This window comes from Odocoileus virginianus, chromosome 1 (genome assembly GCF_023699985.2).
Source record: "Odocoileus virginianus isolate 20LAN1187 ecotype Illinois chromosome 1, Ovbor_1.2, whole genome shotgun sequence".
Taxonomy (NCBI): domain Eukaryota; kingdom Metazoa; phylum Chordata; class Mammalia; order Artiodactyla; family Cervidae; genus Odocoileus; species Odocoileus virginianus.
The window spans coordinates 101,541,622-102,095,551 of NC_069674.1; the positions used below are offsets into that span (position 1 = coordinate 101,541,622).

Below are 553,930 nucleotides of genomic sequence, written 5' to 3' on the forward strand. Positions count from 1 at the left end.
TCAATTTGGATTGAAAAGTAGAAATGCTGTTGTCTGCCAAGAAATAAGGACAACGACCATATATTGTAAACTGTACTTCGTTGTTTTCCACAGTGACAAACATGGTGTTAAATAGTGTTAATTTTTCAAAACTTCTGAACTCTTCTCATATCTACCTTTAAGGGCAGCTTTATCTGTTTTTCTTCCCCACTTTTTGATGAGGTTAAAACTGCTGTCCTTAAAGTAGGCAAAAACACTCCAAAGTAAAATATTAAGGAGAAAAATAGGTCCCTGTGGATTGCACCGTTGGCGCTCTCCTTCCTGGAGGGCGGCTGGTACAGTGCCTACAGCTGCTTTATTACACACCGGCTCGTCCTCTGCACCTCCGAACAGCCAGCATCTCCATCTGAGAACCGCAAGTGGCTTTTAAGTGATAAGATAGAGTTTAGCTGCTGTATTTTATGACATAATTCAGTTGGTGTTCCTTTACAGAGTGCCACTGGCTGGCCGACTTTAAACAGTCATAAACATTGGATGGTGGAGTAATTTAATTTAATGATTTCTTTAATCTTCAAATTGCGAGACTGTTTTCAAAATATTTTGTTGCCATGTGATCTCCTTTCAACCCACAGGATTAATAATTGATGTTGAAATATGGATGGGAAAAAAAATTGACAATGAACTTCTTTCTAAAGGAAGTAGCACCTGGAGAAATACCAGATTTACACAGTGACTCCCCTAGATAACAGATAACTGTATTGGCCAAACGTGTAAAATTGCAACATTTTGAATTGAAATGTTTCTAAAATGTCTTACATGCTTTCTTACCACTTTAAACAGTGGAACATTCTTAAACATCCTTTGATGAATCAAAATAATCCTTATAAATACTCACGTCTCTATGGTATAACCAAATAGTTTTTAACCTCTAAAAAATGCCTTCAAAACTTTACCCCATGTTAGTCATGTTATTGAAATTTTATAGCATTACACTTTCCCTTTTCACTTAAATGTACCGACCCCTGTTAATTTTTCCTTCCCTTTTAACTTGCTATTAAATTTACTACATGCTAGAAATCTGGGTTACTAAATTTACTAGGAGTTTGTGCAAATTAGTATGGGGAGTTTCTGAGAATTGTCTGTGGCTCCTAAGGTGTGTCGAGTCTGCACTGGTTAAGTTTTAGCCTCTCCAGGAGTTTATTTTGAATGATTCCCGCTTCGTATCTATTTTGTCCTGTAAATCAGGTTGCCAGATACATGGCCCCTGGTTAAGAAAAGCCTTAGCTGTGACCAAGCAATGAAAACCACTGGTTTGTTTTCTTCCCACTCCGCCCTAGCCAGGCGGACTCTGTGTTCAAATCCACAGCTGAGAGTGTAGCACCCACAGTAGCAAACAGAACTGAGCTGACTCTTCTTTTCAAAACCCAGCACTCTTCCATCTCTTTATCCTTTAGACCTCACACAGGAAACCAGAGGGAGAGGAGAAGATAGGAGTTCAGACAGGAGTTGAACCACTCATGAGAAAGTCCCTGCAGTGGAGTTTTTTGTCTCTCCTAATCACAGAGATTAAGGAAGGAACAGAAATAGGAAAGGAAGGAAAAGTGCACCATTTTACCCATCTGAAAAGCAGTCTTTGAAATTCTTTTTGAGTTTCGGGTACCTATTCTGTGTGCTGCTCTGAGAAATGGCATTAATCACTTTCATCATCAAGTACAAGTACCAACTCTGGCCCTCTCAATCCTCTACGATGTGGCTCAATTCACTTTCTGATCTCTCCTTCCACTGCTGTCTGTGTGCCAGACCAAATCCTCCAGACTCCCACATCTCTTTCACTTTTCTGCTCTGGAAGCATTTATTAGGTGCTAGTATGTGCTTCTCTGAGGGGAAAAAAGCAGGGTCAGGGTGCCATAGTAAGATAAATTTGGGAAATGTTGAGTTAACCAGTATAAAACAAGTTTCTTTACTAGAGTACTTTTCAGAGTCTTTTAAAATCCTAATCTTCATTTTAATCTTCAAATGGGGATTCTGGTATAGAATGAGGGTCACCATTCATCTCAGTCTGCCTGAGACAGTCCCAATATACACCTGTTGTCCTGGCATAATTAACATTGTCTCTTTTCGACTTAAAAATGTCTCATGGTTTTCCTATCTGTTGCTGTTTAGTCGTGTCCAACTCTTTGCGACCCCATGTACTGTAGCCCGCCAGGCTCCTCAGTCCATGGAATTCTCCAGGCCAGAATACTGGAGTGGGTTGCCATTCCCTTCTCCAGGGGATCTTCCCAACCCAGGAATCGAACCCAGGTCTCCTACATTGCAGGCAGATTGTTTACCCTCTGAGCCTCCAGGAAAGTCCGTCTAGATCTCAAATCCTGTCCCAAATAATTTACGCCGTAGTGGAGGCGCCCTTCCTACTGGTCCTCCTCCAAGGCAGGAAGCACTCCTCTACTGAGAGTGGTAATACCACGTCAGTTTCTTTCCCTTGTGACATGAGCGTTTTCTGCCCTGTTTTTAGTTTGGGGGTTCAAGCCTTCCCTCCTCTATTGTACCATTAGAGTGAAAGCCAGGTAGTGTTTCACTTTGTCTTCACCCTCAATGCCAAACTCAAAAAATATCTTTCAAAGATTAAACTTAGTTGCCCTGGAAGCTGTCCTGTCCTCTCTGTCACTATACAGAAATGCATCCTTGGTGCGGGCCAGGGCGGCTCCAACCACTGCCCTTTCTTGCCTTCTCAGAGACCTCTGCTGACTCTCTCCACCCATGAGCACTCAACAGGCTCAAGATTCTCCTGCTTAAAAAAGCTGGTTCTCAACTTTGTTCCTCCAGCTCCCACCTTGCCTTTTCCCCATCGTTCATCGTTCAGATCCTCACAAGACTTGAACAGATAGCTGTCTCTGCTTCTCCCATTCACATGCCAGTCCACTCTAATCTGGCTTCTGTCTCCTCACCTCCACCCCCGCTGCTCATAGCAGGGTTACCGACCACTTCTTTCTTTTCTTCCTAAATCTGATTGACACGTCTCATTTGGGCTTGCCTCTGTGATTTGTATCTTTTTAAAAGTTCCCAAACTTCCTTGAAAAGTTTAACACAGAATTGCCATTTGACCCAGCAGTTTCACTTCTAAGTGTGTATCCCAGGGAGTTGAGAACAAGGACACACACAGATAATTGTACACTGATGTTCATGGCAGCATTATTGACGGCAGCCAAAGGCTAAAAACGACCCAAATGTCCCTCAGCAATGAACAGATAAGCAAAATATGTTTTTTACACACAGTGGAATATTATTCAGCCTTCGAAAGGAATGAAAGTCTGAAACGTGTGAAAACATGGGATGAGGGCTTCTGTGGTGGATCAGTGGTAGGGAATCCGCCTGCCAATCAATGCAGGAGACACAGGTTCAATCCCTGATCCGGGAGGATCCCACGAGTTGTAGAGCAACTAAGTGTGTGCGTCACAACTACTGAAGCCCATATTGCATCAGGAGAAGCCAGTGCACTGAGAAGCCTGCACAGCAATAAAGATCCAGGGCAGTCAAAAATAAATACATTATATAAATATTTATAAAGACATGGGATGAACATTGAAGACATTGTGCTGAGAAAATAAGCCAGACACACTTTGTAGGGACAATATTGCATGACTCCACTTATATGAGGTACCTAGAATAGGCAAATTCATAGAGACAGAAAGCAGAAGAGAGGGTACCAGAGCCTGGGGGAAGCGGAAATGAGGTGGTGGTGTTTGATGGGCACAGAGTTTGTTTAGGAGGATGAAAAAGTACTAGTTGCAGAACATTGTGAATGTATTCAAGGCCACTGAATTGTACGCTTTAAAAATGGTTAGGGACTTCCCTAGGGATCCCGTGACTAAGACTGCACGCTTCCAGTGCAGGGGAACCCGGGTTCGATCCCTGGTCAGGGAACTAGATCCCCTACAGTATTGCAACTGTAGATCCTGCATGCTGCAACTAAGACCCAGCACAACCAAATAAATACTTAAGAAAAATAATGGTTAAAATGATCAATTTTATGTGGTGTATCATCGTAACGGGGAAAAAAAAAAAGAATGCACCCAAAGTATCAAAGTTCCTGAAATGAAATCCTTCACAGTAAACAGAGAAAAGTCAGTTTCGTAATTCCCCTCTATTCAACAAGAATCTCCTTCTGGGGGAAGAAATCTGCCCTGGGGAATTCCCAGGTAGGCGTCCTGAGAGGCACCTTGGAAAGAGCCTTCTGCTTCAGCTTATCTCTAGCCTTTCGGGTTACACAGCCACGCCTTGTTTCACCAGTAACAGTTGTTTCTGTGACGTTAGGAGCTAAATCACATCTTCCCAATGACATAGGTTCTAACAGGCAGCGGGGTCTTATCTCCTTTATAACTGCTCTTCAGGGGGCACTGCTCGAAAGGTTTTCCTTTCGCTTTCCTTCAGTCCTCTTCTGCCTTGACCCCACACCTCCCTCTCCAGGAGGACAGTGGTGTATAGACAGGTGCTTCGTAAGCAAGGATAGAACCCGCCACTTGCACAGTCAAGTGAAAAAAGTAGGGGTGGTGTGATTGGGGAAGGGCCTCGAAATCTACTCCTGCAGGCCCAGATTCAGTCTTTCCTCGAGCATGAAGTTATCAAGTTATCGGTGCTTCAGTTTCCAGCCTGTGGTGTATTTATACTTGTGCCATACAGACTTCCCTGCTGTGTCACTGGTAAAGAACCCTCCTGCCATGCAGGAGACATGGATTTAATCTCTGGGTCTGGAAGATCCCCTGGAGGAGGAAATGGCAACCCACTCCAGCATTCTTGCCCAGGAAAATCCCATGGAGAGAGGAGCCTGGCGGGCTACAGTCCATGGGGTTGCAAAGAGTCGGACACAGCTGAACGACTGAGCACCCACGCGGTCCTCTTGTGTTGATATAAATAGCCTGCTCCCCATGCCCAAGTTTTCTGTGACAGCAGGAAGCCAAATACATGAAGATAATTTCTCCAGTGTTTCAAAAGTAACACATGACTCGTTAGTGCTCGCTGATGATGTGCCCATTGCCTGTGAGGACAGTCCTCCTCGTAATTCTCAAACCCCGTGTAGCGTGTCTTGTCCCCTCACAGGGTTTGCTGTCCGCCTGTCACAGAGAAAGCCCCTCCTGTTGCCAAGTGTGAGCTTTTCTTTGGTCTGGTAGCACTTGGGAGCTCCTTGTAAAATTCCCACTCAGAGTAAGAAGTCCAAAATCCTGCCTGGGCCGATTTTCACTGCTGTGAATTCCGGAGACTTGAGGGCAGGTAGACAGATACAAACGCTGAGGCTTCTCAGGACACCGCGTTATGAAGGCCTGAATGTGGGGTGTAGTAGTGGGAAAGGAAAGAGTCCAAAAATATTAAAAACACGAGAAAGGAGGGCCCTTGGTATCTGAAACATTCGTCTCTCTGTGTGTCTTTTTCTCAGCTTCTCTAAGCTACCTGATCACATGGGGGAAAGTTCCCTGTTAGAATAAAGTTCCAGGAAGCCTCTTTTTCACTCTTTTTCCCTAAAAAAACAAAAACAAAAAAACAAAACAAAAACTTACCACAAGAGCTCTTTACTGCCCTGGAATTTCGAGGAGATCCTGTGAAACTGTGCGTGAATTGTACCTCCTCCAAGGACACTCCCTCATGCACACGACGCTGGCCGGATTTTGTAACTGCGTTTATGACTGATTTACGGAACTTTTACTTGGCAGGCCCTACTGTTACTGTTAGCTGGTTACTATGGATCTTTCAACATGCCACTCTGGCATGTTGCATTAAAAATAACCTCCCAAGACTGTACAGAATGCATAGAACAACGGGAGTACAGTCAGCGCCTCAGACTCCAGGCGCTGTTTCAGTGCCGACGCAGTCACATGTGCTCCCACGTGAAGCAACAGCAGGAAAAATTTTCAGACACCTCTGAAAAGGTCTGGTTGCATTATAATTTTTCTGATTCCCCCAAAGCAGAAGTTCTCAGAGATCAACAACATCCTTAAAAAAAAAACAAAGGAAAACTGTAGACTGAAAGAATAAGAAAAACACACATTGTATTTGGGAAGGGCACAGACCCAGAGGCAGGCTGCCTGGGTTTGACTCCAGGACTTAACTAGCCCTGGGATCTCAGCAAGCTGCACCATGACCACAGCTGTCTCACCTGCAGAATCGAGTGGTGACAGTGTCCGGCTCAAAGGGTCCTTCTGAGGATCAAGGGAGGTAGCCAGGAAAAGGCCATTGGTTTGGTACATGCACGTTAAAGGGGCACTCATGAAGTAGATCATTATCCTTTGAACACCATCCTTTCAGCACATAGACTCATAGCATTTATCAACATGCTGCTTAATCAGCCCTGAGTATTCACAGAAGGATTGATGCTAAAGCTGAAGCTCCAATACTTTGGTCACCTGATGCAAAGAGCTGACTCATTGGAAAAGACCCTGATGCTGGGAAAGATTGAGGGCAAGCGAAGAAAGGGGTTTACAGAGGATGAGATGGCTAGATGGCATCACCGACTTGATGGGCATGAGTTTGAGCAAACTCTGGGAGTTGGTGAAGGACGGGGAAGCCTGGCGTGCTGCAGTCCGTGGAATCGCAGAGAGCTGGACATGCCTTAGCGACTGAACAACAACAGTGGCTGGCGTTGAGGTGCTGAGGAGTGATGCCCAGTTACTTAACCTACATGTCTGACACGCTTTCTAGAATATAAAATTCTTAAGATCAGAGCTATACTCCATTCATCTGTATATTGGTTTTTTTAATCCAAGTGTAATTGCTTTACAGTGTTGTGTTGGTTTCTGCTGTTCAACGATGTGAATCAGCTAGACATATACATATATGCCCTCCCTCTGGTCTCGCTCCCCCCCCACCCCGCCAGCATCCTGCCCCTCTAGGTCATCACAGAGCACCAAGCTGAACTCCCTGTGCTACCTAGCAGCTTCCCGCTAGCTGTCTCTCTTATCCATGGGGGTGTGTGTATGTCTGTGCTCCTCGCTCAGCTTATCCTCCCCTCCCCAATTTTATATTCTCCGTAGCAACATGGTGGGTGCTGAATAAGTATTTGTCGAATTAAATGGAAAGAGAGGAAGTTCCCTGGTGGTCCAGTGGTGAAGAATCTTACCCTGCAATGCAAGGGACATGGATCTGATCCCTGGTCCAGGGACTAAGATCCCACATGCCGAGGGGCAGCAAGGCCCTCGTGCCACAAGTACTGAGTCGTGAGCCTGTGCTCCAGAACGAGAGAAGCGCCACAACTAGAGAAAGCCCCAGTGTAGCAGCAGAGACAGTGCAGGCAAAAACAATGAATAAATAAAAATCTAAACAATGCCTTTAAAAATGGGAAGAGAAAGGCCATCACAATGTAAGAGGCAACAGTTCATATGTGAACTGGTTGCCAAAAAAAAAAAAAAAAAAAATCACAGTCTTCAGGGGCAAATAGAATCCATTGCCAAGAAAACCCTGGTGTTCCCTGAAACTAAATGACTATATCAAGCTACATGTGAATACAGTATTTGTAATGCTGGGTCTGGCTCAGCGAGTCTGGTTCTTACTGGGTTCGGCAGAGGAGAGAAAAGCTTTTATCTCTGTCCCAGCCCTGGCCTCAGCTCATGAGCCAGCCTTGCCCATGACTCAGGAGAAGAATTGCTCTCCCAGAGCCAGCCACCACAGCCACCGCAAGCAGAGTGCTTTCCTTACGGCGTTTCAAATCGGGGTTCGGTGGCAGCAGCGCAAACACAAGGGGGCGCGGGGCCTGCACACACGGTGGTCCCTGCCCCGCCTCGAGCTCGGCCGGCGTGAACAGGGCTGCGCCCTGCAGAGGTGACAGGAGGCGGCGCCTCCCGGGAGGACAGCCAGCGGGCCCTGCAGGGGCCTCAGCAGGGATAGCTGCAGTCGGGTCTGTGACTGCGGACTGAAGTCAGATCTACCAGGCAAAAATGAACCAGTAAGTCTGGGGTGTGTGTCTATGTTTGTGAAGAACATTGCTGTTTTTTTTTTCCCCGACATTGCACTCTCTAGCCAAAGGGCCGTGGGAAAGCACACCTATCGTTGTAAGGAGGAGCCCTCTGAACCTGGCTGCGCGTATTTCTTCACCTGACTGTTCATCCGGATCCTTCATCAGAGCCTTTATTATGTGCCAAACCAATCAATATAAGCATCTCCCTGAGTTCTGTGAGCTAGCAAACTGTTGAACTTGAGAAGTGGGTCCTGGGAGCCCCAGCCAGTCGCTCAGAAGTGAAGAGGGCAGCCTACGGTTTTGCTCAGCTTCTGACGTGGGGACAGTTTTATGAGCCCGGGCCCTTACCCTGTGGGACCCAACGATAACCGGAGGTAGATTGTGTCAGGACTGAAGTGAACTGCGTGACAGCAAGCAGGTGTCCACCAGGAACAGAAGGAATCCTCAGTGTGTGGGGAAGCCCTACACGTTTGGGAGCGAGAAACACGAGTGTGGTGCGTGGGGTGCTCCGTCGGGTCTGACTCTCTGTGACCCCATGAACGGCAGCCCAGCAGGCTCCTCTGTCCATGGGATTTCCCAGGCCAGAGTACTGGAGTGCATTGCTGCTTCTTGCTCCAGGGCATCTTCCTGACCCAGGGATCAAACCCATGCCTCTGGTATTTCCCGAATTGGCAGGCAAGTTCTTTACCACTGAGCCGCCTGGGAAGCCCTGTGAGTGTGGCAGTAATAGTGAATAAAGTGATAGACAGGAAAGTGAGGTTTTTCTTACACTGTTATTTTTGGGAGTGTAAGCCCGAGCCAGCAAGAGTAGGAGAAAAAGAAAATGAAGCAGGAAAAGAAGGGAAGCCACACAAGGCGAATGATCTCCACGCTGGCCACTGTTTGCCACGCGACAGACACAGCAAGTCTCCTGACTTGTGGAGAAGCTGTGCCTCGAGGGAAGGAGGAGAAGAGAACAGATCTGCCACCTTCTCTCCCGGTTCCCACTTGCTGTTAGTCGAAGTCTGACCCCTGGGCCGTGAGTTTCTGAGCCCTTTCATGTTGCCACCTGCAGTTCCTCGGCATCCTCTGGGAAGGCTGGACTCCACACCTTGCTGGGTAGCGTTTCATTCACGTCCAGAGAGGACAGGCACCGCTGCACCGGCTGGCCCCCCAGGACTGGAGAGCGGCCGGTGCTGGAACCACCTGGATGCTGCGGCTGAGGCCGCGCCGGGGAGGCGGCTGAGGCTCGGGAGACGCGGGTGCAGAGTGAGCCTGCAGAGCATTGCGCTGTTTCCCATGCGCTCCTCTGACTCCGCAGGCTTCCCTCGTTTTCTGCTCCGGTGAACGTCGAGCAGAGCTTGGTCCATGCTCTCAACGCACAGACGTCTGGTGTCTCTCGTGCTCGGCTCTGCTCTCCATCCTGGGCCCACAGGAAGGTCCCACTCCTGCCTCCGCGCGGTCACATGGGTGATGCGGCTGCCTGATGGTCACGGGAGGAAGGGCCCCGTGTGCTTCTGGTCCAGAGCCTGTACGAGCGAGTGTAAGGTCTCACACTCTTTGCTGCCGCGATCCTGGGAGCTCTGCTGAGAGAGAAGGGCTGCGTGGAGGTGGATGGAAGCCCTGAGACAGTGGGTGTGGAGAGGAGCTGTATCTACCTTTGGTTACTCAGACTTTTGTTAGTGACCCACCACGCAACCAAAGTCTTATCTAACTAACTCCAGCAAACTAGAAAGGGCGCTGGAGAAGCAGATTCAGAGTGTGTGTAGGAACCAGAGACTTGACAGTAATCGTATTCAAGGTTCAGCCGTGGGAACCATTGGCCAAGCACATCCTCCCTGCCCCATGGACAGTACTGTGGGCTCTCTTTGCTGCCATGAAAGTGAAATGAGGTGAAAGTGTTAGTCTCAGTCCTGTCTGACTGTGATCCCATGGACTGTAGCTCATCAGGCTTCTCTGTCCATGGGAATCTCCAGGCAAGAATACTGGAGTGGGTTGTCATGCCCTCCCCCAGGGGATCCTCCCAACCCAAGGACTGAACCCAGGTCTCCTGAATGCAGGCAGATTCTTTACCATCTGCCTGACTCACAAGAGATGTCAAAATGATCCCTGTGTCTTTGTGTCTACTTTGAGGATAAAAATACCAAGGGAAGAAATTATCTTAGCCTATATGGAATGTGCACACCCCAGGCACAAGAGGGATGGGGGGACTTCTATTTCACACTCCTTTCAACACTCCAGTACCACACAATAGACTTTCTTGCAGATAGGAAACATCTTGGATGCTAGGCAGCCAAAACTTTAAAAAAATTAAAAATCCTACAGATGTTCACTGCAGTTATATATGTATGCAGTCATATGTGTATTTAGTCATATGTAACACAAGCCTACAAGTCCATGGGATTTCCCAGGCAAGAATACTGGAGTGGGTTGCCATTTCCTTCTCCAGGGGATCTTCTTGACCCGGGGATCCAACCCGCATCTCCTTCATTGGCAGGCAGATTCTTTACCACTAAGTCATCTGGGAAGTCCTGCAGAAAGTATGAGACTAAACCTAAAAAGATCCATTTCTCCTTTGACTCTCTTTCTACCATGCAGTATATCGTTATCTATTTCAGAAAACCAATCCTAAGGAGACAAAGAAATTCTAGGTGAACAGATAACAGATTGTTGTTTAGCAAGTTGTTTGACTGTGTGGATCATACCAAACTGTGGCAGATTCTTAAAGAGATGGGAATACCAGATCACCTTATCTGGCACACGCCTCATGAGAAATCTGTATGCAGGTCAAGGAGCAACAGTTAGAACCAGACATGGAACAATGAACTGGTTCCAAATTGGGAAAGGAGTACATCAAGGCTGTATATTGTCACCCTGCTTATTTAACTTATATGCAGAGTACATCATATGAAATGCCAGGCTGGATGATGCACAAGCTGGAATCAAGACTGCCGGGAGAAATATCAATAATCTCAGATATGCAGATGACACCACCCTTATGGCAGAAAGCAAAGAAGAACTGAAGAGCCTCTTGATGACAGTGAAAGAGGAGAGTGAGAAAGTGGCTTAAAACTCAACATTCAAAAAACTAAGATCATGGCATCCGGTCCCATCACTTCATGGCAAATAGATGGGGAAAGAATGGAAACAGTGGCAGACTTTATTTTCTTGGGCTACAAAATCACTACAGATGGTGACTGCAGCCATGAAATTAAAAGACGCTTGCTCCTTGGAAGAAAAGTTATGACCAACCTAGACAGCATATTAAAAACAGCAGAGATATTACTTTGCCAACAAAGGTCTGTCTAGTCAAAGCTATGGTTTTTCCAGTAGTCATGTATGGATGTGAGAGCTGGACTATAAAGAAAGTTGAGCGCTGAAGAATTGATGCTTATGAACTGTGGTGTTGGAGAAGACTCTTGAGAGTCCCTTGGACTGCAAGGAGATCAAACTCGTCAAGACTAAAGGAAATCAGTCCTGAATATTCATTGGAAGGACTGATGCTGAAGCTAAAGCTCTAATACTTTTGCCACCTCACGTGAAGAGTTGACTCATTGGAAAAGACCCTGATGCTGGGAAAGATTGAAGGCAGGAGGAGAAGGGGACATCAGAGGATGAGATGGTTGGATGGCATCACTGACTCGATGGACATGAGTTTGAGCAAGCTTCAGGAGTTGGTAATAGACAGGGAAGCCTGGTATGCTGGTATGCTTTGCCACGGGGTTACAAAGCATCGGACACAATGAGCAACTGAACTAAACTGATCTGAGGAAGTTGTTAATGATAAATAGGGCATTATAAATACCAAATAAGATACTGATCAATATCTTCAAAACCTTTTGAGACTCTCCAGAAAATTTTGGTGTAGAAATAAAATACTGATATGGGTAGACACAAAATCTCACAGGTCAGCACATTTTATCGCTAAAATTCCTCAAAGGGGTCATTAAACACTAAACTTAGAGTTTAAGGAAGGTTGTCCTGGTCATTTGTGTAGAAAGAACTGGAACAAGGTGAGTGAAGATCAGTGATAAAGACCAGGATGCAGGCTGTGGAGATAAAGGGAAAGCATAAATCTAAGAAAAGTCTGCTGTCTTACCCAGCAGGGTGTCAGTGATAGATGCTGGGAGTGGGGGTGAGAGGGGGTGCGTACCACTGCAAGCAGAGGGCGTCAGGCAGGCGCACATTCCAGCTCCCCTGTTGCAACCCAGGGTGACATCCTCCGGGTGAGTGCAGAGATAATGATTGTTTTGGCAACGATCAGCAGTATTGTTTGTTGTTTAGTCACTCAGTCCTGTCGGACTCTTTGAGACCCCAGGGACTGTAGCCTGCCAGGCTTCTCTGTTCATGGGATTTCCCAGTCAAGAACACTGGAGTAAGTTGCTATTTCCTTCTCTGGGGGGCCTTGCCAACCCAGGAGTTGAGCTTGTGTCTCCTGTGTCTCTTGCATTGGCAGGCAGATTCTTTTACCACTGAACTACTGGGGAAGCCAGTAAATCATCAGAGCATTAGTCAAAGGCAGCAAGCCCCAGGCCAACGATCTGAAAGGGGTTCCCTCCTCACTTATTGCCCCCAAAATGTGCGGAATGGTTTCAAGTGTTCTGATTAAGGGCAACCAGGGGATGACAGGATTTTTGCCCTTAATAATAACCATCACTGATTGATTGGCTACTCAATCGGAGCCACTTGATTAGGTACTTAACATAGCCTCGGGCTTCTGAGGTCAAGCTAGTGGTAAAGAAGCTACCCACATACTGCCTCATATACTCTTTACATAATTTTTACACATGAGGAACTGAAGCTCTGAGAGGTTCTATAATTTTTCCAGGATCACATAGCAAATAAATGGCAGAACTAGGAATTGAACCTAAGGATCCCCAGTTCCAAGTGCATCCTCAGTATACTGAAGCACAGCGTCTCAAAACAAATGTGCTGAAAGAGAAGGTGCTTGACTAATGACTGAGAAATAATACCACTGTGAATTACAGTGATTAGTGAATAGGTGACTCCTTAGCAGCAACAGAGCCAAAACCTTTTCCCTGGTACTACTGTCACATTTAAAACATAAATTTAGAGTTCTTCTTGTGTCAGTTGTACTGGGAAATTCTGGTTATAACTCTTTGACAACCTGGTCACCATTTTGTAGATACGTACAGTATTCTTTATTTAACATAAAACTCCTGCTTGGAAAAACCAGTTTAAAACCTATTACTTAAAATGCCCCCAAAGATTAATTATGTATAATTAGGTATATGCACTGCTTCCCCATGAATATATTTTCCTTTTCCTTTTGGTAATGATAATGTAATTTTTCTGTGTTTCTTTTGACCCTGACTTTCAGAGCCAAATCTGATGCTCAACACAAAAATCTATCTCAATCTGTATATTTAGAAAACTTGCTTTCTGTTATTTTCCTTGATTCTGATTTTCATTTAATTTTTCACTCATTCAGTAACTATTTGAGTACCTAACACATGTCAGATGTTTTGTCAAGTACAGTGGAGACAAGATAACATGATAAATGCTACAATAAATTTATGCACATGAAATGGTAGAAGGACAAGATAGAAGGGTCAGATTGGTGAGGGGTTTTGAGTTAGATCTCAAAGTATGAGACTGTTTGATGGATGGAAGGCTGACTGAGGGTCAGGGGTTGAGAAAGAGCATGGCAAGTAAGTTTATAATTATTTTGCTTTTTATTAACTTTGTTGTTTTTATTGTTTGTTTTTTAGTTGCTAAGTCATGTCCGACTCTTTCCGACCCCATGGACTGCAGCACGCCAGGCTTCTCTTTCCTTCATTATCTCCTAGAGTTTCCTCAAACTCATGTCCATGGACAGAGGAGCCTGGCAGGCTACAGTCTCTGGGTCACAAAGAGCTGTACATGACTGAAGTGAATTAGAACGCATCCATGTCCATTGAGTCAATGATGCCATCCAACCATCTCATCCTCTGTTGCCCCCTTCTCCTGCTGCCTTCAGTCTTTCCCTGCATCAGGGTCTTTTCCAGTGAGTCAGCTGTTCAAATCAGGTGGCCAAAGTACTGGAGCTTCAGTCCTTCTGGTGAATATTCAGGGTTGATTTTAGGATTGACTGGTTTGATCTTCTTGCTGTCCAAGGGACTCTCAAGAATCTTCTCCAGCACCACAATTCAAAAGCATCATTTCTTTAGTGCTCAGCCATCTTTATGGTCTAACTCTCATATCCGTACATGAGCACTGGAAAAACCATAGCTTTGACAATATAGGCCTTTGTCGGCAAAGTGATGTCTCTACTTTTTAATATGCCCTCTAGGTTTGTCATAGCTTTTCTTCCAAGGAGCAGGCGTCTTTTAATTTGTGGCTACAGTCACAGTCCACAGTGATTTTGGAACCCAAGAAAATAAAATCTGTCACTGTTCCTACTTTTTCCCCATCTTTTTGCCATGAAGTGATGGGACTGGTGGCTTCCCAGGTGACACTAGTGGTAAAGAACCTGACTGCCAGTGCAGGAGATGTAAGAGGCCTGGGTTTGATTCATGGGTTGGGAAGATCCCCTGGAGGTGGGCACAGCAACCCACTCCAGTATTCTTGCCTGGAGAGTCCCATGGACAGAGGAGTCTGGCCTGCTATGGTCCATAGGATCGCAAAGAACTGGACATGACTGAAGCAACTTAGCAAGCATGCCTGCACAGTGGGACCAGATGCCATGATCTTAGTTTCCTGAATGTTGAGTTTTAAGTCAGCTTTTTCACTCTCCTCTTTCACCCTCATCCAGAGGCTCTCTTGTTCCTCTTCACTTTCTGCCATTAGACTGGTATCATCTGCATATCTGAGGTTGTAGATATTTCTCCTGGCAATCTTAATTTCAGCTTGTGTTTCATACAGCTCAGCATTTCACATGATGTACTCTGATAAGTTAAATAAGAAGGGTGACAAAATACAACTTGACGCACCCCTTTCACAATTTTGGACCAGTCCGTTGTTACATGTCCAGTAATATGTTGTTTCCTTTAGGATTGATTAGTTTGATATCCTTGCTGTCCAAGGGACTCTCAAGAGTCTTCTCCAGCACCACAATTTGCAAGCATCAATTCTTCTGCATTCAGCCTTCTTTATGGTCCAACTTTCACATCCATACATGACTAGTGAATAAACCACAGCTTTGACTATATGGACCTCTGTTGGCGAAGTAATGTCTCTCCTTTTTAAATTTTATTAACCTTATTGAGTAAATATATTTTTATAAAAATTGCTTTAGATCCGTCTCAGAAAGAGATGGAAGAGGATAGAATAGATAGACTAGCAGATTATCGTACCAGTGGATTCTTATGCATTTGGGACGCAATAGAGGCACACAGCTGAGCGAAGCCTGAGTACAGACTCGGAGTTGCGTATAACACAGGGAGCTCAGACCAGTGCTCTGTGAGGACCCAGAGGGAAGGATGGGATGAGGGAGCGGGAGGGAGGTTCCAGGGGGAGGAAGTACGTGTATATTTACGCCTGATTCACGTTGGACTGCAGAAACCAAGACGATATTGTAAACCAATTATCATCTAATTAAAAATGAAATGTTTAAAAAACAGTGAAAGGTACATTGACTTGCACATCCAGGGCTCTTTCCCCACCCCTCCCACTTCCTCAGGAGGTTTGCCCCGATCCTGTCCATCTCTCCTCATTGCTCTTTTTCTCCATGTCACACCCTATGCTGTCCTCTCTGACTGCTCTCCCAGGATGTTGGCGTAAGTCCCAGCGGATTTTACTTACTAGTGATAAATGCAGTTCAGTTCAGTCTTTTAACCTATCATCATTATTCTACTTTCTCTCACCTAAGAAAACATACCCCCTTAAATTGGGCTTCCCAGGTGGCGCTTGTGGTAAAGAACCTGCCTGCCAGTGCAGGAGAAGCAGGTTCAATCCCTGGGTCGGGAAGATCCCCTGGAGGAGGGCATGGCAACCCCGTCCAGTATTCTTGCCTGGAGAATCCCACAGACAGAGGAACCTGGTGGGCTACAGCCCAAGGGGTCACAAGGAGTCGGGCATGACCAAAGCGAGTTATCTCACACACATGCACCCCCTGAAATGCTGAGTTGGCTGTGTTGCATTGTTGCCCCAGGTATACAGTTAACCCTACTGTGCTCTAACCCTCCTGTCTATTCCTCACTCCTTGAGAATCTCTTTGCTTTGAGGGGAGCATGGAGTAAAACCCTGGACTTTGAAGTCAGATCTAACTTTGAATTCATGCTCACCCACTTACAGGCTGTGTCATTCTGGTGAGTTCCCTAGCCTCTGAACCTCAGTTTCCACTTACTTAAAGTGAGGACATTGAATCAGCCTTTGAAAATTGGTGAAGTGGTGTCTACACGGGGGTCTAGCAGGTTGCCTGGCATGTAGTAGCTTCAGTGCATTGTGGCGGTGTTTTAGCAGCTAAGTCATACTGAAGAATGCTAAGTCATACTTAGTCAAGACTAGCTAAGCTGACTCTTGCAAGCCCATAGACCGTAGCTCGCCAGACTGCTCTGTCCATGGGCTTCTCCAGGCAAGGATGCTAGAGTGGGTTGCTGTGCCTTTCTCCAGGGGGTCTTTCTGACCCAGGGATCGTACCCACATCTCCTGCATTGGCAAGCGGATTTTCTTCCACTGAGCCACCAGTCACTGCTAAAGTATTAATGCTGCTTCACTACATATATAATTATTGTCACAATAAGATTCGTTTTTCTTAACCTTTTCCCCTGCTCTCAAAACAAAAAAAAACGTTTTCTTTCAAGAGTATTTTACTGACTAACCCTCATGTTTACTTTTAAAAGATTTCTTTGAAAGTCCTCTATCCCCTCCCCATTCCCACCCCCACTTTCCCAGAGATTTCCGCCTTCCTTCTCTTCTCCCTCGGCACCCTCTCTTCCTCTTCTGCCAACGCTTCCCCACATAGAGATCCTATCCCCTCTGTTTGTCCACATTGGAACATAAGCACCCCAGGGCAGAAAACTTGTCTTTCTACATAGTTGTCAAGTATCGTGTTCACGTAGAGATGAGCTCAATATATAACAAATACAGTACAGTCAGAATACCTTACGTGTTCAATAGATACATTAGGTATTACCTCTCGGTTCTAATTATACCAACCCTATGGACATGAGATGTATAAAGAGAAGCCTGGCTACAAAATAATAAAATTATAGTTTTGGCTGCTCTGCATCAGTGACAGGCTCTCAGTGGATGGGTAGCCAAAGTGTCTCCTACCCTCCTCAGCTTCTAAGAGCAGAGCCTCAGCCGTCACACTCGGGGTCATACTCAGAAGGCTGCCCAGCATCCACAGACAAGCCCAGTGCATCTCCTGCAGCATCAGCCACGGCCAGGCCGCTGAAACCCCTCAGTGCGCTTTCTCTAGTACAAGAAGGTTGTGCTTCACAACTGCTTGCCTCTGTGTGTTTGTGTTGTTGTTCAGTCACTAAGCCATGGCCAACTCTTTGTGACCCTGTGGACTGCAGCACGCCAGGCTTCCCTGTCCCTCACTATCTCCTGGAGTTTGCCCAAGTTCATGTCCATTGAGTCAGTGATACCATCCAACCATCTCATCCTTTTTCACCCCCTTTTCCTCCTGCCTTCAGTCTTTCCCAGCATCAGGGTCTTTTCCAGTGAGTCAGTTCTTTGCATCAGGTGGCCAAAGTATTGGAGCTTCAGCTTCAGCATCAGTCCTTCCAATGAATATTCAGGACTGATTTCCTTTAGGCTTGACTGGTTTGATCTCCTTGAAGTCCAAGAGAATCTCAAGGCTCCTAGAAATTGCCTATTCCTTCTTTTGGATCCCCTTACAATACTGAGAACTTACTCTATACTCAAGAATTACTTGTTTTGACTTGAAGAGGCATAAAAATGATGGTCCCTTTCGTAAAGTTTTGGCTGACTTTCATTTCTTTTTAAAATGTTTTCAAATTGTGTGTATAAAAATTTCCAGCATATAGAAAAGAACCAAAAGATAATATGATAGCTATGCACCCAGTACCTAGATTAAAAAAAGTTACTATTTTTCCATGTTTTCATCAACCCTCTCTTTTGTTTTTATATGCTACAAACACAGAGAAAATTACCATTCCTACATTCTCCCTCCATCCCTCAAGGTTTCTTTTAGTTGGTCTAGCTCATTCACATCTAAGGTTTTTATCTACTACGTATGTAGTTATCTGTATGCTGTGTATTATGTTACAAGTGTTTTACTTCTTTATTTAAATTTTTGAGCTTTCCAGGTGGCTCAGTGGTAAAGAATCTGCCTATCAAACAGGAGATGCAGGTTCAATCCCTGGGTCAGGAAGATCTCCTGGAGAAGGAAATGGCAACCCACTCCAGATTTCTTGCCTGGAAAATCCCATGGACAGAGGAGCCTGGCAGGGTACAGTCCATGAGGTTGCAAAGAGTCGGATACAACTTAGCAACTAAACCACACCATTTATTATGTTGAAAGTGCTTTACTTCTTTTTGAAATTTCTATTAAAATATAATTGATTTGCAATGTGTTGTTTAGCTTCAGGTAAAGAACAAAGTGATTCAGTTGTTTATATATACAAACTTTTAAAAAATTCTTTTCCATGCTGTGTTATCACAAGATACTGAGTATAATTCCCTGTGCTATACAATAGGTCCTTGCTGATGATGTATAGTAGTGTGTATATTTTAACCCCAAACTCCTAATTTATCCCTCAAGTATTTTAAAAATTTACATCATCCCTGGTGTAATTGTATATATCTTGCTGTACCTTGCTTTTTCTTACCAGATTCTATTTTTGAGATTCATCTGTGTTGATGTGTGTGGATTTAGTTCATTCATGTTAGCTCCTGAAATAGTAGCCCATGGGTATAGCCACCCATTCACCTTTGGAGGGCAGTTCGACCATTCATGCCTTTTTGCTGTTCTAAGCAGTACTGCAGTGAACATTTGTGAACATTTATAAACACGGTTTCTAGGGCATAAACTTCTCCAGGCAGAATTGGGAACACCTTAGGCTCTGAAACCCAGTTGCCCATTCCAAATCTGTGTTCCGCCACAAAGTCACAACAGTGTGATCCTGGGTGTGTTGCTTAATTTTTCCATGCCTTGTTTCCTCTTCAGTAAAACTAGAACAATGATAATACCTCCTTCAAGAAAATAACGCTGTGAGAGCAGAGCCTCACAAAGAGGAGGCATTCAGTGTGCGTAGCAGTCATGATCGCTAGGGAGCGGCTCTGAGCACCTGTGGCTTCACCGCCGCTGCTGCGGAGGCGCTGCAGTCGTGTCCAACTCTGTGCAGCCCCACAGACGGCAGCCCACCAGGCTCCCCATCCCTGGGGTTCTCCAGGCAAGGACACTGCAGTGGGTTGCCATTTCCTTCTCCAGGGCATGAAAGTGAAAGTGAAGTTGCTCAGTCGTGTCCTACTCGTAGTGACCCGATGGACTGCAGCCTACCAGGCTCCTCCATCCATGGGATTTTCCAGGCAAGAATACTGCAGTGGGGTGCCACTGCCTTCTCCTTGTGGCTTTACTAGGTAATCCCAAATTGATTTTCAGTTGGTTGTAACAGTATATGCTCACCAGCACGATCTTAGTTTCTTGAGAAACCTGTATACAGGTCAGGAAGCAACAGTTAGAACTGGACATGGAAAAACAGACTGGTTCCAAATAGGAAAAGGAGTACGTCACGGCTGTATATTGTCACCCTGCTTATTTAACTTATATTCAGAGTACATCATGAGAAACTCTGGGCTGGAGGAAGCACAGCTGGAATCAGGATTGCTGGGAGAAATATCAATAACCTCAGATATGTAGATGACACCACCCTTATGGCAGAAAGTGAAGAAGAACTAAAGAGCCTCTTGATGAAAGTGAAAGAGGAGAGTGAAAAGCTGGCTTAAAACTCAACATTCAGAAAACTAAGATCATGGCATCTGGTCCCATCACTTCATGGCACATACATGGGGAAACAGTGGAAACTGGCTGACTTTATTTTTCTGCGCTCCAAAATCACTGCAGATGGTGATTGCAGCCATGAAATTAAAAGACGCTTGCTCCTTGGAAGGAAAGTTATGACCAACCTAGACAGCATATTAAAAAGCAGAGACATTACTTTCCAACAAAGGTCCATCTAGTCAAGGCTATGGTTTTTCCAGTGGTCATGTATGGATGTGAGAGTTGGACTATAAAGAAAGTGGAGCGCAGAAGAATTGATGCTTTTGAACTGTGGTGTTGAAGACTCTTGAGAGTCCCTTGGACTGCAAGGAGATCCAACCAGTCCATCCTAAAGGCGATTAGTCCTGGGTGTTCATTGGAGGGACTGATGTTGAAGCTGAAACTCCAATACTTTGGCCACCTCATGCGGAGAGCTGACTCATTTGAAAACACCCTGATGCTGGGAAAGATTGAGGGCAGGAGGAGAAGGGAACAACGGAGGATGAGATGGCTGGATGGCATGACTGACACAATGGACATGGGTTTGGGTGGACTCTGGGAGTTGGTGATGGACAGGGAGGCCTGGTGTGCTGCAGTTCATGGAGTCTCAAAGAGTCGGACATGACTGAGTGACTGAACTGAACTATCTTAGTTTGTTTCCCGAATCCTCACCAGGGCTTGGCATTTAGCACTGTGACTTCCTACTCTCTTCAAATGCAAGAAGATCCAAGAATGAGATAGGCTAATGGGAGGAAAGAGAGGAGTGCTGGTGATGAGTGATCAGGGGGTCAGCTAACCTCCAGGAGGAAAATAATCAGTGGCAGATTTAGGAAAATGGAGGAATGTGAATTATTTTAGGTGGGAACAAAAGATCGTTTACAGAGTCTGACTCACTAGAAGGTCTGGGGATTTACAGAAAATAAGCTGTCACAAAACTAAGGAGTAACGTTAACAGAGGGCGTGTATAAGGTGGAACTGTGAAAGGGTTAGTTGCTCAGTCACCTCCAACTCTTTGTGACCCCAAGGACTGTAATGCACCAGGCTCCTCTGTCCATGGAATTCTCCAGGCAAGCATACTGGAGTAGGTTGCTGTTTCCTTCTCCAGGAGATCTTCCCGACCCAGAGATCAAACCCTGGTCTCCTGCGTTGCAGGCAGATTCTTTACCCTTGGAGCCACCAGGGAGTAATGTGAGGGAAGGAGAAACCCCACTGACATGGGGAGATAAGGAGACCGCGTTCTCACAAAAGAAGTCAATTGAAAACAGTATCTTTTTTTTTTTCTGAAGACCAGCAGACCAGAGTCGCCTCTGTGATAAAGCATCAGCACCTGCAACCTCTCTGATTTGTTCTTTTCACTCAATTCCTGCAGCCCCTGCTGTCCTCCAGATCCTGATTCCATCACACCCGTGTGGCTACAGTGACTGACCATGGGGTGCTGAAGCAGACCATCAAGGCAGGTATTAGCATTCCTGTTTTATCAGCGCAAGGACCAAGGCTCAGACAAATTCACTGACCTGCTCAAGACTGTACATCTTGAAAATGGTGAAACGGAGACCAGAGCCTGGGTGTTCTGATTCCCAGTCTAGGACTCTTTGCATCAAAAAGAATTGATAATCATCTGAAATCTTTCATTCTCAACTCAGATCTTAAGAGGGTCACATTTGTCTCCCCAAGACAATCACTACTCTTGTTTTTGACCTTTAAGGACTTTCATTAGTAACTCTTGTCTCTCTCTCAATCCTCTTTCCTATCACCTTCTTAGCCATACTCTTAACCTCTCCATCCAGGACACATCTTGTCTGATTTTTGAGTTCACTAAATTCTTTCCCACCTCTATGCTTTGTTCATGCCATTCCCCTCTCTTAGAGAAATTTCCCTTCTTTCTCCACCATCTTTCTAGGCCCAGTTTAAGTCTTACACGTTCTGTGATTGCTCCAGGGAACACTTTCTGAACTACCACATTGGATATTTCATCATGAAATATGACTCTATTGTACATTCTCTTGAAGTCCTCAAAGTGTTACCCTATGCAACAAAATGCAGAGTAGATCACTGCAGACAGTTGTTTGCTTTTTTTTTTTTTAACCAACTCCTTCTTTTTATATAGGGATCTTCCAATTACCCTTAGACTGACACTAAACATATTGGTAAAATATGAAAGATACTTGATAAAGCATGAAACATACTGATGAAATATAGAGGGATCAGAATTAATAGGAAATACAAAGTATGAAAACTTGGAAGTTAGAAAATCAGTAGTCACGATGAAATTCCCTAAGCCCTGATAGAAAATTTTAATGACAAATGCGTAAGGCAAGCTGGTTAAAAAGATGCGGAAGCAGAGATCAGCACCAGATTGAAATGGGTTTTTCTGTTCCTTCTCTGATGGCTCTGGATTTCTGGCATTCTGAAAAACAAAGGAAGTGACTTCTAATCACTACTTAACAAATAGGCTCCCCCATGCTCAGAAATAAGCAGTATTAGTCTGCAAATGATGATCACTTTGTGTACTTATGCAGCCAAAGTTGTATTCAGCATTTTATGAACTGATGCAAAAGTTTGTGTGCATATTCAGTTTTCCAAATTTAATGAGCATCTCATATATAGAGATATCAAGAAGAACATTACCCCTGCCCTTGGGGAGTGAAATTGTGTGTAGTTAGGAGAAAGTACTCATGCACAAGTAAATTGGTCCTTTGCAGAGCAACAGGTGAACTAATATAAATTCACATAACAGTGTATGTATTTCCATGTGAGCTAACAGTGATAAAAAGAATTAAGTGGAAGTCAGTAAAAAATATGCACTTCATTTCATGTAAAGGAAGGGGGAAAAACAGTGTAATGTCTGCAAGATATTGGAAGTGGAAACACATACCTTATCACAGTTCACCCAGTAGAAAATATATTATAAGTGTTAGTATTGCTGCAGGAGAAGCCAATTCTGACTGCATGTTGAAACTGTTTCTTTGACTTGCTTTTCATTGTTTTTGTCATTATAATCATACACAATGGCCTGCCTCAGAGAATCCTGCTCGTCTGCCTGACTGTTGAACTAAAGTGCCCTTGTTCAGGACCCTGTCCACCTGTAGATGGCAGGAAGGAAGAAATTAACATATCCCCTGCCTGAGGCTTGCCATTCTAGGAGATACTTGCAAGATTAATGGCCTTTTTACATTGTTTCCTCACCTCTCCCCATCTCCAATCCATTAGATAACCTGACATCCAGACCCTGACAACATGGTTATTTTGAGACGTTAGTCTGCCATCTTCTTGGTCTGCCAGCTCTCTGAATGAAGTCCTATTCCTTGCCCCAACACCTGTCTCTGATTCGTTGCCCAGCTGTGCAGTAAGTTTGGGCCCTGTAACAGCATTAGCATTCCCATTTGATAGCAGAAAATGGCTAGACATCTAAATTCACTTTCCCTAAGTCATATAGCAAGTTACTGGCGTAGCTAAAGCAAATGATATTTTGGGAACAGTCTGCATCATGAAACACTGAAGCTGTATATTTTTCAATGCCTGCAAGTACTCCCATATACTCCTTAAACAACAAGTAAAAAATGAAAACATATTCATGAAATATTTGTTTTACAAGTAGTACAAATGACAAAAGAAGATGCTTTCTTATTCCCCTAGGTCAGGAAGTCAGAGAATATTAAAAAAACACAAAAGCAAAAAACCCCCCAAGATTCATTAACAGTGTTTCCTGAGGCAGAATATAGACTTCCAGATGGTGCCAGAATTCCACATTACTGCCTGAATTCAAAGATTAAGGGTGTGTTTTGCCCACACCCTACATTTTTGGGAACATAGGCCTTGCCATTATGTAAGGTCTACTCAACAAGGCTGACATGACTCTCCTCTTCATGGGAGAGCCCTTCTTCTGATCCATAACATACACATTTTTATATGTACCTCATCTGTTAACCAAACTGACAGATTATCACCTAGATTAACACAAATCTATTTATCTCTACAACTGCCAGCTCCTGTAAATGGTGGCAGTTACACAAGACAGAAAAATCTCTTGGAATGACCTGCAGACTTGTTTCAGTCATCCACAGAGTCATAAAATTGGATGGATTCAGAGTAGCGAAGTGGCTGGTTTTAAATATGATATAATTTTTCTCCCAGACCAGTTCTGAGCACCTCGCACACTACAGCACTGCAGTATAGTATGGGCCTTTGTTGGGGCTTATATTTCCCACCTGTATTTCTTTTTCTTTTTTCAGCAAGTCTGTCTTTGTGCCAACTGCTAAATAACCATAAATTTTGTTCTTATAAACCTTAATGAATGCTTGGCCAAGATGCTGTAACTATTGGCTTCTACATTGGAGCATAAATGGAAAGGAAAGAAAAAAAAAAGTGCGCACTGTGAAAAACTGGATAAAATGGAAAAAAAGATCACAGCAAACCCAAAGTCGCAATTTGCCTTTAATGTGAAGGAGGCCTTGTTTTCACGGTGTGGCAGCTCTCAGGGGTTTTAATCTCAAAGTAGCTGATCAATTTAAGGTAAGTGGCAGGCATTTGGCCTGGTTCCCAGGCTTTGCTTTGCTGCTCTGAGAAAAGAAAGGATTCAGTCAGACACACAGACAACAGGCATCATCAGCGGCTCCCACATTCCAAGCATTTTAACACAGATTAGGTTGGCATGATTCTACTGTTTACTGAAATCTCCTAGCTGTTGCATTTTTCCTTCTCCTTGCCACGGTTATCCAAGATGGTTTTCTCAGGTCAGGACCTTCATATGCCAAATAGCTTGCAAGGCTGCAAAGGAAAACAGAAGAGCATGGGTCAAGACGTCTGATTAAAATGCTGTTTCACTGGCTCACTGCAAAATATGAGGCTGCAGACAGCAGGTAATTGAGCACTGAACTTTTTGCCTTAGGCGTGCATCGAGACAGGAACTGTTTTACATGCATTCCTGAGAGGGGAAGAAAACGAAGATAATTTCTTTAACAAGGACAAACTTAATTCAGCCAGAAGTGCTCCATGGATTAGCAGGGTGATTGGTGGTTATTTTCTCTTCAGATTTTATAAGCAGGAGCCATATACATATGTTAAGCAAAATTGTAACCAATAAAGTCCGTGTGTTAAACAATTTCAGATTAATTATTCTTCATTTTTTCAGAACAGTAATATTAAATGAGCTCGACAGTTCCCTTACCAATATCTTATTTTCCTAGCAAAAGTGAATTTCTTAATCCATCTGACCTGTAACCTAAGTTACATAAAATATGTATTCAATGAATCAGACCGAAAAATACATAAAAATCATCTTCCATGTGTTTTTGGCTGTATCATGCTTTTGTACAAATTTTGTATTTTTAAGTACATTTTCACTGTCTTTAAAGATACTTTGTCTTTAATATATTCAAGATGCCTCTCCCCTTACTCATCCTTATGGCAGATTTCTACATGTGTTTCTCAGAATTTTATCAAAACAAGTAACTGATATGAATTTTTAAATATAATTTTTCTAGCTATTAAACTTTTTAAGCACAGTGTCCAAATTATTATACTTTCTAAATCCAAAATGCCCTAATGTTTCATAAATTTACAATGACATGTTTCTTCCAAAAATAATATTGTTACAATTAAGTAGTTTACGCTAAGAATGAATACTTTTTTTTTGAGGGGGGGCATACCTACAGAATGCAGGATCTTAGATCCCTAACCAGGGATTGAACCTGTACCCCCTGTGCTAAGAGTGCAGAGTCAACCACTGGACCACCAGGGAAGTCCCAAGAATATATATTCCTGTCAGTAAGGGTTAGCTTAGAAACTAATGCAATCATATGCATTTATTTTAATTTCAGATATTTCCCTGGTGGCTCAGACAGTACAGAATCTGCCCACAATGCAGGAGACCTGAGGATCTTCCCTGGGTCGGGAAGATCCCCTAGAGTAGGAGATGGCAACCCACTCTAGTATTCTTGCATAAAGAATTCCATGGACAGAGGAGCCTGGTGGGCTACAGTTCACAGGGTCACAAAGAGTCGGGCAGGACTGAGTGACTAACACACACATATCGCATATGCAAGGGTGTTTTTAAAAAAAAATAATATGTTTACTCATTGATTAAAAATAAAAGGGGATAAATAAGAAAACAAATTACAGCCATCATTCTGCTCCTGCTAGATGTGTCTGAGATGTGATGTCTGGAACTGCAGTAGGCATCTTGCAACTATGCCAGGAGCTAGCCTAAGAGACCCACCTGACATGCTGAGGATGGCAGGCAGAGAAGATAAAAAGAGCGTGGTTCTTAGTTAGGCCACTGAGCTACAGAACCGAAAATCCCGGCAACACCCAACTTGAGACTTCTTCTCATGTGATATAATAAATTCCCTTTCATTCAGTCAACAGTATTTATTGAGTACCTACCATGAGAGGATGCTCTAGGTACCCTATTATAGGTATTCAGAAAAAGAAAGTGTCAGTTGCTCTGTTGTGTCCAACTTTCTGTGACTCCACGAACTACAGCCCGCCAGGCTCCTCTGTCCATGGGATTTTCCAGGCAAGAATACTGGAGTGAGTTGCCATGCCCTTCTCCAGGGGATCTTCTTGACCTCGGGATCAAACTGAGGTCTCCTGCATTGCAGGCAGATTCTTTACCATTTGAACTACCTGAGAAGCAACTATTTGGAATATGTCGATAAATAAAGTATACAAGAGCCCTACTCTGGTAGAAGTAACATTCCAGCTGAGATGGATAAATTAAAAACATGAATAAGAAAATACTACACTATCTTAGGAAGTACTAAGTGGGGAAATATAAAAATAGAGCATGGTGAAAAGAATCAGGACTGCTGGGATAGAGGAAACAGTTTTGGCTGAATAAAGTGAGAATTGGTCAGCCTCACTGAAGAAGGGATATTTGAACAAACACTTGTAGGAAATGAAATTTTCTTGAAGGCATAGGATGTGGGGATTTGGGGCTTTTTATTTTTCTTTTTGTTTCAAATCCAATAATGAGGAAGAGAAGTGAAGAGATTGAGACAGAAAGAGAGAAATTGATGTTGATTTGGAATATTATCTGATCCCAGTTCCAGTTAGTTCTTTCTCACTCTTTTGAGCCACAACATTCCTTCCTCTGCTTAAGTTTAAACTGGGTTTCTGTCACTTGCCACTGAAAGGGGACAAACTAGTACATTTTAAATTGGTCACATGAACTATCTCTGCTTCTACAGACCACAGGTCCAAGTAGCTACTAGACCATAATTCCATCCTGTATGTAATGAGCTTCATGCTTCACACTGGAGGTATCTCGGGATTGGTAGTCAGGACAGTGTGATGTTGGTCAAAGAACAGGCGAGTAAATCAATGTAACAGAATAGAGAACCCAGAAATAGACCCCCATAAATAGAGTAAACTGATTTTTGACAAAAGAACAAAGGCAAAACAGTAGAGCAAAGATAGTATTTTCAACAAATGATGTTGGAACAACATCCACACGCTAAAAGAAGAAAAGAAAGAATCTAGACAAGAATCTTATACCCTTCACAGAAACTGACATAAAATGAATCGTATAGCTAAATGAAAAACATAAAACTATAAACTCCTAGAAGATAACATAGAAGGAAAACCTAGGTGACTATGGCTGGATATGGCAGTGACTTTTTCCACACAACACCAAAGGAATGATCCATGAAAAAAAGAATGGATAAACTCAACTTCACTGAAATTAAAAACTTCTGCTCTGCAAAGTATCAAGAGAATAATAAGACCAGCCACAGATTGAAAGAAAGTACTTGTAAAAGACATACCTGATAATGGAGCTATTCTAAATATACTAAGAAGTCTTAAAATCAACAGTAAGAAAACAAACAATCAGATTATAAAGTGGGCTAAAGATCATAACAGATACCTCACCAAAGAAAATATACAGATTGAAGAAGCTCCACAATGCATGCCACCAGGAAAGTACAAACTAAAACAAGATAGCACCACACCACTGTTAGAATGACCAAAATCCAGAACACTGACACAAGCAAAGGCTGGTGAGGAATTTTTCTTCATTGCTGATGAGAATGCAAAATGGTGCACTTTGAAAGACAATTAGGCACTATCTGACAAAACTAAATGTAATTTTACCATCTGATCTAGCAATCAGGAGTTGAGTCGCTCAGTTGTGTCCAACTCTTTGCAACCCCATGGACTGCAGCACACCAGGCTTCCCTATCCATCACCAACTCCCAAAGCTTGCTCAACTCATGTCCATCCAGTCAGTGATGCCATCCAACCATCTCATCCTCTGTCATCCCCTTCTCCTGACTTCAGTCTTTCCCAGCATCAGGGTCTTTTCCAGTGAGTCAATTCTTCTCATCAGGTGGCCATAGTATTGGAGTTTCAGCTTCAGCATCAGCATCAGTCCTTCCAATGAATATTCAGGATTGATTTCCTTTAGGATGGACTGGTTTGATCTCCTGCTGTCCAAGGGACTCTTAAGAGTCTTCTTTAACACCACAATTCAAAAGCATCATTTCTTCAGTGCTCAACTTTCGTTATGGTCCAACTCTCACATCCATATATGACTACTGGAAAAACCATACCATTGACTATATGGGCCAATCATAGCATTGATTAAAAAGCAGATGTCTCTTCTTTTTAATATATGGTCTAGGTTGGTCATACTTTTTCTTGCAAGGAGCAAGTGTCTTTTATTTCAAGGATACAGTCATCATCCACCATGATTTTGAAGCCCAAGAAAATAAAGTCTGTCACTGTTTCCACATTTTCCCCATCTATTTGCCATGAAGTGATGGGACCGGATGCCATGATCTTAGTTTTTTGAGTGTTGAGTTTTAAGCCAGGTTTTTCACTCTCCTCTTTCACCTTCATCAAGAGGCTCTTCATTTCTTCTTCATTTTCTGCCATAAGGGTGGTATTATCTGTGCATCTGAGGTTATTGATGCTTCTCCCAGCAATCTTGATGCTAGCTTGTACTTTATGCAGCCTGACCTTTCACATGATGTACTCTGAATATAAATTAAATAGGCAGGGTGACAATATACAGCCTTGACATATTCCTTTCCCAATTTTGAACCAATCCGTTGTTCCATGTCCGGTTCTAACTGTTGCTTCTTGACCTGCACACAGATTTCTCAGGAGGCAGGTGAGGTAGTCTGGTATTCCCCCTCTCTTTAAGAATTTTCCACAGATTGTTATGATCCACACAGTCAAAGACTTTAGCATAGCCAGTGAAGCAGAAGATATTTTTCTGGAATTCTCTTGCTCTTTTTCTGTGATCCAACGGATATTGGCAATTTGAGCTCTGGTTCCTCTGCCTTCTCTAAATTCAGCTTGTACATCTGGAAGTTCTCGTTTTATGTGCTGTTGAAGCCTCACTTGGAGAATTTTGAGCATTACTTTACTAGCGTGTGAGATGAGTGCAATTGTGCAGTAGTTTGAGCATTCTTTGGCACTGTCTTTGTTTGGGATTGGAATATAAACAGACCTTTTCCAGTCCCGTGGCCACTGCTGAGTTTTCCAAATTTGCTGGCATATTGAGTGCAGCACTTTCACAGCATCATCTTTTAGGATTTGAAATAGCTCAACTGGAATTCCATCACCTCCACTAGCTTTGTTCCTAGTGATGCTTCCTAAGGCCCACTTGACTGCATACTCCAGGATGTCTGGCTCTAGGTCAGTGATCACACCATCATGGTTATCTAGGTCATTAATATCTTTTTTGGTATGGTTCTTCTTTGTATTCTTGTCACCTCTTCTTAATATCTTCTGCTTCTGTTAGGTCCATACCATTTCTGTTCTTTATTGTTCTTTATTATTCTGTTCCATCTTTGCATGAAATGTTCCCTTGGTACCTCTAATATTCTTGAAGAAATCTCTAGTCTTTCCCATTCTGTTGTTTTCCTCTATTTCTTTGCATTGATCACTTAGGAAGGCTTTCTTATCTCTCTTTGCTGTTCTTTGGAACTCTGCATTCAGATGGATATATCTTTCCTTTTCTCCTTTGCCTTTCATGTCTCTCCTTTTCTCAGCTATTTGTAAGGCCTCCTCAGTCAACCATTTTGCCTTTTTGCATTTCTTCTTCTGGGGGATGGCTTTAATCATCACTTCCTGTATAATGTTATGAACCTCTGTCCACAGTTCTTCAGGTACTCTATCTATCTGATCTGATCCCTTGAATCTATTTGTCACTTTCACTGTATAATCATAAGGGATTTTATTTAGGTCATACCTCAATAGTCTAGTGGTTTTCCCTACTTTCTTCAATTTAAGTCTGATTTTTGCAATAAGGAGTTCATGATCTGTGAGCCACAGTCAGCTCCCGTCTTGTTTTTGCTGACTGTGTAGAGTGTCTCCATCTTCAGCTGCAAAGAATATAATCAATCTGATTTTGGTATTGACCATCTGGTGATGTCCATGTATAGAGTCCTGTCTGTGTTGTTGGAAGAGGGTGTTTGCTATGAGCAGTGCATTCTCTTGGCAAAACTCTGATAGCATTTGCCCTGTTCATTTTGTTCTCCAAGGCCAAACTTGCCTGTTACTCCAGGTAGCTCTTGACTTCCTACTTTTGCATTCTAGTCCCCTATGATGAAAGGACATCTTTTTTTAGTGTTAGTTCTAGGAGGTTTTGTAGGTCTTCACAGAACCATTCAACTTCAGCTTCTTCAGCATTACTGGTCGGGGCATAGACTTGGATTACCGTGATATTGAATGGTTTGCCTTGGAAATGAACAGAGATCATTCTGTCATTTTTGAGATTGCACCCAAGTACTACATTTTGGACTCTTTTGTTGATTATGAGGGCTACTCCATTTCTTTTAAGGGATTCTTGCCCATAGTAGTGGATATAATGGTCATCTGATTTAAATTCACCCATTCTGGTCCATTTCAGTTCACTGATTCCTAAAATGTTGCTCTTCACTCTTGCCATCTCCTGTTTGACCACTTCCAATTTGCCTTGATTCATGGACCTAACATTCCAGGTTCCTATGCAGTGTTGCTCTTTACAGCATCACCAGTCACATCCACAACTGGGTGTTTTCACTTTGGCTCAGCCTCTTCATTCTTTTTGGAGCTATTTCTCTACTCTTCTCTGGTAGCATATTGGACACTTACCAACCTGGGGAGTTCATCTTTTAGTGTCATATCTTTTTGCCCTTTCATACTGTTCATGGGGTTCTCAAGGCAAGAATACTGAAGTGGTGTATCATTCTGTTCTCCAGTGGACCATGTTTTGTCAGAATCCTCCACCATTATCCCATCCATCTTGGGTGGCCAGCAAGCATACTCCTTGGTATTTACGCAGAGAAGAGGATAACTTAAGTTCACACAAATACCTGTACACAGACGTTTATAACAGCTTTGTTTATAATTGCCAAAACTTGGAAGCCACCAAGGTGTCTTTCAGTAGGTAAATGGATAAATAAACTCTAGTATATGGAATGGAATATTGGAATATTATTCAGTATATTCAGTGAATATTATGGAATATTATTCAGTATAGAATAATGAGCTATGAAGCCATGGGGGAGCCTTAAATATGTATTGATAAGTGAAAGAAGTCAGTCTGAAAAGGCTACACACTATATGATTCCAAACATATGACATTCTGGAGCTGAAACCATGAAGACAGTGAAAAGATCAATGGTTATCAAGGGTTGAGAGGGAAAATGAAGAGAAAGATGAGATTTTTAGGGCAGTGAAACTACTCTGTATGATACTATAATGGGGGATAAATACCATGATTCATTTGTCAAAACCAAAAAAATGTACAACATAAAGAGTGAAATATAAATGTAAACTATGAACTTTAGCTACTAATAATGTATCAGTATTTGTTCATCAGTTTTCAGGAATGTGCCACATCAATGCATGATGTTAATAATAGGGGAAACTTGGTGAGTAGGGCTGAGTATATGGGAATAAATGTTATTTCTCTCTGCGTATTTTTCAATATGCCTAAGACTGCTTTAAACAATAAAGTCTATTTTCTTTTGGAAAAACACCATCATAGGAAAAAGTAATCATTTAGATGTATTGTAATTTTAAAACTTTTATTCATCAAAAGAAATTAAGAGAATGAAAAGGCAAGATACAAAGTGGGAGAAGATAATTTATGTATATAAGTCACACAGAGAACTCATATCCAGAGTGTATAAAGATTTCTTGTAACTCAATAAGAAAAAAATTGACTCAGTTTTTTTTAAAAGAAATCCTCAATGACGTGAACAGAATTATGAAAGAGTATATACAAATGGTCAGTGAACAAAAAATGTGTTCAACATCATTAGTTATCGGGAAAATTCAAGTTGAAAACATAACAGAATATCTCTACACACATCCTAGAAGGGCTAAAATTTAAGAGGTTGATGATACAGATTTTAGGATATAGAGCAACAGAAACTCCTGGAATGCTTGAGAGTGTGAACTGGTAAAACTACTTTGGAAGTTTCGTTGCCAGTTAAATTAAGCATATGTCCACCCCGTGATTAAGCAATTCAACCCCTAGGTGTAAATCCAAAAGAAATGCATACATATGAGCCTGAAAGATAATTACAAGAATATTCTCAGTACATTATTCTTAATAGCACCAAACTGGAAGCAACCCAAATGTCTATTAACAGTAGAATGGATAAATAAAGTGTGGCATGTATTGCTATGTAGCAATGTAAAGAACTATTTCTGTGTGCAACACCTATATATGTCAAAAGATGTAACATTTAGCAACAAAAAGATTACATACTATAGCATCTCATTTATATAAAGTTCAAAAACAGGCACCCTAAATTTACGGTAAGAGAAATCTGTGTAGTGATGCCTTTGAGGCTGGGAGCACACCCCTGTAGTATTGGTGATGGTCAACAGGATGATAATCAAGGTATAAACCTAAGATGTGCGCCCTTTTGGGTCCACATGTCAAATTTAGATAAGGAGAACAAAATATTTATGGCTGCCTAAATCAACCAACCGTAAATTAAAGCCATCAAATTTCTTAGGTTACTTTTCATCCTGTCTTTGCAATAAAGATGGAATTATTTCTTCAACACAACCAATCAGATGAGGCCACAGTACTTGAATCTTGACGCTAACATATAATGATCTCTAATTTATAAGACTCCAAGCTATGGTTCTTAACTCTAAGATAAATGACAAGGACTTTCTTGTATCACGTTTCACTCTTACTTAAGCAGTCCAATGTACTTCTTGTGCCCCACAAATTATTAATAATAGTAGCTAATATTTTAGGGATCCTTACCATGTACTAGTACCATAATGAACACTGGTATGCAGTAGCATATTTACAAGTCTCCTACTAACCCTAAGAGATAGATACTACTAAGCTACTTTACAGTTGAGAAAATAAGGTAAGAAAACTTAGTAAAATTTTCCAAGGTCATTGTATCAGTCAGGAATCTTAGTTATATTTTTTAAAAAGCCAAAAGTTGAAGCAGAAAAGAAGGTGTTAAAAGGTGACTGGATAACTCCCGGAGGTGCCAGCATGGACGGGTTGAGAGCGGTGCAGTCGTGGACAGTACTCCAGATCCAAGGCGTGGCCAGCTGCTGGTTGGCTCTGGGCAGTGTGAGCTACTCTGCCCACCCTGGGACCGGACGCAGCCGGCAGTAGGACCGCCCTGCTGGAGCTTGCTGTGACTCTGCCAGTGTTGCAGCAGGACGGTGACCCTCCGCTCCTCCTGCACCAGTCACGGGAAGAGCACACCATTCATGACCTGGGACAAAAACGGGATTTATACACACTTCTAAAAGCACAGGTCCAGGGGTGGTGAGCAGGCATTTGAGCCCAGCCAGCTGGGTGCCAACATCCAGGGCCTCAGCTGCCATGCTAGGCTGCCTCCAAATGAGTGATGGGCTTTATCATTTTAAAGACCAGGGAAGGCAAGCAAGTATCAAAATGGCCAGCAGCACCCCATGCCACCATATCCTGTAGATCAGAAAGCGTCAGCCACTTGCTGCTTGACTAATTTAGAAAGACAGGGTAAAACTACTCATATGCAATGTGGGCTTCTGAAATCACCAAGTGCTTTAATAAAGGCAGGTCGGGAGGATCTGGCATGACAACTCATCAAGAGCTGTCGCTGCCCCATGTGGGGCCATGTGGCTGCATGCTGACTCAAACTGGTCTTGGGGGGTTTGCCTCTGAATCACCAAGACCACATCCTGCCCCTCCCTCATTTTTTCCCCGGGAAGCTGCCCATCAGTTTTCTTGCTGAGATCTCCACCCAAAGCATGGGGCGCAGGTATTTGCACCAAATGCCTGTGAATGTCTAAGAAGTCCCATTTTCCAGGAACATTTGGCCCTGGGTGTTTCAGTGCCATCTATGTGTGAAGTTACTATGACTAAGTGTGAAACTGATAGTCTGTGCGTGAAGACTCAGGGCTCGATTCAGGTCATTTATTTAGTTTCCACTGTGTTTTGGTGGACACACACCAGCATGTAACATCACATATACTTGCCTTCAACCATTTTTTATTGCTTATTTGACCTAAAAGAAAATTCTTAATCAAAATGCCAACTAGATAGTAACTTGGGAGAAATATGTTCTTTTCGAGAATGGTGTTACAGACACACATTCATTATAGCCAAACACTAAGCAGGCATCTCATCCTGCTCTGATTCATTTTGGGAAAACATGTGGTAGGCGATTCATAATCCTCGCCCATTTACTTTCAAATACAGAGTAAGAGGAAAGGGCAATTTTCTGTCTGTCTTTTCTTTTTTCTGTAAAGGCATTTTACTAAAATTAGTATCTGTTGGGGCTTTTTTGGTTTTGTTTTGTTTGGGGTTTTTTGGGTTTCCACTGAAGGTAGTAGTGGGAGTTAGGATCAGAGAGGCTGAAAAGTCATCAGTAGATGGAGGAATTTGAAAGTTCAGATGAAGGAGTCAGAACTACTCTGTAGGCAGCAAGTAATCCATAGAAGTTTTTAAATTTTATTTTTAAGTCAAATACAACAAATCAAAAAATGTGGAAGTCAGGTGTAAATTTAATTTACAAAATGACAAGGCAAAATTTGTGCAACCAGCATATGTGACAGGATGGGGGTGGCAGCTAACATTATAGTGGTCATCATTTTGTGATTTATAAATGTGTCAAATCAACAGATTATACACGTTAAACATATACAATGGCATAAGTCAATTCCATCTCAACAAAGCTGGAAATAAAAAAGAAAAGAGAAATAGAAGACTGCCAGCACCTCAGAAACTTTCTTAGTGACATTTTTTTTTTTTTATGAGAATACAGAAGAGCATGAAACACATTCAGTTTAACATGCCATCACCGTCAAGGTCAAAAAGTCTAAGGTCAGTCACATCCCAAAGTCTCCTTGAATTTACCTTCCCCAGTCACAACTCCCTTCCTCCTCCCCCACCCACGATAATCACTAGTCTAACATTTGGGGAAATCTTTTTATTTTCTTGCTTTTCTTTATGGTTTTACCCCCTAGGTATGCATCCCTAAATCAGGTAGTATAGTTTTGCCTTTTTTTGAACCTAGTTTAAACAGAATCATGCTTTTTGTTTTCTTGGTTTTTTGCTTCTTTTACCCAACAGTACTTTTTGAGAGTCATCTATGTTGACATTTGTATTTAATAAGTGAAGTCGCTCAGTCGTGTCCGACTCTTTGCGACCCCGTGGACTGTAGCCCACCAGGCTCCTCCATCCATTGGATTCTCCAGGCAAGAATAGTGGAGTGGGTTGCCATTTCCTTCTCCAAATGTATTTAATAGTCCTTTGCTTTCTTTATTGTAAATGAATTCTTTATTCGTGCTGCAGTTTTTACACAGTGGGTTGTTTCCAGCTTGGGGCTGTTACAGAACTATGGCATATGTGTGCATGGGTATATCTGTGCCTGTCTATAAGTATTCGTAGTATAAGGCTGAACTCAGGGAGAAAAGAATTAAGGGGGAGGGAGAGTTAGTCGGAGGCTCAATTGTATAATATTTAACATTTGAACTTGGTGATTAACGAAAGGAGTAAGAGACAATAGATTCCTAGCAGTTCACAAGTAGAAGGTATGTTCATTTACAGTTTTCAGAGATGCTATTAAATTTCCTTTTTAAAAGGCTTTGTCAATGTACACTCTTACCAAAGGCTTTGTGTGTGAATAAAGATGCCCATTCCTCTGTATTTTTGCTAACTTTTAATAGTATCCAAAATTATCAGAAAAAGTTAAGATCTCAATTTTGTTTTCCTAATTATTAATGAGTTTGAACATTTTCATACACAGTTTTCATCACATTGTTGTGTTTTGTGTTGTGGTTCTTTAGTCACTCAGTCGTGTCCAAATCTTTGTGACCCCCTGGACTGCAGCACGCTAGGCTTCCTGCCCTTTACCATCTCCCGGAGTCTGCTCAAACTCATGTCAACTGAGTCAGCGATGCCATCCAACCATCTCATCCCCTGTCATCCCCTCTTCCCCCTGCCTTCAATCTTTGCAAGCATCAGGGTCTTTTCCTATGAATTGGCTCTTCACATCATGTGGCCAAAGTATTGAAGCTTCAGTTTCAACATCAGTCCTTCCGATGAATATTCAGGGTTGATTTCCTTTTGGATTGACTGGTTCAATATCCTTGCAGTCCAAGAGACTCTCAAGAGTCTTCTCCAGCACCACAATTCAAAAGCATCATTTCTTCAACACTCAGCCTTCTTTGCGGTCCAACTCTCACATCCATATATGACTACTGGAAAAAACATAGCTCTGACAGTATGGACTTTTATCAGTAAAGTGATGTCTCTGTTTTTTAATGTCCTATCTACTTTTGTCATAGCTTTTCTTTCAAGGAGCAAGTGTCTTTTATTTCAAGGATACAGTCACCATCCACCATGATTTTGAAGCCCAAGAAAATAAAGTCTGTCACTGTTTCCACATTTCCCCCATCTATTTACCATGAAGTGATGGGATCGGATGCCATGATCTTAGTTTTTTGAATGTTGAGTTTTAAGCCAGGTTTTTCACTCTCCTCTTTCACCTTCATCAAGAGGCTCTTCATTTCTTCTTCATTTTCTGCCATAAGGGTGGTATTATCTGTGCATCTGAGGTTATTGATGCTTCTCCCAGCAATCTTGATGCTAGCTTGTACTTTATGCAGTCTGGCCTTTCACATGATGTACTCTGAATATAAATTAAATAAGTAGGGTGACAATATACAGCCTTGACATATTCCTTTCCCAATTTTGAACCAGTCCATTGTTCCATGTCCAGTTCTAACTGTTGCTTCTTGACCTGCATACAGGTTTCTCAGGAGGCAGGTGAGGTAGTCTGGTATTCCCCTCTCTTTAAGAATTTTCCACAGATTGTTGTGATCCACAGTCAAAGGCTTTGGCATAGTCAGTGAAGCAGAAGTAGATGTTTTTCTGGAACTCTCTTGCTTTTTCTATGATCCAACGGATATTGGCAATTTGAACTCTGGTTCCTCTGCCTTCTCTAAATCCAGCTTGTACATCTGGAAGTTCTCGTTTCACGTGCTGTTGAAGCCTCGCTTGAAGATTTTTGAGCATTACTTTGCTAGCGTGTGAGATGAGTGCAATTGTGCAGTAGTGTGAGCATTCTTTGCGATTGCCTTTCTTAGGGATTGGAACGGAAACAGACCTTTTCTGGTCCCGTGGCCACTGCTGAGTTTTCCAAACTTGCTGGCATATTGAGTGCAGCACTTTCACAGCATAATCTTTTAGGATTTGAAATAGCTCAACTGGAATTCCATCACCTCCACTAGCTTTGTTCCTAGTAATGCTTCCTGAGGCCCACTTGACTTCACACTCCAGGATGTCTGGTTCTAGGTAAGTGATCACACCATCGTGGTTATCTAGGTCACTACGGTCTTTTTTTGTATAGTTATTCTTTGTATTCTTGTCACCTCTTCTTAATATCTTCTGCTTCTGTTAGGTCCATACCATTTCTGTTCTTTATTATTCTATTCCATCTTTGCATGAAATGTTCTCCTGATATCTCTAATATTCTTGAAGAAATCTCTAGTCTTTCCCATTCTTTTGTTTTCCTCTATTTCTTTGCATTGATCACTTAGGAAGGCTTTCTTATCTCCCCTCCTGTTCTTTGGAAGTCTGCATTCAGATGGGTATATCTCCTTTTCTCCTTTGTCTTTTGCATCTCTTCTTTTCTCAGCTATTTGTAAGGCCTCCTCGGTCAACCATTTTGCCTTTTTGCATTTCTTTTTCTTGGAGATGGTTTTGATCACTGCCTCCTGTACAGTGTTACAAACCTTCATCCATTGTTCTTCAGGCACTCTATCAGATCCAATCCCTTGAATCTATTTGTCACTCCCACTATTTGTGTATGTACTACCTATTCATATTCTTTGCTCATTTTTCTATCAGCTGTTTCATGACTTTCTTCTTGATTGGGAGAACTCAATAAATTTTGAGTATTAATCCCTTTATTATCTCTGTTGTAGATAATATATTTTACCTGTCCATTGTCTTTCTTTGTTCACAGTCTTGCGCTGAACATAAATTTTTAATTTGTATATATGATGGCTCTGAGCTGTTAACAGTATCCAGTTATTCAACCATATGCTAATCTTGGTTTTGCTGTAAAAATATTTTAAGATGTAATTAAAGACCCTAATCAGTTGACTTTAAGTAAGGGAGATTATCGTGGACAATTGATGGGGTGGGTGAGGGGAGGGTGTTGCTGATTCAATCAGTTGAAAAGCCTTAAAAGCAGAACAGAGGCTTTTTCCAGAAGGAGAAAATATAGTTCCAGTCTACTTGTGATGTTCTCTTCCTGAAGATCTGCTTTACTGATTTCAAATTTTCTTAGTCAACACCCCAAATTACACACACACACACACACACACACACACACACACACCTACATGCTTTTCCACTTCTCAGGTTGAACTCTGAGTGATACAGTGTAAAACTCTTACATGGCCTGTTCATTTCATTTATAGCATTCAGGTTTCATATCTTACTGAGCTAGGCTTCATACTAAGATGTGTGTAAATAAAGTTCATGCAGCATTGGTTCAGTTCAGTCACTCAGTCGTGTCTGACTCTTTGCGACCCCATGAATCGCAGCACGCCAGGGCTCCCTGTCCATCACCAACTCCCGGAGTTTACTCAAACTCATGCCCATCGAGTCGGTGATGCCATCCAGCCATCTCATCCTCTGTCATCCCCTTCTCCTCCTGCCCCCATTGGTAGTAATGGCTAAAAACTGAAAAGTCCTTCTTTACCCCTCTTTGCCATTCTTTACCCATCTAGAGGGTAAATAAGCTGGAGGTATATTTTCCAGCCGCCTTTTTATGTAAAAAACTAATATCCCACAACACATTAATAAAAGATTAAAATCACATGGTTGTCACAGCAGATGCAGAGAAAACACTTAACAAAATTCAACATTCATTCATGATAAAAGCTATCCACAAAATTGGTATAGAAGGAATATACCTCAATATAATAAAGTCTATTTATGGCAAACCCACAGCTAACATCATACTTAATGATGAAGAGCTGAAAGTTTTACCTCTAAGATCAGGAACAAGACAGTGAAGCCCACTCTCACTACTTTTATTCAACATAGTATTGGAAGTCCTGACCATAGCAATCAGACAAGAAGAAGAAAGGAAAGGTATCCAGATTAGAAAAGATGTGAAATTGTCACTATTTTCAGATAACACAATTCTATATACTGGAAAATCCTTAAGAACCACCAGGGAACTGTTAAAACTAATGAATGAATTCAGTAAAGATGCAGAATCCAAAATTAGTATTCAGAAATCTGTTGCATTTTGATACACTAGTAATGAGCTATCAGAAACAGAAATAAAAACAATTCCATTAAAATTATATTAAATATAAAATACCTGGCAATATTATATTTCACCAAAGAAGTGAAAGATCTGTACTCTGAAAACTATAAGATATTAATGAAAGAAACTGAAGATGACACAAATCAATGGAAAGACATACTATGCTTAGGGATCAGAAGAATTAATGTTGTTAAAATGTCCATAATTCCCAAAGCCATGAATAGATTCAATGCAACCCCTATCAAAATATCAATACCATTTTCCCCATAACTAGAGTAAAAAAATTAAAATTTTTTTATGGATCTACAAAGATCCTGAATAACCAAAGCAAGCTTGAGAAAGAAGAACAAAGCTGGAAGTATCACCACATTTCCAGACTTCAAATTATACTAGGAAGCTACAGTAATAGCAGTAAGTACTAACACAAAAAAGAGACAAGTAGATCAGTAGAACAGAATGGAGAGCCCAGAAAAAAAAAGTTACACACATGGTCAATTAATCTGTGACACAAGAAGCAAAAATATTAAATGGGTAAAGAAGACAGCCTCTTCAATAACTGATGTTGGGAAAACTGGATAGCTACATGTAAAAGAATGAAACTAGACCATTCCTCAGACCATGTACAAAAGTAAACTCAAAATGGATGAAAGACGTAAATGTAAGACCTGAAACAATTAAAACTCACAGAAGAAAACTCTGAGTTTTCTTAATTAATATCTCTTTCATATTTTTCTCTTTCATATTAACAGTGTATTTTGGATCTGACTTCTCAGGCAAGGGCAACAAAAGCAAAAATAAACAAATGTAACCAAATCAGCCTACTGAATGGGAGAATATATTTGCAAACGCCATGTGTGATAAGGGGTAATATCCAAAATATTGGAGGGAATAATGAAATGTTTTGAAATTAGTAGTGTTGGTTGTGCTATTCTGTGAATACACTGAAAACCACTGAATCAGTTCAGTTGCTCAGTCGTGTCCGACTCTTTGCGACCCCATGAATCGCAGCACACCAGGCCTCCCTGTCCATCACCAACTCCCGGAGTTTACTCAAACTCACACCCATCGAGTCAGTGATGCCATCCAGCCATCTCATCCTCTGTCGTCCCCTTCTCCTCCTGCCCCCAACCCCTCCCAGCATCAGGGTCTTTTCCAGTGAGTCAACTCTTCGCATCAGGTGGCCAAAGTACTGGAGTTTCAGCTTACGTAGGTGAAGTGTACGAATATGAACTATGTCACAATAAAGTTGTTATTAAAATTAAGTTAAAGACTGGATGGCAGAAATAGTACCTAGCCATACCCCTACAGGATATGGAATGGGATAACAATAAAGATGCTCTGTTGTTGGATTTGTGGAAACGGGTTAACTCTGACAGCCAACTCTTTATTGTATAAAGCTCAAAGATTTCCAAATTTCTCTCCTATAGCCCCAAGCCTCAAATTGAATTTAATATAGCACAATTCAGTATAACCAAAGCTTTGGATCATTCTCTGGGAGTTTTCGCAGACTAGAAGACTGAACAAGATCATGCATAAAAATCAGGGATGGGCTAGTTTTTTGGACAGACATACTAGACAAGCTAAAAGGCAAGAAATTTCAAAGAGTCGCAGTCTCTGAATTGCAGCTGTACCTGCAAAGCCAGACAGGTTCCACACTTGCTTCCCACTGAAAAGACTGCCCATCAGGAGTAATGATGGTGTGCCTACTGTGGGCCACACACTGTGCTCGCTGCTGGAGATGAAACAGTGAGCAAGGCAGTTTCTCTGCTTCTGAGAAGTTCCCAGCGAAATGAAAACCAGTAGCTAACAGACAAATGCTGCAGTGGAGGTCTGCAGGAAGAGCAGTGCGGGCAGCGCAGGGACACATCTGACTGTAGGAGCAATGCTGAGAACAGCTCTTGTGAAGGTGCCCTACCTGCCGGGTCTTGGGAAATGAACAGAAAATGCCTGCAGTGCCCTCTAGGTATTTTTATGCATATAAAATTCTTGTTATGCTATTATACAGTGTTTACATATACCATTATCTAAAAATGAAGCAGAACCAAATCAATACCAAAAAGGCACTAAATACTCCAAAAAGCTATTCAGAGAATAATAGACACGTGTATGTGGTTTGAGACATTTACAGGCATTCTTTATCCTGCATTTATTTTTAGTAAGAACACAGATAAGTAACAAAACAATCTATTGTCGACCCTAATTTATCTGCTAATCATTAAGGCTTTTCTGCTCTGTTTTGCATTATCAAACAACAGACTCATTTCTGTATGAAAGACTGGGCTGAACCATAAAATCCCTTAATTGTAGAAACAAGCAACTCCGATGTGTCTTCTGTGCATCTCAAGTTTAGGCCTGGCCGGGTTTAGTTACTCCTGGTTTAAGTTTTTTCTTTTCTTAAAATAGTTTAGAAGGATTTTCCACAACTTTCCCTCATAATCTATCTTCTGTCGTCTGTGGTCTCAGCTGTCAGCTGTTAAGTGAAACAAAGTGGAGTTCTAATATGCAATTACAAATGAAAACAAACTGGCCACCCAAAAGAATACTCAAAAGCTATGGGGATGGGATTTCTCAAAAGCTTGAATTCCTCTGAAATTGGAGCTTATCAGCAAATGGCCTGTGAACTCATTTTGGCCCTCAAATATTTTAAATACTCCATCTCTGAATGAGCAAAGGGTTTTTATCTCAATATTTGTCAAGCAATTACAAAGACACCCTACCATTTGATTTCCAGGCTGCCATCTCCCACTGTGTTAAAACTGCAATTTTTGCTGTCAGTTTGGTGGGGAAAGGGCAGAATCATGATATCAGGAAGAAAAGTTTTACTTTAGGAGAAAAAAACTTACCCCTCACAGAAGAGAATTTCCTTTTTTTCCATCCTTGGTCTTTATTGCAAATGTCTTAGCAGTCAGCAGACACTCTTTCTCACCTACTATGCCTGGTTATGGGGCTTCCCAGATGGCACAGTGGTAAAGAATCCACCTGCCAATGCAGGAGACACAGGTTCAACCCTTGGGTGGGGAAGATCCCTTGGAGTAAGAAGGAGTAACCAACTTCAGTATTCTTGCCTGGAAAGTTCCATGGATGGAGAAGCCGGGCAGGCTACAATCCATGGGGTCGCAAAAGATTTGGACATGATTGAGTGCATGCACACACACACACAAACACACATGATTGAGCACGTGCACACACACCACCCCCCCACATGCGTGCATGCGCGCGTGCATACACTCACACACACCCCTACCTGGTTACACTTTAAATTAGCCAAATAGATTTTCTGCTTACGTTTGTGGATTCTCTGTTTTTGTGTAGCTAACAGTGTGGCAGATTTTCTTTGCTATTCATTAAGCATGACTTTACTTTTTTAGAATTTTTTATTGGAATATAGTTAATTTATGTGCAGTGGTATGTTCATTACAGGTGTTCAGTAACATGAATCAGCTACCAGTTAAGTTCAGGTCAGTTGCTCAGTCGTGTCTGACTCTTTGCGACCCCATGAACTGCAGCACACCAGGCCTCTCTGTCCATCACCAACTCCCGGAGTCCACCCAAACCCATGTCCATTGAGTCAGTGATGCCATCCAACCATTTCATCCTCTGCCATCCCCTTCTCCTCCTGCCCCCAATCTTTCCCAGTATCAGAGTCTTTTCAAATGAGTCAGCTCTCTGCATGAGGTGGCCAAAGTATTGGAGTTTCAGCTTCAACATCAGTCCCTCCAATGAACACCCAGGACTGATCTCCTTTACCATGGACTGGTTGGATCTCCTTGCAGTCCAAGGGACTCTCAAGGGTTTTCTCCAACACCACAGTTCAAAAGCATCAATTATTCTGTGCTCAGCTTTCTTTATAGTCCAAATCTCACATCCATACATGACCACTGTAAAAACCATAGCCTTGACTAGACGGACCTTTGTTGGCAAAGTAATGTCTCTGCTTTTTAATATGTTGTCTAGGTTGGTCAAAACTTTCCTTCCAAGGAGTAAGCGTCTTTTAATTTCATGGCTGCAATCACCATCTGCAGTGATTTTGGAGCCCCAAAAAATAAAGTCAGTCACTGTTTCCACTGTTTCCTCATCTATCTGCCATGAAGTGATGGGACCGGATGCCATGATCTTAGTTTTCTGAATGTTGAGCTTTAAGCCAACTTTTTCACTCTCCTCTTTCACTTTCATCAAGAGGCGCTTTAGTCCCTCTTCACTTTCTGCCATAAGGGTGGTGTCATCTGCATATCTGAGGTTATTGATATTTCTCCCGGAAATCTTGATTCAAGCCTGTGCTTCCTCCAGCCCAGCATTTCTCATGATGTACTCTGCATATAAGTTAGATAAGCAGGGTGACAATATACAGCCTTGACGTACTCCTTTTCCTATTTGGAACAAGTCTGTGGTTCCATGTCCAGTTCTAACTGTTGCTTCCTGACCTGCATACAGGTTTCTCAAGAGGTAGGTCAGGTGGTCTGGTATTCCCATCTCTTTCAGAATTTTCCACAGTTTATTGTGATCCACACAGTCGAAAGCTTTGGTGTAGTCAATAAAGCAGAAGTAGATGTTTTTCTGGAACTCTCTTGCTTTTTTGATGAGCCAGCAGATGTTGGCAATTTGGTCTCTGGTTCCTCTGCCTTTTCTAAAACCAGCTTGAACATCTGGAAGTTCACAGAGCCTGGCTTGGAGAATTTAAGCATTACTTTGCTAGCATGTGAGATGAGTGCAATTGTGTGGTAGTTTGAGCATTCTTTGGCATTGCCTTTCTTTGGGATTGGAATGAAAACGGACCTTTTCCAATCCTGTGGCCAGTGCTGAGTTTTCCAAATTTGCTGGCATATTGAGTGCAGCACTTTCACAGCATCATCTTTCAGGATTTAAAATAGCTCAACTGGAATTCCATCACCTCCTTAGCTTTGTTTGTAGTGATGCTTCCTAAGGCCCACTTGACTTCACATTCCAGGATGTCTGGCTTTAGGTGAGTGTTCACACCATCATGATTATCTGGTTCGTGAAGATCTTTTTTGTACAGTTCTTCTGTGTATTCTTGTCACCTCTTCTTAATATCTTCAACTTCTGTTAGATTCATACCATTTCTGTCCTTTATTGAGCCCATCTTTGCATGAAATGTTCCCTTGGTATCTCTAATTTGCTTGAAGAGCTCTCTAGTCTTTCCCATTCTATTGTTTTCCTCTATTTCTTTGCATTGATCACTGAGGAAGGCTTTCTTATCTCTCCTGGCTATTCTTTGGAACTCTGCATTCAAATGGGTGTATCTTTTCTTTTCCCCTTTGCTTTTTGCCTCCCGTCTTTTCACGGCTATTGGTAAGGCCTCCTCAGATAGCCATTCTTCTCTTTTGCATTTCTTACATATACACATATCTATTCTTTCTTAGATTCTTTCCCATATAGGTCGTTACAGAGCATTGAGTAGAGTTCCCTGTGCTATAAATAGATCCTTGTTGGTTACCTACTTTATATATAGTAGTGTGTTTGTGTCCATCCCTATCTCCCAATTGATTCCTCCCCCCTTTCCCCTCTGGTAACCATGAGGTTGTTTTCTACAATAGTGACTCTGTTTCTGTTTTGTGAATAATTTCATTTGTCGCATTGTTTTAGTCTGCATATAAGCAATATCATTTGATAATTTGTCTGACTTCACTCAATATGACAATCTCTAAGGTCCATCCATGTTGCTGCAAATGGCATTACTGCATCCTTTTTATGGCTGAGTGATATTCCATTGTATATGTATACCACAGCTTCTTTATCTGTTCATCTGTCAGTGGACATTTAGGTTGCTTCTGTGTCTTGGATATTGTAAATAGTACTGCTATGAATATTGGGGTGCATGTGTATCTTTTTGACGTATGGTTTTCCCTTGATATATGCTCAGGAGTGGGACTGCTGGACCATGTGATAGTTCTATATCTAGTTTTATGAGGGCCCTCCATACTATTCTGCACAGTGATTATACCAATTGATATCCCCACTAACAGTGCAAGAGGGCTCCCTTTTCTCTTTCCCTTCTCTCCCATCTCTCCCATCTTTCCCCTCTTTCCTCTTTCTCCCCTCTTCTCCACATCCTCTCTAGCATTTATTGTTTGTAGACTTTTGATGATGGCCATTCTGACTCGTGTGAGATGATCCCTCATTGTAGTTTTGATTTTCATTTCTCTAAAAATTAGGGATGTTGAGCATCTTTTCATGTGTTTTTTGGCCATCTATATATCTTCTTTGGAGAAATGTCTGTTTAGATCTTCTGCACATTTTTCAATGGAATTGTTTGTTTTTTTTGATATTGAGCTGCCTGAGCTGTTTGTATATTTTGGAGATTAATCCCTTGTTGGTTTCTTCCATGTACTTTCTTAAGATTTAGTTCTTGCTTTAATTCCTTTAATCTCTTTGAACATCTGCTCCCTCCAAGAGGATAGGCTTTGTTATGCTAAAAAAAAAAAAAAACCCACACCCCTCCATTTCATTGAAATGTAGGATAAATTTTGAAGGTATCCAGAGATTCTTATAATTGTTTTCCCCAATTTAATTTTGCCACAAAATGGGATCAGAACAATCTGGGGCTTGAGTTAGTACTGAAAATTTACAGTTTACATAGACTGTCTACTAGTGGCATGTAATAACTGGAGGCCAACTGAGTCTCTAGTTGTATGTGAGCAATGTCCTAATGGGCACGAAAGCAGAATGTTATTTCTTCTCAAAGGAAAAGTTAATTGCATATGACAGCCTACAAATTGAGCAGAGAATTTGGGTGGAGACCCAGTTAGGGACCGGCAGGCCTGTGGCCTCCACCACCACCGGTCCTTCTCCCCAGGCCCCAGACCCTGGCCAGCTCTAGTCCAACCACTTTTCAGGAGCCTGTGTGCTAAGAGCTTGGAAACCAGAACTTCTCCCGGAGGAAATCCAGATCAAGAAGTTAGTTCATCCTGGCCAGCTCAGCCAGTTACACTCCCCCCCTGAGCCCATGCTCTCTTAGAAGTGTGGTCAGTGCATAACGTTCAAAGAGGGCTCACCCCAGGGTCCTACCATATCCAGTCTTACGGTGGAACCAAACCTGAGAAATGGGTCAATTCAGGTGGACTCTTCCTGAATAGTTTTAGGACACCTTGATCTATCATCCATTCTTTAGACAAGTTTATAGGTGGTCTGTCCAACTGTGCGGTGGGAAACTGAGCTTTGCAGGCCATGCTGGCCATGAGGAGCCCATCAGAGAGAGGCATGGCAGACCCAAGGGGGGGAGCTCTGGACCCAACTGTACGTTCGTGGGCAAATGACCTAACCTCTCTGAGCCTCAGTACCTTCATCCCTAAAATGGGGATAATAATAGTGCTTACCTCATAGGTGAGTGGTTTTAAAGAACGAATGAGTTAATATAAGTGCTTAGAATAGTGCCTAAATTACATGGTAAATGCCACAAAAATATTTGCTATTGTTATTGTTTGAGCATAGCCAAAATAGATATCTAAAAGATAGGTATCTAAAAGTCAGTCTGATATAATTAAAAACAAAAGTACACTTAAATAGGCTTCAGCTTTGACTGGATTTCCTTAGATTGCTGGCTATATTACAGCATGCAGCACATATTTGATTATTATTCGAGAGCAACTATTCACACACTTCTCAAACTGGTCTTAACACAAGATTATTCCAGAAGATGTTTGTGAGGTGCCCAGAAATTTTTTTTTCCTGCAGCAGACAAATTTGTTTGTTCCTCCATTAAACAAAATGTAATTGATTTCTTGAATCCAGAACTTCTCGGTCTTTCAGATGATATGTGCTTTATGAAACCCAGGAGAGAGATTTGCTATGCATGGTTTATCAAGTGTAATTGAGCGCAGACCCTTTGTTCTTAGAGTTCTGGTACATTCACCACCTTCCCCAAACTGTGTTCCCAAGGGGATGCTTGTTACTTGGCAACCGACAGAAAGATTATTACTGTCAAGTAACATTGAAGTCACGCCTTCCTAATTCCTAAATGGCATGAATAAGCCATATCACACTGGAAACAAAACTCTGGAAGTGTGGAAATCAATGTGTAGTGTCTAGGTTCAGAGACTTCAAAGACCAGTAACATCAATCGTCCTCGTAACGTGTCCTACTCTCTGCGATCTTTTGGACTGTAGCCCACCTGGCTCCTCTGTGCAAGGGATTCTCCAGGCAAGAATACTGGAGTGGGTTGCCATGCCCTCCTCCAGGGGATCTTCCTGACCCAGGGATTGAACCTATGTCTCCTGTGTCTCCTGCATTGCAGGGAGATTCTTTACCCACTGAGCCATTGGAGAAGCCCTACTAAAATCAAAAGGTTGACACAATTTCACCTTGCCAAGAAAGGTCATTGACATAAATTGTCATTTGCTATTACCATTGTTTCATTTGAAAAAAAATTTAACAGCCAAAAAAGTGAAGAAATAATTTAAGATTAAAGGACAGTTATCAAAATTGAATATATTTAGCCATAATAAAAGTTCACTACCTTATTTGCATTTTTTGTCCTTTTGCCTTGTTCAGGGAAAACTTACTCTTGGTCTGTTATCTGAGAATTGCTGATGTTTACCAGCTGCACATGGAACTTGTCAGATTAATCCTGAGTATTTCAGATGTGTTTTATTTTGCCAAAGATTGCTTCTTTCTTATTTATTGGCCCCATTGGTCACTGTTACAGAGTCCTACACGTCTGGGTGGTTACCACATATATGTCTGGATATTATCATCATGCAGAGATATGGTGCTTTTTAAAAAAAATAATGTTATTAATTTATTTTTGGCTGGCTGGGTCTTCACTGCTGCATGGGCTTTTCTCTCGCTGTGGCAGGTGGGGGCTGCACTCTAGCTGCGGTGCACGTGTTTTTCATTGTGTGTCTTGTCTAGTTGCAGAGCACAGGCTCTAGGGCGTTCAGGCTTCAGTAGTTGCGGCCCGTGGGCTCAGTGCTTACGGCTCCCAGGCTGTAGGTCAATAGTCGTGGCGAATGAGCCCAATTGCTCCTTGGCACGTGGGGTCTTCCCAGATCAGGAACCAAACCCACGTGCCCTGAACTGGCAGATGGACTCTTGACCCCTGAGCCTAAGGGAAGCCTGAGACGGTGCTTGTGTCTTGCTGGTGTTCTGAACCCCATGGCAGTGGATGCGCCCCTGCAGGGACACCGCGGCCCTGTAAACACATCTCCATGCTCCTCTGGGCATCTTCTTCAAACTCACAGCTATGTCCTCTGGAAATCCCTTCTGTAATGAATGAACACCCTCTCTTTTCTCAGCCTCTCTGAGTGTGTACCACCTTGCCCTAATTCCGATATGACTCTCCCTCGCAGTCTCTCAAGTAGAAGTTACTCATTTCCCCCGACTCCATCAGGGTTAGGAGGGGCCGGAGTCTTTATTCCCCAGTACAACTTCCAGACCCTCTTGCTCCACTTGTGTATAGACTGCTTGGAACCCTCTCCTCTCAGACTTTGGGAGTACTCCCTGCTCCTGGTTTCCTCTTGGCTCTCCCGTTTCTTAGATCCCTTCAGAAGGTCCTTCCCTCATCATCCCTTCACATGTGGCATTCCTTGGTTTGGACCCTACTCTTTTTCACTTGATCCTCTTTACCTAAAATTTCTCATCCAATTCCACAGTGAAAGTAAAAGTCTTCATTGCTTAGTCACGACCAACTCTTTGCCACCTCATAGACTGTAGCCCGCCAGCCTCCTCTGTTCATGGGATTTCCCAGGCAAGAATGCTGGGGTGGGTTGCTATTTCCTCCTCCAGGAGATCTTTCCGACCCAGGAATCAAACCCATATCTCCAGCATTGCACAGATTCTTTTTTTTTTTAGGTACCTACATTATCTTTATTTATTTTTTAATTTTTTTTTAATTCTTTTTTTTTTATTATTTGTTGGAGGCTAATTACTTTACAATATTGTAGTGGGTTTTGTCATACATTGACGTGAATCAGCCATGGAGTTACATGTATTCCCCATCCCGATCCCCCCTCCCACCTCCCTCTCCACCTGATTCCTCTGGGTCTTCCCAGTGCACCAGGCCCGAGCACTTGTCTCATGCACCCAACCTAGGCTGCTGATCTGTTTCACCCTAGATAATATACATGTTTCGATGCTGTTCTCTTGAAACATCCCACCCTCGCCTTCTCCCTCAGAGTCCACAAGTCTGTTCTATACATCTGGGTCTCTTTTTCTGTTTTGCATATAGGGTTATCATTACCATCTTTCTAAATTCCATATATATGTGTTAGTATACTATAATGGTCTTTATCTTTCTGGCTTACTTCACTCTGTATAATGGGCTCCAGTTTCATCCGTCTCATTAGAACTGATTCAAATGAATTCTTTTTAATGGCTGAGTAATATTCCATGGTGTATATGTACCACAGCTCCCTTATCCATTCGTGTGCTGATGGGCATCTAGGTTGCTTCCATGTCCTGGCTATGATAAACAGTGCATTGCACAGATTATTTTACCATCTAAGCCACCAGGGAAGCCCAATCCTATAGTATCAGTTACCATCTATTTGCTAATGAGTCTCAGATTTTTACCTCTGGTCCAAAACTCTTCTGGGCTTCAGACTTACATCCTCCTCCTCATCCTCCCCAGTATATCCCACAGGTTCCTCAGTCACCCTGTGTTCATGACTTCTCCGAGAGCCAGCACTTCCTGTTTCAGACACTGTGCCATCATCCAGACACACGGTGCTGACAGCTGAGGGACATTTCTCCTTTTTTCTTCACCTTCCCCAATCCCAGAGCCCAAACCCAATTTTCCCTGGAGCTCAGTCAAGTGAACCTTCCAAACATCTCTAAAAATCTGTCGTTTTCTCTTTTCCCGGACTAGCGCCTGCTCTTCTGTAAGTTACTGTTACCTCTTGATCATATAATGAGAACTCCAGCGTCACCCCTTCAGTATTTTCTCCACTCTGCAGAGTGGTCTTTCTTCTCAGATCTGACTACAACATCCCCTGATGCCCTTCAATGGCTTCCCCTATTCAGACCCTTTGACGTGATGGCAGAGTCCTTCCTGATCTGGCCCGTGCTTGCTTCTGTAGCCTGTGTTGTCTTCTTTCCACACGCAATGCCTCTTTCTCTTTTTTAAAATTTATTTATTTATTAATATTTGGTTGCAATGGGTCTTTGTTGCTGCACATGGGCTTTCTCTAGTTGCAGTGAGTGGGACTATTCTCTAGTTGTATTGCACAGGCTTCTCATTGCTGTGGCTTCTCTCGTTGTGGAGCACAGGCTCTAGGCACACGGACTTCAGTAACTGCAGCATGCAGACTCAGGAGTTGGAAAGTGCAGGCTCAGTAGTTATAGCTGCTGGGCTCCAGAGCACTGGCTCAGTACAATGGTACACGGGCTCAGCTGCTCTGCGGCATGTGGGGTCTTCCCGGATCAGGGACTGAACCCAAGTCCCCTGCACTGGCAGGCAGATTCTTATCCATTGTACCACCAGAGAAGTCTTGACTCTCAGGTCCTAAAGAAGCCAGTCTTTTAGGATTCTAAGCCTTTGCACACATTACTCCCTTGTCTGAAACACTGCTCACTACACGCATATACCATCCACCACACACCTCCCTTTACCCAACTTATTTTCCTCTTATTTCAGGCCTCACTTCAGATCCCTCTTTCTCCAGGAAACTTTCCCAGATGCTTCAACTTTATGCAGGACCACCCCCCACCTCTGCACACATAGAATGCTATCCTTTCCCTCCTGTAGAATTTCATAACAAAACAATAATTATTTGTTTATTTGTCTATCTCCTCCACCAAACTGTAAGCTCAGGAAGACATGGACTATGTTGTTTTTATTAACCATCATATCCCTTGAGCCTGGCACTTGGCTGGCTCATAATAGACACTCGATAATATTTTGAATAAAAAAATTAATGCAGTTGATGATTGATTTGATTTTAAGTGTCCTGTTTGTGGACACGTCACTTAAGTCCCAAGAGACAAGAGCACACCCCCAAATAGGATAATTCAGTGGCAGGTAACTTACAAAGGGATTATATACAAAAATGGCATAGAGAAGAACCACTAGTAATGATACAGTTACTGTAACCACTCTTAGGCCATTGCAGAACAGGAAGGAGAGAGAGTCATATACAGTTAGACACTCGAGAAGACCACTGGCCTTTGATTAAGAGACCACCAGCTCAAAGCTACAGCCAGGGTCCACCAAAGAAACATAACTAGTGGGAGATAGTTATTAAGGGGTTTATTACAAGGAACTGGCTTATGTAATTGTTGGGGGCTGGCTATAGGAGCAGACCATCAGGAAGGGCAGGGTGGGGACTCTCAGGCACGGGATGAAGCTCCCATCCCCAGGCAGGATTTGCTCTTCTGGGAAGCCTTGGTTCTGCTCTTTGACACATGTCAACAGGTTGAGTTGAGCCCACCCAGTTTCCTTAGAGCAGTCTTCCTTATAGAGAGTCAATTATTTATTTATTTTAATCACCTTTGCAAAATACTTTATTTCTTTCCTTTTGCTCTAAAACATTTTAATGTCTTTTATTTGGGGGTATGGAAGCTGCAATAAAATAAAGCTTAAATCACAAGAAGACCATTTACATTTTAAAACATAGTTCTGTGAATTTGGTTGCACTAGGTTTTCATTGCTGCGCAGGCATCTCTAGTTGCAGAACGTGGGCCGCTCATTGCAGTGCCATCTCGTGTTGTGGAATACAGGCTCTAGGCATGCAAGCTTCAGTGGTAGTGATGCACGGGCTTAGCTGCTGTGCTACATGTGGGAGCTTCCTGGACCAGGGATCAAACCCACGTCTCCTGAATTGGCAGGCAGATCCTTTACCACTGTGCCACCTGGGAAGCCCTTCAGTTTTTAAACGTGTAATTCACCATTGAAAGAAGGAGGGTGTACTGAAGTAGCTTATATTCAGACATTCTAATTTCTCATCTATAATAATAACACTTTTCTTTGATCAGTGTCCCCAGACCCCATGAACTATCAATGAGGCTTCATAATTCTCCACATTTATAGAATACTTTCACAGAAATACTCAGATTAGTATTTGATTGAATAACTGGAAAGTTTAGTTGAGCTAAGTTGACACATAAAATCGATCATCTCAGTTAATGTGAAGGAAGGGAGCCAGACAATGTACATCCCGACCTTTTCTTTGGCTCCTCCATTGGGCGGGTGCTACCAGTAGTCAGAGGCAGAGTCTACTGATGGAGTCCTTAGGGTTCCTGGACCCCAACACTGCCCAGAGTGTGAAGGAAGGGGGTGGAGCCAAGCCTGGACCACACTTTGTGCATTGGATTGAAATTTCTCAAAAAAGCTGAATGAGGATCAGATTTAGTCATTTTGAAAAGAAGAGCCTCAAAACTGAGTGTTAGTATCTGACTCTTTGCAACCCTGTGGACTGTAGCCTGCCAGGCTCCTCTGTCCATGGGATTCTCCAGGCAAGAATACTGGAGTGGGTTGCCATGCCCCCCTCCAGGGGAATCTTCCTGACACAGGGATCGAACCCAGGTCTCCTGCATTGCAGGCAGATTCTTTACCATCTGAGCCATCAGGGAAGTCTCCAAATTAGAAGCCTAAAAACTAGAGGACCCTAGAAGATTGGAAATAGGGGCATTTCTATCAGAGCTCCCGTGTGAAAGGTTTGTCTCTTTGGGGGCTTTTCCTTTGGCCTAGACAGACCCACACAGCATGTGGTTCCACATATCTCGCCCTTGGTCAGAAATGCCATCACTCACGCCGAGACTTCCTGGCGGCCTCGTTGCCCCGCTGCCGCTCCACGTGGTGTGCTGTGAGGCCCCGAGAGGCAGGGCGGTACAAGCAGTGTGGCGTGGCCCACGTCCTTCTCCGGTGGCTGTCCACGGGGGAAGCTGCAGCCTGGGGAGCGAGGGCCAGCCTCTCCTGAAGCGGGAGGGCAGCCCCGAAGGGGACAACTCAGGCACCTTGCGGTCAGCCCCCAGCCAGGCTTTCCCAAGTGCAAAATGATAAGATGACACTGGAACGTGGTCAGCTGTCTGCTGAGTCACACGTACTTTTCACAGTTAAAAGTTCAGACTCTACAAACTTATGGTTGCAAAGTGGGGAAGAACGGGAGGAAGAGATAGGAGGGAAAAGTTCATCAGACCTAAAGTTAAACTGTTAAGGTGCAAATTCACTCAACCTTAAGCCACTTCACCACTTGCTGAGTATGAGGTTTTTAGGTTGCTTAACCTATAAGAAGAAAATTAGCACTGAGATTAAACTACTAAAAATTTCAGAACAGTACCTAGGGTCATGAATGCTAGCTGTTATTAGCATCATTAAAAGCAAATTGATATGCTCAGTTTTCTAAATACAATAAGCTTCAGGAACTCTTCATGAATTTAGAGCAGGGGTCAGCAAATAAAGCCAAATCCAGTCTGCTGCCTGTTTTGTAAATAAAGTTTTATTGGAACACAGCCACGCCCAGTCATTTACAAATGGTCTCTGACTACATTTGCTCTGCAGAGGTGCATAGTTGGCACAGAGAGGCACAAAAACTAAAAAATAAATATTTTTTGTAAGTATAGAGAAAGTATATAAATATCCATATCTTCTTGTAAACAGAGTAACAACCCCTCATTTAGAATATGAAAGTAATAACTTGAAAGAGATTATATGAAACTGCTTTGTATTCACAGAATAGATACCCTCTTGCATGCTTGCATGCATGCTCATTCATGTCTTGACTCTTCACGACCTCATGGACTGTAGCCCACCAGGCCCCTCTGTTAATGAGATTTTCCAGGCAAGAATACTGGAGTGGATTGCCGTTTCCTTCTCCAAGATACCCTCTTACAATACAAAATATTTGACTTTTTTTCCCAAAGAAACTTACCACTCATTACACAATGCTCAGAAACAGGTATAAAGGATGTTCACCACCCATATTCCTCCACCGCCTTTTAAAAAAATTTTGCCATGGCAAATATATGGGGGAAACAGTGGAAACAGTGGCTGACTTTATTTTGGGGGGCTCTAAAATCACAGCAAATGGTGATTGCAGCCATGAAATTAAAAGATGCTTACTCCTTGGAAGAAAAGTTATAACCAACCTAGACAGCATATTAAAAAGCAGAGATATTACTTTGTCTACAAAGGTCCATCTAGTCAAGGCTATGGTTTTTACAGTGGTCATGTATGGATGTGAGAGTTGGACTATAAAGAAAGCTGACTGCCAAAGAATTGATGCTTTTGAACTGTGGTGTTGGAGAAGACTCTTGAGAGTCCCTTGGACTGCAAGGAGATCCAACCAGTCCATCCTAAAGGAGATCAGTCCTGGGTGTTCATTGGAGGGACTGATGTTGAAGCTGAAACTCCGACACTGGCCACCTGATGTGAAGAGCTGACTCATTTGAAAAGACCCTGATGCTGGGAGGGATTGAGGGCAGGAGGAGAAGGGGACAACAGAGGATGAGATGGTTGGATCTCATCACTGACTCAATGGACATAGGTTGGGGTAAACTCCGGAAGTTGGTGATGGACAGGGAGGCCTGGCATGCTGCAGTTCACAGGGTCGCAGAGAGTCGGACACAACTGAGTGACTGAGCTGAACTGAACTGAAAAAGAGAAATCTGACATGAGATTTCAAAATTGAATTTTAAAAATGAAGAGCCATAAAATTCCCTCTTATGTACTACTTTGATTGCAGTCTGTCTATAGCAAGTTAGTTCAGTAGGTTAGAGAGAGTTGCTAGTGAAATTGACCTCAAGACTTTGGGCCATACCTGGGTGCGGATGTCACTATACAAGGTCCTGTACAGTGACCTTGAATATAGATCAATAGCTGTTTCCAGTTGGCTCCTTCACAAGGTATGCAAGGACTCATGGTGCCGCTGGGACTCATGAGTGTCACTCATGCCAAGTGACACTTTGGCCTTCAGAACTTATCATCACCACTGATAGAATCAGTCAAGAAATATGCCATACGGTGATTCAGAGACATCCTGCTTACCTGTGCTACAGGAACTGTTTTCATGGACCGTACTGTCTGTGTGGGCTTCCCTGGTGGATCAGTCGGTAAAGAATCCACCTACAATGCCGGAGACCTGGGGTCGATCCCTGGGTCCAAAAGATCCCCTGGAAGAGGACATGGCAACCCACTCCAGTATTCTTGCCTGGAGAATCCCCATGGACAGAAGAGCCTGGCAGGCTGCGGTCTCTGGGGTTGCAAAGAGTTGGACATGACTGGGCGACTAAGCACAGCACCCTGGTGGCTCAGAAGGTAAAGAATCACCTGCAATGCAAGAGACACAGGTTTGATCCCTGGGTGGAGAAGACCCCCTGGAAGAGAAAATGGCAACCCACTCCAGTATTTTTGCCTGGAGAATCCCATGAACAGAGGAGCCTGGCAGGCTATAGTGCATGGGGTTGCAAAGAGTCAGACACTTTCAAGAGTCAAACATATTCAGGGAAACACATGAGTTGACCAAATAGGGGTTTATCTTATAGGTGAGATCTGTTGGGATTTAGAAAAAATATTAATCTACTTAAAACCCTCTCTCCAGTCATCTGCATATCCTTTTTTGCAATGTTTACCTTTTCCTACTTTACTTATTGCTATTAATATGTTCTTCTCACCTTGAGTTGGCAAATCTGGCTTTGATTTTTCTAAGTCCTGATTTAAAAGTGGCAACCTGCTCTGCTCCCCATCTTTCCTAGATTCTCCCGTCCACCTTTTAGTCCAGCCTGGTGACCTGACCCTGAGCTTCTGTTACTTTCTTTGTTACTTGGTTTAGGAGAGAGGGATGAGCCCCTTCATACACATGAAACGGTCTTCCAATGAAAAGAGCCTGTCAGTGCAAACAGGATCAAGTGTGGAGAAGGTCAGATGCTCAGTATTGTATTTTCTCCTTTCCTGTTGTAGTCTATCACATCCATGATCAATCCATAGTAAAAAAAAAAATCTTCACTGGAATTACATACATTGGAAAATGCTGTATTTCTACAACACAATGTACTGTCTCTTAGCCAAGCACGCTTATTTTAAAGAGTTGGTATGCAATTAATGTATTTGGAACACATGGCTGATTAAAAATAGCAGCACTGTTAAGTTCTAACTTTGTTCTTTTGCCAGTTTTGAAGTTCTATGAGAGCAAAGGATTTAACGATCATAGTAACTAGATAAAACCAATGCTTGTGTATATTCGCCTGCTTTGTCTCATTGAACATGTCCAAATCTGCATATGCAGTCCAGGTCAGGCACTGTGACAGCAGGCTTTCTGAGTCCAGTAGACCATTTAGGACCCTGACGTCACTTGTGGTTTTCTACTGTATTTTACATATTACCTTACTTTATTAGATACACTTGTTTTCAGTGGAGCTGGACTTAATAATAAAGCACAATTTTTAGAAGGTTGTTCAACAAAGTAAACCTTTATTTTTCAAGGTTACCATACCCTAAAACTTTGTGCTTCCTGAAATTCCTTTTGAATTTTATCCTATGGAACAGGTTTCTTTTCAGAAAAAAAAAAAATATATATATATACACATACATATATATATATATTGATCTGTTAAATTTATTTAAATTTTTTTTGCTCAGTCCGTAAAAGCCATTTCTGCCTTGCCAGTTCATGACACCAAATGTGCCTCTGTGAGTCTAGAAAAACTAAATTAAATAACTGTATTAATTGGCCCAATTGAAAACTTGTTGGAACTATCACACTTAAATGAATATACTTCTGGTATCTTTAGTCAGCCCCCCAGTTATCTTCAGGGCATCTGTCTGGGACTCAACTAACGGTGGAACTTCCTGCTTCAGAAAAAAACACACTTCACGTGGCCCCCAACCCGGTCCAGACCTCTGTGCTAGCAGTTATTCTCTCTTCTCTCTTCAAGTTCCTCCTCCTTGTCCCCTCCCTGGAGGCTGTAAACAAACTGAAGCTTCTCTGGCTCTAAAAGTTTTTTGAATACATAGAAATAAACTACAAAGTAAACCTTGCTTCTTCTATGTACTGTCTCCCAATCTACAGTCTTTTCTCTCAATTTCTTAAACCAGTGTATTTCTTCAAAGGATTAATCCATACAGACTGTTTCTGCTGTCCTGCTTCCAGTGAATTCTGCGAGTCTGATTTCTTCCTCACCATTCCTCACCAGTCACCAACGCAGAGGTTACTTTGCTCCCCTTCCTCTGTATCCATGTGCTATTTGACGCGGTTGAACACTTGTCAGTGTTAAGAGGGTAGCTCCCTTTTTTCTGACTTCATGCTTCCATGTGCGGCAAAGGCCGTCAGAGTAGCACTTTCTTTGTCATCTACGGGGAAGGAGTGAATTTTCATTTTTCCTTTTTTAAAAAATGTTTACTTTTTGACTGTGCCATACAGTTTTTGGGACCTTAGCTCCCACACCAGGGATGGAACCGCACCTGCTCGTTGCAGTGCTGAGTCTTAACCACTGACTGCCGCTTCCCCAGCTGATTCCTTGCATGTCCTTGCTCACCTCTCCTTACAGGCAGCTGGGAGGCTGTCACTGACTGACAGTAAAATTAGACAATTCTCTTGAGCCTGTTTAGCTGACAGACCTGAAGTCACATCCTCTAACCTTTATTAGAATTAAAAGTGATTGGTTTGATCTCCACTTGCCTCTCTCCGTTGCTGCCAAAGTCCATGAAGTTGAGGGGTGTTTTGTGTGGCTCCCTCTCCACAAACTCCAGAGCTTGCTGCTTTAGCTTCTTTTTATGCCTTTCGTGTCTTTCTCCTCTCTGTGCACATAGCTGTAGGAATTATATTGTAACACAAATTACATTACATCTTGTAACATATTTCTTGTTATGTAAGTAATTCTTGCTATAGAAAATATTTTAAATAAAAAACTATAAAGATAAAAGTAAAAACCTATAAACCTGGAATTCCTAGATGTCCAGATTCAGCAATTTGGTCTTTTTTCTAAGGGTAAAATAAAAAAATTATATATAATTTTTATACACAAACGTACTATTTTTCATCATTAGAATTAAATTTTATATACTTTTGTTTCCTGCTCTTTTTCAAACACAGTGAACATTTTTTCCCTATCATTCCCTATCATTAAACATTCTTCTAAAATAAGATTTTCAGTGCCTATATACTATTCTATGAATTTTTCATAATTTATTTAAACAATTTCCTATTATTGAAACTGTTCCTGTTTTTTACTATTAAGTATACTAGCTATTCTTTATTCATGTTGATTACCTGCCAAGAACTATCTTATGTCTTACAAAGGTGGCCTCATTATTTATCACAACAATCCAATGAGGAAGTGAGGTTATCACCAATCGACAGGAGAGAAAATTAAGGTTCAGAGACTTGCTCCACATGTAGAGCTAACTGGGCAGAGTAGGCTTGGTCCATCTCACTCCGACACCTGTGCTCCAAATCACCTGTCTGTTCCCCACCTCTAAATGATGTGATAAACAGCATAGCACATACATGACTACAAGGTCAATCTTTTAGAACACCTTTGATCACACAAGATCCCCCCCTCTTTTTCATTGTAAACAATCAGAATTATCAGCTAAGCACATACTTTTTAAAAGACTCAGTCCTTACATCACACCAGTCTCAAAAATAAAGTCGAGATGAATATTAAGAGCTAAATATTTTAAATATATATATAAAATGTGGGAGGTAATATGGGAAATGTATTTGTAAAAGCTGGAATTCTCCAGGCACGAATACTCGAATGGGTATTCCCTTCTCCACGGGCAGATCTTTACCGCCTGAGCCCACCAGGGAAGCCCTAAATTTAACAGTTGAGGAGACACAAACTCCAGGTGCAGTAAAGGAAAGGACAGACAGATAAAACTACAAAAAATTTAAAAACTCTGTGTGATAAAACACTCCAGTTGTGGCGCTAGTGGTAAAGAACCTGCCTGCCAGTGCTGGAAATGCAGGAGACTCAGGTTAGATCCCTGGGTTAGGAAGATCCCCTGGAGGAGGAAATGGCAACCCACTCCAGTATTCTTGCCTGGAGAATCCCATGGACAGAGGAACCTGGCAGGCTACAGTCCATAGCATCACACAGAGTCAGCCACGACTGAAGCAACTTAGTATGCACGCATGCATTTGTTGCGGAGTCTGATTCTTCACATTTCCAAGAAAGGGAGGCTAGGAACAGGAATCCCTTTGGAATTTTTAGAGAACAGTTTCCTCTCACTGCTCTCACTCTCATAGAAAGAAATTGTGATTCCTAAACCAATTCAGCACTGCCAGGAAAAATCTTTGTCCCCCCACAAACAGATGAGCCCCCAGTGACAACTCAACTGGGGCTTCCCAGGTGGCACAGTGCTAAAGAATCTGCCTGCCAATGCAGGAGATGCAAGAGATGTGGGTTTGACCCCTGGGTCGGGAAGATCCCCTGGAGGAGGGCATGACAACCCACTTCAGTATTCTTGCCTGGGAAATCCCATGGACAGAGGAGCCTGGGGGGCTACAGTCCATAGGATCTCCAAGAGTTGGACACGACTGAAACGACTTAACACACAAGCACACACCAGTCACTGGACACTGGTTGGATTAGGTGGCCCAAAATCTTCCTTTAAGTCACAGCTGATTCCTGTTTGTCTGTCCTCCCCTCCCCAACTGTCAGTTACTGCTGTACCTGGACAGTTGACACCACTTCTGATTCCCAGGAGGTCAGGACATCTGAGTTCAGTTAGCAATAGCATCACAACCACCTGAAATGGGCACAAAATCTAAGGCAGAGACATTAGAATCAAATCTCACCATTGGCTTTGGTTTGACCTGTTGGGGAAGGTGATTTTCCATCTTCTGCTGGACTTGGTGTTGCCAGAAATGAGCTAGGAACTGCAAAGACGATCCCGAGAGTGAAGTCATCACAATTCCAGGCAGAATGTAAACTCGACAAACAGGAACTTTGGTCTGCTTTGTTCACTCAACAGTGAATTTTTAGTTTCCCAGAACATTGCCTGGTACATAGTAGGCACTTAAATATTTGTTAATGAATGGAGAGAGAAAAAAAGTACATCTTAATGACATGAGTTAAACCCTGATTCCAGGTGTACTTGCCACTAGTCCAAGTTTAGGCTTTTTAGATGTATAATGAATTTCTGTTTTTACTTAATGCAGTTTTAATTTGACTTTTCTCTCATTTGCAACTTGCTACGGTCTGAATAATGTGTCCCCCCCAAAACACATATGTTGAAGTGCTAACCTCCAAAAGTGATGATATTAGTAAGTGTGGCCGCTGGGAGGTGATTTGGTCAAGAGAGTGGTATAGTGCTTTTGTAAAAGAGGTTCCATTTCTCATTGCTCTTTTAAACACTCAGTACCAACCTAGATTTACCCATATATTAATATTTACTCTTCCCATTGCTCTTTGTTTGTCCTTTCTGTATCTATGCTTCTGTTATTATTTTTCCTCTTATAAGGCAACTGGTGGCAAGTTCTTAATTTTTATCTGAAAATGATTTATTTCACCTCCGTTTTTAAAGGGCATTTTCACTGTACATAGCATTTTAAGATTGGCATTTTGCCCCAGTGCTTTGAAGCCATCCTTCCATATCTTTTCCGTAGTCCAGTGTTTCCATTGAGAATACAGCTGTCACTATATTTTTTGTTCCTTTAAAGGTAGTGCATACTTTCCCTCATCTTTGACTGCTAAGTTTTTTTATAATTGCCTTTTATTTTCAGCAGTTTTACTAAGAGGGACCTAGGTATAGTTTCTGAGCATTTATCCTGCAGTCATTCTGAGAACCTCTTGAATAACTCTCACTGATTCTGAACTTTGTCAGCCATCATTTTTTCCCTGTTTGCTTCTTGCTTCTGCCCCATTCTCTTTCTGTTCCCCTTCTGAAAGTTAGACATTTTCACTCTACCTTCCCTATTTCTTATTTCATTATTTTTTATTGTTATAACTGACATAACATTATATTCATTTCAATACTTTTATATGTTGTAAAATGATCACCATAATAAGTCCGATAACATCCATCAGCCTACAGAGTTACAATTCTTTTTCTCATGAGAACTTTAAAGATCCACTCTCCTAGCTACTTTCAAATATGCAATATATATTTGCAATACAAATACAAAAAATTTTATAATATAATACAAATATGCAGTACAGCATTATTAACTATGATGTATATAACTGTTATCACAGCTATATTTATATCCCATTTCACAACTAGAAATATGAACCTTTTTAACCCCTTCACCTGTTTTGGCCCCCTTTCCTCAGGCAACCACAGTCTGTTCTCTATATCAATGAGCTCCAGTATTTTTATTTGTTTGTTTGTTTGTTTAAGACTACACATAAAAGTGAGATCATACAGTATTTTATTTCACTTAGTATAATGCTCTAAAAGCCCACCCATATTGTCACAAATGACAAGATTTAGTTCTTATTTATGGCTGAATAATATTCTCTTTCATATATATGTATGTATATATTAGTGATAGACATTTTTCTTGGGCTCCAGAATCACTGTGGACAGTGACTGCAGCCATGAAATTAAAAGACACTTGCTCCTTGGAAGAAAGACTATGACAAACCTAGACAACATATTAGAAAGCAGAGACATTACTTTGCCAATAAAGGTTCTGTATAATCAAAGCTATGGTTTTTTCCAGTAGTCATGTATGGATGTGAGAGCTGGACCATAAAGAAGACTGAGCACTGAAGAACTGATGCTTCTGAACAGTGGTGTGGAGGAGACTCTTAAGAGTCCCTTGGACTGCAAGGAGATCAAACCAGTCAATCCTAAAGGAAATTACCTCTGAATATTTATTGGAAGAACTGATGCTGATGCTGAAGTGCCAGTACTTTGGCCATCTGATGTGAAGAGCAGACTCACTGGAAAAGACCCTGAAGCTGAGAGAGATTGAGGGCAGGAGGAGAATGGGATGACAGAGGATGAGATGCTTGGATGGCATCACCAGCTCAATGGATATGAGTTTGAGCAAACTTTAGGAGATAGTGAAAGACAGGGAAGCCTGGTGTGCTGCAGTCCATGGGGTCACAAAGAATCATACGATTTAGTGACTGAACAACAATACCATGTTTTTCTTTATCCATTCATCCATCAATGGAAACTGAGGTTGTTGCCATGTCTTGGTTATTGTAAACAATACAATAACCATTTTCTCTTTAGAGGCATATATATCTTTGATGAAAGTAAACACTAAAAAAAAAAAAGGAGAGGAAGGTAGTGAAAAGGATCCCTACAAATTAATGAGATATAAATTGGTTTCTTGAGAGGAAAAATGACAACTTTCTGATCACACTAAACTGTTTGCATGTTAGTATCTGTTTTAAAAAGCAAAGGCGTTTTTATTTTATTTGTCAAACAAGAGAGCATGCTGTAAATTTTTGAGCAGAAGAGTCTCATTTGTTATGACAAGTGGTAATAGGAATAAATTGAGACTATCTTAGGAAAATAATTTTTAAAAAATAACAACAATGCTGCAGTGAACATAAGGGTGCATGTGTCTTTTTGAATTAGGGTTTTCATTTTATTCAAACAAATACCCAAAAGTGGTACTGCTGGGTCATAAGGCAGTTTTATTTGTAATTTGGGGGAAAACATCAATACTGATTTTTATAGTGGCTGCCCCAATTTACATTCCCACCAGCAGTGCATAAGGGTTCCCTTTTCTCCACATCCTCCCCAACTCTTAATTCTTGTCATTTTGATGACAGCCATTCTAACAGGTGTGAGGTGGTATCTCACTGTGGTTTTGATTTGCATTTCCCTGATGATCAGTGATGTTGAGCATCTTTCATATGCCTGTTGACCATCTGTATATCTTCTTTGGAAAAATGTCTCTTTAGGTCCTCTGCTCATTTTTAAATCAGACTGTTTGGTTTTTCACTATTGAACCATGTCAGTTCTTTATATATTTTGGATGTGTGTGTGCTAAGTCACTTCAGTCATGTCCAACTCTTTGCAACCCCATGGATCATAGTCCACCAGACTCCTCTGTCCATGGGATTCTCCAGGCAAGAATACTAGAGTGGGTTGCCATGCCCTCCTCCAGAAGATCTTCCAGACCCAGGAATCAAACCCGTGTCTCTTACATCCCCTAAATCGACAGGTGGGTTCTTTACCACTAGCACAACCTGAGAAGACCATATATTTTGGATATTAACCCCTTATCAGGCATGTGATTTATAAATATCTTTTTACATTTAGTCGATTGATTTTTCATTTGATGATTGCCTTTCCTGTGAAGAAGCTTTTTAGTTTGCTTATTTTTGCTTTTGTTGCCTTTGCTTTTGGTGTCAAATCCAAAAATCAGGACTTACATTCAAGTCTTTAATTCATTTTGAGTTAATTTTTGTGTATGGTAGAAGATAGTGGTTTATTTTCATTTTTTGGCACATGGCTGTCCCATTTTCCAACACCACTTATTGAAGAGGCTATCCTTTCTCCATTGTATGTTCTTTGACACTTTATTGATAATTGACTCTATGGGCTTCCAGGTGGCACAGTGGTAAAGAATCTGTCTGCCAATGCAGGAGACACGAGAGATGCAGGCTTGATCCCTGGGTTGGAAAGATCCCCTGGAGGAGAAAATTACAACCCACTCCAGTATTCTTGCCTGGAAAATTTCATGAACATAGGAGTCTGGTGGGCTACAATTCTTGAGGTTGCAGAGACAACTGAGAACACCAAATACACAAAATAGATAGTTGACTCTATATGGGTGTATTTATTTCTGGGCTGCCTATGCCAATACTGTACTGTTTTGATTGCTATAACTTTGTAGTATAGTTTGAATCCAGCTTTTTCTTTCTAAAGATTGCTTTGACTATTTGGGGTCTTTTGCAGCTGCACACAAATTTTAGCCTGGTTTGTTCTATTTCTGTGAAAAATGCCATTGGAATTTTAATAGGGATTGCACTGAACGTATAAACTGCTTTGGTAGTATGGACATTTTAACAATGTTAATTCTTCCAATCTATGAGCATGGAATATCTTTCTAATTATTTGTTTTTTCTCAATTTCTTTTGTTAATGTCTTATAGTTTTCAATGTACAGGTATCTCACCTGCTTGGTTACATTTATTCCTAGGTATTTTGTTCTTTGTGATGCACTTGTAAATAGGATTGTTTTCTTAATTTCTCTTTAGTGTATAAAATGCAACAGATTTTTGTATATTGATTTTGTACCCTGCACTTTACCAAATCCATTGGTTAGCTTAACAGGTTTTCAGTGGAGTCTTTAGGGTTTTCTATATATATCATGTCATCTGCAAACTGTGACAGTTTTACTTCTTCCTTTCCAATTTGGATGTCTTTTATTTCTTTTTCTTGCCTAACTGTTCTGCTAGGACTTCCAATACTATATTGAATGAGTAGTGAGAGTGGGTCTCCTTGTGTTGTTCCTGATCTTAGAGGAAAAGCTTTCAGATTTTCACCACCAAGTATCATGTTAGCTGTGGGCTTGTCATATATGACTTTTATAATGTTGAGGTACATGTCCATAACACATGCTATTGAGAATTTTAACCAAAAGTGGATGTTGCATTTCCATTGTTTTTAATATTCTATTCTTTTTCACTCCATGCTCCATTTTGGATTTTTTTCCCTTACCTTTCTTCTAGTTCTTTATTATTTCAAATCCGTGAATCTGAAGATACAAATAAAAATATATATAACAAAAGCAGTCTAACAGAACTCCCCCTTTGCCATGTGAGGATAGAACCAGAAATCTGTCGCTTGAAAAAGAGCCTCACCTAATCTCCAGAATTGTGAGCAATAGATTTCTGTTGTTTATATGCTTCTCAGTCTATAGTATTTTGTTACAGCAGACCAAATGACTATGATGCAAAATTGGCACCAAGTCTGAAATTGCTATTATAACAAGTACCCAAAAATGTAGAAGCATCTTTGGAACTGGATAATGGGTAGAGAAGATCCCCTGGAGTAGGAAACAGCAATGCACTCCAGTATTCTTGCCTGGAAAATCCTATGGACAGAGGAGCCTGGTGGGCTAAAGTCCATGGGGTTGCAAAGAGTGGGACATGACAGAGTGACTGAGCACACACACTCAAAATGGGTAGAGACTAGAAGAGTTTTGAGGTACATGCTAGAAAAAGCCTCTGTTAATGCACATCAGTGGTTAAAAGTAATTCTAGTAAGAGCTCAGAAGAGGAAAACTAGAAAAACACTCAATTTTCTTAGAGAATACCTAAATGGTTGTTAATGGAATGATAGTAAAAATATGGATGATAAAGGTCATTCTGCTGAGGTCTCAGAGGGAAATAAGTAACATGTTATTGGAAACCGGAGGGAAGGCTATGCTTTCCAAGTGGCAAAGAGCTTAGTTGAATTGGTTCCTGTCCTGGTGCTTTGTGGAAGGTAGAACTTGTAAGTAATGAAAAGTGGCTATGTGGGTGAAGAAATTTCAAAGCAAAGTGTTGAAGAAACAGCCTGGTTTCTCTTAAATGCTTATAATAAAACTCAAAAAGACAGAAATTATTTAAAGGTAGAATTGTTCATCAAAAACAAAGCAGAACTTTAACATTTGGAAAACTCTTGCCCTATCCATGTTGAAAGAAATAAGAAAGTTTGTAAAAAACAATGTGGGCCACCATCTTGAATTGAGGTGTAGTGGGCGTCTTTTTTGCACTAGGAGCTCCAGCCCAAAGTTCTCAGGGCAAGGCCTCTGCATGCAGCACCTCATGAGCAACTGAAACTACACCAAGCACAAAGGGAGAAAAGGGTCAGTATTTCCTTCTGCATGGTCTGAAATACCTATTGTGGGTGTTTTGATAACCAGTGTATAAGTCACTCTTTAGAGCCATAGGAAAGGAACTGCTTCTAGAAATAGGTCAGCCTCATCCAGTCAGTTGAAGGCCTTTAATAGAACAAAGACTGACCTCCCTCACCAAGAAGGAATTCTGCCAAAACACTGCCTTTGGACTCAGACTGCATCTATTCCCTGGTCTCCAGCCTGCCAGATTAAAGATTTGGGACACCAAAGACTGAAAGCTTCCACAATCATAGATCAAGTCCTGAGCTTTTGGAGTGGGGGCACTGAGTCCACGACCCTAGACTACCACAGAACTAACCCTCAGTTCAGTTCAGTTCAGTGACTCAGTCGTGTCCGACTCTTTGCGACCCCATGAATCGCAGCACACCAGGTCTCCCTGTCCATCACAAACTCCCGGAGTTTACTGAAACTTATGCCCATCGAGTCGGTGATGCCATCCAGCCATCTCATCCTCTGTCATCCCCTTCTCCTCCTGCCCCCAATCCCTCCCAGCATCAGGGTCTTTTCAGATGAGTCAACTCTTCACATGAGGTGGTCAAAGTATTGGAGTTTCGGCTTCAGCATAGGGAGTATCAAATAGTGAGAACTCACACAAAGGAAACCACTTGAATACAAGACCCAGCATTGCCCAACAGTCCGTAGCACCCTGTGCAGGATGCCTCATCTAAACAACAAACAAAACAAAAATGCAAACCAAATCATTAGCAGACAGGATTACCACCTCACTCAGCCTTGCCCCTCAGAAGAAAAACAAACAAACAAAAACTCAGGACAAATTTCACCCTATACAAAGCTTACACAAACCACTGGACCAACCTGAGGAGGGCAGAAACCAAAAGGAAGAAAGAATTCAACCTTGAAGCCTGGGAAAAGGAGACCTCAAACACAATAAGTTAAAAAAAATAATAAAAAGGCAGAGAAATACTACACAAATAAAGGAACAAATTAGAAACACAGAAGTCCAAATAAATGAAGAGGAAATAGGCAAACTACCTGAAAAACAATTCAGAATGATAGTAAAGATGATTAAAAACCTTGAAAGCAAAATGGAGAAAATGCAAGAATCAATTAACAAAGACCTAGAAGAATTAAGGAATAAACACACAGAGACAAACAACACAATTACTGAAATTAAAAATACTCTGGAAGGAATCAATAGCAGAATATCTGAAGCAGAAGAACAAATCAGTGAGCTGGAAGATAAAATGGTGGAAATAACTTCAGAAGAGGATAATAAAGTAATAAGAATGAAAAGAACTGAGGATAGTCTCAGAAACCTCTGGGACAGTATCAAACAACGCCAACATTTGAATTATAGGGGTCCCAGAAGAAGAAGAGGAAAAGAAAGAGTATGAGAAAATTTTAGAAGAGATTACAGTTGAAAATTTCCCCAGCATGGCAAAGGAAATAGCCAATCAAATCCAAGAGGTGCAGAGTCCCACACAGGATAAGCCCAAGGAGAAACACGCCAAGACACGTACTAATCAAACTAACAAAGACTAAACACAAAGAAAGAATATTAAAAGCAGCAAGGGAAAAGCAACAAGAAACATACAAGAAAAATCCCAAATGCTTATGAGCTGATCTTTCAGCAGAAACTCTGCAGGCCAGAAGGGAAAGTCAGGATATATTTAAAGTACTGAAAGGGGAAAATCTATGACCAAGATTACTGTACCCAGCAAGGATCTCATTCAAAATTGATGGAGAAATAGAAAGCTTTTCAGACAAGCAAAAGTTAAGGGAATTCAGTACCACCAAAGCAGCTTTACAACAAATGTTAAAGGGACTTATATATATAGTCAAGAAATACAAGAGAAGGAAAACGATCTACAAAATCAACCAAAAACAATTAAGAAAGTGGCAATAGGAACATATATATCAATAATTACTTTCAATGTAAATGGACTAAATGTTCCAACCAAAAGACACAGACTGGCTGAATGGATACAAAAACAAGACCCATATATATATGCTGTCTACAAGAAACCCACTTCAGACCTAAAGACACATATAGACTGAAAGTGAGGGGATGGGAAAATATATTCCATGCAAATGGGAAGCAAAAGAAAGCTGGAGTAGCAATCCTCCTACCAGACAAAATAGACCTTAAACTAAAGAAGATTACAAGAGATAAGGAAGAACACCTACATAATGATCAAAGGATCAAGCCAAGAGGAGGAGATAACAATTGTAAATATCTATGCACCCAACATAGGAGCACCTCAATACATAAGACAAACACTGACAGACATAAAAGGAGAAACTGACAGTAACACATAATAGTAGAGATTGACACCCCCCTCACACCAATGGGCAGATCATCAAAACAGAAAATAAGGAAACACAAGCCTTAAATAATACATTAGATGAGAGGGATCTCACTGATATCTTCAGGACCTCCTATCAAAATGCAGAAGAATACACCTTATTCTCAAGCGCACATGGAACATTCTCCAGGATAGACCACATCTTGGGTCACAAATCAAAGCTCAGTAAGTTTAAGAAAGCTGAAATCATATCAAGCATCATCTCCGACCACAACGCTATGAGAATAGACATCAATTACAAGAAAAAAATACTGTAAGAAACACAAACACATGGAGATTAAACAATATGTTTCTAAATAACCAACAGGTTACTGAAGAAATAAAAAAATTTCTAGAAACAAATGACAATGAAAACACAACAAATCAAAACCTATGGGATGCAGCAAAAGAAGTACTAAGAGGGAAGTTCATAGCAATACAATCCTACCTCAGAAATCAAGAAAAACATCAAATAGACAACCTAACTTTACACCTAAAACAACTGGAAAAAGAACAACAACAACAATAAAAACCCAAAATTAGTAGAAGGAAAGAAATCATAAAGATCTGAGCAGAAATAAATGAAAAAAGAATTAAAGAAACAATAGTAAAGATTAATAAAACTAAAAGCTGATTCTTTGAGAAGATAAACAAAATTAACAAACCTTTGTCCAGACTCATCGAGAAAAAAAGAGAGAAGAATCAAATCAAAATTAGAAATGAAAAAGAGGTTACAACAGACAATGCAGAAATACAAAGGATTATAAGAGACTGTTATGAACAACTATATGGCAATAAAATGGATAACCTGGAAGAAATGGAAAATTCTTAGAAACGTTCAGTCATCCAAGATTGAACCAGGAAAAAATAGAAATTATGAACAACCTAATTACAAGCACTGAAATTGAAGCTATGATCAAACATCTCCCAAAAAACAAAAACTCAGGACCAGATGACTTCACAGGAGAATTCTATCAAACATTTTTTTATTGAAGGAAAATTGCTGTTATGCCCGATGTCCGAATCCCCCAACAGGAAAAGAGAAGACCTCCACGACAATGCAACAAGCAAAGGAAGGGAAATTTATTGCTGACTCGAGTCAGGGCCCCTGCTGCAACCAACACAGTGGTGCAAAGCCAGAGAGCCCTGAGCCCCAGTTTCCACACACTTTTATAGGGTGCTCGATTTCAAACATAAGCAGGGGGTAGTTAGCACAAGCGGATTGGTTACATGTTTGCAGAGCAATTTCATTGGTCAAACACACTTCAAACTTTCGCGCACGCGGGACTTTCCAGGGGACTCTTCCGGAGGCTTACTGGGCGCGTGCTGATTGGCTAGCCTCTGGTGGCCTGTTGGAGGAGGAGGAGAATCACCCCACCCTTAGGACCCCTCCTAGCTCAGGGTGCCTGTCATGGCGCTAGTCTTGACAGTCTCACATTCCCCCCTGTCTTGATGTTCCTGTAGAGGAACCTTTCTCTTCACCGTCCTGGGCCAACGGTTGATATTGCTGTCTCAACACCATGATCTGAATATTGTTTAAACGTTCCTTAATAAATGACACTAGCCGGTTTAAGATACAAGGGCTGAATGTCAGCATCAATATCAACACTATGAGTGGGCCCAGGAGGGTGGAGACCAAGGTGGTCAGCCAGGGGGAGTTTTGAAACCAAGATTCAAACCATCCCTGTTGGGCCTTGTTCCCTCTTTCGCTGCGCAAGTCCCTCTCTTACTTTTGTGATAGATCCTCTCACCACTCCTGTGTGGTCCACATAGAAACAACATTCTTCTCCCAGAGCCGCGCAGACCCCACCCTGTTGGAGAAAAATTAGGTCTAACCCTCTCCTGTTTTGCAAGACCACTTCAGACAAGGATGTCAAAGACTTTTCTAAGTGACTAATTGATTCTTCTATGCGGACTATGTCTTCATCTATAGCGGCCTGCAGGGAGGAAAGCCCTTGGCCCTGCAAAGATAATGAAGCTATTCCTGTCCCTGCTCCTGCCAGTCCGAGGCTGAACAGGGCTGCCACAGTGATTGCACTAATGGGCTCTCGTTTCTGTCTTAGTACTTCCCGGTCCCAATGTGAGTACGTTACCTCCTCAGAATGGTATAGGATCTTTGGCATCACAGTGACGAGAACACAGAATTCTTGGCTCTGGTTAAAAACCTTCATATTTAAACATGGTGTTAGCCCCGTGTGTGAACAAACCCACCATCCCCCGACTTCCGGCACTAGCCAATTTTTGCCAGGTAAGCTGATATTACCAATAGTCTGAGCAGAAAGAGAGGTCTTATCCCTTGGTACTGTGCCCAAACAGACACCCTGTCCCCACACCTCTTCCATCGTGAGGCCGATCTTATGCTCTTCCCACCGGCATTGAAGGGGATTGGGGTCTGAAGACAAGTTGTAGGAGACGTTGAGGCTACGGCCTCATAGAAGGGGGGGGGGGGGGGGGGGCGGAGGTTATAACAGAGCCAGCAGGATTGGGTCGCATTTGGGTCAGTATGGTTTAGAGCCATAAAAGTGGCATTTACTATGGCCCATAGGGGGTCTTGAGTCACTGAGCTGGCAGTTACAGTTAGATGGCCCGGGGTGTTTGTCAGATTACCTCCGGTGCCTGGGGTAGTGGAGGTGCTGTTTGACCTCGGCGAGTCTGGCCCGGAGGTGGTTGTCTTAGGGGTCGTCTTGTGCCCCTGTGCCGTTTTGACCAGGTTGGGACCCAGACTATGTACCTGTACCGGCTCAATCACCTGTTTAATGGTCAAGAGCTCTCCTGGGTAAGAAGCCACACGAAGCTGTAAGCCCCAAGGTAGCTCTGCGGTCCAGCGGCTTTCCTTTTTCGCTCGGTCCTGGCTGAACTATACTCGTACAAAAGGCCCTTGGTGCTTGGAATCACTAAAGGTGAATCTAACTAAATCTCTGTTCCCGACATCCCACCTCCGGGGCCCATCACACGAAGTTACACAGCTCCAGCTTGCACAGTAAAGCTTTCCATACCCCCACAGGTTTTCCAATTACCTCTAATGTGGCCTGGGCAAGCGAAAAACCCAGGAAGGTCCCCCACTCCATAAGTGTAGGCGTATGCATCCCCCATATGTCCACCCAGGCTTCCATATAGCGGAGTATGTAGCCCGACCCGGCATACAAAGAGTCTCCTGAAGTTAAAGTACAGGTCTGGCCACCAGGTGTTGAGAGAGTGGATTTCTGAGGTTTCGTTGATCACCTCGTGGGTCTGTCCGTCGCTGAGCTTCCAGGTGATCTTGAATGGTTGGTGTGGATTGGATATTCCTGGGTTGATGAGAATTGCCACCAGTAGGAGACTCAGGAGGCCTCTCGTCGGACGAGTTTCAGTTTCAAAGGGTTTGACGGGTGAGGACTTGCCTTCCATTCTGCTCGCGCTCTTTCCTGTTCCTCTGGAGTAGCTTGCTGCACGTGATTGCAGTGAACCCAGGGTCCGATCCCATCAACCTTAACGGCAGTAGGGGTGGTAAGGAGAACAACATAAGGGCCTTTCCACCTGGGTTCTAATACTTTAGATTGGTGCCATTTTACCCAAACCCGGTCACCTGGGCCAATATTATGTGCGGGGATGACCACCTTGCTTTGACCCTCGTGTATCTCTCGAGCCAATTTCCAAACATGGTTATGCACCTTACTGAATGCCATCAGTGTTTGCTGGAATTGTCCCAAGGTAGGGGGTGGCAGGCACTTTCCCTCAAAAATAGGACACACAGGAGGGGGTCTTCCATACAGAATTTCAAAGGGGTAAGATTCAGCTTATAAGGGGTGTTACGCGCACGAAAGAGTGCCAAGGGAAGGAGGGTCACCCAGTCCCCGCCAGTCTCTATTGCCAACTTTGTCAAAGTTTCTTTTAGGGTCCGATTCATTCTCTCAACCTGTCCTGAGCTCTGGGGATTATATTCACAATGTAATTTCCATTTTATCCCCAGAGCTTGGGCCAGCCCTTGTACAATCTGACTCACAAAGGCAGGTCCATTATCAGAGCCCATAGTCACTGGCAGCCCGTACCTAGGCACTATCTCCTCTAAGATCTTGTTAGCAACCACTATTGCTGTCTCTCCCTTAGCGGGGAAGGCTTCTACCCACCCCGAGAAGGTATCTACCAGAACTAACAGATAGCGATACCCGTACTTGCCTGGCCTTACCTCAGTGAAATCTATCTCCCAGTGTTGCCCTGGCTCTTCCCCTCGGTACCTCGTTCCCATGTGCTGCCTTTTTCTCTGTCCTCATCAGTTGGCATGCTTTGCAAGCCTGGATTATCTCTCGTACAGTTGCATTTTGTCGAGGGAAACTCAGGCAAGCCGTCTGGAGAAGTGTCAAGGTCTTTTTCTCCCCCAAGTGTGTGGTTGTGTGCAGGTGTTCACACAGGTGATGACCCAGGGTGGCAGGCAATATCAGGTTGTTGTTTTGGTCTCGGTACCATCCATCTTTGTCATCCTTTTGGAGGGTGGTATCCTCGTTGATCCAGGTGAGATCAGAGAGGGAATATTCAGGAACTGGTGGCAAGGCCCCCATACCAGGAGGTGGAAGTCCCACGGCTAACATGGGGGCGGCATAGTCCCGGCTAGCCGCTTCTCGAGCGGCCGCATCAGCGGCACGATTCCCCCATGCCTTAGGGTCATCTCCTTTCTGGTGACCAGGGACACGTACTATTGCTACTGCCTGGGGCAGTTGGACAGCTTCCAGGAGCCTGCGAATCTCGGGCAGATTTTTGACTTCCTTTCCCTCAGCTGTCCGAAATCCCCTTTCTTGGTATATGGGACCTTGAATATGGGCAGTGCTGAAAGCATATCAGCTGTCAGTAAAAATGGTAACTCTTTTCCCTTTGGCTTGCTCCAGAGCCTGTATTAGGGCAATCAATTCTGCTTTTTGCACAGAAGTGTTTGGGGGAAGTGTCTCAGCCCATATCGTCTGTCCTGAATCATCAACTATGGCGGCTCCTGCCTTCCTTTGCCCATCTTTTACATAGCTGCTCCCATCGGTGAACCATACTAGCTCACTGTTGTTTAGGGGTACATCAGTTAAGTCTTTTCGTGCCGCCAGGGCCTCAGCCAGTATCTCACTGCAATCATGGAGAGGGCGGTCTTTCTCTGAGTTAGGTAGGAGCGTGGCTGGATTCAGGAAGCAAGGGGTCTGAAAACGCACCCATGGGGCATCAAGTAGCAAGGCCTGGTAATGTGTCAAGCGGGCATTGGAGATCCACTTACCCGGCAGCTGCTTTAAAACCCCTTCAATGGCGTGGGGGGTGTAAAACAAGAGTTGTTGTCCATACTTCAATTTGTCAGCATCATGGACGAGGAGGGCAGTGGCTGCAATGATGCGAAGGCAAGGGGGCCACCCAGCGGCCACCGGGTCCAATCGCTTCAAAAGGTATGCCACCGGCCGCTTCCATGGTCTCCATTGTTGCGTCAAGACCCCGTTTCCTATTCCTTGCTTCTCATCTACAAACAGCTGGAATGGCTTATTTGGGTTAGGCAGGGCAAGGGCTGGGGCTTCTAGTAGGGCCTGTCTGAGTGTCTGGAAAGCCTGTTTCATTGGCTCAGTCCAAGTCCAGTTTGGGGTCTCTTTACTTCCCTCATACAAGGGCTGGGCCGTCTCAGCAAACCCCATGATCCACAGTCTGCAATATCCAACAGTCCCCAGAAACTCTGTCACCTGGCAGGGGGTCTTGGGCTCTGGTATCTGCGATATTGTTTCCTTCATGGCCTGGGTTAACCACCTTTGCCCCTGCCTGATCTTATACCCCAAATAGGTGACCTCTTGCCGAGCTATTTGCGCCTTCTTTGCACTAGCGCGATACCCCAAAGTGCCTAGAGTCTGTAAGAGGTCCCCGGTGGCACGGCTGCATGCCTCCTCTGTGGTTCCAGCCAACATAAGGTCATCTGCATATTGCAGCAGGATGACCTCTGGGTGGCGAGTCCGATATTCGTAGAGGTCCTCACTCAAGGCCTCATTAAACAAGGTAGGGGAGTTCTTGAACCCCTGTGGGAGGCGGGTCCAAGTTAATTGTACCACTGGTTGGCCTTCCCCCTCAGTCCACTCAAAGGCAAATATCTCCTGGCTCTGGGCCGCCAGGGGTAGGCTGAAAAAAGCATCTTTCAAGTCCAGCACAGTGTACCAAGTGTACTCAGGCAGTAAGCTGCTCAAGAGGGTATACGGGTTAGGGACAGTGGGGTGTATGTCACTCACCCGCTTGTTGACTTCTCACAGGTCTTGGACAGATCTGTAATCTGTCCCCCCTGGCTTCTTCACCGGCAGTAAGGGGGTGTTCCAAGGGGATTGGCACTGCTTGAGAATTCCGGCATCCATGAGCCGTCGAATGTGGGATGTGATCCCCCGCTGAGTTTCCTGGCTCATAGGGTACTGTCTCACCCTCACAGGAATTGCCTCGGCCTTTAGCTCGATGACGACCGGATGTCTCTGTTTGGCCAGTCCCATTCCTGCCGTTTCAGCCCAGGCCAACGGGTATTTATGGACCCACGGTTGTACATCTGGTGCTATAACCTCTGAGGTTATAGCAAAAAGTCTATATTCATCTCTTAAGGCTAGGGATCAGACATGTATTGGCAGTCCAAGTCCATCCGTGACTGACATTCCCCCAGGGTCAAAATGGATCTGAGCATTAACTTTAGTCAACAATTCTCCTCCAAGTAGAGGGGCTGGGCATTCTGGTATCACCAAAAACGAATGGGACACCTGGTGGGTCCCCAGATTTACTTTCCGTTCTGTGGTCCAACAATATCTTTTTGTCCCCGTGGCTCCTTGCACTAAGCTGGTTTTCTTAGACACTGGTCCCAGTTTTTGATTTAAAACAGAGTGTTGGGTGCCAGTATCCACCATGAAGCCAACGGGTTTCCCCTCCACATATATGGTTACCCAGGACTCGGGGAGGGGTGCCAAGTCTTGACCCCCCTAGTCACTATCTTCCCCCGCATATAGAACTCGAGTTCCAGGGGAGATTCCCTCTCTCTGGGTTGTTCCTCTCTTCGGGTCCCTCTTAGGGCACTCGTTTTTCCAGTGCCCCTCGTTTTTTGCAGTAAGCGCACTGATCTTTCTTTAGGGCCTGCCTTTTTATCTCTCTTTTTCTCCCGTCTGGGGGTCTCGAGGCTCCCTCAATTCTGTTCCAGTGGCCTTCATCCCCTCAAAAAGAATCTGGGCTAGCTCCCTCTGGTTCTTCTGGTTTTCCTTCGCCCTATGTTCTCTATCTTCCTTCCTGATCTTCTCAGCTAATTCCCTTTCCTCCCATCGAATTCGCTCTTCCCTTTCTTCTGGGGTCTCTCTATTATTAAATACCTTTTCAGCTGCTTTCAGTAAACCTTGTATTGTCTGTTCTCCCAACCCCTGTATCTTTTGTAATTTCCTCCTAATATCTGGGGCTGCCTGATTCACAAACGCTAACAGAACTGCAGCGCGTGACTCCTCAGCCTGGGGGTCCATAGGTGTATACTGCCTAAAGGCTTCCATCAGCCTCTCTAGGAAGGCTGCCAGGCTCTCAGCGGGCTCTTTCCTTACTAAATTTACCTTTGCCAAATTTGTCGGCTTCCTAGCTGCTGCACGCAGGCCTGCCATCAGAGTCTGGTGGTACACTCGGAGATGCTCCCTACCTTCCACCCACTCAAAATCCCAGTTAGGCTGCAACAGAGGAAACCCCTCGTCTACGAGATGAGGCTGGGCAGTAGGCCTCCCGTCGGCCCCCGGGACCCGTTTCCGCGCCTCTGCCAGGATTTGCTCCCGTTCTTCTGTGGTGAAGAGTACCTGTAACAGCTGCTGACAATCATCCCAGGTGGGGTTGTGAGTGAACAAAATGGAATCTAAGAGGTCAACGAGGCCTTGGGGTTTCTCTGAGAAAGGAGGGTTCTGGGTTTTCCAATTGTACAGGTCACTAGTGGAAAAGGGCCAGTACTGGTAGGTTCGCTCTCCGCCCGGGTTAGCTGGTCCCACTCGGACGGGGAGCGCCTGAACAGTGGATGAAGGTAACTCTGGGTCCCCAGGGTCTTGCCCACCCCATCACCCCTAATTCTCCTCTGGGTCCCCAGTGCGTGTCCCCCTTCATGGTCAACTGCTGCGGGCCCTCTCAACCCTTTTGATTCGCCCGGGGGAGTTCCTCCCCTCTGAGGGAATCGCAATGGGGGGGCATACGGCGGAGGCCTTATCTCTGTTTTGAAATCTATCAGGTTCGGATAAGATGATTCCTGAAGGACGGGTTTTGGGTCCTCTTTCTTTTTAGTTTCTTCCGGGGGGGTTTCCATCACCAGGACCTGTGAACTGGAAGACCTAGGAAGTTTGTGAACTAAAGGTTTTAACCACTTGGGTGGATTTTCCACCAGATCCTGCCAGACCATGACATAAGGAACCTGATCCGGATGACCCCTGGGATCAGGAGCCATAATCTTTTTTTTTTACAGCCTGCATAATGGACGGTTGAAAGGTACCTTCCGGAGGCCATCCAACTTGGAAGTTGGGCCACTCTGCAGAGCAAAAGGTTATTAATTTACTTTTCTTGACTAGCAAAGACATGTTATGTGCCCTGGCCCTGACATCTGAGAAATGGTCAGTCATGAGAGAAAGTGGGGTAGATTCCCCCTGACCCATAGTCAAGGAGCAAATGGTAGGGGAGAGAGAGAGAGAAGTCACTGAGAACAGCCACCAAAAATCCTACCGGGAATGGTGGCGGCCAAGACGTTGGGCTTATGGTATGCTTTTGGAACTGTTTATGTGCCTGTGTCAGTGCACGGAAGTTTTCTTGCTGGGGGCGGGCACCCTAGAGGTTTCTAGCCTGTTCCGTGACCCCCTTATCCTCTCACGGGAGTCTTCAAGTGGCAGGCGCCCTAATGGCCTTTAAGTGCCTGACCCGTGCCCACACAAGGAATTTTAGGCCACGTCCTCAGTTAGGGATGTTGAAGGAGAGTTTCACCCGATCGGGCTCCCGTTACTGAGGCTCACTTATTGTAGGGCCTTCAGAGTCCGCCAGAGTGTAGCCCTGGCCGGGACTCATCAGTTGCCCCCACAACTCTTCGCCTGTTCACTGAAACTCTTGAAGAGAGTAGGAGTCGAAGGCAGATCAGAGAAGAAGGGGAGAAGGAGAATAAGTCAGAAGAGAGAGTACAGAACGATACACCAGAAGACAACGAGACCAGAGACAATGCAGGCACACACACAAACACGGAGGGGCGTAGACAAACACATGGACAGACATGTGTCGGCCGACAACACAGTGCTGGGTTTTTGGGCCCCCTGAGTCCTCTTGCCTCCCAGTACAAGGTTCACCTTACTGAATGGCGTCCACTGCTCACCAGACTCTGGATCAGGAGAGGAACTCTCCTTCCCGTAGAGCCGGCTGCCTTCCAGTGCGCTCGCTGGCCTCGGTCCTGCGCCGGCTGGAACATCCAATCCGTTCCCCCTTTATAGAAAGCTTTCTCTTGCACCAGATATCTTCCTGCTTCTCAGCAGGGCCCCGGATTTACACTGGACTTTCCTGTCCTGCCTGAGCACCGGTGCTATTATCTATCCTTCCCCTCTGACCTGGAAGTGTTCTCTTCCCCCAGTCAAGGGATCCCAGACGAGCCCCCAAATGTTATGCCTGATGTCCGAATCCCCCAACGGGAAAAGAGAAGACCTCCACGACAATGCAACAAGCAAAGGAAAGGAAATTTATTGCTGACTCGAGTCAGGGCCCCTGCTGCAACCAACGCAGTGGTGCAAAGTCAGAGAGCCCTGAGCCCCAGTCTCCACACACATTTATAGGGTGCTCGATTTCAAACATAAGGAGTGGGTAGTTAGCACAAGCGGATTGGTTACATGTTTGCGGAGCAATTTCATTGGTCAAACACACTTTAAACTTTCGCGCGCGGGGGGGACTTTCCAGGGGACTCTTCTGGAGGCTTACTGGGTGCGTGCTGATTGGCTAGCTTCTGGTGACATGTTGGAGGTGGAGGAGAATCACCCCACCCTTAGGCCCACTCCTAGTTCAGGGTGCTTGTCATGGCGCTAGTCTTGACAGTCTCACAATTGCTTTACTGAATTTTGTTGTTTTCTGTCAAACCTCAACACGAATCAGCCATCAATTCAGTTCAGTCGCTCAGTCGTGTCCGACTCTTTGCAACCCCATGAATCGCAGCACGCCAGGCCTCCCTGTCCATCACCAGCTCCCGAAGTTTACTCAAACTCATGTCCATCAAGTCGGTGATGCCATCCAGCCATCTCATCCTCTGTCGTCCCCTTCTCCTCCTGCCCTCAGTCCCTCCCAGCATCAGGGTCTTTTCCAATGAGTCAACTCTTCACGTGAGGTGGCCAAAGTATTGGAGCTTCAGCTTCAGCGTCAGTCCTTCCAATGAACACCCAGGACTGATCTCCATTAGGATGGACTTGTTGGATCTCTTGCAGTCCAAGGGACTCTCAAGAGTCTTCTCCAACACCACAGTTCAAAAGCATCAATTTTTTGGTGCTCAGCTTTCTTCACAGTCCAACTCTCACATCCATACATGACCACTGGAAAAACCATAGCCTTGACTAGACAGACCTTTGTTGGCAAAGTAATGTCTCTGCTTTTTAATATGCTGTCTAGGTTGGTCATAACTTTCCTTTCAAGGAGTAAGCATCTTTTAATTTCATGGCTGCAATCACCATCTGCAGTGATTCTGGAGTCCCAAAAAATAAAGTCTGACACCATTTCCACTGTTTTCCCATCTATTTCCCATGTACCCTTCAATAAAGAAATAAATAATTAATTTTTAAAAAACCCCACAATGTGGCCAAATTTAATGAGGCAATTAATATGGATTGACCATCTCAGTGGAAGACAGGAACTATTTTCAATATAATCGAGCCATCAGGTTGGCCCTCCAAACAGAAGGTGGGACCTGTTGTTTAACAATAGAAGAATGAAATGCCCAAAGGCATTTTAGACTTGGCCTACCATCACAAATCCTGAGTTCAACGGCCTGTGGGCAAACTGTTGTTTAGTCCCTAGTGTTTCTGACTTGTTTTGATCCCAGGCTCCTCTGTCCAAGGGATTTTCCAGGCAAGAATACTGGAGTGGGTTGCCATTTCATTCTCCAGTGTATCTTTCTGACCCAGGGATTGAACCCAAGTCTCCTGCATTGCAGGTGGATTCTTTACTGGTGAACCACCAGCAAAGCTTACCCATACAGCAAATTCCCGTTGGCTAACTATTTTACATATGGTAATGTAAGTTTCCATGTTACTCTTTCCATATATCTCACCCTCTTCTCCCTTCTCAGAAGAGAAGGGAAGAATAACAGTTTTGAAGAATATCAGTTTTGAAAGAGGGACTGCTGGCTGCCTAAGAAAGCAGGCCTGCTCCCCAAACACCCGTGCTGTGCTCCTCAGCCTCCAGGTGCCACGTACGACAGCCAAGGTTCCACCCCTGTGGAGGGAACAGGTGGCAAACCTTGGAGGAGTCCGTACTGAGTGCAGAGTATAAGAGCCCTGGAAGCATTTGCAGCTCCGTCTAGGTTTGGAAGACGGAACCCTCCCAGAGCAGTGGGCTCAGGATGGGGCGGGGCCACGGTAGACAGGCCCCCATTAGGTCAGTGACCAGTAGGGCTGCAAGGGCAGGGTTGCTCCTGAGACCACCATGTCAGCCCCAGAGAAGGCAGACATGAGACTCTAGCCTGTGAGAGCTGCCCAGTAGGCTGTGTCTAGCAAAGCTGTGCAGATGGGACCACTCCTAGGCTTGGGGGCCCACTGCCCACCCCAATGTGTCCAGAGATGGGCTGTAAGGTTTTGGGCTTGCTTGGAAACTATTTACCCTTTCTTCTTCCCTACTTCTCCCTTCAGAATAGAAATGTCTATCCCATGCCTGTCCCTCCACTCTATTTTGGAAGTATCTAAGGAGTTTGATTTCATAATTCATAACCAGAGGGCAGTTTGCCTAAGGATAAATGTCTCACCCATATTTGATTTAGATGGTATCCAGATGAGATTTGACATTAGATTTTAAAAAATTTTTTATTTTATTTGGCTACACTGGGTCTTCGTTGCAGCATTTCAGGATCTTTAGTTGCAGCACACAGGATCTATTTCCTTGACCACAGATTGAATCTAGACCCTCTGGATTGGGGTGTGAAGTCTTAACCACTGGACCACCAGGGAAGTCCCTTATTGTTCTTCAGTTGCTCAGTCATGTCCAACTCTTTGCAACTCCAGGGACTGAAGCATGCCAGGCTTCCCTGTCCTTTACCATCTCCCAGGGTTTGCTCAAACTCTTGTCCATTGAGTCACTGATGAGATCCAACCATCTCATTCACTGTCGTCTCCTTCTCCTCCTGCCTTTAATCTTTCCAAGCATCAAGGTCTCTTCCAGTGAGACTGCTCTTCACATCAGGTGGCCAAAGAATTAGAGCTTTGGCTTCAGCATTAGTCCTTCCAGGTAATACTGAGTATGATTTCCTTTAGGATCAACTGGTTTGATCTCCTTGCAGTCCAAGGGACTCTCAAGAGTCTTCTCCAACACCACAGTTCAAAAGCATCAATTTTTCGGCGCTCAGCTTTCTTCACAGTCCAACTCTCACATCCATACATGACCACTGGAAAAACCATAGCCTTGACTAGACAGACCTTTGTTGGCAAAGTAATGTCTCTGCTTTTTAACATGCTGTCAAGGGTGGTCATAACTTTCCTTCCAAGTAGTAAGCATCTTTTAATTTTATGGCTGCAGTCACCATCTGCAGTGATTTTGGAGCCCCAAAAAATAAAGTCAGCTACTGTTTCTACTGTTTCCCCATCTATTTGCCATGAAGTGATGGGACCAGATGCCTTGATCTTAGTTTTCTGAATGTTGAGCTTTAAGCCAACTTTTTCACTCTCCTATTTCACTTTCATCAAGAGGCTTTTTAGTTCTTCACTTTCTGCCATAAGGGTGGTGTCATCTGCATATCTGAGGTTATTGATATTTCTCCCGGCAATCTTGATTCAAGCCTGTGCTTCCTCCAGCCCAGCATTTCTCATGATGTACTCTGCATATAAGTTAAATAAGCAGGGTGATAATATACAGCCTTGATGTACTCCATTTCCTATTTGGAACCAGTTTGTTGTGCCATGTAGAGTTCTAACTGTTGCTTCCTGACCTGCATACAGGTTTCTCAAGAGGCAGGTCAGGGGGTCTGGTATTCCCATCTCTTTCAGAATTTTCCACAGTTTATTGTGATCCACACAGTGAAAGGCTTTGGCATAGTCAATAAAGCAGAAATAAATGTTTTTCTGGAACTCTCTTGCTTTTTCAATGATCCAGCAGATGTTGGCAATTTGATTTCTTGTTCCTCTGCCTTTTCTAAAACCAGCTTGAACATCTGGAAGTTCACAGTTCACATATTGCAGAAGCCTGGCTTGGAGAATTCTGAGCATTGTTTTACTAGCATTTGAGATGAGTGCAATTGTGTGGTAGTTTGAGCATTCTTTGGCATTGCCTTTCTTTGGGATTGGAATGAAAACGGACCTTTTCCAGTCCTGTGGCCACTGCTGAGTTTTCCAAATTTGCAGACATATTGAGTGCAGCACTTTCACAGCATCATCTTTTAGGATTTGAAATAGCTCAACTGGAATTCCATCACCTCCACTAGCTTTGTTCCTAGTGATGCTTCCTAAGGCCCACTTGACTTCACATTCCAGGATGTCTGGCTCTAGGTGCGTGATCACACCATCATGATTATCTGAGTCATGAAGATCTTTCTGTACAGTTCTTCTGTATATTCTTGCCACCTCTTCTCAATGTCTTCTGCTTCTGTTAGGTCCATACCATTTCTGTTCTTTATTGAGCCCATCTTTGCATGAAATGTTCATTTGGTATCTCTAATTTTCTTGAAGTTATCTAGTCTTTCCCATTCTATTGTTTTCCTCTATTTCTTTGCACTGATCACTGAGGAGGGCTTTCTTATCTCTCCTTGTGATTCTTTGGAACTCTGCATTCAAGTGGGTACATCTTTCCTTTTCACCTTTGCTCTTTGCTTCTCTTCTTTTCACAGCTATTTTTAAGGCATCCTCAGACAGCCATTTTGTTTTTTTTTTTTTTGCATCTCTTTTTCTTGGGGATGGTCTTTTCTTGGGGATGCTCCCTGTCTCCTGTACAATGTCACGAGCCTGCGTCCATAGTTCATCAGGCTCTCTGTCTATCAGATCTAGTCCCTTAAATCTATTTCTCACTTCCACTGTATAATCATAAGGGATTTGATTTAGGTCATACCTGAATGGTCTAGTGGTTTTCCCTACTTTCTTCAATTTCAGTCTGAATTTGGCAATAAGGAGTTCATGATCTGAGCCACAGTCAGCTCCCAGTCTTGTTTTTGCTGACTTATCTTTGGCTGCAAAGAATATAATCAATCTGATTTCAGTGTTGGCCAGCTGATGATGTCCATGTGTAGAGTCTTCTCTTGTGTTATTGGAAGAGTGTGTTTGCTATGACCAGTGTGTCTCTTGGCAAATCTCTATTAGCCTTTGCCCTGCTTCATTCTGTACTCCAAGGCCAAATTTACCTGCTACTCCAGGTGTTTCTTGACTTTGCATTCCAGTCCCCTATAATGAAAAGGACATCTTTTTGGGGTGTTAGTTCTGAAAGGTCTTGTATGTCTTCTTTCTGACATTAGAGTGGTATTACCTGCATATCTGAGGTTATTGATATTTCTCCCGGCAATCTTGAATCCAGCTTGTGTTTCAGGCAGCTTGGCATTTTGCATGCTATACTCTGCATAGAAGTTAAATAGGCCAGGTGACCATATAGAACCTTGAGTACTACTTCCCAATTTGAACCAGTCCATTGTTCCATGTTTAGCATGTTCTAACTGTTGCTTCTTGACCCGCATACAGGTTTATCAGGAGACAAGTAGGTGGTCTTGTATTCCCATCTCTTTAAGAATATTCCACAGTTTGTTGTGATCCACACAGTCAAAGGCTTTAGCATAGTCAATGAAGCAGAAGTAGATGTTTTTCTGGAATTCCTTTGCTTCTTCTGTGATTAACAGATACAGGCAATTTGATCTCTGGTTCCTGTGCCTTTTCTAAATCCAGCTTGTACATCTGAAAGTTCCTGACACATACTGCTGAAGCCTACCTTGAAGGATTTTGAGCATAAGCTTGCTAGCATGTAAAATGAGTGCAATTGTATAGTAGTTTGAATATTCTTTGGCAGTGCCCCGCTTTGGGACCGAAATGAAAACTGACCTTTTCCAGTGTTGTGGCCATGCTGAGTGTTCCAAATTTCCTCACATACTGAGTGCAGCACTTTAACAATATCATCTTTTAGGATTTTAAAAACAGCTGGCATTCCAGGGAAGTCCCTGGACTTAGACTTTTGAGTTGATGCTGGGACAAGACTTCTGGGTTGTTGGAATGGAATGAATGTAGTCTGCATGTGAGGAGGACATGAATTTTGGAGAGCTAGGTATGGAATGCTTGGGTCCTCCCCAAATTCATATGTAGAAATCCTAATCCCCAAAGATGACTGTTGGGCCTTTGGGAGGTGATTAGGTCACCAGTGCAAAGCCCTCATTAACACTATTCATGCCAATTCAAAAGATGGTCCAGAAAGACCCTTTGCCCTTTACCCCACATAAAGGCAGAGTGACAAGGTGGTGGCTACAAACCAGGAAGTGGGCCCTCACGCAACCATGTCTGCACCTTGATCTTGGATGGTCCAGCTTTTAAAACTGTGAGAAATAAATTTCCATTGTTTATAAGCTACCTAGCATATGTTATTTTGTTATAGTAGTCTTATAAATTAAGACACAACTAAAAGAGTCTTAATAGTTATATTCAAGTTAAGAGTTAAATGACACAGAGCAGAAAAAAAATACTTGCTACAGAAATAACAGACAACAGAACATGAAATAATTCTTCAAATTAATTAAAACAGCTACCTAAGAGAAAAATGGGGAAAGGAAATTAACAGGCAATTTATAGAAGTAATATAAACAAATCTTATGAAAGGAGTTCAACCTCACTGGTAATCTAGGAAATATAAGTTACGTCAACAATGTAACATGATTTTAAAAATATAATTGACACTCAGATTGGGAGAAAATAATAGCAAATGAAGCAACAGACAAAGGATTAATTTCAAAAATATACAAGCAACTCCTCCAGCTCAACTCCAGAAAAATAAATGACCCAATCAAAAAATGGGCCAAAGAACTAAACAGATATTTCTCCAAGGAAGACATACAGATGGCTAACAAACACATGAAAAGATGCTCAACATCACTCATTATCAGAGAAATGCAAATCAAAACCACAATGAGGTACCATTACACGCCAGTCAGGATGGCTGCTATCCAAAAGTCTATAAGCAATAAATGCTGGAGAGGGTGTGGAGAAAAGGGAACCCTCTTACACTGTTGGTGGGAATGCAAACTAGTACAGCCACTATGGAAAACAGTGTGGAGATTTCTTAAAAAGCTGGAAATAGAACTGCCATATGACCCAGCAATCCCACTTCTGGGCATACACACCAAGGAAACCAGATCTGAAAGAGACACGTGCACCCCAATGTTCATCTCAGCACTGTTTATAATAGCCAGGACATGGAAGCAACCTAGATGCCCATCAGCAGACGAACGGATAAGGGAGCTGTGGTACATATACACCATGGAATATTACTCAGCCATTAAAAAGAATTCATTTGAATCAGTTCTAATGAGATGGATGAAACTGGAGCCCATTATACAGAGTGAAGTAAGCCAGAAAGATAAAGACCATTATAGTATACTAACACATATATATGGAATTTAGAAAGATGGTAACGATAACCCTATATGCAAAACAGAAAAAGAGACTCAGATGGATAGAACAGACTTTTGGACTCTGTGGGAGAAGGCGAGGGTGGGATGTTTCAAGAGAACAGCATCGAAACATGTATATTATCTAGGGTGAAATAGATCACCAGCCCAGGTTGGATGCATGAGGCAAGTGCTCGGGGCTGGTGCACTGGGAAGACCCAGAGGGATCTGGTGGAGAGGGAGGTGGGAGGGGGGATCGGGATGGGGAATACATGTAAATCCATGGCTAATTCATGTCAATGTATGACAAAAACCACTACAGTATTGTAAAGTAATTAGCCTCCAACTAATTAAAAAAAAAATAAAAATAAAAATATAATTGAAAAAAATTTAAAGGATGGATAAGATCCATTATTAGCAAGATTTTGAGCAGTCTTTTTCCTATACTCTTGGCAAGGGAGTCTTTTTAATGCCTTAAAAAGCCTTTAATGCCTTTAAAGCCTTTTTAATGTGGTAATATCCATCAGAATTTTAAATATGCATACCATTCAGTCCACACACTGTGTGGATCACAATAAACTGTGGAAAGCCCTTAAAGAGAAGGGAATACCAGACCATCTGACATGTCTCTTGAGAAACCTGTATGCAGGTCAGGAAGCAACAGTTAGAACTGGACATGGAACCACAGACTGGTTCCAAATAGGAAAAGGAGTACATCAAGGCTGTATATTGTCACCCTGTTTATTTAACTTATATGCAGAGTACATCATGAGAAATGCTGGACTGGAGGAAGCACAAGCTGGAATCAAGATTGCTGGGAGAAATATCAATAACCTCAGATATGAAGATGACACCACCTTTATGGCAGAAAGTGAAGAGGAACTAAAAAGCCTCTTGATGAAATTGGAAGAGGAGAGTGAAAAAGTTGGCTTAAAGCTCAACATTCAGAAAACTAAGATCATCACATCCAGTCCCATCATCTCATGGCAAATAGATGGGGAAACAGTGTCAGACTTTATTTTTGGGGGCTCCAAAATCACTACAGATGGTGACGGCAGCCATGAAATTAAAAGATGCTTACTCCTTGGAAGGAAAGTTATGACCAACCTAGATAGCATATTAAAAAGCAGAGACATTACTTTGCCAACAAAGGTCCGTCTAGTCAAGGCTATGGTTTTTCCAGTGGTCATGTATGGATGTGCGAGTTGGACTGTGAAGAAAGCTGAGTGCCGAAAAATTGATGCTTTTGAACTGTGGTGTTGGAGAAGACTCTTGAGAGTCTCTTGGACTGCAAGGAGATCCAACCAGTCCTTCCTAAAGGAGATCAGTCCTGGGTGTTCATTGGAAAGACTGATGTTGAAGCTGAAACTCCAGTACTTTGGCCACCTGATGTGAAGAGCTGACTCATTTGAAAATACCCTGATGCTGGGAAAGATTGAGGGCAGGAGGAGAAGGGCATGACAGAGGATGAGATGGTGGGATGGCATCACCGACTCGATGGACATGGGTTTGGGTGGACTCCGGGAGTTGGTGATGGACAGGGAGGCCTGGCAGGCTGCGGTTCATGAGGTCACAAAGAGTTGGACATGACTGAGCAACTGAACTGAACTGAACCCTTCAGTCCAGTATTTCTTTGTCTAGGCTTCAGTTCTTGAGAAGTACTCACATATATGCCCAGAGACAAGTACAAAGGCATTTTCTATAGCATTGTTTCTTATAGCCAAATATCAGGATTGGTCAGATCAATTGTGGTAGACATCTATGCAGGATTTAGAGATACTGAAGTAGATCTTTATATTATTAACTTGGAAAATGTCCAAAATACATATTTAAAATAAAAACAAGTACAAAACAATATGTGTAGAGATATACTATTTATATAACAAAAATTATTTACATTGGTAAATACAGATGTATATATATTGAAAATTAAAGAAGGATACACAACAACTCACAGCAGAGTTGATGGACATTTATTAACATCAAGAGATGGGTTAAGTAGGACTCTTAACTTCTCACCCTATGTGTGTGTTTGTGCTTGGGCATTTCTGACTCTTTGCAACCCCGTGTCTGTAGCCTGCCAGGCTCCTCCGTTCACTCAATTTTCCAGGTAAGAATACTGAAGTGGGTTGTCATTTCCTACTCCAGGGGATCTTCCCAACCCAGGGATTGAACCCGAGCTTCTTGCGCCTCCTGCATTAACAGGCAGATTCTTTACCACTGAACCACCTGGGAAGCCCCTTTTACCCTGTACTCCTAGAGAAAACCTCTATTAATATCTTTCACTTATTCTGGACCTTTCTTAAGCATATTTTACCCAAATATCACCAGGCTTCACAGTACTATGGCTTTTGTTAGAGTGTTAGTTCCAAGTGAGAAAATGTAAGAACATGGAAAACACTTGTCTTTGTGCCATCCTTTGCCCAGGGTCACCTGCACTGCTGGGGTCACTAATCCTTAAAAAGTGCTGCTTAAGCCCCAGCAGCTTACAACACAGTCATGGCTTCACATTTGAATCACAGCCCTACACCCCACTCAGGCCACTGTTTCCTCTCCAGTGTCCCCTCTTTGGCAGCCTGGAGGACCCACACTCATCCTTCCTCTGAAAGTGGGCAGGAATGTGACTCTTCTCCATAGGTTGGACTCTCTTAGGGGTTCTAAAAGCAGCATGAACTGGGCCCTAAGGTGTTATAGCCCTTTCTAGTTTTACACACACATCCCTTCTCCCACCAGAGTGTATCTTCATAGAAAGGATAGCTAGGTGGTCACTTTCAAATAACAGAAGCCTAGTGGACTTCCCTGCCAGTGGCTAAGACTCCCTGCTCCCAGTGCAGGGATCCCAAGTTCAATCCCTTTTCAGGAAACAAGATCACTCATGTTGTAATAACACCCAAGGCAGCCAAATTAATATAGATTCAGAATTACTTATGGAGGAATTAATCATGCAGATATTCATGCCCAGGTGAGAAATGACTTTTGTGCAAAGTCATTCTTGTAGCATTGTTTGTACTAGCCAGAGATTTCTAGCCAGAGGTTAGAAACAACTCATGTCTGTCCAAAACAAATGGTTAAATAACGATACATCTACACCTTAGAACATTAAGCAGCAGTTAAAAAAGAATGAGGAAACTTTCTTTATACCAACAGGGAAAGAAGTCCAAGATAAACAAACAAACAAAAAGAAAGGTGCAGAATGATATGTAAAATATGCTACCTTTGTAAACAAATGAAGAACAATAAGAATCTATGTTTGTCTTTGCTTGTATTTGCTTGAAGAAACTATGGAAATTGACACAGGAAATAAAGGACAGTTACCAGTCTAGGAACTGGGTGAGATTTGGTCAAATAGAGGGCCAAATAGGAGGACAGGAGAGAGACCCTTTATTGTATGTGTGTGTGCATGCGTGCTAAGTTGCTTCAGTTGTGTCCGGCTCTTTGCAACCCCTTGTAGCCCACTAGTCCCCTCTGTCCATGGGATTCTCCAGGCAAGAATACTGGAGTGGGTTGCCATGCCCTCCTCCAGGGGATCTTCCCGACCCACGGATCACACCTGTATCTCCTGTGTCTCCTGCATTGGCAGGTGGATTCTTCACCTTCTCTGCCACTGCACCACATGGTATATCTTTTTATATTCTTTGATTCTTAAACCCGAGTTTAAAATTTATGTTTAAACTTGAGTTTAAAATTTATGTTTTACCTATTCAGCCTTCAGATTTGCTTGTTTAAGGTCAGATCCTTCTCATGGAGCCATGCAAGTGAAATCCTTGCAAGTTAGCCTCCTGGCCCAATCCTTGTTGTTCTGTTCTCTCAGGAGGTTCTTCTAGGGATTTGTACATTCAGTCAGTGTAAATGGGTGTGAGAGAACACAGACCTTTTCTACTTGATCTCCCCTTGCTCAGGATATGGAACTTTGTTTTACACACCCATGAAGATAAATGTGTATATAATAACATGTATCATATTTACATAAATGAATTCTCTTTGTGTTACAAATACCAGAAACTCAACTCAAATAACTATAACAATTTTGAGATTGCCTATGAGAGTGCTGACAAAGGTTCGTCTAGTCAAAGCTATGGTTTTTCCAGTGGTCATGTATGGATGTGAGAATTGGACTGTAAAGAAAGCTGAGCACCAAAGAATTGATGCTTTTGAACTGTGGTGTTGGAGAAGACTCTTGAGCATCCCTTGGACTGCAAAGAGATCCAACCAGTCAATCCTAAAGGAGATCAGTCCTGAATATTCATTGGAAGGACTGATGCAGAAGCTGAAGTTCCAATACTTTGGCCACCTGTTGTGAAGAACTGACTCCTTAGAAAAGACCCTGATGCTGGGCAAGATTGAAGGCAGGGAGAACGGGACGACAGAGGATGAGATGGTTGGATGGCATCACCGACTCAATGGAAATGAGTTGGAGCAAGCTCTGGGAGTTGGTGATAGACAGGGAAGACTGGCATGCTGCAGTCCATGGGGTCGCAAAGAGTTGGACACGACTGAACAACTGAACTGAATTGATAAGATTGCCTGTGGACACCAACGGGTCTTCCCTGTAGCTCAAACGGTAAAGAATCTGCCTGCAATGCAGGAGACCCAGGTTCAATCCCTGGGTCAGGAAGATCCTCTGGTGAAGGGAATGGTAATCCACTCCAGTATTCTTGCCTGGAGAATTCCATAGACCAAGGAGCCTGGCGGGCTACAGTCTGTGGGATTGCAAAGAGTCAGACACGACTGAATGACTAACACTACTGCTACACTACTATGGACACCAGGGGTAAGAAAGCTCCTAATAAGATTCCTAGGGGATTCCCTGGTGGTCCAATGGTTAGGATTCTGCACTTTCACTGAAGGGGGCACAGGTCTGATTCCTGGTCAGAGAACCAAGATTCTGCATGCTGTGTGTCATGGCCAAAAAAAAAAAGATCCCTAACTCCTAGGTTGAACTTTGCCATGCACCTACTTCATAGTCAATAGCAAATAAATATTAGTTGTTATCATTTGTGGGGATTTCAAAGCATAGTATTTGCTTTTCTGTGTCACACGTCTGAATATTACTGATAAATGTGCATGATCTATTAAACAAGTCTTAGATTTTAAGATCTGTCCTTCATTTACACACAAAAATCTCCATCAGGCAAGATAAGAACAAGAAGACAAGAAGAGGAAGCCCACAATGAACTTTGAACCCAAAAATTTTAAATGATTAGACAAACCTAATTTAAACTTCCAAGTGGAATTGAGACCAGGACTCTAAGAAAATGCCAAATAAGAGAATCTAGAGGATTCCAAATGGTGCTTGATACTCATTCAATACCTCAAATACTTTATAAGAGGGGGAAAGATGAATGAGTTGATTGGGCAGCAGTTATTGTTAAGGGAAAATAAAGTGGAAGAAACTGAAATATTTAGGTACCTATCAAGAAGTGATGAAGTCCAGCCATGGAAAAAGATTCTGTAAGGGAGAGTTTCTGTATTAGAGAGGAAGTAGCTGTACAATGTCAAAAAGGAAATCAGGGAGATGGAAAGCAAGGAAACCCACCAGAAGAAGATGCCTTCTTCACAAAAGCATTCTTCACATACAACCCCAATGTTTTCTTCTTACTGTGCCGTGGTTTAAAAATTTTGCTTCATCATTCATATTAATTTATGCCCAAACTCTTATAGCTATCTCGTTCATTTTAATATTTGTTTTTAAAAATATCTCTTGGGACCCCAGGAATGTATTGTGGTATGTCTATTGTTCCACAGGCTGAATTTATTAGGTGGGATGGGGATGGGGAGAAAGTGTATGGCAGTTTTCAGATGATAGCCTTTCAGTGTTAAAAGCCAAATGTGTGGATTCCTACACAGAAATAAATCAATGATTCTGAATTATTCTTAACATACATTTAAACACTGAACAGCATTTATATCCTGGAAGACCTGTTGGCAGCACCTTCCCTATATAAATATAATAATGTTGATGGCACCCACTGGCCATCATTACCTAAAATTTTTGTTTTAAAAATACTTGTGGTTGAGCTGTAAGTCGGCCATTGAAATATGTTGCTGTAAGATGTGTGAAAACTAGAATGTGGAGCTGATTATACATACAGCCGCAGTTGAAGTTTGTCTTCCTTGAAGCATCAGACGTTTTGATGTAGCCTTGTGGACTGGAAAGCCACTGATAAGCAAACTGAAAGTGGCTCATTTTAGATATTCATCAACAATGCCGTGATGGTTAATGGTCTGTGTCAACTTCACTGGGCCACGAGGTGCCTAGATATTTGGTCACGTGTTATTTCTGAGAGTGTCTGTGAGGGTGTTTCTAGATGAGATTAATGTTTGAATTGGGAGATTAAGTAAAGCAGATGGCCCTCCCAACGTGACTGGGCCTCGTCCAATCTGTTGAAGGCCTGAATGGAATAAAAGGGTGAATAAGAAAGAATTCTGTCTCTGTCTGACTGTCTTTATGTTGGGACATTGATCTCCCCCTGCCTTTGAATTGTCACTCAGAAAGAAACTTATACCACTGGTGCTCCTGGTTCTCGTCCTCAGACTGAAAGTATACCATAGGCTTTTCTGGGTCTGGGTTTCTCAGCCTCCAAGGTTGCAGGAGCCAATACCTTATCATAAATCTCTCTTAAATAAATATAAATATATATAAATATATATGTGTGTGTGTATATACACACACACACACACACACACACACACACACACACACACTCATGCACACACATATGTATTTTTCCCCCTCCAATTGTTTCTGTTTCCATAATACAAACCAAGAATAATTTGGGGTCTTAAAATCAGGCTAGACATCATGAAGGAACAGATAGTCTTGCAAGATTTCCAGGACTTCCTGTGTTCAGTTAAGGCAGCAATGCCACGAGATGAGCCTTTCTTGTTTATTTTTATACTTCCACTTCCTGTCAAGTGCTGTTTACCATCGAATTCAGAGGTTCATGAACATTTAAATAAACTCAAAGTGTGCAAAATTATGTGTTTAATACCACCCTCCCCCAACAAGTTCAATCTCTTTAGAGATTTCTGTGGTTTTCCTTGTAGTTGATTGGCTGGAAGAATGTTCACTTTAATTCGAAGGTGATTATCAGGGCCTCTCTCATTTCTCTAAGGAGATATGTAAAGATAGTGTTCTTTCTAGGAGAGTAATAACAAAAAATATAACACCCCCTGCTGCCCCTGCTGCTGAGTCACTCCAGTCGTGGCCGACTCTGTGTGACCCCACAGACGGCAGCCCACCAGGCTCCCCCGTCCCTGGGATTCTCCAGGCAAGAACACTGGAGTGGGTTGCCATTTCCTTCTCCAGTGCATGAAAGTGAAAAGTGAAAGTGAAGTCGCTCAGTCGTGTCTGACTCTTAGCGACCCCATGGACAGCAGCCCACCAGGCTCCTCCACCCATGCGATTTTCCAGGCTAGAGTACTGGAGTGGGGTGCCATTGCCTTCTCCGAATAACACCCCCTATCAGTCCTTTATGGCTTATACCAGTGGTTCTCATATTCTGGTCCCTAGACCAACAACATCAGCATCATCTGAGAATTTATAAGAAATGTAAGTTCCCAAGCTTCACTCTAGACCTTCTGAATCAGAACCTGTCTGAAGTTTGAGAACCACTGGCTTACACCATCACTTTATAAGCCTTACTTCATTACATCTTCAAAACATAACGTTGGTACTATTATCCCCATTTTACAGGGTTAAAAAAAAAGGCTCGGAGGTGCAAAGATGGCTTCAGTGAACACACAAGTAAAAGACAGAGCTGAGGCTCAAACCGCGTTCCTGTGACACAAACCCAGTGCTCCTTCCACACTGTAGTTTTCTTCTCAAAGGACTCAGGTGTGTTCCTAAAATGTTCCCGCACTGCCACGTAAGACCCGGGGTACCACTCCATGATGGCTCCACGCCATGGAAACCTGCCGGTCTAGTGGGGAAACCAGGAGTGTGGCCCTCTCGTGGAGTTCCTCTGTGTGTTCCCCTCCTTCTGCACAGCAGCGAGAACCAGAACCTCAAGAGGTTTGGCTCACGTGAGAGCAGCAGTTCGTTCAGCCCCGGCCTGCCTCCAGCCCTCCCGTCATCAGGGTTTCATGTCATTCCTCCAGTTCAGGTATAATGCAAGAGCAGAAGAGCGCAGGCAGCCTCAGTGTCCATCAGAAGGGGATGGCTTATTGAATTCTGCCACAGTCACAGAGCATAAGACAGCTCTATACGGGCTGATACGGAAATATCTTTAAGACACATTGATAAGTGGAGAAAGTAAGGTGCAGGCAGTACATAGAGTATGCTATCATTCATGAGGTGGAAAAAAAAAAACCCTCACACACATACATGTTTGTAAATGCACAGAATTTCTCTAAAAGGATAAATAACAACTAAGTAGCCAGGATTTTGTTCAGCAAGGGGACCTGGCAGGGGAGGTGGGCGGAGAAGACTGTGAGCAAGGAGGAGTACTCATTGTTCATTGTACACACCCCTTTGTATTGTCTGAATTTTTTAAAGCTCTAATTAAAATTTCCTGTTTAAATATATCTTTATCATACATATATTTTTATATGTTATATACTGAATATACAATCACTTATATTTTCAGTCCCAGAAAGTGTCTTTTAATTTTAACGTAAACTATCTCTTTATATAAGTTCCAAATTTTCATCTCTTTAGGTGAAACTGAATTTATTCTTTTTAAACTTGAAGCACTGCTTCCTAATTCTAATAATCTAGGAGTGCTTTCTTCATCCTTCAACAGCTGTTAAAAACTCCCAAGTCCACAGTTTTCTTGCAGGGCTGAGTCATCTCTCGGAGTTCTCCATATCGATTGATTATTTTCGAATGTAGACAAATCGCATTCCTCCAACCTCCAATCCCAGCTTGCCTAACAGTTTTCAAATGAGCCAATGCCTAATAGATAATAATGAGGTGTGAAGGTGCTCACAACCAGGTACATTTCTTCCTATGGAAGAACTCCCCACCTCCACTCCAGACCCCCAGGCTTTGCGAAGAATAAAAAAGATGAACAAGGATTAAAGAAAGGGAAAAAATGGTCTTGATAATTACTTTTTTTCCTGGCTCACCATAAGAGCTAACTATAATTGTGTAAACTAGCATAAGCAATGGAGAGTTCATTTAGGAGAGATGTTAAAAATGTTTCAAATAAGGAAGGAAGAGTGGTTACTATATTCTGAAAAGTAAGTGTGTAATTTCTAGACTAAAATTTTGAGTGATTCATAAATAAAGCTTAGAAGAGTGTAGGAAGCAGGATATGGGCTAAGTGAAAATGGATGTACATGGGTTGATAATATTGGGAAATACCCATAACACCACAACATAACTCAAGGAGGAAAAAAAGAAAGAAAAAAATAAAAGGGAAAAATACAGTGATAGTAGCTGGCTGAAACAGCCCAACTTTGAGAGGACTCACCATGCTAAAAGAAAATCTGGGGTCATTTAATATAATTACTAAATTGTATTACTAATAATTTAAAGTACCTAAGCTCTACAGGTAATGAAGAGTTCACAAAATAACTCACAGTTGTTAGCCATAGAAAATAGGAACCCTGAAACCAGACTCCCTCAGATCAGTGTTCCAGTTTATAGCCCAGGGAACTTTTTCCTGTTGACTGATTTTTATAAAGTGAATGTATATTATCTGTGCAAATCTACAAGTGGAGAGGAACCCAGGGAAGAGAGAAGTGCTGATTCTTCTGATCTTCACTTCCTCCATAACTTTCCCCCAACTTGCCCACCTCAACTGATTATACATACAATCACGTTCTCTTCTGCCCCATAATTTGGTGATTATGAGAAAAACACCAGTAGGGGGACACTTTATAGAAACATTACGGTTCTTGGGACCAAGGGGATTTTCAGTGTAGTTTTTAATCTTGGTTTTTAGCATAAATTTGTTAAGTAACTTCAGCTACCTTCTTTTTTATTTTCCCTTTAAAAAAAACAGACTCCAGGGTGTGGGATGTTACATATTTATTGGCATTCCAATGCCTTGAGCCAGCACTGTATGTCACTTTATGTGTTCACTCCTTTCCTTTTAATTCAGCACTCTCTGAGTCTCAGTTTCCCACACATCAGGGTTGTTTTCTAGTCCCTTAACATGATCCTTCTCTAACAAATAAGAATTTAAAATTTTCTGTGCAGGTGATGATCACTGTTGGTGAAATGTTCATAGTAAATTAATAAGCACTTAACAAAATGTACCTTACATAGTCATTCAAAACAAAAGCACCATTTGACATCTAAAAGTAACTCAGATACAATACTAAAGGCTTAGGGGCTTGGCAGTTTATTTGCCAAACATTTATTTGGTACCTACTGTGTTCTGGGCACTGTGTTAACCACCTGTGTGGCCATTACTATGAATGAGACGAGGTTCCCTGCTCCTGAGATACTCTCAGTCTAGCAGGAAGAGATGGAAAAGTAAACATATAGCGTCAATATAATAAGCGCTGTAATGGAGAACATGCATAGAAAATTGTAGGAGAGGTGACAGAAGACTACCAACGCTTCCCGAGGCAGGCAGCGAAGGCTTTCTATTTCATCTCGAAAACGAAATAGGAACTTGGGGAGAATCCTAGGCATAGGAGAAAAATGAACATGGCTTTGAAGAAGCAGGTAGCCTGGCGGGGAAGACAGACTAACAGACAAAGGGCAGTAGGATGAGACAGGACTTTAAGGGGAAGCATGCTGCTAGCTCAATGGTAAAGGACCCACCTACCAATGCAGGAGACATAAGAGACATGGGTTCGATCCCTGGAATGGGAAGAGCCCCTGGAGCAGGAAATGGCAACCCACTCCAGTATTCTTGCCTGGAGAATCCCATGGACAGAAGAGCCTAGTGGGCTGCAATCAATCCATAGGGTCGCAAAGAGTTGGACACGACTGAAGTGACTTAGCATGCACGTGCATAAAATGCTCTGGGAACATCAATGGCAAAACAGTTAAATTTTTGAAAGTTGTGGGACTGGGGTAGGAGCTGTGGTCAGTGAAGACCAGTGCACTAGAAGGGAGGTGACCCTGGAGTCCATGTAGCCATGTGAGCATTTCAGGGGAAAGGATCACCCTGACCCTGGTTATGAAGGCACAGATGGGGAACATCCTGGAGTGTGTAAAGGCATATGGGGATGGGCAACCAGAAAGTAATTAGAAAACTAGGCTTGGTCACAATCTGAAGGGGATCGTATGCCACACTAAGGAGTTTGGACTCAAACACATTTTGCAGGCAGCTGAAAATGGAAGGAAGGCTTTACTCCTGGCAGTGATAGGATCAGATAATAGTTTTAGAAATATGATCCTAGATGCAGCCTCCCATGTGTGAGACAATGAGGTCTGATCTAGACTGAGGTAATGGAATGAAGAATGAAGAAGGTAGAACTGAGAGGAAGTAAGACAAGATAAGAAGGCTCGGATCCCTCCAGGGCATCTGAGAGGATGGTGAGGTCCTGACGGAGCAAGGGAGAATAGGAGAAGTGTGTGTGAGCAGTTCCTGTGGAAGGCGTTTGCCATGTCAGTTCTTTCCTGTGTGCTGAATCCTGAGGTGCCTCAAGGAGAATTCCTATGAGTAGTTGGTGATGCAAGTTTCTGGCTGGAAGAAAGTCAAGAGATTGCCTAGGGATGAGGAGGAAGAGGAGTGAGTGGAGGAGAGAAGGATGAGAAACCTTAGAAACACGAACTTCTAAGGGATGAACTGAGGGACAGAAAGCAAAGAGAAGCGCCAGGACATTTAGAAGGATACACGAGGGGGACCAAGGGAAGGAAAGGAGACAGAACTCAGAAGATGCTTACCTGCTGGAGAGATAATCCTGAGTGGCAATCGGAAAAGAGAGGCGAGTGAAAGGAGACAGAACTCAGAAGATGCTTACCTGCTGGAGAGATAATCCTGAGTGGCAATCGGAAAAGAGAGGCGAGTGAAAGGAGACAGAACTCAGAAGATGCTTACCTGCTGGAGAGATAATCCTGAGTGGCAATCGGAAAAGAGAGGCGAGTGAGAGAACTGAACGGTGTTCCTTGAATGGGGGGAACAGCAGGGTGGGGCAGAAAGCAGAGGACAGGCGATTAAAAAGAGAATCGGACCTAGTACCTAAAATAAGGCATGTTATCTTTCTTAAGAATTTGATGGTGAAGAAAAGGTGAAATGTAAGGCAACAGCCCAGAAAAAAAAGGAAGTTGAGCTAAAGAAAGGGTAGTTGTTTCTGTCGCTAGTTGTTTTTTTTTTTCTCTAATGTCTGGTGGAGTCTTGAGCACGTGTGTACCCAGAGGAAAAAGGAGGGGTCAAGACGTGAGAGGAGGTGACATATTAAGGAGTCCAGAGGTTTGGGGCACACATTGAAAGTGAGACTTAGAAAGAGGTAGACCTTTCTCTTCTGGGATAGTAAGGAAGGAGAGTCAGTGTAAGCCTAGAGAAGTCTGAAGACGGTGAAGAAGGCAAACTCAGGGAGTTTCTACTTGATGACGTCTTTTTTCTTGAAGAAGCAGCTGGCTAGGAAATCATTGAAAGTGAAGTCAGAGTGAATACTCTGAGAGAGAAATGTTGTTAATACATACCACTGTCTTGTTTATGCCCTTAAAAACACGGCTGCACTTTCTTTCGTGAGGGAGTTCAAGTCTTATCTCCAGAGAAGTGGTTCAGTGTGACTGTGGAACATTTGAACCATAAACTTCCAGATACAGAGTGTCCGTATAGCAGGACCCACACCAGCCTTACACAGCTTTTCCTGGGGCTCAGCAAAGGCTTTTGATAACACTTCCTTTAAGCAATTTGGGGTGAATTCTGGGTAGAGGATTTAGAATTTTTCTGGGGTTGAATATGTTGGTACTTCACATTGTACCAAAAAGATCAAAGAAAGATAAACAAAAACTGTGGACCTCCCCTTAGCATGAGAAATACATGAAGCTTAGGAGAGAACTGATGTGCCTCACTAGCCTTTTTAGAAACTCAGATTACTGATTATCAGGTCTGGGGTGTGCTGCACAGTTGCCCTGAACAAATGAGCCACAGACACAATCATAAAAGAAAGACATCAGACTATACAAACTACCATTTAGAAAGAATTAAGACAAGCAAATTGTATGCTAACCATCAGCTCATCAGCTGCTGCTCTGGTGTCACTAGTCTCCAGAGGCTACTTAATCTCATTGAGACAAGACAGCCAGCCTAATTGATACAAAAAATGAAAGCCCTTTGATCTCACATCAAACAGAGCCAGACTAAGTGAAGGATCCAGCAGGCAAGATGACCGTCCTCCAAAAGAGAGTGAGCACGGCAGGAAGGACAAGTAGGAAAGTGGTAATATCTTACTTTGGAATGCCTTGGACTTGATTTATCTAAAGATTGAAAAAGCAGTACATTCATCCCAATGAAGGAATAGGCTTTGTTTGCTCTAAGTGATAAAGCACAAACTGTAATGTTGCAATGCAATCTTTTGAATTATCAACATTTTCAGATAAGAGGGTAGAGATGAAAAGCCCAACAAAAGCACAATAAATGTATGAACACCTGCTTTTTAGCACATAACTATAAAGGACAGGTGTTGGTCAACATCAACCACATACTGCCCCTACTAAATTTCCTTGGAAGGGATTTTATTATAATTTAAGTAGCATTCATGATGCTTTGTAAATAAAAGGAACCATCCATGCAAAAAAAACTGGCTTTGAAATAGTCAGGATATTCACAAAGATACTAGTGTGACTGTAAATTTATCAGACCATTATTCGTATGTCAGGAAACGTTGTGTTCTCTATTCCAATGCAAAAGGTACACCTTGCGATAATCACATCAGTTGTATTTTATATACTTAATATAATGGTGGTTTCAAAACTAGTCCAAGGAATTCCCTGACTGTCCAGTGGTTAGGACTCTTCACTTCGAAATAAAAATATTTGCCTAGGACTATGATTATATAAGTAAGATTGATAGAGAGGAAAAAGAAACATTATAGAAAAACATTATAGTTTTTCTTTTAGATGCAGAGGATTATCTTGAAAAAAATGACATGCTCTCTAATGATTCTGCCAACTGGATCTCATTCTTAATGTATGTAAAAAGCCTAGGGAGCCTTATGGTTATACAATGGAAATGAGAAATAGATTTAAGGGACTAGATCTGATAGAGTGCCTGATGAACTACGGACGGAGGTTCGTGACATTGCACAAGAGACAGGGAGCAAGACCATCCCCAAGAAAAAGAAATGCAAAAAAGCAAAATGGCTGTCTGAGGAGGCCTTACAAATAGCTGTGAAAAGAAGAGAAACAAAAATCAAAGGAGAAAAGGAAAGATGTACCCATTTGAATGCAGAGTTCCAAAGAATCGCAAGGAGAGATAAGAAAGCCTTCCTCAGTGATCAGTGCAAAGAAACAGAGGGAAACAATAGAATGGGAAAGACTAGATAACTTCAAGAAAATTAGAGATACCAAACGAACATTTCATGCAAAGATGGGCTCAATAAGGAACATAAATGGTATGGACCTAACAGAAGCAGAAGACATTGAGAAGAGGTGGCATGAATACTCAGAAGAACTATATAGAAAAGATCTTCACGACCCAGATAATAATGATGGTGTGATCACGCACCTAGAGCCAGACATCCTGGAATGTGAAGTCAAGTGGGCCTTAGAAAGCATCACTACGAACAAAGCTAGTGGATGTGATGGAATTCCAATTGAGCTATTTCAAATCCTAAAAGATGATGCTGTGAAAGTGCTGCACTCAATATGTCAGCAAATTTGGAAAACTCAGCAGTGGCCACAGGACTGGAAAAGGTCAGTTTTCATTCTAATCCCAAAGAAAGGCAATGCCAAAAAATGCTCAAACTACCGCACAATTGCACTCATCTCATACGCTAGTAAAGTAATGCTCAAAATTCTCCAAGCCAGGCTTCAGCAATACATGAATCATGAACTTCCAGATATACAAGCTGGTTTTAGAAAAGGCAGAGGAGCCAGAAATCAAATTGCCAACATCTGCTGGATCATCGAAAAAGCAACAGAGTTCCAGGAAAACATCTATTTCTGCTTTATTGACTATGCCAAAGCCTTTGACTGTGTGGATCACAATAAACTGTGGAAAATTCTTAAAGAGATGGGAATACCAGACCACCTGACTTGCCTCATGAGAAACCTGTATGCAGGTCAGGAAGCTGACCTGGACATGGAACTGGACATTAGGACATGGAACCACAGACTGGTTCCAAATAGGAAAAGGAGTAAGTCAAGCCTACTTGTATTGTCACCCTACTTATTTAACTTATAAGCAGAGTACATCATGAGAAACGCTGGACTAGATGAAGCACAAGCTGGAATCAAGATTGCTGAGAGAAATATAAATAACCTCAGATATGCAGATGTCACCATCCTTATGGCAGAAAGTGAAGAACCTAAAGAGCCTCTTGATGAAAGTGAAAGAGGAGAGTGAAAAAATTGGCTTAAAGATTTCAACATTCAGAAAACTAAGATCATGGCACCCGGTCCCATCACTTCACAACAAATAGATGGGGAAACAGTGACAGACTATTTTTGGGGGCTCCAAAATCACTGCAGATGGCAACTGCAGCAATGAAATTAAAAGACGCTTTCTCCTTGGAAGAAAGGCTATGCCCAACCTAGAGAGCATATTAAAAAGCAGAGACTACTTTGCCAAACAAAGGTCTGTCTAATCAAAGCTATGGTTTTTCCAGTAGTCATGTGTGGATGTGAGAGTTGGACTATAAAGAAAGCTGAGCGCCGAAGAATAGATGCTTTTGAACTGTGGTGTTAGAGCAGACTCTTAAAGAGTTCCTTGGACTGCAAGGAGATCCAACCAGTCCTTCCTAAAAGAAATCAGTCCTGAATATTCACAGGAAGGACTGATGCTGAAGCTGAAGCTCCAATACTTTGGCCACCTGATGTGAAGAACTGACTCATGAAAAGACCCTGATGATGGGAAAGATTGAGGGTAGGAGGAGAAGGGGACGACAGAGGATGAGATGGTTGGATGGCATCACTGACTCTAGGGACATGAGTTTCGGTAAACTCCGGGAGTTGGTGATGGACAGGGAGGCCTGGCGTGCTGCAATCCATGGGGTCGCAAAGAGTTGGACACGATTGAGCGACTGTACTGAACTGAACTGATCTGTTATTTAGAAAAGCGTAACCTCCCACACTTTGGCATTTTTAAGCTGGGGGATTCTAAAGAAATCCTACAAGAGCCATGTCACAAAGCAATCAAGGAAGAATATAAAATAGCATCTTTTTCTTACTAGAGCAGTATCTATAGTGATGAATAATCAAATCAGCAACAAATTGACATTTATTTGAATTAATCTAGCAAAAATGCAGTTATCTGATTATATATAGTGTGTACAGTATTATAGATGCCTTCAAAAGAAATTCTGACCCCCTTGGGAGTTTCTTCCCTGGTAATTTACAAACCAAGACTTTAAACTTTTGGACTACTCACTGTCTACTTCTTTTTCCTCCTCATATAAAATTGACATCAGTTCTCTGTTCCACTCTCTTAAAGGTGCCACAGCTATTGTTTACTGAACTCCCATGAGACCCACTTCCACCTTTCTAGATGAACACAGCACCTGGCTAATTTTCCTCCACATCCTCACACCTCGTCATCACTTCTGACACTCTTAAAACTCATGCTAGAGACCCATCAGTCACTGTAACTGTAGAGTCCCATGATCTTGTCCACTGCAGTCTTCCAATCCCACCCCACTTCAGCCATGTGCCAGCAGAATCACTCTCTGAATTTAACCATTAGAGGTACCCGGACTGCTTGTTTTTTGTAGACAGTCCCATGTCTACCACTGCACCTCTGCCCCTTCCGATGTCCCTCCCTGCTTTCTGCTCCCCGAGGTCAGTGAACACTATATCCTTCAGTTTGACCTACCTAGGAACCCTTGACTCAGCCCATTACTACCTTCTCTAACAACACAGCTACCACCATGTTCTTGGGACCCACCCTGTCACTGGGAAACCCACCCCAGGCACACTCTCCAGGTTTTTTATTTATGCCCAGGAATTCTGCTGGAGAAAACCCGGGAATTCTCTGGCTCCCTATAACACATGCTGGCTACAACAGTGCCAGGAATGCCAACAAAAGTCCCCTGGTTCGTTGCAGGGACTATTCTCCCAATAATTCTGTGCACCTGATTTTCATCTGTGCACCTCAGAATCTCATGTGTCTTCCCTCTATCATTCATGGCAGAGACCTCCTATATATGTGTGTGTGCTCACTCACGTCTGACTCTTTGCAGCCCTATGGACTGTAGCCCACCAGGCTCCTCTCTCCGTGGGATTTCCTAGGCAAAAATACTGGATTTTTGGGTTGCCATTTCCTCCTCCAGGGGCTCTTCCTCACCCAGGGATTGAACCTGTGACTCCTGAGTCTCCTGCATTGGCAGGCGGATTCTTTACCACTGAGCCACCTGGGAAGCCCTGAAGAATCAAATATATTAATTCATACCTCTTCCACACCTCCTCAGCATAAACCTGCCTCTCCACTTAACTTCCCTCTGTTTCCATCTGCTTCAAAGACATTTTTACTACCATTTATCTGACTTACAATTGTAGATGTTTAACCTTAAAATCTCTCCAGAAGTTCAATGCGACATTAACAACTTCTTACATCCTTAGTACCCAAGCTGGCACACGGTACCCACTTAATAGATGTTTATTGATTGAATGAATAAATAAATAAATCTACACCTAGATGTCCTACTTCCAATTCAACTCTAGATTAAGTGGAGTTACTGGAGAAGAAAGAAAAGGATAGTCAAAAAGGAAGACTACTTTCTGCTCCTTCCACTCCAGATGCTATAAACTCCAACTCTAAGTCTTTGAAGGTTCTGTTGGTTTTTCAACTTAGACTTCTTTGGGAGATAATTGGCACATGAAATCAAACCCACATATAATTACTCTAAATGAAATAAAAACGATTGATTGCACACACAGTGTTTTAAAGGGCAGTAAAATCATATTACTTAAATACACGGTATACATAAAGTAACATACTTATAAAATCAAAGGAGCATAACATCACCCCCGAACCATCTTGATCACTAGCATTCTTCTGCTGTACAGATTCTTATAGCTGGATGGCTACTTTTGTGTTCTTCAAACATGTAGGAGCTTCATGATAGTATAAAAAAAAAAAAATAGTCACCCACCACCCACCATTGTCCTATATGCTTTTCCACATGCTGTTTCTATTAGGTATACTATTTTAAATTTCTTATAATCTTGTTTAAAGTATGTATTTGTAAGTCGTACATTCTGTTTTTCTGGTTTCTTCATCTCTGATTTTTTTTCCCCTCTCATGTGAATGGATTCCAGAAAACCCAGAAACAATATCTATCAAGATCCAAGCAGCAGAGGAAGGAGAGGACTAGCAAATAAACATTTTCCAGTGTCGGGTTAGGAAGATATTCGATCTTTCAATGTGTTCAACAAATGGGTTTAATAATGCACATTTCAGTATAAAACAGTTCACAACAGAAATATTTGCTACTCAGCCCATTTATCCTGGGAATTACACAACATGGACCATTTTCAATAACTCTTTTCATTATAATGATTTCCTCCTGCTCAACCAACAGAAATGTACAAACCATTTTGGTCTAGAAATGTAATATGATGAGATACAAATGTATTAAAGAAAAATTAAAGTACAGTTATTTCTATCACTTTGGTTTAGGGTTATACTGTCTTTCTCAGGTAATTCAGCCTCTTTAAATCTTTCCAACCAGAATATAAAACCGCTTTTTATTCAGAATCCATTCAACTAAACAATTTGAAAAAGCAGGTTTATTTTAAAGTCTTAGTAAAATACCAGTAGACCAAAAATAGATTAAATTACATTTTGGGGTGCCTAATTGGTTTCTTTTACTTTTTTTTTTTTAGTGCCCACAGTATTTGTTCATCATTTATTTGTTGAGAGACTATTCTTCAGCCCAGATATTCATAGTTTCATGGTTCAGGAACACAGGTAAGTGACAAACTTCCATGGAACTCAAGCAAAGAAATTCTTTTATATTTCAAATCGTTTTGCACTTTGAGAGATACCAGCCCTCCTCTTCACCTCAAAATCTTTCATGGAGTCATAATTTCTATAGAAATCTGCATATGCCTTCTTTCCTAGTTCAGCCACAGCAAAGTTACAGAAAGTTGCAGTTCCCAGGGAGACAATGAATGTTCCAACAATATGAAATTGCAGATGCTTGGCCAGAAAGCCATGCACCTGAGGTTTTGTCAAAAGAACTGGATATAGTGGTTTTTCTCCTTGATGATCCAACAATGACGTCCTTCCAGACTGATGGAGAAATGAACCTAATTTTATAACTTAAAGATCGTGAAGTGCTTTTTGAATCAAAAGAGATAACATATGTTTAACATACTTGTGACTTTTAAAATTTTATGTTCTAATATCAATCCATACAGATTATACAGGTAGTAATTTTTGCTTAATAAGGCCACCCAATTTTGTGAAACCTTTTCAAATATTCTGAATGACCAGAAATAGGGCTTCTAAGGTGGCACTAGGGGTAAAGAACCTGCCCGCCATTGCAGGAGACATGAGACTCGAGAGACACGGGTTCGATCCCTGGGTCAGGAAGATTCCCTGAAGGAGGGCGTGGCAACCCACTCCAGTATTCTTACCTGGAGAATCCCGTGGACAGAGGAGCCTGGCAGATGATGGTCCATAGGCTTGCAAAGAGTTGGACATAACTGAAGCGATTTAGCACAATGAATAAATGACTAAATGGTGAAGTTTCGACTTAGCATGCATGCAACTTCACCATTTAATCATTTATTTAGCAAACAGGTACTGAAGTATATGATGTGTATGGTGAAACAGTAGGAACTAGTTCCCCAAGTAATAGAATAATCAGTAATAGCAAGAATTGAGATATACTTCCATATCACTGTAATTTTCAGTAGTAATTGACACAAAAGAGATGGTATAAAAATTCATAACTGTAGAGAATTGTGATCATGTTTTCAGTGATGTTTTCTAATTAGTTCTAAGACATTTATGTTTTACAAAGCCACCTGAATGATTGTCCCATAAAGCACCATCCTTATTCATGGTTTTCTTCTTGTCGTCTTTGTGTACTCAGAATTTTTGACCACGTTTGTCTAATTCTTGAGAAGTAAAAATTCAGGGCATGTTTATTTACTGAACACATATTCTGTTCATATGTTATGAACCTATGTTCATATCTAAGCTAGATGCTAGTCGTATACCTCACTACGACAGCAGGCATGGTCCCTTCACTCATGGAGCTCCTAATCTAATAGGGAAAAAGGGAAAAAAAAATGTTTCCACTGAACATGTCTTTCATTCCTTTCTACATTCTCACCGTCATTCTCACTGGAATTGAACATTATTAAGCACCACAGTGACCACATTATTTCATTGATGTTCCTTAGAAGCAGCGAGCAATACAGTTGGTTATGGTCGATTTCATGGTTTGCCTGTGATTGTTGAGAAGACACGACAGTGTTATCTAAAGCATTTCGTGGATGCTGCTGGCATAACCCACATATGGGTTAGAAGCGCTGAGATGGCATTTCTGATTAACCTGAGCAGCCAACAGTCTTTGATAAAAGGCCTCTGATTTCTAAAGCACGGCCTGCTTCAAAGTGCAAAACTCTATTCAGGAAGTGAGAGGTCTAAGACATTTGCTTCTGGGGACTCTCCCTGGTGACATGACAGGTCCCTTCCCTCCAGAACTCCCCCTCTGTGAATGAGAGCAGAGAGGAGCAGTGGAGGAACGGAGGAGAGGAAAGAGAGACTCATGCAAAACAGACTGCGGCATGCGAGAGAGAAGTGGAGAAGAGTGAGGAAAGGCAGAACTCAGGAGGAGGAAGGAAGGGGTGGGGGTGGGGAGCGAGGAAGGAAGGACGAAGGGAGGGAAGGAGGAGGGAAAGAAGGACGGGCGGGGAGAGGAAAGGAGGGCAGAGACCGAGCTTTTATGGAACACTAGCAGCAAGGGCTCCACGGGCGTGGCGGCAGAACCCAGTGGACACACAGTACTGTGGGGTCGGGCCCGGGCCAGGCGCCCAGGGGCAAGGACAGAAAGCACTTAGGAAGTGACCGCTGTTTTATCAGGAGGAGTATTAGCGAAAATCACAGCTACCTGCACTTTCTTTGTGCCAATCCTAAAAGTGCTTTACATGAATTACCTCATTAGATCCTCAGGACAACCCTAGAGGCAGAGAGCCTTAACCTGGATAGAGAAACTCAGAGCAGTTAAGTAACTTATCCAAGGAGACAAAGCTGACAAGTGGCAGGGCTTGGATTCGAACCAACAGAGCCAGCCTTCAGTGCCTCTGCTCTGAAGCACCTTGACTGGTGCTCATTAGACTTGCAAGACCCTGCCGTAATAAGATGGCAGAAAGGAAGTGTGGTGGATTGGGACATGAATCTGAATTGGGGCATTTCTGGTTTTCAAACTGCTCCCCCCTCTTTATGTGAGGAGAAACAAATATTTTAAACAAAACAAACACTTGTTACACACACATTTTAGTGTAAGAGATAATTGCAATTGAATATCCTGATTTTACAGTCTCAGTGATTTTAGATATAATTAACCTATGGTGCATGGATCAAATTATCCTTAATTGGCACCTTGGTGAACAATCCCAGCTGAAGCCCCCTAACAGAAGTTGGTTGGTTGTGAAATAACCTAAATTTAGGAGGATTGCACTAATAGATGTGGGTTTCCCAGGTGGCGCTGTTGCTAAAGGATCTGCCTGCCAGTGCAGGAGACGCAGGAGTCACAGGTTCCATCCCTGGGTCGGGAAGGTCCCCTGGAGGAGGGCATGGCAACCCACTCCAGTATTCTTGCCTAGAGAATCCCATGGACAGAGGAGCCTGGCAGGCTACAGTCCATTGGGGTCGCAAAGAGTCAAGACACAACTGAAGTGACTTAGCACACTCTAAGGTACGTACTATAGATAGTTACTCTTAATGAGTCAAGTTAATGAACCCAGCCCAGGACTGACTAGTTGTAAGCCTGGGTGGTAGGAAGAGAGTTCATCTATTCATTCAACAAGTATTTACGCAGTAACCACTCTGAGTGACTAGTTTAGTTAGTACAAGAGTATACAAAGCAAGCTCTTCTGTAGATTACATTCTGGGAAGGAGAGTAGAGACTGATACTAAACAAATAAACATTGATATAATGTGTCAGATGACAGTAATGCCAAAAAAGAATGATACGGTGGATTCTTAAGAAATAAGATGGATAGAGAAACCAGAGTGATGCAACTCAGGCAGGGTTGTCAGAGAAGGTCCTTCTACTGACTTCTGAGGGCGATGAGGCAGACAGCCATGCCGATGTGTAGGTGAAAAGCATTTCAGCCAGAGGACACAGCCAGTGCAAAGGCGCGGAGGCATGAACGTGCTTGGTGGACGTGAGGAACAGCGAGGAGGCCAGTGCGGCCGTGCAGAAGCAGCAGGAGGGGGAGCAGTGAGAAGAACCGGCACAGAGATGGAGGAGGGCACATCTGGAAGGCTTAGAAACCCTCGAAAGGACGCAGATTCTACTGAGAGAAATGGGGTGACCCTGGAGAGTCTTTGACACTAGGCAGGAATGATACGATCTCACTTTGGTTTTAGCAAGCATCATGTTGACTGCTGTGTGCAGAAGGCAAAGGGGCAAGGATAGAAGCAGGAAGACCAGTTAGGAGGCTATTGAAAGAGACCAGGTGATAGATAAGGATGACTGCTCTAGTGGTGTGGAGCGTGACTCTACGGCTGGCAGGATTTTACCGATGGAGTGGATACAAGGCTTGAAAAAGAGAGCAGAGTCAGACTGAGTTGCTACATTTTGGACTAAGCTACCAGACCAATACAGATTTTATTTACTAAGGTGGAAAAAACTGTGGGAGAAGTAGGTTTGGGGAGGAAAATGAAGAGTTCAGTTTTGGATGGGTTAAATTTGAGACGCCTATTGGACATTTGTGCTGCCTGCCAACGTAGGAGTCATAAGTGATGCGGGTTTGATCCCCGGGTCAGGAAGATCCCCTTGAGGAAGGCATGGCAACCCACTCTAGTATTCTCGCCTGGAGAATCCCATGGACAGAGGAGCCTGGTGGGCTACAGTCCATAGGGTCACAGAGTCGGACATGACTGCAGCGACCTAGCATATACGCACACATGCATCAAATATCATGTAGGCAGATATATATGTATCTGGAATTCAAAAGGAGTATCCAGGTGAAGGTATAAATCTTGGAGGATTAGTATGCCATGATATTTATTTAAAGTCATGGCACTAGATGACGTTACTCAGAAAGTGAGATTGGAGAGCAGGGAAAGGAGGTATAAGGATTAACCCTTAAAACACATCATATGGTCTCCATGTTTGTGTCCTCCCCAAATTTATACATTGTAACGCTAATCCCCAATGTGGTGGTGTGTGGAGATGGTGGTTGCCCGGAAGTAATTAGATCATAAGGGTGGAGTCCTGATAAAAGGACTGGTGCCCTTATCAGAAGAGTCTCCACTCTCTGCCCTGTGAGGAGATGACTATCCATAAGCCAGGCAGAGGGTCGTCATGGTGGCACCCTGATCTTGTGCCTCCCAGCCTCTAGAACTACGAGAAATAAACGTTTTGTTGCCTACACTGCCCAACTTACCGTATTTTTGTTGTAGCAGCCCAAACTGACGATACACCAACCTAGAGGCTTGGAAGAAGGACAATGACCAACGAGTGAATAGGTGTGGCCATGAGAGAATAAGAAAAGCAAGAGAGCAGGGTGCTGGAGACAGCAAAGGAAGCAGCTCAAGAGGGGCAAGCGTGCAAGTGGATGGAATTTCTCCCTTCATTTCTTCTATTTCCTCGGTGAAATCAAAAGTAGGGCATCATGAAATGAGAATGGGAAGAAAGTGCTGGAGATTTGAGAAGACAGAAGCTAGGAAATAATCTCTGGGAAACCAAGATCAAGAAGGGACTAGGGACATACAGCAGCACTGCCCAGGTGGGTGGGCTCTCTTGAAAGCTGGTGATTTGGCAAACACACTCACGGACCAGAGCAGGTTGGCTGTGGTGGCTCTGCGGTGCAGAGTTCAGTGTCAGGCTTGTTCAGCTTCAGGGTTAAATGTGCAGAGGGGAGGGAGAGGACATTAACAGAGCTCAGACAGACTCAGCAGGAACATCACCTTCTAGCACCTGGTCAAGATGAAAGGGCAGGGAACAGGGCTGGATTAAGCCAAAGATTTCCCAGGGTGGCCTAAAATACTTGGAACTAGAGAATACCTACCCTACGATGGACTAGTGGTTGAGTAGAGATATCAAAAGTGAAGACCAACAGAGTAAGAAGAGATCATAAATTTGAAGAGTTATGAAGTCAACAGACAGAAATATTAAGAACAGGTATAGAAAAAGAGACTGAATCAGGTTGGGTTTGTGGCTAGGGTCGATGCAGTGACAACTATCAAGATAAGGATGATGGAAATCCATTTTTATATGCATACCAGAGGGATGTTCTGATAGGTTAACTTGTGAACTTGCAGAGGAACAGTTCAACCCATGATTGTTGAGTCTTAGAAGATACCTCCAGATGTGGGGCAGGACCCAGAGGAAGAGCTGGTGGTGCAAAGCACTGTTGTTGCTGTTCAGTCACTAAGTCATGTCTGACTGCAACCCCATGGACTGCACACGCCGGGCTTCCCTGTCCTTCACTGTCTCCCAGAGTTTGCTCAAATTCACGTCCATTGAGTCAGGGATGCCATCCAACCATCTCATCCTCTGCTGCCCTCTTCTCCTTTTGCCTTCAATCTTTCCCAGCATCAGGGTCTTTTCCTGTGAATGGGCTCTTCACATCAGGTGACCAGAGTACAGTTCAGTTCAGTTCAGTCACTCAGTCGTGTCTGACTCTTTGCGACCCCATGAACCGCAGCACACCAGGCCTCCCTCTCCATCACCAACTCCCGGGGTCCATCCAAACCCATGTCCATCAAGTCGGTGATGCCATCCAACCATCTCATCCTCTGTCGTCCCCTTCTCCTCCTGCCCTCAATCTTTCCCTGCATCAGGGTCTTTTCCAGTGAGTCACCTCTTTGAATCAGATGACCAAGGTAATGGAGCTTCAGCTTCAGCATCAGTCCTTCCAATGAATATTTAGGGTTGATTTCCTTTAGGATTGACTAGTTTGATCTTCTTGCTGTCCAAGGGACTCTCAAGAGTCTTCTCCAGCACCACAGTTCAAAAACATTATTTCTTCATTGCTCAGCCTTCTTTATGGTCCAACTCTCACATCGTACAGATAAAAGAACATCAAATCAAGAAGTGGCAGAAGTCATGGCCTGTGACAGCTTAGACAGGAGAGAATTTTTGGAAAAGGTGAAAGTGAGCATGTGATAAATGCTGAGCCTAACTAAGAAAAAACGCACTGATGGTGTCAGTGATGATGTGGGAAAGAACAGTTTCACAGAAGCAGTGAGAGGAGCACACGCCCGGTGAAGGTGAAGGAGGCCTGAACAGAGGAGGGAATGCCCGCACCCAGAACGTCCATCCCAGATGTTCCAGTGGAAAGGCAGGCCCTCTACAAAATTCGCAGGCTGAGTCCAAACGGACATGGAGACATGTGCTCAAAAATTACTACAGTGGCCACAGCAGAGCATTCTGCCCAGCACAGGGCTCTTCTATATAACTCGTGCAGCTGGCCCCGCAGACGGCAAAGGGGGACAAATAGCAGAATCATTTGAAAACAGCCCTGGGAAACTGCAGGATGGTGGATCTGGGTGTATTTTAAGGTGGAACTAGCCAAAAGGGGCTTCCCAGGTAGCCCGAATAGAAAAGAACCCGCCTGCTATTGCAGGAGATGTAAGAGACCTGAGTTTGATCCCTGGGACAGGACGCTCCCCTGGAGGAGGGCATGGCAACCCACTCCAGCATTCTTGCCTGGAGAATCCCATGGACGGAGGAGCCTGGCGGGCTGCCGTCCACAGGGTCGCAGAGTCAGACACGACTGAGCTCACAGGCAGGCAGAGGGGAAAGGCTCTGTGCTCCATGGGGCCACAGGGTATCTTCATCTGTCTGTCATCTCAGATTCCAAAGTGGAAACCCTAAGCCTTCACCAAGGCCACTTCCCTGGTGGCCCAGTGGCTAAGACTTCCACTTCCAATGCAGGGGGTATGGGTTCAGTCCCTGGTCGGAGAGCCAAGATTCCACATGCCTCATGGCCAAAAAACCCAAAACATAAAACAGAAGCAGTATTGTAACAAATTCAATAAAGACTTTAAAAATAGTCCACATCAAAAAAATCTTAAAAAAGAAAAAACTGGAAATAGAACTGCCATTTGACCAGCAATCCCACTGCTGGGCATACACACTGAGGAAACCAGAATTGAAAGAGACACATGTACCCCAGTGTTCATCGCAGCACTGTTTATAATAGCTGGGGCATGGAAGTAACCCAGACATCCATCAGCCGATGAATGGATAAGAAAGCTGTGGTACATATACACAATGGAATAGTACTCAGCTATTAAAAAGAATGCATTTGAGTCAGCTCAAATGAGGTGGATGAAACTGGAGGCTATTATACAGAGTGAAGTAAACCAGAAAGCAAAACATCAGTACAATATATTAATGCATACATATGGAATTTAGAAAGATGGTAATGACAACCCTATATGCAAGACAGCAAAAGAGACACAGATGTAAAGAACAGACTTTTGTGCTATGTGGGAGAAGGCAAGGGTGGGACGATATGAGAGAATAGCAGTGAAACATGTATATTACCATATGTAAAACAGATGACCAGTGCAAGTTCAACGCATGACGCAGGGCACTCAAAGCCGGAGCTCTGGGACAAGCCAGAGGGGCGGAGTGGGGAGGGAGGTGGAAAGAGGGTTCAGGGTGGTGGGAGACAAGTGCACCAATGACTGATTCATGTTGATGTATGGCACAAACCACCACAATATTGTAAAGTAATTAGCCTCCAGGTAAACAAATAAATTTTTAAATAAATAAATAAAAGCATCCCTTGAACAAAACAGAAATAGTCCACATCAAAAAAAATCTTAAAAAAAACTTCAGGCCATCTTATTTTGCCATTTTTCTTTTTTATCTATTATAGACTATATTATTACCACTATTATTATTATTAATTATTTTGATACCTTGAACGCAAAGCCTGGTTAGAAGCTTTGTCCTGTGCCTCCATTTCATTGTCTACAAAATGGAGATAATGAGGGAGTTTAAATGGGTTAATTTATATACAGTGCCTGAGCTATCCTGGCAGGCTATATACATGTTAACTCTTCCCATAATTCTGCTTATCTTGTTATTAACCAAATCCTGTTAGATGTTTCCTCTGAATTCTCTCTTATAGCTGTTGTCTCTCTATATATATCCATTCCTATCATCGTGGTCTTTTCACCACTGGCAGGAGCTTGGCCTCCCTGATTTCAGCCTCTTAACCCTGCTAGCACCCAAGCACACAACTTTTATGCTATCACTGCTCCAAGAGCAACGTTCTCTGCTCAAGAAAATCTTGAATCAGTTTTGTGTTTTGCCTAGAAATCAAGCTTCAGCGTCCCTGCCTGGATCTCGTGGCTCATCCTGATCACCATGAGCCCACAGGTCAGCTCAACGCAGCTTCACGAGCGTTGTATCAACCAGTCCGTGTTTTCCTGTGTCGGGGAGGTGGGGATGGTGCAGCCCCCAGGAGGAGACCTTCACCTCCCTGCCTCAGAGATCACTCCTAAAGAAGACTGTGTGGAAGCCAGAGCGGGGAGGGGACAGGGAGCCTGGTGCTCCACAGCGCAGTCGGCGCTCAGATGAAGACCATCTGCGGCCCGGTGTTTCCTGTGATCCCATAGCTTTCCTCCAGCCAGCACCCGGGCTCCCTCCTCGGGGCCCGGACTTAGAGATGAAGCCATAAAAACTGCAGATCGCACACTGAAGGAGTCTTGTCATCCCAGGGGGACCTCAGTAGGAGACAGAACAGAGCTCCAGGAACTGGGGGTGCATCTCTCTGACGGTAAGGAGGTGAAAGCTGAGCGGAAAATGGCCCACAAGGAAGCCCTGGGGTGTCGAAGGACAGGAAGCTGAGGAGATACCCCTGGGAAGTTCAAAAAATAAAACAAAAATTGAAAAGGGCAGGGGAGGACTTCCCTGGTGACACAGTGGATAAGAATCTGCCGGCCAGTGGAGAGGACAGAGATTCGATCCTTGGTCCCGGGAGACCTCACACATGATGGGGGAAGTAAGCCCCCGCGCCACAACCACAAAGCCCGTGCGCTCGAGAGCCTGTGCTCCGCGCCGAGAGAAGCCGCTGCAAGGAGCCCGAGCTCGGCCACGGACAGCGGCCCCGGCGCGTGGCAACTGGAGAACGCCCGTGCAGCAACAGACAGCACAGTCCAAAGTAAAAGTTCATTCAAGACAAGGGCAGGGGCCACAGCGTAGTTCCCCTCAGGAGTTTCTCCGGAGAGCATATGGGGTGGGAGACGCAGTGTCATCTAAGGCAACTTCTGCTAAGCCAAGAAGAGCAGGTGGGAGTGGAGTGAGGAGGTGGAGAGGAGGACAGGCTAACAGCAGTCAGCTCTGCGAACCAGACAAGGCGCTGATCAACAGAGGCGCTCTTGAGGGGGGCAGCCAAGCGCAGGGCTCTGGAGACAAGTGCCAGCAAATCTGGGGTACAGACTGAAGGGGCAGAACGAGGTGCCGCCACACCAAAGCAGTGGGGAAAGGAAGAATAGAGCTGCTTGTAGGGAAGAGTGCGGAGGACAGTGAGGAACCCTGGGATAAGATCTGGACAAGACGGAGCGGCCTCAGGAGAGACACCCCACCTTCTCGTCTGTTCCCCACATGCCCAGAGATAGCCGTGGTTTCGTTCAAGTCCACTGTCATTTGAGGTCTGCTCTGTTTCAGGCTTCTCCTTCTGCAACAGGTAGATGTTTCAATCCAGTTAAAAAGAATGACCTGTCAGTCAAAGGGTTAGCTGTCCATAAAAACGGAAAGACTAGGAAACCTGCTTTCATGAAAGAGATACTGACTGTGTCCTAATACTGGTTAAGGGTCTGCTAAATGCATTTCCTTAGTTCTCACACCAACGTACTGTGGCGGAAGATAGCATCCCTACTTTATGAGTGAGGGAAACCAGAGATCTGAATGTTTAAGAACCTAGTCCAGGGTCACATGGTGGAGCCAGGCTGCTAACCCAGGACTCTCTGGTTCCAACTGCCTAAACGTTTTTTACCCTGTGCCTCTAGGGAGGACCTTAAAACCACGCACATGGACTGATATGGTAGAAAACAAAAGCAGAGAGTCTGCTTTTCTCTGCACATTATCATAATGGCTTTGGATCAATAGCTCTCGGAATTTCTGGTTTCCACTGGAGCCCCTCAGATTCACTGCTTTTAACCCTCTGGCCCCCCACTTTGCACTGCCTCCCAGGGGGCCAGCGGCCCCTGATGTTTACAATAGTTTACAGATATGTCATATCTCCCAAAGTTAGGATTCATGATAGCTTTTTTTATCATGATATCTTTGAAGAATTTCTGTTTTCATCCAAGATTTCTAATTTTGAGTATCCTAGTTCAATATGTACTATTATAATTTATTGATCAAATTTTATTACTGAGGGTTGATTCATTCACTCATCATATTTAGTTTCAGCCAAAAAAATTAAAACCTGGCTCCTCCCTCCCCGTTTCTAAGGAAAATGCTAGTGAATTCCCCTAATGTTTTTCTGAAGTCCTCATTTCTATTCAGTCTTGAAAATCCAGAGAGTTAAGTTGCAGAGATCCCAGTAACTCACATTTGAAGTCCAGACCCCTCTCTGGGGTGCTGATGTCAGAGTCCTGTCTTCTGTCACTACTCTAATTTAGGGCATTTATAAAAAAACGGATGTTCATGATGGTGCCAGGCTTGGCATGCTGGACTGGACTACAGCACTTTCAAGGTGCAGCTGCCATACAAACCGTCCAGTCTCATCATCTCTGTTATGGACAAGGACCTTAAGGCCCAGGGCCTTCACTGAGTCACCCAAAGTCACGCAGGTAGTTTGTAGGCAACTTCATCATAAATTCCACGTGGACCCACAGCCTCCATGATACTCCGTATCTTCTCCTGTGAAGGTAAAACTCTTTACTGCTTCTCTCCAAACTATTTTCCTAACATCTTCCTGAATGATTAGCAAACCCATTTGATAGGCACAGACACCGAGGGTCAGCAAGGTTAAATATCTGTTCCCTGAGGGTACAGAGAACCTTGCTGAGAGAGGGAGAGCCAGGAATCAAACACAGATTCCTGACTCAGAAATCAAGGGTTCTGCCCTTTAGGATATATGGACATTAAGGATATTGGCAAATAAAATGAGTATTCTTTCCAGGTTCTGGACTCTACAGTATCCAACTTACCTCAGAGTTTTAGTGTTGGTTCTTTTCAGAGAAAAATAATTTAATCGGGATTTTTAGGGTTAGAGAATAGAGACATTATCTAAACACAGTTTCTTTCTGTTAAGATTTTAGAATTCGTCTTTCAGACAAATTTAGAAATTTATGTGAACGTGTTTTCTTTCAGACAGAAATGCTGTCAATGACTAATCTCTGCAATGCAAGAGAAAACCCTAAGAAATCCACACAAAGGAGCCGGATGCCCTTGTTCTTCCTCGTTCTTTCCCCTTTAGGAAAAGTGGACCACCACCCTCCACTGTGAGGTGGTATCCTCACTACGCCCCATGACCCAGGCTGCTCTGTGCCTGTCTGCCTCAGTAACGCGCCATTGCCGCCTTTGTTGACCACCTACCACGGCCAGATGGCGCCCCCGGGGGCTGGGACATTGTGGAAGGGCGCTGGGCGCAGTGATGCTCTCGGGGAGCTCGGGTGGAGAGCAGGGCACCAAGCTTTGAGGAAGGTAAGAAGCAGATGGGCTCTAGGAGTTAGAGCAGAGAGGTTCGGCTGAGGGACACTCCCAGGTTTTAAGGAAGAGCTGGGCCTTAAAGGGACTGTAGAATTTAGTGAAGAGGGCTAAAAGGAAATGGAGCAGAAGACAGAAGAGACTCATTTCTAGGGTCCTGAAGTCAGCAAACTGATCCTTAAATTTTGGTTGGATTATATTTAAAAAATAATCCTGATACATCCCTCTGAAGGAAATCAACCGATTGTCCCCAAAGAGGAAGGAATAAAGGATACAAAGTCAACTTTCCCATTGACAAACATTTATTGGACCCCAGATACTTGCCAGTTACTGTGCTAGATATCAGGGATACAAACCTTTGAGAAACCTTGAACAAAATTAAAGTGGGCATTAAAAATAGGATCCTCTCTTCAATTCATGGTAAAATGTTTGACCCACAAAGCTATGCTATTACATACTTTCTTCTAGACATTCAGAGAATTCTGCCAAGAATTCCATTCTATATTATTTTCAGGGGAAATCCATCATGAGACAACATAACAGAGTTACATGAATATGGACCGATCCACTATGCAGTCTCATTCACTGCATAATAGGAGAGACATAGAATGCTGTTCATTCGGAAAGAACCAGTTGTCTGGACATGCTATACTTAGAGCACTGAGGAACATCTCTTGGCCCCGGGACCTCAGCATGTGCCTTCTTCACGTATCCCTACTACCAAGCCATTCACAGGAGGTTCTCCCCGGTGACCTTCTCTCTCCTTCTTCCTATCTGCTGGATCCCACTTTATCATCATTCACCTTCAATGTGTTGGACCTACACTGCTTCATCTGAACAATCTATCTGAAACATGTATACACCTTTTAGCTCAACCACAGGCAGCTATGACGATACAACTGTTAGGCCACGTGTGCAGTTGAAATACAAGTACTCTCTTGGAAAAGAAATGTAGGAAGTCACTAAATAGTACAGGACACTATAAATGGAAAAGTAAATGGAGGTATTTCAGTGTGACTGTCACCATCTTTGTAAGTGTATTTCCATAGTTATTTTTCTGATAGTTCAGAATTCTAATGTAGTTGATGAAAGAATCTTAAGAACATCTTTCAAACAAGTCATAACAATATGCCAAGAACATAAAGGTATTCACACTCGCACACAAAGGGAACAGAAGATAGGAGTGTCTATCAAAAGGGAAAAATTGAAAAGATGATGACAATAATACAGATATGAACATAGTGCTGACATGTTGCATGGGGATAATTGTGATTTCATTCCATGAAAATGGAATGTTTTCAATAGATAATATTATTTGGCTTTTCTCCTTAAATTTTATAAGCTACTAGTTCATTTTTGTCATGGCAGTATCAAAACCGTTTCAAGTCCCACTGTTCAAATGCAGTGCACTAGATCACATGCAACAGCAGGAAGAGAAGAATCCAGATCATTTCCAAATTGACAGGAAGCAATTTATTTAGAAGGTTGAACTTAAAGTCCAAAAATTTACAATTGAAAAATTTGGTGGTACAGTTGACTTTTTCCAAGATATTTAGCAGATTTTCAATATTATATTTTAAAGGCCAATCATCAAAAAAAAAAAAAAAAAAACAGCTTAGAAATGCCTAAGGGAGAGGAGAAAATGCATTCAAATGCACTGAATTATATTATTCCTTTCCTGTTGAAATAACAGTTTTTTGTGATAATTACTTAATAAAGGTAATGTTCATATACACATATAACTCAAGTTAAAATTGAGGGTAACTAATTTCAAAGTTATTAAACCAGAGAAGTTTTTTTTTTTATCAAGATGATAAACAGAACTTTGTAGACAAAAATTTAAATTTATATGACCTCTAATTAAACTTATTGTATAGTAGATTCTAATAAAACTTCATTTCTGAGTTTCTGGAAAATGTACTTTATAAACTCAAATGGCTAATATAAGAGATCATTTAGAATTAGATGTACATTATACAATTACTAATTTTAAACACATTTCTCATTTCTTAAACAGTGTTATAAAAGTATAGACCAGAATTAAAATTTTCATTTTTATTTTAGGAAAAACAAAAACTTCCAGATATTTGGTATAAAATGTTCACACAGGGAATGTATCTCTTATGTGACACTCAGAAAAATTGTAGGGTAAGCTACAGTAGCGTATCTGGAAATCCATGAATTCCAATTTTTAAAAAACTAAGGTGATTTGCCATTTCAGAATATCTGAGATGTAGTGTGAAATACTGGTACAAATAATTATTCTGGAATGATGTACTCATTCATGGAGGACTCCTAAACAAAGGAGTCGGAATTTTGTTCACAGTTTGTAAACCTGGCACAAATTTTGTTATGATAACCTGTTACCCACAAAGGAAGGTCTCCATAAACAAAAACAATCTGGTATTTACTAATTTTATACAATCCATTGTAAAACTTCCTGATCTGAAGCTTTAACCAACCTGGAGTTTGTATGAACCATAACCAAGGAGAGTGAACATGACAAATTAACAGTGTCAGAGAAAGCAAATGACATACAGAGAGGTAACACTCAGTATTAATGTATGTAATTAAATAAAGTTTCATTGTTTTTGACATTGCCCAAGTGATCTAGTAAGCTAAATCTTGGAATTTCTAATTCATCTATGGTTGTTATCCAATTCAGTAATGAAAAATGCAACCCAGTGTAGAAAAGATATTTTTCTGTTAATTTAAAAGATATTTACAGCTTAATATTTTTTAACAAATTATTTACTCAAATTCTTACAATCATTTGCTGGTTCCTATGACTATTTATTGACAATTATTTCTGAGTTACATAAATGTGTTAATTACCAACAAATAAATCTTGTTTTAAAAAGCATTGATAGTGTGAGCAATTATCAAAATGGAGGATTCCCATTTGTGTTTCTGGTTTAAAGTCTAATTAGTGATTTGTAGTGATCCAATATTTTATAGAAATACAAATTCCAACACTTTGTTTTCTTAAGTTTGTAAACTGTATGAGATTGTAGCTATCTTTACAAGTATAAATTTTGTTCAGAAATTGAATTTCACTTTAGAAGATATGCTTCTAAACACAAAAAAATGTATTTTATGAACTATCTAAAGCATAAAAAACACAATTATTCATTTTTTATTTTTTAAGAATTATTATAATGCCTTGCAAAATATTTGCTAATGGAAATGCAACAATTTTTATTTACCTAACCTGTTACTTCACATTATACTATAGAATCAATTTTATAAAGCAAAATTTTGATCTACTGTGAAATTAGCAACATAGTTTAATTCAAAGTGTCAAAAGACTTATAGAGGTAGTATTTTTCATTCAAACAGAATTTTTCTGGGTTTTAATTTTTACACAGAGTCCTGAAATAAATAACATTTTTTTAGGGTTTGCATAAAGATATTTCAAAGGGTTTCAAGTATTTTACAGATAGAGATTTTAGATAATACTGAATTCTTTCAAAATAAAGTCATTTTAAGTTTTATTTTACTTCATTGTAGAAAGTCTAGAAGACTTTTCTTTTTCTCCAAAATCTCATTTTCACCTGAAATATTCAGGTTTTCTCAGCAGGTAAAGTATACATTCTTACAAAGTTTCAAATTTCAGAAGTTCAGTAATGCATTTAAACTCAGCACCCATCGAATGGTGTTCTCTCCTCTTTGTGTGTGTGTGCGTGTGTCTATTATCTTGCTGTTCTGTTATTTAAAGTCAATTTTAGGCTTTTTACCTCCACAGAAATACCTTAGTGAACCCTCAGCAGTTACTAATCACTTAATAACTGTGAACCGGCCAGCCCCTTCAAGTAGATCGTTAACCACAAGAGTGCCAGACAATTTCCAAATCATATCCTCTGTCCAAAAGGAAAAGATAGGGCTTTGTGAGGCCGAAAGGAAGCGAAGGAAAACAAAACAAATGTAGCTCATGCTGAAAGTGAAAAGTGCTTGGACAGATTAGTATTTTCTTTTCTGCAAGGCGTCCTGCCAACTTTTTTTTTAAATAAAGTTATTTTTTTGGTCTGATTTTTCAGTTTCTTGGAAAGTGTTAGTATTTACCACCCCCACCGGCCCCACATGATTATTGTTGGTCGTTGTGTTTTCCCCATCCGTCTACATCAGTGACTGCTGAAACCCCCCGCCCGCCTCACTCTGTCAAAAACCCCAACTCTGGGCGACCCTGGGTTTGGTAACTCAGCCGACTGCAGACCACACATCCCACTCTCCCTCTCACGCCTCTCATTTTAGTCGCCCCACTCCAGTTGCAGCGAACGCCGGAAATTTTCATTTAGCTCCCCCCTCTTCCTCGCCCCCCACTCGGAGCGGAGAGCCGGGGAGCCGGAGGCTCAGAACACAGCCGGGGCTCGGCCGCCTGCCCCCTCTCCGGAAGGCTTTAATTTGCACACTCGCCGGCCACTGAGCGGCGAACCCCCCACCCGGCCGCTGGGAGGGTCGCGGGGCCGCCGGCCTCCAGGGCCCCCCGCCGCCGCCGCCTCCCCGGCTCGGGCCCCGAGCCCCGGCCGGAGCCCCGCGGCCCCCGTCCGCCCCCAGCGCGCCGCGCGGGCGGCGCCCTCCGCCGTCCCTCCGCCCTCCGCCGCAGTGCCCACCCCCTCGCCCGAGCGAGCGCCGCTAACTCCTTCCTCGAGCCGGGTTACCTGCTCCGCGCCGCGGCGGACACGTGCGAAGGTCGACCGGTCCCCTCAGCCCCCTCGCGAGGCCCGCCGCGGCCGGGCCCCTCAGGTGAGGCGCTGTGCGCTCCGGTGGGTGGGCGGCAGGGTGCGGGGTGGGGCGGGGGGGGGGGTCCTCGGGGAAGACTTGGGGGCTTGGCCGGGGTCGGAGGCGGGGGTGGGTGGGGGTGACTGGGGCGGGGGGGCGCGCGGGAGGTTCTCGGAATCGGCTTTGGTTAACCCCTTACGATCCGAGGCGGGGTGGTTACAGGGGCCAGTTTCGGGGGAGCTACAGGAGTTTCTCCTAATCTGACTAGAGGGGAACATCCCACACGAGGGACTCCCCCCAACGCCGAGCTCCTGTGGCCCCCACACAGCCTTGCGCACAAACACCCACACAAACACTTCTTATCCAGTTTTTCAAACGGAACTCAGGCTCCATTGGGAAACTCACCGAGCAATTTACATTCAGGGTTTAAAATGCACTGCTTCTGGGGACCTCACGCGGGAGAGAATGTGTTTCGGTGCCTTGTCTTTATTTCCCCACGAAAGCTCCCCCTCCATCTCGCCGAGGTGTGGGTGTGAGCTCCACCTTCCCCACCACGAGATAAATGTTAACGCAGACTTCTTGCTGGCAGCCCCCGCGGGCGTGTTCTGCACTTAAGAGAGGAGTGCACGCCGGCGGCCAGTGCCCAGGCTGGGAGTCCCCCCGCAAGGATGGACGCTTGCTTTAGTTTCCCAGTTTACTTTCCTAATTTAAAGTATCGACGTTAAAACGCACGCCCCCGGGGTGAACACCTCCGGGCCCGAGCCCCGCGCCCGTCACTGTGCACGTGGGCGCATCTGCGTGTGCGCACACGCGGGAGTCGTGGTCCCCGGGGCGGCCTCTGGTCGCCGCGCTGGTGGCGACCCTTGGGGTGCTTGGCAGGCTTCGGGAGAGGCACATGAAGGATTTCATTGAGTGTGAAGACAGAGAGCAGAGACAGAAAGCAGAAGGAGGCGGCTGCAGCCTTTGTAGTCGCGGAGGAATGCGGAAATGTTGAAGCACTCTGTCAAACTTTTTGAAATGGGGTCAAGTCACATTCAGCCAGCGTGGGAAAGCAAGAACAACAACAAAAAAAGTGGACGGGGCGGGGGGAGGCACGGCTGCTCCCGTTTCTCTCCGCCGGAGCCGACAGTCCCGGGAGCGAGCGGGGGAGAGCCGGCGGGCGGTGCGGGGCCGGGCGGGGGCGGCGGGCGCAGCTCCCTGCGGGGGTGGGACGTCCCCGCCGCTTCCTTCGCCGCCGGGCGGCGGGCGGGACTGGGGCGCGGAGGGGGCCCGCGGGAGGGGGCGGGAGGCGCGCTCGCCGCGGCTCCTCCGCTACCTGTGTGGCCCTCGGCCTGGCTCCTGCCGCTGGGTCCTCGGCCCCCCCAGGACTGGCCTTCACCTTTTAAGGAGAATTCTGAATGGAGAGAGTGTGAGGAGCCCGGTGCTCTCTGCGGTCCCCGCCGCCCGCAGACCGCGGGGGTCGCGCAGTCTGTATCTTTAATTCCTGGCGGAAGGCGAGCGAGCCAGAGGTTGCGGGGCAGGTAATTCCGAGGAGCTCCGGGAATTTTGGACACGCAGTCGGAGCGGCGAATGTCCGGCAGAGGCCAGGGCGTTGGTGGAGCGGAGGTTCCTGGATTGCAGCTTGAATGGGAAAGAAGAGTGCGGACCCCCCCCCCCCCCCCGCTTTGTTGTGTGTGTGGGGGGGGTGTGGGCTCCGGGGGCCACTGGCTGCGGTTCAGACCCGACATTAAGCTGAAAGGGGAGTGGAGCAGCCGCCTCTGCTACCTACTTGGGGAACAGCCCTGAGAGTGGGGAAAGGTTCGCGAGTCCCGGCCTCGGGGGCGCCACCCCTTTTCGCTTTCCCCTGGAGGCAGCCTTTACTCCCCCCACCCCTCACCCTTTTTAAGGGGAGGCTGAGTTTCGCTCAGGTTGCAATCGGTTGAAAAATTCAAGGCGAGTCACGATTATGCCGCCCTGCTTCTGAAGTTCTCCAAGGAGACGACCAGCTGAACTGCGGCAAGCACCTCTTTATCCCATTCTTAGGGTTCGGCAGGCGACTTCACCCGCTCCCCCCCCCCCCCGCCCCCGCCACACCGCAGGGGGAGGCATCGCTCACCCACTCCAGAGGAGCGGGAGCTCCCGCCCTCTCGGATCTGATGGGTTTCCACCAGGGAGGTCTTCCCAAGTCAGAGGAAGGATTCCGTTTCCAACCCAGACTCTTTTACCCTAAAAAGACCATTTGTGTGTCGTCTTTAAATGTCTCCTCGTAGAAAAACTGAAAGTAGAAAGAAAGGAAGCAATTTCCGAGCAGATGTCTGACCACCCCTCCTCGCACACTCCGAGCATCGGGTTACAAAGGTCCTGGAGCCCCCACCCACATTCTGCGGCCGCACTCGGGCGGACCCGAGGGCTCTCCACAGCGGGCCGCGCACGACCCCAGAACGCCCCCCACGGCACCCACGGAGCCCCGTCCCCTGACGCCCAGGCCCGGCAGGCAGGGAGGGTAGCAGCGCAGCACAGTAATACAGGGAAATATTAAGCCGTGACATTGACGTGCCCGGCGCCTCCCCTCCCCCGCGCTCCCGGCACACTCCGGGCTGCTTGGCACGCCCCCTCTCGTTCCACCGCGTCCCGCGCCCGGCGCTCATCCCCGAGGGGCCCCTGCAGCCTCTCCGCACGAAGACGGCTCCAGCGCTGCAGGGAAAGAAAAGTAACTTCGTTTTTCTCGGAGGAACCAGGAAGGATTAAGCGGCCTGGGAGAGGGCAGGAGCTCGCAGAGGGTAGCGATGGGGGCTGCGTAGAGGAGGAGGGGTCCCTGTAGGAACCCCGGAGAAGGCGCCTGGGATGTCTGATTACACTTTCTTCTTGTCCTCCCGTCTCCTCTTTTAGGTGGAATGACCGTGGACTGAGACGCGCTCGGGCTGAGACTGAGACTATGTAATCGCCTCGGCGACTGCAGAGGACTGCGCTTCGGGGAGGGAAGAGGAGGGATCGGCTCGCTCCTCGGCGACTCAGCAGGCGGAGTTTCGCAGCGGCGGCAGCAGGGTTGCGCCCGCCCGCGGGGAGGTCGCTCCATCCAGCCCCGGCGGCCGCGAGAGTCCGAGCGCGGGAGTCGGCGGGGGGTGAGAGAGAGCGAGACCGAGGTCCGGGGCGCGAGGGAGTCGGCCGGGGAGTCCGGGAGGAGGCGAGCGGCGGCCACCAGCGAGCCGAGCGCGCCCCCCGCCCGCCCCAGCGGCACCGCGCCGGGCGGCGTCCGGGCGGCATGGAGAAGGACGGCCTGAGCCGTGCCGACCAGCAGTATGAGTGCGTGGCGGAGATCGGGGAGGGCGCCTACGGGAAGGTGTTCAAGGCCCGGGACCTGAAGAACGGAGGCCGTTTCGTGGCGCTGAAACGCGTGCGAGTGCAGACTGGCGAGGAGGGCATGCCGCTCTCCACCATCCGCGAGGTGGCGGTGCTGAGGCACCTGGAGACCTTCGAGCACCCCAACGTGGTCAGGTGAGCGGTGGATCGGCGCCCGTGCCGTCGGGGGCCGTGCGCTGGGGGAGGGCCTGGGATCCCCGGCCCCAGGAGGATGCTGCGCGTGCGGGAGGGCGGGGGGGCGGCGGGGGAGGCATGGCGCCGTCCGTCGACCTTACGGAGTGAGAGTGAGTTTTGTCGACAGAGCCACGAGCCAGACAGCGAGCAGAAAGACCAGTCAGAAAATATGACCTGCGCAGCTTTCCCCGCCGCTGTGCCAGTTCTAAGTGTTTTCCTCCCGGTTCTTCCTGAAAGGGGTCCGCAAAGATGGGTGTCTTTTAGGGGACAGAACAAGGCAACCTGAGACGGGCGCCCAGCCCCCCAGAGCCCCGCGTAGTTTTCTTGGTCATTGGGGGAGTTTTTGAGAGAATGAATGAGAGGTAACAGGGTATGGTGGTAACTAGTAGGGAAAAAAGTCTTCTGCAAGAGCCTCGTAAAAATGAGGTTTTAAAGTGCAGAAACACTTGAGAATAATTTTGTCAATTACACCTACAGTTTGTTTTCGCTAACATTGCATAATGATGATTCCTGATGAAGGACTTCAGTGCCGACGCCCAGTTTGTGTCATTTTTAAAATGTCTTCCAAATATGTTACCTGTTCGTATTATTTTGTGTGTCTAAGAGGGCATAGTCCTTAGGCTCCTTCTCCAGGCAGTCAGTCCAGGTTATGGAATATTTAGATTGCAAACGTCCTGCCCAGGATTTTCCTCGGTGGGCTGTGCTGGCGGGTGGGGAGGCAGCAGCTTTTACAGTGTCTCTTGTGTGGGAACCAGTATTAAACCGAAGTGTGTGTGACTTTGGATAATGGTGTTTTCTTAGTGATCCTGGAATTTCCCCATTGTGTGTTTGACATTGTGTGGTGTGTCATCCTTTTCTTTTTTTAAACAGAGGTGCATAGTTTTAAGCTGAAAAGGAATGCCCAGAAACTTATACAAATTAGGGTGTGATTTTACCTTTCTCAACTTCTAAGATAATAAATTGGAGAAAGAAGGTCTTGAGGTCTTCTTCCTGTCTCCTCATCCGTCCAGGGGCTCTGTTCAACAAATACATATCTACTACTGTATGTGTGCTGTGGATGAGATTATGTAAATAAGCATAGCTAAATATTTTTGTGAAAAGTCAAACAATTTAACATTAGTCACCAAAGTGGAGAGACCCAAGACTGACCTTTGAAATACCAAGCCCTCCATAGACTCAGGGAGCCCACGTGTCTACAGAGTCTTCCTGGGAGGTTTCAACTTGTCTCCTCTTATCCCAGGCTGGATGACTTGTATGCTGCTTTGTTCCTGCCACAGTCAGGACTCAGGCTAGAAGGCAGCGAAGAATCATAACTACATAAACAAGGTAGTAAATGGCTGTAAAGCTAGGATCCCAATATACCTCTGTTTTAGCCAATAGAGAAGAGACGGACTGAAAGAATCCGTGATTTAGGAAGATGAGATTAAATATAAAAGCAGTAGGTAACCTTCTGTGTATTTTTTTGTTCTTGTTGAAAAACAGCAGAAACCCTTTTGGGGCGTCTTTGTGATATTGGAGAGGAAAGCGAAGGGTACATCTGTACCCTGCAACTTAGTTATCTTCCTAGTGGAATCACCCAGTCACTTCCCAAAGGGTGAATTCTACCGCTAGAATTGTAAGTCCAAGATTCTTGTTTTATTTTGTCTGTTACCTATGGATAGTGTCCAGTTAAGGATGATGATCATGTATATAAATAAAATCATGTCCTTCCAATTGTAGAGGTATTACAGAGGTACCCCTGTGTAACACCGTCCTTTCCCTAAAGCACACAATTTACTCTCATAACAGAGGGAAGTTGTTTTTGCCCTTGTGCCAGCAAATCCGACTTATTCTCTTGATTTATCCTCTTGATGTTGGTGTGTCTTTATACATTTCTAACCAAGCCATGTCTTGGATTCTGTACTGAGAAATTTTAGGAGATTGCATTGATAAGCTGAAATTATAATTCTATGTCAAAGACAGAGGCATCATTTTCTAAAACTGTTTCACATGTTAAGTGGTAAAGATGACATCAACCTCTTAAGAATCATGAGGAGAAACTGAGATAGTGTATATGTGAACAGTTTGTAAATTTAAGAGTGCTTCAGATGTCCAAGTAATATTTGTGTTCAAGAAGATTGACGGTGGGGGTGGTGGGGTGGGGAGGGGCCGACCGGGGGCTTGCTTTGGTAAAAGTTCCCAGCAAGGCATTAGTTCACCTGTCCTTTCCTGTAGGACGAATCATACTCAAGCCCAGACATTACAAGCTCCGGAACCACGAAGCTACTCGAAATATAATGAGCCTGTAGTTTGTCAGAAAAGACCATCAGTCATATGCCATGAAGTTCAATGACACTTGAGAACAGCATCGATGATGTCATCCTCACGAGCTGCAGATCTCCATTCCATTTGTTCCCTTCCTGTTTCTTCCCTTCTGCTTCTGCCTGGGGCAATTACTGGTCCCCAAGACTTGCTGAGCTTGACTAGGAATTCACATTTTAGATGATGGTGATAATTCTTCAGGCAGGATTAGGAAATCAAGGACAGGTGACAAATTCTTTCCTTCCAAAGGAGAGTTGTCAGAGTCAGGCCCCCAGACCTGTGATTTATTGTTGCCCCAGAGGATCCGTTTTACAGTCCTGTGGCTGATTCTTTAAAGGTTTCTTAAAAGGGCAGATAGGTGCCTGTATAAATGCCTTCAAGTCACAAGTAATTGATCATAATTATAGGCCCTTCCCACAGATAGTTAGGCCTCAAAGCTTGAAGAAGCATAATAAACACATTCGTTTTTCCGAAGTTTGAGATATTTGATGGATTTGCCTGAAAAGCTGTCTTGTTATTGCTGGCTCTGCCAGCATGCCCAGGGATAATGACTTGAAATTCTTGCTTACCTGTGGCTTGATGTATCCCAGGCCCAGGCTTGATCAGCCAGTCAGTGTCTGGGATATAAATTTATTTGTATTTTACAGTTAGTAATTCCAAATCCGGGAGCCTTCGCCAGAATCAGACTTCAGCATGAACCTATATTAGAGCTTCTGCACTCTACAAATGAATCCCGTTTTACATTCTGAACTAAGTATACATAGTGGATAAAATAACTTGTTTTATCAGCAGTCTCTCCATTCACCAAATATTTATCAAGGGCCCAATATTTGCCAGACACTGCTAGAAGCTGGGGATACATCAGTGAACAAGTTGAAAAAGTCTCTACATTTACAGAACTTAACCTTGTCATGGGATGAGCAATTCTTTGATCTTTTTAAAAATTCACTTCTCTTTCTTTCCACTGACTTTTTGCTATATTTCACCTAACTATTTTTTTTTTTTTAGAGCAGCTAATATTTGTGATAATTTGGTTACCGTGAATTTGCTGACTGAATAGTTAAATAACTGAAACACTAATCAGAATCAAATGCTTTGGCGGGATTAAATTTCACCTTAGGGACATACACAGAGATCTGTATAAGACAACACTGACATGCAGTTGATAGATATGAACATCTGAGCTCCACTTACTCAACAAGGATTTAGGAAGGACCTACTGTTTAAAAACCAAGGGGGTTTTAAACAATAATTTTCCCTGGTTTTGAAGGAATAATATGGTCACCATAACCCGGAGACGTGAGTATCATGTCATTACAGAGATACTGGTTAGCGCTATCAGTGTTGTCTCCAGGGATGAAATCTGTTACGGTAGCAGGAGAAGTAATTCAAAGTCAAGTACTAGTTCAGTAATCTAAAACTCACAGTATTTCAGTGAATAAACTGGTGATGTCTGAATATGTTAAATTATTACTATTAGCAAATTTAATCACTGCTCTAAGAAAACCAGAAAAATGCATATAGCTCACTGATTATTATTCAAGGAGAGTTTTCCCATTTCCTGTTTTTAATGATCTCAGTAATATCATAAAAAGAGTAAAAATGTGATTTCTCTAGGAAAACCTATTAAGATATATGATTTGTTGCTGCATAAACATGAATGCTCAGGTGGGTTAGTTTATGGGAATCCTTCTGAATAAAATGTTATTTTGTGGGTGAATAACATGTTTATTAGGGCTTGTTTCGGTGAACGCAAGAGAAGCAGGAATTTAAAATGTTTTTTTATGTGAAAAGTAAGCTTTATCTTTCATTCTCTGAGAGCTCCTTGAGAAGTTTCCAAGTTATTGAACTTACTGAGTAAATACACATTTTCATGGTGATGCTCTCCCATTCCTTGTTGCCGCAGAAGAACTTGGTAGTGCTGAATTGTGGCCATGGATTGCGCTGTATCCTTTTCACACAACTGTTATCACTACGGAACTATTAGAATTTCTCTATCAATGAGAAAGTAGCTCCTAAGAGGAAGATCTGTTTAAACTTGAGTATCTTTTAGGGTATTTTCCTATGTTCAGAACAAAGGTAAGTGGATATATGTGAAAACAGACTCCTTATTAAAAGTAAATTACCCTTAGGAAGGAGAGAGTAGCCTTGAAACATATATATTACCCTGTGTAAAACAGATAGTGAGTGGGAAGTTACTCTATAACACGGGGAGCGCCACCTGGCCTCCTGTGATGACCGAGAAGGGGATGAGGGTTGGGAAGAAGGCTCAAGAGGAAGGGTGTACACACACACACACACACACACACACACACACACACACAAATAGCTGATTCACACTGCTGTGTGGCAGAAACCAACACAACATTGTAAAGCAGCTGTCCTCCAATTAAAAATCAAATTTTAAAAAAATAAATTACCTTAAAAAAAACATGCCTCACTATTAATGGTTTCCTAAGAATGTTTTTAAAGAATAAAACATCCAGTACTCACACTGTATCATGAGAAACTCATGAATGATAGGATTGGAAGACACTTTGGAGGTCTTTCAGCCCTTTGGTATTCTAGATAAACTAAAGTCCAGAGGTCAGGCAGCTTGCCTGTCATGCCATTTGAAAGTTGTTGACGTGCTCTAAAATCTCAGTAGCAGTTTTAAAATAATTTTTTTGTTTGATGGAAGAAGTTAACTCCAGTGAGTACATTTCTAGTTTGGAAAAAATGAACTATATGTAGACAAAGATGATGGTTTGCCAGGAATAAATGACATATCAACTCGGGAAATTCCTGAGTTCTGCAGTATGCCTTACTGAAGTAAATCTGTAAAAAGTGTGGTGATTATCCATTAAATTCTGCTTTTAAGGAAATTGGGTAATAACTATGATCATGTAAATAGGTATAGTATGGGTAAATAATGTAGTTAAATAATTAAGTAATAATACTAAATTCATTTGACACAAAGAAAAGTGAAAAAAAAATCTAGATGCTTGGTATTCATCTTATGAATGAACTGTTTCATAATGTGGCCCTGGCATCTAATACTGAGTTAGTGAAATAAACACTATAATACTTGAAAACTAGGTAGGATAGCAACTTCTAGACACCTAAGCAAATATGTGTTGCCCCTGCTTCTTGAACTAGTCACACCACTTCTGGTTCTCAGGGGGCTCAGATAAACTTCTCAGTCTTCTTTTTTAAGGTTTATGCTCTTTGTTTTTGTCTGCGCTGGATCTTGAGCGCCGCGCTCAGGCCTTTCGGTGAGTGGGAACCCCTCTCCCGTGGCGTGCGGGCTTCTCGCTGTAGTGGCTGCCCTCTCGGGGCGCCCAGGCCCCAGGCATGCGGGCTCCCAGAGTCAGAGCTCAGAGGCTCCGGAGCACCCACTCAGTAGTCACGGCCCACAGGCTTAAGTTACTCCGTGGCGTATGGGCTCTTCCTGGACCAGGGATCGGACCTGTGTCCCCTGCATCGGCAGGCGAATTCTTAACCCCTGGACCCCCCAGAGAAGTCCTTCTCAGTCTTTTTAGGAAGGAAATTAATCATGAGCTTCCTGGTGTTAACACAGCAGAGATGAAATCTGGGTACAGGAGGGGTGGGAGTACAAGAAGGTAGTGTTTGGAAGCGGGGCCTTTTCCACGCACATGGGAAATGGACACAGGTGGTTGGTGACAGGCCTGCCTACAAAAAGGTTACCATTTGATTGATCATCTATAGATGCTAAGTCTACGGGGGCAGGCGGGTGAGCAGTCAGAAGGAGGGGTTTTGTAAGAGCTACTGGGCAGTTGTTCTGAATGTCACCCGTGTGTTGCCCTGCTTGATTTTGTTTTACCAGCTACTCATGTACCTGCTCCCCATTAAGGTGAAATAAAGGCATCTTTTAAAAAAAAATATTAATTTATTTATCAGCATGTGGGATCCAGTTCCCTGACAAGGGATCAAACCTGGGCCCCCTGTCTTGAGAGCTTGGAGTCTTAGCCACTGGACCACAAGAAAAGTCCCCAGAACATTTTTTAAAAAATTATTTTTAATCGGAGAATCATTGCTTTCCAATGTTGTGTTGGTCTCTGCCACACAGCAGTGTGGATCAGCCGCACGTGTACATGTATCCCCTTCCTCCTGAGGCTCCGTCCCGCCCCCCGCCGCTCCTTCGGGTCATCTCAGAGCACCCGGCTGAGCTCCCTGGCCGTGCCGGGCTTCCCACCGGCTGGCTGCGTCACACGCGGGAGTGTGTATGTGTCAGTGCTGCCCTGTCAGTGCATCGCCCCCGTCCTTACCTCGCTGTGTCAACAAATCCGTTCTGCACGTCTGCATCTCTGTTCCTGCCCTGCAGACAGGTTCGCTGCTGCTGCTCAGTCACATCAGTCGTGTCCACCTCGGTGTGACCCCATAGACGGCAGCCCACCCGGCTCCCGTCCCTGGGATCCTCCAGGCAAGCAGGTTTATCAGTACCCTTTTTCTAGATTCCATATAGATGCATTAATAGATGATATTTGTTTTTCTCTTTCTGACTTAGTTCACTCTGTATAACAGACTCTAGGCTCATCCACCTCACTGCAGCCAACTCAAATTCGTTCCTTTTTATGGCTGGGTAATAATCCATTGTATATATGTATCACAAAATAAAGGCAGCTTAAAGCATGTGGCAGGAATCTGTGTGTGTGTACAGCAGTAGCCTGGAAGTCGATTTGAGATGGAATCATTATTAAACAGTTAGTAGTTTACCTAAATTTGGACAACTACTTACTTTGTCGTTCAAGTAGCCATTTTAATTACTGAGTCCTATTTAGTCTTCCTAAAGGATTTCAGTTCAGTAGAATTAGAATCACAGTACAAGAGTTTTTTTCATTGAAAAGGGTTTTAGATTTAACTTGATTCAACCCGTTTGACCTGTGTAGAAATTATTGTGTAAATGCATTAAAAAGTCTGATTTTTAATCCGTCATTTTATTCCTCAGTTACATGAGTTGTAGATACAAACTGAGGATAACTAAGGTTCAAAAACAGGTTTACCTCCCGTGTTAACAGAACAGGATGACTGATGGGCGTTGCATATCAGAGAACATTGCCTTGAATGAGAAAAGTATTTTCAGTTAAATGATTTTGTTTGCTGACTTGAAGACAAGTATCTTTTTTTTTTGACAAGTATCTTTTATATCCATAAATAACAGGGTCCATATGTTAGTTGCCCAATATGTTTCCTGAATGAAGTAGAGTAAACTAAATTATAAGTCCCTCACACGAGAACTTTTCATCATTTTAAAGTTGCATGTATAACATTAGTAGGGCTTCCTTGGTGGTTCAGTGGTAAGGAATCTGCCTGCAGTGCAGGAGATCGATCTGGTTCAATCTCTGGGTTGGGAAGATCCCCTGGAGGAGGACATGGCAACCCACTCCAGTACTCTTGCCTGGAGAATCACATGGATAGAGAAGCCTGGAGGGTCACAGTCCATGGGGTCGCAGAGAGACGGATACTACTGAAGTGACTGAGCAAGCGCGAAGGCACACATAGTAAGTATCTCGAGCTAAATGCTGGCCGATTATTGCCTTTAACTGTATCTGTGCACCAAGCTTTTAGTAAGAACATTCAAATACTTACTGATATTTAACATTTTCCCTGCGACTGTCCATTTTTTTAATCTTTAGTCCTAACTTCAACTTCGATAGGATCTTCTCGTGTTTTCTGTCTGCATTCGCTGCTTGCGTCCTACAGTGATATTGACTAGTCCGTTTCCTCTCCCTGGGCTCCTTGCCTCCACCGCTGTTTCATGGGAGCTGGTCTCAGAGTATGCTGGCCTCCCTGTACCACCTGTTGAAATGCCATGTATGCATCCTTCAGAACCAAGCTCTAATGCCACTTTTTTTTTTTTTGGCATACAGTCCTCTTTATTATTTGTAGTATTGCTTTTGGGTTGTTCCTTACAAACAAAGGAATTCTGATGAATTCAGTTTCACACCTTTCTTATCCCACAAGAAAAAATTAGTGCACAGTGTTTGTAACTGCATATGTTGAGTTATCAAAGTTATCTGTGACAGGGGTGAATTTCCATTTTGAGCAAACACTGATGAAAATCAGTTTCTTCACTTAAAATTTTACACATTGGAGGGTTGGGAGAATTTTCCACAGTCCAGATTCTGTCTTCATGGGTTCCAGACCCTGTTTCTCCTCCGCTAGTCATATGCTTCCTGACTTGTGTGTCCTTAATACCTTCATTTGGATAAAATTTCTGCTTCCTTTGAACCTTAACAACTTCAGCCCTCTCTTATGGTACTTAGTATATGTCTGTCTGCCCTGTATATTATTATGCCTATTATGTAAGGTATAATATCAGTCTCCCCTCCTCCCACTGTTTTCTGATCCTTTAACTTTCCACACCCCAGTGATGAGCTCCTTGAGGCAGAAAGTGTGTATTGGGTCTTGTTCATTTACATTCTACATCCAGTGGAAATAAAATGAATAAATGAACACATGAATGAATTAATGAAAAGGGGGTCTAGGTATTAAGTAAGGGATCATGTGGGTTGTTTCCATCACATGAATGTTAATAAAAAGAAGTGTCAAATAAAGAGGGAAAATGAATCTGTATATTGGGTTATATTTATTTGGTTTCCCGGGAATAATAAATATTGAAAAGAGGAATTTTCATTTTTGTTTCACTCCAGCATATATAGTTTATAGTCAAGTGAGGTTTAAAATTTAAGTAATTCCCATGGTTAACTGTACAGTCTTGGACTTAATTTACATGCCGTAGAGAACATTAACATCAGGAAATATGCACACATTCAGTAAAAGTTGAAAATGATTTGCACATTTTTTAATATGAGAATGTAAGTTACTCTGAATACATTTTAATCAATTGCTTGAATTCTTTTACTTTTCTTTTTACCACTAACTTGGGTTTCTGTGCTGGAAGAACTCTTCGGAGGAATACAGTGAAGTGAAATCTTTCTGTGCACTAAGTCATTCAGTTGTGTCTGACTCTTTGCAACCCTGTGGCAGCCTGCCAGGCTCCTCTGTCCGTGGATTCTCCAGGCAAGAATCCTGTAGTGGGTTGCCATTTCCTCCTCCAGGGGATCTTCCTGACCCAGGGATCAAACCCTTGTCTCTTATGTCTCCTGTACTGGCAGGCAGGTTCTTTACCACTGAGCTACCGGGGAAGCCCCTTACCCAATATCCTGTTCATTAATGGGTGTATTGTGGACAGGTCTGAGGACACAGCAACCCTAAGAACACATTGTCAGAACCGTTGGAAGTGTGATGATATCTTTTTTAGTTCACTGTTCAATTTAACTCAAGGAGGAATTGAATTCTGTGTTCTTTCTCTTTTTATTTCAAAATCTCAAACAGAATTATTCCTTTTTATGTCACACACTGGAATTTCTGCTTTTTTTAAATTTTCCGAGGCTCTTCTTATGGCATGACCACCTTAGGACATTTTAAATTTCGTTCCATATACTCCATGTTTAAGTCATTAAGATCTATCCACAGAAAAGAGGTAGTTCTCTTTCAGGGACACTAGTCTCTAATGAAGTCTCTCTTTTATTTTGCTTCCTTTGATTGTTAAGTAATCTCATAAATTTCTGTGTTAGGTATTCCTAACAATTAGTGTAAAACATGTACTTTTCCTAATGTTTTCTTTTCAGAAGGTAAGGTATGAATGTGTAAAGTTGGAAACATTAACACCTAGCCCTATTCAGCAACAGAACAAGAAAAACAAAATATGTCTTTGCGTTTTAAATGTTAGGCTATTGGCTCTGACCAATACATTTTAAAACTTTTTGGTGGAAACCAGGAAACTAGCTGAGTGGTTTCAAGTTGGGAGTTTTAGATGATGTCGTCTACATTCCAACCATGAGGAATCACTTAAAGGAGCTATTAAATAGCCTTGGATAAAAATGGGATGTTTTCTTGTTGAGCCATAAGAAACCCGGAGACAAGATTTAGAGATTGGGCTGGAAAGGACTCCTGTTGCCGATCATGACTGAAGTGTATTTAAGTTATGGAAGTCCCCTTAAAGAACAGGGGCTGCATCCCTTCTTTGAAATAACATACCTCTTAACATATTAAGATGAAAAGAAAAGTTGCGACATCCTGCTAGTTGTTACAAATTCTTTTAAGCCCATGAGATTTAATCAGTGGTAATTTCTCTAACCAAGAGCTCATTAGGCTGGAGCTTGGGGTTGATGATGCCTCTTGGGTCCTCAACTAAACCAGTTAGTTTTGCAAAGAGCAAAAGGTTGACTTAGAGGGGTGGAGTTGGTCTCCAGAAGAACTATACAAAAGCATGGTTGATTCGGTGGTACCCATTCCTGATCCTCGAAAAATAGGACTTTTGAAATGAGTCAAGAGTAGCATCTTTTTTTATGCAAAATGATATAATTTTTTTCCCACTTTAGGTGATAAAGTTGAGAGGAGAAACCATCATTAGGCCAATAGAGAATAGTTAAGAGATATACCTTATGAACTGAAAGGACCACAGACTCATTAAAAGGAGGGAAGAATATGGCAGAAGGTGAGCTAAGTTGAGGTAGAGCTGAGAGATACTATATGGTGAAGATGTAAAATAGTGACAGAATCTGGCAATGCTTGCATAAATCTGAGTTTTCTTGGAGTTCAAGATTTGAAACCTAGTGAAGCCTAAAGTCCTGGCACATTTAGAAAGACCACAACCATGTTTGTTGAATAAGTAAACTCAGGCTATCATTCTTTTTAATTCCATAGTGATAAAATGGCATAGTTGTCTGATTCCTTTTTCTTGGGTACCTTATTTTAGCCATATTTGCCTTGTCCATTGTGCCTACCATGCAGATGTCTTGAAGTAATGCATGAATTAATATAGAATGTATGCTTTACATTAGAACATAAGCTCCATGAAGGCATGAATTTTTGTCCCTTTTCTTCACCGCTTTTATCCCCAGTGTCTAGAACAGTGTCTAGCATATAAATACCTGTTGAGTGCCTTACCAAAGAGCTAAGCAGTGAGCAAAGATTTCTCTTTTACAGGAGTTTTTATGACAGTAAAAATGTAAATTAACACCAAATTTAGCAGCTGCGTTATTTTTCTGTTCACTCATTAGTATTGCATTTAAAACTCTTAAGATTATATAGTCTAATAATTTTTATTAGTAAATTGGATTATGACAGTAATTAGGAGTTATAATAATTAGCAAGTAGACTGGACACTAAGATACATTCCCTCTAAACTAATTTTTCCACTAATATTTTCATTCAATTATGAACATAATTTACATAAACAGTACTAACTGAAATTTTAAATGGTCATATGGTTTGTGGCAGAATTGATTTAGATGTTTTGGTGGGAATTTTAGGACATAGTTTCAGATTCCCTGGGTCATGAAATTTTATAGAGAGGATTAACATACAGTTTCTTGAAGAGTTTGAGCTGTCGAGTCGTGCTGTGAGCCCCTGTCGCTGTCCTTATCACAGGCCAGTCTCCAAACACCTTCTTCTCTGCCCAGATCAGTGATCACCCAAGGGATCTGACATTACTTAGTTGTGACTAATAGTAATGATGGAAGGAAAAGGAGAAAAAAGCAAAAGAGGAATGAAAAGGGGAGGAATGGAATGGTGTGGAATAGACTAGAATAGAGTGAAAATGTGTGGTGGTCCCAGTCTGTTGTCAGATGCGTTGCCAGGAGTTGTAACTGAAGTAGAATACCAAGGGAGTTATTTGCAGCTTTTAATTTAAAGTAATTGTGTTTTCTATTAAAGAAGTTGTTCTGATTAATATGGCTGTGTAGCAAATTACCCCAGAATTTAGGGGCTGAAGACAACCTCTTTCTTAGGCTCAAGCATTCGGTGGCTGGGAAACAGCACAGTGAGAGCAGGATCTCTGCTCTGCGATGTCTGAGTCTTTGCCTTGAGCCGACACAGCTACTGGGGATTTGATTCATTTTGAGATGCTGTCTTCACTCACAACACTGGTGTCCACTCAGGCTGGTTGATATATGCTAAGACCTGAGCAGGGGGCCTGTGGTCCGAAGCACAGGTGCCTTGCTTCTGCGTGTGTCCTCTCAGCATCCAGGCTTCAGAGTAATTGGACTTAGGTGGCCCTGCCTGGCTCCACAAGGCAGTCAGTGTCCTCAGGAACATGACTTCTGCCACATTCTGTTGGTTACAAGTGAGTTCAAAGCCCCACAGATTCAGGGGAGGGCACATCTACCATCTCTTACTAGAAAATATTAAAGAATTTGTGCCTCCGCCCTTGATAATCATGACATATGTGCTTGGTGTTTAATATAGCAGAGTATATGATAAAGAAGCAAGGCTCCTGTCCCAACTACCCCGTGGCGATTAATATAGCAGAGTATATGATAAAGAAGCAAGGCTCCTGTCCCAACTACCCTGTGGCGATTAATATAGCAGAGTATATGATAAAAAAAGCAAGGCTCCTGTCCCTCCCAGCTATCCCTGTGCCCAGTACTCAGATACAACTTCTTTTAATTCTGGTTTTGGTGCTTCTGGTTGTTCCTCTGTGAATCTAGATAATATACTATGCTCTATTTCTTGATGTCTAAACTTCAGATAATAACTATCGACTTCCTATTCTGGAAGATGAAGACTTAGCTCATCAGTACTACTCCTTGTTAATCTCCTTCCTCTTTGGTTTGATAGGGACATTTTTATTTTTTATGATGATTTAAAATAATATCTTTAAACATAATTTTTTTGGTTCTTTCTCTTTGGGCAGTGTCTCTTGAGTCTACATTTAGTTAGAGAGGAATTCTTTGTTTCCCTAACCTTTCCTCTGCCTTTGTACTCCATTTAATGTCACAACTGCCATCAGCTACTTTGCTAAAGTTGTTAAACGTTTGCATTCTGTTTTGCAACCTCAGGTATAGGTCTGGTGTTAGAACCCTGTGAGGCTGAGAGAGTCCTCCTCTCTTCAATACAGACATCTGGATTCTCTTTTCTTATTCTGCATCACTTTTGAAAAATTACACCTATTTTAGTGTTCTGCTTTTTCAGACCATGACTTTCTTGTGCTGCTTTCTTTTTCCTGGAGTTTATGATTGCCTTTTTATTTTTCTTACACTACTTGCCTTTATCACAGCCAGAACATCTTCTTTTCAAACACTTCATCATATCATCTATTTCTATTGAATTGCCTGCTTTCCTGAAGTTTCTCTGAAGTTTTGGTTTACTTAGAATTGGCTGTTTACTTGGGCTGATGAACCGTTGTCTTCCTGGGACTTTTTCTCTGCTCCTGTGACTTGGAGCTACTCATTCCCACATCCTGACTCTTCGTCTTTAGTGGTTCACACCCTTCTTTTGCTAGTGTAGGTTTGTGAGAAACTCCCTAAGAAATTGTGTATGGGAGATAAGCTTTTCTGAATCCTCACCTGTTTGAAAACATCTTTATTGTCTCTCCCAATTGATTATGACTTGACTGTTTTTAGAACTCTAGGATGAAAAATTTTTGCCACAAAATATTGCTTTCTCTGTATTCAGTGTTAGTAATAAAAAAGTCATCTACTGATATGATTTTCTAATTAGTTTTTCAGTGACTTTGTTTTGCTCTGAAAGCTGCTAGGATGTGTTCTTCAGAAATATGTGACTGGGTGTGGTGCTTTTGTAAGTTGAATTTGCTGGGCATTCCTTGAGATATTTCTGTGCATATTTATTTTGTTTTTAAAAGTTACTTTTTCCTATTTGTTCTGTTCTATCTTTATGAATTCCTCTTGTTTGTCAGATATTCAGTCTTTCAACTGGGACTAAGTCTCGTAAAGTTCAGTTTTACAGATTGGCCTCTATGTTTCTTACCTTCTTTTCCTCTACTTTCTAATTATTCTATTTCCTTTGGGCTTCCTTTGTTTTATTCTGAAGAAATCTGTGTTGTCTTCTAAACATCTGTTGAATTCACTCTTTTCGCAGTTATATTTTTAACCTCAAACCACCTTTTTTGCTCTTGTTCTTTGCTTGTTGTTGTTGCTTTTTGATAAACATTCTATTCTGGTTTTATGGCTGTACTATGTCCATGAATTTCCCTAAATTTCGAAAAGGTTCTCCTTATTATCTCTGTTTTAGTCAGTATTTTGTTCCTAAGTTTTTTGTTTTTCCTGTTGCTGGATTCCTTAAAAGCTGAGTAGTATTTGGATGGGCTTCCTGGTGGTTCAGACCGTAAAGAATTCACCTGCATTGCAGGAGTCGTGGGTTCAATCTCTGGATCGGGAGGATCCCCTGGAGGAGGGCATGGCAGTCCACTCCAGTGTTCTTGCCTGGAGAATCCCATGGACAGAGGAGCCTGGCGGGCTACAGTCTATGGGGTTGCAAAGAGTTGGCACGACCAGGCGACTTTCACTTCACTTTAATATTTGGATATTATTTTGCTTTTTTTAAAAAAATCAAGTTTACTGAGATAAAATTTACATACAGTAAAAGACATCCATTTTGAGTGTGTTTTTTAGTGAAGTCTGACAAGTTTGTACTCTCATATAAACTACCTTCACAGTCGAGATCTACGACATTTCCATTACTCCAGAAGTCCCCTTAGGCCCCTTTGCAGTCAGTCTCCTTCCTCTACCTGGACCCCTGGCAACCCTACTCTTCTTTTGTCATTATAGATTTTATTTGTCCTTTCTAGAGCTTTATACATGGTATCAAACAGTATTGTGTTTTTGGTATCTGACTTGCACAGGTATTTCTGAGGTTCATTTATGTTGACTGTATGAGTAGGACATTCTTTCTCATATGAATTTGCCATAATTTGCGTCATTTATTCATTCATTCGCCTATTAATGGTTATTTGTGTTGCTTCCAGTTTGAGGTTATTATGAATAATGCTGCTATGAACATTCGTGAACAGGTCTTTGTGTTGATATGACACGTGCTTTCATTTCATTTGAGTAAATATCTAGAGGACTTCGCTTGTAGCTTAGTCGGTAAAGAATCTGCTGCAATGCAGGGGACCCAGGTTCGATTCCTGGGTGGGGAAGATCCCCTGGTGAAGGAAATGGCAGCCCACTCCAGGGTTCTTGCCTGGAGAATCTCATGGACAGCGGACGAGCCTGGCGGGCTACAGTCCAGGAGATTGCAAGAGTCGGACATGACTTAGTGACTAAAACCAAATATCTAGAAGTGGTTTGCGGACTTGTATGGCAAATGTATTAATATGTTTAATTTTCAAAGAAACTACCAAACTTTTCCAAACTGGTTGTACCATTTTGTATTTCCACCAGCAGTGTATAAAGGTTCCACTTGATTTGCTTTCTACTCAACATTTGGTATTGTCAATCCTTTTAATGTTAACCATTCTATATTAAGTATGAACCGATACCACATTGTGGTTTTAATTTGCATTTACCTAATGACTAATATTATTGACCATCTTTTCATTTGCTTATTGTTCATTCTCTTACCTTCTTTCGGGAAGTATCTATTCAAATATTTTGACCATTAAAAACTGGATTATCCCATTGTATTGTGAGTTTTTTATGTATTGTGGAACACTCTTTTGTCACATGTATGTGTTGCAGATATTTTCTCCAGGTCTTTGGTTTGCCTTTTCATTTTCTTAACAGTGTCTGTCAAAGAGGACATTTTACTTTTTCCAAAGTTTATAATTTTTTTCTTTGATGGATTTTGTTTTTTTGTATCCTATCTTTGCTTTCCCCAAAGGCACATAGATTTTTTTCATGTTTTCTTCTAGAATTTTATAGTTATTGCTTTTATGTCAAGTCTGTGGTACATTCACGTTAAATCTGTGTGTGGCTTGAGGGAAGAGTCGGGTTTCATTTTTTTCTTGTATGGATATCCATCTGTTCTAGCACATTTGTTAAAAAAGACCATGCCTTCTTCATTTTGAATTACCTTGGCACTTTTGTCACAAATGAATTGACCATGTAAATTTAGGTCTAGTTGTAGACTCTCTGCTCTGTTCCATTGGTTTATATATTTATACTTTTGCCAGTGCCATGATGTTTTAACTACTATAGTCTAATAGTAAGTCCTGAAATCAGGTAGTGTAGGTTTTCCAACTATTTTCTTCTTTTTTGAAAGTTGCTTTTGCAATTTTGTCTGCTGAAATTTTGCTAAGAGTTTTTGCATCTATGTTCATGAAGGATATTGTTATATAATTTTCTTTTTTAAATAATGTCTCAGCTTTTGGTTTGGAGGCAATCCTGATATCATATAGTGAATTGTATAAGTGTTTCTAGCTCTTCTGAAAGATTTCATGCAACATGAGTATTATTTTCTTACATAGTTAACAATTTACCAATGAAGTCATCTGAGCCGCGGATTTTCCTCCTGGGATGGTTTTTAACTTCAGATTTTATTTCCCTAGTGGACATGGAGCCATATAGATTGAATCACTTTGTAACTTGTTTTTCAAGGAATTGCATGTTTCATCTAGCCTTTGGGGTTTACTGGCATAGATTCTTTTATTTTCTTATCTTTTTAATGTCTAGAATCTGTAGTGATGTCTTCCCCTTTCATTTCTGATATTAGTAATTTGTATGTTCTCCCTGTTTTTCTCGATAATACAGGTGGATTTTTGTTAACTCTATTGATGATAAACCAGTTTTTGGCTTCATTAATTTTCTTTATAATTTGTCTATTGTCTATTCCACTGATATTTACTTTTAGTTTTATTTCCTTTTCCTACTTAGAGTTTAATTTGTTCTTATTTTTTAGCTTTTTGAAATAGTAGCTTTGTTCATTGTTTTTAGAATTTTCTTCTCTTCTAATATAAGCATTTATGTTGTTTTATTTGCTTCCCACAAATGTTGACATATTGTGATTCCATTTTTGTGTGATACAAAATATTTTAGCCCTGTTTTGGCGATGAATTTTTGACTTGTGGGTTATTTAGATTTGTGTTTTTAAGTTTCCAGACATATACAGAATTTTTCAAATGCCTTTCTGTCTAATTAAATTCTGCTGTGATCAGAGAACAATGCTATACGATTTTATCCTTTTTAAATTTATTAAGACATGTGTTGGTCCATAAAGTATATCTTGGTACTTGTTCCATTTGGTTCTTTTAAAAATATTTCCCATTTTCCTCTCATATGTTCATGTTTTCCTTTAAGTCTTTAAGAACTTTTATAATAGTTGCTCTTCGTCTGCTATTCCATAATCTGTGTTATTTCTGGGTCTATTCCTATTGACTGATTTTTCTCCTATATATATGCATGTCTGATACCTTTTTATTGGATGCCAACATTGTGAATATTTCATTGTTGACTGCTTGATTTTGTTCCATTCTTTTCAAGAATGTTAAACTTTTGTTCTGAGGGGCAGTAAGTTACTTGCAGTTGAGTTTGATCCTTCCAAGGCTTACTTTTAGTTTTTGTAAAATGTAGTCCATGGGTTTACAAAGAGCTGGACACAACTTAGCAACTGAACAACAAGAACAAAATGAGGAGGGGAGCTACTCTGCTTTATTTAGACTTTATTTCAGGGCCAGATAAGGCCCACTGCTAAGGCAGCATTACCCTCTTGTGGTCTCTCCTCTTTGGTTAGTGGGAACTAGAGAGATTTCTTGCCTCTGGTGAGCTCTAGGAATCATTCAGTTTATAACTTCCTGGTAATTGTTCTTCCTCAGAAGCAGATTTTCACTTGGCCTCAGGCAGTTGCACATGTGCAGATTCAGGCGAGAACTCAGTAGGTCCCGTGTGGATTTCTGAAGCTCTTTTCCTGGGTAGTTTTTTCTTCACTTCTCTGTCTCGGGAATTTAAGTCACCTTAGCCGCCTTGTCTTCTCAGCTCTGATTTCTACCTGCTCAGCTCAGATGCTGGACCTCACGGGATGTCTCTCTTGCGGTGCCCGCGGTCTGGAAATCGCCTCCAGGCGTAAAGGCCGGGTGGTCCAGGGCACCTCGTTTGCTTCCCTCGTCTCCGGGGTCACAAACCTGTGCTTCCCGTACGCCAGTATCTGAAAACAGTTGTTTCATACGTTTGTCCAGTTCCTGGTTGTTTGCGTCAGGTGAATAAGTCAGCCCTCGTGCTTTCTTTATAGCTCTAAAAGCCCATTACTGGGTAGCCAGTATGGCTGTTTATTGCTGCATTCCTGAATTTGGAGGACAGTGTAATTAATCATCTGGAAAGGAGTGATAAATGTAGAAAGAACATCATCTTTTTCTTCCATTACCTGTCGCATCTGGCTATCTAAATCCATCATTCTAGATTTCCATACCATATTCATCCTTAAAGCCAACAGCCAGTATAAAGCCCATATCATGCAGTAACTAGTTTGATGTCATTGATTTTAACCAACTGGTTTTTCTTATGAGAAACAAACTGAGAAAAATAAAACTCAAGACGAATTAATTTCTTTGCAGGAATTTCCCATGTCTTGATGATTTAAAAGAATCTATTTTGCATTTAAATGAATCATTATGAGCTTGATTGAAGCTTGTTGGATACTCCAGATTACTCACTGTAGTGTGTTTTTTGATGGAGGCAGGAAGTGAAAAAGCAAGGTCTATGAGATTTTTGTGTCTGTGAAGTCGTTTAATGTTTCTCATTGAGGCTTTGGTCACTAAGGTAAATGACTCAAGGTATCTATTGCTGCTTAGCAGTTCTTAAGGGGGAATTTCCCCCACCGTGTTTCTCCCCTCCCCAAAAAAACTAATTATATACTGGAAGTTTCAGTAAGTTGTTCACAGTTTGTGAAGTCAGCATATTTCTGGAAGCTCACTGTGAATGTAATTCTTCGCTGTACGCATGCTTTTGTTTCTCCATCCTTGCAGCCAGCACTGTACTGTAAGGACACAATTCTATCGCTATTTTTTTCCCCTCTCTCATTTGATGTGGTAGTTTGCATACAGCTGCAGAGTAGACAGTTACCTTTGAAAGGAGCATTTGGCCGCTCTAATTTGATTAAAGAAAACCACCTCAATCATTTCTAGACTGAGAACGTTTTCATTTTAACTTGGCAGTCGGAGTTGGGAATGTACTCAGTGCACTTAGATATGTGGGGAGCCTAGTCAGGGAACAAAACCGGCTGCTCAAATGAAGAAAGCTTTGGTGCAGTTTTTTTTTCTCTCTCTCTTCTTAAGGCAAGCAGTGTTTTATAGGATTGCTCCTCTTCTCTCCCCAGTTTTCTACAACCATGGTTTTCACCTCCATCCCCTCTTCACGGTTATTTACTTAGGAATTCCAGTAAACTAATTCTGGCAGGGATAAATTACTACCCTAACACGATCCAAAGGACTTTAAAATCCTTAAAAATTACCTCATTTTTATATAGAAATAAAACCCCAAATCATAAATGACTGTGAATGGCATATGCTTTTTTGGCCACTGTTGGGCATGGCCAAAGACATGTTTAGACCATGGGTACAACTGAGAGTCTATAAACAACAGCAAAAATGCAGACCAAGGTTTGGAATTTAGCTGTGGCTTGCATGGAAGAAAATTATCCCCATCAGAAGCCTGCAGCCCCAGCCCTAGGCAGTTATCTCACACGTGCGTCCTTCGATTCTGAGATAGAAGATCTGATCACCTGGCTAGTGTGACAGTTGGAAATATATTCCGCAGATGGTGGGTTGGCATCAACTTCATAGATGTTATTGAAAATGCTCGAGCAGGGGCTTAATGTCTTATCAGGTAAATTATGAACAAATTCTTGAACCACAGTTCAGTAATGTATGGTCTTTGGGGGAAAGATACTATGTGGGCATCTTAAATTTAAAAATTAGAGTGTGAAATTTTAAATATAAGTTTCAGAGTACACATGGGACCTTGGAGACACAGTTACATTATTGTTTATTAAACAGCTCATGTCTTGAAGCTACCTTTAATATCTGATACGATATCTGTGGGTTTGATCCCTGGGTCGGGAAGATCCCCTGGAGAAGTGGCAAACCCACTCCAGTATTCACCTGGAGAATTCCATGGACTGAGAAGCCTGCTGGGATACAGTCCATAGGGTCATAAGAGTCGGACCCAACTGAGCAACTAAACCACGACCACAGTGATATTTGCCTGGGGCTTTGCTGTGCATGAAAGCTAGGCAGACCTGAGAGATTCCTGCAAGACTGAATCATTCTGTCTAAGAGACCGAGAGATGCACGTAATAGTAGGATTTGAAGAGGACTTGATCGCGTTCAGTCTCCTGTTTCGTGAACAAAATCACTCTCCTTAAAAAAAAAACCAAAACAGAATACTCCAGATGGTTGAGTGGATGTATTAATATTAGGGCTATGCAATAAATGTCTCACAAAGAGGCATGATGAGCGACTGAACTACAACAAATACATGCTTGCTCTTTGCTAGAGCTGTGTTGTCATCGTGTGTTCTTCTCCGTCTTCTCCCATTTTCAAGTGCTGGAGTCATTTCCACCTTTCATCTCAAGACTTGTAGTCACCCTAGTCTTGTCCTTCCTTTGAGAGTCAAGGGCCAAGAAGCAGTGCAGTCTTCCTGTTCTGTTTTCACACGCAGTAGGGAGCATGTAAATCTCCCCTTAGTCACGTCTACATCATCGCAGCATATGAAGGTGGTAAAGAGACTGAAAAGATGACCGCTGCTCAGCTGGGGTTTGGGGGTTCGAGGGTTTTGGTGGAAACAGCTTTGTAAATGTAGTTGGACCGCACCCTGGCTAGCTCACAAAGCTTATTTGTTCCAGTATAGCCTAGCTGCTTCCATCCATGCGATTTTTCAGGCCAGAATACTGGAGTGTGTTGCCATTTCCTCCTCTAGGGGTTCTTCCTGACCCAACGACCAAAGCCCAGTCTCCTCTGTCTCCTGCATTGCAGGCGGATTCTTTACCCACTGAACCATCAGGGGAGCCTGAATAATATACTACAGTGCAATCAAATATTGTAAAAAGTAATGCTTGCTGTTTTTGTTTTGTTCATATTCTACAAGTATAACATTAAGTAGCATTTGAGAAATAAAATACTGATGATTGAGGAAAAGTTGGTTTAATATGGATAAAGTATTTGGAGACTTACGGAGATTCTGGAGGAAACTGCTTAATACTGATTCTTTAATATCAACTTCAGACTTTCTCTCTCCTCAATAGAGTATTGTTGTAATATTTCTCGTATGTAATTGCCTTTTTAAAAGTATACTTTTGTATTGCGCAGTACTACATACAGAACATTGCCCGGGAACTACTATTGGAGGTCTCAAGTTTATCTTCTGTGGATTCTAACTTTGGGGTGACAGCTGTTGAAATGCAATGAAATTATTGAATGTTTCTGATAAAATGTATAGAAACTAGCCTGAGACCAAGGTCTTATTTTGTTCTGATTTGTTTTTAAATAGGTAAAGAATGTGCCATTCCCTTATGTGTGGCAGTTGTTTACTTCTTAAGCGCTGGTAGTAGATTTATTCTTACAGTAACAGAGGGTGGGGGAGGGTTGTTAGTCCCATTGTGCAGGTAAAGAAACAGACGCAGAACTTTTGCATGATCTGTTCGAGGTCACCTCAACTCCAGGTGTTATTTCCCCTTAGGGTTCTTATACAAAGTGTTTTAGTTGCTCAGTCGTGTCCTCCTCTTCCCGACACCATGGACTATAGCCCACCAGGCTCCTCTGTCCATGAGAGTCTTCTCCAGGCAAGAATCCTGGAGTGGGTTGCCATGCCCTCCTCCAGGGGATCTTCCTGACCCAGGGATCGAACCTGCATCTCTTGCATCTCCTGTATTGGCAGGCGGACTCTTTGCCACTGAGCCACCAAGTGTTTTAGTCATGCGAAAATCATTTGGACATAGGACTCTTTTTGGCTAAGGCCTCTTTGGGAAATGAAGCAAACATATACCGCATGCTGACAGAGGCGGGACTGAATTTTTGGGAGAAGATTATCTTCTTATAACCAGAAACTAGAGGTATAATTGCTTAATTATGACAAGTATTAAATGCTATATATATAACATATCCATGTTTTTAGATTAAAAACTTTTTTTTCAACTAGTTGTTTTAATAACGTATGTAGAGATAAGTGGACATGGAATTGGGACTGTTCAATAGTGTTATTTGTCAGGGTTCACGCTGCTTCACTTGACGGCGGTCCGTTTTCCATTCCCAAGGCCAGTGAGCAGAGGAAGGAAGAGCCGGGGGTCAAAGGAAGTCGGCTCACCTCTGAATCTGGCACCAGAAGTGCTGACGAGGTGTCACTTAGGCTCAGGATGACTCAGCACTTCCTGGTTGCTCTCTGCAGCCTCGCTGCGGCTAATAATATCAAATGACCTTGGTCCCAGCTGAGGGTTTCAGGGAACCTTTGGTTTCCTCGCTGTCAAAACTTTGAAATAAAAAAATCATGCCTTCCTTTCTGTTTTTTTCTGAACTCAGGGTATTAGGTGTGAGCCCTTAGTCTCTGCACTGGTTTACATGCTTTTTGGTTCTGGATTGGAAGTAGCTTTGGCCCTGAGCCGTAAATAAATATATCCTTACTTCTCAAGTGAAGGCAGCCGTGTCATCATTCATTTGGTCTTTGTATTACTTCTGTTCAGTCCAGTAACTGGGGCAGGGATGGAAGGAAGTGAAGTTCAAACTACAGGTGCAGTGTATTTGTTAAATTCGAGTGACCCCAGAGACCAAGAGAGGGAGGGGAATCATAGGTCTGTTCATTGGCACCTCATCAGTTTCTGAAGAGTCCACAGCAGGCCCACTGTGTGAGCGAAAAGGAATTGCTTTTATTAATTAGTTTTATACTTAGAACTAAGCAAAGTTGTTACACTCTAAAGTCATTCTTGGGCTTCCCAGGTGTCTCAGTGGTAAAGAATCTGCCCACCCATGCAGGAGACGTGGGTTCGATTCCTGGGTTGGGAAAACCCCTTGGGAGAAGGGAATGGCAACCCACTCCACTATTCTTACCTGGGAAATCCCATGGACAGAGGAGCCTGGCAGGTTTCAGTCCATGGGGTCGCAGCGTCCGACACAACTGAGCAGGCATGGACCCACGCAAAGTTATTAATATCAATACATCTGAAGATGAACTATTTCAGAAAACCTTAAAAATTTTAGAAGACATTTTTTAACCTGTCTTCCTGAGGTGTTAATAGGAGCTGGTTGAGAGTTTATCCTTGTTAACAACCAGCTGGTTATTATGAATTTTATGAAATTTTATGAAAAAGATTTTAAACTTTTTATTATTTATAATAGAGTTTATAAACAAAGTTCTCTAAAACTTGTTATTGAAACAATATTAAAGTGATTTTTAGCAAAGTAATACCTATATCACAGAAAGAATAATGTTGTATTTAAGACACAAATATTTATTCTTAAATGTTTCTTTATGTATTTCCATCTTTACAGAAGCTTCTAAATAGCAAGAATTTGTAGCCCTTTAACTGCTTCCAAATAAGCAAAAGTGAAAACTCCTACAGAAAACACAGCCCTGACCTTTTTGCACATGTAATCCAAACGAAAAGTTAGCTTTGAAGTGGCGTCTTGTTACATAATCATACTGAAAATATGCAGTAATGTGTATCCGTTTGAATATCTTTCATCCAGAAACATACTTTTGTTTTTTTGACTATCCTACCAGCTGAAAATGGGTTGTGTTCTGGTTGTTCATCTAACCACCAGCCTCAAGGTACTTGAGAAATTACATGAAGAGCTTCGCTTCAAAGCATGAGATTTTCAGAAAGGTTCAGGCCACTGGAGAATTGAAAGTGGAATTTCACTCTGATGATGATTAAAATTAAAAGTAAATAATGGAAGAAGAGAAGCAGAATTGACAAACCCAGTTTTTGCCAGTCAGAACATCTGTCCAGTCAATTGTAAATTTAACTTACACAACATTTACTTTCTAGAAGGTGCTTAATGTAAATCATTTGTTTGAGACATGTTTAAGCATTTCTACCAAACTATTTGGCCAACTTAACTTTAGGGTATACAGTGTTAGAAAGCATCGCAAATCATTACAGAGAATATGAGAATAATGACCAGTACAAGAAGAAGCAAAGGAAACCCTGTCTTTTCTTGTGCATTCTTTGAGATGGTGCTCTAGAACTTGGAGAACGGGTGGCGTATACTTAAGACTCCACATTTCTGGTCCTGCCCACCACAGTACAGAAACTCACATTTTGATTTCTTCTGCATTTTCTCATCTTTTGCTGATTTAGTGAGTGTTTTGCGTATTGAGCTATAGTAGGAAATTCTGCATGATTATCACTGAAAATGAAAAATACCTTCTGAGATTTCTGATTTTTTAAACTGGTTTTTTTTTTTCAACTTTCAGAAGGGAGTCTTTTTGTTAACTTGCATAATTAATTGAGGAATCAAGTGCTCTAGTTAATAAGAAAGCCTAGTGAATAGAAGGTTATCATCTCTTCTGAGCATTGTCTCATTTTCCAAGAATTAGACTATGACAAACTACATTGAACAGTAAAACTAATAATTTATTACTTTGTTGATATTTGAGGAAATATTTCAAGATTTATCCTTTATTGTAATGTTTATGAGCTACAGTGATGATTAACACTGACTGTGCCTTCTCTTAGAGAATTATAGTTAATAAAATGTTTACTTGGTTATACAGATTGGCTATTCATGACAGGCAAGAAAAGGCCTTGTATCATGTCTGTTGAAGAAACAGTTATTATGGTATTGTGTTTTGATTAGATAATAAAATTTTGCTCTTTAAACTTGTAGATTACGGAGGGAAAAGTTGAGATGTTGAGGTCTAGTAGTAGTGAGAGGCATGCAGGAAGTTTAGATGGAGAATAAAAAATGAAAAATACAGAGGAAGAAGAAAATTCTGAGAGTGTATGAATAGATAAAATAGAAAAAGAACCCCCAAATTTAAAAGAGATCAAATTAAGGAAATTCTATCCTAAAGTTTTGAAAGGTCAAAATAAGTATGGCAAAAAACTGATTCTGAGTGGTTGTCTCTAGACTAGACAGAAGAAATGAAATAAGTAAAGAAAAAACACACCTAGAAATACAAAGGAGTCATAGAGAATTAAAATGAGTTTGGCTCCAAAATGAATAAAAGCTACAGTTTCAATATGCTTAATCTTACATTGTTGACCTCTTGCCCAAAACCTAAACAAACATACATTTGTTTGTTCTTTTCATCTTATGTCTCTTGTGGGAAACAGAAGGTACATTCATCCTGTATTCATCCAGCTTTTGGTCTTACGGTAGAAAAATGGGAATAAAAGAGTTGTTTTACTTGACATGCAAACAAGGTTTTGGTCTGTCCCATATGTTGTAAAGTTCCTGTTGGTTTTTCTCGTTGACATTATGATACCCAGTATGCTATGCCCATTATCTGGTTCCAGAGAAACTCTTGCCTTGTGGTGTTAAAATATGAACTGACTTCTTTGAACATATACACTAGATAAGTGGTAATCAATTTAGGACATTGGGTTCTTCTTTTCCCACTCACAGTCCCACCTCTCCCCTCCCTGTCTTCTTTTTCATGGGGATAAATGTGCATACCATTTGCATTTCATTGCATATGTTTATAAAGATGCTAATAAAGTGGTAAGCAGTGACAAAAACAGAGGAATGGTGATGGGACAGGAATCATTAAAAAAGGGGGGGATTAGTCACTTCATAGTCTTCACTTATTTACTTTTTGAAAAAGACATTTTAAACAGTCCTTGATACATTCTCAAATACATTGCTAAACTTGGGAGAATTTGGAACATACACTTTTGTAAATATTCTATTAGGGGGAAAATCCCCAACTATGTAGTCTTACTTAATGTTGAGGATTAGAATCATCTATAGACAGAATGTTTCAATCATACTTTTTTTGAGAAGATAGTTTTTCTTTTGTTTTGTTTTGTTCTTTTGTTTTTTACTTTTTTCCCCTCGGTGGTCAAATATACATAACATAAAATTTACCATTTTAACCATTTTCAAGTCTATAATTCAGTGTCATTAAGTACATCCACACTGTTGTGTAGTGATCACCACTATCCATCTCCAAAACATTTTTTGTCATCCTATGCTGTAACTCTGTAGTAATTAAAATGCTAACTCCCCATTCCCCTCTCTCTCCCAAGAAGATAGTTTTTTAAATGACATTTTATGGCCAGGAGATGAGGACCAGGCCAGGTCATGACATAGCCAGGGAGCAGCCTAGTATTAGGATTGGAAGGAATAGAGACCCACTGAAGCTAGCTCAAGAAGGAGGGGTTTTATCTTAGGGAACAGGGCCCTCATGAATCTCTTTACACACTTGGTCTCCTGAAATGGGGTCTGCCCTCCCGGAGTTCGGAGTTCGTCTTGCGCGCGGGGACTGATCGCCTCTGACTTCTGCCTTCACTGCTTCCTGCGTGTCTCCATGCTGAGGGCTCCCTCACTTCCATGAGCTGTGGTCTTCTCAGCACTGGTGCCGAAGGAGGGTGATGCCCTGGATTCCAGAGAGTCTTAAGATCTGGTGTGGGGCCTGAAAGCCCCAGCCTAGGAAAGACTGGATCTTGGTCTCAGTTTCACATGGTTAAGAAGATGGGTTGACATTTGATTCTTTGTTGTTCTAGCTAAGGTCTGGGTCTTTAAGAAGCAAAATCCCATGTTTGTCATGAAAACACAGCTCGAGGATACTTCTTAAATCATTTGAAGTTTGACGAAGCATTTCCAAAAACCATCTGTGGGTCACTAGGCAGATTTGAAGTTGTATGCAAAGACTCAGCAGTAAGTGTTCCGTCATAAGAACCTGGAGACATGTCAGGTGTAGCAGGCCCTGAGAACCCTGCAGGAGTTCCTGGGTTGCCTGGATGAGCATGACCCACTCCGGGCCATAGTGGTGTCTCCCACTTACTCGTTTTGGTGGGAAGAGCATGCTTCTCAGATAGAAAAGTGGGAACGTCATTATAGATAATGGATTTTAAACCACTGAGCAGACGTGCTGCTTGGCTTCGTGGTTTTAAAAGACACCTTATGTATAACTAACTCACTAGCTTTTGCCTTTATCAGCCTGCCTTCAGAGCAACCTCATTTTGACCCCAAATGACTTAAGCCCAGGGGAGTGGTGACCTGGTGGTGGAGCAGGCTGCCATATTCAGTTTTCAGCTCATCCCGCATTGAGCTGTGCCACCCTTCATGTGTCTCCCTTGAGGGCACAGAGCCATTGGAACTTCCAACATCTCTGGTTCCTCATGTCGTAGTGCCTGTCACAGCGATTGCATGTCATGTTTTACGGTTTTCGTTCCCTTGCCTCAGTTTATAAAATGTCATTATTTCATATGAGGTGATTCAATAAAATAATCAGTGGAGAACACTTAAGATTAATTAGGGTGGGTGATATTGAAGTCTGTGAATGTCATAGACACATTGATAGGCTGAGACCTCATTGTTATCTGAGTCGTTTGGACTTGAACCTTGAGGAGTAATGTCTTTTCTGCTTGACACAATCTGGTATCATCCAAGTCCAGTAGGTTTTCCCTTCAGATGCCCCCCGTGCTGACTTCCCCCTCTTCGTTGTCATTGTTACCCTTCCAGGGCTCCATCAATACAGAGCCATATACATTTTTTCCCCTGCCTTTTGTGTTAACCATCTTCTAGTTCACACCATGCCCTTTTCCAATGAAACTTCATGCCCAAAATGACCTTGAATGCCTACCGTGTCAAGTCCAGATTTTATCTTCTGGAGCCCACTGTAGTCTGGACCTGTCTTATGTGTTCATGCTCCTCTGTCCTTGCTTATGTGGCTCTCAGGCAGAGCCTGCTGGCTTCTTCCAGCAAGTCTTGTTCATGTGGCTCCCTTGTCTGGCTTGTCTTCTCTTCTAATTTGTTTGATATGCACACATCTTCAAAGGTTGAGCTAGATCTCATCAACTCCATGAGGGCCCTTCTGGAGACTCGAGTACTCCCATTGACCACGTCGGCCCTAAGCAGTTTCTTTCACCTGCTTAGCTCTGTGTTCGGTCTATTCCTGCAGTGTCTGTGGCTGCTTCACACATGCATGTTCCCTTTCCTCAACTGTGATGAAAGTTCTTTGTGAAAAGTGTCCATAGCTTTCATCTTTTTTCATTGTTGTTCAGTCGCTCAGTCGTGTCCGACTCTGCAACCCCATGGACTGCAGCACGCCAGGCTTCCCTGTCCATCACCATTTCCTAGAGCTTGCTCAAACTCATGTCCATCGAGTTGGTGATGCCATCCAACCATCTCATCCTCTGTCATCCTCTTCTCCTCCTGCCTTCAGTCTTTCCCAGCATCAGGGTCTTTTCCAGTGAGTCCACTCTTTGCGTCAGGTAGCCAAAGTATTGGAGCTTTAGCTTCAGCATCAGTCCTTCCAATGAATATTCAGGGTTGATTTCCTTTAGGATTGACTGGTTTAATCTCCTTGCTGTCCAATGGACTCTCAAGAGTCTTCTCCAACACCACAGTTGAAAAGCATCAATTCTTGCACTCAGCCTTCTTTTTGGTCCAACTCTCACACCCATTATACGACTACTGGAAAAATCATAGCTTTGACTGGACAGACCTTTGTTGGCAAAGTGATGTCTCTGATATTTAATACATTGTCTAGGTTTGTGATAGCTTTTCTTCCAAGGAGCAAGCATCTTTTAATTTTGTTGCTGCAGTCACCATTCACAGTGATTTTGGAGACCAAGAAAAGAAAATCTGTCACTGTATCTCTCTTTGATGGTTAGGATAGTGCTGGTGATACTGCAGGTGCTTAATAAATGCTTACTTGGTTGATTGTGTAAGATATTCTCTGCCTTTAAAAATTACATTGAAATAAGGTGCACAAAACCAGTAACAACTTTTATATATAAGAACACTTGAAAAGATTAACTACCACCAGTTGTCCTGGGATTATGTAGGAAGGGTGTGTTTCAGAAATTTTATTAGACCATAATGCAGTGTGGACTCTCCTCCCTCAATTTTAGTAGTTCTCACTTGAGGGTGGCTTTACCCCCAGGGGAATTTGGAAGATGTTTTTTGGTTGACAAATGGAGGGATAGTATTGCAGTCTAGTGGGAAGGCAGTCTTGCCTGGTGCCTCAGCAGTGAAGAACCCACCTGCTCTAGGGTTTGGCCCCTGGGTCAGAAAGATCCCCTAGAGAAGAAGTGGCAGCCCACTCCAGTGCTCTTGCATGGAGAATCCCATGAACAGTGGAGCCTTGCAGGCTGCAGTCCATAGGTTAGCAAAAGAGTCAGACATAACTGAGCGACTAAACAGCAAAACACCTCGTGGCTAGAGGCTAGGGATGTGATGAAACATCTTCCAATGCACAGGACAATCCCCCAGAGCAAAGAGTTAGGTGGCCTCAACTGTGAATAGTGGCAGGGACTGAAACCCCAGTCTGCAGCATGGTGTGGACACCACAATTGACATTTTTTTATCACCTGAAGGAACAAGAATGTTCAAACACTAATGCCATTTTATGTGGAGGGAGTGATCATATGCTCTAAATTCCTAAGTGGTGGGGACTGCAGCTATGTACATAGACCAGAAAGACAGAGAGTTGATAGCTGCTTGTGTAATAAAAGGGCACTTTATGTCTTAGGCCGTGCCTTTGTGGGGAGAGGACAGTACGTGGAGAGAATTCTCTTAAAGCTGAGTCCACGTGTCTCATGGTGTTAGAGAATGACAGGCATTTGCTGTCCCAGAAGGATGTGTTAGAATATTTGGTCACGTTTTTAATAAGGTGAAATTCCTTTGAAATGATTGATAGTTGTGTTAGAAGATTGAAGCTTACACCCTTCTACTTTTCCAAATATTTTGAAAGCTTCCTTGAAGAACACTTGATAATGTTTAATGGTCTTCCTCCCGAAAATAAGTTTGGGAGGTCCCTTTTTGCTGCATGCAGGGGCAGAATGGTGCAGTGAAGAGACCAGAAAGTTCTCAGGGATCCTGGGTAGGACATCTTAGTCATCCTGCAGCTCAGCTTGCTCATTTCAAAAAGAAGGACTAAGACTAAGAACTAAAATTCTTATTTTCAGAAGGAAGGACTAAGATTTGATGACCTCTAGCTTTAAAATTCTACGTTCCTGTAATTTCAGTTTCAAGTAGTAAAAAACAAATGATTGTTTATACAAGGTAGTTTATGAAGGAAACTTTGAAGGCGTTAATTATTCTAGTTTGATTATTATTCTAATTTGATAATTATTCAAGTTAATTATTCTAGAACCTTCGGAAATATCCCTTTCTCTAAAGACTTAACTCCAGTGTTCAAAGAATAAAAGGAATTCCTGTTGCAAGTAAAAGTTGTCCCCACCCCCAAGCAAAATAAAGAGTTAAACGAAATTTACAGCTGATTTTAAAATGTCATCGTTAGCTAATTTTGTCCTTTTTTTCTGATGTGTAAAGAAAAATTTTGTCCCATTTTTTCTGATGTATAGAGAAAATATTTTAGGTATAAAGAAAACATGTTAATAGTACTAATAATACTGAAATTTTCACACGTCTCATGTTAAGCTCAATGCATCCAGATCTGAGAAATTTCCTGTTTGTAAAGGTAGAATGCATTCAGTTCAGTTCAGTCGCTCAGTCGTGTCTGACTCTGCGACCCCATGAACCGCAGCACGCCAGGCCTCCCTGTCCATCACCAACTCCCGGAGTCCACCCAAACCCATGGCCATCGAGTCGGTGATGCCATCCCACCATCTCATCCTCTGTCGTCCCCTTCTCCTCCTACCCTCAAACCCTCCCAGCATCAGGGTATTTTCAAATGAGTCAGCTCTTCCGATCAGGTGGCCAAAGTACTGGAGCTTCAGCTTCAGCATCAGTCCTTCCAATGAACACCCAGGACTGATCTACCTTAGGATGGACTGGTTGGATCTCCTTGCAGTCCAAGGGACTCTTAAGAGTCTTCTCCAACACCACAGTTCAAAAGCATCAATTCTTCGGCACTCAGCTTTCCTCACAGTCCAACTCTCACATCCATACATGACCACTGGAAAAACCATAGCCTTGACTAGACAGACCTTTGTTGACAAAGTAATGTCTCTGCTTTTTAATATGCTGTCTAGGTTGGTCATAACTTTCCTTCCAGGGAGTAAGGAGACATAAGAAAGCCTTCCTCAGCGATCAATGCAAAGAAATAGAGGAAAACAATAGAATGGGAAAGACTAGAGATCTTTTCAAGAAAATTAGAGATTCCAAGGGAACATTTCAAACAAAGATGGGCTTAATAAAGGACAGAAATGGTATGGACCTAACAGAAGCAGAAGATATTAAGAAGAGGTGTCAAGAATACACAGAAGAACTATTCAAAAAATATCTTCACGACCCAGATAATCACAATGGTGTGATCACTCACCTAGAGCCAGAATGCATTTAGAAGCTCTATTAAGGTTTTTCAGCCTACCACTTAGTAAGTTATTGGGCTCTGAACCAAGTGATGAAGCTTTCCTGTTTGTTAGATGGATAATTAAACAGAACCTTAATAAGTTTCTCCTTTATTCATTCTTAAAAGTTGACAATTCAAGATATTCACAAGGCTGGGGATATTGTAGCATCCCAAGAAATGAAATGGCTTATGTACTCTCTCTATTCTGCAGAAACGGAGAGATTGGTTTTGGCATATTCTCATTTGCCCAGGACCTAGTCTAGAACTTGGGTAGTGGGATTGCCTGAATAGAAGATGCTTTCAGCGTAGATCCAGATGCTGAGGGCATCCAGTTACAGTTTGGATCTCGTTTCCAGAGTCAGTGTTTGTTGCCTACAGGAAGTAGCAGTGTGTGACACGGGAGATGTTCTTAAAATAGTGCCGGAGATGGTGCTGCACAGAGCAGAGGTTAGCTAGCACCTCCTGGATGCAAGGCACCTACTGGAGTGAGTGTGCACAGCGTGAAACCATGGGGATTGCTCAGTCCCTGCTTTCAGTGAGATCGTAACCCGGGTGGGAGCAGAGGAAGCCTGGACTGTATGCAAACGGCTGTCATACAGAGATCTCAGGGGTAAGGACCATCCCTGGATATAGATACAAATCAAGGCTACTTCAGAAGAAATTTAGTTTAATCTGTGGGAGCAAGAACTTGTGCCTCCATGGAAGAGGTGACCCACGTGAACAGAATCTTGTGGAGAGGGATGCCACCTGCAAGACAGACCAGCCTGAGGGGTGGCCGTGACGGGGGTGAGGGGCGGGGAGAGGTGGAGGTGTGCCGGGGAGGGGGGGTCGGAGTACTAGGAGCGGGTTCACCAGGTTGAATAGAATCTAGAACTGAGCAGACCCGTTAGGAGATGGGCCATTTCCTGGGACGTGAGCAAAAAATGGTGGCCTATGTTAGGGCCCTTCCCTTAAACGGAGAGAGATAAGCTGAGTGCAGGAATTGGCCAGTCTGAGTGGCTGGGTGGATGTTGGGGGGGACAGGGCTCTTGAGTCAACCAGATAAATTGCATTTTTTTTTTTTGGCTGCACCTCAAGACATGTGACATCTTAGTTCCCTGACCAGGGATTGAACTGGTGCCTCCTGCCGTGAAAGCCTCTGTTCTTACCACTGGACCGCCAGGGAAGTCCGAAATTACAATTTTAAGCCAGATGGTGGGGCTGCCGCTAGAAACCAGATTGGAGGGAGAAGGAGTGGGTTTGGTGGGACGCTGGTGAGTTCCGTTTTGGACGTGTTGCATTGTGCGGGCTCTCAGGAGACAGACAAGGCAGAGTTAGGATGGAAATGCAGAAAATCGAGAGCTCCAGAGAGGAGTTCAGAAAGCCCAGGACACTCTTAAAGGAGACGTGGGTCTTTGTGAGCTCCGCACTTGGAGCACGTCCTGTGTCCCACCTCAGGGAGCTGCCCACAAGGGCCCCGGTCTGCAAGCTGAGCCCGGGACTGGCCTTGTGTCACCAGCGGAGTGGCTTGTTCGCAGCCATCAGCCTTTGCAGCTCAGGAGGTTCAAACTGTGCCCAGACAGAATTCCTGTCTCTAGTATACGCATATACTATAGAGTATAGTAGATATATGGGCTTCCCATGTGGTTTTCCAGGCAAGCGTACTGGAGTGGGTTGCCATTTCCTTCTCCAGAGGATCTTCCTGACCCAGGCATCGAATCCAGGTCTCTGGCATTGCAGGCAGACGCTTTACCATCCGAGCCGCCAGGGAAGCGTAGAGTATAGTAGGTATCCAGGCTTCCCAGGCACTAGTGGTAAAGAACCGACATAAGAGACGTGGGTTCGATCGCTGGGCTGCGAAGATCCCCTGGAGGAGGGCATGGCAACCCACTCCAGTGTTCTTGCCTGGAGAATCCCGTGGACGGGGGAGCCTCGTGGGCTACAGTCCATGGGGTTGCACAGAGTGGGACCCTGCTGGAGTGACTTAACACACATAGTAGGTGCACAGTAAGTCTTGAAGGTCGCTGTCAAATATGACCCTACATGTTACATAAGTGAATAAGAACTGCCATATTTTGAGGGGAAAGACAAGACTAAGAGTGGAACCTTGAGATTATGTACATTTAGGGTTTTTTTTTTTTTTTGGAGTATAGTTACTTTAGTTTGTTAGTTGCTATTGTCGTGTTAATTTCTCCTGTATAGTAAAGGGAATCAGCTATATGTATGCGTATATCCCCTCTTTTTTGGGTTTCCTTTCCCATTTAGGTCACCACAATACACTGGGTAGAGTTCCCTGTGCTACACAAAAGTTTCTCTTTAGTTAGGTTTTATACACAGTAGTGTGTATATGTCAACACCAATCTCAGTCCATCCCATGCCCCGCTTTCCCCCTTGGCTTCCATACAGTTGTCTGTACGTTGCATTTAGGAGTGAAGGGGAGAAGGTGGGCAGAGAGGAAGTCAGAGACCAGAGAAGCAGAGGAAGAAAAACAGAAGAAAACCGGGGAAGCCGCAGGAGGGGAGCATTTCGAGGAAAAGGAGGCGTTTCACTCCTTTATCTCAGGTGCTGCCAGCTGAAGAGGTGGAAGACTGCATTGAGTGGTGGGGAGCGGTCAGTTTCCATGTCTGAGATGAAGAAAGGAAGCCAGTTAACGGATAACAGAGTGAGAAGCTGTAGCACAAAGTGTGGACAGACGGTGTTTGTCGCTCAGTCGTGTCTGGCTCTCCGCAACCCCATGGACTGTCGCCCGTCAGGCTCCTCTGTCCATGGAATGTTCCAGGCAAGACTACTGAGATGGGTTGCCATTCCCTTCTCCAGGAGATCTTCCCGACCCAGGAATCGATCCCGGGTTTCCCACATTGCAGGCAGATTCTTTACCGTCTAGGCCACCGGGGAATGGTGCGTTGTTGGTAGGATGACACCCAGTTGGCGTAAAATTGATGTAATGTTTTTTTGTTATTATAGAAAGTAAATATGAGTGTTTGTAGGCGTGCAGAGGAGAGGTTGGGGAGGAAAGGTAGGGAGTAAAAACTGATGAAAGGAGGACTTCGCAGAAGGTGGAGGACCCCGTTGGTGGGGAACACTTCTCCTTGGAGAGGAGAATCCTCTCCTGTGAACACAAGGCGGGACAGAAGGTCTGTGCATGAGCTGCATGGCTTTGATTTTCTTCTTTTGCAGGAAAAGGCCATTTGCAGAGAGAGGTGGAAAACTGGGAGCCTTCAGTCAAGGCTGAAGGTGTAGTTCTTGAGAACTGGGTGGTGAGGGCGGGCCCCAATTTGATGACCAGAAGTGGAGGAAGGGGCTGTGCTGAGAGGGACTTGAACGGGGAGAAGAGTCTAAAGTGGTTCGCGTCCTTGGAGCTCCTCAGCCCAGACGCTGTCCCTTGTTACTCAGTCGCTGGGGGCTTTATGATGTGCTAAAGGCTTGCATCAGAAGAAGCCTTATGCTCTAAAAAAAAATAGCTCTAGTAAATGAAATAAAAGCTGAAATTCTTAAGAATAAGTCATTTTCATCCTCATCCTCCTCATCTCACACCTAACGTTTTAATTGAACACTTAGCACGTCCCAAGCCCTTTGCAGCCACCCTACTGTATTATTGGTCAGCGTACCTTAACGTAGGTAGATTTCGTGCTTTGCATTCTTTCTTTATTGTTTCAAAGATTTGATAGATAGGTAACTTCTTGGTATATACTAAAGATGATTAATTAACCTATGTGTAGACACTTAAAATTGTTAAGGTGACATATTAAGGAAGACCTGTTTTACATGACAGCCAATTGGTCAAAATAAATGCTTGGTAAAAGTTAGATGAGTCTTCCATGAAACAGTTGCTATTTGTTGAATTCCTTTTTTACAGAAATGTTAACTCAGAGTTGAAAAGCAAAAGGTCTGATACAGTGTTTTGACATTTGCATTTTAAAGTAATTTCATTAGATCATCAAGCTTTGAATTATTGAAGATTGTTCTACTGTAAACAGTTTTTTCCATTATCTGTCTTTGAATTAGAAACAAGTTGCATACTGTTTGCCAGGAAGAAGGTAAATGTATTATGTGCTAAAATATACAAAGCTTTTGGCACTGTATTTTCTCCGCTTTTTCTCAATGAATGCTTTTGTTTAGTCTTCCATCAGATGAATAGAACAGATCTGTGTTTTGAATAGCTCAAGGCAAAAACAGAATTCGCTGTAACAGTGTTGACAAAATTCACTTGAAAAGACTCATTAAATCTCAATCAAGGTGCGTCCATTTCAGCCTTATTTGTGCTGGAGCACACCTGAGACAGGGAGCATACGGATCAGTGCCAGGGGCTGTCCAGGACAGCACTCCAGCCCCTTCCTGAGGGGACAGTGTTGTTAACCGCCGCACCTCCAGCATTGGCACGTGGAAAGTTCCAGAAGCCCACTGTTGATCATTGGCTGATGCTCGATGAACAGTGATGAAGAAGTGTTTGACAAGGCCCGACAGGGCTTCTTATATTATCTGCTTCTCTCTCACCCTCTTGCATTTCTCACCCAGGAGGCAATTCATAATGAAAACAACCCAGTATAAACAAAGTCTAAAAATGAGCCTTTTCAAAAGTGTTCATCTATACTGGTCTCCTCTATAGGAGTCCTTCTGGCAAACCCGGCTAAGTACATCCGGAGGCAGTGTCTTTATTCTTCCAGTTAAAAGTTGCGTGAATGAAAAGTCAAAATGCAGAAACGGTTCTGTTACAGTGTGAAGAAAAGGTATGTCTCAAGGTCAAGGTAACCACTGTTGCCTTTTCGGGAGGCAGTCAGAATTATGGCTCGCTGCCCATACGCAGGGAGCCAGTTCTCTGGTGCGGTTGCCATGTTCCAGGATCTGCCTGGCATTGAAGGCTGGAAGCCTGATTTTATTAGTATACCTAGAGGGATTGAGAGTCCAGGGATGATGGACTCATGCCAGCTTCACAAGAAACCGAGGTTTGAACCAAAATGTTAATTTACTCTTTTCCAGTAAAAGCTGTACTTTTTCAAGGGTACTCTGATCTGCCAACCAGGGTTTTGCCTTTCTTGCGTGCTTATCTGTGGGAAAGCCAGATTACAGAGGACAGTTGCACAGTGTGGAGCCCGTGAAAGGAGGTGGAAGATAATCTGCATGTCTGTCGGCCTCAAGCTCCACATCCAGTGCATCATCTTGACTGTAGCGAAGGAAGTTCTGCTTGTCACGAAAACTCCCCAGCCTGTGACAGAGTCGGCGCCCCACTGCCAGACTGTGTCTTTCCAGAGATGGGTTTTTAAAAACAATCATTTTCTTTATTTTTCACTGTGCTGTGTCTTTGCTGCTGTGAGTGTTTTTCTCTAGTTGTGAGCAGAGGCTGCTCTTGATTGCGTGTACGGTCTTCTCATCGCGGTGACATCTCCTCTTGTGGAGCGCAGGCTTTGGGTGTGTGGGCTTCAGTAGCTGGAGCACGTGGGTTCAGGAGTGTGGTTCCTGGGCTCTGGGGCACGGTGTCAGCAGTTGTGGTACACAGGCTTAGTTGTTCCACCCCGTGTGAAATCTTCATGCAACAGGGACCAAACCCATGTGCCCTGCATTCGCAGGTAGGTTATTTACCGCTGAGCCACGGGGGAAGCCCGCAGAGGTTGCTTTTATGGAGATAAAATATGGAATTCTTGTAAAAGTAAGTTACATTGATTACTTCGTGCTGTGTTAGTTGCATCGCTGCCTGATCCTTTGGATTTGGGGTGGCTTGAGTCTCTTGGCTCTTTTTACTGGTAGCTCAGCCTCTTCACTTGCATTTCGATTTCCCCTCCTTCCATCTTAGAGTTTTCCCTTCAGTTTAGTTCAGACACTTAACACGCTTTCTGTCCCACGGTCCTACTTATGAACACTCTTGTGTCTGTTCATTGAAATAATTTCCCTGACTAAAAGTAACCATCTAAAGATAACTTTTTCACATCATTTGATAGTGGTATTTGAAAAGAAAATTAACTAGTGTAGAAGTGAAGTATTTTAAGAGTTCCCTGGTATTTTATTTACATCTATAGTTAACAAGTACTGAACGTTTCATGCAAAGATGGGCACGATAAAGGACAGAAATGGTAGGGACCTAACAGAAGCAGAAGATATTAAGAAGAGGTGGCAAAAATACACAGAAGAACTATACAAAAACGATCTTCATGATGCAGATAACCACGATGGCATGATCACTCACCTAGAGCCAGACATCCTGGAATGCGAAGTCAAGTGGGCCTTAGGAAACATCACTGCAAACAAAGCTAGTGGAGGTGATGGAATTCCAGTTGACTATTTCAAATCCTAAAAGATGATGCTGTGAAAGTGCTACACTCAATATGCCAGCAAATTTGGAAAACTCAGCAGTGGCCACAGGACCGGAAGAGGTCAGTTTTCATTCCAATTCCAAAGAAAGGTAATGCCAAAGAATGCTCAAACTACTGCACTATTGCACTTATCTCACACACTACCTAAGTAATGCTCAAAATTCTCCAAGCCAGGCTTCAACAGTACATGAACCGTGAAGTTCCAGATGTTCAAGCTGGTTTTAGAAAAGGCAGAGGAACCAGAGATCAAATTACCAACATCCACTGGATCATCGAAAAAGCAAGAGAGTTCCAGGAAAACATCTATTTCAGCTTTATCGACTATGCCAAAGCCTTTCACTGTGTGGATCACAATAAACTGTGGAATATTCTTAAAGAGATGGGAATACCAGACCACCTGACCTGCCTCTTGAGAAACCTATATGCGGGTCAGGAAGTAACAGTTAGAACTGGACATGGAACAACAGACTGGTTCCAAATAGGGAAAGGAGTACATCAAGGCTATATATTGTCACACTGTTTATTTAACTTATATGCAGAGTACATCATGAGAAATGCTGGACTGGATGAAGCACAAGCTGGAATCAAGAGGATGAGATGGCTGGATGGCATCACTGACTCAATGGACATGAGTTTGAGTAAACTCTGGGAGTTGGTGATGGACAGGGAGGCCTGGCATGCTGTGGTTCAAGGGGTCGCAAGGAGTTGGACAGGACTGAACAACTGAACTGAACTGAACTACAAACTGTGTACGTGAGGTTTTAGAATTTTTGTACATAGTTTTTTTTTTTGGAATATCTAAAAAATAATATATATGTATTTAAGGAGGAAACTGTCCTACTCTTACTACTCAGTTTTTTAAAAAGAAACTGCTGTTCTGATTCTGAAAGGGAAATATACTGTATAGCTGAAAAAGAAAAGAGAAGCATCAAAGAAAGGTCCAACAATATGTTATAGTAATTAACACTTATACATTTAGCAACTTGTAAAATATAACCTCCTCTCAAAGTATTCTATGATAGTGATTAGAAAGACTAAAAAGAGACTGTAAACACTGTCAGGTTTAGTATCATTTTAGCATCTGATAAAGATCAGTAAAAACTGTGAGCTCATTGCTCTGTTAAAGAGGGATATATAGCTGATTTGACTTTTTGGTTTTACTTCTGACAAAGAAATACCAGCGAAAAGGTCAGTAATTAAATATACATATGTCTAAAACTTTTTTTAAAAGACTTAGTTTCTTACTTTATTTTTATTCAGTTTTTAAATTTTTTGGTCATGCTCTCTAGCATGTGGGATCTTAGTTGAAAGCACAGAGTCTAAACCACTGGACTGCCAGGACGGTCCTTATACGTTTTAAAAAGCTGTATAAATATGTTCATTCCTAAGGTTATGTTTTTCACAACTCTTGTTTACTATCTAACAAAACTGAAATATTCTAAGTGAAATTCTCCTCCACCCCCTTAGGATAGGGTTTCTTTTTCCAATTAATTTCTGCTGCCAGTGACGTTCCCTCTGTCTGTATTTGATAACACTGCTGTGTTTGCTATTTCTCACCTTAGTTCCAGTGGGTATTTTGCAGACAGCCGTCTTATTCAGTGCTTGTAGACTCAAGTAACTCCTATATCCAAAATTATAAGAGGGTGGCTTTAGCAGAATGAAATCCTATCAGCAGCTTAGAAAGACTAGTAGTAACTGACATTCACTCTCATACGCCGAGCTGTGCTTACTGGGCTGACACTTGGCTCTGACCTTTGTGTATACTAATTCCAAATACATAATGTAAAAATCTGTAAAATTCTGGCATGAGAAAAACGGGTTAGATTAAAATATGTGAATCATCATATTTAGAGAATTGGGCAAGATCTCTGCAGGGCATGGGTGGGCTTGGTGGTGTGTCCAGATCTACTTGGGAGGAACAGTGAGGGTGGACGTGTGCTGTGGCACAGAGGAGCTCTCATCTATGGTTTTGATCACGCCCTAAATCCAGATGGGGCTTCTCTCGGATGTGATTTAGGGTATGACGTTGTTCCTTTCTGGAAGCTTCCTTTTTTAGTTCCTTGGATATTTCTCAAAGTGTTGGATGAGTGAAACACTGGTGTGAACACACTTTGTGACCTAGTTTTGGCCTCAGTACACTTTCATCCTGGCAAGATACACAGGGGGTTTAAGCTCTACTCTTAACAGCTAAATGAACTCAAATGTATACTGCATGTAAATTGCTTTGAAGGCTGTGGATCACAAGTTAATAGATTCTGGACCTTATTTTTCCTTTCATGAGCCAGACATTCCTTGCATTTAAGGGTAGGTTTAAATTAAAGAGTAGCAAATTGCTTTCCTCTTTGGAAATAAGCGAAATCACCCTGTGATAATAAAGTATTTCTTTAACATGTCAGGACAGTTGCTGAGGAAAGAAAGCACGCAGGGAAAAAAAAAAATGGGGATAACTTATTTAGTGGCTTGCTCTTTAGGAAATGGAATATTTTTCATAAAAATGAAGTTGTCTTACACTATGTGACTTGAAAATAATGAGACTAAGAAAAAGAAAAAACAAAAACAGTTACTAGAACTTACATGACCAAATAAATCTTGTCCCATGGCAGGCAGTCCAATTTTTCTAGCTCTGTCCTAATTGAGCAAAACATTTTCAGACTCTTTTGAAATTGTCTTCAGAACTATTTTATGAGCCAAACCCCAAAATCAGCATCTTTACTTTATTATCACACCTCTTTTTGGAAACAGAAGACTATTACTCAGCCTGATCTCCCACTGAATTTATCAGACTTGGCTCAGGCTATTTCCAAAGAATAGAGTGTACTCTTTTATAGGACAATTGAATATTCTCATTCATTCATTTATTCATTCGCACATCATGACTGAGTGCCACTGGTGATTCAGGTGTGTTGTGGTTACACATAAGGGGCCCAGCTCCGGGAATGGGAACAGAGACAGGTGAGGATCCCAGCGGCTGTTCACCCCTGTGCAGTCTTTGCAAATGAGTAGGAGGTCCCCAGGTGCCCAGAGAAAAGGAGAATTTTCTAGGTAGAGGTAACAGCTTGTGTCCAGGCACAGCACAAAAGCCATGCACATTTCATGCAAGAAATGCTATAATTTCAAGGTGGACGGAACCTAAGTTAAAAGATGAGAATGGAGTGGTTATTAGGGGTGGGACCGGGAGGGTCCTGGAAGCCATGGAATGGAGCATACAGTGGTTAAGAGTGAGGTTCTGAAGCCTGGCTCTGTCATGCTCTGCAGTTCAACTTCTGCTTCCTTCATTTACAAGCTCTGTGATGCTGGGCAGTTTACTAACCTTCTATACCTTGGTTCTTTTCATCTGTAAAAGAGATGATGATACCTGCATTAAAGGCTTAGGAGGTACATAACATACATAAACACAGGGAAGGTTCGGGCTTCCCAGGTGGCAATAGCGATAAAAATCCTGCCTGCCCGTGCAGCAGAGAGAAGAGACGCGGGTTTGATCCCTTTGTCCGGGAAGAGCCTCTGGAGGAGGTCATGGCAACCCAGCCCGCTCCAGTATTCTTGCCTGGAAGATCCCACGGAGAGAGGAGCCTCGCAGGCTACAGTCCATAAGGTTGCAAAGAGTCAGACACGACTGAAGCAATTAACACGTACAGCACGCAGAGAAAGTTCTTAGCACCGTGCCTGGCACACGGTTGTGCACCCCTCACCACAGTCTAATTTTAGAACATTTTCATTCCCCCTGAAAGAAATCCATACCCATTAACGGGGACTTCACTTCCCCCGCAACCCCCACTGCCCTACATCCTAGGCAACCATTAATCTACTTTGTTCTTCTGGAGAAGCGTCTGTTCCAGCCATCTCGTGTGAATGGAATGATACAGGATGTAGTTTTTAGTGACTGGTTTCTTTCACTTAACATAATGTTTATAAGCATCATCCATGCTATAGCATGTATCCATACTTCACTCTTTCTTTTGTGGCTGAATAATACTCTATTGTGTACATATATTTTCATTTATCCATTCGTCAGCTGATGGACATTTGGAATGATCATTATGAATAATGCGGCTCTGAACATTACAAGTTTTTTCATGGACATCTTTTTTTATTTTTTTCAGGTATATAGCAAGGAGTGGAATTGCTAGGTCATATAATAGCTATGTGCTTAACATTTTGAGCAACTGCCAAACTGTTTTCCAGAGTATCTGTACCATGTTATAGTCCCACTCGTGATATACGGGGTTCTGTTTTCTCTACAACTTTGCCAGCATTTGTTATTAACCAGCTTAGAGTTATGAAGTAGTACCTCATAGTTTTGATTTTAATTTTTCTGCTGGCTAATAATATGAGCATCTTACCATATGCTTGTTGGTCCTTGCTGTATCATCTTTGGAGAACTATCTATTCAGCTCCTTTGCTTATTTTATTTTCTTATTCTTAGCTTGACTGAGTTATAATTGACAGCCTTTGTTTGTAAATTGAGTTGTTTGTCTTTTTATTATTCTTAATTTATTGTTATTTTAAACATAATTTAAATTTATAACTTTATAAAAATTTTTATAATTTTTATAAAAACTAAATTTTATATAATTTTTATAAAATAATTTTAAATATATTTTAAATTATTATTAATTTATTCTTAATTCTTAAATTGAAAGAACTTTTTACATATTCTAGTTATGTCTCTTATCAAATATAAAATTTGCAAATTGTTTGTTTGTACCATTCTTTGGGTTGCCTTTTAATTTCTTTGTGTCACTTGTAGCACAAATGGTTTTATTTTTGATGAATCTGGTTTATCTGGTCTTTGTTCTATGCCTTGTGCTTTTGCTGTCATAGCTTAGCATTGCCTAACCCAAATTCATGAATATTTACTCCTACATTTTTTCTAAGAGTTTTATAGTTTTAGCTCCTAGGTTTAGGTTTGTGACCCATCTTGAATTTAATTTTTGTGTATGTTGTGAGTTAGGAGTCCACCTTATTATTTTGCATGTGGATTTTCAGTAGTCCTCACATCATGTGTTGAAAAGTCAATTCTTTCCCCATTGAATGGTCTGGGCACCATTGTTGAAAAATCAGTTGAGCATAAAGCTGAGAGTTAATATCTGGGTTCTCAATTCTATTCCATTGATCTATATGTTTATCTTTATGGTAGTACCACACTGTCTTGAATACAAAAGCATACTATGGTAAGTTTTAAAATCAAGAAGTGTGAGTCCTCCAATTTTTTTCAAGATTATTTGCCCTTGCATTTCCTTACAAAGTTTAGGATCAGTTTGTCAGTTTCTGATGAACAGTCTGGAATTTTAATGTGGGTTGCATTGAAGCTGCAGATCAGTTTTAGGGATATTCAGTTCAGTTCAGTTCAGTCCCTCAGTCGTATCCGACTGTTTGCGACCCCATGAATCACAGCACGCCAGGCCTCCCTGTCCATCACCAACTCCTAGAGTTTACCCAAACTCATGTCCATCGAGTCGGTGATGCCATCCAGCCATCTCATCCTCTGTCGTCCCCTTCTCCTCCTGCCCTCAGTCCCTCCCAGCATCAGGGTATTTTCCAGTGAGTCAACTCTTCACACCAGGTGGCCAGAGTATTGGAGTTTCAGTTTCAGCATCAGTCCTTCCAGTGAACACCCAGGACTGACCTCCTTTAGGATGGACTGGTTGGACCTCCTTGCAGTCCAAGGGACTCTCAAGAGTCTTCTCCAACACCACAGTTCAGAAGCATCAATTCTTCGGCACTCAGCTTTCTTCACAGTCCGACTCTCACATCCATACATGACCACTGGAAAAACCATAGTCTTGACTAGACAGACCTTTGTTGGCAAAGTTAAGTCTCTGTTTTTTAATATGCTATCTAGATTGGTCATAACTTTCCTTCCAAGGAGTAAGCGTTTTTTAATTTCATGGCTGCAATCACCATCTGCAGTGATTTTGGAGCCCAGAAAAATAAAGGCAGCCACTGTTTCCCCATCTATTTGCCATGAAGTGATGGGACCAGATGCCTTAATCTTAGTTTTCTGAATGTTGAGCTTTAAGCCAACTTTTTCACTGTCCTCTTTCACTTTCATAAAGAGGCTCTTTAGTTCCTCTTCGCTTTCTGCCATAAGGGTGGTGTCATCTGCATATCTGAGGTTATTGATATTTCTCCCAGCAATCTTGATTCCAGCTTGTGCTTCTTCCAGCCCAGCGTTTCTCATGATGTACTCTGCATATACGTTAAATAAGCAGGGTGACAATATACAGCCTTGGTGTACTCCCTTTCCTATTTGGAACCAGTCTGTTGGTCCATGTCCAGTTCTAACTGTTGCTTCCTGACCTGCATACAGGTTTCTCAAGAGGCAGGTCAGGTGGTCTGGTATTCCTATCTCTTTCAGAATTTTCCACAGTTTATTGTGATCCACACAGTGAAAGGCTTTGGCATAGTCAATAAAGCAGAAATTAGATGTTTTTCTGGAACTCTCTTGCTTTTTCAGTGATCCAGTGGATGTTGGCAATTTGATCTCTGGTTCCTCTGCCTTTTCTAAAACCAGCTTGAACATCTGGAAGTTCACGGTTCACATAGTGCTAAAGCCTGGCTTGGAGAATTTTGAGCATTACTTGACTAGCGTATTAGCCTCTTAAATTGTCAAGTCCTTCTGATCTACAAATATGGCTATCTTTCTACTTACATAGATCTTTAATTTCTTTTAACATTGTTTTATAGTTTTCAGTGTACATCTTTTGTTAAATTTATACCAATGTATTTTGGTTTCAATGCTATTATAAATAGAATTGTTTTCTTAATTCCCTTGTTTTGTTTTTGTGTGTGTGTGTGACATCATTTGCTTCAGCTGTTTTCTTGCACACATCTCTGGTTTATTCAGGCATGCTCTTCTTCCTGTTGCTTATCATAGCCCTCAGAATTGTCTCCCTTGTATGCTGATAGCTCCCCAAAAGGTTACTTGACTCGTATCCAAAACTCCCAAGTCTGCGTTAACAATTACTCAGTGGACGCTACCACCTGAAAATCACAGACATCTCGAATTCATCTCTTCTGGAGTGAACTTATTGATTAATCTTCAAATCTTCTTCTATTTTTCTTCTGCTATTTGAAAATAGCACTACCAACCCTGTTGCCTAAACCAGAACTCTGAAAACTCATTCTAACCTTCCTTCCTTCTCATTCTACATCCTAGTTGGTCACAAAACCCTATGTATTCTACCTCCTTAGATACCATTATGGGAATATAAATTGATGTAATCTTCTGTAAGGCAGTTTGGAGCAAGAACTTATAAAAAGTGTGTATATTTTGATTCAGAAAAAGTGTAACCTTTTGATTTTTGCAGTGCCACTTAAAGGAACTTACCTTAAGGTAATGAGCCAATGTTGTGAGAATAGAGAAACAGTTTAATAAATCACAAATATAATGTATTTTAGGGCAATTTAAACACAGTTTCTTATATATGTATGTATAAAGAGAATTGTGAAAGCATTTGCTACATTGCTAATATTTTTAAATTGCATTACGTAAAGCGTGATTCTTGTTTTAACAGCAGTAGAAAATAAGCTGTAAAAGAGCAAGGATCTTGTCTTTTTGACCTTGATACCCCTTGAAGAGAGGGGGTGCTCTGTAAATATTTGTCGGTTATATTGGCCTCTCTCTGCTACTCTTATTTCTCTAATCCATCTGTATTTCTTACCTGGATTTTTGCAGGCACTTCCATTTTGCTCCCCTACAGTCCAGCTTCTGTTCTGCAGTCAGAGCGGTTATTTCCAAGTGGTAAATCTGGCCATAGCATTGCCCACTGTAAAGTCCTTTGGTTCTTTCCCAATGCCCATAAGATAATTTCCAGACTTCTTAGCCTGGATTACCGAACTCTTTGTAATTTTGCTTCTGTGTACTTTTCCAGCTCTTCTCTTGCCATCTTCCAAGATAATCACCAAGTCATGCCAAACTATCCACAATTCCCCAAATATGAATTTTCCTACATACCTACATACCTTTGGACATGCTGTTCCTTCTGCCTGGACCATGCGAAACAGCCTTTGTTTATCTGGCAAATTCCAGATCATCTTGGGAGACTTGGCTCCCCAGCCACTTTCCCTCATTTGAGTTCTTCTTCTTCAGGGTTTCCATAACCTCTTGAACTCTTTTCCAACCCTTAATATATATGGGATAGACGTCCCTTAATACATACGCGATAGACATCCCTATCAGACTAGAGAGTCAGTGAAGGCAGGGACTACATGTTCTTCTGCCTTCCACTCATCAGGTTACCGCTGAGCGGACAACTTCTCCTATATATCCATCTCAGGGCTTCTCAGTGTTGGTCTGAGGCCTGGTACCAATTTTCCAATGTCTGTGACGAAATTAGAAAAATAAGGGCCCTGTGGTGAATTTTTCGGAAAGCTGAATCTATTTACATTTTGGGTGTTAAAATGTACTCTCTTGATGAGATGATGTTGATAGTAGATGGGAGGGTGTATTTATGTCTTTAGTTGGCAGCCGGATGTCAAAACCCTGAACTTGTTGGAAATGTTACAGGTCCCTGGAAACCAAAGGTCTGGGAACACTGGATCTCATGGGGTGGCAGCAAGTCCCCAAAGTCAAAAGCCCATGAGTCATCCTTGGCTTCTCCTTCCTCATCTCTCCACCCCCGCCACATTCAGACACTTAGCAAGTCCTGCCAGTTCAACCTCCTAAATATTTCTGGAATCTGTACTCTCCTCTCCATCCTTGCTGCCAATTCCTTAGGACAGGCCCTCTTTATTTTCCTGTACAACTGTGGCAGCAGGCTCCTTATACAGGTCTTCTTGCCACCGTTCCTCTTTTTATTCCTGCTAATCAGAATGAGCTGTTTCAAAAATCGAAAGAAGATACCTGTTTTCCACAGGATACAAGTTTCTTGTGGCATACACAACTTCTCCCCAGTGGGACTTCTTGTTTTGTTTTTTAAGTTTTTTTGGCTGTGCCCAGTCTGGGTTGCAGCCTGCCAAGTCTTCAGTCTTCAATGTGGCCTGCGGGATCTTTAGTTGCAGCGTGCGAACTCCTCGTGGCAGCGCTTGGGATCTAGTCCCCTAATCAGGGATCAAATCAAACCCCCTGCATCAGGAGCGTGGAGTCTTAGCCACTGGACCAGCAGGGAAGTCCCTCCAGTGGGACTTCTTGCTGTCTGTTTGCTCACACCTTCTTTTTAAAAAATAATAATTTTATATACTTATTTGTTTGTTTTTGACTGTGCTGGGTCTTTGTTGCTGCACAGGATTTTTTTTCTTTCGTTGCAGCAAGTGGAAGCTATATCCTCTAGTTGCAGTGTTCGGGCTTCTCGTTGCTGTGGCATCTCTTGTTGTGAAATGCAGGCTCCAGACGCATGGGCTTCAGTAGTCGCGCTCCCCGGCTCTAGAGCACAGGCTCAATAGCTGTGGCCCATGGGCTTGGTTGCTCCTCAGCGTGGGGGATCTTCCCGGACCAGGAATCGAACCTGTGTCCTCCCCTGCATTGGCAGGCACTGTTTACCACTGAGCCACCAGGGAAGCCCTTCGCCTGGTTTCCAGTACCCCTTTCTTTGCCAGTTGTTTAGGTAACACTCGATGGCCTAAGTTCAGTTGTCGTTGCTACAAACCTTTTCCTACAAGTCTGAGTGAGTTGTGTCTCTCTGTGACTCTTAAAATACCCTGTGTTTATCTCTACCTCAGCATTTCCAGATTAGTTAATGTTCATCTCCTTATGTCTGCCACCACACTAGGCTCTGAGCAAGGTGAGAAAATCTGTTTTATCCTTTGATTTTTCTGTCCCCAGCACCCATGCAGGCGTCTGTGCTCAGGCTCTCCGTCGTGTCTGACTCTTTGCAACCCCACGGACTGTAGCCCACCAGGCCCCTCTGTTTGTGGGCTTCTCCAGCGTGAATACTGAAGTGCATGACCTTGCCCTTCTCCAGGGGATCTTCCCGTCCCAGGGATCGAACCCACGTCTCTTATGTCTCTTACTTTGGCAGGCAGGCTCTTTACCACTAGCACCACCTGGGAAGCCCAGTTAATATCTTAAACTTAGCTTGAAATAATACTCACTTACATTCTATGGTATATAAAACCTTTTTTCCTATACAGCTCTATATCTCTCCCCCTTTATGGTATTGTCACAAATCACATCTTTATTCATGGTCTACCCATTAACTGTAGATTTATAATTATTTTCATATACATTTGTCCTTTTAATCGTATTAGGAAAAAAGTTCAAACCAAAACACAGTAATATTGGCTTTTATATTTACTTAAGAGGTCGTTTACCTTTGTCAGTGATCTTTATTTCTTCATGTGTCTTTCAACTATTGCCTAGTTTCTTTTCATTTCAACCAGAAGGACTCCCTTTAGCATTTCTTATAAGATGTATCTAATGGCAACAAACTCCCTCAGCTTTTGATTATCTGGGAATGTCTTAACTTCACCTTCTTTTTTTTTAAAGAAGTTGTTTATTTATATTGGATTGTTAGGAGGTCTTCCTTTGCTGTGTGCAGGCTGCTTCTAGTTGTGGCAAGCAGGTGCTACCCTTCCTTGTGGTGCCCAGGCTTGTCGGCAGGTAGGATCCTCCTGGACCAGGGATCGAACCTGTGTCCTGCTCTTATCCACTGTACCACCAGCGAAGTCATTTTTATTTTTAAAAGATAGTTTTTCTGGATTTTAGAATTCCGTTAACAGTTGCACTTTAAATTTGTCCTCCCACTGCCTTCTGCCCTCCATGGTTTCTGATGAGAAATTGGCTGTTAATCTTACTGAGTTTCCCTTGCAAGTGATGAGTTACTTATCTCTGGTGGTTTTCTTTGTTCTTTGACAGTTTGATTTATAATATGTCTCAGTCTCCTTGTTTCGTGTTCATGTGCGTTCAGATAAAGGATCATAAAAATGATACTGAATTAAATGATTATAATTTAATGTTAATAATAATGATCATGAGTCATTCTTCAGCAGAACATAATCAGTACACTGTGCTTAAGAAGTCAAGAAAATGTTCAGTGCTTATCTCAAAGAACTCCATTTAGGTGCTTAAGATGAATAAAAATCAGTTATCCAAAGTAATTACTTACATGGAACACCCAGTTGGAGAAGGAAATGGCAACCTGCTCCAGTTTTCTCGCTTGGAACATCCCATGGACAGAGGAGCCTGGTGGGCTGCAGTCCATGGGGTCGCAGAGAGTTGGACAGGATTTAGTGACTAAACTGCAACACCCAGTTGCCTAATTAATTCCCAGGGTGAGTTGTTCCTCTGGTTCTATGCAAAAGAAAAAGTATGCCTTGGAGGAAAGACAATTACAGTTTCATTTACAAATTCTTACCTATTTAGTTTAATTACTCTTGACACTATGGAATATTTACCTTATTATCTGAAATAGTCCTAAAACAAAGATTAAACTCTAAAATAAACTTGAAGTAAAAACGTATTAAATCATAACTTAATATTTACACATTTTTACCTTTGAACAAAACCTAACTTCAGATCCTTAAGGGTAGTAGTTGATAGAGATACCAGTTATTTCAACTTTTCTAACTGTGTCCTGTTTTTTAGTCTTCTAATATAATTCCCTGATGATGTTCTTAAAATATATATATAGAATTTTTCTCAGTTCTTAAAAAAATCCTTCCTGGAAATTTTGTTGGAATAGACCTAATTTCAAAATATGAGATGTTAGGTGTTAATTTTTAATGCGTTTTTTAAAGTCATGCTTTAGGTATTTTGGTTGCTTGTTCCATATTATATTAATATGGACACTAAATTCTGTCCTGAGACCCAAGTATCTTATTCCTTTCTTAGTTTTGACATTCTGCACTCTCTTGGCCTGTGTTGCCTCATCTGTGAAATGACTGTATAGAACCAGATAATCTCCAAAGCTCACCATACTTATAAAGTTACATAATTCTGCCACACAGGACTTTTTTCTTTTTTGGCCTGTATAATGAGCCTTAGAGTGATTTTAAGATATTTTGAGTTATTTTTGTTTCTCTTTTATTTCATGGTAACTCTTACTTTTGACCTGTTAGCCAGATATCAGAAAAGTAGTTTTATTTTTCCTAATTTCTTTTTTGTAGAGTTAATCCATCCATAATAGGGAAGATTGAAAATCACATAGCTTTATTTTAATGAGACAGTAATGCATGCGTATTGGGTTTTTTTCCCTAGAACAAAATTAAGAATTTAACATATTTAAGTTTTAAAACTACCTTTTCAGAATTGATGATCAGGATTGCCTTATTAATGTAGTGGAGAAGATGGAAATAAAAATATAAGTAATGAAAGGAGAAAACCTTGATCAAGGAAAAAAACTTATAACTCTTATTTTTAAAATGGTGATTTTTTTTTCTTGTTAAAAATTGATAATTCTCATTGTATTGATAATAAAAATACAATATATTCTCATTGTATGTAAAAACTGATAATTATCATTGTATCGACAAATAGAAAACACAGTTCTGTAATTTCACCACCCACAGAGCTAGCCATGTTATTAATAGCATCTTGATTTGTCTTTCTACTATTTTGTTTATATATGTAGAGTCATACTGTATGTATTCTTTTGAAGCCTGAATTTTTCCTTAATAACACCATTCTCGATCCCTGGGTCAGGTTGGGAAGATCCCCTGGAGAAGGGCATGACAACCCACTCCAGTATTCTTGCCTGGAGAATTCCATGGACAGAGGAGCCTGGCGGCTACAGTCCATGGGGTCACACAGAGTTGGACACGACTGAGTGACTGACACCTTCCATGTTCAAAAATATGAATCTGTATCATCATTTTAAGGACCACATGATATCTGCGTGTGTGTGTATCCAGATTACTCTTCTAAAAAAGGTTTTTTAAATCAATTTTCACTCCTATAGTCCTGTGGGTCCATTTTCACAAAGCCTCACAAATGCTATGCCCTTTTATCATTTAAACATTTTTGTTACCCAGTTTGAGGGGCTTATAAATAGTATAGCGGGGAGGCCTGGCGTGCTACGATTCATGGGGTCGCAAAGAGTCAGACACAACTGAGCGACTGATCTGAATTGAATGGTATCATTTATGTGTCTTTATCACTAAAGTTTAACATTTTGTCCTGTGTTTCTGTTCCTTTATGTTTCCTTAAAAGGAACTGACTTCAGTGGGTTTTATGAGATAATAACCCAATTATCAGTATCTGAGTGAATTAGTGCAGTGATAGATTTACTCACCCAGTAAGGATGTGATTAGGAAAGATATTTGGCTTATGGTGTAGGTAAAATTTGGTTGGTTTTTTTTTTTTTTTTTCTAAGACCCAGCAGACAGTCTTCATCACAGACGGCTGCCTAGTTTTGGCTGATGCCTCGTTTTTCCTCAAGAGAGGCCCAGAGCTGAAGAACAGGGCTTTTACAGGTCAGAAATGGAGACAGAACTGAATGTTGAAAGCTGGCCAGAGTGTTCCTGTTCTCCTTGTGACTCGGGCCAGAGCTGCTCACTTCGCTTTCAAAATGATCACTGCACTCCTGTATTTTTGAGATCGAAATGTATTTTTCAGGCTCTGTTGGGTGAATTACAGTCTGTCATTTTCTAACTAGACAAGGGAAGGACTCAAGAGATGACAGTCTAGGAGATCAACAGTCTTCAGCTTTATTCTAATTTTCCTGTGAAATTTCCGACACATTTTTGTTTTTTCAGCCCAGGAGGTAACATATATACTGGTATAGCCAAGCTAAGCAAAGACCTTTGAGAGTTGGCATTACCACCGTATCTGTCAGCAATGGGTCTCATTTACCATAAGGAAGTCTCTGCCCCCAAAGGTGTGCCCCATACGGAGGTAGGCTTGCAGAGTGGTCAGCAGATCAGACTTGGAAACCAGGCAACCTGGTTTCAGATCCCGTCTTCACCACTTAGAGTGCCTGGGCCTTAGACAAGACCCTGAACCTCTCTATGACTGTTTCTTGAGATATACTCTGTGTGCGTGCTCAGTCCTTCAGGCGTGTCCAACTCTCTGTGACCCCTTGGACTGTAGCCCACCAGGCTCCTCTGTCCGTGGGATTCTCCAGGCAAGAATACTGGCGTGGGTTGCCATACCCTCCTCCAGGAGTTCTTCCTGATCCAGGGATCCAACTCACATCTCTTATATCTCCTGCATTGGTAGATGGGTTCTTTACCACTAACGCCACCTGGCAGCCCCCAGCCCTAGGCGACCACTAATCTACTCTCTGTCTCTATGGATCTGCCTATTCTGGAGGTTTCACATAAAAGGAATTATGAAATGTTTGGCCTTTTGTGATTGGTACCCTTCAGTGAGCATAATCTTGTTGATTCTTTTTGATTCATGTCACAGCATGTATCTGTACTTCATTCCTTTTATTACTAAATATTATTCTACTCTGTGGATGATACCATGTTATATTTATCCATTTAGCAATCGATAGACATTTGGCTTGTTTCTGTTTGGGGCTATTAGATGCTGCAGTGAATATTTGTGTACATACGTCTGTTTCTTCACCTATAAAAATGAGTACCATTTCATAGAGTTGTTATGAAGAACAAAAAAGTCAAAATACGCAGAAGTGACTAGTGAGGAGCAAACCAACAGCTCTTTGGGCTGTATCATCGGGTAAATGGGGTACTGTGTACTGCTCCCTTCACATTCAGAATGAACATAAAATAATAGAATTCAGACTCCTTTCAGAGTTCTCTAGCAAGCACGGTGTGTGCTCTGCTGCTCAGTCACCCAGTCGTGTCTGACTCTTTGCAACCCCATGGACTGTCGCCCGCCAGGCTCCTCTGTCCATGGTTGGTAAATGGTGTTAATTTCTTTATTTTTAATGTATTTATTACTTTATTTGGCTGCACTGCATCTTAGTTGCTGCATCCAGGACTTCGATTGCCGTTGCAGCATGTGGGACCTTTAGTTGCAGCCAGTGGGATCTAGTTCCCTGACCAGGGATCAAACACAGGCCCCTTTCGTTGGGAGCGCAGAATCTTAGCCACTGGACCACCAGGGACGTTCCAATGGTGTTTATTCCATTAGTAATCAGGACGTAAGCTCCGAGAGTTGGTGATGGACAGGGAAGCCTGGTGTGCCGCTGTCCATGGGGTTGCAAAGAGTCGGACACGACTGAGCGACTTAACTGAACTGAACTGAATCAAGACGTAATGGTCCCTAATTTTCTTAGTCAGCAGGCTTTTTCTTTTTATAGAGTTGACTTTATGCTGTTGTAGACCTTAGGAAACTCTTTTGTACTGGAGCTGGCTGAAGCAGAAGTGTGAAAGTCATCGTTATCTAGCTGCCTCTGTTTTTTTCTCTTGATTTTGGGGAGATGGTGTTCCACATGGTGACTCAGAATATTTTGCTTTTGCTACCATTCTCTTCCCTTTAAGAGACATAAAATAGATTTCTGTGATTTCCTCATGTGTCTTAGCTGGTTTCCCGTAATAGCATATAGTTAGCATAACAGTGATGTCACTCCCTCTTTCTTCTGTCTGTGCCTTTCATTCACATAAGATGCATTAGGCGTTTGAAGGCTTGTTCTTGAAATATGAGTGCCTCTGGTGTTTGCTCTGGGCTTCCCAGGTGGTGCTAGTGGTAAAGAACCCGCCTGCCAGTGCAGGAGACATAAGAGACTCGAGTTCGATCCCTGGGGCAGGAAGATCCCCTGCAGGAGGGCATGACAACCCACTTCAGTATTCTTGCCTGGAGAATCCCATGGACAGAGGAGCCTGGCAGTCTGTGGGGTTGCAAAGAGTCAGATACGCCTGAAACAACTAGCACACAGGCTGCTTGTCAGAGGACTGTGAATTCTGTTATTTTATGTCCATTTCAGGAATGCATCTTGAATGTGAGCAGAGCCGTATACAGTATGCCATATACCCATTAAGACAGCCCAAATGGCTTATTTGAGGCCCAGCTTGTAGTACACCAGTGTTTCACTACTGGATGATAGCAGTGTGTCTCCATATACACAAGTTTTACTTTTGCTCTCTTTTAAGTATTCACTGTAGTACAAGTCACATCTTGTAAACTTGCTCAGTTTGGGGGCTCCCCATTTTATTTGTAAAACACTTTTTGATTAGTGTATGCAAAAATATAAACTCATAGATCTACACTGCCAGTATATGTGGATAGAAGCAGAAACTAAAGATGAGCTGGAAGAAAATGAACGGTGAGGCTGCCTTATGAACATACTTTTTAAGGCTATGAAGAATAAAAATGGTTTAGTAGATAAAAGTGTTGACTTTGCATTCCCTTAGCAGATAGTGGGAGCCTTCAGGGTAACTGTATAATCACAGGGGGGTTTCCCTAAATGGGGTTACTACTGATATGACGTCCCTGTGCATTTCCACTTTTCAGCAAGAGCTAGTGGAAGGGGGGTTGCTTAACTAAGGGTTTTAGGAGTACACGTCTCTGAGCATTGGACTCAATCTTTAAATGAACTAAACTCAGTATCTTTGTATTATTTCTTCTCTTCACTTCCTCTTACCAACTAAGGCCTTTCTGGTTCTAGGTTCCATATTCCTGTTTGCTATGAGCTTATCTCTCTTTCTTCCTTTCTTTCTTTTTTTCCTCCATAAAATGCCCCTGTGGTCAGACGAGGAACCACAAGGAGGACTCCTGGGAAGAAGCTGCATGGCTCCTTGGGAGACATTACTTAGTCAACTCTGCGGCTGTCAATTACCCCCCTGGCGGGCACACGCATGGAGGACCCTCTTAAGGCAAATAGTCTCCCAGCAAATCGGGGAACTGGGGTAGTCACCCTACTGCTGTGTTGTTGTTTAGTCAGTCGTTTCTGACTCTCTGTGACCCCATGGACTGCAGCACGCCAGTCTTCCTGTCCTTCACTGTCTCCTGGAGTTTGTTCAGACTCATGTCCATTGAGTTGGTGATGCCATGCAGTCATCTCATCCTCTGTCACCCCCTTCGCCTCCTGCCTTCATTCTTCCCCAGCATCTTGAGCTTAATTCATTTTGTCTAACATATAAGATGTATTTGAGGTCAGATATTGATGTTTAAAGTCATTTAATTGTTTCAGAATGTTTATAGATGTCTTAGGACTTTTTTAAGTTGTATAAAACCCAACTCACACGGGATAAGCACCAAAGCAACATTACTAGCTCATGTACGTAGTGAATCCAGGGGTAGGCTGGCTCAGATGGATCTAGGTGCTTTACTGATGTCATCCATAATCTCTTGCCTGTTATCTCCCCGCTCAGGCTGTCTTCAGTGCTGGCTGCATTCCACGGTGGGTGCACTGAAGTGGTGGCAGAGACGGCCACCAGCAGCTGCAGGCTAATCACTTGGCAGTTTGGTAATCCCAGAATAAAGAGAGCTCTACTTTCCCAGAAGTTCTAGTAAAATTCCTTGGACCACTTCTCACGGTCCTGTCCATCCCTGAATCAGTCATTATCACTGTGTCCAGGGTAGGGTACATGCCATCCTATGCAGGCGCCCCACAGCTCTGTGCCTGAGTATGGGCTAGAAATGGTTCCTTAGCAAAAAGTGATGGTGTGGTTTCCAGAAGAGATCATGGGTGTTGGAAATGGAGACATCACCAACGTCTCTATGTAGTAGGATGTACAATGAATTTACTCTGATGTTGATATTAAAGTTTCACATAGTATTTATAGAAACAATACATAGCCATATACCACTACTTGTAGTTTTACAAGTTTACCTGTTAGTTGTCTTTCCCACAACTGGGTGTGACACTGTTAATTAAAACGGTACCCGTCTTAGATCTGTTGGAATCTCTAAAACCAAGCACAGTGCCTGCACATGGCAGGTACTGATAAACGTTTACAGATGCTGCTGAAATGGTGCTTTCCTTCTAGCAGTATGCTCATTATTGCTGGCAGCAAATACTTCTGGAATTACACCATTCAGTGCTGGTTGAGAATAAGCACACAGAGTCTATATTTAATGAGCAAAAGGAGAATACCCTGGCCAGTATCCCGTAGTGTAGCGCTAGTGGAATGTGTGAACATAAATTTGGTTGCATGCAAGCTATAACCACAGAAGGTGCTCTGTGGGCCATAGAGGAAGAGAGGAGAGATTTTTTTTTTTAATTTCTCAGTTCTGAAGACTGCCGATGGTTCAAATAAAATTTTATTTAGCACTTTTAGGCAGCTGTGCCAGACATCTCACAGCTCTTGAACTGTTTGATGTCCAAACGTTCAAGAGTATGGAAAAAAAAAGTGACAGGAAAAAAATCCTCATAGAACTTCCTGTGACAGGTCAGAGTTTAATCACAGCAAATAATGCAGATTTCCCTTCAATTATAACCAACCACAATAGAAAGGCAGGGAATGTGTTTACAGAGCATGTTGTTTGGGAGGCCTTTGTAAATTGTTAATCTTTGGAAATCCCAGACCTATTGGACATAATCCCATCCATTAGATGAAGACAACTTGCCTATGCAATAGATCCAGAATAGCAAGTTAAGTGGAGAACATGAACAGGAAGCAGTCGCTCCAAATTACAATGGGTAGGATGCAGAGTTAATTCATGGAGATATTTTGTTATGAGATGATTACATCACTAGGACAGCTGGAAAGCTGAGTGCAGCGCTGGACCGCAGTGCTTGCTCTCTGCCCTGCAGCTGGGGTGTCAGGACAACAGAGACAGGGAGAGGATTGCTTTATGGGATAGTTAGGGGCTTGTCTGACTTAATTGTGAAATGATAATGACCTCTCTGCCTTTTTTTGGATCATGTTTCTTGCAGCTAAATTGGATTCATAGACTCAGTAAGCACTGAAGAACCACTTTCCATTTCTACTTTTTGAGTATTCACTTGGATCGCATTAAGCTAAGCCCTAATGGATAAGGTTTTGAATGGTAGTTCTCATTTCCTCTAAAAGTCATCTGAGATATTTTGTTCATCTTCGGCACAGTGTGATTATATTTCTCTAACAGCGCTGTAGTTATGCAATCGCTGAAATGGTATTTTTGTCAGTTTACTGAATAGAAAGAGATTTTTTTTTTTTAAGTTTTAGAAAGCTTTAAGATGTTGATCAACACAAGAGATCAGACAGTTGAAGTTGTTTCCCAGGGTTTATGTTCAAGTGTTCAGACCTGTCTGGCCCTTTTGTTTTGCAAGTGTAGGGGCTCTAGGCAGCCTGGCCACATTCCTTATTGATTTATATAAATATATTACAGATTGTTAACCTCCTGCCAAATACCAGGGATTTCAGTTCTTGTTTAGCTCAGTTGCTTTATGTGAGTCTGATCTGTTATATTAAAGCATCTATCTTCTCTTTATTGCTCACCAAAGTGATTACTGTTTGCTTTGGGCTGATTCCAGATAGAGTCATTGTAGATGAGGAAGCATCCAAAATATTATGTTCTAAAATTCCTAAGATTAGTATTTATAACTGCTGATTCAAAGTGCATTTTCTACCCATTATCACTGATGTCCTGAAGGAGGAAATGGCACCCCACTCCAGTGTTCTTGCCTGGAGAATCCCATGGACAGAGGAGCCTGGTGGGCTACAGTCCACAGGGTCACAAAGGATCCAACACGACTAAAGTGACTGAGCACGCAAGCACGCAAACAATTAAATCAGACTAAATTTCATGTTTAATAGAGTAGTATTTCCCAAAATGTCTTCTGTGGATTACTGAGTCTGTAGGATGTTGATGGCCAGCACTGGAGTCCAACGCCTACAGGTTTTTCTACAACTTTTACTTCTCTTGATGTCACCTTTGAATTTCTATTGAAACAGAAATAGGCCCCGTTTCCCAAGTGAAATTACTATTATTATTATTATTCATAGTATCAGGTAAAATTTTATCTTAAAAAATAAAAGTAATTGTCTCCTTGAACCAGCATGAGCCACTTCTACTGAGCACCCTTCTTTTCATAGCCTAGAAGAATATATAACTATAGACATTAAAAGTTACACAAGAATATTCTACTCTGTGTCTCTTTAAATATGTCTCTCTTAAAACTCCACTTTTAAAAATATTGCCAGTGAAAATTAGTGCCTTTTCTCCATGGCTCATCATTAGGGGCAGTTAGCAGTGACCCCAGGGAGCTCACACTTGGATACCACAGGTGTGGGGTCCAGGTGCTACAGGCAGCAACAGTGAATCTTAAAAAATTGCAGAGTGCTATAACTTTGAGAAAAATAACTTGGATGGGTTAGATGTTATTCTTGCATTGTGACACACGTGTTTGAAAACGGTTTCAGTGAGATGAAGCAACATAGCGTACTGCCAGGGGTGTTAGGTAACTAGCAACGGTTTGGGAGCAGGTGACCCTTTGGTTTAGCAGTGTTTATGATCACTTCATTCTCTAGTTATGTCCCTGTCAGTGTTTTTTTTTTTTTTCTTTTGAAAATTACTAAAATGTCTGATGTATACAGACCATAAGTGCAGTAAGAACTGAAGTTACTAGATCTTTACTGACTGGAGGCAATGATAAGCAATGTATTTTTATTAAGGAAATGTTCTATTGATAATAAAAACATTTTGAAAGTAATGTGTAAGAAGCGTAGCTGTAATGATGCAGTTCTCATGTTCGTATCTGATTTTAATACACTCCATTTTTGGTTCATTGCTATTTTATCACAAAAATAGAAGCAACGATATAAAGAAGCTTGGTGATTGTGGAAGAAAAAAGTAAAACTGTCAAAGAATATGGGTTTAGTGGAAAGAAGATGGTTCAAAAGAGCCAATGAATAAATGGTAGTTACCTTGAATTCCAGTGGTCATGTATGGATGTGAGAGTTGGACTGTGAAGAAAGCTGAGCGACGAAGAATTGATGCTTTTGAACTGTGGTGTTGGCCAAGACTCTTGAGAGTCCCTTGGACTGCAAGGAGATCCAACCAGTCCATCTTAAAGGAGGTCAGTCCTGGGTGTTCATTGGAAGGACTGATGCTGAAGCTGAAACTCCAGTACTCTGGCCGCCTCATGCAAAGAGTTGACTCACTGGAAAAGACCCTGATGCTGAGAAGGATTGGGGACAGGAGGAGAAGGGGACGACAGAGTAAGAGATGGCTGGATGACATCACTGACTCGATGGACATGAGTTTGAGTAAACTCCAGGAGTTGGTGATGGACAGGGAGGCCTGGCGTGCTGCGATTCATGGGGTCGCAAAGAGTTGGACACAACTGAGTGACAGAACTGACTGACTGACTGACCTCAAATAACCAAATTCAAAGAAATGTTTTCGTAAACTTCCCAGGTTTCAGATCCATTGTTGTTCAGTGTCTGACTCTTTGCAACCCAATGGCTTACAACACGCCAGGCTTCCCTGTCCTTCACTATCTCCCAGAGGTTGCTCAAACTGATGTCCGTCAAGTCGGTGATGCCATCCAACCATCTCATCCTCTGTCGTCCCCTTCTCCTCCTGCCCCCAATCTTCCCCATCTTCAGGGTCTTTTCCAGTGAGTATACTGTTTGCATCGGGTGGCCAAAGTATTGGAGCTTCAGCTTTGGCATCTGTCCTTCCAATGAATATTCAGGGTAGATTTCCTTTAGGATTGACTGGTTTGATCCATGAATGATAGCAATCATATTTTTCACAGTACAGCATGCATATGATTTATGGCACTATTTGTAATACATTTTTAAATTAGGAGTTTTTACTTTATCAGAATCATTTTTTTTTTTTTCGGAATAAATCACATTAGTGATATTCAAAGACTTTAGAAACTTAGAAGTTAATTTTATAAGTAGATGATTAAAAAACTTAGAATGTTTGAAAGTAGACAAAGTAGGGAAGAAATTTGGTTGATCTGAATTGATTTTACTAGAGTTGGAGAACTCACCCCAGACTGCCCAGAATTAAAAAGGAGTTTGGATCTGGCTATGAAGTATGTGTGGTTGTTGGTGGTGTTCACTCCATCTGATTTAACTTAATTATAGTGTTCTTTTAAAGTTTACGTTAGATTTACAGAGAAGTACCAAAGGTTGTAGAGCCCATGGATTGCAGAAATGCAGTAGAGTGGCATGGTGAACCAGTTAGACATTAAAATTTAAGTGGTAATGTACAAAGTGGCTAATTGTGAGTCAACCCTGCATTTTAGTACTTGGGTTATATGCACATTTATAGTTAATTTCTTTGAAGAAAGTGTTGTTTCATTTTAAAACATGAAAGAAAATAATATGAATAGAATTTTTATTAGCCTTTCCTTAGTATATATATTACATTCTTGTCCTGAAATTTATTTCCAGCTTGTTTATGGGTGGCGTGTTTAATTCTTTATATGTTTGGTGAGCATCTCATGTCCTCTCCCCCTACTCCCCCCAGATGGTGTCCTTTGACTGTTGAAACTAAAGGAGGATCAGTCCTTTGGCTTGAAAATTCTTTTGATTACTGAAGGCTTTGTTTTTAAAACTTAAATTTTGAATTAGTTGTAGGATTTTATGGGATAAATTGAATTCTCCCATCCAAACATAATTATAAAGTTTGTCAATCTGCCTTTATCATCTTAGGACAGAATAGTTTGCCAATGCAATGTCTGCATCCCCCTCAAAAAAAATTAGAAATTCACCATTTTTATTAGCATGATATTTGGAATTTTAAAACAAAGAATTCATGCCCTTTCCAGGGAGATGATTGGATTGACTAGGAGGAGAACACTTTCTTAGAAATAAACCAGATTTCTCCATATTCCATTTTAATTACTTTCATAGGCATGATTTGAAGACCTTAAATTCCAGGAAAATCTAAATCGCAGAGTCCAGTGTCCTCAAAGAATGCTTAGTCTCTGTCTCTTCAATAATTCTTGACCTATGAGCTAAGAACCATGTTTTTTATAGAGGCTGCAGTTTTTGAAACTATCTCCACCAGCACGTTCTCCCTAAGATCTTAACTGAGGAACTCTCCAAGCAGACATTCTCATGTTGCTTTCTATTCACCACTGTGAATTTTGTCACCACTTAACCAAGTGCTTCTCTCCTGAGCTTTCATATTTAAGTGTCAGATCCAGGCGGCATTAGTGATAAAGAATCTGCCTACCAGTGCAGCAGACACAAGAGATGTGGGTTCAGTCCCTGGGTTGGGAAGATTCCCTGGAATAGGGGATGGCTGCCTCCTCCAGTATTCTTGCCTAAATAATCCCAAGGGCAGAGGAGCCTGGCAGGTGACCATCCATGGGGTCTCAAGGACACATACCACTGAGGGGCTAAGGGCTAATAGGTGTCCTTACATATTATCACAAGGGATGATCAAATGTAGTCTCCCCCCCCTTAATTTTGTGATCAAAGGATATGTGTAAGACTTTCAGATGATTACTTCTTTTCGTATTACCACCTAATACTTCTTTCTTTTTCCTTTTAGGTTGTTTGACGTGTGTACAGTGTCACGAACAGACAGAGAAACCAAACTAACATTAGTGTTTGAACACGTTGATCAAGACTTGACCACTTATTTGGATAAAGTTCCAGAACCTGGAGTGCCCACTGAAACCATAAAGGTACTAAGAGTCCTCTCTCTGCCTGGTCAAACAGTCACACTGTTATTTAAACAGTGGCATTCTTTCCTTATGAAAATTGCCAGAAGTTGAGCCTTTGGAACTCAATATATAGTTAAATATATCTAGTATGACTAAGTGGGATGTTTAAAGAATGGGGTATATTCTAGTTCACTAATTTTAGAACTCAGTGGAAAAAACCCTTTAGTTCTAATATATATTAAAATTATTGGGAAATACCTGTTTGTACATTATCTGGCCCTGAGCCTACAAAGTATAGTTTAATAAGTATGTTAATAGCTCAGCCATTTTCTGATGGTTTGTGAACTCTGAATTTTTTCCTCACCCATAAAACATTTATAGGAAGCCCCAGAGTGTCAGGTACCATCCCAAACTCTTGGGATTCAAAGATGACGTAAGACTCCTTGGAGGTCAGCAAGCTAGATACAATATATTGACTCTAAATCTTTTCTGCCTTGAAGTCTGAAGGGAAGAGCTGCTTATAAAGCTTTATTGGTCTTACTTTGTTCTGCTTAATTGAACTCCCCACTTGATCTTTTACATCTCTGCACATACGTGCAGGTATTCATGGAGATCTGTTTGTTTTTGTGAATTAGGTGAAACAGACTCTTTACCTTATCATTCGTTGTGTAGAAATGACTTCTAGAATCATTTTAGATAGGAGTAAATAGCTATTTTAGTTTATATTCTGAACAGAGTAAGAAATATCTTTTAGTGACAGCTAGGTGGGTTCCCTTGTTTTGGTACATTTAGAACTTGACATATTGAATGAGTAATTTATTTGGTTTTAGACCAACATAGAATTTATTTTCTCCCGTCTGCCTTTCATAAGAGAATGTGGTGCTCAGGAATGGTCTCATTGCTTCTTGAACAGTTTCAAGGACAGTAAGGCCCTCTAACCATAGGTATTCCTAATTACGGGTTTCCCAGGTGGCACAGTGATAAAAGAAACTGCCTAAAAGAATGGCAAATGAAAAAAAAAAAAAGAAGAAGAATCTGCCTGCCATTGCAGAAGACATAAGAGATGTGGGTCTGTGTTGGGAAGATGCCCTGGAGGAAGAAATGGCAACCCACTGCAGTGTTCTTGCCTGGAGAACTCCATGGACAGAGGAGCCTGGTGGGCTACGGTCCCTGGGCTTGCAAAGACTCAGACACGACTGAGCTACTGACACACGCACAGTCCTCATTACGTCTTCTTGGGCATTTCCTCTTCTATCTCTGCATCCTTCTTTCCTCCGGAATTCTTTTCCAGTCGTGTGACTTTAGTTCTGTCCTTTATGAGTGTGTCCAAAATACTATGTTCAGCATGCAGGGCAGAGCACAGCCGCGTTCCGTGTAGTCTGCTTTCTGGCCAAATTGGACTAATCCGCATCCTCCTAGTGTAGCTCACAGCTTCCTCCCTCCGAGGCCTTCCTTCTCATTGCTGTTTCTTTGCTCCCCCCACTAATAACTATCTGCTCACATTTTTCAGGGCTGACCCCAGGTACCATTTGACTAACTTTTACAGCTGGATGGGATCTCATTTGTCTTTTAGACTTGTTCTACACCTCTCTTCATCATATTTTGTTCATTTATGATTATTTGTGCCCATATCTTACTTATTTGTTCATCTTTGTGTCCTGACAGTCCATACTCAGAGATTTATACACATAGGTACTCAATCAGTAAGACACGTCACCAACCATTCTTCAGATATCATTCATTGAAAATTATTATTTTTTTAAATGACTTCCAATAGCTTAAACATAGACTGTCAACACAAGCATTGGCTTCTTCTGATCTATTTCTGTGTTCAAAAATTTCACTTGGGAGAGGTCAGTTTTTTAAACAGCAGGACAAGGTAATCATTTGTTTACACACTGCATTTCCAGCTACATAGGTCTTTTGAACTTCACGTTAAGTTCTCCTAGGATGTTAGAGGCTGCCAAGTGGAATCATTTGCAAAAGTGAAAGTGAAACTTGCTCAGTTGTGTTTGACTCTTTGCGACCCTGTGGACTGTAGCCCACCAGGCTCCTCTGCCCATGAGGTTTTCCAGGCAAGAATGCTGGAGTGGGTTGCCATTCTCTTCTTCAGGGGAATCTTCCCAACCTAGGGAGTGAACCCAGGGGATCTTCCTGACCCAGGAATCAAAACCGGGGTCTCCTGCATTGCAGGCAGATTCTTTACCAGCTGAGCTGCTGGGGCTTCCCATTTGCAAACATATCAGTAGTTTTAAAACAGTTGATAAACTAAAATTATGTGCTTAAACTAAGGCTTGATCAGGCAAGCGTAGAAAATAAAGTGGAGTGGGGGAAATTCCACTTCCCCTCAAGGGTGGGGGTCGAGAGGTAAGCTGGATTAAATGAGACACAGGCAGAAAGGTGGTCCCCGAGGCGAGGAGGAACGAGAGGAGTGGAGTGGGGGAGTGACCGAGCCAGTTTCGGGAGTAGAGAATTGGTGCTTATCAACAGAAGCTTTTCATAGGCAACTTGTTGCAAGTATTTCTGAGTTGTTCACCTATCTACCGAAAGGGAATGTCACTTCACTCTGTGTTGAGCAGAAGATTGTCCTGGAGGCTGTTAAATGTCTTCAGCCGTCAGGGTCCACACCACTCACATAGATGGAGGCGGGGGCAAGGACTGTGGTTATTCAAGGTTTGTGGTTAATCATGTATTGATGTTTTCACAGTAAAACCAAACTATAGTCAGGCAGTATTTCAGGCAGTTAATTTGTATGTTAATGGCTGATTGAACATCTTTTGATAACTTAAAAGATAGTCACAAAACACTTTTTTGTCTTCATCCTTAATTTTTTTTAATTGAAGTAAAGTTGATTTACAGTGTTGTGTTAGTTTCTGGTTTACAGTAAAGTGATTCAGTTACACATATATGTATATTCATTTTCATATTTTTTCCATTATGGTTTATTATAGAAATTGAATATCCTGTAATATCCTTGTGCTATACAGTAGGGCCTTGTTTATTTTATATATAGTCATTTGTATCTGCTAACTCCAGACTCCTAATTTATCCCTACCCGCCCCATTTCCCTTTGGTAACCATTTTGTAAATAAGTCCACTTGTATCGTTTTTTTTTAGATTCTACCTATGAGTGGAATATGCTATTTGTCTTTCACTACCTGACTTCACTTACTACGATGATCTCTGGATCCCATCCATGTTGCTGCAAGTGGCAGTGTTTATTCTTTTTTATGACTGAGTAATATTCCACTCTGTGACCATTCAGGTTGTTTCCCTGTCTTGGCTATTGTAAATAGTGCTGTGATGGGCACTGGGGTACATGTATCCTTTCAAATTAGAGTTTTCTCCAGACAAATGCCCATTCATCCTTAATTCAAAAAAATTGAACTGTGCAGATCTACTTTTCTTTCTTATTAAATATAAGAATATAAGGGTTTGGGTTTTTTTTTTTTAGAATTTGAGTGTTTGAGATTCTTTAAGGTCATTATTGAAAACATGAGTAATCATTTATAAGTGCTGTAATACCATCAAGTGGATAGTGGTTTTTTTGGAAATGGATAGTTTAAAGTTCAATGTATGATTGATAGAAGTTTATTTTTAGTGAATACTTGTGTCTTTTGTTTGTGAGCTGTTATCTTTTTAAGCATTGGTATGCAGGATAAATAGCGGCTAGGTAGAAAGTTCTGGCTAGTTGAATTTTTCGAACCTGCAGCCAGAGAACAGAAATACTTTGTTGTTGTATAGCTCATTTGTGAGAAGTCTTAGTAACTATATCAAGAGAATATTGTTATTATGAGGGACCTATTGGGAACATGGATTGAACTATTTACACAGAATGCTTTCTTATAATAAGAGTTTTTCTGAGTATACTTGTACAAACATTAATTAAAATTTTACAGGGCAAGTTCCATGCTAGGCACTTTGAGGACACCAAACTGAATGAGTCGTGAGTCTTTCCTCAGGGCCCTTAGAGTGTAGGAGCACACAGAAGCATGTGGGACACTTCTCTGTGGTTATATACGTAGTTTAGTTGGTGTTTTCAAGTTTTAAAAAGCCCACTTAGTTAAATATAAACACAGTTTGTAGCCGATTCTTGTATTATGGTACCAAAATATTTTCTAAAATGTGCTTCAAAATCATAAATATTATTGTCTCGCATATATCAGAACATGTCGTGTTTCAGAATAAGTAAATAGGTTAAATGTTTTAACGTGAAATAGGCATTGAACAGAAAATCAAGGAAAGAGACCTCTTATTAAGATGCTGTGAGCTGTGAGATTCACCCCCACCACCTGTCTCCCACCGTGTCGTCTTTGACACCGTTTACTTGTTGGTCCTCCTCAATTTAGCATCTCCTGAGTGCACGTTCAGGACATATATTGCATTAGGTGAGCTGTGTTTGGTAAAACTAGGATGCTGCATGGTCCAGAGGTAAAATCTTTCTGTTCAGGACCGTTGTCATCAGTCTATTTAAAACAAACGAAAAAAAAGAACACATTGTTAAAACTAGAAGCTGGGCTTATCATCCCAGTATACATACATCACATAGCAATTTTTAAATACCATTTGTTTTTAAAAGGCAGAAGACCGCCCTTGAAGCCCTAAGTATTGGTGATGGTTGGTAGTTGGCGCACTCATTAGGGGGATTCCTGTCACTATTGTAGGGTTTCCCTGGTGGCTCAGGCAGCAAAGGATCTTCCTGCAGTGCAGGAGACGCAGGTTCAATCCCTGGGTCGGGAAGATGCCCTGGAGAAGGAAATGGTCAACCTACTCCAGTGTTCTTGCCTGGAGAATCCCATGGACAGAGGAGCCCGGTGGGCTATCCCTAGGATCAAAAATAGTCGTACAGGCCTGAGAGACTAACACTTTCACTTTTACTTTGTCATCGTCATATGATCTGGACTGAACACTGTCATTGAGAGACTGATGAGAGCACAGTAAAATTACAGGTGGTTCCTTCCAACATTTTAAAATGCTCTTCTCCTAAAAGCGAATAAATAGTCACATCTCATCGTATTCATACCCGATCTTGAAATTTTCATCACGTTCTTTAATCCCTTTTCTTGATGTCCTAAGATACAGTCATTCATGCTGATGGTGACATTTGCATAAAGAAACCTCTTGACTCTTAAGCTATGACGTGAACAAATACTCAGACTTTGCCTCGTAGGCTTATCATTGCTGTATCTTGTTTTCCTGTTTGTAGTTCAGAATGTTATTTTTTGATGATCTACTTAACTGTGGAGGAATTCAGTGCATCTGTTTAATTTGATCGTTTGAGATTCGATATTATCTTCTTAGACTTCCTTGCTTAAACTTATGAGGCAATAATTGACACCTTATGATTGTCTTATTCTTTTCTTTGGGAGTTCATAGTATATTTTGAGTATATGTGTTTATGTAGCACCTTTCACTTGTGGGGGTGGGGTGCTCTATAAGGAAAGAAAAAACAGCGGCTTCCAGATTGTTGGGTTTTCTCTTTCATGCCTTTATCTGCCACTCTGTGAGAAAGGATCAGAAAGAACTGTAAACAAATTCCCTCACTTTGCTCCTTTGTCATATGTAACTGCTACCCAGAAAAAGAACTGTATGGCAGGATATATACATATGCTAAGTCGCTAAGTTACCAAGTCACGTCCGACTCTTTATGACACCATGGACCGTAGCCTGCCAGGCTCCTCAGTCCGTGGGGTTCTCCAGGCAAGCATACTGGAATGGGTTGCCATGCCCTTCTCCAAGGTATCTTCCCAACCCAGGGATCGAACCCAGGTCTCCCGCATTGCAGGCAGATTCTTAACCACCTGAGCCACCGGGAAAGCCCATAAACACTGGAGTGGGTAGCCTATCCCTTCTCCAGGGGATTCTCCCAACCCAGGAATCGAACTGAGGTCTCCTTCATTGCAGGTGGATTCTTTACCAGCTGAGCTACTATATATCTGAAGAAACTCCTGTGTAAAATCTCACGCTTTACACGCCTGCCTGCAAAATGTAATACCCTCTTTTATTAAACTGTCAGTGGGTCTTCAGACTTCCCTCTCTAGTACATTATCTCTCCTGGTGTCTGATCTGGCTTCTCAACTATCTTTTGAACTCTCTGAAATCCCTGTATCATTCTTTGGACATTCTGTACATGTAACATGTCTTTCACAAGCAGAGATTCAAAGGCACTGAAAGCTCACACAGAACACCAGCTGACTCTCCAAAACAGAACACGGTTCTTTCAGCTCAAGACCACATGGCCTCTTTGGATGACTCAGTCTTGGAATAAAAATTATATTTTGTGCATGTATCTCTGTAACAGACAAATTCTACCGGGCTCGAGAAGGCCGAAAGACCTAAAGGTTTATGAGTCTGTGTGGGTCATTTTCTCTGTGAATTAGATTTCATTTTATCTTCGATTGAATGTTTCTTGGAGATTTCTGTTGGTTGTAACATTTTCAGTAGGAGATAAAATGTACTATTAAGTTTATGTTACAAAACCCAGACTTCAGAGACTGACACACACTGTTAATAGCACCTGTTTTCTGCCTCTGGGAAAGATCTGTTTTCATGAATAATATCTGCTTGCAGTAAACAGTGGCCCTGGTGTCAGGATGGGATGGCCGGGACTGATTCATCTTTCTCCATCTGACATAATGCAAAGTGACTGCCTGATCCCGTTCCTCTGATGAGGGAAGCCCCCCAGAGCCTCCTCTCCTCCCACCCCTAAAGGAGTCAAGCCCTGGCCCCTCTAGGCTCCTGGTGGTCCCCACTTTGCCTGAATTATGAGCAGGTGATTTGTCTCATCTTTGCAGGACACAGGGCAAATTAACATGAAAATATCGCTTCCCAGAAAACAAGGCAGACTTGAATGCCCTGTCGCTGGCGGTCATTAGCCATCTGCCACCGACACTCATACCCTGTTTATCACATTTGAAATTCAGAGCAGATGTTGCATAATAAAGTGATCCCAAAAACAAGACGAGAAACTCAGTGAACAAATACCCCACAATGACGATAAGGGTCCTGGAAGGACATTTGTTTCAATCTAGTATCACGGCTGGACTTTGCTGAATAGACCGTGGGTTTTTAAAATACACAGAGACATGTGCAGACACATCTCTCCTGGTGTTTAAAGCAAACTGCTTTTCAGAGTCACATGAAATAATTTTTTGAAGAAAGTGCGTCCATGAAGGATGCCTGAGAGGACTGTTTAATAAGATTAAACAGTGGAATGTTACAGTAACACTAGGTCTGGTGCAAAGGACCTCACCGGCCAGTGTTGGTTTTTACTCTGAGATGGGCCTCAGCCTACAGCAGTTTGACTTAGAATAGTTCACGCCTGTGGTGCAGTGGGATTTCTCAGGGCTTTGGGACTTGCCAGCACGGTAGCCCAGACAGCTGACTTGCTTCGTGGTACTCAGGCCCTGTGTTCGCTCTGCCCTCTGCCCGCCCTGCCCCGCACCGTCCCCACGCCCCCACTCTGTTTTCCCTCCTCCGCACTGCGCACGCAGATGCGCTCTTGGCTTTCCCAGGGTCTTCGGAGCGCTGCCCCGCAGCTTCCAGCTCCGTCCTGGCCTGTGGGCTGTCTCAGAGCCTTTCCTTTACATTTCCCTGCCCTTCCACATTAAGGTAGCATTTTAGAGGATTGCTTATTGTGATGTTTTATCCACAACTTGTTCACATTCTGCATTGCGTTGGCAGGCGGGTTCTTTACCACTAGCACCACCTGGGAAGCCCCTTCTGCCCATTCTAGACCCTTAGTATGCCTTTTAAAAGGCACATCACTCGTGCATTAATGATCATACTCAGAGGCATTCTGCTTTTTAAAAATCAGGCGTCTGAACTGTCATCAGGAATGTAACCTATGTCATAGTTTTTCTTTGTGGGAAGTCAGCTTGGAATGTAGACTTCTGACTCAAAAAAAAAAAAAAAAAAAAAGCCTTCTCTGAACAAACCACACCCTAGCCCACACCCTTTCCTGGGTAGGTGCCCACCTCACCCCCCTACACACACACAGAATTTGGGGGGATTTTTAAAAGCAGGAACATCAGCCATAATGCTAAGTGGAAGTCAGGCAGCCAGCCTGGGAGTTGCTTGAGGGTTAAATCGAAGTGGCTCCAGCCATTGGCCAACGTCAACTCCAACAGGAGAGGTGATCGGAAGGAAGTGATCAGCCCTGAGTTCACCTCAGATTTAGCGGGAAACCTAGGGTGAGTGAGCTGCATATGTAGTAACTTTCAGTAACCTTTCAGGGCGAGCACTTTCAGATAGTCTAGATTTTGAGGAGTCTCCCAGAAACAAATCCTTAAGCAATTTCCCAGGCCCTTTTAGTAGTTGAAAATATCAGAAAGAGGACAGAATTATGCAAATACATGATTATCTCAAAGTATAACATGATACTGTTATACTTTACATATATATAAAACCTACATACTAAGTACAATATATGTATTATTTAGATAATATGATTATCAAAAGTTATAACAGTATAGTAATAGAGTTATTTAGTGGCTGGGTTTTTTTTCCCCTAACAGGAAATATATGGGTTAAAAAAAAAAAACAACTGGTGTCTTTCTAAAGGTACTGTAAGACTGACTCATTAAAATAAATACTGACTCACTAAAATAAACAAGTGACACTTTGATCAAGCTAATAATAGGTTAGTTGGAGTCTCTTTAGAAAGTGCTTCCTCACCTTGGGCTCTGTTTATAGAGCCCATGAAAAAGTTGCAGGCAGTGTATACCCAGTGTGTATCACTATGGTAACAGATGGTGGAGAGATGCTCCACATAGTAGAGGGATATTCCTCACCCAAGTCTAGAGTGTGCCTAAGCCGCCTGGTTACAGGTTCTTTCCTGGCTGTCTTCCTCTAAATCTTGGAACAGTGGAGGCTTCTTCATCCCCAGCTCTCTTCTCTTCCCTGTCTACACTTTCTGGCCAGGTGATATCATTCAGTCCTGAACCTTCAGATATCATTATTCTCTAGCCTGACCTTCCCCTCTTGCTCTGAGTGCATTATAATCAACCAGCTGTCTGATATCTTGGGACCAAAACATTACCCAAGAATCCTCTCCCCAACTCAGGCCTTCCCCATCTGCCCAGTTGTTTGAGCCCCAAACCTAAGGATCCTTCTAGGTTTCTTTCTTTCCTTCACAATCTTCAACTAATCCCTTAGCAAGTACTTTTGGTTTTATCCCCAAAAGATAACCCCAGTCTGACTGCTTCTCAGCATCTTTGTTGCTAAAGCTCTAGTCCAGCCCACCAAACCAGCTTTCTAATTCAATATGCTGTTTTCACTCCTGTCCCTATGTAGCTCATCCTTCCTATGACAGCCAGAGGCACCTTATCGAAGCATAAATTAAAGTTATTATTCGGACCTCCGTGGTGGTCCAGCGGTTGGGAATCCACCTGCCAATACAGGGAGCATGGGTTTGACCTCTGTTCCAGGAGGATGCCACATCCTGCAGGGCAGCTAGGCCCGAGCACTACAACTGCTGAAGACCGCACGCCCTGCAGCACGTGCTCTGAGATAGGAGAAGCCCCTGCAGGGAGAAGCACGCACACTGCACCGAGGGAGTAGCCCCTGCTCCTTGCAGCTGGAGAAAGCCCGTGTGCAGCCTTGAAGGCCCAGCCCAGCAGAAAATAAACAAACAAACATTTAGAAAAGATTTTAGAAGGTATTGCTCCTCTGCTGAAAACCACTTTTCTGCAGTGGTTCCCTGTGACCTATGGAATAAAATCAGAAGTCCTGCACTATCTCGTGCTCTTTCTTCCTGCCCGCCCCTCCCCCCCAGACCCTTTCTGCTTCTTTGGTTCTCTGTCCTTCAGCCACACCTGCCTTCTCTCCGTTCTTCCAACATGCTGCAGCTCGGTGTGGGTGCGTATTGTTCATTCTGTTTGGAATGCTACATGCCTCTCCCTCCCAAGCCCCACAGGAAGGGTGCCTGTTCTCGTCGTCACAATACCAACTCAGGTCACGGCCTAATGCCTTCTTGTGTGACCACCTCACCTACCACTCCACGTCTGCTCACAGTTTACCATGTTACGCATGGTGCCCCATTTTATCTTCTTCACTATGCTTAGCCGAAACGATCTCATTCATTTTTTTATGTTTGTTGTTTATCTTTCCCAACTGGAAGGTAAGAGCTTTGAAGTCTGAACCTAGTTTATTGTGCTGTCTCTAGTACTGTCTGGAATGTACAGTGGACCTTCAGTAAACTTGTTAGTAACAATATATCAATACCTGTATTTCAGCGTTAATTAGAGGGTTGATTACATCAGCACCTACTTTCCCATTGTACAAGTGAGGAAGTTGTACTTTTTCAGGGATAGATTTGTATATATTTATATATATTTACTTTCCTAATATATGTGCATAGTATTATCTATACATGTGCATATATAATAATTTATATGTATGCATATACATGGGCTTCCCAGGTGGCCCTAGCGGTAAAGAACTCACCTGCCAATGCAGATGTAAAAGACATGACTTCGATCCCTGGGTAGGGACGATCCCCTGGAGGAAGGCATGGCAACCCACCCCAGTATTCTTCCTTGGAGAACCCCATGGACAGAGGAGCCTGGCAGGCTATATAGTCCATGGATCACAAAAGAGTTGGGCACGACTTAGCAACTAAACAGTAAAACATACGTACATATATATGCATATACATATATATAATAGAAAAGTAAGTGAAGAATATGCCATACTGTAACATATCTACTTGGTTCTTTCTTCTCTTCATGCTGGGCAGAGACTGTGGAGTTATCCATATCAACTAAGGATTTGCTTGGTTGGCTTGGCTTAGATACAGTCTAAAACTGTAAATGTTGTCCACTACAACTATAATGCCTTTTCTTCTTTCGTATTAATACTGACTTAACTAAATTCCGGAAGTTGTTCTCTTTCAATGTTTGACTCTGCCAAGTGTGTTTTGTACTATGGATGGGAAACTGAGTCCAGTAAAGTGATTGATGCTATCAATCTCAGCCCATTCTCATTTCTCAGGGGTGTATATAATAGCTAAAAGATAATTTGGTACTGACGCATTTTTAAAAATTTAAAGATAAGTTTCCAGATGCCAACTGTTGTGTGCAAAGCTCTTTGTCGTTCCCACCATGAGCAGTAGCAGCTTCAAAGAGTTAAGTTACTTTTTAAAAATCTAATTGGAAATACTCTCCTAATCATTTGGATTTTTATCATTCTTATCCAGAAAGTTCAGATACCCATGTGATGGTGGAGTTTGGACGTTAAGAAAGCACATTCTACTAGAGCAGTTGCTAATAATTTATAGTCACTAAACTTTACATTAGTGAAAGGCAGCTAGGGAAAATATCCACCAGTTGTCTAAGATTGTAACTTTTCCCTCAGTCCTAAGGAAGGTGGAAATACTTAATCAGTTGTTTCATTGCAGTTATAATCATTATTGGTTCTATTAAGTATTTGTTGAGATGAATAAGGGCTTTCACAAACAGTTGTGTAATGAAGCCCGTAATGCAAGCACCATAACCGTAGTCATGAGCACCAACTATCTCCAGCAAATAAAATATTGTTGCAAATATTCTCACTCTGTGCTTGCTCTTCCTTAGCTTCACTCTCAAAAAATTGTCCACAAAGATTGATTCCAGTGGAAAAATCAAATGAGGAGAGTTTGGCCTGAATTTGGATTCATATATCTAAATCAGGGCCTTGAGGCACGCATCTGGATACTGCGACTCTTTCTTCTTTCCTAGTTCTTTATTAGACTCTGTCAGGTCTTGGCTGCAGCACGTGAGATCGTTCATTGCAACGAATGGACTCTCCAGTTGCAGCACCCAGATTCCCTAGTTGCAGCATACAGGCTTAGTTGCTCCTCGGAATGTGGGATCTTAGTTCCCCAAACAGGGTTTGAACCCACATCCCCTGCACTGCAAGGCAGATTCTTAACTAATGGACTACCAGGGAAGTCCCACCTGTGACTCTTGACATCTTAGGAAGTAAAAGAGAGTTCTGTGGATATTAGAAATGACCAAGTATAAATCTAACCTTCAAAAACTCTAGCTACTACCATACAGTGGAAGCCTGATTTGGATGCCTGAAAGATAGACTAAACCAACAAAGTTTGCAGAAATGTGTCACCATCTGAAAGTGAAAGTCACTCAGTTGTGTCCAACTCTTTGCCACCCCATGGACTATGCAGTCCATGGAATTCTCCAGGCCAGAATGCTGTAGTGGGTAGCCTTTCCCTTCTCCAGGGAATCTTCCCAACCCAGGGATCATACCCAGGTCCCCTGCATTGCAGGCAGATTCTTCACCAGCTGAGCTGTCAGGGAGGCCCCTAGATGGTGGTGTGACCATCTGCTAAGGGGTTAATGAAGTTAAATGTAATGCTCTTTCTCCAGGTGTGGCCTGTGAGCCAGAAGGGAAGCCCAAAAATACTGGAGTGGGTAGCCTATCCCTTCACCAGCGGATCTCCCCAACCCAGGGATTGAACCCAGGTCTCCTGCATTACAGGCGGATTCTTACCAACTGAGCTATGAGGGAAGCCCCTAGATGGTGGTATCACCATCTTGTAAGGGGTTAATGAAGTCAAATATAATGCTCTTTCTCCAGGTGTGCCAGTGAATCATCTGTATAATCACCACCTGGGGTGCTCATTTAAATCTGCAGCCTTGCCCTAAACATAGTCTCAGAAGGGAGTTTCCAATAAGTACCCTCTGATGATGCCTAAAGACATTACTATTTAAGAAATACTTTCTTACGGTTTGACATATGACCCTACTTGGGAATGGAAAAAGTCTTGAGATGACTCAGACCTTTGGAATATCTGCTTGCTCATGCGTAGGTGGCCCCAGCCTTTTAGAGGACGCTAAGCCCAGGTGAATCAGGTGTGGCATTTTAACTAAAGTCGTCCATCTATGCTTATTTAAAAGCACTGATATTTTATTCCTTAAGATGATCTATTGGAAAGTGCTAACTTATTAATGTGAATTAGCGAGAAGATGCTTAGGAACATGAGAATTCTAACGAGAAATTCTTAAGCCTCCCAGAAAGCTACTCTTTAAAAAAAAAGTTCATGAAAGCTACTCTCTAAAAAAGTTCATGACACATCATAATTTGACCTTCGAAAGATGTTTTTTGTTTCCTTTCACTTAATGTTCTCACAGTTCTCTGTGGTCCTAAATTAGTAAACCATTATCAGATTTGCACGTGTAACCTATCAGAATTCCTAACCCTGTTCTATTCATAAGGAACCAAGACACCTTGAAACCTAAGTGGATCATAGGTGGAGATGTTTAGTGCTTATGCTAACGTGGCCAGAGTGTTCAGGTGCTTACTTTGAGGCTCATGTATTAGAAGATATGAGTGCTCAGAATTTCTTCCCCTTGCGGTTCTAAGTCTTTAGCAAATATAAGCTAGTAGCTTTGTTGGTTTTTATATTTACTATTGCTCCCTGCTGTCCCTGACCATACTTGTTCATTTTTCCTTTCTTGGACAAAACCAAAGAAATATTTATCATTCTACTCTAGTACAGTCACAGCACTTTTAGATTGGAAAGCTAAAATAGCACATAGCAGAGAATTGGGGACCAGAGGGCATCGGAGGTTTCACTCTGAATTAAGTTTAGAAACTGCAGTGTTAAAAGGTTTAAGTCGAGGGACTTCACAGGTGGTACAGTGGTTAAGGTTCCACACTGCCAATACAGGGGGTGTGGGTTTGAACCCTGGTTGGGAAACTAAGATCCCACATGCCATGTGGTGAGGCTAAAAGATTAAAAATGATGAGTTCCCGGTTTAAAAAGAATTTTTTTTAAGGTTTAGGGCTACCCTGAGTGATCAGATACTGATTGATCTGGAAACATATCCTTAATTGAAGTTGTTCTATGCATGTTGAGTTCTGTTGATATGTTGGAGCAATTACTGAACACTTAATGAATATTTTAATCTCAGTATCACATTTTATCATTTAAATCTGGAACTCACCATAACCCATAGCTGAAGACCTGAAGTGTTTACTGAGACAGAGGTGGTGCTGCAGATGAGGGCTCTGCTTGCCTCTGTCCCTTCCCTCTATAAAAACAGATTCCAAATCAGGAGGGTGGGGGTACAAGAAGACGGAAGACGTAGGTTTGTGGTAACAAGAGCAAAATTGATTCAGTGGGCTCTAGGGGAAAAAAGAAATCTCTGTACCCTCAGTAAATACCCTAAAGTTAACTCTTTTAGAAGTATGTGATACCAAGTGTAAATACCTAAAACATTACATAACTGACTTGTTTTCCTCATTATGATTCTTACTCCAGTCGTAGCAATTTATCTTGTAAATAAACCTGAAGTCCTTGAGTGTTTCAACCAGATAAAGATAGCTTGATTCATGCCTTCAGTGCAAAACTCCGTGAATCCAAATAAATGAAAATCAAAGACGTTAATATTGGTGAAGTTTTGTCTTTGACATCATCTGTTTTAAATGTTGCCACTGTATTAACGGCCCTTGGTATGTATCTCGTCATTGCTGTAAGATCTTGATAAAAAATAGGAGTTGGGAAGAAAGTGAAATATAAATTACATTAGAATGAATTAAGAAAAGAGTTGCATTTTGGTGTTCTACCAAGCAGGGAGATTTATGAAAGCATCACACACCAAGAGAAAGGACTTCTTTCCTTTTCTGTTTCAACTCCATCACTTTCACCACCACGGTTTCATAGGACTTCTTACTTTATTTATCACCAGGTTCCATAATTAACATATGGTTCATGTTATTGATTTCTCAGGTTTCAAAGTAAAATAAATTGAGCTTTCTTCCACATTTAGAATATACAGTTTTTTTAAGGAACTCTAAACAAAGACATGCATTATTTGTAAGTTAGAGAGCAGCTGCCAGAAAACAGAAAATTAGGAATGGAGTCATGGGTGAAATAATGGAGATACTGTTCAGAGGTAACCCTTTGTATGGCAGGAAATTTTCCTTAGAAAAGAGACAGCTGAGTTTGCTTGTAAATTTTGCTAGAAACAGTCCTGATTTAGTAACATTTAGTGCTGGTTAGGAGGCTGAAGACAGCATTTCAGCTTTGGACACTGAGCAAGCATTCTCTTTTGCGGTTTTGCATAAACTCTAAACACTTTATAGTTTTAAAAGGTGTGTGTATATGGGGGGGTGACACTATTAATTTTTTAACAAATGGAATAATATATCAACTATCAAATCAGAGAGTATTCTAAGCATTAAATAGTAGAAATGATCACAAAGGAAATAATTCATAGATTAGACCCTAAAAATTTTAAATTTAAAATATTACAAATAGAACTTAAAGGCAGATAAAACATTTGCCAAAAGTACAGCAGAGGTTTCATATCCTTAACATACAAAAAACCCTTAGAAACCAATAAGAAAAAGAAAATTATCTAATTTAGATATAAATAAAGAACATTAACAGACAGATCCACAAAGAAATGATACATAGACCCAGAATGGCTGCTAGAAGTGTATTCTACTGCACAAATAATCAGTGAAATGTACATTTAAATCCGAAGGTACCATAATAAGAGATGATTAAATGAATTATGAAAATGCATTTAACAGAATGTTTCAAAAAGGCTTATTTTTAAAGAATTGCCTAAAGAAAGATGATATTCATCTTTATTATCTGTATATATAATATGATCCCAACTTTGAAATGTATTTCAAATACATGTATAGAAAACTAGAAGGCAATATGCTAAAATACATGTCTTTGTTAAGGTATTATGGGTTGGGTTTTTTTGTTGTTGTTGTTTAAAATGAGCATGTACATTAAACCATATGAAGTTGTCAGTGGTTGACTGCTTTTGCCCAGTAAAAATGGCTGTTTCATATATTTCAACCTAGTATTTTTATCATCTGACAAAAGGGTGTTATAACTTGTGCTTTAGTGGGGAATGCCTTCTGTTATAGAAAAGTTGAAGTTCTTTTGTCAGAAGCTTTTCTTGAGCCCATCATAAGAATTAGCAACATAATATCATGTCATTTGTTATTAGGCAACACACTAGAGCAGATTTGTAAAATAGTGTGTGTATATTGAAAACATGGAGTACGTGATTATTGATGATGATGATATGGATAAGGGCACAGATGTTAAAAGACTGGGAAAAAAAAGATGTGATTGATTTTCTAATAAGACCCTCTGACACTATTGTTCAATTCAGTTCAGTTGTTCAGTCGTGTCCGACTCTTTGCGACCCCATGAATCACAGCACGCCAGGCCTCCCTGTCCATCACCAGCTCCGGGAGTTTACTCAGACCCATGCCCATCAAGTCGGTGATGCCATCCAGCCATCTCATCCTCTGTCGTCCCCTTCTCCTCCTGCCCCCAATCCCTCCCAACATCAGGGTCTTTTCCAGTGAGTCAACTCTTCGCATCAGGTGGCCAAAGTATTGGAGTTTCAGCTTTTGCATCAGTCCTTCCAATGAATACCCGGGACTGACACTATTGTTACTATCCCCTTTAAATCTTTTCGGCATTTTACCGTTAAATAGTATAAATAGGCAATGGAGGAATTTCATTCTGTTGTAAATGGAAGCAATTGCTGGTGAGTAGTAAACTTTTAAATTAATATCTGCACTTAGAATAAAGTAAAGTTACAAGCCTGTTTTTACTACAGTGGCAGGTACTGGTATGGGTTTCTTTAATGATCTCTCGGTCCTTAAATATTTTTCACTATTTTTTACATGAAATCAACTTTCAGTCCTCTTGTTAAAATGAGCTCATAACACTTACAGTGGAAACCCAGTATATAGTTTAGCAAAGAATTTTTAGGACTATGCGTTATTCTGTGCCTGCTAAAAAAGGAGCATTTCTTCTTAAACCGTGAATCGACATGTACCAAGAGATTGCTCACAAACAGATAAGATGCTGTGAATGCAGAATTAGTTTAATGAACAAGTGTCAGATGTCTTCCCAATTCTTTCCGAAGTAAACTACTTCATTTGTGACTCAAAATGCCAACGGTGGTCTTGGTAACATGCACTTGCCTTAAAATAACGTGAATAATTCCACCATCCACTCCAAGACAGCCCTACAGTTTTTCAAAATTAAAGGGGGACAGTGATGCCAAACAAAGGGAATTTGAATATATGTTTTTTATTATTATTTTTGAACCATTCCTTAGAGCATATTGTCTTTGCCCATTGTGGCCTTTTGAACGTATGAGGATGAAAACAGAGCGGGCTAGATGATAGAACTGAAAACTGTGGAGGATAAGATGTTTATGCAAAGATGAACACCACAGCTTTGGTGGGCCCCTTGTTGGGTTTAGAAAACAGCATCACCAGATACACTCAGAATAGCTTGGATCCCATTCCTGAATCCTTGGTACAGTAGGTAAAATTGCTGTGTTTCAACTGAGTCCTGTGAGCCCCTAACTAAGCACGTTCTCTGAAGGCAAAGACACAGCAATTCTTGATGATAACCTCAAATACTGGGTAGGAGAGAGCCCCATTTCACTTGGAGAGAAACCACTGAGCTTTCTTTCCTCCAGCAGAATAACAAAGTCCTGGACCCTGATGATTGATGAGCATGTTGCCAGGGGAAATGGACTGGAAAATCATCGCCTTGTCTTGTACTTGCCACAGGAAAGCCATAACAGAGATCTCTATTCTTCTCATTCTGATAAGATGCCTAACGAAGCATCAGGAAGGGTCATGAAGCCTGGAAGTGTGTTACATCCAGCTGCCTCTTAAAATCCAACTCACAGTTCCGTAACTCACAGATGGAACATGTGTGCAGTTCTATAGCCTTTGACACTCCATGCAGCTTTTTTGACCATTACACTGTGGCCTTTGAGCTGAGAGAGGCTGTTTAAATAAGTACAGGTATCCCCTGTTTAACCTAGAAATATGCATTTCAAAATATATCTGTGCAATCAGATTCCATATGTAGCATTCTTTTACTCCATCTGGCATTATTAAATTGGCTATTTATAGGCTGGAAAAACTTGGGAGCTCAGAAATGAAAACTAGAGCTAAATTTGTTAATGCAAATAATATTTTAACTAATAAGAAACACTGTGAGAGGCACCCCCCTGCCCCCAAGCACGCCTCCTGCCCACCTTCATGTAAGGCTGCAGAGAGCTGTGGGCATCACATTGCAAGCACAAGATTTCATGTGCATGTGTCTTCAGGAAGCCCTGAGAGATTCAGACTCGGAGCAGGTAGTTGTCACATGAGAAGGAATGTCTGAATTTGTTTGGGATTCCTGTTTATTGAGGTTTCCACATTGATCTTGGCAAAAGGGGACCTGTTATTTAGGCTGTAGGTTCTCAGCACTGTTTGAATTTTCACTAAGATACTACTTTGTTATTAGAAAGCATGGGCAGTGAACACGAAAAACGGACTCAGGTAGCCTTATATAGCATATTTTGGAAATGTGTTTGTTTAAGAGATTAGGGTTTCCACTTCCATGACTTCTTCCTCTGTATTTTTTCCAGGCCTGCATTCCAGTTCTGAGTTGGAAACATTGTAAACCTTTCCTAAATTATACTTAGGAAACAACAGCCCATCCACTAAAGTTATTCCCATAGCCATTATGTGCTAGAGGTGGGCTTGCAAGCTGTTTCATTCTTTGTCTCCGGTCTTGTACTTCTGCCTGAGTGACTTGGAGACCTTTGTCCATTCCCTTTATTTGTAGAAAGCGAGGTGGCCAAAGAATGACGATCCTGAGGCTGCCAATCTAATGCTGGCTTTGAAAAGTTCCTCTCAGAAGTGAAACAGTGTCTTCTCTCCCCCTGGGCCAACCTGGTAACACTGCAGGTTATTTCAGTTTCTCCTCCCATTCTTCCTTCCCCCAAAACAAGAGGCCTGTTGAACTGAGATCAAAACTTTCCACACGTTCCACAAGTTCACTTGCTGAATTCCCTGGTTGCTGCAAGTATTCCCTATGTTCTCAGAAACTGCCTACATCTTCACTTTGGTTAGTACACTGTAAAGCTGGGGATGAAAGAGAAATTTAATTGAACAGATTCTAGTTGTTGGTTTGTTTTTTTTCTTAATATTTATTATTTGGCTGTCCCAGGTCCTAGGAGCTGCATGCAGGATCTTCGATCTTCATTGCAGCCTCTTTAGCTGTGGCATGTTCTGGGATGTACTTCCCCAGAACAGGGTTAGAACCCAGGACTCCTGCGTTGGGAGTGTGGAGTCTTAGCTCCTGGACCACCAGGGGAGTCCTCAGATTCTTGTTTTTATGAGAGTATCTACTCCTTCAGAGCACCCCAATTTCACTCCATGCTGTGCCCAAACACAAAATTGAGGCATCCCTTTGTTGTGCCTTTCTGACATGCCTGAGGGCCTCCCAGTTTATTATAAAACACTTACCAGTACAGTTTTCCCATTACAGCTTTCTCTCTCTCGCCTTCAGTTAGACTTTTGAGTCATACACAATGTCATAGTTAGGTGATGTTTCTGCTCGCCCTTCCCTCCCTTTAAAAAAAAAAAAAAAGTATGTGCCTTGATTTGTTCTTGTGGGCTGGAATCAGCATGGCCAAGTCTATAACAGAGACACCATTTAAGTGCCGACGGACTGAGCTTGAATCCTGATTACAGAAAGAGGAGAAAGCGAATCTTGCCAAGATGGGGGCAGATTCCCCAACCTTGCAAAACGTTGCAGAGGATTAACGGGCTTGAACTGGGGCTTCTTTTGTGCATGTACTTGTATATGTGAGAAAGAGGGGGAAACAATACCCTATGCACAGAACTTTTAAACTGGGCAGCCCCATGGTAGTTCGCTAGAGGCAGGAGATGCCCTGCTGGCTTGTGGGCCTACTGGAAAAGCACCCTTGGAGACAGATCTCACGTGGCTTCTTTGTGCCTGAAGGATGTTCTTCCCGAGCTTATACCTGAGAAGGCTTTGGGAGAGGAATCCTTCTTCTAGCCAAAGTACTGTGGAGACTGGGGTCCTGCACTTTGCCACTCAGGAAAATAAACCGGCATATGAACTCGCAGCAAACGTTACCTCCTTGGTGGGAAGCGGTTTGTAAAGCGTTTTCTTCCTGGTTTGTGCGCCCCGCATTGTTCGGGCTCCTCTCATCACTGACCAGCTGGCTTGTCGGTGAATAGAGCTGTGGGCCCCTCGCCATGTTTCATGTGAGGTCTTGGCTGGGTGGCAAACAGGCAGCCTGTAGCCAGTGTCAGCAATTCAGGAGGAGTTGGCACAGCAGTGTCCCCATTAATTTCTGCTTGTCACATACTGTCATGCAAGTTACACCAGAGAGGAAATGACCGTTAAAAAAAAAGGTACCCTTGTGGTACTGGGTCCCCTCCAGACGTTCCCCGAGGTTAAACAAGTGGATACAATTTGCTCTGCACCACAGCTGCCGGGAGGGAGACCCTGGGAGTGGGCCCCCCAGCGATGTGTCTTTCCTGTTAGCGAGGAGTGTCAGCTATCAGCATCTGCCATACTTTAACCCTTCAAAGGGACCGGCAAATTAAGGGGAGCTATTATCCCACGCTCTGCTGATCATCATCAATCATAATGCCTGGGGACGTTTCCACAGTGCCCGCCTTGGTGGCAGGTTTTGTCCTTGCAGGCAGTGTTTTTTCTGTTTTGTTTTTGCCGGGAGCAGAGCAGGGTGGTGGGGGCAGAGAGGGTGAGGAGCAACTGGCTCTTTAACCGTTGGTAATTTACTGCCCACAGGGAAGGGGACCAGAGTGGCAATAAACTCTTCTTCGGCTCAAACCGAAGTCATTAAAATTGGTGGACTCCAGACGGCTTCCATTTCCAAAGAGATCCATCTTGCTGACTGACTTTTGTCAAGCCGTCTTCTCCGAGAGTGATGGCGGCTTTTAGAACACAAACAAGGGCTTTTGGGAAATGAGAACCAGTTTTTGAGGAGAAGGGCAGTCCAAGATGAGAAAAAGAAACTCGAAAATAAATTAGAGGCTTCCAAAAACTGTTTTTTTTTTTTTTTTTAAAGATTGAAATGATTAAGCTGCTGTGATGCAAATAGAGTCCTGACTAACCTTTGTAAGCACATTCTGTGCTTTGGGGTAGATTTGTCTGGTGAAAATCTGATCACCAGCATGGAGGGAAGGATGAATGAGACAGTTGCATGTGAAATTTTGTTTATTAAAACTTATTCATTTGAGTTCATCATTAAAACTGGGGGGTGGGGAGGAGAGAATGGTTCGTTACCGTGTTTTAACCCCAATAGGTATTGGGTTCGTATTTGTGTACTTAGGACTTTTCTGAAAAGGATTCCATTTTGCTTGAGGACCTGAGTATTTCTCTGTCAGACTCAACTTCTGACAGTGGTCAACAGGGGTGACGATGGGAGATCTGAGGCGATGCTCACCTGTGTGAGCAGACAGTCCCCTGTGATTGCACACAGACACGGCAATGAAGGGAAACATCATCCTTGGGTTGTCCTGAGTCCTTAACATTACCACAGAAAGTTCTGGCACCACTCACAAGAACTTCAAGTGAGGGCTAGAAGCTGCCATCCGAGTAATAGTAGAAGTAACACTGTCGTATTATCTAGACTTCATCTCGTCCTGTATGGAAGAAGAGGTGGCGTGATCACCAAGGATCACAACAACTTGAAAGTGTTGTCAGCCATGAACGTGAGAGCTGTTCCAGTCTAGGGCGCCGTGAGTCTGAGACCTTCATTTTCTAGGTTAGGTAACGGAATCGCAGGGACTGGTGAAGCAGAGGCAGAGCTCCCGTCTCTCCTTCCCCGGTGAACTGTGCATATCATTCGATGGGCTGACTCAGTGGAGCCAATCTCAGCAGCGACAGATAGGTTCCCTGGCCTGGTTGACAGCAGGGGGGAGGAAGGAGCCACCACCAATCTGGGGGAGGTCACTTTCTTCAACAAGGGCCGCAGTCAGCTTTTGCCACGACGTCAGGCTGTGAATTTGATGTACCAGTTTTAGTTGGCCCTGTTACAGCAAGAGATTCCAGTGTTAAAAAATGGTCTTCTTGTCCAGTTTTAAGTATATGTAGAAATACCTTAAAGTATTTCTGAATTTTAATTTCAGGATAATTAGATTTGGAGAAATTAACTCCTTTAGTTATTTATAATTTTTTAAATATTAGATCACAAAGAAGAGTCAGTAAAGTGTACGTAAAGGTACAACCCCTAACTGTGAAATCTCTTCTTCTCTTGTAAATGTAGACTACATCTAAGTTTTTGCATTACTCAGAGCCCTGATTTAGGGGGTAATCAGTGATGGACTTGGAGCTTAGCTGAATATTGAAGTACATAATTCTATTCAGTTGTTAAAAGTCACAATTTGATGTTCAGGAGTGGATGTATTCACCATAAAGTAGATTTTAGGTAAGTTATAAACAAGAACATAGAGAAACTAAATTGTAGCTTTTGGTTGCTCAGAACTGTTTTACCGTTTCTTAGGCCTGATTTCAAGATCTGACGTACAACGTCAGGCTTCACTAGGAGCGCATACCTGAAGACAATTCAGGCTCCGGAGGAATATCGGATGATTGGAGACAGAATAACAGAGAAAATACCAATTTAGTGAACAACAGTGAGCCAATTAGTCAAAAAACATTGGCTTGAATTTCATGGGAAGGCACCGAATCATTACTAACTCCTGTGGTATTCAGAATCATAACATCAATCATGATGAACCACTTTGGTAGTCATGTGTTCATAATATGTAATTCTGTAAAAATTCTCTTGGTTTTGGCATTAATTAATAGTGGCCATATTTTATGAAATGGCATATTTCATTGAAAACACTTGTATTTAAACACATCAGCTAAGAACTTGAAAAAAATATTTCTAGTATTCATTAGAATTTATAATTGCTGAGTTCTCATGGGAAAAAGTAGTTTCTCATTTTAAGTCCTGAAGTTTCGATAGGATTTGGTATAGCATTTCATTTCACTTCTAGTCTTAATGACTCACTGCATTCTTTTCCCCAGAACTTATCCCCTGTTTACCCTCAGCGTTCTCGCTCATGTAGACACAAGCCTAGTGAATCAATAAGCATGACTATTTTCATGAACAGTTGAATAGTTCAGCACCTGCAATGCCATCGGAAGACATTATCTAGTGTGCAAGTTTCAGAAAAATGAATATTTCTTATACCTTTATATCTTGGTTGAATTTGTGTTTTTTTTTTAAAGATTAAATTCTGGGGGAGACTTGTCAAAACTGAGTCTGGGACATGCTCTCAGAGTTGAGAAGTAGCACTGTCCTCATTTTACAGATAGAGGCAGCTGGCATCACCACCTAATTAATGACTTGCCCAAGTTCACACAAGTAAAAAGCCAGAAGCTAGATTTGGGACTCTTGCACAATCCATTAGACTGTTTTCATCTAAGTCATCGTAATGGAATTAAATATAATTTATATATCTTTGTCAGTGCTATTTAATGAGTAAGTCCTATTTACATAAATGTTTTAGCATTTCCATGCCCTCCAGGCCATTAAGGCAATTCATTTTTATAATTTTAATTATTATAAGCCTCTAAGTGTAGAAAATCAGAAGCAAAACGAAGACAGGTACACGTAATTTTATTATTGTTAAATCCCATGGTGCCAGTGATAGGATGCAGAAAGAAAAATTGTTCATTAGTTATTGGCTGCTCATTACATATATTGTGTTTTGTTTAACACCTCTAAAATTATATTCAGAGTTAAAGAGAATATATCCTTATTTCTGCAGGTTTACTTTTAAACCATTCAGGAATATAGCATGTTTTCAAAGCTACAGCTTGATTCTTGAACGTAACAGTCTGTAAAAAGTGAACAGAACTGCCCATGTGATCACTGCTTTTTGTGATTTTCCTCCCAGATCTGTAAATCATCTCTGGCCTGTGATTGTTGTTGCCGTATCGTCACTGAGAGAGGATTCCACATTAGGATAGTCTCTAGTTAAATTTTCTTCTCTCCAGTGAAAAGATCCTTCCCCTTCTTCCCTTTTTTTTTTTAAATTTTGGGAGAATGACAGAGGAACTTTAAAGCAGTTGTGAATGAGAACCCAGTTTAGTTTATGACAGAAATTTATCCCAAATACCCTTTTTCTTCCTAAAATATCATTAATAATCCAGCATCTGACATAGGAGATTCACTGTCACTTTAGACTTCTTAGCAGTTTTCCTTGTGACTTAGTATCTTATGCCTTTATTTGAGAACAAGTAATGATTGTTAAAGACCACTGGAAATAGAATTTTAGCATTTTGAAGGAATTATTGTATTATATTGTTCCTCCAAGCAATTTAGAAACTACTCCTGGAATTTCTTTTTGTTTATTTAGTGTTCTGTAGGTTTTAGAACTTGTGTCTTCTTCCTTTGTAAAAACTAGGGTGACCTCACAGGCTGTAATTTTTAATATCAACTTCTGTAAGAATCAAATATGACATCCATATAGAAGATACACCTTATAGTTGTTTAAGTGGTAATCCATACTCTACCTTAAAGCCTAGGAATAGTTTTAGTAAACCATTATAAACTCTATCATTAAATATCATTAAATCGTTTTTTTAAACTCCATTTATGCCAGGTATTTTTATATTGTGAAAGCTGGATTGAACCAAAACAGAGCTTGTGGAAACCTATCAGAAGACACTCGAAATTTACACTGCGAGAATAATAGGACAGATCTTTAAAACCAACATTCTAGTTGTCCCATTAGGTTCCCAGAGGTGACTAGGACGTTGAAAAGGCTCACTTTCCAGAGTGTGACATAAATTCGTTACTTTATTTCTCTTCAGAAATGGCTTATTGTAATAGGGCTTTGTCACCATGACTCTATAATAGATCATGTGCATCCATTCTATCCCCGTTTTGCCGTTTCTTGTTCAGTTGCCAAGTGGTGTCCAACTCTTTGTGACCCCATTGACTGCAGCATACCAGGCCCTTCTTTCCTTCACTGTCTCCCAGAATTTGCTCAAATTCACATCTGTTGAGTCGGTGATGCTGTCTAACCATCTCATCACCTGTCTCCCTTTTCTCCTTTTGCCTTCAGTCTTTCCCAGCATCGGGGTCTTTTCCAGTGAGTCGTTGGCTCTTTGAATCAGGTGACCAAAGTGTTGGAGCTTCAGTTTCAGTGTGAGTCCCTCCAATGAATATTCAGGGTTGATTTCATTTAGAATTGACTAGTTTCATCTCACAGTTCAGGGGACTCCATTTAAAGCCAGTTCAGCTTGAAATCTTGAGAAGTTGACAAGGTTTACCTAGTAGAATCTATTAGTTTGAAGTGTCCAAAAGCAGAGAAAACATTTTTAACCTACTTAGACAGGTATTTATAATAGCTTGAAGGTATCACTTATACACAAATTAGGAAAATGGTAAAATTTTCAAAATTAGAAAATACCTTGGGATGTTGTCTAGACATCGGACATTATGTTTAAGGATGTGAGTTAAAAAAAAGTTGAGTAATGTGCTGACAGTCATGCAGTTTGGACTAGTCCTAGAACTGTATCCCAAGCCCTGGTATTCTAGTCCAGGGGGCTTTCCAAAAACCATATAACTGTGGTTTTGTTCTTATTTCTAATTATTCACTATTTTAAAGACCTATACTTAAAACATTTTGTTGTTGGTTTGGATAAGTTACTGTACTTACTTGCACATTCCTCTAAAAGCAGTGTTAGTTTGAACTTTGCCCTTGTTTTTACTTACCTAACCCCAGAATCCTGGAATGCTTTCTTTGCTAGAACTTTCATTCTTAACATTTCATTCTCTTTAAATACAGCCTCATTCCACATGTATTTTTTTTTCCTCCACGAAGAGTTGTAATTTGTCTACCTATTTCATTTCAGTCATGTTCATGCACTGTCAAAATTCTCGTCCCTTAGTCTGTTTTCCTGGTAGCTTCTTGCACAATTACTTACATATTTGTCAAGTAAGGATATATGTCAGCTTAGCTATTCAATCCAGTGATGTTTATTGCACACCTTCTATATGCAAAGCTCTGTGCCATCTCAGGACTAAAAATAGGCAAAGCAGAATACCTTCAGAAACTTACAGGACACCCAGGTCATGTGCTGCAAAGCAGTCATATTATAGGAAAGAGAGTGAGGTGTGAGAGGATTGTCACGCCCAAGTCCCTAGGATGGCTGCCTAGTGTGGGTGCTTGGCTTCACTCAGGAAAGAATTCAGCAGTGAGCCCTAGTAAAGAGAAAGAAGGTTTATTCAGGAAGGAAGCACACTCCATGGAGAGAGTACAGGCCATCCTGGAAGGCGAGAGAGGCACAAGAAGCCCAGGTGTGGGGTTGTCAGTTTTTATAGGCTAGGCTGGGTAATCACATAGGCTAATGAGTAGGAGGAACTTTCCAGCTGTTTTGGCGATGGGGTGGGGGTTTCCAGGAACTGGGTCACTGCCCACTTTTTGACCTTTTGTGGTCATCCTTGGAACCATCATGGCCCTGGGTGTGTTACATTGAGCATACACTCAGGCTCAAGGTCAAGTGGAAGTTGAGTCTGCCATCTTGGACCTAGTTGGTTCTTATCAGTTTATGTCCTGTCCTTGGACTATGCCAGTCTTTTAAAGGTTGTGCCCTGCCCTTTTCCTGTCCCAGTCAGACCTTCGCTGTGAGATACATGATGGAGATGCAGGAGGGGCTCCAAGGATCACAAATGCACACAGGATTAAAGGAATTAAACTCCAGCCTGAAGAATTTGAGATTCAGCTTTGGTCCTTGGCTTATACTTTATGAGTTGATCTTACATTACCAAAATCACCTTGCAAACTTCCTATTTTCGTTCATTAATTACACAGGTTTGACTGGGGTCATGGAGGAGGGGAATGCACATAATTATGTATTTTCTTTGGAGCCTTAGGAAGCAGCACCTCAGTGGATTTAGGGAAGTGCTAAAATACCGAAAGATCTTACAGTTCAGGAGATACCATCTGCTTATTTCATTTTATTTCATTGTCGAGAGAGTCCATGGCAACAAGATTCCTGGTGACCTGAACCATGTGACCTGAGCAAGACACTTAATTTCTGTGAGCCTCAGTTTCCTTATCTGTAAAAAACAAGGATTAAAATGTGCAAATCAAATGAGTTAAAAATGTATATTTTATAAACAGTCCACCATCCTAAAGACATAAAGGACAATAATTGTTCACCTATGTACTTTCCAGTTACCCTCATGTACTATTCTTTTTTAAAAAACATTTTATTTTGTATTGGGGTATAGCCAGTTAACAGTGTGATAGTTCTGGGTGGGCAGCTAGGAGACTCAGCCATACATACACGTGGATCCATTCTTCCCCAAACTCCCCTCCCATCCAAGCTGCCTCATAACATTGAGCATTAGTATCTCTAAAGCTGTTTTCTGCTTTGGGCTTTGTTGACCATAAAACTCCTTTTTTGCACTTCCTTCTGTCTGTTGCTGATGATATTTATAAGTTACCTCCTTAATTACTGTAAAAAAAAAAAAACTTCAGATTCTCTGGAAAGTCAAATCTATCAACTTTTATCTCTGAAATTTCTAAGTATAGAACACACAATGTGTCATCATAGTTTAAGGAGTTGATTTTAAGAGTTTTCCATTGTGTACTGGTGCAGCTGAGAAGTGAAAGCCCTGGAAATAATATAGCATATTTAACATCTGTGCATTTTCCCTCAATTTTTAGTCATGGTTTCCTGCTGGCAGCTGACCAAAATGAAATGGTAGTTTTTAAACTAGTCTATTATTTGATGTACTTCAAATGCATCAACTTTTATTGGCATGCTTTAAATGGGAACAAGAAGACCTATCTATTAAGGAAATATAGTTTTGTATCTAATTTATTCTTTAAATACTTGTGCAGCAGAATGTGGAAGCCACTATGCTAAATAATGTGAATGTTATATAAGCATAACTAAGAGTTTAAAATCTAGAGAGAGGGAATAAAATATCTGCGTAGTCACCCCATAAGGCAGTATATGACAGTGTGCTGTGTCACTAAATGACAAAGACTACAGGAATTCAGAGGGAAGAACCAGGGCTCACTTCTTGAAGAAAGTAGTTGTGTCTTACCTTAAAGATACTACTCTGAGACAACGAGTTACACACAGCAGAAGAAGCAAAGAGATAACGAGAAGCTGGTTGATCAGGAGATAAGTGGCCTTGGTCACATAGGCTCTGGGAAATATGGCAGGCTTTTGGGTGGTGGCTGACGTTAGCACTGTAGGGGTTTAAGTTCTGCTGGCGATGTGCAGACGGCAGGATGCCACTCCAGGAGGCGGTGAGGGACAGGGAAGCCTGGCAGGTGCAGTGCATGGGGTCGGGAAGAGTCAGCCACGACTTGGTGTCAGTCGGAGGGACTGCCGCTCCAGTTTGGGCATGAGATAACCAGGGCCATAGTACAGAAGGAGCATGTGGTTAAACAGAAAGTAAGGAGAAATGGTGAAGAAAGAAGGACAGGACTTGGTTACTCATCGAGAGCAGAAAAGGAGAAGCCGAAATAAATGAGTAGAGAGCAATTATCAGTTTGGAGAAGAAAGTGGTTGTTTACTTAAGTCTTGTTGAATTTGTCCCGGAATGAGAAATTATATCTAAGGGCATTGCAAGAACTTGTGGCTGCAACAGCTGAGCCCCAGGTAACCTTTGAGGATTCACAGAATTTAGGAGAGGTGCCAGAATACTGGGAATGGGAAATGGCCTGTTTTGTTTGTGTGCGTTTTTAAAGACAGGAAAAACGTGGATTCTACCCAATACAGTGCAGTGAGATTGTTGCTGTTCTTTGGTTACTAAAATGATGAGTTGTGAACATGTAGAAAAATAACTGGCTAATCAATATGAAAAGCTGTCCAAACATCACTATGATCAGAAATGAAAAGCCATACAATACTGAAATCCCTCTTCCATCAAATTTGGGGCAAGCAAAACAAACCAAGAAAAGTTTGGTAACGCCAGGTGTTGTCGAGACCATGGAGAAATGGATAGTCTCAGATACGTCTAGAGGGAGCATCAGTTGGTGCAGCATTTTGGAAGCAGTTTGACTGTGTTTATTAAAACTGATAACGCATATATTCAGTGACCAGGAATTTTCACTTCTCAGAGAAACCCTGGTATTAGTGCAAAGGAGTTATAACTAAGAAACTTTATGCTAATAGTGGGAAAAATGGAAATAATGAAGTGTTCATCAATAGGGGGATGACCAAACAGACCTTGATAGTAGGAAATAGTATGTGACAATTGAAAAGAATGACATACATCTATAAGAAATTACCTTTAAAGCATAGTGTTGAGTGAGAAGGGCTTCACAGGTGGCTCAGTGTTGTTTAGTCTCTCAGATGTGTCCAACTCTTTGTGACTCCGTGCACTGCAGCATGCCAGGCTTCCCTGCCCTGCACTCCCTCCTGGAGTTTGCTTTATCTAAAGTCCGTTTGTCCGTTGAGTCAGTGATGCCATCCAACCATCTCATCCTCTTTCGCCCTCTTCTCCTCGTGCCCTCAGTCTTCCCCAGCATCAGGGTCTTTTCTAGTGAGTCAGCTCTTTGCATCAGTTGGCCAAAGTATTGGAGCTTCAGCTTCAGCAGTAATCCTTCCAATGAATATTCAGGGTTGATTTCCTTTAGGATTGACTAGTTTGATCTCCTTACTGTCCAAGGGACGCTCAAGAGTCTTCTCCCGGCACCACAGTTCAAAAGCCTCAATTCTTCAGTGCTCAGTCTTTATGGTCCACCTCTCCCATCCGTATTTGACTACTGGAAAAACCATAGCTTCACTATACAGACCTTTGTAAGCAAAGTGATGTCTCTGCTTTTTAATATGCTGTCTAGGTTTGTCGTAGCTTTTCTAACAAGGAGCAAGCATCTTTTCATTTTGTGACTGCAGTCACCATTCACGGTGATTTTGGAGCCCAGGAAAATAAAATCTGTCACTGTTTCCACTTTTTCCCCATCTGAACGCAACATTCAGAAAACTAAGATCATGTCATCCTATCCCATCACTTCATAGCAGATAGATGGGGAAACAGTGGACCTCTGTCACTGCTGATAGCTTTAAAAATGCATAGAGACAAAATGTTTCCCTAATGCTTTTTTAACCTATTTAGACAACTCATGATATGGCATTCAAATATTGGTACATTTTAAGTTTCCGATAAAGTGTTTTTAACTATGAACTAAACGTATGGGACAGGTAGTGAAGCCTCATAGCTAGGCTTTTAACTGTTAAAAACTTTCACTTCCAGTCCACATCTTGTCTACAAAAAAATTACTGAAAATACAGTGCCGGAAGAGAAGAATTTTATGAACTTTAAGGATGCAAAAGCAATTCTTTTTTAGCTTATCCATTTTACTACTGTGTGTGTGTGTGTGTGTGTGTGTGTGTGTGTGTGTGTGTGTGTGTGTTGGGGGGTACAAATACCATATCCTTCTTAAAAGTACTATAAATATAAAATAAAAGTAAACTATATTGAAGTATAGGCTAGTAAGAAAACACCAGTAAGCACTGTTAGCCCTGGCACCGCTGGGCTAATAACAAGTGTCATGTCTGACAGAGTCTGTGGTGACCCTGAAATCTCTCTAAAAACTAGCGTACAGTGTTACAGGCCAGTTAAAACACTTCAGAAACCATCTTGAAAGATCATGTATGCTGATTCCAACAAAGAATAGGAAAGCAACAGGGACTGGAAATAGTCAATAGTTGTGATAGGTCCTTTGTTATTGTTTAGTCGCTGAGTCGTGTCCAGCTGTGTGTGACCCTGTGGACTAAACCACCAGGCTGCTCTGTCCATGGAATTCTCCAGGCGAGAATACTGGGGTGGGATGCCATGCCCTCCTCCAGGGGAACATCCCACACCAGCAGCTGAACCCATGTCTTCTGCACTGGGAAGCAGGTTTTTTTTTCCATTGAGCCACAAGGGAAGCCCCCATGATGAGTGCCACTTGAGATATTTCATGTTAGTTATTTTGCCTGCAAACTTTTAAGCTTTTGATTCTCAGCCTAAAGAAAGTTTGGGGTTGTTCCGAGAGGGCATTATTGATTTAGCGTTCATTCTGTTGATAAAATACGTCAGTGTGTATGTGCTAAGTCATTTCAGTCATGTCTGACTCTTTGTGACCCCATGGACTGCAACCTGTCAGCCTCCTCTGTCCATGTAATTCTCCAGGCAAGAATACTGGAGTGGGATGCTATGCCCTCCTGCAGGGAATCTTCCCAACCCAGGGATTGAACCTGTGTCTCTTATGTCTCCTGAATTGGCAGGCGGGTTCTTTACCTCTAGAGCCATGTGAATAGGTATATTCCAATAGTTAGAATAAATAAAGAGTCTAAAAAAACAATCTGAACAACTGTTTGTATCATTAGCTCTTGCCTTAAATGGATTACTTTAGTCTTTCTGAACCTTCTCTTTCTCTTACTTAATTAGTAAAACTGTTTTATTTATTGAGCACCAGTTCTTCTGTAGGATCTGTGTCAGGAAGTGGAGGTTAAAAAAAACACCTGAGTAAGCTGTACTCATAATTTTTAAGCAGCAGTAGTCTCTTGAAGACAAAGCAACACTGTTTACTGTAAGTAGAAAAAGAGCGATCATTTCTTAGAAAATTCTGACGCGTTCTGATTTTTGTTTCTGTGGTGTATTTTATAAATGATCCTTGTAGGATTATTCTTGTTTCATAAACTTTATCAGAGACACTGAATTTTTTATTTTCAACAGTATACAATTTCTGGCTAGTAACTTAAAAACTGTCGTTAGTAAAAGGGACACCGGGGATTTTCCTGGTAATGCAGTGGATAGGAGCCCGCCTGCCAACACAGGGGACGCGGGTTCCGTCTCTGGTCTGGGAAGACGCCGCAGAGCAGCTCGGCTCCTGCACCACAATGCTGAAGGCCGGGCACGCTGGGGCCACGCTCCCTGACTGCTGGGGCTGAGCGCTGCAGGCGCCGAAGCCCGAGCATCTGTGGCTCCTGCTCCCCAACCGGAGAAGCCTCCTCCATGGGAAGGTCGCTCACCACAGCAGAGACCCCGTGCAACCTAAAAGGGGGGGGGACATAAATCCATTTACTTACGTAATTTTGACTGGCATCTTTGGAGGAGAACAGAAAAGTAAAAAAACACCTATCGTTCTACCACTTTAAGAACTTGACATCGAAAAGCAGAAGTCTCCTCTCTTTGTTCCTCCTTTTTACACCTACGTCCAGAGGTTACAGCCTTTAACTGTAGCTGTACGTCCTTCTGGGCTTCTGTACATTTTTATATGTGTTCACATGGGGTTGGTGGCTTCCCAGGTGGCGCTAGTGATAAAGAACCTACCTGCCAGGAGACCGAAGAGACATGGTTCGATCCCTGGGTCAGGAAGTTCCCCTGCAGGAGGACATGGCAACCCATTCCAGTATTCTTGCCTGGAGAATCTCCTGGGCAGAGAAGCCTGGTTAGCAACAGTCCAGAGGGTCACAAAGAGTCAGACATGACTGAAGCAACTAAGCGGGCTGGGTTGGTAGATTTACGAGATAAAGACATTGAGTTAAATTTGAATTTCAACAAACCACAAAAAATTTGTTCATATAAATATGTCCTTTATATTGCAAGGGACATATTTAAACTAAAAATGTATCTGTTGGTTATCTAAAATTGCGACTAATCCTGATGTCCTGTATTTTATCTGGCCACCATAATGCAGAAATGTTCACACAGACATAAATATGTACACTTTGCTTTATCAAAATAGAATCAAACTGTATGTTACCTAAGGCATGTTCTTTTACTTATTGATTTATCTAGTTAGCGTGTTAGAATTACCCAGGTTCTAATGGCTGCTTGTTATTACACTGTAGACTCATCACAATTTATTAAACTATTTCCTTATTGGTAGACGTTTTAAGTAGGTTTTTTTGTTGTTGTTTTTTTACTCTTTCAGACAAAATAGCATTGACCCTCTTGTATTGACTTATTCTGAACTGTGCTGTTGGTTCTGTTGGGTGAATTCCTAGAAGTGGATTGCCGGGTCATAGCACATTGTCAAAACATGGTTTGTTCATTACCTTCAAACTGATTCATTGAACAGCTGAAGAGGCCACGTGCCCCTGGGGTACCTGGTTGGGTGGAGCCAGTCCTGGCTGGGAGGCGCCTTCTTGACCTCACAGAATCGGCCTCCTTTCTGCCCCGCCAGGAGGGCCATGAGACCAGGCACTGTGGTTCTCCAGCCGAGCACAGCGTCTGCCTCCAGAGCTGGCCTGGGACACAAGCTCAGACTAGTTACTCTGAGTTTACTCAAGGGGTGGCTGTGAAATTAAAGAAATAGTGTATGTAGAGTGCCTGGGTTAAAAAACACATCTGTAAAATGCCGCTCTGTTTTTCTCACCCCACTTGCATTTCTAGTTTCTTCCTTAGCATCAAGGGGCTCTAATCTAGGGAGGAAGATATCCTGGTTACAGAAAAGCAGGGTATATTCCCTAACAGAACTACACTTGAGTGCTGTGGGACGATAGAAGGGGGCGCCAGGCTTGGCCTGTGGGTGTGAGGAGGTTTGCTCGGGACTTGGCCAAGATCTTCTTAAAGTAAGTCCTGGGAGACAGACGGCAGAGAATCGGATGGACAAGATACGTGCGTTGTGGAGCAGGACGGTGGAGGGGCTTCCCAGGCCCAGGGAGTAGCATTGCAGAAGGACAGAGATAGTGCAAAGCGAATCACCTTCAGGGCATGGAAACAGCTGGAAACGCAACCAGAAGCAGTTCAGGATCAGACATGAAAGTGTTTCAGGAAGCAGCCAGGTTCTTCTACCTTTGTCTTATACTGAACAGTAGGTGACTTCTGTATGAAGATTTCCATTTCAGAAATATCATTTATTATGGAGAAGAGAGAAGATTTTAAATGCATGCGTGAATCTAAAGACAGGGGCTGTGTTGGGACACATTGCAGTCATACAGCAAGAGATACTGGCAACTTGAGAAGGAATGTAGAGATAGGATTTGAAAGGAAATTTAGGAACCACATTACTAGGACTGGTTGGGTGGAGAGAAGGGATCTAAAATGTCTATCAGACTTGTGGATCAGTCATTTGGGTGGACAGTGGTGCCATTATTTAAGGTAAGAAATGCAGGCTGCAAAGTTTGATCACGGTGCAGAAACTGTATTGCTATCTGAGGACATACTGAGATCAGTTGCTGTGGAATATTGTAGAATAGACGAGCAGGAAGCATTAACGTTTGCATGTCTGACACTCAGGGGAGACGGCCCATCTGCCAGTATGACTTTGGATGCTCAGAGTGTGACTGACTGACGGAGCCAGGAATGAGTGCGGTGAGGAGGTGAAGGCAGAATTTAGAATTTAAGATTCTTTTGAGACACATGATTGGAAACATAGACAGATGCTGCATGTTTGTGGTAACTGTTGTGGACAGCAAAAGGGAGTTTGCCAGAGACCCAGAGAAAGTGGAACTGAAAGCCCAGGTGGAATTGGAGACTAGGATAAGTAACCTTTCCCGGTCTTAATTATAGAAGTTGGGATGGGCAGGTGTTTACTAAGGTGAGGCATTGGAGGATCAGTGGAAGATGATTTTTGCGGCTCCTGGAAAGAGAATGATCCAAAAGGCTAACTGGGAATTTTAGGTGGACCGGGAAAAAGATTTAAAGACTAGAGGGGTATGTTCAAGACCACCATCCTCACAGTGAGGGAGGGAGAGGATGGGATGAATTGAGAGTAGCGCTGGTGTGTGTACACTACCACGTGTAAAGTGGATGGCTAGTGGGAAGCTGCCGAATAGCCCAGGGAGCCCAGCCTAGCATCCTTTGATGACTTGGAGGGGTGGGGTAGGGTGGGGGTGGGGGGGTGAGATTCAAGAGGGAGGGGACATATACGTACTTAGAGCTGATTCGCTTGGTTGTGGCTCAGTGGCAGAGAACCTGCCTGCCAAGCAGGAGATTTGGGTTCAGTCTCTGGGTCAGAGAGATCCCCTGGAGAAGGAAATGGCAAAACACTCTGGTATCCTTGCCTGAAGAAGTGCATGGACAGAGAAGCCTGGTGGGCTGCAGTCCGTGGGGTCACAGGGGTTGGACACGACTGAGCGACTGAATCACCACCCTGTGTCGTAGAGCCGAAATCAAGACGACGTTGTAAAACAGTTATCCTCCAATTACATTTTTTTTTCTAAAAATAATAATAATAAAAAATAAATAAAAGACCATGATCCTGCATTTAGGGGAGAGGCATCCTTAAACCAGAACAACACTCACTGTATAAAATTTACCTGTACTTAGTACCTGGGTGCTCCTAAGACTAAGCTTCCTAGCCTGGGTGCCACCCATCTTTCCTTAGACACTTCCTATTGCATTGGCTATTTTAACACTAACTTGCTGAATTCTTTGTACAGTCAGATAGTCATTAGATCCTGAACTAAGTGTTGGGTGTTTCGTTTGCTTTCGCCTTGGTGAATGCTCTTCCGTTCCCTTTAGCCTAAAGATCCCGTGTTTTCTCTTGGCCTCCCTGCTTTTCGTGTCTAGATATGACCACCCAGAGTCTCTTCTTCCTGTCCGTGGAAGGACTTATTAGCCAGGAGCATTTGTTCCTCCTTCCCCTGGAGATGCATTTGCCGACTCTCTCCTAAGAGGCTGCCAGCTTAAAAACTCAGTCCTTGAAACAACACAAGCTAGCAACTGCTGAAGCGCTGCCTCTTGTGAGCCCCCTTAAACAGCTGCGCACGCGGCTTGACCCAGAACAGATAACACACGCAGATGTGTTTATGGGAAGGAGGCACGAACACTCACAGGGTGTTGTTTTCGGCTTCTCACCACTGCAGGGATTCCTCCTCTTTTTCAGGGTACATTGTGGTAAGCAGTGTTTTATGACCTATAATAAAAACCCTTGTAAAGACCATTTTTTTGACCCAAAGAAGCTAAGTATTCTTTTCGCTCCTCTCCACCTCTCTGTATTGAAATGCACACAGTTCAGCGTTAATGTGTAACATAAGGGATTAATATCACAAATTCTCATTCTTATTTAAGCTGGGAAAGCAACCAAAGTTAATTATGTAAGAAAATCCATGAGGAATGTGTTTCCCTACTGAGTAGTAGCTTCTGCACAAATATGTCGATTAAGTAAAAAACTATCTTGCATTTTCTAGCATATTGTTATTATCTCATGGAAACACCCATATGACCATTTGAGGGAACCTCAACAGAAAAGTCAGTCCCCAGGAATATGTTAAAAAGCAACTTGAAGCCACCTTAGAAAGTCGGGTCTTCTAAAGAGATGTGAAATACCTTCAGTGAATAGTAACAGATGACTTCTAAGGACCCTTCAGGATCTAAAATGCTAGCAGTCTTTAGTCTTTCAAGGTTAAGAACAGGCAACATAACACTTGATTTAAATAAAGTGATAACTGCTTTAAAGGTGTGTCCTCTAGTGTTCACACGGTAGTGTTTGTTGACCTTGGTGGCTCAGGGGTAGAGAACCCGCCTGCCAATGCAGGAGACACAAGAGACGTGGGTTTGATCCCTGGGTTGGGAGGATCCCCTGGAGGAGGGAATGACACCTCCCTCCGGTATTCTTGCCTGGGATATCCCCTCGACAGAGGAGCCTGGTGGGCTGCAGGCTCCAGAGTCAAACCCGGCTGGGCCACAGCACCGCCACCACAATGACTGTCTGGGAAGTCGGAGACTGTTCACGTCCCCACTGGAGAGACTAGATGAGTCTAAACCCAGGGTGTTGCTGGACACCATCACTAATAGCAAGTCCTCCTCTTGATTTCGTGCCACCAGTTCTGAACCCAGTAGACAAGCCAGGAAATTCACACAGTGTTTTCCGTTCTCACGGCCGCCCTCAAGAGAGTGTTATCTCCCTTTTACGGATGAGGACACCAAGGCCGGATGCGAGGGAAGGGAAGGTAGGGGTTGAGTAGCAGGCCCCAGTACACCCAGTGTCTAACTGGGAGAGGTAGCCGAGTCCTCGGGAGATGGCTCCCTAAAGTTGAGCTCTGGAAACAAGCATTAACATTCTGCATTCGTCTCTTGGATTGCCATTCCCCGCTTTCCTTTTTCTGGCGCTCTGGTTCAGATTCCTGTTGTCTCATGTCTTACATCTTTTTTTTCCCTTGTGTTTTGATTTTTCTACATTTAACAGTGAATATGCGTTACATTTCTAATCAGACACTCAGAATATCTTTCCTTTTTGGAGAACAGTGAAGAGGAGGGAGGGATCCCACATGAAATGCCGTGGCAGGATTCAGTTAGCTTATTGGTTGTGGCAAGTGCTTACTGGTGGTCTTGCAAGAGCCACTGCGTTTCCCTTCACTGTGTGGATGTGGTGTGGGTGGGGAATGAGAAAATGTGCACAGGGACGATAGAAAGGGAAGTCCCAGATACAGTAGGAAGGGCAGCGGTTAGTAGAGCGAGGGGCAGGACTTGAGGAAGCTGGGATGGAGACTCATTGCACAGGAGGAAGATGAACGCTGCAGGGAAGGGAGGGAGGCTTTCCCACCAGGAGCTGAGGGAGACGGGCAGATTCCAGTGCTCATCAGCGGGTGGGTGGTGCCCAGGAAGTTGATAGCATCCCTTGCTACTCTGTGTTTCTCTCTCAAGTGGAGTGCACTCCAGTGTGTTCAGAGGAGGAAGAGAGGTGATAAAGTAGAAGGACAGCAGTGAGGATTTCACCTACAGGGACACCACAGGAGCTAACCAGGGACCTGCACAGTTCCCTGGCAGCACTGTCGTCGTCAGGGTTGGAGACTGACTTCGTATTAATGGTGGACGTATGTGGTCTACCATTAATGTATGTGGTCATTTTTTCCCCGCTTAACAGTTCTCTGAAGCACAGGTAGAACAGCTGAGAAAGATAGCATTTGGGCTAATTGAGATTAATCTTTGCCTAGAGGATGAGATAGAATGACCACGGAACCAAAGAGGTAAGGAAATTGACGGATTTAACGAATGATGCTTGAAGAAGTTGCTTTCCAAGTTTAATTAATTATGCTAAGAAGTTTATGTGAATTTAAGTGGTATTTTGACATCCAAATAAATGTAATTAAAGATTGAAGTTAAGTAATAACATGTTCCTGATTTTGGCCATGGGAGTTGATGGCACAGAATGGAATGGAGTTGAAGAAGTCCAAGTTTCCTGAAACTAAGGAGGTTGGGGGTGGGGGGGGGCCGTGTTTCATTGGGGGGTGGGGGTTAAATGAAAGGTAGTAACCTTAACAGGTTTTAGTTAATATAATTTGAGTTGTTAGAACGATTTTCAGTTATTCTGAAAATTGTAAGAACAAGTCACAGTTAGTTGTTCTTGTAAGAACAATCGATGGCAACTTGTAGAACACTTGATGAAGAAACGTCTTAAGTAAGAGCATTATTTGGGGGGGAATTCCCTGGCAGTCCAGTGGTTACAATGCTGTGCTTCCACTTCAGGGAGCCCAGGTTCAACCCCTGGTCAGGGAACTAAGATCCCACAAGCCAATTTTTGGGCTTCCCTGGTAGCTCAGCTGGTAAAGAATCTGCCTGCAGTGTGGGAGACCTGGATTCAATCCCTGGGTTGGGAAGATCCCCTGGAGAAGGGAACAGCTACCCACTCCAGTATTCTGGCCTGGAGAATCCCATGAACTGTATAGTCCATGGGGTTGCAAAGCATCAGACACGACTGAGCCACTTTCACTTTCAAGAGCATTATTGGGCTTCCCAGGTGACGCTAGTGGTAAAGAACCCACCTGCCAATGTAGGAGACCTAAGAGACTCGGTTTCCCATCTCTGGGTCGGGACGATCCCCTGGAGGAGGGCACGGCAGCCCACACCAGTATTCTTGCCTGGAGAATCCCATGGACAGAGGAGCCTGGTGGGCTCCAATCCACAGGGTTGCAAAGAGTCGGACACAGCAAGCAACTTAGCACGCACGCGCGCAAGAGCATTGTTGCCCTAACTGCGAGGCCAGTGGTGGGCAGCCCCGAAGTCGGTCCTGCTATTGGTGATGTCATCAGAGAGCAGACTCTTTCCCTCATTACCCTCTGGCATGGCCTGTGTGCAGATGGAATCTCCCTTTCCATGTCAAGGTGGTTGCTACAGTCTCAAGTTCCTGCCCTCAAGCAGTACCATCATTTAGCGTAAGGTGCACAGGTGGAGTGAGTGCTGGGGGATGAGGAGGAAGTCCAGCAGAGAGCTTTCTGCAGTGGTCTTATTAGGGGAACAGTACTTTCTGAAATGTGCCTATATGTCTCAGGAGCTAGGGCTGGGTCTCAGGTCGGTGTCTGGATCCCCTCCTAGCAAACAGGAATGTGACTGCCATGATCCAGTCCATGACAGGCACCAACAATATAGTCAAACAGTCATATGCTCTACTCTTTGGAAAAGCAGCGTCTCTAGTATAGTATCTCATTTGGAGAGGAGGGAAGTATGGAGTGAGAGACAAGCTTTCACTTGAGGGAAGTGAGAAGGAAAATGCAGGAAGACAGTATTTTGTCCAGATACAGTCACTAAAAAGCATACTCTTGGGGACTCCCCCGGTGGTTTGGTGGTTAAGAATCCACCTTGCAATACAGGGTTCGATCCTTGGTCAGGAAACTAAGATCCTAGGTGCTGTTCACACTCCTGAGCCCATGGGCCACAACTAGAGAGTCCGTGGGCCACAATGAAAGATCGCACACACCACACAACGAAGACCTGACACAGGGAAATGAATTAACTTCAAAAAACTTATTAAGAAAAGCTTACTGTCAAATTTTTTTATTATGAAGAACATGTTTTGAAATGGGGAAATAGCCACAGTATAGTTAAATGATTTTAAAAGGATCACAAAACAATGTGATCTATGTCTTGTCTAAAACAAAACACCATTTTGAGTCATTAGCCAGCAACCTAGGTACTTACACTCTGTATTTTCTTATTTATGCAATGTCAATTTTTGTATCCCAATCTGAGGAAGTCATAATTGACATTGTTATTTGTCGTTTCAGTTCCCAATGACTTTGCAGTGTGGGTTAGTAATAGCCATCAAGATGAGGTAATGATTCCTTCTTTTAGATGGTCTGTTTAGCCATTGCATTGTCTCTCAAACACCAACAATATTTCCAGGCTTGGTGAGCATCAGTTGTGATTTTCTTATTTCCACTTATTTGGGACTGATCCTTTACTTACTCAACATTATTGTCAGTTCCAGGATTGAACAGCATGTATAGCTCCTTTTTATGCTGTCTTCAGAATATGTATTTTGTTCATAAAATTTACGTAGGGAATGACTTTCATTGTGCTTTCCTCCGGTTGCCTAGAAGCCGTGGGAGTGAGAGGGGCAGCACCTGCCGTGAGGGGCTTTGCCTTTGTCTCTGCCGAAGAAGCCCAGACCCGGCCTCCCTTTGCGCAGCCAGCTCACCTTCTCCCTTTGGAAGCGAATGGCCCGTGACTTACGGCTCATCTCCAGGGCCTCCCATTTACTCCTTACTTTCAGTGTACCAGTTTTTCTTTCCAGCTAATCCGAAGCTTTAAGGAGCCCGCGTTAACCCTCCTCTTGCCTTTTTGGAGTGTGTTTTGCCCTTTGTGATTTGAGGTGAAGCGTTCTGTGGGTTCTCTTGAGGACCAGAGTGAGAAGTTTGGAATGCCGGCTTTGCAGCCCATTGTTAACACTGTGACTCGGTCAGTGAGAGCAGGAGACGCCACTCTCAGGTTTCGGGTGGAGTACACCAAGCTTAATAGAGTGACTTCAGGCAGATTCTCCTTAAGCACAGAGGTGGAAGGAGTGAAAGAAGCCACCTGATAGACTGCCCAGGACCAGGCTTTGTCACCCCTTACTTCATTGCTTATGCAGTAACACTGTACCACATTTTACAGGAGAGCTGTGGGTTTTTTAAAAGATCCTGGGACTACAGGTTGGATGCATGAGACAAGTGCTCGGGCCTGGTGCACTGGGAAGACCCAGAGGGATCGGGTGGAGAGGGAGGTGGGAGGGGGGATTGGGATGGAGAATACTTGTAAATCCATGGCTGATTCATTTCAATGTATGACGAAAACCACTGCAATGTTGTAAAGTAATTAGCCTCCAACTAATAAAAATAAATGGAAAAAAAAAACCTATATTAAGAAAAACACACACACAAAAAATAAAAGATCCCGGGACTAGATTCAGCAATCCACTTGTGGGCCTATATACCTGAAATTATTGAAAGCAGGGTCACAAAGAGATACTTAGATTTACATACCTACATTCGTAGCATATTCTTACAGTAACCAAAATAATACAAGTTCATCCTTCAGCAGATGAATGGATAAGCAAAATGTCATCAGTCCAGACAGTGGAATATTATTCAGCTTTAAAAGGAAGGAAGTTCTGACACATGCTGCAACATGGATGAACTTTGAGGACATTACACTGAACGAAATAAACCAGTCACAAAAGCAAATACATTGTGATTCCACTTACATGAGGTATCTAGAGTAGCCAGATTCGCAGAAACAGAGAGAAGAGTGGTTGCCAGGGCCTGGGAGGAGGGGAGAAATGAGGAGCTGTTTAGTGGGTACAGAGTAGAGTTTCAGTTTTGCAAGATGGAGAAGTTCTGGAGATTGGTTATACAGCAGTTTGAATATACTTACTACTAAACTATACAGTTAAAATTGGTTAAGGTGGGAAATTATATATATCTTATTACAGTTAAAATTTTAAAATACATACTTGTAATCAACAAAAAGAGGAAAAAGAGATCCTGAGACTAGCCCTCGCTGTTGTCAGTAGTCTTCTGCTTTGTGATCTCATCATCATGTGATCTTTTACTTCTCTTCTTATAATTATAGTAGTGTGCCATGTTAGTCGCCCAGTTGTGTCCGGCTCTCTGTGACCCTCTGGACTGTAGCCCGCCAGCTTCCTCTGTCCGTGGAGTCTCCAGGCAAGAATCCTGGAGTGGGTTGCCATGCCCTCCTCCAGGGGATCTTCCCGACCCAGGAGTTGAACCCGACTCTCCTGCACTGCAGGCCAGTCAACATGTTATTAGTTTAGTGTTGGTAAAAAACAACAACAACGCAAAAACCTCTGCTGTGTTGATCTGTGCGATTCCTCTAGCATCCCGCGTAAGAAACAAACTGGATAGGAGATCTTTGTAGGAAACAACAAATCGTTTATAAATAGACGCTTCTGTTAAAACTTGGATGACAAATTTGAAAAGACTGTGGTTTATACATCCAAAGGAGAAACAAATGATTAACTTTGTACAGGCTGTATATGTCTTAACTGTTTAAATCAATAAACTACTGACATATATTTTTGTTGCTGAAACCTGACGGTGTGGATACATTGCTTAGATTTAGATAGATATATCCAAAAATCCAGAATTGTCTATTGAGAGCTGTCATTTCTGTGATGTACTTTATGATATATAAGTTGGTGTTTTAAGTACTTTTGAAACCACTTTTTTTGTCGCTGGGAAAAAAAGACCCAATGATAAAAAACTTTTTCCCATTAGAAAAGCTTGAGGTAGATTTTCAGTTTGCCTGTTTGTTTTATTTTCAAAGAAATGAGAGAATTAGAGCTCTAGAACACCTCAGAGAAACTAATTGTTGTTACAAGGCTTTGAAGACTTGTGGTGTTCAGACTGAAGTCTGGAGTCTTTTTAAGGGAGGCCAAGGACGAAACCCCATCTGAAGTCACTGGGACCCAGACTTCATTCCAGGATGGTGTCCTGTTGAAACAGGCTCCCACGTCACATGTTTCAGAAAGACAGAGATAAACAGACTGTTTATCATTAGTGGAACTAGACATTCAAACCTTTTATACCAGAATTGGGCACTGTAACATTAAAAGGTTTTAAACCTATGTTTAACTTAATTGGCAGTATCCGTAGTTTCATTGCATTGCATCACTGGGATTACTGTGAAATATTTGAGTCTTGTATAAGACAGATTAATTTAGATTAAAATCTTGAGGAGCTAATTTAAAAGTATGTCTCACGATACTATAAATTGAGATGGAACAGATAATAAGCTTAAGTAGAGAATCCTTTGAAATGTCTTTGATCAAAGCATTTGTGATGCTGAAGGAAAGGTGATTTTTTTTCCTTTCTTTGTTTAGTGTTACAGTTTATCCATTCATATAATTCTCAGAAATTGGGACCAGAGTTCTTATTCTTATTTGTGACCAGAGTTACAAGTCTGTCATGCTCCAGTGCATCAATGCATTGGAATTAGTGAAGGAAATGAGATTTTTGGAAATTTTTTTTAAAATCATTAACTCAAGGTTTTGCTAGTTCGAAACTCTAATTGTAGCTGGTTGTTTCGGGTGTAAAAGAAAACCCAGTTTGCTAACCAAAAAAAATTAAGTAGCCTGATTAAATCTAAAGAGTGGTAATTCTTACATAGAACCAACTCTTTATGCATGGGTGTCATTTACATGGAGTCAAACATTAGACCAGTATGTGTGTTCTCATTGCTTAAACCGTGCTTTCCTATGATGTTAACAAGTCATTTTTATCTACATTTGCCTTTAAATAGAGGAGAACTACATTCTTAGAGTAAGTAGCAAAATAACACAACCTAAAACCAAATAATTTTGATTATGGCATAGAAGGAAAACTATGCAGCCACTAAAAATCGTATTGTATTAAAAAGTTAAATTTTAAAAGAATTTTGTTGAAGTGGCAAAATATTCACAATGAATTGTTAAATCTTTTTAAAGCAACTGTAAAATGTATACCAAATAATAACAATTTCTATTTAAAAATATGTTGTATTTATATATTGTTATATATATTGATATATAATATATATGATATATACAATGCTTCAGTACTAAATAGAATTATAATATACTTACACCTGCAGATAGATATACCAGTATCTGTTTAAAAGACTTGAAAGACAAAGTTATTTAACAGTAGAGTTTTCTCTGTTTTCTGAGTGGTGGGGTTTTGCATGATTTTTTTTCTTTCTTCCTCTAGATTTTTAATGAATTTTTTAAAAAGATTTCTACATGCATTAAGCATGGACCAATTTTATAACTAAGAAAAATATAGTATGTGCTATGAAGTGAAAGTCTCTTAGTCATGTCTGACTCTTTGTGACCTCATGGACAATACAATCCATGGAATTCTCCAGGCCAGAATACTAGAGTGGGCAGCTGTCTCCTTCTCCAGGGGATCTTCACGACCCAGGAATCAAACCAGGGCCTCCTGTGCTGCGGGCGAATTCTTTACCAGCTGAGCTACCAGGGCTGTGTAAATACACAAATGAAAGCAGCGTACATGTATTTAAACCCAGGTGGCTCGGTCAGTAAAGAATCCGCCTGCATTACCGGAGACCTGGGTTTGATCCCTCGGCTGGGAAGATCTCCTTGGAGGAAGGTATGGCAGCCCGCTCCAGTAGTCTCGCCTGGAGAATCCCCATGGACAGAGGAGCCTGGTGGGCTGCAGTCCATAGCGCTGTAAAGAGTCAGACAGGACTGAGTGACTAAGCGCAGCACACAGTTCAAGCTTTTTATAAATTTCAGTTCAGGTCAGTCACTCAGACGTGTCCAACCCTTTGTGACCCCGTGAACCGCAGCACGCCAGGCCTCCCTGTCCATCACCAACTCCCGGAGTCCACCCAAACCCATGTCCATTGAGTCGGTGATGCCATCCAACCATCTCATCGTCTGTTGTCCCCTTCTCCTCCTGCCCTCAATCTTTCCCAGCATCAGGGTCTTTTCAGATGAGTCAGTTCTTCACATCAGGTGGCCAAAGTATTGGAGTTTCAGCTTCAACATCAGACCTTCCAATGAACACCCAGAATTGATCTTTAGGATGGACTGGTTGGATCTCCTTGCAGTCCACGGGACTCTCAAGAGTCTTCTGCAATGTATAAATTTAGATGGGCCTTATTAGTAATTACTTGGTTCAGATTTTTACATATTTATTCTACTCATTGGCTGCTTACACTGTTTGAACACTGAAACATGAATCAAGCACATTTATTCTTGGTACTGTTTGAAAGGGTTGGTGCTTAGTGTATAAGAAGCTAAAGATGGCAAGCCAGCATGATATTACTTCGGGTTATTCATGCTGTTTAAAGTCCACTGCATACAAGTCGTGTGCCACAGAAGATTACTTCCATTAACATTTTTGTGCTTCACTTTCACACTCTTATTCATTGCAAGTTGCTTTGCCCTCCGTGGTTCTTAAGTCCGGGACCACTGTCCCTCGACAGTGCAGTCTGGTCTTTTCATCTTTGGAAACTTAGAAGGTAACCCCGGCCAGTTCATCAGATCCATTTAGGTGGAACTCGAAAAGAATTCCAGTTCACCTGTGTCATCCCTACGTAGCGCTTTGTTCACTGACCTTGTGACAGTGGCCACGTTTTCCTCTGGTTATTTCTGACTCAGTCTCCCCCAGGAAATGGGACGCTTCAATGGTGATCATTTTTTCATTTTTTTCCTGCAAACTACACAACCTCTTCACATGCATTACTTCATTTAAATCTCGTATTATGAAAAGTAGGCCCCATTATAGGTGGAAAACTCAGGCTTTGGTTTTGAATAAGCCAGGAGCTAAAGATAGAACTCCCTGAAGAAAATACCAATACTGTAAAGTCAATAACCAAATACAGCCCAACTGGTGAGCAAGTGTGTGCTCACCGCCCCTCCCAGCTCTAAAGCCCCTGATGCTGCCTAAGCATTTTTCTAACCCTTACGAGAGCCAAATTAATTCCCTTTATACGCCATTCTCATGGTTTTATGTGGGGTGGAGGAGGTAGGTCCGTCTTATGAACCTCCAGATTTCAAAGGGTCATATCACGTTCACTACCTTAAATTCTTTCCATCCAGCACTGTTTCTGAGTTTAAAATATTGTATCTGCTTTTACAAATTCTAAAATTAGCAGAAGGTGTGACACTGGTCCAGAGGCCTCCATGCTGGCTGATTCAGTAAGTGCCTGCTGCGGTCAGTGCTTTCCAAACAGTGATCCTGTGCAGTAGCTTTTGTCACTTTCCTGTTTTTACAGACAGAAAAAGTGAGGCTTGGTGAGGTTACACTGCTTACCTAGTTTTCCATACTCGTATGATCATTGACCTAATAAAGGAGTGCCTTGGGAATTAGAATCCAGTTTTCCTGGACTCTGGTTCAAATCAAGACTCTGTTTTTATTGCCAGTGGTGCTACTTTGGGCTAATTACACACACCTACTATGTATCAGCTTCTTTTATTTACCCAGTGTTGTGGTATGGATTAAGTGAATTACTAAAGCAGTACTTGACACATAATGACTGCTAAATAATAGGTGCTATAAAAATATTAAGAACTACTATTGCTGTTAGCATTGTTTACTGGATTTTAATTGTTGAAATCATGAGTTAAATCATATAAAAGTTTGTGAAGTGGAAAATGTCCCTCTCTCGCCAGCTGCCTTCTCTCCCCACCATTAAACCCTGGACACCAGTTTGGTATATATCCTTCCAGAATATTTCCTATGTCATCTGAAACTTTTTTTTTTTTAAATGTTTATTTGGCTTCGCCAGGCCTTAGTTGCAGCACATGGGATCTTTAGTTGAGGCAAGTGAACTTTTTAATTGTGGCATGTGGGATCTACGTCCCTGACCAGGGATTGAACCTGAGCTCCCTACATTGGGAGTGCAGAGTCTTAGCCCCTGGACCACCAGGGAAGTCCCTGAAATTATTTTTAAATCATCCCTTCATTAATAAAATACAGGTGGAGAGCGACACATCTGTAGTAATCTTGAGCTTGGGAGAGTGGAGCCGTAGAAAGGGGGACAGATTCATTCATTCAGCAGGTACTTAGCAGATGCTTTGTCTGTGCCAAACACTAGTCTGAGTACTGAGAATTCAGCACGTTGAATTGCTCTTTTGGTGATGGATTGATGTTGTTTTTCGGTTTTATTTAGGATATGATGTTTCAGCTTCTCCGAGGCCTGGACTTCCTCCATTCTCACCGAGTGGTGCACCGTGATCTAAAGCCACAGAACATTCTGGTGACCAGCAGTGGACAAATAAAGCTGGCTGACTTCGGCCTCGCCCGCATCTACAGTTTCCAGATGGCGCTTACCTCGGTGGTGAGTGAGAAAGCACTGTTCTTTCATTCAACTTCATCTTCCTCTTTGGAGTGACAGACTGCCCCCATTCCGGGCCCCTGATGGTATTACTGCCCGTGGTCAGTTTGTGGACAGAGTGTCTTTGCCCTTTTTATATGGCAGGCGGTAGGAAGAGAGTGTTCTGCTTACAACTGCTGACACATCCGGGCTGGTCTTGTTGTGGACAGAACCCATTGCAGAAATAGACCGTTGCTTCTTAGCCACTAGAAAGGAATCAGTTACAAGTTTCCCAATGGTTTTGCCATATGGCTTTTTGCCATAACCACTGTTTCCAGAGCGGCGTATGTAGGGTCTGGGGAGATGCAGCTCAAGGTCAGGGCCAGGAACGTGCTCCTGTCCTCGTCCGAGGAACGGCCAGGCACCTGCGCAGGTGTGTGAAAGCATCCCTGTGAGGCTGCGGCGTCGGCTGTGAAGGAGAGATTGCACTTAGAGTGAACCTGGATGACCCGCGAACAGGCAGCGCCTCCCCGCTGCCTGGCAGCCTCCTCCAGGCCGCCGCACAGAGCGCAGACCCACAGGCTCTATTTTGGCCAAGGAGGACAGTTGTAATATTCTGGTTTTTGTGTCTCATGCAGACATAAAACCATAATAGCCGCTGACTTTGGTTAGCTTCTGTTTCTCCTAATGTAGTTCATTGTTTCCGAGATGAATTGTGGTGAAAATACACCCAAAATATACAAGAGGAGCCTGGAAGTGAGCACTAATAAATACAGTTGTCTTTGAAGGGCCTGTTTTACATACAGTGAATTCATGCATAGATTTTTTTTTTTTTTTTTAAGCCCAGGAATGTCCCTTTGCTGTGCTAAGGACGTGGACACATGGATGTGGGCTCAGAGAATCCTTTTGATTCCATGAACACTACAAACATTGCCCCCAAAGCTTTACATTAAGCCTTAAGTAAAAGAATCTTCATGGGTCAATATGTCATTGTCTACGTATTATCCATCTTTATTTATTAATTTATTTTAATTGGAGGCTAATAACTGTACAGTATTGTGGTGGTTTTTGCCAGACATTGACATGGATCAGCCACGGGTGCATATGTGTCCCCGTCCTGAACCCCCCTCCCACCTCCCTCCCATCCCACCCCTCTGGGTTGTCCTAATGCGCCGGCTTTGAGTGCCCTATTTCCTGCATCAAACTTGGACTGGTGATCTATTTCACATATGGTAATATACATATTTCAGGATGGTAACGACGACCCTGTGTGCGAGACAGCAATAGAGACACAGATATAAAGTCTCTTTTGGACTCTGTGGGAGAAGGTGAGGTTGGGATGATTTGAGAGAATAGCACTGAAACATGTATATTACCGTATTGTCCACCTTTTAGCCTCAAAGTGGTTCTCAGTCAAGGGTGGTGCTGGAGGCGGGAGGGGAAACGTGGTTGAGCAATGTATGATGGCATCTTTGGTCATCATAACAACTTGGGCGGTGGAGGCGGCTGCAAGGTGGCTAATATTCTGCCTAACAAAGAATTGCCTCCACAAATTCCAGTAATGCCCCAGCTGAGAAGTAGAAGTTCAGGAGGGGAGTTGGAAATTCTCAAGAGAGAACTTGCCTTAGAAAAACACTCAATTTGCAAAAGTATTCTGCTTCCTCATCCCCAAAATACAGATGCTGGAACCTGGTACATGACAGATCACATGGTTTCCCAGTGTTCTACACTATAGCTAGGGCAAGAGAGGTTTTTTTGCAGAAGATTCCTTTGAATGCGTGACCATTGTTGAGACAGAAGCATTCTTGTTTCCTGTTTGCCCAACACACACTATCACTTTTGAGAAGAGTGGGCACAGAATGGTGTTTAAAGGACACATCTCCGATTTGGGTGGTGTCAAGTGAGCCCTTGTATGCTTATATAATCGCACCAGAAAGGGCTGAGTCTGTGTGTTTCCCCAGTGGGAAGGGTGAGGTAGGCTGCGGCTTCCCTAGGAAGTAGTTTTGTATGTTGTTTCGGGGCCCTGGGGAGAAACTTGAATAGGCTTTGAGATCTGGACAGATGATGGAAGGAACTGGTCTCTTTGGGTAGCTTAATTGAAGGAAGGATGAGCCATAACTGAACCACTTTATTTTAATCCCCCCTCAACGGGGCACTGAAAACCGTAAATAAAAACAGGAAAGCCAGTTGGGTTTGTTTTGATTTTTTTTTTTTCTTCTTCTTCTTAAATTTGAGGAATGATAGCCCAGCTTGTGCGTAACACCAATTAACATTCCATTCTCACTGAAAGTTGATATGTTGAGACAGGAAAGTGGAGACAAATGATTTCATACAGAAAAGAGGAAAGGCAATCATAAATACCTGATTTTTCAGTATCTAGCTTGTACTGCATACTCTATACTTCTTATGTGACATAAAATAATTCTTACATGACATAAAATAAAAAAGATTAGCAATCGGAAAAGACACTGGAACAAATTGAAATTATACTTGAAACAGTAATAGCTGAAATTTAATGTTAAGAATAAAGAGTATGTATGATTCCTGTAGAATGCTGCATTAAATTTTTTCCCACTGTTTTTCTTTTTAAGGGAAAATCCATTTCTATAGTGATACATTGGTTTACATACACATGGTGACACGTAGACTTGGAATTGTTTTTTTTAGCCTGAACTGGTATTTTTGTTTTGTTTTTTTTTCTTTTTTGCATTTCTCGAAGAGAAAAAGACTACACTCCACTTCCTGGAAATACGCATATTTTAGTGGGTTATGTCATACAGGAACTGGGAATCAACTTGATTTGTGGAATGTTAAAGAAATTACAAGTTAACTGATTCGAAACTGACATTTTACAACGATGAGAAACGCTAATATATAACTTCTGTTCCAAAGCCTGACTCAGATTTCCTCTTTGGTACCCCCTGCAGAAATTAATCCCACCTTCCTCCTACATTATTTCCAAAGAAGCATCTTATTAATGCCTTTCGTAAGACTGTTTTCTGTCTTGTTTGTAATTATTTAGGGATTTTGTTTATCAAGTTCTAAGTTCCTTAAAGGAGTTGGCCTTTTGGGTAGAAATTAATTTAGGACAGTCCTAAGTCTGGACTAAAGTTGTGGCTAAAGTTGGTGTAACATAAGGCCAAATGCTCTGACTTGGCTTGGCTTCCATCTGATCAGGGAGGCTTATGTGCCCTTAGGGCTTCCCTGGTGGTTCAGCGGTAAAGAATCCGCCTGCCAGTGCAGGAGACTCGAATTCGATCCCTGAGTCAGGAAGGTCCCCTGGAGAAGGAAATGGCAACCCACTCCAGTATTCTTGCCTGGGAAATCCCATGGACAGAGGAGCCTGGTGGGCTACAGTCGAAGGGGTTGCAAAGAGTCGGACACGACTTAGTAACTCAATAACAATAAAGAGCCCTTAAGTGGATGCCTCCCCCGTGACACAGAGGTGTCTTAGGAAGAACTGGGATCTTGCTGTCACAGCATCCAGTCAGGTATGCACTGTAGCCTCAGAGGGAAAAGTGCTTTATACTTGTTTCTGTAAACGGTACAGAATCACGATGTGGATGGCTACAGCGAAGACCCTAGCACCAGGCGGGAGGGTCCCCTGGCCTGGGTTTCACAATTTGCAGGAGCCAGCTCTGGCCCTGCTCTCACCACGCGTCATTTGATGGGTACAGAATCCAGGTACCTCTCTGGTCTGAGACGCCCACGCTCAGGCAGCCAAACGCAAGGCATTGGAGTTGCCTGACCGAATGGGGATCGCACAGGCTCTTCTCTCCTTCCTAAAAGCACATCGGGCCACCCGCGTGCTCGCTGCACACCTAAGGGGCAGAAGCTTGCGGACGCTGGGCAGGATGGAGACATGCAGATGTGGGTGGCCATAAGCACGTACATGAGGCCTCTTGCTCTGCAGGGAGATGCTGGGGAGGTGAAGAGAAGTGGAGCCCATTATACTCAGAGCCTGGTGAAGAACTGTTTCTGAAACCCTGAAAATCAAATTCTGCGACCTCTATTGAAATAACTACATTTGTAGAAAACCAGAGAATAGGTCAGAGGGAGCTTCTTTCCATTGTACGAAAGTGGCCTGTACGAATCATGCCTCATGCGGTTATATATAATCTTGTGGCAGATGGATTTCAAGAATACAGGCATACCTCATTTTATTGCACCTCGCTCTGTTGCATTTAGCAGATGTTGCATTTTTTACACACGTTTTGTGGTGACCCTGCATCACAGCACCACTTTCCAACAGCGTTTGCTCACGTACTGTCTCTGTGTCACTTTTTTGTAATTCTGGCAATATTTCAAACTTTTTCAATCTTAAATTGAATATTTGTTGTGGTGATCTGTGATGTTACTATTTCAATAACATGAGCTGCAGAAGGCAGCATTTCTTAGCAATAATTATTTTTTAATGAAAGTATGTACATTTTCAGGGCTTCCCAGGTGTCATAGTAGTAAAGAATCTGCCTGCCAGTACAGGAGACCTGGGTTTGATCCCTGGGTCGGGAAGATCCCTGGCAGCAGGGCATGGCAGCCCACTCCGGTATTCTTGCCTGGAGAAGCCCATGGGCAGACCAGCCTGGCGGGCCACAGTCCATGGGGCCCCAAAGAGTCGTATAACACGGAGCAAACATGCACACATGGACTTTTTGTTTTGTTTGTTTTTTAATTAATTTGTTTTAATTGGAGGAGAATTACTTTACAGTGTTCTGGTGGGTTTCGCCATACAGCAGCATTAATCGGCCGCAGGTATGCACGTGTTCTCCTCCCCTTCCCCACCATCCTGAACTCCCCTCCTACCTGCGTCCCCACCTACGCCTCTGGGTCGTCCCGGAGCCCTGGCTCTGGGTGCCCTTCTTCACACACAAACTCAGGTCGGTCATCTGTTTCACACATGGTAATGTACGTTTCAATGCAGTTCTCTCAAATCACACTACCCTCGCCTTCTCCCACTGAATCCAGAACTCGGTCCTTTACATCCGTGTCTCCTTTGCTGCCCTGCACGTAGGAACATCAGCACCGTCTTTCTAAATTCCATACGTATGTGTTAATATACACTGTCTGTCATTCTCTTTCTGACTTACTTCACTCTGTATAACAGGCTCTAGGTTAATCTACCTTGTTAGAGCTGACTCAAATGTGTTCCTTTTTATAGCTGAGTAATGGTTCCCTGTTCTCCACACCCTCTCCAGCATTTCTTGTTTGTAGAATTTTTGATGATGGCCGTTCTGACCTGTGTGAGATGGTACCTTATTGTGGTTTTGATTTGCATTTCTCTAATAATGAATGATGTTAAGCATCTTTTCATGTGTTTATTAGTCGTCTGTATGTCTTCTTTGGAGAAATGTCTGTTTAGTTCTTTTGCCCACTTTTTGATTGGGTTGTTTGGTTTTGTTTTTTTTTTTTTTTGGTGTTGAGCTGCATGAGTTGCTTGTATATTTTGGAGATTAATTCTTTGTCAGTTGTTAACGTTTACTACTGTTTTCTCCCATTCGGAGGGCTGTCTGTTCACTGTGCTTGTAGTTTCCTTCATTGTGCAAAAGCTTTTAAGCTTAGTTAGGTACTGTTTGTTTATTTTTGCTTTTATTTCCATTACTCTGGGAGGTGGGTCATAGAGGATCTTGCTGTGATTTATGTCGGAGAGTGTTCTGCTTAACACATACACATCTTTAAAGACATAATGCTATTGCATTCTCAGTAGATTATAGTTGGTTGTTTGGTCGCTAATTCATGTCCGCCTCTTTTGCGTGTGTCTGCTCCCTTAAAATCATCCAAGTGCCTGATCACGACAGTGCACACATCATGCTCCCGGTATGGTGTGAGACTGCTTTGAGGGCCGTTCAGAGCGATGCCGGAGTTGATGTTTTTATATCCAGATGTAATTGCCACATCTATGCAGTTAGAGTGAGTTACTCCCCAGGGCAGCCACCACGATGCCACCTGTGGATAGAGAGAAGGCTACAGCTTAAAATGAGCTCATTCCTTTTGGGGCATCAGTAACTTCTCATGCTGGGATGAAGTCCAGAATTGGCCTGCCGTAAACCTATTTCTGTTCTTCAGTGAACAATAAGCATTACATTGCCTTTCCACTGTTTGGGGAGGGCCTTTTTCCAATTGTTAGACAAATGGGAAAATTAGCATTTTTCCTCCAAATGCCTGTGCCTAACACACAGTTTGGAGGAAAACAAAAATCCACTTTGTACCATATGGAAGAATGAGAATATTCTTCTGTCTTTTCAGTGACTTAGTAAAAATACTCACTAAGTGAATCACATTCTCCTTCTCAAAAGTTCCTTTTTTTATATTATCTTTCCTATTAAAGGACATATGTATTCATATGAAAGCACCTTCCTCTCTGTAGAAATAAAAGATAACAACTAAATAGTGAACATGGGAAGACTTTTTTGATAGTTATACAGATTACAAAAATTCACTTGGGGATTTTTTTTTTATGTGAAACTGATAAAAAATTGCTGTATTTAAGATCACTCCACAAGAATTGTTTAATACAAGAATTAGAAAAAAAAAACCCAATTGCTTGCATCCTCTCCTTATGCCTCTGGTGGTTCCCTCTTCCAGTGCCCACATGGGAAGCAACTGCATGCAAGAATGAATGCTCGGTCACTTCAGTCGTATCCAACTCTTTGTGACCCCATGGGCTGTATAGTCCACCAGGCTCCTCTGACCATGGGATTCTCCAGGCAAGAATACTAGAGTGGGTTGCCACGCTGTCCTCCGGGGGTCTTCCCGACCCAGGGATCGACTCTGAGTCTCTTTCATCTTCTCCTTTGGCAGGCAGGTCCTTTGCGCCACCTCAGAAGCCTGTGGGTAGCGTTTAGTAAACACTAAAGAAACTTTGTGGATTCAGAACCTTTTTGATAATCATAGGGTAGAACGTTTGAAATGGAGTTGCGATATTCAGTCAACAGATACTGATCGTTTTCCACATGCCAAGCACTGTCGGTGACTCCGCGGGACCGTGGGGAACAGAAGTGGAGCTCAAAATGGGGAGGCAAATCTTAATCAGTTAGTCATGCCAAGAAGTGTAGAGTTAGAGACAGAGGTAAGTGCAGTGAAGAAGGGCAGAATGCTGCAAGGCCCTGGGGTCAGGGAAGCCCTCCCCGCTCACACCCTCCAGGATGGGAGATGCTCAGAGAGGCCGCCAGCATCCTCCCTGGATGCAGGCCCCGGGGAGGTGCCCGTCCTGCAGTCTCCGCTCGTTTTGTCAGTTTCTGTTGGGGATAGCTCACTTGACAGCACCCAGTTGGCACCACCACGCCGGCAAAGGGAAGCCGGCCCCAGGATCAGAGAACAATGTCATCTTTTACAGGAGAAAATAAATTGTTTATGCTTGTTTCCTCTTCGTGCGTGTTGTGTTTACTATGGAGACCTGGCAGGGTCTGTGCCTCCTTGGGCAGCCGAGCTGCTCCCACAGAAGCCTGCAAAGCCTGCCAGTGCATACTGAGGAAATCAGAGCAAAGGCGTGAACCGAGTATAATGGAAAAAACCCAAAACCCGTCGCCAGGGCACCTCGGCGAAAGGGCAGGACACACCTCGCCAGGCTCCCGCCCCGTCCGACCTCTGCCTGCCGGGAGACAGCCAGGTCTGTGCTGTGAAAGCTGCCGGCCGCCAGTACCTGCTTCCCAGCTCACAATGGAGCGTTTGTGCAGCTTTCGTTTTCACTTTCACCAGCGAGGGAAGTGGAGCACAATGGGGCCATGCCCACGCTTGGGAACAGCACACGTTTTTCCTTAGGATTCCCAGGGCTGGGTACGTGGAAGATGCCAGAGCCAAGACAAACATGAGCAGCCAGCCAGATCCTCCGGTACGCTTTCCCAGTGGCAATCAAACACATTCCAGTTACCGTCTGATGGGTAGTCTCTGCCTGTGGGGTGCTGTTGACCACGCTGAGCACCTTCCCTGAAGAAAGAGCCTGTATTCCACACCGTGCAAGATGCCGCCGTAGGTGTGTCTGCCTGTGTGCGTGCGGGTGCCTATCACATTGCACCAGGTGTTCTTGCTAAGTTCATCAAATGACTGCTTTCCTTGTTTGTAAAAGATAGACATTCATTTGACTCACCTAATTCCAGCTCCTTCATAAGCTGGATCACTGTTGCGAATTAGTTCTGGACAAAAACAGTTTAACTGTAATGCTGCTGCTAGGTATGCTTCCTCCATACATCTGTTCTGCCAGCTCAGCCAGGTATGATATAGACAGGGTCTGCTTGTCACCTGGTTATTTACATTCATCCTACCTCTGTCTACCCTGTGTGATGCCAGTCAAGTCTCAGAAGTAAGTTGAATGATGGCTTAAAGGTGAGTCACTCAGTCCTGTCTGACTCTTTATGACCCTATGGACTGTAGCCCGCCAGGCTCCTCTGTCCATGGAGTTCTCCAGACAGGAATACTGAAGTGGGTTGCTATGCCCTTTTCTGGGGGATCTTCCCGACCCAGGGATCAAAGCCTGGTCTTCTGCATTACAGGAAGACTTTTTACTGTCTGAGCCACAGTGGAAGCCCAAATCTCAGAAGCTTGAGGCCTGATTTGAGTGTAAAGACCAACCATCGTCTTAACATTGAGGAGACCAAGTGCTTTAGAGAGGTTTTGCAAACAGAGGGTTTCTTAGGGATCCAGAAGCTGGAAAAATTTTGTTGCCTCTTCCATGGGAATGCACCTTCTGTGGTTGGTCAGGGGCTCGTCTGTCAAACTGCATTTAAGGGGATTATTCCGTCTCCCCTAAATTCCCTTAACTCAAGTGTCCTTTCATGTGCCTTCAACAGAGTATGAGACACAGTCCTTAGAACTGGGCAGAAAACCATGTCTCTACAACTTGGACTTTTACGTCCTCTCTAACTCTTAGGATATGTTGCTTCTGGTGTTTTACAGATACTGCTGCTTGCTTCCTTGCAAGGTGGGGGAAAGATAGGAGTATCTTCAGTTTCCTTGGGCTTGTCTAGTCTCCTGGTACAAGTTCCTGAGTTGAGATGTGTCACTGAAATTCTGTTACATTGAACACTGCCACTTTTATTCACTCACCTGCAGTGTTGTACTATTTTAGTGTTTCCTACAGTGCCCTCCTGGCCCATGGTAGGCACTTGATAAACACATGATGAATGAATGAAACAAATCCTCTTGATTCTCCAATGTCTAAAGAATGAATTCCGACTCGGTAGCATGGCATGCAGAGGATTGTTTTTTGCTTTTTCTGTGTTCAGTTCACTTCAGTCAGTCCATCATGTCCAACTCTTTGTGATACCATGACTGCAGCACACCAGGCCTCCCTGTCCATCACCAGCCCCTCCATCCTCTCCCTCCCACCTGCAAATCACCCCCATACTCAAAAGTACGTATTCCTTATTGTTGAACACCATCATTTCTCACTACTCTTTAAATTTAAGTTCTTTCACAACGCCCTGTTTTCACAGGTGAATTTGTGAATGAATTGCCAGCTCTGCTTTTTCTGTGTCACTGGTGGGACCATTGCATCATTATTCAGTTCAGTTCAGACACTCAGTCGTGTCCAACTCTTTGCAACCCCATGCATGCAGCACGCCAGGCCTCCCTGTCCATCACCAGCTCCCGGAGTTTACTCCAACTCATGTCCATAGAGTCGGTGATGCCATCCAACCATCTCATCCTCTGTCATCCCCCTCTCCTCCCACCTTCAATCTTTCCCAGCATCGGGGTCTTTTCAGAAGAGTTAGTTCTTCACATTAGGTGTCCAAAGTATTGGAGTTTCAGCTTCAGCATCAGTCCTTCCAATGAATATCCAGGACTGATCTCCTTTAGGATGGACTGGTTGGATCTCCTTGCTGTCCAAGGGACTCTCAAGAGTCTTCAACACCACCACAGTTCAAAAGCATCAATTCTTCGGTGCTCAGCTTTCTTTACAGTCCAACTCTCACATCCATACATGACCCCTGGAAAAACCAAACCTTTGACTAGATGGATCTTTGTTGGCAAAGTAATGTCTCTGCTTTTTAATATGTTGTCTAGGTTGGTCATAACTTTTCTTCCAAGGAGCAAGCATCTTTTAATTTCATGCATCTTTTAATCATACCATCTGCAGTGATTTTGCAGAGCCCCCCAAAATAAAGTCTGTCACTATTTCCATTGTTTCCCCATCTATTTGCCATGAAGAGATGGGACCAGATGCCGTGATCTTAGTTTTCTGAATGTTGAGCTTTAAGCCAACTTTTCCGCTCTTCCTCTTTCACTTTCATCAAGAGGCTGTTTAGTTCTTCTTCATTGATAAGCATCTAAAGATTTATTGTTTATTTTAAACTCAGCTTTCAGCTAATCCTCCCAGTTGCCCACTGCGTCACCCCCTGATAGTCACTGGAGCTCTGAGGGGGTTGCAGTTACAGTTTGAATATCTGTTGGGGCAGCCAGTCCTGACATTCAAATAATTACCGTGCTTTGTCCTCCTTATTTGGTATCACAAGCCTTCCTATCCCTCCTCTACTTGTACATAGGTACATTTCCTATATGATGTGTTTAAATTAAGGTTTTGGGGGATCCTTAAAGGAACCGTAATGTTGTAGGAAAAGGTAGAAAATGTCTGCGTTATTGTTTCCTTTAGTCATATTATTTAGTCCTCTTGGGTTCTTGCGAAGTATAGGTACGTGTTTCTGTTAATCTAGTATGTGGGTGTGTGCCTGCTCAAGTCGCTTCAGTGGCGCCCAACTCTTGTGACCCTGTGGACTGGGGCCCACCAGGCCCCTCTGTCCATGGGATTGTCCAGGCAAGAATACTGGAGTGGGGTGCCACGCCCTGCAGCAGGGGATCTTCCCGACCCAGGGATCGAGCCCAGGTCTCCTGGGTCTCCTGAGTTGGCAGGCGGGTTCTTTACCGTTCAATCACCTGGGAAGCCCTGATTTGTATAGCTGTCTCCAGAAGTTCAGCTCAGACTTGTATGCAGTCGCTTTGTTATGCTGAATTTTCTTTCCTGTTGTAATGACTTTGCTGCTAATATTTCAACTGTGTTTCTCCACGCTGCTCCCTGGGCTGCCGAACAGTGCCTCTTGCTGCTCCCGCTTTCTGTTTTCCTTTTCTCCGCAGAGTGAAGCGCAGGGAGAGTGACGTTGTGACACCCAATGTCATAAGGACACGGATGATTTTTAAGTCCCTCATAAATTTGAATGCTAAACTTTACAGTTGGCCGTGGAGGAATAGTCTACCTTCAGGTCTCAGGGAAACATCCAACAGAAAGGAGGGGAACGCGTAGGAGAATTTACTTTAGCACTGCTCATATATTTATTTTGAAGGCTGGCAGAATCTAAAAGTGGGGGCCATAAATTTAACCACTCAACCATAAAAAGCCCAAAATAAGGGATAAAAATCTCTCCTACTTCTAGGTTTGGATACTAATCTAAAGTTACAAAGACTTCTCTTCTGCTATTTAACCTTTTTTTTTTTTTTAATTTCTAAGCCATCTTTCCCTTTCTTCTTTCCCATTTTTATTGTGATGAATTCCTCTTTAAAGGTCAGCATGCTTCTAGATGTAGGGACGTGTTTTCTGAACGAGGCTGATAGATTCCTCGGTGACGCTGACAGCTCCCTGCACCTTATGTAACACGGGGTGATTTCAGCGAGGTGGGGACCGCACTTGGTATCTGTTCTTGTGGGAAAATATGCTTCAGTGGTTTACTGGCACTGGTCTTGGAATGTGGCATTTAAAAGTACCTTTTTACAGTGGGAAAGAATTCTGTCAAGAATAAACAGTCTGACCTTGTTAAATGGGCCAAAGTCGGTCTGTAACCTAGTTCCAGAAAACTAGCTTTTACTAGTTTAGAAAAAGCAGATGAGAAACGCTTCCACAAAAACTATCTAAAGAATAGAAAAGATTCTTACAAAGAATTATGAGATAAGTTCCTGACATGAGGGTCTTCATCTGTATTCATGAAAATGTCTTGACTGGACTGTAAAATCCCACTTTTCCAGAGCGGATAGAAAAAACGAGGACTGCAGTTCATCAGAAAACCAGATTTTCTTTTTCCTGGAAAGACAAGACTGGCTTATTGAGAGGAGCTGTGGGAGGGGCCACGCCGCATGGACCAACCGTGGGAAAACCAGCTGGCCTGGGGAGACGGAGGAGGAGCCCAGATTGCCACGGGCTCCCCAGTGCCCCCAGGTTACAGAGTCTGTGCTCCGAGCTGAGGAGTGAAGCTGTCTGTCCCCCCCCCCCCCCGTCCTCTTGTTGTCATTGTTGTTTAGTCGCTCAGTTTGTGTCCGACTCTTTGCAGCCCCATGGACTGTAGCCCGCCAGGCTCCTCTGTCCATGGGCTTTCCCAGGCAACTGGAGTGGGTTGCCAGTTCCTTCTCCAGGGGATCTTCCCGACCCAGGGATCGAACCCAGGTCTCCTGCATTGCAGGCGAGTTCTTTACCACTGACCAAAGAAGCCCTTACCTTTTTCTCCACCCCCTTTTCCCACCCACCTCAAGGCCACCCTCCGTGATCTTGCCACCCCAGACCTCTTTCCTCCCGTTTGCAAGGACAGGCCATTAGATTGTGTGCCTCCAGACATTAGATCTTCCCTCTGCTTAAACTGTTTTTCCCTTTTTCAGCCTAGCAGACTCAGTCTTCAAGAAAGGCCACCCCCTCGCTGAAATCAGCCAGATTCTCCAGGACAAAGTTAGGCCCTTCTTTTGCATAACTTTTGATTTTGAGAGAGTAGCCATCATATGATAATGCCCCCATTGGTTTGCTTTCCATTTTAAAAAGAATAACTCTGTAAAATATGCACTGAGTTAACCGGACACAAGCACCAAGGTATTGGTCTGTGAGTGTGTGTGTGTGTGTGTCTGTGTGAGATGAAGTACTGGGTTGGCCAAAAAGTTCGTTTGGATTTTTCCATACCAGCTTATGGAAAATTCTGAGTGAATGTTTTGGCCATTCCAGTCAGAGGTTTCTGAGTAGCAGAGGTGTAGGGAGGCTGGCTTGGGTGGGGGTGCCGAGTGAGATGGAGATAGGGAAGCTGCCCCCCCCGCCCCCCACAAACATCGACTTTCCTAAAACGTGTCACTGGAGTCTGTGTCCGCGTCCGTTTTGAAATTTCAGCATCAGGAATGAAACTTGTTTTATTAATCAGTTTCACTGCTGGATCTTGTGTTTATATTTAAATGATATTCTGGAAAAACAGGATTTGACTGCTTTTACTCAGATGCATGAACATCAAGTAGGTGGTTTGGTTAGGTATTATCATAGCGGGCTAAATCTAGTCACAACCACTTTTTTTTTTTTTTTAACCTGTATTTTTAGGGTATAGGTATTTAACCTTTATTTTTAGGTATTAGGGTATAGCTGGTTGACAGTGTTGTGATAGTTTCAGGTAAACAGCGAGAGACTCAGCCACACATATGCTTGTATCCATTTTCCCCCAAACTCCCCTCCCATCCAGGCTGCCACATGATACTGAGCAGAGTTCCCTGTGCTATACGGTACATAGCCCCTTTTAATGTTAAACAGCTAATTTATCAGTAATGAATTAAATTGAGGGAAATTTTTCACGAGTTAGAGTAGAAACTAGATCTTATGTTTTTAAAAAAATTGATACAGCTTTCAGAAAACTGTGTAAGTCAAAAAAAAAAAAAAAAAAAACCCTAATGTGTGAAATAGATAAATAATCAGGTACTCTGCAGATGAGTTTATCGCAAGGTTTTTCAAAAGTAGCCTCTGCAATCTAACATAAAATTAATAGATTAAAGTTCATTTTCTTAAGCCTTTCCAGAATTATATATATCATGAAAAACTACTTACTGTATCTGACCACTCTAGTTTTCAGTGGTTCTTACATACAAAAATTGTTTTAAAAAACCCTTTGTGAATTTAAAAGTGTTAACTGTCCAGGAAAAAAAAGAGACTCACATGTTCCTCTTATAGCTGGACATACATAGGCTACTATCATCATGACTATTGCTTGCAAATTGAAATTAAAAATGTAGCAAAACATTTAGGATTTTGACAAGATTGAGTGAACAATCCATTTAAAGAAAAAAAAGCATCTTCAAGTTTGAATTTTCTTAAATAATGCTATAGTAAGTCAAAACACAACAAACTGGAAAATTTAAAGAGATGGGAGTACCAGACCACCTGGCCTGCCTCCTGAGAAATCTGTATGCAGGACAAGAAGCAACAGTTAGAACTGGACATGGAACAACAGGCCAATTCCAAATCGAGAAAGGAGTACGTCAAGGCTGTATAGTGTCACCCTGCTTATCTAACTTATATGCAGAGTACATCATGAGAAACGCTGGACTGGATGAAGCACAAGCTGGAATCAAGATTGCCGGGAGAAATATCAATAATCTCAGATATGCAGATGACACCACCCTTATGGCAGAAAGTGAAGAGGAACTAAAAAGCCTCTTGATGAAAGTGAAACAGGAGAGTGAAAAAGTTGGCTTAAAGCTCAACATTCAGAAAACTAAGATCTTGGCATCTGGTCCCATGACTTCATAGCAAATGCTGGGAAGGATTGAAGGCAGGAGGAGAAGGGGATGACAGAGGATGAGATGGTTGGATGGCATCACTGACTCGATGGACATGAGTTTGGGTGGACTCCGGGAGTTGGTAATGGACAGGGAGGCCTGGTGTGCTGCAGTTCATGGGGTCGCAGAGAGTTGGACACGAATGAGAGCCTGAACTGAACTGATATGTACCACTTCTTTTTATCTGTCAATGGACATCTAGGTTGCTTCCATGTTCTAGCCATTGTAAATAGTGTTGCAATGAACAATGAGATGCATGTGTCTTTTTCAACCCTGGTTTCCTCAGGGTACGTGCCTAGGAGTGGGATTGCTGGGTCATATGGGGGTTTTATTCCTAGTGTTTTAAGGAATCTCCATACCATCTTCCATAGTGGCTGTATCTATTTACATTCCCACCAAGAGTGCAAGAGCCTTCCTTTTTCTCCATACCCTGTCCAGCATTTACTGTTTGTAGGCTTCTTGATGATGGCCATTCTGACCAGTGTGAGGTGATATCTCATTGTGGTTTTGATTTGCATTTCTCTAATAATGAGCAATGTTGAGCATCTTTTCACGTGTTTGTTAGCCATCTGTATGTCTTCTTTGGAGAAATGTCTGTTTAGGTCTTTTCCCCACTTTTTGATTGAGTTGTTTGTTTTTCTGGCATTGAGTTGTATGAGCTGCTTGTATATTTTGGAAATTAATCCTTTGTCAGCTGTTTCATTTGCTATTGTTTTCTCCCATTCTGAGGGTTTTCTTTTCACCTTGCTTATAGTTTCCTTTGCTGTACAAAAACTTTTAAGTTTTATCAGGTCCCACTTGTTTACTTTTGTTTTTATTTCCATTACTCTAGGAGATGGGTCATAGAGGATCTTGCTTTGATTTACATCATTGTGTGTTCTGCCTATGTTTTCCTCTAAGAGTTTTATAGTTTCTGGTCTTACTTTTAGGTCTTTAATCCATTTTGAGTTTATCTTTGTGTATGGTGTTAGGAAGTGTTCTAATTTCATTCTTTCACATGTAGCTGTCCAGTTTTCCCAGCACCATTTATTGAAGAGGCTGTCTTTGCCCCATTGTATATTCTTGCCTCTTTTGTCAAAAATAAGGTACCCATAGGTGCACAGGTTTATTTCTGGGCTTTCTATTTTGTTCCATTGGTCTGTGTTTCTGTTTTTGTGCCAGTACCATACTGTCTTGATGACTGTAGCTTTGTGGTGTAACCTAAAGTCAAAAAGCTTGATTCCTGCAGCTCCCTTCTTCTTTCTCAAGACTGCTTTGGCTGTTCGGGGTCTTTTGTGTTTCCATATGAATTGTGAATTTTTTTTGTTCTAGTTCTGTGAAAAATGCCAATGGTAATTTGATAGGGATCACATTGAATCTGTAGATTGCATTTGGTAGTAGAGTCATTTTCACAATATTGATTCTTCCTACCCAGGAATGTGGAATATCTCTCCATCTGTTTATGTCATCTTTGATTTCTTTCATTAGTGTCTTATAATTTTCTGTGTACAGTCCTTTCATCTCTTTAGGTAAGTTTACTCCTAGATATTTAATTATTTTTGCTGCAATGGTGAATGGGATTGATTCCTTAATTTCTCTTTCTGATTTTTCACTGTTCATATATAGAAATACAAGTGATTTCTGTGTGTTGATTTTGTATCCTGCAACTTTGCTAAATTCACTGATTAGCTCTAGTAATTTTCTGTTACTGTCTTTAAGGTTTTCTACGTATGGTGTTGTGTCATCTGCAAACAGTGAGAACTTGACATCTTCTTTTCTGATCTGGATTCCTTTTATTTCTTTTTCTTCTCTGATTTCTCTAGCTAGGACTTCCAGAACTATGTTGAATAATAGTGGTGAAAGTGGATACCCTTGTCTTGTTCCTGCTCTTAGGGGGATGCTTTCAGTTTTTCACCATTGATAATAATGTTTGCTGTAGGCTTATTATATATGGCCTTTTCTGTGTTGAGGTATGCCCATTTTTTGAAGAGTTTTAATCATAAATAGGTGCTGAATTTTGTCAAAGGCTTTTTCTGCATCTATTGAGATGATCATATTGCATTCTTTTTTAGTTGCTGAAATTATTTAAAAATGCAAACATGCCAGATAGATTAAAAAAATGAAAAGATAAATTTCTCAGTTGTCTTTCCTCTCAGAGAAAAACACTATTAACAGTTTGGTAAATGAATGTTCATATCTTTTTCTATTTATATGCAACCGTGTGTCTGTGTACATGTGTAAACACCTATTACATAGTATCCATACAGGTCTTTTGGGGAGGGGCTCATTTTTAATTATGTCCATACATCTTATGCAGTTTCCATATCTAACATATAGCTTGTTTATTCTTTCTCTTACCTTCACTGTGTGAATATACACAGTAGTTCATTTTACCCAGTTTCCGAAGATGGACCTTTGGATAGTCGTTTTGGAGGGCTACAGTGAACATCCTGGACTTACATCTTTTCATCTATTTCATCTATTTTTTTTTAATACTTTTGTATAGGAGAGGTTTCAAGAAGTGACATTACCAAGACAAAAGACAATGTGTGCACAGTTTTCTTCTGTCTTTATGTTTAGTTTTATAGGAAACTCCCAAACTGTTTTCCAGTGACTGTCCTATCTGGCATCCCCACCCTCAGCAGTGAGAGCTCCCACTGCTCCACGCCCTCAGCAGCACTTCGTGTTGCCAGCGTTGACCTTGGCCGTCTGGTGAGAGTGTAGTGGTGTTTCCTTGTTGTTTTAATGAGTGTTGCTGTGGTTCAGTCTCTCACTCATGTCTGACTCTTTGTGACCCTGTGGACCACAGCACACCAGGCCTCCCTGTCCTCCACCATCTCCCGGAGTTTGCTCAAACTCATGTCCATTGAGTCGGTGATGCCATTCAACCATCTCATCCTCTGTCGTCCCCTTCTCCTCCTGCCCTCAATCTTTCCCAGCTTCAGAGTCTTTTCCAATGAGTCGACTCTTTGCATCAGGCGGCCAAAGTATTGGAGCTTCAGCTTCAGCATCAGTTCTTCTAATGAATACTCAAGGTTGATTTTCTTTAAGACTGACTGGTTTGATCTCCTTGCCGTCCAAGGGACTCGCAAGAGTCTTCTCCAACACCACAGTTCAAAAGCATCAGTTCTTCAGTGTTCAGCCTTCTTTATGGTCCAACTCTCACGTGTATGCACGTTTCAAATTTTGATAATGCCACATTGTCATCCCACAGGATTTCACTTTTCCTCCTCTCCTCTTATCAGAATATGATTGCGCTCTCTGCCTCCTCTTTCCTGAGTGTCTCTGGTAACCACCATTTTGGCCCTTCCTGTTCCTCCTCCCCACTAAGAAAGCATCCTGAGTGTTCCCACCTCAGCCTTTTCACAGATCTCACCCAGGTCCACAGCTTTAACTTTTATGTCTGTGCAGAGTCAGCCCAGCCATCAGCTCTGCCAGGGGTCCCCTCAGCATCAGACCCTCAACCCCCCTCTTCCCTTCATGTCTCCACCTGGTGTCTCATGTGCAACAGAAACACAGCATGACTAAAATGTCACTCAACCAGGCAGTTCTGCTTCATTTTCCTTCTTTAATTTTATTACTAGTAATCGCCAAGGGGCCTCCCAGGTAGTGCTAGTTGGTAAAGAACCCACCTGTCAATACAGGAGACGTAAGAGACACGGGTTCATTGCTTGGGTTGGGAAGATCCCCTGGAAAAGGGCATGGCAACCCACTCCAGTCTTCTTGCCTGGAGAATCCCGTGGACAGGGGAGCCTGTTGAGCTATATTCCATGGGGTCACAAAGTGTCAGACAGGACTGAAGCAACTTAGCACACATGCGCAGTCACCATAACTGAAATCCTTAGGGTTTTTTTCTGGATTCCATTGTGTCAACGTGCATTTGATTACAGGTTCAGAGTACTCAACCAGTTTTATCTTGAATAATAGTAGTTTTTAAATCTGACCTAAGAAGCCTGGAGATAAATAATTCTGCAGCTAGTTCAACTGCTCGACGGTGGCATCTTGAGTCCTATAACCGGTGATGAGGAATGTTCCATTCTCCTCTCCTCAGTGAATGACAGTTTCCCTTGTGGTCTTAAGGTGACTGCTGCATCTTCAGACACCACACCCTCATATAGCAGTGGTCTAAGCAGAGAATGGGCTTCCCAGGTAGCTCAGTGGGTAAAGATTCCACTTGCAATGCAGGCGATGCGGGAGACACGGGTTCAATTCCTGGGTTGGGAAGATCCCCTGGAGGAGTGCACAGGAACCTGATCCTGTTTCCTTGCCTGGAGAATCCCATGGATAGAGGAGGCTGATGGGCTGCAGTCCACGGGGTCACAAAGAGTCAGACGAGACTGGAGCGCCTGAGTGCAGACACACACAAGCGGTGAGTAAGGAAGCAGGGGCTGGAAAAGGATTTTACTGCCTTCTTGATCAGGGAAAACAGTCACTTTCCAAAAGCTCTGTTCAGACTTTGACTTGCTTTTCATCTTCCAAAACTGAACCATATATCTCCCCACAGACCAATCACACTGCAAGTAAGCTTTTTTTTTTTCTTCCTACCTAAGGAAAATCAGCTTGTGTTAGTCAGGGAGAAGGGGAATGTCTGTTCCTTGGCAACCAACGATGAAGGGCCTTCACTGACCTAGGAAACTCCCCGAAGCAATGGGGCAGCTATATAGGTAGAAACTTATGCTCCTGGCTCCTTATCAGAGGTCGCAGATATATTCAGTGATCGCTAATAAAATAGTTTGTTTAGTACAGTGCTTTTATCCCTTAATGCTCCATATATGTTAAAAGCAGAAAGCTTTAGAATTTTATGAGAATGTTGATTAGGCTAAGAATGAATGCTTACCACTCTTAACCAGGACTATGATACTTTAGGATCTTTAATAAAAGAATTAACAAACACTTGAGGGGGCACTGGCAATCTGGAAATAATCTACAAGTGACATTTCTGCATGCAAACTTGATTGGCTATGTCAGAAGCTAAGGATAGTTTTTAAAACAGTGAAGCAGCAAGAAATATTTAGTTAAACGTATCACTTCTAAAGGATATTTATTTCATTTATTTCATTAATATATTATTTAGCTATATTATTGTAATGTATCAATATTTATGTTATTAGCATCTCTCAGAGGTATTATGGGTTTGGTTCCAGACTACTGCCATAAGGCAAATATCACAGTGAATTCATGTGAAAGTTAGTCACATGAACTTTTTGATTTCCCAATATGTATAAAAGTTATCTTTACACTATAGTGTAGTCTGTGAAGTGTACAGTAGCATTATGTTTCAAAAAATGTACATACCTTGGACTTCCCTGGCGGCACAGTGGCTAATAATCCACCTGCCAATTCAGGGGACACAGGTTTGATCCCTGGTCTGGGAAAATTCCACATGCTGTGGAGCAACTAAGCCCATGCTTTACAGCTTCTGAGCTTGCACTCTCGAACCCTCGAGCCGCAACTGCTGGGTCCTCATACTGCAGCTCCTGAGGCCTGTGAGCCTAGAACCTGCGCTCGGCTGCAAGGGAAGCCAGCGCAACGAGAAGCCTGCACAGCGCAAGGAGGAGTAGCCCCCACTTGCCACACCCAGAGAAAGCCTGAGCACAGCAGTGAAGACTCAGTGTGGCCAAAACTAAGTAAACAAATAAAAATGTATGTACCTCAATTAAAAATTACTTCATTGCTAAATAACGCTGACCATCACCTCAGCCTTCAGTGAGTCATAATCTTTCTCAGTAGTAACATCAAAGATCACTGGTCACCATAACAAATACTATGGAATAAAATCTGAAAGTTTGAAGTATTTTGAGAATTACCAAAATACGACACAGAGACATGAAGTGAGCAAATGCTGTTGGGAAGATGGTATCAATAAGACATGCTCTACTGAGGGTGGCCACAAACCTTTAATTTGCAAAAAGGAAAAAAACAAACTCAGCATCTAGGAAGCACAAGAAAATGAAGTGATGCCTGTAACCTAGTTAATGTGCTTATTAGTTATTAATATACTTATATATATTTTTTAATAATGCTACTTACTTTTTAAAGCATCAGTTCAGTTCAGTTCAGTCGTGTTTGATTCTTTGTGACCCCATGAATCGCAGCACGCCAGGCCTCCCTCTCCATCACCAACTCCTGGAGTTTACTCAAACTCATGCCCATCGAGTCGGTGATGCCATCCAGCCATCTCATCCTCTGTCATCCCCTTCTCCTCCTGCCCCTAATCCCTCCCAACATCAGGGTCTTTTACAATGAGTCAGCTCTTCACATGAGGTGGCCCAAGTATTGGAGTTTCAGCTTCAACATCAGTCCTCCCAATGAACACCCAGGACTGATCTCCTTTAGGATGGACTGGTTGGATCTCCTTGCAGTCCAAGGGACTCTCAAGAGTCTTCTCCAACACCACAGTTCAAAAGCATCAATTTTTTGGCACTCAGCTTTCCTCACAGTCCAACTCTCACATTCATACATGACCACTGGAAAAACCATAGCCTTGACCAGATGAACCTTTGTTGGCAAAGTAATGTCTCTGCTTTTTAATATGCTATCTAGGTTGGTCATAACTTTCCTTCCAAGGAGTAAGTGTCTTTTAATTTCATGGCTGCAATCACCATCTGCAGTGATTTTGGAGTCCAAAAAAATAAAGTCTGTCACTGTTTCCACTGTTTCCCCATCCATTTGCCATGAAATGATGGGACCAGATGCCATGATCTTAGTTTTCTGAATGTTGAGCTTTAAGCCAACTTTTTCACTCTCTTCTTTCACTTTCATCAAGAGGCTTTTTAGTTCCTCTTCACTTTCTGCCATAAGGGTGGTGTCATCTGCATATCTGAGATTATTGATATTTCTCCCGGGAAACTTGATTCTAGCTTGTGCTTCTTCCAGCCCAGCGTTTCTCATGATGTACTCTGCATATAAGTTAGATAAGCAGGGTGACACTATACAGCCTTGACGTACTCCTTTCTCGATTTGGAATTGGCCTGTTGTTCCATGTCCAGTTCTAACTGTTGCTTCTTGTACTACATACAGATTTCTCAGGAGGCAGGTCAGGTGGTCTGGTATTCCCATCTCTTTCAGAATTTTCCACAGTTTATTGTGATCCACACAGTCAAAGGCTCTGGTATAGTCAATAAAGCAGAAATAGATGTTTTTCTGGAACTCTCTTGAGTTTTTGATGATCCAGCGGATGTTGGCAATTTGATCTCTGGTTCCTCTGCCTTTTCTAAAACCAACTTGAACAATCTGGAAGTTCACGGTTCATGTATTGCTGAAGCCTGGCTTGGAGAATTTTGAGCATTACTTTACTAGCATGTGAGATGAGTGCAGTTGTGCAGTAGTTTGAGCATTCTTTGGCATTGCCTTTCTTAGGGATTGGAATGAAAACTGACCTTTTCCAGTCCTGTAGCCATTGCTGTGTTTTCCAAATTTGCTGGCATATTATACACGTAAATCTGAAGTTGCCTTCGTTTCTCTATTCTAACCAAAGAAACCTAGGTGAATCAGGAAGCAGGTATTTTTAGATGTGGAAGAGCTAGGAAATGCTGCACAGGGGAGGTGATTTTTGAGTCAAGTCTTAAAGAATGAGCAGGAGTTCGCCTGGCAGACAAGAGAGAAAGGTGTTGTCTAGGTACCATACTAGGAACCAGCAGAGCATGTGCACAAAAAAGTGAAAAGCATGTGAGTTGGTGAGCAAGGTGTCTGGGGAGAACATGATCGAACTGTTTCTTTGTTTTGCGTTTCGTTGTTTTGTTTTTCTCTCTAAAGATCACTCTAATGCAATGTGATGAATGAATTGATAAGAAGCTTTGGCATAAATTAAGAAATTGCTGGCAGAGAGACCAGTGTGGAGGCTGTTTTAAGAGAGATATATGATGAGAGGCTGAGGGAAGGCAAGAAAAAGAGGAGATAGAAACTGTAAATGTAGATACAGGGAAAACACATCACATGCCAAAGTCTGATATGAAACTTGCAGTAGGAGAGCAGTGCTCAGTTGTGTCCAACTCTTTGCAAGCTCATGCACTGTAGCCCGCCAGGCTCCTCTGTCCATGGGATTTCCCGGGCAAGAACACTGGAAAGGGTTGCCATTTCTTGCTCCAGGGGATCTTCCCAACCCAGGGATCGAATCCACGTCTCCTGCATTGGCAGGCAAGCCACTTGGAAAGCCCCTTAACTTATGAGAAAAAAATAAAAAGGAACATTCCTTGAAATTGAAAACTCTGTGGTCATAATCCTCTTCATAGTATACTGTTGTTGATAATAATGTAGACACACACTTAAGACATAGCAGCCAATATCAGTGTAATCATTACCATTTTTATTGGTAGTGGTATAAATATGTACGGTAATTTCTCTTGATGTGATGAGCATTTCCATTCAAAGTGGACTAGATCATGCCATGCAGGATCTGCATAAGACATTTCACTAGTAGTTGTGTGAATCAGAAATTTTCTAATGGTTTAATGTATCTCCCAGTTGTCATTTAGATGAATCTATCATAAAATGACTTTTTTTTTCCATTTACAAACACAGCCTTTTTTACTAAAACTATATCTTTTCATCAGGACTTAAGTGATACATGCTTTAGCTTATTGGGCCTTAAAGACCCAATACATAGTTATATTGTATCTAATGAGTCACCTGTCTTTCTGTTTCACCTTTTCCATTTCCATAATCCAGTTTTTGCTGAAGTTGGCAAATTACATACCTCACATGTGGTCATTATATGACTAAACCCTAATGAGGGTTATGTTATGTAAACAGCCACAAAATGCCCATAATTTACTCTTTTCATTAGACAACAAGCACCCTGAGGGAAGAAACCCAGGCATCACACATATTATGCTCACGGAATAGTAATTGGTAATGATGATATGCTTTTAAGATGTTTACGTCCGTTTTAAAAGTAACACATCCTCATTACGGGCAAATTTCTGTGGTCTCATTTTATCTCCCTCTCCATTCTCTTGGTCCAGCTTTTTCATCCACTTAAAAAAAACAGCAACAACAAAAAATGGTGCCATGGATTTATTTTGCAGTTTCCAATGCCAGAAAGTCAAAGAAGAATGAGGCTAGTAAATAAAGGGGTCAGATATTTTTTCAGCCTTTTGTTAGCTAGATGTCTTCTTCGGACCGCTCAGCTTCACCTTTCTCCCTTCACTGCTCCTGTGGAATAGCAGGTTTAGAAGTTAGATGTTGGATGTCATTCCACCAAGAGTCTGTCGAGTTTGAGCATTACTTTCAAACTTTAAATAAAAATTTCACCATCAGCACCACATGCCCCATTTCCTCCAAATATTATATACTTGGAAATGGCCATTTCTCTGAGAAAGACCATTGTCACTTTCTTGAGCCTCGATGGTAAGTCAGAAGAATTTGAGAAGATACCAGAATGTTGGAATTTCAGCGTTGTATGCCTACAGTGTTCTTTTTTACCTTGCATTGGTTTATCATGTGTGTGTTTTCTGTATCTCGGCAGGTATTGGTGAGTAAACAGTTCACACCCTCCCAAGAGAATAAGGTCTTTCTTTCCTTTAGACAGTGACTCCATTGATCCCGTTTCAGAATTTCTTCCCTTGTTTCATTCTTCCTTCTTGGCGTCCTTGTTTTTGAAGCCTTAAATTGATTCAAAGTGTTCCTGGAATATTCCCTTTTCTCTTCTACTATTTTCAACTATAGGCAGCAAGATTTTTTTTCCCCCAGAAGTCTTGATTCATTCAAGAAACTGTACAGCACAGCGCATTGACTAAAATGTGGGGTTTTTGTGGGATTTATCTTGCTATTTAACAAGCTGTGTGAACTTAACTTCTTTAGCCTCCTCTTGGTGTCCTGTTTGTTAAGATGAAGAATATAAATGTACCCACTTTTTCAGATTGTTGTGGGAATTAAATCAGTCCATACGAGAGAAGAGTAAGTACTCAATGTAGTCCTATGAAAATACATAGTAGTGATAGTCATCTTTGCACCTAGACATGAAGACAGGTACAGAAATGAGTATAACTAATTAAACCATTTTCTCACTACTAGCCCATTATTACTAGGGACCACTCATATTACAGTTTACCTTACTGACATCTGAGGGAGACCCTTCTTTTTCATTATTATTTGTTTCTCAAAAGGGAGAATGTTTCTAGGACTCCTGAAATGAGTATATTGAGGAAATCTTCTTTCCACTATCACTATTCTTTGAACAGCGCTGAAGTTTGGGGGAAAAATAAGATATATCCTTTCTAAGAGTATACACGTACCTGGTCTTTGAATACAAGAAATCGAGTATGCAAGTCCAGCAGTTACAGGGTTTTCACTAAGAGACTGACTCAGAATGCGTGCCCATGTCCCTGTGAATTAACTGCAGAGACAGAGAAGACCATCTCGCTCACAGGCATTCTCTGCCTCTCTGTGTGAGGTCAGAGAGTCCCAGAAATCCAGTGCTCTTTTTTCAGTTCTTATAAGCTGCTCACGTTCACCTGCCAGGCAGATAATTGAGGGTAGCGGAGAGAACTGGGTTTTGACCCTGAAGCACAAACCTGCTTGCAGCTCCTTGTCTTCCTTACCACCCCAGGGCAGGCTGCAGAAAGATAAGGAACAAATTGCTCAGGAAAGCCATGTTCTATACTTAATCTCTGTAGGGAGGAAGTAGATGACTGCAAACCAGCAATTCCTAAATTATGAAACTACATTCCTAACTGTAGTCAAAATGGGCCTTTTCATCTTATTTCTACACCAGACCATTCTGTATTTCGGTTATCACTGTCTCTTGGGGGTAGGTGCGCAGCAGTTAATATTCAGAAAGTTTCATTTTCCAAATAGGTTAGATTCTTCCCCGGTCAATAAGTGACTCGTTGTACCAACCACAGATTAGTAATTAATGTCACAAATAACATACGCTTCTTTCCCATGCTCTGCTGAAGATGTGTGTCACACAAGAACTCAGCCAGCTGTTAACCTTTCCAAAAAGTCAGTTGAAAGAAATTCCTGAGGCTTTCAGCCCAGCCCTTGTATAACCTGCACTGTCTTGTTTTGTTTTACAAAACCACGCAGGAATGCCCTACCATTCACAGAAGGAGCGGGCACCTAAGCGAGTAACTCAGTGGCACGGTCAGTCTGCCATTCATGGAATGTGTGTGTGGCATTTTATACAGTTGCTTTCTCTCTAACTTGGTTTTTTTTTTTTTTTTTTAAAGAACATTTGTGTCAGTATTGCTCTTATCTGTCTCACGCCTGACTCAGGATTCAGATTAAGCCATGATACTATTTCTAAAGAAAATGTACTCTGGCTTTTCTTAGATTCAAAGGAAAGGTGTGGCTTGGCCACAGAAGCAGCGTTGTGTGGAAATGTGATTCAGGAGCTTCTGCAACCTGATCTTACTGGGATCTAGCTCTCTTTAGACACTTCCTGCTCTGAACTCTGACCGCCCTTCGGAAGCCACCCGCTTCAGGCTTCCCACGAAGCCTTTCACTCTCTATTTACGTGTCTTGGGACTTACACCTTTTTTCCTGCTGCTCCGAGCTCCTTCAGATTATTAACAATGACTCTGCCAAGCGTGCTGGCATCGTGGGAGGGGCCCAGACATGGCGGAGATGGTGGATTGCTTGGCAAATGTACTCTCCTGCTCTTGGGGTTGATAGGACCTTGTCAATGCTGCTGCTATTGCAGATTTTTTATTAACTACTAATGGCTTCCCTGGTGGCTCAGTGATAAAGAGTCTGTTTGCCAGTGCAAGAGAGACGGGTTTGATAGCTGGGTTGGGAAGATTCCCCTGAAGATGGAAATGGCAACCCACTCCAGTATTCTTGCCTAGAGAATTCTGTGATCAGAGGAGCCTGGACTACAGCCCATGGGGTCTCAAAGAGTCCAACGCAACTGAGCAGCTAAACAACGCCATGAAATGTACGTTCTAAGTACAGAATACCTTCATTAGATAAAGACATTTTCAGGTAAACAAAAACCAAGAGAGTTTCCCTGCACCTTTTCACTAACTAAACTTCTAAGGGATGTAACTTCTAAAGGACATAACTTCATACTTTACAGAAATTCATGCATGTGTGCACCAGTATTCAGAAATATCCATAGCAACATTGTATGTCATAGCAAAAACCTGAGAAAACCAAAGTGTTCACAGAAAAAAGGATGGTTCAGTCTCTCGGGTATATTCACACAATAAAATTATCCAGCAGTGAAAATGAAAATGAATGAATGATCGCTGTAGACAATAACATGGATGAATCTTAGAAGCAGTACTGAGTGAAAAAAAAAGATAACATATATGAAATTTTAAAGTATTTCAAAATTATAAAGTATATGAAATGTTATAAACTTCAGAAACAAGTAATTACTAAATATATTATTTAGGCATATTTATGTGATAAAACCAATATTTCTTGACAGCACGGAAATGAGAAACACTGAGGACACAGAAGGATAAGGAGGCAAGAGACTAGAATTACGAGGAGTGAGGAATGTTAAAAACACCAGGACGGAGGAGGGCTCTTACACCCAAATAGCTGTAAAATCTTTAGAGCCTTGCAGTCACCTCTAAGGACTTTTTTAGACACATACTCTTATTTAACATGATTTCTTAAATTTTCGCTATCTGATTTCCCCTCTTCAGGCACTGAAGTGAGAGTGCAGAAATGGATGAGACAGATAAAATCTCAGTCTTGTGGGAAAGGTGGATGGGATACACAAGTAAGCAGTTATACACAGTCATCCCTCGGTATTCTTGCGAGAATGGGTTTTGGGAAACCGCTCCCCCACGCACACCCTGCCGCCGCAGGCAGCAAAATCTGCAGAGTCTCTTGTATAAGACACACAGTACACTCATCTTCGGTATGCAGGGCTGCAGAACCCGAAGAGATGGGAAGTGCTTAGTCGCTCAGTCGTGTCTTTGCGACCCCAAGGACTGTAGCCCACCAGGCTCCTCTGTCCATGGGATTCTCCGGGCAAGAATACTGGGGTGGGTTGCCATTTCCTCCTCCAGGGGATCTTCCCGACCCAGGGATTGAACCCTCGTCTCCTGCACTGGCAGACCATTCTTTTTACCATTAAGCCATCTGGGAAGATACCGAAGGTCGACTGTAATTTCAGGTTCTCCAAGGCACCGTGAGGGGCTCGAGTGTGACAGACCAGGCAGAGATGGATATTTACAAGGAGGGTGGTCAGAGAAAGTCTGTTATTGAGGAAGGGGCAGAACCAGGCTGAGATCATGGAGCATAGCAGGCAGAGGAGGTGTTGCATTCACAGGCCCCCTGGCAGGAGGGGGTTGGACTGTCCAAGAGAAGCAGATTGGCTGGTGCAGAGTGAGTGGCCAGTGAGGGGTCAAGGCTGAGATCAGGGAGGGGGTCCTGGGTCCCTTCTCGGAGGTCCACATAAAGTGCTTGAATGCGTTTTTTTAAAGTTTAATAGGAAGCCAACTAAGGGCTTTGCATAAGGGGCCTAGTCCATATTAGAAGCAGAAATTCTGAAAGGAATTAGGCTGAAAGATACAGGCAGTGATACCAATAGGAAAGAAAACAATTGATAAGGGGACACAAGCATGCAAAAGCTGAAATGATTATAGTGATATTCTTTCAGAGCACGAAGAGAAAAACTTAAGTAATCTGGGAAATTCTGTTATACTGAAGTCTTCATTTCTGTTCCCAGATAAGTCAGATGCTAAAATATTAGCTACTCGTATACATACTCAACACACTCTACACATACTTTTTCATAGCCTATTCATGTCATAAAAATAGAACATTTTTCTTCAGAGTATTGAGAATAAGTTGTTTCGTGCTTTAATCACTTAACCTTAGGTGATATTGTAGCAGTTAATGAGGTCATTTAAAATGTGTCTTTGCCCATCCTGGGATTTGCAGAATGTGTGTGAAATGAGTAGTAGTATCATTAAGTATTATGCAGTATAAAAAGAGACCTGTTAAAAAAATGTTATTACTCGTTACTCAATGAAGTTCAGCTGAGATTATTACGATCAGACGTGGATTTACTGTGCCTAATGGGTTTTCAGCTCCACAACCTCACTTGCATGCATGTACATGCACATGCACGTGTGCACACACACACACCCCAAGGCCATGGGAAAGGCCCCAACAATGTGTGCATATGGTCTTTCTTTTTTCTTTTTTTTAATTGCACAAGTCAGCTGTTCTAAATGCAGTTAACTACCCTTTTGCTCCTCTGTCCCATCCTAGGTTCTTTCACCTCAGGTAGCTCTAGAGCACGTGGCTGTCGTTTGGAGTGCTGTTAACCCGACAGTTTTATACAGGCAGCCTTCTCCCCCCATGTTACTGCATGTATATTTTAAAGCCCTCATCTCACTTAGCATCATCTGGTATGCCTCTGCTTCTCTCTTCTTTGTTGTTGTTCAGTCGCCAAGTTGTGTCCGACTCTTTGCATCCCCATGGACTGCAGCACGCCAGGCCTCCCTGTCCCTCACCATCTTCCAGAGTTCACCCAAGTTCATGTCCATTGAATAGGTGATGCCATCCAACCATCTCATCCTCTGTTGCCCGCTTCTCCTCCTGCCCCCAATCTTTCCCAGCATCAGGGTCTTTTCCAGTGAGTCGGCTGTTGACATCACAGGTGGCCAGAGTATAGGAGGACTTCAGCTTCAGCATCAGTCCTTCCAGTGAGTATTAAGGGCTGATTCCCTTGGGACTGACTGGTTTGCCCTCCTTGCAGTTCAAGGGACTCTACACAGTCTTCTCTAACATCACGGTTCAAAAGCATCAATTCTTCAGCATTCAGCCTTCTTTATGGTTCAACTCTCACATCCATACATGACTACTGGAAAGACCATAGCTTTGACTATAAGGACTTTTCTCTCTTCTTTACCTCTTGTAAATACCCACCTTGGCTTCTGTGACACAGTTTCCTGCTGTCTCACTCCTGTTGGCAGACTACCCTCCTCTGTCTTCCCCCGACTTCGGTGCTACATATGCTCTCTTGCTCAACAATCTCCTCTGCTTCCTGTAGGAAGAGAGGGCTCATCGTCTTCCCAGCTTGGTCTGCCTTCTTGATCCCCAGACCTGCGTATGCAAGTGGACAGCTTCACCAGTAGCAAGCCTGCATGACATTTCCCTTCTGGGTCCGCATTCAGATCGATGGTCCCACCATGCACCCTGTCACCCAGGCCAGAAACCTGGGACTTAACTCACATTTCTTTTTCCTCCCCTTCTGCTTCATTTGACTGGTTTAAAATTATTCCTCCTGCTTCTCTTCCCCTCCCTGCTGTAGGTTGGTAGGTCCTTGTCCCAAGGCAGCCAGATCATGGCAGCCTTTTGATTGAGCTCTTTCTCAGCCTCAAGGATCTTCTCCAGTTTTATCCTAGATAGTTACCAGCGTGTTCAGTCGAAAATGAAGATCTGATGTGTATCCCTGCATAAAACTCTTTCTTCCATGCCTCCCTCTCCCCTGAGGATGAAGTCTAGGCTCCATCGTGGGATGCTTAAGGTCCTTTATGAGCTGCTCAGGAACCTTCTGCTTAAGCTGCTGCCCCTGCCAGGCATACCTTCGCACCTCCCCTCTGAGCAGAGTCACACCATACACCTCGGCCTTGCACCTGCCCTGCCTTAGAGAGTGGTGTATATATAACACATGCCAATAGCCAAGATTTACTCATATAAAAATCAGCAGCTGCGAAGTACTTTTTAGACCTTACCTCATGTCATTCTACAGTTGTCCTGTGAAATAGGTACTATGGATTTCCCATTTTGCAGGTGAGGAAACCTGCAAAAAGAGGACCAGGATTTGAACCCAGGCTGTTAAATCATGTACGTCCGCGGGCACAGGCGCTTATGCAGTTGATAGTTACACGTCTGCCTCCCCTGCTCAACTGTGAACTTTTGCGAGCAGATTCATCTTTATAGCCAGGATCCAGTGCTTGTCACATATTGGTACGTTAGTGTATATATGAATGAATGAATCAATCAATCAGTCATTGAAGTAGTTTTGTAAATATCTCATAAACTGCATGAGATGTGGTACCAAGAGTATCTAGGAGTAATACACATATATCTGTATTTCACCCACGTGTAGTTTGTCCATGAGAATCTCACAGAAGTAGAAATGTTATTCCTGCCTTTAATTGAGAAACTTAAATAGGTAACTTAAAAAAAACTTAAATATTGAGCATTAAAAGCCATTCTTACTCCTGTTACTGACGGACATTATTCATATTTATAGGAAGCAACCTATCTTGTTAAGGGTTCATCGTGTGCTAACCGCTAACTGCATCAGTGGTTTAATTATTGACTTATTCTAGATCTAGAGCAGACAGATTTCCTAGTACTTTGAGAAGTGCTAGCCACTTTAAATGTCATCCTTGCTTTGCATGGGATCTTATACAAGTGTTAAGCGTCCCATCTTCCGATCATCAACTAGTTTATCAGTTAAAATGGAAGGGAGGCTTCCCAGCCCAGTTGAAATTGGCAAGATTAATCATCTTGCCTATATCCAACATATACATAAAAATGGTTTCAGTTCCTATTTTCAGTGCGAAAACAGTATGCTTTAAAATGTAGATATAGGCGCACTGCGGTTTCTGGAGCTGCCCTCATGGAGAGTTATTGAAACATGGTCTCTAGCGTGCTTTGTAATAGTAACATGCCTATGTCATGAACTAGGACCCATCTAGCCAAAAAGCTTTTTCTGCCCCCAGCATGCAAGGGCTGACAACTGAATGAGGGAAAAAATGAATTAATTGCATGAATATTAAGAGGTTACTTATCTATTATAACGTTGGGCCTCAAGTTGACTAATTAAAAGGAATGCCGTTTGGAAAGCTGCCACAGACCTGCTGCTTTCCTTTAGAAGACCACAGGCTGAAGCCAGTGATTGTGCAGGACGGACCCAGGGAGCGGTGGTGCAGCGTGCAGGCCGTCTACATGAAGCCTGCACGTCTGAGTGACGCCGACGACAGGGTGGCCTACAGGCAAACAACATGGTTAAACAATACATAGTCAAGTTTTTATTTGGTATTTCCTGCGAGGCTGTACCAGTTGCCAGGGAGTGTACTGTATTTTTTTCTTCGGCTATATTAATTGTTGACCATGGCTGGCAGAGCACCAAACAGGGACAGATAAGGAGGAAAATGGCATCTGGACATTAAAGCCCCAAGTGTACTGGGGGGTGGGGGGAGCACACACAAAAAAATTACAGCATATATCAGGAATTTTCCAACTAACGATGTGCGGATGTGAAAAAGAGCCAAACTGAGCTTTCTTTGTTCGCTACGAGAGGCCCCCCTGTAACATTCCTTTTAGCTGTGCATATTTTGGCCTCATTTGTACAGTTTTAACTTTATACTCTGTGTGGAGAAGCTCAGTTGTAACTGGTTGTTCCTAATAATTATATTGCAATAATTAAAGTTCACGGGTAGCTGTTAGGTTCTTGGTCATTGAGAAACTGCTTCAAAAACTAAGTCAAAGCCGAAGACTTCTTTTAAACGACCTTTCATTTCTGTCTAAAAGATTGCTATAATTATTTCTTTGATTTACCAACAGTTTTTTTAAAAGATAAGATTCATTGATGGAAACAAAAGAGAAACAATGTCTTAAAAACTTGGGGTACAAGGGATGGGGGGCAGAGGAGGAGTAATGAGATCATGTAGCCTGCAAATAAAATCTTCCCCAACTGGTTTGTAAAACATGAAAATCTTTGATAGGGACAGTCCCCTTTGCTACGTTTTGAATCCATTTAAAAATGCAAAATTAATACATACATATTCGTAAATCTGTTGCAGAAACAAAGTATGGCTGTTTTGTGACCTCGATTAGAAATCATGTTACTGGTTTAATTGAGTAATAAAATGAAAAATCTCCAGCTGAACACAACTCCCTGCTTGAAAGACTGGTCAGCCTCAGGGGTCCCCAGTAACCATGAAAATGATGATGTATACTCAACCGTTAAGGCTGTGAAGTATGTTTGGCGGGGGCTTCTGTTGTGGTGTTACTGATCTGTGTGTGTGTATGGCCCTCAGGTCCAGTGGTCATATCTGCAGCACCCGGGTTATGCTGCATTTAAGTTCTAACTCCGACATGTGGCTCCCTACAGTTATTAGCATGTTCTGCACATTAGTTTCCTCCCCAGAATATGGGCAAGACATTCAGTGCCTACATCACAAGTCAATACAGCATTTAAATGACCAAATTTGTAACGTTCTTAGTGAAGTGCCAGACATAAGGAAAACTCATGGTAAATTTTGCCTGTTATTACATCTTTTCTATTGTGGAGCTCTGACGTTTCCTTTTGCTTCTCAAAATAATTGTTTCTAGTTAGCGTCTGCATTAGACTTGAATATATTTACTTAATCACCATTGACTTCTACAATAGAACAGGTTGTTTTGTCTGTAATAAAAGCCGAGATAGTGGTTTTGTTTTCTCTTAAACATTCTTGGAGAAGCTGAAATTTTAATACCTGTTTTCAGAAGCCGTTATTAAGACCAATTTAAATTGAGAAAAACTGAAGAATAGTATTCTCAAATAGTGCCATTCTTCTAGAGATGGACTTCTAACCACAGGATACGCATACTTGATGATGTTATAGACAGCTGCCTGGTAACACAAAGGCCATGACTTCATCTCCAAACACTGAGAGAAAATCCTCTCTTATTACTGTCTCATATTTGATTGGATGGTTTTCATAAGACTTATTTTAATAACTTTTGTGCATTTCAGTTACATTTTCTAGTGTTTGTTGTTGTTCACTTTCATCTCCAGAAGTCTTAACCTTTAACCTTAAACACATGTTAGGGATTCATAGACTCTGGATATTAGAATTGCACAATTCATTTCAACACCCCAGGAATTCTGTGTGCTGTCCGTTCAAATAAAGGGACGACATTATTCATGATGATCAATATACAGGTACCAAACATTTTTAAATCCACAAAACTTCTTGTAGGGCAAAGCATCTGTTAAAATAGACACAAGTCCTTGACATCAGACCGGTTTTTCTCAAAGCTAAATCTTGTGTCCTGAAAACATTTTGAGGTCTTACATAACATTACTGTTGAATAACATCTTTTGAGTCATTTAGGAAAGACATACACACATGTGGGAAGTGATTTTTAGTGGAATCTTTACATCTTAACAGTAGGAATAAAAGCTTTCTTAATTCTCTTCCACCGAAACGGTAACGACTGTAATAATAAGTGGAATGCCGTCAGCTTTAACTTAAAACTGGAAAGCTCGCTTTTCATTTCTACAATTGGCTTTTTCTCTTCAGCTGCTTTTTAAGTCGGGCTGTTAGCAATTTAACATGTCTTTAATTTTAAGCACCATTCTTCCAGTCCGGAGATCCCTATAGGAAGCCCCACTCTCCTAGCCGCGCCCTCTCATTGGCTTGCTGGGAAAAGAGCATTTCTGCATAAATTGGATGCTTCCTTCTCCCCGGGAGACCAAATATGCTCATGTTTCACAATCCCCTGGTTTGTAAGCTTGAGTCCGTCGCCTGAAGCTGGAAACTTTCACTTTGTAGAACACAGCCCACGTCGAAACCCAGACCCCATAGCCCCAACATGCTGTGGGTCCGATAGCGGGCTGAATGCATGCTTGTCAACCCAGTGTTTCTGAGCTGCTTCAGCCGAAATCAGAAACCGATGTGCCTGAGAGTGGTATCCTCCAAAGAAAGGTATTTCCTTTGTGCGGCCCCAGCACACACAGTATCCAAGGGGTTAACCTGAGAGCTGCTTTGAGAACAGAGGCGAAGGTCACCGGCGGCAACAGCAAAGACTTTTAAAGCCTGCCGTCCTGAGCCTTTCACCCTGCCTTTCCCACCCAGGGGATTGTAAACATTGGCTCCCGGCCACCACGTCCCACAGCACAAAACTTCTCTGTGCTTTCAGCATATACATTTATGCTTTTTTTTTTTTTTTTTAATGGAAGCTGAAGCAAAGGCGCGTTCTTGCTGGGAGCACAGAGAACATGTTTCTGTTCAGGGAAAGGAAAGAGATCCCATCCTGCTGGAATGTGGAAGCATGCAGATATGCTTATTTAGCGGTGCTTCGCATGGAACTTAGCCGCTGCTCTTAGCCTGACTTTCTCAAGTCAAAAGAATGTGTAGAATGCTGTCACTTAATCAGAACCCAGAAGAGCTCTTTTATCTGCCATTTGTTAGTAACTAGCAATATTGCCCTTATCTCTTTGTCCTTTACCTCCAGCCACTGCCCTGGATATGAGCACTGGTAACATGAAAGCACTTACTACCTTTGCTTCTTGTTTTTCTTTTTTGAAACTTCAGAGTTCTTTAATCACCATCTAAGAAGTTGAAAGGATTTTTTTTTTAATTTAAATAAAGTTGTCTTAGTCCTAGGACCATGGCTGTTCGGTGATGTGGAAAAGAAACTGAGCTGATTCATATACTTATGCTGCCATTGATACCTGCTTCTACAAAAGTCTGTTATCCACACAACTTGTAAATAACCTTTATGGATTCAGTCACATGAAAAAGTGGAATTTCCAGAAATATTATGTGTAGCTTAAATTTCTCCCTCCTCAGTGTTTTAATATTTTGTAGGGGGTTAGTATCCTTTCACCTATTTTAAGTAATTTCACGTCATTTCAGTCATTTGATACAATAGTTTTTTTCTCTTCAGTGATTTCTAAAGATACAACTGAAAATTTCATTGTGGTCATTCCTTATGTTATAGCTCAGGGCAGAAAAAATCATACCCCTTGACATTTTTTTAAAAGTGTATTTCAGAGGCAGGCATATAAAATCATACCCGTTTCTTCTGAAATGGCTACTATGAGCCCATTTTGGAATAAATTTGGTTACTTGCCTACAGAAAGGTCAGTCACTAAACGTTCCTGTTTGAGTAATGATGCTTGATTCTGAAAATCCCGACATAAGCCCCTGCCACATCGCACAGACATGCAGACAGGCTCTGGTCTAACCTCTAGCTGCAGTTGATAACAGATGTGTGACTTTGCCTTTTGCCTGTCAGCTGAAATGACTCTTAAAGGTTCTTCACCGACTCTTCTGGAATTCCAGTTTTGCTGTATGGAATCACAAACTCTGTTGTGTACTTTAAAAGGTCCTTTACGTTTTCCTCTTGATCAGAGTTTCCGTTTCTCAAAGTGTAACGGTTTTGTGATCAGCGTCCCTGACCTGGATGTATGGGTTGACAGCACCATGTCCAGGTAGCGTCACTGAGCATGTAGAATGTATTTATTCTTGGTTATTGGATTCTAGGCTTGGAAGGACTTTAGAAATAATCTGATGTGACCTCTGGATTTTATAATTGAGTGTGCTCAGTTGTGTCCAGCTCTTTGCATCCCCATGGACTGTAGCCCTCCAGAATCCATGGGATTCTCCAGGCAAGAATACTGGAGTGGGTTGCCATTCCCTTCTCCAAGGGATCTTCGCGACCCAGGGATCAAACTGGGTCTTCTGCAGTGCAGGCAGATTCTTTAATGTCTAAGCCACCAGGGAAACCCCTATAGTAGAGGAACCTGGGGCCCATTGATACCGAATTACTTTTTTTTGAGACAAAACACAGATATTAATTACTGATATATCTGGAACTAAAACCAGGTCTGCAGATTTCAGTCCAGGACTGTTTCTCTTACTCCATCTAGCCTTGTAGGCCCTGTACTGTGTGGTGAGTTCCCTGACAACCACAGGTGGGCATTGGGTACACCGCTGCTGCTATTGACACCATGGGTGTACCTCCACAGGCTGAAGTCGGCAGAAGTGATTATGAGCAGATGTTTTGTACCCTGAGCAGGAAGTAACATGAAATCTTGGTCCCTACTTATTCCCAAGGTGTCTAGTGACTGGCATTTCAACTCTTTAGCTCATCAGCTTGTCATGCCTTGGTTTTACTGTGATAAGTTTCAATTCCTATAGCATTCTCTTTTTCTCTTGCATATTTAACATGTCTCAACTGACTCTACATTGCTACAGTGAGCTCTCCATCAAAGCTGACAATATGACCAAAGCTATACATGGAGGCTGACTGAGAGTACTAAATGCTTTTATGTAAAATGCATCAATCCAAGGACCATAAAAGAAAAGGAATTCTTTTCAATAGGCATCTATTGAATTTACTGTTTTCTAAAGATGAATGTACCCATCATGAGAAACAGAAACATTGTTGAAGTGCATAATGATTAATTAATTAGAAAAATGTCTATATGAATCAGGAGGCAAGAATAAATAATGTTTGAAATACAAATGAATGAATTAGGGGTAAAAAAGTGTAAAATGGAAAAATAAACCAGAGTTGGTCCTTCCTAAAAACTAATAGCAGAGACAGTCTTCTGGCAAAGAAAAGTGTGTGTTAGTCACTCAGTCGTGTCCAACTCTTTGTGACACCGTGGTCCATGGGATTCTTCAGGCCAGAATACTGGAGTGGGTTGCTGTGGCCTTCTCCAGGGGATTGAACCTGACCAAGGGATTGAACCCGGGTCTCCCGCACTGCAGGCAGATTCCTTACCATCTGAGCCACCAGGGGAGTTACTTCTGGCAAAGCTGCTCAAGAGAAAAAAGAGTCCTGTTTCGGAACACATCAGTGACCTTTGCTACTGGCTAGTAGACCTTTTTTTTAATTATTTTATTTTATTTTATTTTTCCATTTATTTTTATTAGTTGGAGGCTAATTACTTTACATCATTGCAGTGGTTTTTGTCATACATTGAAATGAATTAGCCATGGATTTACATGTATTCCCCTTTTAAAGAACTTGGTGGCATATGAGACGGGACAGATAGAATAAGGTGGTGGAGTGCTGATCAGGAAACCTGGGACATCAGGGCTCCTCCTCTGAGCGCCTGCCTTCCAGGTCTTAAGGCTGGGCTCCCCATGTCTCTGTCTATGTGTCTCTGTTCAGTAACCTGGGTAAGAAAAACAAATATCGCCTATCTCTATATGTTTTAGGTTCTCATGCAAGCAACAGAACAGAGAAAATATATCCTGTAACAGCAACAACAACAAAAAGAGTTTGGGACTGAGCAAAACAGATTGCTATTAATATTTTCTTTTTTTAAAAATTTATTTAATTGGAGGCTAATTACTTTACAGTATTGTGGTGGTTTTTGCCATACATCGACATGAATCAGCCATGGGTGCACATGTGTCCCCATCCTGAACCCCCCTCCCCCCTCCCTCTCCATCCCCTCCCTCAGGGTCATCCCAGGGCACCAGCCCTGAGCACCCTGTCTCATGCATCCAACCTGGACTGGCCATCTATTTCATGTATGGTAATATACATGTTTCAATGCTATTCTCTCAAATCATCCCACCCTCGCCTTCTCCCACAGAGTCCAAAAGACTGTTCTACACATCTGTTGCTATTATTATTTTCAAAACTCCTGTAAGTCATTCTCAGCAGACCCTGTTTGTCCATGACCTCTGTGTAAGAAATTCAGTGCTGAGTGGTAGGGGTATGCAATATTAGGAGAAAGATTATGCTTGAGAGGTTTATAGTCTGGTATAATATGGTAAATGTGATAAAAAGTTCCAATCAATGTGGTACCCTGTAAAGAGCAATGACAAAAAAATATCATGGAGGTACCAGTGCATAAAAATGCCTGGTTTTCATTAATAAACACTTTTTCTCACAATATTCCCCATAGGAAAAATCATAGGATGCCTTGTAGCTCCATGAAAAAATGAATTTATTGTAACAGTCACAAAGGATTCAGGTATCTCAAGGTAGAGGCTCCATTCTCTTCACAAATAGCAACTTCTCAGTCTTGGGAATTGAGACAGAACGGTACTGCCTTTGTTGGTTGGTTTATATAGACTTATCTTGGGAGTGAGACTCAGCACACATTTACCTCTGACTCACAAGCAAATGTGCTACTGAAGGTCCTTCCTGTTAATGTCAGCGAGTTCGATTTTGCTGCAAAATGTGTTTCCTATCGCCAAGGCTTTCAGATGGGATGGTTCAGACTTTCAGTCCCGTAAGTCTCATGGGAGCAAGAGTTTGACATCCTTCAGTTTTTTCAATGACTGCTTATTGTTCTCTTGTATTACATTTCAGAAATTTTAAAAATGTCAAAGGCTTTCTTTACATCTCAGGTCTTCTATTTCTTTGTATATACTTGAGGTTTCCCTTTGAAGAGGTTTACTCCCTCTGCTGGTTCTAACTATGAAATGAATGAACGCATGTAATAAGTATATTTCTGATGACAGATCCCAGGGGTTGCTTGCCTATGGTGTTCTTTGCCTTAGACTTTCTCCAAAGTGTGAAATGCTACTTTTGTTTGACTCCCTCAAATTCTGGGTATAAAATCGCACAAGAATCTGAGGGGTTTTTTATATTTCTTTTGAGAACAATATGAAATTCTATGAGACTTGTAGTAATTTGACACTTAAGTAAGTCTGGCATGCATATTTATAGTATATAATGTAATAGATGCTTAATAAATCTTATCAATTTCTTGATTGCAGCTATATTATTATATACAGACAGTGTGCATACTTTAATGCAGGAGTAATAAATCACTGATTCTTTTTGATGAAGTCATTGGTGTTTCCATAGAGCTTTCTCCATGTAGCTCCATGTAGCTCTTACTGTAGTTTCAGCCACACTGTATTACAGTATTTCTTTTTATGTTTGCCTTGCTAGACTGTGAACCCCTCCAGAACAGGCATTGTCTGTTATTTGTCTTTGGAGTCTCAGACCCTGTTGGTGAACTTCAACATATTATGCAACTAAAAACTCCTTCCCAAATTGTGTCCAAGAGCCAGAAAGTTTAAGTAACCAGAACTTTTTCTCCATTCTACTTTTACCATAAAAAGGTAATTGAAGGTAAATAACTTATTCGAAATACCCACTTTCTAAATGTGAGCACATGTGTAGTACAGAATATAGTTAGTATAGTTAATACAGACATAGCAGGACCTCCCCACCATCTCCACTTATATAGTAGCAGTCAGTGCTATGATGGTTACATCAAAGCCCTGAGCAATCTTTTTGCAGTTTATATTTTCTTTTTATACCTTCATTTTCAATGCAAAACCAGCTTTTCATTTACATTGCTTGCTTAAAGCAAGCTACACCAGCTCTTATTTTTCAGGATGGCATTAGTTAAGAACAGTAAGTTGCGTGCAAGCATACGCTCCAAACTTACGCTCCAAACTTATTTTGGGTTGTTTGTGCTCCTAACACCGGATGTTGTCTTAGACTATTGCTTTTCAAAGCATTTTCCAAGGATCTCTAATTCTATAGGATAGTGATAGGTATTATATGATAGTGGTCGGGGGGGGGGGGGGGGGTAGGCACACTTCATTAATACTTAGTAAATGCTGAATTAAATAGATTTCTTTTTAAAATGTAGAACTTCTCAGATCCTCTAATATTCCGGGGTTAAAATGTGAATTTCAGGAGAGTGAATTCAGCATATTCCCAAATTTGTTTTATTTAGAACTGTTTTTAAAAATATTTTTATGTATGTATTTATTTATTTGTCTATGTCAGGTCTTAGTCATGGCACGGGATCTTCACTCTTTGTTGTGGCATGCAGGATCTTTTTGATGAAACGTATCTTGGCACTACTGTCTTCCAAATTCCCTTTGGGAAACAGGAGTATAGATAATCAGGACTTAACACTATAACCAAATAGGTTCCTTCCTCATTTCCTCCAAGATACTATCAATATTCATCTCTTACTGGAAGTGATTCTGTTAATGGGAAATATTGATGGAATGGCTTGAGTCTGTTTTTGAAGTCGAATGTAAGATCTCACAGATGCTGTGTGTGTCTTTCTGGCCTGAGTCACAGTATTCCTTCCTGTGTTTCTCACTACACTTCTGAAATCAGTCAGACGCTAAAGCCTTGTAAGTGCAGGAACCGAGGTTCATTCACTATCGCAGAGTGCCCGCCGTCAAGTAGCACTCTGCAAATGTTTATCTAGCAAGTGAAGAAAATAATTTTTCCAGTTGTTCAGGTTTCTAAACAAAGGAAAACGGTACCACATGTACACTGATTATTGTCCGGCAGTGCACCCCTCACCCCCAGAATAGTTGTCATGGTTCCCTGTGTTTAAATTTCATGCCAGAGTGAATGTGAACGCAGGCTCACCACAGAAGGAAAAGTGGCTCCGTGACCTCTTGAGAGGGGAATGTGGTAGCAGGGGCCAGGGGCTTCGAGTTTGCTCCTTAACTCGGCTGCAGGACTGTGTGCTGACAGGTGCCACTCTGCTGTATAATGATGGTTCAGCATTTTGTTCATAGAGGAAATCTAGTAAAAACCACCACCAACTTCTACAGCTTTTACGTTATTAATATTTTAACTTAGAATCTTGGCAGAGACGTTTCAAACTACTTTTCTGTGTAGTTTCCCTACTCAGTACCCACATTGTCAAGAACTTTGTATAAATAGTTTTACAGCTCCAGAGTAGCACAAGCCGATGCTTAAAGAGTTGGGAATTTGCTGAAAGTCAGTTAGCAAGAGCAAAAGCGAAAAATCGTCTTTAGTCTATTGAGCCACACAAATGATAGATGTCATTATTGATTCTGCCATTTCAAAGACTCAAGTTAGGGTTTTAGTAAATACAGACTATATTATAATGTTTTGGAAGTTTATGTTCTTATAAATTTATCAGTCAAAGTATAAGAGGCTCCACTACACACTAACTTGACTGGTTGGGAACATCAAATGGTGGCAAAGAAGTGGAGACACTGGAACTCTGATGCATTCCTAGTGGGAGTATAAGATGGTTCAGCTACTATACTTGGAAAAACGGTTTTGTAGTATTTACTGACCATATGCCTTCCCTCTCTCAATAGATAAGACAGACAAGTAGATAGATGTATATATTCAAGAGAAATGAGTGCCTATGTCCGATAAGAGACGTGCACAAAAATGCTCATGACAGAATGTTCATTCACCATGTGAGTTAATCACTATAACCAAGAACTAAAACACCCTTCAAAAGAAAAAAAAATGGCTAAATAAGTTCTGGCATGTTGACACAATGGAATACTACACAGCAATAACAGGGAAAAAACTTCTGATATGAACAGCAAGCTACTGATATTATCAGCAAGTTGTTAATAAAACAACTTACATATTAAGTTGAGTAAAAAAAAAAAAAAGGCCAGACACAAAAACTGCATGACTCCTTTTATATGAAGTGCAAGAAGACCCAGCAGTATTCATCCATGATGATACTATGGTATTGACTAAGGAAGGGACAGAGAGCACTTTCTATGATGATGTAAATGTTCTGTATCTCGGTCTGAGTGGTGGTTACCTAGGTGTGTACATATCTAAGGGTTCAGGGGACGGAGAGAAAGAGAGAGATGGCAATAGGTAGCTAAAACTTATTTGCTGTTTATGAGAAATTTCCTCTAAGGTACGATGTATAGATGTGATTCTGCTTCCTTATTTATGAATGTGAAACACCTTTTGTATCTTCAGAATAATCTAAAACAGATGTATTATTTTTTTTTCCCCCTAGTCTTGTCTTGTTTTTTGTAGTTTGGGGGAAAATTTGCAAGAGCCTCTCTCTTGGTCTTACATGTAACATAGTCATTGAATGTGTCTGGTGTATGCCAGACACTGGGCCCGGCTTTGGAGATCCAAAGGTAGCTAGGGTCCAATGCTGCCATTGAGTCTTGTCAGGGTGATGGAGATGGAAACAGTTTCTTGTGGTCATATCACACCTCAGCCGGGGCTGTAAGAGAGGTGTGGAATATAGAGCCAGTAGCCTCTCAGAATGTTCTGGAAAGCTTCACAGAAAGCATCTTTTTTTTTTTTATGAAATTAACTTTATTATAGAAATTGTTCTGAGGCTTTCTGGGGAAGACAAATAGATTTTGACATAAAACAAATTGTATCAGACACACTCTACCTTTTAGCTGCCAACTTTGTTTTTTCCTTGAGCTTATATCTTACCATCTTTTTTGCACAGAGATTTCACCCATTAACAACCTTTGGAAAACCAACATATATTTCTTTTTTTTAATTCATTTATTTTCATTTACAGTATTGCGTTAGTTTCTGCCGTACATCATCATGCATCAGCCACAGGTATACACCTGTCCCCTCCCTGCTGACTCTCCCTCCCATCTCCCACCCCATCCCACCATGTAGGTTGTCAGCACCTGATTTGAGTTCCCTGAGTCATATAGCAAATTCCCACTGGCTATCTATATAACAGTGATAAAGTGTGTATTTCCATGCTGCCCTCTCAATTCATCCCACCCTCCCCTTCCCCCACTGCGCCCACAAGTCTTCTCTATGTCTGCGTCTCCAGTTGCTGCCCTGCCAATAGGTTCAGCAGTATCACCTTTCTAGATTCCATACATAAGCATAGACATCTTACATAAATCTAGTACATGTTGTTCCAGGTTTAATTAGATGCCAAGGGAGGACACAAACCCGGAACATCAGCCCATAAACTATAAACCGAAAGGTAGAAGTAATTGATATATCTCAGTAAACTCTGAAATTTATGGCCCTGCTTTTTGCCATATATCAGGGTCCTCAATATGTTAAGCAGCTAAAATGGTGATTTAAGATTACTTTTCAGTAGCTAAAGAATAATTATAATTGTTCTGTAATCTGCATTTTTCCTTAGATATCACGGTTATCACTTCTTAGGCCATTTATCAAAGCCCTAACAGTTTCAAGGATAAAAGAAGCTTACCTGCCACAGATTTCTAGAAAGCAGCAACATTCTTTGAAATGTTTATAAATGGAAAAGTCATCTTTCTTTGAATTAGCTCTGAGGTAAAAGCCAAGTTATACCCAGACTGGAGAGTTACTTTTCCTTTCAAGTAGTCTTTGCATGCGGCAACCACACTGCCCCGAACACATGTGCGGCGTGAGCTCCTGAGCATAGGTGAGAAGCCTTCCGCTGGTTTTCATGTTCACACATGTCTCTCTCTCCTGATAGCGGATGTACCTAGAAATACTGGTGAGTCCTTGGTATTAGTGTGGTTCTTCCTAGAAACTGAGACAATTTTAAGAGAAGCCTTGCAGCTCATCAAGAGCAAATAAATTCTGTATTTTAGAAGTATTTAAAGAACTGTCCTCCCTTTTGATGATCCTTTCCTTCCCCTCCTCGCAGAGAAGATATAAGATACTAAAAATTCTTTAAGCATAGGAAAGAAAGGAAAATAAGGAAAGAAAGGGAAAATAAAAGGCATATTATACCTATCCATCTTTGCTCCTTTTTAGTAATTTGAAAATCAGACCGTAAAATCCAGAACAATGTTATGTCCATACGGTTACATTGAACCTTCAAATCTGAAAACATTGTATGCCCAGTGATGTGAATGAAACAGTGGGTGGTAGTATCCAGGCTGTCCAAACTGCGTTTTCCGTTCTCTGGTTTCCACAGCCCTAGTACGCTGTGCATTTGGCTGTTTTATCAAGTTAAGAAGGCCCACTGTTCAGCTGTGTCGGCATAAATGGATGAGGGTGAGTCTGCCACAGAGTCTAGCTTGGGGAACTGGTTAGATGGGGATTTCATTTGCAGAGACAGGGAATGCAGAAGGAGAATAAGTTTCAGGGGAATGTCTTTGCCATGGTCCCTGGAGAAGGAATGTTCTGGGAGGACACAGCGAACTTGCCTTTGGTGATCACAGCACACCAGAGCACTGTGTCTAGGGACACCTTCCCCACCCTCCATCCACGATCCTGAACCCTCAACTGGTGACCGTCCTGGTGAAACCCGTTGAGGTATCATTCCCCTGGGTGGGGGGAGGGGCAGGAGGGTGGGAAACATTTCTTTTGTTCTTGGGTATCATTACCCTGGGGAGGGGGTGCATGGGGGGGAACTTGTCTTTTGTTCTAGTCAGCTTTCCTGTTAACTCACATTGTTATGGAGATGATTGTTGTGGGGGGGGGGGGTGTTTTGCTTTTGTGTTTGTTGCTTTTGTTTTTGGCTGTGCAGCATGGCTTACAGGATCTTAGTTCCCTGACCAGGGATGGAATCGGGGCCCATGGCAGTAGAAAGCACCAAGTCCTAACCACCGGACCTCCCGGGAATTCCCAGAAATGATTGTTTTACAAATACAGACATTTAAAATCAGAATTAGGCAGACCAAAAAGCAAACAAAGAAAAGACCCAAGGTTATTCATTCTCTACACTGAGGAGAGTCAACCTGAATCAGATAAACCTTGTTTCAAATCTCACTTGTACCATTTACTAGTTGATTGGGTCTTGGACAAGTTGCTTAACTTCTGGAGTCTCAGCTTCCTTATCTTTAAAAATAGTCACGGATACTGACTCCATACCACTAACCTGCAGAGGCTCCAAGCAGACAGGTGAAGTCCATCTGGCACAGGACTGTACGTTCTCTGTGCTCTGCGAATGTTTTCTTTCCCTCCTTCCCTAACCTGCTTCTTCACCCCCTAGATGGGATAAAAGTGAAAGCTTTTAAGAGAAGAGATCACAAAATAACACAAAATCCCGCTGTAATCCGTCTGCCGTTTAACAGTGCTTCTTGTCAGAGCATACTTCCTTCTTTCTAACCAGAATTCCTAATGGTGCAATCTAAGTCCTCAGCCTTGTGGCCTTCTCCTTTTTTGTTTGCAGTTTTAATCTTGCTAAATGAACAGCGTGAAACATCCTAATCTTTGGGAGCATATTTTTTCTTTAATTCTTGCCTTTAATAGGGAAAGCACAAAATATAGTGGAAACTCTGGAGTCCTCTGGAGAATTTATGTTTATTGCCAGTTTCCCAGACTAGTTAGTTAGCATGCATCTCTGTGAACCTTCTAGATGAAGGTGTGTCAGTACAAACTTTGGGGAGAGTGGTTTTTTCAGAATGAGCTATACCTTGGTAGTTCCCTCCAGCCCAGAAACTCCACACTCTTCCCAATTAAGGAAAGTAGAGTCCACAGATTTTAAGATGTTGAAGACTGTTTGAGCCTAAACGTAGGTCCTAAAACTGTGCATCCATTTCCCTAATCACTTGCACTGACCAAATAACCTACAAGTGTTCATGTAATAGTTCTACATGCAGCCTGTATTAAGAATGAACACAGTCACCAATGAGGAAGAAGGCATGGACTTAAAAGAGATATGCAGCTGTTTTCATCATAAAAAGTCAATTTGTAAATTTACTTCCAAGTCTGAGTGGTGATGAGGCTTCCCAAAGCATATAGATTTTCTTAAGTGTTAAAACAACCTTTAAAAGGAAGTGATGAGCTCTAGAGCCTGCCATATCCTGTGTGCAGAATAATTTTCATTTCTACTTATCTGTGAAGGTTGAAGGAATGTCTACAAATATTTGCTTGGTTTCTATGGTGAAGGCAGAGAGAGATCAAGTGTGTGATTGTTCAGTGTCAAAATCAAAACTACACTATACTGTACTTCTAAAAAGAGAGTGCGTTTGTTGCTTGAAACATAATAAGACATTTAGTGAGTAGTAACTATTTTAAGTTTCACAAGTTCAGGATGAAATTTAAACAATACCGCCTGAAGGAAAACATGGGCCCTTCAGGCATGTTAAAACTTCATTTTCCAAAAATAAAATGGTCCTCACACTTTATTAAAAAGTCATCTGTTGATTAGAGATAATGTCGGTGGACTCTAAGGATGCCTCGTGTGGGCATGGAGACATGACCACGGTCTGTAAATTTCTTTTCTTTTTTTTTTTTAAATAATTTTACTTATTTATTTTTGGCTGTGCTGGGTCTTCTTTGCTTTATGCAGGCAAGCAGGGGCCACTCTCTGGCTGTGGTGCTCGGGCTTCTCATTGCAGAGCATGGGCTCTGCGGTGATCGGGCTCTAGGGTGATCGGGCCCTGGGGTGATCGGGCTCTGCGGTGATCGGGCTCTGCAGTGATCGGGCCCTGGGGTGATCACGCCCTGGGGTGATCACTGGGGCCACTCTCTGGTTGTGGTGCTCGGGCTTTATGCAGGCAAGCAGGGGCCACTCTGTGGTTGTGGTGCTTGGGCTTCTCATTGCAGAGCATGGGCTCTGTGGTGATCGGGCTCTGGGGTGATCGGGCCCTGGGGTGATCGGGCCCTGGGGTGATCACGCCCTGGGGTGATCACTGGGGCCACTCTCTGGTTGTAGTGCTCGGGCTTTATGCAGGCAAGCAGGGGCCACTCTCTGGTTGTGGTGCTCGGGCTTCTCATTGCAGAGAATGGGCTCTGGGGTGATGGGGCTCTGCGGTGATCGGGCCCTATGGGCTCTGCGGTGATCGGGCTCAGGGGTGATTGGGCTCAGGGGTGATCGGGCTCAGAGGTGATCGGGCTCTGGGGTGATCACGCCCTGGGGTGATCGGGCTCTGCGGTGATCAGGCTCAGAGGTGATCAGGCTCAGGGGTGATCGGGTTCAGGGGTGATCAGGTTCAGGGGTGCTCTGGCTTCAGCAGTTGCAGCATGTAGACTCAGCAGTTGGCAGTTGGTGGGCTCTGAAACACAGGCTCAGTAGTTGCGGCCCACGGGCTTAGTTGCTTCTCAGCATGGGGGATGTCCCCAGATCAGGGATCAAACCTGCGTCTCCTGTGTTGGCAGGAGGATGGTTTGCCAGTGAGCCACCACGGAAGCCCTATAAATTTCTACTACATTAGAAACCTCTTCGTCTGCCCTGGGTATCCCTCTTAATCCTGGAGCCCTCTATTCATTCTGGCTACCCTTGCATTTTTTAAACATACATTTTTTTTGTAGTTCCTTAGGTTTTTAGTTTATTATTCTTTATGCTTTAAGTATACAGTACATACTATTTTTCATATTTGAAAAGTCAAATAGTAAAAGACAGTTTTCTAAAAAAATGAGTGAACGAAAGAAAGAGAGTAGTTATCTTAGCATTCCGGTTGGTGTGGGGGTAATATATTTTAATCAGAAGCACGAGACAAGTGGAACATACATTTTTTTTTTTAAACCTCATATGCACAATGCTTTGTAAGGTGGCGAGAATGAGAAGTCCACTTAGCAACAGCCTCTACCCTCAGATGGTAAAGAATTTGCCTGCAGTATGGGAGACTGGGGTTGGATCCCTGGGTTGGGAAGATCCCCTGGAGGAGGGCATGGCAGCCCACTCCGGTATTCTCGCCTGGAGAATCCGCACTGACAGGGAAGCCTGGTTGGCTACCGTCCACGGAGTCGCACAGTCTGCCATGACACAGCGACTAAACACTGCATAGGCAGTGAGAACACAGTAAATGGGATACAGTGTGATAAGTGCTGCGTTTCCATGTGATTGGGCAGGATCGGGCAGGGCAAGACTCACAGGAATTAAGAATGGAGTCATGAGAGAGAGAACTTTCCAGAGAAAGGATTTCAATCTATGAGAAGGCCACGAGGCATGCATGACATGGCACGCATGTTTGTATAGCCATAAAGCCACTGAACGGGTGGAGGAAGCTTCCCCGTGAAGGAGGGGCAGGCGATAAAGCCAGAGAGAGAGTGGGAGCCAGATCATAAGTTGAACTTAAACTTGACCCTGAAGGCTCTCAAGAATGGTGGAAGGATTTTCAGGAGGAATGGAGTGAGCACAGCTGTAGATGCAGAAGAGAGGCCAGAGTGGGAGACGGTCTGGTGGGAGAAGACCCCTTAGGAAGCTGCTGTGACCGGGAGCAGTTGATGGTGGAACTGTCAGGCTCTGGTGACTTGATTGAGAGTGGGGCTGTGTGGGAAGGAACCTGGGCGGCTGGTGACTTTACTTGCAGAGAGGGAATCTAAGAGGAAAGACAGTGTGTGCATTATAGAATTGAAGTACCTATGGGAGTACCAGGGGCTTCCCGGGTGGCGCTGGTGGTAAAGAACCCACCGGCCAATGCAGGAGACGTAAGGGAGGTGGGTTTGATCCCTGGGTCAGGAAGATCCCCTGGAGCAGGGCCCGGCAGCCCACTCCAGTATTCTTGCCCGGAGAATCCCATGGACAGAGGATCTTGGCAAGCCACAGTCGGTGGGGTCGCAAAGAGTTGGACACGGCTGAAGTGACTTAACATGCGAGCGCCAAGTGGTGACGTCCAGGAGACAGCTGGATGTGTACGTCAGAATTCTGGACTTGAGGGGCATCCTTTATGATGCTCCCCAGGAGTTGTGCATCTACATTAAGAAAGCAATTGCCCAAGACCATCCTTGTTGTTGCTCAGTCATGTCTGCCTGTGATCCCGTGGACTGCAGCATGCCAGGTTTCCCTGTCCAGAAAACAGTTATTTAAGAGACTGATTGGGCAAGAGATGGCCAAGGGGTTACTGGAAAGTCACGGGGACCCCGCCCCCAAGTTCTCCTTCAGCCAGCTGATTTGACTTGCTGCTCTTCTGGTTGTGACCCACCCTGTCCAGGATAACAGGGTAGCTCTCATAGAGTATACATGATGAACTGAAGTTCACTTGGACCTTTAAAGACTTGATGTCTAAAATAACACCTTTTAAAAGTAAATTTGCTTAGACATGAGCAAAATGGGAGAGAGGTATAAGGCTTAGAAAGAGAGGGTCAGTGCCACTGATATCATGAAAGGTCAGAGCCTGGGTCCTTGACCTCACCTTCATTCACCCTTCAGAGGGTCACTGTCCCCCTCGGATGCAGGACGCAGGACAGGTCTCTATCTGCAGAGTGCCTCTTCTCCAAAGGTTCCCTTCACCTTGGGCTCAGCTCCTTTCCTTGTGCCACTGCCTTTAGAGTTTTCTGACACATTCTCAGAATCAAATGAAGTTCAGCCCACCTCCCTCCTTAGATACAGTTCCTTTTTTAAAAGTACACGGTGAGTGGGACTTCCCAGTGGTTAAGACTACATGTGTGTGATGCAGGGGGCCAGGGGGGTTGCAGGTTTGATCCCTGATCAGGTAACTAAGATCCCACATGCTGCATAATGCAGCCAAAAAAATTTTTTTAATTTAATAAAGAAATAAAAATGCAGAATGACTCTCAGAGGTCCTCGGTTATTTTAGACATTGTTGTCCCTATATTCTCCAGGGTAGAGGACTGCCTCTGTCTACCATCAGCACTGACCCCAGGAGTAAGTTCCCTGTGGTTCTTTCTGTGTCCAGTCATCAGATAATAAGTGAGCACCTTCCATGCATTGACACTCTCTATACACTGTGGCCGATGAATGGAATGACTCTAATGGAAAATAGGAGCTATAAACGGTGCAATGCAAACTCAGGGGAGAGCAACCACCCCCAGCTGAGAGATCAGGAAAGGCTTCCTGGAGGAAGTGATCTGTGAACATTCAGACCAGCAGAGACTCCGGGAAGGAATATGCCACAGAGAGAACCACAGAAGCAGTGACCAGGTCGTTGGAAGCCAGTACATCTGCACGAGAGCCAGAGGTGGTCCCCACTGGCTGGTCCCCAGTGAGTCTGGGCAGCTGCGGCTGTGGAAGGACAGGCAGCCTTCCTGCTGGTAGCAGACGCACCGCAGAGGCCCCGAGTGTTGTTGGCTCAATGCTCAACTCCAAGAATCTGGAAACATTTTTGTGTAGACTTCGGCCATTTTTTGTCATGCACCAGAACATCTTTTTCTGGCCCTTAGGTTATAAATGTGTCTAGTGGAGATGATTCTGTTATTATTATTTGTTGAAAGCACTTTGTATGTTAACTTTTATTGGCATTGTACTCTTTTAATGCTTTCCATTTAATTGGCCTTACAATGACAAGACTGGGTCGGAAGGAATTAAAATTCTGATTGTTTATAGTCTCTTAATTTAAATGTATGATTTTGAAGAACTGAATTTTGAGACCCTTTAGGAAGAGTCAGTGAAATTACCACTTATTTTGATGTTCCCTTTGCAAAAGTGTGGATGTCTTTTGGAGGGAAGAAACAGACATACTAGAGAGATTTATGGGCTTCTCTGGAGACTCAGTGGTAAAGAACCCACCGGCCAGTGCAGAAGACCTGGGTTCAATCCCTTTGTTGGGAAAATTCCCTGGAGAAGGGAATGGCAACCCACTCCAGTATTCTTGCCTGGAGAATCCCATGGACAGAGGAGCCTGCCGGGCTACAGTCCATGGGGTCACAAAGAGTCGGACACAACTTAGCGACTAAACAACAACTTTACAACAGAAAGTTTTATACTGGTGTGAAGAAGATAAACGGCTTAGAGAACAACTTAGAAAGCCTTCACTTGGACAGTATAAAAATCCTGAGTTATTCTAAGGACTTTGTCCTTAGTTCTCAGAAATTGCTACAGAAGTTTACATTTGAGACTTACTGAAATTGGCCCCAGAAGAACCACCACGCTGTTTCCCCCGACAAGTACTTAGTAAACCAAAGAGCAGGCAAGGATGTCTTGGTTCTCTACAATATATGGTTTTTTAAAGTCATTACTGTTGCTGCATCATTTAAGACCTCTTAGAATGCTAACAGAGGTCCCTGTACAAGTCATCCAGTCTACATGTCGTCTCTGACAGATAAGAAAGCTGAGAAAAACTCGCCAGCCACATTAGTTTCTTCATCAGCAAACTGGATGTGTTAGTCAGTTCCCACCAGGAAATAGATGGCAGACTCAAAATAAGACAATTCAAGGAAGGTTTGTTTTACAGAGACAAGATTTACAAAGAAGTAGGTTTAGGGGAAGCCCAGTGGATAGTCCAAACTTGAATCTTACTTGCATCAAGCTGTTACCATTCATTCGCGGGCTTGAAGGGTGATGGGGAGCAGTTAACTGGAGTTGGGTGGAGTGGGCTGCCTGGGAAGGACGTTGACTTTGTGATGACAGCCCTGCCCGCTCTGGACCACCTTGCTGGGAGGAAGTCACGGGGTTAAAGACTCAGCCTCACTGCTCTCCTTCTCTCTGAACTCCTGCCTTGGCCTCCCGTTGGCCAAACCCAGTAAGGAGGTGAAGGCAAATGGTCGACACAGGTCCACCTCCCAAGAATGGGGCCCCCATGCAGAGAGGCGAAGGGAAGCGGGCCCAGCACAGCATACCTACCGTGCTTCGCTGCCCTATAAGCACGCAGCCATAGATTTAGGATGACTCAGAGCACATCTGCTTGTTTTCAGGATCTTGGTGAAAGTCTTTAGACTGCAAAATCTAATATTAAGTAAGAATGCTTTACTCTGACATGTATTTTGAGTCAGAGTTGGCCTTGGCCCTCCTTTATCTTATACTGTACTGAACTGTTTCACAAAATTGTGAATCGAGATCAAAGCAGTTTAAACAGATACATCCACTTGTGTAAATATCCTTGAACTCCCCTCGTCTTCCGTTCCCCCTCCTGTTGCCAAATCCATCCAGCACCTCTAGAGGCTGTTAATACATGTAATGATTGTAATAAACATCATATTTGCTTGGGTTCCAGCTGGCTGCAACCACCAAACTCTGTCCATAGTTCCTATTGTTATCTTTGCTTAGTAGACAACTTCATTGTTACTGTTAGAAGCCACCTTTGTCTTAGATTTCTAAATGTTGATCTTTATACATTGTCCTCATTGTTTACCACAGCATGTCTTTTAATTGACCATTATATTTTGTTTTTAAGGGTATGTAGAATTATTAAACTTAGAAAATATGTGAGTGGAAATTAATTGATTACATTGTTGAAAGTGTTCTATGTTAACTTCATGCACTAAAACCTTGAAACATTTTCTTATCAGTTTTGTCCATTCTGTATAAAACTTTCTATTAAAAATTAGTAAATCTGCTTTCCTACAACTTAAACTGGTTTTAAGTGAGATGGTCTTCCATCAGAAGTTTTTAGAGGTAAAGAACTGTAATAGTTCCTTAGGAAACAGAATTTATACTTTAATGTCAGGGAAATTTGTTACAGTTTGTTCTCAGAAGCTTGGAAGTTATGTATTTGAAATCCCATGAAATTACAGAAATTGTCATCATTTCAGGTATTTTAAAATTACAGTGACTTAAAGTGAGGATTGAAGGACTCTGGGTCAGAAAATGGAACGGCCACATGTATTAGCAAATTAAAACTAGGGAAGCTTACTTGATACATGAGATAATGTTACATAAATAGGGAATAATTGTTAGATTTATGTCTATTGCAAAAGACAGTCATTTATTATTTTAAATGTAGGTTCTAGACAGCATTGGGGTTATTTTCTTGGAGAATCAACTAGAAATGTATAGTTCATACTTTTTGGCATTCATGCATTTGAATTCTATAAGGATTAACCAAAAAGATATCTCTTTAGATAAATGCTGATTGTTCAAAACGAGTATAAACATAAACCCAATGAATGAATCTAATTCCTCTCACCTTGTTACAATGATTTGCATACACATAGCCCAATTAAAAATCTCTAAGAGTTAATAAAGAGATATTTAAATCTTAACTTTCGTTGAAGTTATCAAATGGGAATTTGATGAATACATTTGTGCCATGCAGAGCACTGTTGTGGTTTCGAGGTGAATTTTGAAGTTAAAAGCGAAGCCTTTTTTTAGAGGAAATCACTTAACCCCAAAGGATAGCTGCATTTTTGAGATTTTTTTTTTTTAAACTTCATGTTAAAATATTTCAAAGAAAATTTAAAATCCTTTTCTTTCACTTCTTTAATTGCAACCTATATGTTTGCCTGCTGATGTGTGGATGTCTGGAATGCTGAAAGAAAGGGGCCGTGTCGGATGCTGAGGAAGGAGTATGGGGTTGAAATCAGTGTCCAGGAGAAGCCCACGTGTCAGCTCCATGACTCTGGCTAAATTACCCAACCTCTCTGAAATTGTTTTCTCAGCTATAAAATGTGCTTACCAGCAGCAACTGACTGACCTTGTGCCTCTGAGATTGTCATCCAGCCCCTCCTTTCTCTTCCACTTTTCACCTCCCGCATTGCCATGTTTCCATGACAGCTGTCCTCTTAAAGCTAGATGTCTATGTATAGAATCCTGGCAGACATTTTTGTATGCATAAATGACTGTTTACACCCACACATAATCTTTAATAAAAATTGAAAAATATTTTGCACTGCTTCAAAACTTACCTATTCACTTAACAGTGGTATCATGAATATCTTTTTATATGAACAGGAATGAGCAGGATGACAACTAACTCATCTTTCTTGATGACTGAATAATATTCTCCTATTGGGAATTATTGTGGAGTAAACATCCTTGCAAATACGTCTTTGTATACTAGTCTGAGTATTTCTATAGGATAAGTTCCCACAGGTGGACCTCTGGTTCAGAGACATAGGCACTATTAATTTTATAGATACTGTCAGATTGTCCTTTAAAAAGGTTGTGCCAGTTTGCGATTTAAAACATACAGGGTTCCTTCCTTCTTTCCTTCCTTCCATACCATGGCCAACTCTGAATAGTGGTATTCTGTCCTTTCTGCCCATCAGGCAAAAACGGTGCTGATTGTATTACTTTATTGTATATTGTTGTATTATCTGATTGTGTTAGCCTTCCTTCCTCTCTGCTTTCTTCCTTTTCTTTCATTCTTTTTCCTTTCTTTCTTTCAATGAGATTGAGTATCTTTACTAGTTTTTTCTTTCGAATTTTTCCATATTTTTATCCATTTTTCTTTTGTATTGTTTTATTGATATAATTTGTTTTAGATGTTTTCTCCCAGGTTGTCATTCACCCTTTGCCTTTATTTACAGTGTTTGGTGAAGAGGATTTCAGTTTTAAGTAGCTGGATCTGTATATCTTTTCATTTCAGGCTTCTAGATCACCCATCATGCTGAGAAAGGCCGCCACATCCCAAGGTCCTCTTCTGTTTTCCTCTAATACATTTTTCTAGCTCTGCTTCTTACATTTAGATCTCTCATCAGTATAGTTTCTTTCTTCTTATACATGGTATAAAGTAGGGATCAAACTTAGCTTTTCTTCCAAATGGACAGCCAGTTGTCTTGCTTTCACCTGTTGAAGTGCATTTTCTGTCTCACTCTAAGATGAAATTCAGCCTACCTATCAGAATATCTTACAAATATCACCTTGTAAACATTTCATTCTCTTTCTGGACTTTATTCATGTTTTAATCTGTTGGCACCTACTGTTTTATTTGCTGTACCTGCTTCCCTGGTGGCTCAGATGGTACAGAATCCACCTGTAATGCGGGAGACCTGGGTTCGATCCCTGGGTTCGATCCCTGGGTTGGGAAGATCCCCTGGAGAAGGGAACAGCTACCCACTCCAGTAGTCTGGCCTGGAGAATTCCATGGACTATACAGTCCATGGGGTTGCAAAGAGTCGGATCCAACTGAGCGACTTTCACTTCACTTCAGAATATATTTTGGTGACAAAGAACAAATCCCCCTCCTCCTAATTTCTCAAACTGTTTTTGGCTCTTCTTAAGTATCATTCCGCCAGAGACACCTAACTATCAAAGTTAAGTTAATCCCCCACATCATTGGATTGTCTTAACATTTTTGTGTTAAATACGGGAATGATAATTATCTTTATGATATGGCTTTTTCCCATCTTAGTCATAGTCTGTCTCACCGTTTATTTAGTTTTTATTTTATATTCTTCAATAATAGTGCATCATTTATACAGATCTTGCTTTTTAAAATTCCTCAGTGTTTCACGTTTTTTTGTTACTATGTGAACGTGATCCTTTTTCCATCATATTTTATAACTGACTTAGAAGCACTTGTGTATTTGTTTTGTACTTTATGTCTACTGTCACCCAAACTTTTATTATCTGAATAATATTTTGTTGTAATTAATTCCATATATTAAAACATAAAGCCAGAGTGTTTGAGGCAGAAACCCTTAGAAGTACAAGGAGATTCTGGGGGAAGGAAAGCACAGACTCAATTATCTTCCAGTTTGACACAGTATAGAAAAATATAAGTAACGATCTGTGTGAGACAAACTAATTAATAAAGAACTTTACACTTAAAACAAAGTACTCTTCTTACATCCTATGAAACAAAAGCCAGTTATGTGCATAGTCTTAAAGGATAGACATTCTACAGGTTGCGTTCTCCGGCTATGATGTAATAGGACTAGCAATTAAATAACCCAGCAATTAAAAGTTAACTGTAAATATCTAATCATATGGAAATTTTAAAACTCTTTTCTAAATAATTAATCGTATTAGTTTATTCTTAAAGAGAAAATTAAAGGTAAATTATGTATTGTTTAAAGCTGAACAAAAATGAGGATTGTTTATTTAATAATATATAACTAAATGTTCTATCATTAATCAAAAGTGAAAATAAATTATCCAAGTTTCAACTCAGAAATAAATTTTAGAAAACAAAGAAATTAGGAGGGAGGATTTAAAAAGATAAAAGTAGAAGTCAATAAATTATAAAACAGTAAGCCTCCCAAAATGAAAGGACATTTTGAAGTCAGTTTTTTAATAAATAATGTAACTAAACTCTTAACAACCCTGACTGATATAAAGAGAAAAAAAATGAGATTTCCTTTCTTAGAAAACCAAAAAAATAAATGAGATAAAAATAATTACAAGAAATACTGTATAAATTTAAGCCAATATATTTTAAAATATAGATTAAGGATTTTCATAGGGAAATTACTTATCATTACCAAAATTGACTAAAAACAATGTTGAAACCTGAACAGACTAATTACCAAGAAGAAAGTCATGAGACTGTTAAAAACATACTGCTCGGAAAGGTCCAGATCCAGGTGGTTTTACAAGTGCATCCTTTCAAGGAACTGATTATTCATATGCCGTTTATAATATTCCAGAATATAGTAAAGGTTGGACAGTTTGCATATATCCCTAACAACAAACATGAAAAATTACACACAAAAAGAAAACTGTAGATTGGTCTCATTGATCAGTGTAAGTTAGTGTCCTAAATAAATATTAGCAAATAGAATCCAAGTCAAATAAAAGAATAATAAACCATGATTAGGAATGCTTTATTCCATGAAGAGAAGGGTGGTACAATATTGGGAAATCTATTAATGTAATTAATCTAGCATTAATAGAATAAAAGAGAATGGTCAAATGGTTATTATTAACAGACATTTTTAAAAGCTTTTGATAAAAATGCATTATCCATTTTGAGTGGTAACTACATTTTAAAAGGAAACGAAAGGAACTTCTTACATGTATCAACATTTTTCTTATTATTTTAGCTGTCTAAACATTTATTTGATGATCATAATAAGTATCACTGGTTAAAGTACTAAAAATGAAGATAGTTCTACTAAAGTGTTTTCGACTGAGTAATCAGTCAGAAATCACAGCCTCTTTAAACAGCTTAAAATAATGCTATATTCAGATTAAACTGTTCATCTCATATGTTTGACTTTATTTCAAACTGAAGTGAGAAGATAAATTTGTAATCTCACAATATCTGTGTATATCTGTAAACCACTGGACTGGAACTTTATGGTCTGTTTGCCCCTGCACCTTGGTTTACAGTGTATTAGAGAAATAGGAAAATGTTCCTCCAGCTAGAAATATTAGTAATACAGAAATAAATTATGTAACTAGACACTGGAGCCCAGAATCAGACACTTTTCTTAACAAAAGTAGTGAATACCTTCTCTTTGGGGGTTGAATTTTGCCCACTTATCTTCTAGGAATGATTGCCTTAAAATCATCAATTTGGTATTTGTTGAAACACAGTTGTTACATGCTCAACACTATGATGGACGTTTATAGACATAATGATGGGTGAAACCAGGCCCATGGCTCCGGGAATGACCCATATTATGAACAACATTATGTGCTAAGTCAGTTCAGTTGTGTCTGACTCTGCGAGAACTATATTACAAGGTACGATTTTTCAGTAGCAGTGGGTCCAGAGAGGTGATGCTATCAAAGCTGAGCTTTGTAGGAGAAGCAGAATTTCAACCAGTGGAGCAGAAAGTAGAGTTTGCCAGACTAGAACAGGGTCATCAAAAAACATTAAGGCAGGAGCTGGAAGATACATTTGTATAATTGAGTGGTGCTCAAACCTAGACAAGGGTTAGGGTTACCTAATGAAGTTTAACCAAAAGAAGGGAAAAAAAAAAAAAAGAACGAGGAGGAGAAAGAAAAAGAACTCCAGGGGCCTCACCCATGGATATCTAATTAAGTTAGTTAGGGACAGGATAAGGCCCAGACACATGTGTTTTTCTAGAAGCCCCATGGATGATCCTGGTACACAGTCAGGATTGAAAGCCAGTGATGTGGTCTTGTGTGTGACTAAGTCACGTATTTCTTTATCAGTCAGAACCCTGTGAGTTAGTGGGACTCAACTGGGCAGTTTTCTGCTCCATGTCATGTTGGCAGGACCACAGTCATCTATTGGGGTGACTGGTCAGGCTGCAGTGTCCAAGACGGCTCGCTCACATGGCCTTTCAGCTGAGAGCTTAGATGAGGCTGTCAGCTGGAACATTTCTGTGGGCTTCTCACCACGTAGCAGCTGGTTTCCAAAAGGAAGCATCTTAAGAGCAAACGTTCAAAAAGGCCCAGGTAATCAGTCTTCCTATAACCTGGCTTTGGTAGTCTCAGATGTCACTTCCACCATATTCTGTTGGTCAAGCAAGTCACTGAGGCCACTTCAGATAGAAGGGAAGGTAAATTAAACTCCAGTCTCTAATGAGAGGAGTGTGTATATAAGGAAAGAAGGAAATTAATGGCAGCCATTTTTTCTCCAAAAATTTCTACTGCAGTCTTGATGCATTACGTTCTATAGCATCAACGTAGATAAACAGAATCAGGAAATTTAGATAGACATCAATGAAAGTACAATTAGGTAAAACAGAGTAATGATAAGAGGAATTTGAATATTGTAAAATGCTTATGTAATAGATGTGGTATTGAATTCCTTACCTGACAAGAAAGAATATATCTTCGATTCAGACATCCATAGAACTTCTGCTAAAAAGAAGCACTTGAACCCCTATTTGCTCTTATAAATCTAGAACCTGAATGATATGATTTCCTCACCTTTCAGCGTTGCAGAAACAGCTTGTTGTGTTTGCTTTGTCTGTTATTACACTGCTTGGTGTAAAACAGGATTCTTCCCATATGGGAGTCCCTTGCTTTGGATGACTTTCTCCACACGCTGTAAGCAGTTGGGTTCTACATTCTCTCAAGTCCCTCGTGTTTTGTTTTCTGAGCAGAGTGGCATTGAAGGGGCTTTGTTTTGATTCCCCGCAGTCTCGTGATAAGAGTAGTTTTGACTTGTCCTGGGTGCTCTGTAGTCTTCAGGGACACCATCCAGCAGCCCCTGGAATCATCTAATTTCCCCAAATGGCTGACCTGGGAATTGAGCTGAACACGTTGCCATCACCTGTTTTACATGTATTGTTTTTTTAAAGCCCCTTAAGAAAGAAACCATAGTTTTAAGGTAAGGGTTTGTTTGCTTGTTTTTTAAAGTCTTTGTTTTGCTTTCTGACATTCAGTTATTTTGCCATCCTAGTGACACCCAGAGCCTGAGGTGGGAACCCAGGTTGTGGGGCTGATGTAATTTCCTGACCTGTCAGCCACGAGCCCACGTTACTTATTGCTCCAATCTCAGTGTCCCCCCACAAGATTTTAGGGGTTCTTTCCAAACCGAGTCTTGGTGTGAGACGGCTCGGGAGGCAGGAACGACGGCCATCACCCCAGTAACGCTCCGCTCCGCTTGTCCTTGCAGGTCGTCACGCTGTGGTACCGCGCTCCCGAAGTCCTACTGCAGTCCAGCTACGCCACCCCTGTGGACCTCTGGAGCGTTGGCTGCATATTTGCAGAGATGTTTCGTAGAAAGTAAGAAATACTTTTTGTTTCTGTCTGTCTCCCTTGGAAAGAAACGTTTGGGGTCTTGGATAATTTAAGTGGCAGCCTGGTATCTCTCTTTCAAGGAGGATCATGGTACCCACATCCACATGCCTCCGGCTCTCGCTTCCAAGTCGGTCCAGAAACCGACTTGGAACTGGACCAGCAGCACCAGCATCACTTCTGGGGCCTTACAGTGTCGCTGTGTGTGGTTGTCGCTTCTGGCTCTTGGAAGCTCTGTTTGGGAAAGAACACTCCACTGTTCTTAACATTTATTGTTTCTGTGGGTGATAATAAAACATGAAGCATGTTATGGAGTTTTTTTTTAGTGAGAAATAGCCTCAAGGTGGACTTTCCCACGGGAGGAGGACCAGGGATGTTATGTATATGGAAATTTTGATGATGGGTTGACAAAACAGAATGTTTAGACGGAAAAGGAACAGACAAGAGAGACGTCCGAGCCATTTCAGAATACTTTAAATGCTGTCAGTTGGAGGAGAGATTAGACAGACTCAGGCGCTATAGAGGGAGAAACTAGAACCAGAGGTATTAAAATTACAGAAATAAAGATTTTTGCTTAGAAGGCAAAAAAAATCTAGTGACTAGAGTTACCTGAAGAGCATATCGGGGCTCGTGGAAATAGCGCATTCTCACTGGCTATCCGAGAAGGGAGCAGGCCACTGCACACTGGATATGTTTACAGTTTATTCCTAGAGTGGGTGGGTGGGCTTGATGGCCTCCGGGGCACCTCTGACTCTCAAAGTCTGCGGTTCATGTGTATGATTTTCAGATCACAAGAAATAGCCAAAACAATATAATAAAGGTCTGCCAGGAAAAGAACCCACACCTTGGTACTAAACTCAGCCTGGTTAAAATTAAACAGAGAGGCTAATCAGAATCTAATCTCTGTCTTCTGTTTTTATTTCCATGGGAAAATGTGAGTTTGGAAGCTGAGTATACTCCCGTTCAACATGTTATATTCAAAATGTAACTCCATGATAGCTCACAAGAAAGAGATGCAGTCAGCTGCTGTTTGCTTGCTCGTTTGTTTGTTTTAACCAGAGGAAATTTTGTGCGTGTAAAAAATCTGGGGACCTACTTCTAGACCTCAGCAGATTCATCCGTGGCTCACAGAGGGGGATCAAAGTACACAGATTTTTAAGGCAGGCCCATTGTGTGCCAGTCACAGGACCAAACCTCTTTTCATGCGTTACCTTTTTATTTCTCACAATAAGAGATAGCTGAGATGCAGTGGTAAATTGATTTGTCTGACATCAAACAGAAAGTACGAGTGATATTGCTCCAAAGGAAGTCTTGTGAGTCTGGTGTTGTTTTTCTACCAAGGAGGGAAGAAAAAAAAAGACCGCATTCAGCCGCAATGTTTGCTAAATAGGCTAAATAAGTGGCTTTGGAAGTGTGGTTCTTGGACCAGCAGCACCAGCATCACTGGGGGACCTTTTAGAAGTGCAGATTCTTGGGCCTCACCCCACACCCACTGGATCAGAAGCTCTTGGGCTGGGGTTCATCCGTCTGTGTTTTCACAAGCGCTCCAGGGGATCCTAACTCACCCTCCCGGCTAAGAGCCACTGGGTGGATGAGAGAATCACAGCGGTGGTGTGGTTTAGTCACTAAGTCATGTCTGACTCTTGCAGCTCCATCGACTGTAGCCCACCGTGGTTCCTCTATCCATGGGATTCTTCTCCACCCAGGGATCGAACCCATGTCTCCTGCTTCGGCAGGCGGATTCTTTACCACTGAGCCACCAGGGGAGCCTCACCAGGGATAGCAGTCTTTAAATGTACGACTCCCAGACCTCTGTCTTGAAATTCTGACTTCTTATTGGGCTAGGGCCTGGCATTCTTGTCTTTAATTAAAAGTGCCTCATGTAGTTCTTTTCTTCAAACAAATGTGGAAAATATTGGGTTAAACACTTACGGTCAGAACCAGGAATAATTTACTGGCAATATTGCAGTGTGGGAGTCAAGACGGTCATTTCAGTTCATCCCATGAACAACTTGGTGCAGATGAGAGATGATTAGAGAATGTATTTTGGAATTACTTTGATGTGTCTAGTGCTGTGTTCAGTTGCTCATTTGTGTCCGACTCCTTGGCAGCCCTATGAACTATAGCCCGCCAGGCTCCGCTATCCATGCAATCTTCTAGGCAAACCCTGGAGTGGGTGGCCATTTCCTACTCCAGGGGATCTTGACGCAGGGATCAAATCCACGTCTCCTGTACTGTGAGGCAGATTTTTTTACCCCTGGCGCCTGCCACCTGGGAAACCCTGATGTGTCTAGCTAGAATTATTTTCAAATGTAAGATTGGGTCCTTCTTTTGTTATGAGAGGAGGAGGATGTTATTTTTCAATTGTATAAAACTTGAATACCAGCCATAATTGATGATAAAACCAATCTTTTTCTGGAAGATGTTAAAAGAAAGATGAAATTTAAGATATGTAGTGTTACATGTTCTCTAGTAAGGAATGTGCTGTATTTTTAAGGATAGGCAGCCACCACTTATGTGAAAATTGCAATCCATATTTTCATTTTACAGCCACTTTTCATTTTTACAGCCATATTTTCATTTTGCCACTGATGTGGTGGTATAGTTGGTAGTCTGCTTCCCAGGCTAGCTTGCAGAGAATCCTGGAACATACACAAAACATTATTTATCAAAACTTTCTACTTAACAACAGTTTTTTCTATGGGAAAATCCATTCTGTGCTTCAGTCCCTGAGACAGGAGGGATCACCCAGCGCTGGATCTGAGAAGGGACTCTGATGGAGGCATAGAGAGCCTCCTCTGACGTCAGCAGCAACGGTCTGCTTCACTGTTCTGGGATCAAGCTGCTGGGGAGAGACCCATCAGATGTGCACAGAAGAAAGTGCCCCTCTCTCGGAGCCTTACTCTGGGAGAGCAGAGGGAGAAGTAACTGCAGGCAGCAGGAAGCCGCATCAGAATCCGGACCCGTGTGCCTTTAAGGCTGAAGGACGAATCCGTCTGGGCCTGCCACGCACGCCCTTCCTGGGGCGGTGCTCTGTCTCCTGGGAAGTTCCTGCCGGTTTGGATGCGACCTTGGAAACAGCCATGGCATCCGACCCCTCTTCCTGCTCAGTTCACGTTTTGGTATTTCCTGTGATAACACCCAGATATCTGAATGTGCAGGCTTCTCAGTCATGCCAGCTGGATTCTGGGGTCCAGCCACCGGCTTGACCTGCTTCCAGCGTGACTCCTAACTCAGTGCTGACCCACCTGTTGTGGTGTCCAGCTGAGGGCACACAAGCCGTGCCTTCTGGAAGCAGACTCTCATTGCCTTAGCTGACCCTGCATCAGGGAGTGCTGGCCTGTGTCCCCTCCCTCGGGCTTCCTCCTTGTTGCTATGGCAGTAGCTCCCAAACTGTGGCATCTCTTTTAACACCTTCATCATTTTTGCCATATTCTTAGGATAATTATACTTAGGGTTTTTTACTATCTTAAATTAATTAGTGTATTATCTCTCTAAACCCACATTCTGAGGACTGTTAATTCGGTCTGTAGGTGATGAACCACAGCCTTCTACAAGGAGTGTGAATAACTTGTCATGAACATACAGCTGTTCTGTAGTAGAACCAAATTTGAACCCTAGTCTGTCTGACTCTCTAATCTTTGATTTTACCACTCTGCCGTGTTTCTGCCTTGGCTGTGGTTTTACCTGTGAGGCCATATTTTTTTCTGCATTAATTTATGCATTATTACAGTGTAGCAGCAATAATGTTTTCAAGGAGGTGAAGAAGCAAACCATGCATCTGATAGCTTTGATTTCTAGTCTCTCCTGTAGTGGAAAGGCTGACCAGATTTCTGTGACCTTGTTAAGAGGTGCCTGCCTTTTATTCTAAATTGGGATACCTAAGAAATATGAACTCAGTAAAAAGAATCTTAGGGCAGATGGTTGACAAAGAGCGAGTTTGAATACCACCTGTCATTATTATATGAATTCAATAATTGCTACACTGACCTTGCGTGTGTGTGCATGCACTTGGTCTTGTCCGATTCTTTGGGACCCCATGGACTATAACCCGCCAGGCTCCTCTGTCCATGGAATTCTCTGGGCAAGAATACTGGAGCTGGTTGCCATATCCTTCTCCAGGGGATCTTCCAGACCCAGGGATTGAACTCGTGTCTCTTGCATCTCCTGCATTGGCAGGTGGGCTCTGTACCAGCTGAGCCATCAGGAAAGCCCCTGGATCTTTTATCTTCCTCCTTTAACTCTTCATCAATGGGTGATCCATCTTTACTCCACACTGAGTCATATTTTAATAGTAAAAAAACATTCTGTGCATTGGGTCAGTAGACATTCTGTGCATTGGGTCAGTAGACGTTCTGTGAATTGGGTCAGCAGACATTCTGTGAATTGGGTCAGTAGACGTTCTGTGAATTGGGTCAGTAGACGTTCTGTGAATTGGGTCAGTAGACGTTCTGTGCATTGGGTCAGTAGACGTTCTGTGAATTGGGTCAGTAGACGTTCTGTGAATTGGGTCAGTAGTCAACTATCCAGCTTGAAGATTGGGATGAGATGGGTGGAGGGATGGACAGATGAATGACAGAGATTGATTTTTAACTTCATAGCAAGATAGATTCACAGTTGTTAAATCTCCAGGTATCTGTCTACTGCCTTGTGATCATGGTCTGAACTGTTTTCTGTGGTTTGAAAGTTATGGGGTTTTCCAAGTGATGGCAAAGTCATAAAAAGAAAACGCACATTTAAAAAATAAAACGTGCTACTAATTCTTTGAATATGGAGATTGTGGTAAACAGATAGTAGTTCTTAGAAGTCCCAAGTTGCCATCTCTGTTGATCCCTTGCTAAAAAATGCCAGATGCCACCAAGAAGAACGTAACAAATACAGTCCCTGTTAGAAAGAAACAAACAAGGCTTCATGATTTTACTCCGCCTCGGATGGTGGCCTCTCTCAGCTGGCCATAATTGATTTCTATGAATTGAACACCCAGTGGCTAAGAAACTGACAGTGAAACTGTCCTTTGTGGCTGAGCGGTCTGGGAGCAAACATCTTTAAAATGTCACGGAGTGCCCTGCCAACTGTCCTACTGGTACTGTGTTGGCGTTCCCCTTCTTGAGCACTTTGCTCAGTGACGTCAGGGAAATGAGGTCCTTGACCAGAGGCTCTGAACTCCAAGGTACCGAGGCAGGCCCCAGCCGCTGAGAGGAGACCCATCACCCCAGCTTAGATCAAAACATGCGAGTGGAAACCAGGGCACTCCCTGGACCTTGAGGTTTCTTGTCTCTTCTTGGATGTTTTTTCGATCTCTTTTTTTGTTCTTCAGAGAACCCACCAGATGGGAAAAACTCCAAAGAAGGATTTACTTGAGTGAGGAAATACCGAAGGTGGGGGTACCCAGGAAAAGAACTGATCTTGTTAAACAGTGCACACGGGGAGTTCTAAGGGAGAACCAAGGAGTACTACTTTTTAATCGTAATCAGTGTTTTTTTTCTTCTTCTTGATATCCCTGATGTGGAGAAGGATTGAGGGCAGGAGGAGAGGGGGGTGACAGAGGATGAGATGGTTGGATGGCATCACCGACTGAATGCACGTGAGTGTGAGCAAGCTCCGAGAAATGGTGAAGGACAGGGAAGCCTGGTGTGCTGCAGCACGCGGGATCAGAAGTCGGACATGGCTTATCGACTGAGCAACAGTACCACTTTAACAGGAATGTGTTTGTTTTCGCAGTGTGTGCTGAGACGCCCCCATCAGGCCAGCCTTTCCCTACAGCTGCCCAGCTTCCCACCCTTTGGGTCTGACTCCATGGGTCTGCCTGCCAGCCTGTTTTCCTGTTTCTTGCCTGTTTCCTGCCACCTTCCAATGAATTAATCTTTCCATTGTCACCCTTTTCCCAAAACTTGTTAAAACTGGTGTAGGATCCTTGACCTCCAAGACCTTTAAAAAATCCCAACTTCATTCTGCCCATGTCACACCGTATTCTCCAAGATGTAAATGTATGTTCATGAAGGAGGCCTACCTCTTGGCCCCAAAACATGTCTTGAGGTCTTCCGTCTTAGAATCCTTTCAGTTCTTTTATCCTGGGTGGGCCCTTGCCCTCTCTCATCTTCCAGAGCTAAACCTGGAAGGTGTCTCTTCAGGGAGGAGAACCACCCCCTCCCCAGAGTCCCCCCCTCCAACCTCACGCCCCCACATTCTGTATGTATGGTGCCAGAAAAAAAACAAACCCTCAATAATGAGACAAACAACCCAGTTCAAAATGGGCGAAAGATTTAAACATTCACATCACCAAAGAAGACACAAGGATATCAAATAGGCGTATAAAAAGGTGTTTGGTATCATTAGCCAGTGCCTGCATCCTCAGTCGCTCAGTAGACTCTGCGTGACCCCCATGGACTGTAGCCCAGCATGGAGCTGAGTGCCTTTATCTGTAGAATGGAGAGACTGGGAAGATAATACATCCATGGCGTTCCGACCTTCACAGAGGTATTCGTGTCCTTCTGCAGTCTAAGAGTGTCCAGCCCTTTTCGTTCCCCTGTTCAGCTTTGTTCAGAGCAGTTTGATTTCATTTTTTGTATCTACTGGGCTTCTGGAGTCTAAAAGGGTTTTCCAACACAGGAGTGGATATTGTCCAAGATTCACTCTAACTCTGATATTCTTTGCTTTGGGGTGAACTTGTGGCTTGGTCATTTCTAGAATGACTTAACATGTCATGCAGAGCTCACCCTTCCTGACAGAGGTGGTTATTACACATCCTTGTCATGGTTCTGAGAACTTGACATACATCATACAATTGAGTCCTCGCAGGCAGCTTGCCCCAGGACCCCACAGCTGGTTGTTGGCAGAGCTGGAACTCAGAGCTGTATGACCTGTGAAGTGTGATGAGCTACACTGGAACGCTAGGTGGGCACATAGATGTGCAGGGCGGCAGTGTAACAGATGCGGGGGGCAGGTAGTGGTGTGTCCCTGTGTGTACATGCCTTCCTCTCCACTATTCCCTTCTTTACACATTTAAATATATAGATAATTCATGTGGAATGTCTGAAAGTCTAAACCAGTTCTGTCCAATAGAAAAGAGAATGTGAACCATGTCATTTTAAGTTCTCTAGCAGTCACATTAAAAGTAAAAAGAAACAAGTAAAATTGATTTTTTAACACAGTATATCCAAGATGTAAACAGGGAATAGGGCTTCCCTGGCTCAGATGTAAAGACTCTGCCTGCGATGCAGGGGACCTGGGTTCAATCCCTGGGTTGGGAAGATCCCCTGGAGAAGGGCATGGCAACCCACTCCAGTATTCTTGCCTGGAGAATTCCATGGACAGAGGAGCCTGGTGGGATCCTATCCATGGGGTGACAAAGACTCGGACATGACTGAGCAATTAACACACACACATCCAAAATGTTATTATTTAAATATGGAATAACTATAAGAATATAGATCATACATTCTATTTCGATACTAAATTGTTAAACTCCAGTGTACGTTTTATGCTGACAGCACATCTCAGTTCAGACTAGCCACATTTCAAGGGCTCATAGACACATGTCCTGTATTTTATGTTGTTGTTTAGTTACTGGAGTGGGTAGCCATTTCCTCCGCTAGGGCATCCTTCCGACCCAGGCATGAAACCCACGTCTCCTGCACTGGCAGATGGATTCTTGACCTGAGCCACAGATTTAAACCGTCAAATGAAAAGATAAAGAAGAAACGGACATCTCACTGTTTATCGGGAAGGGGAGAGAGAGTGAGTCCGGGCCCTTCTGCCCTAGGCTCACTGATTTCTCAGCCTTCTGTCCTGCATTGTCATCTTCTCCAGTCTGGGTGGAGGCCAGAGAAGTTGGGGTCCTTGCTGTAAAGCCAGTAGAGCCGATGTTGGTGCAGCGGCCTGGCCTTTGTCCCTGAATCAGTGACACTTAGGTGCCAGCCTGTAAACACAGTGTTATCAGCCCTGGCTGATCAGTCTTCCCCACCGTGTCCTTTTCAAAAGCACGTGCACCTGGAGCCTCAGTCTCCACACTCTCTGACTCTGCAGGCCATTTTCAGAAACGAATTGTGTGGGAAGGAACAACTTAGCAGATGCACATGCCAGTTAGCTTTATTTAAAAAAAAAAAGTTTGAGAAATGAAATTGTCTTTCCTATTCTCCTATCCAAAGTCCATTCCCAAAGACACCCCCTGGATGTATTTCCAGATCTTTATTGCACATTCAAAAGTGTGTGTTTGCAAACATCTACATATGTATATGTATAGATAAACACATGCACACCTCTGTCAGTTTATCTCACAGAAATGGGCTTATGCTATACATATGTTGCCTTATTCATTTTATTTTATCACAATATATTAGGTCAGTTCATAGAAATCAAACTCATTTTTAAACTGCTGAATCATTGTCAGCTCATTTATTGCATAATTTAATTTCCCATTGATGAGCATTTATGGATTGGTTGGCTGGTTGCATTTGGTCTTATTACAGACAATATTGCAGTCAAATCCTGTGCTTATTTTGTGAAACATTTGCCCAAGTATTTCTGCATGGGTAAATTCCAGAAGGGAAATTATAGGGTCAGATAACATGCCTCTTTAAAATTCTGCTAGCTAAACCAAATTGCTTTCCAGCAAGTAAACTCTGTTTTTACGTTAAGGTGGGAAATAGGATTGAGAGTCTCAAAAATGAAGAAAGATTGTCAAAAATAAAACAAGACAAGGACTCTTGACGTAAGCCCTGGCTTCCTCCCGCTGCTTCTACGCCTTTTTAAGAAATAATGTCAAGAGGAAAAGCTGAGTGAATATGGTAATTATAAAAGCTGCTGTTAAGTTGGTTTGAAGCCTGAGGGATCTCTTTCAACTGTAAAATTGACTGTGGGTTTCCTCTTTATCAGTTGTGTAGTGATAGGGAAGAAATCAACCTCATTTTGTCAGTTAAAAAAAAAATTATCTTAAGATAAAGACCCAAGCAGTTTTTCAGACTAGTTTTTTCCAGTGCAGAGACAGCATATGAAGATCATTCTGTAGAGTTCCGTAGTGTGGAAGCTTGGAGAGTAATGTATATTGAGTTTTGATCTTCCTTCCAGCCTGGATGTAGACATGGGTACTCTTCTTCCTTAGTCACCAGACCTCATGCATCTTTCCTTCAGATTTTGCCTTCTGGGGGACTTCCCTGGTAGCTCAGTTAGTAAAGAATCCTGCAATGCAGGAGACCCCAGTTCAATTCCTGGGTCCGGAAGATCCCCTGGAGAAGGGATAGGCTACCCACTCCAGTATTCTTGGGCTTCCCTGGTGTCCCAGCTGGTAAAGAATCCACCTGCGATGCAGGAGACCTGGGTTCGATCCCTGGGTTGGGAAGATCCCCTGGGGAAGGGGACAGCTACCCACTCCCGTATTCTGGCCTGGGAGTTCCATGGACTGTATAGTCCATAAGGTCGCAAAGAGTCAGACATGACCGAGTGACTTTCACTTTCTTTTCACTTTCTTTGCCTTCTGAGCCTATTTGTGGGAATAACTCTGGAAGCCCCTGCATCAGCCCTGACCTTGAAAGAGAAAATGAATCTGACTAATAGTCTTAGTTTTCTACATTAGTCATAAAGTCTTAGGTCTTGCTGGTCACATCTCTCAACCATTGATTTGGATAAAAAAATACTTGATTTGAGGCAGGAAGTAGCCCCTTTTTAAAATATAACACTGAAAAAAATAAAATGTAAAACACTGGCAGAGAAAGTAGCTATATTGTACATTGATAACCAGCTGTTACTAGTCTGATCTTGACTCAGTCAAAGGCAGACTTCTCATCTCTGTTCCTGGCACTTACGAACATGAGTTGCTTCCCAGCAGTACAAAATAAAAAGTACCAGGCCTACACAAAGTTATTGTAGCTGGAGCTTGGACCTCTGATCTGAGTTGAGTCCGGCCTTGGGAAAGCCCATAAAGCATGATGTTACATTATATTTGTTGCTTTATAGCAGTCATGCAAATGTATTGGACAAGACAGTAAATATAGTGAATCATACAATAGTCCCCAGATGGGAACCTTCATGTTGCACACTTTCAGACTTGCAGGCATGCTTTCACGTGGCCCGTCACGTGAGTGAGTTCACCTGTCCGGTGCACATTGTCGTGTGCATGCATCCTCCACAGGTGCTTTTGGTGTTGTGTACTTTACAGCACTCCAGAGAGTACAGTAGTACAGTGCTGGTACAAAATAGAAGTGTTCATTTATTTGGTACTAGTGCAAAGACTCCTTAGCAGATGCACCCTTAGATTAAAATACTTCTTTAAAAATTATACTTCAAGTCTATTAAATAACTTCACTCTGGAGAATTTTTGAATAGGAATGTACATTAGATATTACAGATATTGGATTAATAGATTAAAAATCAGATATGTTTTTAATCCAATGACTTCACTGTGACCACATTTGTTAAAACTGAGTTCAATCTGATGTGTGGTCTTTAGGATGTCATTGGATCCTTAGTACCTATATTTATTTCAGCAGATATGAGATTCTTCTGGGAAAAGTATCATAAACTTATTACAGTAGAGTTGGAGAAGGAAATGGCAACCCACTCTAGTACTCTTGCCTGGAATATCCCACGGACGGAGGATCCTGGTAGGCTACAGTTCATGGGGTCGCAAAGAGTCGGACACAACTGAGCGACTTCACTTTCACTTTACAGTATAGTACCGTATAGCTGATGTGTTAGTTGGGTACCTAGGCTAAGTTTGCTGGACTTAGGAACAAATGGCCCTACAAACAGATCCTCAGGACAGAACTCGTTTGTTGTATAGGACACTTAGTGTACAGGGTATTTCAGGTAAATGTAATTTTTATGGGGCTTCATTGTACGCCTAAGTAATTTCCCCCAGAATGGGGCTAAAGAGCTAAATTACAACAAATGGTAAGGTGTGACAAAAAATCCCACCTGGTCTTGTCCTGTAGTGAGAGGCTCTAATGACAGTCTGTTGTGGCTCCATGTGGCCGCCTCTGTGGGATCTGGGTCTGTCTGATACCCATGCCCCACTGTTGGATCCTGCGTCTCTGCCTCGCATCTGGCCTTCCCATAGTGGCTGGAGGAGCTGATGCCTCATAAGACTCAGTACTTGGCTTAGCTGAGAAGCAGTGGGCATTTTCTCATTAAAATAGAAGGTGTTACCTGGTTCTTTCTCCTCCTTTCATCTCCTTTTCTCCTCAACCCTTGCTGCAGACTCTCTCTCCCTCTTCGGTTCCTCCTCCCAGTCTCTCCTCCACTCCCACGCTGTTCATCTTTCCCTTCCTCCTCCCAATTTAACTGGGAAATGCAGAGCATTCAGTATGGCCTCCTGTATATACCTTCCCCAATAATACACGGTAGTATTGAGTTTCTGATTTACTGCTTCAATTTTGCTGGATAAATTAAATTTGCAGGGATCCGAATTTGCTCAGCGATAGGCTTAAGAGCTGTTGGCTGCTTGGGGCGGGGGGGTGGGGGTGCTCACACGTGCACATTTATAAAACCAATAAAATCTGGCAAATGTATTTCTAAATCTTCTAGTTTTCTTATAAACATTTTAGAGTTTTAATATGAGGGGAAAAAAAGTGTGGCAGAAACAGCCACAGACATGTGGGCTGTGTTTACTCACAAATTGAAATATTGCAAAGCACAATTCAGAATGGCAGGTTTCCGGTGGAAATTAGATTTTACTACAAGCTAAACTGGATATTATTAGCTCTTGTCTTATCACAGGCACAATTAGAGTTTGCTGGACACTCTCAGTCCAGATCTGGGAGAAGATCCAAAACTTTGGAAGTTAGGGATCAGGAGCCTGCCAAATGTGTTTGTGCTATGTTGTCAAACTGTTTAACTGGTAATAACTTTACATATTAATATTTCAATATGAAGAAGTAGTTTGGAAGCCAAATGCTGTGTCCGTTTTGCTGGTCACAGTCTTATTGAATTCTCCGGATATCAGCATAAAATAAAGTTAATTTCAGAGGCACTCAGGTAAATGGGATACAGCCCCAGTTAAAAGTGGTGCTGAACTGAAATACATAGACATTTCTCATTTTTATCTAAACTGATACTTTTTTAATACGTTGAGTAAAAACAGTTTCTTGTTGTATTAGATCTGTGAGCCCTCAATCAGAACACATTAAAAATATTAGGAGCTTTTAGTTTAAAATGATACCTGCTGCCCTTCTCTGTTTCTTACTAAAAAGGTGAAACCTCTGACACTCATAATTGGCAATGAAATAATTATCAAAATTATTTAAAAGAATTCCCATTTAGCCAGAACTAGATTTAAGATCCTATTTGATGATTCAGGGATGTCATGTGCACCTGGAAGCAAATAAACCTTTCTTTCCCTCCCTCATTCCCATTTTTAGAAACACAGAGTTGATTGTAGTTCAGAAAATGGTCAGCTATTTCCAGCACAGATCCTAGTGAGATCTCCACAGTGGTACTGACTCGCCTCTGCCATCGGTATTATATCTCTTTCTCTCTCGGGTATTAGTACAAATACCAGGAACACATATGTGCCAGAAGAGATCAGGGGAGGTGAGGAGAACAGACTATTTAGTAGGTGGAGACAAGAGACATGAGAGCACTATGTGGGGAAACATGCGAGACACTAAGGCTGATCTAAGAGCTGCTCAGAGACGGTTAAATGTTTATAGAATGAGCCGAAGTCATGTCTACATTTTGTTAACTACACATTGTCGGTCTGGGGAGACGGTCCTTCTCAGAAGAATGAGATAAACTAAAAGAATACAATTCTTGTTACTTCTGAAAAAATACTACCAAACAAGCAACAGTCTCTGGAAGCCTAAAAAATGATATAAAACTCTGAAAATGATTAACTAGCAAAACCAGAAGAAACTTCTAAAAATCAGTAGACTAACTCAAGGCAGTGCTAGAAGACATACTCTCTAAAAGAGAAACAGTGGAATCAACACAAGTGTCCATCGACAGATGAATGGTTAAAGAGAATGTGTGTCTGTGTGAGATACACACCATGGAATATTCCTCAGCCATAAAAAAGAATGAAATAATACCATTTGCAGCCACATGGATGGGTCTAGAGATTATCATACTAAGTGAAGTTAATCAGCCAGAGAGATACAAATATCATATGATACCATTTATATGTGGAACCTAAAAAAAAATTATACAAAAGAACTTATTTACAAAACAGAAATGGACTCACAGACATAGAAGACAAACTTATGGTTACCATAGGGGAAAGGGAGGGAGGCATAAACTAGATCTTAGGATTAACATATATGTACTACTATGTATAATATAGATTTTTGAAAAGAGAAAAGCACTGACCTACTATATAGAATAGGGAACTATATTCAATATCTTATAATAACCTGTAACAGAAAAGAATATGAAAAAGAATATATATATATATATATATATATATATATATATATATATTACTGAATCACTTTGCTGTACACCGGAAACTGGCACAACATTGTAAATCAACTATGCCTCAATAAAAAATAAAGGAGAAATGAAAGGGCAGCCAGAACCGAACATTCTGAAATGTAGAAACGGTAAACTGCAATGGAAAGGGAGATACATAAGATGTGAAGTTATAAAGAAATCAAGTACAGTAACATAGTTGAAATCTGAGAATAAGGGAGTGAAAAGAATAATATAGGAAATGGAATCTTTGATGTCAAGGACAGTGTTGAGAAGTTCTCACATAACACTGATGAACAAAAGGTTTTAAATGGTAAGAGAAGGACAAGTATGAAGACCAGAGAATGGGAATCTGGCATAAGGAATCAATGGTCTTAAAATGCAATAATCAAAAACATAGGCTAAGACATGACTTGAGTGTATGGATTGAAAGATCTCACAATATTTTGAAGAAAATCATTACAGAAGAGAAAACCAGTAGTTTGGGATGCTTAGGGCTATGGGTACAGAACTCAAAACAACTTAGATAAGCTAAAGACTAAGGAATTTGTTAGCTCACATAAACGGTGATTCCAGAGATAGGTGAGCTTCAGCGTTGGCTTGATCTACAAGCTGCAGCCCCATTTCGCTGAGACTCTTTTCATTGTGGTGGCATCTTTGAAGACTGACTTCCCTCATGGCCAAGTGATTCTGGTAGTTCCAGGTTTTGGAAAAGAACACATTTTTTTGTCCCAGGGTTCCAAATAGGTGCACTGAAATTCATCCACAGAATTATTATGACACATGCCTACATTTAAACCAAGGAATAAGACCAGAGACGTGGGATTTGCTGATCAGATGGTAGTCTGAAGAACATCAGACTGCATAAAGCACACCCTGGGATGTGTTAGAATTGCATAGAGAAAGAAAAAAGCCTGTGAACACAAATAAACTTATTTGAAAGCCATACAAGAAGAAAGGAAAATCAGGCTGACATCAGACTTCTCTTTTATTCTAAAAGTCAGAAGAGAATAGAGAAATGGCTAGATTTGTGAGGGACAGTCTGTGACCCCAGAACACAGAGGTTCCAGTATGTAAGGATTCTGTGACTGTCATGTTTGTTTGGTTTTTTGTTTATTAAATACCACTTGGGCATACTTGATTTGACTGAGAAGGATATCAAAATGAGCATATCAAGAATAGGTGACCACCAGAATGTAATTTGGTGCAGCCACTATGGAAAACAGTGTGGCGGTTCCTCAAAAATCTAGAAATAAAGTTCCCATATGATACACCAATCCCACTCCTGGGCATATACCCAGACGAAACTATAATTCAAGAAGATACATACACCCCTGTGTTCTTAGGAGGACGATTTACAGTAGCCAAGACATCGAAACAGCCTCAGTGTCCATTGGCAGATGAATGGATAAAGAAGGTGTGTGTGGTATATACATTGGAATAGTAGGCACTGAGAAGAATAATGCCATGTGCAGCAAGAAATGGATGGACCTGGAGATTATCATACTAAGCAAATTAAGTCATAAAGAGGAAGACAAATACCACATGCTAGCCCTTTTATGGAGTCTAAAATATGACACACAAAAAAATAAATAAAATATGACACAAATGAACATATATACAAAACAGAAGCAGGCTCAGACACATAGAGGACACCCCTGTGGTTGCCAGAGGTGGGGGCGGGGAGGGAAGTACTAGGAGTTTGGGATTAGCAGATGCAAACTGTTACATATAGGATGGGTCAACAGCAAAGTCCTGCTGCATAGCACGGGGAACTGTATTCAGTATCATGTGATAAACCATAATGGAAAAGGACAGGAAAAAGAGTATGTATGTATTAACTGAAGCACTTGGCTACACAGCAGAAATTAACACAGCCTTGTAACTCTACTATACTTAAATAAAAATTTTTTTTTAAAGGAAAGAAGGGGTGACCACAGTATGAGAGGCCTGGGGAGATGCCCTGCGGAACACACTGTCTGTAGACACGCAGCTCTTCCCAGAAGTCCTGAGGACCGTGGCTTCAGCAGCCCTCACCTGTTGGTACTGGCCATCTAATGACCCCGTAGGAATGTGGTCCAACTAGTATATTTTTCACAACAGCATCTGGATGAAGCTTAAAAGCAAATAATTTCATTATAAATTAATGGTCCTTATTATGAGAATAGCCCTATAATTGGACTTCAGAAATTCCCCTGAAGAAGCTTCAGGCACAGTGTACCATCAGATTTAAAAGTCTAATTAAATGGGTCTAAAATTATGTTTCATTTTAGGCCACCTATGACTAGAAAGAAATGGTTTCTAAAGGCCTTTAAAAAAAGAAGAGGAGTCTGTCAAAGGAAAGATGAAATAGAAAGAGAGATGAATGGGATAAGGAACAATTATAAAGACGTAAAATGAAGTAGCCAAATTATAGCCCCCTTAGGAGGCAGAAGAGAGAACTGACAATTAGGAGAACTGAGGAAATGATACAAAAGGCAAATCTGGTTAAACTTTCAAGTGTGATACATTGTGATACATACCTTTCTATGTAATTCCTGACGTTTTCCCATTTTTCTTTTAACCCTGAAATTTTCTATTTAAAGATTATCTATATTAATACAAAAAAAAAAAAACTGGAGTCAATCAACATGTTCAACATCAGTGGAACTGCTTTGTAAATAACCACATATCAGTACAATTTATGAGGGTTGAAATAGGAAAGTGCATGCTATGCAGTTCTTAGACGTGAGAGTGCCCACTGGCATGTTATTCGTGTTGCTGGATGTCACTGTGTTGTTAATATCACTGCCTCCGTTACTCGTTGTTAAGATACTGACATACTTCCAGTTTTCCCAGTGCTAAAAGACCCACTGCCCCGAGAACCCCCAGTTTCCTATGTGGCCCCTGCCTCTCTCTCCCCAGATAACCAGGGCCTCCCTAGGATCCAGCTGAAGGGTTGTGGTCACTCAGTCGTGTCTGACTCTTTGTGACCCTGTGGACCGCAGCACACCAGGCTTCCCTGTCCATCACCAACTCCCAGAGTTTACCAAACTCATTCATGTCCATTGAGTCGGTGATGCCATCCAACCATCTCATCCTCTGTCGTCCCCTTCTCCTCCTGCCCTCAATCTTTCCCAGCATCAGGGTCTTTTCTAATGAGTTGGCTCTTTGCCTCAGGTGGCCTAAGTATTAGAACTTCAGCGTCAGCCCTTCCAGTGAATATTCAGGGTTGATTTCCTTTAGGACTGATTGCTTCGATCTCATTGCTGTCCAAGGGACTCTCAAGAGTCTTCTCCAACACCACAGGGACTGAAGGGTTACTGGCTAGCATATCAGGGTTTTCCAGAATCATGCTCCAGCCCTTTCATGTTTAAAACAAAAAAAATTTTAAATATTATCTCGGGCTATGGAGATGCTTTCCTGAGAATATCCATTTGTATCAACCCCTATGTTCTCTTCAGTCCCCGGAAGTCATCCTCTGCTCTGGCAGTGGATTCTTCCAGCTACCCTTTGCTGATGTCAGGAAGATCATTTTTCTCTTTATATCAGAGGCCTTCTACCAGTGCCCAGCTGGCTGCTGATTTTTATCCTATTTCCCAGGCCTTGCAGGCTCCCGGAAATGAATTAAAACTAGGACTTTAACATCTTTGCTGTGAAACTCTTCCTTTAGTTTGGTTTTGTTTTTTCAGGCACATGGTTAGCATATCCTTCACCTGTTAGCCATCTTGGCACAGAAATGTCCACCAAGAGTGGTACCCAGGATGACCCCTAAACGTGTTTAAATATGCCCCTGATTTGTTTTGTTATAACGGGTTAAGGGATTTTGCAGTGTAATTAGGATAATGAGCCTTGAACTTCTGGTGGTACAGTGGATAAGAGTCCACCTGCCAGTGCAGGGGACTTGGGTTCAGTCCTTGTTCTGGGACGATCCCACACGCCGCAGGGCAGCTGAGCCCACGGTGAGAAGCCTGTGCGCCGAAACTAGAGCGTAGGCCCTGCTCACAATTACAGAAAGCCCGCACACAGCAGTGAAGACCTAGCAGAGCCAAATATAAGTAAAAAAAAAACTGTGTTTAAAATAAAGTGAACCTTCAGATAAGTTATTCTGGATTATCTGGATAGGCCCAGTCTAATGATATGGACGTTTTTCCTTCATTTTTAAAAATGTTTAATTTGGAGAATAGTTGATTTACAATGTCGTGTTAGTTTCAGATATACAACAAAGTGATTTAGTTACACATCTGCTCAGACGATAAAGAATCTGCCTGCAATACAGGAGACCCAAGTTCAATCTCTGGGTCAGAAAGATCCCCTGGAAAAGGGAATGGCAACTCACTCTTGTATTCTTGCCCAGAGAATCCCACAGACAGAGGATCCTGGCGGGCTACAGTCTATGGGGTCCCAGCAGAATCAGACACAACTGAGTGACTAAAAACAAGTTTGTTTTCTAAGTCTGTGAGTCTGTTTCTGTTCATAAGCTCTTTAAAAGAGAACTTTCTCAGGCTGGAGGCAAAAGAGATGGGACAGAAGAGGAAGTCAGATTCCAAGCGTGAGAAGGATTTGACCCACTGTCACAGCCTCTGAGATTAGAACCAGAGAGAGGCCTCTGAAGGGGGCGGAGGGCCAGTGACGGCCAGCAAGCAATCAGGAACCTCCATAAAACAGCCACATGGAACTGGATTCAGCCAGCAACCCAGGTGATACAAGAAGCAGATCCAAACCTCCGGAGTGGAATGCAGCCCTTTGTGAGGCTCTAAGCAGAGAGCCAGTCAAGCCGAGCCGTACCTGGGCGTTTGATCTGCAGAACCTTGAGATGAATCATGACTGTTGCTTTCAGCCCCAGAATTGGTGGTAATTTGATGCAGCAGCAGCAGCAGAAGGCCAGCACACCGATATATAAAATAATAACAACACAACAACGACAAATACACCCAGCAGGATGGGATGGAAGAAATGGCAAATGCTGCAGGACACAGTGTTCATCACGGCTGGGGAAGGGTTTTCAGGCTGGGAATGTCTACGTGGTGAGCACCACTAGTTGTGAAGGACAGGAGGACCCAGCGCGAGTCTGCACTCAGCACTCAGCTAAGAGTATACATAGGATTGGGTGTCTGGGGAAAAAACACACATATCATTCTTTGTAAGGAAAGTGTTGTAGAGATGAGCTGTTATAACAAAGGGGCTTCTCTGCTGGCTCAGTGGTAAGAATCCTTCTGCCAGTGCAGGAGACTCGGGTTCGATCCCTGGGTCGGGAAGATCCCCTGGAGAGAGAAACGGCAACCCACTCCAGTATTCTTGCCTGGAGAATCCCATGGACAGAGAAGCCTGGTGGGCTATAGTCCTTGGGGTCTTAAAAGTGTCGGAAGCAACTTAGCGACTAAAACAGTAAAAAAAAAAAAAGAAAGAAAAAGAATCTTTTGTTAAGTGGCCTTGTACAGTGCTGTGATTCAAAGAGAGTGAGTATATTTGTAGATTCTTGTTTGTTTTCCTAAGGTTACTGTTGTGTATAGTAAGAAATTGGTGAGAAGAAGAAATTATACAAAGGGGAGATTGTTTTGACAGTAGGTCCATGCTGTCCCATTTGTGTGTAATTTCTTTTGGTACAACTGTAAAACTTAGACAAGCTTTTCAAGATGTATTAGCAGAGTTCTGGGTGTTATTTATGAGAGCTGCTTACATCAGGCTTCAACTCGACTTAAAGGTCAGTGAGTTGCTTTGTGCTGTGATTATACTGGTGACCTGGCAGTTTGCTAATATATGCTGGTTGGCACTCTGGAGCCAGACTGCCTGGGTTTAAATCCCAGCTCTTTCACTGACTAGCTGTGTAGTCTTGGGCCAGTTACTGAACTTGCCTATACCTCAGTTTCCTTTTCCGTGAAAATGGATGATAAGAGGACCTCTCTCATAGTATATTGTGAGAACTTAAAGTGCTCAAACTAGCACCTAGCACATTGATCAGAAGCAACAATGTTAGCTATAATTATGTTTGTTATGCTTTCCCGAAACATGCAAACATTCCTGAAACTGGGTCTTTCTGACTCCTTGGACCTGAAAAACAATTGAGCCCAAGGATCCCCGAACTGCAGATGACCTACCCGTTGTGTACCAGCAGGCCAAACCAGGAAATCTAGTTACCTGGCATCCCTTTCTGTCCCTTCTTACTGTTATTTTCCACTTCACATTGATGGAGCTTTATAGATAATGTGGCCTTTTTTTTTAACACCTTAAAAGAACATTCTCTATTTACTCTTTTATGAAATGATGTTTCATAAGATAATAGGCATGCTGTGGTATAGCAGAATAATATTAAAATAACTTTGGAAATTCTAGGTTTACTTTCCTTACTCAGGATTTATCAGAGCCTTTATTATTAATGTGAATTTTCAATGTCCAAGGATATATAGGGCATTGCTCTGCAAACATATTTGACCACGGAACATATTTTTCAAGATATGCCTCTTTGAATTTCCTAGAAGTGTTCTGCACATCCAGTTTGGGAAACAGCTGCCCTGAAATATGAGCATATTTTACCAAGATTATTTAGTATTTTAAAATTAAGATTTTTATGAATTGTAGCTTGTTCTACAAGAGATTTTATAGTTCCAAATATATATATATATATATATATATATATATATATATATGTTTACAAGTTTCCCCAGGGCTCAGTGGTTAAGAATCTGCCTGCCAATACAGGAGATGGGGTTCAAGCCCTGGGTTGGAAAGATCCCCTGGAGAAGGAAATGGCAACCTACTCCAGTCTTCTTGGGACTAAACAACAGCAATGTATGTTTACCCAGATTAGACTTAGATAAAGCAAGGGATAGTCTAATTCTTCATTTTTTAGGTTAAAAACAGCCCCTGTTAGGTCAGATTAATGACTTTTCCCAGTGGTCCTTCTCTGAGATAGATAATGAGGATCTCGTTGTACAAGGTCATGATCCTCTACTTGGCAAAGACTTGGTCATCAAATGCATATTGTATTGGGCAGTCCCCATCTGTCATCTATAAAGTTAGTGAGGCGTTTTTAAAGAACAGCTTGTAAGGGCCTTCCCAGGCAGTCCAGTGGCTAAGACTTCATCTTCCAGTGCAGAGGGCGCGGGTTTGATCCCGGGGGGCGGGGGTGACGATCCCAGGTACCTCATGACCGACAAACGAAAACATAAAACAGAAGCAATGTTGTAACAAATGCAATAAAGATTTTTAAAAGCGGGGGAAGGAGAGTGGGAGAGTAGCACAGAAACATATACACTACCATATGTAAACCAGATAGCCAGTGGGACGCTGTTGCGTAACACAGGGTGCTCTCTGTGACACCCCGGGGGCGGAATGTGTGTGGGGTGGAAGGGACGTTTAAGAGGGAGGGGACGCATGTATACTTACGGCTGATTCGTGTCGCTGTATGACCGAAACCAGCACAACATTGTAAAGCAGTTTTCCTCCGATTAAAAATAAATTTTAAAATAATTTTTAGAAGACTTAAAAAATAAAAGAGCTTGTATTTTCAGCCAGCACCACTTATTGAGGTGGTAACTTCTATAAGGTTGCTCTCTCTGTGAAGAAATTCCTTCCTTTTGTTCTAAACTCACCTCTCCCAAAAGTGAGGGATTGCTTCTTTGATTTGATATTCAAGATAAGTGAACACAACCAAGTTTCTTCTTCCTGATTTTGTAGACTTCAGCCTTCTCCCCTTCTTGGTGTTTTCCTCTCTAAAGTAAAAAGTCCTCATTCTTCAGTCTTTCAGTTGACTGTGAAGATACTACACTATTGCAAGCTAACAAATTAGCCTGCCACAGTTTCATGGATGCTGGCAGAAAACAGAAGACTCCTGGGTTAGAGACAAAGGCTACTTTATTACTCCTTGCAATGGTAGTAGCTAATTACATATTTATTAGAGTTCCTGGTTTAAAACCTGTCTGTCCCATCACTCATGAAACTCTGGACCATCTCTGTTTCGCTCACCACCGTATCCCTAATAGCTCACATAGCATGGTGTGGAGTGGGCACCACTCCGAGTAAATAAATAATGAATGAATGAACACACTACGGTCTATCTAGCTCAGAGCCTAGCTATCATTCTGAGTAGCAAAATGGGCCAAATGCGTTATTTTGGTCCATGCCTTCCTCTAAACAGTTTTGTTGTATTTCTCCCTGTTCACACAATCTCAAAATTTGTCTTTAGTGAAGTTTAATCATTTTTTATTTTATATTCCCGTGCATGCGTGCAGTCACTTTAGTCGTGTCCAACTCTGCCACCCTATGGACCATAGCCCACTAGACTCCTCTGTCCGTGGAATATCCCAGGCAAGCATACTGGACCAGGTTGCCATTTCCTTCTCCAGAGGATCTTCTCAACTCAGGGATCGAACCTGTGTCTCTTACATCTCATGTACTGGCATGTGAGTTCTTTCTACTAGCACCCCTGGGAAGCCTGTTCGCAGGAAGCACTTAAATTTTAATTTAGAGATGTTACATCATTTTACTAATTGAAATGAGGTAGACGTATTAAATGTTACCAGTCCTAGATACTAGTGCTAGCATTGTCCATTTGAGGAATTCTGATGTTTCCATTTAGCTGACTCGCATCATAAGGAAATGAAAGGCACTGAAAGCTGGGACTCCTACGGTGTTTCAGTTATCTTTTGCAAACCTAGGTGGTTAAGATTATTCTAGGCACTGTGGAAGATGGCAAAGTGAAATATCGCTTCTCACTTACACATGCATACCAAGGTCTGTGGCCAGGACCAAAGACCAAAGAGGTTAGAGTCTATATGGGCAAGTAAGAAACACAGATTTGGTGTGTTCGCACATAATCATGGTAAGCAAGCTGCGTTAGAATCTCAGCATGTGTCAGTGCTAAGCTACATAGTACAGATTTAAATACCACATGAGAGTGTGACATTACTCTGAACTGGACTACAACACTATAGATATTTCATGAAGTTCACTCTGGGCTGGATTTTGAAGTTGTTCGACTGAATCTTTAACAAGGACTTCATTAGGCAGGCCACAGAAATTGCAGCGTGCTCTTGGAAACGCGAGAGCCGGCTGGAGGGGTAGGCTCCAAATGGGAAAGTGTGTGTTCCATGCACAGTCAGCGTGGGGCTCTAAGAACTGCACGCAGCCTTTCTGTCTCCCCTTCCATCCAGTTTAGCCGTGCGTAGTGAGGAAGCCACACCTTTGGGCAAATACGGCTGGGATGGGGGGCGGGGGCAGGCAGAAGACGGGGCCCTTCTAAGGAGGATCCGTGAAGTAAATAAACTGCGAAGGAAAAGCTTGGAACGTCAGCCCGTGTACTCATAAATTCCAGCTATTACCAGAGATGAAAGGGAAGTGAGAGGACCGGGAACAATAGGCAGGGGTGTTCCCTGGGACCTTCTAACCGCCTGTTTACAGTGGAGGAGGAGCCGCGGGGCTGCCCAGATGGCGGGGCCAAAGCGAGAATGAAGCTTCCTTGCCCTGAGACCTCCTTAGGAAATCCTGTTTGTGCCGGTGACTTCACTGCAGAGTGATCAGGAATGCTCCCCTGGGTCGTACAAACTCACTTCTAACACTGTGAACAACCATGGTTTCTAATGAGTTTGAAATCTTATTATCATGTGCGTTCAGCAAGATAGAAACTGGGTGTCAGGTGAGGCTTGGATCAGACCTTATTTTGCAAGCCTCTGCTATCTTTCTTGTGCCACTGACGTGCTGGTCACACAATAGCTGAACTGTGAGATAAGCCTCATCTTTTTTTCCTGTGTCGGTATGTTAGGGAATGATGGTTTTGATGGCCTTTAAAAAGCAGGAAAAGGCACAGTCCCGTGATACCATGTCTTTGGCACTGCATTGCTTCAGTAAGAGAACTATCTTGAAAGCCTGCGAAATGCAGCTTAAGATTGTTGAGAGCTGGGTCAAAACACCGTCAAATCCAAAGCCGATTGACCAGAGGGCCCTCTCTGAAAAGATCCACTTTTTACGTCCACCCTTGGAGTCTGCCCTCCTCTCCTCTTTTCCTTCCGCCACTCAAGTGCTTTTGAACCTGGGGATGGGGGGCAGTCTGCTTTCCACGCCAAGCCTGACGAAATGGGATTTGTCTTCCATCGCAGACAGGTGGCCAGGCTGTTAGAGAGAGAGGGCTTTGGCCCCTCTGGTACGTGGCCCTGTGACGGCGCGGCACGAGGCCACGCGCCTGGCCCCGTGGCGGCCTCGGATGATGACAGCTTCGGTCAGGTGGCGCGGAGGTCCCCTGGCCGACAACAGAAAGCAGGAGCGCAGCCGCCCTCCGGCGCATCAGTGTGATGGGAAGAGGTCTCTGAAACGGACCACGGCTGCCCCAGTGCTGAGAGCACTGGCCTTCCTCCCTCTGTCCCAGGGCGGACCAGCGCTGAGAAAGGAATCTGGGCCTTCTCAGACCATGCTTATTGTTATTATTTTGGCTTGTGGGATTTTAGTTCCCTGATCAGGGACTGAACCCAGGCCCCTGGCCATGAGAGCACAGATTCCTAATGCTGGAGCACCGGAGAATTCCCCCATTACCTAATACAGCCTTCTGCACTTATGACATGCATCAGGAAGAGATTTCACAAGCCTTTTTCCTAGGAGACTAGATTAGTCATTAGGGTTAATTATTCAGTAGTTAGAGGAAACACTGTGATGGAGAAGAAAACAAACTTCTGGAAGCCAGGAAGTAGAGGGCCTTATAACTTCAGATTGCTCCATGAAGACAGTACACAGTGCAGTCTTTGTACCCAAAAATCTAATCATGATTTGAACTCTCCAGACATCAAAAACATTCCCTTCTTAGCTTTAAATGGCCTCCGGTTCCAACTCCACATATTCTTAGGGAGCATCCTTCTCCCAGAGGAAATACAGTTGGATTGTAGTGAGAAAAGATTTTGAGAAAAGAACCCTGGGTCTTTTGTGCTGTTGCCTTCAGCAGACTCTGCCGAGTCTCTACTGATGATATAATAAAATTACCATTTCCAGAAATGTGAAGGAAAGAAGCCTTTTGGTTTCGAGTTCCTCATCTAACCACTACACAGCATTGATAGAAAAAAATCTGGACCCAGTTCACTGTTTTTGCCTTCCACTCTCTCCCTAAGGGCCCACGTGAAAAGCAAATTTGGCCTTGTTTCCTTAGCATCCTCTGGGCCCAATTCTTGTCTTTCATCATCTTTCCTAAAGCTGATATGACAATTCCGCAGGGAAGAAGCAAATAGTACACTTGGATGAACTCTACAAAATGCAGAGTTTTTCCTCTTGTCCCTGATTCTGAAGTGATTTTCTGTATTTAAGAAAAAAAGAATGAGGATAGTTCTGGACTGAACAGTTCCATATTATTTATATCATATTGGTGATATTTTAAACTGGGCAGAGAAAGCATTAGTGATCAAGCATACAGATTGTTGGGCTTCCTAGGTAAAGAATCTGTCTGCCAATGCAAGAAGTGCAGGAAACTCAGGTTCGATCCCTGGGTCAGGAAGATCCCCTGAAAAAGGAAATGGCAACCCACTCCAGGATTCTTGCCTGGAAAATCCCATGGACAGAGGAGCCTGGTGGGCGTCAGTGCATGGGGCTGCAAAGAGATGAACATAGCTGAGCACACAGACATGTACAGATTGTAAGATAGTGGTTGGCCTGCTTTAAGGAACCCAAGTTGTAAATACCCTTGAAAAGTACTCAAAAATTCCAGTTACTACCAAAGATGAGGGGGAAGTGAACAGATCTCATCAACTGCTGCTTCTGTGTCATCCTCTAGGTTAAATGTCAGCACCTTAAGAGAGGCCTTTTCTGACCACCCTATTCTTCTTCATCGGAGTGTCTTATTTTCTCTTTTGCACTCGTTTATTTAATGGCCGTTTCTCTTTCTTTGTCCCTGAACTCGAAGGGACCACATCAAGGTCAGGGCCCACATCATGCATGCCTTCCTGAATCCCTTCTTGTGGCACAGTGAAGCACGCGTCTCAGACCCGCGGGAGTGCTGGAGGAATGAATGAGATACGGAAGTAGGGCAAGCTGGCTTCAGGTTCTTAGTGAGCTCTCAGGTCTTTGGGATCTCCTCCTTTCTTTTCTCAGATTCAACTAAAGAATGCTCCTTTACCTCAACATCCAGCTTATCAGGGTTGGTTCCATTCATTAATTTTTCTTTAAAAAAAAAAACACTAGAATTTTTGTTCAGGCAGAGTCTCAGGTCCACTAATATCTGAAGAATGCAATGTAGTGAAGGGGTTGCAGGAAGCAGTTTTGGAGCCTTTAATTTTGTCTCCATCTCTTCTTAGCTGGGTAGTGGTGACTCATTATGAACCACCTCTCCCACCTCAGTTTCCTCAACTGTAAAATGAGAATATTAATGTAGAGTTCTCACCTGCTGTTGACCTGAGGTTAAATTACACAGCGTATGTAAAGCAGTGAGCTTTGTGTTTCAGATTGCATATGCTTAGTAAAATGTAACCCCTGTCATTTCGTTCATATTGTTAAAGTACCTGGGTGTATCATTTTCTTCTGGAACAGGATAAGGTAAGGGGTGGCTTCTTGTCAGAGGTAACCCTGGACATGAGGAGTATTCAGAGTCAGAAAGCCTAGGACCTGGAGTCCTGGATCCCAGCAGAGCCTCCTGCCTGAGGGCACAGAGCATGAACTTAGGTCACAGCTGCCTGGGCGGCATGGCCAAGTGACTCAGTATTGAAGTAATGACTAATCGTCGCAGGGCTCCTCGTGTCTCTTCCCCTCCACCCCACCACAGTCACCACAAGGCTAGAACTGATGCTGGAGTCTGGCGAGAGACAGCGTGCAGTGAGTTTCTGCAGACCCACCCGGTGAGATGAGAAGCCAGGTGGGGCACTCCGGGGAGCGGGATCAGCTACCTCTGGGACGGAGAGAAACCGGGGCTGCCTGTGCTGTTCTGTGCATCTCACAGAGCCCGGCGTGTACTGGCCATCAGAGAGTCTTGTTCTGAGGCACCGGAAGAGGCGCCTCATCCCAGCTCATAGGGAAACTCCAGACAGTCAGCAGGAGGAAACTCAGTCACAGATGAAAACGATCTCGTCTCACCGTGTGTCTCTGCAGGGATCTGAGGGGGAAACGAGACATGCATTGAACAGAACGTGCTCTGTTCCTTTTCATATCTGTGGTTGTGTGCCTGGCTCACTGGTCTCCATCAGGGAAGCAGCAGTGACTTAGGCGTTTAACTCTGTGACCCCATGGAGCAGTGTAGCCTGCCGGGCTCCTCTGTCCATGGAATCCTCCAGGCAAGAATACTGGAGTGGGTAGCCACTCCCTTCTTCAGCGGTTCTCCCCAGCCTCGGGATCGAACCCGGGTCTCCTGCACAGCAGGCAGATGCTTTACCATCTGAGCCAGCAGGGAAGCCTCATTTAATGATCTTACTGGACAGAATTGCCTTTCACATTGATTTGTCAGGCAGGTACTTCCCTCTCCTGTCTCACTTGGAACTCAGAAGGGGAGCCCATTGACTTTAATATCTCGGAAACACGTAGGGTCAGCAATCTGGACATTAAAATAAATCTTTCATTATTGGTTGTGCTCTTTCATTTAACAGAACTAATCATGGCTATTGTAAAATATATTTTAAAATCAGAGTGAAGAATATAAGATAAGCCTCTGTGTGTATGTTAGTCACTCAGTCATGCAATCCTTGTGATTCTTTGTGATCCCATGGACAGTAGCTGTCTGAGCCACCGGGAAAGCTCTTTAAGAAAAACATCACTACAAACAAAGCTAGTGGAGACGATGGAATTCCAGCTGAGCTACTTCAAATCCTGAAAGATGATGCTATGAAAGTGCTGCATTCAGTATGCCAGCAAATTTGGAAAACTCACCAGCGGCCACAGGACTGGAAAAGGTCCATTTTTATTCCAATCCCTGAGAAAGGCAATGCCAAAGAATACTCAAACTACTGCACAATTGCACTCATCTCACATGCTAATAAAGTAATGCTCAAAATTCTCCAAGCCAGGCTTCAATAATACATGAACCGTGAACTTCCAGATGTTCAAGCTAGATTTAGAAAAGGCAAAGGAACCAGAGATCAAATTGCCAACAACCGTTGGATCATCGAAAAAGCAAGAGAGTTCCAGAAAAACATCTATTTCTGCTCTATTGACTATGCCAAAGCTTTTGACTGTGTGGATCACAACAAATTGTGGAAAAATTCTTAAAGAGATGGGAGTACCAAACCACCTGATCTGCCTCTTGAGAAACCTGTATGCAGGTCAGGATTAAACAGTTAGAACTGGACATGGAACAGCAGACTGGTTCCAAATAGGGAAAGGAGTACGTCAAGGCTGTATATTGTCACCCTGCTTATTTAACTTATATGCAGAGTACATCATGAGAAACGCTGGGCTGGATGAAGCACAAGCTGGAATCAAGATTGCCTGGACAGAAATACCAATATCATCAGATATGCAGATGACATCACCATTATGGCCGAAAGCAAAGAAGATCTAAAGAGCCTCTTGATAAAAATGAAAAAAGAGAATGAAAAAGTTGACTTAAAACTCAACATTCAGAAAACTAAGATCATGGCATCTGGTCCCATCACTTCATGGCAAATAGATGGGGAAATAGTGGAAACAGTGACACACTTTATTTTGGGGGGCTCCAAAATCACTGCAGATGGTGATTGCAGCCATGAAATTAAAAGACACTTACTCCTTGGAAGAAAAGTTATGACCAACTTACACAGCATATTAAAAAGCAGAGACTTTACTTTGTCAATAAAGGTCCATCTAGTCAAGGCTATGGTTTTTTCAGTAGTTATGTATGGATGTGTGAGTTGGGACCATAAAGAAAGCTGAGCGCCGAAGAATTGATGCTTTTGAACTGTGGTGTTGGAGAAGACTCTTGAGAGTCCCTTGGACTGCAAGAAGATCCAATCAGTCCATCCTAAAGAGATCAGTCCTGGGTGTTCATTGGAAGGACTGATGCTGAAGCTGAAACTCCAATACTTTGGCCACCTGATACAAAGAACAGACTCACTGGAAAAGACCCTGATGCTGGGAAAGATTGAAGGCAGGAGGAGAAGGGGATGACAGAGGATGAGATGGCTGGATGGTATCACCGACTCAATGAACATGAGTTTGAATAAACTCCGGGAGTTGGTGATGGACAGGGAGGCCTGGCATGCTGCAGTCCATGGTGTTGCAAAGAATCGGACTCAATTGAGCGGACTGAACTGAATGAGAGCATCTTGCTGTGTCAGAAAATAAGAAAATGCTAATAAAAAAAAATGGTAATATGCTAAAAGGGCACAGAATCCGGCCTAAAGAGACCACTAGACAATTCTAAAACAATCTGAGGCATTAAAACATATAATTACAGTAATGGATTAAATCCACTGAATAAAACAAACATCCATGAGTCCATACTTTAAGACAGGAGAGCAGAGAAACCTCTTTCTTATATTTGCTCAGTCGCTCAGTCGTGTCTGACTCTCTACAGCCCCACAGACTGTAGCCTGCCAGGCTTCTCTGTCCATAGACTTTTCCAGACAAGAATACTGGAGCAGGGGATCTTCCCAACCCAAGGATCAAACCCTCGACATATGGGTCTTCTGCATTGGCAGGCAGATTATTTACCACTAGTGCCACCTGGGAAGCCCTTCTTTCAATAAATGCCTACTAATATAAATAGAATGATAGAGTTAGAAAAGCATCAGTGGATGCTAAAGCTCTGAGTGAGTTTATTTGATAAAGATCGAGAAATTTATATGATCTCAAAATAGCTCTCTATAAAACACTTTTTTTTTTAAGGTGAGTCAAGAGGAGAAAGAAAAATAAACCGTAAGCCAGTAACCAAGATTTGACCATTATTTGTAACTTAACAAGTGTCTTTCGATTTTTTTCTAATGTTATAATGTTTTTAATTTCTTATAAAAATGAACTCATGCTTTTTTTAACCTTGTTTCTCATATAAAAATATATCATGATCTTATTTACTTGTATTTAAATATTACTAGGCACATACTGAGTATTTATTGAGTGAATGAAATTCACAAGCCTTTAAAATCAAGGTTGTGCTATATGCTCTTGTAACTCTCCTGTACTCCCAGGATTTTTTTCCTTAGTACTAATTCCTGGAAGTGGAATAGTGAGGTAAAGAATATTTAGAACCCCATGGCCTTTGATATATGGAGCCAAATCACCCTCCAGAAAGATTTTTCTACCTTATTTTCCCACTAGTGATGTATGAAACACATGCCTTTCAGTACATTTTAAAGAAGACGACTGGGATTACCGTATATGAAACACCCAGAGTAGGACCCAAGTCGTTGAATCAGAAAATAAAGAGTCATTCACATCCTCTTCTCTCTGTAGGTTAGGTTCTGTGAAAACTAAAAGCTGGGGATCACTGTTTGGCAAAACCTTCACTCTTATCAGATGGGCTTTTTGTAAATGCAGAGAGCTCCAAGTTAGGATAGAACCTGATTTTAGTTGAGCCACTCACAGACCAGACCAGCATCTTCTAGCCTTTGTCAGAAAGCCCTGAACTTCCATGGTGGTACAGTGGATAAGAATCCTGCTGCCAACATAGGGGACACGAGTTTGATCCCTGGTCCGGGAAGATTCCATATGCCACAGAGCAACTAAGCCCGTGTGCCGAAACTACTGAAGCCCGTGTGCCTAGAGCCTGTGCTCCACATAACGAGAGGAGCCTGCGAGCCGCAGCTGGAGACTCGCCCCGATCCCGCAAGCAGAGAGAGCCTGCGGCGATGAAGACCCAGCACAACCAAAATAAACAAACATGAGTCAATATAGGTATGGATATAACTGAACAAGATTCTGTACACATACAGCAAACACAACATTGTAAGTCCAGTTTATTCCAAAAAAACATTTTTTATTTAAAATAAAATTAAAAAAAAAAAAACCTACCACCCATGCTAGACCTGGAGTCTGCTATGTCAAGGTCAAGGGTGAAGAGAAAAACCTCATTTGTCATGATGTTAGGCTGGCATCAGGCACCACTGTTATCAACACAGAACCTCCGAAAGGGCCTCTTCGTTTGGACTTGGATGCTGGGTCCTTGAGACCCTTGAACACCGGCAACCAGTGCTGTTTCCAGAGGTGACAGGGCAAAGTGCGGGTTGCACCCACCCCCCGCTGCAACTGAGCAGGCTGCCGTCGCAAGCCCGATGGTGCCCATGCAACTCTCACCAGCTGACATAAGCCCCCAGCTAGTTGGAGCAGAGGTCTGTCTGCATATTCTCCGGGTCCATATGCGATACCGATGATTAAGGAGAACCAAGAAGAGGATATTCAGAGAAGCATCTTTGTATTCCAAAGATGAGAAATCAGTAAAGCTGTAACCATGATATGGCTTTGCTTATATTTTCCTTTTTTGACTTCCACCAGCTCACATGTTCTCAAGTGATGACAGTTGGGCTGATTGAGAGCCGTTAGTCAAATCCAGTAATAGTATTAATCTGTGGTTGGAAATGACTGTTATAGAAAGTGCCAGGCTATTCAGCTGTGGTTTTTCTTCCAGCTTCCAGTCGTGCCAGCCTTCCAGTGGGAGGAGTAGAGGCTGTGGTAAAGGAAACCGTTGATAAACGAAAGAAACCAGAAACTGTCACTACCCATAACAACGAAACAACAACAAAAAGATTACAGAAAAGAGGGGCGCGAAGGAAATGGTACAGAGCAGCTTCAGGCTGCAGTCTGATGTGGTCATGAGGCAGGAGGCTCGCGTGGTGATGCCTCAGGCACTGACTCCAATTTTCCAGGGAGAACAGGAAGACTATAAGCACCGAGTAACAGTGCTGAGCAGGAAAGCTTTTCTTGAGGAAAGAGAGAGCCTGGAGTTGAACTGAAGCTATTTTTATCAGCTTCCTAACATGCTTCTCAGACCACGGATACACAAAGGAAGCTAGGAGTCCAGTCACCAAATTATGTCAAAAGAGCTTACCCCGTAATCCTCTTGACTGAATTTTCTAGAACAGATGGTTCATAATGTTGCACCACTGTTGAGTTTTCAAGAAGCGTTTGTTGTAACTGAGAAGGGCTTTAGCAGTCAGTGTCTTCTATTTGCTGTTTTTGTTTTGAGAACTTTAGATTGGCAGCTCGCCATGTGTGTTCACCAAAGCTCAGAGATGCATTTTTTGTTTCTTTTAACTTTAAAACGTGAAAAAACACTGTCAGTAAATATGTCTTCAGTGAACTGAGAAGTTAAATGGTTCTATAAAGGAACAGAAGGTGTAAGTTCCAGAGTAACATCGAGAAGAATCTGAACACTGTATGCCTGAAGCATTTAGGTGTCTCCCAACAAGAAAACAGCAGTTTTGCCAGCTATTCTGCCATGTTTCTGGAGAAGGCGATGGCACCCCACTCCAGTGCTCTTGCCTGGAAAATCCCATGGACGGAGGAGCCTAGTGGGCTGCGGTCCATGGTGTCGCGAAGAGTCAGACACGAGTGAGCGACTTCACTTTCACTTTTCACTTTCATGCATTGGAGAAGGAGATGGCCACCCACTGCAGTGTTCTCGCCTGGAGAACCCCAGGGGCGGGGGAGCCTGGTGGGCTGCCGTCTGTGGGGTCGCACAGAGTCAGACACGACTGAAGCGACGCAGCAGCAGCAGCAGCTTCCATATTTCAGATATTGTACCTTTTTTCCATTTTTTATTATTTTTAGAATCAGGATGTACATTGGAATCAGTTGGTAGCACCTTAGATTTAATGAAAGGTGGTGCCAAGTCGCTTCAGTTGTGTCCGACTCTTTGCGACCCCAGGGACCTCAGCCCGCCAGGCTCCTCTGTCCATGGGATTCTCCAGGCAAGGATACTGGAGTGGGTTGCCATGTCCTCCTCCAGGGGATCTTCCCGACCCAGGGAATGAACCCACATCTCTTACTTCTCCGGCATTGGCAGGAGGGTTCTTTACCACCAGCACCACCTGGGAAGCCCTCAGATATAATGTACAGTACTGATACTTGTGTTTATAATGTTGTACATTATATACCTAGTACTTAGGTATCTTATAACTGGAAGCTTCTACCTTTTGACCGCCTTCAGGCTACCTCCCGCTCCACCTCAGCCCCACCCCTGCCTCTGGTAAGCACAAATCTGATCTCTTTTTCTTTGAATTTATTTAAGTATAATTGACCTACAACACTATGTTAGTACCTGGTACTCAGCACCATGACTTACATGTCTGTACATTTTAAAATGGTCACCGTGATAAGTCTAGGAGCCATCTGTCACCATACAAAGATGCTATGTAATTGTTGACTGTATTCTCCACACTTTACATTGCATACCCATGACTCAGTGACTGAAAGTTTATACCTTTTCATTTCTTTCATTTCATGTCTCTTTGTACCTGTTTCTCTGCTCCCCCAACCCCTATTCCTCTGGCAACTACCTGTTTGTTCTCTGTAGCTATGACTTCATTTGTTCCACATATAAGGGAAATCGTATGTTATCTGTCTTACTCTTTCTGACTTATTTCACTTGGTATAATACCCTCTAGGTCCATTTATGTTGTAGCAAATGGCAAGATTTCATCCTTTTTTATGGCTGAGTGATATTGCACTGTGTGTTCATGTGTGTGTGTGTGTGTGTGTGTGTGTGTGTGTGTGTACTGTGGCTATACTGTGTATGTCGACAACTTCTTTTTTTTATCGTGTCACTGTGGTTGTTGTGGACAGCTTCTTTATCCATTTTTCTATCAGTGGGCACTTAGGTTTGCCTCAATGTCGTCTTGTTACTCAGTCGCTGAGTTGTGTCCACCTCTTTGTGACCCCATGGACTGCAGCACGCCAGACTTCTCTGTCCTTCACCATCTCCTGGAGTTTGCTCAAACTCATGTCCATTGAGTCGGTGATGCCATCCAACCATCTCATCCTCTGTCGGCCCGTTCTCCTGCCTTCAATCTTTTCTACCGTGAGGATCTTTTCCAGTGCATTGGCTCTTCGCATCAGGTGGCCAGGGTATTGGAGCCTCAGCATCAGTCCTTCCAATTGTAAATAATGCTACAATGAACATAGGCATACATATATTTTTTCGAATTGGTGTTCTCATTTTCTTCAAATGAATACCCAGAAGTGGGATAGTTGGATCATGTGCGTATTTTTAATTTACTAAGTAAGTCCATAGAGCATTCAAGGAATGGCCCAAAGAGCCTAAGGCTGAGAGTTCATGTTGCCCTTGGGGGTCACTCACTACCTGCTGGTGGCAGAGTGGGACTGGGGCCACTGTCCAGCCCGGACGATCCACACAGGGTGTGCTGTCCTGCCGCCCACCAGAGCCTGTGCCTCCGCAGCAGCCCTCTGAGGCAAACCCCACATTTGCTCTGAAGCGTCCTTCTATCTGGGCATTGGCAGAACTCCCAAACAAGTGGGGAAAGGTACCAGGAAAGTTCATCCTCAGATGAGCGGATCAGTTAAACATCGGACAGTAGGACGTTGTTCCAGGAGGGGCCGTGGGACTGGTGTGGCTGCGCTCCCCAGCCATGCCAGGCTCACCCTGCAGACACTTCCCTTGTGTCAAGGTCTTCCTGCTCTCAGGAGCCCCATGTATCTTTTAAAAGAAAGTGTTTGTTTTGAAAATAGTGCTGGTGCTAACAAAACAGTAGGATAAAAACACCAAAGACATACCAGCTATACAATATGACTTGGTAAATTCATAAAGAAGGGCAGGGACTTCCTGGTGGGGTAGTGCTGGAGACGCTGTGCTTCCAGCGCAGGGGACGCGGGTTCCATCCCCGGTCGGGGAACTGAGAGCCCACATGCCGTGCAGCAAAAATAAAGAAATAAAGTGCTTCTCTTATTAAAAAAAAAAAAAAAGAATAGCAGTTCAGTTACCTTATACAATTTTAATGTAAATGTCTTTAAGACTTTTTAGCATGCAAAACCAAAGGAATCTAAAGTGCATATTAGTTTTGTGCTAAAGGTACACGATTTGAAAGTACGTTTAATGAGCAAGGAATACAGGGTGCACTACCAGGCTATACCAATATTTTATTTTAATTGTATTAGATACTTCCACCTATAATGCTTTAAAAGCCGCGCGTGTGTGTGTGCATGTGCATGTTCAATCATGTCTGACTCTTTGCGACCCCATGGACTGTAACCCGCCAGGCTCCTCCGTCCATGGAATTTCACAGGCAAGAACACTGGAGTGGGTTGCCATTTCCTTCTCCACGGGATCTTCCTGACCCAGGGATCAAACCCATGTCTCCTGCATCTCCCGCATTGCAGGCAGATTGCTTACCGCTGAGCCAGTAGGGAAGCTGTTATAAGCTTCAGATGGCTCGAATTTAAAGAGGTGAATTCACTGAGATGAACACAGTACAAGCTTTCAAGTTGTAAATTTATTTTGAGCCTCACTTTTTTGAGTACTTTCTCAAAATTTGGCAATCACCCTGTATTTGTACCACTGGGTGTGCTGTCTGCTGTTTATTACCTATTAATAGTAGAATGTTTGACTTGATAATTGATCTAAGCCTCAGTTCCTCCTTTTAAAATGAGGATAATATTATGTATTTAGCAGAATGTTCTTAGAATTAAATGAGATAATACATGTAGAATAGAGTAAAGCTGGCCCTGTCCTACGACATGTGCTTGGTAAGTTGCATCTGTTATTACTAGCCATCAGTGGTGAAGAAAAGTTACCTACTCAACATCTTTTAGGTGGCACTGGTTTTTATCTACATAATTTCTCTAACATAAAGGTCTTAAGGCTAAGGTTTCTTATATACTTTCTTAAAGTTTTCACTCAGAGTTTTAATTTGCCAGTTGTCATCAGAAGCTTGTTGGTAGTTTGAAAGAATCTAAATTTCACTTTCCAGGAAAAGGCATACCTCAGTTATAGTGCCAAGCCTCCCAGTGATGATCAGAAAGTCCCAAAGGTCAATACATAATTATACTATATAATCAGAAAGTAGACATTTAGTTGCTTAAAACCTAAAATTGGACCAGACTATTTTCTAAACTGAGAACCAGTTTTTGAATAAGTGTCCAGCCACAATTTAAATCTTTAATCTAGTTGAGAAGTGTGTAACACCTAATGTAATCTGACAGCCCTTTGATCCCATAGTCTAAGTACATTAAAAAAAAATGCCTCCCAAAGTTTTTTTTTAATATCTATATATTCATCTTTTCCTAAGACCATCAATTTAGAGATAGCAAAACATAACTGGACTTTTTTTTTAAACAACTTTTATTGTATTTTTCTTCTTAGAAAGTAATACATTAGCAAAGTTTTAAAGTCTGATTTTGGAAAATGCAGAGAAGCAAAAAAGGGAGGGTGAAAATTGCCTGCAACCCATAGATAGATAACATATATCTTAAGATTTTCATTATAGCCTTCTTTGTAGTCTTTTATATATATATATATATATATAATAAACTATGAATGTATTTTCTATTATGTATACATTTGACCTATATTTCTGATTTTTTAGTATGTAATTTCAACATATAAATTTACAGTAATTATTACTGTACATATTTTTTACCAGTTGTTTCATTTGTGTGACTGACACAACATTATGCCTATAATGTCCTTCTCGTATAATTGTTAAGTCAAGTGCATGGTGGATTGAGTCTCTAGAGAATGTGTAATTCAATCAGATTCTGAATATGTTCATTTGTTTCATAAATAAGTACTATGCACTGGGGCCAAAGATTTCCCTAAAGAACTCATTTGTAACTTATTTTTAATGTGCTGTGTTAGTTGCTTAGTAGTGTCTAACTCTTTGCAACTCCATGGACTGTAGATCTCCAGCACCTCTGTCCTTGTAATTCTCCAAGTAAGAATACTGAAGTGGGTAACCATTCCCTTCTCCAGGGGATCTTCCCAATCCAGGAGTCACACACTGGTCTCCTGCATTGCAGGCAGATTCTTTAGTGTCCAGGCCATCAGGGAAGCCCTTTAATGTTCTACGGTAGATTGCATTTAAATATATGATATAATAGCATCAATAAGAAATCATGATTAACAGTACTAATGCCAGCATTTGCACTTACCACATATCTGACTGTGTCTGTTTCAGTTACAAAACCCTCCTCTGAGTCCCAGCTTCCTCATCTGTAAAATGAGAGTATTGCCTGTGCTTCAGGGTTGTTTGTAATGATTAGAAAAATAGGTCTTGCCTATCGTTCCTATCCATTTTATTAGGCAAAATTATCTGGCTTTGTTGGAAACTGAGAAGTAGAAATTCATAGAATTATTGCCAGTGGTAAATATGCATAAGTATGAAGGTGTTCAAGCTCACCACTAATCAGGGGAATACACATTCTAGTAACAGTTTATGAATGCACTCAGGAAGGGGAGGGTTTTTCATTTATTACTATATTGTTAGCATCCAGAACATCATCTGACGCTCATTCTCTGAAGTATTTTCTGAAGGAAGGAAGGAAGGAATGAAGAAGTGAATGAACAAAATATCAAATGTTGAGCAAGCCATTGAATTTTGCAGGACCTCAGTTTCTTCATTAATATAAGGGAAAGACCATATTCAAGCTTTGTTGATGGGAGTAGAGAGAGGAATACTCTAAAAATTAGTCCTACTGCCATGGATACTGAATAAGAAAACACATTTTCTCTCCTATTTGTCATTATCCTAACTATATCATCTTTAAAGTTTTCTGAGCCAGTAATATTCGTAAGTAGCACAGCAGAATATCATAGGTACATTAAATTCAAAGATGGGGCAAAAACAAGAGGATTGAATTTTCTTTGCATACTTAGCCAGAATGAAACTAGGTAAAGAAATTACCAGCAGGGACAGGGGCGGGGCAGAGGCTAGGATAGAAGGTAACACAGTATGGAGCAAAAATAAGTAACTTTGCAGTACGTGAGTGTTTATTATATTTGCTACGTTTTTATTTTGAGGTATAGTTGACTTACAGCGCTGTGTTAGTTCCTGATGTAGAGCTGTGTGACTCGGTTACACATATTTTTTCATCTTCTTTTCCATATGGTTTATTACAGGATGTTGAATGTAGTTCCCTGGGCTATATGATAGGATCTTGTTTATCCATCCCGTGTGTAATAGTTTGCATCTGCTAGTCCCAAATTCCCAAAGTATTTGCTGCTTGATTAATAGTATGACTTTTACCAGGCAGCTAATCTTACTTGCCCGCAGTTCTGATTTGTCCAGTTTGTAGGTTTTGCAGCCCATCTGTGGTATAGAGTGGGACAGGAGCTGTGATGCGGATTCTTGAGCAGATGAGCAGAGAGGTTAAGCGGCCACCTGCCTTCACTCAGTGATTGGTTAATCAGTTACAGAGCCTGTTAGGAGCTGGGTCTCTTCTCTCTGGGGTTGTATTCCTTTTCCATTACACGTGGCTCAGTGCTTCTGTCTTGTTCTAAAGAAGACGCTGCAGGGGACTCAGCCCTGTCCTGCTCCTGAAAGAGCATTGTTACCTGACAGGCTGGTCTGCCGGGAGGACCACTGTTATCTTTTTTAGAAGGCTGGGGTTTAATCTTTTTTTTTTTCCCAAGAGGAAGTAGCCATAACGGTGCACCAAAAATAACGCCTTAACTGCTAAATTCTACTTAGTAGGTGGTTTCCCAGAGATGATCCAATGCAATGAGTCATCACTCTGAGCATATTAGCACGTTATTTCTCTTTTTCACTAACCCCTGATGCTTTTGGTTACATATTTTTTAACCTTTAGAGCCTTTCTGAAAGGCTCACAGACTTCATGCTATGAATATAAACCATCCCCACATGACCCTCTTTTTCTTCTGCTTCCACTTTTGAAATCGAAGGTAACCCCTGACTCGAGAATAGTCAGGATCATGACCTCAGATAAAAGAGCAAGTTTTCTCTGGCTAGAAGTAGCTCTATCTCACACCCAGTAATAATCAAGAATGTAAATTAATATAAATAAACATGTGGGACCCAGGTCAAGAAAACTATAGAACTTGATTGAGAGATACAAAAGATGTACCTCGATGTGGAGATTTGAATACTGGAAAGATACTACATTTTCCTGAGTGAGAAGATTGAATGTTCAAAGGATGCAAGAACTTTCCAAATTAATTTATAGGTTTATGCAGCTTCAGTCAGAATTCCAGTGGGATTTTCTAAAATACATTTGGAAGAGCTACATTGATGAAAGTAGCCAAGGACTGTTTATCAAAAAAAAAAAGTTAAAAATGAAACTTCTACCACCAATCAGTAAAATGTATGTGTTATGCAGCCAGAATAATAAAAACAATTTGGTTCCAGCAGAAGAGATGACAGACTATGGGACAGAATAGACAGCCCCCCAAAAAAACTCTAATCCAGGAAGTGTTATAATTTGTCATAAATCACAAATCCTGGAAGACGGAATAGCTTGTTCAACAAATGAGGTACAGTAACTGACCAACTCACTTGGGTGGGGGGAATGGTAATCTGAATAGATTCTCTCTGTTCTTTGCCACAGAGCAAGTAACAGGTGGCTTAAAGATTTATATACTAAAAATGAAACTGTAAAAGTATAAAGAAGCTATAGAAAATATTGATGCCTCTAAAATGGAGCTAGACTTTCAATGCATTAAAAACAAAGGAAAATGTTAATATGTTTGACTATATAAAAATTGAAAGCTTCTGTTCATCAAAAAAATAAAGATGCTGCAAAGTTTCAGAGCATATGGTAAAGTTGGAGAAAATGTTTGCAATGAGTATGACAAAGGCATAACCTCCTTAATGAAGAAAGGGCTCTAAAAATTAATTGGGAAGCCATAGCACACCCCACTGTCACTGCACCACTTTCCTATCACATTATAGATTAATACATGTTGGAGTGCAACGTAGCTTTTGTAAACAAAATACCATTCATATGACATGAGTGAAAGAAATTCAAATCTTATTTTCCATTCACATATTCTTTGTTCAAAGGCAGTTGAAGGAAACGACACATTATGCTATAAATACTTTAGGACAGTTTGTCCACATTGACACTTCCATTTCCTAAAACGAAACCCTCACTGGCCCACACGGAGAAAAAAGGCGAGCTTTGTTAACCAGCTTTATTTCAACAAGCACATCCATAGGGTAAGAACTTCCTCTGATGAGTCATCCACAGTTGTCAAACACCAACTTTCCTTTGTTTGACCCGTGCAGAAACAGAAGTCTGTGGAAGCATAATGCAAGAGTATGAATCATTTAATTGTGTTTTTTTCCTATCTGAATTTGCATCCGTCACAAACCCACTGTGTCAACCATGAAAAATTGCATTCTTCAAATATCACTGAAAAAAAAATACTGTTCAAATGGTTCTGTTCTGTCTAGATAGTCTGTGAAATTTCTAAGGAATGTTGTGGGCTTTGCTTCCTGTGCTAAATTGTTAAATTATCACACATTATTGGATTCCAACCAAAATGTTCTGGATAGGAATATTATATTCATACAGGGTACTAGTTGTCTTGACCATTTAGAAAGGAATAAAGGGAAAGGATTTGAACTGTTCCTTGTCATAAAATAGCAACTCTAAAAGGGTAGGTAGAAATGTGTGTACAAATAATATTTTTTTAATATGTCCTTGATTCTTTTCTTCATAAAGGCTTGAATCATATTCAGTCTCAGCTTTGTTTTGACGGCCAATCACCGTCTTGTCTTTTTATTCTTGTTCAAACCAAGGACTGTACAGCCAGGATTCCCATCCTGGTCTGGAGTATAATGCCATCTAAGTTTGTTTAAAAGTGATCCCATCTTAACTGCTTAAATATAAAAAGAGAAAAGAAATGATAGTTTGATTTCTTCTAATTAGTTTGCTGTATTTTCCAGTTTTTCTACAATACATGTGTATTTCATAATCAAAAAACAATTTATTTTTAAAGTAGCTGCCCATCATTAAAAATATAAGCACAGTAAGTAAGCCTTTTTAAAAAATTCAGCTGGCTCTGAAGTCAGCAGAAATTTACCCTGAGAAAAGAAATTCTAACTTTTGTTGATTGATCACATTAATCTCTCTGTACTAGAGACATAGACAAACCCCACTGACATTCTGTGGCCAGTGCCCTTATTTGTATGCTAAGCAGATTTTTTTTTTTTTTTAAGGAAAAAATGAGAAAGTCGTTTTCCACCATTTGGAGAGTATTTTTAACCAATGATTGAATCCAATTTGAGGATATTTTTGGATCATTTGTAATACTGTATGAGTGATACTTTTGGTTCCCTTTTGAGAAAAACTGCTTTTTTTTTTTAATAAGCCACTTCAACCAATAGACACACATCTTTTGCAGAAAACTTCTAGTGATTATGTTACTCCAAAATCATCATTAAAACTTGCAGCCTTGGATTATGCATCATTTTGCTGACAGCTGGCTGATGTCAGTATTAGAGTGTTTGCAAGAGAGAGCATGTGCATATGAGCATAGAGGTAATCATAATTATCTGCTCAGAGACACACCCACATGAGAGCCCGTAAAACTCTCTTTGGCAGAAATTGTGTCAAAGACAAGACCAGTGGATTCAAAGACTAAAAGGAAGAGTGATTTTGAAAGCTACATTTTTCTTACCGTAACTTAAGTAATATTTGCTATTGGACTGTGTCACTAATCAATGGGCTTACTTTAACATTTTCTGCCTTGAGCTCATTGTGTATTGCTTTGATGTCTGCCTATATCGGACAGAGAAAACTTGACTCACATGTGTCACCTTGGTTCACATAGCTAGTTTGTTTTCCATGGTATATGTTGCTGATTAATCACAGTATTCTCTCCTACTGCACCTAGGTTGTTGTTGTTGAAGGCCCACTGCACCTAGGTAGTGTTTCAGAGTCATTCTCAACCTGGCTCACAGCCTGTTACTATCATCAGTCACACTGGGCAAGATGCATTCTCTTTGTCCTCCTAGATGTGTAATAGCTCCATCCCAGTCTCTATTGAAGGTCTCCTCTTTAGATTATGCGGGGCTTCCCTGACGGCTCAGATGGTAAAGAATCTGCCTGCAATTCAGGAGACACAGCTTCGATCCCTGGGTTGGGAAGATCCCCTGGAGAAGGGAACAGTAACCCACTCAGTATTCTTGCCTGGAGAATCTCATGGACAAGGAGCCTGGCGGGCGACAGTCCATGGGGTCACGAAGAGTCGGACGTGCCTGAGAGACTAACACTTAGACGTGCATTTCCCTCAGCCAGTTAAGTTGACCAGGCAGATTAAACCACAGGCAGTGCTCTTTCCCTGCGCGAGAGGTATACGGTTTTACAGGGTCTTTTGCTAAAATGGAGTAATAACAAATTGAATTTTGGTGTGAGGAGGAAGCTACTGAGTGTCTAGTCCCTTATTGTATAGAAACAGTGAGTTACTAGGAAAAACAAGAATGAACTTGTCTCTTTGGACCACCTTCATTCTTATTATTTTGAGAGATCTCGTTTGATTGTTTACAAAATACCTCTGAAATAACAAAGATACTGTTTTAAAAATTAGTCTTTTTTTTTTTCTTTTACTATAACTTCTTGTACTGGGTCTCCTGGGTAGGGTCACCAGCCACCCTGGTTTGCCTGGGACAGAGAGGTTTCCCTGGATACAGGATCTTTAATGCTAAAAGTGGAACCATCCTGGGCATCCTAGGTCATTTGGTCACCTTGTTCATGGGTGCCCCACCACATGGCCAGTGTTGAGGAACAGAGGTTCCAAGATTCCCACCCAGCCAGCTCCCTCATATAGGTTTTCTTTCTCTCCCAGGAAGGCACAGTATAAAAAAAGGCTAGGAATTATAGGACAGAATGATTTTATTATGTGATATGAGGTTCTAGTTTGGGCAAGTGATGGTTCTAGTTCACATTTCTGCAGAGTGAAGGTAATTGATAAGCCCTGAGCCCAGTTAGTAATTAAAGCCTGGTAGACTACAGTCTATGGGGTCACAAGAGTCAGACATGGCTTAGCAACTAAACCATGACTTAGCAATGAAACCATTCACCATTCACCAATCAATCTCTGGCACTACTTTTGCCAAGTGTTCCTGGTAATCTCTGATAATCCTTCTATGTCTCCACATGCCACCGATCACCCTTGCCCCAAATGATCTTCCAGCATGTCGTCATTAAAGTTTTTCAATACCAAGCCCAACTTAAAATACAGTGCATATTACAGCTCGAATTTCCAGAAGGGAGGAAGAGAGTTATACAGACTGTGTAGTTATAGGAAGAGACAGAAGGTCGCCTTCCCCAGGGCACTGAACCTGAGATGTCTGCTATAAAAGAAGCTTATCGTTCGTGGTGAGAGAGGTGACTCCATGGGAAGTCCCAGATCCTGGACTTGCCTCCAGATTCCTAGTAATTAGTAATACTAATACAAACGCTTTACCCTTGCAAGTTAGCACATCTCAGCTTTGACTCAGACCTCTTTTCCTGGTTCTCAAGCTTTGTTTCAAATGCAAAGTTATACTAGTACTTGCTAGTTGTCCGACTTTAGGTTAGACTGAGGATGAAAATGCAGTAACCTGCTGTTACCTGCAGTTACCTGATCATTTCTTTCCTGCCTTAGGAGCTCCCCCGATGGGCTTCCCTGGTGGTCCAGTGGTTAAGCATCCACCTGCCAATGCAGGGGACTTGGGTTCAATCCCTGGTCTGGGAAGATTCCACATGCCACAAGGCAGCTAAGCCCAGGCACAGCCCCTGCGGAAACCCACATGCCTTAGAGCCCATGCTCTGCAACAAGAGAGGCCACCGCAGTGAGAAGGCCACGCACCGCAGCTCGGAAGGAGCCCCAGCTCTCCGCAACTAGAGGAAGCCCGTGCACAGCATCAGAGGCCTAGGGCCACCAAAAATAAATAAATATAAGTTAATTTTTTAAAAAAACCTCCCCTGATGAGCAGAGTGATTAGACAGCAAGAGATAAGGGAGGCATTGGGAGAGTAACAAACATGTTGTTTGGCAAGAAAAACCCTTGGAAATTACATGAAATAAATACTTGAATCCCAGACACAGAATGAGACAAGTCTTGTTTGTTGTTCCTATTGGACCAAAACATGCCAACCCAGCCTTCTACTTTTAAAGGTAGGAGAGGTGTTGTATTTAATAACTTGAGGAAGGAAGTCTTATGGACTGAATGTTTGTGTCCCCTTCAAAATTCGGATGTTGAAGCTCTAACCCCTAATTTGATGTGATTTGGAGATGCAGCCTTTGGGAGATGATTGTAGTTAGATGAGGTCATGAGGGTGAAGCACCCACGAGGAGATTCAGTTCAGTTCAGTTCAGTCGCTCAGTCGTGTCAACTCTTTGTGACCCCATGAATCCTAGCACGCCAGGCCTCCCTGTCCATCACCAACTCCCAGAGTTTACTCAAACTCATGCCCATCGAGTCGGTGATGCCATCCAGCCATCTCATCCTCTGTCGTCCCCTTCTCCTCCTGCCCCCAGTCCCTCCTAGCATCAGGGTCTTTTCCAATGAGTCAACTCTTCGCATGAGGTGGCCAAAGTATTGGAGTTTCAGCTTCAGCATCAGTCCTTCCAATGAACACCCAGGACTGATCTCCTTTAGGATGGACTGGTTGGATCTCCTTGCAGTCCAAGCGACTCTCAAGAGTCTTCTCCAACACCACAGTTCAAAAGCATCAATTTTTCGGCGCTCAGCTTTCTTCACAGTCCAACTCTCACATCCATACATGACCACTGGAGATTAGTGCCCTTCTAAAAAGAGACACCAGAGAACTTGCTCTCTCTCTCTCCATCATATGAGTGATGCAATGAGAAGGTGGTTTGCAAACCAGGAAGAGGGTCTTCATCAGAAATCAATCATATTGGCACTTTCTTCTAGGACTTCTCAGTCTCCAGAGCTGCAGGTTATCAACTTTAGTCATTTAAGCCACCCAGCCTATGATTTTGTTATATCAGCCCAAGTACCCTAAGAGGAGAAGAGAAAGGCAGTTCTTTCATTAAATAAGTGTAGGTGAGAAATAATAGTTTCTGGCAAATAGTAGATATTCAGCATTTGTTCAGATGATTAGAAGTGACTTTTTTACATCTTAATGACTGCTTAGACTTTCTTAGTCATGTATAAAATTGACTAAGTCAGTAAATATATTAATTTGTAAGTTTTGTAATGTTTCAGAAATCTCAAGTGGTTGGGTGAGCTCTAGTTTAATTGGCCATTTTGAATCAAAAACCATTGGAGTTTTCCTCTCTCTCCCCATCTCTTTTTCTCTCAAGGAAGTTACTCACAGTCCACTAAATACGAGCCCTCTGTGGAGAAATAAATTATTCACAGCTGGTAACTGGTGAAAATGAATTCAGCTGTTTACTTTTAAGGAAATGACCAGACTGAGTGTCCCCTGCCGTGCACAGAAATGGCATCACCCTGTAACTTGTGTTCATCTGGTTTTCACTGTCAGGACCACCTCCCTCACCGACAGAACTTCATCTCAGGTTCTTTTTGCCCCAGTCCTCATTTTTCATTACTTGGACTTTTCATATATTTTTTTTTTCCTCCAGCCCTTCTCCCTCTCCGGGCTGGCTTCTTCCAGCTCCTGTTTCCCCTCCACACCCTCGTTAATCCCTCACTCTCTGTTGCGCCTTTGCTGCCCTTCCTGCACTTTCCTCTTTGTCTTCCAAGGAGCCCATCCCTGTCCTGCCTACCTTGATGAAGTAAGCCCGCCGGGGCAAAAGTTCTGCCCCCACAGTCTCTTGGTGCTTCTCTGCTGGTGTTGGCAAGATTTCAGATTTAGGGCACTAATCATCAGGCCGCGTGGTTTTTAAATACCCACTGTTTGCAGATACCGCCTAGCCCACAGAGCAGGTAAAGCATGAATGGATACAGCGGTAGAAATCAAATCCGGTGTCAGCTCTGACTGACTGTACATCTATTCACACGTACGTATCTGTGCAAACACACATGCTCACATTTGAATTACCCAGAGATGAGCCAAGGAAGTGAATTTGGAGATGTGCGAGACTGAACCTTATGGAAAGACTAGAGAGGAAAACCTTGGTAGAAGGAACAGTAACCACTCAGAATGTATTTTATGAGTGCCAATTATGGACAGAAAGTTATGGGCTCTAGATATAGAAGTAAGTAGAGGTTGATCCTGTCCTCAGGGAGCTTCTGGTTTGGCTGTAGAGACCAACAAGCAAATGAGGCAGAAGTGCTTAGCCCAGAAATGGGGATGAAGAAGTGAGATGAACAGATCAGGTGCATGCAGCATATGGCAACTTGCAGTGTATGGCAAGTATATGGCCAGCCATGTTGGGGACTTTTCCTTCGGATTTTAAAAAATAACTGATGCTCAGGACTTCACTGGTGGTCCAGTGGCTAAGACTCAACATTGCAATATAGGGTGCCCCAGGTTCAATGCAGAGAGGGCAGTGGCACCCCACTCCAGTACTCTTGCCTGGAAAATCCCATGGACGGAGGAGCCTGGTGGGCTGCAGTCCATGGGGTCGTTAGGAGTCGGACACAACTGAGCGGCTTCACTTTCACTTTTCACTTTCATGCACTGGAGAAGGAAATGGCAACCCACTCCAGTGTTCTTGCCTGGAGAATCCCAGGGATGGGGCAGCCTGGTGGACTGTAGTCCATGGGGTTGCAAAGAGTCAGACTTGACTGAATGACTGAGTGCATAAAGTGAAGTGAAGTCGCTAAGTCATGTTCGACTGTTTGCAACCCCATGGACTAATGTAGCCCACCAGACTCCTCCGTCCATGGGATTCTCCAGGCAAGAATACTGGAGTGGGTTGTCATTTCCTTCTCCAGGGGATCTTCCCGACCCAGGGATTGAACCCTGGTCTCCCACATTGCAGGCAGACGCTTTAACCTCTGAGCCACCAGGGAAGCCCGACTGAGTGCATACACATGCTCATAAATGCTTAGTACAAAATAATAGAAAAATGCAGGGGGGGGGAATCACCCATAATATCACCATCCATAGGAAAGCATTAGATAGTTTTCTGAGTGTCTTTTTTAATCCATAGACATTTGGAGGTTTATTATATAGCCCTAATCTGATAAATCAGGTCTTTGGGGAGATTTAGATACTAGTAGATTATTCAGAACTTCCAAAGCACTCCGCTCCAAATGAGGAGGTGGTTATAGAAATGTCTATCACTGTGCTTGAATACCATGTACTTTTCATATATTTAGCCCTAAAGCAATTTTCTTAGTTTTGGTTTTTTTTTTCTGTCCTGAATCTATAATGTTTGCTTGGAAATATAATTTAACTACTTTTTAAAAACAGCTTTATTGACATATACCTCACATAACTGTACAATTCACCAGTAACAATTTTACAGTTCGGTGGTTTTTAGTGTAGCGTATCCAGAGTTGTGCAACTCTCACCACAGTGAATGTTGGGAGTATCTTCATCACTCTAAAAAGAAACCCCACACTCAGCAGTCACTCCTCATTTCCCCACAAGGCCCTGCCTTAGGCAACCATTGATCTACTTTCTGACTCTCTAGACGTGTCTCTTCTGTGTAAATGGAATCATACAATACGTGGTATTTTGTGACTCACTTCTTTTATTCGGCATAACGTTTTCAAGGGTCAGCCCCGTTATAGCAGCATTTCATTCCTTTTTATGACTGAATGATACTCTAGTGTATGGCAGTATCACATTCTGTTTAGCTGTTTATCAGTTGGTGGACATCTGAGTACTTTCTTCCTTTTGGTTATTATGAACATGAATATGCTTTCTACATCCATGTACAATTTTGTGTAAAGACATCTGCCTTCAATACTCTTGGGTATATGTCTAGGTGTCATTTTTAACTTCATTGATAACAGCTTTAGAACTGAACATGAGTTACAAGTATAAAATAGCAGACATTCTTCTGGGTAATATTTTCCGAAAGGTCATTTTATGAACGTGGAAAATTCCTCTACTAGTCAAGAAAGAGAGCAGTTAAAGCATAACTGCAGGTCAAATGCAGGTTACAGAGGTGTTCTGCAGAGTGATCCATGACACTCTCGTCTTTAGTACAATGGAAGTATTGTAACTAAACGAAATCTTTGATCTTCCATTATGCATGAATCATTTCCTTCCTATAAGAGACATATCACCATACATGTCTTGTCTGCTAGAAAACATATCCTACTTCTAAACATTATTTTGCACCATCCATTGAGATTATGAATAATATTTATATGTTCTTTTAGTTGTTTGTTTTAAAAGACATGTGGTCTGAAACTCGGTCCCCTTTTGTAATTTGACCCAAGAAAATTCACTTCAGTGATAATGGTGAGCAAGTTTTTGGCTAAACTTACATTCAGAAGAGGAAAGGATATTGCCAGTTCATAATGAGTTAATCTTCACTAGGAAAATTTGACGTTCACTGTTTATTTTCTTGATGATAAAAGTGTTCAGTGTTATAACAGATGAGCATGCTAAGTCGCTTCAGTAGTGTCCGACTCTGTGCGACCACGGGGACTGTAGCCCACCAGGCTCCTCTGTCCATGGGCTTCTCCAGGCAAGAATACTGAAGTGGGTTGCCATTTCCTTCTCCAGGGGATCTTCCCGACTCAGAGATCGAACCCGTGTCTCTTACGTCTCCTGCACTGGGAGGCATGTTCTTTACCACTAGTGCCCCTGGAAGCCCCATTACAGATTTAGAGAATATATAGTGACTCCAGAGGAAGGACTATTAGGTTTGACTCAGGCAACCACCACCCTGATGATGTCCTTTTCCTTTCTTACACATCATGCTAAATACTTTACCTTATCATCTGTGAGTAATAGTGGCCAGAACAAGGAACATCTACTGTGTGTAAGTGTGAGAAAGCCTGTGTATTTAGCCGCTACTCACTATGGGTCTACTATAAGCCGGACGTTTTTACAGATGACGCAGTCAAGGTTTAAAGAGGCTCAGTGACTTTCCTAAGGTCTCACAGGGAGAAGTGGCTGAGTAGGGGTTCACACCCAGAACAGTCTGTCACCAAAGTCCATGCCCTTTCCCCAGTCAACATACATCCCGAGAAATCAGCATGGTAAAGGGTTGGGGGAGTATTAAGGCTTGCACATGTGCGTGCTAAGTCACTCAGTCGTGTCCAACTTTGCGACCCCATGGACTATAGCCCACCAGGTTCCTCTGTCCGTGGGGATTCTCCAGGCAAGAACCTGGAGTGGATTACCAAGCCCTCCTCAAGGGGATCTTCCTGACTCAGGGATCAAACTCTCATCTCTTAGGTCTCCTGCACTGGCAGACAGGTTCTTTACCACTCGCAGCACCTGGAAGCCCATGTTAAGGCTTAACCTCTCACAAATTTAAGAAAGCCTTAGAGAAATCCTTAGTTTAAAAAAAAAAAAAACCCAAGGTCTACATTTATTTTGGCACATTGGTGATATGAAAAGAAAAATGACTTTGCTATGGTTTGAAATGAATGCAGTTTGCCTTTGTATTTTGTAGTAATCTCCCTTTGGTTAGGAAAAAGAGAAAAAAGTTTACATGCATAAATAAAAATGTATGCCTTTCATAGAATTTATTTTATCAGCATTAACTGTTATCAACTATAGTGATGAAAAAAGATATTCGAAAACTCGGAAATCATGTAAAACCCTCTTTTATAAAAACATGGCCATGTTCATTTTCAGATGTTTTCCTCCAAATATTACGTATCTTGTCAAATAATTTGGCTTCACAGGGTAGCATGGGCAAACTCCTTCTGGAAGTTTATCTGGGAATTCAAAATAGAAGGAGGCTCAAGGGCATGAGAAACAGGAGAGTTTATGCAACAGACTGTAAAAGTTCCAGAGACCGTGGAGAAAATATTTTGGAGGAAAAGGAGGCTCATAAACGAGAGGAAGAGGAAAGGCATGTAGGCATAAAATTGGAAATGGATTCATGAAACTTAGATTGAACATTTGTGTACTGTTCCCCAGCCACTCGGTTAAACTACTGAAAAGTATTATGGCTGGCAATCCCACTACTGGCCAGATACCCAGAGAAAACCCTAATTGAAAAAGATACATGTACCCCAGTGTTCACAGTAGCACTTTTTACATTAGCCAAGACACAGAAGCAACCTAAATATCCATCAACATAGAAATGGATAAAGAAGATGTGGCACATATATATAATGGAATATTACTCAGCCATTAAAAGGAATTGTAGGTTTTTATATAGTAAAATGCATAAAAGTTACCTTAAGTAATGTTCTGTATAATAAAAGGATTTTTTAACATCTTAATCCAGTAAAGCAATTATACTCTTTATTTTCAGACGTTTTTGGTAATAGTAATCTTTCTATTTCATTATTCAACCCTGACCCCAAAATATGTATATAGGAATTCTTTTTAAAAATATAAAGACATGCTTCAGATTTCCTACCTTCAACAGAGTATCTCTGTTGATAACTGTATTTTTAAGTAATTAGTCCAAAAGAATTCATATGTCAGCTGGGAGTCTTATGTCCCAAACCAGACAAAATAGGATAGCTTTGTGGGTCTCTCCCCCCTCCCACAATGATTTTTTTTTTTAATGTATGATTTATCTTTTAAAAAACTATTTGTCTAATTTGTTTATTTAGCTGTGCTGGGTCTTAGTTGTAACATTGGAACTCTTAGTTGCGGCCTGTGGGATCGAGTTCCCCAAGCAGGGATCAAACCCAGTCCCCCTGCGTTGGGAGAGTGGAGTCTTAGCCACTGGACCTCCAGGGAAGTGCCTGTGTGATTTTATCTTTGATGAGGCTCTGTCTCGTGAATATAAAGAGAGCGTTCCTTTTGCATTTTCATTCTTCAAGGGGAGCCTCTAAGTACAGCCTAGGATTTCCAGGAGAGGTGGGTTCTTAGGCAGTGGGAAGAAAGAGAGTTTAAAATTCTTGTGGCCCTCCTCAGGTTGTCTCTCTCTTGGGCATCTCTATCTTAGACTCAGTCTTTCAGTCTTTCTGTGTCTTTGATTCTCCCCTGTCTTGCTCCTTCAACCCTTTACTTCCTTACAGCTTAGCTCTAGTGTACGGTAATAAAGAACCAAGCAAGTCCGACTCATACATGTGTGTGTGTTAACAATTATTCAAGGCAGTAATCACTAAACCAAAGATTATGATCAAAGATTATGTTCATATTTGTCCACCTAAAATATGCCATAACTTACATGAATGGAAGCCTATTTATCTCAGCTAATCTAAAGGAGGAAGAGCTATTCAAAATAATCTCCATGAAAATATCAGTCCTGTATGTTTTTTCAGTTCATGGTGTGTGCATACCTGATGCAGCTGAGACTTCTTACCAAAGAGCCTTATTTAAAGATAGAATAAGGTCCTTGTCAGTCGTTCAGTCACGTCTGACTCCTTGAGAACCCATGGACTGAAGCCCACCAGGCTTCTCTGTCCATGGCCTTATCCAGGCAGGAATACTGGAGTGGGTTGCCATTCCCTTCTCCAGGGGATCTTCTCGACCCAGGGATTGAACCTGGGTCTCCGGCATTGCAGGCGGATTCTTTACCATCTGAGCCACCAGGGAAGCCCCAGGGAAAGGCCTTCAGTTCAGTTCAGTTGCTCAGTCGTATCCGACTCTTTGCGACCCCATGAATCCCAGCACGCCAGGCCTCCCTGTCCATCACCAACTCCCAGAGTTTACTCAAACTCATGCCCATCGAGTCGGTGATGCCATCCAGCCATCTCATCCTCTGTCGTCCCCTTCTCCTCCTGCCTCCAATCCCTCCCAGCATCAGGGTCTTTTCCAATGAGTCAACTCTTCACATGAGGTGGCCAAAGTATTGGAGTTTCACCTTCAGCATCAGTCCTTCCAATGAACACCCAGGACTGATCTCCTTCAGGATGGACTGGTTGGATCTCCTTGCAGTCTAAGGGATAGGGTGATCTTATTCTCACATCTCCATATGCCACCATAGCACAGCCAGGAGTTCATCATGATGAAAAGTTTCATCTGTCCTCTAAACCCATTGTCCTTCTCCATGATCCTGATGTACATAGCATCCTTTATCATAAAACCGGCTCATACAGACTATTCCAAATTTTCAGCTGAAAACCAAATAGGTGGTTTTAAGAATTTGATCACATGGCCAGCCTGTTGGTCAGCTGAGAGTACCAGTTCCAGTTAGGCCTAATGCCCGTTCTCTTGTCTTGTGACTGTTTCTTTGCATCTAAAGATCCACAGATCCAGTTTAAATTGCCAGCCGTCAGGGTCAGTCGCTCCATGTAACTCAAGCCAACCCACATCTGCTGCAAAGACAAGTTAACAGACCTCAGAATCGCACACCAAGTCTTCCTAAGGCGGCAAAGGCAATGTGAGCTCTCCACCGTATTGTCGCCCCTGAGTTTCTAGTATGCCTTGGCATGTTTTGCTGAGTACTCACAGAAGGGTGGTTATGGTCCAGACCTTCTGCTTGCTGCCCTCATTAAAGGAAGCCAAGTGATGAGCCAGTCCTCACGCGAGAAGGCAGGGCACATTTCATCTCATGGGCCTAGTCCACCCAACAGAGATAAGACTATAGGTCCTTACAGTGTGGTAGATGACCTGACTTGAAAGTCCTCTGTTAAAACAGGTAGCAAATGTAAGATAAGATAGAGCAAGCGCAAAGGCAGAGTGGAACCAGCCAAAAAAAAAAAAGCTAAAATATTGCCAAGGGACAAAAACAAGAGGAGAGCTGGAAACCAAAACAGTAAGGACAAGAGCCACTACCGTTACAGCTGAGCTTCAGGCTGTCTCAGGACCCACCTCTGAGAAAGAGATGTTCTTACGCCTTTGCCTGGAAACATCCATTCAAGTTAACCTGCTTTGTTTGTCCCCCAAGAGCTATGCCAACAAACTTATTTTAAACTGCTCCATAATCCTCGCAAGTAATTTCACTCATGCTTGTGGATACCAGTCTTTTTCATGAAGGGTGAGGGGCTTGGCATGTTGACATAGCAACTTAACCAGCTCAGCAGATTAGACCGATGCTCCCTGCTCCTCTCTGCTCACTGACCTGGCACCCTCACCACTCCAGCTGTCTCAGATACTTGCTTAACAAGGAGGGGACTTTTGTTTCTGTTCCCATACCTAATGCCGGCTATACTCAGCTTTATATATTTATACTTTTAATATTAAGGAAATAGGTGAGTGTGAAAAGAAAGAGAACTGTTGATTCTGTGCGACTTGAGTTCTGTGCTTTCCAAAGGATTAAGAGATGATGTATCCACAAAGATGTGTGAGCTAAACAGCTATAAAAGATTGGGCTGTAGGAAGAATTTAAAGATGTAGAAGGGCCATCAGTCAGTAAGTTTTTATGAAGAGGATGGAAAGCCTTGATCTGGTGAATTGCTTTGTTCCTTGTTCAGGTAAAGCAAGAATTTAAAGATGGTTGGATGCTTGCAAAGTGATGTAAGAATCCCATAGACAGACCTCCCTGGTGGTCTAGTGGTTAAGAATCCACCTGCCCATGCAGAGGACATGGGTTCGATCCCTGGTCCAGGAAGATTCCACATGCCAAGGGGCAACTAAACCCTCACGCCACAAGTACTGCGTGAGTCCACGTGGCCTAGAGCCCGAGCTCTGCAACAAGAGAAGCCCCCACAGTGAGAAGCCCTTGCACTGCAAGTAGAGAAAGCTGATGTGCACCAACCAAGACCCAGCACAGCCGTTAATAAACAAACGAATAGCTTTTTATAAAAACCCATAGGCACTCACTTACAAGACATCAGGTTCTCTACAAAGTGCTCGTCAAGGCTCCCTGTGCTGCTTCAGCCCAGAGGCTCGGCTAAAGGGACTGTCTGTGATTGCAGGGAGCATCAATAACCAAAATCAAAGCAGAACAACATAATAAGGAAGCATCCAGCAGACCTGGTTTGAATTTCACATCTGCAATTTCTTATGAGTGCTTAGGTAAGTCATGAAGCTTCTCTAGTCCTCGGTTTCCTCATCAGAAAATAGGGGTGATAATCATTCTGTCTTGCTCCTGAAGTTTTTGTGAGAATTAAATGAGATAATGTTAGGGCAGCCCATGGCACTGTGTCAGATACCACACCAGTGCTGTATAAATCGTAGCCGTTAAGATTCCACTATTGAGCGTTTCAGAAAGGTTCACTTCTCACCTTGCTATCTTTTAAGACTGCTCTGGATGTCTTCTGGAACCCAGCCCCATAACTTCTCTAATGTTTGTTTGTTCATTCGGCCGTGCCAGGCCGTGGTTGCAGCATGTGGGATCTTTAGCTGCGGGAAGCAAACTCTTCGTTGCGGCATGTGGGCCCTCATTGCCTAACTAGGGATCGAACCCAGGCCCGCTGCCCTGGGAGCAGGGCGTCTCAGTCACTGGGCTACTAGGGAATCCCGCCAACTCCACAATTCTTTACTAATTCGGCTGCGTTAGTGATGTCTGTGCTAGTTTGCCAGGGTTGCTACAACAAAATACTGAAGACTCGAGTGGCTTCAGCGACAGAAGTTTGTTTTCTGACAGTTCTGGAGGCTGAAAGCCCAGGATCAAGGTGTCAGGCGGCTGGGTTTCTCTGAGGACGCTCTGCTTGGCTCACCTTCCTGCTGTGTGCTCATGTGATCACTTCTCTGTGGGCACGCGTGCCTCCGGACTCCTCATCTCAGAAGGACTCCACTCTGGCCGCATTAGAGCCCATCCTTGTGATCTCATTTGAACTCACCCATCACTTTAAAGTGGGCTCCCCTGGTGGCTCAGATGGTAAAGAGTCTGCCTGCAGTGCAGGAGACCCGGGTTCAATCCCTGGGTGGGGGAGATCCCCTGGAGAAGGGAATGGCAACCTACTGCAGTATTCGAGAACTCCATGGACAGAGGAGCTTGGCAGGCTGCTGTCCGTGGGGTCACAGATAAGGCGCAGTTGAGTGACACTTTAAAGACTGTATCTAAATACAGCCTCATTCTGAGGCACTGGGGCTGGGCTGCCACGTGAATTGGGGGTTGGGGGACGCGAACACTGTCTCACCTGTGACGCCACAAATAAATTATTTTCCACTGCGTTTGCAAATAACCATTTTTGAGAATTCCCTAGTGTCCAGTGGTCAGGGCTCCACACGTCCAGAGAAGGGGCCACTGGTTTGACCCCTGGTCTGGGAACTAAGATCCCGCAAGCTGTGGTGTGGCTAAAAATAAAACAAACAAAAAGAAAAGAATGATTTTTAAGAACAATGGCCTGAATGGAAAGTATGGTTGAGGAATTTTACGGTGTCTTCTCGCCACTAAACAGCAGTGACTTTGCAAAGGTCTCCATATATAGCTTATATAGCATGTTAATTTATTGTGTGTAAAAATATTTAAGAGGTCCAGTTTAAGGCCTTATACTTGATATGTAATATTTTAAAAATATCTCTGATAATAGGCAGCACATATTTTTAAAAACACATGGCTGTTGAAAAATACCTTTTGGTGTCATTCATTGAACCGGGAGTTAGGGAACTTGTACGTGTGTACCATAGGATATGTAAAATAAAATATGTATTAACTGGACACCGGTTCAGGTAAAGCACTAGGTCAAAGGTTAGGGGACAGACCTAGAAAACTCCCTGCTCTCTGCTTAAGAAAGTGCCAGGAAAAAAAAAAAAAGAACATGCCAGAAATGTCCCCAAGTGAGTTCACTTGTCCCCAGGTGAGTTGCCAGTTAAATGCTTGGTGTAGACAATGAGGCTTGCATGTTCACGATTGCCTCTGAAGCCCAGAGTTAGGATTTTGAACTTGTGCTAGTTAGCTGTCATAAAACTGGGAGAAAGGGACGTGGTATAATCAGAAAAAACAGCCCCATAGGTAGCTCACTGCAGCACTCCAGACAAGTGGAAGGAGAGAGACCCATGAGCAAGTACTGTGATAGCAGAGTGATATTAAAGAAAGGCACTCTGCCAGGAAACAAACTTAGAGTTACCAGAGGGAAAAGTGAGGAGGAAGGGATAAATCAGGAGTGTGAGGTTAATAGATACAAACTACTATACATAAAATAGATGTGCATCTACTGTATACCACAGGAAACTCTATTCAATATCTTGTAATAACCTATAATGGAAAATTATTTAAATATATGTACATACGGGCTTCCCCAGTTGCTCAGCGATAAAGAATCCACCTGCACACTGCTTACAATAGCCAGCACATGGAAGCAACCCAGATGTCCACTGGCAGACAAATGGATAAGGATGTGGTAGTATATATACACAATGGAATATCACTCAGCTATAAAGAAGAACATAATTGAGTCAGTTCTAATGAGGTGGATGAAACTGGAGCCTATTATACTGAGTGAAGTAAGTCAGAAAAAGAAACACCAATACAGTGTATTAATGCATATGTATGGAATTTAGAAAGACAGTAATGTCGACCTTATATGCAAGACAGCAAAAGAGACACAGATGTCAAGAACAGACTTTTGGACTGTGTGGGAGAAGGCACGGGTGGGATGATTTGAGAGAATAGCATTGAAACATGTGTATTACCATATGTGAAATAGATGTCTAGCGCAAGTTCGATGCATGAAGCAGCACTCAAAGCCGGTGCTCTGGGACACCCCAGAGGGAGGGGGTGGGGGAGGGAGGTGGGAGGAGGGTTCAGGATGGGGGGGACATGTGCACCCATGTGTGATTCATGTCGATGTATGGCAAAAACCACCACAATATTGTAAAGAAATTATCCTCCAATTCAAATAAATAAATGAAGTTAAAAAAAAAAAAAAAGAATCCGCCTGCAATGCAGGAGACCCTGGTTCGATCCCTGGGTTGGGAAGATCCCCTGGAGAAGGAAATGGCAAGCCACTCCAGTATTTTTACCTGGAGAATCCTGTGGACAGAGGAGCCTGGGGGGCTGCGATCTTTAGGGTCACAGAAGGTCAGGCATGACTGAAGCGACTGAGCATGCACACATGCATACATGCACATATAATACATTCATACACATACATACATCCATATATAAGGAGTTGGAAACTTTTGCTGTATGCTTGAAACTAACATAAATCAACTATACTTCAATTACAGAAAAAGGAAGGGTGCTCTGAGAAGGATCTGACCAAGAGTAATTTCAAAGAATTCCACAGACCTCTGGTTTGAGACTAGAAGGTTTGCAAGAAAAACTTTCATTTACGAAAGGTTTCTTATTCCCCACCCAAAGAATATTTTGATTTCTGTTAAATAATCACCAGGACAAATAGGATTGAAATGTAACCGGAGAAAATTCCTTGTTTAATGTGTGTCTTTTTTTCAGGCCTCTTTTTCGTGGAAGTTCAGATGTCGACCAACTAGGAAAAATCTTGGAGTAAGTAGCACCTGTGATTTTACATCGTGTCTGTAGCATTAGAACGTTTACGGTGACCTTCCTCTGACGTTCATATAATACGTTTATCTCTTGTCTCTCCTACCCCAAGCCGCTGCTGCAGACACTGTTACTATTTGTGTGGTGAGTGGGGACGTGGCAGACGTGCCGTTTCGTGCAGAGCCCGTCATGACATGCGGCCTGACTGCTCTGCCCTGGAAGCTTGCGTATTGCTCGTGTGGCTCTCTGGGCAGCTCCCCTTCGCTTGGCCAAGCTCCTGTTCTTTAGTTCTATTGTGTTGTCTGCTTGGGGTCTTTTCAGATGCTTCCACCATCAGAGGGTGGCGCTCAGTGGCCTGAGAACCCATCCTTATTCACTGGGCTTCGTGTCCCCACTGAACATCCTGTGATCAACCAGGTTGGCTTTACATTGTTTGGTTTTGTCTTCCTGGGCAAAGGGTGGTGTGCTACTTAATTAATTTTTCTTTGGAACACTGAAAAAGGAAATGAGAATCCTAGGTTCCATTCCTCTGTCTGTGGCTAAAGAGCTATGCAGTCTTGAGAGGGTCACTTCGAACACTGATGCCCGGTGTTACGTAATAAATGCTTGTAAGAATGCTGGCTCTTACTGTAATTCGTCATTAATTGTTTCATCTTTTTGTTCTTCTTCACCTGAGAAGTGACACTTAAAGTTCCTCCCTTGTGCTCGAACTCTTTGGTTCCATTTGTCTGTGACGTAGCTCCTTGACGATTTTCAGAGTTCCATTAAGAGTCTGCGTGTTTGTGCATGTGAGGCTGTGGGTGCTTTTGTGTGTCTAGAATGTGAAGAAGAGGCTTTTCTTCTCACAGAGCATGCAGTAGGGCATCCTGTGGGGATTCTGTGTGTTTGCCAAACTCCATAGGATTGGAGTGGCAAGAAAAGAAATGGGAGTTCTAGAACCAAAAATAGCTCCAGTCATTGGTCTGTTCCATTTGATAGGAATCCCAGTGATTATTATGATATTCAGGCTGCAAAACTGATGAAGAGTCCCCCTAAAGAAAAGCATAATATTTTAGCACTGTCCTCTCATGCATAGCTGCTGAAGACAGTTGGGATAAAACGGGAGCCTGAGTTTGTTCTTTTGGCTACTAGAAGCAGCTGCAGCAGGCTTCTGTGAGTGCCAGCATCACTGCTGAGTGTCAGACCCTGTGGCTTTCAGGCCTGAAAAAAACATGTGCTCCTTTTACTGTCTGGGGGCTTCCCAGGTCTAGGACAGGTACCACAGTGACTGCTACTGTCCACTCTGTAGGATGGACGAACTCAGGACCAAACTTGCACGTGACTCTGCTTCTGGGTGTCAGGTTCTCCGATCATTCAGGGATGAACTCCCATCTGTTCTTGCCTTTCCCTGTTGAGTATGTTTTGTGTGCATGTGATCGTGAAGAGGCAACCGTGAGAGTCAAGCCTACCTGTGACCCTCCTGTTAAAAGTAAGAACACTCTTGACTGAAGCCAGCTTGTCAGACACCGAGGTCTCCGCCTGCTTTTTCTACCTGACCCCATCTGGGTGTTCTGTCTGACTCCAGCACCCTTCTTAACACTGCTGGTGCCCCCAAATGCGTGAAGCCCATGAGATGGACCAGAAGGAACCTTTGACAAACACATTTGACTTGCTTCCAAGGGAAGCCAGTTCCACTTCTGGAAAAGGCCTGAGATCCTAGGTTGCCAGCAGAAAAGAAGCCATGAAGCTCGATAGGTTTTGTGCCTTTAGATTTTACTTCTTGATTTCTGGCCTTGTGTCACTGTAATTTTGTTCCGTTTCCTCCGAGCGCTTTCATTACTTTGGCGTAGAGAAAAGGGACAATGCTGCACCCTAGTGTCCCATTGAAGTACTTGAAAAATAATTTCTGTCCCAGCCATTCATGCCATTTATAGGTTTTGTGGACTTCCTTTGGAGCTCAGCTAGTAAAGAATCCACCTGCAATGCAGGAGACCTGGGTTTGATCCCTGGGTTGGGAAGATCCCCTGGAGAAGGGAAAGGCTACCCACTCCAGTATTCTGGCCTGGAGAATTCCATGGACTGTATACATGGGGTCGCAAAGAGCTGGACACGACTGAGTGACTTTCACTTTTACAGGTTCTGTGCTCTTTCCAATACAAATGGCAACTTGTAAGGCTTATATTCAGCTTGATCCAAATACTGAAATTCGATGCAAGCCCTTTTGAATGGACCTATTAGAATTTTACAACACTCATGTATGGATCATAAAAGTTCATAATAGATATTAAACTGAATATATTTTAAAGGGAAGTCGTATTCACATTCTCTTAAGGGGAAAATTCTTTCTGTGTTTAGGAAGATTTATACTTTCAAAGGACAGCAAGTACTTTGAAAGTGAAACTGAGTGCTTTCAGTCCGTGACATTTTAGAGCATTTTTAAGAGCAGAGTCATAGTAAAATGGAAATAAAATACTGGATTTGGAGTAAGCTCTCTCCAGCCTCTGGGCTGAACTCTATGTGTGTGGCTTTGACAGTTCATTTTATTCCTCATCTTAAGTTTCCCCACCTATATAATGAAAATAATAATAGCTAAGCTATATGTCTCAGGAGGCGGTAGATTTTAAAACACTTTTAAAATTTATTTATATACATACAGGGACACTGTCTTTCTGAGAACTTTTGGTATTCAGCTGCCAACATTGCCAGACTTAATATAAATATATTCAAAACTGCAAATAAAAAGAGATTTTCAATTTGCACTGAGTTGTTATAACTGATTTCTAGGTAACTGGTAACAGTACACAAAAATATTGATATAAAAATGGCCAGAAAGCCAAAAATGAAAGAAAGACAATTTTTAAAGTTGTTTAGTAAACATTCTTCTGTTCTTCCTCTGCCTGTCCCATCCTGTCCAAACACACACAAATCTTTTTTTACGTAATTAATGGTAACATATCCTCTTTCTTCTTTTTATTCTTATTCTAGATCTTGCTACTAAACAAGTCTGTGTGTTGCTCAGGCTCTCATTTCCCGTCACTTGTTTCCGTGTGTCTGTGAGTCTGTCTTTATCTCCCTCGGCAGCCCGGCTCTCCCTGCATGTCTGACGCAGGGAGGATAGCAGTGTCTCTCCAGACACCCCTGTGGCAGGTGTCTGCTCTTCCCAGGTGAGATCTGTGGCCTGGGCTCTGTCGAGGTAAGAGGAGGGGAACCAAGTCCTGCAGAAATCTTGTGAAATGTACCACTACCTGTTCCTACGCCCTGGAGACCCACTCGGGAGAACACCCCAACACACCACCACCCAGGCCTGTCAGTCCCGGCAAGTACTGGCCAAGGAGACTATAATGCAGGGCAGCACCATTTCTACCTGTAGTCAAGAGTTCGCTCAATATGTGAATAGCCATGCATTCTGTCCGCTAAACTCTAATATTTCTTGTGGTTGTTGTTTAGTCGCTTAGTTGTATCCGACTCTCTGCGACCCCATGGGCTATAGCCCACCAGGCTCCTCTGTCCATGAGATTTCCCAGGGAAGGATGCTGGAGCGGGTTGCCATTTCCTTCTCCAGGGGATCTTCCCGACCCAGAGACTGAACGGCATCTCTTGCATCTCCTGCCATTGGCAGGCAGATTCTTTACCACTGCACCAACCAGGGTTCAGATTTAATCAGAGTCTATATGAGATATAAGTTCTTGCTTCCCCTGAATTTCCTTGTTCAAATCTACTTACTACCTGTATATGTAAAGTTATAAGGAACATCTACATAATGTATAAGTTGTGTAAGGCCCCAGGCCTACTAATAGTTCTGAAGAACCTTAAGTCACACACCCGTAGAACTCGTCAGTTGATATTTTCAGTGAGTTGGTGATGCATTGCCTGCACATTTTAGATTAATAACGTTATTTCCCTCTTATGATACTACTGGGTAATGCATTGATATTGATATGCATTGATATGCATATCAATGATACTGCATATCATTGATCTTGATATTGACAGATCCTGTGTGCCAGGCACTGTGCTGTGCATTTTATAGAAATCATTGCTGATCCTTAACACCACAAATTATCATCCTTGTCATATAAATAAAAGTTAACTAATTTGTTCTTACCTACCAATAAGGCAAGTTCAGGATTTGAACCCAGTTCTGCCTGTTTCTAAAGCGTGTGCTGTTTTTATATCACTTAGTTCTTTCTCTGCATTTCTGATCCTAGGATGAGTCTCAGAGGAGACAAAAGATAATGGGTTTTTTTATGAATTGTTTGATCACTTTGAAATACAAAAAAATGATTATATAAAATATGTAAATAAGTTAAATTTGTAATATGTAATAAGTTAAATTTGATATTAAATGATAAAATAGTGTTTGTGTTATACAGAACTAACATACCTTTTAGCCTCATTTGGGGGGTCTGACTCTATGTAATTTCTGTTTGGGGACTCATTCTTTAACCCAAAATGCAACTCAGTTTACGTGTCAACAAATCATGTTAGATGAGCATCCTAAAAGCGTGTCAATCCAGCAGTGTTTGATCAGGACACAAAAAGCATACAGGAAAACATGATGTGTCCATGCGGGTATATAGATCCTGGTCTGACAGTGTTTCGGGGCTTATTGCTAATAGTTTCCATTTCTGCATGATCTCTTATGTTTCGCAGCTGCTGCCAGAGTGATTACATTTCTCTCTTCCCAGTGGCTCTTTATAATTCTCCTGTGAGACTGCCCTCCGCCCCAGGATCACCATGTTGCAGCAGGACAGAGAAGAGTCCTGCCGGCCATACAAGTGGTGGACTCCCGGGGCTCCGTGTTCCCCCAGGCCCCTCCCGTAGACTTCACCCTCTTCTGGAATTGGTAGAAAAGTCGCTTCAGCACAATAGCTCATGCTTACATTCACCTGTGGTTCTTTTGTAGCGTAATTGGACTCCCGGGAGAAGAGGACTGGCCTAGAGATGTTGCCCTACCCAGGCAGGCTTTTCACTCAAAATCTCCTCAACCAATTGAGAAGTTTGTAACAGACATTGATGAACAAGGCAAAGACCTACTTCTGGTAAGTTCACACGATGCAGCGTTGGTCTTCTCTGCGCTCATGAATAGAATTCATCAGCTAATATTTTTAGTGTGCTGGTGATGCACTGCCTACACATTTTAGATTAATGATGTTACTTCCCTCTTATGATGATAGTGGGTAATGCATTGATATTGCATTGATATGCAGTGAATTGTTATTGCTACTGACAAGTCCTGTGTCCACACTGGGCGCTGGGCACAGCATCAGTTCAGCCTCACATGCCACAAGCTCACAAGACAGAGCTTTCATTCCTACCCCTTTGGTGGCTAGTGACTTTTGATTCTGCAGTGTCTTCAGGTCCTATAGAAAGGAAAAGAGTCTGATTCACACACTTTCATTCTGCCATTTTTTAATGTTCTTTTGAATGCAGCCTTAGAATCCTCTGGATTTGTCTAAACATATGCTTCAGTAGAAGTAAATATTATGTTTCCTTGTTTACACTTTCCTGCTACTTTAAGCAGCTTGTTTGGCATTTTAAATGTGTCTTTTCTTAAACAGGCACATCTTGAGGAAGATCTTTTTCCAAAGGAACCAAATAGCAAGACTCCTTCCAGTTACTGATTTATTTAAGAAGTATTGAACGTGCCCTGACATATAAAATACCTCACGAAAAACAAAGATCTGTGCCCTGTTTGAGACTCAAACTCATATACTTGGCTTTGCACATAATTCCCTGTACTTGGAGAGTAGGGCAGAGTAGAAAAATGTACCTACTGGACTTCTCCTGGTTTCTGGAACCCAGTGAGTAGTAATGAGTGTATTCTTTACCAGCCAAATGAACAACCTTTGATATCTCGCCAAGAAAGTGCTCCTAGACTCAGAGGAGCCAGTGCTCCCATTCTGTCAGTGTATTACAAATTTTAGATACAGACCTAAGAGTCCATAAGTCGGAGTAGAAATGTTAGGCTTCAGCTCTGTATGGACACAGCCACTGATTGGCCTGTTTGCAGAACCATGGACTTTTCCCAGTGAAAGCCCTAACTCCATCTTCACCTGATGGTGGCTCATTTCCTGATGGTTAGGCAAAAGTTCCCTCCACTTCCACATTACAGATGAGGACAGCCCTATACCCTCCCTGCTGTTTCTTTGTAAGACACTTAGGACCTTGGCCCGCATCCTTTGAGATAGATTAATTAGAGAGAACATTCACCTAGACAAAGGGGCTCACTGCATACTGTATACACAGCCAATGGTTTACCTGCTATCGAGGAAATTTCTTCCTTGATTTTCTCTTACATTTCACAGCTCATTTGGGGGGGTCTGACTCTAATCTTATGTAATTATTGTTTGGGGAATCTTTCTTTAACCCAAAACGCGACCAGACATGTATTTGCATTACCTTAAGAAAAGGAGATTTGATGGATGGCTTCCGGTGGCCTGCAGGTGGAGAGCCATCCAGAGTATGTCACTGTTCTGCGCGTCACCTTCTCTTACCAGTTCCGCTTGTCCCTGCCATTTACTCCTCCTCATTGCTTCTTGTCAGTTCTACTGTCTGTTCCTCTTAACATCAGCTGGCCCCTTGACTACCAGCACTTCAACTAATTCACGCATCCTTTCAGCTCCAGTCCCTCTGCTAGCATTTGCCCTGTCTCTGTTTCCTTCATCTGATTCTTACAAAGAGGAATCTGGCTGGCACACCTCACCCTTTTGCTGCCAAACCATGGTGTGGGTCGGTACTTAAGGCCAAGCTGCACTCCTGGCCCAATCAGCTATGCTGGGAGGGGGTGAGGACTCCCTGATATAAATATATCAGGCCACCATAGGCTTTCCTTTTCAGCAGGAACTTTGAATGAAATGTTTCTCTTAGTAGAGGGTTCTGTAGAGAGTCGCAATGATGAACAACTTTAAGTAGAGTAACCCACGCTTTCAGCTACTGGAACATCCAAAGACAGCCCCAAAGATTTCCTGGGCCCAGCATCAGTAGGAATCACCCAGAGGAGCTTAAAATGTGAAGATAACAGACAGTCCCCTGTGTTCATTCAGGTCCCCTGAGAGTAGTGGTGGCTTTCAAAGCCAGACTACACATGAGAAGCAGCAGGAGACAGAGAACGAAAAAGGAGCAAAGAAACCTACCGCAGCGAGAAGGAAGTCGGTAGATACGGAGTGGCAGCAGAGACTAGAAAAGCAAAGGAGAGGAATAAAAAGCTGAGCTCAGACTCCCCTGGTGGTCCAGTGGTTAGGAATCTGCCCATCAGTTCAGGGGGACACGGGTTCAATCCCTAGTCTGGGAAGATCACTCAAGCCACAGAGCAACTAAGCCTGTGTGCCACAACTACAAAGCCTCCATGCTCCACAGCCGGAGAGGCCACCACGATGAGAAGCCTGCGCACGACAACTGGAGAAAACCGCACACAGCAGCAGAGACCCAGCACAGCCAACAGTCAACTTAAAAAAATGTAAAAAGCAGAGCCAGGAGCATCATGACCAGCCAAGGGTTAAGCATGAAGCATGATATGCACAGACATTAGGGAAAGGACTGTCCAAGACCTTAAACCTCAGAACTATCTAAAAGCTCTCACTGTTTCATCTTAGAGGGACGCGAGTTAGAACTGTAAAGCTGAGAAAACAGGCCATTCAGTATAAGAGAGGCCCCTGCGACCTCAAAGTGCTGTTCCTCCGTTGAAGATGTTTTACTGAGGAGGGCAAGGGAAAGGAAAATTGGTGACAATTAACATTTAAAAATTTAACGCTTTAAGAGTAATCCTTCTTTTCCATCTGGAAAAAGTCGACTTTATATAATGCTTCAGTCATACGTGTATGGATATATATACATCCACAGTTATGAACACTCTTATGTAAATCTATAAGGAAAGTAGTGTGCAGTAACAAGACACTTCAGGGGAAGAATTATTTTTAGCAACCCAAACCTACATATCTTTACAACTTTGGCCCCGTTCAACGTGATTAACTTTGGAGGCTGGGTACATCCTCCAGACATGATGCTCTTGTAGAAAAGAAGTTTTGGAGTTCTTGCTATCTAACTGCTTTCAGAGCCTGAGGTAGTACCTTTTTTTTTTTTTTTTTTTTTTTTTTGGATACTTGTATTCGTCTGTTTCTGCTGCATAACAAACAACCGAAAGAAATATCTGACGAGCATCCAGCAGTAAACCTTTGTCTCTTGCTCTTGGGTCTGCATGTTGGCAGAGACAGCTCTGTGAGTCATCTGAAACAACTCTTCTTCAGCCAGTAGGTCAAGCACTGGTCTTGCCCATGTGTCGCCTTCTGGGACCCAGGCCAAAGGGACTTTGGCTCCCTGGGGCATGTTTTTCTCATCATAGAAGGAAGGTGGGTCCTCCCAGAAGGGCAGGCAGAAATATACGATGCCCCTAACAGCCTAGGTAGGCTTGGAAAAGGTACCCTACTATTTCTGTCCGTGTTCCATTGGCCGATGAAAATTACACGGCCAAGGCCGACTCTAATAGAACAAATACTCCCCCAATGGAGGCAGAGAAGAAGGAAAGAAAGGAAATTTGTGTTGGAAAGTGATCCAGATCCACTGTAGTAGTCAAGTAGCCATTCCAAAAGCTCATTTTAAGTCAATTATTTGGCAAGCAAATTATATTTTTCTGCAGAAACAACATTATTATGCAAGACTTTGAAATTAATTCTCAAAATAGCCAGTTGCTCTGGTGAAGCAGAGCAATAATAAGACTCGAGCACTTTTTCTAACAGTATTTCTGTAGGACAAAATGTGTTACAACCTCCAGCTTGAGATTCTCACACACACGCGCCGCCATAGACTAAGGAGTTCTCCTCTCTACCACGCTCCCAGTTCTAAGCCATCCGTGTCGTGTGGGAACAGGGCTTCCTCCCGGATAGTCCTCTAGGGATGTCTCTATCTTGGACATATTTCCACAACTTTTTTTCTTCTTTCCTATATCCTGGGAATTAAACTAGCGACTTCCTTTTCTAATGCCACTACGTAATTTTCTCCTTCTTGGACTCTGGGAAGGGAGCACTCAGGCTTAAGAATTTTGCCCCTGCTTTCCTGTCCTTTGAGAATTCAGCCCTTGTAAAGCTTTTCTCAAGATGTTTATTGCTATTAGAGACAGTAGAACAAGCTCCTTCCTCTGCTTGTTCTTTGGGTCTAATTTTCGGAAGACAAGCTGGCATCCATGGACTGGTGGGGAGCTCAGGATAAATAAGATTTGGGGGGACCCAAAAATTCACTTGAAGTTAAATGTAGGATTTTCTGTTTGTACTTTTCTAGGTCAGTTGTATTCAGCAGAGTTTTAGGAGTCCCTAATCCAATCAGGACTGTGAAAGACTCAAGGGCTCAGATTAAATGGAAGAGGTCTACCTAATTGTGATAATGTTAAAGCTAGATTACAGACAGCAGGGGTCCCCAGCCTCTGGGCCACGGACCAGCACCTCCTGTCAGATCAGCAGTAGCATTAGATTAAAAATAAAGCGCACCATAAATGTAATGCCCTTGAATTGTCCCCAGACCATCCCACCCCACCCCCATCCGTGGAAAAACTGTCTTCCACGAAATCAGTCCCTGGTGCCCAAAAGGCTGAGGACCACTGACGTAGAAGACTGAGATTCAGAGACATCTCAGATCGCCAGCCGCGCCAACAGACACTGGTCACAAGGATGGAGGCGCTTGCGTGGCTTCTCTGCTCCCTGGGAGCTCCTGAGGCAGTGGTGTGGATAGCTGGGGTGTTACTCATCGCTAGTGAGTGCTGACCACCTGCTGGGCATGCTGGAGGAGTTGGTAGAGGAGAGGGGGAGGATTTGAAGAACACGATTACCTGGGGTTGGAGTGGAAATGGAACTGAAATTAGAGGAATGTTAATAACTAATTGATTGCGTATTGGCAGCTTAGGAAGGCAGATGGCCGCTTTCCTCTCCTCTCACCTTCTGCCCGCACTTGGTCAGCAGCCTGAAATAGTGCAGTGACTTGAATTAAATCTAGTGGTCTCCCTGCGCGGCTACTGCTAGCCCATATGGCACCTTGACATGAATTAGAGGGAAGCCATCTCTTCCTCCGGGAGACACAGCCCTAGCGTGGGCTACATGACTTGCGAGTGGATCGGGATGGTCAGGGTCTAGGTTTAGCCCTTACTTGCCCCTCCACTGGCCCTGTGTTCAGTAATTAGCCTTACACCGGAACAAGGCAACCCCTTTCCATTTCCCGTTCATGGATAAAACTTGGGCAGAGTGAAAAATCAGGGTGAAGACTGCCTATGGCACCAAGTTTGCTAGCATTAGAAAAATCACTTCCCTAAAGTTATATGCATGCTGTAATAAGGGTTTCCCAGGTGGCTCAGTGGTAAAGAATCTGGCTGCCGAGCAGGAGACCTGGGTTCAATCCCTGGTTTGGGAAGATCCCCATCCCTGGGTTGAGAAGATCCCCTGGAGAAGGGAATGGCAACCCACTCCAGGATCCTTTCCAGGAAATCCTATGGACTGAGGAGCTTGGCGGGCTACAGTAAAGAGTCAGACACAACTTAGCGACTAAACCACCACCCCCACATGCTGTAATAATAATGATTGAGTTGGAAAGAAATCTGGGTAGGTAACAGTCCACAGGCAATCCAAAAGGTGTTGCCTTTTCCTGAGGGGCAGTTTATACATTAGGGACATGTAAAAGATGAAGCAAAAGGAGAAGAGGGCAGCAGAGGGTGAGATGGTTCGATGGCATCACCGACTCAACGGACATGAATCTGAGCAAACTCCAGGAGACAGTGAAGGGCAGGGAAGCCTGGTGGGCTGCAGACCATGGGTCGCAGAGTGGCACACAACTTATCGACTCAACAACAACGTCAGATGAGTACTCTCTACGTTGTATTTAGTGTCCCTGGAAGTAGATATCCATTCTCGTTATGCATGCTAAGTTGCTTCATTTGTGCCCGACCCTCTGAGACCCTGGCGTGTAGCCTGCAAGACTCCTCTGTCCATGGGATTCTCCAGTCAAGAATACTGGAGTGGGTTGCCAAGCCCTCCTCCTAACACATGACAGTGAAGAGATACATAACTATGTAAGCACATGGACGTGTTTTATGTCACTGTTATTTTTTCTCCATCACAGAAGTGCTTGACATTTAATCCAGCCAAAAGAATATCAGCATACAGTGCCCTGTCTCACCCCTACTTCCACGATCTGGAGAGGTGCAAGGAAAAGCTGGATTCCCACCTGCCGCCCAGCCAGAACAGCTCGGAAATGAATACCGCCTAACCTGCCTTGAGCTGATCATCCGGAGGACCTCCTTGGTGGCTGAGGGGTCCCCCGAGGAAGCCTTGCAGAGCTGTCGAGGATCGCTGGCTGGAGACCTCCTAGCTGCTGTCTTCCGGATGGGCTCTGCTTCTCCGAGGGAACCACCTCGTTTACTGTTTTGAATCAATGCAAGAGTGATTGCAGCTTTATGTCCATTCATTTGTTTGTGTGTCTGTTTGTTTCAAGAACCTGGAAGAATTCCAGAAGAGAAGCTGCTGATCCGTTGTGCTGCCGTTTCATTTTTTCTGATCTTGAATGCTGCCCGTGTGACGTGAGCAACCCGGGCACAGCTGAGTGAGATCGCACGTGTAATCTCTCTGTAGCTGCTGGGGCCTGCTTTGGTACTTCTGAGTGAGTGTGTGTGCATGCGTGTGTATGTGTGATTCTTGATCTCTTAAAAAGTGTTACTTTCTATAAGCAAGAGGGAGAATTGAATCTTAAAGTCTCAAAGTGACCGCTAAATAACAGGTGTCTGTTGACTATAGCAGATCCACTAAAATGGACTTCTCAAATTAGAAAATTGAGCCTATGTCCTTAGCATTTCTTTTCTGGTCAAAAGCAGTCAATTCACTAATAGTAAAGGGTTCACCATCTAGGTGAAGTTTTATACACACAGCAAAAAGAAAACATAATTCTAGTATCTTTTAAGAAACCTGTTTCTGAAAGCAAATGTGCTATTTACTCTTTAAAAAGCTGCATTTACTCCTTGTCATTTTATCCTGTATAGTATGCTTGGTTGTTTCTTTTAAAGAATACCCTTATAAGCTTGCTATAGATTTAGGGAGTGTACCTCAGCAAGGTAAAATTGTCAAAAAAAAAAAAAATAGAGAAAGCCTTTATTTCCTGGTTTGGAGTTTATTTCTTTTTTGGTTTTTGTTGTTACTTTGTTTTGGTTTTGATTTTAGGAATTTTCAGGAACTGTTTCCTTTTTGAGTTGGGAGGATAGTTCTCTCTGACCAGAGGCAGGAATGCCGTGTTAAGTTTGCCTCCGCCTTTTACATTGTACTTCTTCTGCAGTGCACTGCTGAATGCATAGTGTACATCTTTATCTGTCCCCCAGCGTGTCTAATGTACTTCACTAGCCTTACACAGTTAATGACAGATTGCTTAGGCTGTTCTCATGCATCTCCTCCTTTCTTTCCTCCAGTGAACCTTTCTTCAATAGTTTGATTCAGATGATGGCTTATGGCTCCAATTCCACAACCCTAACAGAATCCCATGTGTTCTCCCGCTACTGCAAGCTTCCTGGCATTTACTGTTGTTACCTAGGCAGTGAGCAGAAGACTGGCTCTTCATCACTGAGATGTAGGTTGCTTTAAAGTGTTACTTAGTGTTTTGCATTTTTATAGACTATATTGTCAGTGTAGTATCTGAGGGAACGTCCTGAACTATTTTTTAGGGATGTATATTTACTCTGTAAAATTACCTGTTCTCCATCCACCAGGCTGTGCTCACTTCTAGCGCCTTACACACGTTCCCCACCCCCTGCAGAGCCAGCCTGACCTGGGCATTGTGAACAGCTTTACCTTTCCTCTTGCCATTTTTCTCCACAGTACTATATATTCCATGCCATCTCTGCCGTCTACGTAGTTAGTGCTCAGTCAGCTCTAGTAACCAGAAGACACAGAGATGAAGTATCCTTTGGTAAGTTTTAGCTCCCTTGGCTTGCCAATTCATGTTTCGCGTGTGTGAAACAGTTAGATCGTGTTTAGCATTAGGGGCTTCAAAGAATGGACGTTGCTTCCCTCAGAAGAAAATGTTCTATATGATGTTTATGCATAATCAGGCCTTTCTTAGTTCTCCAGAACTTAATAGTGTATATGACTATCTTGAACAAGAGAAAAATTAGGAGACTTTTCTCTTTGAGAGCTTTCTGGGTCAGGACCCATTCTTTTCTAATATCTATATATTGTTTAATATTGTTCTAATTCAATAACTTTAAGAGAAGGAAAATTTTGCTAAATCTAGCTATGAAGGAGAAGATGGGCCATGAGAATTTTTTTACAGTCTTCCTTGTGACAGCATCGAGATTATGTTTTGTCATCACTGTAAATGCTTGAGATATAATGGACCCAGAATATTCGAGGCAAATGTACTTGTGGTCTACCCAGATAAGTGGGGGGCGGGGGAGGGGGGGACACCGATAAATGAGTTCTGCCTTTCCTTTGATTGGGGGTCAAAATAATAAAGACCAGGGGCCTGGAAATTGAATTTTAAAACACTGCACTGATCCATCAGGAGCTTTGCAATGAGTATCCATGGTTAGACTGAACATAACTTGGGTTTTGGCTTTTGCAAAAATTTTTCATAAGTTCACTCAAGAAAAATGCAGCTGTTCTAAACTGGAATTTTTCAGCATTCTTTAGCATTTTAAACATGTAAAAAGTCCAACTTTTATTTCCAACATATGCTCCTGATTCATTTATTGGTGGTGTTTGTAAAGAAAACTTCAAGCATGAACATTTAGATACTTGCCAAATTACCCTGTGAAAGGCAGAACTGTGAACTCGTTAGAGTCTGTCCCCAGCTCCTCCATCCTGGCGGTTGTTGCACTTGAGTGATTACTTTTTATTTTATGTCTTTCACATCCGGCTCACCACTTCTGAGGCCCAGATCCCACACATGCACCTTTGCCATTAGGACACTCTGAATCATAGAGCAGAAGAGACAAGCTTACTGAATGCGGCTTATTCTTCTGTGACATATGGTTTCAGACAGCTTTGCCAAAAGCTAGGCAGTGATTAGCTGAAAAGGTCATATCGCCCCAGGGTTACACTGAAGCAGCTTATAGCTCTAAGAAACAGGATGACAGACTTGAAATCACATTTGCATTTCTTACTAGGATGGGGACAAGAATGTTTGCCCGATCGTTTCTGTGTATTTCGATCTAGCGGCCCAAGCGTTGGGAACTGCTGTGCCAGGGTGGACTTGTAACAGCCTACATGTGAAGAGTCCATTTAGGCATCATAAGCTCTCACCTGGCAAAGGTAATAAGGCTGGAACCTTATAATCTTAAAAACACAATCCCCAAGAGCTTGTCAGAACCCGGTGCACCGGGGCCTCCCACTTGGCCTCCCCCTTTGAAGTGGATGGGAACTCAAGGAGCGGAGAACCTGTTTCGGAAGAAAGCTCCGGGCCATTTTAGCCCCCTGTGTTCTCATGGTTTTCTCTCGGGAAACAGACATTTTGAATGACTGATTTTTCACTTAGCCTCAGGTGACATACTAAAAATAGTTCAAAATATTCACCTGATTCTCAGCCTCTTCGTTTTGGGTAAAAATGAAAATTTCAGAATGCATGGGATGTTACTATCTTAAATAAAACATGGACCTTTTAATAGAGAAATTTATGATATGACTCCAGAATGTGATACTGTCCATCCTGGTGAGAAAAAAACTTAAATATGACCAAACTTTTGAGTCTTAAATAATGGATTTAAATTGAGTTTTTAACTAACTATAGCTACTTCTCTTAAACAGGGGTACCCATAAAAGTCACTAATGACAATTATTTCTTAATAGAAATTAAATCATGTATGCTTCCTAATATCGTAAACATACTAAAATTCTTCTCTAAAGAATTGCTTCTCTTTTTAAGTGACTTTACTGTAATTTTTATAAGCACATGAGAGTGTCTCATTTTCCAAAAACAGGCCAATGTTGCATAGGTGGGTCTAGGAAAGAATGTTGAAAGTTAATAAGCCACTGTAGTTACTTAATTGTGTTAGTACAATTTCTTGGAATGGAAATAATTGAATATTATGTATTCCAGATATTGATAGAATTCAAAAGAATGCTTAAAGACATAAAATAGTGTCTTTATAAAAATTAAAATGTTATTATTTCTAAATTTTTTAAAAACCAGAAGATACTAGGCAGTGGCTAGAGGAAATTCTGGAGAAAATGAAGGTATTCAAAGAAGGATAGTTTCAAAGTTATGTATACTTTAGTTAAAGTCACCTGGCAACTATGAACGTGATATGGTCAAAAACAAATTTTATGGAAAAGCCATTCCAAACAGTTATCGTTTCAAAGGTTGAGCTAAAGCGAGTTAAACCACCCCTATTCCTTCCACATTTCATGGGAAGACACAGCCATGTGAAGCTACTCTTGTTGTGCAAGCCTTAGAATGTTCATTGTTAAAAACTAAGTAAATTTTTTAAAGGTATGTGTTTCCTATGCCACCAAGATTTTTGAAAACTTGTGGAACCTAAACCATTTATCATGTGCATTCAGTACATACAGACACATGATGAGGAAGATTAATTACATGTTCCTTCCCCACAGTGGAAAAACTTCAGGCTCCCATAAACCTGCCAAGCAATATTAAGTCCCCAGATAACTAGCAGTGGTGTTTTCCTCAAAGGCATAAGCAGATAGAATTTTCACTTTTTTCTGCATGCAATTTTCAACCTGGTTTTATTACACACCTATATCTCAAGCATTTCTAGTTTGTCCTTTTTCAGAAAATAAACCAAAAATATTCCTTTGGCCTTATCCATCTTCTGACCTTTGTTAACAACAAAAAATGGAGAAAGAGGAGGGGTCTGATTTTTAAATGTTTTCCTCAGTTAGTTTTTGTTTTTTAAATGAAGTGCAAGTCAGCTTTTCAAATGTTTTCTATTTCTTAGCATTCCCTGAGAGTTAATTTAGATAAAAGAATGGACGTCCATCAACATATTTATGTTTTCTTAATAACTGGTGCTCTGGCCTTCGAGAATATAACAAGACTCTCCTGAAAATAAACACAGTTTTTTCCCAACCATCTAGTTAAATACTAGTACAGCAATTTTAAGTCAATATGTTAGGAAGGCGAAGTGGTTTTTCTTTCACATGTCTGTTTTAAAATTCACATTGTCCTAAGGGATGGCCTTTCTTGTTTTATTCTAGTATATTCCACAAGGTGGCACTTTGAAGGGGGGTATGGAATCTGAGCTATGCCTCTAACTTTATTTTTCTGCATACATTTAACTTTTGCCTAGCACCTGTTTTTCAGGATGATTCATAGTCCTCACAATGTTCTGTAACTTAGATATTTTAGCTATTAGCTAAGTTCTGAACAGTTGTCTACAAGTAAATTGTTCTTGAGGATGCATAATACACCCATTTTGATTATTTAAGTGCATGAAGAGAGCCTAGTTGTTCATTTGTTCATGAAACATCTTTTGAGGTATCTAGTTACCTCACTTTTCCAGGTCCAGAAGTTAGAAAGTTGGACAGGCTTATTACTCAATAGGCAACACTCATCTGTGAACAGGATAGTGTTGTTAGGAGTGTAAGATTCCTCCAGGGGCCTCAGGCACAATATGTATATCCCATGTCAGCTGCTTTCCCATCGCCTACTGTGGTAGCCGTTAACACAATCCAGTTTAAAAATCCTAACTAAAAAAATCAGATGCAGACACTAAGTGACACAGCAGCTACTAAATAGACCAAACTACTTTTGCAAAAATCTGCTATGCTGAAACAGAGCCCTAAAATACTAAAAGACCTGCAAATTTGTATAGTCACAAGTATAAACTCACAAGATACTCTTAATTTTTTTAAATTTTCTTTAAGCCTATGAGCTAATAACTTAGGAGTATATCTACATTAAGTGATATCTCCATTTGTGAAGCAACTTCATGTTATAAAAATATATATGTTTTCATAGACTTTTGTTTTAATTCACAGATCTGCTCAGACACCATTATCCACCTGATGATTTTAGTCAGTTTGAGAAGTCATTTTCTTCCGTAGTGTCACTGAACTTTAGAAGGAAGGAAATCATGTTATTTTCCCAGCCTTCCCTCAGCACAAGCCAGCGCAAGGCCGTTTATTCCTTCTGAGCGGCGGAAACTCCGTAGTCCCTGCTTCACTTTTCTCCGGAGCAGCCAGTTGGCTAGTCTCGGTAATTTATACTAAGTCAAAATACCGCACACACTGGGGACTGTCAAATCGTCGGCCTGTCCCTCTTCTTAAAATCCCATTGAAGAAGATCCCAGTTTAAGCCCCTCAGTGGAAGGCCGAATTCAAACCTCCAGTCTGTCATCATTTGGGCCAGTCTGAACCCTTATTTACTCCTGCTCAAAGCCTCCCTCCCACCGAAGAAGCCTGCCGAGCGCTGCGCCGTCGCCCCGCCCCTTTGGCCGTAGAGGGTCAGTGGGCGGGGCTGACTGAGACCCGCCCACCGCTCACCTGTTCGTGCCTGATATTGATTACAGACCCGGCGCATTACTGTCCGAGGTCCGTGTTGCCCTGCTGCTGTCTCAGAGGCATCTGTTTTGCAGTCTTAGGAAGTAAAATGTCCCTAGAGGCAAACGATGTCTTCTGTGCATAAATAAGTACAACACAATTCTCCGAAAGTTCGGGTATAAAGAGATGCTACTCTATCAAGCTATCTATCAGGCATCTCTCAAGCTCTAAGCTCTGCTTTTTTTTTTTTTTCTCTAAGAGAAGATGTATAATTACAGGAAAGATTTTTTATTTTTTTATTTTCTATCATTCTACATATATGATGGCAAAAGATATGCCTGGAAAAGTTTTGTTTGGAAAATTTTATTTTCTGCTTCATCCTCAGTTGGCAAAAGCTCCTAACTCTTTAATTTCAAACTTTTTCTTTCTCCTTTTTCTTTGTCAGGTAAATAAAGGTATGTGAGCAAATTATGTTATGTAGGAGGGAGACTCTCCTGTTTAGAGGAACCTTTGATGTGAACTGTTTGTCAAACAACCCCTTCCCTATTTAAGGAGTTTGGATTGTCAAATGTAGTTTTTCTTGAAGGGGACACATAACTACATAATGCTGTAAAGAACTATGATTGTGGCCGTAATCAGCAAGCTTAAAGCCACAAGTTATATCATTTCTAACTCTGTGGTTTCTAGCCAAACCCAATGAAGTGCTTAGGTTACAGTCCAGAAGAGACCCTTCATACCCTTACTTGAAAGTCTCTAACCTTAAGTTTTATTAAATGCAATAATATGTATTAACTAGCAATATTTGTGTGATCACCAGCAACTCTGAATTTGACTTTGAAGTCTCTGGATAAGGAAAATAGAGCCCAGCAGTAATACACATCTTGAACCCCCTGCCCCCACCAACTGTATTGTATATCTTGCCATTTTGGTCCTGTGTTTGCAAGAAATGTATACAGGAATATTTTAATTCCTTAACTTACTTTGTATTCATTTATTTTTCTGTGACCAGTGATAAGTCTGTTAGTTAGCACATGGAATGAATAGCATCAACTACTCCTAGGATCAGCATTTAACACGGTGGGAAATTTTTATTCCAAGTTGTTCTACATTTGCATAAATTATTTCTATTATTGTTCATGTATATTATTTATTTCTCAATCACATTAGTCCTGTGAAAGTACAACAGAAGGCAGACCGCATTAGGATTTGCATTTAATGCTCATTATCATGGTCTTGATGGAACTAAGAAAATTAAAATTAAGACTAAGCCCCCAAGTAAGCTGCATGCATTTTAACATGATTAGTAGAATTTAAGTCTATAGAGATAGTATTTTTTGTGTCTAGGTGTTTTATAAGTATGTAAAGGAATTAAAGCAAAGAACTTTGTAGTTGTTCTCTTGTCAAGTATGCATATATTATGGTGTGAAATACAGCAAAAATTAAAACTGCAGATAGCAAAGCATCGAATAAGGCCTTCAGTTAGGAACTCTGCCAGGTGGTCATCATAATAGATGGCAGGTAGAGACAGATGCCTGGTTGGCACTTCCGCTTAGCTGCCCAAGAGAAGAAGCCCATCCCCCACACACACACTCAATCTGTGCCCTCATAGGTGTTGGGTACAGTAGGGGGAGCAGGTAGCCCTGTTGAAAAGAGACCAATGTGTGAGTTTTCTGTAGAAGCAGAACTGCCAGCCTGTGCCATGAGGCTTCCAGGACGTGCCAGATGGGAGAAGTCCAAGGTTCCGTGCTTCAAGCAAGGTGGTTTTGTAGAGAAGCACTGCAGTCCGGTCATTAAAACAAAGAAGGGCTGCGGGTACATTGTCAGCAATGGAATTTTAACCACCAACAGTCCCTAACACCTCAAAAGCTTGTTGCATGTCTGCTATTTTAAGTTTTGACCTGAAGGTTACAAGGCAAGTGTTTTGTATAGAAGAGCAGTATGTGTTAAGAAAAGCACAATGTCGGTTCCTGTAGAGTGCCGAGTAGGACTAGAGGATTTTATAGGCTTATCATTTCTAAGATGTGTAAAAAAAAAAAAAAAAGGCATGTTTTCACATTAAAATGTATTGGTGTTTCTACACTCCGATAGGGCCTAGTTAAAACTTTCTTCTAGATTTCAGCAAGGCTGTTGCAGCCAGGAAGTTATTGTTTGCTTTTTTTTTTTTTTTTTTTACTTATTTTTATAATAGATGTTTTTAAAGTAGAGGAAAATCTGAATTAGGGCTTCTGACTTGTTGGTTTCTGTGTCTGAAATCACGGTTCTGGAGATATAAGGATTGCGCATGTGCATGTCAGATACTAGTTGAGGCTGTGTGCACCAGCCCAGAATAACAGATGCTCCGCCAGCCTCTGCGTCCTCCCTCCCTCCCTCCCTCGGAAGTGCTCCCTGCCCCCTTCCTGGCCTGTCCATCTGCTGCTCTTCATTCTCCTCTGCTGTACTCTGGGGTCAGGGACATGACGAGAGATGCTTTAAGCATCCCAGGTATGCCTGTCCAGGCTTGGCCACCATCCCTATGGCCATAGTTCTCAAAAGAAGCTTCCTGGTGCTGAACACAGACAACAGTCAGGACACCAATCACAAATGCCTTCTAGCCTCTTCATAGGGATCTTGATTTTTAAACCCAGTCATTCTACAGAGCATTCCGTTTCGGCTGTGGTGCAAATAGAGAAACTAACCCAAGAATATAAAGCACATTCCAGGCTGCTGTTTTCTATCCATCTACAGGCTATCCTTTCACTGTATTTCTTCATACTTGAAACTCATTCTGCTATTTTAATATCAGGGTACAGACTTACAAGGGTGCATGTTCCTTAAAGGTGCGAAATGACTCTCATTCCGTTTGCTCACATTGCTACAGAATGCTCTGTTCCGGTGCTTTGGGTTCAGCAGGTTGGAGAAGCAGTGCAGAAGCTCACTGCCGGGGACACAGGTTTACCCGAATGTTGGCAGATGGCTTGGTGGTAGATACGGCTTCCACTCTTTTCTCTATCCACAAGATGGAGAGTTCCCACCCTGTGTGAGGTTCACCGGGGTGGCCTTCCTCACGGGGTCCACAAGCCCTGTGCTCTCCCCAAGTGTGGGTGTAGCGCACCTCTCCACAAGCAGGGGCCTTCCTACATACCCAGGTCACTTAGCCCTCAAAGAGAAATGACCTCGGGTGTAGACAGGAGAATGGAAAGAGCCATCTCACTCTAGCGGCCAACCTCGTAGAAAGCCCTCCTGAGGCAAAAAAAAAAAAAAAAAAACAGAAAAGAAAGAAAAGGAAAAAAAAAAAAAAAGAAAGCCAATCTGTAAAATTAGCCTCCTCCTAGTGCCTGAACTGAGTGATTTTGCTTCCTTCCTTTTAGCTAGATGAAAATATAGGTCAGTTTACTTAGACTCTTCCCACTGGAAGAGGAAAATAGAAAAGTAGGTATTTGTGTCATGGGAGATATGTAATCCAAGGACCGCCAAAACACACATTAAATACCACCATTGCTAGCGATCTGTTCCCAATTAGCTCAAATAAGTGGTGCATGATGACCCAGGTTGCTGAGGGCAAAGGTAGGTCTCCTAGCTCTTACTCTTAAGACTTGTTTGGAGAGGAACTACCGGTGGTGACTGAAGCGATGGAACGTATCAGAAAATTCAGAGGGTTACAGATCAAGAATCCTTTGGAAACTGGATGTCTTACTGGGTGCTAGAATGCAAATTTAGGTATTTATTGTCAGGTAATGGAATTCATTGTCTTTTAAGAATTGGTGTTGAAATGTCATTGTCCAGTTCATTGTTTTCACTTATGCACAAGCTGAATTGAGGCAAAAAAGAGACAATGGTTTGTATATTTGTCATATCTTTTGTATTTCTTACAATAAAACCCTTGGTAGCAAATAAAAATAATAAAAACAGCAATTTTGATCTGCTTTCTTGGAGATGAATTACTATTCTAGCTATTTTTCTTTTTGCTTTAATGTAAAATAAATGTAATTCTTATGAGTAAAGTAACATACAGTTGCAAGTTTTAGCAGAATATGTTTCAAATTTTTAAGAGCCTCCTTTTCAGGCTTCAAATGTTTAAAAGTAGCTACTCATTGAACTTACATTTTCCGTAACACATACTTAGTAAGCTCTAATTAGTCGACTGCGGTAATCACTGAAGACCCAAAAATAAGTAAAGCACCAGGAGCAGTCCTTTCTGAAACTTCCAGACTGAGACTATGAAAAAGGTTTGTGTAACCAATTGCTGATAACCTGGGGAAGAACAAAGATTTCACGCTGGAAATGTTGCTTGCGCCTGTGTGGGTGTGTGTTCAGACGTATCCAATTCTGCGACCCCGTGGACTGTAGCCCACCAGGCTCCTCTGTCCATGGAATTTCCCAGGCAAGAATACTGAAGTGGGTTGCCATTTCCTCCTCCAGAGGATCTTCCCGGACCAAGAATCAAACCTATATTTCCTTCATTGGCAGGCAGATTCTTTACCACCAAGTCACCTGGATAGCAGAAATGGTGCTTGAGGGGACTGAAAAGTTAATGCTGGTCAGTCACGCAAGGAGAAATACTTTGTGTCTGCAGAAGCCTGCAGTTATGAAATAGCAGACAGGAAAAGGCAGGAGATTGGTGAGGCCACACATGGAGCAGTGGCTTTTAAGCTTTTGGATCATAACCTACAGAAAGAAATATAATCTAGGAGTATGGCTGGCGCACACCTACACACATGGACACACATAAACACATATTGGAAACTTACATACCACAAAATGATACCGCGTGTCCCACACAGGTTTTCTTCTTATCCTCCACACTTTGAAAATACTGGTGGAAAGCCACTAAATTCACTTCATATAACTCCACCAATAGGCCATGACTCAATGATTTAAAACTGTAAGGGGGAAGGGAGTGAGGTCCAGAAGAGCTTAATATGCCATATAAAGGAGTTTGGAACCACAGAAGGATTTTAAAGAGGGAGACAATATCTGCTAATGTGTGCCCATTTCTGTTTGACTTACATACTAGATCAGAGTGGTAGATGTAGCAGCTCCTGAGATGCTACGGGCAAACCAAAAGTGGGACTATAGTCACTGTCTGATATTTATATTCCCGTCTTTGTGTCCAATATCAGGTATTTTAACATTAGTCCTCCAGAATTCCTTGGGAGCTCTCTTTAAGACTTGTCTTAACTTTTTAACAGGCCCTAAATTGCATCTACATTTTTAGGATCTATACAGAGATACAGAGAGTCAGCAATTTGATCTTTATTAAGAAATGGAAAGTTTGCTCTTTGCTAACAGATCAGTCATAACTACCTGTTTCCACAAATCATAGGCATCCACAACCAGGTTTAGCTGGACCATTTTCTTCAAAGTGGTTTAAAAAAGACTTTCAGCTAGTTAGTTATCTCTGTGTCTGTTTAGCTCACTTAGAACCTCACTCCATTAAAAGCGCAGTAGGCCTCCGCCACTGATTTTTCTCTCTGGACTGTGAGCCCAGTTTATAACTCCCAGTTCTCTAGGGAAGAACTCCTTGTGGACAGCGACGGACCCCAGGAAGTCATATTTGTAACAGCCCTAGCAAACTAATATGTTAATTCAATGAAAAAAGGATAATCTTTTCATCAAATGGTTCAGGAGAAACTGGATATCCAGATGGGTAAAAGAAAATGAAGCTTGATCCTTACTTTACACCATGAAAAACAATTCAAAATGGATCATGGACCTAACATGGAGCTGAAACTATAAAACTTGCTGAAGAAAACATAAGAAAAAGATCCTTCTGACAGGGTTAATATCTGTAGAGTTCCTGAGATATGAAAAACACTATCAATAAGCCATGAAAACAAACTTCATCTTGTTCAGACAGAGAAGCCTGTCCTTGGTAAAAGGATCCCCAGCTTAAGTCAGGGGTGAGGGAGAAGGAGGAGGAGAAATGAAATCTTGGAGACCCAATTTACAGTAAGAAGTAAAGTGGTGTTACTAAGGAGAATGAACTTTCAGTATGGAATAGAACCCCCAGTGGCTGCATTTGAGAGTCTGGGAAAGTTCTGAGAGAACGGGAGTTGGCATCATTTGTTGTGTGACACAGCATGAGAAAGGGAAGGAGGGGGAGACAAAGTGGGAAGGTGGTTTTAAGGAGTTTTCTTATATTTGAGTATAAGCCCATTTTGACGTTTTCTAAGAGTCTACAAAAGATCCAAATTGATTTTCAATTTCTAATGATGTGCTGAGATGGATCCAGGTTTATCCAGATCTATTAATTCTAAGTGAATATAATGACACCTCTGAAGCCCCGAACACCTCCCTTGAAGTTTTAGTGTTTTACTGACATTATTATGGCATGCCATGTAGTCAAATTGACCCTGTGTTTATCTATCTCCCTAACTAGCTTATAAACAGGCCCTTTGAAGGTAGCACTTGGGTTTTAATCTTATCTTTGTGTCTTGCTCGTATCCAGCTTCCAGTCACTCCGAGAATTACACCAAGTAGGTGTTCAAAGGGCTTTCTTCAAAGGGTAAAAAAAAAAAATCCTCCTGCAAGGCGGGAGACCAGGGTTCGATTCTTGGGTCGGGAAGATCCCCTGGAGGAGGGCATGGCAACCCACTCCAGTATTCTTGCCCGGAGAATCCCCATGGACAGAGGAGCCTGGTGGGCTACAGTCCATGGGGTCTCAAAGAGTTGGACACGACTCAGCGACTAAGCGCAGCACAGGTGTTTAAAAATTAGTGTGAAATGGATACATGAGCGATAGATGAACGGAATCGAGCTTAAAAGGCAACGTCTTTAGCAAAATCCATGAGAACACCGACTTCTCTGCCACCACTTGATGGATTCTGAGGAATTACCTCCATCCTAGTCCTCGCTTTTTATCCCCAGCGTCCGCACTATGCCAAGCGCACAGGCGCAGTGGAATAACAGTGGGACACAACAGGCCTTGGAATAATCATTGTATCCTCTGGAATGAGGATTTCAGTACATCAGGAATGGCAGAAAGCGAAACAATCCAAGGCCAAACAGAAAGCAGCTGCCGGGGCCATGCTGCTGTATTGCCGCTTCTGCTGCTGCTGCTGAGTCGCTTCAGTCGTGTCCGACTCTGCGCGACCCCCTAGACGGCAGCCCACGAGGCTCCGCTGTCCCTGGGACTCTCCAGGCAAGAACACTGGAGTGGGTTGCCACTTCCTTCTCCAATGCGGCTGTACTGGGTGAGTGGCAAAGGACAGGAATCCCCAGGCGACCCCTGGGAACTGCAAGTGAGCGCGGGCGCCCGCCTCTCCTCCGAGGCGGTAGGTGGCGCTGTGGGCTCCCGCGGCCGCCGGGTCCGCGAGGCGCCGCTCTCTCAATGGGGTGGGGAGTTGGCCGAAGGACCTGCTTCTGGCCCTCTTCGGTGGCGGCGCTGGCCTGGCCTCCCCGCTGAGGGCTGGCTGAGCTCTCAGTCCGGCACCATGGGGAAGCGGGACAATAGAGTGGTGAGTACTCGGCGGGGAAAACAGTGGGGCGACGCGGGGCCCGGCGGCGGGAGAGCGGGATCGCTCGCCCTTCCCGCCTGGGCCTGAGTCAGCCGCGGCGCTCGGACCTTGAGACTGGAGATCCGGCTCCCCCCAGAGCGAGGCCGGCCCCGGACGCGCTTGCGCCGCGCACGCCGTTGGCGCCTGTGGGCCCCCCACTCCTTTCCCTTGTCTCTCTGGCCCCCCTTTTCTTTACATCCGGTCAGCCCTGCCGCACCCTCTGGCAGTGTTCTCTGGCATCCTTCTCTCCCGCATTCGGGCCAGCAGTGCCCACTTTATAGAGCCGCCAAGGGTCCTCTGACCCCTCCCTTAAACAAGTCCGAAGTCTGAGGCCCGGGAAGGCGCCGGAACTCGCCCCCGCCACCCCGACCGGTATCGCCCGCCCCATCTCTGCGCCCCTCTCGCGCACTCGGGTGACCCCGAGGCGCGGAGGTCTTGGACGCTCTCCCTACACCCGGGGGCCCTGCAGGGCGCCCAGTTCTAAGAGGCAAGCGGGCTCGCTGGTTTGAGAACCAGGATCAAAGCCAAATGCTTTGATGCGGCCCCAGAGCCCAGCACTACGTGTGTGTGTGTGTGTGTGTACGTCGCTCTGTCGTGTCCGACTCTTGTGACCCCATGGACTGTAGCCCGCTAGGCTCTTCTGTCCATGGGATTTTCCAGGCAAGAATACTGGAGTGGGTTGCCATTCCCTCCTCCAGGGGATCTTCCCAACGCAGGGATCGAACCCGGGTCTCCTGCATTGCAGGCAGATTCTTTACCATTTCAGCCACCTGGGGAGCCCACGGGGCACTTAGTAGGCCCCGAGAAGGAATAAATGGCTTGATGGTTGACTCTGGACTCAGACCCAGGCTGGAATGTCGGTTTGGGGCTCTCCGGAGTTGGATGACCTAGGATACGTTCCTGTTTTCATCTGTAAAGTGGAATCAGTGCAGCCCATAACTTTGTAGAATAGTTGAGACCGCACAAGGCAAGATGGGCGGGCGAATGTTTGGTCTGCAAGTTGTTACTCTGTAAATGAGATGAAAGAGATAGAGAAGTAACTAATAGCAGAATGTAAGAAGTGGCTGATGAAAACTCGAGGTTCTCCGTTTTGACAGGCGGAGGTGGGAGGAAGGCACTCTAGGTGTCCACTAGCTTGGTTTGGAAAGCCCAGGTTCTGAATCAGATTGGATGGGCCATAAACAGAAGGAATTTGCGATAAGCTTAGGTTACAGTTGCTAGGCTTGGCCATGATAGAGCTTTAAACCAACGTGCACCAAAATTTAAAAAATGCTGTCGAAGTTAATGTACTAAATGTAATGAACTAGCTTTTTAAAAATTAAGCGATTAATTTCCTTTGTTTGGGGGAAGGAGAGGTGCTCAAAGAGCTTTACTTCTCTGAAATACTTCATATGTTCAAAACTCTTATCTTAGTTTTTCATAGTCTTCGTAATCAAAGATATTTAGGAACCACAGTGGTGAAGTTTGATTACAAGGTTGAGGAATGTTCTTTTCTCCTGCCTTCCTTTCTGTAGGTCAGACCTTATGGTATTGATTCTCATAGAGTTGAAATGGTGTTCTCATGGAGCTTCCTTAGGCTTCAGGTATTGAGTGTTTTGGCTGTTTAATGACCTGAGGCCTTAAATGTTTAGAAATCACTGGACCTTGGGTACAGTTTTCATGCAAAGGCCTAAGATGTTTTGTTTTACTGGCAAAAGGTGTTAGTTTAGACATTTCTTTTAAAGCATTTGAAAACCGAAATTTTCAAGTTAGTTTCATTTACTAGAGCATTTTGACGACTCTGGGCTCTGCTGATTCCTTGGTATGTTGTCTCGGCATAGGTAGTTCCAGTAACATTTTGTATGCGCTTGAAAGGTTATAGAAAGGAAAACAGGAAATTAAGACATAGAAGACACAGGTTACCCAATTCAGCCTTCTCGCTGCAGTGGAGGAGGTGGAACTATTAAAGTGTTGGTCGCTCAGTCGTGTCCGACTTCTTTGCAACCCCATGGACTGTAGCCTGCCAGGCTCCTCTGTCCATGGAATTCTCCAGGCAAGAATACTGGAGTGGATAGCCATTCCCTTCTCCAGGGGATCTTCCAACCCAGGGATCGAACCCAGATCTCCAGCATTGCAGGCAGATTCTTTACCCTCTGAGCCACCAGGGAAGCCCCCAGAACTATTAAAACTGGGACTCCCCAAAAAAACACTGTGGGTCATCTGGTAACTTAGTTCAGTACATCATAACTTTTGACTTTAAATAAAATGAACATTTAAATAAAATGCAAATGCGTATTTGCATCTGAAAATAATGGCATTTTTTTCTTTTTACATTGATGATAAAAATCATGGTTTTAGAGATGACAGAATTGCTTTCTAAAAAGCCATAAATTTCAGGTTGAAGTTTTTTTAAAAAAATAGGCTTTACTTTTTGGAGCTGTTTTGGTCTCAAGGCAAAATTGGGCAGAAAGTACAGAGAGTTCCCATATGCTCCTTGCCCATAGACACGCCCTGCCTCCCCTATCTTCAACTCCCACACCTGAGCAGTATGTTTGTTATGGGTAATGATCATACATTGGCACATCATTTTCATCTGAAGTCCTTAGTTTAGGTTGATCCCTGGGTTGGAAGATTAGAGTTTCCTTTTAATATTGTACATTCTTCTTTATTTATTTTGATATTGTACATTCTTAAGCAACTTTTTTCCCCCCACTAAATATTTTAATCCTTGAGATTTGTAAAGCATGAAGGTGTTAGTTGCTTAGTCGTATCCGACTCTTTGCAACTCCGTGTAGCCCACCAGGCTCCTTTGTCCTTGGAATTCTCCAAGCAGCAACATTGGAGTGGGTAGCCATTCCCTTCTCCAAAGGATCTTCCTGACCCAAGGATCGAACCTGGGTCTCCCACATCGCAGAAGATTCTTTATACCGTCTGAGCCACTGGCCACCCTTTGTGCCCATTATTTTCCAGAAGTTTCTTTCATGTTCTTTTCTGTTTTTACTAAAACAGATGTATCCTCTAGATAAAAATAGGTAATCAAAGTAACAAATGAAGTTCTCCACATTTTGTCCTCAACAACTTTACTGCAGTTGCTCTTTTCCTAGCTGCCCACTTTCATATTTCCTTGAGCCCATTTTGCCATCCTGACTTCCAAAAAGCAAACCCGTTTTCTGTTACCCAAGCTCATGGAGCAGTTTGGAGCCACAGAAAATTCTAGTTACATATAAGTGTGGGTGTTTGATTTAAAAGGTCACAGTATTTAAAATGATTAAGTCATAGACATTTTAAGAAATTGCACAATTTATTTTGATCTATGCTCATCCATTATATATACTATATATAACACACTAATGTTAGAAGCATTATTTTTCACACTTATGCGTAGTAAGTGAAAGAGCTTTACCTTTGTGTGAGACGGTTACTTATTTGGTTTTTAAAACCTTTTTGTTGTGCATCATAAAGAGGAGCACTGTTGCTCAATGATTATGAGCACAGACTCATGATCAGGTGTTTCGCAAGGAGATTTTAAGATGCACTTCATAAGTATTACCATTGTAATTGAAATAAATAATGGAGCTATTTAGAGTGTACTTAAGCAGACTGGGCATAGTGTTTATCAAAAGCTTGAAAGTTAAGCCTTATTACATACTCAGTAATAGCTCATGTAATTGTGCCATGATTAACATGGCCTCCTAGCATATGAATGTACTATTTTATATTCCTCTGAAAAGTAAGCAGTAAGATAGGATGATACATACTTTGAGGACGCAGTTTCACAGTAGACATTAAAACTCATTAATGAGTTTTTAAGATATATGCTAGAAAATTTAAAGGCTGTAAAACATAGTAAATGTATCTTTAGATTATTTAAAACTACAGTGAAAAATTGCCACTATACTAAGTCCTCTGCATACGAACCTTCAAGTTGCAGACTTTCAAAGATGCAAACACGCTTTCGCATGTATAGTCACGTAAGTTAGTTCGCCTGTCTGGCGTATATTGTCATGTGTGTGCATCCTCTTCAAGTAGTTGTGCTTTTGTGTACTGTACAGTAGAACACAGTAGTGCGGTATGTTCATGTCAAGTCCTGAATGTCCAGCAGCAAGCATAAAGGCAGTGGTGATATAGCTGTTACTACTGTACTCTTCGAGGTAATGTACTATAATATTAAAAAATGTTTTCTTGGGACTTCCCTGGAGTCTGCCTTCTAGTACAGGGGATGTGCGTTTGACCCCTGGCCAGGAAACTAGGATCCCACACGCCATGGGGCAGCTGAGCCTGGGCACCACAACTAGAGAGCCTATAACTAAGACCCTCTTTTCGTGGCACAGCATAGTCTAACTGAGAAATGGTTCATTGCTGCATAGAACAGAATCGTTGCATAGAACAGAATGACAGGTGTTTTGATTTGTGGGCAGCTCATGAGGTACTGGGAGAAGGCGATGGCACTCCACTCCAGTACTCTTGCCTGGAAAATCCCATGGATGGAAGAGCCTGGCAGGCTGCAGTCCATGTGGTTGCAAAGAGTCAGACACGACTGAGCGACTTCACTTTCATGCACTGGAGAAGGAAATGGCAACCCACTCCAGTGTTCTTGCCTGGAGAATCCCAGGGACCGGGGAGCCTGGTGGGCTGCCGTCTGTGGGGTCACACAGAGTCAGACACGACTGAAGTGACTTAGCAGCAGCAGCAGCATGAGGTACTGACTTACGAGCTTTTTAATCTTTTCAATTCACTTCAAATGCCAAACAACTATCGAATGGTTGCTGTTGAGTTCGTAGGCAGCTTCTCACGTAATTGTAAGAGGATCAACCGCGATGATTGCTCTCAGATGGTCATTGTAAACTTGAGATGACTGGCCGCTGTGCTCCTCACCTTCAAGGCTCTTCTTTTTTCCCTCTGCAGCTCTTCTTCAACTACACTGCTCTGTACATTTCAATAGCAGTTCTTGGGCCAAATGCCTTGTTGATATTGGGAGTTGTCTCCACTGCTTTTCAGCGCATTTTGAACTCTTAATAGGAAAATCCGCTCAAATTTGCTTTTTGTCTAACATCATTTCCATAGTCCAAAGTAAATATAAAATAAACAAGTAATAAGTCATTAACCAAAAACCATAAAATGAGAAATGTGCATTAATTATGACCACATTTATTATGAATGTATTCCAGTGTCAAACGGCAAATTTCAACAATGCAAAAACCGCTGTTATATTTGCACCAACCTAGTATTTCATTTGGGAAATATAGTGTATTTGATGACTCTCAGGTTGATGGCTATTTGGGTATTTTCAATATTTCCTCTTCTGGTGATACAGTTTTTAACATCCATGTATATATTTATAACTTTGAAAATAAAGTTTTTACAGGTTCAGGCTTAAAACGGTTTACCATTAAATACTGCTAAAATTATGACATACTCCTGGTTTAAAAGTGATGATCTCAGTTTGTACATTATATTTTTGATCATTAAGATGGTCAGTGTCATTGGGTGGGCCAACAACTGCTCTGTTGTGGCCTTTGTTGGTTGTCATTTCCACATAAACTGATTCAAAATCTCAGTAGAGACAATTGAATTAAATATTTGAGGGCATAACATCTGATATTAAAAATATAACTTTTATGCCTCGGTCTTCAACATTGCATTGACAGCCACATGTAGCCCCCATCCTGTAAATGTCTCTGACCTTAGGAATTCTAGCTGTAAGAAAATTATATTAAAGGTTTAGCCGTTGTCATCTCAGGTAATTAGGCAGTATCCAGTTGAAGAAATAATTCTCGTAATGTGTTGTTTACAGTGGTTGTGTATTGGTTACTCTGCCAGAGAAATCTAGACATATATAACTTAAATTTGTTATGAAGGTGGAAAATTTTGTCATTTTTAAAGATTTTAAGTAAAATGCAATGGCTGAAAGTACCTTTTTATTTATTTTTTTTGGAATGTTAAGTACTAAATTTCAGGCCTTAAAATCAATCTTTGTGATAGTCATTTTCAACCAAATTTCTTTTTATTTAAAGAGTAGAAGATGGAGAAGGAAATGGCAACCCACTCCAGTATTCTTGCCTGGGAAATCCCATGGACAGAAGAGCCTGGCAGGCTACAGTCCATGGGGTTGTTAGAGTCGGACATGACTTAGCAACTCAACAACAACAACATGGATTTGTCAGTTTCTGTTATGAGTACTGTAAGAAGTTAAATAATTAAAAGCATTATTTGTGATAAAATAAAAAGTGGAAGAGTTTTTAATAAATGTTTATTGACTTGAATTAAATTGGAAAACTTAATCATAGGATCAAGAAGTTGAGACTGAATTAAAGACTGGATTTTGTATCTGTTCTAAAGTGAATTCTAATAAAACATGGTCTGCTAGACACTGTCCTTAACAAATATTCTGCTTTATTTTGTCTCAGTATGTTTTTGGGCAAAGTGTATAAAAATATGTATTTCTGCTCTAGTAAGTGTAGTTTACAGAGCATAATATTATAGTTTTGTGGGGTTTTATTATACAGAAATATATGTAACATAAAGTTCATCATTTTAACCATTTTTAAGTGTATAGTGCATTAGATACATTGACGGTGTTATACAGTTATCACCACTATGCATTTCCAGAAGTTTTTCATTATCTCAAACAAGAAGCTTTGTACCCATTACACCACTCTCAGCCCCTGGTAAACTCTTTTTTTTGTCTCTGAGTTCACTTATTCTAAGTACCCCAAATAAGTTGAATCATGCAATAGTTGTCCGTTGGTGTCTGCTTTATTTCACTTAGTATGCTTCCAAGGTTCATCTGTGTTGTAGCATGTATCAGAATTTCATTCTTTTCTGAGGCTGAATAATATTCCATTGTATGTACTGAATTGGCCAAAATGCTCATCTGGATTTTCCCATAAGATGGTATGGAAAAACCCAAACAAACTTTTTGACCAACCCAATATATGGTACATTTTGTTTATCCATTCGTCCATAGGTGGATGTGTGGATTGTTTCCACCTTTTGGCTGTTGTGAATAACGCTGCTGTGAACGTGGGTTTACATGTATCTGTTTGAGCCCCTCCTTTCCGGTCTTCGATCCTACTTAGAAGTGGAGTTGCTGAATCATATGGCAATTCTATGTTTAACTTTCTGAGGAATCGTCAAACTTTTCCAAAACAGCCGCACCATTTTTTATTCTCACCTGCAGTGCTTAACGGTTCCAATTTCTTCACATCCTTGACAACACTTTTTATTTTCTGTTTTTCATAGTAGCCATTCAACTAGTGTCTCATTGTTTTGATTTGCACTTCCCTCATGACTAGAAACTCCAGGAGATGAGGGAAGACAGAGGAGCTGGGCATGCTGCAGTCCTTGGGGTTTCAGAGAGTTGACAACAATGACAAGTAACAGCGAACATCTTTTCATGTGCATATTGGACACTTGTATATCTTCTTTGAAGAAATGTCTTGAGTCCTTTGCATATTTTTGAATGGGGTTTGGGGGTTTTTTGTTGTTGAGTTGTAGGATTTTATTTTCTTCCATTCTGTGGCTTGTCTTTTCAGTCTTTTGATAGTATTCTTTGATGCACAAATATTTTTAATTTTGCTGAACTTTTGTTTATTTTTTCTTTGGTTGCCTTGCATAATTAATTTTTGATAGTTAACCATCTGTGTATAAAATTGCTATTAGGATGGCACAGTATTTCCTGAGATAAAAGATAAAGTAGAATAAACAATGAATTTAGTGTTAGGTCTTCCATCCTTGAAACCGAGTTTCTTCATTTACCTACCCTTAGAGCTTTGTTGGGCTTTTGGAGAAAGTAAGAGAAAGTAAGAGAAGAGGTATCAAGTTATTTTCATCAAATTTCTGGTGAAGATACATTTTCTGTGAAATAGTGGTATTACTTACCTCCCAAACTTCTGAGGCCTAATGTTGTTGTTCAGTTGCTAAGTGAGTCCAGCACCCTGCAGCCCCATGCACCGCAATGCGCCAGGCCTTTCCGTCCTTCACTGTCTCCCTGGTTTGCTCAGACTCAGGTCCGTTGAGTTGGTGATGCCATCCAGCCATCTCATCCACTGTTGCCCCCTTCTGCTCCTGCCCTCAGTCTTTCCCAGAATCAGGGTCTTTTCTAATGAGTCAGCTCTTCACATCAGGTGGCCAAAATATTGGAGCTTCAGCTTCAGCACCAACCCTTGCAATGAATATTCAGGGTTGATTTCCTTTAGGATTGACTGGCTTGATCTCCATGCTGTCCACGGGACTCTGAAGAGTCTTCTCAAACACCACAGTTCAAAAGCATCAATTCTTCGGTGCTCAGCTTTCTTTATAATCCATCTCTCACATCCGTACGTGACTACTGGAAAAACCATAGCTTTAACTAGATGGACCTTTGTTGACAAAGTGATATCTCTGCTTTTAATACACTGTCTAGGTTGGTCATAGCTGTTTTTCAAAGGAGAAAGTGTCTTTTAATTTCATGGCTGCAGTCACCATCCACATTGATTTTGAAGCCCAAGAAAATGAAATCTGACACTGTTTCCATATTTCCCCCATCCATTTGCCATCAAGTGATGGGACCAGATGCCATAATCTTCGTTTTTTGATTGTTGAGTTTTAAGACAGCTTTTTCTCTCTCCTCTTTCACCTTCATCAAGAGGCTCTTTAGTTCCTCTTCACTTTCTGCCATAAGTGTGATGTCATCTGTATATCTGAGCTTGTTGATATTTCTCCTGGCAGTCTTGATTCCAGCTTGTGATTTATCCAGCCCAGCACTTCGTATGATGTACTCTGCATGTAAGTTAAATAAGCAGGGTGACAGTATGCAGCCTTGACGTTCTCCTTTCCCAGTTTTGAACCAGTGGTTGTTCCATGTCCAGTTCTAACTGTTGCTTCTTCACCTGCATACAGGTTTCACAGGAGGCAGGTAAGATGGTCTGGTATTCCCATCTCTTTCAGAATTTTCAGTTTGTGGAATATACACTTTGACTGTGATCTACACAATCAAAGGCTTTAGCATAGTCAGTGAAGCAGAAGTAGATGTTTTTCTGGAACTCTCTAGTTTTTTCTGTGATCCAGCGGATGTTGGCAATTTGATGTCCTATTCCTCTGCTTTTTCTAAATCCAGCTTGTACATCTGGAAGTTCTCAGTTCTACTGTTGACACCTAGCTTGACGGATTTTGAGCATTATTTTGCTAGCATGTGAAATGAGTACAACTTTGTGGGAGCTTGAACTCAAGTTCTTTGGCATAGTTTGACCTAGTATGCGTTTATAGTAAAGATTGCTTTATGAGTAAGAAAATGATTATTTTAATGGAGTTAATTTTTGTTTTTTTCCTCAAGGCCTATATGAACCCAATAGCAATGGCCAGATCAAGGGGTCCAATCCAGTCTTCAGGTCCAACGATCCAAGATTACTTGAATCGACCAAGGCCTACCTGGTATTTGTGAAACAATTTACCTATGTAAATATATATAAGGTTTTCATAAATGTTTTAAAGGTCATTTTACAACTTCTACTGATTGCCAAGCAGTTGCTAGATACATCATCATTTGAAGTAGTATTTAATATGTGCTTACTTTTGAACGTATAAAACACATGCATGAATATAAAGCAAGCATTTCGGAACCCACCACCTAGTATAGCTAAAGCACTGCCAGAGAACCTTTCATACCAAACACATCTCTGTCTCCTGAAAGAGACCTTAACCTTGCAGCATTCCAGGCTATTTGAAATGGTAGGTTTGAATAATTTAACCTTTCTTTGAGGTGTAACAAGTGTTGAGAAAGAAAATGTTAGGCCTTGTTTCTGGTTTTATCTGCTGGCTTTACAGTATGTTAGGATTTCCCACTGTCTAAGTTGTGTGTTAAAGTTTGTTTTGTTTTGCCCTTGTTGAGTGGCTCTGATCTTTTGTAAATAAAGCATCATAGCTCTAACATTATTATTTTTCAGTATGTCTTGTTATTAAATACCCATACTCCTGAAGTGACATAAGAGAAGATTCAGAGCTGTTAGCTTTTTATTCCTTCTAAGGGCCCCCAAGAGCTGGGCAGCTATAGTTGAAACTTGTGCTTACACACAACAAGGAATCCTTCCTTTGAGTTAAATACAAAGTAAGCTGTGTCTGCCCCTTCATCAGTGCCATTGTTTATTGTTGCAGCATACAGGAAAATAAATTATTGCAAAACAAAGTGTGTTTTATCTTTAAGATTGGGGAGAAGGGATGAATACTTTTTATCTTTTTTTTTTTTTGAGAAGGGAAAGGGGAAGTGCCTAAGCTAGTGAATTATACATGTGGTCAGACATCCCCAAGACAACCCTCAGGTTGGGTAATTGCTAGAAGGATTCACAGATAGTTGTACTCATGGGCAAGATTTATTATGGTAGAAGGATACCAGGCACAGTCAGCAGAGGAGAAAGGCACACGGGGAGAAGTCCGGGGGAGACTGGGAGTCAGCTTCTAGGACTGCTCTGTGGAGTCGCACAGGATGCTGCCTTTAATCCCCTCAGCGGTGAGTTGTGATAACATGTGTGAGGTGTGGCCAGCTAGTGTGATCCAGTATGTCCAGCTTTTTTACTGGTGATTGGTCAGCCTCTGCCTATCAGCTGCCAAAATTTCAGACTTCCAAAAGGAATGCAGATGTTCATATAAACTGTTGTATGTGTATAGATAGGCATGGTGAGCGCTCTTATCAGGGGACGGTGCCAAAATCTAAGTTCCCAGATGCCAGCCGGGGCCGCTCTTTCTTGTAAGCAGGTGCATTATAAAGTGGGTGATTTAGTAGTAGACTGTAGTAGTTCAGTCATACAGGCCTTAACTCACCCTGACACTGCAGCTACTCGCTTTGTGACCTTCCCTAAGCTGCAGCCTCTTTCTCTCCTATATAATGGGAGTAGTAATGCTACCTTTTCTCAGAGGATTGTTGTGAGGATTAAAGGAGGATGTATTTAAAACAGTACCTGTTGTGTGCCTGTGTGCTCACTTGCTAAGTCATTTCCAACATGGACTATAGCCCACCAGGCTCCTCTGTCCATGGGAGTCTCCATGCAAGAATACTGGAGTGGGTTACCATTTCCTCCAGGGGATCTTCCCAGCCCAGGGATTGAACCTGTGACTCTTGTATTGACAGGCAGATTCTTTACCACTGAGCCACCTAGGAAGCCCTTACCTACTGTATGGAAGTACTCAAATGTTTGGTGTTTAAATATTAGTGTATATTTATATAAACTTATATAAATTTAAATACATATAAATTTTTATAAAATATTAGTTCTTATAAACCCATGTTCTGGAGAGGAATGATTATGTTATCTGATAGGATTTGTTATGATAATTAATTTACAAGGACATGAGCAAAGGAATTTTAAATGTAGCAACACTGGAACTGGAATGGAGGCTTATTAGGATATTAAAAAACTATGGAATTTTTGTTGTCAGCATCCATCTCTAATTTGAACTGCTTGAAAATTTATTGTACATTCTATTTTTGAAGGGAAGAACTGAAAGAACAACTAGAAAAGAAAAAGAAAGGCTCCAAGGCATTGGCTGAATTTGAAGAAAAAATGAATGAGGTTTGTAAATTGTGCCTTTATAGAAAAAGACACTAATCTTTTTTCTTACAATAAAAAAAATGAGATAATTTTTAATAAGCCGAGAGCTTGGGCCTAGCTCTTTAAGGGGACTCTATTTTAGAAGTGTTTTTGTTACATTGAATATGATTTGTATTTAAGTATTTGACTTCTTTAAAAAAGAAATAGAGAAAACTGTCTTACGGTGATTTAAATCATCTTACGTTTTCTAAGTGTTAGGTTCGTCCCTCCTCTCCCCTGGTCCCCAGGCCTCCATCTTACCCTGGGATTTCCACCGTGATGTTTGCGTGTTTGATTACAAATCTACATGTAGTATTTCAGCCACAGTATAGATTAATTGAACTTTTATTGTCTGGAAAGAGAATTTAACCACCTTTCTTAAAAAGAAAAAAGTTCTCAGTCTTAGTAATAACACCTACTCCTCCTTTCAGTATACAGTGTGGAATTTCCACCTCATAATATCCTCTTTGAAAGGAACTCATTAGAGGCTCCTTTGGTGACGGGGAAAAGGATTCTTAAGCCTGCAGCATCTTTTGACTGTAATTAGAGGCTGAGATGGGAGCAGGATAGAGGATGGAAGGAAGGAAGTAGTTGTCTGCACATTTCAGTATAAAAGGGGAAGGGGCGACAGGCTGAGATGGTTGGATGGCATCACCGACTCAACGGACATGAGTTAGCGCAAACTCAGGGAAATAATAAAGGACAGGGAAGCCTGGCGTGCTGCAGTCCATGGGCTCTCAAAGAGCTGGGCACAACTTAGTGGCTGAACAACAATGGGCAGCAACATTTAGATATATTAGGAGGGGAGAGACGACCTCTGATGTGTTTATAATTTTTCTGCAGAACTGGAAGAAAGAACTAGAAAAACACAGGGAGAAATTGTTAAGTGGAAGTGAGAGCTCATCCAAAAAAAGACAGGTAATGCCATTTTTATTTTATCGCTATTCTTACTCTCAGAGTTCGGTTTACATAGTAATGCTGTGTACTGCTGTTAATAAGTCCACTGGAAAACACTACCTTATTTAGATTTGTATTTGTTTGCTTTTAGAGAAAGAAAAAAGAAAAGAAGAAATCTGGTAGGGTGAGCAAAAGTTTTCCATTTTTTCTAAGTGTTATATTCAAGAGCCTACAAAACAAAAAGTAAGAGTAATTGATACAAACTGTATGCTAACTCTAGATAAGTCAGAGTCTGAAGGTCCTTTGGTAGTTATGGGTGGTTTTCTTCTGTTAGTGATAATAAAAGGAAGGTGCTGACCTCCTTATAATCTTGTGACTCCTTCGTTACAATTAAAGAGGGAAAATTGACTACTACTGCCACATCTTTTGTTACTTTGGGGGGGGTGTGAAATTTGACATTTAATATTTAAGTCATATGGCATCTGTTTCTCAGAAACTAGATTGATTTCGTTAAGTATTTGAGAGACTTAGTAAAAGAAAAGTTCCTGCATCTCACAAGCTTTAATTGTTTTGTGTTTGGTCAAGTATTCATCTTCTTCTTCATCAAGCTCTGATTCTTCCAGCAGTTCTTCAGATTCTGAAGACGAGGTAATGTTTGCTGCCGTGATGAAGTGTGAAATACATGACATGGCATTTCTGATATCTTTCATAGCAAGGGGAAACCTGTTATGAAGTGTCTGTTGGAAATGTTTACTTCCAAGTTTTGATTGATTATTTCTGAGAGCACTGACATGAATAAATAACTAGATACTTAAAATATTGGTAAATGTATTTTTTAGATTCCTAAATTCGTCTTGTTCATTTAAGAATATTAGTAGAAGAAATGGATTTAAAAATCACAAAGTCCATTTTAGCTAAGAATTACATGTGACTCAAATCACTTAATGTTTTTAATTTTAAAAAATGATGTATGTATGTTATATTTTAAATATTAATTTTAAAATAAAACATATTTACAAGCTGATATTTTCATTAAGTTTTGTTCATTGATGAAGTTTTGATGTCAATTAAATGCAACGAATATATGCAACGAAACAAAGCAAATTATTTATGTTTCATGTAGGATAAAAGACAAGGAAAAAGGAAAAAGAAAAAAAAGAGTCGTTCACATAAATCTTCTGAAGATTCCATGTCAGAAACTGAATCAGACAATAAGGTAAAATTGTTTAAATGAGCAATGTTTTGGATAGCAGACATTTACTTAGATTTTCTTTTTTTTTTTTTTTTTAGATTTTCTTTTCATTCTTACTATCTTAAATAGCTCTCAGCGTTGAAATGTGACACTGTTTTTTGTACTTTGATGCTCTGTGCCGCTTAATTGGTGCACTTAATATTGTACATAGGGCATTTTATTGTTTTCTAAATGCTCTAACATATAGATAGGTCTCTGTGTCTCAAAATTTTCATGGTAACTTTATGATAAACATGGCAGACATTGTTTTTCCCATCTTCATAAAGAATTTGTAGTGCAGATATAAAGCATCTTGCTTAAATTCATACAAATAGTATTAGAATTGAAAGTTGAATCTGTCTTTTGATATCTGATCCTTTTTATGGTACTATACCTCATCTGTTCTGTACTATCCAGAATTATCAGGTACAGTTAACTCTCAAACATTAGTGGTGATAAGAAATACATGCAGGTTATAATAAAAATGTAGATTCCTGGGCCCCATCTCCACAGTGTGATTTAGTGAGGCTGATTAGGATCAGAAGTCTACATTTTTAACAAATAGTCTCTATGATTCTGACGTGGTATTTCACAATTGACAAGCACTGTCCTGGGGGTCAAGGAGAACAAAACCACTGTGTGTTTTTATGGCGGATATCTGCTTGACCTACTGAGATTTCTTCTGATAAAATGCCTGGCATCTAGAAAGTACTCAGTAGATGGTAGTTTTGTTTTAAAGCAGAAGAGCCAGTTTAATGATACTGATAGCTAACATTTATTGAACGCCTGCTATGTATTAGGCCTAGTTCTAAGCACTTAACTTTTAACTCAGTCCTCTCAGCAACTCTATGAAGTAGATATTTATCCCATTTTATGGATAAGGAAGGCTGAGAGAGGTTAATAGCTAGCTCAGAGAGATTCAAAAGTAGAAATTCTTGCCTGGAAGTAGATTTCTTTCAATCATAATCACCTTCTTGATATTTTTGTTCATTGTGGTATAATGCTATATCTTTCACATTTAAAATTAATATATATATATATTTGTTTAGGATAGTTTAAAAAAGAAAAAGAAGTCAAAAGATGCAACTGAGAAAGAAAAGGTAATTTATATTTTATGTTGTCTTTTGTATATTTGTGTATATATATATATTTCAGTATTACTCATTTAGTTTTGACTGCGCTGGGTCTTCATTGCTTTGTGTGGACTTTCTCTCTTTGCAGCGAGTGGTAGCTACTCTTTGTTGCAATGCATGGACTTCTCATTGCCGTGGCTTCACTTGTTACAGGCTCTGAGGCATGCGGGCTTCAGAAGTTGTGGCAAACAGGCTCAGGAGTTATAGTACCTGTGCTCAGTTGCTCTGTGGCATGTGGAATCTTCCCGGGCCAGGGATTGAACCTATGTCCCTTGCACTGACAGGTGTATTCTTCCCACTGAGCCACCGGGGAAATCTCTCCATTGTTTTAATTTAAGATACTTCATTTCCTTTAAGAATTGCTTCAAGAAATTAACAATAAAGCACTCCCTTTTTAACTTAAGATTTCTTTTGCTTTTTGGGTTCGTTATTGAAGGTAAAAGATGAGAAGAGTATTCCTGCAGAGAATTTGTGTAGATGTAGTGTATTATCTCAAAATTGAAATAATGAAGATTTTAAACATTCCATTTGCTTCCTCACTCATTTTATTTTATTTTATTTTAAAAATATGGAATGCTTCACAAATTTGCGTGTCATTCTTGTGCAGGGGCCATGCTAATCTTCTCTGTATCATTCCAATTTTTAGTATATGTGCTGCCGAAGTGAGCACTCCTCACTCATTTTAAAGAAGGCCCTTTTAATGAAAGAACATGGATTTCTGTTTCAAATTGAGTATAACATAGATAATTTGAAAAATCTTTTTTCTACTGTAAGTAGATGTTTTATCTTCATTTATAGCTTATCTATACTTAATGCTAAATTTATGCCTATCTAAGTTTCTAATTTATAATTTTTAGTCTTTCTGATTCCCTGGAAAAGGAAATGGCAACCCACTCCAGTGTTCTTGCCTGGGAAACCCCATGGACAGAGGAGCCTGGCGGACTACAGTCCACGGGGTCACAAAGAGTCGGGCACAACTTAGCACCTGAGCACACGTGCAGTCTTTCTGATTATTAAAAATAAAAGCCTAAAGAAAGCATTACTAATAAAAGAAAATTAAATACCAATGTCACCAAAGTTTATTCAGTCTTTTTATATCATTCCAATGGACATGAACTTGGGCAAATTCTGGGAGGTGGCGAGGGACAGGGAGGCCTGGTGTGCTGCAGTTCATGGGGTCGCAAAGAGTCGGGCACAACTTGGTGACTGAGCAACAACAAAAATTGAGGTGAAATTCACATAATATGCTATGAACCATCTTTCAAGTATAATTTTGTGATACTTAGCTTGTGTACAGTGTTGGGCACTGTTGAGCAGATCAGCTCTTTAGTTTCAAGACTTTTTCATAATTCCGTTAAAAATACCCATACTCATTAAGTCCTCAGCTCCTTCTCTGCTCTTCTCGTCCTGTGCTGGCCTCCAGTCTGCTTCATGGCTCCGTGGGTTTGCATCTTCCGGCTGTACCAGATAGAGCAGTTACACTGCATGTGACCTTCTGTGACTGGCTTCTTTCCCTCAGTCCATAATGTTTCCTCTTGGGTGTATATGTAGAAGGGGCTTCTTTTTTTTTTTTTTTTTTCAGTTTGCAAATAAATACACTAAAAAAGAAAGCATATTGACAAAGTTGGTTTCATTAATTCCAAGGATTCAAGGATATAAAATTTATTAATATAACTTGCCATATTAACTGGTCAAAGGAAGGAAACTGTGATTATTTTCAGTTCCAATAGGGTGTGTTATAATTTCAACAGAAATTCCTGATTTTCAAAATCTTTATAAAATAATAAGTGGTTACTTTCATGTGTTTAAAAACAATGTAAAACTGAAAACTGGCAGTTTACAAACATGAAATAACTAATAAAACATCTGCACTATGATTTTGAAGTACTTCAGAATATACAAAATATAGAGTAATATATACATATATAATAAATAACACATATACATACCCAGTAGAATTAGCAAATGGTTTACATTTTGTCATGTCTTGTTTTATTGGCAGAAGTCTCTGTCACACTCTCCTTCACTGTAGGCAGCTGTTTTTCAAATTACTGTGTATCCTTCCCATCCACCTTTAGATAAGTGTGTGTTCACACTTATTTTCAAAATGGTGTCATTGTGTTTTCTTCTGAAACTTGTTTTTTTTTCATGTAACAGTGGTGTTGACATTTATCCTTCTTGATACTCTGAAGGTTGTTTCTTCTGTTTCTAGTCCATTATTTTAATGCACCACAATTTGTATTTCTATTCTTTTGTTTGTAGACATCTAGGTTGTTTTCTTTCTTGAGTAGTGCAAACAGTGCTGCCGTGGCTATTTGTTATCTTTTTCTCCTTTTCCTTAGCTTTTCGTTGATTTTCTAAGGTATACCTGGGACTATAATTTCTGGGTCCAGGGAACATATTGATACATTTAAAGTGTCTGCATTTTGCTCGCCAAAGTGCTTATTTTCTAATTTACACTCCTACTAGTAATATATGATAGTACCCCTGTTCCTCATACATACCTAGCACACTGTTGAGACCTTCTTTTTCACTAGTTTAATGTGTGGAGATGTCTGAGCCCCTCCATTGATTAGCCATGCAGATTTCATTCTCTGTGGATTGCCTCTTCATGGTCTTGGCCCATTTTTCCATTTGATTTAAATCTTTCCAATTGGTAAGTTATATACCTTGATTGCTAATCTTTCAGACACATAGTTAACATCTCTTAAGAGAAGTCTACGATTTCTCTTAATCTTATTTAGGATGTCTATTATAATCTTATAATGTTTTAATTTTCAGTCATATATATCAATCATTATTTTTAGCTCCATTTTTATTTTAAATTGTTCCATAGTGCTTGGCAATGCAATACCTAAGTAGAGAATATAATGGAAAAATCTATTTCATTTATAATATTTACAAAAAATATATAGGAAAATCTTAAGGAGGTGAGCAGGACTAATTTAAAGAAAACTGTACACATCTATTCAGATACACATGAAAATTTAATAAAATTTCTGGGTGTGACTTTCCCTACTAGAAGTTGAAACATTTTTCATATACTTTGGTTAAAGCAATGTGGTATGGTACAGGAATAGAAAAAACAATGGAACATTGTAAAGTCCAGGTAAAAATTGGTAAGTATTTGTGGAATTTATACATGCCAGGGGTGGCATTTCTTGGGCAAAAGTGACTAACCATTTGAAAATTTTAAAGTTTAACACTCCTTAAGGCCAAATAAATTCCCAGATAAGTCAGAAATGTATGAAAATGTAACTAGAGAAAGACATGGGTGAATATAACATCAGAGTGAGAAAGGCCTTTGCCTCAAAACTCAGGAACTTTTGACCATATAATTCAAATTCTGAATGGCAAAAAGACATTTAAGCTATGGACAAAGTTTAAATATATATGAATAGACTAAGAAAAACTACTAGGAATATGTAAGACAAAAAACCTTGATCTTCAATAATTAAGAGAAAGAGAATACCTCACACGCACAAAAATAGGCAAAACAGGTGTGTATGTGCTTAGTTGTGTCCGATTCTGCAGCCCTATGGATGGCAGCCCGCCAGGCTCCTCTATCCGGGGCATTTTCCAGGCAAGAATACTGGAGTGGGTTGCCATTTCCTACTCCAGGGGATCTTCCCGACCTAAGGATTAAAACTGTCTTTTGCACCACCTACATTGGCAAGGTAGATTCTTTACCACTGTGCCACCTGGGAAACCCAAAAAACATGTTTAGGCAATTCTTAAAGAAAATATGAACTATATTCTAATAATCTGAGATTGCTATGACTGACGAAAGAATCTGATGAAGAGGCTTTTTGGTGATGTGTGATTGATGAATGAATGAAATAAACAATTTTGAGGGTTGTGGGAGAGGGAGACAATGATTTAGATGAAGGCTGCTTTGGTTTTTTATTTAGTCTTTATTGTTAGATAAAGATTTTTCCCTCACATACGGTTTACTCTGTTTCAACTTTAATAGCAAAAACCTATATGCCTGATGGGTTAAGTAAGTTGTGGGATATACTTTCAATGATACATACTTTCAATGTATATCAAAAGTGGCCAAAAATGATGGTGTAATTGGCATGGAAAGATACTATGGGGTGAAAAGAGTGGGTTACATAAACAGGTATTTATGTAAAGGCATACATACACACATAGATATTTCCCAAAATCCCTGTAGTGGGATTTGGGTGCATTTTCTTATAATGAATTATTTCTACTAAAATAATAAAGCTGTTTACAGAAACAAATCACCTGCAATCTAACATGTATCACCACCTTTAGTTTATTTCCTTGTTTACCTCTTCAAAATTGGGTTCATGCTATTAAAAAAATGGTCATTTTTTTCTGTGTAAGATTAGGTGGCGAACATTTTTTCCTCTATGTGGTTTTGTTTTTGTTATGAACTACTTCATACATACAGATAAAGTATATAGAAAATATAAAATGACAACTGGCATATCCAGAATGCAGCTTTAATACATCTTCATGTTTTGTCGCTTTTGCTTCAGGTGTTTTCAGAGTACTTCTCCCTTTTCCCAGTCTTACTCTCATTTTCTCCCCCTGAGTTGTACATTTTCTCATCATTAAATGCTTAGGGATTAAGTTTGGGGTTTTTTGTTTTGTTTTGTTTTTTTAATGTAAATTTAACACTTTAAATGCATTAGAGTGCAGTCATCTTTTTAGATTCTTTTCTATAGCACTAGGCCTGTCTGATCCAACCCTGGATAGAAACAAAAGAGTTAGAATGCAAAGGACCCAAATCTTATGCTATGTTTTCATTAACTCTTTAAGATTCTATCATGTTTAATTAGAGAAAGTAAAGAAGATATTACATCTAAGTGAATGTTTAGTTATTTCTTTTCAAGTTACTTAATAAAAGTAACTTTTATTGAAATTAGAAACTGATTCCTGATAAATGTCACCAATTTTAGACAGTTCTAAAATGAAAATGGGTAGTTTTTGTGATAATAGGAAAAATTTTTAAGTAGAACTTAGAAACATAAAATTCTTGTGCATACTATTATATCTGAGTCAACATACATGTATTTATTTTTCATAGGACATTAAAGGGCTCAGCAAAAAAAGAAAGATGTATCCAGAAGATAAACCATTATCATCTGAGTCAGAGTCAGAATCAGAGTATACTGAGGAGGTAAGTATATAATTAAATCCATTTTCTTTACTTTAAAATATCTAGTTATTTGACTTAATGAATGTGAATTATTAAAAAATAATTTTTCATAAGTATTTGACTCACTTTTCTAACATGTTAAATGCCATTTAAGATTAAATTCTGCATTTTTACAGAAGATAGTAATATAGTTTTTATTTTGATAATTATATTCCCACATACCTTTCCTACCTGAGAACTTTTATTTTTACTCTCCTAATATTTTCTTTAAATTTTACTACCATTTTGATGACATGAAAAATACTGTATAGTATGTAGCACATTAAAACACAGCATTCCCTTGTTTTGGTTTTTTTTTTTTCCATTTATTTTTATTAGTTGGAGGCTAATTACTTTACAATATTGTAGTGGGTTTGTCATACATTGACATGAATCAGCCATGGATTTACATGTGTTCCCCATCCTGATCCCCCCTCCCACCTCCCTCCCCACCTTGTTTTGGTTTTGAGCTGCTCTTTAGGAAGCAGAAAGGTTATAAGGTAAAGCAGAAATGTTGATAGGACCTCAGTTTTCCTATCCACAAAATGAGGAACTATGATTAGGTAATCTAGACCATCCTTTTCAGCTATAATATCCATGTCTGAGATTTTGTACTCTGTTGGAATTAGAGTCCATTCTTGGTTCATTTTGGTTTATAAGTTGTCATCTTTGATGTAGTCCTCTGCTTAGGCTTGAATTCCTCATTTGAAAAATAAAACCTGTAGCAGTTTTATAGCAATATTTATGTAGCAGTATTTCACACTATTCCTTTAATGAAGTTTGTAGGTAATATAGCTTACCTGTACACATTTTTATATTATTGATGGTATCCCCTAAAGAAATAAAAATGAATATAAGAAAATAATATATAATTTTATGAAATTATATTTCTCTATATAAGTATTTGAGCATAATAACACTAGAAGACATAAAATATTGAGCTGCAGCAAAATTCAGGCTATAGCAGGCAAATTGACCTATGCCCTTAAAAAGCCATATAATAGCATTGTCATCAGTGACATTTCGAAAATGGTAGACAGTTCCCAGTAAAGCTCCGAATGAAACAAAGGACAGTCTTCCCTTTATTTACATGTCACTCTTACAGGACATTTTCTATCCTGTCATTCTTCCATGTCTGCAGGGAGTTGGTTCCAGGACCCCTGTGGATATCAAAATCCACAGATGTTGTCTCTTATGCAAAATGGCATAGTAAATACTTGTGTATAACCTATGTACATCCTCCCATGTACTTTTAAGTTATCTGTAGAGTACATATATTACCTAATATAATGTAAATGCTGTATAAATAGTTGCTAGCATGTGGCCAATTCAAGTTTTGCTTTTTGAAACTTTCTGCCATTTTTTCCCCCAAATTAAAAAAAAAAAATTTGTATACTTCTGGCTGTGCTGAATCTTGGTTGCTGGGTGGGCCTTTCTCTAGTTGCAGTGAGCAGGGGCTATTCTCTAGTTGCTCCACGCAAGCTGCTCACTGCAGCGGCTTCTCCTGTGGAGCATGGGCCCTAGGGTGCGAGGGCTTCAGTAGTTGTGGCATGTGGGCTCGGTAGTTGCGGCTCCTGGGCCCTAGAGCATGGGCTCGGTAGTTGTGGCACATGGGCACAGTTGATCCACGGCATGTGGCATCTTCCTGGATGCAGGGGTTGAACCCGCATCCGTGGTATTGCAGGTAATCCACCTGAGCCACCAGGGAATCCCCTTCCCAAATATTTTTGATCCGTGGTTGATTGAATCCACGAGTGCTGAACCCGTGGATATGGAGGGCCAACTGTATGTTAAAACCCAGTACAAAATACTTTGTGTTCATATTTTAATAAACTTGTTCAGTCACTCAGTCATATCTGACTCTGTGACCCCATGGACTGCAGCACACCAAGCTTCTTTCACTATCTCCTGAAGTTTGCTCACCTCTTGTCCATTGAGTCAGTGATGCCATCCAGCCATTTCATCCTCTATCGTCCCCTTCTCCTCCTGCCCTCAATCTTCCCCAGCATCAGGATCTTTTCCAGTGAGTCGGCTCTTCACATCTGGTGGCCAAATTCAGCTTCAGCATCAGTCCTTCAATGAATATTCAGGGTTGATTTCCTTGCAAATTGACTAGTTTGATCTCCTTGCTGTCCAAGGAACTCTCAAAAGTCTTCTCCAGCACCATAGTTTGAAAGCATCAATTCTTTGGTGCTCAGCCTTCATTATGGTCCAACTCACATCCGTATATATGACTACCGGAAAAACCATAGCTTTGATTATATGGATCTTGTTGGCAAAGTAATGTCTCTGCTTTTTAATATGCTGTCTAGGTTTGTCATTGCTTTCCTTCCAAGGGGCCAGCATCTTTTAATCTTGTGGTTGCAGTCACCATTTTTCCCCATGTATTTGCCATGAAGTAATGAGACTGGAGGCCATGGTCTTAGTTTTTTGAATGATGAGTCTTAAGCCAGCTTTTTCGGTCTCCTCTTTCACCGTCAAGAGGCTTTTTAGTTCCTCTTTGCTTTTTGCCATTAGGGTGGTGTTATCTGCATATGAGGTTATTGATACTTCTTTCAGCAATATTGATTTCAGCTTGTGATTTATCCAGCCTGGCATTTCAAGCATGATGTACTCTGCATATAAGTTAAATAAATAGGATGACAGTATACACCCTTAACAGACTCCTTTCCCAATTTTGAACTAGTTCGTTGTTCGATGTTCAGTTCTAACTGTTGCTTCTTGACCTGCATACAGGTTTCTCAGGAGGCAGGTCAGGTGGTCTGGTATTGCTGTCTCTTTTAGAATTTTGCACAGTTTGCTGTGATCCACACAGTCAAAGGCTTTAGTGTAGTCAATGAAACAGAAGCAGATTTTTTCTGGAATCCCCTTTCTTTTCTGTGATCTGGTGGATGTTGGCCATTTGATCTGTGGTTCCTCTGCCTTTTCTAAATCCAGCTTGTCTACCTGGAAGCTCTTGGCTCACATGCTGCTGAAGCCTGACTTGAAGGACTTTGAGCATAGCCCTGTTCACCTGTGAGATGAGCACAGTTACAGTGCGGCAGTCTGAGCGTTCTTCGGCATTGCCCTCTTGGGGACTGGAGCGAAAACTGACCTTTTCCAGTCCCGTAGCCGCTGCTGAGTTTTCCAAACTTGTTGGCATATTGAGTGCAGCACTTCAGCAGCAACATATTTTAGGATTTTTTACTTTTCATAATTGGGTTCATTATATGAATGTCAAGCAGGCTCTTATAAATTTATGTCAGGGCTATCCTAGACATTGCATGACAGCCCTTCCCTGTATTAACCTGGCCCTCCCCACTCGGTCATTGTGATGACAAGAATACCACGAGAAACAGTATTTTTATTTTCTAAGTGTTTTCACGAGAGAACTGCCACCCCTGTTGAAAGCTAATAGTTTCTAATGTTTATTTGTTCTATTCCTTTAGTCTGTTTTAGTTCTAGTGTCAGTTACTTTTCATATATTTAACATATAGTAGCCTAGCAGATAAACCAAACAGTTCAACATTTTGGCCATTTCTGCCCTTTACTATTATAATATGTTGTATTAATTATGTATTTCTTAATAAAAAATGTTATACTTGGATTTAACATTATTACACATCAGCCTTAGCAACTTTGAATGTAATGTAAATCCAGTGTATCACACTTCAAAATATTTAAATAAAATATTAATGGGGTAATAATTGTTACTTAAAAAGATTTTAATCAGTTCTTTGGTACCAGGTATACTATATACATTTTTATATATATATATATATATATATGTATATACACATATAAAGCTACTATTTATTACCAACACCTTAGGTAAAAAAAGAACACCTACTGTATTCCAGCCCGCTCCCTTGAGGGTGGGTTTTACCTACATTTTACCAAGAAGCTACAACTGAGAGTAACATATAGCAGAGGTAGGATTCAGAGCTTAGTCTGTTTTCTTTCACAGCTCAAATGTTTTATCTACTATACCTCTACTGCTGTTTTTAGGTACTTCTGAAAGGGTGGCTCAGTGGTAAAGAATCTGCCTGCAATGCAGGAAACCCAGGTTTGATTCCTGGGTCAGGAAGATACCCTGGAGAAGGGAATGGCAACCCACTCCAGTATTCTTGCTTGGAGAATCCCATGGACAGAGATGCCTGGTGAGCTACAGTCCATGGGGTCGCAAAGAATCAAACACAACTGAGCGACTAACCCTTTCACTTTCCTTGAAAGGTTTTTCATTGAATCCTCCCTGTGATTTAACAGAAGATTAAGGAACAACAGAGCACTTAAAATGTTATTTCATTGTCCAAAAAAAGTTTTTTACATAAAATTTTAAAGATCCAAGTTATATTAGTGAGTGGAAAAAAAAACGCCTTGGGTATAAGTTATATATTTAACTTTTCTTCACAAAAATTTTAATTCTGTAGGTACGAGCAAAAAAGAAGAAAAGCAGTGAAGAACGAGAAAAAACAACAGCAAGTATCACTTATGTTTTTACATGATAACAGTATAGCTATTTTGTTTAATGTAAACGTCATGATAAAACATGATTGCATTTACTAGAACTAAATATTTATTGAGAAAGATGTGGTGTTCAGCAGCTTCACTTAATGAGCTGGAGAAAGTTAAATTGGCTCAGAGTAAAAGGAAGCATATCCTGGTAGCATTTCAGTATTTCACTGTTAAAACTATAAGCTTAAACTTTTGTTTGACTTCCTTAAATGATACTAGGAAACATGAAACTAAAGTATGGTGATTCCCTCCATCTTCAAGAGTAGTTATTCCCAGATCTACCAAACTGATACTAACAGAAAAAAGCTCCTGAAGCACAAGCTTCAGTGAAAAATAAGCAGGAACATGACAGTATAAATGATTCAGTAATAAAGATGATTCTTGTCATTTCTGAAGCCATCTCTACTGCTGTGCAGGTTGAGAAGTTGGAAGACGAAAATAAGGAAAATGGACCTGGTACCCAATGAGAAGTAGACCAGCCTAGAGATAGTGTTTAACGAATTACCAAAGAGAAATGGAGGTCATACCACCAGAGTAATTTAGGAGTACTCACATAAGTGTGGGCTGTGGCCTTTGAAGGTGTTTTCTTAGGGAGAAGTAAAAGAAAAATGAACAGCATCATTTGTAGGTTTGACAGTAACTACCCCTCCTCAGAATGTCTTTTGCTCTTACAATGAGAGTCCTCTGAAAAGAAGGTTCACCTGATAATGTATGATTCATAACATTTTATATGCTCCAAGATCAAGGAAACATTTAAGAGACTTTTTTCCTGAGTGGGAAAATAATTTGGGTAAAGACTGCTTTCATCTTTGGTTAGATTATTAACACATAAAGTTAATTGATTTGGGATAATTGTAATTTGTATTTGCATATGTCAGTTCCATGTATTTAGTAAGCTTCTCTATGCAGGCATGGTTCTGTCTTGGTAGAGCTGTTAAAATGGAATTCAAGATAGATAAGAGGGTGATAAATGAGAGGCTGACTGAGGGAGGGAAGGCCTCTTTGAGGAAGTAAAATTCAGCTGAAATCTGATTCACAAAAAAGAGCCAACCAGTCGATGAAAGGAAGACTGTCCTAGACAAAGAGAAGAGTTCAGGACCTGTGGTGGGAGTGAGTTTGGTACATTTGAAGAAATGGAAAAAGGTCGGCTTGGCTCATTCGTAGAAGACAAAGAGGAAGAGCATACAGTGAGGTTGGAAAGTAAGCAGCGGCCCTGTCTCAGAGCACAGCGGGTTTTCATCAAAGCAAACAGGTGGCCTGAGTCAGCTTTACCTTTTTAAAACATTTGACAGAGGTGATGGGTAGACATAAATGAGAAACGCTGTTACTTGTATTGCAGTGATAGTGGTGGAGATGGACTGGCCTGGTAGATTCGAGGTATGTTTTGGACTTAGGTGGTAGGACTTGCCTGGTGCTTCAGGGGTGGAGGGTGGAGGTAGAAGAAGCTTAGATGGTTTGGCCTAACTAAAATGTGAATTAGTTAGTGGTGCCATTCACTGAAATGGCTGAGAGGACCTTGAGAGAAAAATCAGGCCTTTTTAATGGTAGTTTTAGATATGCGTGGTAGAGCTGTTAATGAGGCACTCCCAGTCTTCAGAGCCCAGGACTGGATGTAGAGGTTGGTCTGTAAGTGGCATTTAAAGCCTGTGACTGGGAAAGCATGTGGAAAAGAAGGAAGCCCACAGAGGCTGAGCAGAGGAAGAACCAGCAAAGGAACTGGGGCCTTTGTGATAGAAGAGAAGCAGCAGAGAGGTGGCATGGAGCCAAGAAGAAACGTTTCTAAGAACAGAATGGCCAGCAGTCCTTTTATGAAAAGGGAACCTGTACCCAAAACTTACCTTTAGAAGCCCAAATATAAAAAATTTAAAAATTTTTTTAAAAAGTCCAAATACAAGATTTGGACTCTAGCAGTCCATGAATACTCGGACTTGTAATGAGAAGAACAATGGAAGTTGTTTTAAGAGCCATAAAGTAGTAAAGCCCTTAGTGCGGGCAAGGGGTGGAAAGCTCTCCTAGATTAAGAGATTGGACTGGAAGCGTTGCCTTTGCCACCTCTGGGTGCCTCTTCCCCTTTTACTTTCTTCTCCTGAATATCAACACTAGCATATTACTTGATGCCCCATTTCCACATATCTGTTTCTAAAAGGTCTGCCTTTCTCTTTTACATCAGAAAGTCAGGGTGTAGCAAAATTTTAGCTTCCTTTGTCTAGTTACAGTATCACTACTTTTACAATGGCCTTTTCCTCTAAAAATCAAGTGCTAAATAGACTTTTCAACTTTGCATCAGTATTTTGTACCAGTTAATTGTTAAGTTAATGAAGTAGTCCTACCAGCCTAAGCAGTACATAATATCTGTTCCTATTTACTTAAAAATAGGTTTAGTGTATTTTTCCTTTGAATGCTACCATTTTACAATTGTTTTACTACGATGTGACGTTTCCTTTGCAGTAACTGTAATTATTGCAGCCTTAAAAATTAGATAACAAAAGTATAGTAGTTGATACCATAATTCAGTTGAATTTATTTCCTATAGGAAATGTTGTTAAGAAGCTACAATAATGTGCTACTGACATAGAGTTTTTCCTTATCTTTTGAAAATTGACAAGTACTTTCTTAGTCCTCATACAGTATTATTGAGACTTTTTGAGAAATGTTTTGAGTAACTTACTTGTTTGTGTGGATTGTTTGAAATGACTATATAGTAACTTAGAAGGACTGTAGTGAAGTTGTTTTTAATTTGCAGATTTTCATGTAGCTGTATCTAACACGGAACTATCTTTTCAGGAAAAGACAAAAAAGAAAAAGAAGCATAAGAAACACAGTAAGAAGAAGAAAAAGAAGGCTGCTAGTTCAAGTCCTGACTCACCATAACATTAAGAAGAATCAGGATTCACTTATAAAGAAAGTGCAATGTCTAAGGAAATTTCAACTGTGAAAATTATGACATATTTACTAAAATGCATGAATTTTCTTGTTTTTAAATTATTCCTGGACTATCAGTAGCCACTCAGATGCCACTGTGTGAAAGGGCCATAATTGTTGCCTGCTGCTTGAACATCTATTTTTTTTCCCTCTTCCAGTAACTCTGGGAGGTAATACACTGCAGTCATACTAGTGGTTTAAGATATTTGGGAATAAAGTTAATATTTTGACTAGAAGTATCTAATGATAAATCAACAAAAACTGAATCTGTATACATCATTAAGATGTAATCAGAAATGACCAGATGACTCTAGTTAACTTTTTTTGAAGTAGGGATTATGTTGATATTTCAAAATCCTTACTCTTGTAGATAAGTGTATTTTAAATTTTCCCCCTTTTTATTTACCTGGGGAAGGAGCTTTTAGGGGTGGGGGTGGTTTGCTATCACTTTAGCTAGCAGAATAGCGTGCCTTTATCCTCACACGTCTTATTTTTGTGGACACAGCAGCCATGCCTCGTGGGGAGGTCAGAGCCAGGTATGGCGGCCCTGCCCTTCATTGAGCTCAGTCACCTCGGACTCTGCCCCGTGCTGCTTTGAGCGAACCAGAGGAATAGCCTTTTGCAGCATGAGAATGCCCCAGAAGCTCTGGGGTTTACCTCCACTTCGATAATACTGAATGTTTTTTAGCGTTAGAATGTGTTATAACATTTGAACTAATTTTGACTACACTTTGGCTTTGAAAAGGAATCATTTCAGATAGACACTGGTACTTTTTGAACTTGATAGCTAAAGATTCTGAAATGCATGTTTTATACTGTTAAGTTTTAACCAGTCAGGAAAATTTTATGTAACCAGTGATAGTTCTTTTATTTTTTGTATGAATTTTGTTTAGGCTGTAATGTTTAGCTTTTTATTAACTCCTTATTCTTGCTATCTTAAATTCCTTACTGTGTTTAACAGCATACTTGCCAAGCTATTTAGCATGTAAAAAGCAGGTTTTTGATTTTTTTTTTTTTTTTTTTTAAACAGCTTCATATTGAAGCTGAGACTTACCATAAATAAGTTGAGTGGCAGGCCTGGTATGCTGTGTCTTGTTACATAAAACTATTGCCAGAATCTTAGTAAATATAACGTTTTAAAAGTTTGTCTTTGTACATTCACAACAAATTATGATGAGTTAAATTTAAGTGAGAATTACATTATTGCTTTTCCTGTGTCATATTTTACTAAGATTTTGTGCCTCATATCTCCTGCTGAACTGTTTACTAGTAATGTTAAAGAGAATTGATAAATCATTTTCACTTTACATTTTTATATAATCAGGTAACATGAAATATAATTTGATGTACAATTTTGCCTGTTACAGAGGGTGTGCTAATTATAGTGGCATATGCACAAAACATTTTGGCATGACAAGAAGCTGAATAAATAGCTATTTTACGTAAAAATAGCTGTCTTCTTATAAGCTCCCTTTGAGTCACAAGTTATAAACATTAAGAAACACTGTTAATTATGAAATGGTAGATGGATAAGACATGTCCCCAAATTTTTAGCAAATTTCCCTAAATTTTATGCTTGAATTTTCATAATCTTTCCTCTTTAAAGAAATCTACAAGGTTTTGAGTACACAGCAAGTTGGGGAGACATTTTTTATCCTAAAAGAAGTTTCTCAGAATTGTTCATGAAATGCTGAAGGATAGGACAGACTTATCGGGTTACTTGTTCATCAGATTTGCTTTGAACATAAAAATTTACCTTTACAGACTGGTCCTGTATAGGATGTTATGTCCCACTAAAAGCAGCAGTTCATCTCTTTCTCCCTCCACCAAACTCGTTTTTCTTAAATAATTGTATACTAATTTTATAAACATAAAACATGTTATTTGGATAATGATGCCAAGGTAACTGCAACAAAATTGATGAGTGTCTGGGTTGAGAAATTGAATTTATACCTGGTGCTACCTTTTTCTGATTGTTTTGAATTCCTTTGGTTGCCCTTAGTATATTTAGGTGTTTAAAATACCCTAAGATTATTCTGAACTTATTTTATCCAGAGTATGGATTCATATTCCTCCAGTCAAGATGTGCTAAGAGTCTAATTTTCTTTTAATTTCATGGAGAACAATTGACTAGCCACTAAGAACAGTTATTAAAACTTGCCAGTTTTCAACTTAAAATCAGTGAACATTTGGCATTTCCTTAAGAAAAGTTTTGGGAGTTTTGTTCTTTCCCAGTTGTATTTGCCTAATTTGTTTTTATATGTTATTTAAAATTTAGTAAGAATACATTGTTCTAGATTCTGAAAGTCATTTTAGTACTTTTTTTTCCCTTGCTTTAACACAGTGAAGAACAGCAGACATACACAAGAAGATGTTTGTTCTTTATACCAGGATTTGACAGTAGATATGAGAACAGTTACCATCTTGGCCAGCTTTGACATAATCATACTATGTTTTCCTACTAGTCAGTCAGATAAGTTGGAGGGGTAAATGTGAGGATTTTATGTTTCTCTAAAGTTCTCAGATTGAGGCCTCTGTTTGCTTATCATGAGAAGGTACTTGGTTAGAGTTTTCAGAGGAGGAAGTTGTATATAACCTTTGAAGGAGCTTTTTATAGCCTAGGAAGTTATTTTTATTTCTACTTAAAGATAAGGTCTTTATTGTTATTATGTGTTCATCCATAAACATTTTCAACTGTAGAATTTGTTCTCGGGAAATATAAGTGGTGATACTCTTAGATACCACTTTAATTTTAGATACCTTAATTTAGATACCACTTTAGATTTACATTTTGTGGTGGTGAACCACGAAAACCAAAGTTGGATTAGCTGTAATATTTCAGATCACAGTAACGTTAATGAAATCACTGCATTTTTACTGAGGAGTGACAGCCATCATTGCGTGTTTTTCCAATTACCTGAGAACCTTCTGTGTTTGGTTACTGGGGTGTTGCCATGGTCGCGTTCTGTGTTGCTGTGGAGTGGTGAGTTGTGGAATCAGTGGCGACCCAGGACGCCCAGGCTTGGAGGTAGGCTGTCTGAGAAGTCTTCACTGTTGTGAAGCCACACTTGACATGGACCAGAAGGTTCTGAAGAGACTGGTGGAATCCATCAGTAAGAGTGTCAACAGCTGTAAGTACTGACCAGATACCTAGCGCTGCCTGAACATCTTCCGTCAAATAAAACCATTGGGTAGTTGGCCAAGAACAAGTGCTTTGTAACCCCAAAGTAGAGTTCTCCTATTTTCTATCTAATATTTTGGTCATTTTAAATATATAGGTAGTAAGTGGATGATAATCCCTGCACTTACACACAAAATATTTCAGTCATCAGGTGTCCTAAAATACATTAGATATGTAGGAAGACTAGCTTGAGAATTTATGTGACAGTGAAATGCTAAAGGGCTATGTGCCTACAGAGTTCTGATTTTATTATAGTCTGAAGTTTAATAAGAGATCTCAAAGTATAAAGGTTCACTTTGACAGCCCTCCTGAGTTCTCTGGCACAAAAGCATAGCAGCAGATGACTGCTGTACTTCACGAGATTGATAGAGATGCATAAGGCATTTTAGATGTTAAAGAAATACCTTGTTGCTTTTGCACATGGCAAGTGTTTATTAAAAACTAACATTCTTTTTAGGATTCCTTGCCCTGCCAGATTTTACAAAAGTAATCTTGTGAATTTTTGTTTCTGAAGCCTGACCACAAGCAATCCTGACTGATTTCTAAGAATTTGTTTCTAGACTTTGAGGAACTGCTTTTATTTCAGCCAGCTTTACAGCCTCATTATTGGACACTTCCATTTTTCTTTGTGTGACTGTGGCAGGATAGTCACTACCTTGTTTAAGCATCTCATTGTGGATATAATTCAGTTTTCTCTTTTCTTAATTGGATTTTAAATGATCTAAGCTCCTCAAGCACTCCTGGGCCCTGTTTTAGTCCTATTGTCCTACTACCCTTAAATCCGTTCAGCAGATTTACCTAGTGTTGAATGTAGTAAGAAATGCCTGCTGTTAACAGCCCAAGTTTTAGAACACTCAAAAGGAAATTGTGCTTGCTTGGCAAACCTGACTCCTCTCCCTTCCTGATGAGACTGTTCTTAGTGGCGTCTGCTACCCGTACGTGTGTTTACAATCATTCTTTGTTACTCACATTTGAAAGCGATTCTCTGAAATAGTAGATACGAGTATGTAAAACTTAATGAGAAAAAAAAAATAAATGGGACCCATATCCCATATAGTCTTCTACAAAGAAGATATAGCTGTTTAGAAAAAAGGAAGTTGCATTCCTTCCTTATTCCAAAGTTTTTGACACTTAATAATTCTTAAGTTACTGTTAACAGTTCAGACCCTAAATACTTGAGCAGCTAAGTGACCAGGATAACCAGATTATTAACAGCTGATGTTGTTGATCTCTTCATTGGCAGGATACTGCAAAATGGTTTATGTCTGTTGTCTTCTCTTGAAACCCATTGAGGTAGGTGATGTCATCCATGTTCTTAGGTGAGGAAACTGCATCTTAGTTTAATTGTTTGTGTCAAGTTACCCAGTTAGTGGGCTGAGCTAGTCTGATGTACACTCAAATAATCCTTATTTTTTCAAATTAATCGGCATTATAGTCCCTGATGGTCATTCTGTACTGTTGTACCATAGTAAGGGCACAGTGAAAAGTTGTTGAAATCAGTTCTCGTTCTTGAGTCCTTGCAGTTGAGACCAGGAGTAGACAATGTGCTCTCATGACTAGAATTTGGTTGATGATGGATAGGGGTGGGAAGGACTAATAAGCTGTTGCTGCTTTGGCCATCCCAAGAACTGACTGTCTTTATTTCTCTTGGTGTTCTAATTGTGTGACGGAAAGTTGAAGTGATTTTTCCTGGGCTTTGCTTTAGAGCGTCTTAGGAGGGAGCCTTCATAATTTGCTAGGCCCCTCACATGCCACATGGCCATCCAGTCCAAGCCATGACCATTGTGTGACTGCTCAGATTGTCAGCTGGTCACCTCAGTGACCTCCCAAAGGAAATTCACTCCCTTGCTGAACAGCTGTTTCCTCTTTTTTTTCCCCCAACAGATCTAGAACGTTTTCTATTCCAGAGCTAATATGACTTCTGTCTTCATTTACACTGCTCTCTAGAGCTACATTGTTCATTATAGTGACCACTAGCTTCATGTGGCTATTTAAATAAAATATGTGGAACTTAAAATCCGGTTTTGGTCACACGAGCCACTTTTCAGGGTTTAATACCAACAATTGGGTTGCGGCTACCAAATTGAACAGCACAGATATAGAACATTTCCATCATCTCAGAAAGTTCTATTAGACATTGCTGCTCTAGAGTCATGCAAAGAAATTATTCCCTTTTCCAAATAATGGCCCTTTAATCTGATGGGAGAGGCAGATAATTACTTCATGGTATATAGTAAATGGCTTCATGGGTGTGTAACCTGTGTGTTCTCAAAGGGCCCCATGCTACGTTTAAGGCTCTGCTAACACTGCCTTAAATAATTTTTTATTTTTTTATTCTTACTTGTATTTATTTATTTGGCTTGCCAGGTCTTAGTTGTGGCATGCCAGGTCTTCGATCTTTCTTGCAGCATGCAGGATCTAGTTCCCTGACCAGGGATCTGACAAGGCCCCTGTGCATTGGGTGCACAGAGTCTTAACCATTGGACCACCAGATCCAGTCCCAAAATGTATTTTAAATTAGAGACCTGTATTTTCATTTTGCATTGGGCCCACAAATTCTGTAGTTAACAGTGGCCATGACCTCTTGCTTGTAGCATGGTAGGAGTAGCTCCCCCATCAGAATCACCTAAAGGTTTGTATTGAAAATGTGTAGATCCCTGAGTACCACCCTTAGTGTATTTTAAAAAATCTCTTGTCAGTGGTGCCAAGCCTCCAGATTGTTCACTTCATGTATTCTTAGACAGTATAAAGTTTGAGGAGCCTGATCTGAATTGTCTTTTCCACTTTACACTTCAATTCTGTAGCCTAATGTCAATCCCAGTTTGACAGTGAGTTGGGAATTGACCCAGTCTTTTTCACACAGATTGTCATTTTTATACTTATGTACATTAGCAAACTTTTTTAAAGTGAAGAATTGTAAAATTATTCTTAGTAGTGTCATGTGGTTTCATTCAACTGATCATTTTGGCATCTCAGACCTACTCTGGATCTTGACTCTCATCCAGCATATTCCTTAACTTCTCCCATTTACAAGTGATTGATGGTCATTTATTTAGCAAACATGTATTGAGAGATTACCATTGTCCTAAGCTCTACTGGTTACTGAATAGATATTAACATAAAAGTAAGAGATTTTGCTAAAATCCCAAGTATTTAGTGAACAAATGTTCCCTGATCCACTCCTACCAGATGGAGGAAATAGTTAAATGTTGTATGATTTGACTTTGTAAACTCATGAGCCTGTCTTTTCTGAGCACTCAGGAGTTTTTAATACAATTGATCATCTTTTTTAGGACTTAGACCAGGACCACCTAAGGGCCCACTAGTCCAGTATGTGGCTTTTTCTATATTTGTGATACGTAACATGAGCCAGTGTGTGCACATACATAGGTTTGTGTACATGCAGATTTCCTAGCTGTGCCTGCAGAACAGGCTTAGAAATCCACGGAGAACCAGGTTTCCTTAAAGCAATGGCTGAACAGAGCGTAAAGGGAAACCTACACTACTCCTGTTTTACTCTAGCACTACTACCATGCTCATCTGGTCCCCAACTGTGTGGAGGTTTTTCCCAACAAACAGTTCTCTGTGACATTAGCTGAGTGTCCCTATAATTTAACTAACACTACCTGGAGAGCATCAGATTCCACAGGTTAAGGGTTCAGTCCAGAAGACGGTACCCCACCAGATGCCGATCACAAGTCCAGATTATTAGCTGTGCTTCTGACCAGCTGGCTACAAATCATGACCCCCTCCTATGTTCAGTTAATTTGCTAGAGCACCTCACAGAACTCAGGATGCAGCTTGCTCTCCAGATTACCAGTTTATTATGAAAGGATATAATTGAGTAGCTGGACGGAAGAGATGCATAGAGCAAGGTATGTGGTAAGTGGTATGGAGTTTCCAGGCTCTCTGGACACTTCTGTGTGTTCACCAGCCCAGAAGCTCCCCCAAGCCCCACTTTTGGGTGATTTTATGGAGGTTTTATTACACAGCCATGATTAACTCAATATCCAGCCCCCCTCTGGAGAAGGGATGGTGGTGGAACTAAAATTTCCACACTTTTAAACATGACTTGGGTTTTCTGTTGACAAGTTCCCACCTAGGAACAACCAACAGTCACCTCATTAGAACGAAAGACATTCTGTCAACAAGGAAGTGCTAAGGGATTTAGGAGCTCTGTGCCAGAAAGCAAGGGGAGAGACCAATTTTTTTTTTTTCCTGCCTGTTACTTCATAATACAAGATGGGACTGGCGAGTACTGCCAGAATGCAAGAAGTGCTGTGAAAGGGTGAGGGCATGTGAGACCGAAGAGCCAAACCTGAAAGCTCCCAGTGGCCAAAGCTGAAACAACCTGAGCAGCGAAATTATTGATAAGTGACATATTGGCCTAAAATAAACAAATGTGACTTCATACTGATGTAAATGATTAAATGGAAAAGAGACAAATCTTCCTTTGAAGAATTTAATAGTATAAACACCCCTTCCCTATGAAGTGGAGTTTAATTAAACCTTTATCATGAGAGACTGGCTTCTAAAGACCAGAGAAAGGAGCAGTAGATTCGTTGGAGAAACTGGGCTGCCTGAACCGCGTGATCCTGCTTAGCAGCAGTTATACTTTATGTCAGTGTCACGTATCTGATGCGTGACAAAAACAGCACTTTATCCCTCTAGTATTCTTCCCCAAAACACAACCACACTTTAATTATGAGGAAAGCATTAGGCAAACCTAAGTTGAGGAACACTGTGCAAAATAAAAACTGTCAAGTTCATGAAAAGGACTAAGACGGCACACTTGCAGGATTGGCGGAGACGTGACAGCCGAATGGATCCCGCGTGGGATCCTAGAATAAACAGGAAACTGGTGGGAAAACAGGTGAAATCTATAATTTAGTTAATAATAATGTGCCAGTGTCCGTGTTTTAGTTTTGACAAGTGCCCCATGGTTATGTAAGATGTCTGCAGGAAGAAACAGGAGTTTATGGGAATCTTACTATCACTGCATCTCTTACGTAAAATAAAACTATTCCAAACTAAAAAGTTTAATAAATAACAGGTCAGTCTCTAGTTTATGAACACCATTCTCATTACCCACAGCTTCTCAAGTATCATTTACAGGGGTTCTTTGACCACATGTGTAAGGTCTTTAGATATAATGCAAGTGAGCTGCATAGATAAAACTCAGAAGTTACTACCTGCTGCAGATTGTGTCTAAGATCCTTGATTATTTTGCTGGATAACTTGTTAGTATTTGATTCAGAGCAGTTCCTGACTCCTGACTCACTTTCTTCAGATATCCATTTCACATCGCTGTAACACTCAAATGTTAATTCTCCATCAGAGTTGAGCAGGGCTAGTTTCAGGCAAACATTAATGTAATACGTACGCCATGTAGTGTGTCCACACACCTGAACTGTGTTTCTCCTCATATTCCATAAAAGCAGGAGAAAAGAGACGGGTTTTGTCCTCAGAGCACCTGCACCCCCATCTGTGACCAAGTCTTGAAAAGTCACGTTGCTTTATTTTATTGTACTCTTGGTTGAAATGGCAGTCAAAAAATACCCCTAGTTTTAAGTGAAGGAGACACAAACCCCATCTTTGTAAGGGAGAAGTATCAGAAGTCTCATTCTAAGAAGAGCATATGAGTGGGACAGGATTTAAAATTATCTGGGAAAATATAACCTGTCACCTCTAGATTGACCATTCATAAGGCAGTTTAAAGAATCCACTGCCAAAGTGAGCCTCCTTAAATGCAAATCTGATTCTGTTAACTTGCCAGCCAAAATTTTTCAATAAGCCCCTCTGTAAAGTCAAACAGTTCTGCCACCTAGCTGCACCAAACCATCTGTGGCTCTGAGAATATGCCACCCTGCCTTCAAACTGCCTCCTCTAATAAATACTCCTGTGATTGGCTTTAGCTCAAGGGACACCTCTTCCTGGAGCCCCTTCTTACTGCCTTTCCGCACTTAATGATTCCTTTCCTTGGGTCACTGCCAAACACTTTAATCACAGTGTTTGTAACACTTTCATTTCATTTCTTTTTCTCTTGACCAAAGTGTAATAAATTAAGGGCAGAAATGATGGTGTATTCATTGCCTAGGTTCATGGGAGGCCCTTAATAAATGCTTATTAGATGGATAAAAATGACCTTTATGTCAAATTTTGGGGCTATGTATGAAGCCTGAGAATCTAGTTGAGTTCATAAATAATGTTAGGTATCTTTGTAATTGTTTATTCTATAGATTTATCAACCTTCACCCTAAGAGTCAAGTCATTCTGACCATGTTAGAAACCCTAATGTAACCTGCATATTTGCTGTCAGTTCTCATTGGTTTTCGTTGGGTAACTTGAAATCACCTCAAAGACAAAATCTAAAAAAATATTTCTCCTTTCACCCTCCCCAAAAGAGGGAGGGGAGGAGAAGGAAGAGAGAAATAGAACTAGTAAACAGCTTCCCTTCTAACTCTTCAGTTCAGTCGCTCAGTCATGTCCAACTTTGCGACCCCATGAACCGCAGCCCGCCAGGCCTCCCTGTCCATCACCAACTCTCAGAGCTTACCCAAACCCATGTCCATCCAGTCGGTGATGTCATCCAGCCATCTCATCCTCTGTTTTCCCCTTCTCCTCCTGCCCCCAATCCCTCCCAGCATCAGGGTCTTTTCAAATGAGTCAGCTCTTTGCATGAGGTGGCCAAAGTGCTGGAGTTTCATCTTCAACATCAGTCCTTCCAGTGAACACCCAGGACTGATCTCCTTTAGGATGGACTGGTTGGATCTCTTTGCAATCCAAGGGACTCTCAAGAGTCTTCTCCAACACCACAGTTCAAAATCATCAATTCTTCTGTCCTCAACTTTCTTTATAGGTCAAATCTCACATCGATACATGACCACTGGAAAAACCATAGCCTTGACTAGATGAACCTTTGTTGGCAAAGTAATGTCTCTGCTTTTTAATATGCTGTCTAGATTGGTCATAACTTTCCTTCCAAGGAGTAAGTGTCTTTTAATTTCATGGCTGCAATCACCATCTGCAGTGATTTTGGAGCCCAGAAAAATAAAATCAGCCACTGTTTCCCCATCTATTTCCCATGAAGTGATGGGACCGGATGCCATGATCTTAGTTTTCTGAATGTTGAGCTTTAAGCCAACTTTTTCACTCTCCTCTTTCACTTTCATTAAGAGGCCCTTCTTCACTTTCTGCCATAAGGTGGTGTCATCTGAATATCTGAGGTTATTGATATTTCTCCTGGCAATCTTGATTCCAGCTTGTGCTTCCTTCAGCTCAGCGTTCCTCATGATGTACTCTGAAGTGCAGGGTGACAATATACAGCCTTGACATACTCCTTTTCCTATTTGGAACCAGTCTGTTGTTCCATGTCCAGTTCTAACTGTTGCTTCCTGACCTGCATACAGGTTTCTCAAGAGGTAGGTCAGGTGGTCTGGTATTCCCATCTCTTTCAGAATTTTCCACAGTTTATTGTGATCCACACAGTCGAAGGCTTTGGTGTAGTCAATAAAGCAGAAATAGATGTTTTTCTGGAACTCTCTTGCTTTTTTGGTGAGCCAGCAGATGTTAGCAATTTGGTCTCTGGTTCCTCTGCCTTTTCTAAAACCAGCTTGAACATCTGGAAGTTCACGGTTCATGTATTGCTGAAGCCTGGCTTGGATAATTTTAAGCATTACTTTACTAGCATGTGAGATGAGTGCAATTGTGTGGTAGTTTGAGCATTCTTTGGCATTGCCTTTTTTTGGGACTGGAATGAAAATTGACCTTTTCCAGTCCTGTGGCTACTGCTGAGTTTTCCATATTTGCTGACATATTGAGGGCAGCACTTTCACAGTGTCATCTTTCAGGATTTGAAATAGATCAACTGGAATTCCGTCACCTCCACTAGCTTTGTTTGTAGTGATGCTTTCTAAGGCCCACTTGACTTCACATTCCAGGATGTCTGGCTCTAGGTGAGTGATCACACCATTGTGATTATCTGGGTCATGAAGATCTTTTTTGTACAGTTCTACTGTGTATTCTTGCTACCTCTTCTTAATATCTTCTGCTTCTGTTAGGTCCATACCATTTCTCTCCTTTATTGAGCCCATCTTTGCATGAAATATTCCCTTGGTATCTCTAATTTTCTTGAAAGTTTTCTCAAATTATCTTTAATTCATAGAATCAGACTTTTAGAAACTGAGGGAATAGCAGAGATCATCTAGAATAATACTCAAATTGTATAGGTGAGGACTCTGAGGCATAAAGAAGTTGAATTGTGTTAAGTCATACGAAATGGAAGTGGAACCTAGACTTAAGTCTAGTACCCCCAACCCACAAAGCCTAACCACTTAGTTCTCAGTTCGGACAGTGCATTAGAGTCACCTGTGTGCTTTTTAAACAGCATCTCAGGCTCCCTGCCTGCTTTCTGATCTCATTTCTGTGGTCCTAACCAAAGTTTATTGCTCCAAGCCAGGCTTCTAGGCTTCCAGATTTCCCCTTCAGTACAACTTTGCCAGATGGGTTTTATTAAACCACTTCTCAACCCTTACAGCATAGAAAAATTAGCTGAGCTTTTGTTACAAAGGTAGCTCCTCCTGGATCCACTGTTAGCAACTGTGACTTAGTAGGTCTGGGGCAAGGCCTTTGACAAGCAATGAGAGGTGGATGATTTTCATACAGAGGGTCCAAAGATGATACCACAAGAAACCCTGCTCCAGTAAAACAAACGTTAATCTTCTGACCAGGCATTCAAGGCTCTATTTCAACAGCCTGTCCTCTTCAGTCTTGTTTTTCACTTCTTCCCAACTTGCTATGCTCCCAACAAAACATATTCAACCTCAATCTCAATTCTTTCCTTTACTCATGTTATTCCCTCTTCCTGGAATTCGCCACTTCTTTACCACCCTGAATACATTCCTTTCTGGATAAATGCTCTGCATCCTTCAAGGCTCAGTTCAAAGTCTACACTCATGAAAATAGCACAACTCTTTCTCATACAGATTTCTCTTCACATGTCTATAGTGGTGAGTGTTATATGACATAATTTAACATTTATATACTGTCTTAATGAGACATCTGAGTGGCATCTGTCTTGATTGTGTGAGCTCTTAAGTAACAAGTCCATGTCACAGTTTTTAAACCACTAGTGCATCACAGAAACAAAATAGCTAATTAGTAAAATACATTTAATTGGGTTGGAGAACTCAGAGGTTAAATCTAAGTTGTATTTATTTGTATTTTCATTTCACAGTCAAAAAGAGTGAAATAGAGTGTCTCATAAGAATTTTTCACAACTTGGTGGGAAGAGGTGACGTAAAACTTGCTAACGTTGGACTAGATCGTAACACATTTCGAGTGATCCTGCACAGCGTATTTGGAATGACTGATGATGTGCTAATGAATAGGGGTAAGGAGTCATGGAGACTGATATGGGCCAAGCTGAGGTGGCAGGTGCGCGCGCACGTGTGTGTGTGTGTGTGTGTGTGTGTGTACACACATACATATATACATACACATATATTCAGTTTTCACCAAAGACTGAAATTTTTGAAGCAAAAACTATACATATAATTCTGGTATTGCTACTGATTTAGAACAGTAAATCTGATTTGATCATCAGGATGGATTTTATTATAAACTCACTCAAGTTCTTGTCTCATAGCTGTGATACTTTGAGAAAGAACCAGTAAGGAACTAAATAAGCTAGCAGTATTTTTTTTTTTAATATAACTTTGTAAAAAATAAAAAGATAAAGATAAGTTTGTGGTTTCTGTTGTCTTTGGATTCATATGCTGTAGACATGTAAAACATGTAAAGACATGTTGACTTCTTCAACACACACAAAAGGAAAATTACTCATTATATTGAAAAAAAATTAATACTTTTATATTTAAAATAGGAAATTATACAAAGTGATCCAGTCAGTTTCAATAACAAACTTTGTGTTCAATTTGATGTCTTAATGTGTGTATACACCATGAAGACCGTATCATGTCATGCGGTGGTGCTCAGTCGTGTCTGACTGTTTGCAGCCCCCGTGGACTGTAGCCCGCCAGGCTCCTCCATCCATGAAATTCTCCAGGCAAGAATACTGGGGTGGGTTGCCATTTCCTTCTCCAGGGGATCTTCCCAACCCAGGGACTGAACCCTCATCTCTTGCATCTACTGCTTGGCAGATGGGTTCTTTACCACTGAGCCACCTGGGAAGTCCATAGTCAAAATAATTAATGTTTCCATTAACCCCAAAAGAGACAATAATGTTTTGTTTTCTATAGGATAATACCAAGATTTCATTGGTAATTTTAAAAATAATGTGTTATTTTACTAATTGATCTTTAGGTATAACACAAATTCTTTAGAACAGGATTTTACCACTCTTTTTAGAGTGGTAAAAATTATCACATTGATTTTCTACATTGTTGGTCTTTTTTCCTCAAAATAACCATACAGAACATCACAAGTGACACTCATCATTAACCATGGGGAGGAGAATGGCTTCTTTTTGTAAAAATCTGTTGGAAATATACTTCCAGTTATTTTTGATTCTTTCAAGAAAAATTGTACCAAAACCTTCTGTCTCCCCCTTTTGGGGAGGAAATACTTTTTTTTTCTCTATTCATAGTACTCTTGAATAATAGCTATAAATTACAAGACACTAACACATTTCTTTTTCTTTCAGTATTTTTTGCATTTGACAAAGACAATGATAACTACATAAATGTGAAAGAGTGGGTTAGAGGACTATCAGTGTTTCTTCGAGGGACTTTTGAAGAAAAGCTGAGGTGTAAGATTTCTATATAAATATTAACATATATAGTATCAATTTTATATTAATCCTTAAATCATTTTTTAAAAAAATATAAACTCAGTGTTATTCTCTATAGCATTCTTGCGAAAGTAGTTCATGAGAGTTTAAAAAAAAGGCAGATGAAATGGGTGACCTCTTTTATAGGAGAGTCCCTGGTCCCCAAGACACTTACTTCACTAGTTCTGTAGCATACAAATACCACCAGGATGGCTTTTTGGCTCAAGGCCTGGGCAAAGAAGCGCAGCTACAGGTCAGGACAGGTGCCGACTATGATGATAGGCAAGGCTGAGATCTCTGGGGATGTGTCTGGGCTCAGCAGGAAATGGGCCTTGAATATGGGCGGCCACGTAGTTCACAGTGGACTATTGCTTGTCTTTTCGTCAGAGTAGGGATGAGGGGTTAACACAAAACAATGTAAAGCACACAGCTGTCAGACATCAACACTCTAGTATTAGAATGAGTGTAGGTGAATAAAGAGAGGGAATGAGACTAAGGCAATGAAATCCCAAAGGAAGGAAGTATTATAAAGGGAGCATCATTAGGAATTCCAAAGACAAAAATCTGCCACAATTTTGTAGAGATAGCTCTGGCTCACCTCACCTATACCACTGATGTGATACATGTTTTCTATGTTTTACACCTCCTGTGCCAGGATTTGGGGTGTGAAACCTAGCAAGAGAATAGGAACAATTTTAAACAACAGTGTTCAAGGGAACAAATGTCAAATTACATAGGAAAAACTGCAGAGTTCTTAGTATGTAAGCAAATTTTTACCCCTTCTGCCACTTGATTCTGGTTTTGGGATGTTCAAAAGAAAATCTCTAAGTTAAATACATGTTTTAAAAATGATAGTAACATTTTAAAGACTCACCAACTGTATTTTAAAGTTAAGACTTTTGTTTCTCTCTTTTATTTGGGGGAGGTATTTTTTTTTCCTTTTTTTAATACTTAAAATATTGAAGTATAATTGACATACAACATTGTATACTTCCTTTTTTTTTCTTACAACATGTTTCCCCCACACACTTTTCTCCAGTCTAATTTTCACAGGACACAATTAAGTACAGTAGTCACTTGTTCCTTATAATTTCAGTGCTGTTATACAGAAGTCTCACTGAGAAATGAAAAGTGAAGTTTCATGAATGTAAACTCTTGTGAGACTTCTGTATAACAACACTGGACATGACAAATTGCTGTTGTTTAGTCTTTAAGTCGTGTCCAACTCATTTGCCACCCCATGGACTGTTGCCTGTTAGGCTTTCTGACCATGGGATTTTCCAGGCAAGAACACTGGAGTGGGTTGCCATTTTCTTCTCCAGGGATATTCCCAACCCAGGGATCAAACCCATGTCCCCTACGTTGGCAGGTGGATTCTTTACCACTGAGCCAGAAGGGAAGCCAGGACATAATGAATAGCATCGCAGTATCAAAATTTTTTTCCTTTTCTAATCCCACTGCCTAAAACTACTTGATGTATTATACATTTCAATACATGTTAATTTGGGGGAAATACTGTTTCTAGTAGGGCTATGTCACAAGCTTATATATGCTATATACTAGAAAAATGCAACAAAAGTGCTAATCTGATACTCTGGAATTTAATACCTGCTTCTTTTTCTTCCTCACTCCCTCCCTTCTTTCTCCCTATCTTGCTCTTCTTTCTTTCCTGTCTCTGTCTCTCTCCCCCTCCCCACCTCCCTTCCTTTCTTTCCAGAAACATCTAACTAGATTACTAACTCAAGAACTACTTCACTGCTGTATTCCCAGGACCTGAATAAGGTCATTTGTGGGATGAAGGATAAACTGTAGTAGTGCTTACATGGTGCAGTGGAAATCGTGTAATCATTCTCCAGGGAGAGATGGATCATTTTGGACAGTGAAATGGGCAGTCTCCAAGGCATTGACAGACTCACTACCCACTACCCAAATATATAGAACAATTTTTTTGTCAGTGATGTAATGATGTGTGTACACTAGCTTTTTTGCTCTGTGTAAGAAGGAAGTTACAGCAGTAAGATACACATACATATTTATATGTGTATATATGAAAAGACAGACTTTACACACAGACACACGTGTGTGTGTGTGTGTGTGTGTGTATCACAAAGGATATTTAGTCTTGTGGAAAGATTTATAAAATTCTCTACTGTGTAGAATGTTGTTCAGTCGCTAAGTCATGTCTGGCTCTTGGTGACCCCACGGACTGCAGCAGGCCAGGCTCCTCTGTCCTCCACTGTCTCCCAGGATTTGCTCAAATTCATTCATTGAGTCTAGACTGTAGATTGTCTGAGCTGTTTTTATCCTTCTTTAATTACATACTGAAATAACTGAGAAGCCTAGTGACATTTTAATTATTTTTATCCATGTCTATAAACTTCTTATGCTTTGAAAAGTTTGTTTCGAAGTTTATTATTTCAATGGTGATGGTTACATTTCTCGAGAGAGAATATATGACATGTTGAAGAACAGTCTACACCAACAGTCACCTGGAGAAGAGACTGATGAAGGAATAACAGAGTTGGTAGATATAGCGCTGAAGAAAATGGTAAGAATAAAAAAGCTGTAATTCATTATATCCAGTCCAGAGGATGTGAGAAAGCTAAAGCTAAATAAATGATTTATTTTCCTACATAGTGAATGTAACCTTTGTGAGGGCAGGAGTTCCTGTTTGTTCTCTGCTCTATCCATTGCCTAAAACAGTGCCTGGCTGACAGGTTACTTCATAAATATTTATGGGATGGCTGGGTGATTAAATGAATCACTGCATTAAATGAATGTTAATTTTATTTATTATTGTCCTATCAGTAAATCTTCATTAGGATGATAAAACTGAATGCCATCGTAGTCTGTCTTCATGACTTTTGCTTTCTCATCCATCTTTACACTCATTATAATGAAATAACCCTTATAAAGTGCTTACTACATGCTGGGCCCTTCACAAAAGTTTAATATGTAAACATGCTTTATCTGCAAAACAATGAGATGAAGTAGAAAATATTATCTCTATTTTGCAGATGAGAATACTGAAGTGCAGATAGGTTTATACAAGGCCATGATGGAAAATGAGGTGCAAAATTTACCTTTCAGTGAAACCAGTAACACCTCTTTATTATGGCCATAGTGATTTCTTTTTCTTCCCATGACCCTAGACTGGATACCAATGGTTTAAGACTCTGAGGCCGCCAAGGTCCAGCTCACTGCCTCTTTGGAGTTCAGCAAGTAACTGATGAGGGGGTCTGCTGAGTCTCAGGGTCTCAGATTCGGCCAACAGACCACAGGGTGTCCTTTTCCATTAGACATGCCCAGCAGCCACTGTGAGCGGGGAGGGCAGACTTCTTGAGAGACAGTATCCTTCCCAGTACCACACCCACACCCACTCCCCCTTCTTTTTTTTTTTTCATCCTAAATTTTAATTTTTTTTCAAAGTTGCCATTTTTTTTTTGGTTTATTTTTATTAGTTGGAGGCTAATTACTTTAAATATTGTAGTGGTTTTTGCCATACATTGACATGAATCAGCCATGGACTTACATGTGTTCCCCATCCTGAACTCCCCTCCCACCCTTTCTTTTTTTTAAATACTCTTTTTTTAATTTACTTACTTGGCTGCACTGGGACTCGGTTGCAGCACATGGGATCTTTAGTTGTAGCGTGCAGGATCTGGTTCCCTGAAGGGCGACTGAACCTGGCTGGGCTCCCTGCATTGGGAGCATGGGGTGTTAACCACTGGACCACAAGGGAAGTCCCCTATCCCCTTCTTTTGGAAATAAAATGTCATGGAGTGACTCTTTTTCTGAAAATTATTCAAACCTTTCTTTAAATTAGACCCCCCCAGCAACCTTGATTTAGTTATGCCCAGAAGTGAAAAAATAAGGACCCATCAAGTCAAATCCAAATTTGAATTAAGTAGTTAAAACTATTCATAATCTACACACATGATTTAGTTAATTTCCCATAGTCCCTGTCATGCGCACTGCATTCCAGCCTGGTCTGTCTGCTTCCTGACTTGCATTCCGGCTTACTGTCATAATCCATGTTGAGCCATTCTCCCGCTTTTCTTCCCGACACCTCCACCTGTCTGTACCCCAGCCATCCTTAAGGGCCTAGCAGGAGTCTGCTAGCTTCTTCTCATGATCCTAGTCCTTCTTGCTTTCTCAGTGCCTGCTCCTTATTAAGCAACTTCACTTTTATACATTTTAGGTGATATCCTCCTCTCAAGTTTAAGAGATGCTTTGTGAAACAAGACTAAAATTAAGCTTAGGAATCTTTGGCACTATTTTTATCACAAAAGTAGCAGTATTACAATGTCCTTCCTCTAACTTTCTGTTTTATTTCCCCAATTCGGGTAGAAGTCCTTTAAGGATTTTAATTATTATCACTGACTTACTTGGCTGCAGCGGGTCTTACTTGTGGTGTGTGGGATGTCAGCTTCCAGACCACCAGGGAAGCCCCTAGGGACAGGGTTTTATGCGTCTAAGGTGACGCTTGGGCTGCTGTGACCAAGTATCATCCTCCGGGTAGACTGAACAGCTGGAATTTATTCTCACAATTCGGGGAATCTGAGAAGTCCAAGATGAAAGAGCCAGCAGGTTCACTTCCTGGCTGAGCGCTCTCCTCTTGCCTTGCTGACAGCCACCTCTTGAGTCCTCACACAGCAGACAGGGAGCTTTGGCCTTTCTTTTACTCACAGGATACTAACAGCATCCTTCATGACCTCATCTGAACCTAAGTTACCTCCCGAAGACCCCCACCTTCAAATACCATCCCACTGCCGTGGGCAGAGCTTTAATTTGGGAGGTGTGGAGAGACATTCTATTCATAATATCAGGTATTAGATTCAAAGGAACGAAGTAAATAAGCACCTTTTGATGTGTGCAAGTAGTGCCTACAGAAGTGTGAACGTAAGTCTGATTTGGTAAAAACTTTTTTTCTACAGTTATTTTCCATGCAGAATTAAAATTAACTACTCTTGTCATTTACCAAATCATCTTCCTCTCTAGGATTATGACAACGATGGCAAGATATCTTTTGCAGATTTTGAAAAAGCAGTGAAAGAAGACAGACTTTTGTTGGAAGTGTTTGGACCATGTTTACCGGAGGCAAAGGTACCGTGGCAGCAATGAATTGGTTTGGGGGGAAATTCCAAAGGACCTGAAAAGAAATACTTGCTAGACACTTACCTCTGTAGGGTTCCGACCTACTGCTGAAGTTCAGCAATCAAGGTCTCTGCCCCATCTTAGCATTTGGGACCCAAGACGGTAGTGACCAAGGAATTATACTCAAGACTTTTCAGCTTTTAACCACCTTGACCACACACAATTCCTGATATTCTGGATGTTAATATTTTCTCCCTCCAAACCCAAAGTATATTGGCTTGCTTGAGATAGAACAGCAAATACAGAGTGGATTCAGCAGGAACCTACCATAAACTGCTAGGAGAAAACTTGATCTCTTTCTCATTTGTTGTCAATGAGAATACACTTTCAAAAATTTTGGACACATGCATAGTACTTTATGGTATTTTATTTGTCCTCAAAAAGTATTGAATTTGACAAAGGTTTTCTGAGCCAGAAGAGCCAGCCTGATAATTGACTTCACTATTTCCTTTCTTAATTCTTCGTTTGAGCAACTGTGCTTTGCAAACATGTGATATAAGAAGAAACTTTCTATTCTCTGCAGTAATTTAGATGGGTGATTTTGTGGATGAATTTGCATAATGTTAAGCTATCCTTCATAGCTCAGTTGGTAAAGAATCCACCTGAGGAGACCCCAGTTTGATCCCTGGGTTGGGAAGATTCCCCTGGAGAAGGGAAAGGCTACCCACTCCAGTATTCTGGCCTGGAGAATTCCATGGACTGTCCATGGGGTCAGAAAGAGTCAGGCACAACTAAATGACCTTCACTGTCACTTTTTCACTTCAAGCTCTCCTCATGCAGGCTCATCCACCTACACGTTAAGCTATCCCTGGGCTTCCCTGGTGGCTGAGACGGTAAAGAATCTGCCTACAATGCAGGAGACCCTGGGTTGGGAAGATCCCCTAGAGAAGGGAATGGCAACCCACTCTAGTATGTTTGCCTGGAGAAATCCTGGACAGAGCAGCTTCGCAGGCTACAATCCATGGCATTGCAAAGTCAGACATGGCTGAGCAACTAACACTTTCACTTTCAAGCTATCCTTAAGTCATCTCAGCTTGTCCTGCTGTAGTTTATCCCCACATTTAACTGTCTGGAAACCTGTATTAAAAATCAATGTGTAAAAGGCAAACTTCTCTTTTTAAGAGGACTGATGGGTTAAACGGTATAGAGTAACAGGCTAGAGTCAGTACTTAGGTTCAGATGGAACCACCAGGGTTCTTCAGCAGCTCCCCTAGAGTCCACCTGTAGCCCAGTGATCTAGAGTCTTACTACTGCGTATGATCTATGCACCACTGGCATCCCCTAGAAGCTTGTGAGAACTGCACTCTCAGACCCCTCCTCAAGCCAGCTGAATCAGAATCTCGTCTTTTTTTAGTGTGTGACACAGGTACGGTTCATTTTCCCTCTCATATCATGGTCCATCATGTGTACATGGCCGGGGATGGGGAGCAGTGGCAGCTCCAGTCACAGAAAAGGTCAGGGACACGGAACCCACACAGCAGCTCCTCCCGTCAGGACTGAAGGAGAGCATTTTCAATTGACACAAAATACACCTGTCATAGCATTTATGTTCTTAACCAATTTTAAGCCTACAGTTCAATAGCGATAAGTACATTCATGCTATTTTGCAACCCATCTCCAGAACTCTGCTCATCTCACAAACTGAAACTCTATACCCATTAAACAACTTCCCATTCCCATCACCCACCAGCCCCTGCCACCACCATCTGAATCTGCACTGTCATAAGACCCCAGAGACTCAAAACACCTGAAAGTCTGACAAGCCTGATCTAGACAGCAACTTGCTCTAATTCCATGCTGAAGTCGCTAATGTATTTTTTGACTAAGAGTGCCACAGAAAGTACAGTTGACCCTTGAACAATACAGGTGTGAACTGGGAGGGTCCACTTATATGTGGAATTTTTTTCTATTAATAAATACATAATATATGATCCATGGTCGGTTGAATCTGAGGATACAAAACAGCAGATATGGAAGGCAGACTGTAAAGTTACATGTGGATTTTTGCGTGGAGGGTCAGCAACCCTAACCCCACATTGTTCAAGGGTCACCTGTATGTCTGATCATCTCACAAGGAAGTAGGGCTAGTCCCCTTGCCTGCAGCTTCTTTTAATATCATCCACAACGCAGTGCCATCCTAGCAAGCTCGCATAATGTCATAAATGAAGGTAAAAGTTTCTAACCTTTATATTCAAAATCAATCCATTAGGCAAGAGACCCTTAGGATAGGAAGAAAAGAAAAAGAGACACCATCTGGTATGGGCCTCCTCAGGTTACTGTTATCAGCAAAAAAAGAAAAAAGGGAAACAGCCTGGACATACTTGGACTTCCAATTATGTGGCCCACTGACAGGAAAAAAATGTGGCAAGTAGTGGTGAAAGTCTACCATTTACAAATACTGGTTTGTTTCTGCCACGATGAAGTAAATTATCTTTGAAGTTAACTAAAGCATATATGCTTCTCATTTCAGCTTTGTTCTAACAGTTTAACTTTTTTGCTTTACAGAGTTGTCTTGATTTTGAAGCCCTGGCATTCCAACATATCCTGACTTCTAGTTTTTGAATGTTACGCACCCAAAATTATTAAAATCAGAAACAGATCCTGGTCGCCTATCTTTATATTGTAAAGTACCTATATTTGCTTCAATTGGTTTACATATAGTGATTGCAACATGAGAAATGATGTTGTAATGAATGGTTTCTATAATATTAAGTATGGATCAAAATAACATCAATTGATATAAGAAGTAATGATAAACTAATTAATTTGTTAAGTTAGGCCAACAACCTTAGATCTTGGGGCAAATGTTGTGAATCAGCCATTCACAATCCTCTTTTCTCTTGCTTCCTCACAAACAGAAAACCTAAATATCTGACACTCTAGACTCTTGTGTCAGGAACGGCCACGGCCCAACTCCAGACAATAAGATGTAACCAGAGTCACTGAGTGCAGGTTCTGGAAGTTTTATTTTTTTCAAAGGGACATAACTGGCTAGCATGTTCTTTGTTCATGATAAACTAATTTTAAGAGAGGAAACTAAATTAGACAAGTAGCTTGAATGAAACTACAAAGAAGAGAGTGCATTAAAAAAAAAAAAAATACCAGCAGTAAAATCTCTTCAAGAATTCAAACAATAGCCTAAAAATAAAAAAGAGTCCTTTAAAAATGTTGCTTTACGGCAGGCAGTTTATATCCTCCTTCTTTGTTTTAAAGGACGACTTCTAGGCACATCTTCCACTTTGTCCTCTGGAGGCTTTGGCACAGATGAAATTACCTAGTTTTAAAAAGAGAACCACCAACAGTTTAATTTTTACAGTAGAAAAGTAGTAAAATATTAGAAGAGGTAAGATGTACACCCAATAGTTTAATCCTTGCCATCATCACATTGAAGGCAGTCAGCCCAGGTTCAGGTGCAGCCTACAATCTAGGCACAGAGCAAAGTTTTCTGTCCAAATACTGATGGGAGTAAAATTTTTAAAGCCATCTAAACAAGAAAAAATTTTGAGGGAAGAAAAGCAAATGTATACTCTACTTTAACATTCCTTTATAGATCTGTTATTTTATGAAGTCACTTGTAATTTTATGAATACAGAGAGATACCCTGGTTTTGTATAACTTGAAATACAGATAATGTTTGATACATTCAGAGACAAGGAGGCTCCAGCCGGGATGGTAGAAGAAAAATGTAGAGAAATAAGCAAAAATGCTAGAATCCTCAATTTCTTAGGGAAAAATGAAACCAAATACATCAAAGTAGACAATATAAGTTAAAGCACATACAACAGTCTTCACTTAAAATGGAAAATTACTAGAATCTGACATAACTGTATTTAGTATTTCTCCTTCTACGATTTCTATATCTAGGATTTGGACCTAACTTTTTCCTTGAAAATACAGTCAGCTATGGCTAAGGTAACTATGTACGTGTATCTGTGTCTCAGTCTATCTGCACCTGAAGGCTGGGTGCCAGCACAAGCAAAAACAATGTTAGAGAAGTTTAAGCATAAAAACTGTGTCCCTTAATTTTTATTATTATAAAATAATTCAATCTACCTTAGCCTTTCTTAATCACACTTGTGAAATATATGTACCACTATGTGAAAAGCACCTTCTGAACCTGAGTAGTACAAGAGAATGATCTTTCTCCTTCAGATTATGATTTCTAAAGACTTGCCCCATAGTAAGGTGTCTTTCAAAAGCTATCTCAAATGTTAAGTTTTATTTGTGCTTAGAAAATGGAAAATGATAATGTAAATAACATTAAAAAACTACTACCTAAGAAGGACACTCTATCAATAGGTCTAGTCTACTTAAGAAATTTAAAATTAAAATGAAGACCTGCAGGCCTAATCTTTAAAAACCTCACCTTCTTCTGTGATTATCAAAGAAGCAAAATAAGCATCTGAATTTATTTGTAATTATGAACTTGAGAAATAAATTATAATAATTTCCCCTCAATGCAGTAGTTCTCCACGTTGGCTCACATTAGAACTGTCTGGAAAGGGATAGTTTTGTTTAAAAAGGGAGGGCCTGGGATCGATTCTCATAGACTGATCCAACTGAAACTACTGCTCTTATATTTTCTACCGAGAGTAACATAAAATATATTTAAAGAAAGGATTAAAGGTATCAAAACAAATACATATCTATAAGTCAAATTCAGTTACTTCAACATAGAATCGTAGGAAAACACATCTAAAAATTAAAATTGGAAAAAAAAGAATGACAATACTGAAGTTCCTACAAATAATTCTCCACTTAGCTGTTAGTCCTTATAACCAAACTGTCTCTTAAAAGTTTCTTTTTTAAACGATCTTACCTCTTTAAGTTTATTCCTGATTAAATCTGCTGTTGTATTCAAGGAGTCGTCATGCATGTCCACTTTAGGAATGACTGGTAACTGAGGGCCAATCATAACCTCATTACTACTTGTGCCCGCTTCAAGAAGAGTTTCACGTTTACAGTCATCTTCTCTTCTTCTCTTCCGCTCCTGCAGTTGTGTTGTCCTAGGCATAAACCTGTCAACTGCCTCTGAAGGACTAAGAGCCTTCTGTGCACCACGGCGGGCCAAGGAATTTTGTGAGGTTTTCATCTGCATCTTCTGCAGAGAGTCACAGTGGTCACAATGCCCCAGGGTTCCATCAGAGTTTCTACCATCCTGAGAGGAGTCTGATGGTCTGTCTACATCTTCTCCCGATGAACATGTACACTTGGGGGAGAAATAACACAAAGGCAACTCAGAAGAATAAGGAAGACAAAGATCTGAGTTCCCAGTAGAAGTCTTCAGAGAGGCTGCAGGAAATCTAGATGTCTTTGAATGGAAGTCCCCTCTAAAATCTTTTGCATCTTTATGCTTCTTTGTCACGTAATGATCTGTATGTTACAATTTAAAAGGCAGGGAAAGGGAAACAGAAATGGTTCATTTACTGTTTTCATCATGTAGAAACATGTAATTTTAAAAAGAAACATTACTTTAAAATGTTAATAAATGCTACCCTAAAAAATTTATTCTTGAACAAGTACTGTATTTACATGGTTCAAAAGCTAACAAGGTTATCTGTCCAGTCTTCTCCCTCCCACTTAGCCCTCTTGTTCTCCTATAATACCCACTTCTCTGCATCTCTCTGCCTTCCAGTTAATTCTAAATCTTGGGGAGTTTTTCCATGTCATTACACAGAAAACTTTCTATATCTTCAAAGTATTTTTACTGTTTGAACGTATTATGCTTAGTTTGTGTTTGTAGTTGTTAAAGGAAACAATATGCTGGGTCCATATTTTATCATTTCTTTTGCCACACATACACGTTTTCCTGGAGCCAGTTATTTACACATTTACACAGATTATAGCTCAGCACTTCCGCATGACCAAAGACTCCCAACAGCTCTTGCCAAAGTTTCAGGGGAGTTTCCCACTTCTCTCTTCACACTGCCAGGTGCCCCTTGCCCAGTCAGTCAGAAACTCATCATATTAAATAGCTTTTTAGACAGTGTCTTTGTCTTTTTAACCAAAGGGTGAAAATCTGGTAATCTGAGCCTCTAGAATTATTCCGATTTCAGACCACACACACTATCACAGCCCAGTGCTGACCCCTCTCATTCTACGATCCATGAACTAGATCCTAGGACTCCACTCTGTGCCCTGGGAATTTGTGTCCAGGGCAACTGATTAGAAACATGGGGCATCTGGCCAGCTGGTGTTGATCAAAAGTGGAATTTTTCCACTGTTTTCAGTTTTAGATTAACAGTTCACAGTGGTCTGCATATCAGAAGTTGTTTCTCACTGCCTTTTGGTCAAAGCCTTAATTCCTCAGCATGGACACAGGCCTTTCAGGATTCACTTACTGTCCCCTTTTCTAATCTCAGATTCACACGTAAGCTGCTGTGTTGTGGTTATCATATATTACCCACAGTTCCTTAAAATGCATGACGCTCATTTATTCCTCTGGCCCATCTTTCCATCTGTTCCTCTCCCTTTCTGGGTAATGTCTACTTACCCTTCAGAACTCAGGCACCTTTCTCATCCTGTAGAAACCTTCCATGAGATAACATCTATCCCTTCCCAGCCCAGATTACATAGCATTCTGTAAAGAAAAATCTTCACAGCTTATAGTCACTAGACTGGGAAAACTCCAGGAGGATAAACTCAGCAAAATGCCTGACACATAGGAGGTGTTTAGTAGTAGGCTTTACATACCTTTATTTTTAGTCATTCTTGCTACATAAGCATTCCTTTCTTGTAATTTTTTTCTGGTTTCTTCAACTGTTTCAAATTCTGGAGCATAGCACACATGAAGCAGCCCGCCAAAGAAACTCTGTTCATCCATTTTTCTTTTGGCTATCCTAAACAGAAATGCATGATATCGTGGCTTACTAATCTAGATTTACTTAGGATGAAAGCTTAACTAGTATACAATGCACTGATCTAAAAAGCAAAGTCCAGATATTGTTCTGTACATAAATCCTATAGCTTGGGAGTTAAGACGCTCTGCACGGGAATGGTATTGACCCTACTGATCTACTGCATATTCTTTCAGAGCCTTTCTTCCCCTCTCCCACGAGTCTTCACAGGTTTTAAGCTAAGTTTTCCAAACATATCCAGACTCCCTTTAACCAACATAGGATTCAGCTGGTTGGCTTGAGGTACAGAATCTGTGGTCACGAAATAGAGATTCTGTGTTAAAAGACCCTTGAGAATTAGCTCATGCCCAGCTTAGCCTTTTTAGCACAATGTGTTCCTATAATGGGGTTCAAAGATAAGAAATTAGTAAAAAAAAAAAATTATAATTATAAACATTTAATAATGGAGGAAACACAAATGTGTAACAGTAAATGAGAAAAGGAGAGGATAGTATTCATTTAATATATACTTACTATACATCTATGGCTGGCCAGGAATTACTACAAAAATAAGTACTTCTGTGTCCAGGGAAAACGGTAAGAAATATTCACTGAGATTTTACCATGTGCCAGGCGGTGGCCTAAATGCTTAAAAGGTTCACTTGAAATCACACTTCTCAATATCCCTATGATGACTCTGAGGCATGGGGAGACCATTTGTCCAAGCTCATCTTGGTTTGTGGAGCCAGGATTCAAATCCACATGTCACACTGGCCTATTGTACAAGGGGTGTGGGAGATGCAAAGGTTTCGTGGAATGAATGCACAATGAGAAAATATGCTTCCCTAACCATGAGGAGCTGGCAAGCTGGTTAGGGCAGTGAGATTATACATAAGAGCAACTGGAGACCAATATATGGCCCACATACCCCAGTACTATGTATAGCACAGAAAATATGAATTGTAATAGCCAGGGAAGGATGGGTCTTGAAGCGTATTAATGACAAGAATATGAGTAAGGCATTTCTATTTCCCTTACTAGAGCAGAGGATTTATGCTATACAAAAGAAGAAAAAAGATGGGGTCAATTCATATAGATGCATAACAAGAAATGTTAACAGCCAATGTTTACTGCATTCTGAACAGGAGGCATTTGCTAAGCCCTTTACATGGATTAGCTCATTTCATCCTCATACAACTTAAGTAAGTAGATCCTTTTTTACCATACACATTTTATAAAACAGGAAAACAAGTTTAATGGGATTAAATAACTTGTCCAAGGTCATGATGTTAGTAAGCAGTGAAACCTGAAAATTTAGTCCAAACCCACTTTTTAATCTACCACACTATAAAGACAAAAAATAGTTAAGCAAGGGGATGACCTGATGGACAGACTTGATAAAGCTAACACCTACATTAAGAATAGTGGAGAAAAATAAAAAGCCATGTTCAATTACTGGGTAATTCATGAAAGAATGCGGGAGGCCAAAATGACAGCGATGGCAACAGAGGAAATGAGACACTGCTTAACTTGCACATTACCTTGCGCTCTGTAAATTGAGAAATTTAATAAGATAAACTTCTGTAAAGTCTTCTGCTGGGTATTCGTCTAGAGCATTGTACTGTTCAATTGCACCATATAGAGCAAATCGCTCAACTAATTCCTTCATTGCTCCCACTGCAGGAACTCCTTGTATTAATAAGTACCAAGACTCCAAGTTGATTGTATATACCTAAAACAAATGCAGACACATTAAATGTATTTCACAAACAAGCCTAAGACAAACCTGTTACTATTTAAAAAAAAAAAGCTGAAAACAAGAACTACTCTGGTCAGGTCTGCAGAAAACTTTTTTAAAAATCTGCCCCTCTCTTTGCATAAACAGTAATCAACCCTACGTGGGAGAGCTTCGAGCTAAAGCACACAATAGACTACCTCCAATCGATATGTCTTCAGAAGTTGCCTCGGTAAATGTTACAGGAAAGAGTTAAATATTCACTACTGTAAACACCTACCCCGTTTTCACGGAGCTCCAACCGTTGACTGATACTCCGCGAGAGTATCTGGTACCTGAGTACCAGCGTTCCTCACACTCACCTCCAGCAAATGGATGTGACTGCAGCCTTTGAAGACTTTATTTACATTTATAGGCCTGTGAAGCTACAGCTCACATAAAGCTACCGACGACAACGAATGAAACCAAAATCACTTTACCTTCACAGCGCGAGGCCGTCGGCCCTCCCGATACTTGGCTCTCGAGTCGCACACAGCCCTTTGGACGTGGTGGTCGAATACGCCGCCAACTTGCCCTCCGCTCGACGCCATCTTGGCGGCTTTGGCCCTCTCAGAGACGACAACATCCGCCTTGTTGCCCTCCGGATTATCCAATAAGAGAGAGGGGTGGGTCAAGGCGCGCCGAGATTGGCTGACGGGTCGACAGGGCCAACATCGATGGCCAACATCGTTTCCTGTGAGCAAGCAGTCGGCGAGCGAGCTGCCGCCCTCCAGCGGCGCGGCGGAGAGGCCGCCGGGCCGGCGTGGGCTTGCTTGCCGCTCCGGCTGCCACGGCGCGGCGGGCGCGAGGGGCGGGACCTGGGGGCGGGGCCGACCGAGCGTATCTGGCCCGGACGCGCTCGGTCCGCAGTTAGCCCGCGTCCGCTGGGGTGGGCCTCCGGGGGGTCCTCGCTTGCGGAGGATGTGGGGCGGCGGTCGGCTGGCGGGTTCTGGTGGCGGGGCGGCCGTGACCGTGGCCTTCACCAACACGCGCGACTGCTTCCTTCACTTGCCGCGGCGCCTAGTCGCCCAGCTGCACTTGCTCCAGGTAACGCGCCCGCCCCACGGACTCCCCAGCCCGGACTCGGGACTCCTGGGGGGCCGCCTGCGGTCGCCCGGGACCCGGGCCTTTTCGGGCCGCAGCGGCCGCTCTGGTGTCTCCCGACGGCGGGACGCAGGCTGCTCTCCCAGCGCCGCCGACCTGTTCAGCAGCGAGACCGTGGGCCGCTGGAGCAGGGCCGGTCCGGGCGGTCTTTGCAGCCCTACCACGTCGGGTGCAGCCCCAGGCCTTTGCGTTAACTTGCCGTACGTGTTGCAGGTCTTCACTGGGTGAAACTGGGCTTTCACACATTCTGGTAATTCTGAGTTCCCCTGTTCCTCACTCCAGGTTGGAAAAGCTTTGGAGAAGTCGAGTTTGTCTTTGCTGGTTTTGTTTTTTTTTCTTTCGTAAAAAACGTTTTTTCTGCCAGTGATTTCCAGGTGCGCCTGCCTGGCTGTGGCCCAGGAGTCCCTGTAAATTAATAGAGACTGAGTCGCGAGCGAGATAGTTTATTAAGATGAAGGTTCTCGCTGCGTCTCCGCGGCTCAGAATACCTCCGAGGTGTGCCCGGAACGTGCAGTGGGATTATGCATACCTGGACTTCTGCAGTTAGTTGCCCTCTGGACATTGTGATTGTGGTAGTTCATAGTTCTAACCACATCCCTAGTTTTGTAATTATAAAACAGAGGCACCTGGTCTAAGAGTTTGAGTGTGCTGTGAGGACAAAAAGATAGAATAGTTGAAATCTTTGAAAATCCTGGATGCATAGTACCCACTACGGGCTAATCCTTGCAGGAAATATTTAGGAGTTTGCAATAATTTTAAATATCCCACCTCTCCATTTTAGCTACCCTCCTGGAATTACTTTCCTAGATTGTTTTCCCCCAGTCTTTCAAAGCATGTTAATTTCAGTAGATCCTGCCATTATTGCTTTTACAATAGAGAGTCTTTTGGGGCCTCCCAGGTGACAGATAGTGGTAAAGAAGCCTTGGACCAATGTAGGGGATGTAAGAGACGCCGGTTCAATTCCTGGGTGGGGAAGATCCCCTGAAGGAGAAAATGGCAACCCAGTCCAGTATTCTTGCCTGGAGAATTCCAGGAACAGAGGAACCTGGCGGGCTACAGTCCATGGGGTGGCAAAGAGTCACAGAGCATCTGAGCCGCAGACAGCCTCTAGGCTCTGATGAGCTATCCTTCATGGCAGGAGGTGAGTTAGTTTTGTCACCAAGTGCTAGGTAGATCCTGCCGCGCCGTACTCAGTCAGCTCTGATGGAAATTTAAGTCATCACCTCCAGACTTATTGGAAACATTCCTCACCTGCTGAGCTTGTAGGAGTGCTTCCTTACAGTAACTAATTTGCTTCTAGAATGTGGGTGCTGTATTAGGTTTAATGGTCTTCATCTTTGTTTTAAATTTTGAGCCTTTGATAAGTATTTGTAAGAATTAATTCATGGATATCTTTATGAAACCTAAACCCCTTTCGCCTTGAAACAAACTGTTGTTTCTATCTAGCCTGTGTCAGAAGACCAGGCCAACTCTTCTCCCTAATTATAAAAGTAATACATTATGTAGAAAATTTGGAAAGCATGGAAAACTGTAAATAAGAGAATAAAAGCTACCCATAACTCCCAAACCTAGAGATAACAAATGTTAACAGTTTGGATCAAATCTTCCAGTTTTGTTTCAAATCTTCATTTATTTCAAATCTCTATTTTTAACAGAGATCAAGGCCTGCACACACTGGTAGTTTTGTATACTGATATTTTCTTACAGTCTTATGAGTGTTTTATTTTATTAAAAGGTAATTGTCTTTTTTTTTTTTTTGAAAGTTGCTCAGTCGTGTCCAACTCTTTGCCACCCCATGGATTATGGGGTCCATGGAATTCTCCAGGCCAGAATACTGGAGTGGGTAGCCTTTCCCGTCTCCAGGGCATCTTCCCAACCCAGGGATTGAACCCAGGTCTCCTGCATTGCAGGTGGATTCCTTACCAGATGGACCACCAGGGAAGCCTGTAATTGTCAGTTTTTAGAGGTATTGATTAGCGTTCTGTCATAAGTTTGCCATAATTGTTCACTGGTTGAACGTTTATATTGCATTCAGTTTTTAAGACATTAAAAATGATACTATGTTTTAAAAAAAAAATGATACTATGTTTTAATAAAAAGTTAAAAGTAGCATATCTTTGTGTAATGTATAATGTTGCTTTATTTTCTGGTTAAAATAGGCTTTCAGAAATGATTGAGTTAGAGGGCATAAATGAGTTTTAAATTTTTATTCCTTTTTGGCTGTGCTGGGTCCTCGTCACCGCACATGGGGTTGTGGCGAATGGGGGCTGCTCTTCGTGGGCGCGAGGGCTTGGCGTCCTGGCGGCCCCTCTCCTCTCCTCGTGGAGCACAGGCTGTAGGGCACGTGGGCTTAGTTGCCCCACAGCACCTGCTGTCTGCCCGGACCGGGGATGGAGCCCCTGTCCCCTGCATTGGCGGGTGGGTTCTTGACTACTGGACCACCAGGGAAGCCCCCATAAATAATTATTAAGGCAGAAATTCATGAATTGGGAGTTAATAGGTTGAATTATTTTACATCAGCTGAAGCATTGAATACATAATACAGGTGATACTGTAATGGAAAAAAGTTAGAATGATTTTCTTTTTTTTTTTTTTTTTCAGTGTTACAGCTCTATTTATTTAGATAATAGCAGGAAAATCCATCTTTGAGGCGTGAGGGCACGTCCGAAAGATGCAAAGAGATCGCGCCATCGCGCGGAGGAGAGGGAGGGAGCGAAACTAGAATGATTTTCTGAACTGTATCAGACTTAACCTTTCCACCCCCCCTTCAGTTTTAGTGAGATATAATTGACATACCGCTGTGTATAAGTTTCTTTTCTAGTATTTATTTATTTGGCCATGCCGGGTCTTCCGTTGACACTCTCATGACCTTTGATCTTTGTTGCGACTTGCAGGATCTTTTTCTCCAACCCGAGATCGGACCCGGGCCCCTGTATGGGTGTGCAGGGTCTTAGCCGCTGGACCACCAGGGGAGTCTCCCTGTGTCAGTTTGAAGTGTACAGCACAGTGGTTTGACTTGCATCATGAAATGATTATCAAAATGTTTAGTGAACATCCGTCATCTCCTATAGATACCAAATTATAGAAAAGGGGAAAAAAGTGTTTTCCTTGTGATGAGAACTCAGCGTTTACTTTCAACCACTTTCATGTTTTAATGCAGCAGTGTTAATTGTATTTAATATGTTCCTAAATGCTTTAAAAATAGATATTTTGGTTCTTGGATGGACCTGCTGAATCAGAATCTTGAGGAGTGGGCTTCAGGCATCTGTAGTTTTATTAATAAAAGTATTTAAGGCTTCTTGGATGCACCGAGTCAAGACCCACTATTCCAGAATCATACAATGTTTATAGTGAAAGATGCCATCGGTATCTAGGTCATTTCTGTACTTTAATGTGTAAGTGAATCAGCCAGTCCATTTCCATGCAGTTAATTTGCCCTCATCTATAACTCACCTGGTTTCCCAGGTGGCTAAGTGGTAAAGAATCTGCCTGCCAATTCAGGAGACGTGGGTTCAATCCCTGGGTCGCGAAGATCCTGTGGCGGAGGAAATGACTACCCATTCCAGTATTCTTGCCTGGAAAATCCCATGGACAGAAGAGCTACAGTCTGCGGGGTTGCAGAGAGTTGGACCCGGCTGAAGCAGCTTAGCACAGCACAACAGTACTGAAACTTCCTGAGATGTTAAGTGTTAATGGCTATTAGTGAAACTCTTACTTTTTATTAAAAATGATCTGTATGTGAAAATACTTACAAGTAACAAGGATAAGTGGGGGAAAAGGATTACTAAATCATAACCGTAATACAGCAGTTAACTTGTGCATAGAAAAAAGGATTATCCAGAAAAGACCAAATTATATCACACGGTTGATATTCACATGGGAATATCAATAATTCCTTTTATATATTTTCCAAGGTTTATGTATTTTCTAACGTTTCTGTAATAAGTTTGTAATTTTTTAATCATAGAAAATGGCTTTTAAAAAAAATGGCTTTTAACCCTTAGACATACTTAAATATTTTATATAATTTCTATTAATAATTTATATAATTGCTATTAATGAAAATAAATTTTATACTTTGCTTTTTTTTATGTATAAATATGTTTCCATAGTTCAAGACTTAAAATTACTTAAGCTGAATAACATAAAATTTCTAGAATGCATAAAAGAAGCTATTAGCAGTGATTATCTCAGGCACAGGAACCAGCCCTCACATTTTATGTCTTTATATTTTTTGTGCTTTTACCATGTGCATTTATTACTCATCTAATAAATAAAATCTAATTCTTTTATTGATTATCTTTCTACTTATTTACTTATTCTTTACTAAAATAATAAATTTATAGCTTATTCCCATATTGCTAGACATGTAAAGATGGCCCTAAGTTTTCATAATTATAGAAAATACTGCAGAGATGTATTCTGGTATAGTTTTTTTTCCTTGAAGCATTAATCCTGAGTAAGTAAATAAGGTCAAAGGCTACCTAAGTTTACTGGCCACCTGTTGCCGTTGTGAACTCTGGAGTGGTTGAATCAATTTACCCTGCCATCATAAGGATATAAGGGTATTGGTTTCACCCATAGTGTCATCACCATTAGGTTCTGGAAGTGATTACAGCTTTTTAAATGCTGTGATGAAGGTGGATCACAGAGAGCTGTCAACTATCTATAGAGCTCTTTTTGTACATGTGGGTTGCAGTTGTAATTTATCTTTTCTGTGAATCCAGAGAAGCATATAAAAACTTTCAAAACCTTTCTCCCCCATTTCTTATTTCTTGACTAAATAGAATCAAGCTATAGAAGTAGCCTGGGGTCACCAGCCTGCATTCTTGAGCTGGGTGGAAAGCAGACATTTTAGTGATGAAGGTGAAAATGTGGCTGAAATTAACAGACAAGTTGGTCAGAAACTTGGACTCTCAAATGGGGAACAGGTAAGCACAAAGTGTGATGACAGTGACTTTTTTAATGGTACATAGCAGAAGAAATAAGAGTTCAGATGTATGTTTACGGAGGTAAGAGGACACCTAGGTCGTGTGCTGCTATAACCAGTCTGAGATATTCAAGTTGTGTACCATCTGTCATATGCTCCGTTAAGGCATTGTCTAATAATCCCCCATACTCTCGAGTTGATTTTCTGTTCTACCTTTTATTGTACTCAGCTCCCAGGTTCCTTACTTTGTTCAGTTATTCTTCATGAATTATTCAGTTTTACTTACTGTGCTTAGATTGTGGACTCCAAAGCTTACGGACTCATGTCTGTCTCCACTTTATCTTATTCACCAGTTTATGTTTACTAGCTTCTAGCTTTGTACCTTCTCAGAGTCACGCCTTTCAAGTAGTGTACATGGGAGGTGCTGAGGGAAATAACTGAGGAGCAAGCAAGACGCTTGGGGAAATTCTGCCCCAACCCACAAAAGCAAGAAGGAGCATTTACTCCTCGGTGGCTTTGGATTTTACTCCTCTAATCCCCAGAAATGTCCATAGAAGTGGAAATTGAGTGAGTGAGTGGATTCCAGATTCTTGAGAGACACTAGCATTCCTGTGTGTCTGTAGACTGGAAGGACAGAGTATTTGTTTCATTGTATTTTTAGCTATGAATGATTATACTTCTGAATAATTGTAAATGATTGGTTCTGAGCTCTATTTCAGTGTGTTACTGACTTTTCCAGAAGCACTGTGGCTTGACGTTTAGTTATAAAACTAAGTCGCAGAACATCTAGAAACAATAGTACTTATATACTAGATCAAGCCATGACTTGATGACATCACTGTTTTTCTTCTCTTTTTTAACTTACATTTCTTTTCTTCAAATGGTTATGTTTATATTATTTTTTCAAACATGTATTGCACTAGGATGTATTTTCCTGTATTTTATAGTTGTGAAATTTTTTTTCTAAAATGTTGAGTATATCAGCACCTACCTAAGATAAGAGCTTAATAAATATTTGTCAAATAAAGGATGACACACACACTTAACTACAGAGCTAAAAGAGAGAAGTCCCTATTTTCCAGGGATATAGAAAAGTCTTTTAATGGTGGTTTTATACTTTAATTTTTTTTCCAGGTGTTTCTCAAGCCTTGTCCCCATGTGGTGTCTTGCCAGCAAGTTGAGGTGGAACCCCTGTCAGCAGATGATTGGGAGATACTGGTAAAGAGAACACAATGAGAACTGTCCAAGTTGAAGGTTAAACTACTTCAGAGTACCAGTGTCTTTGATGTTTTTTGAGTGCAGTTGTTTACAGTGCCGTGCTGATTTCCACTCTGCAGCAGAGCGGCTCAGTGATACACATATATATATATCTCTCTTTGTTTCCCTTCCATTATGATTTACCCTAGGAGATTGGATACAGTCCCCTGTGCCATGCAGGAGGACCTTGTTATTGTCCATTCTGTACGTAATAGTTTGCATCTGTTAGTCCCAGATTCCAGTCCTGCCCTTCCCTCCCCTGCCCCTTGAGCAACCACAGGTCTTCTCTCTCTCTGAGTCTGTGTTTGTTTTCTACGTATGTTCATTTCGTGCCATATTTTAGATTCCACATGTAAATGATATCTTATGGTGTTTGTCTTTCTGGTTTCCTCCGCTTTGTATCACAATAGCTAGTTGCGTCCGTGTTGCTGCAGATGGCATTGTTAGTATGTATTCTCAGTAGCATTCCGCTGTGTGTGGATTGACGGACATTCAGGCTGTTTCCACGTCTTGGCCATTGTGAATTGTGCTGCTCTGAACACAGGGGTGCGTGTATCTTTCTGAATTATAGTTTTGTCTGGATATATACCCAGGAGTGGGACTGCTAGATCATATGGTATTTCCATTTTTAGTTTTCTGGGGGAACTCCACGCTGTTTTTCATGGTGGCTGCACCAGCTTACATTCCTCCCAACAGTGTGGGAGGGTTTCCTTTTCTCCAAACCCTCTCCAGCGCTTGTTATTTGTAGACTTTTTAGTGATGGCCATTCTGACTGGGGTGGAGTGATACCTCATTGTAGTTTTGTTTTTGGTTTCTCTAATAATTAATGATGTTGAACATCTTTTCATGTACCTACTGGCCATCTGTATGTCTGTTTTGGAGAAATGTCTACTTAGGTCTTCTGCCCTTTTTTTCTTTTTTTTTTTTTTGATTGGCTGTTTGTTTTCTTGAATTGTATGAGCAGTTTATATATTTTTGAGATTAAGCCCTTGTCAGTTATATCATTTTGCAGATATTTTCTCCCATTCCTTAGGTTGTCTTTTCATCCTTCTTTTCCCCCCTGTGCAAAAGTTTGTAAGTTTGATTAAGTCCCATTTGTTTATTTTGTTTTTATTTCTATTGCCTTGGGAGACTGATCTAATAAAACATTGGTACAATTTACGTTAGAGAATGCTTTGCCTGTATTCTCTTCTAGGAGTTTCATGATGTCATATTTTGTGTTTCGGTCTTTAAGCCATTTTGAGTTTATTTTTGTGTGTGGTGTGAGGGTGTGTTCTGACTTCATTGATGTACATGTAGCTGTGTAACTTTCCTAGCACCACTTGCTGAAAAGACATTCTCCCATTTGATTTTCTTATATTCTTGTTGAAGATTAATTGGCCATAGGTGTGTGGGCTTATATCTTGGCTCTCTATTCTGTTCCATTGATCCACATGTTGGTTTTCGTACCAACATACATTGTTTTGTTTATGGTAGTATAGTCTGAAATCTGAGAGACTTACACCTTTTGCTTTGTTTTTTTCTCCTCAGGATTGCTTTGTCACTTCTGGGTCTTTATGGTTCCATATAAATTTTTGGATTATTTGTTCCAGTTCTGTGAAAAATGTCATAAGTAATTTGGCATGGATTGCATAAAGTTTGTAGATCGTTTTGGGTGGTATTGCCATTTAACAATGTTCTTCCAGTCCAGGAGCATGGGATGTCTTTCCATGTCTTTGAATTCTCTTTAATTTCCTATATTAATATTTTATAGTTCTCAGCATCTAAGTCTTTCACCTCCTTCGTCAGGTTTATTCCTAGGTATTTTTATTTTGGTCCAGGTTTAAAAGTATTATTTTCTTACATTTCCTTTCTGATACTTCACTGTTAGTATAAAACAAATGCAACTGATTTTTGAGTGTTAATCTTATATGCTGCTACTTTGCTGAGTTCATTTATTAGATCTAGTAGTTTTTGTATGGAGACCTTAGGGAGTTCTGTATACCTTATCATGTCATCTGCACATGGGCTTCCCTGGTGATAAAGCATCTGCCTGCAATACAGGAGACGCAGGAGACTAGGTTCAATCCCAGGTCAGGAAGATCCCCTGGAGGAGGAAATGGCAACCTAAATGTCCTAAATGTCTTGTCTGGAGAAGCCCATGGCCAGAGGAGCCTGGAGTCCATAGGGTCACAAAGAGCTGCACACAACTGAAGTGACTGAGCAGGGATGCATTGCATATAATGACAGTTCGACCTCTTCCCTTCCAGTCTGAATACCTTCTACTTCTTCTTCTGTCTGATTGCTGTGGCTAGGACTTCCAATATTATGGTGAAGAAAAGTGGTGAGTGGGCATCCTTGTTTTGTTCCAGATTTTAGCAGGAATGCTTTTGGCTTTTCACCGTTCAGTGTTACATTGGCTGTGGGTTTGTCATAAAAGGCTTCTATTGTATTGAGATATGTTCTCTCAGTACCCACTTTTGAAAGTTTTTATCATGTTGTTGCTGTTCAGTCGCTAAGTCATGTCTGACTCTTTGCAACCGTGTGGACTGCAGCACACCAGACTTCCCTGTCTCACTATCTCCTGGAGTTTGCTCAAATTCTTGTCCGAGTCAGTGATGGTGTCTAACCATCTCATTCTCTGCTGCCCCCTTCTCCTTTTGGCTTTAATCTTTCCCAGCATCAGGGTCTTTTCCAGTGAGTCGGCTCTTCACATCAGGTGGCCAAAGTATTGGAGGTTCAGCATTGGTCTTTCCAATGAATATTCAGGGTTAATTTCCTTTAGGCTTGACTGGTTTGATCTCCTGCAGTCTTAAGGGACTCTCAACAGTCTTCTCCAGCACCACAGTTCAAAAGCATAAATTCTTTAGTGCCCAGCCTTCTTTATGGCCCAACTCTCACATCCATACATGACTACTGGAAAAACCATAGTTTTGACTATACTGACCTTTGCAGCAAAGTGATGTCACTGCTTTTTACTATGTTGTCTAGTTTTGTCATAGCTTTCCTTCCAAAGAACAAGCATCTTTTAATTTCATGGCTGCAGTCACCATCTGCAGTGATTTTGGAGCCCAAGAAAATAAAATCTGTCACTGCTTACACTTCGTCCCCTTCTACTTGCCGTGAACTGATGGGACTGGATGTCATGACCTTAAGTTTTTGTAATGTTGAGTTTTAAGCCAGATTTTTCACCCTAACTTTCTGCAGTTAAAGCAATATCATCTACATACTCTGAGGTTGTTGGTATTTCTTCCAGCAGTCTTGATTCCAGCTTGTGATTCATCCAGTCCAACATTTTGCATAAGGTACTCTGCATATAGAGCTACCCTGGTAGTTGAGCTTGTAGCTCAGCTGCAGTGTAGGAAACCCTGGTTCGATTCCTGGGTTGGGACGATCCCTTGGAAAAGGGACAGTCTACCCACTTCAGCATTCTTGGGCTTCCCTGGCGACTCAGTGGGTAAAGAATCCGCCTGCAGTGCAGAAGACCTGGGTTCAGTTCCTGGGTTGGGAAGATGACCTGAGGAGGGCATGGCAACCCACACCACTGCTCTTGCCTGGAGAATCCCCAAGACAGAGGAGCCTGGCGGGCTCAGTCCGTGGGGTCCGTAAGTGGGAAACAGCCGAGCGACTAAGCCCAGCACATCTGCACTCTGTGAATGAGTTAAACAGGCAGGGTGACAGTACACGGCCTTGTCACACTCCTTCCCGGTGTTTAACCACTCCATTGTTCCACGTCCAATTCCAGTTACTTCTTGACCTACATTACAGGTTTCTCAGGAGGCAGGTGAGGCGGTCTGGTATTCCCGTCTCTAAGAATTTTCCAGTTTGTTGTGATCTACACAATCAAAGGCTTTAACATAGTTAATGAAAGTGAACAAAGTGAAAGATGCTCAGCTGTGTCTGACTCTGTGTGACTCCAAGGAATTCTCCAAACCAAAATACTGGAGTGGGTAGCCGTTCTCTTCTCCAGGGGATCTTCCCAACCCGGGGATGGAACCCAGGTCTCCCGCATTGCAGGCGGATTCCTTACCAGCTGAGCCACCAGGGAAGCCCCAGTTAATGAAGCAGAAGTAGGTGTTTTTCTGGAATTCCCTTGCTTTCTCTATGATTCAGCGAATGTTGGCAATTTGATCTCTGGTTCCTCTGCCTTTTCTAAACCCATCTTGTACACCTGGAAGTTCTCAGTTCACATACTGTTGAAGCCTACGCTTGAAGTATTGTGACCATAACCTTACTAACATGTGAAATGAATGCAATTGTACAGTGATTTGGACATTCTTCAGCATTGCCTTTCTTTGGGATTGGAATGAAAACTGACCTTTTCCAGTCCTATGGGCGCTGCTGACTTTTCCAAATTTGCTGACATACTGAGTGCAGCACTTTCACAGCATCATCTTTTAGGATTTGGAATAGCTCAGCTGGAATTCTGTCACCTCCCCTCGCTTTGTTGTTAGTAACGCTTCCTAAGGCCACTTGACTTCACACTCCAGGATGTCTGACTAGGTGAGTGAGCACACCATCCTGGTTATCTGTGTCATTAAAAACTGTTTTGTATTGTTCTTCTGTGTATTCTTGCCACCTTGTCTTAATCTCTTCTGCTCCTGTTAGGTCCTTCCCCATTCTGTCCTTTACCGTGCCCATCCTTGCAGGAAATGTTCCCTCGATATCTCCAGTTTTCTTGGAGGATGTCTAGTCTTTCCCATTCTATTGTTTTCCTCTATTTCTTTGCACTGTTTGCTTAGGAAGGCCTTCTTACCTCTCTTGGCTATTTTCTGGACCTCTGCATTCAGTTGGGGCTGTCTTTCCCTTTCTCCTTCCATTTTTGCTTCTCTTTCCGCAACTCTTATAAAGCCTCCTCAGACAACGTCCTTGCCTTCTTGTGTTTCTTTTTCTTTGGGATGATTTTGGTCACGCGTCCTGTAGAATGTTACAGACCTCCACCTATAGTTCTTCAGGTACTCTGTCTACCAGATCTAATTTCTTGAATCTGTTCGAGACCTCCACTGTGTAACCATAAGGGATTTGATTTAGGTCATAGCTGAATGGCCTAGTCGTTTTCCCTACTTTCTTCAATTTAAGTCTGAACTTCTATGCAATAAGAAGTTGATGATCTGAACCACAGTCAGCTCCAGGTCTTGTTTTTGCTGACTGTATAGAGCTTCTCCATCTTTAGTTGCAAAGAATATAATCGGTCTGATTTCAGTATTGACCATCTGGTGATGTCCATGTGTAGAGTCATTTTTTTGTGTTGTTGAAAGAGGGGCTTTGCTATGACCAGTGCGTTCTCTGGATGAAATTCTGTTAGCCTATGCCCTGTTTCATTTTGTACTCCAAGGCCAAACTTGCCTGCTATTCCACGTATCTCTTGGCTTTCTACTTTTGCATTCCAATCCCCTATGATGAAAAGAACATTTTTTTTTATATTAATTCTAGAAGACGTTGTAGATCTTCATAGAACTGGTGAACTTCAGCTCCTTTGACATTAGTGGTTGGGGCATAGACTTGGATTACTGTGATGTTGAATGGTTTGTCTTGAAAATGAGCTGAGATCATGCTGTAATTTTTAAGAGTACACCCAAGTACTGTGTTTCAGACTCTTGTTGAGTATGACAGCTCCTTTATTTCTTCTAAGGGATTCTTGCCCACAGTAGTAGATGTAATGGTCATCTGAATTAAATTCTCCCATTCCCATCCATTTTAATTCACTGATTCCTAAGACATCGATGTTCACTCTTACCACCTCTCGCTTGACCATATGCGGTTTACCTTGTTTCATGGACCTAACGTTCCAGGGTCCTGTGCAGTATTGTTCCTACAGCGTTGGACTTCGCTTAGTCCCCCCGGAGTGTTGTTCCCACTCTGGCCCAGCTGCTCCTTTCTTTCTGGAGCCATTAGTAAGTGCCCTCTGCTCTCTCCCTAGTAGCATACTGGACGCCTTCCAAACTGTCTCACGTCTTTCTGCCCTTTCATACTGTCCGTGGGGTTCTCACGGCAAGAATACTGGAGTGGTTTGCCATTCCCTTCTCCAGTGGACCACTTTCTGTGAGAACTCTTCACTGTGACCCATCTGTCTTGGGTGGCCCTGCACGACAGGACTCATAACTTTATTGAGTTATGCAAGTCCCTTCACTATAACAAGGCTCTGATCTGTGAAGGAGTGTTAAATTTTGTCAGATACTTTTTCTGCATCTGTTGAGATGCTCATGTGTTCTTTTGACTTTTCTTTTGTTTCTGTGGTATATTACATTGATTGATTTCCATACGTTAAACCATCCTTGTGAATTTGGAATGAATCTCAGTTAGTAGTGGCATGTGATCTCTTTATGTGTTGTTGGATTCAGTTTGCTAATATTCTGTTGAGAATTTTTGCATCTGTAGTCAACAGAGATACTGGCCTGTGACTTTCTTTTTTGATGTATCTTTGTCTGGTTTTGGTATCAGGAAGATGGTGGCTGTATAGAATATCTTTTGGAGTGTACCCTCCTTTTCAGTCTTTTAGAAAAGTTTGAAAAGGCTCAGTATAAATTATTCTCTGTATGTTTGGTAGAATTCACCTGTGACGCCAGCTGGTCCTGGACTTGTGCTTGTTCTTTCCTGTTCAGTCGCTGTCATGTCCGACTCTTTGTGACCCCCATGGACTGCAGCACACCAGGCTTCCCTGTCCCTCACCATCTCCCAGAGTTTGCCCAAGTTCATGTCCCCTGAATCGGTGATGGCATCCAACCATCTCATCCTCTTTCACCTCGTTCTCCTCCTGTCTTCAGTCTTTCTCAGTATCAGAGTCTTTTCCGTCTTTTTCAGTATCAGGGTCTTTTCCAGTGATTCGGCTCTTCATATCAGGTGGCCAGAGTATTGGAGCTTCAACTTCAGCATCAGTGCTTCCAATGAATATTCAAGGCTGATTTCCTTTAGGATGGACTGATTTGATCTTGCTGTCCAAGAGACTCTCAAGAGTCTTCTTCAGCACCACAGTTCAAAAGCCTCAATTCTTCAGTGCTCAGCTTTCTTTATGGTCCAACTTTCAGATCTGTAGGTCTTCCCTGAAAGCTCAGTTGGTAAAGAATCTGCCTGCAGTGCAGGTTCGATTCCTGGGTCAGGAAAATCCACTGGAGAAGGGATAGGCTACCCACTCCAGTATTCTTGGGCTTTCCTTGTGGCTCAGCTGGTAAAGAATCTGCCTGCAATACAGGAGACCTGGGTTCGATCCCTGGATTGGGATCTTCTCCAGGGAACCCCCTGGAGGAGAGAAGGGCTACCCATTCCAGTATTCTTTCCTGGAGAATTTCATGGACTGTATATAGTCCATGGAGTCGCAAAGAGTCAGACACGACTGAGTAACTTTCACTTTTCTCATATCCTTACATGACTATTGGAAAATCCATAGCTTTGACTACATGGACTTTTGTTGTCAAAGTGCTGTCTCTGCTTTTTAATGTGCCGTCTAGGTCTGTCATAGCTTTTATTTGTAGGGACGTTTATCATTACAGATTCTATTTCACTTTCAGTGACTGGGCTGTTCAACTGATCTATTGCTTCATTCAGTTTTAGTGGGCTGTATGTTTCTAGAAAGTTGTCCATTTCTTTCAGGTTATCAAATTTGTTGGCATATGATGTGTTTCTGTTTTTGGACATGTTGTACAGCTTTCCGGATCTCAGTTCCTCAGCGGGGATTGAACCTGGGCCATGGCAGTGAGGAGCTGCAAGTCCCGACCACTGGGTCGTCAGGGAGTCCCCAGCATTTAATTGTTCCTGGTGTTCTCTTACAGGTGTTTGCATTTCTGCAGAATTTGTTGGTTTCTCCTTCATTTCTTATTTTCTTTATTTAGCTTCTTTCTCTTTTCTTAATGAGCCTGGTCAGAGGTCTGTCAATGTTGTTTACCCTTTCAAAGACCAAGCTCCTGGTTTTAATAATTTTTTTTCTGTTGTTTTTTTAAATCTTTATTTATGTCCTCCCTGTTCTTTATTACATCCTTCCTTCTACTAACTTTAGGTTTTGTTTGTTCTTTTTCTAATTCTTTTATGTGGTAGATTAGGTTGGTTGATTGGATTCTTCTTGTTTTTTGAGGAAGACCTTTATTGTTATGAACTTCCCTCTAAGAACTGCCTTTGCTGCAGGCCATAGATTTTGTATTGTTGTGTTCTGATTGTTACTTGTCTCAAGGTATTTTTTAATTTCCTTTTGATTTCCTCATTGGTTTTTTAGTAGCATGTTGTTTAGTCTCTATGTAATCTTCTTTTCCTCATTCCTTTTCCTCTGGTTGATTGGTAATTTTGTGCCACTGTGGTTAGAGAAGATGCCTGAAATACTTTCTGTACTCTTGAATTTTTTTTTTTAATTTATTTGTTTTAATTGGAGGCTAATTACTTTACAATATTGTAGTGGTTTTGCCATACATTGATATGAATCAGCCATGGGTGCACATGTGTCCCCATCCTGAACCCCCCTCCAACCTCCCTCCCCACCCCATCCCTCTGGGTCATCCTAGTGCACCAGCCCTGAGCACCCTGTCTCATGCATCCATCCTGGACTGGAGATCTGTTTCACATATGATAATATACATGTTTCAATGCCATTCTCTCAGATCATCCCACCCTGGCCCTCTCCCACAGAGTCCAAAAGACTGTTCAATACATCTGTGTCTCTTTTGCTGTCTCACATATAGGGTTATCGTTACCATCTTTCTAAATTCCATATATATGCATTAGTGTACTGTCTTGGTGTTTTTCTTTCTGACTTACTTCACTCTGTATAATGGGCTCCAGTTTCATCCACCTCATTAGAACTGATTCAAATGTATTCCTTTTAGTGGCTAATATACTCTTGAATTTGTTGAGGTTAGTTTATGCCCTACTGTATGGTCAGTCCTAGAAAATGTTCCATGTGCCCTTGAAAAGAATGTATATTCTACTTTGGGGAGATGTAATGTCCTGAAAATATGAATTAAGTGTAACTGTTCGATTGGGTCATTTAGGATTTCTGTTGCCTTATTGGTTTTCCGTCTAGAAGATCTGTTCTTTGATATGAGTGGCTGTTAAAGTCTCCTACTGTTATTGTTGTTTAGTCACTAAGTTGTGTCCAACTCTTTCTGACCCCATGGACTAGAGTCATCCAGGCTCTTTCTGCCCATGGGATTTCCCAGGCAAGAATACTGGAGTGGGTTGCCATTTTCTTCTCCAGGGGATCTTCCCAACCCAGGAATTGAACCCACGTCTCCTGAATTAGAGGCAGACTCTTTACCACTTAGCCACCAAGGAAGCCCTTATGTCTGTTAGTATGTGTTTTATATATTTGGGTGCTGCTGTATTAGGTGCATGTATGTGGACAAGTATAATATCTTCTCGTATTGATCCTTCTACCATTATGTAGTGTCCTTTATCTTTCTTTATGGCCTTTGTTTTAAAGTCTGTTTTGTCTGATGTTAAGTATTGCAATTTCTGCTTCCTTTTATTTCCAATACATGAAATGTCTTTTTCTGTGCCCTCACTTCTAATCTATGTGTCTTTTGTCATAAGGTGGGTCTCATATAGGCTACATATTGTAGCCTTTTTTTTTTTTTGATACAGTCTGCCACTCTGTCTTTTGATTGGAGCATTCAGTCCATTGACATTTAAGGTAATTTTTGATACATATGTATTTATTGCCATATTAAACCTTGTTTTCCAGTTGCTTCTTTGTTTTTCTTCCTCTTTTTGTGGTTTGATGATTTACTTTATGCTTGGATTCTTTTTGGTTTTTGTGCATTTATTTTATGTGTTTGATTTGTGACTGCCCTGTTGGTTTTTTTTTTTTTTTTTTTTGGCCCTGTTTTTTAAGTGTGTTATCCCTTTCATATATGTGCTTGCTTTAAACTGATAGTCATATCTGCTCAAGCATATTCTAAAAAATAAAAAAAGAATGTGCATTTTCTTACTGTCCTTCCCCACATTTTGTGATTTTGATGTCCTTTTTTACATCTTCATGGTTATCCTTTTTCTGTTGCTTGTATGTATCATCACTTTCAAAAATAGATTTTTTTCTCTTTTTGGATATTTATACTAGCCAGTTTAAATGATTTACTTTCCAATCATGATTTCTGCCTTTCTATATCTCCTTGCATCTTTTCTATTTAGAGATCTATTAATATTTCCATAGTTTTACTATTGGTATATTCATTTAGTTTTTGCTTGCCTGAGAAATTATTTTTCTTCTTATTCTAAACAATCTTGCTGGGTAGAATATTCTAGATTGCGGAATTTTCCCTTTCAAGACTTTGAATATATTTTGCCACTCCTGTTTGGCCCGCAGTGTTTCTGTAGAGAAATCAGCTGATAGGCTTATGGGGGTTCCCTTGTAATCAACTCTTTGTTTTTGTCTTGCTGCCTTTAGAATCCTCTTTAACTTTTGCCATTTTTATTTTAGTACGTCTTGGTGTAGGTCTGTTTGGATTCAGATTGTTTAGGATCCTCTGTGCTTCCTATGTCTGGATATCTGTTTGGTTCTTCAGGTTTGGGAAGTTTTTAGTCATAATTTCTTCAAATACACTTTCAATCCCCTTTTCTTTTCTCCTTCTGGAAAACATATTACACATAGATCGACGCACTTTATATTATCCAGTGGGTCTCATATTGCTTTAATTTTTTTCATCTGGCTTTCTGTCTGCCATTTTGTATAATTTCCTTTGTTCTGTCTTCCAGATCACTTATTCCTTCTTTTGCATTATTTATTCTGGTATTCATTACCTTTAGTTCAACTTTCATTTTGGCAAATGAATTTTCTAACTCTTCTTGGCTCCTTCGTATAGATCCTAGTTCCTTTTTATAGTAATTTGCATTTATGTTGATAGCCTTTCTTAATTCCCTTAGCATTTTCATTACCTGTTTTTGAAGTTGGTGTCTATTAGACTGCTGAGGTCTGTTTCACTGTTTATTCCTGTAGGGGAATTCTCTTGGTTTTTTAGTTGGGAGTAGTTCTCTGCTGCTTCATTTTACTTGTATCTCTCTTAGTCTGTGCATTTAGGAGAAACAGTCTTCTGCTGTAGCCTTGGAGGGCTGTTTATACGTGAGGGCGTCCCTGCATAGCTTGTGTGGATGTGACACTATTCTGAGGGTTGTTTTTGGTTTGAATGCTCGCCGTGCCTCTTCTCTGCGTGTGCTGTCCATCCTCCACTCGATGAGGGGTGTGCAGGCGCTTGGCCCATGCACAGTCCCGGAAAGGCACGGGCAGCGGTTGGTGCTCACGGGACCCTTGGTGGCGGCGGTGGTCTGCGGCTCCCTCTGGAGTCTGCGGTGGTAGTGGCTGCGTGTGCCTGCCCTGGGGTGTGTAGGTGGTGCGTGTCAGCTGAGAGCGCACAGGGGGAAAGGAATTCCTGTGGGATCCTGCGCCTCACCTTGCGTGCCCCCCAACAACATCACCTTACCTCTCTGGTGGGCCCAGGCTCATTCCCATACTCCCTTGGTTGGGGCACGTGACAGCCTAGTCCCCTTGGGCTGTCCACACGGCCAACCCCAGTCCTCTGCCCAGTTCTCCCTCTGAAGCCTGAGCCTCGGCCCCCACCTGCCTGCGTGGATGAGCATCTTGGACTGGGGAGGGCTGGGTGGCAGTGCTGACCGTCTGCGCGGGTCTGTCTCTCCGTCGCCCTCTGTAGACCAGGTGCTGTGCGCTCTGAGACTCCAAAGCCCGTCCTCTGTTCCCACTGATCTCGCCGCCTGGGACAGGGCTTCCAAGTGAGCAGAAACCTTTCGCCTCTCATAGCTCCTGTCCAGATTCCTTTCTCTTTTTTTTTTCCTTTGTTTTGTCCTTCACAGTTAAATGGAGATTTTTTTGCTGTTTGGAAATCTAGAAAATGTTCTACCAATGTTCACTAGATGTTCTGTGAGAACAATTCCCATGTAGATGTATTTTTGATATATTTGTGGGAGAAGGGGAGCTCCCCATCGTACCCTGCCTCCATCTTGATCTGATCCCCCAAAATATCGGTGTCTTTAGATTTCTCTTCTCTGAGTGGTATTATAAACCAAGTAGGTTTGATTTATAAGAAAGAGTTGAGATTTCCTTTCTAAACACGAAATAGACAAAATGTAAAGGGAACCGACCTTTTTGTTTGTTTTTTTTCTAGGAGCTGCATGCTGCTTCCCTTGAACAGCACCTTCTAGATCAGATTCGAATAGTTTTTCCAAAAGCCGTTTTTCCTGTCTGGGTTGATCAGCAGACTTACATATTTATCCAGATTGGTAGGTGCTGTTGTAGCGTTTTCTGTGACGCTCTTCACTTCACGTTGAATCCACAGCAGAGGTAAAGACGCACTCACGACCCTTGTTTCCTCTACAGTTGCCCTAACACCGGGCGCTGCTTATGGAAGGCTGGAAACCGACAGCAGACTCCTAATTCAGCCAAAGACCCGCCAAGCCAGAGAGAGTACATTTTCAGAAGCAGGTAAAACACCTGGACAGTTTCATAATTATGGAAGAGACCAAAAAGGATTGACAAAAGAACTTCAAACCAAACAACTTCAATCAAACACTGTAGGAGTCACTGGGTCTAAAGAACGAGATTCAGAGGAAAGGATTGACTCATCATTTTTACCAAGCTTATGGACTGTGATAGGAAGCATTTTTTCTTCGGGGTCTGAGAAGAAACAAGACACATCCTGGGGGTTAACTGAAATCAATGCTTTCAAACACATGCAGTCAACAGTTGTTCCTCTGGACAATATTTTCAGAGTATGCAAATCCCAGCCTCCCAGTATATGTAAGGCATCAGCAACTTCTGTGTTTCACAAACATCATGCCATTCATGTATTTCCATGGGACCAAGAATATTTTGATTTGGAGCCCAGCTTCACTGTGACCTATGGAAAGCTAGAGAAACTGCTTTCTCCAAAGCAACAACAAAGTAGAACAAAGCAAAATGTCCTGCCACCTGAAAAAGAGAAGCAGATGTCAGAGCCTCTAGATCAAAAACAAGTTAGCCCAGACCATAGTCACAAAGCTGGCAAGGCCTGTGTGCTAAAGGTAGTCTGGAATGGACTTGAGGAACTGAAGAATGCCATTAAATACACCAAAAATTTAGACACGCTTCATCTTGGGAAAGTCTGGGTTAGTATGAGTCTTTCTTTAAAAATTATACTATATTGTGTTAGTTGCTCAGTTGTGTCTGACTCTCTGCAACCCCACGTACTATAGCTCGCCAGGCTCCTCTATCCATGGAATTCTCCAGGCGAGAATACCAGAGTGGGTAGCCATTCCTTCTCCAAGGGATCTTCCCAACCCAGGCATTGAACCTGGGCCTCCCACACTGCAGGCAGGTTCTTGACTGAGCCGCCAGGGAAGCCCCAGTTACACTGTAGTTGATTGACAGTGTTGTTTGTTTCTGGGGCATAGCAAATGACTTAGTATAAATCTTAGAAAATATTTTATGTTGCTTGAACTTGCCCAAATTTTGGACTAAAATATTATAATATTTTATGCACAAGTTGAAAACCAGTGTAATAAACACTATTTAAAGTCCCCCCTCCTCTAGGCTTCCCTGGTGGCTCAGATGGTAGAGAATCTGCCTGCAATGCGGGAGACCAGGGTTCCATCCCTAGTTCGGGAAGATCTCCTAGAGAAGGAAATGGCAACCCACTCCAGTATTCTTGCCTGGAGAATCCTGTGGACGGAGGAACCTGGCAGGCTATCGTCCATGGGGTCACGAGGAGTTGGACACAACTGAGTGACTAACAACAGAAGTGCCCATGGGGACACATTTCTGATTGCAGGGTAGAGTCCTTGTTTGGGTAAGGTTTGTATGTTTTTCTGGCTAATAAACTTGGACAGGTAAAAGCTAAGATAGGTACAGGCCCAGAGAGGTCAAAATTACCTGCCTGGGGTAACGAGTCAGTAAGTAGAATGAGGATTCACACCCTGACAGGCTGACTCTTGAGTTCATGCTTCAAATGGAGCGCCCTACAAAGCCTCACATCTTTAATGCCCAAAGATTTGCTTCCACCTTCTTGAAAGCAAAGGAATGTCTTGGTACATACTGGGGGAAATGCCCAATGTCGGGAGAGACCCACGGCATGAGATGACCTGGATTCAGAGGTACCCAGAAAGCCTTATCCTGCTGGTATTGGCTCTTTACTGTGATGGAGAGCAAAAGTAACACAGCTAGCATTCCACCTCCTCATCCTAGCTTCAGATATTAATGTTAATTTTATATGAGATGAGTCACCAGCCTCCTTTATTTTAACCTAATTTTGAACCATCGTGAAATGTAATTTCAGGGTGAGAAGGAAGGACAGGGAAGAACAATGGAAAGGAAAGGGAGTCTCCTTAGTAGATTTCTTTTATGCTCACAGTTTAGACTGTGACCTTTAGGTAGGTGACTTGCAAGTTGTAATCTCTTCAGCCTACATCATTCTCGAAAGTTCCAACCATGCCTCACATTTTCTGTTATCTCTGATCTCTTACTCAAGAAGATCCCACTGCATCTTGAAAATCGTATTGTCTGAACCTGTCAGTGGGCTTGCCTGTTTCCAGTAATGGTGCTGCCGTTAGGCAGGAAGCACTATTGCTTCCTTGACGTTACATGGTGAGGCTGGGGTGAAAAAGTGGTGATCGGGCCTGGAGACCAGCTGAGACGACAGTCAGGAGCCTGCACTCCCCCTCTGCGGTCAGGTTGGAGGGTGGCCCGTGAGAGGCGGCAGCTGCCGTCAGGTGCTCAAGCTGGCTTAACCGGCCAGCTCAAAACTGACCACCTTCTGAAGGGGATGTTCAAAGAAACTACTGTAGGAAAAAATCGAAATGTTAGCGTTATAACAGTACCTGAATGCCCACCTATACTATGGATCATGGCAGTATCTTATTCACCTGAGCTGATAGAAATTAATATCAGTGTTTATGCTGTGGAATATTTCTTAAGATTTTAACATTTATATTTTTAATTCATTTTTATATATTTCAGATTCCAGATGACCTGAGAAAGAGGCTAAATATAGAAATGCATGCAGTAGTCAGAATAACTCCAGTGGAAATTACCCCTAAGATTCCAAGATCTCTAAAACTACAACCTACAGAAAACTTAGTGAGTTCACATTTATATGTTATATCACAATTGTTTTACATGCATTGTAAAATTTCTAGTTGCTTTAGCTAAGTAATAAGACTGTACTCCTTTATTTTAGAAGGGCAAAGAAGTCTTATTGTCTTTTGGTTTTATTGTGGTAAAATACATATAAGATAAAATGCTGTTTTAACTCTTTAGGTGTGCAATTTAGTGCCATTAGATACATTTATAACATGAAACCATCACTATTTCTGAAACTTTTCCATCCCCTGAATAGAAACTTTGTGCCCATTACACAATCACTCCCCATCCTTTCCTCCCCCAATTTTCAACTGTGATCAGTCTCTGTGAATTTGCTTATTCTAGATCTTATATGCAAGTGGAATCATACAATATTTGCCCGTTGTATCTTGGTTATTTCATTTAATGTGTTGTCAGGGTTTACCCACACTATAGCATATATCAAACTTCATTCCTGTATTATGTTTATTCCTTCATTCCTGTTCATTCCTGCATGGTATTCCATTGTATGTATATAGACATGTTGTTTATTCATCTGTTGATGGACACTTGGGTTATTTCTGCTTTTTTTTTGTTTAAACTGTTGTGATTAATGCTGCTGTGAATATTGATATACACCATTTGAGTCCCTACTTTCAGTTCTTTTGGGTATATACCTAGGAGTTGAATTGCTAGATCATATGGTATTGTTTACCTATTTGAGAAACCAAAAAGTCTTTTTTTTCCTGCCCTGGGACTTTGCTGCTGCAGGCAGGCTTTCTCTAGTTGCAGTGAGCGGGGCTCCTCTCGAGTTGCAGTGCACGAACTCCTCACTGCAGTAGCTCCTCTCGTTGCAGAGTATGGGCTCAGTAGTTGCGGCACGTGAGCTTAGTTGCCCCATGGCATGTGGGATCTTCCTGGACCAGGGATCAAACCTGTGTCCCCTTCATTGGCAGGCGGATTCTAAACCACTGGACCACCAGGAAAGTCTGCAAGAAGTCTTTAATAAATGATATAACATATATTGTGTCAATGCAAATATGGATAATTTGGCATTTAAAAGACTGCTATTTTTGCTACATCTGGGCAGTTGTTTAAGAAAATTCTTACATGTTTCAGTATTAACACTGCAGTGTAAAAGAGAGCTAGACTGTTTTACTTTTCAACACTTAATTTTGATAGAAACTGATATGGTCAGGAATTGAGGTATGGAACTTGATTTTAAAATCTCTGTAGAATATTATCAGGGTCCCCTGATAGCTCAGTTGGTAAAGAATCTGGCTGCAATGCAGGAGACCCCAGTTTGGTTCCTGGGTAGGGAAGGCTCACTGGAGAAGGGATAGGCTACCCACTCCAGTATTCTTGGGCTTCCTTTGTGGCTCAGGTGGTAAAGAATGTGCCTGCAATGCGGGAGACCTGGTTTAATCCCTGGGTTGGGAAGATCCCCTGGAGAAGGGAAAGGCTACCCACTCCAGTATTCTACCCTGAAGAATTCCATGGACTGTATAGTCCATGGGGTCACAAAGAGACGCAACTGAGCGACTTTGATTTATCTTCTTTTAGAGTGTTATCATCTGTACCAACTTAGATTACCAGTCCTCAGAGAATTGTAACACAGGAAAATTATTACATGTTTAGAAAATGCCAAACATGATTTAATCCTCTGATAATTTGCATTATACTTCTGGATCCTCTGGATAATGATGGTCATTATGTCAAGATCATCATATAACCATTTTAACAGATCTTTCTGCTTGATGGAACCTCAGATAAAATAGTTTATATTTTGTGACTAGAGAAGAAAACAAATAGAATACATGCCGTTTCCATAATAGTATGCAACTGAGCATTTAACATATTCACTTAACAATATATAGTGATTTATAGTTTTAACTTTTTGATTCTTTGATCTTCAGTTTTTTTCTGATTTGTACTTCATATTATAGTTGATTTACTTTAGAGTATAGTTGATTTACAGTGTTGTGTTAGTTTCAGATGTATAGCAGATTGATTCAGTTCTACATATATCCATTCTTTTTCAGATTCTTTTCCCACGTAGATTATTGCTGAATATTGGCTGGAGTTCTCTGTGCTATACAGTAGTTCCTAGTTGATTATTTTGCATACAGTAGTGTGTATATGTTAATCTCAAACTCCTAATTTATCTTCCCTCCACCTTTGCACTTTGATAGCCATAAGTTGTTTTTGGAATCTGTGAGTCTTGTTTCTGTTTTGTAAATAAATTTGTTTCATTTTTTCAGATTCCACATATAAGTGAAATCTTTTTCTGCCTGAAATAGAAGTAATCCAATCAGTATGATAATCCAAAGGTCCATCCATGTTGCTGTAATGGCGTTACTTCATTCTGTTTCATGATTGAGTAATACTCCATGCTGAATACGTACCACTTGTTTATTCGTAACTGTCGATGGACATTTAGGTTGCTTCCATGTCTTGGCTTTGTAAATAGTGCTTCAGTGAACATTGGGGCGCATGAAGCCTTTTGAATTAGGGTTCTCTCTTAGGGTCCAGGAATGGGTGGGATTGCTCCATTATACAGTAGTTCTGTGTTTAGTTTTTTAAGGAACCTCCATACTGTTCTCCATAATCGTTGTACCAGTTTATATTCACACCATCAGTAAAGAAGGGTTCCCTTTTCTCCATACGCTCTCCAGTATTCATTGTTTGCAGACTTTTTTTGTCGATGCCTATTCTGACCACTGTGAGGTAACAACTCATTGTAGTTTTGGTTTGCATTTAATAGTGATGTTGACCATCTGTTCATGTGCTTTTTGGCATCTATATTTTTTCTTCATAGAAAAGTGTATTTAGATCTACTCACTTTTTTATTTTTATTTTTTGGAGAGAGGGGTTCTTTTTTATACAAACTGCATGGGCTATTTGTATATATTGGAGAGTAATCCCTTGTCAGTCATATCAGTTGCAAATATTTTCTCCGATTCTGTGGCTTGCTTTTTTGTGTATAGTTTCCTTTGCTGTGCAAAAGCGTCTAAGTATGATTAGGTCCCACCTTTGTTTTTATTTTCATTTCTCTAGGAGGTGGATCAAAAAGGATACTGCTGTGATTTATGTCAGAGTGTTCTGGCTATCTTTTACTCTAAGAATTTTTTAAATTAGATTATAGTTACTTTACAGTGTTCTACAACAAACTGAATTAGCTATTTGTTCAGTCACAAAGTCATGTCTGACTCTGTGCATGCGACCCCATGGACTGCAGCAACCAGGCCTCCCTGTCCTTCACTGTCTCCCAGACAGTGTTCAAACTCATATCCATTGAGTTGGTGATGCCATCTAACCATCTCATCCTCTGCTGACCTCTTCTCCTTTTGCCTTAAATCTTTCCCAGCATCAGTTTCCAGTGAGTCAACTCTTTGCATCAGGTGGCCAAAGTATTGGAGCTTCAGCATCAGTCCTTTCAATGAATATTCAGAACTGATTTCTTTTAGGATTGACTAGTTTAATCTCCTTAAGTTCAAGGGACTCTCAAGCATCTTTTCTAGCACCGCAATTTGAAAGCATCAATTCTTTGGCACTCAGCCTTCTTTATGGTCCAATTCTCTCATCGATACCTGATGAGTGCAAAGACCCTAGCTTTGACTATACGGACATTTGTCAGTGAAGTGATGTCTTTGCTTTTTAACACAACTGTCTAGGTTTGTCATAGCTTGCTGTCCAAGAAGCAAGCTTCTAATTTCATGGCTGCAGTCACTGTCCGCAGTGATTTTGGAACATAAGAAGAGAAACTCTGTCACTGCTTCTACTTTTTCCCCATCTGTTTGCCATGAAGTGATGAGACCGAATGTCATGATGTTAGTTTTTTGAGTGCTGAGTTGTAAGCCATCTTTTTCACTCTCCTTTTTCGCCTTCGTCAAGAGGCTCTTTAGTTCCTCTTCACTTTGTGCCATTAGGGTGGTGTCATCTGCATATCTAAGGTTGTTGATATTTCTCCCAGCAGTCTTGATTCCAGCTTGTAACTCATCCAGCCCAGTATTTCTCATAATGTACTCTCCATGTAAGTTAAATAAGCAGGGTGACAACATACAGCCTTGACGTACTCCTTTTTCAATTTTGAACCAGTCTGTTGTTCCATGTAAGGTTGTAACTGTTGCTTCTTGACCAGCATACAGGTTTCTCAGGAGGCAGGTAAGGTGGTCTGGTATTCCCATCTCTAAGAACTGTCCACAGTTTGTTTTGATCGGCTTTCCCACAGTCAGTGAAGCAAAAGTAGTTTTTTTTCCTGTAATTCCCTTGCTTTGTCTATGATCCAGTGAATGTTGGCAGTTTGATACGGTTCTTCTGCCTTTTTTAAGTCCAGCTTGTACACCTGGAAGTTCTTGGTTTTTAAGTATTGCTGAAGCCTAGCTTGAAGGATTTTTGAGCATAACCTCACTAGCATGAGAAATGAGTGCCACTGTGTGGTAGTTTTTACATTCTTTGGCACTGCCCTTCTTTGGAATTGGAATGAAAACTGACCTCTTCCAGTCCTGTGGCCACCGCTGGGTTTTCCAAATTTGCCGACATACTGAATGGAGCACTTTTAACAGCACCATCTTTTAGAATTTGAAGTAGCCCAGCTGGAACCCCATCACCTCCACTAGCTTTGTTGATGGCAGTGCTTCCTGAAGCCCGCTTCACTTCACACTCCAGGATCCCTGGCTCTTGCTGAGTGCCAGCACTGTCTTGGCTATCCAGGCCATTAAGAGTCTTTTTGTGCAGCTCTTCTGTGTGTTCTTGCCGCCTCTCCTAAATCTCTCTTTGTTTTTTCAAGCTTTTGGCTCTTTGTTAAACATTTCTCATATCCTCTCAGTCTGTGCCACCATTCATTTTTTTGGGACCTTGAGTCATCTTTACTCTAATTACTCTGACGTCTTTTCCAGGGACATTGCCTGTCTCTCCCTCACTTAGTTGTTCTTCTGGGGTTCTGTCTTGTTTCTTTGTCTGAATTTCTCAGCGGGGTCCTACTTCTCACTTTGTGTCTGTGGTCTGCGTTCCTCAGGCTGCAGGATTGCGGTTCTTGCTTCTGCTGTCTCCCGCCCAGGTGGTGAGGTTGATCCAGGGGCTTGACAGGCCTCCTGTGGGGAGAGGCCGCTGCCCGCCCCCGGTGAGTGGGTCTGGGTCTTGTCTCTCTGTCGGTGGGCTGTGTCAAAGGGTGTGTCTGGAGGCAGCTGTTGGCTCGGGCAGACATTCAGCAGCCTGTCTGTCCGTGAGTAGGCCTGTGTTCCCCCCCGGTTGGTTGGCTGTTCTGAGGTGTCCCAGCACTGGAGCCTGCGGGCTGCTGGGTGGGGCCAGGCCCAAGGATGACCTCCGGGAGAGCTCAGGCCGATGAGTAGCCCCTGGAGCCTCTGTCGCCAGCGTCCTTGTCCTCCACAGTGAGCCGCAGCCAGTCCTCACGTCCCCAGGAAACCTCAGGCCTGCAGGTAGTTTTGGCCCAGGCTCCCCCGGATCCTAGTGCGCATGAAACCTGTTGCGCGCCTGCTCCTAAGCCGCACTGGCCTTCACAGACACACACTCTGATGGCCGCTGCCCCGTGCCGGACCCCCGGACTGGGCACCCTGACACGGGGCTCAGAACTCTCACTCCTGTGGGGAGCTGCTGCAGCACTGTTCCTTTCGTTTGTGGGTCCCCCACCCAGCGGGCATAGGATTTCATCATATCACAGAAGCACCCCTCCTACTGTCTTACTGTAGCTTTTCTGTCTTTGGATGCAGAATATCTTTTATGGTAGGTTCAGGTCTCTTTTGTAGATGTTTATACAGCAGTTGGTTGTGATTTAGCTATTTTCTTGAGAAGAGGTGAGCTGAAGTCCTTTTACTCGCCCTCTTATCTCTGTCTTGTCTCTCAGTATGTTTTTAAAAACCATGTGAAGGAAATTTAACATTGTCTTGATAACTCCAGGATTTTCAAAGTCAGATATTTGCTGTCTATATTGCATTGATATTCTTAAGTAATCTTTAAACATATAGTATAGAAGTCTTTGTAATGTAGAACTTTATGGCTCTTGACTTATATAAAGTGTGGAGGTTTTTTGCTTTTTTTTTTTAGTTTATAGGAGCTCTGCTTTTAACGTGGTTATTGATCTTGGTATTTTTTTTTTCAAAAATTAGGTCTTATGTACAAAAATAATTAGCCACTGCTCATTGGTTTTCTGTTTTTTCCTCTGGTATCGGCAATGGGGTATTTCCTTTCCTGTCCCTAGTTGTGTGCTTTGGTGGAAGCTGTGTGACCTTGGCAGGTCTCTCTAGGCTGATTGTATCACTTAGGACAAAAGGATGTTTGGTTCTAGAGGAACTGTGAGTTGCTTTCTGATTCTAAAAGTCTTGATTTTAAATAGTTTTCATTTTATGACGTTCTCTTTCTTTAATCCCATTTTCCAATAATATACAAAGAAGTAACTGACTTATTTCTTATGATTTTTAAGAGTGGGAAAGTGATGCCTTTTCTTAGTTTAGCTTGCGTTTTTAGTGGTGAGCGTATTGTAAACTGAGTTTAATCAGTGGATCTACTGGATAAAGAGAGATAACAGATATGAGTTGTTATATATGAGCTGTTAGATAATAGATATGGGAGTTGTGAAATGGTAGAAGTTTATTCTCCTAGGCAGATAGTGTCTTTCACATATGAATTTTGGTTAGTTCTGATTTGTATTTCAAGAAGATTATTTAAACTTAATAATATTAATCTAAAAGTTTCAGAAATTAGCAGTGTTTTTCTCAGAATTTCTTCATATCTTTTGAACAGTTTATTAACACTCTACTTGTTGAACGTATCTGCCTTCATAGAAAAAAGAGAAAGTGACACTAACATATAAAGAGTTTGTTTTTCTCATGTGCAAAGAAGTTTGGAGGAACTCACAAGTGGTTAAACCATGTAACCAAGGACCTGGGCTCCTTTGATCTTTCTCTCCTGTCATCTCTGTCTCTCCTCCTCTTAGATGCGAGGTGTCTGCGGTGGTAATAGGCAGCGCGTCTGCATTCTTGGCAGCAGAAGGACAGGTGCAAAGCAAAACTCTTCTCCTTGCAGGGTTTCTCTACCGTTTAGTTAGGGAGAGAAGGCCTTCTCTTGGATCGCTGACGGTGATGCGTTGGCCACACCCATGCACACACAGCTCCAGGCTGGGAACAGAGGAGCCGGCTCCCTGACTACAGAGTTTGCTTCACAGGAAGCAAGAGACACTAGGGCTGGCGTGGTTATCAAGTGAGCTAAATTGTGCTCTGTGCATCACTGGGCATAGAAAAAAGGAGCATTTAAAACTTTGCCACTTGTGTGACTCTTTCTTCAGGCTGCACCATACTCATTGTATTATAATGTCAAGTCCCAAATCTCTGCCTGTGACCATCATTTTACTGGCAAGATAAGCTATTAAAATAAGACTGTTAAGTTCAGGTCATAGAATATCATTACTGTTTCTTTCCTTTCCTCTGGCAGTCTAAGGATGTCAGTGAAGAAGACATAAAAACTGTGTTTTATTCATGGCTCCAGCAGTCTGCCACTGCCACAATTCCTCTGATAGTATCAGAGGAAGAATACATTAAACTGGAAATGAAAGATGGTGAGTATATTTTATTTGTTACTTTGATATTTTTCCTATTAAAGAAGTTGGAAAATTTTTCATTGTTTTTCCATCTTGTGATAGGTGTGAACAGGAAACCTAATAATGATAATTAAACAGTAGATTTTATGTATCAAAGAATCCTTTTATTTAAATGTAAATAAATTTAAATTTTCAATTATTTCATCTCAGCTGCAGTACTAACTACATTTATTACTTTCTTTTTAATAGGGTTGAAGGAGTTTTCTCTGAATATAGTTCATTCTTGGGAAAAGAAAAAAGAAAAAAGTATTTTTCTATTGAGTACCAATCTGCTGCAGAAGATGACAATACAAGTAATTACATACTACTGAATACTTAATATTTTCACATGTGATTGATTCTAAAGTATGAATTTACTTCTAAAGACCTTGCATCCTAAACTGTATTAGAAACTCAAATGATAAGAGTAAGGAATAACTTGATTTAAAATATTTTATTCTGTAGTCTCCTTAACTTACTTAAGCAAATGATTGATTTATCGTAAATTTAAAATGGATGCTTCAGCAAAATTGTTCCAGGAATAGAATTGATCATGTTAATTGGCCAGTGGATCATGATTTAAACTCTTCTGGTATTGGAACAAATGAAAACTTAGCTGAGGGGGGTAACTTTTTTTTTTATTCATATTTTTATTTGCAGTTTTGCTACACAGCCCATATTATTTTGTCAGTTCTTAAATTCTCAACTCTTCACAACTATTATCAGATTACTTTTCTCCCAGATATATTTTTAAAGTACTCTTTTTAGAACATTATATTTTGGTTAAGATATTTACTCTTGTCATTATAGAACTGAAGATGAATTAAAGTCATTTAGAATTTCAGTGGTTTGAAACTAGATGTTATTTCTCTACTTTGGAAATACAATTTAAGGAATACCATTCAGAAATGATAAAGATGGAAGATTGTGAAAAGAATGTGACATAAATCAAAATTGCAAATAAAGATATATCTCTTAACTGCATGAAGACATTCTTTACTGCTTGTTAACTATAAATATTTATATTCCTTAGATGAGTAAATTGTTATTGTCAGGGTTATTTTAAGTAATAATCTTGCATGCACACTATATCTTTTCTCTCTGGTGTAACAGAATCAGCAATTCAGTTTCCTGGAACCCAAGAAAAGCAGGCAAAAGGTATTACTTTGACATGTAAAATTGATTTTTCCTTGCTACTATAGGTCCTTCTAGATCCTATGGTAAAAGAAGAAAACAGTGAGGAAATTGACTTTATTCTTCCTTTTTTAAAGCTGAACTGCTTGGGGTAAGAAGTTACGGCCAAACTGGCACATTTAGACACGTTTTACATTACCTGTCAGGGCTTTTACGTGTAAATATTAAATTAGATGTTGGTGTCATTGACTAGTGTTACTAATGTAATGGTAGATAGTTTTTTCAAGGATTGTTTCTGTTTTCACACCTAGCTTAGTAATTTTCCTTCCCTTCTCAGATAAACTGAATGTCTGAAATGTATTAGAAATTTTACTTTGTGATTTGATCTGTGAGAAGAGAGCCAACTAGATATGACCTGGATCGTACATGCTTGAATAAAACAATAATCTCTTGAAATTAATAAATTAGCTTTGAAAGTTAAATCCAAAGACATTAGTTGAGTGTTTAAAAATATTTCAAATTAAGTTATTCCTTCACTGTCTTATAGATGTACTGATTGATGGGAATTATTTGTGTTTTCCTTAACTTTTAAGACAAATTTGAAAAGAACCTCCTCAATTTCTTTAGCTCTTAATACAGTAGAAGAATTTCACATAAACTGTTACTTGGAATTCGTCACAGAGGCCTTTAATGGATGTAGTAGTAGTGATTTGATTTTCTGTAATAGTATAATCTAGAAAGGTTTTAGTTAAAGGATTAAACTACAAAGCAACAATTAATCTGCTTTTTAAAGTAAGTAATTTACTTTATAAAGTAAAAACTCTGCAGACTAATTTTAAGAATTTATGATATTTATTATCAGAAATAAACTGGCAGAATCAGGAAGTAGGTTAAAGTTCATGTTTATGTAATCTTCAGATTGAAACTGGATTTCAAAGATGATGTTTAAGAGGAAATAAGTCTTCAGTTAGTTATCCTAATAGTTTAAAAGCACTCATGTATGATAATGTTGAATAACAAGCCAGAAATCATTTTGAGGGGGATATATGTGTGTATTAAGACAAATCCCCTAAGGATTCCTATTTGGACAGAATTTCTAGTTACTGCACATGTTTGAAAGTAGTAGAATTAGTTTTAAAATCTGTGACTCAGATTGGGCATTAAATCATTTCACTTTCAAGTAAAGGAAAGTTTCCAAAATTTTACTCTTTTTATAAATCATTAACTAGCCTGTGAAGGAAAATTGTTTATAGCTAGATTTTATCCTGTTTTAGTGTTTGATCATGCAGTTTACATGTTTTGCAGAGGAGTGAATTCCTTCGGCGTCTCCTCCATGGAGCACATCACGCACAGCCTCCTGGGGCGTCCTCTGTCTCGGCAGCTGGTGTCCCTTGTGGCAGGACTTAGGAATGGGGCCCTTTTACTCACAGGAGGAAAGGTATGTGGCTAAAATATGCTCATTTTCATTCACTAGTGATTTTTTTAACTTTCAAAAAATTTTTTAAATATTTGTATGGCTGCAGCTGGCCTTAGTTGCAGCATGCAGGGTCTCTTAGCTGTGCCATGCAGCCTCTTGGTTGCAGCCTGTGGGATCTAGTTCCCTGGCCAGGGATCAGACCTGGGCCCCCTACATTGGGAATGCAGAGTCTCAGCCACTGGACCATCAGGGAAGTACCTGATTAGCCATTTTTCATTCCTCTCTCTTTGAGTTTTAATCATGTTATATAGGGTTGTTGACATGATAGATGGGAAGAATTTATTCATTCACTAATATTTTTGAGTGCCTGCTATTAGATATTGAGAAAACACTGTTGAATTAGGTGATGCTCTCCCTGGTCTTTTTCTATTTCAGTTGATATGATTGTATGAATATTCTTTTTTATGATGCTGGTGGGGTGTTAAATAGGGATTCCCTGGTGTAGTAAAAAATCCACTTGTCAATGCAGGAGGCACAGGTTTGATCCCTGAGTTGGGAAGATCCCCTGGAGAAGGGAATGGCAACCTGCTCCAGTATTCTTGCCTGAAAAATCTCGTGGACAGAGGAGCCTGGCAGACTACAGTCCATGAGGTCGCAAAGGGTCAGACATGGTTTAGTGATTGAACAGCAACAAAGGGTGATAAACGGGGCTGATTAATTTTGAAATGTTGAATCAGCCATTCAAATCTATAATAAATCCCACCTGGTGGTGGTCTGTTATTCTTTTTATACTTTGCTGAGTTCTGTTTGCTGATATTCTTGAGGATTTTTGCATGTTAATTCACAGTCAATATTAGCCTGTGGTTCTGCCTTTGGTTTTGCTCTCAGAGTAATACTGGCCTCACAGAATGAGTTGAAAAGTGTTCCCTTCTGTTCTGTTTTTTGGAAGAGATTGTATAAAATTGATGTAAATTCTTTAAAATGTTTGGTAAAATCTCCACCGAACCCATCTGTGCCTAGAGATTTCTTTATATATTTGTTATAAATTCAGAGTCTTTAATCTGTTTCATCTTGGCATGTGTTTGGTAATTTGTAGCTTTTGAAGAATGTGTCTGTTTCTTCTAAGTTGTCAAATTTGTGAGCATGAAGTTGCTTTCAGTATTCTCTAACTGTGCTCTTTTAAAAATTTTTTTATAGGAATAGTTGCTTTAGTGGAGAGGGGCATGGCAACCCACTGCAGTATTCTAGCCTGGAGAATCCCATGGACAGAGGAGCCTGGTGGGCTGCAGTCCACGGGGTCGCAGAGAGTGGGACATGACTGAGTGACTGACAGTATAGTTGCTTGACATGTCAGTTTCCACTGTGCAGCAGAGTGAGTCAGCTAGAGGTGTACATGCGTGCCCTGTTTCTTAGACTCCCTTCCTGTTTGTGTGTCCCATTTAGCTCACCGTGGAGCATTGAGGAGAGTTCCCTGAGCTATACAGTAGTGTTCTTATTGGTTATCTGCTTTATATGTCATATCAATAGTGTATATATATGTCAGTCCCAGTCTCCTAATTCATCCCACCACCCTCCTTTCCTCACTCGATGTCCATAGGTTTGTTCTCTACGTCTATGTCTCTATTTCTGCTTTGCAGATAAGATCATTTATACCATTTGTCTAGATCCCACATATATGCATTAATCTGATATTTGTTCTTCTGACTGACTTCACTCCGTGACAGTCTCCAAGTCCATTCACATCTCTCCAAATGACCCAGTTTCATTCCTTTTTACGGCCGAGTAATATTCCTCCGTGTGTGTGTGTGTGTGTGTGTGTGTGTGTGTGTGTGTGTGCGTGCGCACATGCACATGCACCACATCTTTTTTTTTCCCCCACCTAAAGCATTTTGTGTTGGGGTATAGCTGAATATTGTGAGAGTTTCAGGTGAACAGTGAAGGGACTCAGCCATACGTATAGATGTGTCCATTCTCCCCCAACTCCCTTCCCATCTAGGCTGCCACATAACATCGAGCAGAGTTCCTTGTGCTCTCCAGTAGTGTTTTGTTGATTATCCATTTTAAATATAGCAGTGTGTACATGACCTTCCCAAAGTCCTTAACTGTCCCCTCCCCCTGGCAACCATGAGTTCATTTTCTAAGTCTGTGAGTTTCTTACCGTTTTGTGAGTAAGTTCATTTGTATTATTTCTTTTTAGGTTCCATATATTAGGGATGTCATATGATATTTTTCTTCTCTGTCTGACTGACTTCACTCTGTATGACAGTCTCCAGGTCCATTCACATCTCTACAGATGACCCGACTTTGTTTATTTTTATGGCTGAGTGATATTCCATTGTGTGTGTGTGTATACGTATGCCGCATCGTCTATCCGTTCCTCTGGTGGTCATGTCTTAGCTTGCTTCCTTGTCCTGGCTGTTGTAAATGGTGCTGCAGTGAATACTGGGCTGCATGTGTCTTTTTGAGTTATGTTTTCCTCTGGATATGCCCAGGAATGGGATTGCTGGGTCATATGGTAGATCTGTTCTTAGTTTTTAGGGAACCTCCATACTGTTCTCTACAGTGGCTGTACCAGTTTACATTCCCAACAGCAGCACATCTTACTGTGCTTTTCATAGATGCGAAACCTGTTATGTCCTGTTTCCTGATATTGGTAATTTGTATCTTCTCTTGTTTTAATCTTTGTCAGTCTTACTAGAGGTTCCCTGCTCTTTGAAGGGGCTTACAGTTTTCTCCTCTACCAACGCAGTATTTTTTCCAGGGCTGAAGTGTGATTTTTGTGAGTCTTTGTGTGTGTGTTTTTTTTTTTTTCCAATTCAAAATCATAAGGCTTTTTTATTTCTATTCACTTTTATCTCCAGTATAATAACTTTTTTCCTCTTACTACCTCAGTTGCTTTCTTTTGATTTCTTACTTAAAATAGAGCAACTACTCCAGTAATCCCAAGTTTCTACTTTAGTAAACTAGAAACAGAAGAGCAAATTAAATCCAATGTTAGCAGAAGAAATAATATGAATTAGAGCAGAAACCATTGAAGTGAAAACAGGAAATCAATAGAGAAAATCAGTGACACCAAAGGCTTTTTTTTTTTTTTAAAGATCAGTAAAAATTGATAAACCCTTAGGCAGGCTAAGGAAAAGAAAAAAAGAGGATACAAATCACTAGTATAAGAAATGAAAAAGAGGGCAGATCCCTTAGACATTAAAAGGATAATAAAGCTCTGTGTTGACCTAGTGGGGTATAATGGCCAGGGGGTGGGGGCGAGGCTCAAGAGGGAGAATAAACGTATACTTACAGCTGATTCATCTTGTAGGCAGAAACTAACACAGCATGGTAAAGCAGTCATCCTCCAATTAAAACAAATTTTAAAAGTGGATAATAAAGTAGTAATAGTAATAAACAGCTTGTGCCCCTAAAAATTTTTAGCTCTATGCCTAAAAATTAGATAACCTAGTTAAATAGACCAATTCCTTGAAAGACACAGGTGCCAAAACTCACACAAGAAGAATAATGACAATACAAAATGGCTCACATCTATTAAAGAAATTGAATCTGTACTTAATATCATTCCAAAACAGAAAGTACACACCCAGATAGGCGCACTGGGTACATTCTACCAAACTCTCAAGGAAGAAATTATCCCGGTTATCTACAGTCTCTTCCAGTGGGTAGAAGCAGAGGAAAATCTTCTAGTTTATTCTGTGAGGCCAGCATTACATAATACCAAAACAAGACAGGCATCACAAGAAAACTACTGACTAATATCTATCATGAATACAGGTGTAGAAATCCTTAACAAAATATTAGCAAATGTGATCAACTAATGTATAAAAAGAATTCAATTCAATTCAGTCACTCAGTCGTTTCCCCCTCTCTGCGCGCCCATGAACTGCAGCGCGCCACGCCTCCCTGTCCATCACAAACTCCTGAAGTTTACCCAAACCCATGTCCATTGAGTCAGTGATGCCATCCAACCATCTCATCCTCTGTCGTCCCCTTCTCCTCCTGCCCCCAATCCCTCCCAGCATCAGGGTCTTTTCCAATGAGTCAGCGCTTCACATCAGGTGGCCAAAGTATTGGAGTTTCAGCTTCAGCATCAGTCCTTCCAATGAACACCCAGGACTGATCTCCTTTAGGATGGACTGGTTGGATCTCCTTGCAGTCCAAGGGACTCTCAAGAGTCTTCTCCAACACCATAGTTCAACACAATCAAGTAGGGTTTATTCCAGATATGCAAGGCTGCTACAATATAGCAGTTACTCTAAATGTTCTCTGAATTACCTATGTCAAATTTCAAAATATATCATCATGGTAGAATATTATTTTAAAAAACAGTGTCCTATTGACTCAGAAATCAGAGCTCCACCATCTGACTTCGGGGCAGCGTGGTTAAGGAGGCTAGTGGAAGAACTGAATCTGAGCCCCACTTCTCTTATGTACTTACTGGCTGTGACTTAGGCAGGTTTTCAGTTTCTAACCTTGCCTTTTAGGATTAATCTCACTTAAGAGAAATAATATATATGAAAGGGCTTTGTAAACTGAAAAGTGCTAAAATGTGAATTACTTTGAGTGAGAGAAAAGGCCTCTGACTAAACCAAAGTATAACAGGTGGGACATACAGCCCAGTACCCCTAATTTCTTTATTCTTTAGGGTCCACTGACTATAAAAATAAATGCAATTCTGTAAACTATAATGATGGTAGTATTGTTGAATGCCTGCTAAATTTCAGACTTTACACAATAAGGTTGGCTGTTTTTCCTGTTCACAGTAATGGAAAGCAAAATATTAGAACTGGTGCAGGGCTATTAAAAGCTAGGCAGGGACTTCTCTGGTGGTCCAGTGGATAAGACTGCACTTTATCACAGCGGGGCTGAGATTTGATCCCTGGTCAGGGGACTAGATCCCACATGCCACAACTAAGACCTGGTTCAGCCTAAATAAATAAAATATATATATATATGTTAAATAAAAAGCTCGTCAAAGCAACAATGGTAAGAAATAGTAGTAGACTGAGGGAGGAAGCCTGTATTAAAAGAATTGTAGAAACCTAACAGAAGCAGAAGATATTAAGAAGAGGTGGCAAGAATACACAGAAGAACTGTACAAAAAGATCTTCATGACCCAGATAATCACAATGGTGTGATCACTCACCTAGAGCCAGACATCCTGGAGTGTGAAGTCAAGTGGGAATTAGAAAGCATCGCTACGAACAAAGCTAGTGGATGTGATGGAATTCCAGTTGAGCTACTTCAAATCCTGAAAGATGATGCTGTGAAAGCAATATGCCAGCAAATTTGGAAAACTCAGCAGCGCCCATAGGACTGGAAAAGGTCAGTTTTTCTTCCAGTCCCAAAGAAAGGCAATGCCAAAGAATGCTGAAACTACCGCACAGTTGCACTCATCTCACACGCTAGTAAAGTAATGCTCAAAATTCTCCAAGCGAGGCTTCAACAGGACGTGAACCATGAACTTCCAGATGTTCAAGCTGGTTTTAGAAAAGGCAGAGGAACCAAAGATCAAATTGCCAATATCCGCTGGATCATCGAAAAAGCAAGAGAGTTCCAGAAAAACGTAGTCTGCTTTATTGACTACGCCAAAGCCTTTGACTATGTGGATCACAATAAACTATGGAAAATTATGAAGGAGATGGGAATACCAGACCACCGGACCTGCCTTTTGAGAAACCTGTATGCAGGCCAGGAAGCAACAGTTAGAACTGGACATGGAACAACAGACTAGTTCCAAATAGGAAAAGGAGTATGTCAAGGCTGTATATTGTCACCCTGCTTATTTAACTTATATGCAGAGTACATCATGAGAAATGCTGGGCTGGAAGAAGCACAAGCTGGAATCAAGCTTGCCGGGAGAAATATCAATAACCTCAGATATGCAGATGACACCACCCTTATGGCAGAAAGTGAGAGGAACTAAAAAGCCTCTTGGTGAAAGTGAAAGAGGAGAGTGAAAAAGTTGGCTTAAAGCTCAACATTCAGAAAACTAAGATCATGGTATCTGGTTCCATCACCTCATGGGAAATAGATGGGGAAACAGTGTCAGACTTTATTTTTGGGGGCTCCAAAATCACTGCAAATGGTGACAGCAGCCATGAAATTAAAAGACGCTTACTCCTTGGAAGGAAAGTTATGACCAACCTAGATAGCATATTAAAAAACAGAGACATTACTTTGCCAACAAAGGTCCATCTAGTCAAGGCTATGGTTTTTCCAGTGGTCATGTATGGATGTGAGAATTGACCTATAAGGAAAGCTGAGCACTGAAAAATTTATGCTTTTGAACTATGGTGTTGGAGAAGACTCTTGAGAGTCCCTTGGACTGCACGGAGATCCAACCAGTCCATCCTGAAGGAGATCAGTCCTGGGTGTTCATTGGAAGGACTGATGCTGAAGCTGAAACTCCAATACTTTGGCCACCTCATGCGAAGAGTTGACTCGTTGGAAAAGACCCTGATGCTGGGAGGGATTGGGGGCAGGAGGAGAAGGGGACAACAGAGGATGAGATGGCTGGATGGCATCACCGACTCGATGGGCATGAGTTTGAGTAAACTCTGGGAGTTGGTGATGGACAGGGAGGCCTGGCGTGCTGTGATTCATGGGGTCGCAAAGAGTCGGACACGACTGAGCGACTGAACTGAAGTCTTCTAGGGGACACTTAAAGCAGTGTTTAGCAAAATTTAAATGTGTATACCCTTTGATATAGTATTAACTTGTAGGAATTTATTCTGAAGGTATAATCTGACAAACATATCTGCATGGATATTTATTTTAGCTTCACTCATCATAGTTAAAAATTGGAAGTAACATAAGGATCCATGAGGAAGGGTTTTGATAAGACATCGTGGTCTGTACATCCTCAGAGTGGTGTTGTGCTAGAGAGCTGGTGAACCTCTGTGTCTGCTGATAAGGAGGACAGCGATCCATGGTGAACCCTCAGCAGTACTGTGACCCAGCCTAGTGCATTTGCATAGAATGTGTGTGGAGTGTCTGGGAGGGAGATACGGCAAAACAGCAGACAGTGATTTTGGGAGATGGGGTGATTACGGATTGTTTTTTTTAAGCTTTTGTCTCTTCTAAGTATTTATAGTTGTCTTGTATTTTTTTACTGTTATTTTTAAATTAGGGATGTGGATTTTCTTCTTTTTCCCCAGCTTTATTGAGATTTAGTTGTTATATAGCATTGTGTAGTATATACTTGATTGATAAGGCTGAATCTTGGTGGTTACCACACTGACAAGGGCTATTGCTGGGACTGAATACATTGAGAGTTCTTATGACACAATTATTTTCTAGGGAAGTGGAAAATCAACTTTAGCAAAGGCAATCTGTAAAGAAGCATTTGACATATTGGATGCCCATGTGGAAATAATTGACTGTAAAGCTTTACGAGGTATGAATATGGTAATATTCTACATAAATGTCTTTTTTGGTAGAAAGAAATGTTACTATTTAATGTTGCTAAGTAATAAATACGAATAGCTAATTTTTATTTAATTTTTCTGTTTGTCTTTGGTCATTGAAATTACTTAGAAATTTTAGATCTTTGGCATTCTAATGTTTTTAATAAAAATTTTAAAACTCCCCATATTTGCTGCAGGCTTTTTTTTTCCCAGCCAAAACTCTTTGTAGACAATACTCCTAAAAAATGCCAATTTGCACAACTCTGAGAAAATCAGTATTTAGAATATACTCTAATTGGGGTAGGTTACTTCTGAATTGCTTTGGGGACCTAGTAGGGTGACTGCTTCAGGGGAGGGAAAGTGGGTGGCTGTAGACGGCAGAGAGGAAATTTACAATCTGCCACACACAGCTGACTCTTGAACAGTGAGTGTCTTAGGGGTACCAACCCTCCCTGGCCAGGGAATGAACCTGCACCCTTTGCATTGGAAGGTGAAGTCTTAACCACTGGACTGCCAGGGAAGTCCCAAGAAATAGCCTTTGAAAACCCATTACTTCATATTCTATAAAGCTGGTTTTTAGAGACCTTGTCCTTCTCTTAGAGTCTTGCTTGCAGCCTCATGTGAAAATTTTAAGATTGAAGTAACAGGAACTCTTGACCTTTCTTATGAATTGGTATGTTCTCTATTCTTTGAAAATGAAAAGTTTATAATTCACCATGAAGATGGAAGTCAAATTAGTAATATAAATATAGCAATTCTAGGATCTTGAGGCAGCTACATTTGTGTTTGCTTTTATCTGGTTCTTGACCCCTTACTTTCATTTATATTTTCCCACATCCTGTTTTTATTTTGCTGTTTTGTTATAAATAGGGATCTGAAATTCTCCATGGAATGAACAAACACATATGTATAGAAATTATAGTAGCATAGTCTTTCAGTTTTATAAAATTCAGTACTTTACTGAGTCCTTTGAAGCTGTATTAATTAAACTGTGTTAATAACTAACAATTTTAGTGATTGGTATATTAACAAAATACTGTATGGATTAAATTTGCATAGTCAAATCAATATTGAGCTTTTCTAATGCTTTCAAGGGCAGCCTGAACTTTCTCAGCCTTCAAGTAACATTAAAACCACTTTGTATCTCCTGTGTTAAGGAAAAAGGCTTGAAAACATACAGAAGACCCTCGCGGCAGCTTTCTCGGAGGCGCTGTGGCGCCAGCCCTCTGTTGTTCTGTTGGACGACCTGGACCTCGTCGTTGGCCGCTCTGCCCTCCCGGAACACGAGCACGGTCCGGAGGCCGTTCAGAGCCAGCGGCTCGCCCACGGTAATGTAATGCACACGTCCTGCTGGCTGCAGGCCTTTTCCTTTATTAGTCAGCATTTTTAGTGTTAGCAGTAAATCTGTGCTCTTCAGAGAACAGAATATGTGCTATGTAATGTGTTGCTTTTGAGGCCTCTGGGAACGTTGTATAATTGTGTAGTTATCCTGTATTAGCAAGATCCATAGAGCAGTGTGAACATTCTCCAACCTCATCATTAGTCTTTGGGGCTGTATTCTCCTCTGCAGTGGGTTGCCATTCCCTTCTCCAGGGGATCTTCCCGACCCAGGGATTAAACCCAGGTCTCCCACGTTGCAGGCAGATTCCTTACCATCTAAGCCATCAGGGAAGTTCTCCCTTCTCCACTTATTAGAAATGGCTGAACTGTACAGCTTTACTCTTGTTTTGCTCATTTGACAAATACTTCTCTATTGCTCTTGCACAGTCTGTAGTCTCAGAGTCTTGGAGAGGAGATAAAAGTAAACAATGTTAGTACAGAAGACTCACAGTTACAGTGATAGCTGCCGTGTGTTGACTGCGAGGGGGTGCTTTGTATTCCCCATGCAGACACTCTCCTGGTTTTCCAGGTGAGTAAATGGAAACTCAAGGTCAGGTAATTTGACCAGGAAGACACAACTAGGAGGTGGGTAGGATGTGTTCTGCTGGAAGTGTGTCCAGGGCACAATAGGAGCACATATACTAAACTGGAGGTGGTTGGGTAAGAAGTTATCAAGGGAGGTTTCTGAGAGGAGTTCGTAACTGAGATGAGTTTTGATGGAGGAGTAGAAATTGGCACGGAGTGGCTTCAGCCTATTGAAGGCACAAAGGAAGTGTGATCCACCGGCAAAGGTGCAGAGGTCCAAGCAATTCCAGTGGAGCTCTGGGTTCTAGGAGAGGATGGGATCAGGAGTTGGAGGATTTGACAGCGTTCATCTGCATCAGGATTCTTAAGAGATGAATCCAGAATGCAACCATAATGGCTGGATCACCAAAATAGTGTTAATTTCACATTTGGAATCTCATAGTGTCTGAAAGACTTGCTAGTCTCGTGTTTAAGGGAATGCTGCAGATTTCTCAGTCAGGATCAGATGTACGTTATTAAGGCCTGTTTCAGTTCTTACCTCATACCAGTCAAACCTTTCTTGAGCTAGGTTGTCCAGAAAGCCATAGGTATATAAGCTGTATTTTGCTTGCTCAATAGAACACAATATGAAAGTTTATCATCCTTCTATAATACTTATTTCAGAGACTCCTTTTCATTTATCTATTAAGATCCAGAAGTTTACCTAGTAAGAACCAACCTCACTAGGCATGGTTCTGAGTACACAGCATTTACATTGCTTCCCTTGCCTCTGTTAGAGTAATTGGAACCTGGCCAGTACTAGGTCCTCAGTCTAGATGAACTGCAAAACGAGTGGAAGATTTAATTTTTGAAAGGTTAAGAGGGGCCATACCTTTCATACTCTACTTTAAAGCTCGACTTTAGGTTATTATTTTTTTTTTTTTTTAAGTTGAATTTGTTCTGATTTTCACTCAAAAAACCACTACAATATTGTAAAGTAATAAGGTTATTATTTTTAATTAGTGTGTGATTTTAAAATTTCACTTTTATATAATAAGCTTTTACACTGCGTTGCTCAATTCCAGCTTTGAACGATGTGGTGAAAGAATTTATTTCCATGGGAAGTCTGGTTGCGCTGATTGCGACAAGCCAGTCTCAACATTCTCTACATCCCTTACTTGTTTCTGCTCAAGGAGTTCACATATTCCAGTGCGTCCAGCATATTCAACCTCCTGACCAGGTAACTTACTACTTGTGAAGACTGTTGAAATGTGTCCCCTTTCATATAAATTATTTATCCATTTTATTAATGATGTATAACTTTAATTTAAATGTAATGCTTATGTTAGTGATCTTAAGAAGACTTAAAATCAACCTTCAGTGCATGTTTTACTTAGATACAAAATTTTCATCTGTAACCATCTGGAATATTACCAGGTACTTTCCAAGGAAATATCTTTTTTGAAAATAACATTTCTTCTGTTTTTCTTATTAAAGTTTTTTTTTACTCCATTTAAAAAGAAACAAAAAACCCTGAAAATTCTGAACTGCTTCATTCCACATCAGTAAAATCTGTAAATACACTATGGAAATTAGAATTCTTTTTAGATTTAGTGAGATACAGTTGACAAGAACAATTATATATATTTAAAGTGTACCACAGTGATTTGATATACATATACATTGTGGAATATTTACCACTGTCAAGTTACTTAATACATCCATTACCTCATATATTTACCTTTAAGAATTTCTCCTTTTAAAAATGTGACTAGCTAAAACATTTTTTTTTTTTTTGCCATCACTGATATTCTGTGCCCACTGTGATTCTGACACCCGTTTCCAGGATGTGGGGTTTCTTCCGCTCTCCACCAAGCGATCCTTGTAGACCAGCCGGGTGTCCCACATCAGCCTGACCCTGACACTACCCAGAGCGCATCAGATTGCCCGGGTTGAGGGCTCAGCCCCACGAGATGCCCTCCACGCCAGATGCCAGTGTTAACCCGTGCTCCTGGATGGCTTTCCGTCAGAGGTTCCCACGACCCCCTCTTTGGGTTCTGTTAATTTTCGATAGCAGGTCACAGAACTTGGAAAACTAGTTCACTCAGTGGATTACCAGTGTGTTACAAAGAATATGAACAGACACAGATCAGCAGTCAGGTGAGAAGGCACACAGGATGAGGTCGGGCGCAAAGGAGCTTCTGTCCTTGCGGAGTTTGGGACTTGGTCTGGTGGCAGGTGGAAGCGTCCGGGTCTGCAGCCTGAGAGCGTGCGCTCCTCGCCCAGTCGTGTCCGCCTCGTTGCGAGCCCATGGACGGCAGCCCGCCAGGCTCCTCTGTCTGCGGGATTCTCCAGGCGAGAATACTGGAGTGGCTTGCCAGTTCTTCTCCTGGGGGTCTTCCCAACTCAGGGCCCGAACCCAGGTCTCCTGCACCGCAGGTGGGTTCTTTACTGTCTGAGCCCGCAGGGAAGCCCTCCAGCCTGGGAGCTCTGCAGACCCTGTCCTTTTGGGGTTTTCTGGGAACTCTGTTACGTAGGCATTGTTAATTAAATCATTGGCCATTGGCACTGACTCAGCCTCCAGTCCCTCTCCCTCCTGGGAAATCAGGGCTTGGGACTGAAAGCTTCAGTTCTCTAGCCTAGGCAGGTTACTGTGGCACCCAACCCCCGTACGTAGGTGCTCCCAAAAGTCACCTGATTGACATAAACTCAGATGTGGCTGAAAGGGGTTTGTTAGGAATGTCAGTACATGTTTATCACTCTTATCATTTAGGACATTTTACGGGCTTTAGGAACTCTGTGCCAGAAGCATGACAAAGACCAAATGTACATAAGCACACACAACCCGTCATCTCCTTTGGGGGCTTACAGTCCTGATGGTTTTAGTGGCAGCGCACTCCAAGAATGTTCCAGACAGGCAGCCATATTTTAACTTTCGGTTTAAAATTCTTACCTAGCATCCATGCTAAGTACTCAGACCGTATGCTAATTAACTGTTGTTGTAGTTAGGGTGTCTGGGGTGGTCAGGTACACACTGCTGTATTCAAAACAGATAACCAACAAGGGCCGACTATGGCACAGGGAACCCTGCTCAGTGTTATGGGGCAGCCTGGGTGGGAAGGGAGTTTGAGGGAGAATGGACCCATGTGTATGTATGGCTGAGTCCCTTCACTGCTCACTTGAAACTGTTACAACATTGTCTTGTTAATCAGCTATACCCCAATACAAGGTAAAAAGTTTACTTAAAAAAAACCCATCACATTGTACACTTCAATATCTTATAATTTTATTTGTCAATTATATCTCAAAGCTGAAGGGAAAGAAAAGGATAAAAGTATACTTGTTATTAAGCATGACAGAACATAGTGATATTGACCACTGAATGTTTTTAGAATTATGTTTTATGGGAATAACAACAGCAAAATACTCTTAAAGGAGCCAAAATAAAAACCTTTTTACTGGAGAAAGAGCAGTCATTTATCAGTGTGATTCTTTTTACAGCTTTATCAAGGTATAAAAAAGTTGAAGACAACAAACTCAGTATTTAGAGTGTACAATTTGGGAGTTTCCCGATGGAATACTGGTTAGGATTCAGCTCTTTCACTGCTGTGGCCCAGGTTCAGTCACTGGTTGGGAAACTGAGATCCTGCAAGCCACATGTTGCAACCAAAAAATAAAAAATTACAGTATGCAATTTGATGAGTTTTAACCTATGTATATATCGTGAAACCATCACCACAGTTAAGGCAGCAAACGTTTCCCTCCCTCCCCAGCATTTCCTTGGTGGCCCTTTGCAGTCACCACCCCCCAGTCTATCTGCAGGCAAACACAGGCTGCTTTCTGTCCCTGCAGATTATGGCAACCGGGTCTTCCTCAAAATACATGTACAAAAGTTTGCACTCAAGTAGAATTATAAATTTGAATTTCGTGTTTTTTTCCTTAGGATCAAAGATGTGAAATTCTGCATACTATAATAAAAAATAAACTGAACTGTGACCTGAAGAGGTTCACCGGTCTTGATCTGCAGCGTATAGCTAAAGAAACAGAAGGGTTTGTGGCTAGAGATTTTACCATGCTTGTGGATCGAGCCATACATTCTCGTCTCTCTCATCAGAATGTGTACAGCAGGGAAGGTACGTTTTATTGCTTAAACCAAAATTTGGTTCCTTCCTTCCATTGTGGAGAAATGTAGTAAGGTAAGAATTAAATATAGTCCATGTTAGCATTCAGTTAAGCAGGTATTTGAGTAGAAAATGGGCATTTCCAGCTAAGTTGATGACATTTTTTTTAACCGAGTTAAGATTGGCTAAGTGAAATCAGATGGGGAAAGACAAATACCACATGATTCTATTCATGTGGAACATAAAAAACGAAATAAATGAACAGACCAAACATAAGTACGTAGGTATGAAGAAGAGAGTGGTGGTTACTAGAGGGGAGGGCAGGCTGGGTAAGTGAGTCAGCTGTATGAGAATCCATATGTAGATGTGACTACCAACAGAAGTTGTGTTTATGTTTAAACAGAATTAGTTTTGACAACATTGGACTTCCAAAAGGCTCTCCGAGGATTTATTCCTGTGTCTCTGCGAGATGTCAACCTACATAAACCGAGGGACCTGGGCTGGGATAGGATCGGTGGACTACACGAAGTGCGGCAGACACTAGTGGATACTATCCAGTTACCAGCGAAGGTACTTTAAAAAAAAAATTGAGTACTCCCTGCTTCCTGTAAAGCCCCTGAATCATTGGCTCTGGCTGTATGTGTTGGCTTGCCCAGTCTCAGTTTGACCCAACAGGAATTTATTGTTACCAAATAAAGGTCCAGTCCTATTTTGGGCACTTGAACAGATTTTTTTAAGTATTTGATATAGTCCTTGCCCATAAAGCTGGGGTGATATTTACAGTAAATAATTTATTTTTATTTTTGCCTGCACTGGGTCTTCATTGCTTTGTGGGGTTTTCTCTAGTGGTGAGCAGGGCCTGCTGCTCCTTGCAGCGTCTGAGCTCCTCATTGCAGTGGCGTCTCCCGTTGTGGAGCGCAGGCCCTGTAGGGCACGCGGGCTTCAGTAGATGTGGCACGTGGGCTTACTGCTCCAAGGCATGTAGAATCTTCCTGGACCAGGGATCGAACCCATGTCCTCTGCATTGGCTGGCAGAGGATTCTCATCCACTTGCCACCAGGGAAGTCCTGTAGTAAAAATACAGTTTGATGTCACTTTCAGAGTTCTTGGATTTTTCTTGAATAATCCACATTTCACTGAAGCATATGAACCATCAGCTAGGATTGAGCAGAAACAGAAATCAGCTAGAAGGTGGGAGAGTCAGTGAGGTCCACAGAACTCATGGATCAAGCCAGATTTGGTTGACAGTCTAGAAAGGCAGAGTTAGCAGGCAGCACTGACCAGGCTGACTGTTCTTTAGATCAGAAGTAGAATCTAGAAGGTGGTGTGTTTGGATGAGAAACCCGAGAGAAGGATCTTTGCGTGAGATCAGGGACCCGACCAAAGATAAAGAAGTGGGTCAGGCCCTCAGTTACAGGTAAGTCCTGGGAACTGGCTGGTGGGGACTGGGACGTACTGAGTGCCGCCCACGACCGGGGGTTAAAGCCTGTGTGGAAAGACATAAGCGTGGGACGTGGCCTGCAGGGTCATGACCCGAAGGCTGGGTCTGGGCATCAGCATCAGTGTCCAGGTATGTGAGGCCATCCGCATAAATGCTGACTTTGGGACCTCATTCAGATGAGAGTGGAGGTCAAGGTGAGGTTGGAATTTTGTCAACATGTGGGACTAAATAGACATACCCAACAGAGCCCAGTGCCCCAGTGGCTCAGGAGTGAAAAATCCACCTGCAGTGGTTGAATGCCTGGGTCAGGAAGATCCCCTGGAGAAGACTGGCAGCCCACTGCAGTGGTCTTGCCCGGAGGATCCCGTGGACAGAGGAGCCTGGCGGGCTGCAGTCCACCGGGCAGCACGGAGTTGAACACGGCTGAGCACAAGCCCGGGGGAGACCAGGTGTCTGCTGACAGAGCCAGACAGTTTTCTTGCTGTTCAAAAAGCTTTCTTGCTGAGAAGCTGGTGGTTTAGAGGGTAAAATAGAGCAGTCACACTACTTGTTCAGCATGGAATGTCCCGGGAGATTTTATTATTATCATTACACATGTTTCTTTATGATTTTCTTTCCTTGATTGGGTATATTTGAATAGATGTAGCAGTCACAGCTTGCCCCATGAGCCATACAAGTGGAGGGCAGTATACTTATTTTTATTTTCTTAATGTTTGGGGGGATAAAACAGGAAAAGTGGAAAGAAGTTCAGATCCATTTATCTGCATTTTATGTGGAATGTATTCCATGGTCCAGTGGGAAAAATCTGTGATAGTTCCTTTGAGTTCATTTATTACTTTAAGTAGGAATGTTTTTTCTGTCATTGCACTTACAGAGATGGCAGTTGTTACCGTCCAAGGACTTTTTTCTGTACACTGATCTTTGGCTGCTCAGTCATTTGTTTTAGAGTTGAGCTCTTTGTCATATTTTTGTATTTTTCAGTACCCGGAACTATTTGCCAACTTGCCCATACGACAGAGGACAGGAGTGCTGCTGTATGGTCCCCCTGGGACAGGGAAAACCTTACTAGCTGGAGTCATTGCTCGGGAAAGTGGAATGAACTTTATTAGTGTCAAGGTGTGTTTGGCATTTTTCTTTTTTCTTTTTTTTTAATTGAGGCAAAACTTACATAATTATTTTAAAGTGTACATTTCAGTGGTATTTAATGCATTCACAGTACTGTGTAGCCACCATCTCTCTAGTTGCAAAACCTTTTCATCACATTCTCCATCCCCCTCTCAATCCCCTGGCAATCACCAGTCTGCTTTCTGTCTCTCTGGATTTGCCTGTTCTAGATATTTCATAGAAAAGGAATCATACCGTGTGTCACCTTTTGTGTCTGACTTCTTTCACTTACCATGATGTTTTCAGGGTTCATCCAAGTTGTAACGTGCCTCAGTACTTCAGGACTGTTTATGGCTGGATGATATTCAGTCTTTTTTAAGTTGGTGTGGATATGCCATAGTTTGGTGAACATCTGGATTGTGCCCACTTCTTAGCTGTTATGAATAATGCCACTTTAAACATGTGTGTGTAAATTTTTGTGTGGACGTATGCTTTCAGTTCTCTGGAATACACATATGCCTCAGAGTATAATTATATATATAATCACTCATAAGGTAATTCTGCATGTAACTTTTTGAGGAACCACCAAACTTTTTTCATGGTGACTATACCGTTTTACATGTATAGCAGCGTGAGAGTGAGTATACCTATTTTTCCATATCCTCGCCAACCCCATTTGTTTCTTGATAGTGGGTTAGTCTCATATTTGGAAAACTATTAATAGTAGAAGCAGTGATCAGTCTGTTAAGCTGTGTGGGAAAATTAATAATGAGGCATCTCTCTTTTGTAGGGCTTATTATTATGTTTTTGCTTAAGGCAGCAATAGAATTATGTGTAAATATTCAGATAAAAGAGCAAACTTGAAGGGGGAAGAAGAGCTAGAAGACTAGAGCCTGGAGACCACTCTCAGGCAGAAGGTGCAGTTTTTCTGTTTCTGTTGTTTGTTGTCTGGATCTCCCCCTTGCTGCATCACACCAAGTTTAAGTTTTCTCAGATGCAGGGTGAGTGTGGTACAAAAAGGACTTGCTAGCAGATCACCAGGCAGTCACCAGGTGGCATTAGTGGTAAAGACTGCCTGCCAACGCGTGCGACTCAGGTTTGATCCCTGGGTCTGGAAGGTCCCTTGGAGTAGGAAATGGCACCCCACTCCAGTATTCTTCCCTGGAAAATTCCATGGGCAGTGGAACCTGGCAGGCTACAGTCCGTGGGGCTGCAGAGAGCCAGACCTCACTGGCACGCAGTGGATCATTTTGAGTAGTGCTTCTCACTCCACCACTGGTGTGTCATTATGGTCTGGGATGGGATGTCTTATTGGTACAGTGTCAGCGCCCCAGCCGTGTGTATTTGCCAAAGAGCAATTACATTTCAAGGCAAACTAATCATAAGCAAATTTTCCCCCACCGCCTGGAAGTAGGGTGTTTCTGTGAAACATTTCCGTAAACCAGAATGGTATAAAGCAAACTAACAGTCAGACACATCCTGCTAGTGGATGAAGAGAGTAAACTAGGTAAAGCCCCGCTGCTCCCAGATGCGGTTCCGGCTGTGACAGCGCAGTTCTGCGTGTAGAACGAGAAGGCTTGGGAGGAGGCCTGGCGGCGCCAGCCCCACTGCTGGGGCGTGTGCTGCCTCGGTGATGGCTCGCAGCAAAACAGACACAGTGCTGTTTTCACTTCTGCTCCATTTCATAAGTGTTTCATGAGGTGTTTCTTTGGATTTCTTGTTAGTGAAAACAGTTACTGAATAGGTCTTTCATGAATGCGAAGTAGTGTAAAGTGAACTTCAAAAAGAAAGGGAGGAAGAAAGAGGGAAACCTATATTGTAATCTTATTCAAAATTGATTCATAATCTGAAAGCCAGTTTAGTAATTTGCAGTTGTGTTACATCTACCCTCTTTATCACATCAGTTTTTGTGAGCTGGTTACCTGAGTATCCTGGCATTGATGGAGAGCAATGATCACATTCTTTCTTCTTCACTTGTCACTAGAATGTAGCTTTATTGTGTGTGTGTTTTTTTTTTTTAACATATTTTCAAGATTAACACTTGCAAATATTTTTGTATTTTGGGTTGTTCCATTAAGGGGAACATCTTATCTCTCCCCTTTAGTAAGTCTTTAGAGCACAGTTGGGATGAGTCTCGGTAGAGAGCTGAGGCTGTCGTTCAGGGTGGGTCCTAGGAGGTGTGCGTCAGAAGCAGGCCTTTCACTGACACCAATATGTTGCTTTAGTTATTTCTTATTTCATCCTTTATAGTTCTCTATGTTGAGAAAATACAATTAAATACTAGTATATTAAAAGATATCAAATGATGGCTGAATATTAGAAATTCTTTATTTTGGTCACGTATCCTGACCATATTTGGTCTTTTCATGGTACTGATTTGTCACTGGAGACCACGTTGGGCTTATTCAGTTTTTTTAAATATCCCAATTTAAGGAAAAACTGTCCTCATTATTGATTTTGTTATATGTACTAAAGCTTGTTTTGAAAGTTTTTTCAGTTGACTTTTAGGAAAAACAATTTATTCTTCAAATAACTTATCTATTGAACAAATAAATTGGTTTCAGTAATTGAAGATGCTGATTAAAGAAATTCATGTCTCATTACATGTATTTTGGAGTCTCCAAAGATTAGAGAAAGATGGAACATTTTCCGTTTTTAAACCATTCATTACTTTACTAAATTAATTATTTAACACTTACCATGTAGCAGGCACTGTTATTGGATTCTATAATAAAGCTGTCTTTTCTGAGCTTATATTCTGTTACTGGAGAGAGACAGTAAACAGACACTTTAATGTATAATACACTGTCAGGTGGTCGTGGATACTATGTAGGAAGACAGTCAAGGAAAGATGTAAAGTAACTCGAGTGGATTGTAGATGGTGTTGTCAGCAAGGCCTTTCTGGGGATGTGACATTTTGTCAGAGGTCTGAATGAAATGAAGCAAGAAGCCATGAGACTTAGGACAGACGTTCTAGGCAAAGGATACATCAGGTATAGAACATGTGGTATAGTATTTATTCTACTTAGGCTAAGTTTTTACATGCATTTTGGAGAAATCCATTTAATTAAATGTTTTCTATTGTTACATTTAGACTTAGCCATGGACAAAAATACTTTGTTTTTAGATAGTTTTGAATTCATTATAATTTAATTTTATTTTACCTAACAGGGACCAGAGTTACTCAGCAAATATATTGGAGCAAGTGAACAAGCTGTTCGGGATGTTTTTATTAGGTTAGTACCCTATGAATGTTTATTTAACTAACTCTGTGGTTATTTATCAGTCAATACTTGTTGATCTTGTTTTTTTTAAAAATCTGATTTTTGAAAGCTGTGATTTAATATAGGTTATTAATAAGCTGGAGAACAAAATTTCACTGTTTTACCAAATACTACTTAAGTATACAACATTTTTCATACTAAGCTGTAGAAATTATTTGGTTTTATATTTATAATAGAAATATTTCTGAAATGTTGAAAGTGAAATCATTATTGGTTATTCATAGATGCTCAAAGTATATGAAGCACATTATTACTAGTTTTATCTCTCTTATAAGATTCCATGTTAATTAAAATAGAGTACAATTATTACTGCATTTATTTAAAAATACATGTGAATACAGAAGCTTATGTTTAAGAGTGAAAATAATACTTAAATGTGATGGGATTACAGAAAGCTTATGAATGAAAAAGCCACTTTGTTCCTTTACTAAAATTTTATTATAAAATATGCAGTTAGAATATATATAACATATCTATATATTTTAAAGAATAATAAAATGAACTCTTATTTCTACCACCCAATTTAAGAAAAGACTATTACTAGGAAAACCTTATTACAGATAAAGACAATCAACCACATACTGACCAACAGTTCAATTTACCAGAATGATATTACAGTTATAAAATTGTATCTAATACTGTAACTTCAAAATATTTAAAGCAAAAATTTATAGTGCTCCAAAGAGAAACTGACAGATCTGTCTTCATAGTGGAAAATTTTAACACAGTTCTCAGTTATTAATTTAAAAATAGTAAAGAAAAAGAGTAAAAATTTAGAAGATTTAAACAACATATTCAGTAAGCTTGATGGAAGGGTATTTAGAATATGTGCCCAACAATTGGGGGATACACATTCTTTTTAAGCACACGTGGAACATTTTTGAAAATTGGCCATATGTCAGGCCATGCATAGCAATTGTAGTAAGTTTCAAAGAAATAATGTAATGTGGACTCTGTTCTTTTAAAACGAGTTAAAATAAAGGATAAGGGCCCCCCCCCAATACAGTTAGTTGGGCTTCCCTGGTGGCTTAGACAGTAAAGAATCTGCCTGTAATGCAGGAGATGCAGGTTTGATCCCTGGTTTGGGAAGATCCCCTGGAGAAGCACATGACAACCGACTCCAGTATTCTTGCCTGAAGAATTCCATAGACAGAGGAGCCTGGCGGGCTACAGTCCCATAGGGTCGGGAAGAATTGGACATGCCTGAGCAACTGACACTTTGACTTTCAGGCTGGAGACCCGAAACACTTCCCATTGCCACCAGACCAAGTCCCAGCGATGAAAAAGATAATAAGAGAATATTATGAAATAGTAGTATAAATTTTATGCCAGTGTATTTGAAATTTGGGCAACATAGACAAAATATATTTGACCAAAGTCAAGCAAAGAAGAAACAAAATCTGAATATTCTTGTACCTGTAGGGAAAAAATGAGTCACTAGTTAAAAATTCTTGCAGAAGTCAAACATCAGATGTCTTTGGTTTTTTAAGAGAGTTTTGCCAGACATTCAAGGCACAGGTAATCCAGTCTATTGTCGGTGCCAGATTTATCTTAATTGCCATGTATGTAATAAAAAAATTTTTTTTAATCAACTGGATGGTTATTTTGTATTAAGGGCGATTCTTCAGATCTCTAGTCTATCCTTTTACCAGAGATGAGACTTATTTTCATTTTATTTTGTAAGGTTCCCTATAAAATAATTTTAGTCATATGTTTTTTCCTAACTTGAACTTTGTTTAGTTTTATTAATTGACTAACTTTGTATTAATTAAAAAGAAGGTAACATAATAAGTGTGCCAAATTTTACATTCACAGAAGACATGAAGAGACATTGCACCAAAGAAGTGCAGGTGGCCAAAGCATATTGAAAAGAGTTTACTTGTAATAAGGATCAAAGAAGCTTTTAACTTATTGAATAAGACTGGTCCAGAAGGCATGAATCTTCCCTGACTTCTCTTAAGACCTAGTTTACTAAAAAGATAATTACCCTTTCTTAAGGGTTTGTTGTGAAAAATTGAATACATATATATGCATGTGTACACAGATATATATATATATATATATATATATGAAATCACAAACTCAGAGGCCCTGTTCAACTATGAGATGCTGTTTGTTTCCCCAGAGCACAGGCCGCAAAGCCCTGCATCCTTTTCTTTGATGAATTTGAATCCATTGCCCCTCGACGCGGCCACGATAACACAGGGGTCACAGATCGTGTGGTTAACCAGTTGCTGACTCAGCTGGATGGAGTCGAAGGCTTGCAGGGTAATAATTGTAAATACAGAAATACCTTCTAGTAACCAGATTCCCCCAGGATTTAGTAAAGTATTTTCTTTTCCTCCAGGTGTTTATGTACTGGCTGCCACTAGTCGCCCTGACTTGATTGACCCTGCCCTGCTCAGGCCCGGCCGACTAGATAAATGTGTATACTGTCCTCCTCCTGATCAGGTGACAATTTCATATACCTACACACGCGCCACTTTCCTTGTGAACTTTACTTCTGCCAGGTAATAGCAGTTGTCCTTAGAAGACCAGTTTTTGGCAAAGGCCCTAGTCATTGTTTTCTTACAGCATGAAAAGATTCTGAATTAGATGCAAAGCCTTTCTTTGGCCCAGCCATCCCATGCAAACTCCCATCTGAAGACTTTGTGTTAGCCAGATGGAAAAAAGGGAGGGAAACAGAGTATTGATGTCGATGTTCCCTGTGTTCAGAGATCACACACCTCATCTTGACAGAAGACTGATACAGAATCAAGCATAGTAATATAGGAAGCGTCCATGCCGGTTACATAGAGATATGCCTTTTAACCACTCTAGTCCTGTGTTCCCAAATTTAGAAACAAATGGATAAGTGAAAGAAGAAATAGACAAATCAGTAGTCAAAGGTATAAATGTATATCACATGTAGCAATTACTTTAATTTTCTTTTTGAAACATTTCTTGGCTCCTTTGCCCAAATACAGAAGATAAGCACTAAGAAATGACCTACACTGAATGGTTGAGAATGTTGATTTTCATTCATTTTCCTCCCTGTGTTCCTTCTGTTAGACAAAAAGGACCAAGGAGGACAGTTGTAGCCTGGAGGTACATTCCTCAACTTGTTTGTAAAACTTATTAGATATATGAAGTAAATGTATAAGAAAAATCCTGTAAGATGCATAGTTGAAAATATTATATTCAATGTTATTTGTTAAGTCAATGAGTTTTTCTCCCTTCAGGCGTCACGTCTTGAAATTTTAAACGTTCTCAGTGAGTCTCTACCTCTGGCAGATGATGTGGATCTTCAGCACGTAGCGTCCGTGACCGACTCCTTTACGGGAGCTGATCTAAAAGCGCTACTTTACAATGCCCAGTTAGAGGCCTTGCACGGAAGGCTGCTGTCCTGTGGGCTCCAGGTAAGTCATTGGAGGAGACCGTTACTGTGGTGTCTTACGGTGATAGGAGCAGTTCAGTGTCAGTTTCAACCTTAAAAAAAAATTTTTATTTTTGAACGACTTCAGTTTAACTTTATAGAAATTTGTTTTTAGTCATGTGTACCGTAATTGGGATACTGGCTTTGTAGAGAATTTGTAATTACATGGAGAATTTGGTGTCTGTTTCTTTGACCTTACCTTACTATTGGCAAAATACAGTTGGTGTGTGGAAGGGTAGCCTTTGAATTGAGGTATCAGGAATTATATTGCGGATTTCAAATTTTTTGCTTTTTTAAAAAAATCATCAAATAGTTATTTTGAAGCTCAGACTGTCCCGGATCTGGCCAGAAGGAGCCCCTTTTGGTGGCTTCTGCCTTCGTGGTGTGTTGTCCTCTTTCTCTGATCACCTGCGTCCCTACAGGACAAGATGTTCTAGGTTTATCTTGTACTTTTGGTACTCCAGCCCCAGAATGTTTTTTTCTCTAAGGATAATATTTTAATTTTTGCATCAGAGAATTTGAACTCTGCCACATTATGGACTTTACCACATATTTTCTAGGGAGGCTTTTCCTCTATACACATTTTGTTGGAAGTTATTGCAGGGACTAAATTAGATACTTCCAAGTTTGTGCTACTTATTTTGGTAAGCCATTGAAGGTGTTTCCTCCCCCTGCCCCATTTCACTAGCAGAAAGGGTGTTTATTTGTAAAGCACTCCATAATGTTGCATCAACCATGTTTTAGACTGCCTTCTCATTTCAGAATAGAAAAATATGAATTTAAAGAGACATGAAAATAAAATCCAGAGGTCTGAATCCTAGCTTTGTTAGTTTTGGGGGAGATGGTTGGCAAATTACCTGTATATTCCATTTTGTCTTTCCTTATTTTAATAGTTAAAATTATGTGATATGCCTCAGAACCACTAGAGAATCGATAAGAACTTTTGTAAAAAGGGCCTGGAGTTTCCTTGGTCTGTTAGAATGCTGTGTGGTTTATTTTTGAATTGTGATTATTCAGAGCTTTACCGCTGATTGTCCTTTTGTATGTTTCAGGATGGAGGTTCCAGCTCTGATAGTGACCTGAGTCTGTCTTCAATGGTTTTTCTTAACCACAGCAGTGGCTCTGATGATTCAGCTGGAGATGGAGAATGTGGCCTAGAGCAATCCCTGGTTTCTCTGGAGATGTCGGAGGTGCTTCAAGATGAATCAAAGTTCAATATGTACCGGCTCTACTTTGGAAGCTCTTACGAATCAGAACTTGGAAATGGGACCTCTTCTGATTTGGTAACTCGTGTAGTTGTACAGTTCTGAAATAGCAAGCCATGTTGGTTCAGTTTGTGTCCTAACCAGCCCCCCGTGTTCTTTCTGGTTGGTGTGACTCCGTCAGTAAAGCAGTCTTTCCGTACACTAATCATTTTCATTCCTTGTGAAGACAGGGCTGGCAGTAAGGGGAGCCGAGGTAGCCAGTGGTTGTGATCACCCTTTGGTTTCTTACAGGTTTTTCTCTCTTCGTTAGCAGCTTTAAAATATCTCAGTAGCAGATCCATTTTATGTTAAACTTAAATTCTCTTATTGTAGAACAGTTGAGGATAATGAGAAATTTGGTATGATAATGTCAAAAATTCTGACAACAAAATGTCTTTTGGTAATACTTCTGGTAGAAAGTATAAGCACAGTGAAAAAGTTATTAGTAATGTTTCAACAGGGAAAATGTATAGATTAAATTTGTGTGTTCTAGTCACTAAGTCGTGTCTGTGACTCCATGGACTGTAGCCCGCTAGGCTCCTCTGTCCATGGGGTTCTCCAGGCAAGAATACTGGAGTGGGTTGCCATTTCCTTCTCCAGAGGATCTTCCTGTCCTAAGGAGACGAACCTGGGTGTCCTGCATTGCAGGCAGATTCTTTACCGACTGAGTTACAAGGGAAGCCCAGATCAAATTTGGGCAATAGCATTTTTCTAAATTAAAATAGCATTTAACACATTATCTCAGAAGACAGTGATTCACTGTTGCTTTATTGGTAAACTTAACATTTTTACAAAAATTCAGTAATTTTTTAGGTAGATTTCCTTAATTAGGTTTTAAAAAATAGTAACCCATTTTTATTCTCAAGAACTGTAAGCAGTTTTAATTCTAGTCCTTGTTTTCTGTTTCTTAACATGCAGAAATGTCCCAGAACCTTAGTATACCCTATCACTGGAGCATCAGGGACAGATTTATAACAAAGCATAAAGAACACCTTGTTTGATGGCAGTTTTCACTCTGTGGTGGGTCAGCCGTGTAGGTATAGATGATCCTTTATAGAATATGAACATATTTTAAACCAGCTTAAATTTTAGCTAGTTAAAATGTAAGCTTACCCGTGTTAAAGTTTTCCTGCTGGAAGTCTGTCATTTTATCTTTTGGCAAGTACATGACTTTCTTCTCCCTCACGCTTTTTCCTTCCCTCCCATCTCTCTCTATCGTACTTAACCCTGCAGAGCTCACAGTGCCTGTCAGCGCCGAGCTCCCTGACTCAGGAGTTTCCCGGAGCTCCTGGGAAAGATCAGTCATTACGGCCTCCACTCTTCAGAACAGCCTCCCAAGAGGGTTATCAGGAACTCACACAGGAGCAGAGAGATCAACTGAGGGCAGACATCAGCACCATCAAAGGCAGATACCGGAGCCAAACTGGAGTAAGGCTTCCCCCTTCGTCATAATTGTAAAACTTCTTACAGATTGTTTTTCCTGTTTTGGATATGTATTTTTTTGATTTGTAAATGTGCTCTCTTTATAAAGGGCTGAAACACATCAATCAGTCAAATGGTTATGTGCTAACAGTTTTTGGTAATCTTATGAGAAAGGGAAGGCACAGTCCCAAGAAAATGGCAAAAGCAAATTATATTCTTTTTCAAAAGCAAATAACTCTTTTTCATTATGTCCCTTAGTTAACTTTCTGTCATTTTATTTTTTGTTTAAGGAGGATGATGCCCTTAACCCACCAGGACCAATCAGAACCAGTTTGGCTATTAGCCAGTCACATTTAATGACTGCGCTTAGCCATACTCGGCCATGCATCAGTGAAGATGACTGGAAGACCTTTGCTGAGTTGTAAGTAACAAATTCTGATTCAGAAGTATACATACTATTACAGGTGACAGTTCTTCAAACTTCTAAAGTTTAAAAAAAAAAACTTCTAAAGTTCTTTTTCAAATCACAAATAATATGTGGAATATTTAAAAGCCAATTCAAAAACATTTGCTTAGTAGACATGCATTCAAACACAAAAACTTAAGGAATAAAGAAGTAAAAAATAAATTATTTTTATATAAATGTATCTTTATATAAATCAGATTTAATCAAATGAATTGGTTAATGGACTTTTTTAATTTTAAAAACAAAGAAAAAGTAAAATCATTTTTCTTTTATTTCATTCCAAACTGTATATTGGAATCATTTCTCAAATGACCCCCATTTCTAACATAAATAATCACAGTAAGACTAAACTGTTTTCAAATTTAAGTCTAGTTTGAATTTGGGAAATGATTCCAACATGTAGTTTGTAGAAATTATGAAAATTGACCTGTTTTGTTTTCAAAATAATTTATATTGTGTTAATCTCAAAAACACTTAAATACATTCACATTTATTCACTTGTGGACCATGTTTAATATTTATTTAAGTTTATAGGCTTCTTCAGTTGTCTCTGTAAAAACTTTGGAGTCTGAGACCTGTAGACTGGGAAACATTCTAGATCAATAATTCAACTTAAGAGATGTAGTCCTCTGTAATGTAAAACATGATGACTACAGTTAATAGTACTGTAGTGTACATTTATAAGCTGCTAAGAGAGTAGTGTATATTTATAAGCTGCTGGGAGAGTAGATCTTAAAAGTTATCACAGGAAAAGTAACTGTGAAGTGATGATGGTTGACATCTAGACTTACTGTGGTAATTCTTTCACAATATATTCATGTATCAAATCACTATGTTGTACACCTAAAACTAATACAATGTTATATGTCAGTTGTCTCAGTTTAAAGAAAGTCAAAAATGGGAGAAAAAAAAAGTATTCCTGGTGTTTAGAAGTTACAACTTTCTTGTTGAATTTTGCTAAACTCTGGGGTATGTATGTGTACATTGAAAGGGTAGAAAAATTATTCCTTTTCTTCTAGGTTCTTTGGTCTAATAAATTGAATAAGGTGGATTAACAGGAGGAAAATCTAATGTTGTATATTCAGGATCTGCATAAAAATAGAATGAAGGCAACCAGATAGTTGAGGTTTATATATTGTCTTGAGATAAGGGGCTGGACTTCACAGGGGAGGAGGACAATTCACAGGAAAGTGGGAAGAGCAGACGTTTGGTGATCAGACGTTTGTCCTGTCATGCAGGTAAGTCTTTTGAGATGAAAAGAAGAAGAAAAAGTTCTCTCTGGTCATGACTCCTTTCTGGTGCAGACCCCCTTCCTAAATTCTTTTTGGCAGTTAAGGGAGGAATAGAAAGCTTTTCTCAGCTCTGTTGGGTCTTGATTCTCTTTAGCGCAAAATAATCCATGTGGCAGTTTGGGGTGGGAACTAGATTAATTCAGGATCCAGTCTATTAATAGTTAACAGGTAGAAAACCAAATGTTAGAGACAATTAGCACCGGAATCTGATATCCACAAAAGTACATTAATGAAACATGATTTCTCTCTCTACAACAACCCCCATTTCTAACTTAAATAACCACAGTAAGACTAAACTGTTTTCAAATTAAATCTAGTTTCAGTAAACTTGGCCTGATTATTTGCATAAGTTCAGCAAGAATAGTAATTGACCATATAGGTGCTTTTTGCTGGAAATTTTCAGAAGGAATCAGTTTGATGTTTTAAAAGACTCGATGCTTGGAAGCCAAGGCAAGTACTTACCATAAGATTGCGCTTGCAGTAGCTATGCCTGTTGACCCTTGAACAACATGGACTTGAACTGCATGAGTCTACTTGTGCTCAGATTTTCAGTAAACATGTACCGTAGTACCACGCAGTCCACGGCTTGTTGGATCTGTGGATGCAGAGCTGTGGATACAGAGGGCTGAATGAAGATTTGTGTCCTTAGTGAGGGGTGGGGTTGGCGCCCCTCACTGCTGTGTTGTTAAAGGGTCAACCATATTCAGGTGGGTTAAATTCCTCCCATTTGGAGGTCCCCAAGATACCCTGAAGTCCCTATACCTGCCAGGAAATGACCTTCCTAAACTCATCTGATAAGGTTACTGGGAACTCTGAAAAAAAGGTACCAGGCAGGTTTTCCAAGGGGCATTATTGGTTCCATAAAATCAATCTTAGTTTCTTAAAATTGTCCCGTCTTTTTTGTTCTCCGTGCATCCTCACATATGACGTTACAGTCAAAGCCTTGGTACTATAACCAGTGCTTCCAGCTGTGTCCGTTACAAGGAGAAAGGATTCTTATTGAACTTATGGAAATAACTGTAGCCATAGGAATATTCATTGAGAGATTCTGAATTCCGGAAGGATCAGGTCAGAGAAAACATGTTTCATTTTTGTTCACAAAGGCATATTTAACCAAATTATTGATAGCATAAAAGAAAAAGGTTTCCTTAAATCTGGAAAAAATAAAACAATACTTGATAAACACAAAGTCATAAAAACTATAATGGTCCTCAGTAGTTCATTCAATCCCGTGTAATTAATTTTTATGGATTTTTTGTTAGCAGTTTTACGAAGCCATCAGTTTCTCCATTAGAGTTCTACAAATTCTTACCTAAGTCAGTGGCATAAACTGAAAGTTATCAAAACCAGCTCTTGTTAGAGTCCTTCCCATGAGTCTCACTGAAGATCTAGCACCTTTGCAGGAACACTTTTACAATAATTATAAATGACAAAAGGCATAAAAATGGCCATGTTTAAAGATTTGATGAAACTCTTTACTATCTTTGCCAACTTTTCTGTAAATCTAAAGCTCTTCTCCTAAAATAAAGTTATTAAAATTTTTAAAAAATCTGATGAAACATCACTATAATGCAGTTGATGAGGAAATTTGGTTATTTCTGTGACATACAATTTAAGATAACTGGAATTACAGGAATTGTATACAATTCCTAAATGTCTAATGTGGAATATTCATAAGGCATATTAATAACATACCCGTATAAATATTGAGTATCGTTTGTAGTGTTTTTTCTTGACAGTGTTTCCCATGTAATATAATATATCAAGTAAGCCTAATTTATCTTTCTCTTTTTGTTAGGAGAAAGGGTACAGATCTCTTGAGATCTTCCAGGGGACCTCTGGAAAATCAAAGGTCAAAAAACCTTATTTAGAATTTGGGGAAGTTTGTCAAAAATACCAAGAGATTTTAAAACACCAGTACTATCTTAGGTATCTTACTGTTAAATAATACTTATTTGCTTAACCATAGTGTCAGAGACTTTGCAGGCAAATACAGAGTTGTAAAAACAAAACACTTAAGAGAAGACTTTCTTAAGAAATAAGACATGAGGCATAGGAAATTATTTGGGTAAAATAGGATTTTGATTTTTAAAAAAATTTTCTATGAAGACTACTTAAAGGTAAAGAACCTTTCACAGTCTCAGCAATAGCAGACCAATAGCCCAAAAAATTTTTGTTCTGAAGGATAACATTTTAATATCAGTAGTATATAAAACTAAAACTTTTTAAAAACCCTGTAGTAAATTCGTTCCATCTTATCCACCTTGACTACACAAAGTCTCTGTCCCCAAGTTTCTATATTCAGTTTGTCCTTGATCCTTTCCCATTCTGAAACCATTAGAATAGAGTTGCATACAGTTGTTCTCCTTGTAATGTCTCAGTTCTAATTACATAAATTAGAATTCTTAACACAAACCTTAATTTCTGGTAATTTTGAACTGTCACACTAGCATTTTGTAGACTGGCAGATTACTGCATACATTTCATAATTTCCGGAAGACTACACCTTAACAGTACAATCCTTTAGTGTAGAATAGGACACATTTCTTTATACTTTGAAATATTTTTAGTTTCTACATTGTAAGAAGCCAAAAGTAAATAATAGTATGTTCAGTAGTTAATGTTTCAGTATTTTATCATATTTAGAAATGATCTAGATATCCAGTGAATTTTCATCATTTGCCAAAACTAAGGTTTTAAGTTACCAAAGAGATTATGGAAACAAAGTAGACATACTGTAAAAATTCATTATTGAGAAGTTAAGAATGAGTTTTTTAAATATGATTTAGATTACTTATGAAAACACCGGAGCACCCAGTAGCTCCGACAGCTGTTCCACACGTGGTCGTGTGTGTCCACAGTGCTCAGTCCATCCCAGCCTCCCCTCCCCCCACCGCGTCCCCAAGTCCACTCTCTACATCTGCTTCTCTGTTCCTGCCCTGCACCTAGGTTCATCATATATGCACTTGAGTTCAGATTCTAGATTCCACATATATGCAGTAATATGCAATGCTTGTCTGACTCACTTCACTTTGTATGACAGCCTCCAGGTTCATCCACATCACTGCATATGACCCAATTCATTCCTCTTTAAACCATGGGAGTTTTTGTGTGTGTGTGAAAGTCGCTCAGTCATGTCCAGCTCTTGCAACCCCATGGACTGTAGCCTGCCTGGCTTCTCTGCCATGGACTTCTCCAGGCAAGAATACCAGGGTGGGTTGCCGTTTCTTCCTCCAGGGGATCTTCCCAATCCAGGGATTAAACCCAGGTCTCCTGCAGTGCAGGCAGATTCTTCACCATCTGAGCCCCTGGGGAAGCCCAGGAATTGTTATAAGTCTACAGTTTTTAAAAAGCCTCTCCTGCTGCTGCTCCTTTGCCCGCAGTCCCAGGTGACTGTAGACCATGTTTTAGCTGTCTCCTAGGATACATACAGGGACCGAGGAAGAAAGTACGCCTTCTGCTTGTGTTTCGAGTTGGCTTACAGTGTTAGCTTCAGGTGCGCTACATAGTGATTCAGCATCTACAGGTACACCCCACGTAAAGTCACTGCAGAGCAATGGCTGCGTCTCCCTGTGGTGAGCAGTGCAGTCCTCGCTCCTTGTTTATACAGAATAGTTTGTGCCTCTAATCCCCAAACCCTGGCTCGCTCCCTTCCTTCCTTCTCTTGTCTGGTGACCACCCGTGTGTTCCCTGCATCTGTGAGTCTACTTCTGTTTTGTTTCATACATTCTTTTTTTTTTTAGATTGCAAAGTAAGTGATAACAGTATTTGCCTTTTCTGATGATATTCTCTAGGTCCATCCATGTTTTATCAAAGGGCAGTATTTCAGCCTTTTTAATGGTTGAGTAATATTCCATTGTATCTACATACATCTTATTAAGCCAGCTGTTTATTGATGGACACTTCTGTTGCTTCCATACCTTGGTAATTCTAAATAATGCTTCTTTGAACATTAAAATGCATGTATCTTTTTAAAGTACTATTTGTTTTTCTACTATTACTTATATACACTTAATATTCTATATATATAGCAAATAGAATATACTAATACTATATAGCATTACCATACTATATTACTAGTATTACTATACATAGTATTATCTAGTATACTAATTAATACCAATTACATTCTGGGTACATAAAGTAAACTGTATATTACTATATATACCCAGATTCAATTACTGGTTACATGATAGTTCTATCATTGTAGTTTTTTGAGGAACATCCATATTGTAAGGAGCCTGCATTTTGTTTTCTATAGTGGTTACACAGATGTTCGTTTACACCAGTAGTGTCAGACGGTCCCCCTTTCCCCTCATCCTTGCCTTTATTATCTGTAGTCTTTTTTGATGATAGCCATTCTGACAGTTGTGAGGTGATATCTCACTGTGCTTTTGGTTTGCATTTCTCTCATTGGGAGATGTTAGAAGGCTAACATCTCTAAAGAATGTCTTCTTTGGAAAATGTCTATTCAGATCTTCTGCCCATTTTTTTCTCAGGTTTCTTTGATATTGAGTTGTATGTACTCTTTATAGTTTGAGTATTAACCACTTATTGGTCATATTATTTGCAAATATTTCTTCCCATTCAGTAAGTTATCTTTTTGTTGATTATTTCCTCTTTCTAGGAGTTTGGAGGTATATTTAGTATCAGAAGTCTAGAGTAATTATTTACATAGTTCTAACATCCTGATCTTTTATACTACCTGCAAGCATTTTGAGAACAATAGGGGAGGTCTGGGGGGTTGGTAAAGAGAGGTGAACTTTTGAATTGTTTCTGGAGCCACATTTCTCATTTTGCAGAGACTAATTTGTAAAATATGCACGGTTTCTTATTTCCTCAAAAAACTGGATTGCAGCCTGAATGCTATCAAGGGCCTGACCCAACCATCCAACTACATGAAGATTTTTAATTATGAAGGAAATCAAGAGATTACTACAATAGCCTACAATATGTTGTCTATAAGAGACCCACCTTAGAGCAAACGACATGCGCAGATTAAAAGTAAGGGAACAGAGAAGGATTAGCTGAGGATGGGAGTAGAAGGATGTGAGCTCACCCTCTTCCTGCAGAAACACCAAAATCACAACTAACTGGTGAGCAACCATTTACCCAAAAAAAATTGAATATTCTACATCCAAACACAAAAGCCACAATAAGATGGTAGGAGGGGCATTATTGCAAATCCCATACCTGCTGGGTGGGTGACTCACAAGCTTGGAAACAATTCTACCATAGAAGTTATCCCACAGGAGTGAAAGTTTTAAACCGCACATCAGCCTTCCCAGCCTGAGGGTCCAGCCCCCAGAGAATCTGGCTTTAAAGGCCAGTGGGGTTTGATCACAGTATTTCTACAAGATGGGGAGAAACACAAAGTCTGCTCTTAGAGGGCGCACACAGAGTCGCATGTATATGGAGACCCAGGGGGAAAGAGCAGTGACCCGATAAGAGACAGGGACAGACCTACCTGCTAGTACTGGATGGTCTGCAGAGGTGGGGGAGAGGGGGAGTGGCGACTGTGACTGACTGCAAGGACAAAGACACTGGCAGCAACGATTCCGGGATGTACTTACTGACGTGAACCCTCCCCAGGCTGCCATTAGCCTCTGCAGGTTCCAGTGCTGGGTCGCCTCAAGCCAAACCACCAACGGGGCAGGAACATGGCGCCCCCATCAGCAGACAAGCGGCTTAAAGACTCCCTGAACATGGCCCTGTGCACCAGAGGGACGAAATCCAGCTCTACCCACCACTGGACCAGAATCAGGCCTCTCATCAGGAAGCCTGCACAAACCTCTTAGACAGCCGCAACCACCAGGGGGCAGACAGAAGAACTACTCCTGCGGCCTGTGGAACAGAAACTGCAATCACAGAAAGTTAGTCAGAATGAGATTGAAAAGGAATATGCCCCAGATAAAGGAACAAGATGAAACCCAGAACAACTAAGTGAAATAAAGATAGCCAACCTACCGGAAGAAGAATTCAGAATAATAGTGAAGATGATCAGAGATCTCAGAAAAAGAATGGAGGCAAGGATTGAGAAAGATAACAATAAATGTTTGCTGAAGACTGAGAAGAACTAAGGAACAAACAGATGAACAATATGAAATGAAAAAATACACCAGAAGGAATCAATAGAATACGTGAGGCAGAAGAACAGATAAGTGACCCAAAAGATAATAGTGAAAATCACTGCCATGGAACGTAACAAAAGACAAAGACAGTCTAAGAGATGCCCAGGACAATATTAAAGGCACCAACATTTGCTTTACAGAGTTCCCAGAAGAAGAAGAGAGAAAGGATCTAAGAAAATATTTGAAGAGATAATAGCTGAAAAATTCCCTAACATGGGAAGAGAAACAGTCACCAACATCTAGGAAGAATAAAGAGTCCAGATAGGATAAACCCAAGTAGGAACATGTGTAAGAAACATGTTGAAACACCTATTAGTCAAAGATTGAATACAACAAGAAAAATTACAAAGATTAAAAGCAACAAATGCCATCCAAGGGAACTCCCATAAGTGTTATCAGCTGATCTTTCAGCAGAAACTCTGCAAGCCAGAAGGGAGTGGCATGATATATTTAACAGATGCAGAAAAAGCTGTTGACAAAATTCAGCATCCGTTTATGACGAAAAGGCTCCAGAAAGTTGCTTCAGAAGAAACACACCATCAATATAACAAAGGCTATACATGGTAAAGCTACAGCTAACATCCTCAGTTCAGTTGCGTCCAACTCTTTGCAACCCCATGGACTGCAGCACGCCAGGCCTCCCAGTCCATCACCATCTCCCAGAGCTTACTCAAACTCATGTCCATTGAGTCGGTGATGCCATCCAACCATCTCATCCTCTGTTATCCCCTTCTCTTCCCGCCTTCAATCTTTCCCAGCATCAGGGTCTTTTCCAGTGAGTCAGTTCTTCACATCAGGTGGCCAAAGTATTGGAACTTCAGCATCAGTCCATCCAATGATATTCAGGACTGATTTCCTTTAGGATGGACTGATTGGATCTCCTTACAGTCCAAGGGACTCTCAAGAGTCTTCTCCAACGCCACAGTTCAAAAGCATCAATTCTTTGGCGCTCAGCTTTCTTTATAGTCCAACTCTCACATCCACACATGACTAGAAAAACCATAGCTTTGACTAGACAGACCTTTGTTGGCAAAGTAATGTCTCTGCTTTTTAATATGTTGTCTAGGTTGGCCATAACTTTTCTTCCAGGGAGCAAACATCTTTTAATTTTATGACTGCAATCACCATCTGCAGTGATTTTGGAGCCCCTAAAAATAAAGTCAGCCACTGTTTCCCATGAAGTGATGGGACTGGATGCCCTGATGTTCGTTTTCTGAATGTTGAGTTTTAAGCCAGGTTTTTCCACTCTCTTTCATTTTCATCAAGAGGCTCTTTAGTTATTCACTTTCTGCCATAAGTGCGGTGTCATCTGCATATCTGAAGTTAGTGATATTTCTCCCAGCAGTCTTGATTCCAGCTTGTGCTTCATCCAGCCCAGCGATTCTCATGATGTACTCTGCATATAAGTTAAACAAGCAGGGTGACAATATACAGCGTTGATGTATTCCTTTCTTGATTTGTAACCAGTCTGATTTTCCATGTCCAGTTCTAACTGTTGCTTCCTGACCTGCATACAGATTTCTCAAGAGGCAGGTCAGATGGTCTGGTATTCCCATCTCTAGAAGAATTTTCCAGTTTATTGTGACCCACACAGTCAAAGGCTTTGGCATAGCCAATAAAGCAGATATAGATGTTTTTCTGAAACTCTCTTGCTTTTTTTGACGATCCAGCGGATGTTGACAATTTGATCTCTGGTTCCTCTGCCTTTTCTAAATCCAGCTTGAACATCTGGAAGTTCATGGTTCACATCCTGTTGAAGCCTCGCTTGGAGAATTCTGAGCATTACTTTACTAGTGCGTGAGATGAGTGCAGTTGTGTGGTAGTTTGAGCATTCTTTGGCATTGCCTTTCTTTGGGATTGGAATGAAAGTTGACCTTTTCCAGTCCTGTGGCCACTGCTGAGTTTTCCAGATTTGCTGGCATATTGAGTGCAGCACTCTCACAGCATCATCTTTTAGGATTTGAAATAGTTCAACTGGAATTCCATCACCTCCACTAGGTTTGTTCATAGTGATGCTTCCTAAGGCCCACTTGACTTCACATTCCAAGATGTCTGGCTCTAGATGAGTGATCACACCACTGTGATTATCTGGGTCATGAAGATCTTTTTTGTACAGTTCTTCTGTGTATTCTTGCTACCTCTTCTTAATATCTTCTGATTCTGTTAGGACAATAAGGAGAGAAGTGGTATAGACCTATCTTTTCATGAAATATTCGCTTGGTATCTCTAATTTTCTTGAGGAGATCTCTAGTCTTTCCCATTCTATTATTTTCCCCTGTTTCTTTGCACTGATCACTGAGGAAGGCTTTCTTATCTCTCCTTTCTATTCTTTGGAACTCTGCATTCAAATGGGTATATCTTTCCTTTTCTCCTTTGCTTTTTGCTTCTCTGAGCTGAGACATGGAAACAACCTCGACATCCATTGACATGAATGGATAAAGAAGCTGCGGTGTGTGTATATAAATATATACACACATGTATACATATATACACGTACACACACACACACACACACACCAGAATATTACTTAGCCAAAAAAAGTGAAATAATTGCCTTTGCAGCAACATGGATGAAGCTGGGGATTGCCATACTAGGTGAGACAGGTCAGAGTGAGAAAGACCGTAGACCCAAGCCCAGGGCTGGCTGTTGCGCTCCTTTGTGCTGCCTCTCCACAGGCAACATGAGATACTTGTTTAGCATGAGCTCTTTCATGTGTTTTCAAAAACAGAAGTTTTCTCCAGTTTGAAGGATCCATCTGGCCACTGACAGACAGGGTCTTAATGGTGACTGTAACCTGCAACCCTTTTTATGGCTTAACCAGGAATGACCACAAGAAGTGTCCCAAAAGAGTACAAAAGACATAGCTTTCACAAGGTCCACAAAGTTTCCTCACAGAACTAGCCAAAGAAGGCAGAGCCCTGCGTGGTCAGAGGCAGTGAGAATGGGGTGGGGAAGACGGAGTCTCCCGTCTCCCACCAGAGTGCATGATGCTGCAGTTGCAGACCTGCCCATCACCACATGCACAGGAGCTACTGGCGTGGGACTCCCCTGCGCCAAGAAGACAGTGACGCTTGAGCCAGCAAAGGCCCCTGCGGGCTGGGGCACCGTGAGGCAGACGCCCTATGAGCTGGCACAGTGACCGAGAGAGTGCTGCTTCTCGCTGTCTCAGACCCGGAGTTTTCCTGTTGCCCATCAGATGCAAGCTGATACTTAATCTTCTGGCTGGCTTCTCTCTGGTTAAGCCACAGAGAGTCACAAACCCATACCAGCCACAAAGCCAAGCTCTCAAGACATAGAACAAGACAAGAGGAAACCTCACCTGTTTAAATACAGGGGACCCACTGCAGAGTGTGTCAAAATAAATGCACGTCTTTTAGAACCATGAACTCACCAGTCTGTGAGGCCAGTGGGCTTGAACAATTGACGTAAATTAGAACCTATCCCTGGTAGCTCAGCTGGTAAGGAATCTGCCTGCAATGCAGGAGACCCTGGTTCGATTCCTGGGTTGGGAAGATCCCCTGGAAGACAGCATGGTGACCCACTCCAGTATTCTTGCCTGGAGAGTCCCCATGGACAGAGGAGTCTGGCGGGCTAAAGTCCACCGTGTGGCAGAGACTTGGACGCAGCTAAGCACACACTGCATCTCTCTCTGGTTTTCCTCCTCATGAGACGTGACGCAAAGGCCAGAGCCGGACGCAGACAGTTTGGGAGAACTGGATCAACAGAAGACAAGAGTACTCAGAAGGTGTCTTTCCCAGAGTCGCTGTAGCTAAGGCACTGCTGCTGCTAAGTCGCTTCCATCGTGTCCGACTCTGTGCGACCCCACAGACGGCAGCCCACCAGGCTCCCCATCCCTGGGATTCTCTGGGCAAGAACACTGGTGGGGCTCTAGTTCACACAAAAATTTTTCTCCTGCATCTGAATTTTGAAAAGGACTCTCCCCACCCTCACTTCCACCGAACCTGCAGGCAGAGACCCAGGAGACTGATGTAAGGATTCTGACCCTTGACTGGCTCTTCTCAGGGGTCCCAGGATCTCCCACCCACAGCCAGGGGAGCCCCCCAATTGCACCAAACTGCAGGGGTAGCAAAAACTTTCCTTCTGGGTTCTTTGGCTTGTCTGTAATTGACTGCCATAGGATGTTAACAGGTGATAAACTAATTTTGTAGATACAGGACCCCCATAAAAACAAGACCCATTGGCAGTCAGTGAGCTGAGGCCTCTGTAGTGTCCTGAACTGAGGGAAGGGATGGGGCCTGAAGCTTCAGAGGTGAAGAGGGCAGCTCACAAGGAGATGAGAGGAGCAGCTGTTCACCCCGCCAACGATAGCAAAAGCCATGTCTGCTAGCGGCTCTGTCTGGTGCGGGCCGCAGTCTCAGTTCCGTAAGGCAGTGAGAGAGAGGCAGGACGCTTTCCCGGGTCTGCTGCGTCTCCGTGCCCTTCAGCTCAAGATAACCCGCGTGCCAGAGTGGCTCACTGGGGGGCCGTATTCTGCTCCCCTTCAACAAGATACGTGCTTACTGTAGAAAAATCAGGAAACAAAGGGGAAAGAAAACCACCAGCAGATTCCCTAAACCTCACTACCTCCCAGATCTGACTTGTACGCTTGTTTTCTGTTAATAAAATAAGACACTCTGCACATACTGCTGTATCGAAGTCCCCCATCCACCCCACACATCTTTAACATTCTGTCACATTTTAAACACATTTACTGTTTTGTCATTTCATATCGTACAGCTGTGGCGTGACATCCAGTTTTTGGACTTTATCACATTGCTCATAGTGAAAACCTTTCTCCTACCTGTGTTTGCACATATCCTTAATTATTTCACTGGGACAGGAGTTGTCGCATCAGTTCACTCACATTTTTTTTTAACGCTTTTGAAATCTACTGCCGAAGTGTCTTTCAGAAATGTGTGTTGCGATAGTAATGTAATTATAGTACCAGCCTCGCCATGCCCTAATGTTAAATGTTTTAGTATTCCTCTAAACTTGGCCAGTTTCGAGAACAGTTGTATGTATCTTAAAATTTTACATTTCTCTGATTAAAATATAGCAGTTGATCATTGTCATTCGTATTTTCCCTTTTCTAATTTGTTTATTCATCCTCTTTGTTCCTTTTCTATTGGAGTGTTCAACTTTCAAAAACTCTTATAAGAACTGTCTTTGTTTCTTAAAAACTTGTTTGCAGCAATCCATTGTTTTATGTTTTGTAAATTCAGCATTTATAAGTATTAAATGTTATCTTTTTTTTTAATCAGGTATGAAAGCTTTCAAAATCCAAAGAAGAGAAAAAATCAAAGTGGAACAGTGTTTCGACCTGGACAGAAAGTAACCCTGGCCTAAAACATACTCCTGACTGTGTGTGTGTGTGTCCCTGTGTTACAACAATGGATGTGTCATCTGTACATTTCTTTTAATTTAACTTGTTAATCTATAAAATCAGAGATTGTTAAACCTGTTATCTAATGGTCAGGAGTACTTGACAGTAATACTCTAAAATAAATTGAGATATTTATAACAGATTCTGTACTTTATTTCCTATATATGTAAATTCTTACTGAAATAATATTGGCCACATAGAATAACTGATTTTTTTCTCCTTTGAAGAAAAGAGAATGTAATTAAATACATTTCTTAGAATTCATGATTGCATATTCAACATCTTCTTTCATTTGATAAGTTTTATGCTTAACACCTTGATTATTTTGGAAATAAAAAATTCAGTTATCTACTGATCCAATGATCTGTTCTTTTTATCTGCAAATGTAGAATTTGCACACTATTTAAACAAACTGAGTTGCTCCTTCAATCAGAAGTGAAATGACATCCCCTAACATAAACTAGGTCCAGCTGCCAGGCCAGGAGCTTGAACGATGTACAGTCCTCCCCGCCAGCTCCGTGACAGGTCTGTCCTGCCGTGCTCTCTGAACTAAACTGTAATGTCACTACCATCAGCACAAGCTGTATGTCGTAATGTGGTGAGGGGCAAGGAGAAAGGTCAGTAGACTACGCAAATAAACACATGAGAGCAAATAGAAATGTATCGGCTATAACCACTGCCCTTTTTGCAGCTAATTGTTTGGTCATGGCTGATAGGTTTCATTTCTCTCTTCCGTTATTTATTCCATGTTCCTCTGACTTCAGCCCTCACGTTAGTGGGTTAGAAGCTTCCCCGGTGGCTCAGCTGGTAAAGAATCTGCCTGCACTGTGGAAGACCTGGATTCGATCCCTGGCTTGGGAAAAAATCCCTGGAGAAGGGAATGGCACCCCACTCCAGTATTCTTGCCTGGAGAATCCCATGGACACAGAAGCCTGGTGGGCTACAGACCATAGCATCACAAAGAGTAGGACACGACTGAGCAGCTAGCATTTAGTGGATTAGAGGCCTTTGCTAAGTAGGGTGGTCTAAGCTGTCATTTCCATCTTCGCCTTTGGTGACCTAAGATTGCAGGTGTCCTCCATTCAATTAACTGTGCACACTCGGTATGACAAGGGTGCACACTCAGTGTGACAAGGGCCCAGCCATTCTCCTCCCATCACCCGTCGTGTAGCGTCAGCCATAGATTCACTCAGCCAGCATGGTAAATCCTCCCCTTTCAAACCCCTGGAATCATCACCGTGTTCCCTTCTCAGAAGCATGCCTCCTTTGTTTACCTCTAAATCCACAAAGCCCAGAAGCACAAGAAAGGCAAGCAATGATGTTCAGTCACTAGGAATTAACTGAGACATGTCATTCTCCCTTGCACTTTGGTTCCCAGCTCCTCAGCGCCTTCTGTTAAGGCCACGGGCCTTAATACAGTATATATACTGTGTACTGCATCTTGCAGAAAGGAATTCCAACTTCACAGTCAGTTATGTCCCCAGAAGCCCAGCTGTTTCCAGGTGAGGGGAATTTACATTAAGTCTAGGGAATTCACTATAAAGCGAGTTTTGTGATCAGGAGCAAATGCCATAAGGGATAGTGTAATAGTGTGAGAGTGTGTGGTGAGTCCGTGAAAGAAATGCTGCACTGTATGAAGCACAAGCTGGAATCCGGATTGCTAGGAGAAATATCAATAACCTCAGATATGCAGATGACACCACCCTTATGGCAGAACATGAAGAAGAACTAAAGGGCCTCTTGATGAAAGTGAAAGAGGAGAGTGAAAAGGTTGGCTTAAAACTCAATATTCATAAAACTAAGATCATGGCATCCGGTCCCATCACTTCATGGCAAACAGATGGGGAAACAATGAAAACAGTGACAGACTTTATTTTGGGGGGCTCTGCAAAATCACTGCATATGGTGACTGCAGTCATGAAATTAAAAGATGCTTGCCCCTTAGAAGGAAAGTTATGACCAACCTAGACAGCATATTTAAAAGCAGAGACATTACTTTGCCAACAAAGGTCCATCTAGTCAAACTTATGGTTTTTCCAGTGGTCATGTATGGATGTGAGAGTTGGACTGTGAAGGAAGCTGAGCACAAAAGAACTGATGCTTTTGAACTGTGGTGTTGGAGACGACTCTTGAAAGTCTCTTGGACTGCAAGGAGATCCAACCAGTTCATCCTAAAGGAAATCGGTCCTGAATATTCACTGGAAGGACTGATGATGAAGCTGAAACTCTAATACTTTGGCCGCCTGATGTGAAGAACTGACTGATTTGAAAAGACCCTGATGCAGGGAAAGATTGAAGGTGGGAGGAGAAGGGGCTGACAGAGGATGAGATGGCTGGATGGCATCCCTGACTCAATGGACATGAGTTTGAGTAAACTCCAGGAGTTTGGTGATGGACAGGGAGGCCTGGTGTGCTGCAGTCCATGGGTCGTAGAGAGTCAGACACGACTGAGCGACTGGACGGACTGACCGACGGAAGCTGGCTCCCCAGGTTGCTCTAGCAATAAAGCATCTGCCTGCCGATGCAGGAGACCTCAGAGACTAGGGTTTGATCCCTGGGTCGGGAAGATCCCCTGGAGGAGCACATGGCAACCCTCTCCAGTGTTCTTGCCTGGAGAAGCCCATGGACAGAGGGGCCTGGCAGGCTCTAGTCCTTGGGGTCACAAAGAGTCAGACATGAGTGCTGCTTAGCCTAGCACCCAAGGTCTCTACCTCCAAATATATTCTTTAGATTTTGCATGTAAAAGGCAGATACATAGTGCTTGTCTAAGCCTTCTCCTTCTACACTTGACTTATTACTATCTCCCTGGGGCATGTAGTAAGGACAGGACAATAGAAGGAGCTTCCTTTTACAAGGTGGATCCCACACAGATGGAGGTGATTTGGGTATTCAAGCAAGGGACACTGGCTGGGTCACTATCAAGCAAGATTTCAAAAGGCTGGGGATAAAAGGGACTCCAGTTTTATTGGGACAGTAATTGGCACATGCCAATTACCAGGATTCAACTCTTTTCCAGTCAATACCTAACTTTTTCATAAGAGATCTAAAATGGCTATGAACTCAACAAATAATGCCATCCAGTAAACTGTGGTATCAAACTCCTGTTTGTGTGTCAGAATTTGGCACAAAAATATAGAATAATGGAACAGAATAGGAAGCCCAGAGATAAACCCACACACTTATGGTCACCTGCTCTCTGACAAAAGAGGCAAGAACATACAACAGATAAAAGACAGTGTCTTCAATAAGAAAATGGAAAATGGAACAGCTATGTGTAATAGAATGAAATGAGAACATTCTCTAACAGCATATGCAAAAATAAACTCAAAATTGAGAGAGAACCCTTTTACACTATTAGTGGGAATGTAAATTGGTACAGCCACTACAGAGAACAGTATGGAAGCTCCTTTAAAAACTAAAAATAGAACTACCGTATGATCTAGCAATCCCACACCTGGGCATACATCTGGAGAAAAGCATACTTTGAGAAGATACATGTCCCTCAATGTTCATTGCAGCACTATTTACAATAGCCAAGACAAGGAAGCACCCTAAATGTCTATCAACAGAGCAATGGATAAAGACGACGTGATATATACATACAGTGGAATATTACTCAGCTATAAAAAGAATGAAACAGGCTGTGGGAGGAACCCCGGTGGGGCCAGGACTTGACCCAGGACCACTTCTGCCCTTGTCGTCTGAGGGGCCCCTTCCTTAAAGAGTCCAGGGAGAAGCTCCAGCCTCTGCCAGGCGTTATGGTCACTGAGTCACCTGCCCACTTGCCTGCTGCCTTTGTTGAAAGTCATCATGCCTCGGGGTCAGAAGAGCAAGGCTCGTACCTGTGAGAGACACCGCCAGGCCCAAGTTGAGCCCCAGAATCTGGATGTTCAGAGAGCCACAAGTAGTTCATCCCTGGGTCCATCCATAGAGGCCATATAGAGGAGAAGGTGGTTATAATGGTGTAAAAATGGAAGCAAGCTGCAATACAAGGCTGAGAAATAGATGCAAGGCTGAGATTCCCAAGACAGGCCTGCTGATGGCTGTTCTGGGTGTGATCTTCATGCAGGGCAACTGTGCTAGTGAGGAGCAAGTCTGGGAAATCCTGAATGTGATGGGGTTATATAAGGGGAGAAAGCACTTCATTTTGGGGGTGCCTAAGAAGCTCATTACCAAAGATTTAGTGCAGAAGTACCTGGTGTTCAATAGTGATCCTCCATGCTATGAGTTCCTGTGGGGCTCTAGAGCCCACGCTGAAACCACCAAGATGAAAGTGCTAGAGTTTATGGCTAAGATCCATAATGTGGTCCCCACTGCCTTCCCATCCTTGTATGAGGAGGCTTTGAGAGATGAGGAAGAGAGAGCTGAAGCTAGAGCTTCAGCCAAGGCTCGTATTGCCGCCCTGGCCAGGGCCCGCTCCAGTGCCTTAGCCAGCAGTTCCTTCCACTCCAAAAGAGTTGAGGCAGATTCCTTACTTTGTTGTTAAAAAGAAGTTCACGTTCTAAGTAGTAGAAGGTTGGGGCGGGGTTGCAGACAATACTGTGCGTAACATATTTGCGTTTTTGTGTTCTATGCAGTATCTTGGAAAATTTTTAAAATATTGTTCCTTTTAATAGAAGATTGAAGTAGCTTTGTAATCCAGACTTCTGAGTGATATTGCTCAAACACTGATGCTATGGGTGAGATCTAAGAGTTTCATTGTTTTATAACTGGAAAAGTTCCACCTTATTAATTTGGAATAAGATAACATGGCAATGGATGAGGCATTACTTTGGAAATGTGAAAAATTCAGCATTGTAATAGTTGTGGTCAAGAAATGCATAAATAAAAGATAAAAGTTCTTGGTTTAAAAAAAAAAGAATGAAACAATGGCATTTCTAGCAACATGATGGAAAAAGAGTTATGACTAACCTAGACAGCGTATTAAAAAGCAGAGACATTATTTTGCCAACAAAGTTCCATTTAGTCAAAGCTATGGTTTTTCCAGTAGTCATGTATGGATTTGAAAGTTGGACTGTAAAGAAACCTGAGTGCCAAAGAATTGATGCTTTTGAACTGTGGTGTTGGGGAAGACTCTTGAGAGTCCCTTGGACTTCAAGGAAATCCAACCAGTCTATCCTAAAGGAAATCAGTCCTGAATATTCATTGGAAGGGCTGAAGCTGAAACTCCAATACTTTAGCCACTTGATGCAAAGATCAGACTCATTGGAAAAGACCCTGATGCTGGGAAAGACTGAAGGCGGGAAGAGAAGGGGATTACAGAGGATGAGATGGTTGGATGGCATCACCGACTTGACGGACATGAGTTTGAGTAATCTCTAGGTGTTGGTGATGGAGGGAAGCCTGAAGTACTGCAGTCCATGGGATTGCAAAGAGTCAGACATGACTGAGCAACTGAACTGAACTGATGGACCTAGAGATTATCATAGAAATCAAAATAAGTCAAAGATAAATATCATATGATATCACTTATATGTGGAATCTAAAAAAATGACACAAATGAACCTATTTATGAAAACAGATTCACAGACTTAGAAAACAAAAAACGTATGGTTACAAGGAGGGAAAGGTGGGGGGAGGAATAAATTAGGAGTTTAGGATTAACATATATACTGTTATATATAAAATACATAGTAACAAGGATCTACAGTATAGCAGATACCACAGAGAACTCTACTCAATACTGTGTAATAACCTATATGGGAAAATAATCTGCAAAATAAGGGATATAGGTATATATATATATAACTGAATCAAAAAGATATGACATTGAACCCCCCAGGTTGGTAGATGGCCAATAGGCCAATATGCTACTGGGGAAGAGCAGAGAAACAGCTCCAGAAGGAATGAAGAGGCTGAGTCAAAGCAGAAACAACGCCCCCTTGTGGATGTGTGATGGTGAAAGTCAAGTCCGATGCTCTAAAGAACAATATTGCATTGGAACCTGGAATCTTAGTTCCATGAATCAAGGCAAATTGAAGTGGTCAAACTGAAGATGCCAAGACTGAACATTGACATTTTAGGAATCAGCGAGCTAAAGTGGACTGGAATGGTGAATTTAACCCAGATGACCATTATATCTACTACTGTGGGCAAGAATCCCTTAGAAGAAATGGAGCAGCCCTCATAATCAACAAGGAGGGTCCTAAATGCAGTACATGGGTGAAATCAAAAATGACAGAATGACCTCGGTTTGTTTCCAAGGCAAACCATTTAACATCACAGTAATCCAAGTCTATGCCCCAACCACTAATGCCAAAGAAGCTGAAGTTTAACAGTTCTGTGAAGACCTACAAGACCTTCTAGAACTAACACCAAAAAAGATGTCCTTTTTCATCATAAGGGGCTGGAATGCAAAAGTAGGAAGTCAAGAGATACCTGGAGAAACAGGCAAGTTTGGCCTTGGAGTACGGAATGAAGCAGGGCAAAGGCTAATAGAGTTCTGCCAAGAGAACGCACTGGTCATAGCAAACACCCTCTTCCACCAACACAAGAGAAGACTCTACACATGGACATCCCCAGATGGTTAATACTGAAATCAGATTGATTATGTTCTTTGCAGCTGAAGATGGAGAAGCTCTATGCAGTCAGCCAAAAGACAACTCGGGAGCTATCTGTGGCTCAGATCATGAGTTCCTTATTGCAAAATTCAGACCTAAATTGAAGCAAGTAGGAAAATCACTAGGTTATTCAGGTATGACCTAAATGAAATCCCTTATAATTATACAGTGGAAGTGACAAATAGATTCAAGGGAGTAGATCTGATAGAGTGCATGAAGACTATAACCAAAGCAATCTACACATTCAATGCAATCCCTATCAAAATTCCAATGGCATTTTTCACAGAAGTAGAACAAGCAATCCCATAACTTGTATGAAACCACAAAAGCCTTCAAAGAACCAAAGGATCTTAAACTTATCTGGAGGCATCATACTCTGATTTAAAACTATAATAATCAAAACAGTAATAGTACTGCCATAAATACAGACACATAGATCAATGGAACCTAACAGCCCAGAAACAAACCCACATATTTATGGTCTATTTATGACAAAGCAAGAACATGCAAGAGTGAAAGGAGAGTATCTTCAATAAATGGTAAGGGGGAAACTGGACAGCCACACACAAACAAATGGAACATTATCTTATACCACACACAAAACTTAACTCAAAGCGGATTAAAGACTGAAATGCAAGACCTGAAATCATAAAACTCCTAGAAGAAGGGTGATCTCCATAAGCAAAGGCAACAAAAGCAAAAATAAACATGTTGAACTACATCAAACTAAAAGCTTCTGCACAGCAAAGGAAGCCATCAACAAAATGAAAAGGTAAACTACCAGTGTCAGAAAACATTTGCAGATGTTTCTGATAAGGGATTAATATCCAGAATATACTAAGAACTCATTGAACTCGACAGCAAAAATATTGAAATAATCTAGAAAATGAGCAGAGGATCTGGACTTTTTTTTTTTTCAAAGACGACATACAGATGGCCAACAGGTACATGGAAGGATGTTCAACATCACTGATCAGGGAAATGCAAGTCAAAGACACAATCAGATAACCACTCACATCTGTTAGAATGGCTGTTATCAAAAGTACAAGAAATAAAAAATGTTGTCAAGGATGTGGAGAAAATGGAACCCTTGTGCACTGTGGATGAAAATGTAAATGGATGCAGCCACTATAGAAAACAGTATAACGTTTCCCGAAAAAATTAAAAATAGAACTACCATATGATCCAGCAGTCCCACTTCTGTGTCTTTGTCCAGAGAAAACAAGAAACACTAGTTCAAAAATATACAAGCACCCCCGTGTTCACTGCAGCATTATTTACAAGAGCCGAGTTATGGAAACAAGTGTCCATTGATGGGTGAATGGATAAAGAAATGGCAGTATGTGTACACAGTATTAACCAGCCTTATAAAAAGATATAAATAACTAAAAAGATTTAAATCTTGTAATTTGCAGCAAGATAGATGGACCTTGAGGGCATTAAGCTAAGTGAAGTAAGTCAGAGAAATCAAACCATACAATTTCACTTATGTGGAGAATCTAAAAAATAATAATAAAAACACGACCTCATATACAGAGAATGAATTGCTAATTGCAAGAGGTGGAGACAGGGTGGAGAGGTGGCGAAAGGGGTAAAGTCAAAAGGTACAAACTTCCAGCTATAAGTCATGGGGATATGATGTACACACAGCATGGTGACTATAATTAGTAACACTGCTTTGTATATCTGACAAGTTGTTAAATCTTAAAATTTTTCATCACAAGAAAAGTTTGTAACTATGTATGAAAGTGAAAGTGAAGTCGCTCAGTCTTGTCCGACTCTTTGCAACCCCATGGACTGCAGCCCACCAGGCGTCTCCATCCATGGGATTTTTCCAGGCAAGAGTACTGGAGTGGGGTGCCATTCCCTTCTCCAGGGGGTCTTCCCCTCCCAGGGATCGAACCTGGGTCTCCCACATTGCAGGCAGACGCTTCACCCTCTGAGCCACCAGGGAACTATGTATGGTGACCTGTTAACTAGACTTATTGCGGTGATATCACATTTTGTGATGTATACAAATATTCAATCATTGATGTTGTACACCTGAAACTAATGTGTGTCAATTACACCTCAGTTTAAAAATATTTTTTAAAGGAAACAAATTAGTATCACATTCTGTTTGGGAGCCATTGCTTCCAATCACCCTTCTTAAGTATCTTATGCAATGGGGAGGCTCCCCATAGTAGCCACTGTAACTCTAGGCTGTCTCAGAGAGATGTTGCCATTTGTGTAAACATTTACAGCCTCTGGGCCACAGTTCTCAGATACCCATCAGGCGGGTGTGCTGGGAGGTGGTGAGCTCAGTTCTCTGAGACTGAGGACTCCATTTCTTTAGCTACACCTTGGGTCTCTCAAAGCCAACCGTGTGTTGTTTGGCAGCACACCGTGTTAGTTACATGGAAAATTTCTTGAGCCTGGCAGGTGACAGGTGTCAACCCAGCCCATTCGTGACCAGCTTACATAGCTCAGGTGGCCAGAGCTCTACCCGCCAACTTTGCAGTGCTGGCTTCACAATTTCCACTAGTAACAGATCTGTTGTTTTTTTTCTGAGAAGATTTCTTTTACAGCGGTGGACACTGTAACGGCTTTAAATATTCTGAACTGTGCCTACCTACTCCAGATGGTACCGGCTGGCGAAAACCACCAGATACTTCTGGTCTCCACTTACTTCCACAAGTTCCAGAGCAGCTCACACTGTGGACTTACCTTGAGGCTTCGCGAGTCTCCTCACACTTTGCCATCTTCTTCCCTTAGGTTGACAGGCCCCCATTATTATTCCTTGTTGCAATGATCCCAATTCAACCAGACTTAGTGTTTCTGGCTGTCTTTTTTTTTTTTTAATTGCTGTGTGATTTTATTACTCTAAATGTACAGTAAAGAACAAAACTAGCCAGAATACATCAAACGATAGCACACGTCAACCCAAGACAGGCCAGTCTGCACCCCGTCCTTCCGAGTTACGGGACTATTACTGATGGCGAAGGCCAGCGTGCTGGCTGTGAGAGGAGAGGGGTGAGGCGGGGGACCACCCCGCCTGGGCGTGTGCGGCCTCAGCACGCCTGCGCCCGTGGGCACCTGTGGGCGGGAGGGCAGGGGGCGCGGCCCCGAGTGTGGCCTCTGCTCACAGGCTCAACCAAGAGAAAGGAGTCACCCCCCACCGAGTGCCCCACTCAGCTGGGCCTCGGGCTGGGCCGCGGCCACCCTAGAACCGTCCTCCCCTGGGCAGCTCCTCGGGCAGCCAGACCCTCTCCTGCCCACCAGGGACGTGTCTGTGCCCGGGACTGCAGACCCCCAACCTGGCTCGAGGTCTTGCTGGGCGGCTCTTCCCAGTGGGGCACCCAGGCTGAGCGTCCCTTCTGCTTTGGTTACCCAGAAAGTTTATCTTTAGAAAAAGACAAGGTCATCTCAGATGGGACCCACAAGGTCCCTCCTCAGGCGCCCCAGAAAGAACCAATCACAGAGCGAGGCAAGGGGCAAGGACCTGGCAGGGCCTCCCCGAAGCGCTTACCTTGCAGAGGAGGTTGGCTGCAAGGTCCCAATGCTGTCGCCCACGAGACCTGGAGCTTCTCATGCTCCACTTGTCCTCCAGGAAGGATCCAGACAAACCTGAAGAGCTCAGAAGGCAAACTAAGAGCATCCTGGAGAGTGGCAAAGAGGCAGTGAAATCCAAGGGCTTCCAGGCTCCCTTCGCCACAGTCGGGAGCCCCCGCATCTCCAGCAGCTGTCTGCAGGACCTACATTGTGGTTCAGTCGCCCAGTTGTCTCTGACTCTGCCACCCCACGGACTGAAGCAAGCCAGGCTTCCCTGTCCCTCACCATACCCTGGAGTGTGCCCAGGTTCATGTTCTTTGCATCATGGGTGCAATAGAGCCATCTCATCCTCTGATACCCCCTTCTCCTTCTGCCCTCGAACTTTCCCAGCATCAGGGTCTTTTCCAGTGAGTTGTCAGGACCCACGTCCTCACCAAAACTGTCAAATGATAAAAACTCAAGCAATTTAGTAAGGATTTTGGAGTCCTTTGGTCAAGGGAAAACCACCCACGGATTCAGGAGGCGCAGGACCTCCCAGCAGCACAGCCTCCTCCCAAGTGCTGGGCAGGAGCTTCATCAGCCTTAGAGGCTTTGTGGGAACAGCCTGATTGGTCAGGGGGCTTCACTAGGAGGCGAGCAAGCCCCGCGCTCTAGGGTCAGGTAACCGAGCCACAGCTGAGCTGCAGTGTAGCCTCGAGTGCTCAGAGTATGTGGTTCCCTGACAGGTGGCTAATTACTTTTAACAAGGCTAACTGGTATGAACAGGCCTTTGATGAGCTTCCTAAATTACCAAAGCTGGTGTAGAAACTGAAGTCTTTATCAGCTGCATTTTATATACAGAGAGAACTAGCCTGAGAAGTGGTTCTCATCTCTGGCTGCACATCGGAGTCACCTCTGGAACTGTAAACATTTTTTTGACTTTTCTTACATTTTACTAGATTCTTCGGAACCTAAGGAGGTCCCAGTCCCACGCCCACAGACACTGATTTACTTAGTTGCTTGTCAGAACTTCCCAGCAGGCTTTCCTTTTTCCTTTTGTAATTTTTGTTTCTAGTTGTTAAAGCTCCACAGGTGCTTGTAATGTGCTCCTGATTCACTGGTATAAATGCCGGGGAGGCCAGTGGAACCTAAAAACATACTCAAAATCCATATAATTCTTAAAATATAAAACATGGATAATTCGAGTGTGATATTTGTGAATCTGTGACTATGGAGGAGAATGAATAGAAAATGAATTTTCCTTCAGCAAGAGATGATGGTGTTGGCCTTGGTAGTTCAGAACCTCTTAGCCCTGTTAATAAAGCCACAACCACGAGGACCACCAAGTATGGTGGTAGAGGATACGCCCTGACCGAGGGTCCTGGGTGGGTGGGAGCTGGGCTGCAGCCCTGGGCCTCTGCCCCAGCCCCGACGTGGCCGCCATATTGAAACCCTCACAGACGCCAACATGTCCTAAGCGTCCCCCACTGTGAGGCCCGAGTCACGAAGCTGCCCACTTCTCCCTCGTCCAAATTAGGGTGCTGCTAAGGACAAAGAGGAATTTAAAATAAGATGCTTAATTCTCTCTGCTGAAAATAAGGCAAGAGATTTTCCTTTATGTCTGAGTATTTACCTTAGAAAACTTGTATTTTCTCACACTCTTTGAAATGTATTTTTAAGAAACTAAATAAGCCTTAGTTTTGCCCCCTAGCAGTGTTCTTCTCAAGGCCCTGGGAGCCATGTCTTTGACATGTAACTGTCAGGACAGGGCACCCCGTCCTCCAGTTTCTGTGGGAGAGGAGGAGCCACACTTCAGCGCCCCAAACTGCTCAAGTCTAACTGTCACACAGACATGTCTGCCCCTCTCACCCCTCAGAAAGTCAGCGAGCTAACGGAGGTGCTCACCCCAGTCACCAGGTAAGTTTAGCAAGAACTGCATGTGACAAATGGTGCTGTCAAGTTCTCTGAGGACCACTTACTGTTTATCTGGAGAACATGTACATAATGACTGTACCTGTTTGGCCACACAAAAAGGTGAAATTTCTTTGTTTTTGCGACCTTAGCCAAATGCCTGTGATGGAGGAGCATATTCTAATTTAATCCTCACTCAATAGTGTTTTCTTTCTCTACTACCTTTTTGGAGAAGATGTCTGAATTCAAAGGAGTTTTTTCAAAATGTATTTCCCCAACAGCACCTTCATTCTTTAAAGTTATGGTCTTAAAAAAAATAAATAAATAAAGTTATGGTCTTTTTAACTTGCACCTCTCCTATCCACAAGGAGAAGTACTGAAGGTTAGGTATTTTTGTTAAACTTGCTCCCTTGCACAACAGGTGAAACACAGAAGTCAGAGTAATTCCAAATAGCGATGATGTCACTAGAAGTTGAGGCTATGATTGTAGCTGCTGTTTGTAATTAAGTAATTCCTTCATGCCAGTCTGTCATGTTGAGTGAGAAATAATGGTTCATGATTCCCACTTCTTGAACAGAAAAAAGAAAAAGAGTTTGCTTTTTAATTTTATACACAGTTATAAATTAAAAATTTTAATAACCCAATGTGTTCATCTTTCCCTTTGTGACATCCTTCATTACTTTTCAATTAAAAGAAATTTATCAAAATAATACCTGTACACAGTTATTTTTTAAAAAGGCCAAGTAATTCTAAATAGTTGTAATGAAAAACAGCAGTTCTTCACTTTATTCTTCAGTGTCTCCACAACTGTATCAGGATTTGAAGAGAGAAACAGAGCCACTTAGAAAGGTAAGAATCTATTACAGAAATATTACCTTACACAGTGACTGGAGCCCACTGAACAGTCTGTGAATGGGCTGGGGTCTAAGTCGCCAGGGCAGGCAGTCTGGAGGGAAGATGCTCATGAAAGGAGAGCAAGGACAAACTGGAACCTGCATTAGCCTCTCAGCCGCTTGGTGACGAGGGTGGAGCCCAGTCTGTGGGCCCCCTCAGCACAGGCCTTCCATTATAGGAGAAAAGACAGATCTATACTGTGAGTAACAGCAGCCACTGGTGTTTGCTAAGGAGGCAAAGGAAAATTCAATCTTAGTTCTAAAAGATATTACACAAGCATCCACCAAATTATGAACAAATGGTCAGTTTATACACTGGTTTTAAACTATGTCATTTAATAAATACCTTACTTTGTATTCATTTTATTGATCAGTCATTCTTTGAGTATCCTACTATCTATTACATATTGATGAAAAATCTGTCACTCCAAATTACAAGTAGTACAACACTAGTGTCTTCTACTTACACCATTTTTGGGTGGAAAACCCTTATTTACATGAAACAAATGAATGAAATAAATTCAAAGTAAATATATTGGGGAAAATACATTTTAATCCACAGCTCTGAATACTAGCATTTAGTTATTGACAATGGTATTTACAATCAATTTTGCAACTACTTTTGTGAAGAGAGATTATCTATAACATAGGGCTATGTATCTACAATATACAAATCGTAACTTTCTTCCAACTAATAAACCATAACTGTGTATAAAAATGGTAACAGTTTAACAGTTAAAACTGCTACAATTCAAAATCACTATAATTAAATTAGATTCTGATAAAGTTTCTTGGGGTTGGGAAATAATGGTCAGCTCAGAAGAGGAGAGGAGGCAAGTGCGTGTAAGCCCCACTTCCTCCCACTTTGAAGCTGTTGCTCCCTGACACAGCTGACCTGCCCTTGAAGTAAAACCTGTCCCTGAATTCTGACTAGAATTCCTGTGCCTGGCCTTCTAAATCTCAAACGCTGTTTTAGGCCTGTTATGATGAATCCACAGCAGATGGCTTTAACTTTGGGGTGGACTTTTTTTAAGATATCAATGCTCAGTACAGCTCAGTTGCTCAGTTGTGTCCGACTCTTTGCGACCCCAGGACTGCAGGACACCAGGCCTCTCTGTCCATCACCAACTCCCAAGTTTACTCAAGCACATGTCCCTTGACTCAGTGATGCCATCCAACCATCGCATCCTCTGTCGTCCCCTTCTCCTCCCTCCTTCAGTCCTTCCCAGCATCAGGGTCTTTTCAAATGAGTAAGCTCTTTGCATCAGGTAGCCAAAGTATTGGAGTTTCAGCCTCAGTCCTTCCAGTGAATATTCAGGACTGATTTCCTTTAGGATGGATTGGTTGGATCTCCTTGCAGTCCAAGGGACTCTCAAGAGTCTTCTCCAACACCACAATTCAAAAGCATCCATTCTTCGACGATCAGCTTTCCTTATAGTCCAACTCTCACATCCATACATACCTACTGGAAAAACCATAGCCTTGACTAGACAGACCTTTGTTGGCAAAGTAATGTCTCTGCTTTTTAATACACTGTCTAGGTTGGTCATAACTCTTTTCTCAAGGAGCAAGCATCTTTTAATTTCATGGCTGCAGTCACCATCTGCAGTGACTTTGGAGCCCAAAAAAATAAAGTCTCTCACTGTTTCCCCATCTATTTCCCATGAAGTGATGGGACCAGATGCCATGATCTTAGTTTTCCGAATGTTGAGTTTTAAGCCAACTTTTTCACTTTCCTCTTTCACTTTCATCAAGAGGCTCTTTAGTTCTTCACTTTCTGCCATAAAGGTGGTGTCATCTGCATATCTGCAGTTATTGATATTTCTCCCGGCAATCTTGATTCCAGCTTGTGCTTCTTCCAGCCCAGCGTTTCTAATGATGTACTCTGCATATAAGTTAAATAAGCAGGGTGACAATATATAGCCTTGATGTACTCCTTTTCCTATTTGGAACCAGTCTGTTGTTCCATGTCCAGTTCTAACTGTTGCTTCCTGACCTGCATACAGGTTTCTCAAGAGGCAGGTCAGGTGGTCTGGTATTCCCATCTCTTGAAGAATTTTCCACAGTTTATTGTGATCCACATAGTCAAAGGTTTTGACATAGTCAATAAAGCAGAAATAAATGTTTTTCTGGAACTCTCTTGCTTTTCTGATGATCCAACAGATATTGGCAATTTGATCCCTGGTTCCTCTGCCTTTTCTAAATCCAGCTTGAACATCTGGAAGTTCACAGTTCACGTACTGTTGAAGCTAGGCTTGGAGAATTTTGAGCATTACTTTGCTACTATGTGAGATGAGTGCAATTGTGCGGTAGTTTGAGCATTCTTTGGCATACCTTTTCCTTGGAATTGGAATGAAAGTTGACCTTTTCCAGTCCTGTGGCCACTGCTGAGTTTTCCAAATTTGCTGGTCATGGTGGAGGGTTCTGAAAAAACGTGGTCTACTGGAGAAGGGAATGGCAAACCACTTCAGTATTCTTGCCTTGGGAACCTCATGAACAGTATGAAAAGGCAAAAAGATAGGACACTGAAAGATGAACTCCCTGGGTCAGTAGGTGCCCATAAAATATGCTACTGGAGATCAGTGGAGAACTAACTCCAGAAAGAATGAAGAGACGGAGCCAAGGCAAAAACAACACACAGGTGTGGATGTGACTGGTGATGGAAGCAAGGTCCAATGCTGTAAAGAGCAATACTGCATAGGAACCTGGAATGTTAGGTCCATGAATCAAGGCAAACTGGAAGTGGTCAAACAGGAGATGGCAAGAGTGAACATCAACATTTTAGGAATGTCAGTGAACTAAAATGGACTGGAAATGGTTAATTTAACTCAGATGACCTTTTTTTTATTTTCAGATAACCATTATAATCTACTACTGTGGGCAAGAATACCTTAGAAGAAATGGAGTAACATCATGGTCAACAAGAGTCCAAAATGCAGTACTTGGATCCAATCTCAAAAAAGAATGATCTCTGTTCATTTCCAAGGCAAACCATTCAATATCACAGTAATCCAAATCTATGCCCCAACCAATAATGCTGAAGAAGCTGAAGTTGAACAATTCTATGAAGATCTACAAGACCTAGAACTAACACCCAAAAAAGACATCCTTTTCACTATAGGGGACTGGAATGCAAAAATAGGAAGTCAAGAAATACCTGAAGTAACGGGCAAATTTGGCCTTGGAGTACAGAATGAATCAGGGCAAAGGCTAACAGTTTTGCCAAGAGAACGCACTGGTCACAGGAAACACCCTCTTCCAACAACACAAGAGAAGATGCTACACATGGACATCACCAGATGGCCAACACCGAAATCAGTCTGATTATATTCTTTGCAGCCAAAGATGGAAAAGCTCTATACAGTCGGCAAAAACAAGACTGGGAGCTGACTGTGGCTCAGATCATGAACTCCCTATTGCCAAATTCAGACTTAAATTGAAGAAAGTAGGGAAAACCACTAGACCATTCAGGTATGACCTAAATCAAATCCCTTATGACTATACAGTGAAAGTGACAAATAGATTCAAGGGATTAGATCTGCTAGAGTGCCTGAAGAACTATGGACAGAGGTTCGTGACACTGTACATGAGACAGGGATCAAGACCATCCTCAAGAGAAAGAAATGCAAAAAGGCATAATGGTTGTCTGAGGAGGCCTTACAAATAGCTATGAAAACAAGAGAAGGGGAAGGCAAAGGAGAAAAGGAAAGATATACCCATTTGAATGCAGAGTTCCAAAGAATAGCAAGGAGAGGTAAGAAAGCCTTCCTCAGTGATCAATGCAAAGAAATAGAGGATAATAACAGAATGGGAAAAACTAGACATCTCTTCAAGAAAATTAGAGATACCAAGGGAACATTTCATGCAAAGATGGGCACAATGAAGGAGAGAAATGGTATGGACCTTACAAAAGCAGAAGATATTAAGAAGAGGTGACAAGAATACACAGAAGAGCTGTACAAAAAAGATCATGACTCAGATAATCACGATGGTGTGATCACTCACCTAGAGCCAGACATCCTGGAATGTGAAGTCAAATGGGCCTTAGGAAGCATCACTATTAACGAAGCTAGTGAGGTGAGAGAATTCCAGTTGAGATATTTCAAATCCTAAAAGATATCATTGCTAATGACCTATTAATCATTTTTATGGCTGTCCAATGTTAGACCTAGGTGCGGTCAAGAACCTACTGCTCTGGGGTGCCTACAGAGCATATTTCCTGTGTGTTCAGCGAAGGTGACTGTCCACACTGTAAGCCTAACCTTTTGATGAAGCCTCGTTCTGACTGAGAAGGCAGGTCAGAGCAGTGAAGAGCAGCTCTATTAAAATCAACCAAATGATTATGAATTTCTCCCTACTACAGAAGAATTAGATGAAAGTTTTAAAATGCCTGGGCTAATAAAGATCATCCACCAATCATTTTCCTTAATAAAGCAGTCAACAGTCTTAATTTATTTTCTAGATAATAAAATAAAGCTTTTTTAAGAGATACTGTGAGAGAGATTGTTGATCACAGCTATATTTTACTTGATTTAGCCCTTGGTTAGAAATTTATATCTTAATTAATATTTTATTCTTATAGAAAAATACAATCCATTTTATGAGTTTCTAGAAATAAATTAAGGAGAAAAATAGACACTACCTGTTGCTAATAGTCTCCCTGGAAATGACAGTATTTGCCTGGGAGGATATACACACTTAATGTGTGTGTAATACTTCATTTCAAAATATATTTAATTCTTTTCTTTTTTAATTTTCTAAGTGACTACTAATAAACAACCTAGTGATTAGTCATTTTTCCATCCAAGAATTTCATTAAACATGTGGCATGTCTTACAGTGGTACAAATACAAGGGAACTGGAAATCCAGGTTTACTTTTTAAACTATAAATGGTTGGCAACTGTTTCCTTAATAGTTATTGCAGGAGTAGGTCCAACGTGAGTCCATATATAGCCCTTCTCTGGTCTGGTGGGAACTGTGGGAAATGGTGATGAACGTGACTTGAAATATTCAGAAGGTGCATGACAGACAAATTCCAAGTATTCCATCTTCCTTGGAAGATCCTCCTCTGGTCCTGGAAGGGAGCCACCATTTACATTTTTGAAGATATATATCATTTTCATAAAAATTAAAATTCCTAAACACTACGAGAAACTGGTCTGGTGCTAACTTGACATTACTCCTTAAAATATATATTATTTTGAAATTACTTCCTATCATTTTTTTCTGCTTTAACTACTTAAGGAAGATAGCACTCTCCCAAAAATGTAACTCAATATAGAAAGGATTCTAAAAGTGATATTTAGCCTTATATAATATCTACTATATGTCTATACTGATCTAAATATTTGCCAGATACATCAATGCTTTGAATCCTCACGGCAACCCTCTGAGTTAGGTACCATGATTATTCCCATTTTACATGAGGGAAAGAGGCAAGAAAAATGAAGGAACCTGCCCGAGATCACATAGCTTCTAAGTGGCTGTCCTATGAACCCAGACAGTCTAGTTCCAGAGTCTGGGCTCTGAAACTTTATGATATGTGGTCTCCTTCAGAACATTAGGAAGAAGAGGTGAGAGAGAAGCCCGAGAGGTGGTTCAGGCACATTACTGCCTCTGCTGACAATCCGATCTGATGGGACAGGTAAATAAAAGCTCACTCTTCTATGTACATACAAGCAAAAGACTAAAACTGCTTGGCCATGTGTCAAAACTTGACACGCAGGTGAGAATAAGAGTGATACATTATTTGTCCTTCCATTCTCTCAGAAAAATACCTTCTATGTTTTTTCTTAGGATGAAAAAGTAATGTATGCTCATTGCAGAAAGGTTGAAAAGTGTGGGGGTAATTTTAAAACTCTAAACACTCTCAAAATTCTATTTATCAACAACTTCTTCTTGAGAGTCTATGTCAAGAATCAATTCTTTGGTCAGCCTGGAAATCAATGAGTACAGTGGCTGCCATTTCAGCCACCACCACCAATATAACAGGTTACAAAAGGTCCAGGATGACGTGTGTGATATGTAGAGGAACATACGTTGATAATTTGTAAAATGTTGAGACATAAACATGACAGTTCCTCTAGAAATTATTTTTGAGTAATTTTTTATATGTTACCCAAATAATCTTTTGTTCTTGAGCAATAAATTCTTTATTTTAATAGAGTTTAACCCTGGGTCACCCAGAAAAATCTTATCCACACAGCTTTTTAGTAGGTGCATGCTGCCCTATAACTCAAAATAATTGATAGCCTCAAACCCCAGCTTTAAAAAATTTCATATTTTCTCTAAAATTATCTTTTTTGTACTTATGCTTCTTTGTTATGGACTGAATTGTATGCCCCCAAATTCACATGCTGAAGTCCTAATCCCTAATGTGATAACATTTGGAGAGAGGGCCTTTAGAGAGGTAATTAAGGTAAAATGAAGCTGTAAGGACGTGGCTCTCGTCCAATAGAATTGGTGACCTTATAAGAAGAGGAAGAGATGCTAGGAGTGCATGCACACAGAGGAAAGTTCCTGTGAGGACACAACCGAAAAGCGGCTGTCCACAAGCCAGGAGGCAGCTCTCGCCAGAAACCGACCCTGACAGCACCTTGACGTTGGACCTGCAGCCTCCAGAACTGTGAGACAGTAAACTTCTGTTGTCAGCCCACTCAGTTTATGGTATTTTGTCATGGCAGTCCAAGCAGATGAATACACTTTCACATAATAATGGAAAATAAACCGGTTCAAGAGCCTGTCCATCCCTGTCTAACTCACCCACGATGTAGGACGCAGGGTCGAACTGGTCCCTGGGGCTAGCCAGGGTGGGAATGAGCCACGTCAGCGCCGCACTCTTCTCACAGTACTGGTCCTGGATAAAACCTCTGATCTGAGCATAGTAGGGCTTTCCATCTTGTTCATCAATTACAGAAACAACATCTCCAATCTGGTAATAGACTCCCTGGGAGAAACAGAAGATAAGGCCAATTTAAAATAACAGAAAAACACTACAGGTACGAATGGAAACTTCCTTAATATGAAAGCAACAATTTTCCAAGTGGTCAAGAGGTCTTTGAGATGGTCTAATGCGCTGACATTTATATGGTCGTGACTGACGCCAGTTCTAAAGCTGTTTCTTCTTTCTGTCTTTGGCTGTGCTGGGTTTCTGCTGCTGGGCACTCTTCACTGGGGCCTGTGGCTTTCTCCAGCTGTGGTGCACAGGCCCCCCTGTAGCAGCACAGGGCTCCTTGTGGTGGCGCGTGGGCTCAGCAGCTGCACCACGTGGGCTCTCTAATTGTGGCTCACTGGCTTAGCTGCCCCTCGGTGTATGGCATCTTATTTCTCCGATCAGGGATCAACCCGAGTCCCTTGCACTGGAAGGCAGATTCTCAACCAATGAACCACCAGGGAAGTCCCTAAAGTCGTTTCATTTTTGAATGAAAAAAAGTTCACATACACATGATGACCTGCAGCTGGAGAAAACATCTGTTTATAAACGTAATTTTATACCACAGTAGTACGATCCCTATATTTTTCCAGCAGAGCCACTGCACTGGACAAAGTTAAGAGACTTGCTGAAAGCTACCTAAGGCAGCACTGCAGCTGAGGCTCCTGTGTCAGCCAGAGTCCACCTCTGTACGGTCTTGAAAAACAGTGCTTTTATCAAAACAACGTCACCTCTCTCTCCCTGACCACGGACTTCCAGGAGCAGCCAGTCCCCACTACTGCCCTTCTCCTTTCACTTCTTAAAGGCTTGTGTGAACCTCTCTGCCTGCTCCCATCTCCCTATCAGTCTCCATCCTCTATTTGTCCAAATTGCTCCTCTACCTTCTTAGCCTTCAATGTCATCAGGTTGACTAGGATGGCTCGTTGCCCTGGCTCCACACCACACATTTGTATTGAAAAAACAATTCCCACAATCTACATTAAAAAATACTTAAGATTCTCATATAATATTTCAATAGGCAACTTCCTCTCCCAACTCAGCTCTGGATGTTTTATGATAGCTATGTATGGGGAAAAAGAGCTTAGAAAGGAACAAAAAACATAATCACACCTTATACAGAGTAGTAAAGACCTTTAGACTAACCCAGTATTTCAGTACCACATTATGCCTTCCAGGTGGCTCAGGGGTAAAGAATCCACCTGCAATGCCGGAGATGAAGGTTCAGTCCCGGGTTGGGAAGACCCATTAGAGGAACAAATAGCAAACCACTCCAGTATTCTTGCCTTGGAAATCTCATGGGCAGAGGAGCGTGGCAGGTTACCGTCCATGGGGTCACAAAAGAGTTGGATAAGTGACTAAAACACACAAAAAAAACACAATAGATTCAAATCTTCCTTCAATAACTATGGTGCTCACCTTGTAGAAGATTGATTCTGCAGTGATTATGGTGGAAACAGACTCAGGAGCTTTGATGGGCTATGAAAAAACAGAAGTAAACATATTAGCACATTCATAGTGTGTGTGTGTGTGTGTAGTGTATATGTGTGTGTGTGTAGTGTGTATAGGCATTTTTCCAGCCACACATGAGTTCTATAATCTGAGAAATACTAAAGTTGTTTGGTCACAAGAACTGCAGTGTTAAAAAAAAAATCTTCTGAACATTGCGGCAAAGCATGGTCTGAACATTTCTGCTGTTATTTCCGTTACCTTTAGCTTAAAAATTGCTGAGACTCAAAGGACAAGCTCCTGATTATGTGGCTGAGACCTAACAGAACCCTTCTCAGAGCTTTACTGCACATAACAATCTAGTTTAAAAAATTATCTGTGGCTTTAAAGGCCTGAGCATGACAGAGGTGGAAATAACAAACAAGTCTCCTCAAAGACATTTTCCATTTCAACTTAACTATAGCTATGATAATATCATCAGAACTAGTTTTCTAACAAATCTGAACCAAGGCCAAAGGAAGCTTTCTTGGGAGTGGCTAGTAATTTGCCACCACTCAATCATCATCAAAATTCCTTCTTAAGCTGTAATACACACTTTTATGCCACAACACAGTAACTAGGCCTTCCCAAATATGTCTTGGTATCATCCTTGAAGAAAGTGGTTGCCAGAGAAATTGATATTAAAGTACTTTCAGAAAACATATTCCACCACACTTAAGAGGAAAAAGGTATTTAAGTGTGTACAACTATAGTCAAGTATTCACATATTTTGTCTAGTCAATAATCACATTTTAGAAAACAAATTCATTAAAATCCTAAATAAATTAGAAGCAACTACTCTCAAGAAAAAGAATCCACAATCTGCACAAGAATATAATGCAAGGCCTCTCTGAGTTTTTTAAATGAATACACCCAACTTCAGAAAATGTCTTTACTGGTGAATAAAGCATTTCTGTTCTGAAAGCAGAATATCATACTGAGGTTTAAAAAAAAAAACCAAAAAACAGTATCTAATGCTTTGCCCATTGTGTCTGACCACTGTCTCTTGTATTTACAAAACCAAAAATAAGCTTTCAGTTATTTCAACACAAATCTTTCAACGATCTATTTTCTTATAAAAGAAGAGATAAAGAAGATTTAGCAAAACTTTTGATTCATATTCATCAAGTTGATCATTATAAATCAGTAAGAAACATTTTTCTAGGGCCATATAACAAGCAAATATGGAACTGAATGAATTCCAGTGTTACTATTTACTTAGAGCTTTATGGAAAAAAAAATACCATGCCCACACCAAGAACTGTAACTGTATCTCATCCTTTGCACAGAGAACCCAATAAAATGTGTTCAAGATTTAGGTTCCTTTTAGAATCATGTATTATGTTCCCCCCCCGGGGGGGGGGGGGGGGTGACTAAAACAAGGAAAAGAGGATATTGTTAACTTTATAAAACAATAAGCCTCCTAAAAGAGTTCCTTCCCTTTCTGAAAGCCTGGATCAGTCCCCAGAAGGCTACAGAAGGTCTGCCAAGAGCAGAGTCCAAGTTCAATGGTGAGAGATGAAGGCGGTGGTTGGTCACACTACACACAATGCCACAATTACAGTACAAGACACTGTCCACAATCATCTTACATTTTTTAATTTAAAAATATGTCTTCTCCCTTTCCCTTTAGTGGAAACTTTCTTTTCAGCAGCTGGAGCAGATTTGTATTTAGTGTTTCTGAGCCGAGCGGACCTCCTGTGAATTTCCTGCTTACTCTGTTACATAAACAAAGAACAAAAAAAAGAGAAATAAAAAGTGTAGAAAGGTTGCTGTCCTGATACCATCATCTTACAAGGATCCCAGAGTATGCACTTTAAACGAACATTTAAAAATAAATTAAGAGTGCAACTGTTCTTTTCGTGCTGGGTAATAATCAAACGAACCGGCTTAATTTAAATAGGGAGAGCCACAGGCAAACATCTCCAGAGACTCCAAAAAAGGTGTGAACTACTTGTAAAAGGGCAACGGGCAGCAAGAGTTGTCACAGTATATGCCAAGGTAAGAACCATTCATCGGTTGCGTTTATAACACAAAAGTCCTTAAAAACTCAACTCTCCTAAGCCAGAGAATGGGTGTGGTATGCCACCTCCTGCAATGGAATACTTACGTTACCACTGAAAATGACCTGATAATCTTGATAAAATGACATTATGACAAAGTAAACTTTATTAACAGGGAAAGAGGTCCAGTAGCCGTGACCCTGCAGACATCCCTGTGTAAACGTAGGTACCCTGAGATGTCCGGCTGCTACCCAAAGTATCACACAGGAGGGCCTTCTGAGGGGTTTTTCCTTTTCTGCTTCTCTAGACTTGAAACGTCTCAGAAGAAAAGGCGCTGAGAAGGGGCCACACCAAACGACGGCCTCGTCGTCGCGGACGGGAGGGGGCGGCTCGGCCCAGTCAGGGCGCGGCCGAGCCGGGAGGGCGCCGCCCGCCCCGCGCCGCGCCGCGCCGGCCTCCGCCCGCGGGAGGGGCCGCAGGGGCTCACCTGCTTGCCGCCCCCGCCCCCGTTGCTCTGCGGAGGGGCGGCCGAGGTGCTGGCGAAAGTCGTGGCGCCGAAGCCGCCCCCGCCGCCGCCGCCGCCGCCGCCCCCTGCGCCGCCGGCCGCCCCTGGGCAGGAGCCGCCGCCGCCTGCGCCGCCCCGGCCTGTGCAGAGGTGGCAGAGGATCTCCCCCTGCGCACCCTTCTTCCACATGGAGGACGACGTGGTCTTGCAGACGCTGCAAGTGGGCTTCAGGCCCAGCGGCATGGTGGCCGGCTCGGGCGGCCCCCGCGGGCGCAACGACACGGGAATGGCGACCGCCGGCCTCGGCGGCCCGCGGGCCGGCCCGCCACTCCCACAGACAGAAGAGCGGCGCGGGCGCGGCGCCGAGCTGCCCAAGCTGGGACCGGGCCGCGGCCGCCGCCCCCTGGAGGCAGGAAGCCGGTTCCGCCCGCTCCGCAGCCAGCTCCAGGCTCCGGCAGCCAGAGGCGCCAGGAGGCGGGGCGGGGGCGGGGCGGGACGGGGTGGGGCCTGGGAGGACAGCCTGGCCTTGGCCTTAGGCGTCTGGTGATGGGCGGGGCGGGGCGGGGCGGGGCCTGAGAAGACAGCCTTACCTCGGCCTTAGGAGGCTTCCGGTTATGGGCGGGGCCGCACACTGGCCGCCCCCCCTGACCGGAAGTGCCTTGCCGGGAATTACTGGAGCTGCGGGGAGCTTTAGGAGCTTTTCGGCCTTTTAGGCCTACGATTGGCTTATAAAATACAGGACGCCTAAGTGAATCTAAATTCCAGATAAGCAACTAATAACTTACTAACGCCAATGTATCCCATGCAATGTTCGTTGTTTATCTGAATTCAAATTTAACTGGGCAGCCTGTATTTTTAATTTTCCAAGTCCAGCACTCCTACTTAGGACCCCTTTACACTCTTTAAAATTATAATTTACACCCCCAAATACTTTTGCTTATAAGGGACATTTGAGTATTAGGAGTTGGAACATATTTTAAAGCCCTGGAGACCACGTTCACTGGCCCTCGAGTGGCCGTGTCATCTTGAGTTCCATAGCCTCTGAGCATTAGACCCGGGAGATAGTGATGGTTTGGCATTGTTGGGAGGCAGATTTGGCCCTGGGAACTTCCAGAAAGAGTCTTGGGTCCTCCCTGGACCGCACTTGGGAACAGCTGGCCTAGGACAAGGGCATCATGAGAATCCAGCCTTCCCAATTAATGCCGCTGGCCAGTACCAGCCTGGCCAGGGAAACGAGTCTCCACCCAGCCCCTCTCAGTGGAGCGGTGGTTGCCTACCTGTCTTCGCAATCCTGGGTTTCCTAGGCTTGAAGCTCTCTCACACATCTTGATGAATATGTTGGTGGAGGGGTTGAGGAGGAAGAAAAAAACTCTACTGACTGCCTTATCAAGTTGTGAAACTGCATTTAGGGCTTCTGCCAATTGCGATTTAAGATATTATCCCTATTTTCCTCTTAACTGATGATCAACAGAGGGACTGTGATTTGGCCTGGATGCCCCGGCGGACACTGGTCTTGGAAGCACATCCGGACAGGGCTCTACGCAGCCCTGTCCTAAATTGTGGCTCTGGTCCTCCTCGCTCTGAGTCTAGGGTTCCCCAATAGAACCACAAAAAAGTAACTACTTTTCAGGCTGTTACGGGCTGTAAGAGCAGTTGTGAAAGTGGCTAAGGAGAACAGGTACACAGTGTGGTCTCTCACTGTAGAAGGATGCACTCTGTGAGAGGCATCTAGGTATTAAATTCTGTGCTCCTAATATATCTCTCCTGCTGATACACCTGTTTTCACACCTCCTCCTGTGAGATTACTGCCTCTCACTCACAGAAAACTTTGGCCCCTGGCTCACCAGCTTCCTCTCCAGAGACACCATCCTGGTTGGGGCCCACATCCACATGTATAACCATTCAATGTCCTCTTTTCTTCATTCCTCCTCATTTCAACATCTCCATTTCCTGTCCTTGTAAGCTCCCATAGCTCCTCGTTACACCCTCTACCCTTCTGAGATCATCAGAAAGAACCACATTTCTTCCTTGGTTTTTAAAACAAATTTTTACAACCTTTTAAAATTAGGTGTAATACACATACTGTAAAGTATCCAATGCATCTATATACAGCTTATCACAAAGTCACCGCACTGGGCCAACCAAATCCAGAAATAGAACATTAGCCCCTCACCTGCTCTTTATCCAGAGATCACCACTATACTGACTTCTGACACTGTAGATTTTGTGGCTTCCCTTTGTCAGGGTAAGGAAGGTCCCATCTATTCCTGTTTTCATCATGCATGTGTAGAATTTTATCCAACAGCTTTCTGTGTGAGATGATCATAATGCTCTTTCTCCTTTTTAAAAAATTACCTACTTTTCCTCTGCTGGGTCTTTGCTGCTGCACGTGGCCTTTCTCTGGTTGTGGAGAGCGGGGGCCGCTCTCCAGCTGCGGTGCTTGGGCTCCTCATTGCCCAGTGGCTTCTCTCGTCACAGAGCGCAGGCTCGAGAGTTCTCAGGCTTCAGTAGTTGCAGCGGGTGGACTCGGCAGCTGCGGCTCGTGGGCTCTAGAGCTTGGGCTCAGTAGTCGTGGTACATGGGCTTAGCTGCCTGTGGGATCTTCCTGGGCCAGGTATCGAACCCGTGTCACTGGTATTGGCAGGCAGATTTTTATCCACTGTACCACCAGGCAAGTCCTGCTTTTTCTTCCTTGTCTGTTAATAATGTGAATTCAGGTTTCTGAATGTTAAATTAATATTGCCACTAATGGATTGAATCCAACTTGGTTATCGTGTACTGGTTCTTTTCACATATTGCTGGATTACTTTACTAATATTTTAAGATTTTTTTGTATCTATGTTCATGAGTGGGGCTTATAATTTTCCTTTCTTGTAATATCTTTTTCAGGCTTTGGCATCAAGATCATGTCAGCCAAAGAAAGGACTTTGGATTTTATTCTCAGTGAGATGGGAAACCATTCAAAGCTCTTCTATTAATATTTACTGATATGAAAAGATTTCAGATATAATGAAGAGGTGAAAAAGCAATTTATAGAACAGTGCATAGAACATGATCACTGTATGTAAATTAAATATCTATGTACGTGGTGTGTACCCTTTTTAGTTATTCAGCAAAAAAATTGTTGCTAATCGATACACAGATGGTGAGACAGGCTTATACTTTTCTTTTTGCACCTTTTTTTCTAACAGCTTTATTTATTTGTACAAAACAGTTTACCCTTTTAAAGTATACAATTCAGTGGTTTTTAATATATTCACAGATTTGTACAACTATCACCACTATCTAATTTTAGAACATTTTCATCACTCCAGATAGAAACTCTCCATTAAGTAACCATTAAGTAGTCAAAGGGTTAAAGTCAAATCTCCCCCAACCACTAATCTCCTTTCTTTCCCTATGAATTTGCCTGTTCTGGACATTTTGTGTAAATGGAATTATATAATATGTAGCCTTTTGTTTGCACCTGTTTATCATTTGAAATATTTCTTACCACATTATGTGTTACTTTTACTTTTAAAAAGAGGGGAAAGTATCAAAAGGAAAAGAAGGAAATTGGTGGTTTCTTGGTCCTAAAAATCCTCTGCCAGCTGGAGGTGGTAGGTCACAGCAGACAGTATCTAGTCAAGGACTGGCAAGCAGACACCTCTCAGCATCTCAGTCCCTTGTCTGTAAATTGGGAAGGGTATCACCCACCCCAGGGCTGCATCAAGATTTGATCAATTATCACACCGGGCACAAAGTTCTCAGTCAAAACATAGGGCTTCTCTTCTGAGCAGCAAAGCTATAGTGTCACAAAGCTCCTATGCAGATGTCCTGGAGTGTTAACAGAACAGACCAGTGTGCTGCAAGGATAAATAGGACTATGTGATGGGTAGGGGGAAGGGGGTGGGGTCAAGTTGGGAGGTGAGAGAAAGGGGCGGGAGAGAAGGATTCAGGAAGACACTGTCAGTGAAGGCTCGGACCCAGTCCTGCTCCCTCATGGCACCTCAGCAAGAGCTGGAGCCACCACCGGCCAGGCCAGGGCTCCCTGAGGTGCCATGGGAGATCTCAGATCGACAGGAGAGAGAGAGTCCTAGCTTGGACCCAGGGGAAAGAGATGATTTGCTGCCTATGGGGATGTCTGAGAATATTCTGCAGGTGCAGTGTGTCTGTGTGTATGTATGTTTGTGAGTGTGCAAGCTGTGAACACAAAAATGAATACCTCCCAAGGTCTTAACATTCACACTATGCGAAAGAAATAAAGCTGAGCTCCCCAGGGATTATCATTGTCAACATGCAGTCTAATTTGCATATTTAGGTGCTGCGTGCTTCATTAATTAAAGCTTTTTTTAAAAAATGCATAAAATATATCCCAGGGCCTGTTTCAAAGAGATGCTGTTCACCACATCTTGTATCTTGGTTCTGCTTGGACGGCAGAGTTCCTTGTCCAACCACACCCTCGTCCCGCATACCTCAAGGGCACCCAGCCACTGAGTCTCCTTTACCTGCCTGTCGAATGGATAACGAGAGAGCACACCTCATGGGTTAAAGGGAGGATTCAGTGAGTTAGCACAAGTGAGGTGTTAGCAGCTCTTCAACCTGGTCACTACTTGATATAATGCCAATCCTAAGGCTAATAAGACAGGAGGAGGCATTCTTTTGACAAGGCTGGTCAAATGTATACCCCTCTCCCCCAACTACAATCTTGGAAAAAGTGTAATTAACTCAAGTTGCCTATTAACATTGACAGACTAGAGAAAGAAAGCGTGTGGACTGGGCAGGGTGAGACCTATGGAAGTGCAAGAAGACAGAGAGGGCCAGGGCAGGTATTCCTGCTGACCTCATCTTCTATCCTCAGGAGGGGCATCATGGCAGCCCTGTGTCCCACTGCAGTCACACATTCTGTGCAAATAACCCAGAACTTACTTTCTGTTTCGTGTGCGTGGCCCCATGGTTCCCATGCCAATGCCTCGGTTCAGGGTGTTCTCCTTACCTGGAATATGTTCGCTCTCAAGGCGTCATAAGGACCCTATCCATCTTTGCAGAATCAGCTCAGGCATCACTTGGTCCAGGAAACCTCATGCCAGGAGTCGCAGCCCTCCCCGGCCCCTGCCAAACTAAGCAGCTGCTCCTTGCTGTGCCTTCTCCCTCCTTTTACCTTAGGGGGCCCCTCCGTACCCTCGTCTCTCCCGCTACACTAGGAGCACGTTGAGGAAAGGAAGTTTGCCGTTTTCCTCTCTGTGTTTCTTCTACCTCCCCACATCTTGCATTGTTTGTTGTTGTTGTTTAATCACTGAGTCACGTCCGATGCTTTGCGACCTCACGGACTGCAGCCCACCAGGCTCCTCTGTCCGTGAGACTTCCCAGGCAAGAATACCAGAGTGGGTTGCCATCTCCTCCTCCAGGGGGCCTTCCTGACCCAGGGATTGAACCCACGTCTCCTGCATTGGCAGGCGGGTTCTTCACCACCGAACCACCAGGGAAGCCTCAGTAGGTAGGCATCAGTTAGCAGTCTAGTGTGTGTGGGTTCATAGATCAGTCAGCCTTTCCTCGGCTGAATGAACAGTGCCTGCCCCATTCCCCTCCTCACTGCCCCAGCTCATCACCTGACTTCTCTCACCAACCAGCCTGCATCGGGCCTCCCTGCCTGGCTCCTCCCTGGCCTGCAGCCTGAGCAGGCATCCCCCTGCACCACAGTGGGCACTCAAGTTGCCTATTAACGTCATCGCCCACCATCCAGCACTGGCTGGATCACAAACACGTCTTCCTTATCTGAAATAACCATGCGGGATCCCTGGTGGAGCTTCCTAAGCCTCCTCCTCCTGTTTGGGAAATGGTGATGATGTGGTGAGGATACCTTGTCCTCCGGTTGCCTCTGCTAAGGCCTTGGGACCCTCCTTGACACGGAATTGGCTTGGAGATGGCGGAACAGGCCTCCCTGAGACTCAGCACCGAGTGCCTTGGCCATGAGCGGCCACCAAGGGCCCAGCAGAGGGACCAGACTCAGACCCCCTCTCCCGGGCAGCGGGGGTCCCGGCCCACCCCATCCTCCAACTGTCACTCCCCTAACTGCCACTCAGAACTTCGCTTCTCAGTACCCGCGCCTGTGCCGACCTGTCCTTCGAGTGACTGCTGGCTTAGCAGCCAACACAGCTCTCTGAGGACTGGGTGAAGGCCACATTTTGCGATTCAGGTAGCCCACGGCTGTAGTTTTATAAGGCAATCTCAGCTGTCTTTGACTCTTCTTCCTTTGGTTTTGGTCTTGAGAGCTCTTCGAATCTTGCTGCCTCTCTGCCTTCCGATTTGCGGGATGTCTGGGGAACAAAACCAACTTGGTTGTTTGAACATCTTTTAACCCTTCTCAGCTGTATGTGAAGACTGTGTTCCTCAGAGGAGTTCGGATTTTATCAAAAAGAGAAATATTTTATTTACCTGAGGAAATGTAACTATCTTTTTAATAAAAACTTTTTGTTTTCATTATAAAAATTCATACAATTCAGCATATCCCTCAATTCTGCTGTGTTAGTGATAACCCATTCCTCTGATGTTGGATATTTAGCCTGTTTTAAATTTTTTGGAGTTAAAATGACTGATATAATGAACTTCCTTACACACGTATTGTTGCCTGTTTGTGTGGATATTTTTATGAGGGAAATTCCTAAAAATATAACTGTTGTGTCTAAAGTGGCACACATTTTGAATTGTGATTGATGTTGCCAAATTACTCACCCACAAAAGTCTGCACACCTGCCAACTCCTGTGAAATTATGTTAGGGCTGATTTAGTCACTGGACACAGAAGATGCATTGCTGAGGGCCCACAATAGTTTTGGGGGTTATGAAAACTTTTAGAATTTCTTTTAAAATCAGGAGAAAAATTAATACAGTAACAATGAATATATAATATACAGTGAATCCAGCCTGGATATTATTTTTTATACTAATGAAACCCTTAAAATATACTCCTTCATAGTTTATTACGGAGGTAGGACGCAGGAAGGCAAATGTGTATAGGGCCCTTACCAGTCATAATGTGGCCCTGGCTTATCCATTTCTCCACATCCTTGCAACTCTGAGAATTCTCTTTTTAGTTTTTGCCAGTCTTTATGTTAAACAAACAAAAAAAGCATTTCACGATTGTATTTCTTTTCTTTGACTATTTGTAAGGTGTGGTCTCCTAAGTTGATTGACCATTTAAATTTCCTGTATGAATTTCCTGTATGAATGTATAAATTTCCTGTACTTATGTTCCTTTCTCATCTTTCTATTGACTTGCTCATCTTTTCCATGTTAAAAAGTTCTTTTTACATTATAGTAAATATTGCAAATTTTATTTTCAGAATTTTTCATTTCAGATTTGTTGATATCTTTTTATGATGATATTTAAAGTGTTCCTCTACCCCAGATCTGTCAAGCATTTTTTTCATGGTATCATTCTCACAAAGGCTTATACAAATTTCATTGATATCTTCTTATTTGGCTATAATACTTATTATTATAATCTTTCATTCATCTGCAATGAATTACTGTAAAAGATGTGAAATAAAACAAAGCTATTAAACTTTGTTTTCCAAGCATAGCTAGTTGTTCTAATACCACAAGACAATGGAAATACCACCTTTACCAAATATTAAATTCTTACATATATAATTCTATTTCTTGAATCTCTTCCATCCTGTTGATCTAGTTATCTGTTGCCCTGTGAACACTACACTTTTAATTATTTAACTTTATTATATTTTGATTCCATTTTCCCTCTTACCGAAAATCCTCTTTCAATTTTTGTCTTGATTATTCTCATACATTTACTCTTTCTGGTGAGCTTTAGAGTTATGTTTTGAAGTACTGAAAAAAATTTCAATAAGTTTTGTAAAATTTAGAGAATAATTTGAGAAGAAGGGATAACTGTATACGACAGAGTCTGCCTCCCCAGGGGCATGGTATCTTGTTCACTTTCTTCAGATGCCAGTCCCACCTGGTCCATGGTTTGCCCGAGCCCTCCCCAGCTCATTCATCTCCTCAGACATCTCCATGGTTCTTTGTGGGGCAGGGGCCCACTAGCAGGAGCCTGCCTGAGTCTGCATGTTCCCAAGAGGTGAATGGGGGCCTTTGGCTTTGCCATAAATGATCTGCTTGGTACTGGTTTTCTGAGAACTCTGTTCTGTTGAGAAGCGCTGTGGCAGAGCCCACCAGAGTCTCCTACTGGATTTCTGGTCTCTGCTTCCACTTTTGCTTCCTCTGGTCCGCTCTCCACACTGTGCCTCCTGTAACCTTTCTAGTCAGATCCCCACGCCCTCCTGCTGGAAAACCTTCAGCGATTTCCCCATTGTATTAATTACTTATTGCTGCGGTAACAAATTAGGACAAATGTAACACCTTAAAACAACACAAAAACTTGTTATCTTAGAGTGCTGGAAGTCAGAGGTCAGAAATAAGTTTCACTAGGTTAAAATCAAGATACATTCCTACAAATTACATTTCCTTACCCGTTCCAACTCCCACAGGCCTCCTGCATTTCTTAGCTCACGGCCCCTTCCTCCATCTTCCTAGACAGTCGCTGATCCCTCCGACCTGCGCTGCCCTCATCACGTCTCCTTCCTGACTCTGACCCTCCTTCCTCTTTTAAGTATGGTGATGAGGACCCTTGTAAATCAACTGGGTCCACCCAGAGAGTCCCACCTCATACTCCCTGACTTAGTCACGTCTGCAGTGTTTCTTTTGCCACACGAAGTAACAGGTTCACAGGTTCAGGGGTTAGGACGTGGACACCTGTGTGCGTGCGTGCCCAGTTGCTAAGTTGTGCCTGATTCTTTGTGACCCTATGGACTATAGCCCGCCAGGCTCCTCTGTTCCTGGGATTTTCCAGGCAAGAATACTGGAGTGGGTTGCTTTGGGGGAGCACTACTCAACCATGGCCTTCAGGATGAATTTGACTAGCCAGCCCCACAGCAACCTGCCTCCTCTGCTCTCCTGTTTCTAACCTCACGCTGCTTTCCCCTTCCAACTCCCTAACTCCATCCACATGCACTTCTTTCAGTTTCTGGAACCTGCCTCTCTGCTTCCTCCAGTCCTGGTCCAGACAGACTCCTCTGCCTCGGAAAACCTTCCCCTACCTCTTACCTTTCTGACTCCTTCTCATCTCCTCACCTTGCCTTAAACCTCACTTTCTCTGGAGGCTTCTGACAGCCTCTTCTACTCCCTGCATCTCCTTCCACACTTTGTTACTCTCATAATATCCTCCATGTTTCTGGCCCTACTTCTATTGCCTTTTATATGATTGCTTATTTGATTATCTTCTCTCCCAAAATGTAAGCTCTTTAAGGGCAAAGGTGACAAGGGCAACTCTAAGTAAGAGGGAGTTAATTCACTCATTGCAGAATAAATCTATAAACATATTACTCTCATAATAGAAATCAAGTTATTTTAATCTATTGTTCTCATATTAAAACTATTTTTCATCATTTATTCAACCAGTATGTGTGGAGCAATGACTTGGAAAGTACAGAGCCAAGGGAGTTAAAATAAAGAAAAAACATCGTCTGCTATTATGAAGTTGCTAAGGTTGTAGTGATACACTCATAAGGACCTGACTAACAGTGTTCCCTATCCAGGAAAATGGACGTGGAGGTCAGTGAACCAATAGACTTTAGCTCTGGAGATCATCAACATCTGGTTCGGAAAGCTTCAGATTCTTATCCTGGGGGCAAGACTGCTCGGTCCTATGGAACTGCACCTTCCACTGAGGGGCCACAGCAAGCTCATGGAAATCCACACTCAAAGGCTGGTAAGCGAGCAGATACCTATGTGGTGCAGATTTCACCAGAGACTACGACAGACGACGTCAGCCCGGGCACATTTTCAGAAACAGCTGTCCGCAGAGGTAAGAATGAAGCAATGGCCTTTTTGGAAGAGAACAGCAAAAGTTTTCTTAAAATATTTCCACAGGGTGGGTTGTAGGATTTAAATTTGCCTTTAGTTTTTCCCATGATGCTTTACCAAGAAACATGACATACGTAAGAACAGACGGCTCCCCAAGTCTTCCGGGGCATTCATAAATTCATGATAGACATATTATGGTGAGTAAATTGTGGTTTTCTTAAGAAATGTGAATGACTCATTGAACACAGAATGTCTTCACTTAAACACGCAAAGTGATACCATGATACTGGCTTTAGTTTTAAAGAACACTAAATCAGAGCCCTACATATTAATTCTGTATCAGAAATACATTCAGCTGTAACAGAAGTCCAAAAAACTATGGCTTAAATAAATGAGAATTTTTTTCTTTCATGAAATATGAAGTTGGAAGTTAAGCAATTCAGGCAAATGCTGTAGGTCCTCAGGAAACAATATGCCACGCTTAGACCTTCTTCTAACTTCTAACTCAATGAAACTAAGCCATGCCATGTAGGGCCACCCAAGACAGACGGGTCATGGTGGAGAGTTCTGACAAAGTGCGGTCCACTGGAGAAGTGACTGGCAAACCACTTCAGTATTCTTGCCTTAAGAACCCCATGAACAGTATGAAAAGGCAAAAAGATAGGACACTGAAAGAGGAACTCCAGGTTGGTAGGTGCCCAATATGCTACTGGAGATCAGTGGAGAAATAACTCCAGAAAGAATGAAGAGGCGCAGCCAAAGCAAAAACAACACCCAGTTGTAGATGTGACTGGTGATAAAAGCAAGGTCCGATGCTATAAACAGCAATATTGCCTAGGAACCTGGAATGTTAGGTCCATGAATTAAGGCAAATTGGAAGTGGTCAAACAGGAGATGGCAAGACTGCATGTTGACATTTTAGGAATCAGTGAACTAAAATGGGCTGGAATGGGTGAATTTAACTCAGATGACCATTATATCTACTACTGTGGGCAGGAATCCCTTAGAAGAAATGGAGTAGCCACCATAGTCAACAAAAGAGTCTGAAATGTAGAACTTGGATGCAATCTCAAAAAAACCCAGAATGATCTCGGTTCATTTCCAAGGCAAACCATTCAATATCACGGTAATCCAAGTCTATGCCCCAACCAGTAATGCTGAAGAAGCTGAAGGTGAATGGTTCTATGAAGACCTACAAGACCTTTTAGAACTAACACCCCAAAAAGATGTCCTTTTCATTATAGAGGCCTGGAATGCAAAAGTAGGAAGTCCAGAAACACCTGGAGTAACAGGCAAATTTGGCCATGGAGTACAGAATGAAGCAGGGCAAAGGCTAATAGAGTGTTGCCAACAGAACGCACTGGTCATAGCAAACACCCTCTTCCAACAACAAAAGAGAAGATGCTACACATGGACATCACTAGATGGTCGGCACCGAAATCAGTCTGATTATATTCTTTGTAGCCAAAGATGGAGAAGCTCTATACAGTCAGCAAAAACAAGACTGGGAGCTGACTGTGGCTCAGATCATGAACTCCTTATTGCCAAATTCAGACTTAAAGAAAGTAGGGAAAACCACTAGACCATTCAGGTATGACCTAGATCAAAACCCTTATGATTATACAGTGGAAGTGAGAAACAGATTTAAGGACTAGGTCAGATAGGCAGAGTGCCTGATGAACATGGACAGAGGTTCATGCAGTTGTACAGAAGACAGGGATCAAGGTCATCCCCAAGAAAAAGAAATGCAAAAAAGCAAAATGTCTGTCTGAGGAGGCCTTACAAATAGCTGTGAAAACAAGAGAAGTGAAAGGCAAAGGAGAAAAGGAAAGATATTCCCATTTGAATGCAGAGTTCCAAAGAATAGCAAGGAGAGATAAGAAAGCCTTCCTCAGTGATCAATGCAAATAAATAGAGGAAAACAATAGAATGGGAAAGACTAGAGATCTCTTGAAGAAAATTAGAGATACCAAGGGAACATTTCATGCAAAGATGGGCTCAATAAAATACAGAAATGGTATGGACCTAACAGAAGCAGAAGATACTAAGAAGAGGTGGCAAGAATACACAGAAGACTGCACAAAAAAGATCTTCATGACCCAGATAATCACAATGATGTGATCACTTACCTAGAGCCAGACATCCTGGAATGTGAAGTCAAGTGGGCCTTAGCATCACTACGAACAAAGCTAGTGGAGGTGATGGAATTCCAGTTGAGCTACTTCAAATCCTGAAAGATGATGCTGTGAAAGTGCTGCACTCAATATGCCAGCAAATTTGGAAAACTCAGCAGTGGCCACAGGACTGGAAAAGGTCAACTGTCATTCCAATCCCAAAGAAAGGCAATGCCAAAGAATGCTCAAACTACTGCACAATTGCACTTATCTCACACACTAGCAAAGTTGCTCAAAATTTGCAAAGCCAGCAATACATGAACTGTGAACTTCCAGATGTTCAAGCTGGTTTTAGAAAGGCAGAGGAACCAGAGATAAAATTGCCAACATCTGCTAGATCATCAAAAAAGCAAGAGAGTTCTAGAAAAACATTTATTTCTGCTTTATTGACTATGCCAAAGCCTTTGATTGTGGGTCACAATAAACTGTGGAAGATTCTTCAAGAGATGGGAATACCACACCACCTGATCTGCCTCTTGAGCAATCTGTATGCAGGTCAGGAAGCAACAGTTAGAACTGGACATGGAACAACACACTGGTTCCTAATAGGAAAAGGAGTACATCAAGGCTGTATATTACCACCCTGCTTATTTAACTTATATGCAGAGCACATCATGAGAAACGCTGGACTGGATGAAGCACAAGCTGGAATCAAGATTGCTGGGAGAAATATCAATAACTTCAGATATGCAGATGACACCACCCTTATGGCAGAAAGTGAAGAAGAACTAAAGAGCCTCTTGGTGAAAGTGAAAGAGAGTTAAAAAGTTGGCTTAAAGCTCAACATTCAGAAAACTAAGATCATGGCATCCAGTCCCACCACTTCATGGGAAATAGATGGGGAAACAGTGGAAACAGTGGCTGATTTTTTTTTTTTTGACTCCAAAATCACTGCAGATGGTGACTGCAGCCATGAAATTAAAAGATACTTATGCCTTGGAAGGAAAGAAGGACCAATCTAGACAGCATATTAAAAGCAGAGACATTACTTTGCCAACAAAGGTCTGTCCAGTAAAGGCTATGGTTTTTCCAGTAGTCATGTATGGCTGTGAGAGTTGGACTATAAAGCTGAGTGCCAAAGAATTGAACTTTTGAACTGTGGTGTTGGAGAGGACTCTCGAAAGTCCCTTGGACAGCAAAGAGATCCAACCAGTCCATCCTAAAGGAGATCAGTCCTGGGTGTTCATTGGAAGGAATGATGTTGAAGCTGAAACTTAGTTGGCACACCATTGGCCAACTCTAAACTTGCATTCCCTTTCCTGTCCTCAAGAAAATCAGAGGAAAAACTTATTTCACTAAGTGTCAAAAAAAGGCAGTTACATTTATACTTTTACTTTTGAATATTGTATCATAAAAATAAGTTTTTTTCTCCTCAGCTTTCATCGTAAAAGTGTTCTTCCTCCTGTCCATTCAGCTTCTGATCACTGGGGCAATCATCAGCCTGTTTGTTTTCTGGTAGGTCTTCATTACTGATGGAGATGACCTATTAAGTTGCCCACATTAATTCTCACTATTTAGCTTGACTGAATTTTGATCATTAAAAAATTATCTATTTTTCCTTAATCATTCATATGTGTCTGTGCTCAGTTGCATCTGACTGCGACCCCATGGACTGTAGCCCACCAGGCTCCTCCATCCATGGGATTCTCCAGGCAAGAATACTGGAGTGGGTTTCCATTTCCTTCTCCAAGGGATCTTCCCAACCCAGGGACCGAACCTGCATCTCTTGTGTATCCTGCATTGATAGGCGGGTTCTTTTCTACTGGGCCACCTGAGAAGCCCAATCATTCATAGGATATATCATTTCTATTGCTTTGTTTTTCTGAGGCAACTCCTAGAACAAAGTGTTAGTAGACTTCTAGAGTTTCACTTTATTTTTTTTTCCCAATAATAATTATGATATTTATTTAAAGTAATACATTTACAGCCCAAATAGTTCTACATCGTACATTTTAGGTTTAACCAACTTCATAAAAATACTTGAGAACAGCTGTATCCACAGATTTAGACTACTAAATTATTTCTTTGCCCATTCTTCTCTCTCTTTTCTTTCCAAATAACCTCTTTCAGATACAGTCCAAGGTAGAATTTATCCTCCTCATATTTTGTCCACTGCTCTTTAGGCAGGATCTGCTGCCTCATACTGAGGTCCAGTGCTCTCTTAATGCGAACCGCTCTGTCGTTTATAAAGGTTCTCAGGAAGCCTTCTACGGCTTCTTTCACATCGTCATTTTCATGTATTGTGTCATCTCGCATGAAGCCCAGTTTATTGAACCCAGCAGCATTGTAATACCATTTTCGAATACCCTCCAGCCACCTGCTTGATGATGAAACAGCTGGCCGGCCTGCCATGTTGACCTGACACAGAAGCGTTGCCTCCTGGGTCCGGAGTTTAACTTCCTAAGCCAAAAACTTTTCCCTTACTCTTATTTTGGGTACTATTTTCTTTTTTATTTTCCCTGAGTTATTTCCACAGACAAAATCGAGTAAAGGAAAAAAGGTGAGATTGTGAAGGCCTTGAAGGCTAGATCTCTTAAATGCAGAAATTATTTCAGGAAGTATATGATCCATCACTGCTTAAACTCATCCTTTGAAAATCTATATTTTAGACAAATATATGAAAATTTTATTACTTTTGTTTATATATATATCTCAATATTTCTAAATAAAAATCTTCACTGGGATATTTGCATTTATCCAAATTTCACTTGCTACTTATGACTGTACTTTTTATGACCCTATTTTAAGAAGTGAGATACAGTTTATCTTACAGTTTAACAGTTATATATTTCACTGTTTCCTTTCTCATCTGTCATTGTCAACTACTTAGGATTTTCCCCCTTTCTTCTCATGAGATTGTTTAATTTATACTTAAATATTATACTAGTTAGCAAAATAAACTACTTATAGTGTAAGACAATATCATTTTTTTTTTTTAACCAGGGACGCTTTACGATCTTGGGTGATCAAGCATCCCTGGTTCAATTACTCACTCTTGTAAGTATTACTGGATTAAATAAAAGGTGATCTTTCTACTAGCTATCAGTTGATGTTCTTTATTAAAAATTAGGTAAAGGTAACATTTTCTTGTAATGACAAAATTATAGAGATGAAAAACAAGCAAATTAGTGGTTGCTGGGAGTTAGGGCTTTATGAGTGCATGTGTATATGTGTGTGAGTTACTATAAAGGGATGGTACAATAGTTTAATGATGAGGTAGTTCCACACCTTGATTGTGCTGCTGGTTACATGGATCTGCACACATATTTGTGTCACAGGTCTATGCCATAGCATTACATATATACACGCTGTACCAATGTCACATACTGGTTTGGGTATTCTACTTTAAATATGTAAAATGGGGGCAAACTGGGGAAAGGGTACACAGGGCCTCTGATCCTTTGCAATTTCCTGTGAATCGATAATTATTTCAAAGTTTTGAAGAACCCACAAACTGTGTATGGATGGCAATGGGAAAAGTTAGTTTTAAAAGCCAAAAAAAAAAGAGGTAAAAATAATAATCTTTATTTTTCTTTATAATACTTATCATCAGATCAAATGTCTCTATATCTATCTACCTGTAATATATCACATGATATAAGCCCTGGAAGCAAATAACACATGGTTTTAAATTATGCCCAGGCCAGCCTTTTTCGTTGTATTTATTATACTTGCCTGCTGTGGGAAACTCCGCCGCCAGGTGCCTGCGAATTACATTCTCCTGGGATTATTTGTAAGTAAACCTCTTTAGCATCCGTTGTCATTCACCTCTGAAATATATTTTCATCTCATTATTAAGTTCATTCTTTTTTTTGTGGAAAAATCTTCCTATGGAATAAGAAGATAGAAATTATTTGTGAGACGTTCTCTTGGATGAATTTTGAAGTCAACTTACATATGAGGGGGAATCCACACCCTTTTAACAAGCTAGAGAATTTGGGGACCTTTGGCTACTCCGTTGGGCCAGCAAACTTGCCTCTGAGAGGCCTGTTCCCGAGTCTCCCAAGACAGTTAACCCAACTGTCCTCTGTCAGGCACAACAAACTCATTTTGTTACGGAGAGTGAGTTCCACATTTAGTTCACAAATTGTGTGCAAGAAATGTAACTTTCTCTGTAAAATTTATTTTACTTCTATTTCAACGTCTCCTGACTATGTTGTAATTGAATCTGTTCTGTTACCAGTTGGGCCAACACTCTTGCTTCCTGGAGGCAGTGAACTCACTGACAATAAGCATTTGCTCCTCTTAGGAAAACCCAGAGGAAATCTCACTGTGGTTCAATGAGTTAGAAAGTCAGATTCTATGCAGTTGCTCCCACGAACTGCTGACCGCCCTTCCAATGAGATTTACTCACCAATTCATTTGCTTTTCACCTGGTTCCACATCGGTGTTGAGGTAGCTTATAAAAATACACAAATTGTAAGAAGATAAGTTGGTGGGGAAATCTGATGGAAGGAAAAATAAGGAAAGGAAAATGAAGCCAGAGGTGAGATTAGTGCACAAAATGCCTAGTCCCAAGCGTTTGAGTTTGATCAGCCTAGATTTGGACCTGCGCCTCCTGGTGGTCAACATGAGCAAGGACACATGGGCAACAGTGAGTTTCTTTCTCAGCACTCTGAGAATCTTGCATCTTGCATCCTGAAAGTCTGAGGATCTTGCACTGTCTAATGTGCATTACATGTTGGGAAGAATAGCTTCCTCGTGTCACTGGAGAAGACAGAGCATCTGGCCAGCTGAGAATGTCCTCAGGCCCTGCAGCACTGCTGACCGCAGTTCTCAGGGGCCTGCCAGTCAGTCCTGGAGCCCGACTGTGGGCCCAGGCACACCATCACCGCCTTCTTGGTCTCATCCTCCGGCTTGGCTGCCTTCTGGTTCTCACTCCCCTGTCTCTCCCACAGCACCCCGTCTCTGGCTCATTTGGACCAAGGGAACCCTCTGACCCCTACACAGCACCCATACTGCCCCGATGCAGCCCACTTCAGAGCTGAGGACTGGCACCTGCCAGTGCAGCCACATGCCCTGTAGCTAAGTGTCCTGCAGCCCCACCCCCAGGTATTGAGGTCTCGATCCCCATCCCACATCTGAGGGTTGAAGCATTTTGTTCTCATCCAAGCGCTGTGGGAAAGGTCAGTACTGAAACAGTTGCTGTGGCGTTAATAGAAATAGCACATCCTGCTCTGATAAAATGTCAAGATTTGTGTGGATGGTCCCACTTGATTAATGACAGTACGGTCTACAGATAAAGCTTATACCTTGGTTCCTACATTCCTAATTAATACATGTTTAACTCACTGAATATGCAAGTTGAATTGAAAGTTACTATTGTATTCTAAGAACTTTTTACTCATATGAGAATTTTTTTTCTTGTCAGTCTTTGGGAGAACATTAAGAAAATGTTTATTTCCATTATTTCCATATGGCATAGCCTATAGCTTTGTGCGCTAAGATCATGCATATTCCTGCTAGTTCCCTCTAACCTTCCAGAACACACACACCTCAACCAGCTCTTCTGGATTTGGCGCCTTGGGCTTCTGATTCATTGTGAATTTTGTTTTTAGACAGTTCTTCAAGGTTTGCTGCTAGGAACCGTGTCAGTGTAAGTCTCTGATACCGATTCTTTTCATTTGTGTGTGTGTGCTGTTCTTCTAGTGTTATGTGAGCAATAACCACAGTCTCTGGTTTTAGTTTCTATAACGCCGAGGAAGTGTTATGGGCAACAGGAGCGACTGCTCTGGTGACGCTATCACTCAGTCTATTTGCTCTTCAAACAAAAGTACGTATTTGTGAAGCAGCTTTCTGTCATGGGCAGTGTGTGACTGTCTTCCTCGGCCCCTCTGACCCATTCTGCTTCCTCCTCCCCCTGGCTGGCTGCTTCCTGTGGGCCTCACCTCCACCGAGCACTCGTCCTAGTGACCGTGCTGAAAAAGTAAGAGGGACTTCCCTGGAGGCCCAGGGGTTAAGACTTCCCCTTCCCGTGCAGGGGGTGTGGGTTCAATCTCTGCTCAGGGAGCTGGGATCTCACATGCCTCACAGCCAAAAGAGAAAACATAAAGCAGAAGCAATACTGGAACAAAATTCAATAAAGACTTAAACAGATGGTCTGCATCAGAAAAAATTTTAAGTAAAAGGAAACAGGTAAAATTAATGATATATTTCATTTAACCCAATATATATGAAGGGTTATTATTTCAACATATAATCAGTATAACAAAAGTAGTCATTTTACATTCTTTTTTTTAAACTAAAATTCAAATCCAGTATTTTCTACTTGCAGCCATCTCAGTTTGAAGTAGCTCTATTTCCAGTGCTTATTAGCCATGTATATTAAAAGCACAGCTCTAGATGAATTTTCTTGGCAGACATCATAGTCACCTGGAGAGCTAGTGAAACGTAGACTGCTGAGAGCCATGCCTGTGTGAAGACAAGGTCTGGGCTGGGGCTCAGTAACGTTCACTTCCCAGGTGCTGCCGATGCTTCTGGCCCGAGAACCAGGCTCGGTGACCTGGTACTTTATTCTCTTGGTGTGCTGAAGGCAGGGAGTGACATAAGGGAGATAGATGAATTAGGAAAACATGTTTGCAGGAAAACACATTGGATTCGAGGATCTTCTTTTGCTTCCTAATCCAATTTTTTTCAGGTCAGAAGATGCATATTTCTCTTTCTTTTAAAAATGCTAATCTTCTCTAAGCTGATTTGGTTATTGATTCATAAAAGCACATTAATAAATTTTAGGTTTACAAAAGGATCATTAATTTTTGAAAGCTTAGTATATATATTTCTACTGAAATGTATACACTAAAATTGATACATACAGATGTGAAAAAGGTACCCAGTTAATACCTTTGTCTACTGAATGCCATTAGTGTATTCTATGCACATGCTTTTAAAAACATGAATGATTATGATGATACTATACTTACAGATTTACATCCTACTTATTCACTGTACATTTTTTATTAGGGAAAATTTTATAAAGATACACACAAACAGAATATTTTAATGAACCCCCATGTGCCAATTACCTAGTTTCAAAAATTGCAAATTTGTGGCTTCTGTCGTTTCATCCATACCTTACCTTTTCTCTCTCTTGAAGAAATGCAATACCTTTTATATAGCATTTTTCAGTGTGTAGGGCTAATGGATTTCCATGGTTCTCGGGATTAGCCAGGGTACATTGTTAGCAAATGGGCCAGTTTCTGTCTAGGGGGTATGAGATACATCTCTAAACACCCTGAAATCCCTATGGATGATAATTGAATTGTTTTTGTGTTTTTTATGTTTCCTCAGTGGGATTTCACTTTGCTAAATGGAACGCTGTTTGTCTTACTCTTCGTACTTATCATCTATGGAATTCTCTTAATCTTCATTCGATCATATGTAAGTGGGACCTCCTTGAAAACCCCAGAGGACTGGCAGAATATCAGGTGAAGTGCTGGTTGTGTGGATAGTCCAGAAGCAGACAGCAGATGGGTGAAACTTGCAGGGACACTGGTGGGAGAAATGTCTGTGACAGAATAGCGTGGGGGTGACAAGAGCTGTCGAAACATGGCAGCTCACGTGAGCCCAGGCGGAGGAGGGGGGAGTAAGAGGGGAGCTTGCCGGATGTGGTGCCGTCTAAGGAAGCTCTGGCAAGGCCATCAGGGGGGCCTGGGTCTCCCGGGAAGGCTCTGCTGCTCCCCTACCAGTGACTGACAGGGTAAAGCATGACCCGGGAAGGAAACTGCGGTGGGTCTCACCGCATGGCCACCAGGGCCCTGGTCAATTACACGACCCTCCCCATAGCTGGGGGTCTCCGAGGTCGCCTGCCACACCAGTGTGGTGGGGGGACCACTGACAGGTCTGGGTGTGAAGACTGAGCTCCAACCCAGGACAACAGCTGTCCTCCCCTGAGAGGATCATGGAGGTGACCAACCCACAGGGCAGATCAGATTCCAGCTTCCCTACATGGTGCTGTCTGCCTGAAGGAACGAGGGTGCAGAAGGGCAAGCCCGGATGGGCTTGCTCTTCTGACAGCAGCAGCCTAGAGGAAGCTCCTCGTTTTCCAATTCCAGCTTTCTTCCTTCCATTCTTTTTTTTTCTTTAATATATTCATTGCCTTCTTACTAGATATCATACATAGGCCTACATGTTTTTCACAAAGGCATCAAAGTTAACTGTAACAACATTCCTGACAAGTACATCTCATCTAATCTTATAGAAAACAGGCTCAGAGAAATTAAAGAATTCACACTCCACACTGCACCCAGGGAGTAGATGGTAGGAGTGGGGTTAGAGCGAGGTCTGTGTGATCGGGTGGTCACACCCTTTCCACCACGCACACGGTCCGTGGACTGAGTCCAATGTGCAAGTGGCCAGGCAGAATGAGAAGGTCTGGCCCCAAGTCTGGCAGGGGCCTGGAGTGGCCCCTGTATGGAGACCCTACTGGAAGCCAGGCTCACAAAGAACCGGCCTGGGGCTTGTGACCATCTGTCTAAAGCCCTGAGGCCAACTTGGTCCTGCTGCTGAATTAAAGAATTTCTGTGGCAACAAGTGGCATTGCTAAATGGACTTCAGACATAGAATCAGTATTTTTGCCTGGATTTTGGAGATAAACTCAAAGACATCATAGGTATGTCTTTAAAGGCCACAGTTCTCCATTTATTGTTACTGATGGTGGCACAGATACTGTAGTAATAATACGCATATTCATGTGGTGGGTGGGTTCCTGACATCTTTACCATGCCACTCAGGCGCAGTTAAGAAACGGTGTTTCCTACTCGATACGTGAACCCTAGTTTCCATTCTAAATTTCCTGTCATAAATACCAATAATATATAATCTTACACATATGATTAAATGGAAGACTGACAGAACTGTGTCCTACGTATGCATGCCTGCTGGGCCCTGGCACCTCTGAATCCTGGAGACTACAGCTGTCAGCTGTCTTCTCACCCCGGCTCAGTCTGGAAACACTGTGCCTCACAGTGTATTGCTGGCACCTGCTTTCTCTTTTTCCTCAAGAACCTTCTCTGGTTAGCAGAGTGTTCCCCATCTCTCCTAGACTAGCTCTCTCACCCTGAGGAGTGAATGCCATCGTGTTTCTCAGATGATGTACACCACTTCCTTATTCTTTTCTGAAGCATTTAGATCCATTTGTCAGATATGCTGATCAGGGCTATTTTGGTGGCAAGGAACATATACCACTCAGACTGGCTCAAGGCAAAGGCCCAGAGACTCTCATGGAGCTCCTAGCTGGGAAGGGGAGCCAGACTTCACAGAAATGGAAACCCCACCTCCCCTTCTTGGTCATCTCTGCTTGTGAAGCACTAACTATTCCAGCACTAACTAATCACACAATGGCTGCCTGGATCCCTCTATCATGACAACTGGTTTCTACCTGCCCCAGAGGATCTCTTTGATCCTGGTCATGTAAGAGGTTCCTGGTCAGTCAAGAGATTCACTGCTGTCAGAGTGGCATCTCCCACCTCTTGTCAATCAGCTCTAGCAAGGCTGTGTGAGGGTCACACTATTCCCTGAGCTGAGGGGAGGGCATTTTTTCTAGAAGAGCTGTGTGGATGGGGCAAAAAAGGAAACATACTCAGTATATCCCATTTGCCGTACTATGCATGAGATGTATACTTGCTAGATGACCCTTACTTGATATACATAAAGGCTAGTTTTCACTTGCTTGCTGAATGGAATTGAGTTGATACTGTCGACTGACTATGTTAAAAAAAAAATTAATTTCCCCACAGTTGTGACTTTCTAAGCATCTTATCTAACAGCAGTGACCTAAGTGACCCCTGTGTTGTTCCCAATCTTGCTCTTAACATACGTTGTATCCTTCTTTCTGCAGTGGTTGCATCTATTGTATGCTGGACTTGGAACTGTGCTCTTCTCACTCGTAAGTCCATTTCTCCCTTTCTTTGATAAAGAATATGAATGTGCATTGACAGGGCCTTAAGACCTCCCCTAGTCCTGGAGTCAAGTGGAGTCAGTAATTCACTGGAAAGCCCTCCCACTGACTTGCTCCTTCTTTCTTCTCATCCTCTTCCTTCTCCTTTTCACTTTTTATAAAGACAATTCTTCTTAGAGTAGCTTTAGGTTCACAGTAAAACTGAAAATCACTGCGGATGGTGATTGCAGCCATGAAATTAAAGGACACTTGCTCCTTGGAAGGAAAGTTATGATCAACCTAGACAGCATATTAAAAAGCAGAGACATTAGTTTGCCAACCAAGGTCCGTCTAGTCAAGGCTGTGGTTTTTCCAGTGGTCATGTATGGATGTGAGAGTTGGACTATGAAGAAAGCTGAGTGCCAAAGAATTGATGCTTTTGAAGTGTGGTGTTGGAGAAGACTCTTGAGAGTCCCTTGGATTGCAAGGAGATCCAACCAGTCCATCCTAAAGGAGATCAGTCCTAGGTGTTCATTGGAGGGACTGATGTTGAAGCTGAAACACCAATACTTTGGCCACCTGATGCAGAGAGCTGACTCATTTGAAAAGACCCTGATGCTGGGAAAGATTGAGGGCAGGAGGAGAAGGGGACGACAGAGCATGAGATGGTTGGATGGTATCACCGACACAATGGATATGGGTTTGGGTGGACTCTGGGAGTTGGTGATGGACAGGGAGGCCTGGTGTGCTGCGGTTCATGGGGTCGCAAAGAGTCGGACATGACTGAGTGACTGAACTGAACTGAAAACTGAAAGGAAGATACAGAGATTTCCCAGCCTCCATGCCGGCATCACCATCCGCAATGTCAATATCTGCCACCAAAGTGTAACATTTACTACAAACCTACATTGATATATCACAGTCACCTACATTAGGGTTCACTCTTTGGTGTTCTACATTCTACGGGTTTGGACAAATGATACGTACCCATCACTGTAATACCATACAGAGTATTTTCACTGCTCTAAAAATCCTCTTTGCTGCTCCAAATTGATCCCTTCCCCATCCCCAACCCCTGGCAACCACTAATCAGATTATCTTACTGTTTCCAAGTTTTGCCTTTTCCAGAATGTCATACAGTAGGAATCATACAGCATGAAGCCTTTTCAGATTGGCTTCTTTTACTTAGCATGTGCACTTAAAATTCCTCCATGTCTTCTCATGGCTTGGTAGCTCATCTCTTTTTAATGTTGAATAATATTCCACCATCTGGATTTACCGCAAGTAATTTATTCATTCATCTACTGAGGGGGATCTTATTTGTTCTCAAATTTTGGCAATTAAGAATAAAGTTGCTACAAACATCCATGTGCAGGTTTTTGTGTGGACAGATGATTTCAGCTCCTCTGGGAAGATTCCAAGGAGCACATTTACTGGATCATACAGTAAGAGTATGTTCAGTTCTGTAAGACAGTATTCCAAAGTGGTTGTAATATTTGCATTCTCCACTAGCAGTATATGAGAGTTCCTGTTGCTCCATGTCCTCACCAGCATGTGAGGTTATCAGTGTTTCAGATTTTGGCCATTCTAATAGGTGCATAGTAGTATCTTATTATTATTTTAATTTGCATTTTCCTGTTGACAATAAGATGTAGAGCACCTTTTCATATGCTTATTTGCCACCTATATAACTTCTTTGGTGAGGTGTCTATTAAGTTCTTTTGGAGAAGGCGATGGCACCCCAATCCAGTACTCTTGCCTGGAAAATCCCTTGGATGGAAGAGCCTGGTAGACTGCGGTCCATGGGGTCGCAAAGAGTCAGACACAACTTCACTTTCACTTTCATGCATTGGAGAAGGAAATGGCAACCCACTCCAGTGTTCTTGCCTGGAGAATCCCAGGGACGGGGGAGCCTGGTGGGCTGCCGTCTGTGGGGTCGCACAGAGTCGGCCACGACTGAAGTGACTTAGCAGCAGCAGCAGCAGCTATTAAGTTCTTTGGCCCATCTTGTAATCAAGTTGTTTGTTTTCTTACTGTTGAGTTTTAAGAGTTCTTTGTATATTTAGGGTACCAGTCCTTTATATTTCTCTTGCAAATAATTTCTCTCAGTTTGTAGCTTGTATTATCATTCTCTTCACATTGTCTTTCACAGAGCAGAAAATATTATATTAATTTTAATGAAGTCTAATTTATCCATTACTTCTTTAATAGATAATACTTTTAGTGTCATATCTAAGAAACCATCACCATACCACAGGTCATCTAGATTCTCTCCTATGTTATATTCTAGGAGTTATATGTTTTACATATAAGTCTATTATTCATTATTTTAAAATTTTATTTATTTAATTTTTTGACCATGGTGCGTGGTATGCAGGATCTTGAGCAGGGATTGAGTCTGCACCTCCTGCAGTGGAAGCACAGAGTCTTAACCATCAGACTGCCAGGGAAGTCCCTGTTATGAGCTATTTTGTGAAAGGTTTAAGATCTGTATCTAGATCCTTTTTTTTTTTTTGGCATGTGGATGCCCAGTTGTTTCAGCACCATCTGTTGAAGAGACTAGTATTGCCTTTGCTCTTTATTCTGTTCTGCTGATCTATGTATTTGTTAAGTCTTTTTGCTAAGACCATTCTATCTTGATTAAAACTTTATAGTAAATGTTGTTGTCTGGTAGCATCAGTCCTCCCAACTTTGTTCTTCTCCTCCAGTATTATGTTGGTTGTTCTGTGTCTTTTGTCTCTCCATATCAATTTTAGCAGCGGTCTGTCAATATCCACAAAATAACTTGCTAGGGTTTTGATTGGGGTTGTGTTGAATCTATAGATGAAGTTGGGAACAACTGATATGTGACAATATTGAGACTATCCATGAACATGGAATGTCTCTCCATTTATTTCTTCCCTAATCTCATTCATCAGAGCTTTATTGTTTTCCTCATACAGTTCTTATCCATATTTTGTTAGATTTATATCTAAGTATTTAATTTGTTTTGTATGCTAGTGGAAATGTTTTTGTGTTTTTAATCTCCAGTTTCACTTATTCATTGCTGGCATATAGGAAATCAATTGACTGTTGTATAGTAACTGTGTATCCTACAACCTTATTATGATTGTTCATTGAACCCCTAAATGTTCCTGGGGCTCCAAATCTTGACCAGGGCTTCCCTTTGAGCTGGCTGTCTCTGGCATGATGTCCTGAGTCCTCTTTCCCTGGAGCCCAGGGGCAGACAGCTTGATCCTGGCTCACTTTATTCTCCCACTTCCCTGTCTGCCTTCAAACACATACCCTCACCAGGGAGGTGCACTCTGCACTCCTCACTACCAATGCATGAAATGATCAGGAGTCATTATCTCTCTCAGAAGAAGAAATAAGATAGAGTCAGCAGTTCTTGGAGGGGAGAGAGAAAGAAAAGCACTTTTCTATAGAAGTTAGGACCCCGGGGTGACAGATGGAGGCGAGGGGCAGGCTGGAAGCTCAGCTGCTGGAGGCCTTTTTCTAAGGATGACCAACTGTCCTGGTTTGCCTGGGATGGAGGGGTTACTGAAGACACATGAAGTCCCTGGGCAAACTAGAGTGGTTGGTTCATTCTAGTTTTTTCTGCACAGAGTTGCTGGCATCAGACATTGGGAGGGGGAAGATAAGTGGGATGGGACTCAGTGGTCCAGGTGAGGGAGCTGCCTTGGCAACCCCCAGCCTCGGGTTTGACTGCCTTCTCTACCACTTGCCACAGAGTGATCTTCCCTTCTTGGAGGCTCGGTTCATCTCACCTGCTTCAGCTAAGTCGTTCCCACTTTATATGAGATGATGTCTATCATGAACGGAGAAGAGGCTACCTAGAAGGTGCCCGATTCTTCCTCTTCCTCCTGTTCTTTTTTCCTCCTCCCCTGTTCATTCTTAGAAGCCTGAGTGGGAGCCAGGACCCAGGAAGAGCTGATAACCTGAACTACTTGCGATGGGTTTCACTGTAGTGGATGCTGTTCTAAAATGGATTGTTTTCAAGAATCTTTAAAACCCCAGGAACTCCCTGTAGTGCTAAGGTTGCCCTGCCGCCTCACAGTGCTGGACTCTGAGCCCGAAGTCTGGATGTAAAGGCCCGGGCAGCCGCTTGTGTGCCTTCCCTCCCTCTCATGCGCTTGCGCTGCCCACATTTGCTGACTTTGCAACAAACGCCAAGGGTGAGAGGCTCTCCGACTTTCTTCTTGATGTTTAAGAAGCTTGTGATTTTACCTACCACAGCTGAGCTAAAACGTCTAATTGGGGGTTATTTAACCATACATAAATCTTCTCCTCATTCTATTTTGGAAATACTGACATCATCACAAAGCCATCGCCCATGTCAAGCTTTGAAAAATGCTATCACCCAAAGGAGAGTCCAGAACTGCTGCTGTGGGCAATGTCAGTACCAGGGAACCATCTGTCTCTTCCTCCTTTGTTTTCAGTGAGAACATGCTGGAAAGTCACAAACGCAGGGCATTTTGTAGTTTCTCTCTGTGTCCAATCAGCCCACCTGGTCACGTCACTGACCAGAGGCACAGAGGTTTCTGGACTTTCTGGACTTGGAAGGAAAGGAGGGCTCTCAGATTTGGTCCCACTGGCTTCAGGAGTGAAGCACTTGCTTTAACAGACAGAGCACCAACCTGGGGAGACTGTGAATGATTGAGGCTGTGGGAATAACATCTCTAGCTACACATTTACTGTTAGTGATATATTTACTGATGGTAAAATACTTTCCAGGTAATCTCAGGACACTTCTTTGATCAAAATGCACAGTCTAAGTAGCTAATTCTTCTTTCTTTTCTTTAAGTACTTGGTGATGGATGTGCAGCTGATGGTGGGAGGGCGCCACCATCATTCTAACCTGGACCCTGAAGAGTATGTTTTTGCTGCCCTGAACATCTACATGGACATAATCAACCTTTTCCTTTTTATTTTGCAACTGATTGGAATGGGACGGTAGTCACATGGGCAAGGCTGGCTCATGCTGAAGAGAGGGAAGGAGGGACGGCTGTGAAGACTGCAGAAGTTACCACTCCATAAGCCCCTCTATTTTATAAAATAATTTTAAAAATACTTTTTTTCTTGTCAAATGAAAGCAAGCATTTGGTAGACGGTAGCTATAGCTGTTATATATATATATTTTTAGTTCCACTGTTACGTTATAAAACTTTCTGGTGAACATTTTCTGATTTTTATAAGTTTAAAAGATGAATACATAACTACATACTTACAAACATTTGTAAGATGCTCATTACTTTGTTGAAGTTTTCCAGGTACTACTTAAAACTGTAAACAGTGTCCCTATCTACATGAATAAAACTGATTACAGAAACCTGTATTTACTACATTCTCTTCTCTTGATGTGAATATTTGGTGGGAATATTTTGCCATCTGACTTGAGAGTGAGGTGAACCAAAGAATTCTGCCTTTCTCTTGGATTCAAGTCAGACTGGAGAAGTAAATTCTATCTTGAGAGATCTCTTTGTTTCTGTCTGAAACAAATCTCTGTTTGCTCCCAGGCCAACCTCTGAGGTCTGAACTACTCCAGTGTCTGGCAGGAAGATAAGCGGGGGCCATTTCTAGCACGGATGGACTGTGCGGGGGATAGGATGGGGAAATCAGATGACATCTTCTAGTCTCTCTAGATTTATCATGGAGCTTTCTTTCTAGATTTAACTGAACATACAGATCTCAGATAGGACATATGGGCGTAAGTAACAAGCACTATAGTCACACACACCTACCTGAATTTGATTACCTGTTTCAAATTAGCCATATCTCCACTCCTGTGGTAGAATTTCGTTAGTGTTTGTGCTCGCTTATTATCAGCAAACTCCTGAAGATGGATGTAACCTTTGAAATGTGAGCAAGTAGCAGAGAAAGGGACTTTACAGCCACCCAGCAAAAAAAAAAAAATCTAGGACCCTGTAAAGCTCCTGGGTAGGATTGTCTCAACAAATACCACCCTGTGCACATACACCTGCCTAAGTCATGGGAACTACCTCCACAGAGAAAGCAAATTCCCCTGGGAAGCTTGAGGTTTGCATATTCTTTTGGCATCAAGACAAGCTTTGTGCATATCATAGGGACACCTGGTCAATTTATTTCCCCACTGACATTTCTGCTGTCCCCACACCACATTAGGCATGTCTGTTGCCTCAGCAATGCTCCCAACACAGTCCACTCTGACTCTACTGTTGTGCCATCACATGGAAGTCCGTCACTATACTGTATTTAGATTGGTGGTTGCTTAGTCGTGTCTGACTCGTTGCAACCCATGGACAGCCAGGCTCTTGTGTCCACGGGGGTTTTCCAGGCAAGAATACTGGAGTGGGTTGCCATGCCCTCCTGCAGGGGATCTTCCCAACCCAGGGGTCAAACCCAGGTCTCCTGCATTGCAGGCGGATTCTTTCCCATCTGAGCCACCAGGGAAGCCCCTGGTAGTGACTCAGTGGTGACTCAATTAAAAGAGATTCAAACACTTCTATGACACACTTTTGACTTCTGCATTTAATAAGGACTCTGAGCAAGACATACCTTTTAGGGTCAGTCTATGAAATGAGTAGATTACTTTGTTCTCAATGATAGAAATTCATCTTTTGAGAAGACAGTCCATGATTTGAAAATCTGTCAGGAGTGGTCCCAAATTCTGTGATGGGTAGCACATCTGTAAAGTCAACCCAAGGTGTCCAGAATGGGGCAATGGAAGCTTAAAGAAAAAGAATCCATAGAAAAATTTAGGTTATACTTTCATAATGCTCACAAATGCTGGGCCTATAATTTTGTTCTTTGTGTTATCCCAAATGGGTATTCCCTCATTTAGCTTTAGGCATGGTTTGCTGAGCAAATCTATCATACACAAATGGACCCTGGTGAAACCACTCATGTTAAAGGCTAGTATGCTGTTAGCCATGGCATTTTTAACAGTGGTATGTCACTTAAAGAATGTCAATGGCCAAAATGCCATGCCAAGTATTTGACACAAATGTTGGCAGTTTTGGTATCTTTTGCTTAATCAAAGTCCTTGAAACGAATCAACTGCTGAAAATGTAAAATCATCAATGGTTTGCAAGCTGTAGCACTTTGATAACTCATTATGCACTAAGGTACCGCTTATCTGATTGTTGTGCTAAAGCAGGGGTCAGCAAACGTACAACACACACCAAATTTAGCCTGCTTCCTTTTACATTTTTAAAATTTTATTTGAAAAAATTATAGATTTACACGAAGTCGCACAGGTACTTCAGAGAGAGTACTCTTGCCTCCTAGTGGTTACTTCTTACATAATGTACACTATCAAAACCAGTCAACTCACACTGGGTACAGTATGTATGTATAGTTGTCATTTTACCACGTGTAAACGCATGTAGCCCCTATTGTAACCAAGATACAGACTGCTCCATCACCACAAAGATGTCCTCTTTTCTATCCCTTTATAGTCACACACATAGCTCCCTTCCCCTCCAACATCCCTAACTCATGGTAACCGCCGATTTGTTATTATTCTGTCATTTAAAAATGGCAAATGGATGAAACCATACAGTGCGTGACATGCTGAGATGATTTTCACTCAGAAGAACGCCCCTGAGATCCATTCAAGTTGTTACAAGCTGTGTCACTAGTTCACCCCTTAAATATTCCATTTACTGCAGTAAATCATGATGTTACTATAGGACATTTTGGTGGACTTCAGTGTATGGCATAAAGCTGCTATGAACAATTGTGTACAGGTTTTGTGGACCTAAATTTTTACTTCTCTGTTACCAATATCCAAGAGCGCAAACGCTTGGTCACATGGTTAGTGTAGTTAGTTTTAAGCAAAACGATTCAGCTATTTCCCAGGGAGGCTGTCCTGTTTTATGTTCCCACAAGCAGTGTATGAGTGAGCCAGCGGCATCCCTGGCAGCATTTGGTGATACTACTAATCATCTTAGCCATCCTGGTACGTGTGTAGTCTGCCTCACGTTAATCCTTCGGTTGTGTCTGACTCTGCGACCTCACAGACTGTAGCCCGTCAGGCTCCTCTGTCCATGGAATTCTCCAGGCAAGAATACTGGAGTGGGTTGCCATTTCCTGCTCCAGTAGTGTGTCTTACTATGGTTTAAACATGCATTTCCTACCGGGTAGCGATGTTAAACATTTTTTTCAGGTGCTTATTTGTTAGCTAAACATCTTCTTTGCTGAAATGTCTTTTTTCCATTTTATATTGGATTATCTTTTCACTGTTTAGAGAGTTCTTTATATATTCTCGATATGTGGTTTGCAAACATTTCCTCCCAGTCTGTAGCTTGACTTTTCATCTTCTTCATAAGGTCTTTTGCAGAACAAAGCTATAAATTTTGATTAAGTCCAATTTATAAACTTTTCCTTTTATGGCTCATGCTTTTGGTACCAAGTGTAAGATCCTTTGCTTAATCTAGAACATGGTATCTTTTTCTGAAGTATTTTCAAAAGTTTTGTATTATCTATGATCTAGTTCAAGTCTTGTATAGTGTGCAGTTCAGCGATTCATATTTTTGACTGCCTTATTTAGTATCACTGCCCTCCTCTATTGTAGCATTGCTGTACATTTGTCAAAATCAGTTGATGATACGGGAAGGACACTATTTTTGATTCTATCAATGTATGTGTCTATCCCTCTATCAGTATCAGTTTTGATTACTGTAGTTTTGAAAATGGGTAGAATGACTTTTCCCACTTTTTCTTTTCCAAAATAGTTTTAGCTGTTTCAGTTCTTTTGCCTTGCCATATATTTTTAGAATACTTCACAATTTCAGAATTATTTACAGCTATAGGAAAATATTGCTGGGCTTTCCTAAAGTTGCTAATAAACTGAACCAAACCCAGTCATTCTGTGGACTGAGACCCCTGACGAAGCCAGTGGCTTTTCTTTAGGAAGTGAAGATATACACAAAATATCCCCGCAAAGATAGCTACTGATTTTTCATGTAGTCAAAATACTTGTTGCAGCAGTCAGGCTGGCTATGCTAACTTACCATTTGTTTGACTTGCAAGGCCTGTTGGGTCCCTGTTGGTTGCCAGGCAACCCACCCCAGAGTAGAGACGTCACATCAGTGACTCCCAGGCCTCCAGGGGTCAGGCGTTCAGTTTCAGGAAGAGGCTAGGAGCCAACTGGAGTGCTGGGTGGCTGGGTCAGGCAGGCTGCAATGTTATGCTGGGAAATGGCTTGAGTACGTGGGCTGCTACCAAGTCTTTAACAAAAGGAGTGATTTCCCTTTCTCTTGTTGGACTTCTGTATTGCACCGAAACAGCTGGACCACCAGAGAGGAGACAAAGCAGAATGGGGAGGGACTCAGGCCCCACTCTCACCTTGAGGCATGCAGCAGTCCCTAAATAAGAACAGCCCCGCTGACACTTAGACAGGGACCTGTGGGCACATAACACGTCAATTCCATTAGACCTTAGGAGCTGGGAGCAGTGTGATGCTCAATCAGCCAA

General features: G+C 41.9%; 7 protein-coding genes, 1 long non-coding RNA gene, 1 other non-coding gene and 1 pseudogene across 20 annotated transcripts; 5 read left to right on the forward strand and 5 right to left on the reverse strand.

Moving 5' to 3' along the window:
* Positions 1 to 24,240: 24,240 nt before the first annotated feature.
* LOC139036347 (uncharacterized) lies at positions 24,241 to 122,017 on the reverse strand. Of its 2 annotated transcripts, none has more exons than XR_011489093.1 (3): positions 121,302 to 122,017; positions 24,459 to 24,557; positions 24,241 to 24,349 (listed from the first exon to the last, which is right to left on the reverse strand). It is a non-coding gene; the product is annotated as an uncharacterized lncRNA (long non-coding RNA). The 2 variants fall into 2 exon arrangements; XR_011489089.1 differs by having other exon boundaries at positions 120,836 to 122,017.
* CDK6 (cyclin dependent kinase 6) lies at positions 120,783 to 369,022 on the forward strand. Of its 3 annotated transcripts, none has more exons than XM_070471667.1 (8): positions 120,783 to 120,920; positions 123,765 to 124,370; positions 185,384 to 185,519; positions 232,154 to 232,321; positions 291,127 to 291,236; positions 347,649 to 347,699; positions 352,582 to 352,717; positions 358,773 to 369,022. In XM_070471667.1, exons 2-8 carry the CDS (start codon positions 124,138 to 124,140, stop codon positions 358,917 to 358,919), a joined length of 981 nt encoding a protein of 326 aa, XP_070327768.1. In that variant the 5' UTR covers positions 120,783 to 120,920; positions 123,765 to 124,137; the 3' UTR covers positions 358,920 to 369,022. The 3 variants fall into 3 exon arrangements, with proteins under 3 accessions (XP_070327768.1, XP_070327756.1, XP_070327765.1); XM_070471655.1 differs by lacking the exon at positions 120,783 to 120,920 and adding an exon at positions 123,472 to 123,655; XM_070471664.1 differs by lacking the exon at positions 120,783 to 120,920 and adding an exon at positions 123,479 to 123,585.
* Positions 369,023 to 372,421: 3,399 nt separating this feature from the next.
* FAM133B (family with sequence similarity 133 member B) lies at positions 372,422 to 401,193 on the forward strand. Of its 2 annotated transcripts, none has more exons than XM_070471821.1 (11): positions 372,422 to 372,567; positions 381,899 to 381,996; positions 384,050 to 384,128; positions 384,990 to 385,064; positions 385,195 to 385,227; positions 385,629 to 385,691; positions 386,167 to 386,259; positions 387,324 to 387,374; positions 392,467 to 392,559; positions 396,987 to 397,034; positions 399,856 to 401,193. In XM_070471821.1, exons 1-11 carry the CDS (start codon positions 372,544 to 372,546, stop codon positions 399,940 to 399,942), a joined length of 744 nt encoding a protein of 247 aa, XP_070327922.1. In that variant the 5' UTR covers positions 372,422 to 372,543; the 3' UTR covers positions 399,943 to 401,193. The 2 variants fall into 2 exon arrangements, with proteins under 2 accessions (XP_070327922.1, XP_070327917.1); XM_070471816.1 differs by lacking the exon at positions 372,422 to 372,567 and adding an exon at positions 388,054 to 388,176 and having other exon boundaries at positions 381,932 to 382,020.
* On the reverse strand, positions 387,970 to 388,077 carry LOC139036590 (U6 spliceosomal RNA). Its single transcript, XR_011489408.1, has one exon. It is a non-coding gene; the product is annotated as a U6 spliceosomal RNA (small nuclear RNA).
* Positions 401,194 to 401,297: 104 nt separating the features above from the next.
* Positions 401,298 to 421,720, forward strand: LOC110150563 (calaxin-like). Its single transcript, XM_020913570.2, has 6 exons — positions 401,298 to 403,124; positions 412,410 to 412,565; positions 413,838 to 413,942; positions 416,360 to 416,511; positions 418,965 to 419,069; positions 421,626 to 421,720. The coding sequence occupies exons 1-6, from the start codon at positions 403,067 to 403,069 to the stop codon at positions 421,680 to 421,682; spliced, it is 633 nt and encodes a 210-aa protein (XP_020769229.2). The 5' UTR covers positions 401,298 to 403,066; the 3' UTR covers positions 421,683 to 421,720.
* Positions 419,470 to 428,410, reverse strand: RBM48 (RNA binding motif protein 48). 2 transcript variants are annotated; one of them, XM_020913569.2, is made up of 5 exons: positions 428,171 to 428,410; positions 427,498 to 427,688; positions 425,814 to 425,959; positions 423,940 to 424,493; positions 419,470 to 422,394 (listed from the first exon to the last, which is right to left on the reverse strand). In XM_020913569.2, exons 1-5 carry the CDS (start codon positions 428,279 to 428,281, stop codon positions 422,308 to 422,310), a joined length of 1,089 nt encoding a protein of 362 aa, XP_020769228.1. In that variant the 5' UTR covers positions 428,282 to 428,410; the 3' UTR covers positions 419,470 to 422,307. The 2 variants fall into 2 exon arrangements, with proteins under 2 accessions (XP_020769228.1, XP_070327912.1); XM_070471811.1 differs by lacking the exon at positions 427,498 to 427,688 and having other exon boundaries at positions 428,171 to 428,248.
* A 171-nt stretch (positions 428,411 to 428,581) lies between these two features.
* Positions 428,582 to 499,122, forward strand: PEX1 (peroxisomal biogenesis factor 1). The gene is made up of 24 exons (XM_070471768.1): positions 428,582 to 428,777; positions 433,622 to 433,765; positions 434,899 to 434,982; positions 447,096 to 447,210; positions 447,308 to 448,074; positions 449,921 to 450,040; positions 457,469 to 457,592; positions 457,824 to 457,927; positions 458,816 to 458,898; positions 460,053 to 460,185; positions 467,473 to 467,569; positions 468,737 to 468,907; positions 470,549 to 470,703; positions 473,407 to 473,596; positions 473,988 to 474,154; positions 476,007 to 476,141; positions 479,301 to 479,365; positions 481,539 to 481,681; positions 481,761 to 481,864; positions 482,635 to 482,811; positions 483,881 to 484,111; positions 485,306 to 485,500; positions 485,785 to 485,915; positions 498,646 to 499,122. Exons 1-24 carry the CDS (start codon positions 428,652 to 428,654, stop codon positions 498,728 to 498,730), a joined length of 3,846 nt encoding a protein of 1,281 aa, XP_070327869.1. The 5' UTR covers positions 428,582 to 428,651; the 3' UTR covers positions 498,731 to 499,122.
* A 12,383-nt stretch (positions 499,123 to 511,505) lies between these two features.
* On the reverse strand, positions 511,506 to 523,036 carry GATAD1 (GATA zinc finger domain containing 1). 3 transcript variants are annotated; one of them, XM_070471689.1, is made up of 5 exons: positions 522,549 to 523,036; positions 521,651 to 521,776; positions 519,990 to 520,049; positions 518,405 to 518,588; positions 511,506 to 511,868 (listed from the first exon to the last, which is right to left on the reverse strand). In XM_070471689.1, exons 1-5 carry the CDS (start codon positions 522,807 to 522,809, stop codon positions 511,798 to 511,800), a joined length of 702 nt encoding a protein of 233 aa, XP_070327790.1. In that variant the 5' UTR covers positions 522,810 to 523,036; the 3' UTR covers positions 511,506 to 511,797. The 3 variants fall into 3 exon arrangements, with proteins under 3 accessions (XP_070327790.1, XP_070327783.1, XP_070327793.1); XM_070471682.1 differs by having other exon boundaries at positions 511,506 to 516,716; positions 522,549 to 523,028; XM_070471692.1 differs by lacking the exon at positions 521,651 to 521,776 and having other exon boundaries at positions 511,506 to 516,716; positions 522,549 to 523,030.
* Positions 523,037 to 528,520: 5,484 nt separating this feature from the next.
* TMBIM7 (protein lifeguard 2) lies at positions 528,521 to 549,818 on the forward strand. Of its 5 annotated transcripts, none has more exons than XM_020902192.2 (11): positions 528,521 to 528,741; positions 532,159 to 532,427; positions 535,977 to 536,055; positions 537,544 to 537,597; positions 538,243 to 538,333; positions 540,159 to 540,196; positions 540,286 to 540,373; positions 541,888 to 542,024; positions 544,436 to 544,483; positions 548,205 to 548,314; positions 549,279 to 549,367. In XM_020902192.2, the coding sequence occupies exons 2-10, from the start codon at positions 532,163 to 532,165 to the stop codon at positions 548,272 to 548,274; spliced, it is 870 nt and encodes a 289-aa protein (XP_020757851.2). In that variant the 5' UTR covers positions 528,521 to 528,741; positions 532,159 to 532,162; the 3' UTR covers positions 548,275 to 548,314; positions 549,279 to 549,367. The 5 variants fall into 5 exon arrangements, with proteins under 5 accessions (XP_020757851.2, XP_020757853.2, XP_020757854.2 ...); XM_020902194.2 differs by having other exon boundaries at positions 528,525 to 528,741; positions 541,888 to 541,977; XM_020902195.2 differs by lacking the exon at positions 548,205 to 548,314 and having other exon boundaries at positions 528,527 to 528,741; positions 549,279 to 549,372.
* On the reverse strand, positions 536,423 to 538,168 carry LOC110142805 (cytochrome b-c1 complex subunit 7 pseudogene; annotated as a pseudogene).
* Positions 549,819 to 553,930: the final 4,112 nt, after the last annotated feature.

Bases quoted from the DNA above. Each gene is read 5' to 3' on its own strand.
- CDK6 (XM_070471667.1), top strand. From the start codon at position 124,138: ATGGAGAAGGACGGCCTGAGCCGTGCCGACCAGCAGTATGAGTGCGTG. The intron at 232,322-291,126 runs GTGAGTGAGAAA...TTGTCCTTGCAG, and splicing joins AGATGGCGCTTACCTCGGTG to GTCGTCACGCTGTGGTACCG. The intron at 352,718-358,772 runs GTAAGTTCACAC...TCTCCATCACAG, and splicing joins AAGGCAAAGACCTACTTCTG to AAGTGCTTGACATTTAATCC.
- FAM133B (XM_070471816.1), top strand. The intron at 386,260-387,323 runs GTAAAATTGTTT...ATATTTGTTTAG, and splicing joins AAACTGAATCAGACAATAAG to GATAGTTTAAAAAAGAAAAA. The intron at 387,375-388,053 runs GTAATTTATATT...TCCAATTTTTAG, and splicing joins ATGCAACTGAGAAAGAAAAG to TATATGTGCTGCCGAAGTGA.
- LOC110150563 (XM_020913570.2), top strand. From the start codon at position 403,067: ATGGACCAGAAGGTTCTGAAGAGACTGGTGGAATCCATCAGTAAGAGT. The intron at 412,566-413,837 runs GTAAGGAGTCAT...TTTTTCTTTCAG, and splicing joins TGATGTGCTAATGAATAGGG to TATTTTTTGCATTTGACAAA. The intron at 413,943-416,359 runs GTAAGATTTCTA...TGCTTTGAAAAG, and splicing joins TTTTGAAGAAAAGCTGAGGT to TTTGTTTCGAAGTTTATTAT.
- RBM48 (XM_020913569.2), bottom strand. From the start codon at position 428,281: ATGGCGTCGAGCGGAGGGCAAGTTGGCGGCGTATTCGACCACCACGTC. The intron at 425,960-427,497 runs GTAATGTGCAAG...ATTTCTGTTTAG, and splicing joins CTCAATTTACAGAGCGCAAG to GATAGCCAAAAGAAAAATGG. The intron at 424,494-425,813 runs GTATGTAAAGCC...TGTAACATACAG, and splicing joins AAGAATGACTAAAAATAAAG to ATCATTACGTGACAAAGAAG.
- PEX1 (XM_070471768.1), top strand. From the start codon at position 428,652: ATGTGGGGCGGCGGTCGGCTGGCGGGTTCTGGTGGCGGGGCGGCCGTG. The intron at 468,908-470,548 runs GTAATGTAATGC...GCTCAATTCCAG, and splicing joins GAGCCAGCGGCTCGCCCACG to CTTTGAACGATGTGGTGAAA. The intron at 474,155-476,006 runs GTACTTTAAAAA...TGTATTTTTCAG, and splicing joins CTATCCAGTTACCAGCGAAG to TACCCGGAACTATTTGCCAA.
- GATAD1 (XM_070471682.1), bottom strand. From the start codon at position 522,809: ATGCCGCTGGGCCTGAAGCCCACTTGCAGCGTCTGCAAGACCACGTCG. The intron at 521,777-522,548 runs GTGAGCCCCTGC...TTTATGTAACAG, and splicing joins GGGGCGGGGGCGGCAAGCAG to AGTAAGCAGGAAATTCACAG. The intron at 518,589-519,989 runs GTGAGCACCATA...TGTTTCTCCCAG, and splicing joins CAGAATCAATCTTCTACAAG to GGAGTCTATTACCAGATTGG.
- TMBIM7 (XM_020902191.2), top strand. From the start codon at position 532,163: ATGGACGTGGAGGTCAGTGAACCAATAGACTTTAGCTCTGGAGATCAT. The intron at 532,428-535,976 runs GTAAGAATGAAG...TTTTCTCCTCAG, and splicing joins AGAAACAGCTGTCCGCAGAG to CTTTCATCGTAAAAGTGTTC. The intron at 540,197-540,285 runs GTAAGTCTCTGA...CTCTGGTTTTAG, and splicing joins CTGCTAGGAACCGTGTCAGT to TTTCTATAACGCCGAGGAAG.